The sequence below is a fragment of the Homo sapiens genome, chromosome 4, assembly GCF_000001405.40.
Source record: "Homo sapiens chromosome 4, GRCh38.p14 Primary Assembly".
NCBI lineage: Eukaryota > Metazoa > Chordata > Mammalia > Primates > Hominidae > Homo > Homo sapiens.
The window spans coordinates 76,428,496-76,875,902 of NC_000004.12; the positions used below are offsets into that span (position 1 = coordinate 76,428,496).

General features: G+C 41.1%; 2 protein-coding genes, 3 long non-coding RNA genes, 2 other non-coding genes and 2 pseudogenes across 16 annotated transcripts, besides 24 other annotated features; 5 read left to right on the forward strand and 4 right to left on the reverse strand.

The window, feature by feature from the left end:
- Positions 6,734 to 354,758, forward strand: SHROOM3 (shroom family member 3). Its single transcript, NM_020859.4, has 11 exons — positions 6,734 to 7,725; positions 127,114 to 127,268; positions 281,661 to 281,792; positions 302,309 to 302,440; positions 310,266 to 313,431; positions 320,522 to 320,595; positions 325,816 to 326,697; positions 327,954 to 328,442; positions 331,050 to 331,200; positions 342,131 to 342,403; positions 350,314 to 354,758. Exons 1-11 carry the CDS (start codon positions 7,558 to 7,560, stop codon positions 350,680 to 350,682), a joined length of 5,991 nt encoding a protein of 1,996 aa, NP_065910.3. The 5' UTR covers positions 6,734 to 7,557; the 3' UTR covers positions 350,683 to 354,758.
- Positions 30,349 to 31,548: an enhancer, noted in NCBI's record as "MED14-independent group 3 enhancer chr4:77379997-77381196 (GRCh37/hg19 assembly coordinates)". NCBI's record gives its function as "activates an origin of replication core promoter dependent on BRD2, BRD4, P300/CBP and CDK7 cofactors, and independent of MED14, by STARR-seq in HCT116 cells {active_cell/tissue: HCT116}" and the evidence as "EXISTENCE:reporter gene assay evidence [ECO:0000049][PMID:35650434]".
- Positions 30,541 to 31,236: an enhancer, noted in NCBI's record as "OCT4-NANOG-H3K27ac hESC enhancer chr4:77380189-77380884 (GRCh37/hg19 assembly coordinates)". NCBI's record gives its function as "activates a minimal SCP1, AML or CMV promoter by ChIP-STARR-seq in naive H9 embryonic stem cells {active_cell/tissue: H9 hESC(naive)}" and the evidence as "EXISTENCE:reporter gene assay evidence [ECO:0000049][PMID:30033119]".
- Positions 49,096 to 49,826: an enhancer, noted in NCBI's record as "H3K27ac hESC enhancer chr4:77398744-77399474 (GRCh37/hg19 assembly coordinates)". NCBI's record gives its function as "activates a minimal SCP1, AML or CMV promoter by ChIP-STARR-seq in primed H9 embryonic stem cells {active_cell/tissue: H9 hESC(primed)}" and the evidence as "EXISTENCE:reporter gene assay evidence [ECO:0000049][PMID:30033119]".
- Positions 103,728 to 103,832, reverse strand: RNU6-145P (RNA, U6 small nuclear 145, pseudogene; annotated as a pseudogene).
- Positions 130,215 to 130,846: an enhancer, noted in NCBI's record as "OCT4-NANOG hESC enhancer chr4:77479863-77480494 (GRCh37/hg19 assembly coordinates)". NCBI's record gives its function as "activates a minimal SCP1, AML or CMV promoter by ChIP-STARR-seq in naive H9 embryonic stem cells {active_cell/tissue: H9 hESC(naive)}" and the evidence as "EXISTENCE:reporter gene assay evidence [ECO:0000049][PMID:30033119]".
- MIR4450 (microRNA 4450) lies at positions 145,073 to 145,137 on the forward strand. Its single transcript, NR_039654.1, has one exon. It is a non-coding gene; the product is annotated as a microRNA 4450 (primary transcript).
- MIR548AH (microRNA 548ah) lies at positions 147,056 to 147,131 on the forward strand. The gene has a single exon (NR_039655.1). It is a non-coding gene; the product is annotated as a microRNA 548ah (primary transcript).
- Positions 157,812 to 157,881: an enhancer, noted in NCBI's record as "active region_21629". NCBI's record gives its function as "activates an Ori minimal core promoter by ATAC-STARR-seq in GM12878 lymphoblastoid cells {active_cell/tissue: GM12878}" and the evidence as "EXISTENCE:reporter gene assay evidence [ECO:0000049][PMID:35858748]".
- On the reverse strand, positions 186,601 to 219,182 carry LOC105377290 (uncharacterized). 8 transcript variants are annotated; one of them, XR_001741404.2, is made up of 4 exons: positions 216,326 to 218,380; positions 213,137 to 213,232; positions 207,156 to 207,694; positions 186,601 to 187,008 (listed from the first exon to the last, which is right to left on the reverse strand). It is a non-coding gene; the product is annotated as an uncharacterized LOC105377290 (long non-coding RNA). The 8 variants fall into 8 exon arrangements; XR_001741402.3 differs by lacking the exon at positions 186,601 to 187,008 and adding an exon at positions 195,653 to 195,867; XR_007058146.1 differs by lacking the exon at positions 186,601 to 187,008 and adding an exon at positions 219,140 to 219,182 and having other exon boundaries at positions 206,720 to 207,694; positions 216,326 to 218,210.
- Positions 236,261 to 237,460: an enhancer, noted in NCBI's record as "CDK7 strongly-dependent group 2 enhancer chr4:77585909-77587108 (GRCh37/hg19 assembly coordinates)". NCBI's record gives its function as "activates an origin of replication core promoter dependent on BRD2, BRD4, P300/CBP, MED14 and CDK7 cofactors, with strong dependence on CDK7, by STARR-seq in HCT116 cells {active_cell/tissue: HCT116}" and the evidence as "EXISTENCE:reporter gene assay evidence [ECO:0000049][PMID:35650434]".
- On the forward strand, positions 239,553 to 240,600 carry SUMO2P11 (SUMO2 pseudogene 11; annotated as a pseudogene).
- Positions 260,566 to 261,088: an enhancer, noted in NCBI's record as "OCT4-H3K27ac hESC enhancer chr4:77610214-77610736 (GRCh37/hg19 assembly coordinates)". NCBI's record gives its function as "activates a minimal SCP1, AML or CMV promoter by ChIP-STARR-seq in primed H9 embryonic stem cells {active_cell/tissue: H9 hESC(primed)}" and the evidence as "EXISTENCE:reporter gene assay evidence [ECO:0000049][PMID:30033119]".
- Positions 260,566 to 261,181: a biological region, named in NCBI's record as "OCT4-H3K27ac hESC enhancer GRCh37_chr4:77610214-77610736".
- Positions 261,002 to 261,181: a silencer, noted in NCBI's record as "silent region_15488". NCBI's record gives its function as "represses an Ori minimal core promoter by ATAC-STARR-seq in GM12878 lymphoblastoid cells {active_cell/tissue: GM12878}" and the evidence as "EXISTENCE:reporter gene assay evidence [ECO:0000049][PMID:35858748]".
- Positions 268,934 to 269,652: an enhancer, noted in NCBI's record as "H3K4me1 hESC enhancer chr4:77618582-77619300 (GRCh37/hg19 assembly coordinates)". NCBI's record gives its function as "activates a minimal SCP1, AML or CMV promoter by ChIP-STARR-seq in naive H9 embryonic stem cells {active_cell/tissue: H9 hESC(naive)}" and the evidence as "EXISTENCE:reporter gene assay evidence [ECO:0000049][PMID:30033119]".
- Positions 269,088 to 269,187: an enhancer, noted in NCBI's record as "active region_21630". NCBI's record gives its function as "activates an Ori minimal core promoter by ATAC-STARR-seq in GM12878 lymphoblastoid cells {active_cell/tissue: GM12878}" and the evidence as "EXISTENCE:reporter gene assay evidence [ECO:0000049][PMID:35858748]".
- Positions 281,411 to 373,968, reverse strand: SHROOM3-AS1 (SHROOM3 antisense RNA 1). Of its 3 annotated transcripts, NR_187404.1 has the most exons (4): positions 373,562 to 373,968; positions 329,554 to 330,097; positions 314,313 to 314,405; positions 281,411 to 281,899 (listed from the first exon to the last, which is right to left on the reverse strand). It is a non-coding gene; the product is annotated as an SHROOM3 antisense RNA 1 (long non-coding RNA). The 3 variants fall into 3 exon arrangements; NR_187405.1 differs by lacking the exon at positions 329,554 to 330,097; NR_187406.1 differs by lacking the exons at positions 281,411 to 281,899; positions 314,313 to 314,405; positions 373,562 to 373,968 and adding exons at positions 327,028 to 328,593; positions 373,399 to 373,494.
- Positions 325,421 to 325,715: a silencer, noted in NCBI's record as "tiled region #6551; HepG2 Repressive non-DNase unmatched - State 24:Quies". NCBI's record gives its function as "represses a minimal TATA promoter and a strong SV40 promoter by Sharpr-MPRA in HepG2 cells {active_cell/tissue: HepG2}" and the evidence as "EXISTENCE:reporter gene assay evidence [ECO:0000049][PMID:27701403]".
- Positions 330,569 to 330,638: a silencer, noted in NCBI's record as "silent region_15489". NCBI's record gives its function as "represses an Ori minimal core promoter by ATAC-STARR-seq in GM12878 lymphoblastoid cells {active_cell/tissue: GM12878}" and the evidence as "EXISTENCE:reporter gene assay evidence [ECO:0000049][PMID:35858748]".
- Positions 353,008 to 354,207: an enhancer, noted in NCBI's record as "P300/CBP strongly-dependent group 1 enhancer chr4:77702656-77703855 (GRCh37/hg19 assembly coordinates)". NCBI's record gives its function as "activates an origin of replication core promoter dependent on BRD2, BRD4, P300/CBP, MED14 and CDK7 cofactors, with strong dependence on P300/CBP, by STARR-seq in HCT116 cells {active_cell/tissue: HCT116}" and the evidence as "EXISTENCE:reporter gene assay evidence [ECO:0000049][PMID:35650434]".
- Positions 353,247 to 354,206: an enhancer, noted in NCBI's record as "H3K27ac hESC enhancer chr4:77702895-77703854 (GRCh37/hg19 assembly coordinates)". NCBI's record gives its function as "activates a minimal SCP1, AML or CMV promoter by ChIP-STARR-seq in naive H9 embryonic stem cells {active_cell/tissue: H9 hESC(naive)}" and the evidence as "EXISTENCE:reporter gene assay evidence [ECO:0000049][PMID:30033119]".
- Positions 353,338 to 353,707: an enhancer, noted in NCBI's record as "active region_21631". NCBI's record gives its function as "activates an Ori minimal core promoter by ATAC-STARR-seq in GM12878 lymphoblastoid cells {active_cell/tissue: GM12878}" and the evidence as "EXISTENCE:reporter gene assay evidence [ECO:0000049][PMID:35858748]".
- Positions 353,441 to 353,735: an enhancer, noted in NCBI's record as "tiled region #8749; HepG2 Activating non-DNase unmatched - State 8:EnhW". NCBI's record gives its function as "activates a minimal TATA promoter and a strong SV40 promoter by Sharpr-MPRA in HepG2 cells {active_cell/tissue: HepG2}" and the evidence as "EXISTENCE:reporter gene assay evidence [ECO:0000049][PMID:27701403]".
- Positions 355,803 to 355,872: a silencer, noted in NCBI's record as "silent region_15490". NCBI's record gives its function as "represses an Ori minimal core promoter by ATAC-STARR-seq in GM12878 lymphoblastoid cells {active_cell/tissue: GM12878}" and the evidence as "EXISTENCE:reporter gene assay evidence [ECO:0000049][PMID:35858748]".
- Positions 355,883 to 355,932: a silencer, noted in NCBI's record as "silent region_15491". NCBI's record gives its function as "represses an Ori minimal core promoter by ATAC-STARR-seq in GM12878 lymphoblastoid cells {active_cell/tissue: GM12878}" and the evidence as "EXISTENCE:reporter gene assay evidence [ECO:0000049][PMID:35858748]".
- Positions 355,983 to 356,052: a silencer, noted in NCBI's record as "silent region_15492". NCBI's record gives its function as "represses an Ori minimal core promoter by ATAC-STARR-seq in GM12878 lymphoblastoid cells {active_cell/tissue: GM12878}" and the evidence as "EXISTENCE:reporter gene assay evidence [ECO:0000049][PMID:35858748]".
- Positions 358,101 to 358,602: an enhancer, noted in NCBI's record as "H3K4me1 hESC enhancer chr4:77707749-77708250 (GRCh37/hg19 assembly coordinates)". NCBI's record gives its function as "activates a minimal SCP1, AML or CMV promoter by ChIP-STARR-seq in naive H9 embryonic stem cells {active_cell/tissue: H9 hESC(naive)}" and the evidence as "EXISTENCE:reporter gene assay evidence [ECO:0000049][PMID:30033119]".
- Positions 358,603 to 359,102: an enhancer, noted in NCBI's record as "H3K4me1 hESC enhancer chr4:77708251-77708750 (GRCh37/hg19 assembly coordinates)". NCBI's record gives its function as "activates a minimal SCP1, AML or CMV promoter by ChIP-STARR-seq in naive H9 embryonic stem cells {active_cell/tissue: H9 hESC(naive)}" and the evidence as "EXISTENCE:reporter gene assay evidence [ECO:0000049][PMID:30033119]".
- Positions 372,753 to 373,543: an enhancer, noted in NCBI's record as "H3K27ac-H3K4me1 hESC enhancer chr4:77722401-77723191 (GRCh37/hg19 assembly coordinates)". NCBI's record gives its function as "activates a minimal SCP1, AML or CMV promoter by ChIP-STARR-seq in naive H9 embryonic stem cells {active_cell/tissue: H9 hESC(naive)}" and the evidence as "EXISTENCE:reporter gene assay evidence [ECO:0000049][PMID:30033119]".
- A 9,464-nt stretch (positions 373,969 to 383,432) lies between the features above and the next one.
- Positions 383,433 to 403,684, reverse strand: LOC124900719 (uncharacterized). The gene is made up of 2 exons (XR_007058150.1): positions 403,616 to 403,684; positions 383,433 to 383,734 (listed from the first exon to the last, which is right to left on the reverse strand). It is a non-coding gene; the product is annotated as an uncharacterized LOC124900719 (long non-coding RNA).
- A 9,478-nt stretch (positions 403,685 to 413,162) lies between these two features.
- On the forward strand, positions 413,163 to 422,172 carry LOC124900866 (putative uncharacterized protein encoded by LINC00596). Its single transcript, XM_047416557.1, has 3 exons — positions 413,163 to 413,306; positions 419,727 to 419,771; positions 422,107 to 422,172. The coding sequence occupies exons 1-3, from the start codon at positions 413,163 to 413,165 to the stop codon at positions 422,170 to 422,172; spliced, it is 255 nt and encodes an 84-aa protein (XP_047272513.1).
- Positions 426,502 to 426,551: a silencer, noted in NCBI's record as "silent region_15493". NCBI's record gives its function as "represses an Ori minimal core promoter by ATAC-STARR-seq in GM12878 lymphoblastoid cells {active_cell/tissue: GM12878}" and the evidence as "EXISTENCE:reporter gene assay evidence [ECO:0000049][PMID:35858748]".

Consider the following 447,407-nt stretch of genomic DNA (forward strand, 5'->3'; position numbering starts at 1 on the left):
TGGAAGTCAGATAGCTAATAAAGGGAGATTGCCTGTTCTCCTCTAGGCCTTGTTTCTGCCTTTGAGATCATTGTCATTAGCATCTTTGAAGCCAACTAATCCTTTATCATAACCATCTTTTGTTTAAGATCTCAGTACCATTGTTTTTGCTGAGATATATTCTTTCTTTCTTTTTTTTGACAGAGTTTCACTCTTGTCACCCAGGCTGGAGTGCAATGGCACCATTTTGGCTCACTGCAACCTCCGCCTCCCAGGTTCAAGTGATTCTCCTGCCTCAGCCTCCTGAAGTAGCTGGGATTACAGGCGCCCGCCACCGTATTCTTATTAAGATCTTTTACTTCTATTTAGGAAGAAATAGTGTAAGTTTGCGGATATAATTCTAGCAGTTTTTAAATAATAATCTACTACAGTGACTTCTATAACAGTTGTGACTTCTGTCAGGGATCTAATATCAAGTATGTGCCATCAGATATTATTATTATTTGGATCTTTATGCATCTGGCAGTTTTCTGACTTTTCACTACAACCATGCTTACCATGATTAAGTGATGAATAATGATCTAATTAATCATAGTGTCATGTTTTACATTTCTTTACCTTTTATAAGCACTTTTTAAACTTACTGTGGTAAAATATACATAGGATAAAATTTATCTTTTTAACTATTTTCAATCGTACAATTCCATGGCATTCACATAGGCATATTGTTATGTAACCATTACCACCATCCATCTCCAGAACTTTTTCATTTTTCCAGACTGAAGCTCTGTACCCATTAAACAGTAACTCCTTATTCCCTCGTCTCTCATCCCCTGAAAGCACCATACTACTTTCGCTTTCTGTCAGTTTGACTACTCTAGGTATCTCATATAAATGGAATCATACAATATTTGTCCTTTTGTGTCTGGCTTATTTAACATAGTGTCTTCAGGGTTCATCTATGTTGCAGCATATATCAGAATTTCATTCATTTTTTTAAATAAAAAAGGATTTAGATCACAGATTTCATTCATTTTTAAGTCTGGAAAGTATTTCATTGCATGTATATTCTACATTTGGGCTACCTATTCATTTGTCCATGAAGTCCTTCAGTTGTTTAAAAACTAATTTTATTGAGCTATAATTTCCATTCAATAAACTGTATACATTTAAAGTGTACCATGTGATGAGTTTCGGCATACATATATGCACCTGTGAAACTACTGCTTCAAGCAAGACATGGAGCATTTAGATCATTCCCAAATAATTTGAGTTGATTGTGTTTTGATAGTTCTGCCACCAACTTATGATATTTGGTGAAGCAAATGCTGTAAATTGCATATTCAGCATCTATCCCCACTTCCTCCTTTCTCAAGAACCCCAGTGTTGAACACAACATTCTACAGAGCCCTGTGCTTCAGGGGAAGTTCTAGTAGGTAGATCTTGATTAGTTTAAATCTAATCTTTGTGCTTTCATTCCTCTTCCAAGTGACTGTTTTCAGAGGAAGCATTTGATCTACTTCATGGCATTGAGAAATGAGGGAAGATCAGCTGGGAAAGTTTTCCTCAATCTTTCTTTTCTTTTCTTTTCTTTTTTCTTTGAGACAGAGTCTCACTCTGTCACCCAGGCTTGAGTGCAGTGGCGCCATCTCCCTCACTGCAACCTCTGCCTCCCAGGTTCAAGCGATTCTTCTGCTTCAGCCTCTCGAGTAGCTGGGACTACAGGCATGCACCACCCCACCCGGCTAATATTTTTTGTATTTTTAGTAGAGACAGGTTTTCACCATGTTGGCCAGGCTGGTCTCAAACTCCTGACTTCAGGAGTCACCCACTTCAGCCTCCCAAAGTGCTGAGATTACAAGTGTGAACCACCGTGCCCGGTGTTTTTTCGTTTTGTTTTGTTTTAAATCAGCTGACATCATGCTTTGATCCCCAATCTTAAGGAGACACATGAAGACATGATTCTTTTTGCCTGTGAAAGGCTGCCTAGAGAGATTGCACAAACTTTAAAATAAGATTGATTTTTGTCTATTTAGGATTGTTCTGAGGCCTTCTAAGAAAGACTAAATAAACTTCCAACTTATAATTTAACAATTTATTAGGCCGGGCGCGGTGGCTCACGCCTGTAATCCTAGCACTTTGGGAGGCCGAGGCGGGTGGATTGCCTGAGCTGAGGAGGTCAAGACCAGCCTGGTCTGGTCTCAATCAAAAAGCTTGAGAATTGCCAGACTGGGTGAAACCCCGTCTCTACTAAAATACAAAAAAAAAGTAGTCAGGTGTGGCAGTGTGTGCCTGTAATCCCAGCTACTCGAGAGGCTGTGACAGGAGAATCACTTGAACCCGGGAGGCAGAGGTTGCAGTGAGCCGAGCCGAGATCGCCATTGCACTCCAGCCTGGGTGACAAAGTGAGACTCTGTCTCAAAAAAAAAAAAAACCCTATTTATTGTCTACAGTTAATTTACTTTACCGATTAGTGAGCCAGAATAGCCAGTAGATGTCGCTCTGATTTCATTTTCAGAGATAACCTACTGACTTTTCAATCTCTTAAATATTCCATCTAGAAGCATTTTTAAAAATCCAATAAGTTGACAATCACATTAAAAGTTTTAGCAAAAAATAAAGAGAAAAACATTAGGGCATACTAAGAAAAATTAAAATCAAGAAATGGGAATTTTCAAAAGATCAACTTAATTTTTCCTTCAGTGCTGTTAACAAATACAATGATGTGTGATTGCTAAAAAGTCAAAACAGTGATTAGGAAGATGACATTTAACAGACTGTTTGGTGTAGGGATGCTAAACAAGTGGTAGAGTCAATATGACTGATATATTTTTCTGTTCTGGGGCCATATTCACAATGACAGCAATATGAGCTCAATAACTCACAGTGGGAATTTTTCGTATAGAGACAGAAAATAAAGTTGTAAGCTACATTGGATCTATTTGTCATGAAGGGAAGAATCTGATCAAGAAAGCAGGAGTAATTCTAAGTTAGAGGCAGAAGGAAGGAGAGAAGTAATAGACAGAAAAACACAATGTGAAGCTTCATTTTTGGTACTGTGCTAAGCTTCTCTAAACTTTCTCCCAAACCAGGAAAAACCACGAAGGGGTTTCCTTGTGTATTACTCTGAACTCTTTCAGTTGCAAGAAGCAGAAACTCAACCCCCGCTGGTTTAAGGAAAAAATAAACAGGTACCTATGGGGTCATAAAACTGGTAATTGTAGGAGTGGGGTGGCTTTAGGCCTGGCTGCATCTGCTTATGGTGGCCTAAAGCCACCCCACTCCTACAATTACCAGTTTTATGATCCCATAGGAACTTGGAAAGTTAAGGGTCTTCAGGGTCAAAACTGCTTTTGTAATAATACTAAGACATTGTGTACCTTTTCCACTTGCTCTCTCAAAAATGTATAGGGGAATCTTCCAGTGGCTATATGCCATGTGATATTGAACAAATTGAATACAGAAGCAGATGGTAGAATCCAACCATCTTCTACTAACCTGGCCATTAAAGAGAGTTGCAAATATGTGAAACAGTGCCACTCTTCTTGGTAATATTTTTTGTTTGAGACAATGTAATTATTTTTCATAAAAATATTAATATGTTACTTTAACATATAAAGATTTATTATTTTTAAATGAATTAATACATAAGTATTTTAAAATGTTCTTTTCTATTTTCTAATATAGTAAATATTGATCAATACAAAACACATAAAATTTATCTGGAGTCTTCAATAATTTTTAAGCATGTAAGGGTTCCTGAAACCAAAAAGCTTGAGAATTGCCAGCTTCAGTAAGGTACAATTGGGCACAAGGCTCAATGGTATCACCAGAACTGTCTCCCCCTTATCATAGACTGCTTTTCTCAGAGCTGGTTTCCTTCTCAGGCGTGTGATATCAAAGATGACTTCCAGCTGGGGCGTGGCAGCTCACACTTGTAATCTCAGCACATTGGGAGGCTGAGGCGGAAGGATCACTTGAGCCCAGGAGTTTGAGATCAGCCTGGGCAACAGAGTGAGACCCTGTCTGTACAAAACAATTTTTAAAACTGGCCAGGCATGGTGACATGCACCTGTAGTCTCAGCTACTTGCGAGGCTGAGGTGGGAGCACTGCTTGAGCCTGGGAGATTGAGGCTACAGTAGGCCGCCATCACACCCTGCATTCCAGCCTGGGCGACAAAGCTAGACTCTGTCTCAATTAAAAAAAAAATAAAAAATAAAAAAAGACTTCCAGCAACTCAAAAATTTTATCTACCAACCTAGCAAACCATAGGAGAAAATGCCATTTTTTGACAGCACTAGTAAAATTTCTAGTTATAACATTGGTCACACTTAAGTCTCATGCCCATCCACATATCAATCATTTGAGCCAGGGGTTGGTTGATTCCTGGGTCATTACGTCCACCCTGGAGCCGGGGACAGGGGCAGCCCACCAGCACCACAGGATCGAGGAAGAAGTGGTTCCCTAGAAAGATGATGAATGGGGCATAAAAGAAGTCCTCTATTAGAAAGCCTGAGTCCTATGCTGTTCTCAGTTAGAATCCCAACCTTTCTTTCCACTGTCAGCACCTTGAGACAATAGAGTTGCCTTTCTCTTCTTGGGGAGGAGTCTGATTGCATTCTGTAATTAAGAGTTTGCATCCAAATCACATATCCTAACAGAAGTTCTTCTTACGAATTAGCAGTGCTATGCCAAAAGAAAGTTGTCTTTTCACCGTAAACTATGCAGAACACCTGACTTAAGCTAGGATTTCATTCCTAAACGTCTGAAGATTTAAATTTCATGCCTGCCTGTGTTGCTTGCAGGATTACTCTGGTCAGATCATTTAACCTTCTGGTGGCCTCTGTGTCCTTACCTCTAAAATCAAGGGTGTGGGAGGATTGTCTCTTGCAGCTTTAACATTCTTTGAATCTGATCAACAGAAGATGGAGGAAAAAAGTTCTTCCAAACCTGGTCTATCAACTGCTATAGTGAAGGTCCACAAAATGAAGTTTTACATTTTTTTTTCAGATTACATATCAATTTTGGTTCTATGTTTGTTTCTTCAATATTTTTGGTGATAATCTAAAATGGAGATTTCATCAGTCTGCAAGCACTGGGTTCATATTATCTTTTCCTTATTTCCTTTGCCTTTAGCTTCATTACTTTTTTTGTTTATTATTTTTTAAATTGACAACTAAAAATTATATATACTTATGGTGTACCACATGATGTTTTGATATAAGTATGCATTGTAAAATGGCTAAATCAAGGAATTAACCTATTACCTCACATACTAATTTTTTTTGTGGTGAGAGCACTTAAAATCTAATCTTAGCAATTTCCAAATATACAATACATTGTTATAACTATGGTCATCATGCTGTACAATAGATCTCTTGAGCTTATGCCTCCTAACTGAAATTTTGTATAGCTATGTTACTTTTAATATTAAATGTGGATTCTGTAAAATCCCAGTTTTTACAAAATGTATTAGGAGTAACATAATAAGAGCCTCATAAATTAATTTTTTCAGAAAGAAAGCTGTTCATTTACCTAGGACTTTTATTTAAAATACATATGTTCTTTGAAATGAAAGAAAAGCTAATGTTTCTCCATTTATTCTAACTTACAAATTAAGCTGTAAAAGAAAACCACAATAGAAATTGCGTAAATTACCCTTAAGAATCAGCCAATTTTTACCACATACTTTCATTTGGTACACCTTAGGTTTCCTTATGTTTCCATTCACATACTACCATTACATAAGGTTTTACTTTTTTTTTTTTTTTTTTGTCTTTGAGCCCTTCAAGTGAAGTTACCATTGAAAATCAAACAATACCTGTCCAGTGTTGTAAATTAAATATCGTGTAGTTTGATATCATATACCTGCCTTTCCATATCAGCCTTTCATTAATTATAAGTACAAACACCAAAATAATTGTTATCAAGCCCCACAGTAGTTTTTAACTTCAGTTTTCAACTTAATTCTCATTATCCCATACTTTTAAACAGAAAAAAGTTTTAGTACATATATTACCTGGAAGTAATTCTAATCTGTTCCAATAACTAAATAGCTGAGGCTTCTGGGTTAGATATGGTTATCTTCTACTGTTCAAATTTTTAATACAAAGCATGAATGTTAAATTTGTATATAACATTATTACAAAATGACACTGGTAACATGAAATCAGAACAACATTCTTTCCCGAGTACCTAGTACTTACCCACAAGGCATTGTAGATTTCTTTTCATTTAAAGAGTGGATAACAATCTTGGAGTAGATAACAATGAAAACCTAGAAAAAAAAACCCACCTCCTGTTTTTATTGAGTCAAACAAGCAGAACTTTGATTGGAAAGTCCCATTTCATATATTACACTGGTAGTATTTTCTTCTAACGAAAAAAAAAAAGCCCTTGTGCCACCACCTTGACATGTACTTAAACGTTTACCCAAATCACTTAGGCATTGCTTCTCAAACTTGGCTGCATAGCAGAATTGCCTGGAGGGTTTTTAAAAACACAAATGCCTATGTCTCACTCCCTGAAATTCTCCTTTAATTGGTACGAGGCGGGGCTATTCTAGGAACTATTTTCTATCCCTTGGCAATTAGCCATCTGTATAGTATTTTTAACTTCCTACGTGTTATTAACTGTAAGACTGTTTGAATTGTCAGGTCTTTGTGGTGAGCTGAATTCTGCATGGCAGTGCTTACTGTGCAGAAAGGTTGCAATGCCTCACTTTGCCTTAATCCATGTTCCTCTAACTTCCTTACTCTTTCTCTCAAGAGGAGGCAAGTGGCTGTGGCGGCCGCAGCAGTGGCTGATCATCACTGAAAATACCAAAGAAAAGAACTGAGCTGCCTCCTTCATATTTTTTCCATTGAGGATTAATTTACCGTGCTTTTTCATTTTCTCTACATCCTGCAAAAGTTTTTTTCTCTCCTAAGAAACAAACTATGAACTGATTGTTGAAAAAAAGAAGTAAAAAGTTTTAGCACAGCTTCTCTGTCTCTTCGGGACAAGTTAGAAAATTCTGAAGTGAGCCGAAGCATAGTAAGTGCTTTCTTTCTTTTTAAGCTACTTCTGGGGAGGGAGGAGGCTATTGTAATGGTAAATTTCACTCCGAGAGGAAGAAAGGGTTGATAATCAATCAAAAATGAGGTATTCCTTTGAGTATTTGTGATTTTCTTACTATATTGTAAGATGCTTTTAATTTTCTCTGTAAAATAGGCAGAAATGGTTTTAGTGTGTGTATGTGTGAAATAAAAGCTCAGAAAAGCAATCTTCAGAGCGCCACTGAAGGAAGTTTTGACGAACGGAGTAGAGATGTATACCACTTGGGGGCTTCAGTGAGAACCCAGAATTCCTGGAGGAGGATTTACATTCAGAAATGTTGAAGTGAAAATTCCTTCTGGTTCAGCATCTTGGAGTTCAGCTTGGAAGAACATTTTACGTATGGAAGAATTTGCTTCTCCAAACCTCTCTTTTGGCCATTGTGTGTCCTGAAGGATGGGACAACTTGTGCTGTAGAAGCACTGCTTGCCTGAGTTTGCTTCAGGCATTTTAAATTTAACTTGAGGGATCATGTGTTTGGCATGATGAGGACCACTGAAGACTTCCACAAGCCTAGTGCCACATTAAACTCTAACACGGCCACCAAGGGAAGGTACATTTATCTGGAGGCATTCCTGGAGGGAGGAGCTCCCTGGGGTTTTACTCTAAAGGGTGGCCTGGAGCACGGAGAACCATTAATCATCTCTAAGGTATGTTTCTTTTTCCAATATTGCCTTTATTCAAATTGTTTTTTTCAACTTGTCAGATTTGTCAAAAATGCAAAATAATGAGAACTGCCTTAATATAACTTAATTTGCTGTTTCATGCCTTTCTGATTATCTAGAAATATTTTGGATAGCCTGGGATTTGAAAGAAAAATGTGTCTAGCTCATTTATTCTATGAAATCCGAAGAAAAATATGCCTGTTTGATGGATAATCTTCTCTTTTTGTGAATGAAATCGCATACAATCAGTTACCACATGAGCTTTTCAGTTATAAATCAGATTAAAGATTAATAACATGGTTAAGATGGTGGCATGGTATATATTTGTGCATTCAAAAATATCTGCTTTTTCTCTCTTCAACTGAAAATAGCATCTAAAAATATTTTAAGTTTGCTTATAATTCTGGATAATAGATTGCATAAATACCATGTGTTGCTTTTTTTCCCCACACTCAGAAAGGAGAATTAAATCAGCTTTCAGCATAACTCAAGATCAAAACATTTCTGCCTCTCCTATTTATCTGTATATTTGAATCCCTTTTTAAACCTTAGTCATCCTGCAGCATACCTCAATTCTTCATTTATCTTTTGGTGTGGGTAGTCATACCAATGAAATATTTATGTACTGGGGTTAATATTTCTATTTTTCTCTTAAACTACAGATTAACATTACTTGTTATAATATTGCTTTTAAATTTTTAGAGTATTTAATAGTCTGATACAATAGATTATAATGGCTTTTCACACATGTGCATTCATCAAGAAACATTTGTAATTAAGGGAGAAAAAATTTTTAATTTGAGGGTGGGAAGAAGGTAATATGGATTGCATTTGAGCTCTGTTATTGGTTCAGGTTACTTTTCATATCCCCAGAAATAATTCCAAAAGGTTATTTTTCAAATTACTGAAGTAATTCTTACTGTGGATGAGCCAGGGAGAACTGGGTTTCACAGTGATAAGCCACGAGTGCACGGGACACCATTATAAGTTGTATGACTTTTCCTTAACTTTCTTAAGTAAAACAAAAGGATGTGCATATGTGTGTGTCAGTTAGGAAGGCTTCCCCCTGTGAAAAAAATTCAAAACCGAGTTTATAGTGGCTCTCAGTAAATTGGGGTTTGTTTTTCTCATATTACAAGAAGTTTGGAGGTAGATTTTCCAGGCAAGGGGAGCAGCAGCTCAATAATGTGATCAAGGACCCCACTTATCTCTCCACTCTGCCATTCTTATGATGTTGGCTTTGTCTTCATGGTTGCATGATGGATCCCACAACTCCAGCATTGATTGCATCTTCATTCCAGACAGGTTTTTGGCTTTTTGTTTCTCATTAGACCTTTGCTTTCATCTCATTAACCAGAACTGTACCCTGTGCCTGTCTTTAGGCCAATCACTGGTAAGAAATGCCAGTGATTAATACAGACTGATTAGGATTTCTTTCACAGGTTTCTACAATAAGGACCTACTCTTCCTGAAGTCAAGGAATCATTGCCCACTGTTTGAATGATTTGAGGTTCTTTTTGCAGGAAGAAAGAGGGCATGGTTGCTGAATAACAGATAATTCTGCAATGAACATAAATATTGTCTCGGCATTTAAAAAGTCTAGTTGTACACAATTTGCCTGTCCCTTAATGATAAAATATTCTGTATCTATACACTACAGTATCTGACAGTTTGCTGACAGAAAGGTCTAATCCTCCCACTAATGAGCCAGCTTCTCTAAGCCTCCATTTTACCTGCAGAATGGGGCTATCCTACTATCTACTTTAATGGGTTGTGTTTAAATGCAACCATGCATTTAGGTTAGTGTCTAGTACACAGAAGGAGCAAAGATTATGATTATTGCTTTTCATTATTCTAGCAGACATGTGTAGTAGGAGACAGGTCTGGCTGCTGTAAAAAGATCCAAAATAACAATAATATAGGAATTTATTTCTCTGACATAACAGTCTGAGCATAAGCCAAACCAAAAGATGGCTCTATGATGTCAGGGACCCAAGTTCCTTCTATTTTCTTACTTCCATCCTGGAGTGATATCTCATCTTCATGGTCCAAGTGACTTGCCACCACATCTGCTTTCCAGTCAGTAAGAAGCAGGGAAGAGGGAAAAGAGAAGGCAATCTCCTTTCTTTCAAGGATCCAATCTGGTCCAATGTGCTCTGTCCAATATGGTGGCCCACAGTCACATGTGACTATTTCTATTTCAATTAAAGGTAACTAAAATGAAGTAAAAAATTTTAAACTCTGTTTAAATGTTCCTCATTTGCACTTGTTGCATTCCAAGAGTCGTACTGTTCCGAAGCTCTTGAACATCTTCCCCCATGTTGTCTGTCTGGCAAACTCTTTAAAGCTCCATTTCTTCTTCTCTCTGAGGTTTTCCTGATGTCACCCAAGTTGAGTTCCGTGGTCTCCCTTCTACACTTCCATATTATGCATGTATTACATTGAATCATAAAATTTTATTTCGTTGATTGCCTTCTCAGAAGTCTGTGAGCCTTTTTAGGGCAGGGACTATTTTTTTTTTTTCATCTCTATCACATCTAAATCAGAGCCTAGGTACACAAATGTTTGTTGAGTATATGAAAGGGCATGGCTGTGTCTTACTCATTTTGCATTTTCAGGATCTAGCACAGTGCCTGGCACAGAGTAGGCACTCAATAACTTTTACTGAATTAATAAGCAAAAGACCAAACAGAACCAATGAGGATGCCAGGCAGACCTCCATGTGGGGCATGTATTAGTTTCCTATTGCTGCTGTAACAAATTACTACAAACTTATGGCTTAAAAACAACACAACTTACAGTTCTGTAGGTGACACACCTCACACAGATCTCACTGAGCTAAAGTCAGTGTGTCAGCAGGGCTGTGTTCCTTGCTGGAGGCTCTAGGGGAAGATGTGTTTTCTTGCCCTGTCTAGCTTCTAGAGGCTGCCCACATTCCCTGGCTCATGGTCCCCTTCCTCCATCTTCAAAGTCTGCAACAGCAGGTTGAGTCCTTCTCACCCTGCAGCTGACCTCTGACTGCCTCTCTCTTTCACTTTTAAGGCCTCTTGTGAGTACCTTGGACCTACCAGGATAATCCTGGATAATCTCTCTATTTTAAAATCAGCTGGTTAATAGCCTTAATTGTATTTGCAACCTTAATTCACCCTTACTAAATAACCTGACATATTCACAGGTTTCAGGGATTAGAATGCAGACATCTTAGGGGAGACAGGGCATTATTTTGCCTACCACCAGGCATTTGAGCATTGGTAGAAGTCTATGTAATTAAGGCAGTACCAGGGATGAGACTAAAGTGAAATGTGGTGGCTGATCATGCGTATACTAGATCTTCTCTCTAAGACAATGAAAGAAAATGCACATTAGCTCATACACTGCTAACCAGATGTCTACTATTCTCCCAAGTTAGGGTGACCCTCCATTGTAGGGGAAGGGAAGGGATAGTACACATTGAGTCACACATATGAAAGGCACAAACACATTATACAAGGCAGCTATAAACTGCCAGGTTATGGATGGCAATATAATAAATGAAGTATCATTTTTCTTTAGATATAAATGAGGCAGGAGAATGAATGGCCGTAAAGGATCTACAAAGGGTAACAATAGAATAAATCATTTTTGAATTGCTTTCTTTGGGATTTAATATCCTTGGAAAGGAAAGGTGGGGTTGTGGAAAGCGCCTCTGTAATCTGTGAACTTCAAAAAGAAAGGGTAACTTTTAAAAAATTGTCATTGTAAGTGGATGCTCAGGTAATTCAATAGTCCAGGAAGTTGGTGGCATGATTTTATTATGATTCACTTACTCTGTATTGTGGCTCAGAAAAGCAGTTCCACCTGCAGAAGAGATGCACCTGCTCCCAGGGCTCATAAGCCAAGTAACAACAATAAACAACAACAGCAGCAACTGCCGGTACTTATTTAGTGTTTGTGATGTTCCAGGCTCTATTCCAAGAGATCTACGTGTTCACCCATTTAATTTCCACAACTTCACAGAGAGGGTAACACTCTTATCCCAATGTTATATGTGGGACACGCACCCAGAATTAATTTGAGTAACTTGCTGAAGCTCTCATAGCTACTAAGTGATGCAGTCAGGATTTGAACTCATGCATTCTGGTTCCAGAGTCCATGCGCCTCACACCCTATGCCATTCAGTCTCCATTGCCTACTGAACATTTGGCTCTCTCTAGATTCTAGAGCTATTATCTGAGTGAAGTATGGGATTGATATTTCATTATATAAGTTTTTAAATCTATTCGGGGGAATTTTAAAAAATACATAGTCCAATAAGATTCCATAAAATAGGTCTGACTACTGCTCAGTCAACTGCTTTAAGTAGTTCAAGACCCATAAAATAAGGGGACACCTGCTGTTCTTGGCAAATATATTCATGGTGTCTCCACCTGTAGAGGCATTTCTTTGTGCTTTTCAAACATGGACTTCAGAATTTAAAGGTAGGCCACTGCCCTGGTCTCTTTTGTCTCTTACATCATCAACACTCAGCAATGTGCTGGTCAAAGCACTCCTCCATCAGTGCTTATATTTCTGATTTCTACTCCCCTGGAAGGTATCTGTGCTCTAGCTGGACTATCTCTATGCCATCTCATTATAAATCTTGCTGGTTCCATCTTCCACACTGTCACCTCTCCTTCTCCAAAACTGCTTCCTCCACCTGTAATATCACCACCTTTTTTCTATCAATCCAAATCTTAGCCTCCTTGTCCACCAAGACTTGACTCACTGACTCTATTTCATCAACAGCTTTCCATTCTTTATCTATGGAGGCGAGGGGGAGGTGCTTAAGGCTCATTTTACCAGTTCTTCAGCCACAGTCCTGAGTTCAATTTGTTTTTTTTTTTTTTTTTTTTTGAGACAGAGTCTCACTCTGTCGCCCAGGCTGGAGTGCAGTGCAGTGGCGCGATCTCGGCTCACTGCAAGCTCCGCCTCCTGGGTTCACGCCATTCTCCTGCCTCAGACTCCCAAGTAGCTGGGACTACAGGCGCCTGCCACACGCCTGGCTAATTTTTTGTATTTTTAGTAGAGACAGGGTTTCGCCGTGTTAGCCAGGATGGACTCGATCTCCTGACCTCGTGATCCACCCACCTCGGCCTCCCAAAGTGTTGGGATTACAGGCGTGAGCCACCGCGCCCAGCCCCTGAGTTCAATTTGAAATGGATTTTTAGGCAGTTCCCCAAGACCTGGATCTGGTTGAGGACCCAAAGTCATCTTTTTCGTCTCCTTCCAACTACCACATTAGATCAGCTCGTCATTCTGACCTTTTAAAATAGCCAATCCTTTCTGACTTTTTCCCTTTCTTGCTTTTTCCTTTAACATCCTTTGCCCTTCCTACTAGGGTAGCCTCATCTCTCTGCTGCTCTTCAGCTAGTTTGTTTCTTCCCTTATTGTTCAATCTATCTTTGTCCTGCCTTTGCATTCATTCTTCTTTCCTCTTATCTCCCCAGTGGCTTTATTTTTTATTTTAATTATTATTTTTTGTTTTTGAGATAGAGTTTCGCTCTTGTTGCCCAGGCTGGAGTGCAATGGCACGATCTCGGCTCACTGCAACCTCTGCCTCCTGGGTTCAAGCGATTCTCCTGCCTCAGCCTCCCAAGTAGCTGGGATTACAGGCATGCGCCACCACACCCAGTTAATTTTGTATTTTTAGTAGAGACGGGGTTTCTCTATGTTGGTGAGGCTGGTCTCAAGCTCCCAACCTCGAGTGATGTACCTACCTCGGCCTCCCAAAATTCCGAGATTACAGGCGTGAGCCACCCCACTCGGCTTCCCAGTGGCTTTTTATTATACAGGTATATAAAGGTCCTATAAAGGTAGTTGTTTGCATTTGGCGTCCTGCCAATAAATTGTACTCGTTAAGGCCAGATGGGTTTTACTCATGCTGTATATATTTCTTCTCTTAGCAAAATCTTTCTCATTTACACATAGCAAATGCTTAATAAATGTTAAATGACTTACAGGATTGTACAGCTATAGGAAAATTAGCAATCATGTAATAACTTTCTTCGTACACAGAGAGAAAACTGAGATGCAAAAAAAGTTGCCAAGATGGTTTCAGTCTTAGCAAATTGAGAGTATGTGTGTATCTGTGTGTATGTAAAGCCCCAGCTAGTAAGGAAGTAATTGCTTTCTCTGATTGTGCCCTTTATAGTTTTTTTTTTTTTTTTTTTTTTGGAGACAGAGTCTTGCTCTGTCGCCCAGGCTGGAGTGCAGTGGTGCGATCTCGGGTCACTGTAAGCTCCACCTCCCGGGTTCACGCCATTCTCCTGCCTCAGCCTCCTGAGTAGCAGGGACTATAGGCGTCCGCCACCACGCACGGCTAATTTTTTGTATTTTTAGTAGAGATAGGGTTTCACCGTGTTAGCCAGGATGGTCTCGATCTCCTTACCTTATGATCCGCCCACCTCGGCCTCCCAAAGTGCTGGGATTACAGGCGTGAGTCACCGTGCCCGGCCCCACCCTTTATACTTTTCTATGAATCCTAGCTCCCCTGTTAGACTGTTACCTTCCAGAAGCTAAAGACCCTTCATTGATTCCTTTTCTCTCTCTCTCTCCCCTTCCCTTCTTTCCTTCCTCCTTTTCTTTTTATTATTCGTGGTGCTTAAACTATACGTAACAATTATGAAAATGAAAATGTGAATGAATAAAGAGGAAGATAAGTATTAGAGAGGATATTCTTAAAAATCTTTGTTAGAAGCTACCTAGGCCAGTGTGCACACAGGTTACTAGAAAAACCTGTTTAAAAACTAAGGCAAGCAGGTTAAGTTGGGCTCAGTCTGACCATGTCTTTCATATGCACATATGTAATGTTTGGTAAATGTCTGTTGAATTGAATTAGATTGAGAAAAAAGGGAAACTCATGTTTTTCTTTAACTTTTAAACCTTTAAAAATTAACTATTATTTTAGTTAAAGTCTTACGCATTTTTTAGTACAAATTAATTTTGATATTTCCTATCAATGTTGTTGGAAATAACTTTTATTCAAGTAGCATGCTGACATGCTGTACCAAATGGGTCTTAGCATCAGTAAGAACTCTGCTTTCTTTCACAGCTAATAGATTCCCAAGGCTTTGCCTTCTATGCAGGGGACACAATTTATTTTAAGAAATATTCATCTCATTTTAGTGAGCCCACAGTGTGATTGGAGAGGCATAATGAGAGACTTTCTATCAATTTTTGAAAAAACAAAACCTCAAAGGACATGCTGGATCTTAACTAATCCATAGACAGACTCTTCCACATCTCTCCCTTTGATGTAGTTCCAAACAGTGAACATCTTATCCAAAGGGCTGCAGTGCAGAGTCCTTGTTCTCCCACTTGGTTCATCCCAGGAGTCCATCCATCTCTTGTGCTCTGACATCCCAGGCACTTCTCAATGAAACAAAATGAGGCAAAGATTCTCTACTAAATCTAAGCACTGTTTCTCCCCCTCTTCTAATGACTTTCTCCACAAAGGCTACATGGGTACGCTGTGGATCTTGGTTTGTAGAATGGAAGTGATTCTTTTCTGCCTTCAGAGGAAGCTTTCCTGATTTGGCAGACCGATGTACAGAACACTCTGTCCTGGGCATCTGAACCTGAATTTGCACTTATGTCAACTACATTTTTTCATTCCTCAATATCTATTTGTTTTCTTCTCCATTTTCAGCAGTATTTTTTTCTTGGAGATTTATGAGATTATTTATTTATTTTGAGACAAGACTTCATTCTGTCACCTAGGCTAGAGTGCAGTGGCATGATCACAGCTCATTGCAGCCTTGACCTCCCTGGGGTGAGCTTCTTACCTCAGCCTCCCAAGTAGCTGGGATTAAAGGTGGACACCACCACACCCGGCTAATTTTTGTAGAGGTGGGGTTTTGCTATGTTTCCCAGGCTGGTCTCAAACTCCTCAGCTCAAGTGATCTGCCCACCTCAACCTCCCTAAGTGCTGAGATTGCAGGAGTGATCCACCACGCCTGGCCTAAACCTTTATTTTTGAATGCTCTTTGGTGCATGTATATTAATTTATATTTGTAATTTCTATGTTATATATATGTATATATGTATATATATATTTTCATTTTAAGTGAGGTTTTCCAGCATAGAAAAAAGCTTACATCCCAGACAATATAGGGCTCTGAGTGGGAATAAACAAGTTTTATTTCTACCCTAGCTTTTACTGGCTATGTGACCATGGCAAGTAACAGCCTTCTTGAACCTCAGTTTCCAGTTTCCTCATCTCTCTTTCTTTCTTTTTTTTTTTTTTTTTTTTTTTTTTTGAGACGGAGTCTTGCTCTGTCGCCCAGGCTGGAGTGCAGTGACACGATGATCTTGGCTCACTGCAACCTCCACCTCCCGGGTTCAAGCGATTCTCCTGCCTTAGCCTCCCAAGTAGCTGGGACTACAGGCATGGGCCCCATGCCTGGCTAATTTTTGTATTTTTAGTAGAGATGGGGTTTCACCATATTGGTCAGGCTGGTCTTGAACTCCTGACTTCGTGATCCGCCTGCTTCGGCCTCCCAAAGTACTGGGATTACAGGCATGAGCCACCACGCCTGGCCAGTTTTCTCATCTTTCAAAGGCACCAGGCATGGTGGCTCACACCTGTAATCCTAGCACTTTGGGAGGATGAGTCAGGTGGATCATTTGAGTCCAGGAGTTCAAAACCAGCTTGGGCAACATGGCAAAACCCTGTCTCTACAAAAAATACAAAAATTTGCCAGGCATGGTGGTGCATGCCTGTGGTCCCAGCTACTCAGGAGGCTGAGGTGGGAGGATCGCTTGAGCCCAGGAGGTGGAGATTACAGTGAGCCAAGATTGTGCTACTGCACTGTAGCCAGGTGACAGAGCCAGACATTGTCTCAAAAAAAAAAAAAAAAGGAACATTCTTACCTAATGAAGTTGTTATAAGTATCCAACATAGTATAAGCTATGCAATAGTGCTTTGTAGGTATCCAGCATAGGTAGGCAACTCATATGCCAAAGATGATACTTGGCTGATTTTCTGTATCATGGCCAGCAGTTGCTACCTCACACTGAAACACTGAACAGATTATTCCCTGCCATCATAGAGCTTATATTCCAACAGAAGGGGACTGGCAATAAACATGTTTGTATATGCTAATTTCAGGGTGTGGTAAGTATTATTAAGAAAAAAAATACCCAATACGATATGTTCCAGAGTGATAGTGTCTGTGAGGTAGAGGTATGCCACATGGTGATTAGAGAAGGGTTTTCTGAGGAGATGACATTTGAGCCAAGACCTAATAAGAAATAAGAAGCCAGACATGCAAAGAGGTTTATAAGTTGGGCTGAGGTAGGAGAGTCTTAGAAAGTTCTAGAAACAAAAAGAAAGTCAGTGTTATTGGAGTACAGTAAGCGAGAGAGTAGTATGAGAAATGGAAAGGTAGGCTGAGGTCAGATCACATAAGGCCTTGCAGGCTGTGGAAAGGACCTTGGACTGGATCTAAATGCAGGGTGTGAGGGTAGATCGCACCAAGAGTCTTTCTCTATTCATGGTGAAATGGACAGACCCATGGCAGGTACTTAAACCCTGGGAGGTTTTTAGTACTGGCTCTTAAAGCCACCTTCTTCCTCCCTCTCATGTACATTTCTAAGGTACTTCCTGGGTCTACAACAGGACAGGGCTTTCCAAAAGACAACTGTTAACCAAAAGACAACTGTCAACATCATAGTAACTTAGGGAATGATGCACAAAGAAACAGTAAATACTCTCTTTGCTGTTGGGAGAGTTTTCCCCCTCCACCCCATAACTCTTGATCTCTTGGGTTATTTTTCACTCTCAATTGACAAGACTTCCTGGGTTGCTTTTATCACCGTACTGTCAGTAACTTGACTGAGGTCCTGCTCTGTAACAGGCATGCTAGCTCATGTAAGCATTGCAAAACTCTGGGAAGTCCTATAGGTGGAGAGACTGGACTCTTGCTGAAGGTCATAAAACTACTAAGGTACACATCTAAGACCTTTTTAACTTTCAGCCTGAAAAATTTCTTTCAAAGTAAAAACTGCGTTGTCACTTTGTGATGCCAAAGAACCCTTCCATCTATGTTACCCCATATCTTGATAAACTGGTAAAAAAAAAAAAAAAAAGTGGAATGCATGAACTGTGTGCAACAGTCAGTCAACTTGGTGGCATCCTTAAGGTGCCCTGCTCGGTGAAATGGCGGCGGTGGGGGATGCACATCTACTTCTATTAACACTGGGAGTTCAACTGGGCTCTCTGCATCTTCCCAGGTGCTGCTTCCTGCTGCTTTTTACTTCTGCTAGACTCTGACCACTCTGGTTGTTTGGGTGGGGTATATCCCATCACATGGATAGGCCATGAAAAAACCTCAACCCCCAAGGCCTGGTACTCAAGGAGAAATACTAGACGAACATTAGATGGTTTAAAGCTAACAGGGACTGAAACCAGTTAAAAGAGGGAATCAGACATAAGTTGCAAACTGATAGAACAATGATCTGCTGGGGCACATGAGGTTCATGCCTCCCGACATGCTGATGAGCCCCGGTTATGAGCTGGGCACCACAACTGATGGTCTTTTATGAAGGAGTGCTCTTTACACCAAACTTTATCTCATTTTGGTTGTCCCTTTCTAGCCCTTGCTTAGTTCAAAATGTAGTACATCTGCTGTGCTCATCCAGCTTCATCTACTGCTGAGTTGGCTGTGTCCACGCTCAATCTGTCTGCTCTGGTTTCATGATGGTCACTAGCATTCACTTTCCCTGCAAGGCCTACTCGCCGGCTTTCCTAATAGTACACTCTCTTGGCACGATCCTGGGAACTTCACGTACAGTTGTTACCCTCAAAGCCATTGCTACCTGCTAGGGTCTTGGTTCAATTGGCCTCATCTCTCACTCATTCTTGGTTCCTGGAAACCTGGTACAGACAGATCCTAGTATTCTAAAGATCTCAAAATTTAAAAATCATTGTGACATGAATTTGAAGTCAAAACCCAGGCAATTTAAGTGGAAATAAGCATTCTTCAGGTTAGTCAAAGTGCTTAGCACTTTGTATATTAAAGTGTATCCTGAGCCACACATTTGCTAGAAGGTAAGAAGAAAAATTGGACTCTAGAATCAATTGCCTTTCTCTTTTCCTTTGAAAAGTTAAAATTTTTAATGAAAGAAGTTGTGTGGGTACAATGTAAGCTTTTATCATCTTGCATGTGTCCTCTGAGAGGTTCACATTTTTGAGGCCTTGTCTCATGGAAACTGGGAAATGAGCTTCTGGAATTCAGACCCAGGATCTGGCTGCATTCCAGAAATAAATATACATGTTGGGCGTTGAGATAGACAATTAAAAGAATAGGAGAGTGTGCAAACTTTTGAGAATGAGAAGGCAGAAAATAGACTCTTTTCTCTCATGCTTTGCTTTTGCTTTTGTTTATTTTTTATATTTTTACTTTTGAGTATCAGCTAGTGAGTAGCAGGGCAAAAACAAGGCAGCCATTGATCTAAGTGTAAGGCAGCAGGAGGAAGGTTAAGAGAATGAGTGTTATTCTTTAGGACTACATTCATAGTTGCATGGTGTTGCTCTTGGCTCAAAGTCTACAATTAAATCAGTTGTTGGCACTCCCTTGAAAGCATTACTATCACAGTTTCCCCTACATATGTAAGTCAATAAATTTGACCTTTAAGAAGGACAGTTGGTGTAGACCCCCTCCACTGGGCCAACACATATTGCAAATTTCTGAACTCAGGCCCTGCAAAGTACTACTGCCACCTTGCTTCTTTAACAGAGAAGGCAAAATAAACAGAGGAGGATTCCATGGTATAAAAAAGAAAAAAATACATTATTTATATTTAAATAAATAAAATTATTTATAGAGCATTATTTATATGTGTCAGTCTGCTGTGGGTCAGGTACTATGTTAGATTCTTTTATTTATTATTTTGTGGAATGAGATTTGTTTTTATATATGAGGAAAGAGGTTTTTCATAAAAGATGGAGCCAAGATTTAAAGCTAACTCATTTCATTCATTAGTTATCATATTTAGTCAACACATCATTTATTGAGTGCCTAAAATCTGACAGCACTGGGAAACAACAGAAGATGAGGTCACTGCACCCTAAAGGAGCATGTTCTCGTTTTTTCTTCTTATACCACTGCAACTGACCCGTCCACATTTCCTCACCTTCATTTCTGTGTGCATTGGCTGGACTTCCAGCTGTCAGCATCTGCAATTCTTTGCTTGGAAGCCCTTTGCCACAGTAATGACACCAAGAGCAACCCTCCATGACCAACTGGAGTTGGTACGTAAGCAGCTTAGTTCTTTCATCTCTCAGATGGGATGACTCTAAGGTGTATGTTTTCCACTAGCACCTAGAATTTCTTCAGAATCCAACTCCAGTTGCCCACAGTTGTAGCTGGCTTGATCAAACATCTATGTCAGCTGCCTTCCCTTTTCTACCTCATGTTCCCACTTCCTTGTCAGCTTTCTTTACCCCCAGGTAAACTACTTGCATTTGAAGTCTTGTCTCAGGGTCTGTTTCTGAGGAAATCCAAACTAAGATGACCACCATTTAGAGAATGCTTACTAAGGGATAGCCAGACCCTAAAGACTAATGTAGATCTATCTGTTTCCAAAATCTGTGATCTTTGGAGCATTGCACTGTACTATGGAATTCAAGCGGAAGGAATCCCATAGAATCTTACACTTAATCTTTTCTTGGGTACTAAGGAAAGTGGAAATCCATCCCTAGACAGGATATTTTGTAGTTCTCTCTTTCGGTCTTCACCCTCTCATGGGATGGGTGTGTTTTCTCTTTTCTCCACAGAATTGACTGAAAAGTCTCATTCTGCTTTTATCATCACTTCATTTCTCTGAATGAATCAAGCATCTCTGAATGAAATCAAGATTTTCTCCCTCCCGTCTGAGAGTAGGATCCACTCTCTTGTTCTATAGGTTCTCTTTTGTTCTATAGGTTAAGGGTTAAGGAAAATGTGACCCCCTTGAACAGAATAGATAGAGAAAATTATTCATTTGGGGATCTCTGAGGAGAGAAATTCTTTTCTAGAATTTTATTTATATTGCTTCTTTTCTTACTCAACTTATACTACAACATAGACTAAAAAGAAAAGTGGATACATAACTGTTTTTTTAAGTCCAGAATATTTGACAATATAATGTGGTAATGGTGTGAAGTTTTACACCTAAGCAGGCAATAGAATATGACACAGTTTCCGACCTACCCTGCCCTTGAAATAACAGAATAACTTTTTAACACTAACATGCGTTTCCTTGAATAACTTGTACCTCTGCCAAATTCCACACAAGAAGCTTCTTTTCTTCAGGGGCTGCTTCCCCACAATGTGAATATTCTTTGACTCACTATGTTGTCCATTTCCAATTTCCTTGTTTTTTGCTTGAGTTCACTGAAGACTGACAAACAGTAGCTTCACGTGACAGCCATTAGTCTGCTTTAAACCTCAGCTTGATCTTGAATGGATAGAATAATGAATAGATTTTGTGTCATATAATTCATGTTGTCAGTTATATGAAATTGGCAGTTAAAGAGAAACTAAATATGCTTCCAGTCCTCTCTTTTCTAAATTCATATTTGAATATAATAATGTGAAAGGCATTGTTCCTTCTTTTAGTTAAAGCATTTTTGTAGCAGTCTGAACTGTGAATAATAGAGAAACATATGCTCTATTAAAAAATAGAAGGTGAGGAAGATAAGTGTTTTACTCTTTGTATTAAGAATTAACAAGTGGTTTTAAAAATTGAGCTTGTATGTGTGTGTGAGCACAGGGAGGGGTATTTCATCATAATGAGGGAGGCCTTGGCAACTTAGTGTTCGTTTTAACTCCATTGATTGCCGAACACATTCATGCCTGCTCTAGCTCCAGGGAGGCTGTGGAACAGGAAATAAGAGATTCAAAAAGCAGCACAGAAGAAAATCATCTCCTCTCCTTCCATCTCCCAAGCAGAGAAAAATATGCTTTCTTTTTTGTCAAAATTGCTTGGTTTGTCCTATTATGCTGTCATTTCAGAGAGATTAAAAGTATACTTTTTCATACATTGCAAGTGGGAATGTAAAATGGTGCAGCCACTTTGGAGAAACAGATGGCCATTTCTTAAAATATTAAACATAGAGTTACCATATCACCCAACAGTTCTACTCTGAAGTATATACCCAGCAGAAATAAAAACATATATCTGTACAGAGACTCATACTCAAATGTTCATAGCCTCATTGTTCACAATTTTTCATAAATAGAAAAAATCCAAATGCCCATCAACTGAATAAACAAAATGTGGTATAGCCATATAATGGAATACTATTTGGCAATAAGAAGGAACTGAGTTACAACATGTATGAACTTTGAAAATATTATGCTCAGTGAAAGACACCAGACACAAAGGAACATATTTAACTCCACATATATGAGATACCCAGAAAAGGCAATTCTAAAGGGACAGAAAGTAGATGAAAGATTGCCTAAGGCTATGGATAGGAATAGAGAGTGACTATAAATGGGTACAAGGTTTCTTTTTGAAATAATGGAAATGTTCTGAAACTAGGTGTTCTGAAAGTAGATAGTTGCCAACTCTGTAAATATAGTAAAAATCAATGAATCATAAAGAAAAACACTACTTCTATTCTGGTAACAAAAATTAGAAGAACAAAAAAAGACAGAAATTATAGTAAACCACAAAGTAAATTATTACCCACCATGTTAACCATTTAGTATTGATTTTTTTTTTTTTGAGATGGAGTTTAGATCTTTTGCACAGGCTGGAGTGAAGTGGCACAATCTTGGCTCACAGCAACCTCTGCCCCTGGGTTCACGCCATTCTCCTGCCTCAGCCTCCTGAGTAGCTGGGATTACAGGCACCTGCCACCATGCCTGGCTAATTTTTGTATTTTTAGTAAAGATGGGGCTTCGCCATGTTGGCCAGACTGGTCTTGAACTCCTGACCTCAGATGATCCACCTGCCTCAGCCTCCCAAAGTGCTGGGATTACAGATGTGAGCCACTGCACTCAGCCAGTATTGATTTAATTAACTGAAATTTAATATAGTAGAGGAAAATAACCAAAATGAAGCTCTAAAGCATGTCACAGAGTCCTAATTATTCAAAGAATCATAAAGATGTGATTTACACCATTCAATAAACTGCAAAAAATTTGTGCAGAATCAAAGAAAGCAGGCACAACAACGTATATTCTTAATTATTTCATTTATATAAATTTTTAAAACCAGTCATTGGTGAAAGAAATCAGACCAATCATTGCCTCTGTGGTTGGAGACTGACTAGGGCACAAGGGATGATGTGCGCTAGTGCCCTTTTGATGCATGAAAGTTGTAAATTTCTGGGATGATGGAAATGTTCTATATCTTAATAGTGATATGTGCTATGTGGATATATGCATTTGTCAAAAACTCATTGAACTGTTTCCTTAAGATCTGCACATTTTACTGCACGTAAGTCATGCCTTAAATAAAATCTGATACCTTAAATAAAGTGAGAGACAGGAAGAAATTGGCTATTGGAAGCACAAAACAAAATTGAAAGTTTAGAAATGGACCCATTAGATATATAATAATTTAGTATAGGATGAAAGAAGAATTTTTAAAGGTTTTTTTAGAAACAGAGTCTCACTATGTTGCCCAGGCTAGAGTACAGAGGTTATTCCCAGGCACAATAATGGTACACTGCAGCCTCGAACTCTTGGGCTCAAGCCATCCTCCTGCCTCAGCCTCCGAGTAGCTGGGACTATAGGCGTGCGCCACCATGTCTAGCAGAAATTTTAAATCAGTGAGGGCAAAAAGGGATTTTTAAATAACAATACTGGGATCAGGAAAGATAAAAGCTGGAGTCATTTCATTCCTAACACCAAAATTAGGTCAGATGAATAAAAGATTCAGATAGAAAAAGTGAAATAAGTTTACTTCAGATATTTATGTATTGTTTGGAGACTTTTATAGCAAATACATTTTAAACTTTTTGTGGTAAAATATACATAACATAAAATTAACCATTTTAGCCATTTTTAAGTATACAGTTCAGTGGCATCAAGTACATTCACATTGTGTGCACTTACTTATCACCACCATCCACCTCCAGAACATTTTCATCTTCCCAAACTGAAACTCTGTATCCATTAAAAACCAATTCTCCATTCCTTCCAGTCCCTAGCCCTTAGCCCCTGGCAACCGCCATTCTACTTTCTGTCTTCATAAACTTGATTAGTCTAGGTGCTTCATATAAGTGGAATCATACAATATTTGTTCTTTTGAGACTGGCCTATTTTACTTAGCACAGTGTTTTCAAGATTCATTCACATTGTAGCGTGTGTCAGAACTTCATTTATTTTAAGGGTGAATAATATTCCATTGTATCTGTATACCATATGTTGTTTATTCATTTATCCATTGATGGATATGTAGGTTGTTTCTGCCTTTTAGCTATTGTGAATAGTGAGCTATGTACATTTGAGTTTAAGTCTTTGTATAGATATGTTTTTGTTTTTGAGACAGAGTTTCACTCTTGTCATCCAGGCTGGAGTGCAATGGCACGATCTCAGCTCACTGCAACCTCCGCCTCCCAGGTTCAAGCAATTCTCCTGCCTCAGCCTCCCAAGTAACTGGGATTACAGGTGCCTGCCACCATGCCGAGCTAATTTTTGTATTTTTAGTAGAGACAAGTTTTCACCATGTTGGCCAGGCTGGTCTCAAACTCTTGACCTCAGGTGACCCACCTGCCTCGGCCTCCCAGAGTGCTAGGATTACAGGCGTGAGCCACCGTGCCCAGCCTAGATATATGTTTTTAATAAGAACTTGTGTGTACAGATATTTTGGTGAGTTCCTTCTTTCAATTCCATGGGGTCTATACCTAGAAGTGGCATTGAAGAATCATATGGTAATTCTAAGTTTAATTTTATAAAGACCTACCTTACTGTTTTCCACAGTAGCTGCACCATTTTACTTTCCCACCAGCAATGTGCAAGGGTTCTAATTTATACACATCCTTGCAAACGCTTGATATTTTCTATCTTAATTTTTCTCTAATTAATTTTCTTCTTTTTTTTTTAAGAGACAGGGTCTTGCTCCATTGTCCAGGCTAGAGTGGTGTCACATGACCATGGTTCATTGTAGTCTTGACCTCCTGGGCTCAAGTGATCCTCCTGCCTCAGCCTCCAGAGTATCTGGGACTACAGATGCATGCCACAACACCTGGCTATTTTTTTTCATTTTTTGTAGTGATGGGGTCTCACTATGTTGCCCAGGCTGGTCTCGAACTCCTGGCTTTAAGTAATCCTCCCAAAGTGCTGGGATGAGCCACTGTGCCCAATAAATAATAGCATTCTTAATAGGTATGATGTGGTATCTCATTTTGTGATTTTGACTTGCATTTCCCTAATATTTAGTGTTGCTGAGTATCTTTTCTTGTGCTTATTGGCCATCAATACATCTTCTTTGGTGAAATGTCTGTTCCAGCCCTTTGTTCATTTTTTAAATTGGAATATTTGCTTTTGGTTGTTGTATTGTAGTTTTTTATGTATCCTTGATATTAACCCCCTATCAGATGTGTGATTTGCAAATATTCTCTCCCATTCTGTGGACTGCCTTTTTACTCTGCGGATAGTGTCTTTTGATGCATGAAAGTTTTAAATTTGGATAAAGCACACTACTTTTTCTTTTGTTGTCTGTGCTTTTGATGTTAGATTCGAGAAATCATTGCCAAGTCCAATGTCATGAAACTTTCCTCTATTTTTTTCTAAGAGTTTTCTAGTTTTAGCTTTGACATTTAGGACTTTGATCTAGTTTTAATTTTTGTGTTCATGTGTTTTCTTTATGAGATGGAGTTTTGCTCTTGTTGCTCAGGCTGGAGTGCAGTGGCACCGTCTCAGCTCACTGCAACCTCCGCCTCCTGGGTTCAAGCAATTCTCCTGCCTCAGCCTCCTGAGTGGCTGGGATTATAGGCGTCAACCACCACACCTGACTAATTTTTGTATTTTTAGTAGAGACAGGGTTTCACCATATTGGCCACGCTGGTCTCGGACTTCTGACCTCAGATGATCCACCCGCCTTGGCCTCACAAAGTGCTGGGATTACAGGTGTGAGCCACTGCACCCAGCCTAATTTTCTTATATGGTATAAGGTAAGGGTCCAACTTTATTATTTGGTATGTGGATATCCAGTTTTTTCAACACATATTTCCTACTGAATGATCTTGGCACTCTTGTAGAAAATTATTTAGCCATTTATAGCCAGAGTTGATTTCTGGACTCTCTCTATTCTATTGTATTGGTCTAAATGTCTGTCTGTATGCCGTTATAACACTGTTTTGATTACTGTAGCTTTGTACTAAGTAAATTTTGAAACAAGGAAGTGTGAAACCTACACATTTGTCTTCTTAAAGTGTTTTTTTCTTAGTACTTGGGGTCCTTTAAGATTCCACATGAATTTTAAGATAGGTTTTTTTATTTCTGCAGTAAATGTCATTGGGATTTTGATGGAGATTACATTGAATCTGTAGATTGTTTTGGTTACTATTGATATCTTAACAATATTTTCTTCTAATCCATAAATGCAGAGTGCCTTTCAGTTTGTGTCTGCTTTCTTTCAGCAATGATTTACAGTTTTCATGCATGCTTTTTGCCTCCTTGGTTAAGTTTATTACTAAGCATTTTATTCTTTTTGATGCTATTGTATATGGAATTTTTTTTATTTCTTTTTTGAATTGTTCATTGTTAGTGTATAGAAATGCTAATTTTTGTGTGTTGATTTCGCATCTTGCAACATCACTGAATTTGTTTATTAATTCTAACAGCTTTTTTTGGTGGAATCTTTGGAGGTTTCTACATATAAAATAATGTCAATGGAGATAATTTTACTTCTTCCTTTCCAGTTTGGATGACTTTTATTTCTTTTTGTTGCCAATTGCTCTGACTAGAACTTTCAGTTCTATGTTGAATACAAGTGGTAAAAGTGGATATCCTTGTCTTATTCCTGATTTCAGAGGAAAAGCTTTTAGTTTTTAGCCATTGAGTCTGATAATAGGTGTGGAATTTTTTATATATGATCTCTATTATGTCACACTTTAAAAAAATCTATGAAAGTATCAAAAGATGGATAAATATTTACGTATTTATACATAAATATAAATAAACATTTATATCATTTGGGGGAAAAGAATCTTAATAACCAAAGCCAAAAATTATAAGGGAAAGAAAAAGATGATAGATTTAATTCTGTACAAAATTGAAAATATTTACCTAGCAAAAACTTCATTAATTAAAATGATATAATAAATAGGGATAAGATCCTTAATACTGTATAAAAAGAACTCTTATATATACATAAGGAAAAATCCACACACAAAAGCTACATTGGCAAAGGACATGAGCATGAAATTCACAAAAAAGAATAACCAAGGGTCAAAGAATATATAGAAAAAGAGTTTATCTTCTCTAGTGATTACAAAGAAAAATGAAATTAGATTTTTTTTAACCTGTAAGACTGAAAAAGATGAGGAAGAGTGATAATATTCACTCAATGTAGTAATTTCATATCCTTTCAGTAGGAATAAAAATTGGTTGAGTCTTTTTTGGAAGGCACCAAGTATTAACTCTTGAAAACGTGCATCCCCAGCAACTGTAGTTGTCCCTCAGTATCAGTGAGGAATTGGTTCCATTTGGTACCCTACAGGTACCAAAACCCATGGATGCTTAAGTCTCTTATATAAAATGGTATAGTATTTGCATATAATCTACACATATCCTTTTGTACACTTTACTTTTTATTTTTTAATTTTTTTTGAGACAGAGTCTCACTCTGTCAGCAGGCTGGAGTACAGTGGTGCAATCTCGGCTCACTGCAACCTCTGACTCCCTGGTTCAAGCGATTCTCCTGCCTCAGCCTCCTGAGTAGATGGAATTACAGGCATGTGTCACCACTCCTGGCTAATTTTTGTATTTTTAGTAGAGAACAGGTTTCACCATGTTGGCCAGGATGGTCTTGATCTCCTGACCTCATGATCCACCTGCCTCGGCCTCCCAAAGTGTTAGGATTACAGGCATAAGCCACTGTGCCCAGCCCTTTTGTATACTTTACATCATCTCTAGATTACTCATGATACTAATACAATGCACGCACATCACTTCATTTGCATGGATTCAACATAGTACTTGTACACATAGTACACACAGCAAATTCAAGTTTTGCTTTTCAGAGATTTGTGGAATTTTTTTCTGAATATTTTTGATTTGAGGTTGGTTGAATCCATGGATGCAGGACTGATGCACATGACGAACATACTGTGTATACCTCTGGGTTTATGCTAAGGAAATAATTGCTCAATAGATATGTACAAGTATGTTTAGCTATATATCTAAAAGAGCAAAAACTTCGAAAAATCTATCAACTATGTCTATCAACTATGGGGCCACTGAAAATAATGATGCAGATTATCGATTTATAGATATACATGTCATATGGTTTGTTTCATGCGCGTCCGTGTAAAGAGACCACCAAATAGGCTTTGGGTGAGCAATAAAGCTTTTAATCACCTGGGTGCAGGCGGGCTGAGTCCGAAAAGAGAGTCAGCAAAGGGTGGTGGATTATCATTAGTTCTTATAGGTTTTGGGATAGGCGGTGAAGTTAAGAGCAGTGTTTTGCAGGCAGGGGTGGATCTCACAAAGTACATTCTCAAGGGTGGGGAGAATTACAAAGAACCTTCTTAAGGGTGGCGGAGATTACAAAGTACATTGATCAGTTAGGGTGGGGCAGAAACAAATCACAATGGTGGAATGTCATCAGTTAAGGCTATTTTTACTTCTTTTGTGGATCTTCAGGTACTTCAGGCCATCTGGGTGTATACGTGCAAATCACAGGGGATGCGATGGCTTGGCTTGGGCTCAGAGGCCTGACAGTTTGGATCTGTGTCCCCACCAAGTTTCATGTCAAATTGTATTCTCCACTGTTGGAAGTGGAGGGAGGTGGTTAGATCACAGGAATGGATTTCTCATGAATGGTTTAGCACCATTACCTTGGTGCTGTTCTCATGATAGCGAGTGAGTGAGCTCTCGTGAGATCTGGTTGTTTAAAAGTGTGCAGCACCTCCTCCCTCACTCTCTCCTTCTCCTGCTCCTTCCATGTAAGATGCCTCATTCCCCCTTTGCTTTCCACCATGATTAGAAGCTTCCTGAGGCCTCTGCAGAAGTAAAAGCTGCTATGCTTCCTGTACAGCCTGCAGAACCGTGAGTCAACTAAACCTCTTTTCTTTATAATTTTTTTTTTTTTTTGAGATGGAGTCTCGCTCTGTCTCCAGGCTGGAGAGCAGTGGCACTATCTCGACTCACTGAAACCTCTGCCTCCTGGGTTCAAGCGATTCTCCTGCCTCAGCCTCCCGAGTAGCTGGGATTACAGGCACGCACCACCACGCCCAGCTAATTTTTGTAGTTTTAGTAGAGACGGGGTTTCACCATGTTGGCCAGGATGGCCTCGATCTCCTGACCTCAGGATCTGCCCGCCTTGGCCTCCCAAAGTGCTAGGATAACAGGCGTGAGCCACCGAGCCTGGCTTTTCTTTTCTTTTTTTTTTTTTTTGAGAGGGAGTCTCACTCTGTCGCCCATGCTGGAGTGCAGTGGCCTGATCTCGGCTCACTGCAAGCTCCGCCTCCCAGGTTCACGCCATTCTCCTGCCTCGGCCTCCCAAAGTGCTGGGATTACAGGTGCCCACCACCGTGTCTGGCCATTTTTTGAATTTTTAGTAGAGACAGGGTTTCATGTGTTAGCCAGGATGGTCTCAATCTCCTGACCTCATGATCCGCCTGCCTGGGCCTCCCCAGGTGCTGGGATTACAGGCATGAGTCACCACGCCTGGCTGCACCCGGCTTTTCTTTATAAGTTACTCAGTCTCTGACATTTCTTCATAGCAGTGCAAGAACGGACTAATACAACATGGAAAGATATTATATATTCATATTCATATATTTTTGAGTAAGAGAAGTAGGTTGCCAAGTAACATGCCTAGTACAATCCCAGTTTTATTTACTTACATGTTTAAATATTTATTTTTGACAAAATTTGGGAGAATATGTATATAAAAGTATTAAAACTGATTGTGTCTTTGTAGTGGGATTTTAAGTGATTCATATTTTCCTCTTTTGTATCTTTTTCTGAAGTCTCTACAATGAACATGTAATCTTGTTAGAGTAATGGTTTTGTTAAATGATAATATTACTTTTTCAGTAGCGTTGAGTACATTGTTGTGCAACCATCACCACTATCTGGTTCCGGAACTTTTTCATCTTCCCATACTGAAACTCTGCACTCATTAAACAGTAATTCCCCTTTGCCCCTCCTCTAGTGATAATAGCTTTAAATCAAGAAAATTCTACATTTAATAATTTTATTTTTTCCCCCTTCCCAACTACACATATACTTTTAAGAAAAGAACAGTTTTATTGAGATATAAATCAAATGCCATACAATTATCCTGTCACACACATACTTTGGAAGTTCTGTGACCCTCTTTGTAGTTTGTTTGTTTGTTTGATGGAAGCATTTTTACCAGGCAGAAAGTACAACGTTGGAAGTGAATGTTCTTGAATTTATTGGAGACAAATTATAGAGGAATAATGATATGTGAATTTTACCTACCATAAACCTGCATCCTGTATTTGGACAGGAGCTCTGTGTACCTTCAAAAACTGTTCAAAACTGGTTTTAGGTCCAGCTCCCTGTGAAAGTTGAGTTAAGCTAAAGAGCAGGAATCTATTAACAGGTCAACAGCAGCAGGGGGGCGGGGATTGGAAAGGGCCTGGAGCAGCTGCGGTTCATTTGGGAGTTTAAAATTGGCTTTTCTTTTATTCTCTTATTCCTGCTACCTCCATAGAATCCAGGAAGAATAGGGATGTTTTTTCCTACATTTGATTATAACAGGCCCAAATCTCTTTGAACATAACCAGTAAAGGAAAGAAGCATCCGTGGCCATCAAACTGGGTAAAATGGTAACATAATCTCTGATGTGTAGTTTGAATCCTATTAATTATAATTGTGTAGAATTGTACAGTGAGAATGCTTTGGGAGTTTTTAACGCTAGGTTTTTCAAAGACTACATTCCTCATTAGACCTTCCCCATTAAGGCATGCTTGAGTGATGCTACACAGCCGAATAGTTGGGATTTTTTCCCCCTCTTGTCATAGTCTGAAGACAAAGGATTCTTCCGCTTGCCAAAGTTCCAGGGAGCCTAGGTTGAGCCGCTGTGACAGCACTTCGGCAGGGAGCTTTTTATTCAGTCTTCGATTTGCCGTCAGGCCTCATTCACGAAACAGGATCAAGTTGGAGCAGTACACGGAGAAAAAAAAATCAACAGAGGAAAATCTCGCACAGCCAGATATGGCGCCATGGGTCACTTTTTCCTTTCACTAATGCTGAGTCATGATGCAGTCTAGGCTAAGGCACAGAAAACTGTACATTTCTGGTCCTAACTGCATTGTTGTCCCTCAGGATTCTCGGTGCCTTTGCTAAAGTAATGTTACAACAGTCCAGAAAATGCTAGCATTAGTATTGCAGCTTACTTGACTTCTCTGAGAAGCAGCGAGAGTGGCACAAAAGAGCTGGGAGCCCTGCAGTTGATACCAAAATAACCTGCCAATGGCCTTACAACCTTGCTACTTCTCAGTTTTTCCTAGCCTCAGTTTCCTCGTCTACAAAGTATGGATAATGTGCTGCTGCTTCTTATTTACAAGGTTCTTGTGAGGATCAAACAGAGGTAATGCATATGAAAATGTTTGTTACATTACCCAGGAATGATTCTTATTATCATCAGAATTTTTATATTTGAATTTAGAAGTTGTATGTATGTGATCGCTTCTGGATTATGTGTGTGTGAACTTCACACATTATCAAAAGAGATTACTTTTTTAATATTGTTTGCCCAAGGGAAAGTGTTGAGGGCTACATAAGTTTAAAAATGACTTTAACTTAGGCATTAGATATAAAATGGTCTCCCCATTTGCCTTCAATTCAGTAAAAACAGCATATTTGTGATTGGCTACATCAACAGGCATCCTTCCCTCTTATGTATAATCTGGTATAGCATAGTGATTAAAAGCACAAGCTGTAGAGCCAGATGCACAAACACAACATTTTTGTGTTGACAAAAGACAAAGACACTACCACCGTTGCGACCTTTATGTATCTTACTATCTAAGGTTTTTAAATCCATATTACATCTTTACACCATCGGTTGTTTATTAGTTTATTAGAGCTGGCAAAACAAAATGCCGCAGACTGGGTAGCTTAAACAACAGAATATTTTTTTCACAGTTCTGGAGGCTAGAAGTCCAGGATCAAGGTGTGAGCAGGTTTGGTTTCTCCTGAGGACTTTGTCCTAAGTTTGCAGAGGCTGCCTTCTTACTGTATCCTAGCAGGTCTTTCCTCTGTGCCCCCACATCTCTGGTGTCTCTCTGTATATCCAAATTTCCTCTTAGAAGAGGCCACTAGTGGTAGCTCACACCTGTAATCCCAGCACCTTGGGAGGCTGAGGCTGGTGGATAGTTTTAAGTCCAGGAGTCAAGACCAGCCTGGGTAACACAGTGAAAGCCCGTATCTACAAAAAAAAAAAAAAAAATTAGCCAGGCATGGTAGTATGCCCCTGTAGTCCCAGTTACTTGAGAGCTGAGGTAGGAGAATCACCTGATTCTGGGAAGTCAAGGCAGTAGTGAGCCATAATCACACCACCACTGCACTCCAGCCTGGGTGTTGGAGTGAGACCCTGTTTCGAAAAAATACAAATAAAAAAAATTTAAAAAAAAAAAGAAGAAAAAGCAATTAGATTGTATTAGGGCACATCATAATGGCTTTATTTTAACTTAATCACCTCTTTAAAAGCCCTATCTCTAAAAAGTCACATCTGAGACACTGGGATTTAGGGCTTCAACATAGGAATTTTGGGAGAACATAGTTCAACCCCTAACATAATGCTCTCTACTCCACAGATAATGCAAAATTAGCCAAGGGACCAGGATTGACTCTAGTATCATACAAAAGAGTCAAAGGCAATTGTGAGTCTAGTAGTAAAATTTATTTGAATATCTCATGTGGTACTCACATCAATCATATAAAAGACATCTGACTTTTATGGAGAAACTCAGACTTTCATGGAAAATCATAGATATTTGGCAATAATTTTTGGCTTAGTCCATAAAGAGTTTGGAAATTAGAATTTGGGGTTGTGTCAGAATACGGAAACAGAATTCACACTAGTTGTTTCAGCAGAGGAAATTTAATACAGAGAATAAGTATAAAGATATTTACTACTACCTGCTTACCAGATGCAATTTTGCATGATATTCTAAATGAAGCAGACACATGATAGTTTGTGGCATGTCAAGATGATCAAGAATATGACAGTGCAGGAGTTGACATAGTTCTGAGACAGCAGTGTGAAGGTATGCTGTTGTCCTCATTAGGTGAAAGCAAAAGGCTTATGGTAATTCTTGAGAATTTTTTGAAGGGGAAAAAAATGTTAAGATCAATAGCTAAGTACTACATGCGAGATACTTGTATTGCTTTGCTCAAGTTATCACATCTGGAACAGCAGTTGCAATTGGCATTACTTGATTAAGTTTACAAAAATCCATATTCACTGTCCAAGATGAATAAATCTGCACAGGCCAAATTAAATGGGAATGTTAGGAATCACACCTGTATCTTTTAAGTCTTTGGTGGTGGCATTAATCTTGACAGTTCTTCCAAGGGTGTGATAATTGCTTTTAGTTTACCATTAGGATAGGACAAAAGGAGTTCCAAGGGCTTCCACTTGGCCCTCCTACAGTATTAGCTCTTTCTCTACATCCCAGTGTGGAAATTAGATCATTTTTAAAGCATGTTGGCTGGGCACAGTGGCTCACACCTGTAATCTCAGCACCTTGGGAGGCGAAGATGGGCAGATCACTTGAGGTCAGAAGTTCAAGACCAGCCTGGCCAACATGGTGAAACCCTGTCTCTACTAAACATACAAAAATGCACACCTGTAGTCCCAGCTACTTGGGAGGCTGAGGTAGGAGAATCGCTTGAACCCAGGAGGCAGAGGTTGGAGTGAGCTGAGATCATGCTGCTGCACTCTAGCCTGGGTGACAGAGTGAGACTCAGTCTCAAAAAAAAAAGCATGTCTACATATAGTCTACATATATGATACATTAAAACTATAGAAATAACTATAGGGTAGATCCTATAAGATAGACGAGCCCAAACTTCATTTACCACTTGATATGGTTTGGATTTGTGTCCCCACCCAAATCTCATGTTGAAGTGTAATCCCCAATATTGGGGGAGGGACTGGTTATGGGTGACTGGATTATGGGGGTGGATTTTCCCCTTGCTGTTCTCATGATAGTGAGTGAGTGCTCATGAGATCTGGTTGTTTGAAAGTGTAGCACTTCCTTCTTTGTTCTCTCTCTCCCTCTCCCTCTCCCTCTCTCTCTCCCTCTCCCTCTCCCTCTCCCTCTCCCTTTCCCTCTCCATCTCCATCTCCCTCTCCCTCTCCCTCTCTCCCTCTCCTGCTCTGCCATGGTAAGACATGCTTGCTTCCCTTTTGCCTTCCACCATGATTTTAAATTTCCTGAGGCCGCCCAGCCATGCTTCCCATGTAGCCTGTGGAACTGTGGATCAATTTAACCTCTTCTTTTCATAAACTACCCAGACTCAGGTAGTTCTTTATAGCAGTGCGAGAATGGACTAATATGGAAAATTGGTAGAGAAGGGGGGCATTGCTATAAAGATGCCTGAAAGTGTGGCATCGTCTTTGGAACTTGGTAATGGGCATAGGATGGAACAGTTTTTAGGGCTCAAAAGATAGTAAGATGAGAGAAAGTTTGGAACTTCCTAGAGACTTAGTGAATGGTTTTGACCAAAATGCTGATAGTGATATGTGATATGGACAATGAAGTCCAGGCTGAGGAGGTCTCAGATGGAAATGAGCAACTTATTGGGAACTGAAGTAAAGGTCACTCTTGTGATGCTTTAGCAAAGAGGCTGGTGGCATTGTGCCCCTGCTCTAGAGATCTGTGGAACTCTTAACTTGAGAGAAATGATTTAGGGTATCTGGTGAAGAAATTTCTAAGCAGCAAAGCATTCAGGAAGTGGCCTGGCTGCTTCTAACAGCTTAGGCTCATATGTGTTCACAGAGATGGTCTGAAATTAGAACTTATATTTAAAATGGAAACAGAGCATAAAAGATTGGAAAATTTGCAACCTGATCATGTGGTAGAAAAGAAAAACCCATTTTCTGGGAAGGAATTCAAGCCAGCTATGGAAATTTGCATAAGTAAGGAGGAGCCCAATGTTAATAGCCAAGACAATGGGGAAAATGTCTCCAAGACATTTGAGAGACCTTTGTATCAGCCCTTCTTATCACAGGCCTAGAGTCCTAGAAGGAGAAAATGGTTTCATGGGCCAGGTCCAAAGCCCCACTGCTCTTTGAAGCCTTGGGACCTGGCACCTTGCACTGTGGCTGCTCCAGCTCCAGCCAAGGCTAAATGGGGTCAGGGTACAGCTCAGGCCATTATTTCAGAGACTGCAAGTCCCAAACCTTGGCAGTTTCTACATGGTGTTTGGCCTGTGGGTGCACAGAGGGCAAGTGTTAATGCTTGAAAGCTTCTACCTAGAGTTCAGAGTGTGTATGGAAATTCCTGGATGTCCAGGTAGACGTCTGCTGCAGGGGCGGAGCCCTTATGGAGAATCTCTACTAGGGCAGTGCAGAAGGGAAATGCGGCATCAGAGTCCCCACACAGAGTCCTCACTTGTGCACTGCCCAGCAGAGCTGTGAGAAGAAAGTCACTGTCCTCCATACCTCAGAATGGTAGATCCACTAACAGCCTGCACTGTGCACCCGGAAATGCCACAGTCACTCAACACCAGCCTGTGAAAGCAGCTGTGGGGGCCATAACCTGCAGAGCCACAGGGGTGGAGCCACCTAAGGCCTTGAGAGTTCACCTCTTGCATCAGCATGACTTGGATGTGATACATGGAGTCAAAGGAGATTATTTTGGGGCTTTAAGATTTAATGACTGCCCTGCTGGGTTTCGCACTTGCATGGGACCTGTAGCTTCTTTGTTTTGGCCAATTTCTCCAATTTGGAAAGGGAGCATTTACCCAATGCCTGTACCCCATTGTATCTTGGAAGTAACTAATTTTTTTTTTTTAATTTTATAGGCTCATAGGCAGAAGGGACTTCCTAGTCTCAGATGAGACTTTGGACTTGGACTTTTGAGTTAATGCTGGAATGAGTTAAAACTCGGGGGGACTGTTGGGAAGGCATAATTATGTTTTAGTGTGAGAAGGACATGAGATTTTGGAGGGGGCAGGGTGGAATGATATTGTTTGGATTTGTGTCCCCACCCAAATCTCATGTCCTATTGTAATCCCCAATGTTGGGGGATGAACCTGATGGGAGGTGATTGGATCATGGGGGTGGATTTCTCCCTTGCTATTCTCATGATAGTGAGTGAATTCTCATGAGATCTGGTTGTTTGAAAGTGTGTAGCACTTCCCTCTTTACCTTCTCTCTCTCTCCTGCACCACCATGGTAAGATGTGCTTGCTTCCCCTTCACCTTTTGCCATGATTGTAAGTTTCCTAAGGCCTTCCAGCTGTGCTTCCTGTAGAGCCTGCAGGACTGTAAGTCAATTAAACCTCTTCATAAATTACCCAATCTCAGGTAGTTCTTTATAGCAGTGTGAAAATGGACTAATACATCACCTGAACACCATAAATGTTCTCTTTGGCTACTGATCCCCAGTGGTGTTTTGAGTGCCTGAACTAGCATTCATTCACAACCATTATATAGAATTCTTCAAGGATATATAGAATCTTTAATTTCTCTCAATAAAAAGGTCAAACTTCACTTGAATCATATTAGCAAGTTTAATCCACATTATTTGTTTATCTGGAGAGCTAGCATATGTCTACATATGTATGTATGCATACCTATTTATTCCAAAACTGATTTAAAGTGTGCACTTATCTAAGAAGTTGTAGTAGCCAAGGTGGTACACTGCTCAGATGTTACTTCAGGAGAAACTGCTTCAAGGAACATAATTGTCAGACAGTTTCCAGCTGTTACACCTTTGGATCTGCTGCAGTGTTTATGCCAAGGCCATGCTCACCCCAGGCTGCTACTAGCCAATAGCTGAACATATTGGGGTATGAAAGCCATGCCATTCTGCCTGATGCCTCTTACAGTAGGCAATCTTTGCTCCAGGACTTCCCATCAGCCTGGCCAAGACTTTCTCAGAATCACACTGCAGGCCGAAGCTCCTTTTCCTCAGTCCTCCTGCCTTCCCTCCTGGCTTTCTCTCTCCCCTTTCACAGGTGTCAGATCCACATTGTGTTCAAAGAGCTCTCTTCTCCTATTTCTGATACCTCACTTGTTTATCCTCTGTAGGTGTTTCTCCTAATACATCTCTTGCACATCTGGTTCCACCTTGGCATCTGTATCTTTGAGGACCTAAACAGACACAGAAATCAAGTAACAATGCAAAAAGCCTGACGCTCACTGACTATTAGATTGTTGACAAATATAAGATTGCTGGGCCTTGGGAAAGCATAATTTCACTTGTTCCTAATAACTGAAAATGCTTTTTGAAAAACTAAATATGCCATGCATAAAGGGCCTAAGATTTAGGTTTTCCTGTAGAAAAACATCTGTGCCCTAGTGGGAAAGTATCACTTTTAAATATAAAATTTTAAAATGAATCCAGGGAAGACATTAAATTCCCAGGATTGAGGACAATAACCAAGAACCTGAACAGCATTTACGTGTTTGTTGGTCTCTGCTTTCTTTATCTTGCCCTCTTTGCTTCCTGCTTTATGTTATAAAGTGTTAATGTGTCAAAAATGAAAAATGTAGGGTTGGTGTGATGTTCTCAACAGGCTTCTTGAAAAATATTTTTTTCATCTTTCAAGAATCAGCTAAAATTGAATTTGGCATTGTTTGCCCTTTGTTGCCTAGGCATTGGGGTCAGACTCTTGTCTGACCTAAGTGAAGCCATGATGGACAGTTCTGTAGAGGGCATTATCACAGCCTAATCAGATAAACTGAAAGCAAAATTGTTTTTCTCTCTCCCACAGAATCTGCTCCTCCATTTTCTTCCTCTTTTATATTCTTTTCTAACTTGCCCTGTGAATTTTCAAGACATAGTAAGATTTTATTGTTATTACTGAGATAGATTGGTTGCAGAAACTGTTGTATGAACCAAATGTCTTCTGCCTTGTAGATAGACTTCCTCAGGAACTAAGAGCAGTGTCTGTACGCCTCAGGTAACAAGTCACTGCCAACTCTGTAATACGTTTTAACCTGATGCAGAAGTAGGGGCCCTGCTGTTTTCTGGATTCTTTAGCCTTTTGTTCAATGTAATAATGCATTTAATCATGGGAGAATTTAAAACATTTACCTTGTAATAGTAGCAATAAGTCTAAGTCCCAAATCAATAGAAACCTGGCAAAAAATACTCAGACTAAACAAAATTACCAAGAACAACGACAAAAACCAAATCCTAAGAGCCATAAAGGAATCCCTTTTTTGTACATGTTTAATTTTACATTTTAGCAAAAATAAAAAATAAGGAAGCAATAAGTTTAGGTTTGGGCTGAAGATGCAATGAAAATATAGGCTTATGAGAAAGTAAAATACTAATAAAATAGTATTTTGCTTCTCTGCTGGGGGAGTAAGTGAAGGAAACTAATATTTCTTGCATTTATGCTATGTGCCAACCCTTGTGCTGGATGCTTTTTATATATATTATCTTGGCCCTCCCCAGAACCCAGAAAAGTTTTTTTTTTTTTTCTAGACAGGGTCTCACTCTGTCACCCAGGCCGGAGTGTGGTGACTCAATCACGACTCACTGCAGCCTCAACCCTCTGGGCTCAAGTGATCCTCCCACCTCAGCCTCCCGAGTAGCTGGGATTTCAGGTACATGTTATCAGACCCAGCTAATTTTTTTAAAAATTTTTGGTAGAGATGGGGTTTCACCATGTTGCCCAGGCTGCTCTTGAACTCCTGGGCTCAAGCCATCTGCCTGCCTCTGCTTCCTAAAGTGCTGAGATTACAGGCACGAGCCACCATAGCCAGCTCCCATGTCATCATTTTGTCAGTGAGTAAACTGAGGCTTAGATAAGTGAAATAAGCTGCCTGAAATCGCATGCGTTTGTGGTCCCTCTGGGATTCAAACCCAGTCCTGTCTGACTTTAAGTTGTGGATAAAGAATGATTTTGGAACTGTGAAGGCTAAGCAAATACTGGTGAGAGGGACTAACTCACACATGAGACAGCTAAATAATGAAGTACATACAGTCTAGAGCAAGCAAAGACCCAGGCTAGTGGTAATCACTCCCTATGTATTTTGCCAGTCCTAACCAGAGTCTGAGAGCCCCTTACAAGTGAAGTCACTGCAACTGCAATTGGTGATCTTTCAGGAACTAAGTGAGGAAAAGGAGGAAGCATGGAAAGACTTGAGATGAAGATAAGTAGTCCCAACTTTCACAAACCCGGGTATAACTTCAATAATTTCTGTTGCCTTTGAGACATGTTGAGCCCTCAGTTGCCTGGGCTTGAGGGAAGTTAGTACCAGAACTCAGAGAAAGGACTTGGTTATAAGGCTGATTCCAAGGAGTGCATAAAACTTTCTAATATCTGATACTGGAAATGGGAATGAAGAGTTCAGTCTTGATTTAAACTAGCTCCATTATTCTAGGAGGTGGGACATAAGGAAATATAGACAGCAGATGACATTTGAATTAACATAAGGGGCATAGAATGGCAAGCAGCCTGTTGGGAGCCAGACCAGTTAAGAGTTAAAAGACAAGATTCAGCCCACTGGGAAAGTGTGCTGTTAACTACAAGTCAGAGTAATAGGACTTCATCAGAAGGGCTGGAACTAATTTTTGCCTATCCTCTTGACCAAGATTTGACAAGAGTGACGGAAGAGGAAACATTCTACATATAGGGGACATTCCTACATATTGCTAGTAGAAATGTAAATTAATACAGTACCTACAGAGAGAGTATCTTGGCAGTATCTGTTGGAATTACAAATTCACATTTTCTTTAACCCAACAAGACCACTTTTAGGTTTTGAACTTGTAGAAATACTCAATGTACACAGTCATGTATATACAAAGACATTTCTGCAGGATTCTTGAAAAGGGCAAACAAATTATAGAATTCCTTGTCTCTTGACTAGGATTTTTGTATAGGTTTTATAATTCCCTCTTAGGGCTTTCAGTAGTTACCACTTAGCTATTATTTTTATAATAAATGAGTTTATTTTTAAATTATTATGTTAATTCATAATTATTATGATAATTAAAGCCAAAATTGTATTATATATAAATATATATACATATATCTAAATATTTACACATTAGTTTAAGCAAGATTATGTTGTTAAAGCTATTTTCAGTTTAATGTGATACAGTGTTTTGTTTGTTAATAGTGATTCAGTTAAGGCAGATAGCCATATCAAAAGCATTTGATGGCCTGGCGCGGTAGCTCACACCTGTAATTCCAGCACTTTGGGAGGCCAAGGCAGGTGGATCACCAGAGGTCAGGAGTTTGATACCAGCCTGGCCAACACGGTGAAACCCCATCTCTACTAAAAATACAAAAAAAAATTAGCCAGGCGTGGTGGCAGGCGACTGTAGTCCCAGCTACTCGGGAGGCTGAAACAGGAGAATGGCATGAACCTGGGAGGTGCAGCTTGCAGTGAGCTGAGATGGTGCCACTGCACTCCAGCCTGGGTGACAGAGCGAGATTCCATCTCCAAAAAAAAAAAAAAAAAATTAGCCGGACATGGTGGTGTACACTTGTAATTCCAGCTACTCGGGAGGCCGAGGCAGGAGAATTACTTGAACCTGGGAGGCGGAATTGCAGTGAACCAAGATCACACCACTGCACTCCAGCCTAGGCCACAGAGTGAGACTCCATCTCAAAAAAAAAAGAGCATTTAATAAGCATTTCAATTTTTAAAATTAAGGAAATTTTGGTTTTGACTATAGGTCCTAGTCAAGTCTTTCCAGAACTGATATGGCCAACCTCTGTTGAGCAATGTGGATGTTAGAAGATGGGGAGCCAGTGAGGGACTGCAGGTTAAGGGATGTGTAGTAAGCTGTTAGGAGCAAGGCCACCTAAGTCCCCCCACTTAAATTCCCAGTCGTTTCATTTCCTGTTTTTTCTTTTTGTCCCCAATTGTCTTTTTTTTTTTGAGACAGAGTCTCACTGTGTTGTGCAGGCTGGAGTACAGTGGCGCAATCTCAGCTCACTGCAACCTCTGCCTCCCAGGTTCAAGCAATTCTCCTGCCTCAGCCTCCTGAGTAGCTGGGACGTCAGGTGCATGCTGCCACACCCAGCTAATTTTTTGTATTTTAGTAGAGACCGGGTTTCACCGGGTTGCCCAGGCTGGTCACAAACTCCTGAGCTCAGGCAGTCGACCTGCCTTGGCCTCCCAAAGTGCTGGGATTACAGGCGTGAGCCACCAGGCCCAGCTCCCAGTGTCTTAATGTAGTACTCTAGGTGGATGAGAGGATTGGGGTCAGGAAAAAAGTCTGGTAAGTCAAAGAATAGAGCTGGGTTTGATTTGAAAAGACAAGATAATGGACAGTTTTTAAGAGATAGAGCTTTATAGGAAGGAAGATTGAGATTTAAGACGAAATATGTCAAGAATGGGTCAGTTAAGTTCTACCTGGTATATCAGATCTCCTTCTTTAAAGCTTCACTCTTCATTGACATACACAGACAGATTTAAACAATTTAAACAAAAATTATAGCTAACTCTTAAGTACTTAATATATGCCCAAGCTTAATGCTTTATATGCATTAACTCACTGATTTCTTACACCTCTATGAAGTAGGTCCTATTATAATCCCCATTTAACATAAAGTTGAGGAAAGAGGCCTATACACTAAGTGATTTGACCCCAGACCCATAGCTATTCACTATACTGTGTCTCTCTGTCTACCTCATAGGGTTTCTGTGAGAATCAAGTGAGTTTTGTGTGTGAAAGTACTTTGAAAACCACAAAGCATTTGATACTTGAAAACCAGTTCTCAAGAGATAGAAAATGTTATTCACTCTACTCTGTGGAACAATTCTTTAAAAACAGGACTTGGAAAGCAAGCTACTGTCAAAACTAAAATAAAATTAACCTCAAATTAGAGGAGCACTTTTAGATGACAAAATAAGTACTAAGAAAATACAACAATAAAAAGAAAAAATGACATACAATCAAGATACAAGACTAATTGTAATTTTTAAAATGGCCTTTTTTGATGGGGTGAGAGTTTTTCACAGAGCTGAAAGCTGTGATTGCATTGCCACATTTTACAAAACAGTCTCTGGAACAGGATTGACCTGGCTATCAAAGGATAATTACATGGCCTAATAGATTGTCCCTACCTTCAACTGCTAATGAAGCCCTTGGAAAATGTATCCCCCACTTAACGAATGAGGCTGAAAATGCCAAGAAGCCTTTTGCCAAGGATGTGTTCTCTAGGCTCAGGCTGAATTCATTATTTTGTTAGAGTATTACCACCAAGCCAACCATGGGCAATTTAGCATGCCACATTTCAAGCAGAATTTAATTCATCTCTGTGTGCCATAAATGAGACAAATACCCTGTGATCAGGTGACAGCTGTCAGTAATGCCATAAACAGAAAGTATTAATGTAAGTGGTGAATTCCTCTTAATCATACCCCCATTAAAAGCTGGTACAAAAATTAGGGGGTGTGTGTGTGTGAGAGAGAGAGATTGTGAGGAAAGGCATGCATAAAATAGTCTGATTACTTTACGATACTCAACTCCACTTTTGTTATAAAACCTCACTTATTTTCATACCAAAAAACAACAGGTAAATTTCTTGATGAAAGAAAGTACCTCTGAGTTACCCTTTGTCTGAAAATGTATGTCTTTTTATGGAATTGCCTAGCTCTGAAGATAGCTATTGCTTATAAAGACTAGTTTGTTCTTCCTTTCTTTCTTTTTTTTTTTTTTTGAGATGGAGTCTCACTCTGTCGCCCAGGCTGGAGTGCAGTGGCGTGATCTTGGCTCACTACAACCTTTGCCTCCCGACTTCAAGTGATTCTCCTGCCTCAGCCTCCTGAGTAGCTGGGACTACAGGTGCACACCACCACGCCTGGCTAATTTTTTGATTTTTAGTAGAGATGGGTTTTCACCATGTTAGCCAGGATGGTCTCGATCTCCTGACCTTGTGATCCACCCACCTTGGCCTCCCAAAGTGCTGGGATTACAGGCATGAGCCACCGCGCCCAGCCAGTTTGTTCTTTCTTTAAGACCACATGCTTTCCTTAATGTAGCAAATCTAAAAGCAGGGACATTTGGAATGTTACTCAAAGTGGGAGGGAGTCCTACCACCCAGGGAGCCTGACATCCCAGTCAGAAAGTGACATATGAATGTATTAAGAATGGGCCCAACATCTAACAATAAAAAAAATGGGTTACCTTAAACACCATTTTTTGAACACTTACTGCTCCCAGGCTCTGAACATCTGAAGAAACATCTGAGAGACACCAAGGATGCAGTGAGAATCTTTTTTCTCATTAGATGTAAGAGCAGCTCTCAGTTCTTTTGGGCATCAGAGTTACCTAGGAAGAGTTGGGGGTTGTATTTTGCAGTCTCTGGAGTCAGACTACCTGGTTTTACATCCTGTCTCTGCTGTTTGTTAGTTGTATGATCAAGGGTGTTACTTACCCTCAGTAAGTCTAGTGCTTCTGTTTGTAAAAATGAAAGGGGGAATAGATAAAAATAGATCTATCTTATTAAGTAAAGATGGACTGATATAATGCCTGGTGCAGTTTCAGGCATATGGTGAGCATGCAATAAATAAATACTAGCTCATTTATTATTAGTAGTAGAATTATGTTTCTTCTCCTACCCAGAGTGAGACATTAATTGATCAAAATGTGTCATACACCTCATGTGGATTGGGGCAAAACAAAAACCAAAAGAGAAACACAGTTTTGTGCAATAATTTAAATCTCTTAAATAAAAAATGTAGAGAAGTTGCTGTTAGTAAAATGTACTGACTTTTCATTCTTTATTAATTCAATGATATTTGTTATCAAATATTATAATAAATGCTGTTTGAGCCCAAGTATAAATCTGATTTGTGACTTGCCTTCAAGAACCACAGTCTTGTCATGGAGAGGAGAGGATGTTATGATTGGGAAGCAGTGGTGGGGCACTAGAAGGGGTGGGTCTTCTGGAGATCTGACAAAATTCCATTTCTTGACCTGGGTGGCAGTTCTATAATAATAAAGTTATGCATCTATATTATATGTACTTTTTGGTGTATATGTTATAGTCACAGTAAAAATGTCTTTAATTGTGGTATGTGAGTGATTTGTATCTCAGTTTAAAAAAATTATATGGGATATTCCTGAATAAACCTTGGGGAATGTTTCTTTCTTTCTTTTTTTTTTTTGTGATAAGAGTCTCCCTCTGTCGCCCACGCTGGAGTGCAGTGGCGTGATCTCAGCTCACTGCAACCTCCGTGTCCTGGGTTCAAGCGATTATTCTGCCTCAGCCTCCCAAGTAGCTGGGACTACAGACATGTGCCGCCATGTCCAGCTAATTTTTGTATTTTTAGTAGAGACGGAGTTTCACCATATTGGCCAGACTGGTCTCAAACTCCTGACCTTGTGATCCGCCCACCGCGGCTTCCCAAAGTGTTGGGATTACAGGTGTGAGCCACCACGGCCGGCCAGGAATGTTTCTTAGACAAAGCATCAAAAGCACAAGCAACCAGCATATGTTAATTAGCTTGATTTAGCCATTCTGCAATGTATACATATTGAAAGCAACAAGTTGTACAATATATACGATTTTTATTTATCAGTAAGAAAAAAAGCACAAGCAATCAAAGTTAAAATAGACAAATTGGACTTTATTAAAATTAAAGACTTGTGCTTCAAAGGATACTATTGAGAAAGTAAAAATATAACCTATAGAATGCAAGAAAATATTTGTAAATTTTCTATCTGATAAGAGTCTGGTATCTAGACTATATGAAGAATTATTATGACTCAACAATGACAAGGCTGGGTGTGGTGGCTCATGCCTTTAATCCCAGTGCTTTGGGAGACTGAGATGGAAAGATTGCTTGAGGCCAGGAGTTTGAGACCAGCCTGGGCAACATAGTGAGACCCCATCTCTATGAAAAATTTTAAAAATTAGCTGGACATGGTGGCATGTACCTGTAGTCCTAACTACTCTGGAAGCTGAGGTGAGAGGATTGCTTAAGCCCAGCAGTTTAAAGTTGCAGTGAGCTATGATTATGCCACTGCACTCCAGCCTGGGCAACAGAGCAAGACTCTGTCTCAAAAAAAGAAAAAAAAGAAGACAACCCCATTTTAAAATGGGCAAGAGGTTTGAACAGATATTTTTCCAAAAAAGATATATAAATGGTCAATAAGCACATGAAAAGATGCTCAATATCATTAATCACCAGGGAAATGCAAATCAAAAATACAATGAAGTATCACTTTATACCCTCTAGGATGGCTGTACTCAAAAGGACAGACAATAAAAAGTGTTGGCCAGGATGTGAAGAAATTAAAACTCTCACACATTGCTGGTGTGAATGTAAAATGGTATAGTTGCTTTGGAAAACGACTGGCTATTTCCTCAAAAAGTTAAACATAGAATTACCATGTGTCCTAGCAATTCCATTTCTATCCAGGAAAAATTAAAACATAAGTCCACACAAAAAACTTGTACATGAATGTTTATAGCAATAACAAAAAAGTAGAAAAAAAATTTTCATCAACTGATGGAAAAATAAAATATGGTGTACTCATTGATGAAATATTATTCAGTCATATAAAAGAATGAAGTACTGATTCATGCTACAGCACAGAGGAACATTAAAACGTTATGCTATGTGAAAGAAGCCATAAAGGCCACACATTGTATAATTCCATTTATAAGAAATGTTCAGAATAAGCAAATCCATAAACACAGAGAGAGTATTAGTGGTTGTCAGGGACTATGGGGGAGGATGGATGGGAGAGTGACTACTAGAGGGTACAGGACTTAATTTTAGTGTAATAAAAAATGTTATGAAATTAGATAGTGGTAAGATTGTAAGACTGAATATGTTAAAAACCACTGACTTGTGTACTCTAAAAAGCTGAATATTCTGGTAAGTGAATTATTATCTCAATAAAATAAATAAAATACAAAGTATGGGATAGTTCCATGCTTTGTAATGGTTATATTTGACTAAATTATAGATTGTACAAAGAGAGTAATGGGAAATAAATTTTAAAATATAAATTGAAATCAAATTATAAAAGGCTTTATTAGTGAGAAGCTGTCAGTAGAGAACCATTAAAGATTTCTGAGGCCAGGCATGGTGGCTCACACCTGTAATCCCAGCACTTTGGGAGGCTGAGGCAGGTGGATCAACTGAGGTTGGGAGTTTAAGACCAGTCTGGTCAACATGGTAAAACCCATCTCTACTAAAAATACAAAAAACAACAACAACAAAAAGCCAGACGTGGTGATACATGCCTGTAATCCCAGCTACTTGAGAGGCTGAGGCAGGAGAATTGCTTGAACCTGGGAGGTGGAGGTTGCAGTGAGCTGAGATCGCGCCACTGCACTCCTGCCTGGGTGACAGAGTGAGACTCTGGCTCAAAAAAAAAAAAATTTTTTTTTTGAGAAAGTGAGGAATGTGATTAGAGCGTGGTTCAAGAAATTTAGTCTAGCATCATTTTGATTCATCTCTGCGTCTTTCCTAGCCTTTGTACTAGAGAGGACAGTGATTATGTACTTTGTAGCTTAGTTTTGTCTTAGGGAATACATATGATTTTAGAAATTTTTCAAAGGACTGGATCATATTAGCCTGGTAAATTGAATTATATGTCGTTTTGTAATAATACAATGTATATGAATATATACAAGCATTACCTCATTTCATAGGAAAGAGGTGATAGATAAAATGAGAAAAAGCGAGATTTTGGTTGTGTTTACTAATACATATTTCTGATTTGGAGAACTGGGAAGGGAAAACATAACTGTATTAGTCTAAGTCTCAATGGGTTGCTATATTAGAATAATTCACTAAGGGTTGTCAAGGACTGTGAAGGATCTGAGAATTGACCTTACCAGCAAGCTAACAAATTAACCTGCCATAGTTTCATGAATGCTGGCAGAAGACACAAGACTTTTGGGTCAGAGATAAAGGACTTTTGCATTTTATCATAGTTGATTTCAACTTTAGTTAGTGGAAGAGTTAACTAGTTACACAATTTTTAGAAATGTAATCAAATTAGTACTTGAAAGCTCCAATATATTTATTGTAAAATAAAATATTCAATGCAGAAGTTGCATAAAACCTGTTTCTCACATTGCTTTTTGAATACATGCTTAAGGGACATTTAAGAGTCTATGGCAAATGTTGGCTCTTTGGATTGAAAACCACAAGCTAAAAAAGAATATTAAGGAAATCCAAAGCAAATCACTTGATTTATACCAAGCACTCAATTTTCTCAACACAGTTCTTCAGAAGACAGTTTCAGTAAATTGTGTTAACCACAGATTCATTGTTTACAATAGCTTTCATTAATGTAACATTCCACAGTAGGGAAAAAAATTTTACAATGAGTGAGAAAACACTCTGTAATTAATTCTCCTAGTGTTTTCTACAATATTCCAAGAGATCTGTGTGGATCACAAAACAATACTGTTTTTTAAAAAAATTCTGTTCTAGAAATCACATGAAACAATCCTACCTGTAACTGCAATTGTATTTTATTTTATTTAAATCTGATGAACTGCATGGGCATACAACACAATGTGAGGGCAATTGTGCCAGCAGAATATGTCTATGATCAGGCAGTATGCTGAGAACCAGCAGGTGGGGGAAAATGAGACTTGGGGGACTACAGGGAATGAATCTGGAGGCAGCAGCAATTTTTTAGAATAATTTGAAAACCCTTTGTTTTGAAGGATTTGGTTACCTAATTAGGTTAGAGAAGCTTGTGTGCTTTGTACACAAGGAGAGATGATCTCTATGCTTTTCCTAGACTCTCAAAGCCATTTGTGTTAATTATATGACCTCCACTAAGCACTCAAGGTCTGGCCTATGATATGTTTTCTGTACTCTTCCAAATGCTCATACATTCATTATTAAGAAACTTGGCTTCAGAGCATCAGATTACTGCATTTCTTGTAAACCAGCTTAGTGGCAACAAAATCCAATTCATCTCTAGACATTGGGTTTTCTTAGATGAGCTCTTCTATTTTTCTGTCCCTTGGTTAAAGAAGAGCTGCAAATAGGTCTGCAGAGCTACTTGGTTATCAGTTTTACTTACTATCAAAAGATCTGACTGTATAACCTTTGTTCTTAGATATTTGCTGTGTGTAATTTATTTTATTTTTTGGTTACTAAAACATTTTCCTTTTTCTTAAGCAGAAATAGCACATGACTAAGAATTAGAATATGCAGTCTCTCCTTTCATCTCTTAATCCCTCACATATAACCTGATGCATTAAGATAATGCTTTTGGGAATGTGCTATGGGTTTCAACAACATGTGTGACTGCTAATGAGCTGGGATAGGCTTGGCTATGATTTCTCTAAGGCTGGAGTTCCTACGAGTGTGGAGAAATACATATTAAAGGATTAAAGATATAAGAGAATGTTCATGAACTATATCTTAACTAGTTCTTGTTTTTAATTTATTTATTTTTTGAGACAGAGTCTCACTCTGTTGCCCAGGCTGGAGTGCAGCGGCCTCATCTCGGCTCACTGCAAGCTCTGCCTCCTGGGTTCACGCCATTCTCCTGCCTCAGCCTCCCAAGTAGCTGGGACTACAGGTGCCCACCACCACGCCCGGCTAATTTTTAATATTTTTAGTAGAGATGGGGTTTCACCGTGTTAGCCAGGATGGTCTCGATCTTCTGACCTCGTGATCCACCCCCCACTCGGCCTCCCAAAGTGCTAGGATTATGGGCGTGAGCCACCACACCCGGCCTATCTTAACTAGTTCTTATGGCTGAAATAAGACAGAGAGACTGGGAACATTTCCTAACCAAAATAGGATTTGGTTAAACTTTGTATGCGGTAAGAGGAAAGGACAGACCCTCTTAGAAAACTCAGACCATTGCCCCTTGCCTCAAGACTGCACATAACATAATCCTCTTTCTGTTTTTGCCTGAATTGCCCAGATGCTCAAAGCCATTCATAATGTTCACAGTGACTATATTAATTTTTAAATTTTGGAATTATTCTCATGATTTTTTATCATATATACATATATATTGTTTGTATAGGTGGTATATGTGTGTGCATATATATAGAAAATATATACATTTACCTATAATTGCTTTTGGAAACAAGTGAGATATCAAGAACATGTTAAAGAACAGATGATGTGATTTTGTGGCTGGCAAGATGGCCGAATAGGAACAGCTCTGGTCTGCAGCTCCCAGTGAGATCAACGCAGAAGGCAGGTCATTTCTGCATTTCCAGCTGAGGTACCCAGCTCATCTCATTGGGACTGGTTAGACAGTGGGTGCAGCCCATGGAGGGTGAGCAGAAGCAGGGTGGGGCATCGCCTCACCTGGGAAGTGCAAGGGGTTGGGGAACTCCCTCCCCTAGCCAAGGGAAGTCATGAGGGACTGTGCTGTGAGGAATGGTGCATTCTGGCCCAGACATTATGCTTTTCCCATGGTCTTTGCAACCCACAGACCAGGAGACTCTCTTGGGTGCCTACACCACCAGGGCCCTGGGTTTCAAGCACAAAACTGGGCGGTTGTTTGGGCAGACACCGAGCTAGCTACAGGAGTTTATTTTTCATACCCCAGTGGTGCCTAGAATGCCAGCAAGACAGAATTGTTCACTCCCCTGGAAAGGGGGCTGAAGCCAGGGAGCCAAGTAGTCTAGTTCAGCAGATCCCACCCCCATGGAGCCCAGCAAGCTAAGATCCACTGGCTTGAAATTCTCGCTGCTAGCATAGCAGTCTGAGCTCCACCTGGGACACTCAAGTTTGGTGGGGGGAGGGGCATCCGCCATTACCAAGGCTTGAGTAGGCAGTTTTCCCCTCACAGTGTAAACAAAGCCACTGGGAAGTTCAAACTGGGCAGAGCCCACTGCAGCTTCACAAAACCACTGTAGCCAGACTGCCTCTCTAGATTCTGCCTCTCTAGGCAGGACATTTCTGAAAGAAAGGCAGAAGCCCCAGGCAGGGGTTGATAAATAAAACTCCCATCTCCCTGGGACAGAGCACCTGGGGGAAGGGGCAGCTATGGGTGCAGCTTCAGCAAGCTTAAACATTCCTGCTTGCCAGCTCTGAAGAGAGCAGCAGATCTCCCAGCACGGTGCTCGAGCTATGCTAAGGGACAGACTGCCTCCTCAAGTGGGTTCATGACCCCCTTGCCTCCTGACTGGGAGACACCTCCCAGTAGGGGATGACAGACACCTCATATAGGAGAGCTCCGGCTGGCATCTGACAGGTGCCCCTCTGGGATGAAGCTTCCAGAGGAAGGAACAGGCAGCAATATTTGCTGTTCTGCAGACTCTGCTGGTGATACCCAGGCAAACAGGGTCTTGAGTGGACCTTCAGCAAACTCTAGCAGACCTGCAGCAGAGGGGCCGGACTGTTAGAAGGAAAACTAATAAACAGAAAGGAGTAACATCAACATCAACAAAAAGGATGTCCACTCAGAAACCCCATCTGAAGGTCACCAACATCAAAGACCAAAGGTAGATAAATCCACGAAGATGAGAAAAAAACAGCTCGAAAAGGCTGAAAATTCCAAAAACCAGAACGCCTCTTCTTCTCCAAAGGATCACAACTCCTCGCCAACAAGGGAACAAAACTGGATGGAGAATGAGTTTGACAAATTGACAGAAGTAGGGTACAGAAGGTATGTAATAAACTCCTCTGAGCTAAAGGAGCATGTCCTAACCCAATGCAAGGAGGCTAAGAACCTTGAAAAAAGGTTAGAGGAATTGCTAACTAGAACACCCAGTTTAGAGAAGAACATAAATGACCTGATGGAGCTGAAAAACACAGCACAAGAATGTTGTGAAGCATATACACAAGTATCAATAGCTGAATCCATCAAGCAGAAGAAAGGATATCAGAGACTGAAGATCAGCTTAATGAAATAAAGCATGAAGACAAGATTAGAGAAAAAAGAATGAAAAGGAATGAACAAAACCTCCAAAAAATAGGGGACTATGTGGAAAGACCAAACCTACATTTGATTGGTGTACCTGAAAGTGACGAGGAGATGGAATCAAGTTGGAAAACACTCTTCAGGATATTATCCAGGAGAACTTCCCCAACCTAGCAAGACAGGCCAACATTCAAATTCAGGAAATACAGAGAATACCATAAAGATACTCCTCAAGAAGAACAACCCCAAGACACATAATCATCAGATTCACCAAGGTTGAAATGAAGGAAAATACGTTAAGGGCAGCCAGAAAGAAAGGTCGGGTTACCCACAAAGGAGAGCCCATCAGGCTAACAGTGGATCTCTCTGCAGAGACCCTACAAGCCAGAAGAGAGTGGGAGCCAATATTCAACATTCTTAAAAGAATTTTCAACCCAGAATTTCATATCCAGCCAAACTAAGCTTCACAAGCTAAGGAGAAATAAAATCCTTTACAGACGAGCAACTGCTGAGAGATTTTGTCACCACCAGGCCTACCTTACAAGAGCTTCTGAAGGAAGCACTAAATATGGAAAGGAAAACCCAGTACCAGCCACTGCAAAAACATACCAAATTGTAAAGGCCGTTGACACTATGAAGAAACTGCATCAACTAACAGGCAAAATAACCAGATAGCATCATACTGACAGGATCAAATTCACACATAACAATATTAACCTTAAATGTAAATGGGCTAAATGCCCCTTAATAGACCGATTAAAAGACACAGACTGGCAAATTGGATAAAGAGTCAAGACCCATCGGTGTGCTGTATTCAGGAGACCCATCTCATGTGCAAAGACACACATAAGCTCAAAATAAAGAGATGGAGGAAGATTTACCAAGCAAATGGAAAGCAAAAAAGGAAAAGCAGGGGTTGCAATCCTAGTCTCTGATAAAACAGACTTCAAACCAACAAAGATCAAAAAAGACAAAGGCATTACATAATGGTAAAGGGATCAATGCAACAAGAAGAGCTAACTATCCTAAATACATATGCACCCAATACAGGAGCACCCAGATTCATAAAGCAAGTTCTTAGAGACCTACGAAGAGACTTAGACTCACACACAATAATAGTGGGAGACTTTAACACCCCACTGTCAATATTAGATCAGTGAGACAGAAAATTAACAAGGATATTCAGGACTTGAACTCAGCTCTGGAGCAAGCTGACCTAATAGACATCTACAGAACTCTCCATCCCAAATCAACAGAATATACATTCTTCTCGCACCACATCACACTTACTCTAAAATTACCTACATAATTGGAAGTAAAACACTCCTCAGCAAATGCAAAAGAACGGAAATCATAACAAACAATCTCTCAGACCATAGTGCAATCAAACTAGAACTCAGGATTAAGAAACTCACTCAAAACCGAACAGCTACATGGAAACTGAACAACCTGCTCCTGAATGACTACTGGGTAAATACGAAATTAAGGTAGAAATAATGAAGTTCTTTGAAACCAATGAGAACAAAGATACAATGTACCAGAATCTCTGGGACACAGCTAAAGCCGTGTTTAGAGGGAAATTTATAGCACTAAATGCCCACAAAAGAAAGCAGGAAAGATTTAAGATAGACACCCTAACATCACAATTAAAGGAACTAGAGAAGCAAGAGCAAACAAATTCAAAAGCTAGCAGAAGACAAGAAATAACTAAGATCATAGCAGAACTGAAGGAGATAGAGATACGAAAAACCCTTCAAAAAATCAATTAATCCAGAAGCTGGTTTTTTGAAAACATTAACAAAATAGACTGCTAGCCAGACTAATAAAGAAGAAAAGAGGGAAGCATCAAATAGATACAATAAAAAATGATAAAGGGGATATCACCAGTGATCCCACAGAAATGCAAACTACCATCAGAAAATACTATAAACACCTCTACACAAATAAACTAGAAAATCTAAAAGAAATGGATAAATTCCTGGACACATACACCCTCCCAAGACTAAACCAGGAAGAAGTTGAATCCCTTAATAGACCAGTAACAAGTTCTGAAATTGAGGCAATAATTAATAGCCTGCCAACCAGGTAGGCTATTAAAAAAAAAAAAGCCCAGGACCAGATTCACAGCCGAATTCTACCAGAGGTACAAAGAGGAGCTGTACCATTCCTTCTGAAACTATTCCAAACAATAGAAAAAGAGGGACTCCCCCCTAACTCATGTTTAACTCATTTTACTCCTCCCAGCATCATCCTGATACCAAAGTCTGGCAGAGACACAACAAAAAATGAAAATTTCAGGCCAATATCCCTGATGGACATTGATGCAAAATCCTTAATAAAATACTGACAAACCCCAAATCCAGTGGCACATCAAAAAGCTTATCCACCACAATCAAGTCAGCTTCATCCCTGGGATGCAAGGCTGGTTCAACATGCACAAATCAATAAACGTAGTCCATCACGGAAACAGAACCAATGACAAAAACCACATGATTATTTCAATAGATACAGAAAATGCCTTCAATAAAATTCAACACCCCTTCATGCTAAAAACTCTCAATAAACTAGGTATTGATGGAACATAGCTCAAAATATTAAAAGATATTTATGACAGACCCACAGCCAATATCATACTGAATGGGCAAAAGCTGGAAGCATTCCCTTTGAAAACTGGCATAAGACAAGGATACCCACTCTCACCACTCCTATTCAACATAGTATTGGAAGCTCTGGCCAGGGCAATCAGGCAAGAGAAAGAAATAAAGGGTATTCAAATAAGAAGAGAGGAAGTCAAATTGTCTCCGTTTGCAGATGACATGATTGTATATTTAGAAAACCCCATCATCTCAGCCCAAAATTTCCTTAAGCTGATAAGCAACTTCAGCAAAGTCCCAAGATACAAAATCAATGCGGAAAAATCACAAGCATTCCTATATACCAATAATAGACAAACAGAGAGCCAAATCATGAGCCAAATCCCATTCACAATTGCTACAAATAGAATAAAATACCTAGGAATCCAACTTACAAGGGATGTGAAGGACCTCTTCAAGGAGAACTACAAACCACTGCTCAAGGAAATAAGAGAGGACAAATGGAAAAACATTCCATGTTCATGGATAGGAAGAATGAATATCGTGAAAATGGCCATACTGCCCAAAGTAATTTATAGATCCAATGCTATCCCCATCAATCTACCATTGACTTTATTCACAGAACTAGAAAAAATTACTTTAAATTTCATATGGAACCGAAAAAGAGCCCACATAGCCAAGACAATCCTAAGCAAAAAGAACAAAGCTGGAGGCATCACGCTACCTAACTTCAAACTATACTATAAGGCTACAGTAACCAAAACAGCATGGTACTGGTACCAAAACAGATACATAGACCAATGGAACAGAACAGAGGCCTCAGAAGTAATGCCACACATCCACAACCATCTGATCTTTGACAAACCTGACAAAAACAAGAAATGGGGAAAGGATTCCCTATTTAATAAATGGTGTTGGGAAAACTGGCTAGCCATATGCAGAAAACTGAAACTGGACCCCTTCCTTACACCTTATACAAAAATTAACTCAAGATGGATTAAAGACTTAAATGTAAAACCTGAAAGTATAAAAATCCTAAAAGAAAACCTAGGCAATACCATTCAGGACATAGGCATGGGCAAGGACTTCATGAATAAAACACCAAAAGCAATGGCAACAAAAGCCAAAATTGACAAATGGGATTTAATTAAACTAAAGAGCTTCTGCACAGCAAAAGAAATTATCATCAGAGTGAACAGGCAACCTACAGAATGAGAGAAAATTTTTGCAATCTATTTATCTGACAAAGGGTTAATATCCAGAATATACAAAGAACTTAAACAAATTTATAAGAAAAAAACAACCCCATCAAAAAGTGAGCGAAGCATATGAACAGACATTTCTCAAAAGAAGACATTTATGTGGCCAACAAACATATGAAAAAAAGCTCATCATCACTGGTCATTAGAGAAATGCAAATCAAAACCACAATGAGATACCGTGTCATGCCAGTTAGAATGGTGATCATTAGAAAGGCAGGAAACAACAGGTGCTGGAGAGGATGTGGAGAAATAGGAACATTTTTACACTGTTGGTGGGAGTGTAAATTAGTTCAACCATTTTAGAAGACAGTGTGGTGATTCCTCAAGATCTAGAACCAGAAATACCATTTGACCTAGCAATCCTATTACTGGGTATATACCCAAAGGATTATAAATCATTCTATAAAGACACACGCACACGTATGTTTATTACAGCACTATTCACAATAGCAAAGACTTGGAACTGACTCAAATACCCATCAATGACAGACTGGATAAAAAAATATGGCACGTATATACCATGGAATAATATACAGCCATAAAAAAGGATGAGTTAATGTCCTTTGCAGGGGCATGGATGAAGCTAGAAACCATCATTCTCAGCAAACTAACACAGTAACAGAAAACCAAACACTGCATGTTCTCATTCATAAGTGGGAGTTGAACAGTGAGAACATGTGGACACAGGGAGGGGAATATTACTTACTGGGGCCTGTGGTGGGGTGGGGGGCTAGGGGAGGGATAGCATTAGGAGAAATACCTAATGTAGATTGACGGGTTGATGGGTGCAGCAAACCATCATGGAACATGTACATCTATATAACAAACCTGCATGTTCTGCACATGTATTCCAGAACTTAAAGTATAATAATAATAAAAAGAACAGATGATGTATCCAGAATGATTTTTTTTTCTGTCTATAACCTTTAGTTAGCAATTTCTATCAAGGCAATGCTAAACTCATTATGAACAGGAAATAGATGATACAAAACAAAGCAAATTAAAAAATAGGTCTGGGCCAGGTGTAGTGGTTCATGCCTGTCATCCCCGCACTTTGAGAGGCTGAGGGGGGAGGATTGCTTGAGGCCAGGAGTTTGAGATCAGCCTGGGCAACATAGTGAGACCTCATCTCTTAAGAAAAAAAAAAATTTGCCAGGCATGGTGTCTCACACCTGTAGTCCCAGCTACTTGGGAGGCTGAGCTGGGAGGATCATTTGAGCCCAGGAGTTGGAGACTATAGTGAGCTATGGTTTCACCACTGCACTCTAGCCTGGGCTACAGCCTGAGACCCTTACTCTAAAACAAACAAACAAACAAACAAACAAACAAACAAACAAAAAGTCTTAGGAGAGCTGATTACAGTTTAGCGGAAGCAGCCTTTTGACTTTCCCTTCTTTTAATACCAGGGATTTTACTTAGATTGCAAAACTGTGGATGTTTTGTGGCAACTTGGAGTCTCAACATCTATTAGCAAAAAAGTAAGAGGATTGTAATTACAGTCTAAGCTTCGGAGCTGGTTGGGCCTGACATTTGAGAAAATGGATAAGGCCAGCCCTTTGTCTCCCTCTGCCCCCACCCGCTTCCCTCTCTGGGACCCAAGCTCTCTTGCTGCCCAGCCAAACCTGTCGTCTTGAGAAGGCACTGAAGCTGCTGACCCTTTCTGCTCTGCCCACCAAAATATAACCACCCACAGTCTCTGTTCAGAGATGGAATCCAGTGAGATACCTATAATACATTCACAGTAGATGTCAGATAATAGAAGAACTCACTCTTCTCATATCACATGGGAAACACACTGTTGTCGCCTTTCCATCCTGTTTCAACAATTCAGATTATCTCAAGATTCAGAAGCTGCGATGTTAAATTAGGGGTCAACTGTCCCTTGCCCCCCTCCCTTGTGACCTCACTTTCCTGTCTCTCATTGATACTTGCTGTCTGCAAATAACCTGGACTCTGGGTACTTTTTTCATGTGAAAGGAAGGATTTTGAGCTCTTTTTGGCTAAAGTTGATAAGAAGGATTGGAAAGTAGCTTAGTTCCTAATTGAGGTTCTCTCCCTGTCTCTAAATATAAATAGAAAAACTCATGGAACATTTGTGAGAGAAGAGTTATATGTTTAGTTGCTTAGAACATTTTATTTTAGAAATAAATATTTAGGGATACAGCCATTCATGGTGTTTTCATGAACTTATCCCTTATGAATGCATATGATATGTTCATTCACCTCTTTGTAGAAGCTTTGATCGTTTTGCACAAAACAGGAAGTAGTAGTAGTGGCAGTATGGATTTGGGAGGGTGAAGTTAGCTTTGGCCAGGTGATCTCTGCATATCAGACTATTAAAGGCAGCGCCTTTACAGAATGTTGGCTGGGCTGTGACTCATGCTTTGCTTTGCACTCCCTAAAGAGGCTTTATGTATCGCCTCTTTGTCCTTTCCCAAGTCATTTGAAAATAAATAGAAGAGAGAATAATGTGATCAGGGGCTCTAATTGTATTTATTGCTTATGTAGGGTTGTAGTAGATACAGGGATGTTTCCTTATTCTTTATGTCTTGCACATCTGAAATGTGTCATAATAAATGATATTTTAAAAAACTAAACAGAACAACTAGTTTTGGGAATTTGTCCTACATAGTCATATGACTCATCTGCATAGATCCTAATATGATCATAGCTTGGCCATTTCCATTTTTTCTGTTTTTCTCCTTCTTAAACACAAGTGGAATTTTTATTTTATTTATTTATTTATTTTTTGCGTTTTTCAATCTTGGATAGGACTAGTTGCTTCCCACCTTTTCTGAGGTACAGAAAAAAATAAGTGCGTGCTGCCATTTGCTTAAAGATCAGCAGTTTCCATCTCTGCAGGTCAGAAAGGAAGTGAATACAATGTATTGGATCAATAAGCACAGATATTTGCAATACTAACTATACCAATTTCAAAAACACAGTAAGTTGTATATTTAATTGAAAGTTCAGAAAGGACAAACAGTAGATGACAGCTAATACAGTTTGAAAAGAATGTTTAAAATGTGCAGACAAAAGATTATTTGCCTATAAACAAGATTGATAATTTATAATCATGTGATGGATTGAATCTCTTTCATAAATATTTGAATAAGATGGGATCAAGGCAGTAAAGTTGATCATGAAGCTTTACCTTGTCAATCCTCATGAGTGTTGACAATACCTGTTGGGAATAAACCCTGTAGCCTGGCTGACCAACTGATATCTATATCCCAATCCACTGGCACATCAATAATTTTTGTAAAGTAAAAAGAAAAAGAGGGAGAGGGAACTGTTTGTTTGATGGTGGATGGAGAAAGTGTCCCAGGAAAGAAAGCTACATGCTGGTGTCTTAGTGGCAGCCAGGACCACCCTGTGTGGACATGTAGTTTGTACTCTGCATGACTCCTGGGGGCATCATTCACATAGATTCCTAAAGGAATGACGCTCTCTATGGTTGTACAATCTCAGCCCTAGTGGTAATCATTTATTTGGCAATCTGGAAATGTTTCCAGAAGTATCCCTTGTGAAGGACAAAGGTCTACTGTGTATCTTGCATATTTCATTATTAACCCTGTGACTTGTGCTGAGTAACTACTTAATATCTATTCAGTGCTAAAATAAGAGAAAGGCAACTTTAAAAAAAAAACCTTTTTGAGACATAATTCACATATTATAAAGTTCACCTGCCTATAGTATACAATGATTTTTAGTATATTCATGGAGTAGTGCAACTATCACCACGATCAATTTTGAAACATGTCATCACCACCCCACCCCCAGAAAAATAAACCTCATGCCCATTAACAGTCATTCTCTGTTCCTCTCTTGCCCCAGCTCCTGGCAACCACTTATCTACTTTCTGTCCCTACAGATTTGCTGATTCTGGACATTTCATATAAATAGAACCATATACTGTGTGGCTTTTGGTGGCAAGTTTCTTGCACTTAACGTAGTGTTTTCAAGGTTTATCCATGTTGAAGTAGCATATATCAGTACTTTATTTCTTTTTTATTGCCAAGTTATATTCCACTGTATGGCTATACCACATTTTATTTATCCATTCTTTAGTTGGTGGACATCTGAGTTGCTTCTACTTTTTTGGCTATTATGAATAGTGCTGTTGTGAATATTCATGTACATTTTGTTTGTGTGGACATAAGCTTTTAATTCTCTTAGGCATATATCTAGGAGTGAAATTGCTGGAGAGAAAGGCAATTTTAATTTAGAAATCTCTACATTATTTGCTTTTATATTTAAAGTCATCTTATTAATGGTATATATCTGGCTTGGCTGGTAATTCTGGGTCCTGTATCAAACCTCCGCCTTACAATCCCCATCCATGTTGTGAGCCGGTAGGTGAACCACAGAAAATTGAAATGTACTACTGGGTTAGTCTCTTTGAACAGGGTCATACTTACATTGAATTCACTCTGATTTATTATTTTGCTACTGCACTTGGAACACAGACAGTATTCACTAAGAATTGGAACTATAGACTAGAAACAGAGGTTCCCTGTTTTCATTAGTCAACTCTCAAAGGATGGAAGCAGCCAATTTCAGACTATTCTAGGGCTCTTGCTCTCTTAGTTGCTTGCCATCCTTCTTTCTTTTGGCCTTTTTGCATTTCATTAGTGTCACTTACAGAGCTAAGAGAACACAGATAATTCATCCAAAGTATTTTTATAGTCTTTAGGTGAAAAGAACTTTTAATATGTGTGTCATCTTGGTTTCTATGTCCCTTGTAAATTATGTTGTTTACCCTGAAACTATGAAGAAGCTGCAGTTGACTTCCTTCAACCTAATCTTAGCTTCTAGTATTGTGCTATTGGAGTTATTATTGAGGATGATAAAAAGAGTGTATAGTATTGAAGGCAAATTGTTTAAGTGTGTAAATTATAATTTGTTTTTTTTAAAGGGGGTTCACTAACAGACTAAGGACCATCAGAAAGATTTTTTTAAATAGACCATATTTTTAGCAACGTTACACATAGTTGTAGTGGTTATGACTTTGCAAAATAAACATCGTCTTAGAATTGAGGTCCTAGAATTAATGGACTTAAGTCTGATTTTTAATGGGCCAAAGCTATTTAAACTGTACATGCATTAACAATTTTCTTAGTGGCATGTATACTTGAGTAGGAGGTTATAAAGAGTAGACAATGAGAATGATGCTGTTTGACTTTTAAAGGGAACATTGTTTCATTGGAGAGGAATAAAATATGGACTTCTCTTTAAGCAAGGCAGTTTGCATTTCTGTTGGCCAGATTTCTTGAGAATGTGATAAAGCATTAGCCCCACCATTTCCAGCATCCTCCATTTAATTCTTCTTAGACTCTTTTCCACAGAATGAAATTGATTGATTCATGGCTGAGGGTTTGAAAAGAGAGCCTTGGGGAAAATTTTAAGAAGTGTTCCAGGAGGCCATAAAGACTGTTGACAGGTGGCCAAGCCCAGGAAAAAAGTATTAGTAATAACAACAGCTCACCCTACATAGCTCTTAATCATATGTCAGGCAGTGCACTAAACACGTTACATGTACTAACTCATGTGATTCTCACAACAATCCTATGAGGTCAAAACTTGTTTTTATCCCCAATTTAGATGAAGGAATTAGGGCACAAATAGGTTAAGGCAATTGTTCAAGGTCACACAGCCACAATGTGAGCCCAGGTGGTCTAGTTCCAGAGTCAGTACTAACCACTAAGTGTGCAGATTACTAGAAACTTGGAGACACTCCAACTCCTGAATATGGTGCCTAGCCAGGGCTCTGGAGGAAGCAGGCAGGGCAGGGCCCAGGTCCCTGCCAGCACTTTGCCAAAATGAACTGGTGAACTGAGGCACTGTCATGACCTTTGCTGCTTGAATAATTTCAGACGGCAAAAGAAGCCCAGTCATGTGAAATTCCTTTGTGGCTAGAAGATGTCAACAGGCACAGATCTAGCTCATCTTTCAAGATATGCAATTTTTTTTCTTAACAGAATGAATGCTCCTGTATATAATATTGTCCTTTATGGTGGCTGGTTCATAGAAACTGACAAAGAAGTCAAATTAAGAGCAGTTAAAAGTTAAAGATGTAAAAGTTAAGTCACAAGACCCAAGTAGAGTGAGAAGAAGGTAATTTGTGTGTCTGTTTAATCCCTGGCATGACCTTTAATCTCTGCTACTTAAAAATTACAGATGCAATCTTAACTATGGCATAATGAAACAAAGACCACCACTTCTTTTTTCTTTCTGCTTTTTGAAGTTGCGCAGATGTCAGAGGAAGATAAATAAATACTGTTAACAGCTTCTGGAAGCATAATGTGCTTTGAAAGAGTGAGTCAAAGCTCGAGCCAGGGTTTATGGCCTCAGCAAGTCGAGGTTTTCCTGATGACAAAATGAGGCCTTGGGGTTTTGGAGGAAGCTTTCTTGAAGAATGAGCACAGCCAAGAATGGTGCTACACTTGGGACTCTCCTTTGTCAATAGAAAAAGACAAAGGACCCGTTTATAAAATGGATATCAAGTAGCAGATTAGAGGGACATAGTTGTGTCACCGGTATGATGGTCGTAACTGCAAGTTGTCCAGGTTCTTGGTGTTTTGAACAAAGAATTGGACAAAACGCCCAGCAAAGCAAAGAAAGAATGAGGCAACAAAAGAACAAAAGCAGGGATTTATTGAAAACGAAAGTACCCTCCACAGTGTGGGGGCGGGCTGAGCAGCAGCTCAAGGGCCTGGATATAGAATCTTCTTGGGTCCAAATACTCCCTAGAAGTTTCCCATTGGCCACTTCATGCTCACTTCATGTAAATGAAGTGGTAGCATGCAATCAGTCTGATTGGTTACAGAAAGCCAACCAGAGGCTGAAGTGAAGTTACAAAGGTCACACTCCTGTGCAAACATCTGGTTGGTTGCAAAAAGCAACCAATCAGAGGCTAGAGTGAAGTTACAAAGTTATACTTCTATGAAAAGGAAGACTTAGCCGGCAATCAGTCTGACTGGTTGTGGACAGCAACCATTCAGAGGCTGGAGTGGAGTTACAAAATTACAAATGAAGACTTGACCGGCAATCAGTCTGATTTGTTGTGGACAGCCAGTTTCCCATCTGACATGCAGAAAAGGCAGGGGGTTTGCAAAGGGAGTAGCTTCTGGTCTTTTTGTATTTTTTTTTCTTTTTTTTAGTAGAGACGGGAGTTTTCACCATGTTAGCCAGGATGGTCTCAATCTCCTGACCTCGTGATCTGCCTGTCTCGGCCTGTCAAAGTGCTGGGATTACAGGTGTGAGCCACCGCACCCGGCTGCTTCTGGTCCTTTTATTACTTAGGCATGAAAAGTTAGGGTTTTCCTTTCAATTTAGTCCTAGGAAGTTGGCGTGAAACAGCCTTAGGTTCCCTGCCTCCAGACCCTATTCTCCTGCCTCAGTTGAATTGTATTTCAGCAATTGAAATCAGCTAATCGAGGACAGACACCTCATATATGTTACCCACCTACTCTCCCTAATATGTAGAATGCCTATATATAAAAATAATAGCAAGAAACAATAATTACAACTTATTGACACCATGTGTGCCCTGTACTAGCATCACCTCCATTTTATGTGGGAAAGAACTGTGTTGGAGGGTGAAGTCACTAGCCCATATTACACAAGTCTTTTAACTACAGAGTCAGCTTTCTTAACCACTGGAGCCCATTGGGGTTGGAATAAGGCTTTGGAATATCTTCTGGGGTTAACGGGGGAATTCTTGAAAGTTTTCTCAATAGGAAAGTCACGAAAAAGTGGTATCGCTGCTGGAAGGCAGGATGGTTTGGCAACTTTTGAACTGTGGTCTGACTGTGAAGTGATAAGAGTCTGAATTAATATGCTCAATTAGAGTCAAAAGGAGAGGCAAGATGGAAGACTCCCTGAGAAGGAATGGGTGATCCTTGAGACATGGGCACTGACCAGATGTGGGAATTAGGGAAAGGAGGGAGTCAAAGATGAATCCAAGATCTCCAGAGTAGTGTTAGAATGCTTGTGCCATGAATAGAAATGGGGAAATAGGAGATTAAGCCAATTTGGAAAGACTTCTTGGCCTGTGTTGGTGGCAGGGCACTGCCCCACAAAGCATACTGGTTAGTGGGAAATGTGGCAGCTCTTTCTTCATTGTCAGAGCCTTTGTTTTACTACACAGAAGCTTAAAACGCTGGATGCTTGCTTTCCTAGACTCCCTTGCATGTGACTGAGATCCAGTCATGAGGCACAGGTGGATACTTATTGGAAAGATTTTTCTCTCTGATAATAAAAAGTCTAGCAAGAAAAACCTCTTCCTGCTTTGGGTTTCAAATGCAAGGATACCATGATGTCATGCGAGGAGCTGCTGCAGCCATTTTGCAGTCTTGAGGGACAGACCAAGAAAATTAGGGGAAGCTGACTCAGAGCCCTGACACTGGGGAGCCCCTGAAACAACACCAGGACCGTCTGCCTCTCTTATGTGAAAAAAGCACCCCCCAACCCTGGTCAAGCCATTTTTAGATGAGTTATTTTGTGATTTGCAGCCAGAGCATCCAAATTGATGCAGACTTTGTGCAGGTCACAGATCACCTTGATCTGAGCTTTGCTGTGTTTTCTATTTTGGATATTAATTTTGGAAAAACACCATGTGGGAAATGATCATCACAATTGCCCACTGAAGCCTCCAAAATAGTAAGAGTTCCAGAAAGAGAGAGAGAGAATGCACTTTGGATACCATTTCTAGAAAATGAGGGCTTTTTAACAAAAGTCTGTAAAGGCCGAACAGCCTGGCCCAGATCTTAGGCCCGCTTTGCTGCTAGGTGAGAGCCTCTGTTAGGTTTCAATAGTGCAATGTGCTTCTCAAATGACAACGGGGCCCATTAGTAAATTAAACATTCCCATAGCCCCTAGATACAAACTGGGCGAAAGAAGTATTTTCCGTTTTCAGAACTGCTGCTCTTTTCATTTGCTTCTTCCCACCTTCCTTGACATTTGCTGGTGTCTGCTGCCAGGAAGGCATGTTTAGCTCAGTGATGGATGTGCACTAATGAGAATTAGCCTGCTTTGTGGAGCTTTTGAATCAGAGCAAGTATGCTGTTCTGAAGGGCTGAATGACTGGTTGATTGAAAAGTAATTGATTGCAGAATTTCAAAATGAGATTCAAAAGGTACATTACAAACTAGATTTCACAAAAGCCAACTTTCTTTGTCATGTTCTTCTTTTCGGTCATTTTATCCTTTTTAAGTTTACAAAATTATTTTAGAATTTAGTACCAACTTCACCATCTGATTCCTGAAGCTTGGGGTATTATATACATATAAAGTTTATGATAAATTCTCATGATAAGGAAAAAAAACCCTATGCTACATAGATTCTAGTCCTGACTCCGCATTAATAACTGCCACTCAGGGAAAATTGTTTAACTTTTCTGAGCTCCCATTGTTGTTGATAAAAATGTTTGAATAAATCATGCATGAGATCCTATACACGTGAACTTAGACTTTCTATGGTAAGACACAGATTCTCATATTCTACATGGTATTGGGCTGGGGGTCTTCCCTATGCTCCTCTCTGAGAAAACACTCCTGCAGACAGAGAGCAGGCAAAGAAGCCTCTTGCTAGAGGAGTAATCTCAACAAAATTTGGTTTTGATCGTGGGATTCTGGGTGGAGATGCTAGATAAAAGATGATGCAGTTGGGCACGGTGGCTCACGTCTATAATCCTAGCACTTTGGGAGGCCAAGGTGGGTGAATCACCTGAGGTCAGGAGTTCGACACCAACCTGACCAGCATGGTGAAACCCCATCTCTACTAAAAATACAAAAATTAGCTGGCCATGGTGGTGGGTGTCTGTAATCTCAGCTACTCGGGAGGCTGAGGCAGGAGAATTGCTTGAACTCGAGAGGCGGCGGTTGCAGTGAGCCAAGATCGTGCCACTGCACTCCAGCCTGGGCAGCAACAGGAGTGAAACTCCATCTCAAAAAAAAAAAAAAAAAAAAAAAATGCCTAGTTACATTTGAATTTCAGATAAACAAGGATTTTATTTTTAGTATAAGTATGTCCCAAACATTGCATGTGGTATATTTATACTAAAACATTATTCATTGTCTAGTTGAAATTTGAATTTAGCTGGGAGTCCTGTATTTGTATTGGCTAACTCTGGCAACCCTGATTCTGAGAGGAATAATTGATGGTAATGGCCTGAGCCTAAATTGCTCAAAATAAGCAAAGAGGAGCTGCAGAGGATTCTTAGGTCTTGATAGATATGGTGTCCTGGGAGGGGCTGAGTAGGTTCGGCTAAAGGTGAGGGGAGTGAAGGGACTAAGATACATATTAGGAGCCTGGCTAGGACGAGAACCCTCCCTCCTTTCTTCCTCACGCATTCTTAAGTATCTCCTCTACCCACTTTGCTTTTATAAACCTTAATTAGCTTTAACGTAAAGTGAAAATATTGGCCGGGTGTGGTGGCTCATGCCTGTAATCCCAACATTTTGGGAGGCCAAGGTGGGCGGATCACAAGGTCAGGAGTTCGAGACCAGCCTGGCCAACATGGTGAAAGCCTGTCTCTACTAAAAATACAAAAATTAGCCGGGCATGGTGGTGGCCACCTGTAATCCCAGCTACTCAGGAGACTGAGGCAGGAGAATCGTTTGAAACCGGAAGGCAGAGGTTGCAGTGAGCTGAGATTATGCCACTGCACTCCAGCTTGGGCAACAAGAGTGAAACTCCATCTCAAAATAAATAAATAAAGTGAAAAGATTAACTTTCTATGATAGGCTGTCGTTTTGGCATCCTTTTTACGGTCCTTGTTCCTAATTTTGAAATGAGTGGGTGGACCTTATTTTTCTCATTCTCCCTGCTCACGGCCCCCTCCCTAATTCAATTAATATCTGCTGGTGTGTGCCCCAGATTGATTTTTTTTTTTTTTGCCCTCTGTGGACTAGTTATTTCTCAACAGAAAAATGATTGCCAAATTTCTGAAATTCTTTTCTAAACTTCTGAACCTTTTCAGGTGTTATTTATGCTCATCATTCAGTTGTTTGTACATTCTTCACTCACATAGCAAATCTTTAGGAAGTAAAAGAATTGCACTAGGGTTTTACCCTGGTATGTAGCTGTGTGGAGCACTTCAGAGGCAGAATTAACATTGTGCGCTACTAGTTTTATTCCTGTTTGTCAAACAAGATCACTTAACACCTCTGCATTGGGTAACCATGCTTTCCCATGAAGCGAGAGGACTGCTGAGCTTGAGCAATGGCGGGGACCTCTCCCAGATGGTAAGTGTTTTAGGGCACAAGGTCATTATATTAAAAGTAGCAAGAGAATGAACGGGAATCAGGCGGAACATACTGATACTGACACATGTGTGGCACAAGAAATTGCTAAGGTAGGTGCCTGATCGTAAGGGGGTGTCCCCTCCAAATATTGGCACTTGAAAGCAGCCACAAAACCTGGTATTTTAGTTATTTATCCTGAGGGTGAGTAGTGGGAGGGACCTTTCGTGGTACCCTCTGTGTGGTGCTTGCTGTGGTCCTTGTGTTGTAGCCTTTGATGTCCAATGTGCAAGATACAGAATTTGGCAAATAGAGGTCGTTTGTCAAGGTTGGTTCTAAAGGGGCTGCCTAAGTTTGTCATCTATGCAACATAATTCAAAGGCCTGTTCTGTTAAAAAACAAACAAACAAACAAACTCTTAACTACCTCAGAACCACGAGTGAATGCAGAACATTTATTCAGAACAGCTTTCTTCTATTTAGGCACCAAGGCTACTAAAAAGAAAATGATGGCCCCACCATCTGGGAGCTTACAAAATTAAGCAGATGGTTAAAATGCAGTGTAACAAGAGGTGTGGTGATAGATCACACTGGGTTAGGAGCCTGCTGGAGGCACGCAGTACACTGAGGACTTCCGCAAAGAGAGAAGCCTGTAGACGCAGGAGATTGTAAGCGTGGACACTGTAAAAGCTGCTATTGGTGCCATGCCCAGGTCCCCTTAACTGGATTGGTATCCCCAGCTGTAAGCTGTTGTATTGGCTGCTGAGGCTCACAGCTGCACTCTCTTGTGGAAAATTGTGTTCTGCTGAAAGGAGCAAAAAAAATGAGGTTACATACCTTCCCCCCAGGGATGGCCTAGAACCAATGACTGATCAATAAGAAAGTACAAAAATCTGGCCTTCTTGCATCAAAGCAGACAACTCTGTGTGCCCTTCCTGCTCCAGAGATCTGATGCAATCAGGCTGAGAACAGACTTCAGCTGGAACCACATTTTCACTTCTGTGCCTTTCTGCTTCCTTCATTGCCCTATAGGATTCTCCCAAGAACATCCCTCAGTACATCGCTTGTAATGAATCCCTGTCTCTGACTCTGCTCCTAGGAAACCCCTGATAGCAGAGAAGCAGAAGTTGAGCTATTCTGGTGTTCAGGGCTCATTTTTCCTGATGTGGGGAGAGGGAATAGACGAAGTGGTTGGGAACATTGGTGAAGGTCTGATGTGAGGCATGTGAGCAATGTGGAGAATGGGAGCAGTGTCTGATATCAACTTAGGTGAGAGACTACCATATGTGTATGGCACCAGTCTGTATTGTGGTATCATTTTCTTCAGCACTCAGCAGCCTGGGGTATAAAAACACAGACATAGATGACACAAGGTTGTAGTTCTGGCAGGCGGATGCCATAGGAAGTCAAGGAACCAGGCACGACAAGAAAGGACTTGAAGATAGGAAGGAATGACTAGTTTGAGAGAAAATGGAGGTGTCAGTGGACCAAAGCTGTTCATACAATGGAAGAATATGTGTGATGACCAAAATACAGGTAACAAGTGTCAAGATTAGGAGGCTAGGCTAGTGTGTTGAGAGTTTGGAACAGGAGAACTTAAGATTTGAAGGTTTAAGCATTTCTGCCTAATGACATGTCTAGGATATGCCACAGCACAGGTGTGTGAGTGAATTGGAGGGTGTGCTTCTGGGGTGAGGAGGGCAGGGCACTGCAGTGTTAGGGAGCTGGATGGGCCATCCTCTTGGACACTGCCAGCACTGAGCCACAGTAGTGGTCCAAGGAATTCACACTGCACATGCAGCTGTTACCTGCCCCAAGTCCCAGAGATGCCATCACTTCCTGTGTCAGGCCTTCGTGGAGCAGGTGTCCCTAATGAAGGCAGTGGGCAAAGACAAATGACTTGGAGGTATGGAATTTCCCAAGGAGACCCTTTTGTGGTGGTATAGAAACCAAACCACTTGTTAACAGGTTAAATATTTCCCATCTTTCTGTTTTCATGCTGACATAGGTGTTCTTGGACTCATTGACCCTCCTGGTAAATCTCCCAGTCAGGAGAGTTCCACCCTTATTGGATCTCATTCCATCATCCTCCTATGTATTTCGACTTGCTGTCCTTGTCTCCTAATCATCTCAATGACCCAGGCATTGAAGAATGAAGAGTGCCATGATATTGTAAGAGAAGCAGTTTGATGTAGTAGACAGGGTCATGCTTTTCCTTCTGCCTGGATTGTTCCCTATTCCCTTCCTCATTCAGTCAATTCTTACTCATCCTTTCCATTTGGCTTAAATGTCTCTCTTCTCCCCAGAGTATTTCAGAGTCCACTTCTGTATTATATACTCTCAAAGCACCTTATTCCCCTTTGTGACTCTTATCACAATTATAATTAAACAAACAAAAAGATTATTTCATTGCTTAAGGTCTATCTGACTTGATAGCATGTAACCTCTATAAGGATAAGGCTGTCTGTGTTATCCCTAGCTGCTAGCATGGTGCCTTACATAAAGAATGTGCTTAATAAATATTTGTAGAACAAATAAGAGACGTATATGGAACTGAGAGTCCATTTCTGTTTTAAGGCATGTTCCTATTTAGCTGTGTGATCTTGGACAAGTCACTTCAGCTCTCTGAGCAAAATAACTTCTTACTCACTTTAACATTGTATGATTTCTGATTTCACAGTCTATCAGCCAAACACCTTAACAACTCTTAATCCCAACAGTATGTCTGGGCTAACTAAAAGCATTCATCTGGAACTTCTTAAAGTAGCTTGTTCCTAGAGAAACTATTTTTCCTTGTGTTTCAGTAATCTCTTTCTAAGTAAAAAATAATTCCCACATTTAGTGGCTTAAAACAATAATTTGCTCTCTCAAATAAACAAGAAAAAAGTAATAATAAAGATCAGAGTGGAAATCAATAAAATAGAAAAATAAAAACAGAGGAACATAACATAGAGACTGTGCAATGTTTGGGGAAAGAATATCCAAGGCAGAGGTACTGCTAATCCACAGGTCCTACAGCAAGGCATGCCTGACATGTTTTTTAAAATCAGAAAAGAGGGCTGGGTGCAGTGGCTCATGCCTGTAATCCCAGCACTTTGGGAGGCTGAGGTGGGCAGATCACCTGAGGTCAGGAATTCGAGACCAGCCTGGCCAACATGGTGAAACCCTGTCTCTACTAAAAATACAAAAATTATCTGGGCGTGGTGGCAGGCACCTGTAATCCCAGCTACTTGGGAAGCTGAGGCAGGAGAATCACTTGAACCTGGGAGATGGAGGTTGCAGTGAGCCGAGATTGCGCCACTGCACTCTAGCGTGGGCAACAGAGCAAGACTCCGTCTCAAAAATAAATACATAAATAAAATAATAAAAAGATAAAATAAAATAAAAATCAGGAAAGAGGTCGTGCATGGCTGGAGCAGAGCACCCAAAGTGTATCGAGCCCCTGGTCAATGTGAGGACTTCGGCTTTTCCTTTGAGTATGATGGGAAACCCCTGGATGGTTTTAGCAGGGAAGCAATGCAATTTGAAGTCATCAGCTCTCTCCTTCTGTGTCAATTATAGTTTGTTCTCTTGCCTCTAGTCATACAAAGTTGTATTTCCCTGGATTGTGAGACAGAAAAATCTAATTCTATATGATCAGAGATAGGCTGTTGCTTTGGGCAGGTTTTTATTTCATGTTTATAGATTAAGAGTTTGCACTTTCAGTTCCCAGGGAGTTCACACAGATGGGGTGACTGCTTTGTCTTAATTGCAATTGTCATGATGTATGCGTACTTTCCTAGAACTGGACTGAGGCTCAGATGGATAGATAGTTCAAGGAAGATAGATTAACAGAGAGAGGGAGGGAGAAAGAAAGAGAGAGAGAATAGATTAAATGGATGGATGGATGGTTAGATTAACAGACGGACAAAATAAATGGATGATGATAGGAGGAGGAGAGAGCTCGTCCTCTTTGAGGCAGTGTATAAGGAGGACTGGTTGACTTTTTCTTTCTTTGTGAATCACAAACAGAGTTTAGAAGTGGTATGTTTTCATTAACGCTACCTTAATTAATATCCCCTTAATCATCAAGTATATTCCATTTTGACAAAATAGAAACTGAATTCCTTCTTATCTCCCAAAGGCAATGGAAAGGCTAGAGAGAGCTGGCACTGTGCTATTACAAGCAGATGAGAGGCATATTTGCTGAATAACGAGAGTAGCTAACAGTACTGAACTTTGCCCTTTTGGTGTGGGACTCTTTCTTTCCTGAATGTTCAATAATGTCTGGCTCTTTTCCTTTGTGTTCTGGTTTTATGCAAACACAAATTACACTCTTGTTGACTTCACTGTAACCCATGAAATTAAAGAAGGGGAAATTGGAGTCCTATAGAAGGCAGTTTCACCAGTCCTGCCTCTTGGATTTGTGCGATGGAAACTGAGAACAGCTGTATTTTTCTAACCAATTTTATGAGAAAAGAAGTGTCCCCAGCAGTAATCAGCACAGGCACATGATAGGAACAGACAGAGATGCTGCTTTAAAATCATATATTCTAGAGCTGAAAGCCATCTAAGAGAGCATCCAATTCTCCCTCATTGTATAAATGAAGAAAGTAACTAAAACTCGGAGGTACCTGTTCACACTTCTTGAGTATATACTAATTATGGGAAGCAACGTGGCATCACAGAAATACCACAGGCCTTGTGGAAGTCTGTGTGGGAATCATAGCTCTGCCACTTCCTAGCTGCTGTGGCTATTGGGCAAATTATATTATCTCTTTGAGCCTTCTCTCATCTGTCCCTGCTTCATGGGCTGGTTATAAGAATCACATGATATAAAATATAAAGCCCTGGCACAAAGTAGATAGTTAATAAATAGTAGTTATGATTAGCTCGCTTTTGTTGCTAGTGACAATACAGAGTAAAAACCATCTCAGCAAATACTTAGAATAGGATTTTAAAATGTCAACCAATGGCAAACTTGTTTGAAGTAAATTTCAATATACTGAAATTCCAATATAATTCAGGGAAACAAACATTTTTATATAAAATATTGTGCTATACACTAGAGTTAGTTCAAAAATAAGAACAAGATCTGGGTTCTGCTTTTAAGGAAATGAGAGTAGACATGCACGCTAGGCTGCCTTTCAGTGAGGGCCGTGGGACGGGCCACTGGGGAGGAGGGGACATGGGTCTCTGGGTGCACAGAAGAGGTTCTTCCTGGACAAGGAGCTCAGGGAAGTCTTCACAGAGAAAGTAACATTCGAGAGGTTTTTAGAAGGGTCTAGAAAAACAGATTGAGGGACATTCTTATTGAAGGGGGCCCCATAATTACAAATACAAAGTATATTTAGATTTAACCAACTCCTCTGTTTAAATGAGCATAGAATATGTGAAGGGCAAAGCTTAAAATAAAAATGATAGCTACCACTTACGGAATTCACTCATGTATTCACTCTTTTGCTCGTTGTGCAACTCTGTGAGGTAGATTATTATCTCCATTTTGCCAAAGAGGAGACAGGCATGGGCAGGTTAAATGTGTTGCCTAAAGGCCTCACAGCTGGTAAGCAGTACCAAACTTGAATTCAGGTCATCTGACTTCAGAGTCCATGCTCCAGTTCGGACATTAGACAGTGAGCTTGACTTTTTCTGCTAGCCGCTCCAGATCTATACCCTCCTCTTCTCCCTGCTGCTCGGGGACCCAGGATGCTGAGCTGTGTGGGCTCTGTCAGCATGCTCCCTTGGCCCTGGTTTCCCGTCATAATAATGGAGGGAAATGGGAGATGGGGCCTCAGGTTTGCCAGGGCTGTATCCCTTTGTTAGAGGACACAGCTCCTGTTGGCCAGCCGCTCTTGCAGCTACAGGTCTCCCTGTGTTGAAAAACTCTTCTGTCTCCTTGTCCCAGGACAGCTAATGCTAGCCTCAGAACACTTCACCATCTCATGTTGGTTCCTTTAACCCTGTCCCTGTCTCAGTGAAGATCGGAATTTGGGGGTTATAGGATAATCTGTTCAGCTTTAGTGGATACTACCAAATAGTTTCCCAAAGTGGTTATACCATTTTTTTTCCTACTAGCAGTGTAGGAAAGTTTCAGTTGCTTCCCCCTTTTGCCAACTCTTGGTATTTTCTGTCCTTTTCATTTTAGCCATTCTAGTGGGTACACAGTAGTATCTCATTTGTGATTTCAGTTTTCATTTCTCTGAGAACTATGGAAGTTGGATACCTTTTCGTGCGTTCATTGGCCATTTGAATATCTTTGGTAAAGTATCTAAATCTTTTACCCTTTTTCTTTTCTCTTTCTTCTCCCTCTCTCTCTTTTTTTGTTTTTGAGACAAGTGTCTCTCTATTGCCCAGGCTGGAATGCAGTGGAGTGATCCCAGCTCACTGTAACTTCAAACTCCTTGGCTCAAGAGATCCTCCCACCTCAGCCTCCATAGTAGTTGGGACTACAAGCGCACACCACCACACTTGGCTAATTTTTAAAATTATTTTGTAGAGATGGGGGGTGGTGAATCTTGCTATTTGCTCAGGCTAATCTTGAGCTCCTGGCCCTCAAGAAATCATCCTGCCTCAGCCTCCCAAAGTGCTGAGATTACAGGTGTGAGCCACTGTGCATGGCCTTTTTGCCCATTTTTAAATTAGATTGTCTTTTCTTTTGGATTATGAAGTTATTTATAGATTATGAGTAAAGTCCTCTGGCAGAGATATGTATTACAAATATCTTCACTCTGAGGCTTGCCTTTTCGTTCTCTTAAGCATATATCTTTTGATGAAGAGATGTTTTTAATTTTAATATACTCTATATATTTTGTTTCTTTGTGTTACTATTTGTAAAAATAATAAGAAATACACATATTGCTCTCGGCCCACAGTCCCTGATACAGAGCTCTTAAAACCCTTGTAATTTCCTAAGCAATAAGGATGCTAGGAGAACCTTTTGTTCTAATATTCGACCTTTTACTCTGGTTCCTGACTTTTAAAGTCCTTAGGAATTTTAGAGCTTTTAAAGTCCTTAGGAATTTCCTGGGCGGCAGGAGCATCATTTAATAAGGTAGCTCTTGGTGGACTCCTGGATGGGAGCTGGTCACCATAAAGACTAAGCCATAATTATAAGCTGGGGTCTTTCAGCCCTAATCCACCAACTTGCCACAATTCTCCAGAGAAGGGAAAGGGGCTAGAAATAAAGTTAATCACTGATCATGTCTACGTGATAAAGCCTCCATAAAAATTCCTAAACTATGGGATTCAGGGAGCTTCTGGGTTGACAAACACATCTGCATGCCAGCAGGGTGGTATACCCCAACTTCATGGGCATAGGAGTGCCTGCACATGGGACCCTTTCAGACCTCGCCCTATGTATCTTTTCATCTGGCCAGTCATCTGTATCCTTTATTATATCCAGTAAACATAAGTAACGTATTTCCCTGATGCTATGGTTTGAATGTTTATCCCCTCCAAGCTCATATTAAAGCTTAATCCCCAATGTGGCAGTATTGAGAAGTGGGGTCTTTAAGAGGTCTCGAGGGCTCTACCCTCATGAATGAATTAATCCATTGATGGATTAATGGGTTATTACGGTACTGGAACTGGTGGCTTTATAACAAGAGGAAGAGAGACTCAGCTCTCTGGCATGTGATGCCCTGTGCCGTCTCGGGACTCTCCAGAGTCCCCGCCATCAAGAAAGCCCTCACCGGATGCAGCCCCTACACCGTGGGCTCCTTAGCTTCCATAACTGTAAGAAATAATTTCCTTTTCTTTATAAATTAGGCAGTTTCAGATATTCTGTTATAAGCAACAGAAAATGCACTAAGACACCTGAGTTCTGTGAGACACTCTAGCAAATTAATCAAACCAAAGTGGAGGTCATGGGAATCCGATGGATAGCTGGTCATTCAGAAGCAGAGGCCACATTCTGTGCTTGTGACTGGCATCTGAAGGGGGGTGGGGGCAGTCTTGTGGGACTGAACCCTCAACTTGTGGGACCTGACACTATCTCCAGGCAGATAGTGACAGAATTCAATTGAATTAGAGGATACTTAGCTCGTGTCCACTGTAGAATCTGCCAGAGAATTGCTTGGTGTGTGGGGAAAACCCCCCACCCTCTGGCATCAGAAGTGTTGAACGATTTTGTGAGAGTAGAGAGATTCGAAGAACCATTGGTTTTACCTATATCCTTACATGGCTTTGTATGGTTTTTAAAAAGGCATGTTTGCTGCTACAATATCATAAGAATGTTTTCCTGTGCTTTATTCTAAAAGCTTTCTGGTTTTATCTTTCATATTTGGATCTGCAATTCATTTGGAATTGATTTTTGTGTGTGATGTGAGATTAGAGTCCTGATACGTTTTTTCTCTCGTATGGCTATCCAGTGAACCTAGAACCTTTTATTTAAAATATTCTCTTTTCCATCAGTTCACTGCAATGTCATACTTTTCATGAATCAGGTGACTGTATACATATGGTTGTTTTCTTGTATGCTATGTTCTATCCCACTGGTCTATCTTCTTGTCTATCCTTGTGCCAATATTATACAATCTTGATTATTATGGCTTTATAATGACTCTTGATAACTGGAAGTGGAAGTCTTCCAGCTTTGTTCTTGAAGATTGCCTCAGCTATTCTTGGTCCTTTGCATTTTCATATGTATTTTAGAAATAGTTTGTCAACTTCCACACACACACACACACACACACACACACATGCCTAGAGTTTGGTGAAGATTGTGATGAATCTATAAATTCATAGAAAATTAACATCTAAACATTTCAATTCATGAACGTTATGTTTAGGTCTTCTTTAATTTTCCCAGTAATATTTTGTGGTTATCAGTGTAAAGTTCTTATACATATTTCATTAGATTTATTCCTATGTGTTCGATTTGCTATAGTAAATAGTATTCTTTTTAAAATGTTGTCTTTTGTTTGTTGCTATTATATATATATATTTTTTGAGACAGGGTCTTACTTTGTCACCCAGGCTGGAGTACAGTGGCATGATCTCAGCTCACTGTAACCTCTGCCTCCCAGGTTCAAACAATTCTCATGCCTCAGCCTCCCAGGTAGCTGGGATTACAGACGTGGACCACCACGCCCAGCTAATTTTTGTGTCTTTAGTGGAGACAGGGTTTCACCATGTTGGCCAGGCTGGTCTCAAACTCCCGACTTGAGGTGATCCACCTACCTCGGTCTCCCAAAGTGCTGGGATTACAGGTGTGAGCCACGGTGATTGGCCATATAATTGATTTTTGTATATTCACCCTTTGTCTAGTGATCTTGTAAACTCAGCAAAGTATATCTGTGGAAGGCATTTGGTAGATATCCTTTATTAGTTTAAGAAAATTATCTTCTATTCTGTTTTTCTACACTTTTGTTTAAAACCATGAATGTGTGCTGACTTTTATTAAAGACTTTTCCATCTCTTAAGATGTCCAACCCTGTTTTGACTCAGCTCTAGGACCCAATTCTATAGCCCTTTCCCTGGTCTTGGCTTTATCCCCACAATCACAAAAACTCCATGAACAAAAAGGAACAAACAAGGACCTGAACCGAAGAAGTGCCAGTAAACATGGAAAGGAAGAGACAACTGTAAGAGATTTTGATGTTCTGCAATATAAATGTTTTGTACAGTCCCAGATGTGTTGAGAGAGAAGCCGACTTCTCAAAAAAATTTTTTTTTTTTGAAACGGAGTTTTACACTTGTTGCCCAGGCTGGAGTGTAATGGCACGATCTCGGCTCACTGCAACCTGCACCTCCCAGGTACAAGCAATTCTCCTGTCTCAGCCTCCCAAGTAGCTTGGATTACAGGCATGCGCCACCACGCCTGGCTAAGTTTTTTGTATTTAGTGGAGACAGTGTTTTACCACATTAGTCAGGCTGGTCGTGAACACCTGACCTCAGGTGATCCACCTGCCTCGGCCTCCCAAAGTGCTGGAATTACAGGCGTGCGCCAAAATGCCCGGCCGACTTATCAGTTTTTTAAACTCCTGCCTCCTTTTGATAAACATAAAAAATCCACATGAAACTTTTGTTTAATGTACGTATTATGGAAACAATAAGCTATTTTCCAAATATAAATTTTAATATGATTAAGCTTTTTGAACTTTTAAATATAGATTGCCCTTATTAGAGATTAATAATATAGTATGTGTAAAAGCAAATTACACATTCTATAATCCCCTGCCCCTAAAGTCCGATACATCCTCCCTGAAAGGGTACTTTTCTCCTTCACTTTCTCCTAATTGAAACTCACTGAAATAGCATCTACATAGAACATCACTGCATGGTGGAGCGGCAGATAAGCTGGTTAAGCAATCTATCATTACTATCATCTGGATGTCCCAGGATGGTTGGGGTAAGTAGAAATGTATGAAGACTCTAACTGGCAATGGGATTTTATCATTGAAAAGTGCAGAGCTGGCCAATTCAGACCCAAGTTGCAGGTGTACCTGGGAGAATACACACTTGTAGGTTTTCAAATTTACTAATATTTAAGCAGTTTGATTCTCTACAATTACTTCAACATTTGACTATTGGGCTTGAATTTAATGAATCCTGGTGCCCTCTTGTGGACATGAGAGAATGTACAAAGAGTATAGCTTTGAGTTCTTTTCATTTTAAGGATTACTTTGTGTACCCATGTCCCATTAACCTAAGATAACTCAATAGGTAGAAGATCTCAAGTCACACAGCCAGGCATAATGTTGCCAATTATAAGCCCTGTGAACTTAAGATTCCTTATCTGATAAATGGCAGTAACAATAGTACCCACCTTACTAAGGTTCTTGAGAAGATTAAGGATTTAAGGAAATTCCCTTCCATTCCTACTTTCCTAAGATTTTGTTTGAAACCATGAATAGGTATTGAATTTTATCATATGTTTTTTCTGCATTTTTAAAGATGTACACTTCTGTTTTGACTCAGCTCTGGGACCCAACACTACAACCCTTCTCCAGGCATGGCTGTACCCTTACTTTATACATCCATACATACAATTGGCCCTCTGTATCTGTGGGTTCTGCATCTATGGATTCAACCAACCACAAATTGAAAATATTTGGGAAAAAAATAATAAATAATAATACAACAATAAAAATAATACAAATTTTAAAATAATATAGTATAACAACTATTTACAAGCATTTACCTTGTATTAGGTATTGTGACTTTTTTTTTTTTTTTTTTGAAACAGGGTCTAGCTCTGTTGCCCAGGCTGGAGTGCAGTGGCATGATCATAGCTCACTGCAACCTTGAACTCTTGGGCTCAAATAATCCTCCCACCTCAGCCTTCCAAAGAGACTACAGGCTCATGCTACTATGCCTGGCTAATTTATTATTATTATTAGTTTTTGTAGAGATAGGGTCTCACTATGTCTCCAACTCCTGGCCTCAAGTGATCCTTCTGCCTCCTCCTCCCAAAGTGCTTGGGATTACAGGTGTGAGCCACCATGCTCAGCCTAGAGATGATTTAAAGTATATGGAAGGATGTCATCAATGATAGACTGGATAAAAAAATGTGGCACATATACACCATAGAATACTACGTAGCCATAAAAAAGGATGAGTTCATGTCCTTTGCAGGGACATGGATGAAGCTGGAAACCATCATTCTCAGCAAACTAACACAAGAACAGAAAACCAAACACTGCATGTTCTCACTCATAAGTGGGAGTTGAACAACGAGAACACATGGACACGGGTTGGGGGGAGGGCATCACACACCAGGGCCTGTCAGGTAGTGGGGGGCTGGGGGAGGGATAGCATTAGGAGAAATACCTAATATAGATGATGGGTTGATGGGTGCAGCAAACCACCATAGCACGTGCATACCTATGTAACAAACCTGCACGTTCTGCACATGTAGCCCAGGACTTAAAGTATGATAAAAAACAAAAAGTATAAAAATAAAGTATATGGAAGGATGTGTGTGTGTCATATGCAAATACTATACCATTTTATATAAGGGACTTGAGCATCCATGGATTTTGGTGTCTGTGGATGAGGGGGCCTGGAACCAATCCCTCACAGATACTGCAGGATGTATCTTAGCCTGGCACATAGTGGGCTCTCAATAATGTTATCTGTGTTTAGTATCAATCATCTTAATCAATTATCAATCCCTTAAAGGAAAGGGAAGGGTATGAAGGATATAGTATCCCAAAACAGAGTGGCTACAGATACTAGTAACCTCTCCTCCCCAGTCCCATCCTACCTCATTCCTGATTCCCTGCAGCAACTACTCAACTCTCAACTATTTCTTTTTATATTTATCATCATATTTTTAATAACATGTTTTATGGATCTTCTTCATTTTTTTTGTCCATATGTAGTATTATCTATTGACTTTCTATTATGGAAGATGAACGTTTAACTCTCTTACAGTACTCCCTCCATACTTCCTTTCCCCCATTTATGATCCCATGTATGTAAAAATAATGTACTCTATTTTATATATTTGGTCCTCTCCATAATAACCAAAAATATGGACCAAGGCATAAAAGGTGAATACTAAAAAACGGAACCTTGTTTCACATTATTAATGTCAAATAAGCCTGAACTCTTCTTAAATGAAGCAAAGAAAAAATTTATAATGAAAAAGATTATAATTTGCAATGATAATGGAGTTATCACATAACTTTATGCAACAAGGAAGAAGAAATAAAAGGAGAAGGTTTTAATCACCTTTGTTGGTCCATGTCTGATCAAGCAGAGGAAAACTAAAAAGGACATAAAATATCTAAACAATTTAATAAATAAATCCAAATGTGATTCCAGATAGACTCATATGACCAAATAACACATGCAAATATTGACCTTATATCAGGTTATAGAGAAAACTGTTTTCCAAAGCAGCTGCACCATTTTACACTCTAATCAGCAGGGCCAATTTCTCTACATCTTCACCAATACTTGTTATTATGTCTTTTTGATCATAGCTGCCTTAGTGGGTATGAAGTGGTATCTTATTGTGATTTTGACTTGCACTTATTTAATAGTTAAAGATATTGAGCATCTTTTCATGCACTTTTGGTCATTTGTATCTCTCTTTTTTTTTTTTTTTGAGATGGAGTCTCGCTCTGTTGCCCAGGCTCGAGTGCAGTGGCGTGATCTCGGCTCACTGCAAGCTCCACCTCCCAGGTTCATGCCATTCTCCTGCCTCAGCCCCTCCCGAGTAGCTGGGACTACAGGCGCCCGCCACCATGCCTGGCCTGGCTAATTTTTTTGTATTTTTAGTAGAGTCAGGGTTTCACCATGTTAGCCAGGATGGTCTCGATCTCCTGACCTCGTGATCTGCCAGCCTCGGCCTCCCAAAGTGCTGAGATTACAGGAGTGAGCCACCATGCCTGGCCGGTCGTTTGTATATCTTCTTATCGGAAATGTCTATATAAATCCTTTGCTCATTTTAAAAATTGAATTGTCTTTTTATTGTTGAATTATTATTGAATTCTAAGACTTGTATTGTAGATGCAAGCCCCTATCAGATACATGTTTTACAACAATTTTCTCCCATTATCAGGGTTGTTTTTGTATTCTCTTTATGTTGTCATTTGAAACACAGTTTTAAATTTTGATGATGTCCAATTTATTTTTTTCTTTTATTACTTGTGCTTTTGTAATCGTATTCGAGAAACCATTGTCTGATTCCAGGTCATGAAGATTTATGCCAGTGTTTTCTTCTGTAAGTTTATAGCTTTAGCTCTTACATTCAGGTTTTTTTTGATATTTTAACTTTTTGTCTATGGTATGAGCTAAGGGTCCAGCTTTTTCTTTGATCTGTGGATATCCAGCTGGCCTAACATCATTTGTTGAAAACATTATTCTTTTCCCCATTTAATTTTCTTGGTTCCCTTGTTGAAAATCAGTTGACCATAAGTATGAGGGTTTATTTCTGAACTCACAATTCTATTATATTCTATTTATGTCTGTTCTTCTGCCAGTACCATGCTGTCTTGATTACTGTGGCTTTGTAGTAAGTTTTGAATTTGAAAGTATGTCTTCCAACTTCTTTCTTCTTTTTCAAGATTGTTTGGATATTCTGGGTCCCTTGAGTTTCCATATGAATTTTAAAATCGCTTTTCAGTTGCTGCAAAGAAGCCAAGTGAGATTTTAATAGGGATTACATTTAATCTGTAGATCAAATTGGGGAATATTGCCATCTTAACAATATAAAGCCTTCCAATCAATGAACGTGGGATGTCCTTCATTTATTTAGGTCTTTTAAATTTTCTTTCAACAATGTTTCATGGTTTTCAGTGTATATGTGTCATGGTACATTTTTGCTGCCATAACAAAATACCTTAGACCAAGTAATTTGTAAACAGCATAAATTTGTTGCTCATAGTTATGGAGTCTGGGAAGTCCAGGATCAGAGCACCAGCAGATTCAGTATCTGGTGAGGGCTTGCCTTCTGCTTCCAAAATGGCACCTTGTTGCTTGACTTTACATGGTGGAAGGCGGAAGGACAAAGGAATAGAGCCCTTCCTTCAACCTGTTTCATGACAGCACTAATCCCATTCATGAGGTTGGAGTGTTCATGACTTAATCACTTCCCAAAAGACACACCTCTTAATACTATCATACTGACTATTAGATCCTAACATGAATTTTGGAGGGACACATACATTCAAACCATAGCAATATGTTTTGCATTTCTTTTGTTCAATTTATTTCTAAGTATGTTCTTCTTTTTGAAGCTATTATAAATGGAATTTTTTTAAAATTTCATTTTCAGATTGTTCATTGCCAGTGTATACATATCCCCCCCTCCGAATCCAGCATCCACAATATTTTTAATAATGACAGGATCCGGTTAGTTTTTGTAGTACAGCTGGCCTCTTGGCCTCTGGTGTAGGGTTTGGAGTAGCTGTGCAGGTACCTGGGGCCTTACTGAAATGCTTGTATATTTCTTGGTCCTTGTGAGGATGAAAGAGCAGGACAATGCATAGACTTTGGGGGCGTCCAGGTCAGGACCTTGCCCTCCAATTATGATCCCCACAACCATTCATTTTGTGTTCTTGGCCAGGAAACTTCATTTTCTTGATCATCTGGCCTGTTGCTGCCACTCATGAATATCCTCTACAGCACAACTTGGTTGAAGGTGGAGTTGGTTCCTCTGGCCAGAAACATGTACCGCTTGACCAACAGCTTTAGATCAATTTCCTGGCTCTTGAGTTTCTGGCACTGGGTTCCTTGTGGCAGGTGTGGACTCCCATGATGGTGCCTCCTACTCAGCCATGTCCAAAAAAGTGAGCACTCTCAGACTCTTTAAATACTTTATTTGGAATTTTTGGACATTTACCCAATTTTTACCTAATTTTTTCCATATAGAATTACACATATTCAGAAGTGAGCTAAGAGTCTTTTTCTTATTGGATCATTTAGGTTACCTTAGGTCTGAAATTCTCAGATATGTATTGCTCTCATCTACTAGATCCTTGAAATTTGCCAAAATTTAAATTATTTTTGGCAAAATTGAGCAAATATGAACACTTCCAATGTCAGTGAGGAAGTGTTAAAGTGAGTACTTCCATATACTATTGGTGGGACTGTGAAATGGTGCGGGCACTCTGAAAATAAGTTTGCCAATACCAAAATCCTCAGTTAAGATTGTAATTTTAGACCCCGTACTTTTCCTTCTATAAATCTATCATTAAAATACTGAGATCCAGACCAAGATTTATATATAAGACCTCCTCAGTATTATTTTATAGTACAAACGTGTTGAAATCAATTTCAATGTGCCATAAAAATATTTATCTATGCATTAAAAAAGGCTGAAAGGAAATATATCAAATTGTAATAATGTTATCTCTGAAGAATGGGATGAGGTAAAGTCAGTATAATCAGTAATAAAAAATGGGGGCAAGAGCACAGATTGTACTAGTTACAGACTTGAGTTTGAGTTCTCTCTCTGCCAGATGTAGCTGAATGACTTTGGGCAAGTTACTTAACCTCTCTAAGCCTCAATTTCCTTAAATATAAGATGGTGGTAATAATAGTTGTTGCCTTATAGGGTTACTGAAAGAATTGAGTGAGATATACACAAAGTGCTTAGCACAGCAGTTGATCCACAGTGAGTGCTAAGTGTTAGCTCTCGTTGTCATTGGTCACCTGGCCTTGTCATATACAACTGCACAATCCCCTGGAAATGTTTCCACTGAATGAGACACCTATGGATTTGGACAGACTGGCTTTTTCTGCCATGTACTTCAATGGCCTTAGTTGTTGAGGACTCGATATGTGCATGTGATGTGAGTGTAATTGACCAGAGAGGTAGTGTGGCACAGGGGAAAGAACAAGGAGACTTTGGTCCCAATCTAGGTCTTGGTTCCCTCATCAGTGAAGTGAAGGGAGCTGGACTAGAGAATTTCTAAGATCTCTTCTGGCTCTAAAATGTTCATTTCTCACCAGGCACGGTGGCTCACACCTGTAATCCCAGCACTTTGGGAGGCCGAGGCAGGTGGATCACCTGAGGTCAGGAGTTCAAGACCAGCCTGGCCAACATGGTGAAACCCCGCCTGTACTAAAAATACAAAAAATTAGCCAAGTGTGGTGGTTGGCGCCTGTAATCTCAGCTACTCGGGAGGCTGAGGCAGGAGAATCGCTTGAACCTGGGAGGTGGAGGTTGCAGTGAGCCAAGATCACGCCACTGCACTCCAGCCTGGGCAACAAGAGGGAAACTCCATCTCAAAAATAATAATAATAATAATAATAATGCCACAGCAATTGTGAATTTAGACTTTTGTCTCCTAAACACAAGGTGGCAGCAAAAGACTAGGCTCTTGGCTGCCATTTGCCAAAACCAGTAGGATAAGATGGTATTATTTAATTTACACTATGTTATAAAGTAAAAGATCTAGGTGGCTTAAGATCACTACCTGCTCTTAGTGGTTTCTATGAGGCCCAGGTTTAATGTCCCTAGAATTATGCTTTTATCGCTATAATCGGAATTCCCCTACTCTCAATATATCCACTGAAGTCACCACTCAACAACACCTCTGCCTACAATTTCTCCAAGGCTTTTTCTATCACTTCTACTGCTTCTTGGAAAAATACCCTTCAAGTTTTCACCTGTGATGAGCAGGGGTCTTGCTGGCAGAATGGCAGCTATGTGCTTTACAAGATAAAAACAACTTCTGTCTTCCAGGATCGGGGAGGATTTGCAGTATGGGGGCTTGGTAGTGCTCTCTCAGGGAAAAAATTTCAAATAAAACACCCATGTGTTGCCAGTCTATTCAAATATGTTCCAATTATAAACAATAGTAGGAAATCTCGATGATCTGTGGGTTGGGTTTCTGTGTTCCTTGGTTGGAGCTGATCACTCCTGGCCAGGTGGGGCTGGAAAAGGATGGTGAGAAAGTGGGAGACAGACCATGAAGTGAGATGGGAAACCCCATTGCAGAAACGGAGTGAGGGGCCTGTCCTCAGAATCTAAAGAAGGTTGTTCTGAAGATCCCTAGGGAAGAGGCCAGGGGCCTAGTTGAGACACAGGTGAGGTGACCCTCAGGAGAATATTTTCAACCTGAGGTCCGAGGGAGTGGGCCTGAGGCCTAAATAGAAAGATCCTCTTTCTTCAGGGACCTTGGGGATTTCCAGGCAGAAGTTGACCTAAGAGAGGCAGTGGGAGTAGAATGGAAGGGCTAAAAAGATAGGGCCAAAGGTCAAGTTAAAGGATTGACATGTAGACTAGAAGGAAATTGACACAAGTACCAGGAAGAAGTTGTTTAATGGTTCTGATAGATGCCACATGACTTAAGCAACTGGAAACTGACCTTGCAACCCCTACAATGGCATTGGGCTCATACCCTGAGATTCCAAAGCAGAGGGGATCTCCAGAGGAGAGGAAGGAGGGCAGGTTATAAACAGAGCCTTTTTTTTTCAGAGAGGATCCTCTTCCTTCTTTTATTTCCTTCCTGCTAAGTGGTAAGAGCAGAAAATCATTAAGGAAAGCAGCAGAAGAAACTGGCAGATCTGGAATGTGGGCCATTTTCTCACCACAATGTGGGCTTCTTCACTTCCGCAGGATTCTACCTGCTTTAGGGGTCACACCCTCTGCAGGGTGCTTGGGGATCGAGGGACAAGGAGGGAAAATGTTTTAACCTTTAAACTGGTGGCCTTTTTGGTGGTTACTATCTAAATTACCTCCAAAATGATTGGGGGTGGGAAGGGGAAAGAAAACCTAACCTGGACCTAAGGGACTTGTGGTAGGGATCGGATACTGCAATGAGCGTGGAATCATACATTTCTCTTTCAACTTGATGAGGTGCTCCCACGGAGGGACAGTTAGCAGAAAATTTGGTAAAGGCCTTATCACAGACCAGAGATATGACCAACTGGGGTGAGCTTTAAGGAGGAACTAGGGTAGAAAATGGTTAATGTTTTGCTGAAATACAGGGAAGAAACAAGGTGGATTGGATCATAACCAACTTCTTTCACAATGTCATAAAAGTACCCAAACTGTGGAGTGCACCCACATCTACATGAGCAAGTCTTGTGAATTGCTTTGATGCTTGCACCGTGCCATCTCAGGCCTGCCATGGTGCTAAGTCACCCTCCACAGATGCAGGGCTTCCAGCTTCCACCTGAGAGCAGGAGCAGTAGGTTAACTTTGTGTCAAAGACTCATCCTTCCTTTCCTTTGACTTCAAAGGTCCCTTGGTGGAACTTTCTACTGTCGGGTCTTTCATGATTCCCTATCAGAGGTTTTACATGTATGCTTTCGACTCTGAAAGGGAGACAATGCCAGCTAAACACAAGGAAAGCTGTTCAGGCTGAGTGTGGGAGAAGGGGAAGCTGGTTGCTGATTCTAATTCTGATGTTTGAGGGGAAAATAATATGTTTTTTTTTTTGAGACAGAGTCTTGCTCTGTTACCCATGCCAGCATGATATTGGCTCACTGCAACCTCTGCCTCCCAGGTTTAAGTGATTCTCATGCCTCAGCCTCCCGCGTAGCTGGGACTACAGGCACCTGCCACCACGCCCAGCTAATTTTTGTATTTTTAGTAGAGATGGGGTTTTACCATGTTGGTCAGGCTGGTCTTGAACTCCTGACCTCAGGTGACCCACCCGTCTCGGCCTTCCAAAGCACTGGGATTACAGGCATGAGCCACCGTGCCTGGCTGGAAAATAATACTTCTATCTCACTGATCACATTTACCGGTAGTATGCTTTAAGCAGGAAACAAGAACTGGGTAATTGCGGCAGAAAAGCCTTTAAAAGAAAATGACTTCATTGGCATTAGCAAACACCTACAGAGATAATATCTCTGACCTTAGCTGGCAGGCACTGAGAAAATTCTGAGGAATAGAGGGGGAGTCTGGAAGACTTGGGACTTTGATTTTTCTTATCCGGGTCAGACATTGATCTTTAAAAAATGACATACGTTTTATAGTCATTAACTTATCACTTAAAATGTTCTGCTGCTACAGTTCCTGGAGTAGGGGTAGAACCCTTCAGTTTATTGAGGACCAAAGACCTACATTAAAAGTAAATCAAAGCCTAAAGGGAAGCAAAAAGCAACTTAATTGACTTCAAAAATTTTTAAGCCGTTCACTGGTTTAAGTAAAAAATATGAAGCATAGTAACAATTTTCAGCCACTCTGGAAAACAGTTTGGAAGTTTCTCAAAAAGTTAAACATGGACTTACCATATGGCCAGGAATTGCACTGCTAGGTAAATACTCAAGAAAAATGAAAACATACATCCAAACAAATGTTCATAGTAGCATTATTCATGATAGCCAAAAAGTGGAGAAACCCACATTTTTGTTAACTGATGGTGAATACATTAAATGTGGTATATCAATATAATGGAATATTATTTAGCCATAAAAAAGAATGATGTACTGATACATGCTGCAATGTGGAGAAACCTTAAAAAACTGAAAGAAGGCAGACACCAAAGGCCACATATTGCATGATTCCACTCATATGAAATGCCCAGAACAGGCAAATCCATAGAAAAATAAAGTACTTCAGTGGCTGCCAGGGGCTGGTTTGGTATAGGGGAGAATGGAGTAGGACTGCGAGTGGATATGAGGTCTCTTTTGGGACGATGAAAATGTTCTGAAATTAGATAGTGGTCCTAGTTCCACAACTCTGTAAATACACTATAAGCCAATGAACTGTTCAATGAAAAAGGGTGAATTTTATAGTATGTGGATTTAATTTTATGATATGCGAATTACATCTCAATAATATATGAAGCGTGAAACTTTATTCAATAAATATATTAAACATTTAAAATATAATTCAATTAAAATTAAAAATGAAGTATAGGGAAGGAGAACAAGACAACGAGGAAAGATGGAAGAGAAAATACTTGGCTCAAGAAAGAAAATGAGCTGGGTGCAGTGGCTGACATCTGTAATCCCAGCACATTGTAAGGCCAAGGAGTTCAAGACCAGCCTGGGAAACATAGTGAGACCCATTTGTTAAAAAAGTTCAGATGTGGTGGCTCACACCTGTAATTCCAACACTTTGGGAGGCCAAGGTGGGTGGATCGCTTGAGGTCAGGAGTTCGAGACCAGTCTGGCCAATGTGGTGAAACCCCGTCTCTACTACAAATACAAAAATTAGCTGGGCATGGTGCTGGAAGCCTGTAATCCCAGCTACTTGGGAGGCTGAGGCAGGAGAATTGCTTGAACCCAAGAGGTAGAAGTTGCAGTGAGCTGAGATCACGCCTCTGCACTCCAGCCTGGGTGACAGAGCAAAACTCTGTCTAAAAAAAAAAAAAAAAAAAAAAATTAGCTGGATGTTGTGGCATGTGCCTGTAGTCCTAACTACTCAGGAGCCTGAGGCAGAAGGATCAGTTGAGTCCAGGAGGTTGAGGCTACAGTGAGCCAAGATGGTGCCACTGCATTCCAGCCTGGATGACATAATGAGAACTTGTCTGAAAAAAAAAAGGAAGGAAGGAAGAAAATGAAAACCAAACAAGAGAAGAGAGGCTGATTCCATGATTTTCAACACAATAGAAATTTCCATTGTTCTCTGAGATTCCCTTGGGCTCTGGTCTTCAGAATGTTATTGTTATTATTATTATTTCCTTTAGAACTTCTAATGAGCACATTGACCATTGCTTCCAGGTTTTCGAATTGTCCTTTGCCCTTAAACTCCTCAGTGGCTTGGGTTTTATTCCAATAGAGCAGAGGATATGAAATATTTCTTGGTTAATGTTTCTGGGTTTGCAGTATCAGTCAGTGACCAGAGTTGGATTTTACGTCTAAAAACCATATAAACTCAAGCCGAGACTTGTCTGGGTGTAGACTTCCCATTGCCAAATTTAATTTTATTATTTAAAGTCATGTTGAGAAGTCATGTAGGTGGTCTTTCTTCTAAGCTAGGACAGACTTATCAGTCTCACTTGCCTGGTACTACTTTATGAGGTAAATAATTAATTTGAGATATTAGGCATAAGCTGGTCTTGATCTGTTCTCAAACTCCAGGTGGGTAGAAAGCTCAACTGTTGACACAGGGCCTGGCATGGGAAATGATTACATGGGAAGCCATGTCTGATAACCAGAAATGATACTTCATAATAACACAAAGATAATGAGAGAGATTGGGAGTCAGGTTAGTGTGTGAAACTAGCAGTAGACCGAGAGGGAAAGTGGGTTGTGATCCTTCTTTGAAGTCACCACAGAGTCTTTCTGCTCCTTCACCCACTATGGTTAGTGAATGACCAAGGATACTGACTTTACCTCCTACTATTACTCAAATGTATATCTCTTCTCCGTCATTTCTCCTGTTCAGTTCCTCTTTCTCTCTAGCCTGGTCAATTGCAATATCTTTGTAACATGTTTTCTAGACTGTAATATTGCTCCTATTATCCATCCTTCCAACTAGGAAAGTAATATTCCTGAAGTCCAAATCATGCCATGTCCCTACCTTATTAGTTCTCTGTGTTGAGATCAGATGAAGCTATAGGCAGAGATGCTCTTATGACATGAAGGACTGGGGTTCCCTTGTAAGACCATCAGAATTTGCCCTATCTAAGCCCCTACTCAGGAGCCTAGAGGAATCCCTGAACTGAATGGTCTGAGTCAGCTGATACTCTCAGATAACAGCACTTTGCTCATAATATATGAAAACAGGAGCATGATTTAGAAAAAAAAAAGGAACCAAAATCACCAGCTAATAGATATTATGCAATAAGCACATTACAGAAACACAAAGTCCTGGTGTACATCACCAGGGCAGTCCCTGAGGACAGTCTAGCCAATAACTACACTTAAGTTGGGTCTCCAGATCTGATTTTCTAAGTTTCTGATCCTGGATCCTTTCATAAATTATAGCTGCTACCTCCAATCCCACCCCAAGTCTCATGAACAGGAAATCTGTGAAAAAGTTTTACAGGGAGGTTTGAGAACTCCCTCTGAGCTAGCCAATCCAGAGTCTTGCTTTCAGCCAAGCTTCCATCATACCCAGATTTTAATGATGAGTTATTTATGTTCTCACTTAAGGAAATCCTTTCCTACCCTTTGGAACTTCTATTTATCTTGTTATTAAAACTGTCTTCAAATAGATTTCCTGCTGCAATACAACACACTTGGTGACTTTCTCAGTCTTACAATGGGATTAGATATTTAGTGCTGAAAGGATCATTGCAAGGAGAGCAATCAGGTTTCTTCTCAGTGACAACTGCTTGGTCTTCTTTGCTGTAAAAGAACTTTGCTTTGAGCTTTGATACATGGAAAATGTCTGCCAGAGGCCCTGGTGAGAAAGAGTCCGTGTGTCTGCCCATCTTGGGTCATACCCTTGTCATCCAGGAACTAACAAGTCACCCCAGTTTACATGCAGTTGGCATTGGATGGGTGTAGGCAAATCACCTGGACTATCAAAGATACAGTGTCTAAAAAAGGCTCACTTCCTCCCTATCCCAGGTGGTAACACTGCATCGCAAGTACAGGGCATCCCAAATACAGAACATCCCTAACCCTGCATGCCCAGGGCACTGTTCTCAGCTCTGCTGGTCTGACCAGGTAGTTTCACAGAATTCTTGCTTGGTTAACTTGTAGTTTTTTGACATGATGTGCTAGATAGGTAAGATTTAGGATTCTTATCCATGTAAATGAAACTTAAAAAGAATTTCTCCTGATTGAGTTGCTTAGGGTTTTTGTTTGTTTGTTTGGTATATATATATATATATATAAAGGGGATGTTAGGGCTGTAGTCAGTGGCTGATTATTTGAAAATTTCTTCAACAATATGGGTTCTGTTCTGCTAATTCTCAGACCAATGAGGGCCTGTGTATGCTAGCAGAGAGAGGAAAAGACTAGGGTTTTCAGATTAGGACTCTGGGCCAGAATTTGTTACCATGTGACCTTGGACCACTCATTTAACCAAAGCTTCCCAGCCATTCCCCGTGGAAAGGAAGTGGATTGAATGACCTCCCGGTAGCCTCACCGGGATATTGCGGCTGCAGCAGAGCAAGGGCTGCATATAGAAGAGGAACATGAAGACTTTTTCCTTACAAAGTAAATGATATGAATTGACTGTGGTAAAGTTTCTAAATCAGATTTTTTTTAGTCCAGAGGGACAGCTTTTAAAATGAGAGATTTATTTAAGTTATAAGGAAATATCTGTCAACCCTCAGAAATTGCAAGATGATTATTTTGGTTGTGTGTGTGTATGTGTGTGTGTATTCCTAGTGGAGGGTGAGAGCTTGACTCTTAAGAATCATATAAAATATCAAATTATCTCAACTTCTGATAAATAGGGGGAAAGACAGACATTTTGGGGAGGTTCAAACCTCTATAATTCTTTAGGCATTTAACCCCCCAAGAGCAGGGACTACATTTATTCATTCGTAGTGTCCTCCACTCCATATCAGCATCTGGCACCTAATATGCACTCCATAAATCTTTGTTGTGGTTGAATGAGATCATTTTCCCCATGTCTTTGAAAGACAGAGGCAAAAACAGAGTGTTCTCATTAATGGACAGGGTTTTATTTCATTTTCTTTCCCCTCCCCCCTCCTTCCTTTTTGCCTGTCTGCCTGCCTGCCTTCCTTCCTTCCTTCTTTCCTTCCTTCCTACCTTCCTTCCTTCCTACCTTCTTCCTTCCTTCCTTCCTTCTTGCCTGCTTGCCTGCCTGCCTGCCTGCCTGTGTTAAATAATCTGAATGATTTCAAAGAATCAAAAATGGCTGTTCACATTTGGTAGGGTTCTACGGAGCTTATCTAACATATTTCTAAATGAGTACTGTAACACATCTGGGGCCAGGCACCCAAGCCTGTTCCTGTGTACTCTCTCATTTGCCTAGAAAACATAAATACTGATACAGGTCAGGGAAGCAAACTCTTGAGGGCTGTATTAAAATTCTTTTTATTGCAAGCGATGTAAACTCAATGAAGCAAAAAGAAGATATTTATTGAACCAGTACAAAAAGCGCAAGGGCATAGAGATTACATACCCTAGAGATCACTGGAAGTGGAACAAGAATGGAGCTAGGAGTCTCCTTCTCCTAACACTGCCTCTCTCTGCTTGTTTTCTTCATTCACACCACAGTCTGGGTACACAGCTGGTGAAGCCTCAAGATGCGGCATAGCCTTGCCCTTGGAAGAGAACTGAGAGCTACTCTCTGGTTGTAAGTGAAGAAATCCCAGCAAAGGCTTCTGGTTGGTTAGGCTTAGGCCACATGCCCACCTGGGTGGCCAGTGAAACACTATGGTTGGGAAAACCTTAGAATCACTGACTGTAGACGGGAGGGCTATTCCCTTAAAGGAGGGATGCCTTTCCTAGAAAGGAGGGTGCTGGATAAACAAAGTGCATCTCTAGGGGTCAGGGAGTAGTCATAGAAACTATGGACCAAAAGATAGCATTTGCTGACCAAGAGGCCCCAGTTTACTCCTAAATGTTCAGAGGGTGCATTTAACTTCAGTGACTTCAATCAATTCTGTAAATTTTGGTAAACAGAAAAAAGCAGAAGAAATAGACAAAATAGAAAAATAACAATATAAATTATGCAATCAATTCAGCCTGATAGTCTACTCACTGAGTATATGTCCTAAAGCAAGAATCAGGAAGATAATGAATCGCAGTTGGTCTCATTTCCCCCCAGAACAAACATCTTTTCCTTTATCTAGTACTGAACCAGAAAAGTAGAGGGCCGTTCCAGTGCTGGAGGGAAACTGTGCTGGGCTTATGAAGAGGCAGGTGCCAAAATAGTGCCTTCCTAGAAGATTTTTCAGGACAGTCTTGACTATATGTGATTTTCACTGTATACACTGATGAATTTTAGAATTTAAACATCCATAAAACACGGTGCCTTTTAGGCTTTTTGTATGTGCATCTGGGTGTATTATTCAGAATGAAATCTCTTTACTGAATCTTTCCTATTTATGAGAATTGGGTGGAAATGATCAGGACAACTAATGAGTGGATTTGTGAGGTGTGAGGTGTGACAATATTGTAACGGAAGATTTTGTGTTGAGCTTCTTGTGTTTTAATCATTTCTTGAAATTCTGCTTGATGCTTTAATGGATGTATTTGATTATAGACACACAAGACTAGCTTCTTTTAGGTCATCTAATTCCATTGTCCAGCTAATCCTTACAACCCAAAATATTATCCAGAGTGGAACTGAATACTCCAGTAATCAGGGACACCTCCCATTCAAAGCAAGCCTTTGATCTTCAGATAACTCTGACCATTAAAATGATGTCCCCTGTACATTAAGCCCAAATTTGAATTCCTATAATTTATACTCTTTGATATTATATCTCTTTCCAGGGTCAAAGAGAAATCATCTAATCCCTCTGCCTCTTGGCAGCATTTCAAGACTTTGAAGAGACCAGTCATGTCGCAACAAGTCTCTCTGTTATCTTCCCTTGCTTTATTTTCACCAACTGTTGATGATGATGATGATAACAACACTAGTAATAACAATTAACAATAATTGGGTGCATGTTATGTGCCAGGTGTTCTAAGCTATATATATATATACTCATACAAATCTCATAAAAATCCTAGAAGGTATTATCCCCATTTTACAGATAAGGAAACTGAGGCCCAGAAAGGTTGCATAATGTGGCTCAGAGAGGCGCAGAGAGATTAGATAATGTGCTCAAAGTTATACAGCTAGTGAGTAACAAAGCCTAACTTTGAGCTCAGGCAATTGGGCTCCTGAGCCTTCCTTTGCTAGGTGACACTACTCTGAGTGTGATCCAGGTTGTCCCCATTTCTCTTAGAATAATGTCCAGAAGTGGATACAATCCTACAGGATCTGCCTGCCATGAACTATTAATGCCACTCAAGTTTTCATTAGCCACATGCTACACCTCCTTCTAAACATTGACGCAAAGAGGAGCTCATCCACTTCCTTAACAAATGTGGTTATACCTATGCTATTTTCAGTGTGTGGAGTTAATTCACATCAAGCCAATCAGATCAATCACCACAGCTTTTTCCCCAATATTTGGGCAGCTAAAGCTAGGGACCGCTATCATAGCGGAGAATTCTCACTGTGTATGAGAATCATAGTCTTCTGTTGTGGTAACGAGGGAATACTATTTCCATCTTTGGCTGTGGAATAGCTTTCCGTGGCTGCTGCTAAGCTCAGGAGAGTTAGCAAATCATATGCCTTCATTACTATTTGGTTCTGTAACAGGAGTCTTTTTTTTTAAATCATTCATGACCTAATCTCTAATATTCCCTTTAAGGGTTTGATTAAAGTTGAGTACCTTTGAAAAAACACTGACGTGATTAAATATGGTGGACAGAAATCTATTTACAGTCAATAAGCTAATAAGGCCTGGGGTTTCAAGAGATGTGAAGCCTGTGTGTATGTATATGTGTGTGTGTGCGCACATATGTGTGTGTGTGCACACATGTGTGTTGAAAGATAAATAGACAATTTTCAGAATTATTTTATGATGTTGCTATTACAAACATATTAGCTAACTCTGGAAACTGGTCTAAATTGCTGGGACCTAAATAAAACATCTTAGAAGACAATTATGGCATTCAAGTCAGTAAGACATAATTTGCTTTGTTTTCAATTGTTCTATACAGTCATCCTGATAACAATATTCCAAAGCTGTTAAGCTCACATTGCATTCTATGCAAGCCAATACCACTCTACTTGCACAATAGTTTCACATTTTCACACAGAAAAATAACATTGTAGAAGTGGCGACGGCAAAGTCATTGTGCCCCAGTGATGCCCATGATTAATAAAAGGTGACGTAGGTGATTAATCAGAAGTTGTACATGTTGCCAAATTTACAGACTTGTGGGTTTCAGTATAGATCACTGTACTTTATAAACCTCTCATTCATTCATTCAATAAACTTTTAAATGTTCACAGGCCCATTAAGTACTGGGAATACAAAAAAACATAATCCTCTACTTTCACCATGTAATCAACTTAATATTACCAATAATGGGGATTGGTAAGCAAGTCAGTGTCATAATGTGCCTCCTGATATGATGCACTGGCAAGGACATGATATCATCTTGTGGTTCCTGCCAAACATGCTTAACCTCAATCTAATCGTGAGGAAACAATCAGACAAATCCAAATTTGGGGGCAACATATTAAACAATTAAACTCTTTTAAAATGTCAATGTCTTGAAAGGAAAAATAAGAAAAAAAGGCAGGGAACTGTTGGAGGGTAGAAACATGATAATTAAATACAGTGAATGATCCCTGATTGGATCTTTTTTTTTTTTTAAATGTCATTATTAGGACAACGGAGAAGTTTGAATATCTAGTCTATATTATATATGAATAAGTACTTTATTATATGCTATATATTATATACTTATGATATTAAGTATATATTATATACTAATAAATATTATATACTAAAAAGTACCAGTGTAGCTTTTTTTAGTGTGATAATGATATAATTATATGAGAATATCTTTATTCTTAGGAGATACATAATAAGGCATTAAGAGGTAAAATGTCATGCCTAAAGCTTACTTTTAAATGGTTCTGTTGGCCGGAACAGTGCCTAGGGCACTGTTCTCAGCTCTGCTGGTCTAAGCTCTGACCAGGTTGCTTCTCAGAATTCTTGTTTGGGGCAGTGGCTCACACCTGTAGTCCCAGCACTTTGGGAGCCTGAGGCAGGCCATTCACCTGAGGTCAGGAGTTCAAGACCAGCCTGGCCAGCATGGTGAAATCCCATCTCTACTAAAAATACAAAAAATTAGCCAGGTGTTGTGCCTGTAATCCCAGCTACTCAGGAGGCTGAGACAGGAGAATCGCTTGAACCTGGGAGGCAGAGGTTGCAGTGAGCTAATATCGTGCCATTGCACTCCAGCTGGGGCAACAAAGTGAGACTCTGTCTCAAATAAAAATAAAAATAAAAGTAAATGCTTTAGTAAAAAAGAGATTATATATGGCTATAGTAATAGCTATATTAACATATCTTTTATATTTCACATTATACATACATTTTCTATTAATGTCTATATGAGCATCTATATTGTGTGTCTATTATATCTCACTACATATGGCTATACTATTAGTTTCCTAGGGCTACCAGAACACATTCTCACAAACCAGGTAGCTAAAAACAAAAGAAGTTATTCTCTCACAGTTCTGGAGGCTTGAAGTCTGAAATCAGGGTGGTGGCAGGGCCATGCTCCCTGCAAAGCCTGTAGGAGAGGAACTTCCCCAGTGTCCTCCAGCTTCTGGTAGTTGCCAGCACTCCTTGTCATTCCTCGGCTTGTAGTTGCATCACTTCAAGCTTTGCCTCCATCTTCATGGGACATTCTCTCTGTGTGTCTCTGTCTAAACTTCTTTCTTTTTATAAGGACCCCACTTACTGGATTAAGGCCCATCCGAGTTCTATGTGACCTCATCTTAACTTGATTGTATCTGCAAAGACCCAATTTCCAAGTAAGGCTGTATTCCCAGGTACTGAGTAGACCTGAATTTGGGGGACACTGTTCAACCCAGTAAGGTATATAAAGATATTACAGAGGGAGAGGGAGGGTGTATAGGATGGGAGCATGTACAATGTAGCAAAATATTAATAGATGATGGATTTTGGTGAAAGGTAGGTGACTGTTCATTTTGCCCTTCTTTCAATGATTCTAAAGTTTGAAATATTTCCAAATAAAATTAAAATTTGGGGAAAATATACTATATCAAAAGAAGACATTGCCTTTGTTCTTCAGGCTATGTCGAAGTTATGGAGGACACTGGAGCAAATGCCTCATGATGATAGCACTGCAGGGCCCTGCAGGAACAGGGAAGACAGCAGACAGTGCCAACTGTGCTTGGGAACATTAGGAAGCGTTTCCATGAGCAGTGACAGCCGGTTGAACAGAGTTTTGAAGGATAGTGTCAGAGTCAGCAGCAGGGATGCAGGTGCATCTGGGGAGCTGCCAGTTGGCCAGAATAGTTGGAACAAGGGGCGTGTGTGTGTGACAATGGTGGTGCCGAGGCTGGAGAGAGGCAGGAAGCCTGTCATCCAGGACGCTGCACCATGAAGACTGGGGGAGCTGTGGCAGAACTTTAAGCAAGGTGTAACCTGAGCAAAGTTTTGTGTGAGGGCTGGGGCTATGAAGAAGCCTGAAGACAAACTAATTGGAAGACTGGTGGGACAAGCGGACAAGCCAGAGGAGAAACAAGGCAAAGAAGAGTAGAAAGAGAGTGCAATAGTTAGCAGGAGGTAGAGGGTCCGGGCAAATGTTTGTTTTTATAAGAAGAGAGAAACGTAAGCATCTGTATATGCCGAGGAAGAAGAGTCAGCAGATGGGGCAGATTGCAGATCCAGGAGAGCAGAGATGATGAAGGAAGCAAGTCCTGGGACATGGGACCCAGAACACAATGGGAAAGAGCCCTATTTCTACTGGGATGTTGAGGCAGGGGACTGGAGAGAGGGGAGGCGTAGGCCTCAGATCTTCTCAGGACCTCATGAAGAACAAGGGAGAGGGGAACAGTGACCAGGCAGGGGCAGAACCGTGGAAGACTGACTGGGGTGGACAGGAGAAAGGAAGAGAGTGAGCCCAAAGGAGGCGAAAACAGGGTTACTGGTGAGGGAATTGGGAAGCAAAATGATGAGTCTTGGTTCGAATGTTATCGACTCAGGGATCAGTATCCTGCCTTAATTAACAAAACAGGGTTTCTCCCTGCTGCATCCTCCAGGCACACCTGGATGGGGCATGTTAGGTTTCACCATCAACCCTTACAAGGGCTGCTTCAATAGATTTGTGCCCAGGATTCCCAGAAAACAGGTTTCCATGAATGCCACTGATACAGAGAGTTGGGTTAGTGGGTACCCCTTCACCCTGCCCCCAAGAGCTTTTTATGTTAGTTTATGAAAGGGAAGGACGTCCGTCATGCCATTCCATTTAACTGTTAACTATCCAGGGGTTACGGTAACACACAAGGCTGATGAGATGTGTAGGCTCAAAAACAGAGCAGGCCAAAGGTAGGCATGCCAGGACCTAGGGCTGAAATGATTTCCTCTATCATGTGGACATAAGTTTCCATTTTTCTGGAATAAATGCCCAGAAGAGTGCAATTGCTAGATCATATGTTTTGAAAGAAACTACCAAACTATCTTCCAGAGTGTCTATAACATTTTACATTCCCACCAGCAATGTATGAGAGATCAAGTTTCTCCATATCTTGCTAGCATTTGGTATTTGTATTAGTCTGTTCTTATGCTGCTCTAAAGAACTGCCCAAGACTGGGTAATTTATAAAGGAAAGAGGTTTAATTGACTCACAGTTCCAAATTGCTGGGGAGGCCTCAGGAAACTTACAGTCATGGTGGAAGGCAAAGGAGAAGCAGGCACCTTCTTCACAGGGTGACAGGACAGAGTGAGTGCAAGCAAGGGAAATGCCAGACACTTATAAAACCATCAGATCTCGTGAGACTCACTCACTGTCATGAGAACATCATGGGGGAAACCACCCCCATGATCTAATTATCTCCACCTGGTCCCACCCTTGACACATGGGGATTATGGGGATTACAATTCAAAATGAGATTTTGGGTGGGGACACAGCCAAACCATATCAGTATTATTACTATTTCTTTTAATCTTAGTGATTCTAACAGGTATGTAATGACATCTCAATGTGGTGTTAACATGCATTGCCCTAATGGCTAGTGATGCTGAACATCATTTCATGCACTTATTTACCATGATGTAACCTCTGCAGTTGGATGTCTCCTCATGTTTTTGCCCATTTTCAAATTAGATTGTTTTTTTCTTAATGCAAAGATTTTTAAAGCCTTTTAGTAACATTCTTAGAGGCTTTTAAAAATCATTCTTCCAAGTACAGAATATATTTTAATTCAGCTCTCAGTAGCAGGGTGTTAACTCTAAACCCATCATTGCCTCAGCATGGATGCAGGATCCAATCCTCTGTTATTCAGCACGGGCATTTTCCCCACATGTCACATTCAAAAAACACTGCTACATCCTCATCTCTTTCCCAGCCATTACCTGAACTTTACCCCTGAGCTAGAATCTCCAGAGAAGCTTGAACTTTAGCTTCTAGAGTTGCTCCTGACCTCATACTTTGCTATTGCACCACTAAGCTGAAACCAAGAGTTGAAACCAAGCTTTGGGAATTATACCTCTTTTTCTGGATCCACATGCCCTGTGATATAAAAATAAATGTCGGCCAGGTGCGGTGGCTCATGCCTGTAATCCCAGCGTTTTGGGAGGCCAAGGCAGGTGGATCACCTGAGGTCAAGATTCAAGACCAGCCTGGCCAAGATGGTGAAACCCCATCTCTACTAAAAATACAAAAATTAGCTGGGCGTGGTGGCAGGTGCCTGTAATCCCAGCTACTCGGGAGGCTGAGGCAGGAGAATTGCTTGAACCTGGCAGGCAGAGGTTGCCATGAGCTGAGATCGTGCACTGCACTCCAGCCTGGGCAACAGAATGAGACTCCATCTCAAAAGAAAAAAATAAAAAATAAATGTCAGTGTGTTCCTTTGTACTTGTTCCCCTGTGCGCCAGCCAGTTTGTAATTTGTCTCCTAACCCAAAAGGCAAAGAGTAAATGGGAAAGAGTAGGAACTTGAAAATGTGACTCCCTAAAGACAGTGGGTCCCCTTTGAACATCATTAATTTGCAGGCATAGGAAGGAAATAAAAGAATGTGGAAGAGAACGTCTACAGGAGGAAGTCTTGGGTACACTGTACACCACATGGGACATAGCCTTCCCTAACGTACTGAGAGTCTCTGGCAGGTTATTTTTAACTGCCACATTGTCAAGTAAATGTTTGCACTTTGATAAGTGTCCTGTCCACTGGCTTGTTCTAAACTCTGGTCTGGGAGCTTACCAGAAGAGCCTAGGAGTGGTATGCAAGAGAGAGAGCCTGGATGAGTGAAATATAATAATTGTTTAGCTGCCAGCCCTGATGTCTATGACAGATCAAACAATCCACTTGCATTGTGTTTCACTGCTTGCATCACCTGGTCATGAGTTTTCAGTGGAATTTGTGGAATGGATTGTTCTCACGGAGTCACCCAATATCCCTGAACAATGGTAGCATACATTCTTAGTTTTATATAAGAGCTAATAAGGAATGTTCCAGCCACCCGATCGGAGGCAGAGAGCTGTTGCTGATGCTTGCCTACTTTCTTTCTTTCTTTCACACTCTCCCTTTCTCCTTCTCCTGTCTGAAGGAAGAAAGAAGGGGGCAGGCAGGGAAGGAAAAAAGATCCATTATGTAGAGGTCACTAGAAGAGTGACACCACAGGTTGGAGGGAAGATAAATATGAAATATGGAAAATAAGGGGTACTCTGTGGTTTTTCCCTTCATAAAATTTGCTTTTATTTATTTATTGGTTCTTCCTCAGTGAATAACCTTCTAGAAAAAGGCATCAGGCTGGGCGCGGTGGCTCATGCCTGTAATCCCAGCACTTTGAGAGGCCAAGGCGGCCGGATTGCCTGAGGTCAGGAGTTTGAGACCAGCCTGGCCAACATGGTGAAACCCCGTCTCTACTAAAAATACAAAAATTAGTTTGGCATAGTGGCGCATGCCTGTAATCCCAGCTACTCGGGAGGCTGAGGTGGGAGAATTGCTTGAACCCGGGAGGTAGAGGTTGCAGTAAGCCGAGATCGTGCCACTGCACTCCAGCCTGTAACGTTTCAGGAGTGCTTTTTGTTGCATGTAACAGAAAACTAACTCCAACTGGGTAAAACAAAAAAAGAGATTGATTAATTAAGCACTGCAAAATTTAGAAGTAGTGGTTTCGGTGTTGGTTTGATTTAGTAACTTGTCATTTTTTCTTTACCTTTTATGGTGTCCATTTCAAAGGAAGGCTGGCTCCATGCTTCAGGGTTTGTTTCCAAAAACAGGCAAGTCCTTTTCACAACTCGTGGAGACTTGTTCTTAATACTGGATGGATCGCCCATGACCAGCCCTGCTGGCCAGAGAAATGTCACGTGCAGATTGGCTGGGGCTTGGCTTTCCTGAACCAATCCCCACAGCTGGTGGTGGAAGGGCCCTGTTGATTTAGACGCCAAGGTTCTTCACAAGGGAGGGTGAATGGATATTGGGGCAACAACTGCAATGCCTACTACTACATCTTCTTAAAAAGTTATTCTAATTTCTGCACTGATGATTAAAATCCTTTAAGAGAGCATCAAGCCTCTCATTCTGAAACTTGAGATAAAATGGAAATAGTAACAGTGAATTAATTTACACTGAAACATGTTGCAGGAATAAATTTTTACAATCACATTTGTCAAGTGAGCCAAGAAGTAATTTTATTTCTCTATAATTGAATTAGATTAACTTATTATCCCCAATTTCTACTTGGTAATAGAAAACTATATCTTTCTAATTCAAGATAAATCCAATTACTTCTTGTTTAGAACTCAGTCAACTTAGTCTTTCTTTCTTTCCTTCTTCTTCTTCTTCTTCTTTTTTTTTTTTTTTTGAGACAGGGTCTTCCTATGTCCTATGTTGCCCAGGATGTACTTGAACTCTTGGGCTCAAGCAAATCATCCTGCCTCAGCTTCCTAAGTAGCTTGGGACTATAGGCTTGCTCATGCTCAGCAAAAGCCAGTCTTTCTTCAGTAAATTCTTAGTCAATATAGGACTTCTCTCCTTTATCTTTCTTTCTTTCTTTTTTTTTTTTTTGAGGCAGAGTTTTACTCTTGTTGCCCAGGCTGGAGTGCAATGGCACAATCCTGGCTCACTGCAACCTCTACCTTCTACCTCCCGGGTTCAAGCGATTCTCCTGCCTCAGTCTCCCCAGTAGCTGGGATTATAGGCATGTGCCACCACGCCTAGCTAATTTTTGTATTTATTAGTAGAGATGGGGTTTCACCATGTTGGCCAGGTTCATCTTGAACTCCTGACCTCAGGTGATCCACCCACCTTGGCCTCCCAAAGTGCTGGGATTACAGGTGTGGGCCACTGTGCCCGGTCTTCCTCTCCCTATTCTTCCAATCTTCACTTGAAGAATGATCTTGGTTCCTGTGGTTCCTACATATGATCTTGACATTAATGGGTGGGCAACTGTGACGTCTTCCTTGTGAGGAGGCCTCCTCTGAGATGGCTTTGGCTTTAGGTATCTATCCTCACTGCCATCTGCCGCTGATGTTCACAGTCTAAACTTGCCCCGGTCTATGCAACCATAAGGACATTCCCAGTCCATTGGATTTCTCTCAGCCAAACTATTGTTGGAGCTCATGGGGAAGGATGTCGGGGAAACCATGGGAAAAATTCAGATGCCCTTCTGTGCTACTAGGATGTTTCTGGAAACATGGAGGTGGAGATGGTGGGTCTCTCTTAGATAGTTTCTCTGGCTGGACCTGCCCTGTGGCCATTGCTACTCTACTGTAGTCACTTATGTTGGCTTAGGGCTCTCCATGAGAATATCTTTTTGTAGGATTCTTTTTTTTTTTCTGAGACAGAGTCTCGCTCTGTTGCCCAGGCTGGAGTGCAGTGGTGCCATCTCGGCTCACTGCAAGCTCCACCTCCCGAGTTCACACCGTTCTCTTGCCTCAGCCTCCCGAATAGCTGGGACTACAGGCTCCCGCCACCACACCCAGCTAATTTTTTGTGTATATATATATTTTAGTAGACACGGGGTTTCACCATGTTAGCCAGGATGGTCTCGATCTCCTGACCTCGTGATCCACCTGCCTCGGCCTCCCAAAGTGCTGGGGTTACAGGCATGAGCCACCGAGCCCAGCCTGTAGGATTTTTGATGGAGAGTGGAGGCATAGGCCCTCCTGCTCCAAGATCCCCAAACCCATCTGAGGTTTCTATTACCCCTACGTACAGGACTGGACTTTCCAAGAGCTACCCCGACTTATTCTCTTGCTCTATTTCCCACTTCTCCTGCTTTGCTTCCAGTCCAGCGAAGATTTTTTAAAAATCGTCACTGTCTAGTCTGGGGAGGGGAGCTTATATAATTTTGCATTCTTTTGAATCTCTTAGTTATGGCATAAATCCTGCTATTTAGTAGTTTTGTTCTAGGGCTGGACTCCAGTCATGTGATTTGGAGTGATTTTCTCAGCTTTAGCAATACAGAAATTGAATAGCATGGTATGTTCAAGCTTTGCTTCTTATTAATTTTGTTTGTAGAAATACACTGGGCACAATTTGTGCTGGGGGTCCTGATCTAGTTCTCTTGAAGTGTTCAGTAATATGCGGAGATCTACTATTCACTTTTCTTCAGAGATTCTCATTTTTAACATTGAAAAGAAATGGTCTTGTCTGAAAAGCTTTTGCTTGCCACGCATATGGAAACGCATTTAGGAATAAATGACTACTGTTTCTGCTGTTTCGGCAATGGGTTATTGTGATAACACAGAGATTAACAACATGTTGGATAAACATTGGTAAAGCCCAGCTGTATACTTTTAGGGCATGGTTTTGGAACTTCATGTTCATTTCTCTTTATCTGTGGGGTATCTGCTTCATGAAGTGGTACCTACAAGTTTAGAGCTTGTAGAACAAAGCCTTGATCAGCTGCTGTGATGGCCATGTCACAGCCACAGCTTCATTTTTCATCCTCCAGGGTCTTGTTAATCTCCTTCAGTGCTTAACCGAGAGTAATTCCATTGAAATGGGTTGGAGTTCCCTTAGAATTAAAACTCTTATGTGTATTGGTCTGCTATCTTTAGTCTATTTCATTGCCTTTCCTCTTTTCTGAGCAGATATTGGATCTAAGGTTCTAGGTGAAGAAGCAATGAACACTCATAAGATGAAAAGTATAACTTGGAGGAAGAAACCCCAGGGAAAGGTTTTGTCTCCAGGTAAATGGACAGATCACATGAGATCTTTAATTCCCGTGCCTGTACAAGCTTCCATAAATGGAACATGTAGCAGAGAGGACCAGATTGACAAGAAGCACTCAGAAGAGAAGCCTGTGCCTCCATCCTGTGGCTGGCTGGGGACCATCACACACGGGAGGCTGTGTGCTGAGGAATGGGTGTTTGGAGGAATATCCTCCTAACCAGCTTTTCAGTGGACTCAGATGTATAAAAAGAAAAAGTTGCCAAGGACTGTACTTGCTTTCCCAGATTGTCCTAGGGTACATTGCATTAGCCTAAAATGGCAACCCTCTATCTTCCTAGTGTAATAATAATAGCAGTGCTGTTTGCTTGGCTCTGTGATTTCTACCCTTAAAACCCTTGCACTCAGTGTACATATAGCAGAAACTTCTTACAGTATAACCAGTAAGATTATAGGATTTCTATTAATACATTAGTCAAATGGTAACCCTAAAAGCACTGAACATTGAAAATACAATCCAATAGGATAACCCAGTAACGTGAGCATTTGTCCTGTGTCCCAACACCAGCATCACAAAGCGACTCAGCCATAGTCACTCTCCAAATAAAAAAATATATAAATTCATCCTGTGGAGCTGTGCGTGAGAATTTTACAACATTACACAAATTGATGGTGCCCCTCAGTATAAAGAGCACAGTCTTTGTAGACACAGCCTTGGGTTTAGCCTCACACTGGTGACTTTCTTAACCCTGGCAAGGTAATTAACCCTATCCAAACCAGAGCTTTCCATCTAGTGCACCACGAAGGGTTTACAGATGTGCTGAGAGACTGGTCCTCTCAGTTCTTGAGGAGGTACTTGCTGTGATGTGAAAAAGACTAGAAACATCATCATCATCTCAGTTTCTTCATCTGTCAGTCATAATTGTATTTTTCTCATGGGGTTGCTATAAGGAATAAATATTGATCTCTGCAAGGTGTTCAGCACAGCACTTAGTAAGTGATTACCAAATGACAGTATGTCTAGTCTATACAGTCCTCAGCCAACCAGTCACTTTGGCCAGCATTTGGAAAATGTCTGAAAGATAATTAATTCCAAACTATTGCACAAAGAGAATCCTGAAAGTCGTGAGCAAGGCCATCAAACAAGTAATTCCACTCCAGAAAAGTCAGGCCATCCTAGATTTAATATAATGATGGCCATTGGAACAAATTCTAGCTTTGCCTGCCAAGTTGCTCTTTTTTTTTTTTTTTTATACTTTAAGTTCCAGGGTACATGTGCACAACGTGCAGGTTTGTTACATATGTATACATGTGCCATGTTGGTGTGCTGCACCCATTAACTCGTCATTTACATTAGGTATATCTCCTAATGCTATCCCTCCCCCCTCCCCCCATCCCATGACAGGCCCTGGTGTCTGATGTTCCCCTTCCTGTGACCAAGTGTTCTCATTGTTCAATTCCCACCTATGAGTGAGAACATGCTGTGTTTTGTTTTTTGTCCCTGCAATAGTTTGCTGAGAATGATGGTTTCCAGCTTCATCCATGTCCCTAAAAATATGGAACGCTTCACGAATTTGCGTGTCATCCTTGCGTGGGGGCCATGTTATCTTCTCTGTAACATTCCAATTTTAGTATATGTGCTGCTGAAGCGAGCACCAAGTTGCTCTTTAAGGCATCCTTCTTTCACAGTAAGTAGCTAGAAAAGTATGAATGCTTCGGTTCCCTATTCCACTGAAAATAAAATGATTTCCTCAAATTTGAGAGCTGTTACAATTTGTTTCCAATATACAGTGGTACCCCTGATCCACAGGGGAGACATTCCAAGACCCCCATTGGGTGCCAGAAACCATGGACAGTACCGAATCCAATTGTCATCAGTTGGAACACATTTCTGTTTGTGCCTTTCACCCAAAACTTAATGCCTTTTCCATCTTAACTCAACACTTATCACACACTGTGGCCATAACTTTTGCAGTTGGAGGTGTGATAGCAAAACTAGCATAAATTTGTTTTTCCATCTTCCCAATTTCATGGATAGATTTATTCTTACTGTAGATTTTAGCAACCTCAGCGTACATTTTTTTTTCTAAAGTCAAGAACTTCCACTTTTTTACTTCACCATACTTTATGTACGGTTTCTCTCTGGTGTATCTGAGAGCATCACCAATGCTCTGGTGATTGCCAGCATCACTACTCCTACACTTTAGAACCATTATTAAGTAAAATAAGGGGTACTTGAACACAAGCACTGTGATACTGCAACAGTCAATCCGATAACTGTGACAGCTGCTGACTAATGGACAGGTGGCGTCTATAGTGTGGATACACTGGACAAAGGGAGGATTCACTTCCCTGGGCCCAGTGGAGTTGCACAGTGCAAGATTTCATAATTCTACTCAGAACAGTGCAGAATTTAAAACTGATGCATTGTTTATTTCTGGAATTTTCCATTGAATATTTTTGGACCATGGTTGACTGAGGATGATTAAAACTACAGAATGCAAAACCATTAATAAGGGGGAATCAGGGCCCAGATTATTATTTGTCCTCATATAGCTGGGTCTTGATGAGCTATCATTTTATTTTGTTTTACCTCTGGGTGCCCTGGGCACAGTTCCCTATTCTGTGCCTACTCTGGGGACACATATATTAGGATCAGAGGTGGCAAGACTATCTGTAAAAGGAAATTGAAAAGACATTTAAAAACCTAAAGGAAGATTAGTGATTTCCCAGAGAAACTCAATGGCAGATGTCACTGGAATCAAGAACCATTGCTCTCATGCCTGGAAAACCTGTTTCCAAAATGTTCCCTTTTGCTGCCAAGGGATCAGCTGCTCCAGTAGCTCAGCATCTTGGCAATTGTGGGAAGAGGACAGAGGTGAAGAATCTCTGGGCTTATTAGACATGACCTTAGAGAACACTGATGTGGGAAAGCAGAGAATGAACTTACAATGAGTGCAGGATGTTTGAAAGCAATACACTATGAAAATGTTTCATATTTTAAAAACTAAGTAATAAGCATGTAAAACACTACCTTCTCTCCTAAACCAAATCAGCTGTTTGGATGTAAAAAATAATAACCAAATAGTAAATGCACTTAATTTTTTAAAAGGAGTTTGCTGGGAAGCTATTAATGAAATAGAAATTGAGGAAGTCTTACTCAAGCTGCGTTTTGTTTTTGGAACTGCAGAACACACTCCCGTGTCTCGAGTAGTGTCTGAGAACACAGAAATGGGAATCTGAATACTGGGTTTCCAATAACTGCTTTGCAAATATTTAGCTCTATGACCCTGGGTAGGACAAAGACAATCTTGATGCATCATTCCACACCTGTAAAATTATTATTTATAAGGTTCAAGAGTCTATGGCATGAAATTCAGAGACTCGGGGGTCCAATAAAGAGATTATGTATGAAAAGACCTGGCCCAGTGCCTGGTATGCAGTAGGCATGCCATGAGGTAGCCTTCTGGTGTGTGTGTAAAGCACAAACCCCCAAGATTTCAGGGCTGAGTGGAGCCTTATGGGTTATTCCATATTTTCTATTTGTCTTTGTATGTTTCCATTCTGACCCATTGTGCATCGATTTTAAAGATTAAACTCTCATAAAACAACCTCATGTTCTGCATTTCTAAGCTATTGGGGGCAGATGGGACCTTCATTGAAACCCCCAAGTCCAAACATATGTGTTTACCATGGTCACAGCCTACTATGTGGCGGATAAATTGTCTGTTTAGTTGTCTATGTCCCTTGACCAAGAATTTCTTGACATACAGGGACTCCCACTTTTTGAGCTCCGTAGCACATCTGATGCAAAGCAGTTGCTCGATATATATTTATTGTTGTCATTGACCATTAAACATACAAAAAAAGTAGTCTGATTGAATTGAATTTAGACGTACGTGAAGAAATAATAAGTTACCAGAAGAGTGGTGTCCTGGTTGAAATGGGACACATAAGGGCAAGCACTTGCCATTGTCACCCAGCCCTTCAGGGTAAGCAGCATCCTTAGCCCACAGTTTCTCATCATGATCACAAGAGAAATGCAATCTCTGATGGGTACTCTACCCATTGTCCTGGGCCTACCTATCCACAGATCTATTCCTGCACCTTTCCCAGAAGGCTAACCCCTGCAGGCTATACTCAGTCTCCCTAGTCAACTGACTTCAAAAAGGAGAAATTGGCACTTAACATGACACAAGCTCTGCTGTCCTCTTTTTGACTTCCTCTTAAGGACCATGGAAAAGATTTACTCCCCAGATCCATTTTTGCATGATAATTAAAGGGCCCTTGTAGCAAATGGACTAAGAGCTTCCCAGGTCCAGCTCAATACCCCTTCCTTCCAAAAGATCATCCTATTCCTGCCTGGCCTCAGTGGTTACTCTCTGGTCTGAACACACATAGCACTTCCAGTTTCTAATTCATGTTTAATACTTGAAATCTACTACCTTGCATTGCTATTTATCTTTTTTGTAGGCCTTTCCTTTTCAACTAGACTATAAGAGAGTAGACTCCATTAACTACATGTTTTGTATCCGCTAGGCCTAGCACACAGTAGGTACTGAAAATACCAGTTTTTTATAATGGTACTGATGAAGAAAAGTACCATTCCCACTGGATGTTGTTAGCCATTGGGAGGGCTGTGCCTAATGGACTTTGAAGTTCACCTGAGCCTGAATTCTGATTCTTCCCCCATATTTGATATTTAACTTGGGGCAAATTATTTCCATTCCTCTTTGAAAATGGGAGCAATTCTCTCTTAGGATTATTTGGATAAAATTTATTAACTTTAGACTGATTAGCACCAGGGAAACAATCCCAACTGGAAGTTATGGTGATCTTGATGACAATAATAATACTTAAGGGGCTGCTGCATAATATCCTGACCAACATTTCATCCCAAATTTCCACTGTAGGAAGTAGAAACCAGATGTGCCCAAACATTTTAAAACAGCTATTTTATTGAAGTAATTTCATGTTTATGGAAAACCAGCCTGCAATAGAAATCAGCCCCTCACTTATGGTTCACGGTCACTTGATGAATGGCCCATCATCATAAAATAAGCAGGGAGTTTGGCTGGGAGCCATGCCACAACCATTTTATTGGAATGACTTTGTTGTCACTGCATCCCCACACTCATCTCTCTCCTACAGCACAGTTTTGAGTGATTGAAGTTAGTTTGGGCAAGAATTCCAGACAGGGAAAAGCAAATAAGTGTGTCAGGAGGTCAAAAGAGAAGAATAAGCCACAGGCGGAGGAAGAAATGCGGAGCTGATAATTGAAAGATAATGGATGTAGGGGTGGGTTACAGCAACACAGTGGGAGGGGGATCCAGACCCAGCGCTTTCTCAGGCATCTGAGCGAGACCCAGGGTTACAACTCATCTTACAAGATCTATGAAGCATGGATTTCAAAATATTTGGGCCACCCAGTATGGAATTTGGGCAAATGGCACTATTGAATAAAGCCATTGACAAATTACTTTCCTTTCATTTCCTTCACTGGCAGGATCTTCTGTTTATGCCTCCTGAGATGCAAAACTGGAAGGAGTAAATTTGCTGACAAGTATCCATGTGCAGGGACAGTTGATGGAATTTTTATCATGCAAAAATAGTCTTGGATGATGGGTTGAGAGATTGCCAGGAATCTCTGGAATCTAACCCTCAGCTGAGCATATAGAGGTTTCATTTTAAGGTGGTATCAAGGTGAAGAACTTATAAAACTAAGCTGTATTGATTTTTTTTCTTTGCAAATGTTTGAATTTTGTAATAGGCATTCATTCCCAGCGAAATCTTAACTAAATAGGAGGCTGGAAATCTGTGACGTAGTGGACCAAGGTTAGGTTTTAAAGGTAGGACTTTTTAATCAGACAGCTGACTCTAGAGGTTTATACAAGATCATAACTTTAATCCCTCCATGCCCCTGTTGTCTTATCTGTAAAATAAATATAATAATCATCATCCCAAAGGTTATAAGAATTAAAGCAAATTATAAAGGAAGTAGCCCCTGGCCTTAGGAGACCCTCAAAGTTTAAATGTCCTTTTTCTTTTCACTTCTCTCTCTTATTTTAACTCCTTCCTATCCAGCTCCAGCAATTTTCTCTGATTTTCTGTGTATCTGATGGAAACAGCCTTTGCTGAACTTATAAATAATGCAGGCAAGGCTGGGCGTGATGGCTCACACCTGTAATCCCAGCACTTTGGGAGGCTGAGGTGGGCAGATCACCTGAGGTCAGGAGTTTGAGACCAGCCTGGCAAACATGGTGAAACCCCATCTGTACTAAAAATACAAAAATTACCCAGGTGTGGTGGCAGGAGCCTGTAATCCCAGCTACTCGGGAGGCTGAGGCAGGAGAATCACTTGAACCCGAGAGCCAGAAGTTGCAGTGAGCCGAGATCGCACCACTGTACTCCAGCCTGGGTGACAGAGCGAGACTCCATCTCAAAAATAATAATAATAATGCAAGCAACATGAAAGAGAAAAGGAAGTGAGCCATGTAGCTACTGAGAGGGAGGTATTTCAAAGAAAGAGCTCATCAAGTGCAAAGACCACACAGTAGATGTGTACATGGACATTTCAGAAAATCTCAAGGAAGCCAGGGTGGCTGAAGTAGACCAATCCCAAGGAAGTATGGTAGGAGAAGAGGTCTAGGAGATCCAGAGGGGCAGAGTGTATGATTGCCTAGGGCCTTGAAGGCCAGTAAAAGTACTTGAGCTTTTACTCTAAGTGGGTTGGGGAGCTGCTAGATGGTTCTAAACTGAGGAGTGATGTGTTTTGAAATGATTCTCCTGACTGCTATGTTGAGAATATGTTATAGGGCAAGGATGTGGAATGAGGAGGAGAGGGACACATAGGCAGAACAGGGACACCAGTTAGGATCCCACTAAATAACCCAGGCAGGAGGTCAGAGTAGGTCAGTAGCAGTGTAGGTCATGAGAAGTCATTAGAAAAGGTAGAGCAATTTAGGCTTTGCTGATGGGTTCAATATATAATGTGAGAGAGATCCCTTTAAGATTTTTGGTGTTTATGAAGGTGCTTTTTAGTGTAGGTAGTTGTTAAATTGGTGCCCTCACAGGGGGCATTGGGGGATGATGGGTGGAGCCTTCTATTCTGCCGCCTTGCTCCACCCCAAGTCAGTAGTGTTTTTTTAGGGCATGATAAATTGAATATTCTAAAGGTGATTATGGTGATGGTTCTACAACTCTGTGAATATACTAAAAACCATTTAATTGTACATTTTATCTTATTTTATTTTTGAGACGGAGTCTCCCTCTGTTGCCCAGGCTGGAGTGCAGTGGCATGATCTCTGCTCACTGCAACCTCTGCCTCCTAGATTCAAGCAATTTTCCTGCCTCAGCCTCCTGAGTAGTTGGGATTACAGGCATGCACCACCACTCCCAGCTAATTTTCATATTTTTAGTAGAGCCAGGGTTTCACCAGGCTGGTCTCGAACTCTTGACCTCAGGTGATCTGCCCGCCTGAGCCTCCCAAAGTGCTGGGATTACAGGCGTGAGCCACTGCAACCAGCCTGAATTGTACATTTTAAAAGGGGAAACTTTATGGTATGTAAATTACATCTCAATAAAGCTGTTGGAAAAAAAGAAAAGGAGGAGGTGGTCAGAGACTGAGATGCTTAAAATTGAGATTAGGGAAGATTTCCACATTGGCAATAACAAGAGCTAGAGTCTGACCATGGAAGTTGAGTAGCCAAGATGGCTTGGAGGAGGAGTCAAGGAAGACAGAGGCCCAAGTACTGGAAGGACATCTGTGAGGATATGGGTGTCACTAAGAATGGTGGCAAAAGTCATGTTGGTGAGAGGTCTGACAGTGAGCTGGGGGGAAAATCTTCACCAAGTCAGGAGTGACCTGAGAGTTTGCAGATGACTACAACAAGGAAGCATGGCAGGTAGGAATCTGATAGCAGGATGTTCCAACTGGGTGTGGGTAGAAAAAATGTTCTGAAATTTGAATATTGGTGAAGGACTTAAAAAAAACTTCAAGTATTAAGGGCCTACTCTACTTTTCCTTTATTAATTAATTCATTCATGCAACATGTATTTGTTCTTTTGGGGACACCATTATCTACTCATTTGGCCATATCTGCAGATGCTCCCAAACATGGTGGAGCTGGCTTTTGATGGCCAGAATCCCAGATTCTGTTATAATAATCTCCTTTCAATGAGTTCCCCAAGGACCTATTACCCACTAGTATAGTGGAGGGCTGTTCTGATCAGTATGCAGCCTTTCCTTGATCACTGTCATCATATTGGCCATCATTGTTTAGTTACACTAATATAGTATATGGCTTTATGTTTCTTAGGCTGTAGGGAGCTGCCTGTTTTAGAATTAGATGGAAGAAGTTGTGATAAGCTTTGCCTTTGGACAGATCTGGGTTTAAATCTTAGCTCTGCTATTTATAACTTCATAACTTCGGGAAACTTAATATTGCTGAGTCTTAGTTTCTTATCTACAAAATATTTACCTCATAAATATTGGTGAGAATTAAATAACATGTGTGTGTCAAACTCCAAACAGATAGTAGGCACAACCAGAGATGTTAGTTCTCTTTCCTTTCCCTTGTTTTCCTTCCTTCACCTTTATGTTAATGTTGCTTCTGCTATTTTATTTCTAGCTTCTATCATGTCCAGGGTCTGGGTTCTGATCAGAAGCCTTCCTCTAGGGATGGTTGAAATTATCAAGCCAACTTCCAGATTGGCATAGAGTCACTCTGATTGTTTACTTTAGTGTGCCATGTTATGCTTCTCAAGGTGTTTTATAAAATGTTTCTAATCTTACTCTTTAATACTGTGAGGTATATAAGTGAGGCATTAGTATTCCTAATTTATGGAAGAGAATATAAGATACTGAAAGTAGCTAACATTTATTGGGCATTTATTAAATATCATTTTTCTAAATGTTTTACATCCATTAACTAACTTAATCCTCGCAGCAATTCTATGAAATAGGTATTATTAACTTTATCTCACAGGAAGGGAAACAGGCACAGAGAGGTCAAATAATGTGTTGAAGGTCACATAACTTCTAAGCATGGGGGCCAGATTTGAACCCAGGCAGTCTGGTTACAAAACTTAACCAATATATGGCCTCTAATGTAAGACAAGTAAACAAATTGTGTGGGGGTTGCAAGTGAAGAAATCCTTTTACCAGTTACTGCTCAGGTATCTTTCTGGCCTCTGAGATGGAGTTTCGCTCTTTCACCCAGGCTGGAGTGCAGTGGTTCAATCTCAGCTCACTGCAACTTCCATCTTCCGGGTTCAAGCCATTCTTCTGCCTCAGCCTTCCAAGTAGCTGGTATTACAGGGGTGCGGCACCATGCCCGGCTAATTTTCGTATTTTTAGCTGAGACAGGGTTTCGCCATGTTGGCCTGGCTGGTCTTGAACTCCTGACCTGAGGTGATCCACCCACTTCAGACTCCCAAAATGCTGGGATTACAGGCGTGAGCCACAGCACCCGGCCTGGCCTCTGGAATCTGATGGAGATGGAAAATGTTGGTAGCTCACTGTGGTCACTAATAGAACACTATTGTTATCTTCAGCAGGAGGGAGGCATTCCATACCTCCTGCATGAGTTTTATTACCCTGTTTCCTTCTAGCTCAGCCACCCTTGAGAATTCTTTTGCTGAGACAAACAAGACAATCCCTCTGAGATAGTAGCAATAATTGCCACCCTTGTCCTATTTTAGTTCTGCTTGTTGCAAGCCAAGTTCTAATATTAAAGCCAGTACTAAAAAATCATAAACTTTCTCAATATCATAAGTCTAAACACGTAGGGGAAGCTTTGGAAAACTTTAGGAAACAAATAATTCATGAGGTCAAAATCAATCTCATAATGAACAAGTAGATTTTTTTCTTTGGAAGCGGAAGAATATCTGGCCTAAGATCGAACCATTGGACACTCATGAAACTTATCTTAGAACAGTGAAACTATCTAGTCAGTCACATTGTGGATTATTTACTAAGTGCTAGAAATCTCATAGTTAAAGCATTTCATCAGGAGTAGATGATCAAATATTTAAAATATCAAGAGATTTGTTATTTTTCTTCTTGCTGGCACTGATTTAGTTTCTAACCACTAGAATTTCTCCCAGACCAGGAGTAGGGAAAAAAAGAGAAGAGAAAACTAAAGCCTAACTATTTTAGTATGTTAATAACTTTGATATGAATCTGATGAAGAAAGAGTTGAAAATTATTAGCTAAAATGAGATAGGGCATGTGTGTGCCTATATGTATATTTAACTATTGCCCTGTGAGCCCTATTCTATTTGAATTGGCAATAAAAAGTGGACTTACCTTATATACTTGTAAAATGCATGAAATACATATACAATTTGTTGACTTATTTATTTTCTAAAGACTCAGTCTCTCCACTGATGTAGTTACTGAAAAGAAGTTCTCTTTTCCTTATTTGTAAAACGTTTTACATATACATCCCCTATATGTACGTTATAATAGATGTTCTACACAGATATGCATATTGCATATACATATTATGTTTCCATGAATAAATACAGCAGAATTTCAGTCTAAGGAATGAAAAGATTATGACTTAAACATAAACCAACTGGAGCAATTCAAAGGGTCTTTCTTAAGAACATGGAATAAACGTGCTAAGATGGCTGAAATTATTTAAAGAATTAGGTAAAATATACATAAATTCCTTTAAATTTAAAGAAAATTTTTAAAATTAAATAAAATATAAATGAATGCCTCAGTCTTTGATCTGAATGCAGCAGAAAAAGGGGATTGAGGCATGGCTGGGGGCCAGCTAGCCTTGGCCTCTTGCTCTCTGAATGGCCCTGGTCCATCCCCTCTTTGAAGCTGAGTAGAGTTCACTGGGCTGAGGCATACAATAACGGCAGGGGCTTGGGGAATTCATAAGAGGGAAAAAAGTCGCACTGCACTTTCTGAGAAGGCCGGGATTCACATATGTGGGCGCACACACACACACACACACACACACCAGGAAATGGAGAGTATTGCCCTTGTCACAGAATAGGCATTCTTATGGCCCCTCCACACATTTCAAGAGACTTTGAGAAACTAGTTTGGGGCTGGAACTGTCTCCCATGCCCTTTCTAAGATCTGAGAGCCCAGTGCCCAATTTAGGAGAGTTCAAACACCAGGAACACAAAAGACTCAATTTGGAGTGCAGCGGCCTCTTGTCTGTCAATCCTGTTTGCTGAACCTGCTCCTCCTTCAGGGTACTAAAACGGGATGGAGCAGAGGAAGGACTGGGATCAAGGATAGGAGTCCTCTATGATGGTGCTCATTCTCCCTCCATAAGGAGCAGATGTTACTTCTCTTGAGGATGTGTTATTTCATTTCCTACCTCCCCCTACAAACAATTGTGATGAGGAGGAGGAGGAGGAGGATGGTGATAAAGGCCAACAGCATTTATTGATCCCTGACTGTTGGGTATTATGCTAAGCTTTACATTCATCACCACAGTCTACTTTCATTCCCTCAATAATCCCCAGCAGTAGGTGCCAATATCCTCACCATAGTCTACTTTCATTCTCTCAATATTCCCCAGCAGTAGGTGCCATTATCCTCACCTTCCCTGTTTCTCTGGAAAATAAACTGAGGCTTAGAGGAAAGAATTAACTTGCTTAAGGTCACACAGCTAGTAAGTGGTTATGGTAGGTAGAATAATCTCCAGAGATGTCCACCTCCTAGTCCATGTGACTATGTTGTGTTACGTGCCATGGGAAATAAAGGTTGCAGATGGAATTAAGGTTGTTAATCAGCTGACCTCTAGATTGGGGAGATTCTCCTAGATTATCTTATTGGGCCAAATATAATCACAAAGATCCTCATAAATGAAAGAAGCAGGAGAGTCAGTGTCAAAATGGCACAGAGTGAGAGAGACTTGATGGCCATTGCTGGCTTTGAAGATGAAAGAAGCCGTAAGTTAGGTCTGTGGAAGGCTCTGGAAGCTAGAAAAGGAAAGGAAACCAATTCTACCCTGGAATCTCCAGAAAAGAACACAGCTAGCTGACACCTTGGTTTTAGGCTAGTGAGTCCCATTTTGGACTTCTGACCTCCAGAACTGTAAAATACTAAATTTGTGTTGCTTTAAGCCGGTAGGTTTGCAGTGATTTGTTACAGCAACCAGAGGAAACTAATACAGTGGTAAAGCTGAAGCCTGAAGTCTGGCCCTAGACCTTCTGGTACAGAGCTGTGCCTTGCTCCTTATAGTGCAGGCCTTGGTAGAAAGGAATAGACCACTCTGCTGAACAGCTCCACCAGACAGGCCCAAAGGCCTAAGAGACACAAAACAGATCATGAACACTCCAGGAATGGCAGACATTCTGTCCCCATCCAGCCAGGGAATGGTGGGGTGGGGTGAGCAAGTTCTCTTCAAAACGCTGAATCCCTGGGACCATGGCATTTCCCCACTGATCACATTCATTCTGTCTGGTCCTTCAAGGAGGTAACAGACTAGTGGGGGGCACAGTCAAGGTAAACAGATAAGTACCTTTCCATGGGATAGTGCTATGATAGAGTTTATGGAAAAGCATAGAAGAGGCATGCTACCAGTTTCAGGGGCTTCAGGAGGGCTCCCTAGGGAAGGTGATCACTGAACTGAGTCTTGAAAGGTGAGTTAGGGGGTTGTGAGGCTGAGGGTGGTAGAGGAGGAAGCTGCACCTGGAAAGTCCTGGAGGTATATGAGAGTGTGGAAAGTCCTGGAGGTATACGAGCGTGTGGCTTACCCAAAAGCTGCACATGGATTTGACAGGACTAATTGAGTTTTTATTTGTTTGTTTCATCCTATCACTGGTAAGACAATATTTGTATCAGTCAGAAGATACCAGGTTAGGCTACAGTAACAAACAACCCCAAATCTCGTGGCTTAAACCACAGGTTTATTTCATGCTCATTCTACATGTCCATGATGTGTCTGCAGGGCAGCAGCTCGTTTTAGTTTCCCAGTGACCCTAGCTTACAGAGTGGTCATCATCTCAAACATTATCAGTCACCATGCCAGAGGGAAAGGAAACTCTGAAGGATCTCTGCCTGGAGATGACACGTGTTTTTTCTGCTCAAAATATGCTGACAAGAAATGTTTCATGGCTCTACCCAACTGCAAGTGGCCCAGCCTAGAACTCAATGAAAAAAAGCATTTCCTCTGAAGCCAAGGTGGAGAGCCAGGAATACTTGTTGAACAGAATTAATGACCAGCACTGTGTTTGTTAGCCATTTTGTGTGTGACACTGTTCAACCAAACACCAAGCAATTTAGAAAGACTGGTATTTACCTTCTTAGACTTCTTATTAGCCACTAGTGCCCTAAGTCTTCTCTAATCGTGGATTTCAATACCATTATCCTCACTGTTCCACAACAACTTCCTGTTTTTATATTATGCACCCATGACTTTTCTAAGAAAGCATGTTTCTAGTTTGCTTTTGCCATCAAGAATCTTAGAGCCAAATTTGCACTATAGTACGTTCCAGGTAGCCCTTATTATCTGCAAACAGTTGGTACCAGAAAAAGTCTGTCTAAGGGAATCCATTGTAAAACAGGGAGCAAAATATGATGTTAGATTATGCAGAGTTGAAAAACAAAACAAATGAGTATGAAAATAAATTTACTTAATTTTACTTTTAAAACACTTATATCACATTGCAACCACGTGCTAATTCTCAGCATGAAAAATTAACCATGTTGACTTTTTGGGTCCCACTTTCCTCAAAAAATTTTAAGATAGCTCAATGGCTTTTTTTTTTTTTTTTTTTTTTTTTTTGATGCAGAGTCTCACTCTGTGGCCCAGGCTGGGGTATAGTGGCACAATCTCGGCTCACTGCAGCCTCTAGCTCCCAGGTTCAAGTGATCCTCCTGCCTCAGCCTCCTGGCTTTTTTTTGTTTTGTTTTGTTTTTGTATTTTTAGTAAAGATAGGGTTTCGCCATGTTGGCCAGTCTGGTGTTGAACTTCTGGCCTAAAGTGATCTGCCCACCTCAGCCTCCCAAAGTGCTGGGATTACAGGCGTGAGCCACTGCACCTGGCTGGTTTATTCTTTATATATTGCCTCTTTTGAGAGATATTCTAGTTAACTATGCAATGGATTTGCATTCTATTTGCTAGTTGTATTGGTTGTTTGCAATCCCACAGCATAGACGTTGATGGAACAGCAGGAAATTGGAGCTGGTGCTAAACTGCAGAATCTGTTAGAGCGGGGCCTTCTTTTACAGCTGGTCTCTTCACTAGTGAATATTTCTGAATTAGGAAGACTTTGCCTCCCTATGAAACCCTGTAACTGTGGAGACCTGGATAATAAATACCTAGATAGAGAATGAGAATCCCCATGTGTGGAATGCATTTCTTGGAATTAATCTTGTCCTTGGCTTTTATTTTATCACTTTTTTCCTTTTTGTTCAGATTCCCTCTACTATTTTCTTTTTTTCTTTTTTTTTTCTTTTTTTGTATTTTTAAGGAGTTGCCTCAGATCTTTTCTAACAGGAGGCAGGGTATAAACCAACAATGGACATAAATATTGACTACCCAACTTTTTAATTATCCCCAAACTTGTTTTTTCAGAATCGGCCACCTTGGGGTAGATGGGGTCTGTGAACTTTTCTTAAGGCACTGAGCGGAGTTGAGTGGCTGAAGATGCTTCAGTGAAGCTTGATGTTTATCCTACCCTTGTGGTCAGCTCCTTCCTCCCAGGGAGCTGTAAATCAAGAACTGTGGGTGTTTCTTGATTTTCCGGTGCTGCAGCTCATTTGGATGGTCCATAGGGTGTCACTGGGTAACTTCCTGCTCTGGGACCTCTCTCTGAAATAGAAACTTCCCTCCAAAGGAGAGACTGTCTCCTATTTCATTTATAAATCAAGTTAACTCTGGTTCTTTGACTTTAAGAAAATAACCTATCTCCTCCTCTCAGCAAATTTCTTCCTCTTGGTCTCATGCATGCAGTTGCTAACACATGTATTCTTGTGGTGGAAACAGTAGAAAAGTATTAAACCTTTAAAATAAAACCACAAAACCCTGCAATTCATGAAACAAACCTCTATGGAGTCTTTGCTCTTTGTAAGGGACTTTCCGTGTGTTTGTTCATGCAATCCTTACACCAACCCTATGTGGTTAGTCTTATTGTTCCCATATTAGGTGTAGGAGATGGATGCTCGAAGAAGGTGCAAATTTCGCCCAAGATCACCTAGTATTGGAAGTGGGATTTATACCTATGTTGGTCTGACTGCAGAGCTGCCCATCTTTATACACCTCACCACTGTCTCACCTCTTTTCTTATGCTTCCCAGCCAGGTTATAAAACTTGGAAAAGAATAGCATACCTCCTATCTAGAAAATAACAAAAGAAAGTCATTCTGTAATTTCTAAATAATACTAAGTGTTACATATGTATTTTAATTTAAATAAAACTATGGAATTTTCCCTGATGGTCATCTTAAGTGTGAGAAACACACATTTTCACTTGTCAGGGTGGTCTTATAGTAATGCAGAGCAAACAACATTATCTATATTTTATAGATGAGAGACCCATCCAGGGTCCTGCAGATAAAAGGGCCAGAGTTGGGATTAGAGCACAGGATTCCTGACTCCTAACCCAGTTTACTTTCTTCTACTACAATATACCCCATTTACGACCCCAAATAGGAATGTTCAACAGTATAAATGTAATGATTTAGGATGAGATGAGAGGTAGATGGGAAGAACAGGAGGAATCACCTCTGTACCCTGTGGCACTCATTGCAACCCATGGAAATGTTTCTGTTTTAAAGTCCAGCATTTAGTTCTGGTGCCAAAACAATGCTGAGTAATTTCGTAGAACCTGAGAACCAGAGAAGGATCCTGGGAGGAACTTTTTGTTTATTTGACTTTATTTCATTGGCCTCACTTTATGTTCTTTTCAAAACCAAGAATGCCCACTGGGTTGTGAGTAATGACAATTTCCAGACAATAGAAAATAATGCCCAAACGGCTTTGTTTGAGAGATTCTTGACGTCTTTTGTTATCCACCTACCTTTTTATCTCTACATTTTGCTCATTGCTTCCATACAATTATCGCACTTATAGAGAGCATATTTTTCCTCAAACCGCCAACTTCACAAAACAGCAAATGATTTGTAGGTTATGTTGCATTAACTGTGAGTGACTGAAGTGCCCCTCAATCACATACCCCTGCCTTTATCTTCATCTAGGAATGAAAGTAGCCAGGAAAGGCAAAGAAATCATTCAAGAATTTAAACATAAAAAGTTGGCTAAATTCTGCTGTGGTAGACTTCTACCGGATGAGTTTAATGTTAATTAAAACTCCAAGTGGAGTTGTTTGTAAATGAATCATTCCCTGTTCAGTTTGATGTAGCAAGGTCAGCTTCCTGCTCCACCGGCAGTGCGTGCCAGCTCTTTTTCTCATGTGTAAGCTGTGAATGCTGTTAAGCCTGTAAACCACTATAATAGGTTCAGAGATTTTAGGATCCCTGAAAGAGAAGGATCAGAACACAGCAGTGTTGAGTGTCAGGTTTCTTGGGCACTTGAAGGATTAGGCAGGACAAGTGAAGTGTTACTTTAGGGACAAATGTCTGGGCGATTCTCAGGCAGCAGGCTGGAGAATGTGGGCTCTGAGGTTAGTCTTGAATTCTAATCCCAGCTCTATTGTTTTACTGACTGTGCAACATGGAGCAAGTCATTGCCTTCTTCTGAGCCTTGGTATTCTCATTTCTATAAAAATACAATTATAATAACCTTATTGTGTTGTTGTGACAATTTGATGCGATAAAGTTACTGGAACACACGAAGCCCTCAACATCTGGTTGCAATCATGATGATAATTAATGTATCTATGCAATAAATAGTGGGCACTGCTATGTGCTCCATGCTGTTCTGGGCGTCGGGGATACAGCAGTAAACAAGACAGACACAAATCCCTGCCTTCGTGGGGCTGACATTCCAGTAGAGGACAGACAATAAGCAAGATACGTAAGTAAAAAATAGAGTTCATGGCCAGGCGCGGCGGCTCATGCCTGTAATCCTTGCACTTTGGGAGGCTGAGGTGGGTGGATCACTTGAGGTCAGAAGTTCGAGATCAGCCTGGCCAACATGGTGAAACCTTGTCTCTACTAAAGATACAAAAATTAACTGGATGTGGTAGCGTGCGCCTATAGTCCCAGCTACTCGAGACACTGAGGCAGGAGAATCACTTGAACCCAGGAAGCAGAGGTTGCAGTGAGCCGAGATTGCATCACTGCACTCCAGCCTGGGTGACAGTGCAAGGCCCTGTCTCAAAACACACACACACACACACACACACACACGTCATGAATTAAGTGTTAATGAGAAAATAACAATGCGGAGGAAGATAAGTAGTATTAGGGGAGGCTGAAATTTTAAAGCGGTAGCTAGGAAAGGCCCCCTCTGGAAGACGAATTTGTGTAAGACCTGGAGGAGGTAAGGGAAAAAGTCAAATGGTTCCCTGGGGGAAAAGCATTCCAGGCTGAGGGAACAGCAAGTCTAAGGCCCCTGAAGGAAGACAGTGCCTGCCATGCTCCCTGTGCCGCTGGAAGGCCAGGGGCTGGTATTGAGTGATCCAGTGGAGAACACTAAGAAGTGAAGCAGCAGGGAGGTCAAATCCAGCACGGCAGGGCCTTTGGTACAGAGGGAGGACTGCGGTTTCTCTTCTAAGTGTGATGAGGAGGGTCACAGGGAGGGCACAAACCCTGGAGAAGCACAACACAGGACCAATCCCCATAACAGCAGCTCCACCCTTTCTCACTTAGACTGGGCTAGAGTGGTTAAGCATGAGGAAAAGAGATGGGCCTGGCTTTCTGTGCCTCAAAGCACCACGTCAAGCTGTGACATAGGCATCCACCACTCTTCCTTTGTGCCTACACCTGTATTTTTGAATGTACTCTCATCACAGTGTATATCACCGTGCTGTTCTTCAAAGTCAGTTTCCCCAGTATTTGTTCAATAAATGTTTACCGATCACTCATTACGTGCAGGCACTATGTTAGGTGCTAAATAGTACAGTGACATAAAAGGCTGTAAACAATTAAAAAATCAACGCCTCTTATGTCAGAAAAGTAACACTGTGTCATCAAAGCAAAGTCGACTTCTCCTATAGGTGTGGGTATATTTAGGATTTGAGAAGGGAAAAAGCGTGCTTAGCTTCCGGGCTCCAATGTGCGGATATACACCCTCTCCTTAGCTTGTTAGCTTAGGGATTTCCCACCCAGTTGCACACGGTGTGTTATCTGAAGTCATTTAACCTGTTGACAGTCGCATTCTTGGAATAAGTAAGTTCCATGCAGGTGAACTTGGACAAACAATGCCAGTAACCTTTTTAGCTGCTGAAGTAATTGGTCCAAAAGTTTAAAATAATAAGCTTCATTTTCCACTGAATCTTGTTGACAGAGAGTATCAGCAGGGCTTGGAGTTAGAAGAGTCTAAATCCCTGATGAATAGTTCAAAAAAATTACTGTTAAACTTTTTGTAAACAAGGTTTTTTTAGTCATAATAATGTTTTTAAGATAAATTGTGTGGATAATTGGTACAAACTTACGATGTATGCATTTAGTTAGCCTCAGTACAATCAAATGTGTTGTTACCAGTGCATCAACAAATGCACCTCAATATCTTAATTTATCATTCATGATAATAAATGGAGACAACACCATAGATTAAGGTAATTCACAGCCTTGTTCTAGCCAATGGCTTCAACTTTCTTTCCTTTTTTTTTTTGAGATGGCGTCTCGCTCTGTTGCCCGGGCTGGAGTGCAGTGGAGCGATCTTGGCTCACTGCAACCTGTGCCTCCTGGGTTCAAATGATTCTTCTACCTCAGCCTCCTGAGTAGCTAGGATTACAGGTGCGTGCCACCATGCCCGCCTAATTTTTGTAATTTTAGTAGAGACGGGGTTTCACCATGTTGGTCAGGCTGGTCTCGAACTCCTGACCTTGTGATCTGCCTGCCTTGGCCTCCCAAAGTGCTGGGATTATAGGTGTGAGCCACTGCGCCCGGCAGTGGCTTCAACTTTCTTGGCAACCAAGTTTATTGTAGGAGTGGCCAACAAATATCACATCCACAGACACTGATGCTACCAAATAGAAAGGTCAGGAAAGGGCCAGCAGCAACAAAGAGGGAGGAGGGGAATGTGAGGGTCCTAAGGAATCCACAGGCTGATGGAGCATCCCTTAATCCAGTTAACTGAAATGAGTTAGACTAAGAGTCTACACTTGGCCCCCAGCTGGCTCAATTCAAGTCCTCCCTTGGACCTACTGGGACTCCACCTTTAGGAGTGGATCCTCTGGAGGAATCCTGGCACCAAGCAAACTTCCCAGGGCTCCTTTGACTTGCTGGAAATTGGCTGACCTCTGAGGGAGTGTTGTTTAAATGGATCAATTTAAGCACAGAAAGAATCCAGCCTAATTTTTTGTGTGTGCGTTTTAATTTTTTTTTATCAGTATAGGCTCTCTGACATGTCCCAGTGAATGTGCATGTTTTTTAAGTACAATGATATGAAATATATTAAAAGTATACTAGAATATAAACTCTGGGAAAGGAGAGAACACCGTGTTTCCTTTGTTGATATTTTCCCAGCCCTAGAATTATGCCTGCCAATGATAGATGCTTAAAAAATACTTGTGAGATGAATGAAAGAATGAATGTGTTCACCAAGTTTCTGACCTCAAAGAGTTTAGGACCTAGAAGAGCAGATAGGGCATGGTCAGAAATACCTATGACAAAGGTAGTGACTGAGGCTTGTCTTAAGACAGAAACCATTAAGAGGAGAGGATGAAATAGATTCTGCCTGGGTTGATAAGGAGACATTTCATAATGGAAGAGTATTTGGAGGAAAAAAGGAGGAAAAGGAAACTAGAAATGTGGGATGGGCCTTCTACAAAAGATCACTGTTGAAGAAAGCTTCTAAAAATCTTCTTTGGTAATAATTAAAACCCCAAGACAGCACAAATCCCTGAGAGACAGTATGGAGAGATGTGAGAATCAAAACATGAAGTAGGGGCCCATGAAATGTTTGACAAATAAGTGCCATTTCAAAAACGTCATCCCATGGCCAGGTGCAGTGGCTTTCATCTGTAATCCCAGAACTTTGGGAGGCTGAAGCGGGAGGCTTGCTTGAGTTCAGGAGTTCAAGACCAGCCTAGGCAACATAGTGAGACCTGTCTCCACAAAAAATAAAAAAATTTCCCCAGGCATGGTGGCACATGCCTGTGATCCCAGCTACTGAGGAGGCTGAGGTGGGAGGATTGCTTGGGTCCAGGAGTTTGAGGCTACAGTGAGTTGAGATCACACCACTGCACTCCAGCTTGAGCAGCAGAGAGAGAACCCTCACTTGGGGGCTAGGATGAATTTTTTTTCGAGACAGGGTCTCCCTCTGTTGCCCAGACTGGAATGAAATGGTGCAATCTTGGCTCACTGCAACCTCAACCTCCTGGGCCCAAGCGATCCTCCCACCTCAGCCTCCTGCATAGCTGAGACCACAGGCATGTGCCACCACATCCGGCTAATTCTAAAAGTGCAGTGCAAAACGAAGAGATTGTGAGGAACTCTGTAAATACAAAAGGTTAAAGAAATAGTTTATAAGAACAGTGAACAACAATGAAACTCTTTATGACAGTCTTCCCCATAATGTTTGCTTTCACATCAAATCAGTCATGAGGACATGATATAAACTATACAAATGAGCTTTCTTGACTTCCTTTTTTAATATAAGAAATTGATTGTTTCCTAGGTCTCATTTCGTTGAAATTGTTGGCAAATAATACTGAAGGGATGCAATTTCACAAACTGCAACATGAGCAAGACCGTATCTACAGTGTTCATCACTGTACTCGCAGCTTTTAGCACCATAGCTGACCACAGTAGTGGCTGTTCATAAATATTTATTGAATGAACGAACCAATATTTTCTGAGTAGGTCCTGTGTGCAAAGCTCTGGAGAGGCATGCTGGGGGAGGAAAGGATGGAGTCATGATTTCTCATGAAGTCTCTTCAATAACTTCACAGTCCAAGGTGGGGAGGGGTGGGACTGTGAGTGGGGAACAGACATAGACATAAATAGCTTTGCTGAAATTCAGGGTGTGTAACCACAGCAGCAAGTTCAAGCAGTATAAAAATAATAAACTATTAGATGTCACTTTACATTTATATATTATTTTGTCCACTTGATTATCTGAAAATGGGAAAAAGAAGAATTATTATTATTATTTTTTTTTGAGACAGAGTCTCGCTCTGTCACCCAGGCTGGAGTGCAGTGGTGCGATCTCGGCTCACTGCAAGCTCTGCCTCCTGGGTTCACGCCATTCTCCTGCCTCAGCCTCCCGAGTAGCTGGGACTACAGGCGCCCGCCATCACGCCCGGCTAATTTTTTGTATCTTTAGTAGAGACGGGGTTTCACCGTGTTAGCCAGGATGGACTCGATCTCCTGACCTTGTGATCCGCCCGCCTCGGCCCCCCTAAATTGCTGGGATTACAGGCATGAGCCACTGCGCCTGGCCTAAATTTTTAATTGTTATTTATAAAATAAAAGCTATTTTATATATATTAAAATAGTATATATTGGCCAGGCACAGTGGCTCATGCCTGTAATCTCACCACTTTGGGAGGCCAAAGTGGGAGGATCACTTGAGCCCAGGAGTTCAAGACCAGCCCAGGCAACACAGCAAAAGCCCATCTCTACAAAAAATACAAAAATTAGCCAGACCTGTTGGCACACGCCTATAGTCCTAGCTACTCAAAAGGCTGAGATGGGAGAATTGCTTGAACCCAGGAGGCTGAGGTTGCAGTGAGCCAAGACTGTGCCACTGCACTCCAGCCTGTGCACCAGAGCAAGAGTCTGTCTCCCAAAATATCTATATATGTATATAGATATATCAATTATATAATATATGTATATAGACATACCAAGCAATTATATATGTATATACATATATCTATATACATATACATTCCTCATTATGTTTGCTATATACATATACATATATATAGATATCTATATATGTATGTAGCTATGTCTGCATATAATTTGTATATGTAATATATGTATATATATAATTGCTTGGTCTATTTTATGTATCTTGAGACCTATTGAAGGTTTTTGAACATGTGGGCAATTCTGGAGAGTAATTACTAAAAAAAGAGAAAATATGGGTGAGGTTTTGTTTACTCAGGTTTTGTTTTTGTTTTCCCCTTTACTTCCCTTTCATTGTTATTGACGTCTATAAGTATCCATTGGCATGTGACCCAGATCGAGCCTTATTTTCCTGTTTCCAAAGCATATGATTAATTTCTAACGTACTACATTACTTACTTGTTTATTATGTTTATTGTTTGCTTCCCCTCCTCTGCCCATTAACTTAAGCATCAGAAGATCAAAAGGTTTTTGTCTATTTTGTCCACTTTTATAGCCCAAGCACTTGGAAAAATTTCTGATGTAAAGCAGGTGTTGAATAACTTTGTTGACTGAATAATAGTGCAGGACATTTTTGTTTTGTTTTGTTTTGTTTTGAGACAGAGTCTCGCTCTGTCGCCTAGGCTGGACTGGAGTGGAGAGCAGTGATGCAATCTCGGCCCACTGCACCTCCACCTCCTGGTTTCTTTTCTTTTCTCTTTTATTTATTTATTTTTTTTGAGACGGGGTCTCGCTCTATCACCCAGGCTGAAGTGCAGTGGCATGATCTCTGCTCACTGCAACCTCCACCTCCCAGGTTCAAATGATTTCCCTGCCTCAGCTTCCCGAGTAGCTGGGATTACAGGCATGCACCACCACACTCAGCTAATTTTTGTGTTTTTAGTAGAGACGGGGTTTCACCATGTTGGCCAGGCTGGTCTCGAACTCCTGACCTCAGGTGATCCACCCACCCCGGCCTCCCAAAGTGCTAGGATTACAGGCATGAGACACCGCACGAGGCCCACCTCGTGGTTTCAAGCGATTCTCCCACTTCAGCCTCCCAACTAGCTGGGATTACAGGTGTGTGCCACCACACCCGTCTAATTTTTGTATTTTTAGTAGAGACAGGGTTTCACCACATTGCGCAGGGTGGTCTTGGACTCCTGAGCTCAGGCAATCCAAATCCACCTGCCTCAGCCTCCCAAAGTGCTGGGATTACAGGCGTGAGCCACTGTGCCCAGCCAGCGTATTTATTTTTTAAGAGCAATATTAGGTTCATAAAAAAAAGACGAATGGAAGGTGCAGATATTTCCCATGTATCTGCTGCCCACACATACACATAGCCTCCCCCACTATCAAAATCCTGCACCAGAGTGATACATTTATTACAACTGATGAACCTACATGGACATCTCCTGTCACCCATAGTTTATAGTAGGTTCACTCTTGGTGCTGTACATTCTATGGGTTTTGACAAATGTACAAGGCATGTGTCCACCACTACAATATCATATCGAATGGTTTCACTGCCCTAAAATATTCTGTGCCACCATATTCATCCTACCCTTCCCTTTAACCTCAGCCACTGCTGATCTTTTTACTGCCTCCCTAGTTTTGCCTTTCCTACAATGTCATACACTTGAAATTGTGTGGTATGTAGCCTTTTCAGACTGGCTTCTTTCACTTAGAAATATGCATTTTAAGTTTCCTTCATGTTGTTTCATGGTTTGATAGCTCATTTCTTTTCAGTGCTGAATAATATTCCATTGTCTGAATGTACTACTTTATGTATCCAATGAATTATAATTTTAGAACAAAAAGTAAGGTAAGAGGAACACAACTTTTTTTTGTTGTTTTTTGTTTGTGTTTTTTTTTTTTTTTTTTGAGACGGAGTCTCACTCTGTCACCCAGGCTGGAGTGCAGTGGCGTGATCTCAGCTCACTGCAAGCGTCGGCTCTTGGGTTCATGCCATTTTCCTGCCTCAGCCTCCTGAGTAGCTGGGACTACAGGTGCCTGCCACCATGCCTGGCTAATTTTTTTGTATTTTTAGTAGAGATGGGGTTTCACCGTGTTAGCCAGGATGGTCTCGATCTTCTGACCCTGTGATCTGCCAGCCTTAGCTTCCCAAAGTGCTGGGATTACAGGCATGAGCCACCGTACCCGGCCAGAGGAACTCAACTTCTAATGTAACCCGTCCCCAACCCCCAGGCCACGGACCATTACAGTGGTCTGTTAGCAACCAGGCCGCACAGTAGGAGTGGATGAGTAAGTGAAGCTTCATTTGTATTTACAGCTGCTCCCCATTGCTCACATAACCACCCGAGCTCTGCCTCCTGTAAGATCAGTGGCAGCATTAGATTCTCACAGGAGCCCGAACCCTATTGTGAACTACACATGCGAGGGATCTAGGTAGCACACTCCTTATGAGAATCTAATGCCTGAAGATCTGTCACTATCTCTCATCGCCCCCAGTGGGACCATCTAGTTGCGGGAAACAAGCTCAGGGCTCCGCTGATTCTATGTTATGCTGAGTTGTATAATTATTTCATTATATGTTATAATGAAAAAATAATAAAGTGCACAATAAATGCAACGCACTTGAACCACGCCAAAACCATCCGCCCACACCCCATCCGTGGAAAAATTGTCTTCCACAAAACTGGTCCCTGGTGCCAAAAAGTTTGGGGACTGCTCTTCTAAAGGGATAAAACAGTTGCCCTGAGTGGACTTTTTGAAGATGTAAAGCAAGGGCTGGGGAGATGTCCTGAGCACCGTGGGATAATGGCCTTTGGATGGAAACTGAGTTCTGTCGTTCATTCAGCTGATGTTTAAGGGCGCCCTCCCTGGGCAGGCAGGGTGCTGGTTCTTGAGGGTGTGGACACCCAGAGCCAGTCCCTGCGCTCTCACAGTTTTCCCTCTGGCTGCAAGCGCTGGGGTGTGGCCCTAGCTGGTCCGTTGGGCTCTGCAGGAGTCTAAGCTGGGCTCGGGATAGCCGGACAGACCCCAGGCCAGGGGAAAGCTCACTCGTGGCTGTCGCATCTCTCCCTCCAAGCAGGTCGAAGAAGGGGGCAAAGCAGACACCCTGAGCTCCAAACTGCAGGCTGGGGATGAGGTTGTGCACATCAATGAGGTGACTCTGAGCAGCTCCAGAAAGGAGGCAGTTTCCCTGGTGAAAGGATCCTACAAGACCCTCAGGCTGGTAGTGCGCAGGTAGGTGGCAGACCCCCACCCTGTCCCTCCTACCACCTCACCCCACCTCTCTCCCTACCCTACCCCACCTCTGGGAAAAGAGCTCGGGGTTGGTAGCTTGGCTTTAAACCTCCATGTATGGATCCTGCCTTTTTTTCTTTTTTCTTTCCTATCTTGTGGGATGTGGGGAGGAAGTGGGGTGAAGACATTTCAGACACTGCTGTCTTTCAGAACACTCATTTCCCAGCAGGTACTGGTTTGTCAGGGATAGACCTCACTGGACTACCTAAATTTTGGGACCTGATGAAAAGTGACACTCATCCCAGATGCGGTCAGAGCTCTAATAAGCTTTTTGTCTGGTGGGACTAGAGAAAGAAATTGGCTTGGAGCTTTCAGTGGCATTTTGGGAACCACACCTGCATCACAGGGTTCTTCAAAACAGGCAAATTCTCTCATTGGTTGTTTTGTTTTCTGGTCTCAATAGTGGTGATTCCTCTGTTGGGAAAGTGTTGGGTTGTGTTTGATTTTAATGCCTTAGCATCAGAAGCTTTGTACTCCCGGGAACCAACCCTTCGTGGAGGAAATTATTTATGGAAAGGGGATGGGAATTGAATTATTTTTTTGATCTCTATTAGTAAGCACTGCTTGAGACATTTTACACATCTTAGCTCATTTAATCTGCACATGAACCCCATGAGATAGCTAATCACTATCCCCATTTTACAGGCAAGAGATTAAATAGGTTACTGGAGGTAGCCAAGCTGATAAGTTGAAAAGCCAGAATAGAATCCAGATTGCCTGATTCTATTTCATGCCACTTGAGCATCATTATCTTGACCTGCTAAGCGCTAGGCCCAAATATTTTGCATATTTGAATATTTCTTCCTTAGATTTCAGCTGCCTCACATAGCAGCTAATGTTACAGTATTTAAGAATGTTCTAGTTGGCTGAGACTTCAGGAGTCATCAATGAAGCCCCACCATTTTCAGGCTGTAGAAAGTAAGCTGGTCTTCCATCATGCCACAGATGGCCTCTTAAAGACCTGCATTAATTCATTTCTCAAATGTTTCCTAAGTGAGCCCATGCTCAGGGGAACAGCAGCTCCTCCCAGCCACAAAAAACACAGCGATGACTGTGGTCCCACTGTGTCTCCAGGCTCTAGTGACTCTCCCTAGTGTGCTGGGCTGTGTCTGGTCTGTCTACAGGGCCATCAACCAGCAATTGCTTCTCTGGTGGTCAGTGATGCAGAGTGGCTCAAAGCATAGGCACCGGATTCAGACAGACCCGGGTTCAAATTCCAGGGCTGTCACCTGTTAGCTGTGTGAGCTTGGCCAAATTACTTAACCTCACTGAAAATTCAATATCCTCATCTTTAAATGAGGATTTAAATATATGTATTTATGCCAAAATATGGCAACAATCTAAGTATCCATGGAGGGACAAACCAAAGAAAATGTGGTGTATATATGTATATGTTTATGTATACACACACACACACACACACACACACACACACACACGAGGAATATTATCCAGCCATAAAAAAAGAAGGAAATCTTGCCATTTGCAGCAATGTAGATGAACCTGGAGGACATTTTGTTAAGTGAAAGAAGCCAGTCACAGAACCGTAAAAACTGTATCTTCTCACTTATACATGGTGTATAAAAAAGTCAAACTCACAGAAACAGAGAGTAGAATGGTGTTTGCCAGGGACTGGGGCACAGGGGAAATGGGGAGATGTTGGTCAAGGGGTACAAACTTTTAGTTATAAGATGAATAAGTTCTGGGGACCTAAGGTAAAACATGGTGACTACAGTTAGTAATACTGTATTGTTTACTTAAAATTTGCTATGAGAATAGATCTTAAGTGTCCTCACTATACACACACACAGGTAACTGTGTGTTGATTAATTTGATTTTTGATTGTGGTAATCATGACACAGTGTGTACATATATCAAATCATCACATTGTACACTTTGAATATATGCAATTTTTGGCAATTATACTTGGGCAATCCAACATACTTTACAAAGTGATTGGAAAGATTAGATGAAACACTCTGAGGTAACAAGAGATGCTGCTGCTATTATTTCTATTATTATTGGCCAACTCTAGGCATAGGCTCATTCCTTGCAGATCCAGATTTCAGTAAAGTAAGCAGTCATCTCAAACATGGGGCTGATGTTTCAAACAGATGGGTAGACAAGCTCAGAACCATGGGGCCATTCCTTGTGTCCAGAGAGTGCTGAAGGTTTTGAACTCACCTTGGCATTGGAACCCAGGAGCCCAGTTTGGAAACACTGGGCATTGATCTGTTGGGTACTAATGGCAGAATCCACACTCCTGATGTGTTTCAACATGACTGTGGTGATAGATTGGCCTCTGGAAAGGGCTGCTCTGTTTCCTGCTATGAAGAATAATCATGGTGGCTTCTGGTAGGCCTTCTAATAGATGGTGATATAAGATTTGAATTACTTCTTCTAGTAGAACCTTTGGAAACAGACAGATATGGGGTTGAAATCTGGTCTGGTTATTTGCAAATTGTGTGACTTTGGGCTCTCTAAGCCCCAGTTTCCTCATTTGTGAAATGGAAATAATCATTCTTACCTTGAAAGGGCATTAGTGAAGTAAGTGTAAGTACACAGTGGATATGCAATATTTGATTATTATTATTCTGGATTAGGCTAGAGAGATGTGACACATGCTAATATGGAGAAGTATTGCCATAATACCATATATGCTGGTTCCCTGGTTATCTGGAGGCCCCCCCTTTCATTCTCTTAGTGAGTTTACAACCATTTAAGGGCTAGTACCCAGCTTACAGGTCCAGAATTGGTCATGACTGTCTCAGACCTTGTGGAATTTAGGAGTGTTAATTCACAGTATCCAAATCACAAGAAACTGAAGGATATAAACCAGAATGCTACTACACTGACTCATTTTGGAAAAGACAACTATAAGTGAAAAGTATGCCATATGGACCAAAAACCAGTATATAGTACTTTATCCCTACAAGAAAACTAAATGGGAAGTCTAATTATGGTCAGGAGTTTGCATAGTGATTTCCAACTCCAAGTGAAGAGAATAGTTCTGTAGGCACCAGTATTTGCTAGGATCCACTCTGATGGCCAGATGGTCCATCTTCCTAATAGGGGCTTGGCTGCCAGGCGGCCAGAGATTCACATCCAGAAGCAAGGGCCCTTTCCCCTCTGGGCCCCAGGGAATCATGCTGCCAACGTTCTCCTCTCCATTTTCATTCTCGTCAACACCAAATCCTCTTCCTGATTGACACATTCTTTCTTTACGTATGCTAATGCAATCGATAAGGTTACTGAGCAGTTCTTGCACTTTCTGCTTCTGGTGTGGGAAACATTTTGTCCCTAAGATGCCTTTTGAATATGTCTTATCTCATCTATTATGTGTTGATTTTTATAGTTGAACTTTCAAAGGAAAAGGAGGCTGCCTTTACATCTGACACATGCTTATAGATGGGGATTATCAACACGCCTCCAGAGACATGGATGGACATTCCTCCCCTACCTTGCAGAGATCCGGGTAGAAGCCTCTTTGCGCTGGATTAATCTGGCTTTGTATTTCGTAGTGCCGTCACTTTCCTGAGAAGTCTTACCTTTATACCTTGGCACACGTCATCGTCCTGAGATTCTGTTTCCTTTGATTTATTGATGCCAGAGTGACTAAGGACATTTCATTTATTAACTTTCTTTTTTTCTATGTGATCTCTATACTTTAAAAAAGACTGGGGTGTCTTCCTGGAAACATAATAGGAAGGAATGTCTGTTTCATGAATAAATCATTTGTGTAGTCAAAATGTATATTTTGGCAGCCATGTACCTGCCTCTTTTTCTCTTAAAGTTATTTTGGCTGGGCGAGGGCGGCACCTCATGTCAGGCTTTCACATCCATCATAAAAATGCCAAGAACACAGAGCAGGGTAATAGTGTTTATATAAGTTTTGGGATTGTCTTACCCAGTGACCAAAAACAATAAAAAGTAGAAACACCTTCTTAAAAGGCTACAGTGACAAGAAAAATGCAAAGCCTCAAGTAAGTTGTGGGTCAAAGACTTTCAAAGATCTGCTGACCCATAAAGAAGGCAGAGTTTAGCCCTCTCTGGGAGGAGGGCGTGAAGGAGGCGCTGTGGACGCTGCAACAACAGAGCATGTGTCTGCTGCTTGATACACGAAGAGTGAAGGTTAACAGCTAGTAGTGGATAAATGGAGAAGAAATGATAAAATAATAAGTGGGTCAGAGAAAAAACATTCCCAAAGGAAAATAAACAGCTCCCAGTTGCAGAAAACCCTTGTGGAATGCAAGGACAGTGCAAAGGATGTTAATTAGGAAAGCAGACATGGACACGAATGAGAATCATACTCCAAATCCTCCCTGAAATCAACAGAGACTTTATCTGGTAGATACGTGTAAAATAGTTGTCCAGGGATCGGGTAACCTTTAAAATGGAAACTGACAAAGGAAAGGGTCTTCAGGTTTAATTTATCATCCCTGAGGGTAATGGAAGTTGCGTTTAGTATAAGGAATGCTCACTGCTATTTGTAGATAATCTAAAACTTGAATTTAAAAAATAGGAAGCTATATTTGACCTCCAGAACAGATTGCTGGGGTTAATTGCTGTGTATTCATATAAATACATATTTTTACCCTGAGTTCAGACTCAGACTCCTATCCTGAATTGGATTATCAGAATGGCCTTAGAATCAATGAATCCTTAATCCCAATTCTGATCTTTTCTCCATTTTCCTTGGCAAATCTAACCTTCCAACCTTCTGCATTAAGGTGCTATTTATTTTGTTTATTTACTTATTAATCCTTCATTAATCAAAAGAAAGCTGGAGGTGCTATTTTTGCCAAATACTATCCTACTCCTAAATTTGTTGTAAGTGAATTTTTTGTGTTTTTACTTGTAGTTGGCAAAGAAAAACTTGAGTATATTTCATTTCAAATATTTCGTACTTTTTTATAATGCTATGCAAGCCAGGCAAAAGTCAGAGAGGATACCTGAGATAGCGGTGTCCAGCACTACCAGATTTGAGACTGCCTGGGTTTGAAGTCTGATGGCATAGGCACTAGCTTTGTGACCTTGGGCAAGTAATTTAATCTGTCTGATTTTTGCCTCACAAAATTGTTGTGAGGATTAAATAAGAATCATGTGGGTATGGTATTTAGTACAGTTATTAAATCATGAATCTACTGAAAACAAGTTGCATATTTGTTAAGTAAATTATCTCTTTGACAAGTTCCACCTTAATCTCTAGAACACAGCATATGAAGTCCTAGTTAATGGGAAGACTTTGGTGGGGAAATTATCTTTCTGGGCATCAAAGAGAGCAGAGGGTAGGGAAAATTGAGCCCCTTTTCAAAATGGAATCTTCCTCCCAAAGCTTTCCATCACCTCTGCAAGTTTGATGTAACCTTTCCCCTTCCCATCAATTTATTCTATGAGTTGATGTGTTGGAAGGAAACAATTCTTTTTTATTTGGCTGAATATACGTGTTTAGTAGTACTAGTAGTAGTAGTATCAGTGGTAGATCACATTTTGCTGGGAAAAGAGAGATTGAGGAGAAAGCAGCATTGAAAAAGTAAAAAACAATAAACATCTGCCTAAAATATGTATATGCCAGGCTATATGACTTGCCCATGTAGAGGTGGCTAGCGTGAGAATCTAGGCTAGAGTGAGAATCTAGGTCTTAAGACTTTCAGCCCTTGAGTCTCTGCCTGGAGGTAGAAATGAGGGAAATGCATCCAAAAATAGGTAAGGACTTGTCCAAGGCCACATACTAGTGGCCAAAATAAGAGTCTAGTTCTTCGAGGATGTAAGTCTTAGGGACTTTTGGCCCCTCAAGCAGTGAAATCATGAACTAGTGCTTTCTATTCCACTGCCTCCTCCTTTTAGAAATATCTGTGATGCTAAAAAAAAAAAAAAAAAAAAAGAGAGAGAGACAAAAGACAAGGCCGGGCATGGTGGCTCACGTCTGTAATCCCAGCACTTTGGAAGGCAAAGGCAGGCAGGTCACCTGAGGTCAGGAGTTCGAGACCAGCCTGGCTAACATGGTGAAACCCCGTTTCTATTAAAAATACAAAAAATTGTCCAGGAGAGGTGGCGTGCCCCTGTAATCCCAGCTACTCGGGAGGCTGAAGCAGAAGAATCGCTTGAACCTGGGAGGCGGAGGTTACGGTGAGCCAAGATCCCGCCATTGCACTCCAGCTTGGGCAACAAGAGCGAAACTCTGTCTCAAAAAACAAAACAAAAAAAACCCTCAAAACAATAAAAAAACAAAGAAGCTTATGTTTGATTCATCTAAGAAAACATTTTGAATGAAGAGGTGATTCCCCATTGACCTTGAACTTCCTTTGGGAAGGAAATGCACCGGACTACTTTGGATGCCCAGCAGACTTGAGTCTCTGCAGCAGCCTCTGGAAATGAAACTCTGGGCTGCATTAGTGGCTGCTTCCTCCCTCCTAACAAAAATGGTGATGAAATTAAGTTCACCAAGACCCTTGGGCCCACACTCCCCCGAATTCACCGTCCCATGTTTCTGAGGGTTAACAGAATAGTTTCTTTTTATAAACTAGTGAGATGACATTATTAGAATGGAATGGGATGGTTGGCTGACACACTTGCTACCTCAGTGTCAGATTTCTGTGACCTTATATTTCTAGATTGAATTGCAAGACTGTAACTCACCCAGGATTTGCAAGTCAATGATCTTAAAAGAAATACTTTGTAATGAACTTTTTTAAGTCCTCTGAAAGGATACAAAATTAACTCTATTAGCTATTAATAAAAAGGGTTGTGCAAATCAGTGCCTTTTCCAGCTCATGGTTACAGTTTATAAAAGAAAATAATTTCTTGGAATATTTTCACTACCACCTCCTCACTTCCTTCACACTGTTTTGCCACCTCTCCACCCCCTCACCTGCCTGACTCTATTTCCTGAAAAAGCATCTACATTCTTAAAGCAGTTTGAGATTAACCACCTGATGTCTCTTTCTGACTCTTTTAAAGCAGTTTAAAGAAGCAATTTATTAAAAGCTTTAAAAGCAAATGGAACAGAACTCCCTATTTTTAAGGCAATAAAGTTGACAGGAAGGGTTGAAACTTTTCTAGAACATAAAAAGCATATTTTTTTCTTATAAATTGACAATCTGCAAGCCAGATTGTGTAGCACGAAGGTGCCAATTCTCAGATATGAAATTGCAAACAGCATGAGGAAGACATTATATCATCTGGATTCCAGTCTCAGTTCTGCTGTGGTCTGGCCATCATACCACGGTGCTACTCAATCTCTCTAAGACTAAATTTCTTCTTAAAATGGAGGAGAACAGTTCCATACTGAGTTGCTATAAGGATGAAATAAGATAGTATATATAAAATGTTTCATCATAGTAAAATATTAATCTTTATTTCATAAGGAGCTTCTATTGTACAGTCTCATGAAAAGTTACCTGACCACATTCTCTGATGATTGCTCTATTTAATGGCACTGATTTGACTCATTTTTGTAAATGAGAACACATAGGTTTTAAAGCTTCTGATTATAACCTTTCTGCTAAGAGGAAATGTGGCTTTAAAGGACAGTACCAACTAGGCCCAAGTTCAGAATGGGATTTTGTAAAAAAGGCCATATTCTCTGGCGAACGTAAGTTGAAAGAGTTCTAACTTTGAACCATGTTGAAGCTCATTGGTGGAAGGTTGAGCTCCAGGAGAGGAAGCTCGGATTGCAGGAAGGGGCTCTCTACGCAAGTGTATTTGCACCATCTGGTGTTTTTTTGTTCCAAGGACTGGTCAGGTTATATAGGCACATGTGACCCAGGCTGAGCAATTTGAAAACATAATGTTCTTTAGACAGCACAATATGCTGCCTCTGGGAAAGTTATGACATCAAAAGATAACTATCAAGTGGGCAGGCAGTGGGAGGTGAGGACAAACAGAAAAGGTGCAGTGACCTTTTTATAGGCAATTGCAAAACTGGTCTTGAAGCTCAAGGAACTCACCTCTGTGCATAAAAGTGTGGCTTCCTCTACCTCTCCTGGACACAGAAGACAAATGAGAAATATTTCTGTGCCATGGTAAGTTCCAAGAACTGACTTTCAAGACACAAAAAAAGGCCCGATGCTGTGCTCTGTGGTTAACTCCTGTATGAAGGGGCAGGAAGGCAGTGTGTCCCCACCACGTGCCACAGGAGGAAAGCACAGGAGCTGAAGTGGCAGCCAGCATGGCAGGCAGTACCACTCTATGGTTCTGTGTTAGGAGCGTCTCGTGTCTGAAATGTTACCTCTCACCTCCACATGTCTCCTGAAGAGCTGTGACCACCCTCCCATGCCCCGCTCTGCTCTCCCTTCATTACTTCACTCATCCTGGTCATCTGCTCTTTGAAGTTCTTAATTTGGGCAAAGGGCTGGCAGATGCCTGGGACATGAGTACAAATCCCAAACTGCACTTCCGTTTGCACCCAGGATGAGACTTCCCTAGAGGGGAGATCAGTATAACTGAGAACTGTGGTAACTTACCCTTCTAAACATTTTTTCCACTTGAGCAAGTGGTTGAGAGGAGAGGAAGGAGGCAGCTGCAGTGGCCTCTGACCCCCAGAAACTTTTCCAAGAGGCCTGGCATCATGGAAATTTGCTCAGTATGCTTTGAGGAGGTATTTCAATCCTGCTGGGACCATTCTCAGAGCAGTTTTCGGCTTCTTTGGACTTCTAGGCTTGAATGTCACTGTATAGAAGTATAGTATTTTATTTCCTAACCAGTTGTTCCTTCCCATGGAAAATTCATGTAACACATTATTAGGTTTCCTGAGAGGTATGCAATAAGACTCCCTTACTGTAATGAGGAAGGGGACATCTTTTTCCCCCGTAGCACATAATGATAACTGCTATTTTTATTCAATGGGTTACATATGCTTACTGGCTATGCACTAAACACTAGCTTCATACAAAGGAATGTTCTATTGTTCCTAGTGAAGGAGGTTTGATGATAAAAGACCACATTTCATTCTTGGGCTAGCACAGCTTTACTTCAGACAAATGTATTCCAGACAGGAGCCAACCTTCTATACCATTAAAGAATTAATGAATGCACCATTAAAGAATGGCACTCAAGGCTGGGTGCGGTGGCTCATGCCTGTAATCCCAGCACTTTGGGAGGCTGAGGCTGGCAGATTATGAGGTCAGGAGTTCGAGACCAGCCTGGCCAACATAGTGAAACCCCATCTCTACTAAAGATACAAAAAATTAGCCGGGTGTGGTGGTGGGTGCCTGTAATCCCAGCTATTAGGGAGGCTGAGGCAGGAGAATCGCTTGAACCCAGGAGGCGGAGGTTGCAGTGAGCTGAGATTGCACCATTGCACTCCAGCCTGGGTGACAGGGCGAGACTCCATTTCAAAAAAAAAAAAAAAAAAAAAAGAATGGCACTCAAATATCTGTCTGAGCCTTTAGGATATGAGGTCTGAGTTCTGAGATCAAATAAAAGTTATGGTGGAATCTTTCCCCCCAGTTTTAAATTTGGATGCATCAGCTAGGACAGGTAAGTTTGGATGAGTCCCATTTAGAAGATGAACCAAATATTTGGAACTCTGAATACTTGAATCAAAATGGCTTAAAGCTACTCCTTCTTAAATTGGGCTACACATTGGAATTACCAAGGGAGTTTTAAAACAGCAATAACAACAACAAACTAATTCCTGGCTCCTACCTCCAGAAATTCTAATTTATTTTATTTTACTTGTTTTTTGAGACAAGATCTTACTCTGTTGCCCAGGCTGGAGTGCAGTGGCATGAACACAGCCTTGACCTTCTGGGATCAAGTGATCCTCCTACTTCAGCCTCCGGAGTAGCTGGGACTACAGGTGCACACCACCACACCCAGATAATTTTTTTATTTTTTGTAGACAGAGTCTCGCTTTGTTGCCCAGACTGGTCTCAAATGATTCCCACCTTGGACCTCCCAGAGTATTGGGATTACAGGCGTGAACCTCCAAGTCCAGCCTCAGAGAGTCTAATTTAATAGATGTGGGGGTGTAGCCCTGTATTGGAAACTTTAAAAGCGCCTCAAGAAAAAGGCTGGGTGCAGTAATCCCTATAATCCCAGCACTTTGGAAGGCCGAGGCAGGAGGATCCCTTGAGTCCAGGTCTGCCTCCAGACCAGCCTGGGCAACATTGCAAGACCCTGTCTCTACAAAAACTAGCCGGGCATGGTGGTGCGTGCCTGTAGTCCCAGCTACTCAAGAGGCTGAGGCAGAAGGACTGCTTGAGCCAGGAGATTGAAGCTGCAGTGAGCCATGATCGGGCCACTGCACTCTAGCCTGGGCGACAGAGCAAAACCCTGTCTCAAAAAAAAAAAAAAAAAAAAAATCAAGAAAAAACAATGGATGGTTCATCTGTACTGAAAATGTACAGCCTTTTTTTCTTGTCATTCTTCCCTAAACAATACAACAGTGATTCACGTAGCATTTACATTATATTAGGTAGGATAAGTAATCCAGAGATGATTTAAAGTATACAGGAGGAAGTGTATAGGTTATATGCAAATATGACATCATTTTATACAAGGGACTTAAGAATCCATGGATTTTGATACCTATGAGGGGGTCCTGGAACCAATCCCCCATGAATGCAGAGCTACAACTGTATTCATTTATTTCATCAGCCCCCATGTTTCAAAAACCACACTTTGTATACCCTTAGCATAAATCCCCCATTTCTTGAGAATGAGGGGTAGAGAAATGGTTTCCATAAAGGATTGTTAAATACCACCCCCTCCACATATCCTTAATGGAAAATCAGATCTTCGAAGGTCCTGGCAAGCTTTGTCCTGTTCTGTTTTTCTGTTTTATTTAATTTAACTGCTCTAAGATCACAAGTGTCCCATGAAGGTCCTGGAGAAGAATCTTAAAGTATAGGTTTGTGGGTTACTGAGAGCAGTAGTAGGCTCTTAGACTTCATTAGGCAAAGAGAAACACCTGGTTCCATCTGACTTGAGATGAACTGTGGGTTCTTTTTCCTTTGATCATTGTTTATTAAGATGGCTACCTCAAATATGTATTTTTTACCACCTGTCTCCTCATGGTTCTGTTGCTTTGGGCATCTTCGCATGTGGCAGCTCTGAAGAGCCTCATTAGTCGTTGGCAAAATTATGTCTCTAAGACTAGCGTCTTTGTGCTTTTGCCAGTAGCTAAAATGTCTGTTTAATTGTATTACCTAGTCTAGAGGCCCGTGCCGCTGTCTGTAGACCAGCTGCCAGATTGCTTAGTACAGTTTGTCAGTGCATTTGAAAAACGCAATTTTTCTACTCCCCTCTTATTCTGCTGTCAAACTCTAGTCTGATGCTGCGTTTGCTTAGTGGGTGGGATGTGTAAAATTATACATGTGGGGACAGTTGCTTGGTTAGTGTGTTTATTGTTTACGTAGGAAGGTTGCTATGTTGTTTTCATGAAGACTGTGATTCTAAGGAGCATTTTTAAAAGATTCTTTGGGTGCCAGGCGCGGTTGCTCATGCTTGTAATTCCAGCACTTTGGGAGACCGAGGTGGGTGGATCATTTGAGGTCAGGAGTTCGAGACCAGCCTGGCCAACATGGTGAAACCCCGTCTCAGCCGGGTGCGGTGGCTCATGCCTGTAATCCCAGCACTTCGGGAGTCCAAGGCGGGTGAATCATGAGGTCAGGAGATCAAGACCATCCTGGCTAACACGATAAAACCCTGTCTCTATTAAAAATACAAAAAATTAGCCGGGCGTCGTGGTGAGCGCCTGTAGTCCCAGCTACTTAGGAGGCTGAGGCAGGAGAATGGCGTGAACCCGGAAGGCAGAGGTTGCAGTGAGCTGAGATCGTGCCACTGCACTCCAGCCTGGGCAACAGAGCGAGACTCCATCTCAAAAAAATTAATAAATAACTAAAAAGATTCTTTGGAATGTTTCTTTAAAGGTGTCTCTTAGGGATGAGCCACTATTATTTTTTGATTGTAAATAAGTAGGGGCCCACAAGCCCTGGACACCTAAAACAATCTTTCATGGAATTTTCTCAGGACACATTTTGTATGTCCTTCACCCTCATAACTTAAAGAAGCGAACAATTGAAGAGACCCATTGTTTTTTACTGGTGGTTACATGGTACTGAACGTTTTTTTTTTTTAACTAAATTAAAAATCTCCTCAATTATCCCCTCTGACTTGCTCCCTCACTTCCTTCAGGTATTTGCTCAAATGTCAGCATCCCCTGCAGAGTCCATTTTACATCGCAGTCCCCTTTCTCCTGTATCCTCACACCCTTCTAATCTTTATTTTTTACCTGTCTCTCTGTCACACATACTAGAATATAAGTTCTTCGATGGCAGGGATTTTGTTCGGTGTGGTATCCGCAGTGCTTGGAATGGTTCCTGGCACACAAATGTGCTCACTGAATATTGGTGAGCCAGCTCCAAGCCAGGCTGCCTGACATTGCCTCTCAGCTTTACAACATTTACTACTGAGGGCCCTTGGACAAGTTAATTGCCCTGTGCCATGGTTTCATGACTTGTAAAGTGGGGATAGTAACAGTTTCCCCTTCACGGGTATAATAAATTGCTGTCTAAATCTTGGCTGTTTTTAATTACATCATCAAATAGCGTTAGTTATTTTTCCTGCATTAAGAGCTGCTGGACAGGCAGTCTGCACTTATCTTCACTATCCTTCTATTCCCTATGGAATATGGTCAATAGTTTCATCACTTAACTGACCACACTTTTCTCCTGTATCCCCCACCAAAGAAGGATCATATTCGAAGTTTGTTTTCCCCTCTGTGAAATGAGATCGACCTAATTTCCTCCTGCCTTAATGCCCCTGTGTATCTTCTTAGTAAGGTAGCCTGTCCCCAGCCCTTGTTCGGGAGTGAGGTCCCCAGGAGCCTGGCTTCAGGGGTGCTTCTTGTAGCAGGACCCACCCTTCTCTCTGTCCTCAGCTTCCTCAAGTCTCACTGGAATAGGTACTCTTTGCAGTCACCTTGTTATTTGGAGGTTTGGATTTGTTTCTACTACTCCCACCTCCTACCCCTCAGGGAGCAGTGCTGTGCAGCGGTTAGGAGCACTGGCTTTAAATCTGATAGAATTTGGTTTACAACCCTGCCCGTTCTGTGAGATCTTGGCCAGTGACTTCACCTCTCACTTTTTTATCTGGGAAGTAAAGACAACCATCCACACTTCATATGGAGGTTGTAGCCATAAAGACAACCTGTGTATAGAAAAAAAACTCAGCCTTGGGTTTGGCACACTGTTATCAATCATCTCATTCATAAGTTCAACCATAGTTATTGAGCAGGTGCTGGCACCAGTTCTCAGCATATATGTGCTGAATGGAGGCATTTCTATTTTTCACTAAGTAGTTTTCCATACTGTTAGCTGTTTTATGAGTAAAAGAACAGATCCAACCGAGGAGGGTTTGGGGCTTACGTTTCTCACCAGTGAAAGTTAAACTAAAATTAGACCGAAATCCAATTTGTCAGGGGGGGAAATAAAGCAATGGGAAAAGGTGACTTGCTAATAACGATGGATATAAAACTTTAGTACGGGGTGGATGGGTGAGAGGTCACTGGCAAGGCTCCTCTCCTGACCTCCAGAGGGGTCATTTTGGAGAAACTGCTGCCTGCTTTATGAAGGTCAAAGCACCCAGAAATGAAAGGACTTAGCCTCAGGTCACAGGTCTAGTAAACCACAGAATGAGGAAGAGAAGTCAGGTTTTCTAGCACCAGCCAAGCCTGCTCTCTCAGGGCATACATAAAAATAGAAAACTCCAAAAGCCAGAGCTCCTTTTTGCCTTAATCTTATATTTTCTTTCTTACTGGTGGTAGGAAATGGATAATTTGGGATGTTCATGTTTTGTTAGATGATTCTCCCTTCTCTCTCTCACACATCTTTCCAGTTTTCCTAGTTTTCCAGTTTTCTTCCTATGACAGTTTTTTTTTTTTCCCCTCAAAGTGTGGTCTTTAGACAACTTGCATCAAAACGGCTGTGGTGTCTATTTAACTCGCAAATCCTTTGTACCTCTTCCTACATAAGACTGTCTTGAGGGAAGCCTGCCTTTTAACAGATGCCAACACCCACTGAAACTTGCAGCCTCTAGCCCTAAGGGAGTGGACATGCTCTTCTCTGGCTGGGTGAGGTCAACCCCATGAATCTTTCCTGCCTCATTGGCCCATGTAAGAGACAAAAGGATGAGATCAGTGTCCATTTGAGCAACTCCGTGGTTATTCTTCAAAGTCTCTAGCATCGTGCCTTTCCTTGGCCTTGATATATAGGTAAAGTTCAAAATTCAAATTTTCTACTTCAAATAAAGTTTGGGGATGGTTTTTATTTCTGTGAACTCCTTCAGAAACATTTTAGAACACAACCCAAATGCTCAGAAATGTTAAAACACACACACACACACACACACACACACGCACACCAGTACTTCTCAGCCTGCCACCTTTCCAAGGGCAGAGCAACCTGCAGCAGTTTCTAAAAATAGACCTTTCTGCTACAGGTCACTAAGCAGGAATGGCCTCCATGTCACTCTGTTTACAGTTTCACATCTGACACCTTCATAACAACTGTGCTGACTTGATGAGGCATGAGGACCAACATCAGTCTGTGGGAACTCCTGAGAAAATGCAACCTGGGGCTGTGGCTGGTGTGCAATCGGTGGCATCCCCACAAAATCCAGCCGTGTTTGGATTCAAGGCCCTTTCAACCTTTGTTTGCCATTCCTCGTCACCTTTCCATCACTGTCTCAAAGTCAGGGGCAGAGGTCAAAAACTCCGAGTCACTCCATGAGGTAGCAATGAATATAAACATGAGCTCATGTTCAGGAATTTAAGACTCACCGTGTTTTCTTTCGTTTTGTTTAATCTGTCTTGCATTTCTCCTCTTTGCAAACTTGTGGGTTTACAATGCATCATCTAGCTGCAAATTTAATTTTAGGCTCTTTCAAGAAAATGCTCAGAAAAGGCGAACTTATCTTTGCTATATTCAGGACAGCCCTGCAACAGTGAGGGCTGTGTAATAATTCATGCACATTCCCGTCCCAGTCCCTAAGTGTGCAGACTACGTGGGTGGTATTAGAATTAAAATTTCTTGGGATTAACATTCTAAAATTAAGAAATGGGGTCAAAGAATGGGGGCACTTGACACTAAATGTACATGAGGTGATTGGACTGGATTACTGAGCATTCACAGTCATAGGATTCCTAGTAAGTTCTGAAGAAGTGGACCAATTGTTATCAGTTTAGGATCCTACTTACAGGAATCATTTTTGATTTGCAAACTTAGCCTGCTATCTTTAAATAAATAATTTTAGTAAGCTCTCAAAATGTTAGCTTTGGGTGGGTGTCTAAGCATTTTCATTCTTTGATTTATTTCTCACAACACCAGTAATAGGGATTATTACTACTCTATTTTACAGACGAGGAGATAGACTTGCAAGAGGGCAGTCTTATCAAGGGGATACATGTGTTAAGTGTGAATTTAAACTCCAGTCTATCTGATACAAAAGCCCAAGCTTTTACATCAGTAAAAACTAGTTCAGTTGAGCTGGTTTTCAGTGATTGCTGAAATCCCTGAACCAATATGGGTTCTTCAGCCTCTGGGAGAAGAGGAGTTGGGCTTGGCCAATGCTTTTATTTGCTTTGCTTTAAAGAAAGCACACACTGGGCCCTTTTGTTTTCCCAGCAGTGTTGATTCACGTTCACTAAATAAATTAGCCTTCCCGTGTTGTCTCACTCATTTGACATTAGCAAGTTTACATGCCAATAAAAATAGAAATGGGAGAAACAATACTGCAAGAAGAGAGAAGTGGCAGAGGCGTTAGAGTGCACCAAGACATGAACACAAGCTCATCATTTTCTACACTCCTTTCAAAACAAAACAAAGCAAAACCCCACAGCTTGATTCCAATCACAGTTTGTTCTGTGATTTTATGTGGTTGAAATGCCTGATTAATACTGAAATGTTGTAACATTCATTATTTTGTAAGAGAATAGTTGAGACTTCCAATAAGATTTTATCATTTCTCTTCCAAATAGTGGAAGCCTGATAAATGATGTTAGGATTCTGTACTAGTCTTACTAGTACTTATTCATAGATCTAGAAGTCTCTGTGTCCATTGTGAGATGGGCTGTACGTGGGTCAAATACAGCTTCTGAAGAAGTTGAGATTTGTCTTTGTGCTCTGCTATTAACAGCATCCTAATGAAGCACTCAAGCTACTCCCATCTTCTCTCTGCTTCCTCCATACTGCGCCCCCCAGCCCAATCTCCCTAAAATCTTTCCTTCCTGAGAATTGTTCCTCCATATCTGCCTCTTTCCTGGATCCTCATCCAAACTTGCCTTTGCATTTCTTACTCCCTCAGAGCCTTGCTAGGAGATGATTTGCTAATCTTTGACATGGCTAAGAATAGTAAATGTCCTTTGAGAACAATACAATCTTGCACTAACATACAACGGGAATAATAAAGTTACTATTCATATTTTAAAGGGCAATTTTGCAGGTTGTCAACATCTTACCCTAAAGGAGTGAGTTCCCAATGGTGTAATCTCAGTGACAAACTGTATACCGTGATAGGTGACAGGACCTTCAGGTCATGGGCAGAAAGTGATCTTAATAAAGGCTGACCTTGGCCACTGCAGCCTGCATGTTCTGGGGCATCCTGAGGTCTCCCTGTGTGACTGACACTTCCCCTGAGGACTATTCCCAGTGCAGTCAGTAGGAAACCTTAGTGGTCAATGATGGTGGGCCAGGGAGGTGAGGGACAGAGGATGTGTCAGATATCCTAATAGTATATACAGTTTAAAGACTCATTTCATAATTTTGGGAGTTGTTTTCTAGGGATATTGTGATCGTTCAAATGTAAATATCTGCATCTTGAATATACTGGAAAAAAGTGATTGGCATGTTTTAGGGGCAGCTCTAGCAGTATAACAGTGTACGGGTTTGCCCCTTTATGGTTTGTGGGTAGGAAGAGATTTATTCTGAACTAGTTTTCTCTGCTACCCAACTGCTTATGAAATATGAACACAGGCTGGGTTCAGTGGCTCAAGCCTGTAATCCCAGCGCTTTGGGAGGCCAAAGCAGGTGGATCACTTGAGGTCAGGAGTTCGAGACCAGCCTGGTCAACACGGTTAAACCCTGTCTCTACTAAAAATACAAAAGATTAGCCAGGTGTGGTAGCACACGCCTGTAGTCCCAGCTGCTTGGGAGGCTGAGGCAGGAGAATTGCTTGAACCCAAGAGGAGAGGTTGCAGTGAGCTGAGATTGCACCACTGCACTCCAGCCTGGGTGACAGAGCTAGACACTGTCTCAAAAAAAAAATAAAAAAGAAAAAAGAAAGAAAGAAATATGAACACAAGCTTGAAACTCAATAAAATTGAGATTTAGATCTGTCACTTGCCCTCAACAGGCACAACAAGGTAAGGTGGCCAGATTTAACAATTAAAAATACAGATGTCCTATTAAATTTGAATTTCTGATAATCATTGAATTTATTTTAGTCAAAGTAGGTACCCAATTTTATCTACCAAACCTAGTCACATGACAATTTAGATGTATAGAAAAAAATGTAGGTTCCTTGTCTTCCTTACAAACCCACTTCTGCTGGTTGGCAATAATAATAATAATAATAATAATAATAATAATAATAATAATAATAATTTTTATTCCTGGCCAAGTTAAAAGCTCACCTGGTCCAATCAATTTGAATAGTCCCTTAAGGGGCTCAGTCTGAAATAAAATCCTCCCTTGCTCAGATGTCATCTTTTTTCTCCACTGCCCAGCTGTCTTGCTAAACAGTGTCTGGGGATTTGGAGAAGTGGTGAGCGCAGGTCTTTGGCACCATCTCCCCTGGTCCCTTGGCTCTGTCCATAGCCTTCCCAGCCACTGCTGGCCTCCAACGCTGAATCCTGCAGCTGGTAAATCCATGGTCAGCCATGGCCTGGGCAATGCCCCTGGGATTGCTGGCAACCCCACACTTACAGATTCAGTCTCTGCTCAGCTCCCCTTAGCTTCAGACAACTTAGCATCTGCCAAACTCTCATCCCAGCAACTCCTGACCCAGGGCCCATCCTAGGATCATCTCACCCCACCATAGTTGCCTCCTTGCAAGTCTGCTGGTTGCCGTCTGATGTCTGAGATTCTTCCTTCTGTCTGGACCTCTAGAGACCTCGAAATTGAGCCAGGCCAGACCTACTCCAGTGACCTTCTCCTAGGGTCTCAAATGGTGCAGTGGAGCCAGGGTTCCCTGAGCCCTTTGACATTCTCCTCACTTAGCTCACACACTTTCCCTCTCCTCCCTGAGGCTAGAAGAGAAATCAGAACTTGGTCCTCACAGCTTGACTTGCCACCATCTTTTCCCTCATTTCCACAAGTTGCTGGGATCTTGAGGGCTGGGTTTTCTCACTATTTCTCACTCTTCTCTGTGCTTCCCTACTTCTATAACTTCAAGCTTCTTGTCTTAGTTGGGAGGGGTATCTTCTTTGCACGATGGGAAAATTTTGGCAATTAGAATCCTCTAGGCCTCACCCTGGATAGGTTACAATGGTTGTCAAAAGTGTGATCATGCCCAGGAACTTCTGGAAAATACAAATTCCCAGGCCCTGCTCTAAGCCTAATGAATTGGGAACTCTGGAGTTTGAGCCTAGCAATCTGATTTACCAAGTCTTCCCCATGATTCTGATGCACCCTAAAGAACCATGGCATTAAATATTTCAGCAAATTCTCTCTCTCCCTCTCTACCAACGCCTTTCTTACCATTTTTCATGCCTAAACTCTTATTAGACAGACCGGATACTCCCTCTTAATCTAATTGATTGATTAGCTACATAAACTCAAATCATTTTGTGATTAAAAAAAGAAATGTATAGCCTTAAAAGCAAAGGAAATTCTGATATATGCTACAACATGGATGAACCCTAAGGACATTATGCTAAGTGAAATAAGCCAGTCACAAAAAGACAAATACTGTAAATGATTCCACTTGTATAAGGTACCCAGGGTAGTCAAATTCATACACAAAAAATGTAGAATGGCAGTTGCCACAGGTTGGGGGAGGGGAGATTAGGGAGTTTTGTTGAGTAGGTACAGAGTTTCAGTTCTGCGAGATGAAAAGAGTTCTGGACATTGGATCTACAAAAATGGGAATATACTTAATGCCACTGAAGTGCACCCTTAAAAAACGGGTATACCAGCAAACCAAATTCAATAGTACACCAACAAGATCATTCATCACAACCAAGCGGGATTTATCTCTGGGATGCAAGGATGGCTCAACATATATAAATCAATCAATACTATATATCTTCTCAATAGAATGAAGAACAAAACCAGATGATCATTTCAAGTGAAGCTGAAAAAGCATTTGATCCTTTCATGATAAACATCCCTTCATGATAAAAGTCCTTCAAAAAACTGGGTATAGGAGAAACATACTTCAACATAATAAAAGCCATAGATGACAGACCCACAACTAGTATCACACTGAATGGGAAAAAAATTGAAAGCCTTTCCTCTAAGATCTGAAGCACAACAAGGCTACCCACTTTCACTACTGGTATTCAACATAGTACTGGAAGTCCTAGCTAGAGCAATTAGACAAGAGAAAGAAAAGGCATCCAAACTGAAAAGGAAGAAAGCAAATTATTTTTATTTGCAGATAAGATGATCTTATATTTGGAAAAACCTAAAGACTCCACCAAAAAAACTAGCAGAATTGATAAACAAATTCAGTCAAGTCACAGGATACAAAATCAACATACCAAAATCAGCAGCATTTCTATTAGGTTGGTGCAAAAGTGATTGCAGTGTTTGCCAATAAAAGTAATGACAAAAACTGCAGTTACTTTTGCACCAGCCCAATATATGCCAACAGTGAACAATCTGAACAAGAAATTTAAAAAGTAATCCCATTTACAATAGCCACAAATAAAATTAAATACCCAGGAATTAACCAAATAAGTGAAAGATCTCTATAATAAAAACTATTAATATAATACACTGATGAAAGGAGTTGAAGAAGATACAAAAAATGGAAAGATATTCCATGTTCACAAATTGCAAGAATCAATATTGTTAAACTTCTCAAAAGAAGACATATAAATGGCAAACAGATATATGAAAATGTGCTCAACATCATTGATTATTAGAGAAACGCAAATCTAAACTACAATGAGATATTATATCATCCCACCCCCGTTAAAATGGCTTATATCCAAAAGACAGGCAGTAACAAATCCTAGTGAGGATGTGGAGAAAAGGGAACCCTCGTACAGTGTTGGTAGGAATGCAAATTAGTACAACCACTACGGAGAACAGTTCAAGGTTTCTCAAAAACCTAAAAAGAAAGCTACCATACGATCCAGCAATCCCACTATGGGGTATATACCCCAAAGAAAGGAAATCAGTACCTCTAAGAGGTATCTGGACTCCTGTGTTTGTTGCAACATTCTTTACAATAGCTAAGATTTGGAAGCAACTTAAGTGTCCATCAACAGATGAATGGATAAAGAAAATGTGGTACTTACACACAATGGAATATTATTCAGCCATTTAAAAAAATGAGATCCTGCCATTTGCAACAACATAGATCAAACTGGAGATCACTATGTTAAGTGAATTGAGCCAGGCACAGAAAGACAAACTTTGCATATTCTCACTTGTTTGTGGGATCTAAAAATCAAAACAATGGAACTCATGGACACAGAGAGTAGAAGGATGGTTACAGAGGCTGGGAAGGGTAGTAGGAGGCTGGTGGGGAGGTAGGGATGGTTAATGCATACAAAAAGGTAGGATGACTAATACCTACTCTTTGATAGCACAACAAGGTGACTATAATCCATAATAATGTAATTGTACATTTAAAAATAACTAAAATCGTGTAGTTGGGTAGTTTGTAACACAAAAGATAATGGCTTGAGGAGATGGATACCCCATTCTTCATGATGTGATTATTATGTGTTGCATGCCTGTATCAAAACATCTCACGTACCCCATAAATGTATACACCTACTTTATAACCACAAAAATTAAAAATTAAAATGTTAAAATAAAAAATGGGTAAGATGGTAAATTTTGTTATAAATATTTTTAATTTTTAAATTAAATTTTTAAAAATAAAAATAAAGGACTTTGGTGATTAAAGCAAAAATAAAAACTGGGTTAAAAACAGTTTAAGCAATAGGTATTGATTTGGTGAATGGTGACATGGCCAACTCAGCTGATTATTCATTGAACGTAATCCTGGAGGTTAGGGTTCAGAACTGAATACTGGAACAAATGCTCCTGGTAAACATGAGTATTTCACCAAACCTTAATTGAATTTCTGATCTACCTAAAGTATAAGAAGGAGCTGGTCAAATAGATCTGACTCTAGCGTTCCAAAAGGGTAATCGGTGTCAGTGTGTCTGTTGAGATAAAAGATAATCTATACTTGAAATTTTCGCATATCACAGGCTAAAAAGCCCTCTGTGTAAATTAATTCCTAGTGGTCTATATCTTTCTACATTAAAAATATGGGCAAATCAAATTTCCCCATCCACCAAAGGGACGAGGTGCTGGGGAAGGTCTGATTGTTTACTCTTTACTGTGTATTGTTGTCAGCAGTACATTGGTTAACTAGGAATTATTCTAAGTCCCTTCATTGCCCTGTTCTTCCAATCATTTGGCATCAGGTGAATGGTTCCAGCCTCCCTAGAGGCAGCAATAAAGGACAGGGACTGGTATTGGAAGATGGTGGGGCTGTAGACCAATACCTCTGCCTCCTGTATTATTTGTCTACCCAATAAAATAATATTCTTTAATATAACAATTCACGTTTATCAATCTTGTTAAAGGATGAATTAAAGAATCTTTAGAAAAATGCTCCAGTCTAGGTAAAATCTGAACTTATTATGCGTAACACAGGTTCAAGACAAGTCCCCTATAACTCCTTCACAATCCAGTTGCTAACATTTAGCCCCTCTTATAAGAAATTCTGCAGCCACCACTGTTCTAACTCCATTTCCATGCTGCATACATTTTCTGAGAGGGAGAAGAATCTTTAAACATCAAATTCTGCCATCTGTCTCAAAACTATATTCATATAAGACAATGTTTCCATAAGCCCCAGGAAATTGGTTTAGGTAAATAAAGGTAGATAATATCTATGTTAATAAAAGATAGTGATATATTTTCTCTCTCTTCTTCTTACTGTGTTCATTGTTTTTTTTTAAGTACCTAGGTAATGTCATCTTTTAATAACCCACACCTCCACCAATCCTTATAATGTAAATCATTCAGAATTTAGATTCTAAATTAAATAAGGTTTATTATGCTCCTGGTTAAGAAAAGAAGGTTATCATAGTTTTGTGGAAGAGCTAAGAAAACACACCCCTAATTTTATGGGGAGGCTATGGAGTGCAATGGAAAAGTACTTGAACTTTGGAGTAGCCCTGACTTTGAATCTGGACTTTTCACTTATTGGCTGTGTGAATCTAGCTGCATAACCTATTACAAACTCAGTTTCCTTTAGCTATACGGTTGGAGGAAACTTTATCTAAATTTGTATCTCAGGGGGTTTTTGTGGTACTTAAATGAGATCCTCTATGCAGAAGCAGGGTGACAAGCAAGTACTTGGCATATGGTAACCGCACAGGAGATGGTAGTTATCAGAAAGAAGAGGTGTGTGAAAGCAGTAATCACCAGAGCTCTTGGCTAACTTTGTGAACTGCATGGGGTTGTTGAGTTTACCATCATTCTTTTTGGTTGTACCTTACTTATTTGAACACAGTTTTATTTCTTTCAGACTTGATGCAACTATATCTGTTATCAGTTTCTCATGGCTAAGATGTGAACGAGACAACAATAGGCAAAGCTCATTTATGATGTAGACCCAAGGTGGGCTGGAAAGTCTGGAATAAGCTGGAAAGGTCTTGATGGAACCTTTTGTGGGTGTTAGAAATGTTCTATATCATTTTTACCCTTTACATAGATTAGTACACTTTATCCATTCTGTGTATGTTACACTTTAATAAACATTTTTAAATGATTTGATAAGGATCACAAGACCCACCCATACCAAATCCACTATTAAAGCAAGTTGATTTTATTTTTAATAAGCCTCACTGAATTTAATAAAGTTTTTTGTGCGAATTTAAAAATGACATCTGGCTGGGCATGGCGGCTCATGCCTGTAATCCCAGCAATCTGGGAGTTTGAGACCAGCCCTGGCAACATAATGAGACCCTGACTTTACAAAAAATTTTAAAAAATTTAAAAAAAAAATTAGCTGGGTGTGGTGGTGCTTGCCTATGGTCCCAGCTACTCAGGAAGTTGAGGTGGGAGGATCGCTTGAGCCCGGGAGGTCAAGGATGCATGAGTCGAGGTTGTGCCACTGCTCTCCAGCCTGGGCGACAGAGTGTCTCAAAAAATAAATAAACAGGCTGGGCGTGGTGGCTCACGCCTGTAATCCCAGCACTTTGGGAGGCCAAGGCGGGCAGATCACGAGGTCAAGAAATCGAGACCATCCTGGCTAACACGGTGAAACCCTGTCTCTACTAAAAATGCAAAACATTAGCTGGGCGTGGTGGCAGGCGCCTGTAGTCCCAGCTACTCGGGAGGCTGAGGCAGGAGAATGGTGTGAACCCGGGAGACTGAGCTTGCAGTGAGCCGAGATCGTGCCACTGCACTCCAGCCTGGGCAACAGAGTGAGACTCTGTCTCAAAAATAATAATAAACAAACAAACAAACAAACTTACACAAGTACTTGGTCTACAGATGTTTGTTTAATCCACATTAAAAATCTGGAAGTTTTGCATAATCTGGATTTCTGGCTTGTGGAGAAGTCAGACGATCTGGCAGCAGTGGGCTGGAGCTGCATGCTTCCACGTCTAATGAAGCATTCCCTCTCCAGTTTGCCTTGGGGCCCCACTGTTTCCTGTGATCCTACACCTGTTGCTTTGCTCATTTACTCCACCTGCCTGGTCTAGTCAGCATTTGAGTTTGCCAGCCTTGTAACACAAACACTGGTTGGCCAGTTATCTTCTTCATCTCCAGCCAACTGACAAAGTTATCTTTTCCACTGAAGAACTGGTTGATGATTTTTAATCCTAAATCGGGGAAGAGAATCGTTGTGTCTTACTCTTTGATCTCTCCAGTCCACGGCAAGCATTCATGAAATGCTTGTTGAGTGAATGAAAAACCCCGCATCATGTGCTGACTGCTTGTTTGTACGTATCTCCTGTCACATTTCTTTTCATGGCACATGGGTTTGTTAGTCCCACTGTGATTCAAACCGTCCTTTTCTACCATAGCACAAGATGCCGGGTTAGGAAAGCGAAAGGAAAAATGTTCTCTTCACTGTCAGTTTAAATCATGATTTGAAGCAGGTTTTATTATACCAAATTATCATCAGGCTAATTGCTTGACAACCTCTCTTGTTACTGCTGGCTGGCGCCATTCAACTGATCCCCTCTGCTGATATCTGGCTGGGAGAGGCGTGGCATATCCTCACTAAGGAGAATTCTGCTACCTGGAAAAATACCCAAAGCTGCTAAGCATCATACATGCCATCTATGTCCCATTCCGAAGTTGCCGTAAATCCAATATGTGCAGTAGTGTTTAAGAGCATATGACTTGAAATCAGGTTACCTGGCTTCAAATCCTATTACTACCACTTGTTTTGTGACCTTGGGCAAGTTCTTTTTTTTTTTTTTTTTTTTTTTGAGATGGAGTTTCGCTCTTGTTGTCCAGGCTGGAGTGTAACGGCGTGATCTTGGCTCACTGCAGCTTCTGCCTCAGCCTCCCGAGTAGCTGGGAATACAGGCATGCGCCACCACACCTGGCTAATTTTGTATTTTTAGTAGAGACGGGGTTTCTCCATGTTGGTCAGGCTGGTCTCGAACACCTGACCTCAGGTGATCTGCCGGCCTCGGCCTCCCAAAGTGCTGGGATTACAGGCGTGAGCCACTGTACCCCGCCAACTTTGGGCAAGTTTTTAATCTCTCTGTGCTTGAGATTCTCCAGCTGGGAAATGGTGATAATAACAGTACCTCCCTAGTGGAGTGGTTGAGAGAGTTAAAACAAAATATGTATTTAATATCCTGCCTGATGCCTAGTAAACACTCTACTAAGTACATATGTAAGTATATAAACGTAACTGATATGTGCTTCTACCTTTCCACCTTATTCTTTTTTTTTATTATACTTTAAGTTTTAGGGTACATGTGCACAACGTGCCTTATTTATTCTTTATATTAGCTGTGGAATTGTCCCAGAGATTGAAATGGATCATTAATAATGCTAGTTTGTGTTCCACAATGATTTTTCTCCAAGAGGCTTTTTTTTTCATTCCTAAGAATAAATTGTGAACCCAAATGTAACTCTTTTACCTGCTATTCTTAGCACTAAATGGTAACTTGGTTTTCCCTGTCTGGGATGTTGGGACTTTGAAGGGATGATTGAGTTCAATGCCTTTAATTGCTACCTTCTGGCCAGTAACATTCTTGTGAAGAAATACCTTGGTTTCCCCAAAGAATTAAAGAATGTGGAAAGAGAGAAAAAAGAACAGGGGGATATGATTACTTTAGGCCAGTAGAAAAGAAGCAAAATTAAATTGAAAAAATGTGTTGATTCTCATCTGTAATTCCAGTCATTTTCATTTGTGTGCCTTTCGATTGCTGTATCATAAGTGGTTTATGTCCTACAGTTATTATACTGGACAGGCATTGTATAATAATACTTTGGACTTAACTGACATCTTTTATGATACTAAGAAGCCTGGAGCCATTATCTCATCAAAATTGTTAAAGTTACGGTGTCATCAGCCTGGGATAAAAAATGATTGCCTGAGTGTAAAATGAGCATTGGGCTCAGCTGCTGTGTGTCTGCTTCCCTTACAGCATTTTCAAGGATCTGACTCTTTCAGACATACTTGGAGTTCAACAAATACAATTTCCCAGGAAATTAAATGAAAATGGGCTATAAGGGAGAAACTAAGCTTACTGAGTTTCTATCTAGGCTCACTGCCCAGTTTTCTTTCAACCTGAAACCTATATGTGGGAATTTGCAGAGTTGGGCTAAACTAATCGTGAACCCCACGAAGTTCATTTACTGTCTAACACATCATCATCATCTTGGACCTGGTCTCTACCCTCACCATTGAGATTTATTCTACAATCACTCTTCCTTCTAAAGATGCAGTGTGACTTCCAAAAGTGAGATGTACAGGACACCTGTTCTACCTGAATCTTTTGCATATTTTGTAAAGTTTATTTATTAAGCACCTAATAAATGCCAGCCATTGCTCTAGGTGTTTGGAACTCAGCCATGATAAAAATCAAAAACCTCTGTCTCATGGAGCTGACATTCTTGTGAGCAGAAGCAATAAATAACAAACACAATACATATGTGAATGAAACAGTGTGTTAGAAGTTGGTGAGTGCTCTTAGAAAACCAGACCAAGAGTTCAAGAGGCTGTTTCTAGCTCCCCCATTCATAAATTTCCTAAGTTCCTCCTGGGAGTTTAAATGGCTATGCCCTACAGGCATTTAAACCTACCTTACACAGAAAATCAATCTACCTTACAACACCTAGAGAATAGTTTAACTGTTATGGACAGACCCAGAAATTAAAAAAAAAAAATGAGCAAAGAAACCACAGTCTTCATTATTTTGTGCAGCTTTCCCACCATAGACCTTCATCTCTAATCCCAAACAAGCACCTCACAAGGCCATGTGCAAATCATTAAGGAAAAAGACCAGCGGAAATCTGGTGTTCAGAAATCAAGGCTATTCATCTTGGTCTGCAGTTCATCAACAGAGTAACATAAAACTCTCCTGCCCTGGGCTTATAAAATGGCAATTAGGAGAAAACAGGATGTGCTTGAGTAGATGAGCTACTAGCTTTGAGAGAAAAAAATGAAAGCACCATATTCAAACACTCATCTAGTTTATTCCTTTTTATCCTCTCTTCACCACAAATATTAGGACTAGGAAGACACTGAGTGATGTTCTAGACCAGAGGCCTCCTCCAAGGATGAGGAACAGAGCCTTAGACAATAAGTAACGTGTTCAAGGTCACGTGCTAATCAGTGGCAGAGCCAGAAGGGAAAGCAATGTCCCCTCCCTTCTGGTCCAGTGTGCAGCGGGGTCCACAGCACTGCTTCCAGATTAGATCATCATTACTTCTTCCAACAAGAATGGCCTAACCCTCTGCAAGTGATTGCCAAAGAATCTGGACAGGTAGAAAGTGAGAAGTCAAGATGTTTGTGAGAGCATTCCACATGAGGAACAGATGCGTTTGTTTTTGATCACAGCTGAGTCTGAATGCTCTCTAGAACTCAGATGTAGAGAAAGGAGGAAATACAAGATGGGGCTGTGGGCAGGTCTTACCTGGGCTGGGGGAGCAGCGTGGTGTGGATGGTCTTCCTTCTAAATGAGGGGAGCTGGTGCACATTCCAGTGTAAAGAACATCCTATGCACCAGAGTTGTCTGCACTGACTTAGGACGGCATCATCTCCAGACTTGAGGACCCCTGAGCTCACCATTCTTCTGTCCATGAGTGGCCACCCAACCACCCAAGGGTGAAAGGTCGTGCTCTATGCTCTCACCTCAGGTCATGATGAAGGTAGGAAGAGCGACCATCCAGCCCATACCACCACAACTGGGTAACATTAGAGCTCTTCCTGTAGACCAAGCACTATGCTAAGTGCTTTTTCATAGCATCACCTTCAGTCCTCACATCAGATAGGTACCCATTTCAGAGGAGAGAAAACTGACGCTTGGAAAAGCTGAATAATTTGCCTGCAATCACAAAGCTGGTGAATGCAAAGCCTTTATCTCAGAGGGTGGTGGTTCAGAACATGGGCTCTGTGGTCAGATTGCTTAGGTGTGCATTCCAGATCTGCTGCTTGCTGGCTGTAAAATGTTCAACAAGTTACTTCTCGAAGCCTCAGTTTCCACATCTGTAAAGTTGGAGTAATAATTATAATATTTACCTTATAGAATTGTGGTGATGATTAGAGAATGTAACATGGTAACTACCGACACATAGTAACTACTAACTATGGGTCAACTGTAGGTTGGAACCACATGAAATTTCTATTGTAGTGGACCAAAAATTATCAAATATTGGCAATTTCATATGGTTCAATCTAGTATTACTAAAAGGCATCCATTCTTTGTAAATATCAATGCTTTCCTTATTCATCTCATAATTTGTGAAAGGACAGGTTATTTAATTGCTTTTAACTTTTCCTTGTTTTAGTTTCCCTAAAGAGTGACATAGAGGCTGGGTACGGCGGCTCACGCCTATAATCCCAGCACTTTGGGAGGCTGAGGCGGGCAGATCACCTGAGGTCAGGAGTTCAAAACCAGTCTGGCCAACACGGTGAAACCCCATCTCTACTAAAAAAAAATAAAAAATTAGCCAGGCGTGGTGGCACATGCCTGTAATCCCAGCTACTTGGGAGGCTGAGGCAGGAGAATCTCTTGTATCCGGGAGGCAGAGGTTGCAGTGAGCTGAGATTGCACCACTGCACTCCAGCCTGGCGACAGAGCAAGACTGCATCTCAAAGAAAAAAAAAAAAAAGAGTCACATAGATTTCTTTTACTGTAACAACATAACATCCATGAGGACTGTGTATGCAATATACACAGTTCCCTGAGCCAACACAACCTGTTGAGGATGTTGTCACAGAGAATCTGGAGCAGAGTGGATCTGAAGTGAGCTTAAATTGGACAGAGCTGGACTATGAGGAAGTGACTGGTGACACAAATGAGTCCACTCCTGGCTCCTTTAAACTACTGTGAATGTTCTGGTCTTTTCAGGAATGGCGTTCCCATACTAGCCGGCTGATTGTGATAAACAAACGTCAAACATGACCATTCGTCATTCCGCATAGTGGAGATGAGCTCTGGTCTGCAGCAGGAGGTTGTTAAATTTGACATATTCAAAATGAATTGCACGGCCTGGCTGCTCTTGAACTCTGGCTTGCTGGGAGTAGCCTATGATGGAAGGAAATTCCACTCTGTGGTGGTGTTTTGGGGAGGTTGCATGGTGGGGAGAGGAAAACATAAAGCTGGGATAAGAACAGTGCTTTCCTAAGAAAAAAGGAGGCTACTTTTGAACGAATGCATCTATGATGCCAGATCTAGTGGGAGGCTTCTCTTCTTTTGAAAGATGATTCTGTGCCCCACCCCATTCCTATCCCACATTTGCCTCAATTTCATTTCCTTAGATTTCACATTATAGAGATATAAATAACTCTGGAATTCAAGTGGAACATTCTAGAGAGACAGACATTCTAGTTAAAACAGGAACAATCTTTCAATAAAATTAGTATCACCTTTGAAATGCAATGATACTTTGAGGATGCTTCAGACTTTGTTGGTGTTTGGAATGATTACTACTGCTGGTAGAAAATAATGCCACTGTGAATTCAGAATTCTGTGTGTGTGGGGAGGGGGGCATGCTCCCTTTCTCTCTTCTTTCTGTGCCTAAAAATAACCTGCAAATCTTGTTCAAATTCTTTTGCAAGGAAATTTATAAATTGTCTGTGTATTCTATAATTATTTTCCCATCATGATGGCTCTAAGGAAAATACATTTACATACCCATAAACTCAGACACTCTTGGAGTCCCATTTTCTTTCTGTGTGTGCTGTTCCTTTTCTCTTTCTCTCTCTCTTTGTGTCTATGGTTACTGTTAAGCTGACCCCTACAGTCTGGGGCAAATACCAAACTTGAATCAAGCACTACTTATCCATACAGCTGCGAAGGATTGCGGTTTCAGGGCCTCAGATGATAGATTTAAGTAAAGTCTGTAACTGGATGGAGTTTAGGAAACCTGTTATGATTTCATCTACAAAGGCGGGCTGCATCGCACCCCACTGTGCTGAATTTTAAGATGCGATGTGGTGTTGTTGTTTTGTCTTTTTTTATGAGCAGCATCTTTATTATAAATGATCTATTTTTATGTCTGTGGTGATTTTTATAATACTGAATTTCATTGTTGAGAACAATGACTGTAGAAAGATCTTTCTTTATTGTTCCTGTCTCTTCTCCCAGTGTCTGGAAGAAACTGTTGCTTGCAAAAAACATAGCTAATTAAAAATTGAACTTAATTAGCTACAAAGAAGCCCGACTCGCCAGGGCTGGGAGGAAGGGCAGATAAAGCTGCCGACGCTGTGTTCTTCTTTACCTTCGCTTTAATGGTCTTCACAGCACGTCGTGTTTATGAGTCAGAGGACCCTAGAGCGACACTTGTTGGGGACGGGCAGGACACCACAGCACGACAGGCAGCTCCTGCAAGTGGCGGCGGGAATGCACGCCGGAGTCGGCGTGCCAGCGCGGTGGAAACCGGTTCTCAGGTTCTGGCCGAGTGGACTTCCCCTTACATCAGCGGGCCAGCTCCTGTCAGGCAGGCGGCCGGCGATTGGCCGGGAGGAGGCAGTCATTCAAACTGCCTTTTGTGTTTGGCTAATCAGGGCAGCCCAGGTTCCCAGCGGAGGTGCGTCTGTGGTGTCAGACACCTGTGTCTCAGCTCTGTCTTCCTCGGGCTGGCTCCTGCGGATCCTTCCTGGGCCAGAACCGTGCCTCTAGGCCACCTCCCCCAAGCCACCAAGCCCCCGCGGTGGGCCAGCCTTGGCCCAGTGTCACGCAGGACAGAAATGACCAACAGATAACTGAGGACAATGGACCTGCCTGGGCATAGACTTCCTTAAGGTAAGTCCATTTTAAACCAACGATTTCTCGATGACATTATTTCTCCGTCGATGTTGGCAGAAATGCCAGCATTGGGAAGGTAAACTAAAGAGAGGTAGGGAAGTTGTTCAAGTTAGGCCTTTGTGATGAAATCACCAAGGTTTTGGGCTGTCAGATATGCTGACAAAATAATATAAAAGAATAAAGAAACATGTACATGGGGAGGAGAGAGCTTGACAAATGACTCTAGTCCTCTCAGGCAACGGGCACTTTTTCCTATTTGATGAGAAGCTCAAATGATAACAGAGTAAAGTAACTTTTAGTTAAGGCCAACAAATATATATGCTAACTTGTATAATAAGACCAAGTCAGCCTGAACATCTTGGCTCCCTCCAATCATGCAACCTCAGGATTTACAGCCTAATTTTAATTATAACTTATTTTTAAAGCTATCTTTAACTTTCTTATTTGGGATATGAAGGCAGCTTTTCTTTTTTAGGTTTGTTCGACATGGGTGAATCAATGAATTGCACTTCAACAGCAAAATTGGATTGTATTGATTGGTTGGCTCACTCTTCTCATCCTTTATGTTTCAGAGAAGGTCGGATTATAAATGCAAGCACCTACATTTAAGCAACAGTTGAGATGCTTAAGAACGTGCTTCTGTGTGATTCTGATTAATCCTTAACTATGCTCTGATTTCATTTTACTTGTAAATCAATTGACACATACTTCAGGGACCATCCTGTCTTTTCTCTGGGGTTGCTGTCACCGTATTTGTAACTTGAGGATTTAATAATTGAAGATTGATAAAAAAGACTGGTGGTTTGGGACTAGTGTTTTCACCCTGTCTGTTTTGTTGTGATAGGAAGGAAGGTAATTTTCCCTTGGATTTAAATTTTTTTCATTGAAAACATTCTGAAAATGGGTAAAGTTCTCTTTATAAATCTAAAGAGGTTCTGAGACTACTTTTCCCACCTCATTAATTTCAAGGATGTAAACACCTTCATGAAAGGAAGGTGTTTACCCATTCTCAATGATTCTGTTCAAGTGATAAACAGCAATAGGGCAAACAGGTCATTCAAAATCTGTGCTAATCATCCTCAAGTGTGTTTTTTCTTCCAATGATTACAGCCAGTTGGAGTTTTCCATTTTTTTCAGCAGTTAGCTAAAGTGTCTTTATAAAAACATTTTCCTATAATAAAATAACACATTAGTGACATTTAATATAAACATAAAAATTACTGCTTTGATGAATAAAAGCACCAGAAATGGCATTACCCATCAGATGAAATATGATCATCACACAAGTCTACAGCAATCACTTAAAAATATAGTGTATATGCAAGTGATTTTAAAATATGGATCCATAGGTAGGTAGACACAAAGTGAATTTATAAATGTTGAAGTTGTTAAAGAGAAATGAACATTGGAAAGCTAAATAGATATTGAACATTTTTATATTTCAAAAATCTACCTTCGGTTATGAATTACAACCTAGAGAATATATAAATCAAAGGTAATTTCCTGAGTTAAGTGTAAATCATTTTTTGTATGGAGAGGGATAAATACCCTCATCTTATTCCCTAATCTTAGCCCTAATCATTGTCTTCCATAAAAACCCCAGTATCCTAAAAAGGTACAGAAAGGAAGAGGAGAGAGCTGGTTGAAAAACTTCTTAACAATACTTAAAAGTAAACAAAGTCACAAACCCCACGTTTCATATTAAGAGTGTAGAAAGCCCTTGTTCAGGTCTGCAGAGTACCAGGGCACTCCAAATATGTAATTTAACACATTCATTAATAACTATGATAAATAGATATTTTATTCCAAGAACAATATCATTAGAGAGTTAGATTGGAGGGCAAGGGGATTAAGTATCTTAAGTTTATTGTTTCCCGAGTGACCATTTTTAAAAGCCTCCTTCCAGGAACTGTGGAATGCCTGCCAGGCTCCCTGACTGCTGTCTGGTGAGGGTCCCTACTGGTGCTGTGGACAGCACAATACACAATGGGGCACAAGAAAGCCACGCAGCCTCCCCCTCCTAGACACATGCTGTGCACCCCCTTGGCTCTGCTTGGAAGGTTCAGCTCTGCAAATGGAAGGTTGCAAACATCAGACACCTTCTTTCTGTTTCTGTCTCTCTCCCCTTCTTCTCCCCACAGTGTCCAGCCTTGGCCCCTGACTTTTCCTGGGGTTGGGGAGGCCTGTAGGTTCAGAAGCTGAGCAGCTGGGTGAAGACCTCCCTTAGCTCAATGTGCTCTGGCCATAGGGAGCAGACAAGCAAGCTGAGTTTGGGTAGCCCTAGACACATGGAAAAAGAAACAGCTTCCTCACCTCCACCCCTCCATAGATGACTTCATTAAAATGTCGCTGGTTAATAGGGAAAAGGTAGCACTCCTTGTTAGGCCAAACCCCTAAAAGGCATGTTTTTTAGAAAACAAAAAATAAACAAAAAAAAAATCCCCAGCAGTCTTAATGATCACATTTTGGTGACGGGTGGGAAGGTATACTTTCATACAAATGGATGATTTTGGAAGGCATGAACCTAAGCTGTCTCACACAATTTTGCTTCTTAGTTGGACTGACTGGTTTAAAAAATGAAGCCCAAATGATAGCCGCAGAGCGGTATGGGTGGCATATCATCTGATCCCATTGAGATAAAAGCTCTCAACAAACTTGTGTGAACCAAAACTGATAGAATGAGTGATGTTCCACAAGTGATCAAGAGACTCCTAGCTGGGTGCGGTGGCTGACGCCTGTAATCCCAGCACTTTGGGAGGCCAAGGTGGGCAGATCACCTGAGGTCGGGAGTTTGAGACCAGCCTGACCAACATGGAGAAACCCTGTCTCTACTAAAAATACAAAATTAGCCAGGCTTGGTGGCGCATGCCTGTAATCCCAGCTAATCGGGAGGCTGAGGCAGGAGAATCGCTTGAACCCAGAAGGCGGAGGTTGCAGTGAGCTGAGATTGTGCTATTGCACTCCAGCCTGGGTGATAAGAGTGAAACTCTGTCTCATAAAAAAAAAAAAAAGAAAAAAGACTCCTGGCATCAGTCACTGAAGGAGGACTTTGCTTCTGCACTGGAAGCCTGGCTTTAAAGCAAAAACTCTGGTGTTGGAATGTAAATGAGCCCCACCCTGGGAAGCTATGGCTGCTCAGAAACACTTGGTTTTTTCCAAGTACCAAAGCTCCCTAGTAAGCAGTAGAGCTACCAGTAGACTCTGCCCACTAAAACATGTGTTCCACATTGCCCATCAGCCCTCCAGGGGCGGGGGTCCCAGCAATCAGCCTCTGAAGGGAATCTCCAAGTTCTTCCCTTATCTTTACTCTCACAGCAGTGGAGGCACAGTCTCAGTGACCTGATACTTATGCATTTATTTCTCAGTTGTTTATTAATCGTGGATCATTAGTTCTTCCATCTGAGGTAGGTCATATATCATTATCCTAGTGTGGAAGAGAGAGAGAAAAAGAATGAAATGGAAGAATTTGTCCAACACTACCAAGAAGTTAGTGAGAAATTAGAACCTCAAATACCATGCGGTTCTCCTTCCCTTTTTGTCTTTCTGTCAAAACGGAAATCAGGGATCCTTAAACCTTTCCCTGAGCAGTTCTCTCTGGGCACTAAAATGCTTCAGGCCAAAAATATGCTGGTTCTCTTAACTGGATCACTCTGTGACTGAAAGAGAGAGCATTAAAACAATGAAATGAATTGGGTGTGTGCTCACCTGAACAACTCAAAACCCCAGCGGGTTGCTGGTAAAGTTTTCCTGAAGCCTAAATTGAGGACAGCACCCTCTCTCCTCTGGCTTTTTCCTAGAAAGACCTGATCATTTAGTTTATAACAAATTTCAACCCTGGCCCCTTGACCAGGGAGGCCAGTTGCGGGTGAGCCGTCTGAAGGTGGCTGGCCTGCATTGCCTCCGAAGGTATTTCAGGAATGTTAATGGTATGCCTGAGTGGAGGCCGCAGAGCTCCGAGCTCAGGCCTGAGAACTGTTCTTGTGGCCATCTGTTGTGGCCCAGGAAGTCTCATAGCAACAGCTTCTCAAGAATGGTGCTTTTTTTTTTTTTTTTAATTAAAATTAACTCACACAAAACCAAAAAACTGCTCCACTGCTCAAGAAGAATCAGGACAGCATTCAGATTTTTTCTACACAGTGATGAGTTTTTAAGGAAGAAAAGCCCCCGCATCCTACATTCCTGTTCTTTAAATGAGCAATTTGTACTTGGTGTTGAGGTCTTAATTTTTTTTTTTTCTCCCCCGGGGTAGAAGTCTTTCTTTGGAAAAGAATGGAGGTGAAAACAAGTTTCCAAGGCTGTGGAGAAAATAGTCAGCAAAAATATGGTTAGGAAAAAAGTGGTCAGTTTTTTTGAGATTTTCTTGGTATTTGTTGTTCTTAGCGATCCTGTCGGCAGCTGCATTTTTCCCCCTCTGTAATAATGTGAGCTTTATATGCCTGGCTATTTAGTTAGTGAAATGAACTTCAGACAAAGACACTAATTTTACCATGATGATGTATGCCCTCCGGTATGAATATCGAATCTGTGCAACAGCTGACCTCAGAAAAATAGGTAGGGAAAGTAATAATTATAGTTTCATATTTTTTCATTGATGAGACATTAAGTTAGTCATTTACAAAAACTGAGGTTTTTCCTCAGGATAGAAGATACTGTAAAATGATAAATACATGAAGCCTGGGCAGGCATGCCAGACAGAGACAAAAGAATTCTATTCTGTTCCGCATTGTACCCCTTACCAGGCTATTTCAGGAAGGCACACGGCCTGTCAGAGCACAGTGCCTCATCTGCAAATCTGATTCCTGCATTGTTAAGGAGGTTAAATATAATCACCTAAAAGGAACTTGGGAAAAGATCCTTGAATCTGAATGGCGTCTATAAAGAAGTATTATACACTGTCATTCTTGCTGTGGCACAACCCTGGGAAAACATTTTCATGAGAACTTTTAGATCTCCTTCACTTTTTAGTTTGGCACACTTCCCTCAAGTTTTGTGACATGAAATTTCCCAGAAGAGTCGCAAAATATTCCAAGTGATTTCTGACTATTATTACATAATTCCTGAATATGCAACACACTTGGAATACTTCTTTATATTCTTGATTGGTAGTGTGTATTGCTACTTATATATTATTCAGATGTAATACATTGCCCTTAGTAATGGCGCCAACCTCTATTTACGTGTTATTTAGATCTATTACATTGCCCTTAGTAATGGCGCCAACCTACCCGGAAAGGGATATGTACTTCAAGTTTTGTTTCTGAAACACAGGTTCCTAATGACGTTTTTCTTTCTATAAAGTCCTGACTCATACCCTCTTTGTGCATATTGCCTCCCATATAAAATATAACCACCACATATTTAGGAAGTGCCTACCATGTATCAGCTGGGTTTCTAGGTACCGAGTTTGGAGCTGTGAATAAAAGTAGACAAAAATTCTGGCACACAGTCTAGTCAAGTGACACAGGTAACAAGTCAGATAACACAAAAATAAGTCAATTGTATTATAGGCTAGAAAATGATAACTGCTATGGAAAATACATAAAGCAGAGAAGTACATCATATAATGGCAGAGAGCGTATTGCAATTTTTTAGGGGGTGGTGGAAGGACCTGCTAAGAAGATGATATTTAAAAGAAAACTTGAAAGAGGGGAAAAAATGAGCCTTGAAGGTTACCTAGGGAGCATTGCTGACAGAGAGAAGAGCATATGCAAAGGCCCTGGGGCAAACGTGTTTGGGAAAGAGCTGGGAGGCCAGTGTGGGTGGAGCAGAATGTGGCGGGGCAGAGAGACAGTGGGTCACTGGGAGGCAGTTAGCTTTTACTCTGAAAAAATCCTAGGAGAACTTGCTTCACAGAGCAGTTGTGAGCATTAAATGAAATAATTTGTGTAAAGCCTTCTATAGAGTGCCTAGCACACAGAAAATCTTCGGTACTTGTTAGCTGTCATCCATTTGCTTATTATTACCACTACATAGTCTAGGATTTAAGGATGGAATGATGTGAGCACACAGCACAGAGCTTTGTTCTGATCAAAGTTAATTGTTTCTTATGAGAATTAAACTCCCAACCTTGGCCTCTTAAACATTAAATTCTATCAGCTAAGAAGGTTCCAAGTCTATATCGTCACACGTACAGAGAAAAAAAGCTTGCTTTTAAGAAATTGGCCCTGACTAAGCTAAATCGTTGTTTCCATTTTGAAAGTACCAAGTCCATGCTCTCTAGGGACAGGTGTATTTTGAGACATTTGCTTCCAATTTCAGCTACAAAAGTCTTATTGAATTCCACTGAATTCGCATGATCTCACAACGTACTCATGTTTGAGTTCTGATATCAATTCCCTTTTCTAGGCAGCAGGATTCGAGGTAGGGAGGAGCATATTGCAGATATAATGAAAATAAGGAGTCAATGTGCTTTTCTTCTCCCCACAGTCCAGAAGCAAGATTACCTTTTGAGGCACTTCAGTGACCCTTTCTTAAAATGATCTTCCTGGACACCCCTTTGAATGTCTAGATTATGCTGATCTCCTTTGAACCTGAGGGACTTGGGTCATAACTTATGTCGAGTGATGACTAGCTCAGGAAATTAGAACAAGACAGGGAATCCTTTTCTCCAAGCATATGAAGACCATCATTTAGAGTCAGGGATATTCTTGCTCTAGAACCACCATAAGTGATTTGGGAGCAACAAAAGGAATTATTGATGATAACTAGAGATGCTGAATGAATGAAAAGATCTGTCTAAAAATGTGCACCTTCATCACTGGAAATGCTTCAGGAGAGGCTGATTAATCAATCAATAGTCAGAGGGGTTTGAGTTTATCCACACGACATACTAAAAGAAGCCCTTTGGGGTTAAGAAATAACCCCTAGAGGATTTGGCATCCTACCAGAGATCATGTAATTAATGACCCAGAAAGGTACCATGTTTTTACCTCTTCAACCCAAAGACAGTAAAGAACACAGATGATATAATTTAATATAAATCTGAAAGAATGATAAAACCACCCACGATGACTGGCCCTGTTATTTATTTAGTTGGTCAAGTTCTAATATTTTGGCTTCACAAGTTCCACTATTTTTGATGACATGTGTTGTATATTTTTAGTTGTAAATCAGTAATCTTTATGGCATTCCTCTAATTAGTAAGCAAAGTAAACTCTTTTTAAAAATTTGGGTGAGAACTTGACTTCTAAGATCCCTTCCAAATTTGTGCTTCTGCTTCATCCTTCCAAGATCTGCTTATTAAAAACCAAATTCTTCAGGAAAAGTCACCTTAGTTTAGGAATTCTGAGAGCCAGAAGCAACTGATTGTAGAAGCCCTATTTCACTTAGGGGCAGTGGCTAGTGGAGTCATTTTCTTGCAGTGTCACCATGGTCCTGGTGCCCGGAACCCCAGTTCCCAACACCGATGATGCTGTGTTCCTGTTTGCAGTTTCCAATATTGTCACATCGCTACTGCTGGCTGCCAGGTTGCTCGGTTATGATCAGTGGGCAGAGTGGACTGGAGCTGTTTTTTCTTTTGGAAAAACATTTCTGCAGTACTTATTACATTCTCAGTGATTTGCAAAAATGCTCTCTCTCTTAACCCAATGACAGAGCTACAGTTTTTGTTCCCATTTAACAGGTTAAACAATTGAGATACAGGGAACTAATCCAAAGTCTCACAGTGACAGGGACTTGAACCCAGGTCATCTGTCAACAGAGTCTGTGCTCTTAGCTGCTACATTGGATTTCTCATCCACAAAATGTCTAATCCTATGTGCTCTTTTTATTTGTTGTAGCTCTCCTGTTGATTCAGAGGGAAAACTGATATGGCATATTATTACACTTTATTGCCCTCTGTGAGGGCAGAGAACATAACCTATTGATACCAGTGCCTAGTGTAGCGCCTGGTGCATGCAGATACTCAAATATTTGTTGACTGAGTGAGGGAGTGAGGGTGTGACATGAATAAACAATAGTAAGGCCATAGAAATGCCATCCTAGTCTCAAGAGTCACAGAGATGTATGTAATCGCAGGATGTCACTTACATAAAAACTTTAACTTTGAAAAGTTAAAAAACATAAAATTAGAGGTGAGGACATCATGGGACAATTACAGTGTTTGAACCAGTGTCAACAATTTCATCCCTTGTTAGGCACTCATTCATAGTTTAATTAATAAATCACATTGCATTGGAAGTGTAGCTCCAAAGGACCCTGATGTCAGACTAACACCTGCTATGTGACAATTGGGGAGGGAACAGGGAACCATTGGAACGCCATGAATTCCACTAAATCAGTGCAAATCTGGATTTGGTGCATTTAACAAATGGACATTGAGACTCACAGATTTGTTATGGAGTAGAGAAAGGAAGCCTGAATCTTGACAATGCCAGTATCTAAGGGAACATTTGGGTGTATTGAACATAAACCCACTAAGACCAACTCAAATAAAAAGAGATGAAGATATCAAGATATGAAGGAAGCTTGTGAAATCCAACTATAGGAAGCCAGGAACACCTCAACATTAACTTAGTGGTGAAAAGCTCTTAGAGTCAGAAGGCCTGCATGTGAGTTCCAACCTTGGCATTGCTGAATTTGTGACCTTGGATAAGTTACCTCATATTTCTGAACCTCATTTACTTGTCTAAAAAGAAGGAATAATCAAAGTTTCTACCTTGTTGTGTTGTTGTGTAGTTTCAGTGAGATAATACATATAAAGCACTTGGAACACTGCCTGACACGTAATAGGAACTCAGTAACCATTAACTCTTATTATTATTTAGAAAGTAGGCAGCTATTCACTTTCTTTTTGGATTACATAGTTGTTCATTTCAGCTGACTTTGAACGTCAGTTCCATTGCTCTGTCTGCAGACTGGCTTTCTGACAGACATGGTGCCAGGGTTAATTTAATGGCATGGTGATGTCATCAAAGCTCCAGGTTTGTCTGTGTTTTCATTCTGCCACCCTTAGCATGATGATTTTCTTCCTTACATTTGTTCCTCATGGTTGCAAGGTGTTTGCTGCAGCTCCAGGCATCACGTCCTCACAGAGTCTTGTCCAAACAAGGGAAGGAGTTCTAGTTTTGTGTATTTCATCAAGAATGAGAAATACTTTTTCAAAAATCCTCCTGCAAACTCTCTTTTTTTAGGAGTCAGATCTCATTAGTTAGGCTTATGTCCTATATCCTTGCCTACACTAGTAACTGGCAGGGAGTCAGATTACCAAGAATAGTATAGACCAGGCATGGTTAATCCCTTAGGGTGATGAAGGAGCTGCCTTTCTGAGCACATCATTATCTGATCCTGCAATGGAATCAAAATTATACTTGTGGAGTAAAACAGGGGACAGTAACCATTGAGTAAACAATTATGAGGGCCTGTTTTAGATAAGCAAGTTTCTAAGCCAGGCAAATCAGAGTGTTTCTTTGTAATTTTATCTTTTTGTACATGGAGTCTAAGAGGAGGCAGAACTCTTGCAGTTGTTAATCTGGGATAAGGTAAACCTGAAGTTCTCTGCTCCATGGTTGTTTTCTGTGTACTTTACCCCTGCATGCACACACACTGAATCCTATTGCAAAGATAAAAGTGAGGTCTTTTTTTTCACCTTGCTCTCTCTGTCTATATACTGTCATGCACCCCATAATAATTTGGGTCAATGATGGACCCCATGCATGACAGTGGTTCCATAAACTGATAATGGAGCATACACAGAAGTGATATATAGTACTTGATATTATCCCTGCAGATCAAGTAGGGGAAATGTTTGATATTCAGTAATGTGCTGGGACATTTTCATATGAAAAAATAGAGAGCCAGGTGTGGTGGCTTGTGCCTATGATCCCAGCTACTTGGGAGTTAGAGGCAAGAGGATGGCTGGAGCCTGGGAGGTAGAGGCTACAGTGAGCTGTGATCACACCACCGTACTCCAGCCTGGGCAACAGAGCAAGACCCTGTCTCTAAAAAGAAAAGCAAAAGATGTTGTGTATAACATCTGGGTTTGTGTAAATACTGTCTGTGATGTTTGTATGATGAAATTGCCTAATCAGGCATTTCTGGTCACATATCCCCATCATTCAGCAATGCATGACTGTGTCTAGATGTATAGGTAGGTAGATAGGTACAGAGAAACACACACACACACACACACACACACACACACACACACACACACTCTCCAACAGATGCTGCCTCTCCCAAGGAAGAACCTGACAATAATTTCCAGTCCCTGAGGCCATCTCCATCCCTGGCCTTCTCAAGAAATTCCCATTTTTGCTTGATTTTCTCTGTGGGTTCAATGTTACTGTGTCATTTGCAACAACAATAACAAAATCCCATCAGAAGCATTCTCCTAAGCTTCTGGGATTCTGTCCCCTACATCTACTAGTGTGTGGCCCTGGCTCACCCCGGAGCCATCACTGGGCTCTACCCCATGTGCCCCACAGCTCTAGAGCCTTATCACCTGACACTCTCAGCCTTGCCCCAGCACCAGGTCGCACCAGCCGCAATGTGAACAGCTCTGCCTATAGCTGAGGAAGAGCTGGTCTAGCCTCACCCCTTCAACTGGGGCTTGATCAGGACCTGTTCTCCTAGAATAGACGGCAACGGAGAGACAGTAACCTCTGTCTCTGATAAAAGGGTGTAATATCTGCCAAGTCTTTCCTAAAGAGACTCAGCAAAAGAGACCACCCTACTGACAAGTACATGTTTCATAAATAAAATGACTTTATTTCAGATATACAAGTGCCTTTGACAGGGAGTTTAAATCTGGTGGCTGTATTCCTTTTGGCCTGACTTAAATAGGAGAAGAGAATTGTGGTTTCCTATCAGTGGGAAATTAGTAAAGGATTCGAGGAGTGAGTGACTAGGAGAGTAGAGTGAAGTCATAGACAAAATCAATGTGGCTATCGGGGCAGGCCAATTGGACTCATGAGAAAAATCCCTTGGAAGGTGGAAATATGAGACATTGAGACTGTCATTCAGGAAGTATGGATAGATCTTTTTTTAATGTTTATTTTTACTATTTTGTTATGAAAGTGGCATAAACATTTATGAGAGTAGAGGGTCCCACAAATTCCCACGCACCCACCCTCCAGCTGGATGGCTCTTGTTAAGTAGAACAAGACAGGGAGGAGGAGAAGATGAAAGAAAGGAGCAGGAGCCAGTGAAGGACAAAACGTTCAGTGACAGATCTATTAGTGAACTTGTCAAGAGAGGACAGGAAGCTGAAATCCAAGATGTTTATTCTTCTTAATCATAGGTTAATGAAATAATTGCTAAATGAGATCTGGCTTCTAGCGATCTGAGTAGGGATTATGTAACTTGAGGAAGCAGATCCCGTGTTGTAATCTCCAAATTGCTGAGTGTGGGAGAACCAAAAGGCTCCCATCTAACACGGTGACAAGGCTAAGACAGCAAGAGTCAGTGTTTATTTGTTTGGCATTTAGCAATTATTTTTCTACAATCTCCCAGGCACTGTGCTAGGCTTTGTGAGCATGCAAATCTGAAGGACCAGGTTCTTGCTTTCAGAGAATGCAGCATCTACTGGTGAAAGTAGATGAGAAAAATCTATGACTTTTTTTTTTTTTTTTTGAGATGGAGTCTTGCTCTGTTGCCCAGGCTGGGGTGCAGTGGCACGATCTCTGCTCACTGCAAGCTCCGCCTCCTGGGTTCATGGGCATTCTCCTGCCTTAGCCTACCGAGTAGCTGGGACTACAGGCGCCTGCCACCACGCCTGGCTAATTTTTTGTATTTTTAGTAGAGACGGGGTTTCACCGTGTTAGCCAGGATGGTCTCGATCTCCTGACCTCGTGATCAGCCCACCTCGGCCTCCGAAAGTCCTGGGATTACAGGCGTGAGCCACCACACCTGGCCAAAAAATCTATGATTATAACAGTCATGCTATGATGAAGCTTTTCTGGCAGCATAGAAAAGATGAAAGCTTCTTGTAGGAGGATGATTGTCTTGATCTTTGGAAAGATGAACAGGCATTTGGTAGATGGATTTAGTGAGTGAAGACATTCTAGCTAGACAAAGTAGCTTACACAAAGACAGAGAGGTACTCAAAGAGAACCTTAAGTCAGGGCTGCAGGGCTGATGGCACACTTGTGACCTGCTAAAAGTCAAGGTGGAGATGGGGTAGAGGTGGCCAGGAAGTGGGGAGCAGGGGCTAAAATTCAGCCCGTGCTTCGCCCCCTGGTGCAGCTGTATCCACCTGGAGGAGGTGTCTTTTTCTGGTTTGACAAGGGGCCACGTGGGCAGGGGGTAGCCCTGTCTGAGTGTATTTAGTATTCTTTGACTAAAGAGTGTATGTGAGGATGCTCATGAGTTTGAACAGAACCCAGAAAGGTGATGGGACATTAATAAATAATTAAAAGGCAGAGTAGTGACAAAATCGGACTTGTGCTTACGAAAGACCATTCTGGCTGCATTTTGGGAGGTGGTTTTCAAGATGTTAAGTCTGAAGGAAAAGAAACTAGTGAGAAAAGGCTGCTCCAGGTGAAAAATAATGGGGGCCTGAATGACAGCTGTGGGAGGGGAAGGAAAGGAAGTGGTGCATTGAATATCCAGAAGGTACAGCAGGTAGACTTGGTGACGGGCTGGCTGCTTGGGTGCAGGGGTGCAAGGCGAGGAGGATGACTCCTAGGGTTTTAGCTTTAGCAGCTCAGTGGGAGATTATCACATCCCCGTAAAGATCAATAAACCCAAGAACTTTGCCATAGTGTGTGCTGAGGTGTTACCTGTTGAATAATAACAATAAAAGCGTTCTTTATATAATCACGGTGGTTAAAGAGTAAGAGGAGGGCTTCAGTAGTAGCTTTTGAGACAGACGAAAAACACCTTGATCCTTAGTTGTGTCCCTTCAGAGAATGAGCAATTGATATGAAAGGAAACTGTAGGATCTTTTGCGTTGTGATCCCATTCAAGCACAGCAAAATCCCCTGTAGTGGATAATCTGCCCATTCAAGATAGGTCAGAGAGTAATGCCCAGCTGCAGAAAGCTAGTTCATCTCCTTTATTCTTTCTTTCAAGATGAAAATAATATAAATCTAGGGTATCTTAAACCCTTTCTCATTGTTTTTGGAGAAAGCAGTTTTTTGTTTTGTTTCTGATGGTGGACATGGCAGCAGCATTCTTTCTGTCTCCCTGTGCTCATCATGACGGTGTCCTAGCACAGGCTTTGAAGTTGAATGGTCCTGGGTTTGAATTCCTAGTTCATCACCATCTGTCACTTTGGGCAGAATACTTATCTCTGTGAACCTCATCTGTAAAATGTAGGGAAATACAGTTTCCTCATGGAGCTGTTACGAGGGTTAAGGAAAGTGGAGTGCTTGGCATAGGACCTGCAGGCCACATGCTGGTCACAAGTGGTGGCTGTGGAAATGGACTTTGTTGGTGCTACTGTACTTGTTATTAATGCCAGTGTTCAGATATCAAGAAAAGATATGGCACCTGGAATCCCAGCACTTTGGGAGGCCAAGGTGGGAGGATTGCTTGAGCCCAGGACAACATAGCGGACCCTATTTCTAAAAAAACATTTTTTTTTTAAATTAGCCAGGTGTGGTGGCACAAGCCTGTTAGTCCCAGCTACTCAGGAGGCTGAGGTGGGAAGATGGCTTGAGCCCAGGAGGTCAAGGCTGCAGTGAGCCATGATTGTGCCACTGTACTCCAGCCTGGGTGACAGAGTGAGACCCTGTCTCCAAACAAACAAACAAACAAAAACCCAAAAAATAAACAACCAACTTGCTTTTGCAGCCTTTGATTATTCCTTGGGCCTGCATCTATTAGATGCTGATTGTATATCACGTTGCCTTCTTTATGGGTTAACCTGAGGAGAAAGAGTTCCATGCCACGTGAGTCAAAGAGTAGGTTATATACATGGCTTGCTCCTTCCTGATGTGTCTTGAGATACTGTGCTGATTATGCTTGGGACAGAGAAGCATACCATTAGACTATTGAAATCACTGGAAAGAAAGCAGAAAACTGTGGTACTTTCAGCTTTCACATGATCAAGGTGTTTTCCTAGGATACAATAGGCCACTGAAGCTACACTTGATATTACATTAATAATTCAATAAAGCACATTAATTAACTACCAGTCCATGGCTTCAGCAGCTAATAGCACCTAAAGAAAATGTACTTCAACTTTCTTATCAAGAAATGGTCTTGATAAGAGACCGGGTGACTGTAACTTTGGTCATTGCTCTGGAATGTTCCTGATGGTGCTGCCAGTTTTCATTGCCCATAGGTGCAATATGGAAATTTTTATAAATGCTCTCATTTGATGCTTTTACAGATTAACAACATTTTTATATTGTATTGTAACTGAAAACAAACGAGTATTTTTCTTATCTCACCTGTAGAAAAGGGAGTGGTGAGAATTCAGGAGTTAATATTGTAAAAATACCTGAGATAAGAAATACATGTTTAAGTATTACTGGTTTTGATTGCCACTGAATCCTCATGAAGCAACCACAAAAATCAAACAGAATCAGGGACTAGGAAAAGTGGAAAGTCTGTATTTTTATACTACTCTAAAATCTATTAGGTTGGTGCAAAAGTAATTACAGTTTTCGCAATTACTTTAACGGCAAAAGCCACAATTACTTCTGCACCATCCCATGCCTTTGAGAAGGAAGATAAGTTTTCAGAGTGTTTAAAATTAGCCACCCATAGTTTGCTGTAAAACAGAAATAAAATTTGGTGACAGTTAAAAATTTACATCAGTGGTTCTCAGCTAGAGGCGATTTCCCTCCAGGGGACATTTAACAATATCTGGAGACATTTTTAGTAGTCACAACTGTGTGTGGTGTGGGGAGGGGGTCGTGCTACTGGCATCTAGTGGGTAGAGGTCAGAGATGCTGCCAAAATCCTGCAATGCACAGGAAAGGCCCCCCAGTAGAGAATTACCTGGCCCCAATTGTCAGTAATGCCAAGGCTGAGAAACACTGAGTTAAATAACAGCTGTTGGGAGCTTCTACCACTGGACTGTCTCTTTCAGCAAGAAATTAGCCATCCTGTTAATTGAAATTATTTTCCTCAGGTTATGTAAGGAAAATATACTCCTTTGCTTTCTTTTTTATTTATTTATCGTCCAGGCTGCAGTGCAGTGGCGTGATCTCAGCTCACTGCAACCTCCGCCTCCCAGGTTCAAGCGATTCTCCTGCGTCAGCCTCCTGAGTAGCCGGGACTACAGGTGCGCCACCAAGCCCAGCTAATTTTTTGTATTTTTAGTAGAGACAGGATTTCACTATGTTGGTGGCCAGGCTGGTCTCGAACTCCTGACCTCAGGTGATCCATCCACCTTGGCCTCCCAAAGTGCTGGGATTACAGGTGTGAGCCACGGCGCCCAGCCTTACTCCTCTACTTTCTTATAGGTTTAGTCTGGACTATCTTCTTTATATATAGCTCTCAAATTGTCAGACAATTCAGTCCCCAAAGTCCTCAGGCCAGATGCTTGAAAGATTGTGACTGCAAAAAAACAACAACCAGGTTGATTCAAGGGTTCACTTCTCAGCTGATTGGTTCAGCACTCTGTGGACACACAGCTGTTTTGTGGTGATAAAGAGAGCAGAAGAACGAAGTTGGTTGAGGAAATGCCTTCACATTTCAACACTCCCCTTCAAGGAAAGGGAAAGCTGGCTTTTCAAATACTTGCCAAGTGTGAAGCCATCCAGGAGCAATTACAGAACGTTCCTTTCAATCTTTCTCCTCTGTTTTCCTTGACTTATTTTATGAACTATTTATTGAATACTTACCATCCCAATCCCTATGATAAGTACTGCTCCTAATACAAAGAAAACTCAAATGATTTTAAGAATAACTAAAAAAAAATTACAAAGTCCTGTAGGTCATCACCTACAGGAAAAAGAAATGTTGGACAAAGGATTTCTCTCCTAGATTTTATGTATTTATATCTTACAACATATAAAGTTAAGTCCACATTTTTCTATGCATTTGTCTATTGAAAACTGTTAAAATACAGAAATTTATAATAAATGATACAGCCATATGTTAATTTTCTTGATTTTTTTTTTCGTTAGAATTCTTTTGCTTTATCTTGAAAGATTACCCAGTTCTGGGGCTTACTAGTGGCAATATATTGATATATAGTAGGCAAAATTAAATTTAATTACAATAAATAAACTTCATTATATGAAATAGGTTGGTGTTAAATTGGATCTCTCTTGGTCCAGCCCTAGGAAAACAAATTACTTTTCATTATGATAAATGTGAATGTATCTCCAGATACTTCAGTGGAACTCACTGTATAAATACGACAGAAGAGTTAGGAAGGTGGACCCTGGAGCCAGACTGCCTGGATTAAAATCCTGGCTCTGCCACTGACACTCTGTGACCGTGCAACCTTAGACAGATCACTTTCCTCCTGGTGCCTCGGTTTCCTTATCTTCAAAATGAGGATAACAGTCATAGTATTTTTCTTAGAAGGTGATTATAAGAATTGAATGAGTTATGCATGTAACTAGCACATAGTAAATGCTCAAGATACATTATTTTTATTGTCATCATTATTGTTGCATTGTATTTTATTTTTCTGTATTTGTACTAAAGATGGACTGATCGATAGACCCATTGCAGCTTTCCCAAGTGTAATGTGGTATAAAGGCACTTAATTCTGATTCCACATGTTCCTGGAGATAGTTATCTTTTAAAAACACATACTTGGCTGGGCGTGGTGGCTCACACCTGTAATCCCAGCACTTTGGAAGGCCGAGGAGAACGGATCATGAAGTCAGGAGATCGAAACCATCCTGGCTAACACGGTGAAGCCCTGTCTCTCCTAAAAGTACAAAAAATTAGCTGGGTGTGGTCGCACGCACCTGTAGTCCCAGCTACTTGGGAGGCTGAGGCAGGAGAATCACTTGAACCCGGGAGGTGGAGGTTGCAGTGAGCCAAGATTGGGCCACTGCACTCCAGCCTGGGCAAGAGAATGAGACTCTGTCTCAAAACAAAAACAAACAAACAAACAAAAACCCACAAACAAAAAAAAACCGTACTTTGCAACTAACAGGACATCTATTGATTGATTTATGATCAAAGCCTCTGACTTTCTATGTAGTATGACCATATAAAGTAATGGAATAAGACCACCATCTTGTATTCTTTCTTTTCTTCTTCTTTTTTTTAATATTTTAAGTTCTAGGGCACATGTGCCCACATGCAGGTTTGTTACATAGGTATACATGTGCCATGTTGGTTTGCTGCACCCATCAACTCGTTATTTACATTAGGTATTTCTCCTAACACTATCCCTCCCTCAGCCCCCAACCCTGCAAAAGGTCCTGGTGTGTGATGTTCCCCTCCCTGTGTCCATGTGTTCTCATTGTTCAACTCCCCTTATGAGTGAGAACAAGCATCTTGTATTCTTTTTTTTTTTTTTTTTTTTTTGAGATGGAGTCTTGCACTGTCTCCCAGGCTGGAGTGCAGTGGCGCGATCTCAGCTCACTGCAACCTCTGCCCCCCTGGTTCAAGTGATTCTCCTGCCTCAGCCTCCCGAGTAGTTGGGATTACAAGCACCTGCCACCCCATCTCTTAGTAGAGATGGGGTTTCACTATGTTGGCCAGGCTGGTCTCAAACTCCTGACCTCATGATCCGCCCACCTCGGCCTCCCAAAGTGCTGGGATTACAGGCGTGAGCCACTGTGCCCGACTGCATCTTGTATTCTTAAGCCTGTAGAGCATCTCAGTCTTCAGGCAGCCAAGGACATTTATTAGAATTGGAGCCTCTGGCTGCCTTGGAAGAGGATGTTTTCAACACTTTTAGCCTGTTGTAATACTTGGGGGCTACTGGTTGATTGTGCTTTAAAGGATGTTGATATCAAATATGGTCTGGCTATATTTATGCCAAGTTGCTGACATGTTGTATAATATTTATTGTTCCTAATGCATGATAGGATCAAAATGCTGTACACAAACAGGTAAAGATGGTTTTGCAGCTTTGGGTTTTCAATTTATTTTCTAGAACATGTCTCACTTGCTTTCCTACATAAAGACACATGATTGCTTTTGAGCTTAACTAAATTTAGTGTGGTATCTAAGTTGTCTGTGTGTTATTCTGGTGAACAAAGGCACTTGATCAAAATGATCTCTTCAAAGTTGGAATGCCTTCATTAAAATGTTCAAATGGTAACCGTCCACCTGAAGGATGCCATGAAAATATTAGAAATCATTGTTTTTTAAGCATTGATGTTGATAATTGTTAGACAATGTCTGAAACTTTTGAAATCACAACCATCTAAGGCAGTATAGGAAACAGAAATAGCAGGGATGTTGAAACACTAAAATAGTAAGTTTTGTAAGACAAAAGTGACCTTGCGTTCAAAATAAGATTTCTAGGAATTTATTCTGTTGATTTTAGATTGAATTTGTAGTAAGTAAACAATTAGCTGACTATATAAGGCTAAGGAGTTACTTATCTATGAAACCAAAAATGTGAACTAGTTTATCTGTAGGGTCCATTTTGTCTCTAAAATGCCAAAAATCAATCTAATATATTTCCCTGGATTGAATTCCTCAAGGGTCAAGGTGCATGCACCTTTGATATAGTGCTGAATGAAGCATTACTAATAAACATTAAACTGATTTGGATTTAAATACCTCTTACACAGCTCAAATGCAGGCTTGAAAAGTAATGTCCCCATGGCGGTAAAAGCATCAGTATGAGTGTACGTGTGGAAAGATTTGTTGTAGGAAGATCAGTCAGCCCTATTTCATGATGACTTCAATGTTGTCGGTGCAGCAGTGGAGTCATGGCCATGACAGCATCATCAGAGTGAACTTTAATTAAAAACAAGTGGAGAAATCAACAGCTAGGATTTGCCCGGGAAATACCTAAATGACATACAGCCCGGAAGAGGATTTCGAGGCACCATTTTATTGCATTCTAGTGGGAGAGAACAGTTCTCATTATAAAAATTCTAAGAAAAGTTGGAAAAATAATGAGCACCATAAATTAGATTTGAACTAGGCATGCCTTTTAGCCTCAACACATCCCATTTTGTATCCCCTTAAACTGTCAGAGAACAGGCAGGTATGACTCATTCCTCTAACTTGGGTAAGCAGAAATTAAAATAATCCTATTTAAGAAATAAATAGCAAAAAGGAAACTATAAATAAATGGTCAAATAGAATTGCTTAGTTGTTGAGAGAACTATGTAACTCAGCTAAGTGACAACAAAGGGAAAAAACCTAATTAAGTTGCTGAAGAGGGGGAAAATATTTTTTCAGTGGCATAAATCCCAGAGCAAAAACAAAAACAGAAAAAATGAAAAGATGTATGCTTTTAAATAGATGGAAAAAATCCTTGTTTTCTAAAATGTGACCTTAAAGACCCTTGGTAGAAATTCTAATAGCTACCATTCAATTTCTTTCTATAACACCTTTGATACAGAATCACTCTTTATCATTTCATAGTTCCAAAAATGTATTAAAGGCACAATTTTCTCTCTCTCTCTCTCTCTCTATATATATATATACACATATATATATACATATATATACACATATACACACACACACATATATATATATATATATTTTTTTTTTTTTTTTTTTTTTTCTGAGACGGAGTCTCACTCTGTTGCCAGGCTGGAGTGCAGTGGTGCAATCTCGGCTCACTGCAACCTCCACCTCCCGGATTCCAGCGATTCTCCTGCCTCAGCCTCCTAAGTAGCTGGTATTACAGGCGCCTGCCACCACGCCTAGCTAATTTTTGTATTTTTAGTAGAGACAGGGTTTCACCAAGTTGGCCAGGATGGTCTCAATCTCTTGACCTTGTGATCTGCCTGCCTCGGCCTCCCAAAGTGCTGGGATTACAGGTGTGAGCCACCAAATACTATATATTTTAAACAAACAAATACTTTTAAGTGTTATGCTTACTACCGACTGCTGCTTACCAGTGTGGTGCATGTTAGCTACTCTGAATGTTGGTTTTTTATCTGTAAAATGATAGTAAAGGCTGGGTGCAGTGGCTCACACCTGTAATCCCAGCACTTTGGGAGGCGGGTGGATCATTTGAGGTCAGGAGTTGGAGACCAGCCTGACCAATATAGTGAAACCCCATCTCTACTAAAATACAAAAATTAGCCAGGCCTGGTGGCAGGTGCCTGTAATCTCAGCTACTTGAGAGGCTGAGGCAGGACAATCACTTGAACCCTGGAGGCAGAGGTTGTAGTGAGCTGAGATCACACCACTCCACTCCAGCCTGGGCAACAGAGCAGGACTCCCTCTCAAAAAATAAATACATACATACATACATACGTACATAAATAAATAAAATGGGAGTAAAAACCTTTACCTCTAGAGTTCCTGGGAGTATAAATTACATGCATTATACATTAAATTACATACATAGTATTGTACTGGGTAGCTGGCAGGAGTCCAAAAAATGCTGTAGCAGCTTGTAGAAAGTGGTCTTGGTATGCTAAACTCTACTCTGACTCTGACAATTTCCATATTTTTTACCAAATCAGCTTACTGTGCCTCAATTTCAAAATCTTCAAAAATGGCAGTGTGTTCAAAAACTGTGTGTGTGTGTGTGTCATATTTATATGTATGTGTGTGTGTGTGAAACATTTGAGATTTGCAGTGTGCTCAGGAATATAAAGCATCTTGGGAAAAAAGATGCCATTCAAATACAAACAAATACTCATCATTTCCTCCAGTTTTATTGACTAAAAGCATCAGTTGCAACATCTCAAAATCTGATCTATTTCTGTTTTATGGAACTAAAGCTTGATTTAGTACATATTTTGTGGTCCTTCTGGGTCTAGGAGATGAACAGACTGAACTGGAAATAAACAAAGCCAAGAATCTTAAGCTAGAGGGTAGAGACCTATTCACTCCCACACTCTGAGGAATTTATGACCAGTAAGTTGCTCTCTAATGAGTACAGAACAAGAGCATTGCATCTTCTCTTAATTAGTTTGACAGATATTCATTTAAATTTGAAAAGATTCCCAGACGTGGGATAGCAAAGGAAAGTCTTGAATTCCTTTTGCATCTTAATTCTGTTTTTGTTATGGTGGCTCTGGGGAATGTCAATATCTGAAGACAAATAAAAACTCATGTCTTCATCCAGGGACCTCCGCATTTTCTATTTATTACTGGCCACAAACCACCAGGTTTCAGTTTGCAGCTGTAAAGTCTAACACAAAAGCAACAGGTTCTGCAATAATGCTGTTGGGCCTGGTTTCTATGAGGGGTGCATTTTTTTTTTCTTGTGGTTAATAAAGGACAGGGTTTCAAGGCAGGCTTTAAATAGCCATCTTTACATCAAAATAAGTCACCACGTGGGCATCATGAAACCATGAATTGTTTTTACCCATAGGGCATAGTTACCACTAGCCCCTGGTAATCCATGGAAATGAGTAACTGGGAGACCTTATATACTCCCAAGCCATTTTAATCAGTAGTAACATTAACCTTTATGAAGGTTGTTAAAATATAGCAAGAGTGCTGATGACTTACTTCACTTTATCATGCTTTAACCTCTAGCTGTGCAGGCTGTTCACTCCAAAACAGTGCCCAGTTAGGTAGCACCAGGGGCCTGCAACCCACCCCTACTTCACTGGCCTGGCCAGGCATCTGTGAGGCTGACTACATAGGCTGAGGGATGCCTTCTCCTCCTGCAAACAAAGAAAAGCCTCATATGGGCTGGTTGTGGACTTGACTGAATAGAGCTGCTATTGAGGAAATGTCCAAGCATACACAACCTTGGGAAGAAGGCACAACACTTGCCTAATCTACCAAAGCACAGTTTTTAGCTCTCGAGGGAGCGCATTCGTTCATCAGTGAGCCTGGTCCAGCTTCACTTTGGCAAGTGCCCCCCACCCTGTCTCTCTCCCCTCACTACCATTTTCCCCATTACCTTAGAGCAGATTCCTTTTACTAATCAACTCATCTTAATGAAGCCAGAATGCAACATTCAAGGAAAGTTCTGATTTAAAGAAAAAGAGGCAGAGCTTGCAAAGCATCACCTGTTGTTCTCTCAGTCCATTGGCCTGGTCATTAGATTATACTCTCCGGAAAGCTGATTTGATTGATTGGACAGAGATGGCATAGCATAGCATAGCATAGCATAGCATAGCATAGCATAGCATAGCATAGCATAGCATAGCATAGCATAGCATAGCATAGCATTGGACAGAGATGGTATAGCATAGCATAGCATAGCATAGCATAGCATAGCATAGCACAGCATAGCACAGCACAGCACAGCACAGCACAGCACAGCACAGCACAGCACAGCACAGCACAGCATAGCATAGCATAGCACAGTGTCAGGTTAGAAGGCCTGGGGAAAACCCCTGCTTTACCACTTAGTGGAATAACCTTGAGCAAGTTACTTCATCTCTTTGAGAATCCATTTCTCCCTCAGTAAAACAAGAATGATAATATGAGACTTGGGTGAGTTAATACATGTAAAGTGCTGAACACTTGCTATGGAAAGCAGTGGTTCTCAAATCTTGGGCCCTGGACCAGCAGCATTACCTGGGAACTTGTTAGAAATGCAAATCTCAGGTCCCAAATAAAACTTAGGGGTATAGGAGAAAATACTTGCAAATAATATGTCTGACAAGGTGTTAATATCCAGAATATTTTACTAAGTGAATTAGGATATACAATTAACAAGAACACTTCTCTAACCATTCAACATTTAGGAAAGCTTGTATATGTTTATAATTTCCTGATAACTGAATGGAGAAGTGCAGTTATTTCATTTCTGGAGTATACATTGAACCTTGCAAATTCAAGTAATCTTTTTCCAGGCCTCTAGTACATCATAGTCCATATAGACAATCTGTTTTGGTATGTTTGTTTGTTTGTTTGTTTTGGAGACAGGATCTTGCTCTGTCAGCCAGGCTGGAACACAGATCACAGCTCATTGTAACCTCAAACTCCTGGGCTCAAGCAATCCTCTTGCTTCAGCCTCCTGGGTAGCTAAGACTACAGATTTATGCCACCATGCCCAGCTAATTTTTGTTTTTGTTTTGGAGAGATAGGGTCTTACTATGTTGCCTAGGCTGGCCTCATGAGATTCTCCTGCCTCAGCCTCCCAAACTGTTGGGATTACAGGCGTGAGCCATTGCAACTGGCCCTCAGAATCTGTATCTGACCATGTTTCTCTTCAGGATCAGAAGTCTTTAAAAAAGAAATGTGAAAAAACAAATTACGTTGTAAACTCTTAGTTTCCTTTCAAATGACCCCAGTCTATCAGAATAGACTAGATGTTAAGAGCAGTGTTAGCAGGCAATTAAGTCTTTTGTGCCCATCCACCACTTCCTAACATTTACCTAAATAGAGAGTCTAGAATATCATGTTTACACCATTATGTATTCTGTCTGGAAGTAACAATATAAAAGATAACATTAATTTACTTTTTTTCAGTAGATGCTACTGAACTGTGAACATCTTATTAGGCTCGAGTTTAGATTTTCAAACTTGTCTCAGGAAGCTGTTGCTACCTGGTACCCATTTTGTTTTATTTTTATTTATCTTTTGGAGGACAAGGAGAGAATGACTTTGAAAAATCTCCTGGGCAAGAAAGGGGAAGACTTTTCTGCAAGGAAAATGGATTGTACTTTGTTTTCCTTCATAAAGGGTAATGAGGATATAATCTCAAAGCTACGCTTGACCATCATCTGTCAAACCAAAGCAAATAAGCCAGTGCCTGTCTTTCCTTATTGTAAAACTAAAAGAGAAGATAACCACCATGTGGCAGTTGTCTAGCCAAAAAAAATCACCCTCATTTCAGAAAATGTTTACTTTTTCACTCTCATTGAGTGATATGCCATCGAGGTATGAGTTAGATGTTGGCATTTTGTGGAAAGGTTTTCTTTGTTTAGCAAAATCACAGCTGTTCATTTCTGGTAATTTTGAATTTCCTAAAAAGTGGCCATAGCTTCAGAATTTGATTTTTAGTAACCTTTAGCAGACTGAGAGTTTTTCTGGTTTGAAGATTATATTGAAACACCAAAAAAAAGTAGAGTGGTTTGTGTTTTACTTTATGTATTAATGTGAAATTTGGAGATGAAGCCTCTTGTTGCTGAAATAACTGCATCCCCTCGTCTTCCGCTGTCCACTTTTATATATTTCCTAAATATCCACAAATCTTGATACACTCTTGTAGTGATTTGATTCTTGTTTTGTTCATATGTGTGTTTTTTCCACTAATGTACACCTTTGGGAATCCACTCCCAGCCTTTCCATGATTTCTTCTGTAATTTGGGTTTTATTTTTAAAGCTGTTGGCATCCGTGTAGAGGGATCCTGCCGTTACCCCTCTCCAGATCTTAAGGTTATCTCCCTATTCTGTTGATTGAGAGATCCAAAGTCAAAGGTGAGTCAGGGATTTCGTGTGCAGGTTCTCACTGATGAACATGTTTTCTCCAGACCCAGCTGGGGGGTTAAGATTCAGGCAATTGGTGACGAGAGGGGCTGCTTTCCTCCAAGTTCAGTAGCCCTCCCTCAAATGAGAAACTATTTCACAACAATCTCAACCCATTTGTCCTCCACTGTGGATAGGGATGGGGGAGGGGCTTGCTTGAAGAGTTCTAAGGTGATTTTTTTCCCATTAAAAAAATTGCAGTAAAGTATACATAACATTAAATTGACCATTTTAACCATTTTAAGTGTATAATTTGGTGGCATTAAGCACCTTCACATTGTTGTGCAACCATCACCACTACCAATCTTTAAGTGAGTTGAAGATGATTTTTTTAAAGTTACTTCTTGCCTCAGCTCCCAAATTCCAGTTGACTTTGTGCGCCCTCTCTCTGTGTCTCTCTCTCTCTCTCTCTTAAAGTCTGCGTTCTCATTCTGATTATTTAACTTGGAGAGTGTGAAGGATTTTTTTTTTTTAACACTGCATGATGAATTGGTCTCAGTGGAATTCAAACGATCTCGTTGTTTTGGTTATTTCTTATCGGGAATGCTGGATTTTTTTCTAAGAGCCATGGCAGGGGTGAAGGGGCACAAGGGAGCCACCTCCTTTTGAGTCAATTTAGCAAAAGTGAGAAAACGGTGGGGTGATAGGAAGTCATTCCTGGATGCTAAAGGGGCATCCTGGCTCCCTGAAGAAACTGAGACTCCCAGTTTTTACGTAGTGAACTTTCTGGCTGTAATTTAGGGCAAACTCCTTACTGTTTTTATATTTGCCCTCCATTGATAAGAACTTCTTAAGGTCACAGTGTCCTTGGGTAATGAAGCTAGGCAGAGGAAAGTTCTTTAATATTTACCTAGTGTGCACGCCATACCAGGAACTCTACAAGGAAACACACGGAACATGCCCAGCCTCTGGATCAGCCTGACTTGGGGAGACTGCCCGTCAGGCACACCCTGTGCTGGCTCCAGCTTCTGGAGTTTCTGGCGAATCATACCTGAAAGGATTATCATCTTCACCCAGTGTCCGGATCATCAGCCATGGAAGTTTGTTTGTTCAACACAGGCTGAATCAGTTCCATGTTGAATAACACACATTTTCCTTCTTGAAATATTCTTAGAACAATGTTTTCATTTTCTCCAAGGAAAAACTTGCTCAGACACAGTTCTTTCTGATCCAAACCCCCTGCTTGCCTCTGCCTCCTCTCATTGTTGTAAAACCCAAGTGTTTCTATTCCTCTACTCTAAACCCGCTCAGAGGGAATTCTGCCTTTTGATTTGGAGGTATATTTTTCCATCCACATATGGCAGTATCCAGTAATAATATTATACATCTAAAGGAAGGAGCAAAATTTTAATCTGTGTGCAGCTGCATGTATCCTGCTTCTCTCCTATGGCAGGATTTTCTAGTTAAACCTCTGGCTAGTTGGAAGATGATATTAGTTATAGAACTAGTTTGTTTAGCCAAAAAAGATATAAGTGGAAGCAGTACTCATGATATAGAAATACTTAAAACTTTGGAGAGACAATCTGAAGACCTAACTGGTGTGTTAGTCAGTAAGTTTTAACTCCCTTTAAATTGAGAATGAATCCCAGGGCCCAACATTATGAGATGCTAAGTAGCTTCTAAAGGGATTACTGTCAGACTTAAAAGTGTTTTCTTTTGGCCAGAGCTTTAGTGGTCTTCATATAAAATATCAGCTGCTATTATTATTAAACTTTCTATACTGAAAAATAATGTAGTATAATAATGATATTATTTCAGGCAAGATTTAGTTACATGTTACAAATACTTTAAAAAGTAGGCTGGGCATGGTGGCTCATACCTGTAATCCCAGCACTTTGGAACACTGAAGTAGGAGGATCCATTCAGCCCGGTAGTTTGAGAACAGCTTGGGCAACATAGCAAGACTCCATCTCAATCAATCAATCAATCAAGAAGCCGGATGTGGTGGCATGCTCCTGTAGTCCCAGCTACTTGGGAGGCAGAGGCAGAAGGATCACTTGAAGCCAGGAGTTTGAGTTTGCAGTGAGCTATATGATTGCACCACTGCACTCTAACCTGGGGGACAGAACAAGACCCTGTCTCTAAAGAAAAAATAAAAGTAGACACTATTGAATAGCCAACTAAGTTAGAGTTGAATCCATGTAATATCAGTCTATCCCAGCATCTTATGAGGTGGGTAAACACCAAGTCAGTCAACTTCTATGTTATAAAAACAAAACAAAACAGAGGCAGAAGGGAGAATTCCCAGCATAACGAGTTGGTGGGGGCATTGTAGGATAGGCAGGTGGTTCAGCGTTCCTCCTCAAATATCCCTAACTCCCACCTCACCACTAGGTCCAGTGCAGGGAACTCTTCTACAGTATTTCTGCTTACCCAGCCTCTCCTTGCATGGTTTCCCACTACTGGACAAGTCAGTTCATTTCTTATCTTCATGGCTCTAATTGTTAGAAAGTTGAAATTGTGAGTCCTCAACACTCCACCTTCAATAATTGCTGTCCATACTCATAGCCAAGACAAGCTGTTATTTTATGCTGTCAAGTTTTAGAACACATGCAGAGCTCACATAAAGCATTTACCATGGATTGTTAGTGTTTTAGCAGAGTTGAAAGGAGTCAAGTACCAACAGTACATGAGAAATATCTTATCCGTCTCATTAACACCTCCTTTGCTTTGATAAAAAGTCCTCAAGTGGTCTTGGGAACATACTACAGATGTGCAGTTCGGCATGGAAATTGGAAAACTCAGATAGGGCTTCGATGGAAGTCACCCATTCAAACCTGTCTTCAACTTCCATTCGACTCCTCTTGTTATAATGTTGATAGCAAGGAAGAGAGGGCCATACCTAGGTTCAAGTAGTGGGCATATCTGAGAAGAGGGCTGGGGGATAGCTGGTCACTCAGCTACAGCTTTTTATTGGCCATGCTGCATGCTCAACTTCACTCCTGAGGAAATGGGATCAAGAACAACACAATATCACTTTTGCTCAGCAAGCCACTATATCATATAATCACAGAGCTAGAAGGTCAACCCCCGTATTTTACAGATTGTAAAACAGATTTAATAGCCTTTGACAGAAGGTTTGTAAACCTAAATGGCTACAGGACCAAGAAAGAAACACAAATGAATGAAATGTTCCAGGCGGAAAATCTAAATGGCCCCTTTTTCGTTTTTTGTTTTGTTTGTTTGTTTGTTTGTTTGTTTGTTTGTTTGAGACAGAGTCTCTCTCTGTTGCCCAGGCTGGAGTGCAGTGCAGTGGCGAGATCTCGGCTCACTGCAAGCTCCGCCTCCCGGGTTCACACCTTCTCCCGCTTCAGCCTCCCGAGTAGCTGGGACTACAGGCGCCTGCCACCATGCCCGGCTAATTTTTTGTATTTTTAGTAGAGACAGGGTTTCACCATGTTAGCCAGGATGCTTTCGATCTGCTTATCTAGTGATCTGCCTGCCTTGGCCTCCCAAAGTGCTGGGATTACAGGCATGAGCCACTGCGCCCGGTCCTAAATGGCCCTTTTTTCAAGAACACAATGAGGAGTGGTGAGGACTGGGGCAAATGGAGGACTCGTGCCCCATCTAAAGGAGTCAGCTGCTTCTCAACTCTAATAGGTTATTTTTATTTTTATTTATTTTTTATTTTACTTTAAATTTTGGGATACATGTGCAGAATGTGCAGGTTTGTTACATAGGTATATATGTGCCATGGTGGTCTGCTGCACCCATCAACCTGTCATCTAGGTTTTAAGCCCTGCATGCATTAGGTATTTGTCCTAATGCTCTCCCTCCCTTTGCTCCCCACCCACTAACAGGCCCTGATGTGTGGTGTTCCTCAATAGGTTCTTATGATGAAGGAATGCAGACCCAGTGTTGCCAGAAATCTGGATTTTTAAGTGAACCATCACAAATGACTCAATTTGAAATTTTAAAGCATTATGTGGAATAACATGGTATAGGCCAACCAAAACAAGCCTGGGAGTCAAATGCCATTTGCAGATGCTGGCCTGGGGTCAGAGAGGCTCATGGAAGGGTTGTGTCCTGAATAAGGCATTTGAGATGGGACTATGAATGAGTCCAGATGGTTTTCTACAATAGGCCTTTGCCAATCCCTTCCCTCTTCTCCAGAAAAAAATTGAGCTATGATTTGTGCCATTCTGGGAAAAATGACTGTTGCCCTCTGAGATCAAGGAGCTTATCAGGGTGCAGAGGAGGAAGCTAGCTGAGAATGGGAGTGTGGAGCATGGATACAAAAGCAGCAAGGACAGAGCATGAACACAGGAGGCACAAAGTTCTAGCACATTTGAAGACACGCCTAAACTCTTGCCATTAGAACCTTCAACATTTTTCCCCTTTTCCCAAAATCGTCCCTTTGCTTACTACATATTGTCAGTACCGCCTTCAACCAAAAGCATAGTTAATGGATTTGATATCAACGCTCTCAAGTCTTAATACACCGTGTTACCTGTGACTTCGACTGACATATCCTTTCCAGGGGATCAGATGGGAAGGGTGCCTGACAGGAACACTGGAGAATTTCAGTCCTGATTTGAAATGAATGATTTAAGCCAACTGATGCCGAAACGTGGTGTGTTCAGAGGACCCGCTGGAGGAATGCAGCGTTGTGCCTCTCCCCATTTATCATGGTGTTTACAAATCCTGTTAGAAGTTGAAAGTAAATTATCATCCTGCTCTTAATGACTGTTTTTTAGCTAAGAATTTTAGAGGTGATTGAGAGTGAACCCATCACTGTAGTCATGTGAAGGAGTGGAGGGAAAGGAGTGGGGGAGGCACCCAGGGCATGCATAATACTTGATCTAGGAGAGGTGCTCATGGCCAGGTCTGGAAAGTCGGAAGCACCTCTCCTTCAGATCATTCCTGTCCCAGTTGGATGGCTTATAAAATGTGGGGTGTTTCACATTCACATTCACTGGGATTTGAGTTTTGATCAGGAGACAGGATCAAAGAATCCTCAGTTTCAGATATGTGTACAAATATGAGTGGTGCATCAAGTGAGGAAGACAACGCCTTCGCTTCAAGGAACTCCACGCTAATCTCCTAGGCTTCTCAGTCATCATATCTGAGAATATTTATCTTAGAGGAGAGAAGACTCAGAGGGGTTGTGTCTGCCTTCTGATACTTGAAAAGACCAGTATGGGAAAGCAGGATTAGACTCCAGAGGGCAGAATTAGGACCAGTGGGTTAAAGTTAAGGGAAGCAGAAGTCAGTTTGACATTAGGTTTGACATTAGATTCTTTGAAAATAAAAAAGGCCTGGGGTTGGACAACACTTTGGTAGCAGATGTTCTAAAAAAAACATTGCAGCATCATACGGGGGTTAGGTAAGACGAAGTTCCTGTTCTCATTTAACCTTGAGATTCTGTAATTCGAATCTGGTTTGGAATCTTGAATGGACCAACCCTCATGCATTTCCTGCCTCCTGGATCATAAATAATGTTTTTAAAACAATCATCTGGAAACAAATTACATAAACAATAATCTGATTTGTACACACATGTTCATAGCAGCATTATTCACAATAGCCAAAAGGTGGAAGCAACCAAGTGTTCATTGATAGATGAATGGATAAACAAAATATAGTGTATCCATTCATATGCATACACACACACACACAATGAAATATCATTCAGCCTTAAAAAAATGAAATTCTGACTCATGCTATCCCATGGATGAAACTTGAGGATGTTATACTAAGTGAAATAAGCCAGTCACAAAAAGACAAATACTATCTGATTCCGATTATCTGAGGTACCTAGAGTAGTCAAACTCATTGAGAGAAAAAGTAGAATGGTGGCTGTCGGGGACTGGGTAAGTGGGGAAAGGGAGAGCTATTGCTTAATGGTGACTTTCAGTTTTGCAAGATGAGAAGCATCCTGTGGATGGATAGTGGTGATGGGATGCAGCAATATGTTTGCACTTAACACTATGAACTGTTCCCCAAAAAATGGCTCAGATAGTAAATTGCATGTGTATTCTACCACAATTTAAAAATACCTAAAGAAATAACAATAATTGGTCTACCAATTGGACTTCCCTCCTGCAGAAGTTAACATGGAACAGATAGTGAAGTTAAACACATAATAAAAGAGATACAAAATGTGAGCAAATCTCAGAAGTCAAAATTAAATGAATGTGTATTTAAAAATCAACCTACTTTGCATTTGAAAGGTGAAGTAGCACTGTATTTTAACTGGATGAGTATTACCCGCACAGGCTAATGGTGCGGGTGAAGAGCCTGGTGAAGAGCACAGGCTCCAGGGCCAGAATCCTGGGTTCAAGTCCTGGCTCTGTCTTAGACTAGACCTTGGGAAAATTACTTAATCTTTCTGTGCCTCAGTTTCATTATCTGCAGAAATAGAGTTATTTGTGAGACAAGTAAGAGAATGTATAAAACATTTAGAACTGAGCATGGCAGATCATAGATTAATAATGCTAGCTGCTGTTGTTGTTATAAGGCAGAATGAAAGGCTGTGTTTGGAGTTGACCTGATGTATTAACTTTTACTCATTTTTTCCCCTAAAGAATTTATTTAATTCACATAATAACCATGTTGGTGTTTGAATGATATATAATGCTTTAACTGAATATTTTTCTGTCCCAGTGGGTGACATTATGAAAATAATGAGACTGATGATACATTAATACAAAGAAGTTTTTGTAATCTAAGGAAATTTACTTTTGACCACAGTCAGATATTTTTCAGGCTTCAACTTTGTAGACTTATGCTAAGATGTATGACTACTTCATTGCATTACAGAAATGTAATTTAATCATCTAAGGGTTTTTGGTTTGTTATTAAAGTTTTAATTCTCTAAGGTATAGTGTGAGGCTAATAGTGTTTTCTGAGTTCCAGGAATTGACCTATATTTATTGTATTTTTTAACCAATAATTAACACATAGAATATTAATTAAAATATGAAAACTAAATTTAAGGTACCTGGATAGTCCTGTAAAATCTAAAACTTTTTTAACACTAAAATATTAACTGTTAGAATGAGAATTTGAAACTTGTAAACACATAAGGTGTTTGTTTACTGTATATTAGGTTTGAAAATTATGTATACATCTATCTCCACATTGGTATGATTTGAGCTGAGCTTAGAAACAAGATGCTGGCAAGCATGAAAAGTTGAACATCATGAATATAAGTGTGGCTGGGCGCAGTGGCTCACGCCTGTAATCCCAACACTTTGGGAGTCCAAGGCAGGAGGATTGCTTGAGGCCAGGAGTTTCAAACCAGCTTGGGCAACACAGGGAGACTCCATATCTAAAAATGAAAATTAAAATAATTAGCTGGGCGTGGTGGCATGTGCCTATAGGCCTAGCTACTTGGGGAGGCTGAGGTGGAAGGATCACTTGAGTCCAGGTGTTCAAGGCTGCAGTGAGCTATGATCATGCCATTAAACTCCAGCCTGGATGACAGAGGGAGACTGTCTCTAAAAAAAAGTAATTAATGTTGTTAAAACCACAACTCTTACATAAGCAGTTACTATATTAAAGATGTATGCAATGACTATTCATTCCTCAAATATTTTTTGATTCCTTGTTATGTGATGGGCTACCCTGCTTACCAATAATACAGATTGAGGACTTAATTTTTTAAATCTTTAAACTTTTTATTTGAAAATAATTTCAAACTTAATAGGAAAGTTACAAGAGTAAGAACAGTACACAAAGCACTCATTTACCTTTTATCCAGTTTCACCTATTGCCCCCATTTGCTTTATCACATAGCCTATGTACTATAATATTTTTTGAACCACTGAAGATAAGTTAGAGTATGGCCCTTTTATGCCTCAATATTTCAATGCATATTTCCTAAGAACATGGATATTCTCTTTTATAGCTACAGTATAATTGTCAACTCTAGTAATTTTAACATTGATGTAATACTTTATTTTCTGAATTTCTGTTTTGTTAGTTGACTCAATAATGTCCTTTATAGCTTATTTTTTCCTTCCAGTACAGGATCCATTCCCAGGCCTGGTATTGTATTTAGTTCTCATGTCTTTTTAGTTGATTTTTTCTTGAGACGAAGTCTCACTCTGTTGCCCAGGCTGCAACCTCTGCCTCCCAGGTTCAAGTGATTCTACTGCCTCAGCCTCCTGAGTAGCTGGGATAATAGGCACCTGCCACCATGCCCGGCTAATTTTTGTATTTTTAGTAGAGACGGGGTTTCACAGTGTTGGTTAGGCTGGTCTCAAACTCCTGACCTTAAATGATCCACCTGCCTTAGCCTCTCAAAGTGCTGGGATTACAGGCATGAGCCACTGTGCCCAGGCTTCTTTTTCATTTCTTTTAATCTGGAACATGTGCCATCCTTTCTTTAATGAATTGTGATTTTTGAAGAATATAATCCTCCTTGTTTTCAATAAAGGACAAAGAACACTTAATTTGACTTTCTGACCCATATTGTGTTTGAATGAAAAATGATTTACTCTGCTGGATTCTCTGTGGAGCCCCGTGATCACAGTGCTGAGTCCCTGTGTCATGGTACTTCAGCTTGGAATATGAGGTTTCTAAATGGACCAATCCAGTCTTGGGAGAGCAGCCTGCTCTTAAAGAGGGTTATTGACCAAATGTCTTCACATTGTAGTGAAATTTATAAACATACAAGCATTTGCCTAAAAATTTCTGAAATACTGAGTAATCCCATGGTCTTTTATTCAATTATTTTCATAGAAGTGTGAAAGCAAGCAGTAAAAGAGCTGAGGGGTGTATCCAGAAGTTCAGTGGAAACATGGGGATACAGACTTACTATCTAATGAGAGGCGAGCTACTGTTTTTATTGTAAGAGACAGAGCTGTAATGGTTTAGAGGAAAAGTGGTGAAGATTTGAATTAGGGGATTGTAGTAGAATGAAGTAGAGGGGACGGTCACACAAACCCAGAGGGCTTTAAGAAACAATAGGATTGGCCAGGCGTGGTGGCTCATGCCTCTAATCCTAACATTCTGGGAGGCCGAGGCGGGTGGATCACCTGAGGTCAGGAGTTCGAGACCAGCCTGGCCAACATGGCAAAACCCTGTCTCTACTAAAAATACAAAAATTACCCAGGAGTGGTGGCACATGCCTGTAATCCGACCTACTCGGGAGGCTGAGGCAGGAGAATTACTTGAACCTGGTGGAGGGGAGAGGCAGGAGTTGCAGTGAGCCAAGATGATGCCACAGCACTCCAGCCTGGGCAACAGAACAGGAATCTATCTCAAAAAAAAAAAAAAAAAAAAAAAGAAGAAAAGAAAAAGAAACAATAGGATTTGATCACTAATTTTTTGTGAGGGATGTTTGAAGCTCATCGACTTGTGGAATTGTGAGGTTGTTAGTAGAAATGGGCAATTTGGGAAGACAGTCTGGGACTTTTTTGTTTGTTCTGGGAAAAGGTGATGATTTTGGTCTTGGAGAGGTCTTGGGCTCTGCTGATGAAGGTGTCCAACAGGCAGTTGGAAATGTAGAATAAAGCCAAGGAGAGCATCCAAAGACATATTAGAGATACGGGAATTATCTACATAGAGGGTGACCATTAAAGATGAGAATGAATGGGATCCCCAAGGGCGAGAGCAGAAGTGCCCAGGAGAGGAGGGCTGGTACCTTGGTACTTACAGGAAGAAGTAAACCTAGCACAAGTGACAGGTGGAGGACTAATAAGAACACATTGTTTCAGAGGCCAAGGGAAGAAAGTTTTAGACGGAGGGAATGGTTGGCAATGCCAACAGCAAGGGAGTGTGTGGACACTGAGAAGAGGCAGGCAGATTTGGCAATTGAGGTGGAGCCGTTTGGACAAACTTGAAAGCCCGACTACAGGGGATTAATAAATGTGAGTGGAGAACGGTGAGGCAGAGGCGGAAAGGGCAGGGGGCTGTGTGGCAATGTTCAGCTCTAGAGGCAGTGAAAAGATGGGAACTTAGGGTCACCAGGCTGAGGAACCCGATGACCATCTTCCTGTGTAACGTTCAGTCTTTCATTGTAGTGAGGAGGCATTTCTCCACTCTTTAATGACTCTTTTAAATCATTCAACAGTCACTTCTACCCAGAAGCAGATGAAAGGATGAAGGGGCACTTTTCCCTGGGTCAGCAGAACAGCACCTTATCAGCACCATTATGTGATCTGAAGGGACTAGGATTAAAACCCTTAAGCATCCTGCCCTCCAGGGAAATGTGGAAACCTGAAGCAGCCCCTTATAACAGAAAGACTCTAGAAAAGTAAAGCTGGTTTCAGTGGGATTTCTGTGGTTTTCTCCATTGATTTTTCATTTCCACCTCCAAGAGCCTTTTATTGCCAAGTATTAAAAAAAAAAACAAAAAACTTCCTGTCAGTCAAGGGCAGAGTCTCAGCACTGCAGAGAGCCTCACACTGGGCTAACACCTGTCCCAGGAAGTTACCGAATGACAAGCTAAGGTGATCATCAGACTGTTCCAGAAACCCTATCAGGAGCTGCAGAGTCACCTGGTACATTAGCCCAGCAGGCCCAACATGTCCCTTCAGAGAGGCTGGACTAACGCTGATTAAGAGAAAACACAAACAGTACAAAGAAGGATTGCTAATAGGAATTATTTTACACACCTTTCTAGTTCACAAACCACCACCTTTGCACCAAAGCAAACTTGGGCTATTGAGCCTTGGAGGTTATTTATTTGTATGTGCAGGGCAGTGGTTTGGGTGAAGCTTGATTTTCTCACCATCATTCTTTCTTTTTCCTTCCACCTTAGGGAACAAACAGACCCTCTGTCACATTTTTATAAAGAGTAGTTGTCCTGGTGTTTTCAAAGTTGGGTTGTGCCTCAGAAACAAAACAGAAATTACAAAGAAGTGTGTGAAATGAATCAGTGTGTTAACATCTGAACTAATATGGAGTAAGTGTTTATGCTGCTTGTTTCAGAACTGCATATTCAGCATGAGATACAGGTCCCAGTTGCCTAAATAACATAGTTCCAGCGTTTTCTTTAGGTCTGAGACAGTTTGAATGTTCTTTTTTTTTTTTTTTTTGAGACAGAGTCTCACTCTGTTACCCAGGCTGGAGTGCAATGACACGATCTCCGGCTCACTGCAACCTCCACATCCCGGGTTCAAGCAATTCTCCTGCCTCAGCTTCCCAAGTATCTGGGATTACAGGCACCTGCTACCACGCCTGGCTAATTTTTATATTTTTAGTAGAGTCGGGGTTTCACCATGCTGGGCAGGCTGGTCTTGAACTCCTTACCTCAGGCGATCCACCCACCTCGGCCTCCCAAAGTGCTGGGATTGCGCACGGCTGAATGTTCTTCCATTCTTTATATCCCATTTAGTTTTGGGAAATTGGACGACTAGACCTAGTCGTGCTAGGGGCACTCCTATGCTTGATGTCAGAATTACTCATTTTCCCCTAGGCACTTTTTCTTTGTGAATTTATCTTTAAAGGACAGCCTCATCAGCATGGACTCATCTGGTACAATACTAGTTTGTAGAACCATAGCACTTGTATTCACTCTTACCTTCTTTTCCTGGAACCAAATCTTTTACTTGAATGTCAATAAAATGGCCCTTCTCAGCAACGGAACATTCTTGACTCCTGAGGCAGGGAAGGAAGCCAGGCACTTGTACATTTGTTTTCAAACGAACTGGTTCTTATGTTGTAAATATTTAACCATTCACCATAGTATTCCTACCAAAGTTTCCATTTGATTTTCAGTTAATTCCATTTCTCACAAGCAGATAAAGGCTCTTTCACTTTCCAGAACCCTCTTTTAAGCAAATATAGATTATATTTTTGGCTCAAGAAGGAACAAAAAATGGAATTTGGAAGGCATATTTTTTCCTTGGTTGAAGAAAGGAGGCCACGGGGAAGTAATTCCACCAAGAAAGTATAATGGGTGTTATGGTAAATCTTCATGATGGCCATGAATATTTTTATTGTTCCCTACCCTGTCTTTGCTTAAATTGCTAGAGTTGTGGCTAAAAGCAAAGCTGGGTTTTTTCTTCTCAGGTTTATAGCTTTGAGAGTCGGGAGGGAGGGACATTAAGTGTAAAAGCTACTGAAGAGGGCCAGGTGATCTTATCTCTTTAATGAAAATGACTGCAGACAGCTTCCTTCCAACTTTTGAGTTATCTGGGTTCCTGAGTGTCCATTTCTCACTGGTGTTTGCTCTTAGGATGAAACTTTAGGAATGCATTAGGCAAAAGATTATGATTTACAGCATACCACTGTTTACTGTTTTAGTAATATATTTGTTTTAGGGAAAAGACCTCCTTATAACACATTTCATGCTTTTGATTTAAGTTGTGACTCCTCTTTCAAGTTTGGGATATTTTGCTTCCAGGAGATGCATTTTGGTCTTTTCCTTTTCTTTTCTCTTCCTTTCTTCCTTCTTCCCTATAACAGGTATCTCCTGCTGCACCAAGTCTGTGGGCAACAATGCAAAAAGTCAACCAAAATCCAAAAGTCTAAGCTGATCCCTTAGTATACCAGTTTTAAGAATGTCTGGTGTCACTTGGACTACAAATGACTTTTAAAGTCAAAGACCATAAGCATGAGTCAAATTGGAAACATTACCTTGTAGAGCCAGTCTGTCTGCCTGGTCACTTAACAGTTTATAAAACTTGACTCCTAGCTAGAAAGTTAATTGCCAGAGGTTCCAAGGAAAGCACTGGACTACCACTCGGAATCCTCCATTTACTACATAGGCCAAATGATCTGGCTCTTTTCAAGGAGTTAGCATGAACATTCTACATTTTTCTTATCCAATATGCACAAATATTTCTTTGAAGAAAGATGACATTTTAAAGGTTCTTATTCAATTAAAACTTCCTAAAGCACTTTTTTTCCCCATTAACTGACAAACATGATACAGAACTATTTTCTTTCAAGATTATTATGCCTCTAAATCTTTTTCTGTCTCTTTCCTATTTAGCTTTGGATTTGCACAAAACACCCAAGCATTTTTCAGCAGTGTGAGCTGAGAGTGTGGAATTGAATGAACACGCCTGGGATTTGAAATGAGAGATCTGGGCGGGGGAAGGGGAGAAAGATATTCCTTGCATACTCATACGCCATAACTGAGGATTCTACATTTTCTTTCTAAAGCATACAGTGGAGATGGTTTATTTCTGAGAGAAATTCTATTTTAGTTTTGTTTTGCTTTTAACCACTATCATGTTTGTATTTGTCATTCTTGTACATGGATTTTAAATTTAGGTTATTTTAATTTTTCTAACCAAATATTTTTCAAATATCCGCTTATGTTGGAGAGAAAAGGACATTCCAAAAGAGTTACCTATAGTGTTTTTAACACATAATTAAAATGATCATAAAACCTTCACATGTGCTTTTTATTTCTCATTAAATGCCAGAGGGAAAGGCAATTGCAGGCGTGTAGTATTCCGACATTTCAGCGTGCTGCACTCCTGTCCTTCCGTCGTCTGGGGCCACATCTGTGATCACTGTCTTGTGCTTGCCAATAGAGGTTTTCTTCTGGATGCTGTGTCTGCTCTTGGTCTTGTGGCTTTAACACCGAAGAGCTGTTGTCTACAAAAGACAGTACATTAGAGCTCCAGAGTTCACTCAGCTGCCTGCTTTGCTCCCGTGGTGACTTCATTCTTGGGAAGTTTTTAGGTTTCCTGGGAGATGAAGCATGAGCAACATTTGCTCCAGCCTGAGTAATTTCAGAAGGCCTTGAGTCCTGTTTTGTTATTCGGGTTTCCAAGGGTGGGTGAGGGGCATGAGAATTCCCAGCAGTTACCACTACACGTGAATACTGGTATCTGGCGACTCTCTGTTACGTTTTTAAAAAGAGTGGTTATCGTGGTGTTTTTAAAGTGGGACTGTGCCTCAGAAGCCAAACAGAAATTATAAAGAGGTGTCTGAAATGAATCAATGTGTTAACATCTGTACTAATATGAGTGTATATGTTGCATATTCCAGAGCTGCCTCAAATTCTTTTAGGATTTAATAATATTGAACATTGGAAAGATTGAATTAAAGCCAGGTAAGACTTGCTATGTTTACAAAATTGTTTGATGTGGTCTACAATGGATTTTAGTATTTTTCTGAGTTAAAAAGAATAATAGCATATGCTTCATAATTTTTGCCTTTATGACCTATTGTTTCTTCATTAACCTCAGTACAATGATATTATATTATTATTGGAATTGAAAAGGTTCCTGTGTAAGCCTTGCTTGGTAATTCAAGTACCCTTGAATTGTATAAGGAGAGCGCAGATATTTTAATGCCAGACTCCTAGTTTATGCAGTACTTTTGGGCTGTAGTTCCCATGTTAAATGAGATGATCAGCCAAATCTTTGCTTTGCCAGGAACCAAAATCATTTCCAAACTACAATAGCAGTATGGTTACAGTTTCAGCTTCATCAGCCCCAAAGTAAATTCTAATAGGTGCTATTGAACATAGTTTAAAATATCCTGGTGAGAAACTATAGGCCTTAAATATTCTGTTTTCAAATTTTTTACCTAACCCCAAATAGCTAGCTTCTTAGTTTTATACAGCTATGCCAAAATAAAATACAACAGAACATTCTTCTTTTGGGGATATGAAACAAATCTTTTCATTTTCAACAGTGATAACCAATCTTCTGTCTCCCTCCCTCTCCCTCAACCCCTCACTTCCCTCCCTCTCCTTCTCCCTCTTTAGTCCCTCCTCCCACCCAGCCTCTCCCTCTGTCTGTCTTTTCTTGCATTACCTAAAGCCCTCATTGCTCACATCTCATCAAGATAAAGTCAAGATTTACACACAATATAGGAAGTGTTTCTCTCCAGCCTCATACCTGACCACAGCATCCTTCCTTTCCTACTTCACACTCCAATCGCCGAGAACCATGTCCAGTTCCTGAGCATACCATACTTTCTGCCTCTTCCTATGTGTTACTTCTCTAACTAGAAGGCTTATCCTCCCCTCTCTAAAGGCTGGCAAATATTCTCATGACATCATGTCTTTGTCTACCCCTATAACTAACCATATTGTATTTAAACTTCTCTCTTCCTTTTTAGACTCTAAGCAACTTGTGAGCAAGGACTGTTTCCATCTCGCTCACTATTATACTTAGAGCCTAGCACAGTGCCTGGCATACAGTAGCTATACAGCACATATTTGTTGAAGGCTCAATTGAGTCTAGTTGTCACTCAGTTTGCTTTAAACATAGAGAACTCTCCTTAACTTTTCGTTTATTGTTGGAGGGAAGAGAGCAGAGGGCAGAATGTGCTCTGTGGTGTTTTATAACTCTGCAGGAGGCAGCTCTTTATAGCATTATATAGATTTAAAATTGAAGCACAAAATGGTTGTGAAGAGGAAGCACGTACGTAGGGCTGCTTCATCAGGCGAACCCTAATTCATGTAAAATTCAACGCTGGGAAATCAAAAGAAAGGAAAATCACTCTCTCCAAGTGGTAGAAATGATAGTGGGATTTTTTTTATCTCTAGGTGGAGATAGTTTTAAAATTTGCCTCCAGTCTGCTACATTAATTCTATTTGCCTGAATATTAATTGTGGGTATTTAAATAAGACAAGTTGAGTTTCACAAATGCTGCTTGCTGCTACATTTCCACCAAAAAGGCAGCTTAAAACTGTTCTTTCTTAAACTATTCCTTCTTAAATACATACCCATTGTCTATCTCAAACACTGCTTACCATTCATCCCCAAGTTGTACAAATAAGAAAAATTTCAGATAACCATGATTGCAGTTATGAAATTGCTGGGATTATGAAGCATAATCTTAGTTTAACATGCATGGGTAGAATTACCTGAAGTAGCTGCCATTTATTCAGAGTCAATGCCAGGCATTTTATTTGCATCATCTCTGATCATCTCAACAACACTGATAGGTGGGTGGTATTGTCCCTCTTTACAGAGGAAGGAATTGAGGCTCAGAGAGGTGAAACACCTTGGCCAAGATCACCTAGTAAGTGGCAAATCTAGGATATGAAACTTGGTCTCTTGGTCCAAAAGCTTCCTTTCTTTATAGCATATTTCTCTTCCTCAATTAAAGCACTATTGTTTTCTCAGGCATTGGATGTTTGTACAGGTCATTTTAGAATACTTTTCTTTGTGTATACCATGATGACATCATGGCTAATGGGCTACCAACAACAGCCTTCTTGAATTCACGCCCACAGACAGCATTGACAGAACTTTAGGATTTTAATCCAAACTGTTGGGAGTCTTCCTATGTCCAAATGATTAGGAATTGCCAAACAGATGAGTCTACAATTGTGTTTCCCAGATTCTACAGCCATATTACAGTATATAGATCGTGTGTGGCTATGTCAAATTATTTGCTTCTGTTAGGATCACAGCACTTTGGGGGATGCGAGTAGGGGCTTTTTCTCTGAATATTATTCTCAGATTTTCTCCCAACTTCCAGACTCAGGAGGTTAACACGTGAACTTCTGGAGAGCAGCCTGCAGGGGGAGATCCTAGGGTTCACGTAAAGCTTACAAAATAGCCTAAAACTTGTGTCCCAAGTCAGACCCTTCAGAACTGTGGTTTTATTTCTGGAATAACATACAACCCAACAGCCATGTCTTTAGAGACTTGTGGCTGAATTAGTTCTGATATTTTAAGAAAATTAAGTTTCAGGTCTTGTAGATATGCCAGTAAGATGTCCACTAGGTAGAGATTCTACCCAATATTGTGTTCTCTATTGTTTATATTCTGTACATGATGGTGGTGACAAGGATTTAGGGAGAATGCCTATTTTAAGCTCTCTGGAAGTCAACTGCCAAGAAAGTCAGCAACCTGTCTTCCTAAAATTATCCACAAAGCCTATGATTATCATAGGTTTAAAGGCATACATATTCCTCTGTTTTGCAAAAGTCTTTTTTTTTTTTTTTAGAAATGGGGTCTTGCTATGTTGCCCAGAATGGAAGGTAGTGGCTATTCATAGGCATGATCATCATGCACTGCAGCCTTGAACTCCTGGTCTCAAATGATCCTCCTGCCTCAGCCTCCCCAGTAGCTGGGACTACGGGTGTGTGCCACCATGTCCAGCCCAAAAGTCTTACTACTAACTTTTATTCACGAAGGTAATTCAAAAGATAGGGCATTGATTCCAACTTATAGAAGCTATAAATATTAGCCCCAAGTTAGTTCCTATAATTCAACATTGGCAACCTCCCCTTCGATGAGAATGTCCTTTCAGGTGCTTCTTCTTCCTTTCTCTATCCTGGATTACCATGTAGGCCTTTTGAAAATAGACACCTACTTTATGACAGTTTGGACAGACTAACAGGTCTGTATGAAAAGGCATTGAAAATATAGGCATGATTTCCCCAAAAGAAACCTAGAAATGGCTTTAAAAAGTTTTAGAAAGTGAGATATAAAAAAATTATAGAGTTAACATTGATGTTAGGAAAGTAGTCCAGGAAGGGATCTTAGATCTTACGTTAGAATGATATTTGGCTACTTCTTTCACTATTAGCAAATTAATTTATATAGATCACTAGATTTTTCCCTGTTTCTGAAATCCTTGGTTCACTGGGGAAATAGCCTTAAATTCAAAGAGAGCAAGGTGTATCATTATTTGTCTCTGTGGTTCAGTGAGCAGGTTGGATCTCTCATGTGTTTCTTGATATGAGGATGGGATCAACCAAGAGGAAATGTGAACAATGCTTAGTGAACCTTAAACAAATTAATGCTTTTCCAGGAAGTGAATGCAGTGGGGCACAGACGTTGGGATTACTCCTAACCTGCAGTGATACTTGTCCTTTACTTCACTCAACAAATACTTATTGTGTCTTTGTGCCAGGGATAAAACATGCCAAAATCCCTGCCTTAGTTGAGATTATATACAGGGTTAGGTATAGATAGTAAATGTTAAACATAACTATTTTATAAAAAGTAATTTACATGAATCTATAACTACTTTATAAAGAATATTTGAAGGGCATTTAAAAATTATAAGTATCAAAGTAAAGAAATAATATTCAAAGATTAGTGCATGGGAAAAAATGGAGAAGAGGATCAGGAGTTCTAGGGTAGGAAAAAGGGTGACAGGTTGAATTTTTTTTTTTTGATACAGGGTCCCGCTTTGTCACCCAGCCTGGAATGCAGTGGTGCGATCTTGACTCACCGCAGCTTGGATCTCCTGGGCTCAAGCGATTCTCCCGTCTCAGCCTCCCGAATAGCTGGGACTACAGGTGTGTGCCACCATTACCCAGCTAAGTTTTTTCTGTATTTTTTATAGAGATGGGGTTTTGCCATGTTGCCCAGGCTGGTCTCTAACTCCTGAGCTCAAGGGATCTGCCCACCTTGGCCTCCAAAATTGCTGGGATTACAGATGTGAACCACCACGCCCAGCTGGTTGTAATTTTAAATAAGGAAGTGAGGGTAAGCCTCAATGCCAAAGCAACATTTGAAGGAGATGAAGATGGTAGCTATGGTGACACCTAGTAAAGGGAATTGTCTGTGCAAAGACTCTAAGGCCAAGACCATGCCTGGTCTGTTTGAAAAAGAGCAAGAAGGCCACTGTGGCTGGGGCAGAGTGAGTGAGGGAGGATAGTACCAGATCAGGTCAAAGAGGTAACGGGTATGTGGGGAGGAGTGGATCATATGGGGACTTGCAGCCCGTTGTAAGGACTTGCTTTTATTCTGGTGAAATGATGAAAGGTTGCAGGGTTTTGAGCAGAGAATCAACATACTTTGGCTTATATTTTAGAATAATCACTCTGGCTATGAAGACTGGAGGTGAGCAGATAAGGGCAAGGCAAGGATTCCAGTGAGGAGGCTGTGGCACGGATCCAGGACAGAGATGCTGGTGACTTGGACCTGGATCATAGCGAGGGAGATGGGAGATGTGGTTGGATTCTGTATTTATTTTGAAGGTCGAAACAACAGTATCTACTGGAATGCTCAATGTGGGGTGAGAGAAAGAGAGAAGTCAAGCTTTTAGTGTTGAGTACCAGGTGGCTGGAACTGCCATCAACTGAGATGGAAAAGATAAGAAGTGAAACAGGCAAGAAAGGTTTTAAACATTGTAAATTGTGTATAGCTACTAAAATTGGGTGCAGATGTTAATGAGGCAGATTGGTGTATGAATCTGGTATTTAGGAGTGGAAACTGGGCTGGATATGTGAATTTTGGAGTCTTCAGCCTATATATGAACCATGAAATTTCCATGGGAAGTTGCTAATTCCTGAAAGTCCCGTCTCAAGAAGTTGCAGCCAATGACACAGGACTCAGTCTAGTCCTCTGGCCAAGTTGATCTTGACTTTTATTGTCTTTTAACTACAGTAGCACTGCACCAATCATAACCAGCTACACTTGTTAGTTTCATTGTTTTGTATTTACTGGTTCACCATATTTTCATACCACGTACAGCTTGAACTAGGGGTCATCTACTAAAATCCTCTCATTTTACAGATAAAGAGGCTAGGCTCAGAGGAGTTAAATGACTTGCCCAAAATTACACGAAATGGTTACAGCGGGACCAGGAGTGCCTACCTTTCAGCTCTTTCCTCTTCCTTACACCAGCTAGAGCACTTGCAGCTTCATTAGATGGAGCAGGAAAGGTGATAACAGAGAGGTAAAGTCAGAGGTCATTTCTGCCACCAATTGTTTCCTTCAAAGCAAAACTCCAGGTAGTAGAGCTCTCTTATGCATTAACTTTGGTGGCACTTGCATCCTGTACAGTAAAAAGCCACAGGCGAAGTCTAGCAGACCTGCCCTTTGAAGGGAGAGTCGGAGAGAGCCTTCTGAGTTGCTCAGGCCAGGTTTTGGATAAATCAGGGGGTGACCATTGGATTATAGGAAGCTGGGACATGGGGAAATCATTTTTTTTCCATTCAATCAGTCACAAAAAAGTGATTCTTTTCCTGTTAGACTAGGAAACTTAAGGAAGAAGGATAAGAAAGAGAATGTAGGCGACTCTGCCACGAGCTTTTGATGATTCTTAATGATAAATTGGAGAAGCCTGGAAAGAGCTAAAGGAATATAGAATTGAACATACTTTTTATTTGACTGTGGATTACAGTCAGAGATATATTCCACTTGAATTTACCCCAAGTGCCAGCACTTTCTTAGCTATTGTGAATTATGTGGATGGGCTACTGAGTTCCAATGGGTCATTATGTATAATTTGTAAACTGCTGTTCCACTTAGAGAGAATTAACTCATTGAACAAATATTCATGGGTTGCAGGCATGGGAATTGTAGGATGAATAAGATAGATGAGGTATTTGTTTTCATAGAATTTACAGTCTTATAGGGGTATGCAGACAACAAACAAATAAGCAAAGAAGGTAAGTTCAGACAGTAATAAGTGCTATGAAGAAAATGGAACGGGGTCTTGGGATAGAGAGAGATTGAGTGAGGTGCTTTAATAGGAGGGTCAGAGAAAGACAGGTGACTTTTTTTTAATCTTTTTTTTTTTTTTTTTTTTTGAGATGGAGTCTTGCTCTGTTGCACCCAGGCTGGAGTGTAGTGGTGCAATCTTGGCTCACTGAAACCTCTACCTCTGGGTTCAAGTAATTATCCTGCCTCAGTCTCCTAAGTAGCTGAGATTACAGGTGCCTGCCACCACGCCCAGCTAATTTTTTGTATTTTTTTTTAGTAGAGATGGGGTTTCACCATATTGGCCAGGCTGGTCTTGAACTCCCAACCTCAGGTGATCCACCCGCCTCAGCCTCCCAAAGTGCTGGGATTACAGACATGAGCCACCACACCTGGCCGCAAGGTGACTTTTGAACTGAAACCTAAACCATAGGAAAGAACCAGCCACATGGAGATGTGGGCTATTCCAGGCAGAGAGAAAAATCCCAAGAGCAAGGGCCTTGATGTGGGAACAATCTTAGCAGTATGACAGAAGCACAGCGAGCAGGGTTGGGACCACATCACGTAGGGCCTCATAGGCCATAGTAAGAATTGTATTCTAAGTATAGCACGAGGCTACTGGAGCATTTTAAGCAAAGGAAAAATTATTATCAACTTTATTTCTTGAAATCACACTGAGATTCCTTTTTTTGAGGAAATAGAGTCAATGAGGGAAAAAGTCGAAGCAGAGAGGGAGACCAGTTATGAAATTATTACACCAATCTAAGGAGATGGTGGTAGCTTAGGGTGGTAGCAGTGAAGATAGCTGAAGTGATGAAATTTGGGACTGATCGGATCAACTGACTTGCAGATGATTGAATAAAAGGATTAAGGGAAGAAACAATGGAGGAGACACTGGGTTTTATCTGAATAATTGGGATGGTAATGGGATCATGAGTCAAGATGGGGAAAACTGGAGAATAGCAAGTTTGTAGAGTAGAGGTTGAGGGGTTGGGAACAGCAGAATTCAGAGTTCTATTTTAGATTTATTATGTTGGATAGACCAATCTGACATCCGGGCAGGTAATTGTACAAAAGAGTTTGGAATCTGAGGGAGAGAGAGAGCCAGAGAGAGAAAGTTGAGAATTACCAACTTTGTATAAATAATATTTAAGTTCAAAGGACTGGAATCCCTCATCCTAGGAAAGAATGTAGATAGAGATATGAAGACCAAGCCCTGGGACATATCAACCTCATGAGGAGATGGACCCAGCAAAGGCTACTTAAAAGAAACAGTGAGTTGGGGACAAGGAGAGAAACTCAGTAGGGTGTGGAGGTGTGGAAGTCAAGAAAAGAAAGTGTTTAAGGAGGCAATAGTGAGCTGTGATGAATGCTGCTGAGGGGTCCATGACATAAACACAAATCATTGACTTGGCAAGAGGTGGCTTTGACAGAGCAATTACTGGGGATGGAGGGGAAGAAGGCTGAACTGCAGTGGGTTGAAGGGAGAATGGGAAATGACAAAATGAAGACAAGTACAGACAATTTATGTTTGGAGTTTCTATCACCATTTTAGCTAGTGATACGGTAATGAGGCAGGACTACAAGCAGTATTGGTAGAAAAACTCCCAATTATTAGGCTTTAAAAAGGCGAATTAAAACTAATACATATTCCTAGGAAATTTGATCTGCTGTGTCTACTTGGGGGGATTAAGTTTTCATGGAGACACCTTGATGAGTATCCATGTTGCCTTTACCAATCTTGAATACTAATTTCTTGGATCTGTTTCCTGCAGCTCTACCCCTCAAATAGAACAAAAAGCAATAATAAGAAAAACCCAGTATTTATAGAGCACATAGTGTGCAGTTTAAAGGTGTTTTTGCTCATTTTATCCTCACAATTCCTCAGGAGGTAGGAGCTGTTATAATCCCTTTTTGATAAGGTCACACGACTATTCTAAACTCCAGGTGATCAATTGACAATTGAAATCTTGCAGCCGAGCGCGGTGGCTCATGCCTGTAATCCCAGCACTTTGGAAGGCTGAGGCGGGGGAATCTCTTGAGGCCAGGAGTTTGAGACCATCCTGGCTAACTTGGTGAGTCTCTATGTGGTGGCACACATCCGTAGTCCCAGCTACTCAGGAGGCTGAGGCATGAGAATCGCTTGAATCTGGGAAGTGGAGGTTGCAGTGGAGGGACACTGCACTCCAGCCTGGGGGACAGAGTAAGACTCAGTCTCAAAAAAAAAAAAAAAAAAAAAGAAAAAGAAAAAGGAAAAGAAATCTTGTTAACTGGCCGGGCGTGGTGGCTCACGCCTGTAATCCCAGCCAAGGCAGGCGGATCACGAGGTCGGGAGATCGAGACCATTCTGACTAACACGGTGAAAGCCCGTCTCTATTAAAAATACAAAAAATTAGCCGGGTGTGGTGGCGGGCGCCTGTAAGTCCCAGCTATGCGGGAGGCTGAGGCAGCAGAATGGCGTGAACCCGGGAGGCGGAGCTTGCAGTGAGCCGAGATTGCGCCACCGCACTCCAGCCTGGGTGGCAGAGCGAGACTCCGTCTCAAAAAAAAAAAAAAAAAAAAAAGAAAAGAAATTCTGCAACACACCTTGTACTTGAGTTGGGTGGTGCCTTTGTTTCAGCAAAAAATCTTCATTTTCTCTCTCCTTCTCACCCAAATACCCAATAGTATGTTTAAATAATAGCATTGGGATTGGAACCCAGGCAGTCTGGGAGCTCCAGGCCCCTAGTCTCAACCAATATGCTATCCTTTAATACCAGGCAAATGGAAGGGAGACTCCGGAAAGGAAAAGCAGATGACATTTTATCAAATCAGTATTGGTATAGAATGACATAGATGTTATAATGCATTGAGCTAGAATGGAAAATTTTATCCTGGAGAACCCTTCTTAATGGTGTTTTTAAATCTGTGTGCCAGTAGAGCCCATACTAATGGAGTGCTAGTCCTCAATATTCTCCCCTAACACCCATTCTCACTCTGCTAATAAACTGTCCCTCAAAATCAAAATGAAAGTGTCACGTATGTACACTTTCCTTTTGGAAAGCATTTTGGTATTTTTCTACCTGACAGCTAGGAAAACAGATAATTGATTGATTTGTTGCCTTTATTGTTTTTAAGTGCCTCTTACTTCGTGCATAGAATTTGGGGCATTTCCTGAGGAGTAATAAGCCCTCAGGAGGAGACCTTATCCTCCAAGGTATAGAAAGTCCTAGCAGACGTTGGTGGCCAGGAAGTGCCCTAGACTGGAATTATTTTTGTTGTTCTAATCTGAAAATGACAACATAGAACACAGCCAACAGCATGCAGCATTTTATTATGGTGATGCAGCTTTAATTGGTATGTAGAGGGCATGCCTGTGAAATTAGTCCTTAGTGTATTGGCCAATCAGATCACTTTCAACGTTTCCCAATGTTTAGTTTCATCTTATAATTAAGTAATAATGATCATTTCCTGGCAGCTAATGACTAGCTAGAGGAGTTAGAAGCCTCATTAGGTTTATAATTTATCAAACTCTAAGCTTTTCATCAGTAGTGTTGCAAAAAGAGAAAGCATCTTCAAATTCCAAAATGATTCAAAACAATCTCTAACCGTATTTCATATATGTATTCACTTGTTCTTTGAAGGGTGACTTTATTTTTAAACTTTTAAAAATAACTGTATTTTATTATATAAGCAGGAAAAAATGTTTGTGTGACTTAGAGGAAGAAGGAAAGAGATGTATTGAACTCTGTTAGCACATACACACACTCTAAAAGCAGAATTGATAGACCGTGTTTCCTTTAAGAATCTTTTTGTGACAATTCCACACCCTTTCCTGAAGCTGGCTTGACTATCCATTAATTCCAGCAATAGCATCATTGTATTTACTCCACAGATATTTATTGAGCACCTACTGTGTGTTGGGCATTATGCTGACGATACTGCAGGGGCCAGAAGAGAACGGGGGGAGATGGGAACAAAACCTCCTGTCTTTATTAAGCTGATATTATCATCTTAAAGTTTCTGTCTTCAAAATTACCCTGGAAGACTGCAATTAGATATGTTCAAAGAGGCCAAGCTAAAGGTAGAGGAAGACCCTCACTGAACCATGTGGACACCTTGCCTCTGACTGTCTCCTCATCCATACGGCCATTACATAGTAGCTCCAGCTTCTGCTAACTCAAGGGTCACTCACTGATCAACCATATTTGGGGGATTACAATCCTCCTTTTGGTGAGAGAAAGTGTAAATCTCTTCTCCTAGTTTGAGACCTGCCCTCCTCTTCGTTTTGGGACCTGACATGAGCTGGTCATAAAAGAAAAAACCAGAACCAAAAAACAGTGTCTTCTAATTCCAACTCGTTTCCCCTTGAGTTCCTAATGGTTGGGGTATTTATTAAATAAGTACAGCCTGATGGAGGGACAGCCAGACCTACCATTCAGGTTGTAGAATTCTAGAAATGTGGAACTCAGGGACTCTTCCAAAGAAATTCTGTCCTGCCTAAATCAGGTCTGAAAGGCCTCTGGAGAAATGGAACAACAGCCTATGTGTACTCACTCTCTTGGTCTTTCATTGGAGTCACTCCTGGGAATCCCTCAAAGATATTTTCTGTCCACACACTCATGAGTTCCTTGAAGCAGAGTAATCTTAGGTGCTCAGAGAAACTCCGTAGTTCCTTCACCATAGGAGCCACTTGAGATGTGAGGTCCTCTGGATCATCAGGGTTGGCAAAAGCACGCAGCAGAACTCCAGGGAAACTGCTGGCATTTGGTTTGTGCTGTCAGATCAATCCTAGGATTTCAACATCAGAAATACCCATTATTGTCCTCTCTGAAATCTGTGGGCATTAGCCCTGGTGCCTCATGTAAAAGTTAGCCTTCTGGTTTCCAAACCAATTCTCTTCGTGGTAGACTCTTCATGACCAAGAATTGGGACTTCCCAGCTCTCATGTTACCAAGTCCAGTTCTCCAAGATGGTTCCTGGGAATGCTTCTTCACGTCTGAGTACCTTGTCCTGAGCATGTTTCATAAATGGGTAAAATGTGTGATTGATGTCTCTTTTATTTTATTGAAAGCTTGTTTTCTTCTGTAGCAGTTCTGAAATTTCAAGATGTTCTTCATTACTTTGTTTTAATTGCCATGTGACAAATATTTCAAGAAACACCCAGCTATTTTAAAATTTTTGACAGACTTCATGATGGAAAGACATACACACAGCCCTACTTGTTTAATAAATACTCCAACCATTAGGAACTCTAAGGGAAAGAAGTTGGTAATTATTTAATGAACCTTCTGTGTAGTCACTTTCACATAAAGTATAGCTAAGGACTCAGAAGCAGCCTTTTACTTCAGCCCTGAAATTACTACTATTAGTAATTTAAAATCACTTTTCCTAATGTGCCTAGCAGTCTCATTTACCTATACCACAGGTCCTCAAATAACATTGTTTTGTTCAACACTGTTTCACTATAAATTGATGAGGAAAAAAAATTGATTTCCAGCTGGGGTCACTATCTGTGTAGAATTTGCACTTTCTTCCCATGTCTGTGTGGGTTTTCCCCAGGGACTCTGTTTTCCCCCACATCCCAGGGATATGCATGTTAGATGAGTTGGCGTGTCTACAGAGTCCCAGTCTGAATGAGCATGGGTTTGTGTGTGAGTGCGCCCTGTAATGGGATGACATCCTGGCTAGGGTTGGTAACCACCTTTCACCCTGAGCTGCTGAGACAGGCCATGGCCAACCAAAGCACTGAACTGGAAGAAGTAGGTAAATAAATATCTTACTTGTTTTTATTAATCTTTCTTAAATGCATACATAGTTCACATTTATTTCAATGATTAATATTAGAAGTTCTTTGGTCGTTATTTAGAAGTTTGGTGATGTTTTTGTGGCCAGAAATACATCATAGGAATTTAACTCTTGTTTCTATCAATTAGCCTATGGTAGAATTGGTTTAACTAGAAATCATTTTGCTTAAAGTTGTAGTTTTTAAGAACCTACCAATGACATTAACTGAGGACTTACTGTAATTGTCCAAGAATTATAGCCTTTGAATTCATTCCTGGATGAGAGAAAAGATATTTCTATGATATATACTCCTATTTAAGAAATCAGGGGTTTTCCAAAGAAAGAAAATATCAGTGCTTCTCTGTATGAGCCCACTGTATCAAGAAAAGATGGACCCACAGAGGTTGAACCAAAACTCTTGCAGATGCAATAGGCACAGGCTCTCTGTTTCCCGTTGTTTTTCTAGGTCTAATGAAAATGTGAAGACTGAGGGCTTGGCCTCACCCTGGTAATATGATCAAGAACGGAACTGTGGTAGTAAAAATGAGAATGTTAGAAGAATCATTATATTCAGGGAAAAGAAAGGCCTCAAAAGGGAAGATTACTCTGAATAATTCATGCTCCTTTTCTCTTTTTTCCTGTGTGAAATTCAGTGTTTCCTTTATAATTTTTTGAGAAGAAGGCTATGCTCAGGATCTTTAGAAGCTGGTGGTAACTTCACAATCACTGGCTCCATCAGGCAACGAGAGACTTGCTGAAGGAGAAACAAACTGTGAAGGTAAAGAATTCTACCCAGAATGGCAACTCTGTGTGCTTTAAGAATGAATCCAAGTTTTGGAAGTTGTGGGAATGTGTTCAGTCGAAACTTTTCAATTGCTTGCACTGGGGAAACCACCCTCATCACTAGGCCTGGGGATTATGAACCAAAACCAAGGACTCCAGTCTCTGAGTCAGGGCGAGTGCCTTGGGAGGGAGGATGAAGGGAACTGGGCTCAGTGCCTCTCCTAAAATACCTTTCCCCTCCTAGAGGTCAGGTCTGGCAGGGTTTAATGACTCAATTCGTGTGCTGAGTGGCATCTTGGTAGCTCCGGGGAAGTAGTCAACACCACCCAACACAAACTGGGATTGGAGGTTAGGTGGGGTGACTATGAGCTGGACACCTAAGAGGTTATCTTCTTGGAGAGGTCAAAGAAAGCTTTTGCCAAACCTGTTAGATGAGTCAACAGATAGAGACTTCCATCTCTGCTTTCGTTCATCCTAATTTTTTAATAGCACCAAATGTGTAGAAAATCCAGAAATGAATTATCTGATGTTGTATATTTATAACAGATGTTAGATGGTTGGTTGATTAGTGTTAGCTATTTCCAATGCATGGGTTGCCTCTGACATAAGTATTGAATTAAATCAAAAATATGTTTATATATACCTACTATGTACCCAAAAAAATTAAAACTAAAAGTAAAAATATAAAATATTTTGAGTAAGCAGCATAGCAAGACCCTGTTTCAACAAAAAAAAAATCAGCCAGATGTGGTGGTGCACATCTGTAGTTCTAGCTACTCAGGAGGCGAGGCAGGAGGATCGCTTGCGCCTAGGAGTTCAAGGCTGTAGTAAGCTATGATCACACTGCTGCATTATGCCTGAGTGAAAGAGTGAGACCTCATGTCTTTACAAAAAGTTTTCTTTTTTAGTCAAAATATTCTTTCAAAAGGATCTAGTTAAAGGTTAATTTTCTGGCATACAAAGCTAGCAGACCAAATGGGTTCAAAACTTTAAATAGCATAATTCATCCAGGAAGACCATTCCTTTTTATTTTTTCCTGTGCCTTTATCTGCAAAGCTCTAAAATGGCCTTCAGGAATAAGGCAAGGTAGCTAATATTTTTCAAGCAAATTCAAGAGCAAGATAGAAATGAAATGATCCCATCTTATCTTTTCCTTCCTCCGATACCTCTGCAGTCTGACCCTAGGGAATGAGTGCTATGCGGATCAGATCAAGAGAGGTGATTTGTTTACTACTTCTGAAGACCCTAAAACTTTTGCTAACCCTAAAAGTGACCTAACCTCTTGGGAAGGGAGGGGCATTCAGTCTCGAATGACACAGACCAACCAAGAACTCCTACGGACCAGTAAGCCCTTAACCGTGTAGATACCGAAGTGAGCTTTGGGGAGAGAGAGAATCGCTATCCCCCAGACATGGTAAGGCAGTCCCCTTGAGGCAGTCACAAGTCAACTGCTCAATCTTTGGCTAGTGTCCCTCAGTAGACTAGCTCTAGTTATAAGGGGATGTTCTAAATAACCCCAATGGAACAATCCACAGCCACTTACTGAGTACCTAATAAACCCATGTATCACTCCCTGCTACCTACTGTTGAGGTAGATAGCCTCTGAAGAGCCTCTGGATTCACAAAAGCCACCCTGAAATGAATATTTCTCCAAAAAGTGCTTGGGGTTTCTTCCACATCCCCACATCCCAGCTCCCTTCCCTTTCATGCCCACAGCAAGGTCTATTGCTGCAAATTGGTGGTGAGGCAAGTTGGCTGGGAGGTGCACCTACACGGGGGAGTTCTATTGTTTTTATAACCAGTGCCAGCTCTGAGTGCGTGGTGAGTAAGAGCCTCTTCCTCTTCCCTCTGGGCTGCCCTCCTCTCCCATGCCAATCTCATTGCTGGCCTGTTGTGGATATGGTGGTAAGCAAGGGCGGCTGCCTGGCTCTGATGCTTCCCAGACTTGGGACCCAAAACTCAAGAAGACAACGAAACATGTAAGTGAGGGCTTCATGGGCCTGTGTTTCCTATTAGCCAGTATTCCTGGGTAAAGTTTTCTGGGGAGAAGGGGCAAATGTGAAGACACCACTACAGCGTTACTCTTCCTTCCCCCGTTAAGTAAATGGGAAGTTCTTACTTGGCACACAAGAATAAAATGAATGTTGACTGCCTCTTCCAGTCACCTTTGGGCTGATTTTAGGTTAGACGACGTTTTCCCTAAAGGAATCTTATTTCTGCAAACTTCTTTTTTAAAACTCAAAATAATGTCTGCTTGTTCACTTTTATGTTAGAAAGTTATAATACGAGAGTAATTATGGTTACTCTTGTAACCATAATTTTGCTTATACATTGGTTTTGCTATTTTCCTTTCTGAATGGTGTTTATTTTAGATTTTAGCTCCTCTCTTGTGTTATGTTGCTAACATTTTTGTCAGCTGCCAGATTATTACAAGCAGATAAAGGGGGAGTTTTCTTCTAAAGAGACCCCCATAGTTCACGCTCAAAGAATTTGTTTTGTATACCCTGTGAGGGGGTGAGGGAAATAATTCATTGGTGTCTTTGTGTGTGTGTCTACGTGTGTCGTTAGCTGTAATCTGCAAAGATTTCTGCATCTTTAAGCATAAAGATCGCTTTCTCATTTTGTAACATGATTTCTTTTCAAACTTGTCATGTAATTGAATCCAGCTTTGAGTGACACTTTAAAATATGCTCTCCCGCGTCAGAAGTGCTTCTTTAAGCCAGGTGCTCTTCACGCTCACCTGCTGGCGTGTTTGATTAGCAGCCAGCCACAGCCAGGTGCCAAATCCATTCTAAATATGGGAGCCTGTGCTTGAGAAGACTAGTCATACTAATTATTCAGACCTCCTCCTTGGAAGTAATGTGGCAAAATCACAGAAGCAGAAAAGCCAGAAACAGTATGAGACTTGCTATTGAGGGACCATAAAATCAGAATTTTGCCTCATAATATTGTTTTGTTCTTGGGTACATCCTTTCCAGCTATGAGCTCACCAGCCCTTGCTCTGTCTCTGAGCTGGTTGGCATCATTGCCGTTCTACAGATGGAGAATGGGAGATACAGCTGTGCAAGCCAAAATGCCCAAAAGCCGGATGATCTCACTGAAACTGGGAGCCAGCACCCCAGGTGTCTCTCTAGCTCCTTGCTGCTGGTGAATCTGCAGCTTAAAAAAGGAGAGCTGCAGGCTAAGTTGGAACCACCTAGAGTTGCCTGCAAGCAATCTGTATTTGAATTGCCTGTCAGAGGCCAGGTGAAACCAAGCAGTGGGTCAAACCAAAGGGGCTGCATGCATACATAAATGGGAAGAAGGTTAAAAGTGAGGAAATGGGGGATCGAAGTCCAGGAATGTAGGGAATATGCTGGAATATCCTTTTTATGCAGGCCATCCCTCTTTTAACTGTGGGCTGAAATATACTGGATAGTATCTGTTGTACCGAAAGTACAATGTCACACTGGTAGGAAATATTTAAAGTAAAGCCAATGTATTAATTTAAATCATTAATGCAGGAAATATTTATTGAGGCTTTCCCATGAGCCAAGTCCCATAATATTCAGCTTTGTAACTTGAGTGCCTATCATTCAGTGGATGGACAGGAAGGATGCCTTGATGAATGGATAAACACATATTGTTCATGAGATTTTAGTTTAAGGACTCTCCATCTTCTCCCTGCTCATCCTCCCTTGGGACAGCCCATTCAATCCCACAGAGACACCTGTTTCACCCCTCCCAGAACCACCCACCCACAGGAAGGAGAATTTCCTTAATGAAGGCAAGTAAACACAGGCCTGTATGCCCATAGGAAGGAAGCCTTTGTGTACTTTTACCCAGATTGAATCAGGGAAAACCATGTCAGGAAGAAGGGCACACCCTAGCCGATGCACGGAAGTAACATTTGCATGTCACAGGCTTCAACCCAGCAATCCAACACACAGGTGCGTAATCTCTGGGCCAGGCAACCAGAGCAAATTTACCTTCATGGTCTTCGGAGCTCCACCTTCCTTCATTCATCATCTCTTGAGCTTGCTTCTGAAGGTCCTAGCTTCATCTTGGACATAAGCAGCCAGGATCTAGGAAAGGCTCACCAAACACCATTATTTATTGAATGCCCTCAATGCATTGGCCTCAAACCAAATGCAGAATTAGATTACTGTCCCCGACCAGTTGGTTCACATTTTAAACAAATAAATAGGCAGGTAGAGGTGAACTAAATAGAAAGGAAGATGGAAATATACTCCAGGGAGAGGCAGGTGCTGGGGAGGGGAAACCGGTCAGAGCCTGTCATTTTTAGAGCTTAAGTAGGACAGGATCTCAAAATATTTCAGATCCAGCTCCATGTTTTTGATCAGCCAGGAAGGCAAATTTGGTTGAGAGCAGGAAAGATGAGACACACACTTCATGCCCTCAATGTTGGCTCATTCTTTCCTGATTGTTTCTATCTTTGGGCCCCTATTGTGTCTTATATGTGCTTCTGATATAGGATATGGCCAATGTACTTTGTTACAAAGTAACAAAGCAATTATTTGTTTACTCCCTATCTCTTCTAATGGATCATGAGCTCAGTGAGGGCAAGGACTCTTTGTCTTCCTCATTTCTAAATGTCTAAAGCCTGATCAATAAATGCTTATTGAATATACATATGACACCCTCAACCCCCAAAGCCATGTAACAGGGTAAGGATGACTGCGATTGGGTCTCAAATTAGAACAAGGGCCAGGATTTGAGGTGTTCAAGGAATTCAAAATAGACGTGATTGGATTTGAATGGTTGACAGCTTTCTTGAATATGCAGTATGACGCCACTGGGATTTTGAGATGATGGGATTAAGCAGGTTGGGAGGAGGCCAGTCACTGGAGGCAAAGGCTCAGGATTAGGAATGCTCTTGTGGTTCTTGGGGAATAGTGAATGGACCATAGTGGCAGGATGAGGCCAATGTGTGAAGGGACAAACAAAGTTGTTTGAAATTTAAACTTTTGGCAATGGGAAACCACTGAAGCCATTTAAGCCGAACTGTAAAGAGATAAAAGGAAAATTCAAAAGAACTGAATCTAGGTAATAGGTTAGAGCATGAGGTGCCAGGAACAAGGGCTCTATGAAGGAATGGAAGCCAATACCCATGAGTGTGTGACAAAATGCTGATCTGGGTGGGGGAGGAGGGTAGTGGGAATAAATGTTAGGATTCTGGAGTATTTGTGGGGGAGGGGAGATTTGAGATTAATGTATCATTTGTATCCAGAGTTTTCTCTCTAAATGAGGTTAAAAGAATGGGCCAGGAGCAATGGCTCATGCCTGTAATCCCAGCACTTTGGGAGGCCGAGGCGGGCAGATCACCTGAGGTAGGGAGTTCAAGACCAGCCTGACCAACATGAAGAAACCCCCATCTCTATTAGAAATACAAAAGTAGCCGGCCGTAGTGGTGCATGCCTTTAATCCCAGCTACTCGGGATTACAGTAGCTGAGGCAGGAGAATTGCTTGAACCTGGGAGATGGAGCTTGTGGTGAGCCGAAATTGCACCATTGTACTCCATCGTGCCATTTTTTGAGATGCTGTCTCAAAAAAAAAAAAAAAAAAAGAATGATGGCTAAACTCTTTATTAGGTGTTTGTTAAATGCCAGTCACTGTTCTAGGCATTTTACAAACAGTAGCTCAATTCATCCTCAGAACACCCCTTTGTAGTATTATTATTGGCCCCACTTGACAGATAAACTGAGGCACAGAGCAATTAAAGCACTTGCCCAAGGTCATACAGTTATAAGACAGAGAGACAGGATTCAGACCAGGATGTAAGTCTGCCAAGGCCCAAATATTAACCACAAATGCCTGCTTCAGCAGGTTCATGGGAAGATTTAAGGTATGATGAAAGGGGTTCTAAACAGTGATGTTTGTTATCATTTTGAAAGGAGACCAGAGAAGCATTTCCTGCATCCATTTTCCTATCATCGTTAATTGCCTACTCACACACAGTTTAAGGTTATCAGTATATAGTAAAATTTAAAATCTGTAATAGGATAATGTTTCTTATTTTGCCTTTTAAACACTGATTTTTCTCATTTAAAAATTAGTATTTGTTATAAAAATTCAAATCTTACAGAAATAACAGATATACAGTGAATATCCCATGAAATCTTAATTATCCTCCTACCCCCAAATCATTATTTACTGTTGGGTAGAAATTCCTCCAGCTCTTTTCTTTTTTTTAATCTGAGACGGAGTTTTGCTCTTGTTGCCCAGGCTGGAGCGTAATGGCACGTTCTCAGCTCACTGCAACCTCGATTTCCTGGGTTCAAGCCATTCTCCTGCCTCGGCCTCCAAAGTAGCTGGTATTACAGGCATGTGCCACCACGCCTGGCTAATTTTGTATTTTTAGTAGAGACAGGGTTTCACCATGTTGGTCAGGCTGGTCTCAAACTCCTGACCTCAGGTGATCTGCCCTCCTCGGCCTCCCAAAGTGCTGGGATTATAGGCATGAGCCACCACACCCAGCCCACCTCTTTTCTTTTATATATATAGGCTGCTGTATTACCATCATTTATGTCAATAGTAATCCTTTTTTCCAAAAGGTGATCATACTGTTTTGTAACATGCTTTTTCTTTTTCTTTTTTTTTTTTTTGGCAGAGTTTTTGCTCTTGTTGCCCAGGCTGGAGTGCAATGGCATCATCTCAGCTTACCACAACCTCTCTCCCGGATTCAAGCAATTCTCCTGCCTCAGCCTCCCGAGTAGCTGGGATAACAGGCATGCGCCACCATGTCTGGCTAATTTTTTGTATTTTTAGTAGAGATAGGGTTTCTCTATGTTGGTCAGGCTGTTCTCGAACTCCTGACCTCAGGTGATCCGCCCACCTCGGCCTACCGTAACAAGCTTTTTAATTTAATAAATAGGACAGCTTTCCATGTCAGGACATACGGGGTTTTTTTTTTTTAACTTTTATTTTTAATTGAAACATAATAATTACATATATTTAAGGGATACAATGTGATGATTTGATACATGTATACATTGTGTAATAATCAAATCAGGGTAATTAGCAAGGATATACACTTTTATATTATTTCCTTTAAAAGTTATATAGGATTCACTTTCACTTTCAGCATCATTTCATCTGGATTCACGTTCTTTTGCAATTACCAGAGCAACATATCTGATGTGACCTAGATTCTTACCTCAATGCCATTTTTGTTCCTTTTGTGTCTTGGACAGGACTTAAGGAGAAGCAAGTTCAAATGGGGTTCAGTTTTCTGTTTCTGTGAAAACAAGAAAAGCTAGTACTTATGTAGTACTTATGTAGCACTTATGAGCCAGCAACTATTCCTAGCTCCATTGTACAGATAAGGAGACTGAGGCCTAGAGAGATTAAGTAATTTACTTGCTCAAGGTCATACAGTTAGAAAGTCAGAACTTGAACCCTGGCTCTTTGACTCCAAAGCCTGTATATTTACACCACACTGTCTCTTTATCTCTTTTACAAGTCTTTTACCTAAACTAATTAATATGAAGTGGCTTCCATAGCATTATGCAGTCAACCATGGTGTAAAAGTCAATAAAGATAAGCCCTACCACTTATCTCTGTGGCTCAACTAGCAGCAGAAAGCAGGGAGTTGTCTGAAGGAGCAGCTTCATTTCGGCTGTTTCTCTCTCCAGCCTCTCCCCACCGGTCACTGTTAGCCTCGAGTTTGACCCTCAACATCCCCAGAGGATGCCTCCTAGGACTCGAACCTCATTTAGTGTCTCTACTGCTGATGGACGCCATGAGTGGAGCTGTCGACCACCTTGGGTGAAGTGGTGGTCTCCACGTCCCACCTGGGCAGCACGATGGCCACAGAAAGGTTGTATCTACCCCACCCAGCACAACACATGCAGAAATTTCAAAAGAGCCTATTTAAGTAGATGAGCATAGATAGATAATTCTGGGAGAACATCCTTAAAAGGAGTTTGGTTTTTTGTTTGCTTTGTGTGGGTTTTTGTCTAAATAAACTAGACTGCTTTAATATACTGCCTCTTTTAATGAAATAAAGTAATTGTTTCCTTAGCTGTGTGCTAGGAAAGCCAATACAAAGACATATAAGAAAAACCCCACAGACCTAGATTCTTAAAACCATTCATATTTGATCCCATTCTCAAGATATCTCATTATATACATGCAAATAGTCCAAAATCTGGAAAAATCCCAAATCCAAAACACTTCTTCTTCCAAGAATTTCAGATAAGGGTTACTTAGCCTGCCTCATACTCCCCAAAATAGGCATCTTCATAGAACTTCAGGGTGAGAAGGGGACCGAAGATTTAAGAAGTTCCATTTCTTCTCTGATACATTTTCCAACAGTCCCCCAAAGTGGGCAACTAGCTTCCATCTGAACACAGTCAAGGAAAGTGAACTCACTAAGTAGGAAAGCAGACTATTTCATTTTCAGAACCCGTTGAGGGAGGGGGAAGGGATAGCATTAGGAGATATACCTAATGTAAACGATGAGTTAACGGGTGCAGCACACCAACATGGCACATGTATACATATGTAACAAACCTGCATGTTGTGCACATGTACCCTAGAACTTAAAGTATAATAAATAAATATATATATATATATATATATAAAATTAAAAAAAAGAACCTGTTGAATTGCAACAGTGTTCTTCTTTATGGTAACTCCATATCTGCTGTCCCAAAACTTCAATTCTTTCATCCTTCTTAGACCAAACAGAAAACATCGAATAGTTTTTATACTTTACCACCTTCCAATCTTTAAGAATAGTCACCATTTCCTTGCCAAATTGTTTCTTTTCCAGGTTAAGGTCTTTAATTCAATCTTCACCTATTATTCCCATGTCATGATCTAGCATTTTGGACTGTTAAGGTCCCTCTTCTTTGATATGCCCTAAATTGTCCATGTTGCTCTCAGACTGTGACATTTATCACATAACACGGTACTTCAGGGAAGACTAGATAAGGACAGCCACTTACCTTGCTCTTGATGGTCTACTTCTATTAGATGTGCTAAGCTTAAGATTTCATCCAATTCTTTAAAAGCAGGGGAAATTAAGGAACTTTATTCTGGAAAGTTTGTAAAGAAATCAACCAGTCATGGAATGGCAATTATGAAAAGCACAAAAAATAACACATGTTGGTAAGTATGCAGAGAAAAGGCAACTCTTATACACTGTTGGTGGGAGCGTAAATTAGTCCAGCCACTGTGGAAAATAGTATGGCAATTTCTCGAAAAACTGAAAATAGAACTACCCTTTGAGCCAGCAATCCCACTACTGGGTATCTATCCAAAGGAAAAGAAATCAGTATATCAAAGGGATACCTGCACTCACATTTTGAGCGCTATTCACAATAGCAAGATATGGAATCCTAAGTGTTCATCAGCGGGCAAAAGGATAAAGAAAATGTATATACACATAGTGGAATACTATTTGGCCATAAAAAAGAATGAAATCATGTCATTTGCAGCAACATGGGTGGAACTAGAGGTTCTTAACGTTAAGTGAAATAAGCCAGGTAGAGAAAGACAAATATCATCGTATGTTTTCACTCATATGTGGGGGCTAAAAAAGTTGATCCCAGGGAGGTAGAGAGTCGAGTGTTAGATATTAAAGGCTGGGAAGGGTAAGTGGGTGAGTGGTGGTGATGAAGAGATGTTGGTTAATGGGTACAAACTTACAGTTAAAGGAATACGCTCTAATGTTCGACAGCAGAGTGGGGTGACTATAGTTCAAAACAATGTATTGTGTATTTCACAGTAGCTAGAAAAGAGACTTGAAAAACTCCCAACACGTAGAAATGATGAATACTCCAGGTGATAGATACCGTAAATACTCCAACTTAATCATTACACATTCTATGCATGTAACAAAATATCACATGTATCCCATAACTATGTACATATATTATGTATTAATAAAAATAAATAGAAATCAACTGGTCAATTTATTTTTCTTCAAACAATAATACAGGAAGCCAGGCAGAGTGGATCATACCTGTAATCCCAGCACTTTGAGAGGCCAAGGCAGGCAGATCGCTTGAGCCCAGGAATTCAAGACCAGCCTGGGCAACATGGTGAAACCCCATCTCTACAGAAAAATACAAAAATTAGCTGGATGTGGTGATGTGCACCTGTAGTCCTAGCTACTTGGAAGGCTGAGGTGGGAGGATTGCTTGAGCCCTGGAGGTTGAGTCTGTGGTGAGCAGTGATCATGTACAAGCTGCACCCCAGCCTGGGAGACACAGCTAGACTCTGTCTCAAATAATAATAATAATACAGAAAAAAACTATGGACCTAGATATTTTATTTTATGTATCGTAGTATCTTTCTTACATATCAGTTTTTATAATAATATTTATCCATGATACCATCTGTAAGACAGGAATTGTGTAAAAATAACAATGCTGGCTATGCACAGTGACTCATACCTGTGGTCCCAGCACTTTGGGAGGCTAAGACAGGAGGCTCACTTGAGACCAGGAGTTCAAGACCACCCTGAGCAACATAGTGAGACCCTGTCTCTGCAAAAAATTAAAAAATTACCCAGGCATGGTGGTGCGTACCTGTGGTCCCAGCCACTAAGGAGGCTGGGATGGGAGGATTGCTTGAGTCCAGGAAGCTGAGGCTGCAATGAACTATGAGTGCACCACTGCACTCTAGCCTTGGTGACAGAGTGATATCTTATCTTTAAAAAAAGAAAGAAAGAAAAACAAAAAACCAATGCTTAACTTTTCATAAGTGTCTGAGTAACAATCCCTGTGGTACCAAATATTGTGGCCTGTTGAAAGTAAGAGATGAACTATTGTAGAGTATTTCTTTATGCCAGTGATTCTTTGAAATGGATGGCTAGGCTGTTAAAGACCTGCATTTTTTTTTTTAGCAGCCTCCTCCTCGGCCCACCCTTTACTGCCATCTTGATGGAGTCATGTTTATATGAATTTGTTCAGATCGCTTTGAAAGAGCTCACTACTTCCCTCCTCCACTGAGGATTTAGGTACCCACTCCAGATCCAGATTCGGTTTTGTATCACTAGAAAAAATGTAATAGAGTAGATCTATCTGAAAAGGCTTTCTTTGATTAGAAACTGTGACCATGTAGATGTAAGATTTGATTATAACTTTAGACTTAACTGGAGAAGTTATTGCTAGAATATACAAGGCAACATGTGGTGGTGGATATATGAAGGTGGAAAAATACATTAGATGTCCTTATATCATTTTCTAAAAAGCATATGATGGGGGGAGCTGTATAGGAGAGTATCACAGAAAATTATCACATATAGGAAACTATCGTCAAAATTAACAGTGTCCCTCAGCCATTGATTAAATAAAAAAAGGAGGACAAAATTTTTTAAGACAAATGAACTTTAAATAAAGGCCACTAATTATAGCAGAGAATGTGTTGGATAAGAGTAGGTATATGTAATTATATAGTAATTATGCTGAAAATGTAATCACATGCCACCGGCTAGCTAGTTAACCATTTTGCTGGGGGATGAATCCACCCCCAGCAACCATCTCCTTCTGATCTCAGAGACCCACATTGACTTTGTTAGAATGTGTGATATGGTTTCTTCTTAGAAGGGTGACCTTTTCCTGGCCAATTAAAAGGTGCTGCTTTGAGGATATTGGAACCCATACTCAAAGGGATAAAAGGAAATTGAAACTTCTATTAAAAGGAGCTAATGATGCCTGGAGCAGTGGGGATTAAAAAAGAACAAAGTCAGTCTTAAAAAGATCCCCCAAATCAAAGAGCTGCTTCTCTCATCAAATACCAGAAGAAAGCAAAATGATTTTTAATGAAAAGTGGGGCAATGGATTCAGCCTTTTCCCTGGATCCTAGGGCTTCAATCAAAACCAGTGAGTAGTTTTAAGCAAAATTCTTTGAACATTTGGGATAATTATGCTACATAAATTTGACATGGTGTTGTAAAAGGTAAACTAGCTTTTCTTCCAAATTAGAGAAATAATAAAGACAAATATCAGAAGGATAACTCTAAAAAATCATACAGATAAGAGTGCTTTATAACTGATTCCCCATCTGATACAAAATAATTCCTGGGTTAAAATCTAGCATTTTGATGATAAAAGTATAGGAAATCACTGTCAAAATTGTCCTGTGGTGGACAATTGTTAGGTGATTGCTGTGATTGTAATTAGCACAACCTTGGTAGGTTGTACATTCCTTAATACACTTTCTTATCACCATCTGCATTAGTCTACTTGGGCAGCCATAACAAAATACCACAGACCATGTGGCTTAAGCAACAGAAATGTATTTTTGACAGCTCTGGTGGCTGTAAAGTCCAAGATCAAGGTGCTTGCAGAATTCAATTTCTGGTGAGGGCATTCTTCCTGGCTCGCAGGTGGCTTCCTTCTCCTTATGTCCTTACATAGCTTTTCCTAGGTGGATGTGCTTGGAGAGAGTTTAAAAATGAGCTCTCCAATGTCTCTACTTATAATGATATTAATCCTATCTGATCAGGGCCCTACCTTTAAGACCTTATCTCCAAATACGGCCACAGTGAAAGTTAGGGCTTCAACATGAGAATTTGGGGAGTACATAAACATTTAGTCCAGCAACTCAAAACTACAATGAGATATCTCACCCAAGTTAAAATGGCTCATATTCAAAAGACAGGCAATGACAAATGCTGGTGAGAGTGTAGAGAAAAGGGAACCCTCATACACTGTTAATGGGAATGTAAATTAGCACAACCACTATGGAGAACAGTTTGGAGCTTTCTCAACAAACTAAAAAGAGATCTACTATACAATCTAGCAATCCCACTGCAGGGTATATACCTCAAAGAGAGGAAATCAGTGTATCAAAGAGGTATCTGCACTTCTGTGTTTGTTGCAACATTCTTTTTTTTAAGTATATTTATTTATTTATTTATTTATTTATTTATTTATTTATTTATTTGATGGAGTCTTGCTCTGTCACCCAGGCTGGAGTGCAGCGGTACGATCTCAGCTCACTGCAACCTCTGCTGCCCGGGTTCAAGCGATTCTCCTGCCTCAGCCTCCCAAGTAGCTGGGATTACAGGCGTATGCCACCACGCCCAGCTAATTTTTGTGTTTTTAGTAGAGATGGGGTTTCAGCAACTTGGCCAGGCTGATCTTGAACTCCTGACCTCGTGATCCACCCATCTCAGTCTCCCAAAGTGCTGGGATTATAGGCATGAGCCACTGCGCTGGCCTCAATATTCTTTACAATAGCTAAGATTTGGAAGCAACTTAAATGTCCATCAACAGATGAATGGATAAAGAAAATGTGGTACTTATACACAATGGAGTACTATTTAGCCATGAAAAAGAATAGAACCAGTCATTTGCAACAACATGGATGGAACTGGAGATCACTATGTTAAGAAATAAGCCAGGCACAGAAAGACAAACATTGCATGTTCTCACTTATTTGTGGGATTTAAAAATCGAAACAATTGAGCTCATAAACATAGAGAGTAGAAGGATGTTACCATAGGCTGGGAAGGGTAGTGGTGGGCTGGGTGGGGAGGTAAGGATGGTTAATGGGTAAAAACAAAATGGAAAGAATAAATAAGACCTACTATTTGAAAGCACAACAGGGTGACTATAGTCAATAATAACTTAATCGTGTATTTTAAAATCACCTAAAGAGTGTAATTGGATTATTTGTAATTCAAAGGAAAGATGCTTGAGGGGGATGGATACCCCATTCTCCATGATGTAGTTATTTCACATTGCATGTCTGTATTAACACATCTCATGTAACCCATAAATATATATATATATATATATATATATATATATATATATATATATACCTACTATGTACCCACAAAAAATGAAAGTAAAAGTATGATTTTTAAAAAACCACTTAGTCCATACCACCATCCAACAATAAGCAAGAAGCCAGGGAATCTCTGGGCTTGTCAAGTAGCTGGGTTTCCTGCCACACTTGGATATCAATGGCTAATGTCTTTACCACTTAAAGAATAGTTGGGAGAGTGGCTGGCAAGCAGTCAGGAAACCTAAAAGCCAGCTAGTGCTGCATTTTCTATTTGTTTAAATTATAAATGAATTAATTGTCCAAGCCAAAGAGCATAACCAGTAGAAGCCTCCTCCTTACAAATTTGCTTGAACTCCCAAAAGATATGTTTAATGGCAATGTAACCAATCGGGAAATTCTTTGTCATAAACCATCAGTTTTGAATATGAGTCATCTATACAGCAAATCGGGGTATTGGCAAAGGAAGCTTCACAATGTCCAGCTTTACTGCCCCTGCACTTCAGCCTGCCATGGTTTTAATGGTGGCTAAAATCATTATTTTACAATTGAAAATCTTTTCTAGAAAGCTGGTCATTCCTATTTATACTTGGACTCAAAGCTACCTAAGGGGCCCAGGATGCCTCATCTCAGCTTGGAAATTCTAGAATTAATTATGTGTTCTAGGATGAATTAAGTGTTCAATTCAATTCCAAAAAAGGACACAACCATTTCTGTGCTCATATGTATTAGGCTGAGGCAAACTTACCTGGTGTTGGCAGTTGGTTTTGGCAGTTTAATAATTTGAGCTAGATAAAGAAAAAGGAGGTTGTTGAGACAAGAAAGATGGCTCTTCTCAAAAGTAAAAGACATCTGGACTGATAAGAAGGCAACTGAGAGAGAAGCTAAAGATAACCAAGAGAAACTGATCATAAATTTGCCTCAAGGTTCAGACAGGGGGTCATGCAGTTGAATTATAGGCAGGGGTCATGGTGGCGGCTTTAGAACTTGTGTCCTGATTCTGATGTCTCTAGGCAGCCTCTGTCATGCACCCATCTCCAAACATTGGGAGGTTGAATATGCATGTATGAAAAGAATTGCCCAGTATAAACATGTATTATAGGTTACACATAGCTGATGGGACTATGAAGTCCCTGAGAAGTAGCTCAGCCTGTGTCCCATATCACAGGCTCCTGCCTTAACTGTGCTATGTCGAATGGCCAATAAAACTCATGCAACAGCATAAAAGTTTTAATTTTTACATTTCCTTATGATCCCAGGGAGACCAGGCCTTCCTGGAGAGGGTATTCCAGGTTATGAGTTCATGCAAAGTAAGAGATGTAAGAGATACACTTGAGTCTCCCTCTCTCTCTCTCTCTCTGTGATGTATGTGTGTGGTGTGTATAAGTGTGTGTGTGTATATATATACATATACACACACATATATAAAACATATAATATATAACTCAAAAAATATTAGCTGGTGAGCTAATATATGTTTACCCTCACGATCCAGGCATTCTACTTGGTTGTTGAGGGATGTAGACCTGGAGCAGATATATCATGGTGTGGTGAGACAAGAGATGGGAGGAGAGGGCCATGCATCATATTCCATTGATCCTCAGTAGGACTTTTGCTATATTTACAGTCTAACTTCAAAGCTAGAACTGATCTCCCTTAAGTCTGAGGCTATGAAATGAGCTCATATTATGAAGAATTGCTCAGTAAACTTAAAGAAGTATACCATACAATTATATGGTTTATATCAAGTATGATGATCATTTCTGCCACTTGTACCACTAAGCGGTCAGGGTTAGGAATCCTATATTGAATTCTTCCATGTGCCAGACCTTGTTCTAGATCAGGATTTTTCAGCCTTGGTGCTGTTACTGTTTGGGGTTGGATAGTTCTTTGTTGTTGGGTCTGCCCTGGCCATTGAAGGATGCTTAGTAGCATCCCTGGCCTTTACCCAATAAATGGTAGAAGCATAGCACCTTCCCCCAATTGTGACAACCCAGGTGTCTCCAGACATTGCAGGATGTCCTCTGGGAGCAAAATTGCCCCTGGTTGAGAACCAGCATTCTAGATACATGACATATGGTATGACATGTGGTATATGCAAAAAGCATGAACTGCAGAGTCACATTCTTGTCTTCATTTCTTCATTCATTTTATTTAACTAATTAATTTTTTTGAGACAGAGTCTCACTTTGTCACTCAGGCTGGAGTACAGTGGCACCATCTCAGCTCACTGCAACCTCCGCCTCCTGGGCTCGAAGGATCCTCCCACCTCAGCCTTCTGAGTAGCTGGGACTACAGGGCCATGCCACCACACCTGGCTAATTTTTGTATTTTCAGTAGGGACGAGGTTTTTCCATGTTGCACAGGCTGGTCTCAGACTCCCAGACTCAAGTGATCTGCCCACCTCAGCTTCCCAAAGTGCTGGGCCTATGGCTTAGCTGAGCCACCATGCTCAGCTCGTTCATTTTATTTATTGAGCCTTTGCAACATGCCATGAACTGTGCTAGGTTATGGGGATACAAAGATGAGTAAGGCATGGTTTTTGCCTTAAATAGAAGACTCTAGTAATGGAGAAAAACTCATATATAGATAAATTACCAATCAATGTGGTAAATGTAACAAAATAGACATGATAACAGGCTTGGGTAGAGAGTTCCTAACCCAGCTGGGCAGTAGAAGCTGGAGGCGTCAAGAAAAGCTTTCTCGAGTTGTCTGGCCTGAACTGAGTCTTAGATAAGTGGGTAGAGGAGGTGAGGACACTGAAGCAGAGGCATAATTCAGTGTTGCAGTTAACGTCGAAGTGTAAGATAAGACACAGGTGAAAAAGCCTGGTGTGTGTTGAGTGTTGGGAAGGGAACGTTAAAAGTCTGCCGAGGTAGACAGGTGACCTTGTCTGGCATTCTGAGAGTTTGTACTTTATTCTAAGAGGTGGGGAGCCATTGAGAGCCTTCAAGTAAGGAAGTGACATGTTTTTGTTTAAACCAGTTGTTTTGGCAACCTCTACTGGCTGGACTCAAGGGATCCTCCCACCTCAGCCTCCCAAGTAGCTGGGACTACAGGTGTGTGCCAACATGCCCAGCTAATTTTTGTATTTTTTTTGTAGAGATGGGGTTTCACCATGTTGCCCAGGCTGCCATGCAGAAAATGGATTAAAGGAGCACAAGAGTGAAAGCAGGGAGACAATTTAGATTTGCCAAGAGGTGATGAGGGCTTGACCTAGGGCAATGGGAAATAGGGGACAGGATTTGGGAAATATTTTGGAGATAAAACAGTATGATTTAGTGACTCTTTTGATACAGGAGATGAGGAGGAGGGGGAGGGTTCAAGGATGATTGCCTCTCACAGTTGGGGTGCCACCATCATTGCCTATCCTATAGGAAATATATAGTGATGGTAATTATTGTATTATGCTATTATATTAACTTATTATCCTCAGTTTGCAAATGATAAAATTAAGGCTCAAAGGAGAAAGTTGCTTAGCCCAAAGTCACACAGCTATTGAGTAGAGAAGCCAGGATTTGAGATCTATTTGACTATCTGACTTCCAGCCTATCATACTATGTGGCTCTGGCTAAGTATGGATTAAAGTGGTGAAAATGAATCATTCAGAAAGTAGTCAGCTTGGTTACTGCTGGCCTTTATGCTTGGCCAGTGCTCAGTATTTGTTGAAGAAAGGAATGATTTTAATGAAAATTATACTAATATATTTACATATCATTTTCATGTATTTCAAATTAGAATGCATGAGGGGAAAAATAAATAGCTTATCCAATATTATATGCAAATATCCCCCACCTGAGCTGCAGCTTTAGTCTCTTCTCAGGTTCCTGCAGCTACAAGTGAAGTCCTGAGGTCCCCTAGTCCATTGTTCTGCCTCTTTGTTTAATCACTCACCATGTTCTCTTTAGACACAGTGCTAAGGACACAGGTATAGCAAATACTTGTTAAATGATTCAGTCATTTATACATTTTTAGCATCACCATTACATTCTGGGCCAATAAGAGGACCTTCAGTCCTATTGTCATTTCTATCCAAAAATATTAAATGTGACCACGACCAAGAAAGACTGTTGGGCAGGAAAAAAGGGAAAAATGTCACTGGGCTAAAAGTGGAAAGTTATGGATATTGTTAAGATAAACACAAAGAAATTCCTGTGTTCTTTTCTCTAGGGTTGCTCACTTAACCTTTCCGTCTCCAAGTCCAGACTTCAAAGCTCCAAGAAAAAACAAGATACAACACTGTAGGATTAGCTGCCCAATTTACTTATATTTTAAGAAAGTGTCCAAAAAGGCCAGTTAAGCCTGTCTGACAGCAGTGACAGGTCTCATCGTCAGAAATTTCAAGAATGATTATAGCCTGTGACCTGTGATGGCTCCAAAGGCCATAGGAATTGCCAGGGGATGTCACTGGCATTTATCTCTCAGGATCACCTTCCTTCTCTCTGCTGGGGGAGTCAGTTCTGGACCTGGATGGAAAAGGATTCCCAGTACCCAGTTACATAGCTGCTTACATCTGTTATCTGTGCATGTGAGGTTTTATACTAGACCGGAAAATAGAGAGACAGTCACAGTTTTGTATTCATGAAATTAGAGACTCGTGGAGACCATTCTGCTGTGGCCTGTTCTTACCCTGCTGTATCAGAGATTCCTTGGTCTGGAGTCAGGGACTCAGGCATGGTGAGGGCGCCAGGAGAGCTGGCAGGGAGTTCCTCATTTCTTATTCCTGCTGCTCCTGCTTCATTTCCAACTATAAGGAAACTCATGGAAGTATTTTTAGTGTATTTGTGGTACCAGAGCCCCTCACCATTCCCAAGACAAGGCTTGACTTTCCATCCCATAGTATAAGCAGAGTCTTGTACTACGGTTCCTCTTAGGAATTACTGCTGGGCAGTAGGTTATTAATAGTAACAGTTCACACCCAGTCCAATTTAAAAGAAACAGATTGTTCCTTTAAAAAATCTTCTCTGAATTTAAATTACAGGTATTTATAATATTTCTCCACTTCTTACCTAGACACTGGATATTCCTCCAGGTTAAATGCCCTTGGACTATATTTTTCTTTGCCTGCTGGATTTTATTCACTCTTTATATCTCAGTGTCATAGGCCCTTTCTAACCCTCACTGAGTTGCATGGCACCTGGAAAAAGCCCTTCTTACTCGACTGTAATATAATTGTCCATGAAAGACCTCAACATTTCTTTGGGAGCAGAGATGGTTTGCATTTATTGTAGTATCTCCAATAAGGCACATGCAGTGGGATGTCAAAGAAGGCTTGAACTGAATAGGAGCACATCCTAACTTGCAGGCCAGTAGACGTGGATCTGTACCAATGTCTGTCTCTTACCAGCTGCATAATGGAAACATTACTTACTCTTGCTGAACCCACATGAAAAATGGAAATAATCATCTTACCTTCAAGAGTTGTGAAAAATCAAACAAGTTCCTGGCAGAAAGTAGGTGCTGAATAAATACACATATTCACCAGGCACAGTTGCTCATGCCTGTAATCCCAGCACTTTGGGAGGCTGAGGTGGGTGGATCACCTGAGGTCAGGAGTTCGAGACCAGCCTGGCCGACATAGTGAAACCACCATCTCTACTACTAAAAATACAAAAAATTAGATGGGCGTGGTGGCAGGTGCCTGTAATCCCAGCTACTCAGAGGGCTGAGGCAGGAGAATTGCTTGAACCCAAGAGATGAAGGTTGCAGTGAGCCGAGATCATGCCATTGAACTCCAGCCTGGGCAACAAGAGCGAAACTCTCTCTCTCTCTCTCTCTCGCTCTCTCTCTCTCTATATATATATATACACATATTCATTTGATCATTATACTAGGTTGAGGATTTAAGTTCTTTCCAAAACATTTATGTAAGGCCGTTGATAGATGGTGAGAAGTCTTAATCTAAGTATCAACGTATTTTCTAAAATAATTTTGAACATTGTGAGAGGCAGAGTGAAAGAAACACAGTATTTGAAGTCAAAAGACTTGGTTTGATTCATTTTGTGACTTTTCCTCCTGGTAAATGACATATACACTCATTTATAGCCATTCATGATGTTCAAAGCTATTTGCCTTAACTTGTCCCTGAATATGCCTGCTCATTACTAGCGCTAACATTTTTAAATGGAATATCTGTTACTCATTTATAATTGCTTTCTTTTGGTTCAAAGTGTGCTCTGCTCTCCTAATGTTCCCAAATAGTGAGGGTGCTGCTGTTTGGGGGTGGGGGGGTCCCCTTGGAGTTTAGATTCTGTTTCTGTGGTGCAACAGTGACATCCATTGACCTGTTATGCTAATTATAGAAGAAACCTGCTTCTCTGCTCTGTGACTGTTGGATTTTCTGATATAAAGATACAAAGAGAACAAACTGTCTCCGGGCCCAAGTAAGACAAGCTAGTGGTCAACACCTGGTCCCCTGCAGACTGGGCTGGTTTCAGGACCCTTCCCAAGGATACATATTCTAAGATCAGTGCCAGCTGGGTGTTCCCTTCTGGTCAAGTGGAGACAGTCCTAGAACTGGTCCTCTCCATGGAGTTCAGCACGTTCATTGGGCTGTTGGGAAACCATTGGTTTGGGCTCCAGCATAAGCCAGGGCAAATCACTTTGCCTCTGGACTTTTCCACATTGATAAAATGAAGTCGATAGCAATACCTGCTTTGTAGTTACCAAAGTGCTCTTCCATGCATTTTATAATAACTTCCCACAATCCCACAACAATTGTGAAAATTAGGAAAGCACAGATCAGATCTGCTTAGCATCCACCGACTGTGAGGATGTGAAGCTGAACACCAAATTACAGGGTTTCAAACCTCAAGCCTTGGTGACTTATGTTTGCTACCTTAGTTGGAATTAATGAAATCATTACAGAAATTCCTGCTTCATTTCTGGAAGAGCCCTCAGGGGAGGTTCTAAAAATGGAAAATCAAAGGAAAGGCTATGTGGCTGGATGTGAGAGATTGAGCAATGAGTCAGTATCTTTAAGTAGAAAAAGATTTACATTGCTGGTTTCCATCTCCATAAAGAACATAACAGGAAATAGCAAGACTAAAAATATTTATTTTTGCCTAGTATGTGTCAGATACTCTGTTAAGCATTAAGAATGGAGGATAAACTAGACAAACTGTTTCATACCATCCAGAACCTCACTGTCAAGTGAGCAATACAGAGCAGGAACAGTGAACTATATATAATAGTGTGGTAAATGTTACATCAAGCATTCCTGCAGGATGCTACCCTTCCAAACCCCCTCCCATGTGTGTATGTGTGTGTGTGTTTGTGTGTGTGTGCACATGCCCGCATGTGTGCTTGGTAGGATCCAACTAGTAACTAACATAGGTACCTTTGGATGGATAAACAGATGAATAGTGTCAATTCAACTGGAAGCCAAAACATCAAACATTTTTCAATATCAAAACCAAGCAGATTGCAAAACTGACACATCAGATACATACCACACACAAAAACAAAACCCAAGGATTCAATTGCACTTTGTGTCATTTCATAGTAAATCTTTTTTTGGAAACAATTAGGGAATGTGTAACTAATTTGTGGTGGACTTAGCGAAACCCACCACTGACTCACTGGTAAAGCCTTTTCAAAACACTGTTATGATTAAACAAACCAAAAAAAAAAAGGCTCATCTAAAAATGGACCTCATTCAGATCCCATTCTTCCTTCTCGGTTGGTCCTCTAGCATGAAAAGCTTGGTTCTGGTGTCCCCTCTGATTAAATTGTCTCATTGGAACCCTCATTGTGAATACTCAAGGCCCATCCTTCAGCCACCTCTCCTCTCCCTCAAAGCACTTCCCGATGTGAACTGACTCTTCCTCACTAGAGAGCCTCAAGTGGATGGATCACTCCCTACTTACAGGTGGAACTTTCTGAGGACAGAAGCCAACAGCAGACCCCAGGCACCTTGCCAAGAGGCCAGGCCCCATGACTGAGTTCTTTACTCCCCCACCATCTAGCCATCTGGGCTCCTTTGGAAAAAGTACAGCCCATAGTTTAAAACATTACTTTTCATATTGGTCATTTGGGTTTAGAGCCATATGTTAGACAAACTGAGATTTTAGCCTACAGTTGTTGGCTCTCTTTGCAATTCTTATGTATATGTAACAAGCACCAAAGTATATATCAGAAATCCAGTGAAGTTGCTGTGGGCTTTCAGAAGCATTTATTTATTTATTTATGAGCTAGAGTCTCACTCTGTTGCCCAGGCTGAAGTGCTGTGGCATGACCTTGGCTCACTGCAACCTCCGCCTCCCAGGTTCAAGCGATTCTCCTGCCTCAGTCTCCAAAGTAGCTGGGACTACAGGTGTGCGCCACCACACCCAGCTAATTTTTGTATTTTTAGTAGAGATGGGGTTTTGCCATGTTGGCCAAGCTGGTCTTGAACTCCTGACATCAGGTGATCCACCCTTCTTGGCCTCCCAAAGTGCTGGGATTACAGGCGTGAGCCACCGCACCCAGCCTGAGAAAACTTTTTTACAAAACAAGAAAAGATGGGTTCATTTTGACTGAAGCAACCCATCTAAAACATGCATATGCTGAATAAACCAAGAATGAAGCTGCGCAGGGGTATTCCCAGAGGCTGTGCTCAGATGCTGGGTATCACACGGAGGCCACCAGACTCGAGAGTGTGAAGCTCACTGCCCCTCCCCACCTCACACGCACCTCTCTCACCCACGTCAGGGCACTGCCACCCGCCTCTGTGCACCCCAGCCCCCTCCAGAGCTCTTCTTGCTTGGGAAGCTCCAGCACCATCAGCATCTTCACCATTCATCTTTTAGCAATTTGCACTTGGGCATAGAATAAACCCACAAGGAGCCCTTTGCAGGACTATCTGATTAAGTGCATAGAGTGATTTGAGGTCCTCTCTAGAGGTCTCACTGCCCAAAAATCTTTCACCCAGCTGCTTAGGGTCCCATATCCCTCTATGAGGGGCTCATTCATTTGAGTTAACTCTTACCCTGTCTGTTTTTAAATAGCTACCCCTAGGAGAGAGTCATCAACACCTCAGCGATAACTAGTCTATCACATATTGGTTGCATTATTTTTTATATTTATTTTAATTAATTTTTTTTAAGATGGAGTCTTGCTCTGTTGCCTGGGCTAGAGTGCAGTGGAGCAATCTCGGCTCACTGCAACCTCCGCCTCCCAGATTCAAATGATTCGTCTGCCTCAGCCTCCTGAGTAGCTGGGATTACAGGCACCTGCCACTACACCCAGCTAATTTTTGTATTTTTAGTAGAGACGGGGTTTCACCATGTTGGTCAGGCTGGTCTCAAACTCCTGACCTCAGGTAATCCACCTGCCTCAGCCTCCCAAAGTGCTGGGATTATAGACATGAGCCACTGTGCCTGGCCTGATGAATCATTTTTTTTCATTTGTGGGTGGTTATTTTGTTTTTTGAGACACAGTCTCACTCTGTCACCCAGGCTGAAGTGCAGGAGCACAATCATAGCTCACTGCAGCCCTGAACTGGTCTCAAGTAATCCTCCCACCCTAGCTTCCTGAGTAAATGGGACTACCGGCATGTACCACCATGCCGGCTTAATTTTTTATGTTTTGTAAAGACAGTGTCTCACTGTTACCCAAGCTTGTCTTGAACTCCTGGCCTCAAGTGATCCTCCTGCCTCAGCCTCCCAAAGTGCTAGGATTACAGGTGTGAGCCACTGTACCTGGCTTAATTTGTTTTTAAAGATATTTTTATTGAGAGATAATTTATATAAAATGTGTGACTCTTGAGTATTCCAGTTCCATGAATCCTGACAAATGTATTCACTTGTGTAATCCACATCCCTATCAAACTATAATCCATTTTCTTTTTTTTTTTTCTGAGACGGAGTCTCGCTCTGTCGCCCAGGCTGGAGTGCAATGGCGCGATCTCGGCTCACACAAGCTCCACCTCCTGGGTTCACGCCATTCTCCTGCCTCAGCCTACCAAGTAGCTGGGAATACAAGCGCCCGCCACCACGCCTGGCTAATTTTTTTGTATTTTTAGTAGAGACGGGGTTTCACCACGTTAGCCAGGATGGTCTCGATCTCCTGACCTCATGATCCGCCCACCTCGGCCTCCCAAAGCGCTGGGTGGGATTACAGGCGTGAGACACTGCGCCTGGCAAATATAGTCCATTTTTATCACCAGATAAAGTTTCTTTGTGCCCCTTTCCAGTCCGCTCTGCACCTCCAGGCACCTACTGTTCTGATTTATTTCACCATAGATTAGTTTTTTCTATCCTAGAAATTCGTTAAATGAAATAACACAGTATATAATCTTTTTTGTTGATATTTGTCACTCAATGTAAGGTTTCTGAACTTTATCTGTGTTGTTGCTTGTATTAATAGTTCATTGTTTATCCATTCTCCTACTGATGGACATTTGGATTGTGTCTAGTTTGGGGCTATTATGAATAAAGCTGCTACAGATATTACTGTACAAGTATTTTTGTAGACATGTGTTTTCATTTTTCTTGGGTAAATACCTAAGAGTAAAATGCTACCTCATAAGGTGGATGTGTGTTCGATTTTCCATACCCTTTTCCAAAGTGTGGTACCATTTTGTTCCATAACCTTCCCAACATGTGGTACTGGCAGTTGTGTTAGTTTTCTATTGCTGCATAAGAAACTATTACAAATGAAGTGTCTTGAAGCAGCACTTATTTATTAGCTCACAATACTCTAGGTCACGGCTGTGCATGGCATCATTGGGTTCTCTACCTAAGACCTCACAAAGCTGAAATCAAGGTGTAGACTGAGCTGGGCTCTTATCTGGAGGCTCTAGGGGATTCTACTTCGAAGTTCCTTCTTGTTGTTGGTTGAATTCAGCTCCTTCTTGTTGTTGTTTGAATTCAGTTTCTTGTGGTTGTAGGATGAAGTCCCCATTTCCTTAATGGCTCTCACCCAGAGCTGCTCTCTCTGCTCCCAGAGGCAGCCTGCATTTCTTCTCACATGGAACCCCACACACCCATCTTCAAGCCTGCAAGACGCATTGAATCCCCCTCGTGCTTTGAATCTCTCTGCCTTCCTCTTCTACTGCCAGGCAGAGAATAAAAACTCTGCTTTTTAAAAGACTCACCTGCCTGGGCCAAACCTACCTGGATAATCTCCTGTATCTTAAGATTCATTGACTTGGGACTTCAATTGCATCTGCAATTTCCCTTCACAATCGATGTTTGAATAACTAGGGGACAGGAATCTTGGGACATCTTCAGAATTCTGCCTACCATAGCAGTCCATGATGAAGTCCTAAAATCAGGATCACTTTTCATTATCCAGTTGCTTAAGAATCCACGTATACTTTCCTTCTAAAGAAGCATGCCTACTGTAGGTTCAATAATTGCAATCCTGTGGTTCGAGCTACTTGAGAGGCTGAGGCAGGAAGATTGCTTGAGCCTAGGAGTTCGAGGCTGCAGTAGGCTGTGATTGCGACAGTGTGCTCCAGCCTGGGCAACAAAGCAAGACCCTATCTGAGGGAGAGGGAGAGAGAGAGGTAGAGGGAGAGGGAGAGGAAGGGAGAGGGAGAGGGAGGGAGAGAGGGAGAGAGGGAGAGAGAGAGATTCACAGAGTTGGTTACTGAGAGCCATGTCTCTAGATTCCTAGCCTAGAACATTGTCTACTACACTCTAATCACTTCTTGCTTCTAGACAGAGTCTGATCCTATAAGGGGACTTTGCGGTTTGGTAATTTAAATCACCATAAAAGTCTCTGGAAATCTAGAAAACATTTATTGAAAATCATGCATAGATAGTTCCAAATCAAAATTTTTAAACTGGCTAAATCTATTCCAAGAAAAGTTATACTTTGTCAGCTTGAAACCAACTGGGTAGGGAAGGAGCCATTGGGTCTGGCATGTTCATGCCTAGGTGTTAAGATCTTAGGATTTCTCGGTTGTGTGTTTGAAATCTCACTCAACCCGGGGACCCTGCATATCTCCCTAATAGAGAATAAGTAATCATAGGCCTGGCATTCAAGATACTCTCATAAGCCTTTTATTTTTCAAGATAGATTCCAGAGAAGTTGGTTGTGAAGCTACACAACTTGCTAAGTCAAGGCTAGAATCCAGGTCTCCCTGTTGCTATACACCAGAGGTAATAACCAGCAGCAAAGAAGCCCAATCTCTCGTGAAGCTGTGCTTTGTTTGGCCCATAGATTGTTGTTGTTCTTGTTGATTTAGAGATGGAGCCTCACTATGTTGCTCAGGCTGAACTCCTGGGCTAAAGTGATCCTCCTCCCTCAGCCTCCTGGGTAGCTGGGATTATAGGTGCACACTGCTGCGCACAGCTTTGGTTTTTAATTGGATTAATTTCCAATATTTAAAACTTGGAAAACTTTACATAAACATCCAGATGTCCAGGATTTTTCTGAAAAGTTGGGAACTCAGGTAACAGTGGACCCACTTTCTGCAGTGTAACAGTTGGGTTAGAGTGGTCCTTTAAACAGGACATGAGGCCTTCAGTGGCCATAGTTCCAACTGGTTCACTTTCCCCATTTACCCTCTTGGTCTCTGTAGGAACTTGAGTCATGACACCTGCCTCACCCCAAGCTGCAGTTCTGAGATACCTTGTCTGACTATTCAAACAATTTCTTATCTGGCCTATATATACCAAGTATGTTTGGCTCTCATTTCCTGGCAGTTGAAAATAATAAACCAGATTTTCAAAGTGGGTGAACTACTTGCTGGCTGTAAGTCTGGCGTCATTGAAAGAATACTTTCTCTGTAGGCCCATAGTCATTTACCACATGGGATCCTCCTGGCTGTCAGCATTCATGTAATTTCAAAAAGTATCCCTTTCCTTATGTGCTAGCTTACTCCTCAGAAAGTTCTGACTTTCAGTGAATAAAACATCTGATATTTGTGAAGTCAAAGAGTTTGCCTAGAAAAGCCACTTTCTCATCTAAAGAGCTTACTGAACCTAACTTCTTTGGAGAACATCTGTGTAGCCATATGAAATTAATGCAGGCAGTTGTTAATTGATCATTCTTCTTGAGTTTATGCAGCCAGAATCTTTCATTGATTAATAGTTGTGATTCTCAATCTTAGCTGCACATGACAATGATCTTGACAGCTTTTAAAAATAATGATGCCTGTGCTACAATTAAAATAGTCGTGATGATGATGATGCCTGCCATTCATCCCCAGAAATTCTGATTCAGTTGGTTTGAGGTTGGTCCTGGGCCTCTGGGTCTTTATGCTTTTGTTACTGTTGTATCGTTTTATTGTGGCAAACAGACACACACATACTCACATACATTAAATTTGTCATCTTAACCAGTTTTAAGTGTATAGGTCAATAATGTTAAGTGTATAGTTCAATAAGTTTAAGTATATCAAAGTTATTGTGCAATGGAGCTTGATAACTTTTTTATCCTGCAAAACTGAAACTCTATACACACTAAAAACTCCATTTCCCTCTTCCACAGCCTCTGGTTGCGCCTTGGTTTTAAAGGCTTCCAGGTGGTCGAGCACGGTGGCTTTTGCCTGTAATCCTAGCACTTTGGTAGGCCGAGGTGGGCAGATCACTTGAGCCCAGGAGTTTGAGACCAGCCTGGGCAACACAGTGAGACCACGTCTCAAAAATATATATATTAACAAAATAAAGGCTTCCAGGTGATTCAGATGTGCCTCCAACCTTGACTTGGAGGGAAGGATTCCCACCTCAAAGGGGTTCTAAGGATTTTACAGTTCTTACCAGGGTTTCCACAGCTGCCAATACCATCTACAAATAGGTAGGATGGGTTTTTTGTGTACACAGTAGTACTAGGACTTCTGATGAACTTGAGTACAGTTAGCCTCTGCTTCAGGCCTCCAACTGTGGAACCACCTCCACTTGGCTGCAGCTTTACCTATGAAGTACTCATTCATGCCATGTGGCCTGGCTGGGATCCATGGGGTTTTTTTAATCTCCTATCTCTCTGCCATTTATAGCTTGTGTTTGATTTCTTGACCCACCCTTAATACCAGTTGAGGGTGGGGCACCTGGGAAGGTGTACCAGGAAGCTGTGGCATTCCAAGAGTTCTTTGGACTTGGACTGTCAGAAGAACCAGTCATCTGGAAGAGAGCCCAGATCCATATGGACTTCCTGCACCAGCAGTGGTGAAATTCAAGGCTTTGCCTGGAGTCCTGGACTGTTCTATGGATTTGGCTGCTTTTTGTCACATCTACAATAATTAAAATGGTGTTTTGTGATGTTTGTGGCTGTTTAAGCTTACCTATTTTATTAACTTGATTCCTGGCACTTTCATCTGTCTCTCATGATCCCAATAGAATAGAAACATTGCCCTGTTCTGGTATTTTCCATGAGCTACCTGTTGTGTTCATCTGTGGAAAACAGTTGTTTTGAGAAACAGATTCAAGTTGATGGAGCTAGGACCTGGCTTGCATCCTTTTTTTGTAGCATAAAATTCAAAACCTCTCTCTCCTGTTTACTGGTATATGTCTAATCTTTCTCTCTGCCATCAGGCGTGACATCCTGACCCCACGCCATACCTTCATTCCCTGATAAGCGCTGCCCTGGTAAGTTCCACTGCATCAGTGCTGACCTACCTGACCTGGCATACTACAGAAATCTTTAAGTGCATTAGGACGTTCCAGCTGAACACTTTTATCACAAAAGCAAACAAGACTGGGTCACCCTTAGGACCCCTATGGATTACTGGGAAAAAAAGAAAATTTTATGAGGAAAATCTGGGGTTAAAGTGTTGTTGACTTACGGTGGTACCTCTAAAATCCTTTAAAAAAGAGTAATTTTCTGCATTGTCGGTCTAGGGTTTAAGAAAAGTCCAGTGATACCCCAGTGTCAAAGCTGCAGAAAGTTCTGGCCTCACTCATTGCAGCTGGAGCTTTGCAGTTTTAATCTTGGACTTGTTCATGTGATTACTTCTATTCAGATACATCAGTGGATTACAGCCTGCCTGGTGTAATCACGGCTCACTGCAGCCTCTACCTCCAGGTCTCAAATGATCCTCCCACCTCAGTCCCCTGAGTAGGTGGGACTGCAGGCATACACCATTATGCCCAACCAATTTTTAAATTATTTTTTGTAGAAACAAAGTCTCACTCTGTTGCCTTAGCTAATCTAATCTTGAACTGGTGGGCTCAAATGATCCTCCCTCCTCAGCCTCTCAAAGTGCTGGGATTACAGGCATAAGCGATCATGCCCGGCCTGTTATGTAGTCTTTATAACATTTTTTTAAAAAGAGGAAATGCTAAGCAAATAGATGTTATTAAAATTGTAGTGCAAACCAAAACGAGAATGTGGGAAGATGTTATAAGATGTATGATAAAGATCTTTCAATTCTTATATCTTAATTTCTTAAAAGGAAATACAGAGCAAGCAGGGACTCAGAGCTATCTGCATACCCATGTTCATAGCAGCATCATTGATGATAGACAAAGGGTAGAGGCAACCCAAGTGTCCATGGAGGGAAGAATAAATAAACAAACTGTGGTATAAACATTTAATGGCCTATCATTCTGCCTTAAAAAGGAATGAAATCCTGTTACAGAATATGACATAGGTGAACTTTGGGAATGTTATGCTAAGTGAAAGAAGCCAGTCACAGAAGGAAAAATACAGTGTAATTCCACTTATACAAGTTACCTAGAATAGTCAAATTCATAGAAACAGAAAGTAGAATGGTGGTTGGCAGGGGCTGGGGAATGGGAGGATTGGACAATTATTGTTCAGTGTGTACAAAGTTTCAGTTTTACAACTTCGTAAAACTGAAGAGTAAAAGAGTTCTGAGTACAAGAGTAAAAGAGTTCTGAGTACAAGAGTAAAAGAGTTCTGTAGATGAATGCTGGTGATGGTTGCACAACAGCATGAATATACTTAATGCCCCTGGACTGTACACTTACATGTGGTTAAGATGGTTCACTTTACATTATGTAGGCTGTTTTTTCTTTTGTTTTGTTTCGTTTTTTTTAGACAGGTTCTCGCTCTGTCACCCATGCTGGATGCAGTGATGTGATCACGGCTTACTGCAGCCTCAATCTCCAGGGCTCAGGCGATCCTCCCACCTCAGCCCTGAGTAGCTGGGACTACAGGCATGTGCCATCATACCCAGATAATTTTTAAATTATTTTTTGTAGAAACAAGGTCTCACTCTGTTGCTGGTCTTCAACTCATGGGCTCAAGCAATCCTTCCTCCTCAGCCTCCCAAAGTACTGGGATTACAGGCATGAGCCATCATGCCCAGCCTGTTATGTATTCTTTACAACAATTTGTTTAAAGGGGAAATGCTAAGCAAATAGAAGATGTTATTAAAATTGTTGCTTGGGCGCGGTGGCTCACGCCTGTAATCCCAGCACTTTGGGAGGCTGAGGCGGGCGGATCATGAGGTCAGGAGATCGAGACCTTCCTGGCCAACACGCTGAAACCCCGCCTCTACTAAAATACAAAAAAATTAGCTGGGCGTGGTGGCGCCCGCCTGTAGTCCTAGCTACTCGGGAGGCTGAAGCAGGGGAATCACTTGAACCCGGGAGGCGGAGGTTGCAGTGAGCCAAGGTGCGCCACTGCACTCCAGCCTGGGCGACAGAAGGAGACTCCCTCTCAAAAAAAAAAAAAAAAAAAAAAAAAAGTTGTTCTGCAGGTGCACGCAGGGTGCGGGGAGGGAGCACATAATGTCACGCCCCCTCTCCCTTGTCCACCGCTGCAGCCTCCTCCTGCAGCTCCTGGTGCTGCTTGTGTGCTCCTTCGGTGAGGACCTGGTACCTCTTCTGTGAAGCGGCAGCTGAGGAGACTCCGGCGCTCCCCATGGCCGGCGAAAAGCCCAAGGAAGGAGTCAAGACTGAGAACAACGATCATATTAGTTTGAAGGTGGCGGGGCAGGATAGTTCTGTGGTGCAGTTTGATTAAAAGGCATATGTCGGGCGCGGTGGCTCACACCTGTAATTCTAGCACTTTGGGAGGCTGAGGCAGGCAGATCACCTGAGGTCAGGAGTTCGAGACCAGACTGGCCAAAATGGTGAAACCCCGTCTCTACTAAAAATACAACAACAACAACAAAAATTAGCCGGACGTAGTGGCACATGCCTGTAATCCTAGCTACTCAGGAGGCTGAGGTGGGAGAATTGCTTGAACCAAGGAGGCAGAGGTTGCAGTGGGCTGAGATTGTGCCATTGCACTCCAGCTGGGGCGACAACAGCAAAACTCCGCCTCAAAACAAACAAACAAACAAACAAACAAATGAAAAAAACTAAGAGGCATACATCACTTAGTAAACTAATGAAAGCGTATTGTGAATGATAGGGATTGTCAATGAGGCAGATCAGATTCCGATTTGACAGGCAACAAATCAATGAAACAGACACACCTGCACAGTTTGAAATAGAGGATGAAGATACAATTGATGTGTTCCAACAGCAGAGGGGAGGTGTCTACTGAGAAGGGAAGCTGCTTCGTTACTCCAGGACTGTTTTCTTTTCAGACCAACATGACATTCTCAGTTAGAAAACTGCAATTTGGTTCTACCACATTCTGACTACTACAGTATAGTTTTCTCTATTATTTAATTTCCCCCTTCCCCATTCCTTTATTGCACATAAAGTAACTGGCATATGTGCACAAGCATATTGCATTTTTTAACTAAACAGCCAATGGTATGTTTTGATTGACATCACATGGAGACGGGATAGGGAAAAATACTGATTGTGTGAAAATGCCCCCTTTCTCCTTTAGTGGCATGCTCACTCAGCTCTTATCTTTCTATTCTAGTAAGTTATTTTGCTTTTACTGTTTTAACAAAACAACAACATAAAAATCCTTGTATACCTTGTTCAATTGGAGAATTTTAATGTTTTTCATTTATCCTTGTTAAACCAAGGACGGTTTTATAACTCTTTTGTATGTAGCTGTTACGTGTAGGGGAATCTGTCTTTAAGTAGGGATAAATTACTCTAAAACAAACAAAAAAAGTAATCCTATGGCTGGACTCAGTGGCTCACACCTGTAATCCTAGCAGTTTGGGAGGCCGAGGCAGGCAGATCACTTGAGGTCAGGAGTTCAAAACCAGCCTGGCCAACATGGTAAAACCCTGTCTCTACTAAAAATTCAAAAAGAATTAGCTGGGTGTGCCTGTAATCTCAGCTACTCGGGAGGCTGAGGTGGGAGAATCACTTGAACCCGGGAGGTAGAGGTTGCAGTGAGCCGAGATCGGGCCACTGCACTGCTACAGAGCAAAACTCTGTCTCAAAAAAAAAAAAAGAATCCTAGATACTTTTCTCTTCACATATCTTGTTTAAATAAACTTTTTGCTTAAAATTTAAAAAAAAAATAATAATTGTTGTGCAAACCAAAACGAGTATGTGGGATGTTACATGAATTTCTCTTTGGTCAGATTTATATAGAGGTGAGACTAAGTCACAGAGAATTGCTTTTATTATGCCTGAGGAATGCATCTTAAACATGGGACATGCTGCTCAAAAACGGGCCTAACTTTGTTAGATGTTTTAAGGAAACTAAGGTTCCACATCCATGTGCCTACCTGCCAACTGGGCACACCCACACCATATCTCATAGGCACTTGCCCCAGACTGAGGTAATCTTTCTCATCAAAACTGCTCTCTTTCTAGTCTTCCCCATTTCTGTGAATTAGGTATCATCACTCATCAGTTGCCAAGCTTGAAATCTGGGCATCTTCCTTGCCCCCTTCATTTTTCTCACAACCTCCCACATCTAATAAAAATTAACAAGGCCTCTGTCTGTCCACTGCAAGACTTTTACACAAATGTTCAAAGCAGAATTATTCATCATAGACCAAATGTGGGAATAATCCAAGTGTTCATCAACTTGTAAATAGAAAAATGAAATGTTGTATTTCTACACAATAGAATACTATTCTACAATAAACAGGAATTAACTATTGAAACATGCTACAACACAGACGGACCTCAAAAACATTATGCTAAGTAAAGGAAGCCAGACACAAAAGATTACATATTGTGATTCAAGTTATTTGAAATATCTAGAAAAGGAAAATCTATAGAGACAAAAAGGAGATCAGTGATGCCTGGGTTAGGGGGTGGGAGCAGGGATTGGGCATGAGGGAATTTTGGGGGTGATGAAAATGTCCTAAACCTGGATTATAGTGATGGTTGCAAAACTCTATCCATTTACTAAAAATCATTGAATTGTATACTTTTTTTTAAAAAAGGCATTTTATTTGAAAAATAACTTAGATATTTTATATTGAATCAAACAGATTTATTATAGAAAGAAAAGCAAAGGGCATAACTGTATAAATCAAGAAAGAGATTTTGGCTAGGTGCAGTGGCACATGCCTGTAATCCTAGCACTTTGGGAGGCCAAGGCGGGTGGATCACTTGAGCTCAGGAACTTAGACCACCCTGGGCAATATGGCAAAACCCTCTCTCTACTAAACATACAAAAATTAGCCGGGCATGGTGGTGCATGCCTGTGGTCTCAGATACTTGGGAGATTGAAGTGGGAGGATCACTTGAGCCTGGGAGGTCACAGTGAGCTGAGATCATGCCACTGCACCCCAGGCTGGGTGCAGAGTAAGACCCTGTTTCAAAAATAAATAAATAAATAAAAATAAAAGAGTTCAAGAAGATTAACAAGACCTATCCACTCCATTTTCTAATTTGTCTCCCTATCCTCACCTCCCTTTTAATCCCCTCTGCTATTACCCTAGTTTAGCCTATTTATTTGTTTGTTCAACAAACATTTGACCACCTACTATGTGCCAGCCACTTTCCTAGATGCTTGAGGTATAGTAAACAAACCAAGCAGACCCCTGGCCTCATGGAGCTTACATATTGGCAATAGAGGGGCCAGCATCACCTCCAGGTGTACTCCCACGACTGTGCCCTAACTGTTCTCCCTACCTCTGGCCTTGCCCCACTCCATCAGTGTCCACTACAACCATAGTGATCCTTCAAGAATGCAGATCTGATCCTGTCCCTCTGCTTAAAAACTTCCAATGGCTTCCAGTTGCCTTTTGGATAAACTTCAAACTCCTAACCAGGACTTGACTGTAGCTGTGTATCTGGAGCCGGCCAGGCCTTTGTGCCCAGGCTGTGTGTGCCAGCTGTAGCCACTTCCTCCTTTGTGCTCTCCTCCATCCATACTGGCATCTTCCCTTTCCTGGGTCTGCCAGCCCTCTTCATTCTCTTTGCTAACCTAACTCCCATTTAATCTCTATATCTCTGTTTAGAATCCTTTTGCAATCCCTCAGTTCCAGTTTAGGGGGCCTTCCTATAGTTCCCCAGTCTGCCAGACAGATTTCATCACACAGTTCCCATGGAAAAGAGATGCACAATAAAACATGTTAATAAAACACGTTAGGTGAATGAACACCCAGAAAGAAACATCTAGAGAGAGACAGGTTGAGCCAATACAGGTTAAGTATCTCTTATCCTACATGCTTGGAACCAGAAGTGTTTTGGATTTCAGATTTTTAAAAATTTTTTTTGGATTTTGATATTTTTGCATTATATATTTACCAGCTGAGCATCCCTTATCCAAAAATCCAAAATCCACAGTGCTCCAGTGAAGATTTCCTTTGGGCATCACGTCAGTGCTCAAAAAGTTTCAGATTTTGGGGCAGTTTGGATTTCAGATTTTTGTATTAGGGATACTCAACATATATTGACTTTTGTTACTTATGTGATACCATAGCCCCCACATTTAAGGGAAAGAGTGTTTTTCAGAGTTAGGAAACAGGAGCTTTATATACAATTTCCATGAAGGACACAGTGAGAAAGAAAGTCAAGATGATTTATCCCTCTAAAAAAAATGAACATAGCAAGATTTTCCGTTCTAATTCTATAAATGAGATTAACAATGAAGTGATATGCATACAAAGTGCTAAGGTTATTTGGTTAAAAGAAACTAAGGTAATATTTTCGGAGAGAAAAGAAAACCAGAGAATAATTCTATCCCTATTGTTGGCATTGAGGATATTGCTTCAGCAGGCATATATCTTAAATGTTTTAATTAAATTCTTTTTACTGGAACTTACTCTGTTACTTCAAATTAGGGACCAAAAAAAAAAAAAAAAAAAGAATACCGTTTCTCTCTGCTCACCAGCTTCTTTTGATAGGAACAGTAAGCTTAAACTATGTGGCAAGTTGACTTGAAACTTAGTTACTCCCCAAAGAAAAGCTACTGATATGTCACCATTTTGTAAAGGATACATGCATTTTTTTTGTTTTTTAGACCAAGTCTCGCTCTGTCACCCAGGCTAGAGTGCAGTGGCGTGATCTCAGCTCACTGCTAGCTCCGCCTCCTGGGTTCACACCATTCTCCTGCCTCAACCTCCTGAGTAGTTGGGACTACAGGCTCCCGCCACCACGCCTGGCTAATTTTTTGTATTTTTAGTAAAGACAGGGTTTCACCATGTTAGCCAGGATGGTCTCATCTCCTGACCTCGTGATCCGCCTGCCTCGGCCTCCCAAAGTGCTGGGATTACAGGGTATGGTGGCTCATGCCCGGCCGGATACATGCATTTTAATTTGGTGAAAAAATATTACTTGCATTAAGGGGATTCTGCCTCATTGCCCTTAAAAAAGTTCTCTTCCCTACAAATTTCCAAACTAAAGGGAGCATACATCAAAACAACATTTGCTGTTTGTCGCTTTGATCAAGAAACACCCATTTCAAAAATAAACTCAAAACTAGGCCAGATTTTTTGAAAAGTCCCTTCCCTAATTAAATCAGTCAATATAAACAGCTTAGCCTCCCCACTGGATAAGAAAGAAAAAGTGGGATGGGGTGAGGGTGGGTAGGTAGCCCAGGTAATAAGTAATTGAGTTGGGTTCCTTAAGCTTCTCATTTTGCCTGTCGCCATGACTGTCTTCAACGGTTAGCTCTATGAATCTCTATCAGACTTGAGTTGGAATCACACTGTGTGATTAGGGACTTAATATAGTCTTATTTGGGTCTTCAAAAGCTTCTTTTGCCATTATATATTATACCAAGGTAATTTTAAAAATAATCTTATTGGCCAATGGTTTAGAAAGAAAGATTTTTTTTTTCTGAAGAAGATCCACAGTTCTCCTCTCTGTTTCTGTAAAGTCTTATATTTTTCTGTTTTTTGTCCTTTTTGTCTACATAAAGAGAAAGGATGTTTAAGAGTAACTGCTAGGCAGCTTGCTGAGAGAAAAAAGCCAAGGGTGGAGGAGTGGGGTGGGGTTTAAATAGCAGCCAAATTGAGCAATAGTGTATTTTCCTCTTCAGAATGAATTAGGCTATTTTCTTCTTTTTCATACTTGTTCTTTACTGTGTTTTTGTTAAAAAAAATTTTAATTGTGATGAAAAATACATAACATAAAATTTACCACCTTCACCACTTATAAGCGTGCAATTCAGTAGTATTAAGTATATTCACATTGTGGTACAACAGATCTCCTGAACTTTTTCATCTTGCAAAACTGAAACTCTATATCCATTAAACAACCCCCGTGTCCCCACTTTACTGTTGTGTTTTAAAAATATTTATTTATTTGTTTATTTTGAGACAGGGTTTCACTTTGTTGCCTAAGCTAGACTGCAGTGGCGCAATCGTAGCTCACTGTAACATTGAACTCCTGGGGTCAAGTGATCCTCCTGCCTCAGACTCCCAAGTAGCTAGGATTACAGGTATGTGCCACCACACCCAACTACTTTTTTTTTCTTTTGTAGAGACAGGGGTCTTGCTATGTTGACCAGGCTGGTCTGAAACTCCTGGCCTCAAGCGATCCTCCCACCTCTACTTCCCAAAGTGCTAGGATTACAGGCATGAGCCACCATGCCCAGCCTTACTGTTGTTTGTAAATTAGAATTAAAAAGATGGACTTTTCTGATTCTGTATAATGTTTTCATCAATTCATATGTCGAAAAGTCAAAATTTTAAAGTATTTTTAATATAAGAGATACCTGTTTTCTATGAACAGTGATCCTATATTTCTATAGGTTATTTATCTTTTCTTCTCTCCTACACATTTTCAGGTAGGTGAGACAGGAACTCATTCACATCCTTGAATCTTTAGCCACCTCTCTGACTCCTCATAACGTGAGGATTGAGGCTGAGTTGTCCTCTAATAGCAGGAAGCAGAATAATCCTTTTTTCCTAGATCATATGTCAAATTTATTTTCTTCTCTCTCTTTCTCTTTCTTTCTTTCTTTCCTTCCTTCCTTCCTTTTTTTTTTTTTTTTTTTTTTGTTTTGACACAGGGTCTTGCTCCATTGCCCAGGCTGCCACAATCTCAGCTCACTGCAAACGCTGCGTCCCCAGGCTCAAGTGATCCTCCCACCTCAGCCTCCCAAGTAGCTGGGACTACAGGCACACATCACCATGCCCAGCTAATTTTTGCATTTTTTGTAGAGCCAGGGTTTCTCCATGTTGCCCAGGCTGGTCTTGAACTTCTGGGCTCAAGTGATCCGCCTGCCTCGGCCTCCCAAAGTGCTGGGATTACAGGCGTGAGCCACCACACCCGGCCATGTCAAGTTTCTAGAAGCCATTTCTTACCTTCTCCCCACTCATCCTCCCCATTCCCCCCACTCTTCAGCAACTGTGGCATACTAGTCTCTGGTCTTAGGGTTCATACCGGCTGCCAGGGGTCCTTCTTGGGTTGGCTCCAGTTTTCTGAAATCTGGCAGTTAGTTAATAAGAAAACGAGGGATATAAATAATGGGCTTAGACAGTTTCCTCTGGGTATGCTTTTAGGTTCTGTCAGATTTATTCATTCCTACACATGAGGAAGAGACCAATGTTCCCTTCAGACATGAATATGAACATAGACCAGAGATAAACAAGGTGGGGTGTGTGTAGGGAGTAGGAGGGAAGCTCAAAGTCCAGATGCGTATTAGCACCGGTGAAAACACACCCATTTATGAAGAACAGGGATCTCATGCTGGATAAGGGGACAAAAAGCAGAATTCTTAACCTGGCAACTACCATACTGACAGAAGCAGGGTTCTCACTCATTAATTCATGATATTGAAGTACCACTGGTATTTCTAAAAACAGTTTTCAAAGCATTATTTGTTTTGTGATCTCAGTAGTTTGAAAACTCCAAAGGAATGTTTATTGGAGATCTATTATCTACCATGCCTTGTACTAGACACTGTAGGTACCCAGAAGAGTAAGAAAGATGTAGTCCCTTCCCTCAAGAATCTTACTGTCTAGTTGTCAAAATCCTGGAGTATATTATAAGTAGAGGCCAGGCGCGATGGCTGATGCCCATAATCCCAGCACTCTGGAAGGCCAAGATGGGAGGATCACTTGAGGCCAGGAATTCAAGACCAGCCTAGGCAACATAGAGGCCCCATTTTTATAAAAAATTTAAAGATTATCTGGTCATGATGATGTGTGCCTGTAGTCTCACTTACTCAGGAGTCTGAGGCAGAAGAATCCCTTAAGCCCAAGGATCCCTCTGAGGCTGCAGTGAGCTGCGATCATGCCACTGTAATCCAGCCTGGGTGACAGAGTGAGACCCTGTCATCAATCAATCATTAGATACGTAGTTAGAGGATAGATAGATAGGTAGGTAAGTAGATAGATGATAGCAGAGAAGGCTGAGAGCTGATACAGGCTGAGGAACAAAGTCAGGGGACCCTAAAGTTATTCAAGGGATTAAACAGGATAAGGAAAATAAAGCACTCAGCAGACTTCCTGAGACACTGGTCAATAAATGGAAGTTGTTGTCAGTAGCAAGAATAATATTCAGATAAATTAGCTCCAGGAGTAGATCTCGTTGGGAATACAGGGCATACGCATATGCTTCTCAGCAGTTTTATGACAAGTACCAAAAATTTGGTTCATAAATTCAGGGAAAAAATGGCTGGAGCAACTGGGAAAAGATCTTGGAAGAATGGGACTTACAAAAACAAAGGGGGACAAGGAGGATAGCCTAGCCTTATAAAAATGAGATGGTGGGCATGTGTCTAGTGTTTTAGGAACATGAATTCAACCATACCTGTGTGTGCTATTCACCATGTGGCATCAGAGATGAATGAGGCAGAATCCCTGCTCCTAAAACACTTTTCATCTAGGAGGAAGATTTTTGTTTTAATGGTATCAATAGATTTATTAAAGTTAAAACGTGATAAAGGCTATAGTAGATGATTGAATGATGCAGTTTTGAACACTTAGAAGAGAGAGAAGTTGCTTTTGGATGAGGATCAGAGGCATTTCATTGAGAAAGGAATATATTTTGCAGGTCCTGGGAGGTTGGCTAGAATTTCCATAGCAGAGATTGGCGTTAAGGAAAGGATCGAAACCCAGACAAAGGAAAATGGAGGAGGGAAACCAGGGCATGCTTGTAAAATGGTAATTATTCGACTCATTAAAGGTCGTTAGAAAAACTCTGACCCTTGGAGAGCGAGACCATCCTGGCTAACACAGTGAAACCCTGTCTCTACTAAAAATACAAAAAATTAGCCGGACATGATGGCCGGCGCCTGTAGTCCCAGCTACTCGGGAGGCTGAGGCAGGAGAATGGCGTGAACCCGGGAGGCGGAGCTTGCAGTGAGCAGAGATGGCGCCACTGCACTCCAGCCTGGGCGACAGAGCGAGACTCCGTCTCACAAAAAAAAAAAAAAAAAAAAAAAGGAAAAGGAAAAAGAAAATTTCTGACCGTTATAGCTTAGCCAGTTAGGATGAAATCAGGCAAAGTTATGTGAAAAGGTACAATTTTTAAAGAAAATTTGAATAAATTCCCATTTACTGAGGAAAAATCATTCTAGAGACATCTGGGGCTTTGTCCATCCCCCATTAGACTTACGAGGTAAAAAGGGTTTAGAAGTAGCTTGGTTTTTCTTAGTGCCCTGAATAGGAATAAAGTATTTGCCTGTACAGAATGAATGTGTCCACTTTCCTTTACCTTCTAGGAGATAGCAAACTTTGTCCTCTTATTAAAATAGTTTAACCTACAGCACATCTTGGTTATCCAGGGTGGTGTGAGAGAAAAGCACGGGCTTTGGGGTTGGGCAGACTTCTCTGAGTCTTCATTCTCTCCCTTCTTTACTGTTGGACCTTGGGAAGTTACTTAAAAGTTGAGCTTCGTTTTCTCTTCTATAAAACAGGACTGATAATAGCTACCTTAAGGTATTATTGTAAAAATTAGAAAGAAAGTATATAAATAACCAGGCGAGGTGAATGACCAGGCAGCACAAAATACATGGTGGCTGCTTCTCTTACCAATAGACAATGGCGCAACTCTTTGTGGGCAAGTGTGTCTGTCTGTATTGCCATGATTTTTGGTTTACCATCAAGAAATGGCAGCCAAGAGCCTGCTAGAATCTGCTCAGGACTCTGTTATCTTCTTGCCTTTGGCCAATACAAGCACATGTTGGACACCGCCCAAATGTGCCCACTATAAGAATTTTAAAAGTATATTTTTCCCCCATCTTATCTTTTCGTTTCTAGGCAAGAGCGCTAAAGTATGTGGCATAATACTCACATCCGGCTTGGAGTAGAACAGTTTCCTGAACACCTACGGGGAGAAAGTTGTGCTTAAAAGCAAATAAACTGGAAAGTCAAGAAAAATTTTCCTCTTGCGTGAATCTGCTTGTGAAAGTCTAAAATAAAATGTGTGATTTGAGGCAAATGAAAGAGATCCTAGAAAATTAAGTACTCTGAAGAGTTATCGTGGTGGTTACTGGCTAGAATCCCTCTTAGAAGCACATTGTCTGTAGGTTTTTAGAGAATAAGAGAGGTGAATTAGCTTTTTTAAGTCAACAATTAAAGTGAGACTGCCAACAAAAGTAAACAGGAGCTACATTTAATTTCTGTTTTTCCTTTGAGAGCCAAGGAGGCCAGCACTTCAAGTCCAATGAAACTGCTAACTAGCTAATGGAAAATTTTTCTTTTCAAACATAAATATTAAGGTTTACAAGTAAAGATAAGGGTTTTTTTGTTGACATAGAGCACCAAATAAGACTTAGCCCCTTTTAGAAAATTTGTGGACATTCAATATCATATTGTCTGGACCTCAGTAGGAGTAAATCATCAAAGGAAGTCATTTGCATTTCAGGAACCCCAATTAGTTTTACCCTAGCAACTTTTCTTGCTTTTATCTCTTGAAGTTTATTTTTCATGGCACTTTGGGTTTTCTTAAAGCAGTGTATGGCAATGTTGATGACCTTTAAATATTTATATGTAGTCAAGACTTTATATACCAAAGTCTTAAGAAGACAACTGAGTCAGTCGGATGGGTGTTTTGATGCTATGAATAAAATTGAAAGGCCCAAAATTCTGATATGACGCAAAGACATGAAGTGCCAAATCAATAAGCAATTTTATTTTTTATTTATTTTTTTGAGACGAAGTCTTGCTTTTGTTCCTCAGGCTGGAGTGCAATGGCGCGATCCTGGCTCACTGCAACCTCCGCCTCCCAGGTTCAAGCAATTCTCCTGCCTCAGCCTCCCGAGTAGCTGGGATTACAGGTGCCTGCCACCATGCCCGGCTAATTTTTTGTATTTTAAGTAGAGACAGGGTTTCACCATGTTGGCCAGGCTGGTCTCAAACTCCTGACCTCAGGTCATCTGCCTGCCTCGGCCTCCCAAAGTGCTGGGATTACAGGCATGAGCCACCCCACCCAGCCGAGCAATTTTTTTTAAAAGTAATTTTAGTTTTGTTGTTGATGTTTTTTATTGTTATGAAGAAATCGTTGGTGTATTTGATGATTCTCTTGGTCAGCGAAGCTGCTCTTAACAATAAATAAGTGATAAGTTTGTAGCAATGGAAAAACATGATTCTACCAGTCATTAAAACAGATTTCTACAAGTCATTTGTTCAACTTGCATGCCAGTTTATGACAGTGTCACCTTTCTCTATTTCTAGTTCTCCTGTCTCCTTACTTATCACATAAGATTAGAGTCAGATACCTCAACCTAGTCTTAAAATCCCCCACCCACTGCCCTCCAGGCACGCTAGTGTCTTCCATCCCAGGTCTACTCTTGGCCTAGTCTTTCATCCTTTTCATCTCATTATCTCCTACACTGTTTCCCTGGCTCTTTTTCCCCACCCAGTCATCAGGCAGCTTCTCAGACAGGGAAGCAGTATTTGTTAAAATACAAGTTGTAAGCCAAGGATAGGAACTGTACCAAATTCCATGCTTAAATCTTCTATGCTTCCCCTTCCTCATAGCTCCCCCAAGCCTTTACTTATCTTCATCTATGTCGTTAAAACATGAATATTTTTCTAGAAGAAAAAAAAAAGCTTCCATTAGAACATATGGGATTATGCCCCAGAAAAGATTCAGTCCTCAAGTCTTGTGCTTTTTGGACATCATCAATTAAAATACTCACTTGTCTCAACAGAAAATAATATTCTCACTTCTGCTCAGGCAAAGGTTAGGTTCTGAATGCCATCCAGCTCAGCCTGTCCATCCTGCACATAACCACCTCCCCACACTCCCCAGGCACATTCTCCTCGGTGACAAGGACCTACCGGTATTTGAATGCACTCCAGTTGAACCCATGCTGTTAAGGACCTGTCACTTGTGGAGTTTTACCTTTCAGGATTCTGGGCCATCATTACTCATTGTCACCTAGATCACATGTCTTTTTCAAAGAGTCAAATGCCCTTCACATACCAAGCACACTTCACTTTCTTCCAGAAGGTTGTCGCCACTAACAGGAGGTGGCAGCTGTTAGTAATTCACATCAACCCTGTTGAGAGCTTCAAGGTTGAAAAGGAAAAACACTTTCTCCAGCGCAAACAACCAGAATCAGTTTTAAGCTGGTGAGGTTTTGTTGTTTGGATTGCAGCTTGACCTATACCTTTTTTTTTTTTTTTTGAGACGGAGTCTCGCTCTGTTGCCCAGACTGGAGTACAGTGGCGCAATCTCTTCTCACTGCAAGCTCCGCCTCCTGGGTTCACGCCATTCTCCTGCCTCAGCCTACCGAGTAGCTGGGACTACAGGCGCCCACCACCACGCCCGGCTAATTTTTTGTATTTTAGTAGACACGGGGTTTCACTGTGTTAGCCAGGTTGGTCTTGATCTCCTGACCTCACGATCTGCCCGCCTCGGCCTCCCAAAGTACTGGGATTACAGGCGTAAGCCACTGTACCTGGCCCGACCTATACCTTTTACAAGTGAATTTACAAAGTGGATTTTCTTCTCTGAAATTTTGCTCGGGGACCAAAATTTAAATAAATACCATAAGTGAAAGACATTACCCTATTTCTCCCACATAATCGTCACTCACCCCCATACATGTTAAGTGCTGCCTGATTAATAAGAGCTAAAATTCAATAAGCACTTCCTTTATAGCAGGGACTATCCTAAGTGCTTCATATAAAGTATTACATCTAGAACTTCAGCAACTCTGTGATTCAGATTCAATGTTTAGCTACCATTTTGTAGGTGAGAAACTGCTTCATGGGGTAAGTGGTCATCACAAGATCACATCATAAGCGCTGCAGCCAGGACTCAAATTTACCTATTCTGCTTCAGAGACTACACTTTTAACCATTAATTCCATGATGCAATACTGTCTCAACTGAAATGGGATTCCACCTTGGTGGCAAAGTCATTATGATCAAAATCAATGAGCCCGGCACCTCCCATTCAATATCCTCCCCATGCTGTCAGCATGACTTCTTGAACAGTGCAGATCTGATCATGACACTGGTATAAAAGTTGTAGTGATTTCTCTTTGCCTACAAAATAAAGTACAGATCTTGAAGATGGCCTAAAGGGCCATTATCTTCCACCATCTGCCTCTCCATCTATATCAACTGCCACCTGCCCATGCCCTAGTGATGTCACTTGCAGTTCCACAACTGGCCTGTGCTGTTTGATGCTTTGAGATCTTCAAACTTTCTGCCCTGAACTATTCCTCCCCTCCTCTTAGTTAGCAAGTTCATGCACATCCTTCAGAACCTCTCCCAAGCATGTCCTGTGCATCCTTCCCTGACATAAATATCCTCTCCTCTGTTTGCTACCAACACATAGAACTATTTATCAAAATTATCATAGCCACTATTTTCAGCTCTCATGTGCCAGGCATAGTATTGAACACTTAGCATGTTTGCTGGGTACAAATATTGAACCACAGACATAATTAAGGGAGAAATGTTACTGTTTCTTTAAAAAAAAAAAACTGACCATAATTTCTATTTTGAGACCTCATTCAGCTGGGAGACAGAAACTTAGTATCAGCCAATTCAGGATCCCCTCTAGCTCCTGGGGTTGCAGCTAAGTTGTAAGAAGCTTAGGCAGAGTCTAGGGTGTGTGTGTGTGTGTGTGTGTGTGTGTGTGTGTGTGTGTATGTGTCTGGATGAGATTGAACCTTTGGTATCCTTGTCACCATTCCCCATGCTAGTGTCTGGTTGGTGTCTGGTGTCGGGATGTTGGTATCTGCAGCCTTTTCAGATGGATTAGGAATCTGTGCCCTCTTGGATTACCAGAAACAATTTGCCTCTCCTGAACCACTTTGGACTGGAAAGATTGGTGGAAGGTATAACACTCTCTCCAGCCCAGGTGTACCACACAGACATTTCTTTCATTCCCACTCCATGCTGGGCTCGCAGGGACTCTGGGACTGAGTCAGTTCTCCGGAGTCTTGCCTGGGACCAGGGCCCACATCCTTTGTGCCCTCAACTCTCTGCTTCTCTGGAGCTTTCATCTTGCCCTACATAACACTCCTAACTCCCCTCCACTTTCCCTCTGGCTCTCCTTGCCTTTCTTTGTTAGTCCTAGAAAGCTGTAATGTCTGCTGGGAAGAAAAACTGGCTCTAATTGAGTATTCTTGCACATCTTAAGTCGGGCACATGCATTCCTTTGTTCTATGAGTTCTGTTGTGTTCCCTTGTTTTTCTTTGGTCAGTGAATGACACTGACTGGGAAGAAAGATGAAGGTTACTGGAAAAGTCAATGTTATGAGTAAGCAGTTAATATCTCACTGTTACCTTGGCCCCAAACACACACACTCAATGATTATCCCATATTAATTTTTATAAAAACCTTCTGTGGAAGATGTAATTACCATTTTCACAGAGGAAAAACTGAGGCTTAGTGAGATCAACTGACGTCACCCCCAGCAGGCAAGATCTTGAATTCAGTCCGCACTTTTGACCACCACACTCCACCATCCTTAGCACATGGGACTGAAATAATTTCTTTAGATACCTGGGTTTTCCACTACACTGTGAGTTCCTTGAAGTTAGGGTTGGACCTCATCCATCTTGATATCCCTATCCCTGGCATATAACAGGTTCTCAGTAGGTGGCAGTTGAATTGAAATGGGTCAAGGAGAGAGAAAGGAAAGGTAAGAAGGAAAAAAAAAAAGGAGAATGAGAAAATTCCCTTATCTTAAGCTATTTTGAAACTTCCTGAATGATACTCTGCCAGCTAAAATATAAGTGGAATGAAAAGTTTGATGATTATCTAAGTCACGTCTAGCACTGAGCTCTCCTTATATTATGCTGTCAAATTATTCTAGCCATAGAAATTAATTCCTTGTCTCCAGGAAAGAAAAGGGTATAATGTGGTTGGTGACATAGCAATGACAAGTGAGGAAAATGTGCATATGTGAGCAGTGACCAGTGTGGACAGTTTTTACCAGTCAATGCAGTAATAGCTGATTTTTATTTACTTTTCTAGACAGTACCATCCAAGATGCTGGTGGCATATAAATCTGATAACTTGAGGAATTTCACAGCTTTCCATTAAAATTTTATCTGAAAGCCCTTGTTTTACCACATTACATAAAAGCCTCTGATAACAAGTATCATATTTATTTGCCCATGAATGTAGGTGAAGGGTAGAAGTTTTAGGCTGTGACATGCCCAAGTTACAGTCAACGTAGTTTTGCTGAATAGTTTTTTTTTCATAATCATCTATTATGTGTTTTATTTTTTAAAAAAATTTTATTTGATGTTGTAACAGATAACTAGAACACAACATAAATGAAACCATAAAGTTAATCATTTCTCTGCCCCACCTTTCCCAGGTAACTTATATTAACAGCCTGGGGTGTGTTCTTCCTTGGTCATGTAATGTTTGTGTTCTCGCACAAATTCTCATTCATAGAAGTTTGCTTTTTCTCCTTATAGTGTTTCTCCTGACCTCCTTCCTTGCCTTTACCCTCCAGCGAATTTCCCTCATTCTTTCCCCCTTTCTCTTCCCCATTCCTCCTCCATCTCTTTTCTCTCTCTCTTTCTTCCCCTTCTCTATTTTTCATTTTCTACCTTTTTTTCTTTCTTTCTCCGTTAGCCTTGGAGGACCCAGGCTCTTGGAAAATTGCATTTATCTTCAAGGTGTGACAGTTCAGTTGAGTTTTGACTCTGAACATTTTTCTTGGGTTGTCTTATGCCTCAGCATAAGAAAGGAATAGAAAAGGGTAGGCAGAAAGTCAAATATTCAGTTAATCAAGATTAACTTATTTGATGGAACTACTTTAGAACCCAGGATGCTTTTTAAAGTTATTAAAATGTTTATTATACAAATGTAATTCAAAGAGTAAATCATGGTTCTTGTTTTTAAAAAATCCTCAAAGTCTATAGAAGTGTTTAAAACAAATGATAAATTTTTATTTATCTGCCAGAATTCTTCTTCCTGCAATGCCACTCTCCAAGAAGAGTTTAGCTTTCCTTCATGAAGTTTTTCTGGATATTTATAAAACATGTAACAAATATTGTATGTACTGGTGGATGTAGACAGCAAATGGGAAGCTTTTTCACTAGATAATGTGGACATCTCTCCATGTCAGCACATATAGGACCCCCTTCTTTCACTTTAAATGCTGCATAATATCCTTTGCAATTAATTTAACTATTTTCTACATGAACATTTAGGTTGCTTCCAATTTACAGGATGCATTTCTAATCTTTCAACCAAGACTTCCCAAAAAGAATGCTGTCAATTCTTGTCTCCTTAATGACTTGGAGCTGCTGACCTGAGTGACTGTTATTTAACCAGTGACCCCCATAGCCTTGACAGGGTCCTTTGTGTTCCGTGTCTCCATAAGGACAAGAACTTGCTGGCTACCTTCACCCTCTGAGGCTATCCCTGTAGGTCTCATTCTGCTAATATTGTTGCTCTGTTCTTTCCTAACCTTTTTGCCTCTGTTTAAACCTATACAGGTTTGATACAGGCTCCATGCGCATTGTAGTTGACTGCTGTGCTAACATACTTTGGTAGCATAGATAGTGAATAACTCTCATCTACCTAGTCCTCCTCTCTCTTTTCTTTGGGTTCTCACCTGTGCAAGATAGCTTTCGGGATAATAGCCAGGATGCATTAATGCCTTTACTTGGGACCCTGGGGCTATAAAGAACAACAGAAAACCTGGAGGTGCTTTGGTCACTGTGAAACAGCTGCCACACAAAGAGACCTTATCCAGAGAAAGGGTGAGGCCAGTATCAACTCAGAGGATCTGGGGGCTCACTGGCCTATTTACGGGAAAAGACTGTGATAGAGATGTTAAAAGGTATTTGAAAAGACAAAGTAACTCTGAGACGCTGAAAGAAATTATAGAGTTTTCCTCCTTCATGTTCACTACATGAAATAGATCATTTCTAAGGGGTTGGCATGGCCTTAAATGCATTTCCCTAAAGTTTCCATTTTAACATCTTCTTCTAGGACACCTAGGATGGTTGTTCACTTGTTTTTCATTTTGTTGTGAGTGGTTCCAAAAAATCAAAATATTTATTAAAGTGAATATTATGCTAGAAGCTATATATTGTTCACAGTAAACCCCAACACCCATTTGAGAAAGCAGCACATCATTCGTTCCTCCTAATATTTTCTCTCCTAAGCAAACAATCTATGTTTCAAGTGTGTTCTTTCTTTGTAGTGTGTTGTTTATATTGGTCATTAAACAGTTCCTAAAACTGACTTTCAACTTATATATAAGTTGTTTCTCTAAGGTGTCAACATTGAAAAGAACAGTATAGAGCAGGGGTGTCCAATCTTTTGGCTTCCCTGGGACACACTGGAAGAAGAAGAATTGTCTTGGGCCACACATAAAATACACTAACACTAACGATAGCTGATGAGCTAAAAAACAAAAAAAAATCACAAAAAAAAAATCCCATAATGTTTTAAGAAAGTTCATGAATTTGTGCTGGACCACATTCAAAGCTATCCTGGGCCACATGCGGCCTGTAAGCTGAGGGTTGGACAAGCTTGGTATAGATGAACCAGGGAATTTATTGTATGACTGTGACAAGAAAGAGTTAATAATTATTTAGCAAAGATTCCTACATTTCAAATAATTGTTTTTCACATCAAAGCTTTAGTTGTAATAATAGAAGGAATGTCAAACTGAATTGGTAAGAAATAATGGTAGACTATTTCTAAGTAAAATTTAGTAATATTTTAAAGTATAGGCTGGGCACGGTGGCTCACGCCTGTAATCCCAGCATTTTGGGAGGCTGACACGGGCAGATCACTTGAGGTCAGGAGTTCAAGACCAGCCTGGCCAACATGGTGAAACCCATCTCTACTAAAAGTACAAAAATTAGCCAGGCATTGTGGTATGCACCTGTAATCCCAGCTACTCGGGAGGCAGGAGAATCGCTTGAACAAGGGAGGCAGAGGTTGCAGTGAGCTGAGATTGCACCACTGCACTCCAGCCTGGGTGACAGAGCGAGACTCCATCTCAAAATAAAATAAAAGAAAGTATAGAAGTAAGTAATGATAGCCATTTTTTTTTTAGAGGCAGCGTCTTGCTCTGTTGCTCACACTGGAGTGCAGTGACACAACCCTAGCTCACTGCAGCTTCAAACTCCTAGGTACAAATGATCCTCCTGCCTCAGCCTCCCTATTATTAGTAGCTAGGACCACAGGTGCATGCCACCACGCCTGGCTAATTTTTTTATTTTTATTTTTTGTAGAGATGGCGTCCCCCTATGTTGCCCAGACTGGTCTTGAGCAATCCTCCCACCTCAGCCTCCCAAAGTGCTGGGATTATAGGCATGAGCCCAGCCTCGTAGACTATTTCTAAGTGAAATTTAGTTGAATATTTTAAAGTATAACATATGTTACAAAACCAAATTGCCATAATATATATAAAAAAAGCTAAACTTGTGAATAAATTGAGAACCCAAATAATGTATGATTTCTAGATATAGTCTTTTTAAATATACAATTAATTAAATGTATTAGACTTACATTGAAAATGTATTAGACTTTAAATTAAGATGAAATAATTCAAAGAATAAGTGCTGAATCTAGAATTTTGAGATGTATGACAATAATCTGAAATTTCTAGAGCTTTTTGTCTGAAAAAAGATACTCATTCTCACAGGTCCCTCCCAACTAATCAACTGTAGTAAAAAAACAAACTTCTCAATATCTATATGAATCAGACCCTCTGAATATACTAGATCCTCAATAAGCATACTCTAATTTGATGTGATTTTAAATATTTCTTACAGGTTATTATATTTATCTTTCACTGACAGTTGGATTTGTAGGTTGAAATGTTTAAGAGAGAAGGGAGGAAACTGACTTGGCATAAATGCACACAGTGCTGTTCTGGCTGCCAGTGTTGTGGGTTCTGTCACTGACTCCCTGGTTTTGACTCAGGACCACCTGCGGGACCTTGCACACCTCAGTCTGGTGTACCTCTGTGCAGGTGGGTGCTGTGCTGCTCTAGGACCATGTTGGGGACTTATTCCAGTCTCTCTGGTCTTTCCTTCCCACAACACACTCCAGCACCAGAGGTGGCTTTGGCGAAGGAAAGGGAGCAAAAAATGATAACCTATTTAAAAACGTCTTTTGAAAAGTGTAAATTTTAATGGCATGTGAATCATCTGTCCATTAAAATATTTAAAATAAAAACTTTTAAACAAAAGAAAAAATGTACAAATTACAAGTTCCAGACTGGCCATGCACACCCTTTCTAAGACAGGCTGTGCACCTTTTTCCTATGTGTAACTTTCTCACAAAATATTTTCGCATTTTTAAAGCTTTATTTCTTCATTAATATATTTGATTTTAATAAAAAGTAAAATGCTTTCGATTCTAATGTGATGCATTATTTCTGAAAGCAGTCTTAAGACAGGAACTAAAGGGCAGTGTGATTTTACAGAGAACATCTTTAATAGTGGCTGGGAGTTTACACATACACACACTTGATATGTGTAACTATTTCAGGTCATTCTTTCGTCTTGTGGAGGAAGGGACAGACAAGGAGAACGGAGGTACCAGTTGAGCAAACTAACCCCCAGCTCATGCAGAGAGACATTAGCATAATTTTGTATTGTTGCTGAAATTTCTTCATGTCTTACTTTTGATCCCATGAGACAAGTTGTTTGCTTCCATCTAAAAATATCGGATGATGCCTCTACATTGCAGATACAAGTTAAAAGTGTTTTTCCAGAATCTATGTTACAAAGGAAGCCCAGGGACCTCTGGTCATAGTGATGAATTTCACTGGTGTAACATCCATGCTGTGTGGGAGGTGAGATTTGGACCCAAACTGTGTTTTTAATCACCAATTTACAGTGATGTTTCACACAGAAGTAGAGGGATCTGTTCCACCCTTATGAGATTTCACCTGACCCAGAGCACTTAGAAAACAAGATAAAGCAGCAGCAGGAGAGGAGGCCTTATCTGTTCTGCCCACAGAGCTCCTGGCTGTGTTCTCCAGCTAATACTTCTTACTCCCCCCCACGCGCAATGGCAGCGGCAATGTGCGTTATAAACTGCAAGGGCTGACCACTTCTTCAAAGCTTAAGTTCTGGACATCACCTCCCTCTCCCCCAAACAAGATTGCCACAGGACACGAGGACACAGAACAAACCATATTAACCTCTCTGCTTCCAATGCCTAGCAACAATGTTTGTGGTTACCCCATGACTGTGTGACAGCTGTGTATGTGTTGATACCTGCTTGTGATACCATAGGTAAAACAAAATACAATTTTAAGGAGGATAATACTTTATGGCAGGGAGGAGCCTGTCCATGAAGGTTTCAGTAAAGAGGTTTATTCAGTGGTTGCCATGGCTGCTAATGCTCCTGCATTCTGTCAGGATATAAGAGCACAGACAAGTAAAGGTAAATGTGGTATCAGCTGTTTGGTAAGGGAGGTTTCTATTTCCTACCTAGTGAGGTCTTCTCTGTGTCTATATGCATATTTATTACCTTAAATATAGAACCTGGACATTTAACAACAGGGATTCTGCTTGAATGAGAATAAAGCCAATTTCAAACCTTACTGTTACTTTCATCTCTGGAGGTGACACGTGAGAGCAATTAAGAGAGGACTCTGAGGGGAAAAAATTCCTACCTCCGTTGAAAGAGGCTGGAAGAACCTTTGAAGAAAGATGAAACTTAAACTAGCACCATCCCTTCCTTTAGAATATTAACTGGACGCCTATATCATAAATGCAAAACAAATGCAAATGGATATATTTTCTAAAATTCCAAAGTTTGCAAAGCTGAATCCAAAATCTCTCGAAATTACAGTCATGACGACCGAAAGAATCACGTCTCTTGTCTAATCAGAGACGATGCTTATGGAAACAAAAACAGGCCCGGAAGGAAGGCTTCAGCGGCATTCACCACCACCTGCATCTCTGCTGTGACTTACACTGAGAAGAGGGCATGCTGAGAAAAAGGATGGTTATTTTCCTTGTAATGCGAGCTTTTTTTTTTTTTTTTTAGCTGTGAACTTTTTACCTTGCTTCATTCATGCTTCATTTGATCAATTACTAACTGTATAGCCTCTGAAAAGCGAGCGCGGGCTTCTTAAAGTTGATATTTTGCTTTTGGATTCCTCTGCATTTTACAACGGGGGGAGGTTAATTAAGGCACCTTTCTGATTGAATGGGCAGAGGGACTGAGGGTGTGTGCTTCGGTCCGGTCCCCTTAATACCGTAAGGACCCAAGGACCGCGGAGGGGCGAGTGGAGCGCGACGCTTCCACCCCAGAATCCGTTTTCAAACCTTAGGGAGCCTTCTTTGCCATTGAAATGCAAATCCGGTCCTGAGCTCCCGGGCCAATCCGGGAGGCTTCCTGTGGGATTACCTGGTGGCGAGCGAGCGCCGAGCCAGCGCCGAGCCAGCGCGGCCCCTCGGGTGCGGCGGGCGCGGGGTGGACTGAGCGGGCCCGGGCGGGACGAGAGGTGGGCGAGCGCCCCGCACCCTCGGCGCGCCGCGCGGGATCAGCGTCCTCCAGCCGCGCTGCCCCGGCCCACCGTGCAGCTGTAGCCGCGGCGCGGTGGCGCGGTGGCGCAGGGCGCTGCTGGGCCGCCCATTGTTGAGCGCGTTGGGCCCCGCCGGCGATGCCGCGCGCCGCCTCCTCGGAGCGGCGGCGAAGTTTGAACTTGGCGTCGGCCTGGAGCCCCGAGCAGCCCGGGGGCGGCGGCCGCGAGGCGAGCGGCGATGGTGAGTGAGGAGGGCGGCTGGGCACGGAGAGGGAGGCGGGGGCCGGCCGGCTGCTTTCTGGAGCGCGTCTATTTCGGGCTCTGCGGCGACTCTGGAAAGCCCTGTCTGGAGGATGGCTCCCAGGGGCTTTCACGGCCAGCACCCCGGCTGATGGGGGCAGGTGGCGTGCTCCGAGGGTCTCCTGACACTCCTAGGCCTTGGCTTTTTATCAGAGAGGCAGTAGCTGCCACTCCAAGAGGAAAATAATTGTTGATTATTGACAGCATGAAAACTTTTCGGAAGAAATGATCTGTGAAATATTTTAATTTTGATAAATTGCTTCCCACCAGGGCCCCTGCTGAGTTGAGAACTCCTTGCCTTTCTTAATTTTACTGGATTTGTTTCTGTAGGAAAGGCTCCTGAAGTGCGTTGAGGGGCACGCCTACCCCCAACCCCCACTTGCTCCAGATCTTAAGACAGTTACTTAAATAGTGTGTTCCTTGTGCTGCAGCAACACTTAAATCATGAAAATGAAATTCTACCTGACGCTCGCTTTACTCCGAATTGCCAGAGGAATAAAACTTTTGCTGGTGGGGGAGGGGAGTGGTTACAAAATTTCAACACCTGGAGCACTCTCTGGGGGTGGGATGTATTTCTCTTCCTCTAGGATGTATTTTGGCATTACCTTTTTCCCCTCTCCCTTTAAATAGTAGTGTTGTTGTGGCGCACTGTGTGCACGGGAGCTTCTGCACTGGGAGCAAATGGGTGCCCTGCATGCGGGTCATCTCCATGGAGAGATTGCTGTGATATCGGGGGGTGCAACAGGAAGTCCTAGCACAGAGGCTGCCAGAGAGAGTTCTGTGCATTTTCTGTTTTTAATTAGTTGTTTTAAAGCCTAGTTAAATGTCCGTTTCCAGTTAAAAGCACCCTGGTCGGATATATGGCTAGATCTTTCCCCCAAAAAATTTCACCAGAAGTTGGTTTACATTTTAAATTTATTTTGATGGTTACCTTTTTTTTTCTGATTATAAAAATATTACACAATCGTTGCAGAAAAGGTGTAATATACAGAGAAAGAAATAAACTCTTATAACAACATCTATGTTTTGTTTGCTAAGACCTAGTTTTTCACAGAATCCTAGTCATTTGAAAACTTTTCAGCTATGGACTTTTTTTTTTCTCCATTGCTAACAATCCTGGTTTAGGAACTAAAGCTAGGAATTGACAAGGAAATAAACTTACTTAAAAAAATGTTATAACCAACAATAACTTATTCACATTGCCCATGAGTTGGAACAGAATTTATTGTGGCAATTTCTCTTGAATCAACTTCCCACATCTGCTCCCAGCAAATGGTTTCTGTTTGTACAGCCTATTTTGTAAATACATCTCTCTACCATTAAGGCGAGGTGCCCAAACACATACCCCTTTCCAGTGCTTGTGGCTTGGCTCATATGGTTAATATGTTTATTGGCTTCTGCATCAGAACTTCCTCACCATACATTTGATAAAACCCTGGAGAAGGTTACCAAGGGATGTTGTAGAGAATTCACTTCCCTGGAGATTTTAAGAATAGGATAAACATCCATCTGCCTAGGATGGCTTCAGTGCAGTACTGTCTGGATAAAGGAAGACTAGGTCACTACTCTGAACCTCAAAATTGAGGAATTCTAAAATTTGTTTAGAATTCCTCAATTTTGACCTGGGACCAGGTCCTCTGTGACCTGGGACCAAAGCAAATTAAGGTTGCCAAAAGTACCTGAGCCCAGTAGGAGGTGGAGCCCTGTTTTGATTTATGTGAAACAAAGTTCTTCTTTTGGTAACAGATACGTTAAATTATTCTTAGGAGTTACCAATCCTTTTCTATTATGGATAGAAAATCAACAATGATTTAACTGCTTTCTGGGAAGGTATAGGTGAATTACAGTATAAATTCTGTGATTTTAAAGTAAATGAACTGATTCATGGGAATTAAAAGTTTTGCCTGAAAGGTGGGCAGGGTGTGTGTGAAGAGTGTGCCTGAGTTTTCTCCACTTTTAACCTAGTGTTATTTTTAGAATCCTGTCTTATGTGTTAAATCTGGTTACATTTTTAAAACATCAACATTCTACTGTCTCTTCAATGTTTATTCTTGCTTTCCCTTTTCATGCAGAACCCATACAGACCTTTGACCAAAATCAATTATTCTTGTAAGTTCTGTTCGAGGATGTTTCCCTGGAGTCCAGCAGTGCTGAGGTTTTGCTGGTGACTTCCAGAAGGTCAGGATTTCATGGGTTGCCGCTTCTTCTGACTTTCTGTTTGACAGAAGTATCCTGTAATTCTAACCACTGTGTGACCTCAATTGCCTTGACACCTTCCTCCCCTTCTGTAGTATCACTTGAACAGGAGCTGTTTCCTCCTGCAGGATCACTGAGAGGGGTTCACTTTCTAGGGAAGGTCATGTCAGAAAGAAGATTGGGAGGTAGAGCCTGGTGGCTGGGCAGTCTTCACCTTGCCTGAATGAGCAATGCCTCCATTTCACAGCCTTCAGCTTGTGGGATTTCTTCATGCATGTCAGAAACTAGTTTTCTTATGCTGTTGTAACACCCAAAGAAGGAATAGGGGCATGAACAATGGTCATTCATTTATTCAGCAATCATTTACTGTGTGGGAGGCATCCCAGGAACTGGCGATGGGTTCCCTGCCCTCAGGAACTCGTCTTATAAGAGGCAAAATAAAACATGTTAATAAGCTAGTGCCATTCTGAAGGTGTAGAGTACAGGGGTTAAGAAATTAAGTTTGTTGTAAAGTTAAACATACACCAACCTATGACCCAACATTTCCACGCCTAGGTATTTACCCAAGATAGGTGAAAACAAATGTCCACCAATGACTTGTACAGAATGTTCATAGCAACCTTATTTATAATGACCAATACCTGGAAACAACCCTACATCCATCAACAGGAAAATGGGTAAAGAAACAGTGGCACATCCATACAATGAATACGACTCAGCGATCAATGGGAATGAACTCTTGATACAAAAACCTGGATGAGTCTCAAGAGCACGTTAACTGAAAGCAGCCAGATACAAAATAATAATAAGCAATTCTATTCATGAAGTGCTAGAATAGGCAAAACTAATCTATGACAGAAGTCAGTGGTTGCCAGTGGGTAGGGACTGACTAGAAAGAGATAAGAAGGGATTTTCTGGAATGATGGAAATGTTTTATGTTTTGTTTTTCGTGATGGTTTCATAGGTATACACAATTATCCACACCCATCGAACTGAACACCTAAGACCTGTGCATTTTATTGTATGCAAAGCATTACCTGAATTAGAAGAAAAACTTAGGTTCTAGAGTTACACAAGAGTATACATCCCACATCTGCCTCTAGGCATATATTACCCTGGACAAGATATTAAATAAATACCTCTGAGCTGCAAGACATTGGACAATAATAGAACATCTTCATAGGGTTGTTGCAAAGATTGAGTTAATGACTGAAGGTACTTAGCTTAGTAAGAACTCAGTAAATGTCAACTACTATTTCCAGGCACTGTGATAAATATAATATGTGATTTTGGAGTTGATGAAAAAGTATTTACACTTTTGTGAAAGCCATATCATTTAAGATTATCAAGGATCTTATATTAACTGGTATCCTTATCATTATTACTATGCATACCTTCATTTTGATAAGTTTGTTTTTTTTTTTTTTTTTTTTTTTAAAGCAACAAGACAGAGTCTTGCTGTGTTGCCCAGGCTGGAGTGCAGTGGCACAATCTTGGCTCACTGCAGCCTCCACCTCCCGGGTTCAAGCGATTCTCCTGCCTCAGCCTCCCAAGTAGCTGGGACTACAGGCACATGCCACTATACCCAGCTAATTATTTTTGTATTTTTAGTAGAGACTGGGTTTCACCATGTTGGCCAGGATGGTCTCAATCTCTTGACCTCGTGATCTGCCTGCCCCAGCCTCCCAAAGTGCTGGGATTACAGGTGTGAGCCACTGCACCTGGCCCTTGATGAGTCATTTTTTAAGGTTGTGGGGATTTAAAATGTGAAGTTCTTGTGTACGTGATCAAAATACTACTGGGGTTTGGTTTTGCCAGCAGAAGTAAACTCCAAAGAGAGGAACTACGCACTAGGCAAACTCCTTTTTTTTTTTTTTTTTTTCCTGAGGACTGATCTGAGGACTGATTTAATGATGATTGTCGAAGCTGAGCTCCCAGATGAGGCTCACAACATCTTCTGGGAATCCAAATGAAAGGTTAACATACTATATTCTCTTCCCAAAGATGTAGGTAGAAAAAAAAAACAAAACTCGATCTCTCTATCAAAATTAACGTCATGCTTTTCAGTAAAATGCTTTGGACAGAGTGGTAAATTTATAATAGTTTATTTAATCTATTAAGCTTCAGTGATTTAATTTAAGTTCAACAAAGCATTTGGGAAAGATGTTATATATTTTGCCAACTCCAAGTGAGGCATTTTGTTGTTGGGTTGGTTTAATTCATTCAGTAAACATTTGTCAAACATTTACTGAGAACGCATTAGCCTCTGGGAATTCAATGATGAATAATAAGACATTGTACCCTCAAGGGTTCATAGACACTCCAGCCACAAGTGTGAATGTGTACACATTTCTTTTGGAATTTTTCTCAGAGCAGAGAGGTCTGTCTCAGGCTAGTCTTTTTGTTTGTTTTTTTTTGTGTTTTGTTGTTTGTTTTAAAAGCTCCTGCTTACAGTGGAGGTTTAAAATCCTAGTTCTTTTAATTGATGTTATTTTCTTAAACATTGGCATTTCTCATTAAGGCTTCACTTGTTATTCCTTACTAAAAATAGCAAAAACAAAATGGTCTTATATAAAGGCAATTGAGTACAGTGGAAAGGTCAGAGACTGTGCAAGTAGAATGACCTACGTTTGAATCTGAGCTCTGCTACACTAGTAATTTGGAGAGTCCTTTAAGCAGCTGTTTCCTCATCTGCAAGATGGTGATAATGATACCTTAAGAGAGGTATTAATATTTATTAGGTTAAGGCTGTTATAAGGATTAAGTGACAGAATACATGTAAATATAACTAGGCTGGCACCTGATAGGTGTTAATTCCTAACATTTATTGAGTACTTACTAGGAGTCAAGCACTGTCTAATACGTTTTGTGCTGGCTGATTTTATCTTCCTCACACTCCTATGAGGCAGGCACTGTTACTATCCCCTTTTAAAGGTGAGGAAACCAAAATCATAGGTTAAATAACTTGCTGAGGGCATGGAGGTGCCAGGGTTAGTACCCAATACCATCCTGTCAATTAATGGATGAGGTCTGTAATAGATGTCAACTATCTTTCCCTTTTAGATATGATTGTTTTATACCAATAAGTGGAACTAACTAGTGCCCTGCTTATGGCTGCATGCAGATTAATACTGGTGGTGGGGGATGGTTGACTCCTTGAATATGTTCTTAAATGGTTAATGGGTCTACCACCTTTGGGGGTTTGTGGGATGCTTGTAGGAAAGGCTCTAATGAACATGTCTTTTCTTTTCCCAGCCCCTCACAAGTCCACCTGTGAGGTGGTCCTCTCTGACATTGTCCGTTGCTCCTTACCCCCAATGACTCCAATTAGGAAGTCAGTCGACTTATTTGTGAACAAAAAATTGGAGAATCATGGCTGCCTATTAGAATTTGACCTATGCTTTGTGAGGTCTATGTAGGGATGGACATAGATGCAATATTTTCTTGGTCTCCAAAAAAATAGCAAGGTAAGAAATGTGCCCCAGAGCACTGTTACAGTAAGAAGAAAAGTCTACCATTGATCCTGGATATTTCATATTTCCTATTTCCATTGGCATTTTCTCAACTCCCAGATTCTGGAGAACCTTGAGCTAAAACTTAAATAAAAATAAGTTCCAAATGGTACGTTGAAAACGCTGCTGATTTAATGAAGACGAAGTCACCTTGACCAATTCATTAAAATAATGTATAGATGCCCAGGGGAAAATGTAATTAAATAAATATGGATCCTAGTATCTGTTCCTATATGAGCCTTTTCACTTAGTTTCTCCCCCAAAGTCCTGAGTGTCGTGGAAGATACTCTGGATTATTGGTCCTGACATCAAAGCCTCTCCATTGCAGTGTGGAGTTAACTAGGCAGCCAGAATCTCAGGACCATTTCCTCAGCCACTCAAGTGGTGCCACGTTGGTCTATTTCCAGACCCATCGAAGAAGCCCCTCAGCATGCAGAGACCTTTGGAGACACTGGACTGAAACCAGATGGTGCAGAAAGAAGCCCCTAAGCAAAGTGTTGCTTGCAGCCCTGTATTTGAAAGAGTGCCACTGTGTACCAATTATGTCCATCCAAATGAGCCGTATTATTTTGGGGCAAAATGACTGGGAAATGAAATTATTAGGACTCTGCTCTCTGATGGGGAAAAAATAAATCTGGAAGAAGAACCTACAAGGATCTTAGCTGTCTGCTTGTCTCTGACACTCTCGAGGCCTTGTGCCAGGCTGCTTTGCTGTGCAAAAGCTCCACTTCAGTCTTTTAGTCTGACTCACAATAGACGCACATGGTTGAAGTTAGGAGAATTGCAGGACTGTCACTTGAAGTCCCTCTCAGCCTCTTCACCATCGCCCCCAGCCTCTTTCCCTCTAACATTAAGCCCTTTGTGTCGGTTCCCATGGTTACCTCCTCACTACTGGCAGCTGGAATGTGATAGTGAGAGGAGGCTGCCTCCCCTACTGAGCCAGGTCTGGCTGGGGCGGAGGCCATTGATCCGCAGCTGGATTTGTGAAATGGGGTCACAGTCCAGTACCTTCTCTTTGTCGTGGGTTCTATACCTTTCCCAGGCTTGACATATCAGGGTTGCAGTGGGAGGGGACATGGTGGGTGATGGACTGCTCACAGGACATGTCCTGTCATAGGCTGGCCTGGCCTGGCGTCCCTGACCTGCCAAACTCCTCCCTGAGGTCACCCTTCCATGTGTGAATGCCCATTGAGGGGGAAGGGGCTGCTCTGCTTGGTCAAATAAAAATGATGACTCACTTCTCTACCTGCTTTCTGCTCAGATTCTGTTCCCAATACCATCTGTTCTTAAGTTAGTCAACATTAACAAGGGTGGGCTCCAGTCTGGAAAGAATTTGCATCAAAGGCATGTTTTCACATCCAGCTTGGAAGACCAGGCAGGCTCTGGGAACTGGGGGATAGCATAGGGATTCAAGGTTCAAGATGAAAACAAAACTAGCCGAGAGGTTTTTGTTGTTGTTTTTATAAGAGACAGGGTCTTGTTCTGTTGCCCAAGTGGGGTGCAGTGGTGCAATCATATCTCACTGCAACCTCGAACTCCTGGGCTCAAACAATCCTCCCATCTCAGCTTCCTGAGTAACTAGGACCACAGGCACATGCCACCGCACCCAGCTAATTAATTTTTTTTTTTTTTTTTTTGGTAAGAGATGAGGTCTCACTGTGTTGCCCAGGCTGGTCTCAAATTCCTGGCCTCAAGTGATCCTCCCACCTTGACCTCCCAAAACACTGGGATTAAGGTGTCAGCCACTGTACTCTGCCCCGAGAGTTTGTCTTGAAGCTATTTCCTGACATACTATTTGGAGGCTTCTTAAATTCCTTCTCATTTAGAGTCTGGTGGGCCCCAGAGTTGAGGCAGGACTTGGAATTACAGGTGGAAATTAAGCAGCCCTGGTGGTGAGGGTGAGGGGAGGTAGTTTCTAGTAGAAAGCACCAAAAATCAACACTCCTGAGGAATTCAATACTGGAAGAATTGTTATGCTCTTCTTGGAACAAGGCAAATCTGTTTTCAGAGATCTTTCAGCCCTGTAGGTATCTAACTAAGCACTTAAGTGATGCGATTGTGGGAGAAGGCAGTTAAGGGCACACTCTGGAGCCTTATAATAGGTTGGGTCCAAGCTTTACCACTTCCTTTGTGATCTTGAGCAGGTTATTTAAGTTACGTTTGCTTCAGTTTCTTTTTCTGTGAAATGAGGACAGCATTTCAGAGGGTTGCTGTAAAGATTAAATTTGTTATGTAAAAATACTTTGCATGTTGTACAGCCAGCACAGGTGCCAATTGTAATGTTTTTAAATGTTTTGAGAATGTCATGCTAAACTGAGGACATAGATTTTATCAGTTCTACTTTGTGGTATGTATGTCAGTGGGTCCAGAATTCCCCTGGAGAGCACAGGAAAGTGCTGGGGTGAGCAGGAACATACAGGATGAGGAAAAAAAGAATTCAAGCATTTATGACACTACCCTATAGTAACTAAGAGAAAGGAAAAATGAAGGGGATAAGTAGAAAATCAGCCCATGGAACTATAGTCACAAACACTTAGAAAAGGTCTACTGTAAGCTGTAAACCATTACTTTTCCACAAATGGGCTGCAGTTTGGTACCTTGATGTCCATGTAAATTGTGCTCCCAAAGAATATAAAGTAACCACTGGGAAAAGCTGAGTCCCCCTTTGGGTGATAGCAAAGGTTGGAAACATTTAGGTTTGATATTTGGAGGCATTTAAATAGCATGGAATGTCTATTATATACCCTAAAAAGCAGAACGAATCTTGGATATTATGGACACAAATGCATTTGGCATGAGCTTAAAAAAAGTGCATGTGAGCTTCTTTCTAAGACCCAATAATCCTCTTGGGCAAAGTAAGGATTAGGCCTCCCTCACAAACAAGGCAGGGAGTTCATTTTTGCTAAGATTCCTCAGCTGATGCCAAATTTAGCAAGGGACCCATTTTTTCCCAATGAATGACAATCTCCATTTACATTTTTAATGTCCACTCCTTTAGGCAGGTCTAGGGCTGGAGCAACTTATTTGCATATAGATAGGAGACAGGACCCTGGCTCCTACAGACTACATTGGGACCCTCAGAGACCTTCCTGAGCCAGAGTCCCTTTACCTCACTCGCTTACAAAAGGGGAGGGGTCTCCTACCCCAGAGCCTGAAGTAGGAAGGACTCAGGGGCTGAAAAAAGCTGGGGCCAAACTCATTCTGTTTTAAAGACAGCCTTGAAGATGCATTCACCAACAGCCATCCCTGCCTAGTGCCTGCGACTCCTGCCAGTGAGAGGTGGCCTCTAGGCAGCTCCTCTAGGTTAATTCTGTCATCCTTGACCTTGAGGAGCCCTTTCTTTCACACCACTCACTGGGTCCTCTATATCTATTCCCAAGGAGCTCAGGTAATGCCCTATATTTTCTGTTCTTATCTGCAAAAAAACCCCTCCACTTTGGATTTAAATATTTATATTCCTCCCCAAATGTTTTGGGCAATTTGTAGTTGCCCTTTTTAAGGAATTAACCCATCAAGACACCACCATCCTGTCACCCTCCCCATGGTGACTTTCCACATCCATCTCCCTTATGCAGGCCATGTTGATTGAACAATGATAGCACCTGTCTTGCAGTGGTTATTAAGCCACAGGGTAGATAATACTTTGTCCCCTTTTTACAGATGAGGTCCTGAGGTTCAGAGAGAATAGTGGCCAGGAACTGGCAGAGATCAGATTAGAACCCAGGTTGATCCAGCTACAAATCCTTTGTGTGCCTCCCCAACAAGACTGGAGGTCAGAAGCTGTCTTTTATTCTACACCAATTCCAACTCGGAGCCTGCATGTAGAACATGCTCATCCCTTGTTGATGTAGGTACGCAGATCATGTTTTCTCACTTGGGATTTGCCATGTAGGCCCTCCCCCTGCTTTTTACCTTTGGTTCATCAACTGTCAAAGGTAAAGGGACCCCCAGGCTCATCTGTACTAACCTCCTCATTTTACACATGAGAAAATAGTAGCCCAGAACATGAAAATGACTTGCTCATAGCAATTACAGAGACGGCCTTGTGCAGGTGTCCTGGCTGCAGGTCCAGTAATGTTTCCTGCTATAATAGGGTATGTATATATGGCCTTTTAGAGGGTCTACTTAACCATCCGTGCTCCCTTCCCTGATGTTTTGTGGGAACAGGGAAGAAGGATTACCAAATCGACTTTCCTGCTTTACTTCCACCGTGCTTGTTGCATGTTCTCTTTCTTGCTCCTTTCCACAAGTAGCTCCTTTCCAAAGTGCTTTTCTGGAGATGATTAATGGTACTACACCATGCAGCATAGTCTAGGAGAGGCATGTCAGAGGTATTTGGACTGGGATGTGTTCTATGTGACCCCAGCTTTACCCTTTGATGAGACTCCCCTGATGCAGGATGTTAGCCCTTTGTGGCTTCAGCTGAGGGTCTGAGCGTTGGCTGAGTTATATTCACATTGATGTAGTCCAAGCAGAATATCAGCAACAGAGCTGTACTCTGGGAAGACAGTAATTCCCATTCGAATGAGACAGGATAGATAACTGCAGGGAACCCATCAGGAAGCTGGCCTCGTGTCCACTCGGCATATTTTTATTAACCAAATACTTATTGGGCATCATCCAAGGAAGAGAACCATATGGGGCCAAGGAAGAAAGGAGAATCTCAAATAAGATTAAGACTATGACATCATAGTTAAGAGCATAGACTTTGTCATCAGCCAGATCTGGAGTCAAATTCTTTTTTCACCAGCATTTGGACAAACTTCCTGCACTTCTTTGAGTCTGTTTCCTCATGAATAAAGTAGGGACTAATAGCAGAAAGTCACCTGCCTTCAAGGTTGGCTGTAAGGATGGTAAGAAGCTGTGCAGAAACAGTTTGGCCCCCAGCCTGGCTCAGAGCACTCCATAAGGTAATGGCAACTTTGAGGACTGATGCTTGGATACCTGCCCTCCCTGGGGCATGCGACTGGGGGAAGCAAGTGTCTACACCGACTGTGTAAAAGTGAATGACAAGGAGAGGGAGGCATGCTGAGTGTGGGCTGCTCTCATGGTCTCTTTTCCCAGGACTTATGGCGTGTATGTATATATTTATTCAGTTAATTTTGGCTTTCTTCCCATTAATTTATAATTCCACAAAGGGAAGGATCGTGTCTGTTTTGCCACGAGTCCAGTGCCTAATCCAATGTGTGGCCTGTGGTTAGCCCTTAGCAATAGTTGATTGAATGAATGGATGATTGGGCTAGGTATAGATGTGACTAGGCTCTGGGTTTCAGCATGAAATATCTTTTTTTTTTCTTTCTTTCTTTCTTTTATTTATTTATTTATTTTTGAGACAGAGTCTCACTCTGTCACCCAGGCTGGAGTGCAGTGGCATGATCTCAGCTCATTGCAACCTTCCTCCACCTCCTGGGTTCAAGTGGTTCTCATGCCTCAGCCTCCTGAGTAGCTGGGATTACAGGTGTGAGCCACCACAACCAGCTAGTTTTTGTATTTTTAATAGAGATAGTGTTTCACCATGTTGACCAGGTTGGTCTCAAACTCCTGACCTCAAGTGATCTGCCTGCTTTGGCCTCCCAAAGTGCTGGGATTAGAGGCGTGAGCCACTGCACCTGGCCTTGAAATATCTATCTTAATATATCCTGCATCATTTCAGCAGTGTGACCGGCGCTAGAAAGTTCTTGTAGGGGCAGGAATGCTGTCTGGGTGTCAGGGGTAGGGACTTCATCATTTCTCTAGATCTAGGGACAGTTGGACTTGAGAGAGGGGTCTCATCTGAATTTCAGTCAGTCTACTTTCTTCTTCTGAAGCTTCCCCTTTAAAGAGGCTTTTGGTATTAAATGTTTGCTACTGTATCAATGGACTTTTAGGATCACAGAATCCAAAGGCAGTATGGAACAAGAGAGCTTAAAAATTAGAGTATGAGACCCTGCTGTGCCAGTCGTGTGGCTTAGAAGTCCTGACCTTGAGCGAATAACTGTCCCTCTATGAGGCTGTCTCTGCATCTGTTAAATGGGGATAAATAATACTTGCTTTACTTGCCTTTTAGGATTATTGAGGGCCAAATGAAATAATGTTTGGGAAGTGCTTTATAAGCTATAATCTGGTATTAAAGTAATGAATAATGGTTCGCTGTAGAGATTTGTATTGTTCTCTGGGAACACTAGTCTGTTACTGTAGGCTAATGATAGAGGATAGGGAAAGAAAGGCCTAGACTGAATTTTTTCAGGAGGTATTTGTCTCTCTCTACTGATACTAGTTTCACAGAAACCCTGCTTCTTCCTCCACTGGCTATTTTCAGCAGTTATTGGAGCTCTCAAAGTAATCCCCTTCACCAACTAGTGTGGAGTCTTTCTGCTGCCCACATATGCTCTCAGGATAGGCACTTCCATTTCCTAGAGAAGATGTTCCTTTAAAAATGTAGAAAATTTAGACCCTTAGACTCATTCTATTAAGAAAAAATAAGGCTAATTTTACTATTATCTGATAATTAAAATAATAAACATTAATTGTAAACAATTTGCAAGACATAGAAAAGAGAGAAGAAAAATAGTACCCATAATCCTGTCACCCAGTAGTAACATTTTGGAATACTTGCTGGTGTTTTGTTTTTATGCATATGTTTTATCTCATATGAATAACAAAAGAGTGATGTGGAAAAATTAAAGGCATACATGGTTTGATATGTGGTTGATACCTACCAAAGTATACAAAGCCCAGTAATCCTAAAAGGAATCTAATGGGGTAGGTAGTGGAGAGGGTGAGGCCTTTAGCCATAGCTCTTTCTACTTTTTAATTTAATTTTTCTTTTCTTCTTTACAATAAGGATGATTATTGCCTCAAATGATAAGAAGATTAACTGAATTACTGTTTTTAAAGCACAAATAATCTGGTACATACCATGTGCCCAGTAAATGTAAGTTTCAGTTCTACGGGTAAAAATTTAATAATTATTGCCAGGCACTGTTCTGATTGCTTTATACATATTAATTCATTCAAGCCTCACATCTACCCTTTGATGAAGGTGCTATTAGTATTCTTATTTTATAGGGGAAAAAACAGGCATAAGAGGTTAAGTGACCTGCTCAAACACCTTCCTAGGTGACAGAGCCAGAACAGGACCCCAGGCAGCTGGCTCCGGAATCCACATCGTCCATATACATTACACAGCCTGCTGCTTGTTGGAGTTGTCTTAAGATCTAGGCTCTGAGTGCTTGTAGCTAGGGGCACACCGCTTCCATGAAGATATCATCTGTTCACTATAAAGCCCTTGTGAGAGCCCTTGGTTTTCTTATGCACTTGTCCTGGGCTACTAGCTGTGTCAAAGGGCTCAGTGGGTAGAGGGACTGATGTCAGCAGTAAACTGAAGCAGATTAATATTTATTAGGCAGGTTAAAAGATTTGGCAGGTCATTTGGCTTTTTCTCCTATCCACCCTTTCCTCATCTTTCTGCAAGGTTGACATAGAGGTCATTGGCTAAGATCTGGAGATAATTAAGCTTACGGTTTCAGAAAGAGTCAGAAATATGCTGAATGTTACTGGGGTATATTGTACACCTGGATTTGTTTGGCAAGTTTCAGGGGGAAATCAAGTGAAAAAAAGCAGCAGCCAGAGCAGGAGGTGCAAATGGACAGAGGTTTGAGACATACAAAGTGCATCTCTGCAGAGCTGAAGGGTTATGTGTGGCCCTCCTGTAATAAAACAAGCTGTAGACCAGGGTAGGTAAGCAGAAAGACAGGAGGAGGCTTTAAGTACAAATGAATGGCATGCCTATGACTAAAACACTAGATAGGATACAGGCCTGAGGGCATGCAGAGGGAGCTTCCTAGATGGTAAATAATGACTTAAAAAGGAAAAAAGATGAGTAATGAGAGGACAGGACCCAGAAGGTTAAGACTTAAATGTGTAAGTTACAAAAGGTCAGTAACAGGAACAAGGGGGCCTTTTAAAGAAAGGGTAATTCATTGAGATGTCTGTGAAACGGCTGATCAATGGTCAGTTATCAGAAAATGAAGAGCACCTATGTTTGGCTAAGAACAGAAATCTGTGCCTGAGGGCATCACTTCTTAAAATCTTCTTCAGACACTGAAAAAGCTTCTAATCTAAGGCCTTTTCAGCCTCCTGGAGACTCAAGAGAAAAAGTGCTGAGAAACCTACAACTATGGCATTAGAGACCTGCAAACCCAGGAGAAGGGGGATGACAGGATAGAGATGCAATAGTAAGGCTAACTTCATGGATGAAGGACACAGAGTAGAAGGAAAACTTGAAAACCAAGAACGTGGCTTTAAATAAGACAAATTGCCACATGAATGAGTGTACACACCCAACATAAATCAAAAGGAATTTCTCCAAAGGATTCTGAGGACAAACTTAGCCCTGTATAAATGCATCCTGTCTACTTAATCACAAAAAGCATTCTGATTGCCTCCAAACATAAGGCAACAAAATTGCACTGAGCCATACCAGCTGTTTGTCGAAGGGGCTCTGCCACAGTCTCCCAACTCCCAACTTTTCTTGTCTGTCCCAAGAAAGCCTGCCGCTAATGAGATGGATCAAAAGTTAGGGCTAGATTCTATTTTCAAGAAGAAATCAACTCAGAGCCTGATCTAGAAAGTAACTAGAAGAAAAGAAGATCCCACATTTCCCAAAATAGATATTATGAACAGTTTAATGCCCTTATGGATTTAAGGACATAGAACTTTGTTTTGGATGCATTACAATTATTTCCTTTACAGGTTCCTATGATTCATTCAGCAAATATGCATTGTGTGCCTACCAGGAGACACTCACTGTGCTAGGCCTTGGGTGTGTAGAAGTTTCAAAAAACAAGGCTGAAGAAAAGCCAGAGGTGGACCCTGACCTGGCTGAGCTTATGTCTTAACAACGAAGCAGACAATGCACAAGTGAACAATTTCATGTGGTTATAAGTGCAGTAAAGGGAAAGATCAGGTGCCAGGAAAGAGTATTTGCATTAGATAAGGCAGTCTCCGAGGAGGTGATGTTCCAGCTGGGAGCAGAAACTAAGGAGTGGTCAGCCAAGAAATGAATTGGGAAGAATATTCCAGGCTTAGAGAACAGCATGTGCAAAAAGCAAAGAGCTTGGCAAGTTTGGGGAACCTAAGGAAGGCCAGTGAGGTCAGAATGCAGTAAGGGGAAAGGTTGAAGGAGGGGCAGGAGCCACGTCACCAGAGACCTTGCAGGCCAAGTAGGGGAACCTGGATTTTATCCAAAATGCATAGGGAAGCTACAGGATTTCATCAGGGAATGACATCATCCATTTACATTTTTTGAAAGGCTGCTGGGTAGACACTGGATTGGAGGGGACAGAAGTGGAAGGGGGAGGCCAGTGAGGAAGCATTCCCTCCTGGATGAAACATAACAAAAAAGGAGGAAATGGCTGATTCTAACAGACAAAACCAAGCACTTCCCTAAGGTTGTAACAGACCATGCCAAGGAGACACGATTCCTCCATCTCACCCTCCCCTTTAAGGATAAAATAGAAAAATGCAAACTCAATAGAAACCAGGAAGCAAAGGGACCTGGAGAGACCATGCCTAATGGCTCAGTTCCGTGTCTTTTACTCCAGTTTCCCCAGCCTTCCCTAATTTGTACAGTGTTCAAGAGAGCCCTAAGGAACTGAAAGATCTGGAACCCTTTCTTTTGTATTGGCTGAAACTCAGTTCAGAAAGCAGTTAATGGGTACTATTAAAATACCAAATAGGTTGGGCATGGTAACTCATGCCTGTAATCCCAACACTTTGGGAGGCCAAGGTGGGTGGATCACTTGAGCCCAGGAGTTTAAGACCAGCTCAGGCAATGTAGTGAGACTCCGTCTCTACAAACAACAACAACAACAACAACAACAACAAAACATTAAAAATCAGCCTGACATGGTGGTGCATGCCTGTGATCCCAGATACTTGGGAGGCTGAGGTGGGAGGATCACTTGAGCCTGGGAGGTCGAGGCTGCAGTGAGCCAAGATTGTGCCACTGCACTCCAGCCTGGGTGACAGAGCAAGACCCTGTCTCAAAAACGAAACAAAACAAAAAGCAAATAAGAAAGCAGTCAGTATATATTCTGGAGTTATGAATATTGGGTGGCAGGCAGAGCAAATATGAATGTCCTCATCATGGGAAGTAGAAGAAATATGTGGGTGGCTGGCCTGGCTTTCTTGTTTAACTATCTGGAAGAAGAAAGATCATACTACAGTATATTTTTTTAGCCTCTGCTAAACTTTCTCAGGTCAGCTTTGATTCCTAGCTCTTCACTCATAGTGGTAATATTGAGATATAGATACTGGAGAACAGCAAGAAACATAAACATAAAACAGCTCCAAGAAATGTCTTGTTAGTTTTGCCAACAAGTTAACTTGTGAGTTAAAAGGATATAGGAGGGAAGAAAGGCTGCAGATCTGTTGAACATTTAGCAGTACAGTCGACCCTTGAACAACACAGGGGGATTGGGGATGCTAACCCCCTAGAGTCAAAAATCCATTTACAACTCTTGACTACCCTAAAACCTAACTACCAATAGCCTACTGTTGACTGGAAGCCTTACAGTTGATTAACATATTTTGTATGTCATATGCATTACGTACTGTATTCTTTCAACAAAGTATGCTAGAGAAAAGAATGGTTTTTGTTTTGTTTTGTTTTGTTTTTTGTTTGTTTTTGAGACGGAGTCTCCGTCTGTTGCCAGGCTGGAGTGCAGAGCTCAGCTCACTGCAACCTCTACCTCCCGGGTTCAAGTGATTCTCCTACCTTAGCCTCCCGAGTGGCTGGGATTACAGGCATGTACCACCACGCCCAGCTAATTTTTGTATTTTTAGTAGAGATGGGGTTTCACCATGTTGACCAGGCTGGTCTCGATCGCTTGACCTCATGATCCACCCACCTCGGCCTCCGAAAGTGCTGGGATTACAGGCGTGAGCCACTGTGCCTGGCCGAAAAGAATGTTATTATGCTAAGAAAATCATAAGGAAGAGAAAATACGTTTACTATTCATTAATCAAAAGTGGATCATCACAAAGGTCTTCATTCTCATTGTCTTCATGTTGACTAGGCTGAGGAGGAGTAAGAGGATGGGTTGGTCTTGCTGTCTTGGGTGGCAGAGATGGACGAAGAGGTGGAAGGGAAGACAGGAGAGGTGGATACAGTTGTTTGAAAAAAATCTGCGTATAAGAGGACCCACGTAGTTCAAGCTTCTGTTGTTCAAGGGTCATCTGTACTTTATTCATTCAACAAATATTTATTGAGCAACTCTCTGTTCCAGGCACTAAGCTGAGCTGGTTTATCTTTGTTGACCTGTGGAAGAGAGGGACCAGCAAGCAGGCAACTAGCAGCCAGTGTGAATTGCACTTTGAGGTGTACATCTATAGCCAGTGTGCTGCACTGCTAGCACACAAGGGGCCACCTCACCCCGACTTCCACAGTTCCTCTGGGTAGCCAGCAGAGGAAATGATGTCGAAATTGAAACCTGAAGGATGAGTGTGGATAAGCCCGGAGAGGATCCTTTAGGGATCTAGAAGTAGCCCAATAGGCCTGGAGAGTGTATAGTTTATCCCAGTATGTTTCACTTGAACTGGATTCATTGATTTCCAGGCTTCTACAATGTATCGTTGGTTATCTTTAAGTGAGACATTGTACCTTTTAGTATCTTTTAAGTAAAAATGGGCTTATTTGGTAATATGTTTAGTTAATGGCTCTACCATCACCATTCCCTACCAAATCTGGGTTAGTAATTGTAACGCCTACAAAATCTGTGGCATAAATTGAACATTTTTGAAACCTGCCAAACTGAAAGGAAGGAGAGTGAGTGGTTGACAGTCCGAAGGGAATATGATTCCATGTGTGGTTTGAGCAAATTTACATAACTTCTCTGTATCTCAGGTTGTCAGTCTGTAAAATGGGACTTAAACCCTCATTCATTCTCTCCTTCATAAAAAAGTTGTGGGAATAATATCTGGCACATGGGAAAGCACACTTTTTTTTTTAAGAAAGACTTGGCAAATTTGCCTGAGTCGTGTATAACCATTGGCGCACCAGTGGGGCACCATTCCCCGATAAGATCAAAGCACATTGCAGACTTTGTCTATGGCAGTCTGTTTTGAGGCTAAGTAGCAACTTGAGGTGGGTAAGAAAATGTGCATTCTAGAGACAGCATGAGTTCAATGTACAGGTAAGGTATTCAATGTACAGGTAAGGCAGAAGGAAGGAAGGGCAAAGAAACAATTCCAGGGCCCTGGTTTCTGGGATGACAGGCTTCCCAACACTCATGCCAGGACTATTTTCCACCTCGGTTCACTATGGGTTTTTTTTCTTTTTTTTTAATATAATGAATTTTTAAAATGTGTGTTTGTTGCCCAGATTATTCCAGAAAGAGTTGAAGGGAGGAAAGGTGTGCTTGGTGTGCTGGTGATTCTAGCACTCTCTCCAGCCTGATTTCTAGTTTGTGTGGTGCATCCAGACAGCTCACCCAGGTGCCCAGGCTCTTTCTGGTATCCAGAGCCAACCCATCCAGGGCAGGAGGGTGAAGATTAGGAGGGGCAAAGGTTAGCCTGGAGGTTGCAATTAACAAGAATCAAAATGGGTTTCAGGATTCTCACACCCAGTTGCTAATTTCAGCTGGTCCTGTAGAGGTGACACGTAGTAGGACAACATGGTTTTGGGGGCAGTGCTGGGGTGCTGGTCTCTGCTTTTCTAGGGTAGAAAGGAATCATACATTGAAAATGCTTAAATCGATGGAATGATTTTATGTTCCTCATGCTTCCATCTCTTTCTGGTCTGCCTGCTCTTCCTGCCAGCCCTTCACTGTGACAGTCACCACTCCTAGACCTCTGTCTCTAGGCATCTCCCAGGAAGGAGAAGTGGAAAGGAAAGAGAAAAGAGCTCAGTCTCTGGTGCCCAAGACATTGTGCAAAAAAAAAAAAAAGATGGAGTCGAAAACTTTGGTTTACACAAAAAATTAGGAAGTTATTAAATACTACAAAGGTTTTATGAAAGCTCAGGCCTGGTCTTGATTGTTTTCCCCCAACAAACAAAGTTAGGGTCTAAAGGGGTCCTGAAAAGGAAAAGTCCCTCCCCTGGTTATACCAATGGGTGGTCTTGGAGTGTGCTGTTTACACTCATATAATCTTTACAGTCAGGTATTGGATGGCGAGGTATCTTTCAATCTACTTTCTAGTCACCGATTGTTCCTATGCGTGCATTATATAGATGACAGAACTGAGGTACAGAGAAGACAAAGTCACAGAGCTGCTCAGTGGGTAGAGCCAGGACTCAGACTCCAGAGTCATGCTCCTAAAACCATGGTACACTGCCTCATGGTTTCACTTTACCGTGGATGAGGAGCCTGAGACTCAGAATTTACTTGACCAATTTATTCAGTTCATTATTGACATAACCTCAACCAATTTTCAAACTTCAAGTCTAGCACTATATTGAATATATCCAAAGCCGAGAATCCTAAATTCGGTGAGAAAAGTAATGTACAGAAGGAGGTGGTGGTGCTTAGATATAACTAAGGTAAACATGAAAACTTGAGCTTAGAAATGGAAACTCCCTGTTGGCCTCCTGGCCATCTTCCCCATGCTGTAGAATAAAAAGAGATCCTTTCATTTGCCTTAGGATTTAGGAAAGAAAGCTCTTTCACTTCCGTTCTGTGTTCCAGGAAATAGAAGGCCAGATGGACGGGGCTTATTCTTAACAGCTGTTCAGTAATCCCTTCCCCTCTCAGCCATGGCCTGTGCAGAGGAGGCACGGCCTCATTTGTACCTTCTCCAGATTCTGTTTATGGGCCCACCAGTCAGATCTCAGAGGCTTAGAAAAATCCTTGAAGACAGAAATTGAAAATAAACCACTGGTTCCCCACAAACAGAGATGATGACAAAACTTCAAAGCCTGATGCAGGGGACAGTCTGATGAGACATCAAGAGCACAGTCAGGATGCTTAGAAATTCATGACCTGTCACTGTCCTAAGGAGAAGAAATGTTCCTGTTCCCATGGCGGAACACATTGGCCATGTAGGGCTTAAAATTTTTCTCTGACTCCCTGGGAGTATGGAGGAAGAGAGTTATGGGAATGGTGTTAGGGACTGGGGGTGGGAGGGTGGATTTAAATGGACACACAAAAGGCTTGCCTCCCAGTGCAGTGGAATCTAAACAATCTGAAATAGCTCAAGCTCAAGAGTTGGCATGTGCTTCTGAGCTGCCACCCACTGAACAGAGCAAGGCCTGTTACACTTGGAGATCCCGCTCCTTAAAGAGAACTTGAGAAGTGAGGTGGCAGAGGCTTGGTTTCAAACCACCTCGTTTGACAGTTTGCTTCAGTGAATCCAGTTTTTCCCTTATTACCAAAACCAAATTACAGGGGAGTTTGTCTTTATAACAGTTAATATAACTTTCTTCCTTTTTGCTTAGAAAATCTGGGTTTTCTGAGATTGGGAAATAATGCTTTATTGCTTCAGAGGAACATGGATAAAAAAGGAAGACACGACACTCAGTAGTGGATTCGCCTTCGTAGGGCAGAGAACTTTGTTAGGTGCAGGCTTAGAACCCTGCACTTAGCTGTGCTGCTTTGCTCTGGCTCCGGGGTTCGTTTTCATGTGCTTTTTCGGTTTTTAAGATTCATTTGTGCTCCTGTCCATGAACACCATCATGCTCAGCTTCTTCTTTTCCTATTGTTGACAGAGATGTGTGCACAGACCCAGGCCATGCAGATACTGGTGCCTCTAACTTCGTCAGCCCAGAACACCTCACCTCTGGCCCCCAGCACAGGAAAGCAGCGTGGTCAGGAGGGGTTAAACTTCGGCTGAAGCACAGGTAAGACGCACGGAAGTTGGTGCTGGCAGTTCGGAAAAAGAACCCAGTCCAAAAAGCCACTCAGCTGCTGGGAGAGGAGTCGGGGGCAAGGATGGTCAGGATACAGGCTGTTGAGAGAGAGGTAAGAGGCAGAACAAGGAGGCGAGATAGAAGCTCAGAGTTTAGAAGGATACTGATCTTATTAATGGTAGTTTACGCACAAGGTTCTAAAGAACTGTAAAGTTCCTGGGAGGTCATTCCAGGGTCCCACAAATAGTTTGATTCAAATATCATTTCAAAAATACATTTATAATTATTTGTAAAACTACAATTTAAAACATCAAAAGTGATACACTTATGTTTTATACCTTGGAAATGATCAGTGTGCCAAATTGTACAGCAAGACTAATTCATCTTTGAACTAATCTTCATTTAAAATTTCTCGGAGGAATGTCCCAAGATTCCAACGTAAGCCTAACAAAGATTTGTAGCTACTTACCCATGTGGGTCAGATTTTGAGAGTGAATGAACCTGAGTGCTTCCCATGTGCTAGGTGTCCTGGCTTTGCACGGGCTATCTCATTAAATTCTCACACCAGCCCTGTGAGGTTTGCTCTTGTAGAATAGCATTCAGCTAGGAGGCAGTGGATTCAAATTCAGCCTCTACACCAATGCCTCAGCATCAGCACAACAGTGCCTACTTCATAGGACAACTGTAGGATTCAACGAGATACGGTATTCAAAGCACTCAGCACACAGCCCACTCAGAACAAAAAATAAATGTTAGGTGGTGGTATAATGCTGTGTGAATATAATTATCCTCATCATTCTCATCATTATCACAAAAGTCTGTATGATATCATGAATGGTAGTATGATACGGGGAGTAAGATGGGGTTTGTGCAGTGTCAGACTACCTAAAATTCAAGCCTAGATTCTGCCACTTACCATAGACCCTCAGACTTGTTATAGAAGCTCTCTCTACTTCCAACTGTAAAATAAGTTTAATAACTGATCCGCCTCCTAGGGATGCTGAAAGGACTGAAAGAGCCGATACATGTCAAGCACTAGGGCTGTGCCTACTATGTCATGAGTGCAACAAATGTTATCATAGTAACCAATTATCTTGATTTCAGTTTGGGAAGTTCTTTCATATAGACATGTCGACTTGCATTATAAATAAGTAGGCTGGGCTCAGTGGCTCATGCCTGTAAGCCCAGAGATTCAAGACCAGCCTGGGCAAAATGGCAAAACCCTGTCTCTACAAAAAATATAAAAATTAGCTGGGCATACTGGCACACACCTGTGGTCCCAAGTACTCTGGAGGCTGAGGTGGGAGGATTGCTTGAACCTGGGAGGTCGAGGCTACAGTGAGCCATGATTGAGTCACTGCGCTCTAGCCTGGGAGACAGAGCTTCAAACAAACAATATAATTTGGATTTATGCAAATCCATATTGGTATCTTTAGACTATCCATGTTCAATAATACACAAATATACATAAAAGAAATAATGTTATATAATAAAACAACACTTGTATTGGGGTGTTTAAGGTTCTTTGTTAGATTTCATTTGAAAAAAAAAAAAAGATTTAAAAGAAGTTTAAACATACCAAAGGTCTAGGGAGGCCAACTGGCTGGTGTCTGAGAGTCAGGCCAAGAACAGGGTGAGATTCGCCAAGACCTCTGACTCAAGAGATCCAGCCAGCAAGGTTGCTCCCAGAGACATCCTAAGAAGCAGAAGCTCCGAGGTTATCACTCTTTCCTTTAGCCTGCTAGGATCTTTAAAATATAGAGAATCAAAATTTTCTCTTTAACAAGGAGGTGTCCACAGGGCCCGATAGGCTAATCTAATGTCAGTGCCAAAGCTCAAGGCCAGAAAGTAGTAGTTAGGGAGTTTCTGCTCCAGCCTGGAAAGAAAATGATCAAGACCTGAACTAAATCAATGGTGATGGGACAAGAGATGAGACAGATTTGAGATAAATTTAGGGAGGCAGAATAAATAGCAGATGAGGGTAGGATAAAGGAGAGAAAAACTAAAGAGTGACTGCTGAGTTGCTGGTATGAGGCACTTGGGGATATCTGCAGGGCCATTAGGACAGGGAAGGCAGGAATCACAGAAACTGACTGGGGGTTAAGAATATCAGCAGTAGAATCACATAGACCTGGGTTTGAGCTAGAAACAATTAAAATATTTTATAAAACAATCCCTGAAAGTTGAGTGGAACAAACAAATGTATATCTACTTACTATCTTAAACATAAATAAATCATATTTATAACAAGCTGGGATTGTCCTCATCAGTGTGGTCAAAGCTGGCCGATGGCGCTATGTCTGTATGGAGAACATAAGCGACAAGCAATTTCCTTTGTAAAAAGTCATGAGCTAGATGGTGCAGACATCACTCCTGCTCTTGGCTGGAATTTTTACTCTTCATACACTAAGAATTTTACATGTATGTGTCATATCTCTACAAATACAGTCACGTATTGCTTAATGACAGGGATACATTCTGAGCAATGTGTCATTAAGCGATTTTATTGTTGCTGAACATACTAGAGTGCACTTACACAAACCTAGATGGTGTGACCTACACACCTGGGCCATTTGGTGTAGCCTAGACTATGGTGTAGCTCTTAGACTATGAACCTGGACAGCATGTTGCTGTACTGAATTCTGTAGGCAATTGTCACACAATGGTAAGGATTTGCTTGTCTAAACAGACAAAAATACAATGTAAAAGATAAAAAGGATACACCTACATAGGGCACTCACCATGAAGGGAGCCTGCAGGAATGGCAGTTGCTCTGGGAGAGTCAGCGAGTGAGTGGTGAGTGAACGTGAAGGCCGGTACTGTGCACTGCTTTACTGTACACTGAGGCTACGCCAAATTTATTTAAAATTTTTTCTTCTATAATTAACGTTAGCTTACTGTAACTTTATAAACTTTTAAACTTTTAAAAATATTTGACTCTTTTGTATTAACACTTAGTTTAGAACACAGACACATTGTATAGCTATACAAATATTTTCTTTTTTATATCCTTATCCTAAAAGCTTTTTTTCATTGAATTTTTTTTTCTTTTAAACATTTTTGTTAAAAACTGAGACACAAACACACACTCTAGCCTAGGCCAAACAGAGCAGGATCATCAATACCACTGGCTTCTACCTTTATGTCTTGTCCCTCTGGAAGGTCTGCAGGGGCAGTGCATGGAGCTGAGCTCTCCTGGATAACACTGCCTTATTCAGGAACACCTCCTGTAGAACCTGCCTGAGGCTATTTCACAGTTAGCTTCTTTTTTTAATAAGTGGGAATACAGAATAAAATAATGATTAAAAGTATAATATAGTAAATACATAAGCCAGTAACACACATTTATTATAAAGTATTATGTACTGTACATGATTGTATGTACTGTACTTTTAGAGGACTGGCAAGTGCAGTAGGTTTATGCCAGCATCAAAACCACGTGAGTGATGGCTACAGCTTCACCAGGCGATAGGAATTTTTCAGCTCCATTATAATCTTATGGAACCACCGTCATAATGTGCACTCCATTGTTGGCTGAAATGTCATTATGTGGCACATGACTGTAAATTGTAAGCCCTATGTTAGTGTACCTCCTAATTTTCCTGTCCCCCAAGAAGTCTCTCTGCAACCCAACTGTTACTGATATGGGACTAACCTAGGAAATCAGAGTCATTCTCATCTAGTTACGCTCAGATCCTACATCCTGTTTGTTTTGCTTTTTACTTTTTTGTTTTGAAATCATTGTAGACTCACAGAAAAGTTGTAAAAATAGTACAGAGATTTCCTGTATACCTGTCACCCAGCTTTCTCTAATGTTAACACCCTTTATAACCGTAGTACAAATATCAAAACTAAGAAATCAGCACTGGTGTAATACTATTAGCTAACAGACTTAACTTTATATAAACTATAAACTTTACTCAGATCTCACCATTCTTTCCCATTAATGTCCTGTTTCTGTTCTAGGATCCCACATTGTGTTCCCTTAGCCTCCTCTGATCTGTGATATTTCCTCAGTCTTTCCTTGGCTTTTGTGACCTTGACACTTTTGAAGAGCTCTGGGCAGATATTTTGTAGAATGCTTACTATTTGGGTGTGTCTGATGTGTTCTCATGGTTACATTGAGGTGATGGCTTTTGACAATACCACAGAAGTGATGTTGTTTTCTTCTGTCTCATATAAGGGTTACATGATGTCAATATGTCTCATTACTGGTGATGATTAACCTTGATTACTTGGTTATGGTGAAGTCCGCCAGGTTTTTCTATTTTAAAGTTACTATTTGTCCCTTTGTAATTAATAAATAACCTTGGAAAGATAATTTTCAGGCTATGGAAATATCCTGTTTCTCCTCAAACTTTCTTCACTGATCTTGGCATCTATCAGTGTTGCCTGTGACAACTATTACTATAATGTTCTAAATTTGATTCTTTATTTCTTTCATTTTTTCTACATTTATTAATTAGAATTTTTAAAAAAGCCTATTTCTCTCCTCTACTTATTTATTCATTATTCATTCATGTCAGTAAGGACTCTTCCATATTTATTTTATCCTGTGGGTTATAATTCAGTACTACTGTTATTTATTTTGTTGTTCAAATGGATCTAGTTTTGGCCATCGAGAGCTCTTTTGAGCTGGCTCTGGTCTAAGTCCTGTTTGGAAATGTGGAAAAGGATGAGGTAGTGATGCCTTGTCCTTACACAAAAGACTGCAGACCATGATGTGCTATCATCTTCTTAGGAGTCTTATAAATGTTGAAGTGGGAGGTTGATGGTGGGTATGGAGCAGTTCTAATTTGTGACATGTCACAGAGGCCTATACTGATTTTGGAATTGGAAAGTGCTGTGGTCACCTCATGAGCTAGTTCCAAGTCCATGAGTAACAGGTATATATATATTCATAGCTCCTTCATTGTGGAGAAAATAGCCAGGAAGGATCTTCTCACTTATCTATAAGAAAAAAGAAAAGCCAGAAGCTCATTTCCCAGGTATATATAGGAGCCAGTGAAACAACCAAGTTAAACAGAGAGAGACACTTTTAGTGGTCCAGGGCTTAATATTCTCACAGATCCAATCCCACCCTTCCTTTCCCGCTTAGATCCCTGCATTCTCTCTTATCTATCAACAGGAATTCTTATGATCTAACTTATCTTGGCAGAAACTTCTCTCTAAAATCTATCAAGCCTTGGGCTAGGGTAATGAGTCGGTAAAGGAGACAAAATGTTCTAGCTTGAAACTGAAGATTTTCCAAGCCGATGCTTTTCTCCATAAGCTTCTCATTCCTTCCTCACCTTCTCCCACAAGTCATTATAAAAATAGTCTGATGTAATTATTAAGCATTTACCCTTATATGGGGATCTCGGATCACCATGCTTCATAAAGTAAATCAAGATGAATGGATAATAGAAGCTCAGAATCTGACTCCTCTAATTCATTCTCAATTGAACAGCAAGGTTAGTTCTGCGGTGCTGTCCCTTGGCAGTGAGTTCTGTCCCTGTGCTGCTGACTTAGTGTTTTCATGACAGTACATCTTAGGAAGATGCGGTGAGATGTTGTTATAGAACCACTGCTTCAGTCGACTCCCTAACTATGGGAGGCTTAAAGCAACTAGCACTTTTGTAGACAGTGGCATTTTTGCATATGGAGGAGGGCATGTGTTTAGCAGAGAAGATCATTTAAGGAGACTTCCTGATTTCAGTTTGATGCATTCTATCATCAGATGATTTTCCTTGCTTCCCTCCTCCTCTTGCCCACAAAAATAGAATTCCAGCATTTCTAAGCTATAGGCTATTGTTCAAGATGCCAGCTCTTCTCAGGGAGTCATTAAGGGTCACCTTCTCTTCTTCCCTCTTACAGAGCAGGAATTGAATTTTAATTGGCCAATTTACAGAGGGGACTGGCATTGAGAGTCCCTCCCACTTGCGCTGAGCTGGGCAAGTTCAAGGCGATTCAGGCCGTCCAACTGGAGGCACATGTAGTACTTGTGAGGCTTTTACCATGCTGTGGGGAGCAGAAAGAGCAGTAGCAGGGCAGAATGGCTTTTTATTCCACGACTGAATATGACATCCAATTGGCCAGAGGGTTGCTATCTGGGATGTTTCTATTTGCCACAAGGTAAGTTCAGTATTGTGTTAGAATGCGATTCAGAATCTTTCATTGCAGGATCCTCCAATGACAAGCCTTTAACAGCTGTCTTTTTGATATTGTGCTATATCTGTTTATAAAGAAAAATAACCAACTGCCTGTTAGGTTTAAACCTGTTTCTCTAAATTGTTATGAATATTCTCATTATTTGAATATCTCACATGATTTGGTGTAGTATTAATATTTCTGTTCGGGAATTCTCATTCTCCTATGTATAAATACAGTCGCCCTATTTTTTATGATGTGTGTATCTTGACTGGCTTTTTATCCCATTCAAATTAACAAGTGCTTTGTGCTGTGTACCTCACGGTTTTCCTTCCTCATTTCCCTGGGGAATTTCAGAGTAACCATTGCTGTTTCTTATGGGAATGGTTATATACCTATGTACTAGTAGCCAAGTTCTCTATTCTCATTGCCAATATTTGTATAAAGAAAGGGAAGTTTTTATTTTATTTGACTTTCACTTATTCCTTCTCTGATGCACTTCCTTTTTTTACACAGATCTAAGTTTCTGATCTATATCATTTTCCTTTTCTCTAAAGAACTTTTAATATTTCTTGCAAGGCAAGTCTATTGGCAACAAATTCCCTCAATTTTTGTTTACCTGAGAAAGACTTTACTTCTTTCAACACTTTTGAAGAATAATTTCACAGGATCCAGAATCTATGTTGGTGTTTTTTGTTTGTTTGTTTTTCCTTTCAACACTTTCAATCTTTTACTCCACTCTCTTCTTTCTTGCATGGTTTCTGAGGAGAAGTCAGATGTAATTCTCATCTTTGCTCCCCTATAGGTGAGGTGTTTTTCCCATCTGGCTTCTTTCAGGCTGTTTGGCTTTATCTTTGGTTTTCTGTAGTTTGAAACTGACATACCTAGGTGTAGTTTTTCTGGTATTTATCTTGCTTCATGTTCTTGGAGCTTCCTGGATCTGTGGTTTGGTGTCTGACATTAATCTGGGGAGATTCTCAGTCATTATTGTTTCAAGAATTTCTTTTCTTCCTTTCCCTCTTTCTTTTCATTCTGGTATTTCCATTACGTCTATGTTACACCTTTTGTAGTTGTCTCTCAGTTCTTGGATATTCTGTTCTGGAATTTTCTGTCTTTTTTTCTCCTTGCCTTTCAGTTTTGAAGGTTTTTTATTCAGATATCCTCAGGCACAAAGATTCTTTCCTTGGCCCTGTCCAGCATGCATGTGTGGGGCAGGGGTATGGGCAAGGAAATCTCTGTACCTTCCACTCAGCTTTGATGTGAACCTAAAACTGCTCTAAAAAAATTTTTTTAAGTCTATTTTTTAAAAAAAGAAGACAAAAGGAACCCATGTGTATATTCTAAATTTCAAAGAAAAGGTATAGTCTTCTTATTCAACTTTGAGATTATAGTCATATATGAAAAGAAGTATTGATTGAGATTGCCAATTGTACATTATTTAACTCCATCACAATTGAAGATTTAAATACTTCATTATATTTTCTCTTATAATTCAAATTCAACTTTTATCCATATATAATCTTGATTTGAAATTTTCCTCCAGAATTATGCTAAATGTCAGCGCTTGCTTCTATAGATGCCTTTACTTAAAATAGGACATGGAAAAAAACAGGTGGATGCAACAGTCGTGGTAATGTTCTAGCTCTCTAGCTGATTTGAGTATTTATTTTATTATTATAGGCATTCATTTTATTATTACACCATGTAAAAGATAAAAAAGACAACATGAACTGCTTATATTATCAAATTTGCTCATCTATATATAGAGAGATTACAGGGCTGGTTTTCCCAGTTTTATTTGGCATTCTTTCATCTGAAAGTGAGTAAGAGAGAACGTTCTTTTGATTTTTATTCTCCCAAAGTGTCAGCTTCTGTTTGAGCAGTGGTAGTTAAACTCTTCTCTATTGTAAAATTTCTTGTGGAAATATTGGTAGGTAGGAATTGAGCTGGAGCAAGTGTTAAAGTCTTTTACATTTTCAGCTGCTCTGCCTTAAAACCTTCACTATTCTTTTTATTTCAGTTCCAGTAACATTTGGAAACTTTATTTTAATGAAGTTTCTTTGCCAGTCTGAGTTGAAAATATAGATTCTTTTGAGCATTATTTAACATTTTTCACTAAAATTAATGCCTTCTGTCTTTTCCTTTGTTTTCTTATTGCCTCTAATTTCTTACTTATGGCCTTTTCCTTTAAATGAAGAGGAAGACAGTGAAATAGAGAAGTGAAAAATATAACACAAGGCATCAGACTTACTCCAAAAGAGAATTCAGTTTGTTTGGTGTTAGAGGTTTGGGAGGGATTTGCTTTTGTTTAATGGAGTGGTGTTTAGAATAAATAACCATCAAAAGGTAAGGCTTCTGCCTCACACACACAAATGCAAAAAACACAACCCTTTCTTCATTTGTTTTGAGGAGTGCAATTTAATTTATTCTTGGCCTTGTATAAAAATTAGCTTAATTTTGAAATATGTTGGTTGGTATTTGGACTCCTTTAAACTCTCAAAGGCAATCTTTTATGGGTTTCTCATTAAGGAGGAAGGTTTCCTGCTTAGGGGTAGCCTTCTCCGGGCACTCAGCCTCACCATCTGCTGGATAGAGGGGAGAAGCTCTACACCTTTTACTACACCCTGCTGAGCTGCTCCTCATTTGTCTGCCAGCAGAAGTCCTCTGGGAAAGCTCCCAGACATCTTCTCCCTAAAAAGCTATAGTAATTCAGGGGCACACACAACATTTCTAGCCCTCTGCAGCTATCTGAGCCTCTCTGAGATCCATGACAGTCTTGGGGGTGTTTGCATGTGCCTGTCTGTGGAAAATAACACACCACCATGGAAGTGATTTCTCCTAAGTTTTAGCAACATATGCTATGGCACAGAAAAACAGTATGGAAGAAAATTCTAAAATCATATCTGATATCTGGAGAAATTGGTAGAAACCATCCTTCTTTCCTCCAACAAATAAAATGCCCAGTTCCAAATGAGAGTTGAGAAACAGAAATTATTTATTGGTAATTAGAAGTTGTGCTATTCTATTTATGCTGTGCTGTTCTTTTGTAATTGAGTTTGTAAATTAATAAAAGGCAAAGATGAATGCTATTACACATCATAGATATTACAATGTTTGCATCAAATTCTGCTTGATTTTTATGCAGATGTTGACATGTAGGAAGGACAGTTGAATATTCTGATTCTCTGTGTGTGTCATTGCTGACAAAGGGGATATAAAGAGGGGAATATTGGGGAAAAAAACATTTCAATTTGTTACCCCCCGGCAATTGAATGAAAAACACCCCTGTTGCTAGTCCCTCTCTTTTATAGTAGTGTTTTCATGCAGTAATCAATAAAATTTAATCTTCAAAAACTGTTTCAGAATGGAGGATGGGGAGGAGATAACTAGTAGTGAAGGGGATATTGGGACAGGCATGGTAGAATGGGGTAAAGTAGGATACGAGAAAAGGGGCTGTATCTTTTATGCCAGTTTTGGTGTTACAGCGTTATGACTGCACATTAGCAGACTTCACACTTACTGATGCTTCAGCTGTCAAAACCAAAAGTCCCCAGGACATATTATCAGGATGTGACATTTAAAAACAACTTTTCTTTCCAGAAGGGACTGTGTGTTGCTATGAGATGGTATTACCTAATGCATACCTTTCTACCTACTGAACCACTTTTTAAAGACACAGATATTAATGAGGGAATTATGAAAAGCCTTGGAAAAGTGTTTTTTAGGTTTTTTTTTTTTTTTTTTTTTTTTTTTTTGTGAATCCAAAAGGTCTGAGGGATAGTCTTGAGGAGCCTGGAAGTAGTTATAGAAACAAGGAGTTGGCCGGGTGCAGTGGTTCAGGCCTGTAATCCCTTTGCTAATGGAGTGTTGAAGGACAATGGCCACCTTTTTTCGTGTTTTGAAAGATTCTTGTTTGTTTCAAATCTTTTAAAAATGCTTCAGACCTTTTCTGTCTCCTGTGAACATATTATAAACATCTAAACACCATCTGAATGAAACAATGTTATGAGTGCAGCTCAGTGTTTTTTGACTTGGTCCCAGTTTTCCATTGCTATATGTTTTTATCATTAGTATTTGGGGCCTATCATTTTCCTATAAACAGTAAATGCCTAAAAAGGGATGTTGTTCAAATATGCATCATCTATTATTCTATACTAAAGAAGATATAATCTCTCCCTGAATTCTTTCTTTTTTTTTTTTTTTTTGAGGCAGAGTCTCGTTCTGTTGCCCAGGCTGGAGTGCAGTGGTGCAATCTCAGCTCATTGCAACCTCGCCTCCCGGAGTCAAGCGATTCTCCTGCCTCAGCCTTCTGAGTAGCTAGGATTACAGGCACGCACCACCACACCCCGCTAATTTTTGTATTTTTACTAGAGACGGGGTTTCACCATGTTGGTCAGGCTGGTCTTGAACTCCTGACCTCGTGGTCCGCCCACCTCGGCCTCCCAAAGTGCTGAGATTACAGGCCTGAGTCACCACGCCCGGCCTCCCCCCGAATTATTTCTACAGTGACATTTAATTGTTCATATTGAGTTTATTTCCTTTTTAAAATGTGAAAGGGGGCAATTTAGCAGTAATTATCAAAATTGGAAGTGCATTTACCCTTTGAGCCAGCAACTCCACTTTTAAGAATTTCTCCAGCACTTTGGGAGGCCGAGGCGGGCGGATCAAGAGGTCAGGAGATCGAGACCATCCCGGCTAAAACGGTGAAACCCCGTCTCTACTAAAAATACAAAAAATTAGCCGGGCGTAGTGGCGGGCGCCTGTAGTCCCAGCTACTTGGGAGGCTGAGGCAGGAGAATGGCGTGAACCCGGGAGGCGGAGCTTGCAGTGAGCCGAGATCCCGCCACTGCACTCCAGCCTGGGTGACAGAGCGAGACTCCGTCTCAAAAAAAAAAAAAGAATTTCTGCAGACATTTCAACATACATAGAAAACACTATGTGGACATGGTTATTCATTGCAGCATTATTTGTAATAGCAAAAGACTAGACATGAAAAAGTGTCTACAAAAGGGGTCTGGTTAAACAAATATATGCATACGGTGGAGTACTAGGTAGCTGAAAGGAAATAAAGGTATGAGGAAGCTCTGTAAATACTGGTATAGAATGATCTTCAATATGTTTGAGGGCTTTTATTTGAGAAGGGGGTCTCAGTTTTGCCCAGGCTGATCATAAACTCCTGAGCTCAAGCAATTCTACCACCTCAGACTTTCAAGTAGCTGGGACTACAGGCGTGAGCCACCATGCCCAGCTGAATATGTATTGTTGAGTAAAAAAGCAAGGGATAGAACAGGCCATGAAGTTTCTTTTGGGAAAGGAGTGAAATGAGATTATATGTTCATGTTTGCCTGTATTTGCATAACAGAACACTGGAAAAGATACTTAAGAAATTAACTACAGTGGTTAGCTTGTAGGGGCAAGAGAAATGGGTGTGGTGGAGGAGGAATACCAGAAGTAAATATGGGGAAAATATGAAGACTTTATAAACTTTATAAATTTTGATGATGCATACATGGTTATTTATATTAATCCAGATACATTTATATATGTTTAAAATGTTTCATAAGCAAGGCATAGGGGTACGTGCTATAGTCCTAGCTACTTAGGAGGCTGTGATGGGAGGATTGTTTGAGCCCAGGAGTTCAAGGCTGCAGTACGCTATGATCATGCCACTGCACTCCAGCTTGGGTGACAGAGTGAGACCCTGCCTCAAAAAACGATTTCATAATTTTAAAAATACATGAGGAAAAATGGGGAAAAACAGCAGTGGCATGTAAAAAGAATCTTTAAAAACAATGCTTTACTATTCACAATAGCAAAGACATGGAATCATCCTAAAGGGCCATCAATGACAGATTGGATAAAGAAAATGTGCTACCTATACACCATGGAATACTATGCAGCCGTAAAAAAGAATGAGATAATGTCTTTTGCAGGAACATGGATGGAGCTGGAGGCCATTATCCTTAGCAAACTAACGCAGGAACAGAAGACCAAATTCTGCATGTTCTCATAAGTGGGAGCTAAATGATGAGAACACATGGACATATGGAAGGGAACAACACACACTGGGGCCTACTTGAGGGTGAAGGGTAGGAGGAGAGAGAAGATCAGAAAACATAACTATTGGGTACTAGGCTTAGTGCCTGGGTGATGGAATAATCTATATAACACCCCCAGTCCATGACACAAGCTTACCTATATAACAAACCTGCATGTGTACCCCTAAAATTAAAGTTAAAAAAAAAACCAGTGCTTTATCCCCAGCTAAGCACAGTGTTCAATAAGAATATGATGAAGATCTACAATTCAAATATTTGAAATTTTAATTTAATAGACCTAATTTGCAGAATATATTGATGTATTTTGTTTCTTTTTTGGGGGATATGGGGGTGTTTGATTAGAACTTTCTTATGATGGACTTTGTCTCATAGTATTGCGCACTAAACAATAATGGATGGAGAGGTTGATGGGTTAGTAAGGGGTTTAAGAAATATGGTAACTTTTATTTTGTGGTGCTGGTAGTCTGAGTATATTTTGTATTCTTATACACTTGACTCGGGTCCAGTTGATAACTGGCAGAGTTTTATAACACTGCACCGAGAAGAGCCCATGCAACATGTGTCATAACAGTTCGTTAAAGAATAGCATCAACAAAAAAATTAGTTCTTAGAATTTTTTATTTTCCAACTAATAGTTGTCACTTTCTCCATTTATCCAAAGCATACCAATCTTTCAAGGTCATCTGAAGTCCCACTGTACTACTAAGCCTTCTGGCTGACTTCAGACCCCATTCATGTGAGCTTTTTGTATCCAAAATGCCTCTACAGCCTCGGTGGCCCAATATGATCTGAATTTTATACCATCTGCTCTTCACTCACAAGGCTCTGGCTATACTCTCTTGTATTCTTTAAAAACCCAAACTCATTCCTCCTCTCAAGGATTTTGCATTCATTTTTCCTTTGGAGCTATATATTCTTCTCCTAGCTCTTTGCATGGTTAATTATTTCTTATCATTTAGGTCTTGGTTTGAATGTCACTTGCTCATAGAGGCTGTCTCTGACTTAAATGGGGACTTTCCATCACACTCTCACATTACCCAGTTTTATTTCCTTCAGAACCCTTATAACTATATGAGAATATCTTGTTTGATTTGCTTACTTGCTTACTCCCTGTCTCCCTCCTCTGCCTCTCCCACCTCATTGCACAGTGCTCCTTACTTGCAAATTAAAAGCACAGGCTCTGGAGAGAGATGCCTGGGTTTAGTAGCTGTGCTGCTCACTACATTTGTGACAGTGAACACATTGTTTATTCTGTATTTACCTCACTTTCCTCATTAATAGTCCTGTATCATAAAGGTAATATAAAGGCTAAGTGAGAAAATACTCGTCAAGTGCCTAGAATGGTGGTTGGCACTCAGTAGGCACTCAAATATTTTTTGAGTGAATGAATGATGCTCTGACTTTGTTTAATAGTTTTTCTTGCATCTGAGCCTCCCCAGCAAGATTATAAACTCTTAGGCCTTCCAAGACCTTGCAGAGCTCCAACTATAATTTAACAAGGTTGAAGGCACATAGGTGATTAGTGAATACTGCTTAAAATACTGAACTTACTGTAGATTTCTCAGAAACTTGTTTTGCATTCCTGAATCTCTCTGTGTTAGGGCAAAATCATCTAAGAAGGACATCATGTCACTTGCGAATTCCAGTTTCATCAGCCTACCCATCCCACGCAGTTAAGCTTCCTTGTTTGTGGTTAGGAATGCAACAAAAGGGCTTTGTTTGAATTACACCCACACACAAAACTTAGTTTGCTAAATTTTAAAATTAAACCATCTTCTGACTTACTGATATGCTCATGATGTGATGTACTTTAGGAAAATATTTCTTTAAGTTCTTAAAGATCAAAGTGATCCCAAAATGTAAAATTAGTATGCCATGCTCTTTAGGAATGCTTATTAAATGTTTCGCATCATTGAGAAAGTCAGCTGTTTAACTGAAAAAATAGCTGTTTAATTTTTTTTTTTTAACTCTCAAGCTACAGTGAATTGTATTTTCAAAATGAAAGACTATTTTAAAAATACTTTGCTTTTCAATAGGTAATACATGCGTATAGTATAAAATTTGAAAAGTTACAAAATGAAATACAGTGAAAATAAGTTTTCCTTCCCAGAGGCAGTCATTGTATCTAGTTTCTTAAGTGTCCTTCCAAAACTACTCTTTACGTTAATATACACACATGTGATTTTCCCCACATACTGTAGCAGACTGTACATGTAATTCTGCATCTTTCCAGTGTAACAATATATTTGGAGATATTTCCATATCAGTATGTATAGAGATACTTCATCCTTTTTAACAGCCATTATATGGATATACCACACTGAGTTAACTAGTCTGCTGCTAATGGGCATTTAGGTTGTCTTCCAATCTTTTGATGGGTATGTTATTTTAAAAATCATTTGCTAGATGTTGTCAAACTGGCCTTCATTCAGGTTGTACTGATATACACTGGTGGGCTATTTTTGGTCATCCTTTTCAATTCTTCGCTTATTTCATCACTTACCTCCTATCTGTACGGTATGGAAGAATCTTATAAAACAAAGATTTATCTCCGAAGCCCTCTCCCAACATATCTTCTGCATCTAAAAGAAAAGTTGTTTTTTGTTTTTTTTTCCTCGTGTTTTTGTTTTTTTCAGGGCCTTTTGATTTGCTTCCCCCTCCCCACCCCCACCGCCAAAATCATCCTGTCATCTTGTTCTTAATCTATTAGAACTGTGATGAAACCTGATACTCTGCCCAGGGCAAATAAATAGTTACCTCTCCAACCTCCTCCAAAGTAAAAGCTCCAAAGTTGAGTTTGCTGTCTTTGTATTGCAGGTATTGGACCTACTTTCTAAAGCACTTATTTTATCTGTACTGTAGGAATTATTTCATTTGCTCTTTCCTGCAGAATGTAAGCTCCTTAAAGGCAGAGACAATATCTTAGTCATTATTTCTTTAAAATATCTCTTTAAAATTTGTTTAATTTTTTATTTTCTTAAATGGACATTTAATTGTACATATTTATGGGGTACATAATGATGTTTCAGTACAAATAATGTATAGTGATGAGATAAGGATAATTAAATATTTTTAAATATCAGTTTCAACTCTTCTAGTCCTCATGTACCACATCCCTGGAGCCCGATCCCGTGTGTCACCTCCCTCACTTCTCCCTCTTCCAGGTTAGGTTCATCATGAAAACAGAGGACATTGGGTACGAGGTCCCCTCAACTTTTCGTGCTACCTACTTGCTTTCACATTTGCCAGCATCCACCTTTCTTCTATCTCAACAGCACTGGCTTTCCTCCTCCATAAGCTCATACCCTTCACCTGAGTGTTTGAATCCCATCCCTTCCTGAGTCTTTAAGGAGTCCTCCTCCTGTGTCCTGTGTCTTCAGATGGGCCTCTGCACGCTCTCTGCCTTATAGACACTTGCTTGAACTTCTCATTTAAAACAAAAACATTAGGAACAAAACCTTTTCACTCCCTGGATCCCTTCAGTCTTCTAGCTACCACCCTCTTCTCCCCTTTAGAAACAGGTTTTTGAAGGAATCATCTGCCCATACTGCCTGTCTTATCCCTTGTTCACCTTTAGCCCCATCCTAAAGCATGCCATTGCAAGGACTTGCTAGTTGCCAAATCCAGTGGCCATGCATCTACCCTCATCACACTAACCTCTTTACAGCATTGCAGTGGTTGACAGTTTCCTCCTCCTCCTCACTCTCCCCACTAGAAATCTGTGAGACTCCCATACTTAACTTGTTTTCCTCCTCCTTCTGTGGAAGCTCCTCTTGGGCTTTTTCCCAGGCTCCCTCTCCCCTAAATTTTGATCATTCTCAGAGACTCATCCTTAAATCATTTCCTTTGTCTCCCTGTTCATTCTCCTCAAGTCACTTATCTTCTCTCAAAGGCCCTGTGTTTTGTGACTTGTAAATTTCTATATGCAGCCCAGCCCTCAGTCCTCTAGTCCTTCTCCACTGAAAGTCCCACAGGCACTCATTCGCATGCCCCAGAATGAGCCATCAGCATCCTGCTTATTTCCTCTTCTCTCTCTCCACTCCCATCCCCTCCATCTAAAAAAAAAAAAAAAAAAAAAATTTAAGAGACTGTCTCTCTGGAAGCTGCAATGCAGTGGCACACAGTCATTGCTCGCTACAGCTTCAAACTCCTGGGTTCAAGTGATTCTCCTGCTTCAGCCTCTGAGTAGTGGGGACTACAGGTGGATGCCACCACACCCAGCTAATTAAAAAAAAAATTGAGCCCCCTGCCTCAGCCTCCCAAGTAACTCAGCTTATAGGCACAAGCAAACTAGAGGGCCTATCTGGAACCCCTGAAGTTATCAGTAAACGTTGTCTCACACCTCATCTCCTTGACAGGAAGACATCTTTTTTCCTGTGGAGCCTGTGGAATTTATCACTTTCTATTTCTCTTGGGTGGGAAAATCTTCTCGGCATCTAGCTAGGCATGGACAGATACTGTTGGGTGATGATGCCACTGAAGAGCCGTCCTTAGTGTCACGTGGTGCTGGTCTGAGGTCACGGTCCATTGGTGTCCATTGGCTTCTCAAGGCCAATACCCAGTCCCGGGGCTAATTTCTACTACTGAGAGTGATTCTGCCAACTCCCTTCACTAAGTAGTGGGAATGAGCAGTAGGAAGATGACAGTTTGTTCTTTCTCTTCTTTCTCCTAATGTATTTTGGGCCCACTGGGGTCTAAAATGATACATACATGAAACACCTCTAGGTATCTCATGCAAAAGAGACTTTATTTTTTCTTTGAGGCTGGGCTTTTGCTATGTGATTAAGCAGTGGCATTTGTTGAGTACCTGAAGTCATATATAACTGGGTTTAAACCCTTACTCCCAGACTTACTAGCTGTGTGATTTGGGCCAGCCCCTGAAGGGTTTAGAGCACTAGGAAGGATTTCTAATCATTGGATGGAACAAGGTGATAAACCAGGAATCTAAGTCAGTGAGGCAGCCTACCTTCAAGGAACCGGTTGAAGATGCAGCAGCCTAATTTCTGGGGACTTTGGTGTCCAAAATTAGAGAAGGACTAGCAGCAAGAATACTGAACTGCTAAGATGCTGAGCCATGAACCCTCAGGCTCCCTGCCTACCTGCACTGAGAAAAAGGTTGATTCGGCCGGGCACGGTGGCTCACGCCTGTAATTCCAGCACCTTGGGAGGCCAAAGTGGGCAGATCACAAGGTCAGGAGTTCAAGACCAGCCTGGCCAATATGGTGAAAGCCTGTCTCTACTAAAAATACAAAAAATTAGCCAGGCATGGTGGCACAGCCTGTAATCCCAGCTACTTGGGAGGCTGAGGCAGGAGAACTGCTTGAACCCAGGAGGTGGAAGTTGCAGTGAGCCAAGATTGTGCCATTGCACTCCAGCCTGGGCGATAGAGCAAGACTCCATCTCAAAAAAAAAGGTTGATTCAACTTTAGAAGGCCAAGGTGGGCGGATCACTTGAGGCCAGGAGTTTGAGACCAGCCTGGCTGACATGGTGAAACCCCGTCTCTACCAAAAAAAAAAGAAATGCAAGAAAAATAATAATTAGCCAGTCATGGTGGCGTGTGCCTGTAGTCCCAGCCTCCTACTCAGGATGCTGAGGTACAAGAATCACTTGAACCTGGGAGGCAGAGGTTGCAGTGAGCCAAGATTGCGCCACTGCACTCCAACCTGGGCAGCAGTGCTGAACTTCAAGGTTTAGTGGTTACATGGGACCTGTTATTGAAGATTAGAGAGGTATGGTGATATGGTTTGGCTGTGTCCCCAACAAAATCTCATCTTTAATTCCCACGTGTTGTGGGAGGGACCCGGTGGGAGGTAATTGAATGATGGAGGCAAGTCTTTCCCATGCTGTTCTCATGATAGTGAATAAGTCTCATGAGATCTAGGTTTTAAAAAGAGGAGTTCCCCTGCAAATGCTCTCTCTCTCTTTGCCTGCTTCCATCCATGTAAGATGTGACTTGCTGCTCCTTGCCTTCTGCCATGATTGTGAGGCCTCTCCCTAAGCCATGTGGAAGTGTGAGTCCATTAGACCTCTTTCTTTTGTAAATTGCCCAGTCTCAGGTATGTCTTTATCAGCAGCGTGAGAATGAACTAATACATGTGGGGACAAGGAGGCAAACAAATTGTCATATGTTGGTTCTGCTGTTGATGTCTTGATTTTGCATCTACTTCATCTCCTTAGCCCAAGCTGTGCACCTGCTCCCTTTTGTTCCTTTATAGTTTCCAGGTGGGTGAGGTCTGTTTCTTTTTGGCCTATGTTTACCCCCGTGATTTCAGGTCACAGCCACTGCTCTGATGGCTCCCTTCCTCACCACCATGGCCAGGGTCCGAAAGGCTGTGACCATGGTAAGTCTCAGGCCAGGCTCTGTCATAATTATTGACTCAATACCTCACTGGGGAGCTCGGGGCAATACCTCACTGGGGAGCTCGGGGCTGGGCGCCTCATCAGCACCAGCAGTTCCTGCCCATTCTTGTCTCCCTCATCATTTACCATCCTTCTTTTTAAAGATCTCTGAAGGCTTGTCTCCCTACCCTGTCTACTATTCATCAACTTATTAGTAATGAATGATGGTAATAAGACTTAACATTTATTGAGCTCTTACTATGGGCCAGGTGTGTTTTCTCATTTTTAATCTCACAAAACTCCGTCAATAGGTTCTACTATAATCTGCCCTTCATTGATAAGGAAACTCAGGGTGATTACGAAATTTACCTGAGATCTAAAAGCTAAAACCAGTGGTATTCAGTTTAAATCTGGATTAGAACCCAGGTTTTTCTTATCTCAGAGCTGGTACCCTTAGCTACATTCCAGCCTCTCTCCCTCTCTTGAGAGGGAGTTGAATTTTTCTCACTTTTCCTGACCTATTTGGCAACTCAAGCATTAGTCCACCTGACTACAGACTCCTTCAATTCAGTAAATCTTTGTTGACTGACTGTTTGAAAAAAAAAAATTTGTGTATTTGTTTCCCTTGCTTCACACAAGAACATTTTCCTATCACCCTAATCTCTAAGGAGTTGAAGTATATGTTTGTGTTTTGTTTTGTTTTTAAGTCATCATCTATTTTGGGAAGCTCTTCAGTGTCTGCTATATTTTTAAAGTTATTTTAGATTAAGATGCAGTTAATCCAGCCTCTGATTAATCTTCTGACTTTCTAGATGAGCAAAGGCTTAGCTAAGAAGGGGAAGTAACTCACATAAGGTCAGACAGCAAGTTAATAACGAAGTCAGGGCAAGAGCCCAGGTCTCCTGACACCTGGTCTAGTATTTTTCTGATGTCCTAATACATTAAATTTTATTAGCTTCAGGGGAATTATTTTTCATTTATATTACAAAAACTAATTTATTTTTTCACAGAAAAGAGATAGGTGCATTTTTAGCTACAAGGCCAAGTACAATGAGTTGGAATAATTTACAGCTATTATTTTCACCATATCCAGATGGATTCCTGGATCCCATAAAAGTGTTTCTAAACTGCAGAAAAATCCCCCTACAGTCTTACAGTTCAAGAATTTTCAGCATGAAATGCCTGGTAGATTACCTGACTTTTTTTGCCAAAAATAAGGCACAGCAGCTCTCTCCTGACTCTGACTTTCTATAGTCCTTACTGAATTATAGTCCTTACTGAATTCATTCTTCAGTGTTGCAGTCTGAAGGACACCCACATTTTCTCTTTGTCTTTGTCAATTCTTTGTGTTGTAAGGGCAGGATGTTTAAAAGTTGAAGTCATTGACTTGCAAAATGAGAAATTTCAGAGGGCATTTTGTTCTCTAGACCATGTAGCTTAGAGCAGTGTTCACACTGAGGTTGCTGCTAATGTTTCTGCAGTTCTTACCAATAGTATCATTTACCCAGCAACAGGATATGATAGAGGACTTCGAAAACCCCAGAAAATGTTTTGCCATATATCCAAAGCCCTTTGGGAAATGGAAAGGAATTGCGGGCTCCCATTTTTATATATGGATAGATAGAGACCAAGAAAGACCAAGGCAACTCCATGTGCTTTACATTAATAAAGTACAAAATGTTAACATGTAGGAAGTCTAGGCGAAGTTTATGTGAGAATTCTTTACACTAATTTTGCAACATTTTAATGCAAGTCTGAAATTATGTCAAAATAAGTAAAAATTTTTACAAGTTAAGCAGAGAATAACAATGATTAGTCAGAGAAATAAGTAGCAAAATCTTCTTCTCAGTATTGACTTGGTTGCTTTTCAATCTCTGAGGACACAGCAGTCTTCGCTTCCAAATCCACAAGTCACATCAGTGAGGAGACTCAGCTGAGACTTTGGCTAATGTTGGGGGGTCCCTCCTGTGTCTCCCCAGGCGCAGTGAGCCTGCAGGCCGACCTCACTCGTGGCACACAACTAAATCTGGGGAGAAGCAACCCGATGCCAGCATGATGCAGATATCTCAGGGTATGATCGGCCCTCCTTGGCACCAAAGCTACCATTCCAGGTAAGTGGCTATAGCTGAGACTGAAGGGTTTCTTTCTTTCTAATGTCATGTTCCCAGAAAAGAATGTTTTCTTCTCTGTTTTGAGAATGTTTTTTCTTATACTCACACTAAATATTAAATCTCTATCCACTGCTTTTCTCATCCTCTTATAGTGCTTGACGTGTATATGAGTTACCTTTATATGCTTGGCTAGATCAACTTGAAGATCAGAATTATTTGAAGCACTGGCTGGCCATTTGAGATATTTATGGGGTCCATCAATTCTCAGACATTTCTCCACTGATAGCACTATATTAGAAAAATTGAGATTTTTCTTCCTTCAGTGCTTAAGTGTGCTTTCTGCCTTAGTCAAAACCGTATCCATTTTTATTCCTGTGTTTGAACTCCCCATTTGGTTTTGCTCTTTCAATTAAGGTAATTTGTCCATCTTAGCTCCAACGGCACAACTAATGTACTGAGGACCACTCAGTGTATACATTATCTCATGTAGTGACTCATAGACTTCTTTAAAACAGATACAGTAGTATTAACCCCATTTTGCAGAATAGGAAATTGAAGCTTGCGGCTGGGTGCAGTGGCTTATGCCTGTAATCCCAGCACTTTGGGAGGCCAAGGAGGGCGGATCACCTGAGGTCAGGAGTTCAAGACCAGCCTGGCCAACACGGTGAAACCCTGTCTCTACTAAAAATACAAAAATTAGCCAGGTGTGGTGGCATGAACCTGTAATCCCAGCTACTCGGGAGGCTGAGGCAGAAGAATCGCTTGAACCCGGGAGGTGGAGGTTGCAGTGAGCTCAGATCACGCCACTGCACTCCAACCTGGGTGACAGAGTAAGACTTCATCTCAAAAAAAAAACAAACAAACAAACAAACAGAAATTTAAGCTTGGAAAGATTAGTTTGTCCAAGCTCAAACAACTGATCAGTACCCAAGTCAAGACAAATCCAAGCCAGGTTTCAAAGCTGCTGCATGTAATCAGTAGGTTATACTTCCTCTGCTTTTCTAGCTACTGTTTGTTGTATGGGTCAAGGTTTGGTCAGGAAGAAGGAGAGCCCTCACAAGTGGTTTAGGAGAGGGGTTATAGAACGAGGGAGCACAGCCTGACCACCATCACACATTAGAGAGAGAACTAAGCCAGGACTCCCCTCCACTTCAGACTTGGAACCCCTACAAACTGGAATCTATCTTCTGATCCCAGGGAGTTAGACTCCGTAGCTTATCACTTTTGGGAAATGCTTAGATAGCGCTAATGTAGCGAGGTCAGGAAAATAAGGGTCACTTAGTCCTTACATACAAAGGAGACGCAAGTGTTGGTATGTGTGTGCATGTGTGTTGGGGGGAGGAGGGGAGGCTGGAAGCTTCTGGAAGGATTACTTAATGAACAGATGGTAGCTATGCATTTGGCAAGGCCAGAACTCAGTCACAGCCCTTAATACTCATGTCTGGTCAAGTCAAGGGCCAAATCCTAGACCTCTCACTGATGAACAGTAGCTCATGGAATTGAACAGGACAAACCTCTCTCAGCATATCAGGGTAGGATTCAGGCCACAGGAAGAGATAATGTCCTGGTTCCTTCCTGGTTACAGATGCTCCTCTCCCTTGCCCATGTCCTTCCCAATCACCCTGAAAGAAATTATTCTCACCGTCTGAGCCATCTGTTCTCAGAGAGCAGGTTTCCTAGCAGTGTCTCCTGACCCTTGACAAAGCCAGACTACTTTTGCTTTACAGGCATGGAGGTGTTGAGGGCCTTTAGAAGGTAAGGTGTGTGGAGCCTAACAATGAAGGAAGAATAGCATAGTGGTAAGGGACTGGGCCTTTAAGTCAGACCTAGGTTTAAATCTCCCCTTACCCCTACGGTGTAAGCTTGAGCAAATCATTTAACCTTTGATCTTGGCTTCCTTTTCTGTAAAATAACTAGTACCTACATCATTGGATTGTTGTGAGGATTATATAAAATAGCATATGTGCAATTCTTAGTACATAGTAAGCACTCAATGAATGATGACTGATTATAATAATTAAGCTGAAGACTTCAGGACACCATGAAACCTGGTACTGAACTTGAGGGTGAATGGCCAGCACACACTTATAAATGCAGGTGGGTATGTATTAACAGAGTGCCCTTCAACAGTGGGGTCCTTTGAGCATCCTTACTCCTAACCTTCTTATGAAGCCCTAAATCCAAAGCCACACTGTGACTTAAAAAATGTGCTGGCCCTTCAGCAGAGATAAGCACTGCAATCAGTACTTAGAATGACTGCTTACAGTAACTATGGTGAGCTCCAGTAGGCCTCAGGGGAATGGGGCCGTCAGCACCAGAAGTACAGTATTTTCAAGGCTTTGCTTCTGCACCTCCTCCTTCCTCCTCTGCATCCCAGCCTCCAGAGGGGCTTAGGCAGGTGGATCTGCCCTTGTGCTGTATCTACCACTCTGTCTCTCTGATTGAAGCTTCAAAATTGTTCCTCCTGACATAAGGACCATCAGCACAAAAGCACTGCATGGGGACAAAAGGAGAAAGGAAAGTTCAAATAACTCAAAATGTTACAGGCGTGTGCATTCTCTCCTGCTGCAGCACAAACCACCCTGTGGTGCAGCACAAACAAACCATGCCTGAGGCTTGCAGCTTTGGCAGAGGGCTTGACCCCCATGCTGAGTTCCACCTGTGGGATCTGATCTTGGCAGCGGCAGGTGGAGAGGTGCCCCAGGTGTGTTTCTGAGGAGCACAGTGGCATCTAGTGGTCCAGTGTGCCACATCAGTTGGCTGGTATCTCTCTGACAGCCTTAGTTTAAGTTCCAGAAACCAATCTCAGTCCTGAATTTATGGATCTGTTTCTTGTTAAGAAGCAGGCGTAAGAGGGGGTGAGAGGATGAGGGAGAGACAGGAGTGAGGTGAGAGAGAGAGAGAAAGAGAAGTATGGAGAGACTGAAGATGTGTAATTTAACTGTGAGCTAGGTTGGATTTGGAATTTCACTGAAATTGTATTTCAGCTGCTTTCTGTCAGACCCTTGACACTCTGTTTTTGCTGCCCTATGGAAATCTCACCCAGTGGTTCTAAAGTACTAAAGTACTTTAGAAGAGACTGAAAAGTTATGTAGTCTAGCCCCCTGACAAGAGGCTGAAATAGCAGTATCAAATCAGTGATTCATTCATTCAACAAATCTGTATGAGCATCCACTATGTCTCAGATGCTTTGTAGGTATTGGGAGTACAGTGGTGAACAAGGCATAAAAAGCCCCCTGCACCACAATTATTTGTTTCCCAAAATGTGTTCCGTGGAATAACAATCCACTAGATACTTCTTAGAAAAAAAAGTTTCTGAGATCAAGTAAGTTTAGAAAACATCTCTTAGTTAAATTATATATTTCTCTTTTAGAACAACACATGAAAAATGGTTTGGGAGAACAATAGTTTATAAAAGACTCAGAAATCTTGCAGTAAATAAAATTGTTTAGCTTATTTAGCTCAATATTTTCCAAACATATTTAATCATCTAAGGAATTAGTGTTCTGTGAGCACACTTTAGGAAATGTTTTCATACACTTATTTTGTGCTCTATGTTTTAAATATTTTAAAAATACTTTTTTTTTTTTTTTTGAGATGGGTCTCACTGTGTTGCCCAGGCTGGGGTGCAGTGATGCGATCAAGGCTAACTCCAACATTGACATTCTGGGCTCAAGCGATCCTCCCGCCTCAGCCTCCCAAAGTGCTGGGATTACAGGCGTGAGCCACCGTACCTGGTAGATACCTGTGTTTAAAAGTATTTTAAACACACAAAATAGAATGATATTATAAAAATACATACATCTACCACAGAATTAAAAAGCATTTTATGTTCACTTCAGTTCTTTAAATATTATAGATACAGTCAAAGTCTCTTTCACATAACCAAAGGGATATGATATAATGTCAAGTAGTGGTAAGTGCTGTGAAGAAAATAAAGCAGGGTAACAGGCATAAAGGAGAGAAGAGATGCTCTTTAGTTAGTTCCAGGAGGTCCTCTCTGAATGAAGTAAGAGGGAGTAAGCCAGGTGAAGAGCACTCCGGGTGGTGGGAGCAGTGAGTACAAAGACTCTGAGACCCTGAGATGGGAATAAATTTCCTGGGTTTGAGTTTCAACAGGGAAACTATTATGCTGGAGTGCAGGGAGCAAGAAGAAGAGCAATAGAAAATGAGGCTGGAGAAGTAGCCAGACCATGGTAAGAACTTTGATCCACTCAAGATGCACCCCTCTTGAGAGTAAGGCTGGCTTTATGTGAGTTGGAATTGTTGCAGGATTGAAAACCTTCATTCCAAGTTTTCTTACCCATCATTAAAAGTGCCATTTTGGTGGCATCAATGGCAAAGGTAATAAAAATGAGTATTTCCAGACAGCAGTGGAAGAACTTGTCCTAGTGAGTGATATCAGTGCCTGTATTCCCCAGGCAGCTTGGGAATGGTAATTCTGAAGGGACAGAACCCTCTCCGGGCAGGAGGGAAAATACCTAACAGAGGCCTTCCATGACCTTTCTACCTTAGGTTTGCTACAGGAAGGAACCCACTATACCCTTGCACTGGTCTGATTAGAGATATGTGTAACAGGGATTTCATATTTATAGATACCATCTATATTTTAAGATATGTTAGGCTGGGCACGGTGGCTCACGCCTGTAATCCCAGCACTTTGGGAGGCCAAGGAGGGTGGATCATTTGAGGTCAGGAGTTTGAGACGTGCCTGGCCAACATGGTGAAACCCCGTCTCTACTAAAAATACAAAAATTAGCTGGGCATGGTGGTACCTGCCTGTAATCCCAGCTACTCGGGAGGCTGAGGCAGGAGAATTGCTTGAACCCGGGAGGCGGTGGTTGCAGTGAGCCGAGATTGCGCCACTGCACTCCGTCCTGGGCGACAGACCGAGACTCTATCTTAAAAAAAAAAAAAAAAAAAAAAAAAAAAAATATATATATATATATATATATATATATATATATATTTTAGTGATGGTATCTTCCCCACTCGATAGTGTTTCAGTTAACCATCAGTTTATTTACTTTGATTTGTTGTGTGTGTTCCTATGTTAGATTTGAATTATCCTTTCAATGAAAGACTGCTAAAATTCTCAGCAGTTGGGAGGAGGATTACCTAATGTCTCCTACCTTCATAGAAATGGTGAATGAAACGGCCCTTATGGGGTTCCATTTCCCCTGGAAGTATTAGCTCTAAAAAGGAAGCAGACTGGGTCATACAGGATTATCCACAAGGCTGTCTAGCGCTTCTTTAGTAGGACCTCTTTATTTAGAGGGGAATGAAGAAATTCAGGGTAGGGGGTAAAATCTTTGACATATGCTATGCCATTGAGTGCCGGGTCTGATTTCCCTGATCTGGCTGGCTTGGGAGCTATTTCCTTCCTTTCTCCCTTGAATTTATACCTATCTGTCCCGAAGTAGGATGCGCCATTCAGTCAACTGACTTTCTCTGATAGAGAAAAATTACATTCTTGAGGAGAGCTGCTGAAAGTGTAGTCTCCTTTTCCTTAAATTCCAGCACAAGTTTTGACTCCGAATATGGTTTTTCTAGTCTCAACATATTATCTGGAGATATTCCAGCCATAAAGCATTATCACATACTTGACCAATAAGACACTACATTTATTTACATGTAATCTAGAAATAGAAGAATACATCATGAATTTTAATAGTGTTGAAACGCCTATCCATTTAAAAATAGAAAATCTTGGGCAAGAACTTCTAGTGATTTACCCTTCTTTAGAGAACAGTGAGTCACAAACATTTAAACCACTTATTCCTTCATATATGCCCTCCCCGTGTGTGTATATATATAGAGACAGAGACAGACATTTTTTAGAGCAGTTTTAGTTTCATAGTGAAATTGAACAAAGTCCAGAGATTTCCCATATAGTCCCTGTCCCCATACATGCACAGCCTCCTCCATTTTCAGCAACCCCCACCAGAGTAGTACATTTGTTACAACTGATAAACCTACATTGACACATCATAATCACCCAAAGTCCATAGTTTATATTAGGGTTCACTGTTGCTGTTGTGCATTTTGTAGGTTTGGACAAATGTATAATGACATGTATCCATCATTATAGTATCGTACAGAATACTTTCACTGTCCTAAAAATCCTCTGTGCTCGCCCATTCCTCCTTGCATCGCCCCTAAGACCTGGCAACCACTGATCTTTTTATTGTGTCCATTGTTCTGCCTTTTCCAGAATGTCAGTCATGTAGTTGGAATCATATGGTTTGTAGCCTTTTCAGACTGGCTTTTTTCATCTAGTGAAATGCATTTTAGTTTCTTTCATATTTTTTTCATGGCTTGACAGCTCTTTTTTTTTTTTTTAAGTAATGAATAACATTCCATTGTGTAGATATACCACAGTTTATTCACCTACTGCAGAACAGCCTTGTTGCTTCCATGTTTTGGCAATTATGAATAAAACTGCTGTAAACATCCGTGTGTGGGTTTTTGTGTGGACGTGAGTTTTCAGTTCCAGTGGATAAATGCCAGGGAATGTGATCACTGGATCTTATGGTAAGAGTATGTTTAATTTTGTAAGAAACTGCCAAACTTCTTTTAAAAGTGGCTGTGCCATTTTGCATTACCACCTGCAATGAATGAGAGTTTCTCTTGCTCCCCATCCTCACCAGCATTTGGTATTGTCAATGTTCTGGATTTTGGCCGTTCTAATAGGTGTGTAGTGGTATCTTGGTTTTGTTTGGTTGTTTTTTGTTTTTGCCTATGACAGAGCCCTCAGGACGTCCTGAGAACATGTTCCCTAGTATCTTGTTGTTTTAATTTGTAATTTCCTAGTGACTTATGATGACAGCCTTTTCATTTGCTTTTTCACCATCTGTATATCTTCTTAGGATTGGCCAGTTTTTAAATCAGGTTGTTTTCTTATTGTTGAGTTTTAAGTGATTTTTTAAAAACACATATATTTTGAGTTTCTAAGTAATTTTATTTTGAGACAGCTTTCTGGAGTTTACAGTGATTGATAGTCTTTTTCCTCTTCTCCAGACGGGCTCTGAAAACCATCTGGAGGAGCTTGTAAATGAGAAAATCTTGCCCTCCTAAATGTATGAGGAGGCTTTGCTTTGGCTTTTGGAAGTCATCCACAGGTGTTGGAATCCCAGCACCGAAGAGCCCCTGTGATTAAGCCTTCTCATAAAGCTTCCCTCTCCTTCCCTCTTTCCCCTTAGTTCTGCCTCTCATGAGCTTTTTCTGACTCTAATTTCTCTCATTCAGCTTTGTGTTTAGCTTTCCCACCACAAACAAATTGTTTCTAGTGCAGTTAAGATTCCAGGAAGATTGCCAGGGTGTATCCTTCAATTCCATAAAAAGGAAAGATATTAACTAAAAACATATACATGTGCACACAAAGTCTCCTTCACCCGTGCCTATTCTCTTATTAACTTTTTCCCCTCTTCCCACAAACAGCCCCAGTAGACACACAGTTTCAGTCTCAATCACTCTTCTACCTCTCTCATTTCTTGGCACATGCAAAATGTCATTTCCAGCATGCAGCAAATCACATCAAAGTGCTGCCTGTGCCCAAAGGCCACGTGGCTTCCTCTGAGCTCCTCATTCCTCTCCTTGCTAGCCTGGGTGATTAATTAGAGGCAGATAGGTTAGAGTGTTGGGCAGTTACTCCTAGCGATGACACAGAAGGAGGCTGAGCAAGGCCCAAATATGGCCCTTTTTACCCACCCTTCCAAACACCAAACCTCTTGCACAAGAGAACATTTATAAGCTGGGTCCTCTGCCTGTAAGCCTACTAAATGATAACAGCTCAGTGGTACTGACTGCTTTGTCTTTCTTCCAGCTCCTCTACTAGTGACCTCTCCAACTATGACCATGCTTATCTAAGGCGGAGCCCTGACCAGTGCAGCTCCCAGGGGAGCATGGAGAGCCTGGAGCCCAGTGGGGCATACCCACCCTGTCATCTTTCCCCTGCCAAGTCCACCGGCAGCATTGACCAGCTCAGCCACTTCCATAACAAGAGAGACTCGGCTTACAGCTCTTTCTCCACCAGTTCTAGCATCCTAGAGTATCCACACCCTGGCATCTCTGGCCGGGAGCGTTCAGGCTCCATGGACAATACTTCTGCTCGAGGTGGCCTCCTCGAAGGGATGAGGCAGGCAGATATTCGCTATGTCAAGACAGTCTATGACACCCGGAGGGGAGTCTCAGCAGAGTATGAGGTGAACTCTTCAGCCCTGCTGCTTCAAGGTAGGGAGGCCCGAGCCTCAGCAAATGGTCAGGGCTATGATAAATGGTCTAATATTCCTCGGGGCAAGGGAGTGCCACCCCCATCCTGGAGCCAGCAGTGCCCCAGTTCCTTGGAGACTGCCACGGACAACCTTCCTCCTAAGGTGGGTGCACCCCTGCCTCCAGCTCGGAGTGACAGTTACGCAGCATTTCGGCACCGTGAGCGGCCCAGCTCCTGGTCTAGCCTTGATCAGAAACGGCTCTGCCGGCCTCAGGCAAACTCTTTAGGCTCCCTGAAGTCTCCATTCATAGAGGAGCAGCTGCATACTGTGCTGGAGAAGAGTCCAGAGAACAGCCCCCCAGTGAAGCCCAAGCATAACTATACCCAGAAGGCCCAACCTGGCCAACCTCTGCTGCCGACCAGCATCTACCCGGTACCTTCCCTGGAGCCACACTTTGCCCAGGTGCCTCAGCCTTCTGTGAGTAGCAACGGTATGCTCTACCCTGCACTGGCCAAGGAGAGTGGATACATAGCCCCTCAGGGAGCATGCAACAAGATGGCTACCATTGATGAGAATGGGAACCAGAATGGATCTGGCAGGCCTGGGTTTGCCTTCTGCCAGCCCTTAGAACATGACTTGCTGTCCCCAGTGGAGAAGAAACCAGAAGCTACAGCCAAGTATGTCCCCTCCAAAGTCCATTTCTGTTCAGTGCCTGAAAATGAGGAGGATGCCTCCCTGAAGAGACATCTCACACCTCCCCAAGGCAACAGCCCACATTCCAATGAGAGAAAGAGCACCCACAGTAACAAACCATCTTCTCATCCCCACAGCCTCAAATGCCCTCAGGCTCAGGCCTGGCAAGCGGGTGAAGACAAGAGATCTTCCAGGCTCTCAGAGCCCTGGGAGGGCGATTTCCAGGAAGACCACAATGCCAACCTCTGGAGGAGGCTGGAGAGAGAAGGCCTAGGCCAGAGCCTGTCAGGCAACTTTGGCAAGACCAAGTCAGCCTTCTCATCTCTCCAGAACATTCCTGAGAGTCTGAGAAGACACAGCAGCCTGGAGCTAGGCCGGGGAACCCAGGAGGGTTACCCCGGGGGCAGGCCCACCTGTGCAGTCAACACCAAGGCAGAAGACCCTGGGAGGAAAGCCGCTCCTGACCTCGGGAGCCATCTGGACCGGCAGGTTTCCTACCCGCGGCCCGAGGGGAGGACCGGTGCCTCGGCTTCTTTCAACAGCACAGACCCAAGTCCCGAAGAGCCGCCTGCCCCCTCGCACCCGCACACATCCAGTCTGGGCCGGAGGGGGCCCGGCCCAGGCAGCGCCTCGGCTCTTCAGGGCTTTCAGTACGGGAAGCCCCACTGCTCGGTGCTGGAGAAGGTCTCCAAATTCGAGCAGCGAGAGCAAGGGAGCCAGAGACCGAGTGTGGGCGGCTCTGGTTTTGGCCATAACTATAGGCCCCACAGGACCGTCTCAACTTCCAGTACTTCTGGGAATGACTTCGAGGAGACAAAAGCACACATTCGTTTCTCTGAGTCAGCTGAACCCCTAGGCAACGGGGAGCAGCACTTCAAAAACGGGGAGCTGAAGTTGGAAGAGGCTTCCCGGCAGCCCTGCGGTCAGCAGCTGAGCGGAGGAGCGTCGGACAGCGGCCGTGGCCCCCAGAGGCCGGACGCTCGGCTCCTCCGTAGCCAGAGCACCTTCCAGCTCTCCAGCGAGCCAGAGAGGGAGCCCGAGTGGCGGGACAGGCCCGGCTCGCCCGAATCGCCCCTGCTGGATGCCCCCTTCAGCCGCGCCTACCGGAACAGCATCAAGGACGCACAGTCCCGTGTCTTGGGGGCCACCTCCTTTCGACGTCGAGACCTGGAGCTGGGGGCGCCCGTGGCGTCGAGGTCCTGGCGGCCACGGCCTTCCTCGGCCCACGTGGGGCTGCGGAGCCCCGAGGCGTCGGCCTCCGCCTCCCCGCACACGCCCCGGGAGCGGCACAGCGTGACCCCTGCTGAGGGCGACCTGGCCAGGCCCGTGCCCCCTGCCGCCCGGAGAGGTGCTCGCCGGCGCCTGACTCCCGAGCAGAAGAAGCGCTCCTACTCGGAGCCCGAGAAGATGAACGAGGTGGGGATCGTGGAGGAGGCCGAACCGGCACCCCTGGGCCCGCAGAGAAATGGGATGCGTTTCCCGGAGAGCAGCGTGGCCGACCGGCGCCGTCTCTTCGAGCGCGATGGCAAGGCCTGCTCCACGCTCAGCCTGTCGGGGCCCGAGCTGAAGCAGTTCCAGCAGAGCGCCCTGGCGGACTACATCCAGCGCAAGACCGGCAAGCGGCCTACCTCCGCCGCCGGCTGCAGCCTCCAGGAGCCCGGGCCACTGCGTGAGCGCGCCCAGAGTGCCTACCTCCAGCCCGGCCCCGCGGCGCTCGAAGGCTCCGGCCTCGCCTCGGCCTCCAGCTTGAGCTCACTGCGGGAGCCCAGCCTGCAGCCCCGCAGGGAGGCCACGCTCCTGCCGGCCACAGTTGCAGAAACCCAGCAGGCTCCCCGAGATCGCAGCAGCTCCTTCGCCGGTGGCCGCCGCCTCGGGGAACGGCGACGCGGGGACCTGCTTAGCGGAGCAAACGGTGGAACAAGGGGCACCCAGAGAGGGGATGAGACCCCCAGGGAGCCATCCTCCTGGGGGGCCAGGGCCGGGAAGTCCATGTCGGCCGAGGACCTGCTGGAACGCTCGGACGTCCTTGCGGGCCCTGTCCATGTGAGGTCCAGGTCATCTCCCGCCACCGCAGACAAGCGCCAGGTACGTGCAACCAGCAAGTCCTGGCCTCGAACTGTCCCTTCCTCCCTAGAAGCTTTAGTGGGGCTCCCCAACCCCCCACACTCTCACCCGCTCTCCCAGTTCAGTTTTCCTTGTGATTACAGAAAAGTAGCATTTGTTTTCATGAGTTGAGTTTCTCAAGTGTCCCTTACCTGGTTTCCTTATAAAGATATAGGTATCTAGATTACGTATGTTGTTATACAGATTCTCTATCTATCTGTCTACCTCCATTTTAGGAAGTCACCACCTCTCAATGGAAAAATGCAAGGTTAAGAAAAATTAGGGATTATCTTTTTTGTTTTTTGCTTTTTTTTTTTTAATGGATTAGAGTCTGGGTCTGAGTATTTTAAAAGTTTTAGCTTTGCACCCTTTCTGTTTCTATTGGACTTTGCATCTACAAAATAGCTAGAATGATTGACATTGATAGTCATTGGTTATTGAATTCCTGGCCCTCAGCTAAGTGTGTGGCAGGTCCTGAGCTAAGTGTAATCTACATTTATTATTTCATTTAACCCTCATGATAATCCTGTGCAGCAGAGTATATTATACATGTCAGACCCCTGTCTCTCGGACTCCCACCTCAGCTCTTTCTGTGCATTATCCTGGTGAGGAGAGAAAATAAGAAACTCAAAATCTCACATAAAAGGATTTTCTAATAAAGGCACCAAATGCTGCAAGGATTATAAAGTACTTTCCCCTGAAAATTTTAAGCAGTGCTGGGAATAGAAGCTGAGCATTCTGACTCCTAGGAGCCTGTTAATTTCCCTAATTCTTAGCCTATCCTCAGGCTTCACTTCCACTGTAGACCAGGGGCCTGCCTCATGCTTCCCTTCCCACCAAAGACAATAATAGGAATCACATACCTGTTAGCACAGGGGAGGAAGAACTCCGCTCCACTCTCCCCTCTCAGATTCTGCTGTTTTCCCTTTCAGAGAAGTCAGCCATTCAGCAAGCATCTGTAGAGCATGTGTTGTATGAAAAATGCTGTGTTACAGCATCAAAGGATACACAAAAGGAAAAAATAAGGCTCATGCCTTTCTGGAGTTCACAGTTAAGCAAGGAATACGACCTTATATGTATAAATCTAATATGACTAGTGAATGCTTTGGGAATAGTGATCAATAATATGCTATGGAAAGGAAAGTGATTAATTCTGAGGTGATCTGAAAGTGCTTCTCCTGAAGGGAAATGGGATTTTGGGCCAGGATGTAAAAGATGGGCATGATGACAAGAGATTAGGGGAGAGGGGATGCATTGATGGGAAGAAACCAGTTCAGACAAAGAAAGATTCAGCAGTTCTGGCTGAGAAGTTTGCTGCACTCTATCACACGCATACAGCAACAAATGCTACTTGCTCTTACCAGTCAGATGCTTATAGGGCAGGATTTTACAAGTTTTTGACAAGGATTTAGCTCTTTTTCAAAATTCTCATTAGGGAGGCCTTTCTGCCTCCAAAAACAAAGTCATCATGGAAATCAGTTCCTCTGTATGTGACGATTGATCCATCTCTGGCCTGAAATAATGACTGCAGGAGGCTACCATTTTGAACTACTTGTAGCCTGAGACCTTCTCATATATTTGGCAGGTCTGGCCTCTTCCTCAGCCAGCTTGAAATCCTCTCTGAAACATGCAACCTTCTATTTTCTTCTCCTTTAATTCCTCTTCATTGCAGAACAATAGATACTAGTGATGGAGCTTAAGTGCACATCAGACTCTTGCCTGTTTCCTTCTGAGAGAAAATACCGTCCCCTCCCAGATGTTTTCTGTTTAGAATTGTACAGAAATATTTTCTCCCAGTATAAATCCCCGACAAATATAGAGGCAACTTCCCATAAGCCTTCAGTAGCCTTTTCCTTCCTTCAGAATGAACAGAGCTAATTCCCACTCCCTATCCTACCACTAACACACATTTAAAATCCATATATGTAACACACAATTTCATTTAGCTTGATGGATTTTAGCAACTTAACTGCATAGCAGTCTAGACACCTTCCTTTCTCTCCCCGTGTTTCAAAGAAAATAAAAATGCTTAGGTGAAAACCAAATCATTATTGTTTATTCCCCATTAGATATTGTTATTTTGTCTTAGAGGTTGGTTGGATGGCTATGAATGTTATTTTATCTTTCCCCCCAAATATTTCTTAAGCCTGGTTGATTAAGAAATAAAGCTAAAACATAGGCGTTGGGAGAAGTGAAGAGATTCCTCCAAATCCCAATTAAATACTTTGTATTATTTGGAAAACTTTTTAGAAAGACAAGTGAATACAAAACAGTACTTGGGCACCCTTTTCATAAAGGGAATGCCATATTTAGATGTTATTTAATTTGGGGAATATGCAGGCAGAGAGGGAAATATTTCCAAATGAAATACTTCTTTTGTACTGCTTTGCTCCAACAAATACTGAAATTTCTGAACAATGCATAGTCTCTTATATTGTCACTGTGCCAGGACTGCATTCTTGAGCTTCCTCCCTCTCCTGGTCTCCTGCACAGCAGCCAGACCTTAGCTGACTGGAGAAGCATCTCATGGCAAGGCGGTCTGCTCCTTGCATCCTCTTCATCATCTGCCTTATTTGTAGTTATGATGAGTAAAAAATAAAACAAAGTTACTCTCACCACATAACTATTGTGGTTATTATATACATATTTTTCCTATTGAATAAATTTCAAGAACATTATCAGTAAGCTTTTGGGAAGGTTTGTTAATCAATCATTTTTCTCATCCTTGCTTTAGAGAATTCTGACAAGTTAAGTGAACTTGTAGAGACTGTCTGCCTGAGTTAAAACCACAATGTGGAGTGTGTTTCTGCTGCTGGCTTAGTTGATGCTATCTCCAACAAATGTTGCTTGCTCTTACCAGTCAGATGCTGACAGGGCAGGATTTTACAAGTTTTTGACAAGGATTTAGCTCTTTTTCAAAATTCTCATTAGTGAGGCCTTTCTGCCTCCAAAAACAAAGTCATCATGGAAATCAGTTCCTCTGTATGTGACAATCGATCCATCTCTGGCCTGAAATAATGACTGCAGGAGGCTACCATTTTGAACTACTTGTAGCCTGAGACCTTCTCATGTATTTGGCAGGTCTGGCCTCTCCTCAGCCAGCTTGAAATCCTCTCTGAAACATGCAACCTTCTATTTTCCTCTCCTTTAATTCCTCTTCATTGCAGAACAAATAGATATTAGTGATGGAGCTTAAGTGCACATCAGACTCTTGCCTGTTTCCACTTTCTTTCTGTGAGACCTTGGAAAAGTTAACCTGTTAAAAGTGGGTAGGACCTGCAAAGCTATAGAAAGATAGCCAACATTTCTGCCTTAGAGACAGAAATGTATATCTGTTCATTGCATAGATTTAAAATATAGTAGAGACTATAAAGAGAAACCCTTGGAGAAATAAGATTACTGGTGGGGATATTTCCCCCGGATGCTGAGTTAGAGACTTCTCTGGTTCTCACAGTATTTTCAGGGAACTTCATGTCTGATGTGTAACATAATCACTATGAGATGGTGTGACAAACATTACTGAATTGCTGAGGAAATTGCTCAATGCATGGAACCACAGTATTGGATATAGGCTTGATTCTGTGGAATGCAACTCATAAGTCTTTTTTAGCACCTTTCTACAAGCACACATTTAAGCTTATACAAAATAGAATTGACTTTCCACAAAATGTGAAGATACAAATAGCTAACAATAATCAAATTTTTGCTGTGTGCCAGTCATTGTACTGTGTTTTATAAGTATAAAATTAGTCTTGGCTGGGTGCAGTGGTGCACACCTGTAATCCCAGCACCTTGGGAGGCCGAGGTGGCTAGATTGCTTGAGGCCAGGAGTTCGAGATCAGCCTGGCCAACATGGCAAAAACCCATCTCTACTAAAAATACAAAAATTAGCTAGGCATGGTGGTGTGCATCTGTAGTCCCAGCTACTTGGGAGACTGAGGCACGAGAATCGCTTGAACTCACGAGGCAGAGGTTGCAGTGAGCTGAGATAGCGCCACTTCCCTCCAGCCTGGGCAACAGAGCAAGACTCTGTCTCAAAAAATAAAATAAAATAAAATTATTCCTCACATCTGTGCAATGAGGTAAATACTATTATTATCTCTAAGTTACAGAAGAAGGAACCAAGTCACCAAGAGGGTACAAAATTTGCCCAAGGTAGTAGAGTGAGGTTTTCACCCCATACTGTCTGACTGCAGAGTCTTTAAGTCACTATACCATGCCATCTCCTGAATAAAAAGAGGCTGGGAATGGGGAAACAGAGGCAAGAGTTAAATGTTCTATATCTGAAAATATCATCCAATGAATTTATTTCATTTTAACATTTATTACTATTTCAGTCATGCATCATATAATGGTCAAGGATGGACCACATATGTGACAGTGGTCCCATAAGATTATAATACCATACTTTTACTGTATCTTCTCCATGTTTAGATACAAAAATACATACCATTGTATTGCAACTGCCTACAGTATTCAGCACAGTAATATGCTGTAACAGGTTTGTAGCCTAGGAGCAATAGGCCTATACCATATAGCCTAGGGATGTAGTAGTCTATGTCATCTAGTTTCTGTAAGCACACTCTATAATGTTTGCACAAGGACAAAATTGCCTAATGATGCATTTCTCAGAACATATCCCTGTTGTTAAGTGACACATGACTGTATTTTTCACATCAGATTTTTCATAAGGATTTCTAGTTATTTTTAGTAGTTACTTGAAATATTCTAAAGTAGGTGAATATTGTCTTCACATTTCATCAGTGACAGAGATATTGAGATAACTAACTTGGAACCCAAAACAGGAGGACTGAGATTCAGTAGACTTTAGATTTACATTATTATTATTATTATTATTATTATTATTATTATTATTATTATTATTATTTTGAGACGGAGTCTCGCTCAGTCACCCAGGCTGGAGTGCACTGGCGCAATGTCGGCTCACTGCAAGCTTTGCCTCCCGGGTTCACGCCATTCTCCTGCCTCAGCCTCCTGAGTAGCTCGGACTACAGGCGCCCGCCACCAGGCCCCGGTAATTTTTTTTGTACTTTTGGTAGAGACGGGGTTTCACCACGTTAGCCAGGATGATCTCGATCTCCTGACCTCATGATCTGCCTGTCTCTGCCTCCCAAAGTGCTGGGATCACAGGCGTGAGCCACCGCGCCCGACCAATTTACATTATTAAGTATGCTAAGAACTGGTGTATTTTTAAGTCAATTTTGAGATAATTAACAAAAATAAATCAGACACTTAACAAGTTGGTATAATTCTATGCCTAGTATTTTTCCCATAGCCACTGTTTTTTTTTCCCTGTAATTGCCATAATAAGCACTTTGTACTTCTTACCAATTTATAGAAAATTAAGTCTTGACAGTGAATATATGCTCAAAGCAAGAAATGCAATAGGAATTTATCTTCCTTGGGCTTGTATCAGATTGGGAAGATATTTTCCTTTGTCAAGTGGTATTTTGATTGATAGAAGATTCAGAGAATTCTCTCAATAGTTTATTACTGGGTCTAATTCCTTTATTTTATCCACATCCACATAAATAGTTTAAGCTCGATATTCTAGGGGCCAAATCATGTGAATACAGAAGTTATATTCATTGTCAAAACGAAATGCAAAGGATGTAATAGGATATGAATACATATTTATACTTTACTGGGTTAGGCGCTCACATGGGACCTAGGCTTTTCCAATTAATTATTGGCAAAGTAGCACATTCTTGTCAACATAGGGAAAAATGGTGGGAAAAGACTTTTAAAGGACCATAAATTTCATGGAGAGCAGGAATTCTCATTCCCTACAGTGATATTTGAGTGAATCAGAACACATGGAATTCATTTTTCTCAAGCCATTCAAGTCTGATTACATCCAGCCCAGCTGCCATTCAACCTATAAAGATTCCATGGCAAGACCTTGGGCTTTGAAGAGATCATGGCTTGAATCATAGTTTCTCCACTTACTTAACTGTGGGCAAGATATGTCACCTTGCTGAGCTGCAATTACATACCCTGCTTCCAATTGTTATAAAGATTAAGTTACAAAAAAAAAGTCAAGTGCCTAATATTCCAGGCATATAATTTGTTGGTGCAAGGTACTTAGCAGAGTGTCTGGCACACAGTAAATACCCAGTACCGGTAGCTGCAATTATTAATAATGTTCAGGGGTTTGTTTCTTCTGCCTGCTCCCACCTTTGACCCTTTCTATTGCTTATTAGTTTCTCAACCACTAAACAAAAACAATGAGGAACGGGGTGAAGAGCAGTTAACCCATTGGGCAGGGTTAAATGGCAAAATAAATTACTGAAATTAAGTTAGAGATTATATATGGATTTAATTTTTCTGGTTTTTGCCTGTCTCCTGTCATAAATAATTGGGAGTTTAATATATTATCATCAATGGCAACATCATCATCTTCATCATGGACCTGATCACAGGGACCAAACTGTATACTATCAAAAACTGACAACCCTTTCAGGACTCCAGTATATACCCTCATTAAAACAAAAACAACTACCCCTGAAAAGGCCCCAGAGTTATTGATCTCACATGTGAGTGAACTTTTTCCTAGAATTTATTGCACCCGATTACAATCCAAATTCATATCTTCACTAATTGTAACTAGGAACATTTGAGATTTTTGCAAAATGTAATAGACTGTCCTTTCCCGTCATCTCTCATATTTCCCTATTGCCATTTGAAAAGTTTGGCCCATTGAATTCATTGTCTTCGTTATCCTATTTCAAGTTTAGCAGTTGTTTTGAACTCCAGAGATAATCGTTAGGAGACTTCTCTTAGTTAGGAAACATCCTTGTTAGAGGAGGCACCTGGTGAGACAGACTGAAGTTCAAATTCTGACTCTGCTTTTTTTTTTTTTTTTTTTTTTTAAATCTTCGGCTTATCTCCTGCATCGATGCCATGGGATTATGTAAGAGTGCCACCACGTGGCCTGACAATAGTAGGTTGCCAGTAAATAGGTGTTCCTTCTCCTTTTTACCTCCACCCTCTTGGTAAATTTAAACACCCGTTTATTGGCAGTAATGCTGTGCCTTTCTTGTGTTTCAAGGATGTGCTTTTGGGGCAAGACAGTGGCTTTGGTCTTGTGAAGGATCCATGTTATTTGGCTGGTCCTGGATCTAGGTATGTACATGTACTTATGATGCTCTCTGCATATGAATGCTGCTGGTGTTAAACTACTCTTGTTCCTTTCTACAAGAAATTGAAATGTGATGTCATATAGTGTCACATGCTTTTTTGATTTGTCTAGGCCATGGATAACTTTTTTTTTTAGTTTTATTATTATACTTTAAGTTTTAGGGTACATGTGCACAACGTGCAGGTTTGTTACATATGTATACATGTGCCATGTTGGTGTGCTGCACCCATTAACTCGTCATTTAGCATGGAGAACTTTTTATTTTCCATTTAGAAATGATTTTCTTTAAGAATGACACTTGTTCAAAATAGGTTTTGAACATGTGCTACTGAGGACAAGGTTGATTTGGCTAACCAGTTTGACAACAGAATAATTAATGGAGGTGCTATTCTTGAGCGTGCCCCATGGCTTTCACAAATGGGGCCTCCTGTGTGGCTGATCTCATCCAGCTCTGTGTGCAGAGCATCACATCTGGTGACCACAGTGCTAGGGAAGAACGGGCATTTCATGAACAGCTTCACAGAGGAAGGCAAACTGTAAGCATCGGAGGTGAAAAATAAAGCTCAAAATCATAACTTTATACATGTGGGGATGGAAAACAGAGGAAAGTCGTTTTTTTAAAATGCCATCAAAATCATATATCCTGGGTAGAAAAGTAAAATGAGCACTTTTTTAGAATTTAAAATTTTGAACTGTTCACATGGGACTTAATAAGTAGAAATTTTCAGAAAGGGTATTCTCTGAACCATGTACTCTGTATGTAGTTTTAATGCAGCATTACAGAGTTATCTACTATAATCTATTATTACTAATGATAATACACCTACACCCTACCTACTCCTTTCTACGTTTTTAAGCCATTTCCTTAATTTTTCTTACATTTCATTCAATCATTGTTTCTACATTCACCTTCTTAATAACACAACCTAATTCTGTCAAGTAGAAGCAGCCAACATGGTCAGGAAGTAGGTATTAATTACCTGCTTTCTAGCCAAGATCAGCCTTCTACATTTATATGCTCTTGCTCCTATAGCTGTGTTGACAAGGAAGAAAGTATTCAAGGTGAGGTTGAGGACTTTGGTGAGTTTGGGTGCATTAATTAAATGCTAGAGACAAGGGAAAACTAACAATAAACTAGAGTACTGCTAAAGAAAATTGGTCTGAAATCAAAGACGGGACGAAACAACAAACAATCAAATAACCCTATTTAAAAATGGGCAAAGGTAAAAAAAAGAACAAGATCATGTCCTTTGCAGCAACATGGATGGAGCTGAAGGCCATTATCCTAAGCAAATGAACACAGAAACAAAAAAACAAATACTGCACGTTCTCACTTACAAGTGGAAGCTAAGCATTAAGTACACATGGACACAAAGAAGGGAACAATAGACACTGGTGCCTATTTGAGGGTGGAGGGTGGGAGGAAGGTGAGGATTGAAAAAACTACCTATCAGGTACTATGCTTACCTGGGTGACAAAATTATCTTTACATCAAACCCCAGCGTCATGCAATTTACCCATGTAACAAACCTGTACATGTACTCCTTGAACCTAAAATAAAACTTGGAAAGGAAAAAAATAATTGAAGGTGACAGGTGAGGGGGGCTGTTGGTTGGCTCAGTGGCAATATCGACAATCTGAGAAACACAGGTGGCAATTTTGTGGGGAGGGGGAAATCTTCCTCAACAAAATTAGTTCTGTGTTTAAAAAAAAAAAAAAACTTTCTGAGCTGTAAAAATGCCAAAAGAATAAATATGACAAGCATCGCATACCACTGAATAACTGAAATGCTTGTCCTGTTCTTCAGCAATTGACATTAGCATAGGTGCAGCTGCATGCCTAGTGCTTGCTGAAAAGGATATTGATAATTTCAGGACATGTAATTCTCAGCTGTCCTGGGGAAAAGCATAGGCATGGAAAGTGCAGCCGACAGGAAAACATGGGAGGGACTTGATCACAGATCCTGTGCTATGAATTTTGAGTACTAAAAATTCTGCTTGCAGTATATTTTTCTGACCATCACAACCAAGAAGACACAAAAAAGTATAACACTCTTTTTTTTCTAAAGGCTTGCATGGTCTTTTATCATAGTCACTCTGTTAATCATAGTACGAAGACAAGAGTCACATCAACTGGACAATATTGAAATGTCAAAATAATTTGGAAGGTGGAATTTGGAGGAATGTGCCCTCTGTTCTCCATGAATGCCTATTAGGATCAGTCAGTTTTCCTCCATGCTGACATAATTCTCCCTGAATACATGAAATTCAGACTTTACATTAGTGCTTTTTAAAAAACATAAAATGTTCTAATTTATAGAAAAGTAGAGATTTTGCACTGTTCAAGTTTTATGAGAGTTTGATGCCTTCATGGGTCACAAAGAGACAATAGTTGTCATTATTATATACTTCTTTCCTGTTTTCAAACATTCTCCACTCTTTTTATCTCCATTTTAAAGAAAAACACTAGAGGATACCAATCCAACTAAATTCAGACATTCACTTGTTAATTTCAAACATAAAAATTTACTTGTCTATATAAAAATGGGCAAAAGACTTAGACATTTATCCAAAGATGGCAGACACATGGCCAACAAGCATTGAAAAGATGCTCAACACCACTAATCATCAGAGAACTCAAAACCACAATGAGATGTTTACCTCACACACATTAGAATGGCTGCAATTAAAAAAACGAAAAACAACCAGTGTTGGTGAGGATATGGGGAAATTAGAAACCTTGCACACTGTTAGTGGGAATGTAAAATGGTGCAGCCGTATGAAAAACAGCATGGAGATCTCAGAACATTAAAAATAGAACTACCATATGATCTGGCAATGCCACTTCAGAGTATGTGTCCAAAAAAATTGAAAGCAGGGTCTCCAAGACCCATGTTCACACCCATGTTCATAGCAGCTGTATTTACTATTCACAATAGCCAAGAGGTGGAAACAACCCAAATGTCTACTCATGACAGATGATTGGATAAACAAAATGTGGTATAGCCATACAATGGAATATTACTCAGCCTTAAAAAGGAAATTCTGCCACATGCTTCAACATGACATTACGTGAAGTGAAATATAAGCCAGTCACAAAAAGACATACTGTATAATTTCACTTGTATGAAGTACTTAAAGTAGTCAAATTCACACAAAACACAAAATAGTGATTTCCAGGGGTTAGTAGGAGGGGGAAATGGGGAGTTATTATTTAGTGGGTACATAGTTTTAGGTTTGCAAGTTGTGAAAGTTCTGGAGATCTGTTTCACAACAGTGTGAACATATTAACACTACTGAACTTAAAAATGGTTAAGATGAAATTTTATGTTGTTTTTTCTAACCACAATTTTTTAAAAATGCTTTTTCTTTTTTTTTTTAAAGCAAAACAAAACAAAGGTGAGACTAATTGCTCTCAAAATCCATTCTTGAATAGTAGGATTCCTGGATACATATCAGCAGACTCTGGGTGACCCTCTCACACTCTATTATAAAAGGGACTTGAACAAAGTCTTTTTTTATCCCAAACTTCATTCCTAAAAACACAAAATAATCACCACGGAGAAGCATTCTCAACCAAGCTAAGCATTTACCACTGATATTATCTTCAAAAAGAAAATGCCACTTTAGTATAGTTTGTGTAAACTAAGGTCACACAAACTAAAAACATCATATAAAAGTCTATTGGGCTGGATCTTTAAAGGATAAGTGCTATATTATTGTATGTTTTAGTGATGTCTTCCCCTTTAGAAAAGCCTCAAGATATAATAAATAAAATAAAGGCATCTGAATTAGTCGTTAAAACATCAGATTTCAACTGACTCCACATCCTGTTAAAGGATGCTGGGTTTAAAAACAGTTTGTATGCTACAGTCTGGAGAGCAGCTGGGCAAAGGAGACGTCACTGTTCAACAGACATTTGCTGAGGGGGTACTTGGTGGCAGGTACTGGGGATGCCAGGATGGATGAGACAGAAGTGAAGAGCATCCCCAGCGGGAAGCCACCAGGAAGTGCAGAGTGGCTACACTTCTCTATGGAGAGGTTCCTGGTAAAGAAACCATGTCTGAATGAAAGGGACTGGTCATGGGAAGGGAGGGGTTGCATCAGAGAGAGAGGTGGGCCCTTTATTCCATCATCTGCATCTATGTATAATAAAGGAAAAATAAAGGCATGAGAAGAGCTAATTTGGTTCTTTGCCATCTTCTTCCACCACATGCTGCATTCTGTTTGCCTGGCACTTGGATGATCTTGTGGCAAGCCCTGTGTTATTGCTCTGATGTGGGACTGAGTCACCACTCCCTCAGAGGAGTCAGATCTGTGAGATGAAATGTGCCATCTGCACTCCAGATCCACTCACATAGCCAGTCAGGGAACTGCAGACAGGGAATGTACAAATCACGGTGGGTTTGCTGGAGAGCTTTTTATCCTCACATTAACTCTTGCATAGCAGGTAGTGCCACAGACTCTTTTTTCTGTTTTGTTTTGTGGATTTTTCTCCTTTAGAACACAATAACAAAAGTTTTGCGAATTGTTGGGTTTTTCCTCGGAGTCTAGCGTACAGTTGTTTAAATCACCATGTACTATATTTGCTTATTATTGCCAGCCTCTTTCTCCAGAGGTAACTGCTTATTAGCTCCTTAGGTGAGACTCTCCCCCTCCTTTTTATTTTTCATCAGATGAAATGAAAACACTAGGAGAGTAAGCAAAAGTTGTAAATAAAACCTTCAAATTCAGCAGCCCATGCAAATGCTTTCAAAACAGACCTCCCCCGTGGGGATCGCACTGGGAGAGAAGAAGGCAGCATTATTTTTCCCCAGAGCTGGGAGCTATTTCCTGAAGTAGTCCTAAAAGGGGCTGAAGAAATGTACTGTTTGTTTTTATAGCCTGAAGCCTGTCCTCAAAAGCTGCCTTATGTTGCATGGTGTGTACAGGATGTGGGGGCGGTGAGAGGGTTAATAAAAGAAAATGCCTTGTGAACCCAGTCATTCCATGTGACATTTTCCTGTAGGAATTTATGCCTGCCTAGTACTGGTTTAACTTGGGTCTTCCTGTGAGCAGCCAGGGAAGACAGTGTGCAGTTTCTGGGGGAAGGAAAAGAGGTCCTCCTTCCTCTTAAATGCTTTTCTCATCTATGTAAGGAGCATTGGGCTGCATGTTTGCCCCTTTCTTCAGAGCTGTAACCCTCCTGTCTGTGTGCCGTTCCAGGTCACTCAGTTGTTCAGAAAGAGGCCAAGAAGAGATGCTGCCGCTCTTCCACCATCTCACCCCTCGTTGGGGTGGTTCAGGCTGCAAAGCCATTGGTGATTCCTCCGTTCCTAGTGAATGTCCTGGAACCCTGGACCATCAGAGGCAAGCCAGTAGGACACCCTGCCCCAGGCCACCACTGGCAGGAACGCAAGGGCTGGTCACAGACACCAGGGCTGCACCCCTGACCCCAATTGGCACCCCTCTGCCTTCAGCCATTCCCTCTGGCTACTGCTCACAGGACGGTCAGACAGGGCGACAGCCTCTCCCGCCCTACACCCCTGCCATGATGCACAGAAGCAATGGTCACACCCTGACCCAGCCTCCCGGTCCAAGAGGCTGTGAGGGCGATGGCCCAGAGCATGGGGTAGAAGAGGGAACGAGGAAGAGGGTCTCGCTGCCTCAGTGGCCACCTCCTTCTCGAGCAAAGTGGGCCCACGCAGCCAGAGAGGACAGCCTTCCTGAGGAATCCTCAGCCCCTGATTTTGCAAACCTGAAGCACTATCAAAAACAGCAGAGTCTTCCAAGTTTATGCAGCACTTCTGACCCAGACACACCTCTTGGGGCCCCGAGCACTCCAGGGAGGATCTCCCTCCGAATATCTGAGTCTGTCCTGCGGGACTCCCCGCCACCTCATGAGGATTATGAAGACGAAGTGTTTGTGAGGGATCCGCACCCCAAGGCCACGTCCAGCCCCACATTTGAACCTCTTCCCCCACCCCCACCTCCTCCACCGAGTCAGGAAACCCCGGTGTATAGCATGGATGACTTCCCTCCACCTCCTCCCCACACTGTATGTGAGGCGCAGCTGGACAGTGAGGATCCCGAGGGGCCACGCCCCAGGTGAGTGAGCAGACTGGGCAGCTTTCCCCCACTAACAGGAGAGTGTCATGCCCCAGGTGGCCCAGGTCCTTCTGCTGGCCACAGAAGAACCCTGGCATGGAGATGTTTCTATACAGCTCAGCTCAGGACACTGTTGATCTGTTTGCCTCAGGAGGTAGTTGGACCAGTGTCATTGGGTACTGAGGAGTCAGGGTGGCAGAAATGAAAGCTGGGACCCAAGGGGCACATTTCACTTCTGGGGACAGGATAGGCTTAGGCGGTCCAAGTAAATCCCTCCTCCCTGGATGAGTTCTGAATCAGTTAGGAAATAAGACAAAAGAGGAGGGCATATAGAAGACAAAAACATCACTTTTATTACTGACAGAGCTAACATTAAAGAATATGGCTTCAGATTGTAAGTGGGTCTCTTGATACTGAACCCCCAAGTTAAACAGCTTTACCTACCTCATCAAAGGTCATGTTAGACACACAAATACACATAGATATTAATATATACAGCCTTGAGGCAGCCTCAGTCTCAAAAGAGAAGAGAGACTGGGATGTGAATGCTCAGCTTCTCTTTCCAAAATCACTCCATGTCCATAGGGAGGAATAAAGAGTAGGGCTCAAGGTCAGTAATGTTTAGGGAAAACCTCTTGGAAGCTAGGAGAATGAGAAAGAAGCATTCCCCAACACATAGTCCCTAGAACAAGTAATCTCTCAAAACACCAAAAAAACACATTGCCTGACAGCACCTTTTGAGTGGCTTTCTTTAAACACCACAAGAGTGACTTACTACCACTACCCCTGTTAACCTAGACCTTTCAGAAATCTCTGGAATCTAACAGCAACATTCACCAGAACTGAATTCCTAGTCCATCTTCCTCAGGAGATGACAACCTCCTGACCAGCTGCTGGGCTCAGGAGCCCCTTTAGAGTGCTGTTGTTTTCTAAAGAAGGGGTTGATCTCAAATGTGACTATCTCACCCTACTCCTATGTATATATCTATGTATGTTTGTGTGTCTAGCATGACCTGTGACTAGGTAGGTAAATGTTTTTAGTTTCGGGGTTCAGTATCAGGAGACCCACTTATAATCAGAAGCCATATTCTTTAACATTAGCTCTGTCAGTAACATGTGGAAGATGTGGAAAGCTACAGCCCTGATGTGGAAAGCTTCTCCCTCAGTCTTTCTCCACCCTCTTATCATCACCCTTCTCTTATCACTCTCTCTTTCTCTCTCTCTCTTTTTTTTTTTTTTTTAAATATCCCTGGCAGCTTCAACAAACTTTCTAAAGTGACAATTGCAAGGGAAAGGCACATGCCTGGTGCAGCCCATGTGGTAGGTAGTCAGACACTGGCTTCCAGACTCCAAACTTCTATCAAGGGTTCAGAGGCTGAGTCCACACCACCCTCCTTCATGAGCGTTCACGCCCAACTTGCTGGGTCTCTTGGTGGGCAGCCAGCACCCATCCAGACTCAAAGCCTCAGCCATGATCCAGTCAGTGGAACTCAGGGTTTAGAAAAGAAAGTCAGTCCTGATCCTCAGAAGAGTTCAGAAGACATCAGAACAGAGGCTTTGGCCAAGGAAATTGTCCACCAAGACAAATCTCTAGCAGACATTTTGGATCCAGACTCCAGGCTGAAGACAACAATGGACCTGATGGAAGGTTTGTTTCCCCGAGATGTGAACTTGCTGAAGGAAAACAGTGTAAAGAGGAAGGCCATACAGAGAACTGTCAGCTCTTCAGGATGTGAAGGCAAGAGGTAAGTCCCTGGTGATGTCCTCAGAGAGACTTACAATCACACTCCTTCCATGGGGATGATGATAAGTCTAGGACTAGTTGCCTGATGTTCTCCTACTGCCACAGCTCCTGAACCAAGAGTGACATTTTATCTCAGTCTTGGAGGAATGGCTCTGGCAGTGAGGATGTGGGACAGATATGCAACAACAAAGAAAGTAATAGTAATAATTATAATAATTGCCATTAGTACCCATTGTTAACGTTGTGTGTCAAACATTGTATTAATTTATTTATATCAACATTATTTAATTTTCACAAGAACTTTCTGAGGTGGCTACCAATTTTACCTCCATTTACAAATGAGGAAACTGAAGTACAGAGGAATTAAGACCATGCTCACCAAGGTCATTGAACATGTGAGTGATGGCACCTGGATTTGATCACAGCCCCATGACTGTGCCTGTCTCCAGCAATTACACAGTGCCCCCAGCTCAGCAAAGGTGTACTTGCCGGTTCTGTATCAGAGCTGCTCTGGCAGAGAGGCCCTCAGAGCTCGGTGCTGGGAAAGGAGCAAGTGGAAGTGGTGAGCGTGGCCAACGTCTTGCCAAGACTGAGAGGGGAAGGGCTTTGTAAGGAGGAGAGCCTAGAGAAATAGATTCGTGTACTACACTGACCCTTACCTCTGAGGCATTAAGGTGGGTGTTGGCGCAAATCCTGAAAATCAGGAAAGGTCTGAGTAGGAGCGCACTGTCTGGTTTGGCCCAGTCCGTGAGCCTCTGCTTCTGAAGCTCCTTGAGCCAGCCATGTAACACGTGTCCCAGTGTGCAGTCTGTGCTTTTCATTTCTCCTGGGTTACTGCAGTATTTTCTTGCATGTTTTATTTCCTTAAAAGACTACTATGAGAAAGACTGAGTAGCTTTCATTTTCTCTTAAATTTTCAGTGAAATCTTTGTGGATTGACAGTCTGGGACTCAGCAGTTAGTGGCTTCCAGACTAAATAAAAACAGAACATTTTATCCAAATTTGGGATTGCATTTTAAAAATTTCCAACTGATCCTAACTAAATTACTAACAGGAACACCACGTTTCATTTTATGGGGGAGAGAGAAAGGAAAGAGCTATGTGATACTTACAAGCTATTTGTCACATTGTCAGAGGCTCTTCTGATTCAAGGCCTTAACTGTCACCTTGTCCATTTCACTGCTTTTATTTTCAGATTTGGGAAACAGACTAATTGAGGTGAAGTGATTTATCCAGGGTCATGTCTTTAGCAAACACATACTGAGCACCTACAATGTGCAAGGCAATCCACTGGGTACTATGGGGACCCCAAAGATAAGATTTTTGTAGGTGTGCCAGTCAGTTCACCATGGGTGGTTGCAGTATGGTCATTCTGTTCTCTGACCACTGGCTGAAGGACCAAAGTAACATCCTTAGCAAAGTATTTCCTAGCATTACCACTGGAAATATATGTTTGCTCCGTCAGTTTAGAAGCAGAATGGTCATGGAGCTTTTGCAGCACTGAGACCTTCCTGGGGATTTAAAAAAAAAAAAAAAAAGGCATGCGCCATCTCCTGGTGGAAATAAGCATTGTCCTGTTGGGCATGAGATGGCCAGTAGCCATTGTGAGGGTTGGTCAGATGCCAGAGAATCCCATTTGTAATGCGGTGGACATATCTGAAAACAAAAACAAACAAAAATGTATCAGAAAATCTTTTCCCTGTCTTTCAATTAACTGGATTAAATGTGGTCATTGTTGCTTACTGGGACAGTTATCAAGCAGGAAACTAGTAAAGATGATTTTTTGTGTGTGTGGTTCCTAATTTCATAGTAAAATGATGGGCTAGATGTTAAATAATATCACAAGATTAAATAAAGTTCCTCTCCAAGAGAATCGTACTTCCATAGAGTCATTTATTCAGTGGGTAGGATATGAATTATAGGCTGAAAGGCAACTCAAATGTGGTAAAACAGAGAACTACTAGATAGCAGGTTTCTCAATTCTGAGTTTTTTCTTCAGCCTTAAAACATCCCTATTATATTATCAATGAGTAGATTTTATATCTTGTATTAGTTCACTGCGGACCAGCAAACTGCAGATTTCCCAGGATTATATGGGATAGCAGGCACACTTGAGAAGGAAAAATTTTGTGTGTTCAAGCAACAGTGCATAGTAGGCACTAGAAAGATTACATGTAACCAAAGGAGTATAGGAAATAATTGACCTAAAACCTGAGGTTTGTGCAGCACCTTGAAAATACTTTCACATTGATTGAGTCATGGTTCCACACTGCCTTTCTCTGAAATAAGGAGTCAGTGTCGTTCTTATATGAATCACAAAAGCAGAGAGGTTAAATGTCTTCTCCAGAGTCAGCTGGCGAGGCCATAGCCTTGACTCCCACTGTCATCCCTAATGCTGCTTTTGGTGGTTTTCCATCCCAAGTTTGCCTGGCTTCAACAGCCCTGTACATAGTAATCACTCATTAGTTAACAGTTACTAGTTTATCCTAATTTCTGGGAAAGAAATTAAATAGAATTGTTACGCACTTCTGAATGGACTGACATCTGCAGTGAAACAAAGCCTCTGGCGTGATCTGTGTGGCTATACTTTGTGCTCTTTTTGGCCCAGGAATGAAGACAAGGAAGCAGTGAGCATGTTGGTTAACTGCCCTGCCTACTACAGTGTGTCTGCTCCCAAGGCTGAGCTACTGAACAAAATCAAAGAGATGCCAGCAGAAGTGAATGAGGAAGAGGAACAGGCAGATGTCAATGAAAAGAAGGTAAATAAAGAATGGGATGCCCTTGTTCAGCTTTCCTCAGAAAAATTGACAAGGTCCATGTAATCAGCGTGGTGACTGGGCCTCTTGAGGCAGGTGGGGAAAGGACCTGTCACATCACCAGATTGCACCAAAATCATTAGACTTTGGATTTACATGGCACTTTAACTAATTTCCTCTTAGCTTTTCTGTGAGTAGGCAGGGCAGGTAAGCTACTGTACTTTTCGTTTTTACAAATAACAGAAGTGAAGCTTAGAGGGATTATTAGAAGTCTCATAGCCAGGACTTGAACCCAAGTCCCTAGCCTCCTAATCCAGCACCAGGACCCCGACACTGTTCTCAGCTGCTGGTTGGCCAGTGCCAACGGTGTGTGTAATTTTCTTGTTTCATAGTCAAAAGGAAAATTTTAAAATCTAGAAACTTTTTTTAGGGAAGGAGGCCAATTGTTAAATGACACTTCTGAGAAAAAGTAATATTAACCTTTATATCTTCCCCAGCCCTTTTTGAGGGACTTCAGCGAATAGCTTGAAAGTGCAGTGCTGGAATCTAGTTGTTAGCATTTGATACTCCTACAGAGATTTCAAATGTTAAGACACTTAAAAAATGACCGTGATGCTGCTGCTGTCTTCCCACATGCCATGGAGATCTAAACTGGGCTGTGTCTGCAGGGGAGAAAGTTCTCGCCTTCCACTTTCTCTATAGCACCAGAGGGGCTGCCTTCTGCTGTGCTTGCAGCTCTCTATGCAGCTCAGGCATGTGTGCTGCAAAGGAAAGCTTGCTTGCTTCTTGCTGAGCCTGGAAGGTAAGTGGTTTTCAGTGATCCTGATTCCAGGAGAAACTTTCTAGGGTGATTTTATTTCATTTGATCTACAATGTGTCCCAAGCTGTCTTGTCTGTTGGAATGAAACCACAGGATATAGACCCTAGGAGCAGAGGGTAACTGGACAGGAGGGATCTTTGCAGCACCTCTGGGTCATGGCTAACATGCTGATGCAACCATTGTAGTAGCAAGCTCCCTGCTAGCCCAAAGTTTTCCTATTTACATACTTGTCATTGTATACCCCTGATATATATACCTACCCCAGCACTGCTGAGCACTTCATTTAACGGGTCCCCTGATTGCAAATAAGACCACTTGGCTTTTGGTCTGTCTATATTTATCCCAAAGAGAGAGCTATGTATACACCCTTACATGTATCACGTTGCCATGGCATCTTTAACTGAACGTTTTACACAATTTTTTTGTTATTTTGTTTTCTGCCTTTGGGCATACCTGCTTTACAGTTGCAGTGTGGCAAATACTCATTGCTTTTCCTCCCTATCTTAATTTTTAAGTGTTTTTTTTTCTAAGTTTTATTTTAGAATCGGGGCATAGGCAGGTTTGTTACAAAGGTATATTGCATGATCCTGAGGCTTGCTGTATGATTGTATGCATCAACCAGGTAGCGAGCATAGTACCCAATAGGTAGTTTTTTAACCTTTGTCCCCTTTCCTTCCAACCCTCTTTTATTCCCCAGTGTCTGCTGGTCCCATATTTATGTCCATGTGTACCCAATTAACTGTTTTCCCATCACTTTCAATTATCACCCTCTCACTCGAAGCATTATGTGGCAAAAAGTATTTTTAGACTGAGAATATGAAGAAATAGAGAATTCATCCATCCTCACGGGAAACAACATTAGGTAGTATGTATTTCATTCCAAGTGTGGGCTATGTATTTGATTTTCTTTTCAACACAATGCTGTACTATCTTACTTGCACAAAACTCCTCTGACACTTGTACTACCACATTTTATGCTAATCAGAATTAGAGAATTTAAGGGCTGGGGTCACACAGTTAATAGATGCTAAAGTCAGATTTAACCTTATGTCTTTCTGACCCCAAAGCCTGCTAAAAATTGCTCCCAGGTCAGCTGCCTTTAAACCTTGCTGCCCTGGGAACTGAGCTAAACTGGAGGTTCTCTGGGTATAACTAACCAGAGCTAGAGTTTGAGATTAAAACCAGTTAAAACCCATTTTAAACCAAAAATATGAGAACAGCAGTGTCCGTGACTTGAGGACTGAGGAGTTTCGAGTCATTTGGAGTGCCTTTTGGGGGAGTCACGGGCTTAGGAAGACAAAACCCCACTCAGGGTGGAAGAGATCTTAGGGAGAGGAAATGTCACAGCCACATAACCAGGGCCTGGCACCTAGCACGTGCTCAATAAACATTTGTTTCATGAAGTTATAAAGTGCAAAACTCCCAAGTTGGAGTTTACCGTTTAACTGAAGAAAAATATCCAGAAGCCCACTGTGGAAAGGTTATAGGATTCGAGTCTATGGCCTTGCTATCCTCAACACATTTGATCTCAGAAGCTGACCAGGGTCAGGCCTGGTTAGTACTTGGATGGGAGATCATGGTATTAGAATTCAGAAGAAAAAAAAATCTGGAAGTTAAGCAACTAGTTTGTCCTTTCTTGACCCTTTTTTCTTAATAAAATGGAAGTGGTAATGATCTCTCACATAATAGTTGTGGGGTCAAATTAACTGACATATATGAATGTGCTTTTTGAGCTGCAGGGTGTAAGAGCATATAATATCTTAACAGAGAAGTGTTTAAGGCAATGTCATGTAAGTATGCAAATGTTGATGGCATCTGGTATCTTTCATGTTAAGATGTTCAGTGAGAAGGTGCCTTATTGCCAACAAGGCTAGGCACTTTCCTAAATCAGACTCTTACGAGGAAAAACAGCTCACATTTGTTTTCTCTCTTCACTGTGGAAAATGTTGCCCACAGCACCAGGGGGATGATACCCACTTGCCCTGTGGGCTTATCTGGCTCTTCAGGGATAAAGAAAGATGAGAAAAGGCCATTTAGTTAATGAGGCCTCCACATCCAGTTAGAATTTCCTTCGGTTCCTTCTTCCCTCAATCCTTTCTTCTAAGGCTGTAAGTGGCCTGAGGGTTTGCATCACTTTGTGAGTGTAAAATGTTAGGCTCATAAATGCTTAGTGAGAACACACCTTCTCTGTTTCAGACACTGTGCTCTGCCTTGGGCATACAAACATGAATAAGACACTGTGTCTGCTTTCCTGGAACTTTAGACTGGCAAGAGAGGTGGATTATTTTAGCACTACATTATTGGTCTTCTGATAGACACATGGACTCTACTGGGGGAGCCCAAAGGAGCAGTTCCTGACTCAAGAGAGTAGAGTCAGATTTTACCTCCTCCAGGAAGATAAAACCTGAGATCAGCATTGAAGAATGTATCGGTAGGAGTCAGGAGCATTCGAGACAAAAGGAAAAGCATAAGGAGAAACCAAAAGATAAGAAAAAGCATGGAATGTGTATGATAAAGAAGGGTGCTTCAAGTAGTTTGATATTTTGGAATGTAACAAAGGCTCATGATTAAATAAAAAATCACCAAGCTTAAGCCAGGCACAGTGGCTCACACCTGTAATCCCAGCACTTTGGGAGGCCAAGGCAGGAGGATTGCTGGAGCCCAGGAGTTCGAGACCAGCCTGAGCAATATAGTGAAACCCTATCTCTACCAAAAATATAAAAAATTAGCCAGGTGTGTTGGCGCACAACTGTAATCCCAGCTACTCGGAAGGCTGAGGCAGGAAAATTGCTTGAACCCAGGAGGCAGAGGTTGCAGTGAGCTGAGATCGTGCCACTGCACTCCAGACTGGGCGACAGAGCGAGACTCCATCTCAAAAAAAAAAAAATTAAAAAACTAAAAAATTAGCTGAGCATGGTGGCACACACCTGTGGTCTGAGCTACTTGGGAGGCTGAGGTGGGAGGATCGCTTGAGCCCGACAGGCAGAGGCTGCAGTGAACCAAGATCGTGCCACTCCAATCCAGCCTGAGTGACAGAGTGAGACCCTGTCTCAAAAAAGAAAAAAAAATTACCAAATTTAGAAAATAACAAAGGAAGGCCACAAACAGTGGGAGATGAGGCTGGAAGGGTTCACAAGAGCCAGTAGGTCATAAGGTCATGTAGGGCTTTGTGTGAAATGCTGAAGTTCGGATTTTATCATATGACAATGGAGAACCCTTTGAGATTTTAGTTTGTTGTAATGAACTACAAGTTTATAAATGTGTAATTGAATTTTCATTGGTATCACTTACATTTACATATCTGATTTGGAAACACAAAGTTTTAAATAAGTGATGTTGTTGAAAACATCTTTAATATATTCAGCAAAATGCAGTTTTCTTCCTGAAATACAACAAGCTTTTCTAATGATGGTTTAGAAAAATGATACTTGGTCAATATCCATTCTCCAATATTGTTTTGAGGTAGAATGTAGCCTTTGACCAACTTTTGCAAAGTAATAATTTGTTATTTAATATTTAAAGTTATTAATAACCTAAGATATATATCTAGGCTAGGAACTAGAGTCTTGGTTTACTAATAACTATTTTATAAATTAAAAATAACACTTTAGTTTCACTTTGATATTTCTATTTATATATCCTAGATGATGAATAATATTCCAAGTAAATGTAAGTATCAGTTAAAATATGAAACTTCCATTGTCTGAACTTTTGATATACGTAAAACTAAAGACAGTGTAAATAATCAGAGCTGTCAATTTTTTGGCTAAAGCCTGCCTTATTATTAAGCAAAATTCTACTTAAACCAATCACATAATTCCCTATTCTGAAGTCCAACAGGCTTTGGCTTCAGAAACTTAGAGGAATATTTCAAAAGGCAAAAGGAATCTATTGTTCCTCTGAGTCAGCTTTTCTCAGGAGATCACTGGTTCTCAGCTGCCCATTCCCGCTGCTCTTCCTTCATTCCTGAAGTTCCAGCTCTCCCTCTGGTCTTACTTCCTTTCAGTATTTATTTCAGAATAGGTCTGCTGATAACACATTCTTTTAGTTTTCTCCATCTAGGAATGTCTTTATTCCACTGTCACCCTTGAAGGGCATTTTCACTGGATATGGGATTCTGGGTTGAGTTGACTCTTTTCTTTCAGTACTTAACAAATGTTCACTTTCCTCTTGCTTCCATGGTTTCTAATGAGAAATGCACAGTCCTTTAAATATTGGCTCCTCCTGTATGCAATGTGTTGTTTTCCTCTGGCCACTCTCTTTCGTCTTTAGCATTTTGATTATGATTTGGATGGACTTAGTTTTCTTTGAGTTGATCGTATTTGGGGTTTGCTGAGCCTCTTGATTCTGTAAATTTATGTCTTTCACCAAATTCTGGAAGTTTTCAGCCATTCTGTCTTCAAATATTCTTAATGCATTAATCTTCTCCCTCCAGGACTTTAGTGACTAGTGATACAGTATTTCAATGACAGTTCATATTGTCCCACAAGCTCCATTCATTTTTTTTTAAATCTGTTTTCTTTCAGTCCTTCAGATTGGATAATTTCTGTTGGTCTGTTTTCAAGTTCACTGACTTTCCTATCTCCATTCTGCCAGTGATTTTTTTTTTTTTTAATTTCAAATATTATAGTTTTCAGTTCTAAAATTTACATTTAAAAAATAGTTTCTATTTCTTTGCTGAGAAGGTCTCTTTTTAAAGTTGTTTTAAAGACTCTTGTAGATTCTGGGCACAGTGGCTCATGCCTGTAACCCAGCACTTAGGGAGGCCAAGGCAGGCGGATCTCTTGAGTCTAAGAGTTCAAGACCAGCCTGGCCAACATGGTGAAACCCCATCTCTACAAAAAAAAAAAAAAAAATTAGCCAAGTGTGGTAATGCGTGCCTGTAATCCCAGCTACCTGGGACGCTGAGGTGGGAGGATCACCTGAGCCGGGGGGTTGAGGCTGTAGTGAGCTGTGATTATGCCAGCAATGCCTATATGCTAGAAATGGCTTTATCTCGTCCTAGTTTTTACAAGCTAAGCTGAATTCCACTCTATTCCTAAATCCCAACCACTTGGCTAGTAGTCCTGAATTACTCTTAAGACGGAGACACACAGAGGCCAACTGTGTGTGTAGAGTGACGTTACTGGCGATGTGGTCTTGTCAGGGGAAGGAGTATTCCCCCTACAGACATCTATCTAATATGAGCGGTGTGTCATCTTCAAATTGTTGTCTAATCTTACGACTGCACAAAAAATATAATTAGAATGTGTATAATACTTTCATATTTTCCAAAGTGATTGCACCAGCCTTCAACTCTTCAAATTTCTGGCCTCCATTTCAACATTCATGACTTGAGAAGTCGAATTTCTAGAAAATGCTTTTGAAAAACTCAACAGTGGAAAGAAACAAGGCTTTTCTTTTCATCCTCATGGTTTTCGTTATTTCTGTTATGACTTCTTTTGAAACTAATATCATATGTTGTGGTTTCCGCCAGCCTCATTTGAGCCTCATAGTATTCTTATGAGCTATTTTAATAAAGTGATGAAAGTCTGAAGCCAGATGATCTGCGTTTAAGCCTGGCTCTGTCACGTACCAGCTGCATGGCCTTGAACAAGTTAACCTCTATCCTCCTCACTTTCCTCATCGGTAAACGGGGATAATAATAATACCTCTCTCACCGGGTTGTTGCAAGTAGTAATTGAATAGTAAAACACTTAAATGGTGTCTGGCACAGAGAAAGAGCTGAATAATTAATTAGACATTATTATTAGTTTTCGGCAGGTGTTATTTTCTTCTCGCTGTGGATAACTGAGAAACAGAAGGTCAAGTGACTTGCCTGATGCCGAATGTTATGTCAGAGCCTCCTGCCTCCTTGTCCAGTGTTCATCCTGCTGTAGGCAGGAAGTGGGGAAGGGTCCAGAGGACATTTCTGCAGAGGATGAGGTGGGAGGCAGGGTCTATGAAGCTATGTTTGGGGGAAGAACTCGTATAAATAGCATCTCACACAGGGTGAGCTAACAGTTTATGCCAGATGAGAAGTGGATAAATGATTTCACAAATTAAGTAGCTCCTGAGAGACTAGTGTGTTATTTAAAACAAAACACACCTCTTCTCCCTCCCCCGGTGAGTTATTCTGGTAGACATTGGTAGGTTTTTTGGAAGAGATCTGCCTGGCAAAGAAATGGCTATTTAGTACAGCCAGCTTTCTCTTGCTGCTGTCAGTTTCTCAAATCCCTCTTAACTGCATTTTAAAATTCAAATTATCATATTTTAAGGGGCTCGTTAGGGCTTTTAAAAAATTCAAATGCCACCTAACTGAGGAACATTCAGCCAGGAGTGACTGACGTGACCACTCAGTAATTCTGGCCTTAGCATCTGTGGCTGAGCCATGAGATATCACATTAGAGCCCAGCAAATATTAATAACTTTCCAAAATCAGGTTCTTTCCACAGAAGCCTCCCTGCATCACTTCTATACATTTTCATCTCATTCCGTTCTTTCTTGCACCGTGAAGCCTGGGGTACACACATGCTCCTGTGACAGATTTATTTATGGTTCTGCCCAGCACTGATGTCTCTGAAAACCAAAACAGGGTCTGGGAAGGAAAGATGGGGTTGACTGGATGGTTGTGTTTGAAGCCCGATTGCAGTTTGGCTGGGTCAAGTTATTTTGACCCTTCCAGTCCACTGAACCATGCTCACCTCAGGGCCACCCCTGCAGTGTTGCTGATCTGCTTAGGTGCCGGAGAGAGCTGTTGACCTGAGTTCAGCAGAAAATTTGAAAGGATGAGTTCTCTCCTCTCATCACTCACCACCACATGTGAGAGCAAACTACTTATCCTTGGTTTCTGCCCATTTGCAAATTGATAAGCATCACACATGTCCTTTAAAATACCAGCCTCTGGCTGGGCGCGGTGGCTCACACCTGTAATCCCAGCACTTTGGGAGGCCAAGGCAGGTGAATAACTGAGGTCAGGAGTTCGAGACCAGCCTGACCAACATGGTGAAACCCCATCTCTACTAAAAATACAAAATTAGCTGGGCGTGGTGGCGGGTGCCAGTAATCCCAGCTACTCGGGAGGCTGAGGCAGGAGAATCACTTGAACCCAGGAGGCAAGAGTTTGCAGTGAGCCGAGATCACGCCATTGCACTCCAGCCTGGGCAACAAGAGTGAAACTCCATCTCAAAAAAACAAAACAACAAAAAAAGCAGCCTCTAAGAGCCACAGGAGGATTTTTAAATACAATGAGGCCACATGAAATAATAGTTTAATAAGGGTTTTAGTTCCTTCCAGAAATGACAACACACCATACTAGTTTCAAAAAAAGTCATTAATAGAAATAATGAAAAACAGGCTGAAAAAAACCACCTTGTTTCTTTCCACTATTTGGTTTTTAAAAAGCATTTTCTAGACATTCTAGAAATTCTGCTTCTCAGGACATGAGGTTGAAATGGACGCCTGAAATTTGAATGAGCTGAAGGCCTTTTCCTGAGGGTGCAGTGATAATGTTTTGCCCCAGTAACTATCTCTTTCAATTTGGTATAACCCAGTTGTCTTTAAGTGTCTTCCAGTAACATCTAGAGCAAAAAGCCTAGGAAATGTACCCTTCGAGTTAAAAATTCCTGGGCTGACTTCACATAGATGACATTCTCTCTCATTATCTGTCTGAAAAACAGGAATGATGACATTTGACTTGTCTTAACCCAGTCCAGCAGGAATGCTGGGAGACACAACAGCATGCAGTGTTTATTTTTCCTGCTGCTTTGCATTCCAGTGTCCTTGCCATTTTCTCCATATGCGCTGATATCACAGTGAAAGATCATCACACCCTGCCAGGCATTTTGCTGGAGGTATATAACATGTTCTCTTGCAGGTAAATTTCATAGCTTCCAGCCAGAATTGCTTTTTTGGAAAATGAAATTTTTCCAGGTGAAGATAAGAAAACTTAAATAATTAATATTAAGCAATTTTAACAGCTTGAGGAAAACCAAAGATTATAACCTGTGATGAGATGGTGCAGCAGATGTGATTTTTGAGACAGAGTCTCATTCTGTTACCCAGGCTGGAGTACAGTGGTGTGATCTAGGCTCACTGCAAACTCCACCTCTCAGGTTCAAGCGATTCTCCTGCCTCAGCCTCCTAGTAGCTGGGGATTACAGACGCCCACCATCACGCCTGGCTAATTTTTGTATTTTTTTCAGTAGAGATGGGCTTTCACCATTTTGACCAGGTTTGTCTCAAACTCCTGACCACAGGTGATCCGCCCACCTCAGCCTCCCAAAGTGCTGGGATTACAGGCATGAGCCACTGCGCCCAGCCTGGATGTGAATTTTTTAGCCACCTGCAGCCTCTAGGATTAGGCAGATTGAGAAAACAACAAGATGTCACCATTAAAGCCAGAACTTAGACATTTCAAGGACATTATGAACCTCACTCACTTGTGAAGTACCTCTGATGGTCCGACTCCAAGATAGGCAGATTGTGGAGAAATAAATATTTCCCTAGTCATTGTGATTACATTCCTAATGGACCTTCTCTGGTGCTGATACTGAAATAGTACAAAAAGTTGTCAGTACCTTTCAATTCTGTTGGTCAAAAATATGTTTTTCCTTTTTTTGTGTGTGTGTTTTTTTTTTCCTTTAAAATGAACATATACTTCCAACATAGAAGTTGTAACCTTTATATTTAACCAAGTTTCCAGTTGAAGCCAGTTTGGGGTGTGCATGTGTGTGCATGTGTCTATATGCGTGTGTGTGTATATACACACACACCAATTATATATATAGTATGCATGTGTGTATGTACATACAGAGAATTTTTGAGCTGGGGCCTTTTTAGCAGTAAAAAAAAAAAAGTAAGTTTTAACTAAAAAAGATTGTCTTCTTTCCATCTAGCTATTTTAGGCTAAGAGAAAAATGAAAGACTAATTACAAAAACCGTGGAGTTTAATTTCTGTTGTGCAAAAGAAGCAGTAGACAATATAAATGAATTCAAACTAGAAGCCACTAAGACATTTACTTCCTTCCTTCAGTTAAATATATTGGGTATTTGCTTCACTGTTTTATAAGTATGGAAATATGTGATTAAGGTGTCAAATTGCACAGCTCTGGTAACTGGAGACAGGGGAGGTAGAACAAGGGGCTGACTTTCTGATAAAGGTCTTGCTGTCAATTTCTAATGATTGTACAAGGGTGGCCCCTAAAGTGAGGCTGACTTGAGTTCACTTCACCTCACAATGTCTTAGTTTCCTCCCTTATTATAGGTAGATAAAACAGTATCTACTATAAGATTGCTGGGAAGACTAAGTAACATAATCAGTGTAGAGTTTCTCCATATGTATGGCACATATCAACTGCTCTACAAATGGTAGCTACAATTAATATTCAACTCAGCTCTAAGACCTTGGGCCAATCCCTTAATTCCTCTGACTCTTGGCCTATTTGTAAAATAAGAATACTGTTTACTCTACCTGCCTACTTACCCATAGTATTGTCATGAGGATCAAATGAGAACATGTCTTAAAAGGACTTTTAAAAATGAGTAATTGGCCAGGCACAGTGGCTTATGCCTATAATCCCAGCACTTTGAGAAGCTGAGGCTGGTGGATCACTTGAGGTTAGGAGTTCGAGACCAGTCTGGCCAACATGATGAAACCCCATCTCTACTAAAAATACAAAAATTAGCCAGGCGTGGTGGTGGGCACCTGTAATCCCAGCTACTCAGGAGGCTGAGGCAGGAGAATCGCTTGAACCCAGGAGGCAGAGGATTGCAGTGAGCCGAGATTGAACCATTGTACTCCAGCCTGGGTGACAAGAGCCAAACTCTGTCTCAAAAAAAAAAAAAAAAAAAAAAAAAAACAGAAGACAAAGCTGTACATAGCATGACACAATGGAAAACATTACAAGGTTGTGTGTAATCAAGTGTTGGTGTGTGAGGTTTAGAGAAAGGCAATGGTAGACCCTTAGGGAAAGAAGGCTATTATGGCATAATATTGGGGGACACTCCATATAGAGAAGGGGGAGGATATTCAGCTGAGCCTTGAAGATGACAGAAGGTGGCTGGGGGAGGTGACTTCTGCTTCCACTGGCACCTCCTGTTGGCTGATCTTTGCGGTCTTATCTGTCATTTCAGGCTGAGCTCATTGGAAGTCTCACCCACAAGCTGGAGACCCTCCAGGAGGCGAAGGGGAGCCTGCTCACGGACATCAAGCTCAACAACGCCCTGGGAGAAGAGGTGGAGGCTCTGATCAGCGAGCTCTGCAAGCCCAATGAGTTTGACAAGTATAGGATGTTCATAGGGGATTTGGACAAGGTGGTCAACCTGCTGCTCTCCCTCTCGGGGCGTCTAGCCCGTGTTGAGAATGTCCTTAGCGGCCTTGGTGAAGATGCCAGTAATGAAGAAAGGGTAGGTGGCCTAGTGATGCAGTTCAACAAGTTCTCCCTCAAAGCCCACATACATAGAGAGGCGCCATTAGACGCCATCCTTTCTCTCAGGAAGATTTGTGGCAATCTCTTTGGGGCAGGGAGAGAATACATGTATAGGTAACCAAGAAACAGAGAAGGCATTTTCTGTGTTGAGATATAATGCTGGCCAGGCGTGGTGGCTCATACCTGTAATTCCAGCATTTTGGGAGCCCAAGGCAGGCGGATCACCTGAGGTCAGGAGTTCAAGACCAGCCTGGCCAACATGGTGAACCAACATGGTGAAACCCTGTCTCTACTAAAAATACAAAAATTAGCCAGGCACCATGGTGCGTGCTTGTAATCCCGGCTACTCAGGAGGCTGAGGCAGGAGAATCGCTTGAACCCGGGAGGCAGAGGTTGCAGTGAGCCGAGATCACGCCACTGCACTCCAGACTGGGCGACCACATCAAAAAAAAAAAAAGATGTACTGCTGTACTGCTGACACTTAAGGCTCATGGAATTCTTGGGAAAGTAAGAACCACAGGCACCAGAGTTTCTTTCCTCCCAACTGTCTTCCTTCCTTTCTTTCCCAAAAAGATAAAAACATCATGAATACATTAAAACAGGGAGGGGGCAGGAACATAGGCTTAAGGCTCCAGGGCATCTCACATGAGGGGCCACAGGCACTCAGTGAGGACGCACCAGGGTGTCTCCACTGCACCCCCTCCTCGAAGGGAGGGTACAGGGGGACAGGTAACAGTGCTGACCCCACTGGAGACAATTCACCAAGAGCTTCCACCTGTCAGGCACTGTGAGCTTATGCGCAGTCTCATGGAATCCTCACAACAGCCCAGTGAGGGAGCTAGGATAGGAGGAGTCCTACTGCAGACTCCAAGTTGTATCACCGCATTGAACAGAATTCCAGAGCTATAGAGCATTCTTCATCCACTCCTCTGTACGGCAAATAGTTACTGGGGGTCTAGCGTGTGTCACTTAGTGGTCTAGGCACATGGGATACATTTGTGAGCAAAGCAGACAGATCCTACCCTCCTGATACTGAACAACAAACAGTAGACACAATTATTTTATATATATGTGCACACAGTATGTGTGTGTATGTGTATATACATGCTAGAAGATGGAAACTACTCCAGCCGTGAAGAGGGGCTCCTTTTCTTGCCTATGCTACCATCTTTTTTCTTTTTCTTTTTTTTTTTTTTTTTTGAGACAGAGTCTCACTCCGTCACCCAGGCTTGAGTGCAGTGGCGCAATCTAAGCTCACTGCAACCTCTGGCTCCCGTATTCATGCCATTCTCATGCCTCGGCCTCCCAAGTAGCTGAGATTACAGGTGCGCACCACCATGCCCAGCTAATTTTTGTATTTTTAGTAGAGACGGGGTTTTACCATATTGGCCAGGCTGGTCTCGAACTCCTGACCTCAGGTGATCCACCTGCCTTGGCCTCGCAAAGTGCTGGGGTTACAGGCGTGAGCCACCATGCCCAGCCTACCATACCATCTTTCTTTTTCATTGCTCTCATGAATTCTCCAATAATTTCTCCTAATACATTGCATTAAAAGGAAAGAGGTCCTTTTTCAAATAGATTTTAAAAGGATTAGAAAAAGTCTGGATCCTAAACATTTAGGAAAGTGACTCAGCATTTAGGAACTCTGCAGCGCCACTCTCAGCATCTTCCTCGTGTAAATGTGCTGAGTCAGCTTCCTTATCTAGAAATAGTCTGATACTACCTAACTCAGAAGTGTGTCCTGTCCTCCTTTCTTCCACTCGACAAACAGCTAACAGTAGCCTGTCAAATATGAGGTGCTGTGTCTGCTGGGGACAAATGCTGACTAAAACACAGGCCCTGCTCTCCAGGAACTCACAACTTATGGAGGAAAGCAGTATGGAGGAGCAATTGTGTGCTGGTGCTGAGCATAATGAGAAACTCAGCCACCAAACACTTCTCAGGTGGGGGAGCGTAAGGCAGGAAGGACTTCACGCAGTGACACATGAATACAGTTTAGAAGAACCTCTTAATTCTAAGAGGACTGAGAGGGGAAGGGCCTCACCATTTAGAAGAAATACCATAGACAAAGTCAAGAAAGAGATGCCATGTTTAAGAATTGATTTGCATGTGGTTTGGTATGTCTAGAACATACAGTGATTGCTTGGTTTTGTTTTTAAAAATAGTGAGCTAAGGCTGGGTGCAGTGGCTCACACCTGTAATCCCAGCACTTTGGGAGGCCAAGGGGGGCAGATCATGAGGTCAGGAGTTCAAGACCAGCCTGGCCAACATGGCAAAACCTCCTCTCTGCTAAAAATACAAAAATTAACCAGGTGTGTGGCGGGTGCCTGTAATCCCAGCTACTCAGGAGGCTGAGGCAGGAGAATTGCTTGAACCCGGGAAGCGGAGGTTGCAGTGAGCCGAGATCACACCACTGCACTCCAGCCCGGGTGACAGAGCAAGACTGTCTCAGAAAAAAAAAAAAAAAAAAGAGCTATGGGAATATTAGAAACTGACAGAAAGTACATGGCCCCATCAAAAGAGATAAAGAAGAAAGTTCAAAGAAGGTGTGGGAAGGATTAAGGGGGAAACCAGGAAGGGGTAATGAGGGCTCGCCCCTTGTCCCTCACCCAGAGCTATAGCATCAGCAGCAAAGCCATTATGGGCCTCTTTCTGAAGGGACAAGGAGAAGGGAGCCCTGATCAGAACCATAGCTGCAGCTGCCCTATAGCACTGAGGCCCTGGTAAAAGAATGCAACTGCCACCAACTCGAAGCCTGGCACAGAGGCAGCCAGGGATACATGCCACAGTTTCTTTTCGCACTCTCCAGTCTCTTTTCCATCACTCCCCTTGGTCAAACCCAGACAGCAAGGGAGCCCAGTGGATGCAACCCCTAGAGTTCAGCTTCCTTCAGCACAGGGCAGAGAAGAGTGGACCTGGAGAGGCAGACACAATATCCAGCACAGAAAATCATCACAAAGACCTTACCACAGTCATACACTAGACTTTAGACTTCAGCCTATAGGTAGGGAAGAGTCATGAACTAACTTTGTGACTTACTCAGCCTGGGGAGGGGCAAGATTGATGTTAAAATAACAGTTGGGAGGCTCATTTTAATAGTCTAAACAAGGAGGGTTTATGCTGTTGATGTAGGCAATTGTCCTGGGGGTAGAGAAGAGGGGATAAATTAGAGAATGAATTTGTATTAGCAAGGGGCATGTTAGATGAGGGGAAGGGTAGAGCAGAAAATAATTCCAAGTTTCCTATTGGGCCACCTGGATGAATGCTCTAGATATCTGAGACAAGAAAGACTGGAGCAGTTTCTAGTTAGGGCAAGATAAATTGTTTTAGAACCGAATTAAATTCAACACTTACATGCATGCCTGCACTCTTAAATACAAGTAAGTTTGCTCACCCAAAAAATACTATAGCAGTATTGTTTTTTTATCATGATTGGTCTTTGTTAAGAAACTAAAACTATAAGTAGAAATGAGAAAAGGAAGAAAAATAGTTACCAAATGGGGAGTAGTGAAGACCAGGATTGGGGAGGAGTATCTATAAGGCTTTAACTGAATCTCTAAAAAAAATTTTTTTAATCTGCAGCCAATATGAAAAAAGTGTTCATATTAAGATTTGGCACCATTAATGATAGGTACACAGAGTGATTCTTTATACATTACTGATGTCTAAAATATTTTATATATTTTTTAAGGTAGGTGATGAAAAAATTCTCAATTTTTTAACTTACATCTCAATGATACTTTGAAAGGCATCCTCATTCAAATTCAGTCCCTCAGGGTTTTTTGGGGTTTTTTTTTTGTTTTTTTTTTTTTTAAGGTATGTTTTTCTGCTTAGGGAAAGGAAACTTATGCCAATAAGCCTGTAATTCTTCACTTTTCCCCCAGGCATTATTATGTAAGATGTGACAGGCTAGTTTAGGGGGATTTAGGGCAAAGACACATGAGTCTTTGATAACCCTACATAAGCTATTTTGTATTGAGGTATACTTAAGTGATCTTATTTCTTGATTGATTTTCATTTTAATTTTCCACAATCACTTTTTTTTTATTTCAATAGGTTTTTGGGGAACAGGTGGTGTTTTGTTACATTGATAAATTCTTAGTGGCGATTTCTGTGATTTTGGTGCCTCCATCACCCGAGCACTGTACACTGTACCCGATGTGTAGTCTTTTATCCCTCACCCACCTCCCACCCTTCCCGCTGAGTCCCCGAAGTCCTTTGTATCCTTCTTATGCCTTTGCATCCTCAATAGCTTAGCATCCACTTAAAACTGAGAACATAAAACGTTTGGTTTTCCATTCCTGAGTCACTTCACTTAGAATAATGGTCTCCAACTCCATCCAGGTTGCTGTAAATGCCATTATTTTGTTCTTTTTTATGGCTGAGTAGTAGTCCATGGGGTGTGTGTGTGTGTGTGTGTGTAAACCACAATGTGATACCACCTTACTCCTGCAAGAATGGCAATAAAAAAAAATACATGTTGGCATGGATGTGGTGAAAAGGGAACACTTTTACACTGCTGGTGGGAATGTAAACTAGTACAACCACTATGGAAAACAGTATGGAGATTCCTTAAAGAACTAAAAGTACATCTATCATTTGATCCAGCAGTCCCACTACTGGGTATCTATCCAGAGGAAAGAAGTAATTATATGGAAAAGACACTTGCACACTCATATTTATAGCAGTACAATTTGCAACTGCAAAAAAGGGAACCAGCCCAAATGCCCATCAATTAACAAGTGAATAAAGAAAATGTGTGTGTGTGTATATATACATAACATATTTGTATATGTGTATATACACATATATACACATACTATATATATACACACACCATATATATGTGTACATACACATATATACACATATATATACACACATACTATATATATACACACACACACACACATACATATATACACACATACCACATTTTCTTTATCCACTTGTTAATTGATGGGCATTTGGGCTGGTTCCCTTTTTTGCAGTTGCAAATTGTGCTGCTATAAACATGGGTGTGCAAGTTTCTTTTCCATATAATTACTTCTTTTCTCTGGATAGATACCCAGTAGTGGGATTGCAGGATCAAATGATAGATGTACTTTTCATTCTTTAAGGAATCTCCATACTGTTTTCCATAGTGGTTGTGCTAGTTTACATCCCCACCAGCAATGTAAAAGTGTTCCCTTTTCACCATATCCATGCCAACATATATTAGTTTTTGATTATGGCCATTCTTGCAGGAGTAAGGTGGTATTGCATTGTGGTTTTGATTTGCATTTCCCTGATAGAACTGTTCAGCAGTTTTTCACGTTTGTTGACCATTTGTCCATCTTCTTTTGAGAATTGTCTATTAATGTCCTTTGCCCACTTTTTGATGGGATTTTTTCTTGCTGATTTATTTGTAGATTCTGGATATTAGTTCTTTGTTGGATACATAGTTTGCAAAGATTTTCTCCCACTCTGTGGGTTGTCTGTTTACTCTGCTGTTTTTATTTTGCTGTGCAAAAGCTCTTTAGTTTAATTAAGTCCTATCTATTTATCTTTGTTTTTGTTGCATTCCCTTTTGGATTCTTTGTCATGAACTCTTTGCCGAAGCCAATGCCTAGAAGATTGTCTTCTTTCCATCTAGCTATTTTAGGCTAAGAGAAAAATGAAAGACTAATTACAAAAACCGTGGAGTTTAATTTCTGTTGTGCAAAAGAAGCAGTAGACGCTTAATATAAATGAATTCAAACTAGAAGCCACTAAGACATGTACTTCCTTCCTTCAGTTAAATATATCTTCTAGAATTTTTATGGCTTTAGGTCTTAGATTTAAGTCCTTGATCCATCTTGAATAGATTTTTGTGTAAGGTGAGAGATGAGGATCTACTTTCATTCTTCTACATGTGGCTTACCAATTATTCCAGCACCATTTGTTGAATAGGGTGACCTTTCTTCACTTTGTTTTTGTTTGCTTTCTCGAAGATCAGTTGGCTGTAAGTATTTGGCTTTATTTCTGGGTTCTCTATTCTGTTCCATTGCTCTATATGCCTGTTTTTACACTAATACCATGCTGTTTTGGTGACTGTGGCCTTGTAGTATAGTTTGAAGTTGGGTAACGTGATGCCTCCAGATTTGTTCTTTTTGCTTAGTCTTGCTTTGGCTATGCGGGCTCTTTTTTGGTTCCATATGAATTTTAGGATTGTTTTTTCTAGTTCTGTGAAGAATGATGGCGGTATTTTGATGGGAATTGCATTGAATTTGTAGACTGCTTTTGACAGTATGGTCATTTTCACAATATTGACTCTACCCATCCATGAGCACAGGATATGTTTCCATTTGTGTGTGTCATCTATGATTTCTTTCAGCAGTGTTTTATAGTTTTCCTTGCAGAGGTCTTTAACCTCCTTGATTAGGTATATTCCTAAGTATTTTATTTTTTTGCAGCTATTGTGAAAGTGGTTGAGTTCTTGATTTTATTCTCAGCTTGGTCGCTGTTGGTGTATAGCAGTGCTACTTATTTGTGTACATTGATTTTGTATCCTGAGACTTTACTGAATTCATTTATTAGATCTAGGAGCTTTTTGGATAGTCTTCAGGGTTTTCTAGGTATAGGATCATATCGTTGGCAAACAGCAACAGTTTGGCTTCCTCTTTACCAATTTGGATGCCCTTTCTTTCTTTCTCTTGTCTGACTGCTCTGGCTAGACCTTTTAGTACAATGTTGAATAGCAGTGGTGAAAGTGAGCACCCTTGTCTTGTTCCAGTTCTCAGGGGGAATGCTTTCAACTTTTCCTTGTTCAGTATAATGTTGGCTGTGGGTTTGTCTCCTCAGTTACTTTGCCTAAAATGTCTGAATGGTTAAATATAATTTTTTTAATTTAAAAATGATCATGTTGGAGAGAAAACCACATTAAAGATAACATATGCTACAATATCATAGAAAAGCATAAGAAACTCTTAGAATATGACATTGCCGTCATTGTTGAACAGAATTTCTCTCATTTTGGATCAGAGGCCTGCAAAAGAGAACTGAAAAAATGGAAACTGGCTTCTTTAGAGATGGGAAATATGATCTCATTGCTATTATGGATTAGGGAGAGGTTCTCAAACTTTAGCCGCAAAAGAATCATCTGGAAGGCTTGTTAAAACAGGTTGCTGGGCCTCACCTCCAGAGTTTTTTATTCAAGAGGTGGAAGAGGGCCTGAACCCTTGCATTTCTAACAATTTCCCAGGTGATGCCACTGCTGCTGGTCCAGCAACCACACCTTGAGAACCACCGTATTCATGTATATACTCAAGGTACCTTGATGATTTTTTTTTTTTTTTTTGAGACAAGAGTCTCACTCTGTCATCCAGGCTGGAGTGCAGTGGCACATCTCGGCTCACTGCAACCTCTGCCTCCTGGGTTCAAGCAATTCTCATGCCTCAGCCTCCCAAGTAGCTGGTATTACAGGCATGCATCACCATGCCTAGGTGATTTTTGTATTTTTAGTAGAGACGGGGTTTCACCATGTTGGCCAGGCTGGGTTTGAACTCCTGGCCTCAAGTGATCCATCCATCCCGGCCTCCCAAAGTGCTGGAATTATAGGCGTGAGCCACCAAGCCCAGCTGATGATTGGTTTTTAAAGTCAAGAATCTGAAAGCAATTTTATCTCCAGCCAATTTAATGTAACAGCTCTCAAACTGAAGCTATCCTATGATGTTACAATTTAGAGAATGCTGTAATATGTAATATAAGGATAATCTGATTTTCAAAAAGTTAGCCTCCTTACTTAGGAGTGACAATAGGAATAGAGCTTAGATATTTCCCAGTCCTGTCAGAGGTGTCCTTGCAGGGAGTCTGGCTCTTTTCTCCCTTTCCCTGGCCTTCATTGATCTGTCCAATTTTCCCTGGCAGAGCTCTCTTTACGAGAAAAGGAAGATCCTGGCTGGTCAGCATGAGGATGCCCGGGAGCTGAAGGAGAACCTGGATCGCAGGGAGCGAGTAGTGCTGGGCATCTTGGCCAATTACCTTTCAGAGGAGCAGCTCCAGGACTACCAGCACTTCGTGAAAATGAAGTCCACGCTCCTCATTGAGCAACGGAAGCTGGATGACAAGATCAAGCTGGGCCAGGAGCAGGTCAAGTGTCTGCTGGAGAGCCTGCCCTCAGATTTCATTCCCAAGGCTGGGGCCCTGGCTCTGCCCCCAAACCTCACGAGTGAGCCCATTCCTGCTGGGGGCTGTACTTTCAGTGGTATTTTCCCAACATTAACCTCTCCACTTTAACCTCTTCTAAAATACCCAACCAAAAGATCACTGTTTCTCTCAACACTATTTAATCTGAAAAATGTTTCAGTACAAACCACTGTTTGAACTATCTGGGTTATTGGTGTTTGTTCCTGATGAAAGGAAAAAAATTCTCTCCAGGAGGAAGCCTTTTTCCTTCTTGCCCTTCCTGATTGATCTTCTGAGAGCTCGAATGCTGCTGGACACGTACCCCTTTCTATTATTACTTTGTAGTAGAAAGAAAGTTAATGAAACTGAGAACTGATTGGAGGGTGTTTGATCATTTAGTTTTTAACAGGCTGAGGCAACATGGATCAGTGTGTGTCCCCCTCAGGAATGTATCCACAGTGGCCTTCCTTGCTGGTGGGCAGTGTATCCTGATGGCAGGGTACAAGTACCATTAATGAAGGGTCTGCAACATAAAGCCTTAAAAAGACACACACTAAGAAAACTGTAAAACCTTGAACATTGTTATTTATATTTTTTAAAATGGAAAAGATCACTATGTTTGTTGTGCTAACCACTTATTTGATTCTGTTTTGTGGTGGACATAGATGATTACGTTTGAGCTTTGTATTTTGTGAAAACCTTAATGAAATGAATTCCAAAGATAGTCACGTTGAGCGTGAAGACTTTTTTTCTTACATTCCTGTCTTATTTTTACCAACACGAGCAGGCATTCTGCGCTTCCACTGGACTGAGTATGGGGGAGTCCTGCTCCCCTCCTGTCTCACACCTTCCCCAGGAGGAAGGCCTCATGCACTGCGGTTATTGCATCATTTCCTAGTGCTTCATGTCATTATCACTGGTGGGGAAACAAAGCTAAATTTTATTAACAAAGACAACTCTCAGACCTATATAATAGGAGGAGGACGTCCAGAATCCAACAAAATTCAAACGGAGCCCATGCTGTTCTCCTGAACAAGATTTGGGCTAAATACGGCCTGTTTATTGAGGCTGTTTTAATGATGCTTTAAAAAAAAAAAATGTTTTCTAAAATGTCAAACCTGTTGACCACACTTTGATTAAAAACTGCCTCCTTAACCTCTGAAGACTGATTTTGCTTTATCATGTTTCAATAATAACATTTCAGAGGTTACTCTGTAGCCCCAGTTGTAAGCTTATAAAAACAAACTGGAAGGCTGAGGAGGTTATGGGCTGGCAGCCAGGCTATGTTTACAGCTGCTGGAGATGGCAGTAGCCTTATACTTTGAGCAGGTAGTACATCCCAGGCTGTGCTAGAGGTAGATTTGTTTTTTCACGTTTGATCTGTGGCTGGTGGCCACCTTTGTTGATTTGGGCTTACGAGTTTCATAGTAGCCAGTCTTAGAAAATTGGGGGAGTAAAATTTTGAAGTAAAAAAAAAAAAAAAATGACAAGGGAACCAAATGCTCCTTCTCCCCTTAGTACATTTTCATTACTTAATGAAGTTTTATCTCCTATGTAAGAATATCAAAATTGTAGTTTGGGTCTCCAGTAGAGATGTCTTTTGATTAACTTATAAACAACTGGCCACCCAGAAGTTTCCTTTGCATAGTCAACCAAAGCTATGGCTTTGTTCTTTGGAGCTTATATACTGCATGACTCCATTGATACAAATAAGACAGCACCTTGGTTTCCCAGGGATGTTTTCATTCAGAGGTCCTGTCTCCCAGGAAAGCAGTAGAACCAGTGACAGCATTCAACAGCCACACTGCATGGTCATCAGTCTTAGGCCAACATGGGAGCCTGAAATTAACTCCATCAGTAACTACCTGTGTGTCTTGCTGATACTGAATGAGCCCTCACAAGCCAAGCCAGGTGGAAGACAGCCAGCAAACGTCTACAGTTATTCTTAGTGAAATTCCTCAGAGGAATCCAGGGGGCTCCCAGTTCCCAACACTCTTCGAGATGACCATTTTTCGGGATTTGACTGGGGAACATTTTACATATTCAGTCTTTCTCAAAAATTTTTATTTATTTTCTTGAGAAAGGGTCTTACTATGTTGCCCAGGCTGGAGTGCAGAGTGGTGCGATAACAGCTCATTGCAGTCTGAACCTCTGAGGCTCAAGCCATCCTCCCATCTCAGCCTCCCAAGTAGCTGGGACCACAGGTGTGCACCACTATGCTTGGCTAATTTTTTGATTTTTTATAGAGACGGGGGTCTCGCTATGTTGCCCAGGCTGGTTTCAAACTCCTGGGCTCAAGGGATCCTTCCGCTTTGGTCCCAGAAGTGCTGGGATTACAGGCATGAGCCACTTCACCCAGCCACTTTTCTAATTTATAGACATAAAAGTAATTGACTCCCACAGCACAGTAACAGGCAATGCTGCTTGGCATGCCACAAACATCTGAAAGCTTGTGACACTCCTAGGATTGTGTCCATTCTTTCATTATGTGGAAACTTTGTTCTGTTATGTGAAATGGGTAAGGCACCAAGTGAGACTTTGAAATCTAATTTTTAGGTGGATGTGATATTTATTGTAATAGGACTTGACCTCTGTACTTTAAAGAAATCACTAACCAAATTTTCAAAGTTTCCTTTTAAATGCGTTTAGCTAGAAATCTATGTATTTATCCCTTTCCTATTTTGCATTCTTCTCCCACTATTTTTAAAAACTCATTTACAGTAGAAACCATTCTTCTTTCTCCCAACAGTATCCTTTGCCAAGACCATGAGAACAGTAAGGAGCATGTTGTTGGTCAGGGTTTCAGAATACGCGTGATGTCACTGAGAATGTTTGCTCACAGTCAATAATTGTCTTTGTGGATGTGATAATTTTGGAGATACACTTCTGGTCAGAACTCAGGTGAGATAATCTTGCAATACTCCAAATGCAGATACTCCAGCCACCCGCAAGGTTCCAGGAAAGGACAATGTCCTGCGAGAAAATCAGGAGGCCTCCACTTCCTGGGCCACTTGAGAAGTTCCTGGGCATGTCACTACATGTTGGTTGACTCAGCCATTTCTCATGCTGTTTTGTTTCTTGCGGTGGCCACTTAACCCCAAAGAATGAAGGGAGGATCCACAGTGAAAGTGCCTGAGTTTCTCTATGAGACCAGATGCTGTCGAAACCAAACATCTTTTCCTTTGCTCTATGGGAACATTTTAGGGTTTGTTTTGCACAGCTGGTTTCCAGACTAGAAGATTAACAAGTTTGGGTCCACCCCTAAGAATCAGTGGCTGTCTTTTAAGGTGAGGAGTGTGGGCTTAACTGAGGTCCTTTGAGGGAGCTATAAAGGAGAAACAACCTGGGACATCCCAGTTTTCCTATTCCTCCACTGTTAATATCTCATCTAAAATAATTCATGAGTTTAAATGGTAAATATATGCTTTAAGCTCTACCTTTAAACTTGTATGTTATTCAGGCATCTCTTATTAAGATACTGGGTCTCTGGATACCCAAGGAAATGTTGGCTTTTTATTCTTATGTGGTTCCAAATTTACTTCTCTTCAGTTTAATTGTCCATGGTAGTGCTGGCTTCATTGTTAGGTTGGAGTTATTATTTTCCTTTTAGAACAACATGAATTTTATTCACCTTACTATTAGAAAAAGGAATAACTACAGCCAGAAATAACTTCATTTCCTACAAGGTATAAAAAGTGGTCAAGTGAATGTGAAGGGGCTTTTCTACACAGGAATATATTATCGGGAACAAAGTATTTCCTGCTGCCTTAACTCTTTGGGATGCATAGGATAAAATGATAAAGACCATTTTAATATCAGAAAGGGTTGTCTTATTAATTTTTAAATAAAACTTCACATTTCTTAATGGGGAGCTCATTCAGAAACTAAATAATGGTTTCTCAAAGTGTGGTCAGGATACGATCTGCATCAGAATCCTTGGAATGCTTGTTAAAAATACCAATTGCTATGACAAAACCAAGTCTGCTGGAAACTGCATTTCAGCAGGTTTCCCATGTTATTCTGATGTATTTTAACATTTGAGAGCCACTACCAATCATCTGTACAGTTCCTACTGTTATGATCACAATAAGACTAACATGAATTTAATAATCTGAATAATTTTTAAAATTTAAATAAACAGAAATTGAAGTTAAATTTAAAAATAAAAATAACCTCAGAAGTTGAAAGTCCTGTCATATTTATTCTATTAGCTATATAAGTTTATACTGTCTCCACTACTTTTATATAATCCCCAAGGTTGTGATACAGATTTTGTTCCCTGTTTACTCTTTTTTAGATCTGTTTTAAACAAGTTATGCACTTATTCAGATTTAATTGCACTAATTATTTTTCCTCAAAAGGAATCAGTTTTATCACACATTGCCAGTAATTTTAAGTTCTGCCCTGACTGAAATTAATCAACTGGCCTTTTCAGTGGGAACTTTACTGATTTAGTGGGAATCAGATTCCTGTTGCTTCATCACAAATGTTATCCTACATATGAGTTAGAACCTCTCCTTGGTGTGGATTTGACAATTTAGCTAATGAAACAAGACTGTGTTCATTTTCTTTGAGAAATGAAAGCAGCTGTCACCCAATTTTGAAACTCTAAAATCAAAATTAGGCAAGAAGAAAGTTGTGAATGAAAAAACTGGCTCATTGATTCCTACTTCATTCTATAAATTATTCTCTAGGTGGAAAGGCAGCTGTATTTCTTGCTTAAACACTGGTATTGCTATTGCTTTACAGTAGGTTGAACAGGGGAAATATTTATATAAAGAGTTATTAAATTCTGATAAACGAGTGACTATAGGACATAAGGAAATTCTCTCTGGTACCCTAGAGCTAAGGAAGAGTACTCAAGGAAAGACAAACTGGGAAAGAGTCCCAAGCCTGAGGTTCAGACCTCCTTGGAGAACTGAACTCGACCCACATAGCAGGGAAGTTAGCTGGTTTGCCCAGGCTGGAACTGGTCTGCAGTCCCTGAGCGCATAGGAAGCAACCCTCCAGAGTGCAGGCTGGGTCAGTCCACCAGCAACCAACAGCCTGGCTGTGCACAGAGTGGGGGCCTGCAGCAGGCGTGGCTGCCCAGTGGGAACCCTCCAGGTCACAGGTGATCCTCACAGGATCTTCAGAGAGTGAGGAGCCAGTGTTGGCAGAAGGCCTTCCGGGCACTGATGCAGCAGGAATCTTTCAGGGCTCAAGTTTGTAATCCACAGGCCCAGGAGAAGGTTATGGCCAGAATGAGGCTTCAAGGTCCCAAGGCACCACCAATTGTAGGCAGTGGTTGGAAGAGAACTCCATCAGATGTCCTCACACCCATACCACTGACCCATAAGGCAGCAGCCACAAAGGGCCCCAACAGCACCCCCTATGGAGAGAGCTTAACATCGTGCTGACTGTAAAAGATGCTTAAAAGGACCCTGCCCATTACACAGACACTTGATTGAAGGGTTATTCCAGAGCTGAGCCAATAAATTGATAGCCGTCACAGACACATTGTTCTACATATATACCCTGGCATTATCTTCTGATACCACATGTAATTTTATAGTTGCTGATTCTGTAAGAACCATTTCTCAGATAATAAAACAGTGCCTATAAAATGGCCAACATATCTCTTGAAGGAGGTGTCAAAAGGAAAGCAGTTTCTCATTTATGTTTTCTTTAAACATGCTCCATACACCTATATTACTCAAAGTATCTAAATCAATAGATTTAGATTCAGGCCGATTTAAGAGCATGTCTAAGGTTTGTTTCTGTTGAGGTCTCTCTCTGCCTAGCTCTGCCTCTGTATACCTCTGTATGTGTCTACGTCTCTCTTGGTGTGTCTCCACATATGTTTTTCTCTATCTCAACATCTGCAACTGTCATACTTTCCTGTTCATTTATTCCCAAAATGATTCATATTTATACATTAAGTTCAGTGGTGCAATCATAGCTCACCACAGCCTCGAACTCCCAGGCTCAGGCGATCCTCCTGCTTCAGCCTCCCAAGTAGCTGGGACCACAGGCATGAGCCACCACACCTGGCTAATTTTTTAAAATATTTTTGGCAGAGATGGGGTCTCCCTATGTTGCCCAGGCTGGTCTCAAACTCCTGGGCTGAAGCAATCCTCCTGCCTCAGCCTCCCAAAGTGCTGGGATTACAGGCATGAGCCACCATGCCCAGGTGTTTTGTTTGTTTGTTTTAATTTGAAAGAAAAATTAAGAATCTCACCTCATTTTAAATTTTAATAAATATAAAGAAGATGTTGCAATATTGTTTAAATATATGTAAGAGTGAATGAGAACTATTCCTCATCTCTAATTAGAACAGAATATAGGAATTGGCTTTATTTTGTAGTAATAAAAATTGATTTGATAAAAAGGAACAATTCAAAGGCAGCTCATGGATACGGAAATGAGAATTTTAAAAGCCCATCTTCCCTCAAAGATTAAAAGAAAAAAAAGAAATAGAATACCTAACCTTGTATGCAATGGTTTAGAGCAGATTTATTAAAAGGCAGGGAGGTAGTCGGATGTCTCCTTCCAGTGAAAGTAGATAGGCAGAAAAGGAACTTAAGCTTAGGATAAAAAGAACAAACAACATCTTCCAAGTTGCCTCAAAAGGTCAACCTCAGTTTGATAATGTATCACTCAATGTGTTTTTTGTTTTTTTGTTTTGGTTTTGTTTTGGTTTTTTGAGACAGAGTGAGCCCGTAATCCCAGCCCTTTGGGAGGCTGAGGTGGGTGCATTATTTGAGGTCAGGAGATCGAGACCAGCCTGGCCAACATGCTGAAACCCCGTCTCTACTGAAAAAAAAAAAAAATTAGCCAGGTGTGGTGGTGCATGCCTGTGGTCCTAGCTACTCTGGAGGCCAAGGCAGGAGAACTGCTTGAACCCAGCAGGCGGAGGGTGCAGTAAGATGAGATCGCACCACTGCACTCCAGCCTGGGCAACAGAGTGAGACTCTGTCTCAAACAAACAAACAAACAAACAAACAAAACAAATTGTAAGTCCTTCTTGCAAATGTTGGTTAAAAGCTAACTAAGGAGTAATGTGCTTAGGAAGAAGAAACTAAGAAAATCAATTTACGGTGTGGTTAAGTAATGTGCCTCTACAGGTAGATGAGAGAGACGCATGTGTAGGAAGGGAGGTACAGCAGGAAAACTGTGTGTTCATCATGACTCTGGATGATTAAATATGTGCATTCACACAGGTAATTGAGAAGATATATGGTATGTCTGCTAACAAAAGTAGAACTACAGCTCTTCAGATCATATTGATCAGAAATCAGTAGAAAGTACCAAATAAAGACTTCTATCTACAGGAGATTCGTGGCATTGAGCAAGATGGCCAACTGGAAGCCCCTGGTGCTCGTCTCTCTCACAATGACAACCAGAACAATGAATAAACAACTACATTTTAACAAAAATAAGTGAGGGACGGTGCATCAGAGAAGTAACAGAAACCCCAGTGAGCAGAGAAATTCAGGATGGCCAAAGAGAATGGAAGGAAATCCTGGGCCTCTATTGCCCTGTCCCCAAACTGGGACTAGCTGGGAACCAGGAAGAACTTCTTCTTATGGTGAGGAGGTAAGAGGATTCCATAAATCCCCATCAGCACCTTGGATATCTACAAACCTCACCACTGGAGTCCCCTGCAGTCCTCACAGTTACTCAACCCAGCTGGGGGAGCTGCCTGGAGTCCACATAGCGTGCTCCTCCCAGAGAAGGAGCCAACACCATGCTGTGCCCCACGGCCCATGTGGCTGCTGCGCTATACCATCTTGGAACTAAAACTACAGCTGGAGTGTGTCTTGCTCCAGGGGTGCATAGCCACGGCTCCCTTTCATCCCTGAGGCTAAGCTGCCACTAAACCACCCCATCCCAGTGGCCTGACATCCCCAAGCTGAGCTGCAAGTAGCTGTTACAGCCTTCCCCAGGGCCAAGCAGAGGTGGAGTCACTCCACCTACCCCTACCCCTGCCCTTTCAGGCCGGAGCTGAAGTGGCACCCTGCCTCCCAGCAACAGTACCTAAGCCGTTCAGAGCAGCCACTCTTCCCCTATGCCTAAGTTGAAGCAGCACTCTGCATCCCAAGAAATGATGCCTTGGCTGCCACGCAGAGCAGCCATGCACCCTAGGACTTACGCTGATGCAGGGCCCTGCAACTGAGGGAAATGGTCCCTGAGCCACCCAGAACAGTCATGCCTCCCAGTCCTGAAGCAGCACAGCCCCTGGGGAATCGGTGCCTTGGCCAAGCTGAGCAGCTGTGATTCCAGGGCTGAGCTGATGTAGTACCCCATATCCCAGGGAAATAGAGCAGTGGTTGAGGTGAGACACCCTGCCCTACAGGCCAAACAACTCCAGTACCCTGTGCTTCCTTGGGGCTGGACTAGCTCCCTCAAGTACAAACTGCTGAGATGCCCCTCTTCTTGGGAAGTGAAGATATCACTTGCTGTTCCCTGCTCCCCCAAGGCCCAAATGAGAGATGTGCTCCACCATTCTGGGACACTTGCTGCCACCGCACCTGGCCTCTCACTCTGGGACACTGCCGGGTCCCACCATCCCATGGTCTAGAGGAGGGGTATCCAATCATTTGGTTTCCCTGGGCCACAGTGGAAGAAAAATAGTCTTGGGCCACACGTAAAATGCACTAACACTAACGAAAGGTGACAATAGCTGACAAGCTTAAAAAAAAAACTCAATGTTTTAAGAAAGTTTATGAATTTGTGTTGGGCCACATACAAAGTCATCTGAACCACATGTGGCCACACACCATAAGTTAGATAAGCTTAGTTTAGAGTCACTACTACACGGTCACCTTATGGGACCTGAGTTGCCACTGAGCCCTATTGGCTCAAGTTCCCAGATTGCAGGGATCTCCTGCTCCCCAGGCCCAAACCTCCAGAGCACCTTGTTCTTCCTGAGTCTGGCCAGTGGTGTGCCTGCATCCAGTGGAAGAACCATCACCACAACCCTGCCTGAGCTACAAGGGATGACTCAGAGTTACCGATTCTGGCAGTGTGGGCAACCTACATCCAACCCTGCCACAGAGAGCAAATCTACACCCCAAGACCCAAGTGCCACAATGGGTTTGTAAGACTCTGAGCCCTACAGCTGCTCTGAGCACCTGCACCTCAAACCCAGTGCTGATGCAGCTGCTTGTAGACCATGTCATACCTGACACCAAGAGGAATCCCTTTAACTCCCCTCATCTACTTGAATACAATAATAGAAGAAGACTTCAACACCCCACTGTCAGCACTGGACAAATTATCAAGACAGAAAATTAACAAAGAAACATTGGATTTAAACTGCCCTTTAGGTCAAATGAACCTAACAGACATTTACAAAACATTTCATCCAACAGCTGCACAATACATATTCTTTTTATCAGCACATGGGATACTCTCCAGGATAAACCCCATGTCAGGCCACAAAACAAGTCTTGAAAATTTTTAAATAATTAAAATTATGTCAAGTATCTTTTCTGACCACAATAGAATAAAAATAGAAATCAATAAGAAGAACTTTACAAATATGGAAATTAAACAACATGTTCCTGAATGACCAATGGGTCAATGAAGAAGTCAAGAAGGAAATTAGCCAGGCACGGTGGCTCATGTTTATAATCCCATCCGTTGGGAAGGCTGAGGCAGGAGGATTGCTTGAGCCCAGGAGTTTGAGACAAGCCTCAGTAACATAGCAAGAGTCTATATCTACAAAATACTTTTTTAAAAAATTAGCCAGGCATAGTGGCAGTCTCCTATAGTCCTTGCTACTCAGGAGGCTGGGACAGGAGGATTGCTTGAGCTGAGGTGTTCAAGGCTGCAATGAGCTATGACTACACCACTGCATTCCAGCCTGGGGAACAGAGCAAGATCCTGTCTCTAAAAAAATGAAATAAAAAAGGAAAAACTTTTAAAATTTTTTGAAACAAATGAAAATAGAAACAACATACTAAAACCTATGGAATACAACAAAAGCAGTATTAAGAAGAACATTTATGGCAATAAACACCTACATCAAAAAAATTTAAAGGTTTCAAATAAACAGTGTAACAATGTGTCTCAAGAAACTAGAAAAGCAAGAATAAACCAAACCCAAAATTAGAAGGAAAGAAATACTAAAGATCAGAGCAGAAAGAAACAAAATTCGGACTAAAAACAAATACAATTAAAAAAAAATCAGTGAAATGAAAAGTTGGTTTTTTGAAAAGATGAACAAAAATTGACAAACCACTAGCTAGACTAACCAAGAAAAAAGAGAAAAACCCCAAATAAAATCAGAAGCAAAAAAGGAGACAGTACAACTGACACTACAGAAATACAAAGGATCACTACAAACTATTACTAACAACTATGTGCCAACAAGTTAGAAAACCTGGCAAAAATGGATAAATTCCTGGACCATACAACCTACCAAGATTGAACCAAGAATAAATAGGAAGTCTAAATACACCAACAAGTAACAAGATTGAATCTGTAATAAAAAGTCTACCATCAAGGGGCCGGGCGTGGTGGCTCACGCCTGTAATCCCAGCACTTTGGGAGGCTGAGATGGGCAGATCACAAGGTCAGGAGATCGAGACCATCCTGGCTAACCTGGTGAAACCCCGTCTCTACTAAAAATACAAAAAAATTAGCCAGGCCTGTAGTGGCGGGTGCCTGTAGTCCCAGCTACCCAGGAGGCTGAGGCAGGAGAATGGCGTGAACCTGGGTGGGGCAGAGTTTTGCAGTGAGCCGAGATCATGCCACTGCACTCCAGCCTGGGCAACAGAGCGAGACTCCGTCTCAAAAAAAAAAAAAAAAAAAAAAAGTCTACCATCAAGGAAAAGCCCAGGAACCAATGGCTTTTCTGTGGAATTCTACCAAACATTTAAAGAAGGACTAATACCAATTCTTCTCAAACTCTTCCAGATAATTGAAGAGGAAGAAATTCTTCCAAACTCGTTCTGTGAGCCCAGTATTGATATCAAAACCAGACAAGGATGGACAGACACACACACACACACACACACACACACACACACACACCCCCCTATAGGCCAATATTCCTGATGAACATAGATACAAAAATGCTCAACAAAATAATAGCAAACTGAATCTGGCAGCACATTAAAAACATCATTCACCATACATAATCAAGCCAGATTTATCCCAGGGATACAAGTATAGTTTAACATATGCAAATCAATAAACACGATACATCACATTAATATAATAGAGGGCAAAAACCATATGATCATCTCAATAGACACGGAAAAAGCATTTGATAAAATTCAACATACCTTCATGATAAACACCTCCAACAAGGTAAGTATAGAAAGAATATACCTCAACACAATAAAGACCATATATAACAAACTCACAATCAACATCATACCAAATGAGGAAAAGTTGAAATCCTTTCCTCCAAACTCTGCAACAACACAACAGTGTCCACTTTCCTCACTTTTATTCAACATAGTACAGGAATTCCTAGCCAGAGCAATTAGGCAACAGAAAGAAATAAAGGGCATCCAAACTGGAAAAGAGGAAGTCAAATTTTCTGTTTGCAGATAATGTGACGTTATATATAGAAAACCCTAAAAAGCTGTACTAGAAAACTCTTAGAACTGATAAATTCAGTAAAGTTGCAGTGTACAAAATCAATATACAAAAATCAATAGCATTTCTATACACCAGCAACAAAGTAGCAGAAAAAGAAGTCAAAGTAATCCCATTTACAATAGCTACCAAAAAATAATAATAAAAGGCCTAGGCATAAAATGAACCAAGCAGGTGAAAGATTTCTAGAAGAAAATCTATAAAACACCAATGAAAGAAATGTAAGAGGATGAAAAAAAAAAAAAAAGAAAGAAAAGATATTCCATGTTCATGGCTTGGAAGAATTAATATTGTGAAAATGACCATACTACCAAAAGCTATCTATAGATTCAATACAATCCCTGCCAAAATACTAATGACATTCTTCACAAAAATAGAAAAAAAAATCCTAAAATTCACACAGAACCATTTAAAAATGGGCTAATGAGCTCAATAAACACCTCAAAAGAAGACATACAAATGGCCAGCTGGGATATGAAAAAATGCTCAACATCACTAAATTTTCAACATCAGAGAAACAAAAATCAAAACCACAATGAGGTATCATGTCAGTCCAATTAGAACAGCTATTATCAAAAAAACAAAAAATAAATTCTGGCAAGGATGTGAAGAAGGGGGAACTCTTATACAATCTTGGTGGGAATGTAAATTAGTACGGACATTATGGAAAGCTGTACAGAGGTTCTTCAAAAAACTAAAGACAGAACTATCACATAATCCAGCAATCTCACTACTGGGTATATATACAAAAGAAAGGAAATTAGTATGTCAAAGAGGTATCTGCACCCCCATCTTTATTCCAGCACTATTCACAATACCCTAAGATAGACTCAACCTAAGTGTCAGTCAATAGATGAATGGATAAAGAAAATGTGTTATATATACCCAATGGAACACTATTTAGCCACAAAAAAGAACAAATCTCTGTCATTCATGACAACATGGTTGAGCTAGGAGGACATTATCTTAAGTGAAATAAGCCAGACACAAAGACAAACACAGTATGCTCTCACTCATAGTGGAGGCTAAAAAAGTTGACCTCATACTGAACATATCTAAGGCAAAATAGAGATGATGAAAGGGTCAGTGAACTTTAAATAGATCAATAGGAATTCAGTTTGAATAACAGAAAAAATGAAGGATTTTAATAAATTACAAAGAACCAGGAGTCTGTAATTGTAATCTCTAGACTATGAATTTTAAAATGCAAAAAGTTATAACTAAAAGGCCAGTTAATAAGTTAAAATAAAATTTTGGCCAGGCACAGTGGCTCATGCCTGTAATCCCAGCCCTTTGGGAGGCTGAGGTGGGCAGATCACTTGAGGTCAGGAGTTGGAGACCACCCTAGCCAACATGATGAAACTCCATCTCTACTGAAAAAAAAAATACAAAAATTAGCTGCTCATGGTTGCATGCCTGTAATCCAAGCTACTCTGGTGGCTGAGGCAGGAGAATCACTTGAACCTGGGAGGCAGAGTTTGCAGTAAGCTGAGATTGCACCACTGCACTCCAGCCTGGGTGACAGAGGAAGACTCCATCTCAAAAAAAAAAAAAAGAAAGAAATTTTAAAAAATACTGACTTCAAAAGAGAGCAGGAAAGGAAGAACAGAGAAACAAAGAAGAAAGGAGACAAACAGAAAACATTAATACTTTAACCCTAAACTCAACATTATCAGTAACTGTACTACATTTTAGTGAGCTAAACATTCCAATTTAAAGGTAGTAATTGTCCAAATAAATTATAAAGCCAAGACCCAACTTTATTTTCAAGATACACTTAAATATTTAGAAAGTAATATATTAAAGGTAATTAGATGAAAAATGATATGCAATCAGTACCATGCAATCAGTAACCATAAAACTGAAGTGGCTATATTAATATCAGATAAAATACATACAAGACTAAAAGTTTTACCACAGATAAAGAGGGCAATTTCATAGTGATAAAAGTGTCAATTCATCAAAAAATATAATACATATCTATTTGAAAAGCTTCAAAATACATAACACAATTGACAAAATTAAAGAGAGAATATAAATCTATGATCTTAATATCTCTCCCTAATCAATTAATAGGATAAATACCTAATGCATGTGGGGCTTACTACCTAGATGACAGGTTGATAGGTTCAGCAAACCACCATGGCACATGTTTACCTATGTAACAAACCTGCACGTTCTGCACACGTATCTTGGAACTTAAAGCAAGATTTTTAAAAAATAGTAAAAACTAGGCCAAAAATTCTCGGTAAGCACACAGATGATTGGAACAAGGTCAATTATCTTGACCTAACTGATATTTTAGAACATTAAACCTAATAAGTGAAGAATACACATTTTTCAATTACACATGATATACGCACCAAGATAGACCATATACATGCCCATAAAACAAGTCTCAATAAAATGAAAAGCATTAAAACCACAGATTATATTCCCTGACAATGAAATTAGAAGTAACAATAAGATATGTAGGAAAATCCCAAATATTTGGAAATTAAAATGCTTTCATACTGTACCCAAACCAAAGAGGAGATAAGAAAAATTAGAAAATACTTTAAACTGAGTAATAATGAAATACATCAAAAATTGTGGAATACATTGAAGGAAGTGAATAGAGGGAAATTAATAGTGTGTATATGTATACATCATGATTCTATTTGCCAATACAATCTATGGTAGAAAATGCTTATAACAGAAAAGAAGAATAGACTAAAATCAATAGCTAAGGTTCTACTTTAAAAGCTCCAGCTGGGCACAATGGCTCACGCCTGTAATCCTAGCACTTCGGGAGGCCAAGGCAAAAGGATTGCTTGAGCGCAGGAATTTGGGACTAGCCTGGATAACACAGCAAGATCTCATCTCTACAAAAAATTTTTTTAAATAAAAAAAATCAGCTGGGCATGGTGGTGTGCACCTGTAGTCCTAGCTACCAGCGAGGCTGAGCAAGTCTGACTGTGTTTCTTTCTTTTTTTTTTTTTTTTAATAAAGGTAGAGCAAACCAAAACTAAGGAGGAAGAAGAAAATAATAAAGGCAAGAACAAAACTCAACAAAGGACAAAAACAACTGAGGAAATTAACAAAAGCAAAAGTCAACAGAACTGATAATTCCCCAATTTAATCCAGGAAAAAAAATGAGAATATAAATTACCTACATCAGGAAGGATCTAACAAGAGAATATTATGAACTTTACGCAAAAAAATTTCAACAATGTAGAGGAAATGGATACTTCCTCAAAAAATACAATTAACCCAAACATCTATGGCTAATGTTATACTTAATAGTGAAATATTGAAAGTTCCCCCTAAAATTGGGATCAAGGCAAGGATATCCACTGCAACTACCTCTATTTTACGTTATAGTGGAGGTCCTAGCCTTTGCCATGAGGCAAAAAGAATAAAAGACAAAAACTTGCAAAGGAAGAAGTAAAATTATCTCTATTTGCATATGATGTAATTGTTTACAAAAAAGTCTAAAGCAATCTAAAACAACTGTTAGAACTAATAAGTGAATTTAACAGGGTTTCAAGATATAAGGTAAATATACAAAAACAATTGTATTCCTGTATACTAGCAGCAAACAACTGAAAACTAACCAGAACTTTAATTTATAATTGTATTATAAAATAAAATATTCAGGGCTGGGCACAGTGGCTCATGCCTATAATCCCAGCACTTTGGGACCCTGAAGCAGGCAGATCAACTGAGATCAGGAGTTCGAGATTAGCCTGGCCAACATGGTGAAACTGCATCTCTACTAAAAATACAAAAATTAGCTGGGCATGGTGGTGGGCACCTGTTATTCCAGCTACTCAGGAGGCTAAGGCAGAAGAATTGCTTGAACCCAGGAGACAGAGGTTGCAATGAGCCAAGATTGCACCACTGCACTCCCACCTGGGTGACAGAGCAAGACTCCATCTCAAAAACAAAATAAAATATTCAGGAACAAATATAGTCAAAGACATGCAAGACTACTCTACTGATAACTATAAAACATTACTGAGAGAAATTAAGGCATTTAAAATAAATGGAAACATGCCAATTCTACCCAAACTGATCATAGATTCAATGTAATCCAGTGATAATAATCCCAGCCTTTTTTAATTGACAAGCTTGTTATAAAATTTATATGGATTTTCAAAGACTCTAGGATAGCTAAGGCATTTTGAAAAATAACAACAAATTTGGAGTATGTATATTACCTGACTGCAAGACTTACCATAAAGATTAATCAAGAAAGTGTGGTACTGGCTTAAGGATCAAGATACAGATTTATGGAACAGAATACAGCCCAGAAATAGGATGGCACTTACAGGGCCATTTGATTTTTCAAAAGAGGCACCAAAACAAATAGGGAAGAAGGTCCTTTCAACAAATAAAACTGTAATAATCTGATGTTCATACTGGAAAAAAATAAACTGGGTCCCTCTTCACACCACACACAAAAGTCAACTGTAAATGAATCTGTCTCACCCATCACCAGATTCACAGCTGAGGAACCTATAACAAAAGACAGGCTAACAAGAGAAAAGCATACAAATATATTTAAGTTGTATGTGACACAAGAGCCTTCAGAAATGAAGACCCAAAGAAACAGGAAAAACTATGTTTCTATGCTAAGTTTGATGAAGTGGATAGTTGAGAAGCAAAACTGGACAAAAGGGATAGGATTTAATGGTAATAAACTGTGGAGAATTTAGCAAGGCCTGTTTGTTCAGATTCTTCTGGACATCTCTGGGTCTTCAAAGTTCACATAAGGGTCATATGGCCTACTTCAAGGGAAGGTCAACTCTTTTATGGCCTGGGTCAGGGAAGAAGGGCAGGAGAAGTTCAAAGAATGACCTTCTTGCTTCTGTTCTTTCCTCAAATATCAAGTTGTTAGGGTAGTGTGTCTTGAACCCCATCAAATCATAGATCTAAACATAAAAGCTATAATCATAAAGCTTTTAGAGGCAAACATATGAGAATATCTCTGTGACTTAGGGAAAGGCAAAGTTTTGTGACACTGGTCACAGAAAGCCAGAAACATATATAAATTTCATCAGAATTTAAAACTTCTACTCATCAAAAAGCTATTATTGAGACAATTAATAGGCAAGTCATCACATGAATAGGCAATTAACAGGCTAGTGCTCACCATGATTAATCATCAGGGAAATGCAAATTTAAAACATAATGGGTTATGACTACATAGCCACCACAATGGCCAAAATTAAAAGACTGACAATTCCAAATGTTGGTAAGCATAGAGCAACAAGAACTCTAACACCGTGTTGATGGGAGTGTAAGAGTTAGAAACATTTTGGGGAAAATATCTGGCAGTTCCTTACAGATCTTAACCTATATTCCTACCCTTATAACCCAGCAATCCAATCCCAGGTATTTACTCATGAGAAATGAAAACATACATCCACTACAAGACATGTATAAGAACATTCATGGCAGCTTTACTCATTATATCCCCAAATTGGAAACAGCTCAGGTATATCCACCAATAGAACAGACAACTTGGTATATTCACACAATAAAATACCACTCAGTAATAAAAAGACATGAACTACTGATAAAAGCAACAACATGAATGAATCTCAAAAATATTATGCTGAGTGAAAAAAGCCTTTCACAAAAGAGTATACATATACTGTATGATTCCATTAAGCAAATGAAATCTATGGTAGAAACATTAAAACTCTGGGGCAAGTGGGGCAGGGATTGAGTGAGAAGGAGCAAAAGGGAACTTTCTGGGGTGATGGTAATGTTCTAGAACTTCATTGAGGCTCAAGTTACATGGGTGTACGTGTGCGTTAAAATTCAGTGAATGTACACTTAAAATTTGTGTATTTTCCTGCATGTAAATTTTGCATCAAATGAAAGCAAATTGTAAATATATATTTATCTCTGATTGATACCCATGTTGAAGCATTTGAGAGAAATAAGGTATTTGAAACGCCTCAAAAATTAGGTTGAGAGAGAAGCAGATGAGTGGATAGATTAAGAAAGCAAGCATAATAAACTGTTAAGGTAAAATTAGGTGGTGAGTATACAGGGGCTCATTACAAAATTCTTTTAAGTATGATGTATATTTCAAAAATTTACAATAAAATATATATTATAATAGATATAGATATTATTATAATATTTATAATAAAATTATTATTTGGGGAAATTCAGTGCATATACACTTAAGACTTGTGCATTTTATTGAATTTAAATTTCATAACAAAAGAAGAACTAAACAAATATTGAACTCTGGGTAATGACAGGTAACGCAGAAGAATTTAAAAGTGACTGCAATTTTTTTTGAAATATGTCAACATTTAAAAGGATAGTTAGATCAGTGCTCAAACAAGAACCATAAAATGTTTTTTTTGTGTTTTTTTTTTATTTGCTTTTTTTGACCCAGGCTGGAGTGCAGTGGCGCCATCTTGGCTCACTGCAAGCTCCGCCTCCGGGTTCACGCCATTCTCCTGCCTCAGCCTCCTGAGTAGCTGGGACTGCAGGCGCCCACCGTCACGCCCGGCTAATTTTTTGTATTTTTAGTAGAGACGGGGTTTCACCATGTAAGCCAGGATGGTCTTGATCTCCTGACCTCGTGATCCGCCCGCCTCGGCCCCCCAAAGTGCTGGGATTACAGGCGTGAGTCACTGCGCCTGGCCATAAAATGTTAATGGTAGAATCTAGATGGTGGGTATATCTGTTTTTATTGTAAAATTCTTGTATTTTTGTTGTTTGAACATTTTCAAAATAAATTGTTGAGGAAAAAAAACTCAGTGAGGGTGTAGGGCCTCTATTACTAAATGAAGGAAGAAAAAATCGGTACTGGGACTAATTAACAGCCTGCCCCAGTGAATAATGTTTACCTACTGAGCGGTCCATTCTCACCCATTCCCTCCTATCCCACCTCTGTGAGTTCAATTCTATCCTCAAAGAGTCATTCCTTTAACTTAAGCTTTGACCCTTGTTGAAATTCAAATACAGTAGTTTGATAATTCCTTATTGCCTCCCTTGGATTATTTTCCTCCAGTCCCCTAGAACTCGGTCTTATTCTTTTCTCTCCCTAAGTGACCAGCAGTCACAATTAACATGCATCTGGCTCCCAAGCATTCACTTCCCTTGCTACAGTTGCACATGTCCACATGATTCATAGATAGTTCCTTGGAACTATATCACTGCCACCTCAAAGCCAGTATTCCCTTTTTTTTTTCCTTTGGAAACAGGGTCTGGATCTGTTGCCCAGGCTGGAGTGCAGTGCTGTAATTATAGCTCACTGCAGCCTCAAACTCCTGGGCTTAAGCGATGCTCCTGCTCCAGCCTCCTGAGCAGCCAGGACAACAGGTGTGTGCCACTACATCCAGCTAATTATTTTATTTTTTGTAGAGATGGGCTCTTGCTATGATGCCCAGGCTGGCCTCCAACTCCTGGCCTCAAGTGACCCTCCCATCTTGGCCTCCCAAAGTGCTGGGATTACAGGCATGACCCACAGTTCCTGGTCAAGGCCAATATTTTCAAAACCAAAACTCTCTTCCCTCCTAAACCCTCTATATCTGTTATTAGTACCACCGTTATTCCTAGGATACAGATTTACCTCATTCATTCATTCAATAGTTATTGGGTTTTACTTTGAAATCCCTCTGCTAGAAGTAGATGGACAAAGTGGACATAATCCCTGCTCTTTCAAGGCTTACAGTTTATTACAGTCTAGTTGCTCCTTCCCTCCTTTATCCTTTCCATGTTTAATGAATAAACAGTAATCATGTTATTGCCTGAGAGAAAGGAGAGGGCTCCAGGAGTCAGCAATTAATTATCACCCAGGTTACACTGGGCTATCCACCCATCACTCCTATGTGCATGGCCCTTCAGGCCCAGTGGTTTGGTTACTTCTGCATCCTGCTTAGGGCATTCTAATAGTTTCTGAAGCTGCCTATGTTTCATTCTGCTGTATATCCCAGTCTGCCTGGGACGGTGCTAGTTCATGCTTATTGTTGCAGTGTAATTAACAGTGCCCCCTTTCTCTGTCAAATGTATCCTGGTTTGGCCAATAAATTTTGTGACCACCCACTCCTGAACCACACACAAACATTTCTAATCTGAGCACTTACTACTTATTCATGCAAGCCAGCAGGCCAGTGGAGCCCCTCTGTTTCCAGAAACTGGTAGATTTTAGGGTGTTAGGGAGCACTAGCTCTTCTCCTCTGTTCTTCTAAGAGGGATCATCTGTCCTAGGGAATTTCCTTTGCCTAAGAGTTTGGACTTTTAAACATAAAAGCCATAAAGGGTTGCAGCCTCCTCCTAGTTTCCCCATTCAGCCAGATCCCTTGCCCTAGATAGGGGGAGGAAAAGAATTTAGAGAAAAGGCCTGACTTACGATCTCAAAATATCCAAGATTTAGAACCCAGTTATTCATATACATGCTCTCTTCTAATCACTAAAAGGTCTTAAAAGACATAAGTTTCCTATTTCCTTTCTAAAAACCTACACTCTTCTCTCCTCTTTCCCACTGTAAAAACGAAGCAAGAAAAAAAAAAAATTCGCAAACTGGACAGCCCTCAGAATTACAGATTTGGAGCAACTCGAGCAATGCAACGTGGGCAGAGCAAATTTATGGACAGAAAAAGGAAGGTGACATATAGAAAACGGAAGTGAGGTACAGAAACAGCCAGACTGGTTACAGCTCAGCCTTTGCCTTATTTGGACACAATTTGAACAGTTGGCCGCCTGTGAGTGGACCCTATTCTTCTGCCTCAGGATTGGCTAAGACTCAGCTCTTATTACATACTCCTAAATCAGGTTCATAGTTTGTCTACCTACCAAGGTAGCTTACGGTTTATCCATAAGGACTCAACTATGTGAGTACAGAGACTTTCTCAGGCCAGATTTTAGTTTGATTTAACAAGGGTAAGCTCATTAAATGCTTGTTGAAGTTACAAATATTAGCTATTTGCACCTACTGTGCTTGAGTTACAGTTCTTTTCCTAAGTACCGTACAGGTCTAGACAAAAAGAAAGCAGCTAGGTATCTAAGAGATTAAAAAGACCTAGATGAGAGAATGTACAATTCCACAGGGCAGCAAAAATAAACTTTACTTGGTTTACATTTGCCCAACTGCATATGGCCCCATCTCTTAGCTTTCACACTGTATATAATTCTGTACAGGGATAGAACCAAGTTTTCCCCTTTTTGTTCACTCATTGCCTCTCATTGCATCATGAACAAATGCATTGCATCATGAACAATGCCTCTCATTGTTCACTCATTTGTTCACTCATTGCATCATGAACAATAGTGCCTGAGATGCTTACTTCAGAATTGAGACAGGCAATTGGGCCAAAACCTGTTGAACCTCAGTGAATATAAAACATGAGTGGCAGAAAAGAGCAAAGGAAGGGAGGAAGGAAGGAGGGAAGGAGGGAAGGAAGAAAGACAAAAGAAAGAGCATCCAAATAGAAAGAAGTCATATTATCCTTATTTGCTGGTGATAAAATCTTATATTTGGAAAAACCTAAAGACTCCACCAAAAAACTATTAGAGCTGATAAATTCAGTCAAGTTGAAGGATACAAAATCTACACAAATCAGTAGCATTTCCATATGTCAACACTGAACTATCTGAAAAAGAAATCAAGAAAGTAATCTCACAATAGGTACACATAAAATAGGAATTAATCAAAAAATGAAACATCTCTATGATGAAAACTATAAAACACTGATGCAAGAAATTGAAGAGGACACAAAAACATTGAAAGACATTCCATGTTCATGGACTAGATCAATATTGTTAAAATGTCCATACTACCCAAAGCACTCTAGAGAGTCACTGCAATCTCTATAAAAATACCATTGACATTCTTCATAGAAATAGAAAAAAAAAATTCTAAAATGTATATGCAACCACAAAAGATCCAAAAGAGCCAAAGCTATTCTGAACAAAAAGAATGAAACTGGAGGAACATTACCTGACTTCAAATTGTGCTACACAGTTATTATAACCAAAACAGCACAGTATTGGCATGAAAACAGACCCATAGACCAATGGAGCAGAATGGAGAACCCAGAAATAAATTCATACATCTACAGTGAATTCATTTTCAACAAAGGTGCCAAGAACATACATTGGGGAAAGGACAATCTCTTCAATAAATGGTGCTGGGGAAACTGGATATCCATATGTAGAAGAATGAAACTAGACCCCATGTCACTATATACAAAAATCAAATCAAAATGGATTAAATAGTTAAATCTAAGACCTCGAACTATGAAACTACTACAAGAAAACAATGGGAAAACGCTCCAGGACATTGGACTGGGCAAAGGTTTCTTGAGTAATATCCCTCAAGCACAGGCAACCAAAACATGAGCGGGACTTTTAGGGTGCACTACTCTCAACACCTGAGAAGCAAAACTATGAAAATAAAAGCAAAAATTCCCCCGACCCAACCCCTCCTGGTCTCCTAGTCATTCTTCAAGTTCTGAGTCAATTTATGCCTATGATTTTAAAACACAGGTTTTGTAGCCAGACGGACTACATTCAGACCCAGATTCACTATTATCCTTTGCCTTAGTTTGATAATCTGTAAAATGGGGCTAATCTCTCTCGAGGCTATGCTGAGGATCAGATGACTGCCAAATATAAAGTATTTATATGGTGCACCGTATAAATACTTTGCACCAACCTTATATATCTTAAGCACCTCGTCAATGGGTGCTGTCATCATATTTGCCAAGAGTTATCCCAGGTGGGAGTGATAGAGCAGTGAACAAAACAGACACAGCCGCTGGCCTCCTCCAGGTGCACACAGCCTTCCAAAAATAATATTAATTAAATAAAGCATTGTAACAACACTGACTTAAACTCCTCTGGTCGGGACTGCCCTGTGACTATGTCTGGAATATGTCTAAATTAGCACCCACAACTGTTTTATAAGTCTTCAAAGCCTGTCTCCTCCCAGGCCTTGAACCCCTGGGCACAGAGACCAGCGGCTGATCCCTACCTTTGGGCGCTCGCCCCTGCACTGTGCCTGGCCCTCAGCAGGCCCTACCGACTGTCCTTGCTGACAACAGGAGGAGGGCTGTTGGCGGCACTGACAAATCAAGCGGGTGTCGGACCTCAGCGCCTAGAGGGAGTGCTCTGTCTCCCTCCTTTCCGCCCGGTCTCAGTCTCCCGCCCGGATTCCCTCCCACCGGCAGTAGCCAACAGCCTGTCCCAGCCTTGACCCCATCCATTCTCTCAGCTTACTCTCAGGGTCCGAAACGTGAAAAGGCCAGCAGCTTAGCAAGGTCTCCGACCTCTGTTCCACTCGCCCTCGCCCTCCTTGCTGCTGCGCCTAAAAGCAATCCCAGGCCCACCGCGCCCGCCCACGCTGGCTTCCCCCAGACACCCCCGGCTGCGATTCCCCTACCAGACTTGGCAGTTCCCCAGGGTGTTCGCATTAGCGCCAAGGGGAAACATTCGTTGTTAATTACGTTGCTTCTTAATGATGAGCGTCTGCCGGGCGGCTCCTCTCAGAAGAAAGGCAAAGTGTTCGGAATCGCAACATTTCTGGCCCTGAGCTCTGGAAGGATCGAGCTCCGCTACGGGCCCAGGGCTGAGAAAACGCGCGACCCCGGGGGTCCGTCCACCTCTTCAGGGAACCCACACATTCCACAGATCTCTGTGAAACAGAAAAAGTGTTCCTTCTGAAGACCAAGGGCGTCCCTACAAGATAGATTCTGTCCTCTTCCCTTTGGCTTCTTGGTGAGGGCGACCCTCTCTGCTGAGAGCGCTTCCCTCCAGCTCGCCACGGAGGACGCTGTGTAGCAAAGAAAGGTCCCTCTTCACTTGTGTGAGTTTGCTAACAGTGCACGCAAGGCTTCTCGGGTGAAAGAGGCCTGAGCCACTTCTTTTGAAGCCCTAAATGTATTTTTTAAATGAAGACATGCCAAACAGCTACAAAAAGTTGTAATTGTGCTGTATTTTAAAGCTCCGCCTTGATTACCAGTGTTGTTTACACGCATGCAACTGTAATGACTGCCTGCATAAGCTCATCTGGAGATAAGGCCTAAAGGCCGTATGTGAGGCCCCTGATGGACATGAGGCCAGGATCAAATAGCTCTTCTCCTCTCCCCTCTGAGACGAGCTCTGTGACTGCAAATACACAGGGAGGGGAGGGGAAGTGGCCTGAGAGAGGCGGCGGGAGGAGAATTAACCCTACAACAGAGACAGTGAGGTTTAAAAAAAATAAGTGGACTTGAGAACTGGGTTCATATTGGGTGCCGGTGAGGATACTTCACCTCCTTCTTGCCTCATTACCCATCTGTAAGCTAAGGAATGTTGAAAGAGGCTTTGTTCTCCAAAAAAGATAAAAACAGTTCTAAGGAGAAAAGAGGCCATGGGCCGGGAAGCAAGAATGCATTGCTAAGAGCACCCTGAAGATGTTTCTTTCCTCCTTCTTGCCTCCCTCCTCCTCCCTGAGATGGAATCAAAATGCTTTAACAGGCAGTTGACGAAGAACACGATTCATCCCAACCAAGTGGAGAGTTTTTCTTGTGTTTGATATTTATTAAAATCTTGGAATTCCACACTTCATCCATTTTTCCCATGGCTTCCCTTCATGCATAAACAGCAAAAAGGATGCTGCTTGTTACATAAACTTGTCAGGCTGCAAAAGCCCAACATTCTGTTTTCTCCCTAAGTGGGGTGCGGGAGGAAGCGTGTGTTTATTATGTATTACAAAGAGCTTTGCACTACCTAAAATCAAAGTAATTAGGTAGTGCGAGTCAAAAATAGTTTTGAAATGTTATAAATAAAGTGACAAAACACTTCTTTAGATTTCTGAGAAATGCATTCCTGACAATATTGCTCCTGCTCTCTCTGCATTTGCTATTAGAAAAGAAAGGCCTTCTTTCTCAGTCTATCTTTGCACCATCACCTGGACACCCTCCGAGATGAGTCACAGGCAGAGGAAATTATCGTGATTGCATATTGTTTAGTCTCTAAACTTCAGCTGCTTCCTGGGCAACCCAGTTGCCTGCAATTTAACCTGCCTGGATGGATGAGCTCATTAATGAGCCGCCCCACAGGCTTTCTCGATTGGCTCTTCTCCAGACCCTAGTTCTCTTTCTTCACCCAGTGGTCACTGGTTCACCAGCCTTCCTTGTGTGATGAAGTAAGTCCTCATCCCACTCTCACTGCGCTCCTCCCTCCTTCTGGAGGAGACCTTAGAAAGGGTGGCAGGAGCAGTCATTTCAAGCATCCAGTGGAGCCTGCACTTTTCACAAAGGCCACCCTTTCTCCAGGATGCTACCAACTTCTCAATGCCCTCCTCCCGGGTTCCTTGGGAGGGAGGGGAATCAAGTCAGCAATTCTTCTTTCTTCCTCCTTTCTTCGCCAAGAGGCTGCTTCCCCATCGTGGGTCAGCGCCAGCCTAGTAGGGAACCCTGAATTCCTCTCATTGTTTTCCCCCTTACAGAGAAGCAGAGTGGCCCCAGACGGTGGGAAGCCCTCCTAGGAGTCTCATTGAGGACTCTCACAGCTACCAGTTGGGGATTGGGGGTGAGGGGTGGGGACAGATGGAAAGCCTTGGGTTTTAATGTTTATATAAGAAACAGCAATTCAGGCTCTCCCTCGCCCATGTGTCCTGTGGTGAGTGTGTCTCTAGGGAAAATCCTGGTATTTGCTTTCCGGTTTAAAAAAATTTAATTATCAAGATCCTGACTTTTTGTGCCTTGGCTTCCTGCTTTCTAAGAAAGCCAAAAGCACTTGGATTAAATAAAATTAAGTCCAGACTTCCTTTTGTGGACCCCAAGAGAACACTGCTCCTCTCCTCTCGGCCAGGTCTCTTCGCAGTGTGCTCCACCCTATCTTTATCTCTTATTTTTTCCTTTTTGCTTCCCTTCCTGCCTTTCCAACCACCTTATTTAATTGGCTTCTGGGTCTTTTTTTTTTCTTTTTCCATTTTTGCCACTCTTGAACCCAATTTTATCCTTGACGCTATTTCAATCAGCTTCAGCCAGGAGCTAGTAGTGAAGAAAATCTTGGCCAAAATTGAGAAGTGCTGCTTGTTTTTAACCTAACCTCTATCAGAGTCTTCTAGCGGTCAAGAGCACCTCAAGCCACTTCTTTTTACAGAGGATCCCGGAACCGCTTTTTAAAAAAAATTTTGATAAATGCCAAAAAGTCACACAAACTGTAGAATATCTTAGGTGTTTACACTAAAAAATTGTCCCTTAACACACACTCACAAAACAATGTAACTAAAGATGTCATGTAAGTCTAAATATGAAGCTCCTTGTGAATTTGGGACCCCAGTCAAAACCTCTGATGTCCATTTCCCCCTGAAGAACCTTGTGGCCCACATATTGCTCTTCTTGTCTTGGCTCAACTAGCTACTGGGGAATTTGAGCAGCAGGGCAGTACTGATTCCTCTGTTGCCAGTCCTCTCCCCTGCCTGGGCAGTCTGAGACCCCCTCTCCCCCAGTAGGGCACTCAGTTGAAAACGGTGGCTTTCTACCTTCAGGTGTCCACCGATGACCAGATGGTGATTGTTAATAACGTTATTCTTTTAAAACCATGACTGGTTTTCCAACCCCACACACGAGGGTGTTTTTAAATTAATTGATTTTTAACTCTGTTTTTAAATGAATAAAAGTGTTTTAGAATTAGCATCATTTGAAAGAACAGCAGATCCAATTGTTGGAACTGAGTGATAGGTACTCAGGAATCACTGTGCTGGACTCTCTACTTTCATGTATGTTAGACATTTCCATAACAAAAATAAAATATAAGTAAGATGCTCTTGGATCTAAATTTACTCTAAATACTAGCATTAAGAATAAAATGTTCTGGACTGGGTGCTGTGGCTCACTCCTGTAATCCCAGCACTTTGGGAGGCCGAGGTGGGTGGATCAATTGAGGTCAACAGTTTGAGACTAACCTGGCCAACATGGAGAAACCCTATCTCTACTGAAAAAAAAAAAAATCCCAAAGAATTAGCCAGGTGTGGTGGTGCACACCTGTAATCCCAACTACTGAGGAGGCTGACGCAGGAGAATCGCTTGAACCCAGGAGGTGGAGGTTGCAGTGAGTAGAGATTGTGCCACTGCACTGCAGCCTGGACAACAGTGAGACTGCATCTCAAAATAAAATGTTCTGAATTAATTTCTCTTTGTAAGTTGAGAGAAAAACCTTTACCACTATTTCCTAAATAAAACTTTTGTCTGGCTTTCTGGGGGTATGTTTGTGTGTGTGTTTGAGGTTTGTTTAGCACAATCTGAGATATAGGATCCAGATGATGATGATTTTGAGACAGTGTCTCGCTCTGCTGCCCAAGGTGGAATGCAGCGGCATAATCACGGCTCATTGCAGCCTCAGCCTCCTGGGTAGCTGAGACCACAGTTTTGTGCCACCATGCCTGGCTAATTTTTTTTTTTTTTTTTTTGAGACAGGGTCTCCATATGTTGGCCAGGCTGGTCTCAAACTCCAGGACTCAAGCAATCCTCCTGCCTCAGCTTCCCCAAGTGCTACAGGCATGAGACACCATGCTGGGCTAGCGAGACCCATTTTATTATTAAACTATGTTTTTTTAATGTTAAAAATATTATAATTGTTTTAAAGAAGTTGACTTCATTGAAAAACATTTATTAAGACTTACTAAATGTGAAGCTGTAACAAATAAGATGTAAGAAAAATAATTATAGACTTACTGGTACATTTGGAGTAGCACTGTTAAGTAGCAAGAAAAGCTCAGGAGAGCAGACTCCAATCAGAGGAAGAGGCAATAGGAACGGTTTTTCAGAGAAGCTGGCCTTTAAGCTACGCCTTGAAGGATAAGAGAAATTTCACCAGACTAGACAAGTAGGAGGAGGTGGAGTTATTCCAAGGAGGAATGGTGAGAGTTCAGGCCCCAAGATAAGTGTCTAGCATATTTGAAGTTTGCTAAGCACAGCTGTGTGTACGTGCAGGATGTGCATTTGCCTGGGAGAATGCTGGGGGCAGTGGAAAGACCAAGATGAAGGCAAAGTTCTGAATGTGTCTCCCCAAATTCCTATGTTGAAACAATCCCCAATGTGAGACTATTAACAGGCAGCCTTTTGGGAAGTCAGGCTCAGTTCTCATGAATGGGATGAGTGCCTTTATAAAAGAAGCTGAAGGCAGCTCATTTACCCCTTCCACCATGTGAGGATGTAGCAACCAGGCACTATCTATAAGGCAGAGAACAAACCCTTACCAGTCACCAAATCTGCTTCCACCTTGATCTTGGACTTTCCAGCCCTCAGAACTGTGAGCTATAAATTTCTGTTTATCAGTTACCCAGTCTACAGTGTTTTTGTTATAGCAGCACAAACAGACTAATACACTGTATTAATCTGTTTTCACACTGCTATAATGAAATACCTGAGACTGGGTAATTTATAAAGGAAAGAGGTTTGATTGACTCACAGTTAATGAGTCAGGCCTCCGCATAGCTGGGGAGGCCTCAGGAAACTTACAAACATGGCAGAAGGCAAAGGAGAAGCAAGTACCTTTTTCACAAGGCAGCAGGAAGGAGAGAAGAGCAGGGGAAACCAGCACTTATAAAACCCTCAGATCTCATCAGAACTCACTATCAGGAGAACAGCATGGGGGAAACTGCCTCCATGATCTCATCACTTCCCACTAGGTCCCTCCCTTGACACGTGGGGATTACAATTCAAGATGAGATTTGGGTGGGGACATAGAGCCAAACCATATCAGATACCATGCTAAGAAGTTGAAGCTTTACCTTTTAGGCCAGTAAGTCTGGGGTGGGGCCCAGGAATCTGCATTTATCAAGTTCTTTAGGTGATTTTTATGCAGGTGGTCTGGAGATCTCGCTGTAATAAATACTGTTTAGAGGGGCTCTGTTATAGATAAATGAAATTTATAGAAAGTGACAGAAGACACATTTTTATAAAATGGTAGGCATGGTATTAAGTGTGAAGCACCAAAAAGACATAAAACTTGAACCCAGTCCTCAACACATAATTAAAGTAGGCTGATAAGATTTACTACAGCCACTAGGTATGGTTGTGCAGGCTGTGCACTGCACCACAATGCCATCTGAGAAGGTACTGTTCACATTTTAGGCATCATAGATTTGTGTATTTGTTACAGTTTTTGGCAGATAAGTCCAATGTCTTATTCTAATAAAAAGAGGATACTACAGCAATTTTTCAACAGATGGAAATAAAGTGTCTTGAGGAAGGTAGTGGTATATTGTTATATTAATGGCTCCAGTGAATCACATTTCCTGGTATCGACACCCTTCTTTGGTCCTCTGCTATATTAACTCTGAGCCATTGGGAAATCAGCAAATGTGACACGGCAGACTTTGCAGAATTCCCAATGATCAAAGCCAAGTTCTCCGTGATTTTTCTGGACTTTCCCTTATCATCAAAGGATGGCTGCTGCTGATCCAAACAGCTATAGGCATCACATCTGCATTCAAAGTAGGTAGAAAAGGAGCAGTGTAGGCAATGCCAACCAGAGTGTCTTTTCTCTCTTCTCTTCTCTTTTTTCTTTTGACAGAGTTTTACTCTGTTACCCAGGCTGAAGTGCAACGAAGCAATCATAGCTCATTGCAATTTCAAACTCCTGGGCTCAAGTGATCCTCCTGTCTCAGCTTCCCAAGTAGCCAGAAGTATGAGGTGTGTACCACGCACCTGGCTAATTTTTTTTGTATTTATAAAGACGGGGGACTCACTATGTTGCACAAGCTGGTCTCAAACTCCTGGCCTTAAGTGATCCTCCTCCTTCTGCCTCCCAAAGCACTGGGATTACCGGTGTGAGCTACCATGCCCAGCCCCAGAGCTGCTTTTATTAGAAAAGCAAATTTTTTTCCAGCAACATTCCAGCAGACTTTCATTTATATCTCATTGATCTTCATCATTTGGCCATTGTTAGCTGCAAGGGAGTCTGGAAAATGGAATATTAACTTTTCCAAGCCTCTGTAGTAAAACATGACAAGGAAATGGGAGTTTAGGAAAGGATATTGGGTTGACTAAACAGCAGTGCCTGCTGTGGAACTTTTAATCATGCATCCCATACATAGCCACGCTCCTATTAATACCACTGTGTTAGGCCATTCTTGCATTGCTAGAAAGGAATACCTGAGGCTGGGTAATTTATAAAGAAAAGAGGTGTAATTGGCTCAATTTCTGCAGGCTGTACGAGCATGGCACCAGCATCTGCTCAGCTTCGGGGGAGGCCTCAGGGAGCATTTACTCATGGGAGAAGGTGAAGCAGGAATGGGTGTGTCACATGGTGAGAGTGGGAGTGTGATGGGGGGAGGTGCCACACTTTTACATAACCAGATCTCCTGAGAACTCACTATTGCAAGGACAAGCCATGCAGGATCTACCTTCATGACCCAAACACCTCCCATCAGGCCCCACATCTAACACTGGGGATTGCATTTCAACATGAGATTTGGGGGGACAAATATCCAAACTATGTCAATCACAAATGTATACAACATGGAGACTGGAAGCTGCTAGCCAATTTCCAAGCTTTATCTTACAATTCAAAGGGAAGAAATTATCTCCAAGCCATTGATTTATTCAACAAATATTTACTGAGGATAATTCTACAAGTTAGACATTGAGCTAGGCTTTGAAATACCATCCCTGAGATTCAGGAATGGACCTACTGTTCTGCAGGACGAAGAATTCAGCCTCCCTGTAGGCCTGGAGAGAAGGGATAAATATTGCCAACAGCCTCTCATTTCACTGTAACTTCCGTTTTCACATCTGTTTCATTTATCTTTTCTTTTTTTTTTTTTTTCTTTTTTTGAGTCAGTCTTGCTCTGTCATCCAGGCTGGAGTGCAGTGGTATGATCTCGACTCACTGCAACTTCCGCCTCCTGGGTTCAAGCTATTCTCATGCCTCAGCCTCCTGAGTAGCTGGGATTATAGGTGTGCGCCACCATGCCCGGCTATTTTTCGTATTTTTAGTAGAGACAGGGTTTCGCCATGTTGGCCAGGGTGGGTCTCGAACTCCTGACCTCAAGTGATCCACCCACCTCCGCTTCCCAAAGTGCTGGGATTACAGGTGTGAGCCAGGGTGCCTGGCCTTCATCTATTTCCTCTTTTAACTTCCATTTCCATTCCCATTTTCCTTGTATCAGTTAGCTTTTGATGCAATAACTAACCATCCTGAAACTTTGTAGCTTAAAACAACAGTCACGTATTGTTACTCACAAGTCTGCAGGTCAAGTGGCTGGTTCTTCTGATCTGGGCCAGGCCTGGCTGATCCCAGCTGGGTTTGCTCATGTGTTTGCAATTCATCAGTGGGTCAGCTGAGGGCACTTAGCCTAGGATGGCCTCACTCACATGTCTGGTGGTTGGTGCTGGCTGTCAGCTAGGGCAGTGGGGTAACAGGGCCACGTGTCACTCGTTCTCCAGCAGGCTTGCTGAGGCTTATAAATAAGGTGGTTGTTACGGGATTCTCAAGAGTAGGAAGAGTAGGCAAGCCCTAATGTGCTAGGACTTTTCAAGTTTCTGCTTGTGTCATATTTGCTACCTGTTCCATTGATCAAAGTAAGTCACAAGCTCGGCCCAGATTCCAGAGATCGAGAAATAAAGTCCATCTCATGATAGGTGGAGCTGCAATCACACTGCAAGGGCAAGAGAGCAGGGAAGGGAAGAATTTGTGCTCATTTTGTTAACTCCCACACTTCTTTTCTTCCACTACATAGGACACCAAAAATTCGTTAAGCTGGTTAATGATCTTTGAGGCCAGGTGCAATTCACTTCTATCAAACATTGGTTATAGTGCCTCTGCACTATTAGGGGAAAAAAATAATAAAAGGCCTGGCGTGGTGGCTCACGCCTTTAATCCCAGCACTTTGGGAGGCTAAGGTGGACAGATTGCTTGAGCTCAGGAGTTCAAGACCAGCCTGGGCAACATGGCAAAACCCCGACTCTACAAAAAATACAAAAATTATCCAGCTGTGGTGGCATGTACCTATAGTCCCAGCTACTTGGGAGGCTGAGGTGGGAGGATTGCTTGAGCTCAGGAGGTGAAGGTTGCAGTGAGCTGAGATCATGCTACTGAACTCCACAACAGAATGAGACCTTGTCTCAAAACAAAAAACAAAAAACAAAGCCTGAATTATCCACCACCAACTCCTAAGCCACTGGCTGTCAACATTTATGAACTAAGACCCATTAGCAAGAAATTTATTTTACAGTATCCAGAATATACATGTACACATTTTTTTTTTAGAAAAATAAGTTATGGGCCAGTTGCAGTGGCTTACGTCTGTAATCCCTGTAATCCCAGCACTTTGGGAGGCTGAGGCGGGCAGGTCCCTTGAGGTCAGGAGTTTGAGACCAGCCTGACATGGTGAAACCCCATCTCTACTAAAAATACAAAAATTAGCTGGGCATGGTGGTGCATGCTTGTAATGCCAGCTACTTGAGAGGCTGAGGCAGGAGAATGGCTTGAACCTGGGAGAGAGAGGTTGCAGTGATCCAAGATGGTGCCACCGCACTCCAGCCTGGTGACAGAGCGGTACTCCATCTCGAAAAAAAAAGAAAAGTAAGTTGTGACCCACTAAATTAATTCACCACCCACTAATGGGTTATGATCTGTAGTTTGAAAAGCATTTTCGTAAGCTAAGGCCAGGAACACCACTTTTCTAGGAAAAGAGAACAGCAGGTTCCCTTTGAGGGGTTCAATAAAGAGCCTGAGTTTGGAGCTTGCAGGATCAAAAGAAGACCAGCATGTGGGGAGTCTACTGAATGGGAGATGAGGCGGGAAATATAGACAAGGGTCTGCCAGGAAGGTCTGCAGGTTGTGGCGGGGCATTCGGGACTCACTCTTCAAAAAAAATAAAAATAAAAAATAAAGGGTCTTGCTATGTTGCCCAGGCTGGTCTTAAACTCCTAGGCTCAAGGGAGGGATTCTCCTCCTTCAGCATCCTGAGTAGCTCGGATCAGGAGCATGCTGCTCTGCCTGGCTTCCATTATTCTAATGGAAGTTCCCAGTGGTTTTACGCAGAGAAGTGACATGATATAATCTATTTTCCAAAATAGTTTCTCCTGACCTCATGCACAGCCCTAAAATGATTGCAGAATGACTTAATTTTCTCTAAATTTAAAACAAGCCCGGAATGGTTTTAAGACCCTCCGTAGAGAATTCTTTCACTCTCCCCCACATTCATTCAATGAAACTCATTTCCTGGTTCCCTTCCCTCCACGAGGGCGCCTACCCTCTGCTGAGCAATCTGGAGACCAGAATCCTGCAGAAATAAGAGTGCTGAAGTTTTAAAATTCCTCTTTCTATCAAGTCCAGTACTTTTATTATCCTTCTGTCACTAAGAATCCACATATCTGCTGGCCACACTGCCCTCCTGGCTGGAGTCATGCATACCCATGGACTTTTTTTTTTTCTGATTTGCAACATTGACACTTGGAAGGACATCTGTAAGTTTTGGCAGCTGGCTCCTCACAGCTTGGAAGCAGGTCTCCTCTCCCAGTGGGGGTCTCCATCTCTGCTGGGACATCTGCAGTGCCTGCTGTTGGGAGCTGCCACACATGGTCTGAGTCGGGGGTCACACAGACTGAAAAGGAAGCTGAGAGAGGGATTGCTTAGCAGGAGACAAGCAGATTTCCCAGGGCCTGGGCCTCCTTGGCTGGTCCCCAGGAGACGAGTTCCAGCTGCTTTTCTTTTTTGCTTCTTCTTCCTCCCCCCACCCCCCTTTCCGGTTTGGGCCCCTTTTCCCTCCCGCCTTCGGCCGACCCGCAGTCCAGACAATATTTCGGGTGGAAAACATCACTGTCAAAAAAGAAGAATCCAGAGGATGAGAAGCTGAAAAGCTGAGGGGGAGCTCCCCTCTTCTGGAAGCCTGTTCCATGGATCTGTCACCTCTTGTCTGGGAAAGATGATGGGGTGCAGCAAACACACTCAGATGTGTGTTCCTGCAACCTGTTAGCCCCTCACTTCCCTGTGCCCCCTCTCCACTTCCCCTTCCCACGCTAATGACTTGCCCCAAGTCTGTGGTGAGCATCCCAACAGATTTATTTTCTTTGCAGTTTCCAAAATAGATGCTTTCAAAGCTTAGAGTTAAAGATACTGGTAGGAAAAGGGATATTGAAGGGAGAGGAGGAAGAGGAAAGAAAGAAGTGGCATTGGAAAGTAGAGCAGGCCAGGCACAGTGGCTCATAGCTGCAATCCCTGCACTTTGAGAGGCCAAGGTGGGTGGATCACTTGAGACCAGGAGTTTGCAACCAGCCTGGGCAACATCATGAGGCCCTGTCTCTACAAAAAAAAATGTTTTTTTAATTAGTTGGGCATAGTGGCAGGCCTGTAGACCCAGCTACTCATGAGGCTGCTGTGGGAGGATCACTTGAACCCACGAGGTTGAGGCTCCAGTGAGCCGTGAGCCATGATTGTGCCACTGCACTTCAGCCTAGGTGACAGAGCTAGACCCTGTCCCAAAAAAACAAAACAAAAAACAACAACAACAAAGACAAGAAAAGTGGAGAAGCTAGTAAGTCAATAAATTGTAATGGTTAAAGACAGGAGCTCCAGATTCACTCAAACCTGGTTTATAATCCTATAACTGCGGCTTATTGACTTGTGAATTAAGGTTGTCTGTTTTAACTTCTCTGAGGCTCTGTTTGCTCATCTGTAAAATGGGCATAATTGTATCTGCTTATCTAAGTTAAAAACTAAGTGAGACTCTTCTTTTCTCTTTTCTTTCTTTTCTTTTTGTTTTTCTTTTTCGAGAAAGAGTCTCCCTCTGTTGCCCAGGCTGGAGTGCAGTAGTGTGATCTCGGCTCAGTGCAACCTCCGCTTCTGGGTTCAAGCTATTCTCCTGCATCAGCCTCCTGAGTAGCTGGGACTACAGGCATGCACCACTACACTTGGCTAATTTTTGTATTTTTAGTAGACAGGGGGTTTCACCATGTTGGCCAGGCTGGACTCGAACTCCTGGCCTCAAGTGATCCACCCCTGTTGGCCTCCCAAAGTGCATTAAACGACACTCTTAATGCAATTATTATCTACTCGAGTAAGTGCTTGATAAACGGTAGCTCTTTATAATGAATATTATTCATGTAAAGGGAACATTGGAATAGCTGTCGGATACTTTCAAAGAAACAAAACCAGGAAACTAGCTATTGAGGAGCTTTGGAAACACAAGCTTTCAGCTGGATGCTGTATGTCTTTTTTTTTTTTTTTTTTTTAACAGACTGAGTCTTACTATGTTGCCCAGGCTCGTCTCAAACTCCTCCTGGCCTAAAATAATCCTCCAAAGTGATGGGATTACAGCATGAGCCAGCCTATTTATGTCTCTTAGGTAATTTTTTTAAATGTTTATGGGTACATAGGTATATATATTTATGGGATACATGAGATATTTTGATCTAGGCATACACTGTATAACAATCACATCAGGGTAAATGGGGTAACCATCACCCCAAGCATATATCATTGCTTTGTGTTACAAACATTCCAATTATACTCTTATAGTTATTTTTAAGTATGCAATAAATTATGGTTTACGGTAATTACCCCATTTTGCTATCAAATACTAGATTTTATTCATGCTTTCAAACTGCATTTGTGTACCCATTAACCATCCCCTCTTCCCCGCTTACATCTGACCACTCATCCCAGCCTCTGGTAACTAACCTTCTACTCTCTATTGCCTTGAGTTCAGTTGTTTTAATTTTTAGCTCCCACAAACAAGTAAGAACATACGAAGTTTGTCTTTCCTGTGCCTGGTTTATTTTACTTAATATAATGACCATCCATGTTGCTACAAATGATAGGACCTTGTTTTTTAATGGCTAAATAGTACTCTAATGTGTATATGTACCACATTTCTTTATCCATTTGTCCATTGATGGACACTTAGGTTGCTTCCACATCTTGACCACTGTGAGTGGTGCTGGCGGTAAGCATGGGAGTGCAGATGTCCCTTTGATATCCTGATTTCCTTTATTTTGGATATATACCTAGCAGTGGAATTGCTGGATCATAGTGTAGTTCTATTTTAGTTTTTTAAGGAACCTTTGACTTGTTCTCCACAGCAATTATACTAATTTACATTGCCACCAACAGTGCATGAGGGTTCCTTTTTCTCCACATCCTCGCCAGCATCTGTTATTGCCCGTCTTTTGGATATAAGCCATTCTAACTAGGGTGAGATGATATCTCATTGTAGTTTTGATTTCCATTTCTTTGATGACTGATGATGTTGAGCAACTTTTCATATACCTGTTTGTCATTTGTATGTCTTCTTTTGAGAAATATCTATTCACATCTTTTGTCCATTTTAAAAATTAGATTATTAGTTTTTTTTCCTATAGAGCTGTTTGAGTTTCATATATAGTCTGGTTAATAAGTCCTTGTCAGAGGGATAGTTTGCAAATATTTTCTCCTATTGTGTGGATTGTCTCTTCACTTTGTTTATTATTTCCTTTGCTGTGCAGAAGCTTTTTAACTCGATATATTCCCATTTGTCCATTTTTGCCTTGGTGGCCTGTGCTTTTTATTACTCAAGATATCTTCGCTCAGACCAATTTCCTGGAGAGTTTCCCCAATGTTTTCTTTTAGTAGTTTCATAGATTCAGGTATTAGATTTAAGTCTTTAATCCATTTTTATTTGATTTTTGTATATGGTGAGAGATAGGGGTCTAGTTTCATTCTTCTGCATATGAATATCCACTTTCCCCAGCACCATTTATTGAAGAGACTATTTTCTCCCCAGTGTATGTTCTTGGCACCATTGTCAAAATTGAGTTCACCATAGATGTATGGATTTATTTCTAGGTTATCTGTTCCGTTCCACTGGTATATGTGTCTGTTTTTACGCCAATACCATGCTGTTTTGGTTACAATAGCTCTGTAGTATAATTTGAAGTCAGGTAATGAAATTCTTCCACTTTCATTCTTTTTGCTCAGGATGGTTTGGCTCTTTTGGGTATTCTGTGGTTTCATAGAAATTTTAAGATTATTTTTTCTATTTCTGTGAAGAATGACATTGGTATTTTGATAAGGATTGCATTGAATCTGTAAATTGCTTTGGGTGGTATGAACATTTTAACAATATTGATTCTTCCAATCCATGAACATAGAATATCTTTCAATTTTTCTGTGTCTTCTTCAATTTCTTTCATTAATCTTTTGTAGTTTTCATTGTAGAGATCTTTCACTTTTTTGGTTAAGTTTATTCCTAGGTATTTTGTTTGTAGCTATTATAAATGAGATTACCTTCTTGATTTCTTTTTTAAATTATTTGCTGTTGGCATATAGAAATACCACTGACTTTTGTATTTTGTATCCTGCAACTAGACTGAATTTTTTTATCAGTTCTAATAGTTTTTTAGTAGAGTCTTTAGGGTTTTCCAAGTATAATATCATCTTTAAACAAGGATAATTTAATGTCTTCCTTTCCAATTTGGAGGTCCTTTATTTCTTTCCCTTGTGTGATTGCGCTAGCTAGGATTTCCAGTACTATGTTGAATAACAGTGGTGAAAGTGGGCATCCTTCCATCAATGATAGACTGGATAAAGAAAATGTATTATATATACACCATGGAATATTATGCGACCATAAAAAGGAATGAGATCATGTCCTTGGTAGAGATATGGATGAAGCTGGAAGCCATCATTCTCAGCAAACTAACACAGGAACAGAAAAGCAAACACCACATGCTTTCATTCATAAGTGGAGTTGAACAATGAGAACACATGGACACTAGGAGGGGAATAACACACACTGGGCCAGTCCAGGGGGTGCGGTGCAGGGAAGGAGAGCACCAGGACAAATAGCTAATGCATGCGGGGCTGAAAACCTAGATGGTGGGTTGATAGGTGCAGCAAACCACCGTGGCACACATATACCTATACAACCTGCACATTCTGCATGTGTATCCCGGAACTTAAAGTAAAACAAAAATTTTTAAAAAATTAAATAAATAAAGTGGGCATCCTTGTCTTGTTCCAGATTTTAGAGGAAAGGCTTTCAGTTTTTTCCTACTCAGTGTGATACTAGTTGTGGGTCTGTCATATATGGCTTTTGTTGTGTTGAGGTATGTTCCTATTATATCTAGTTTCTTTAGGTTTTTTTTTTTTATCATGAAGGGATATTGAATTTTATTAAATGCTTTTTCAGCATCAATTGAAACAATCATATGGTTTTTATTCTTCATTCTGTTGATATGAGGTATCACATTGATTGATTTGCCTATGTTGTACCATCTTTGCATCCCTGGGATAAATCCCCCTTGGTCATAATGAAGATCTTTTTAATGTTTTGTTGAATTTAGTTTGCTAGTATTTTGTTGAGGATTTTTACATCAATGTTCATCAGGGATATTGGCCTATAGTTTTCTTTTTTTGATTGTCCTTGTCTAGTTTTGGTATCAGGATACTACTGGCCTCACAGAATGAGTTTGGAAGTACTCCTCTTCTATTTTTTGGAATAGTTTGAGTAGAGTTGATATAAGTTCTTTAAATGTTTGGTAAAATTCAGCAGTGAAGCCATTGGGTCCTGGTCTTTGCTAGGAGACTTTTTAATACAACTTCAATCTTGTTACTTGTTATGGGTCTGTTCAGGTTTTGGGTTTCTTCATTGTTCAGTCTTGGTAGGTTATATATGTCTAGGAATTTATTCATTTATTCTGTGTTTTCCAGTTTGTTGGCATAGAGTTGCTCATAGTAGCCTCTAATGATCTTTTGAATTTCTGCAGTACTGGTTGTAATGTCTCCTTTTAATATCTCTGATTTCATTTATTTGGATCATCTCTCCATTTTTGTTTTGTTTTGTTTTTGAGACAAGGTCTCACTCTGTCTCCCAGGATGTAATGCAGTGACATGATCACAGTTCACTGCAGACTCCATCTCTCAGGCTCAAGTTATCCTCACATCTTGACCTCCCGAGTAGCTAGGACTACAGACACATGCCACCACAGTCAGCTAGTTTTTTCTACCTTTTGTAGAGACAGGGTCTCACAATGTTTCCCAGACTGTTCTCTATTTTTTTCTTGTTAGTCTGGCTAAAGGTTTGTCAATTTTGTTTATCTTTTCAAAAAAACAACTATTTGTTTCATTAATCTTTTGTATTGTTTTATTTGTTTCAATTTCATTTATTTCTGCTCTGATCTTTATTCTTTCATTTCTTCTACCAACTTTGGGTTTAGTTTGGTCTTGCTTTTTCAATTCATTAAAAAGTATCATTATGTTATTTATTTGAAGTTTTTCCTCTTTTTTAATTTAAGCACTTATAGTTATAAACTTCTTAGTACTACTTTCCCATATCCCAAAGGTTTTGGTATGTTGTATTTCCATTTTCATTTGTTTCAAGAAGTTTTTCAATTTCCTTCTTACTCTCTTCATTGACCTACTGGTCATTCAGGAACATATTGTTTAATTTCCATGTGTTTGTACAGTTTCCAAAATTCCTCTTGTTATTGATTTTTAGTTTTATTCCATTGTGGTCAGAGAAGATGCTTAATATTATTTCAGTTTTTTAAAAATGTTTTAAAACTTGTTTTGTGGGCTAACATATGGTCTATCCTTGAGAATGATCCCTGTGCTGAGGAGAAGAATGTATATGCCACAGCTGTTGAATGAAATATTATGTAAACATCAATTAGGTCCATTTGATCTGTAGTGCAGATTAAGTCCAATGTTTCTTGGTTCATTTTCTGTCTGGATAATCTGTCCAATGCTGAAAGTGGGGGTGGTGAAGTCTTCAGCTATAATTATATCGAGGCCTCTCTCTTGTTTTAGCTCTAATAATATTTGCTTTATATATCTGGGCACTCCAGTATTGGTGCATATGCATTTACAATTGTTATATCATCTTGCTGAATTGACCACTTTATCATTACATAATGACCTTCTTTGTCTCTTTTATAGTTTTTGTCTTGAAATCAATTTTGTTTTATATGTGTTTAGCTACCCTTGCTCCTTTTTAGTTTCCATTGGCATGAAATATCTTTTTCCACCCCTTTATTTTCAGTCTACATGTGACTTTATAGGTGAAGTGTGTTTCTTATAGGCAGGAGATGGCTGGGTCTTGGTTTGCTTTTTTTTTTTTTTTTTTTTTTTTACCAATTCAGTCACTCAATGCCTTTTGATTAGAGAGTTTGGTCCATTTATATTCAATATTATTATTGATAAGTAAGGATCTACTACTGCCATTTAAAAATTTGTTTTCTGGTTGTTCTGGTTGTTTTGTGGTCTTCTCTTCCTTCCTTCCTGTCTTCCTTTTTCTAAAGGTGATTTTCTTTGGTGGTATGTTTTAATTTTTTGCTTTTTATTTTTTGTGTATCTATTGTGGGTTTTTTGATGTCAGGTTACCATGAGTCTTGCAAATAACATCTTATAACCCATTATTTTAAACTGATGACAACTTAACACTGATTGCAAAAACTGACAGACAAGCAAAGAGAAAACCAATAAAAACTCTACACTTTAACTTCATCCTCCAACTTTTAAACTTTTTGTTTCTATTTATATCTTACTATACTTTCTATGTCTTGAAAAGTTGCTGTAGTTATTATTTTTTATAGGTTCATCTTAAAGTCTTTCTATTTGAGATATGAGTACTTTACCACAGTTACAGTGTTATTATATTCTAATTTTCTATATTCTTACTATTACCAGTGAGTTTTGTACCTTCAGATGATTTCATATTGCTCACTAATGTCCTTTTCTTTTAGATTGAAGATCTCCATTTAGCATTTCTTGTAGGACAAGTCTGGTATTGATGAAATCTTTTGGCTTCTGTTTGTCTGGAAAATTCTATTTCTCCTCCACATTTGAAGGATCTTTTCACTGGATATACTATTCTAGGGTGAAAGTCTTTTTCCTTCAGTGTTTTAAATATGTCATACCACCCTCTCCTAGCCTGCAAGGTTTCCAGTGAAGAGTCTGCTGCCAAATGTATCAGAGCTTCTTTTGTGTTATGTGTTTCTTTTCTCTTGATGCTTTTAGGATCTTTACTTTATTCTTGACCTTTGGGAGTTTAGTTATTAAATGTCTAGTTGTAGTCTTATTTTGGTTAATATGTTTGGTGTTCTATAACCTTCTTATACTTATTTGTATATTGATATCTTTCTCTCTGTTTGAGATGTCCTCTGTTATTGTCCCTTTAAATAAACTTTCTGCCCCAGTCTCTGTCTCGACCTCCTCTTTAAGGCTAATAACTCTTAGATTTGCCCTTTTGAGGCTGTTTTGTAGATCTTATAGATGTGCTTCATTTTTTAAATTCTTTTTATTTTGTCTTCTCTGACTATATTTTCAAATAGCCTATCTTTAAGCTAATCTTTTCTTCTACTTGATCAATTCTACTGTTGAGAGACTGATACATTCTTTAGTATGTCAATTGAATTTTTCAGCTCCATTGTTTCTACTTAATTTTTTAAAATTATGTCGACCTCTTTGTAAATTTATCTGATAGGATTTTGAATTCCTTCTTTGTGTTATCTTGAATTTCACTGAGCTTCCTCAAAAAAGCTATTTTGAATTTTTTGTCTGAAAATTCACATATTTCTGTTTCTCCCAGATTGGCCACTGGTGCCTGATTTAGTTCATTTGGGGAGGTCATGTTTTCCTGGATAATCTTGATGCTTGTGGATGTTTGCTGATGTTTGGGCATTGAAGAGTTAGGTATTTATTACAGTCTTCACAGTCTGGGTTTGTTTGTATCCATCCTTCTTGAGAAGGCTTTTCAAGTATTCAAAGGGTCCAGGAATGGTGGTTCATGCCTGTAATCCTAGCATTTTGGAAGGTCAAGAAGGGAAGATGGCTTGAGTTCAGGAGTTTGACACCAGGCTGGGCAACATGGCGAAACTGTCTCTGCAAAAAAATTGTTTTTAAATTAGCCAGGCACAGTGGCACGTTGTCTGTGTTCCTAGCTACTTGGAAGGCTGGAGTGGGAAGATCACTTGAGCCTAGGGTTCGGGCTGCAGTGAGCTAATGTTCATGCCACTGCCCTCCAGCCTAGGCAACAGGGCGAGACCCTGTCTCAAAAAAAATAAAATAAAACATTTTTTAAAAAGTATTCAAAGGGAATACTTGGGTGTTGTGATCTACATCTTTGGTCACTGTAGCAGTATCTGCATTAGAGGGCAACCCAAGCCCAGTAACACTGTGACTCTTGCAGACTCGTAGAGGCACCGCCTTGGTGGTCTTTGGTAAGATGAAAGAGAATTCTCTGGATTACCAGGCAGCGACTGTTATTCTCTTCCTTTACTTTCCTCCAAACAGAGTCTTTTTCTCCATGCTCAGCTGCCTGGAGCTGGAGGAGGGGTGATACTAGCCACCACCCCTGGGCCTGCGCTGGGTCAGACTTGAAGCCAGCACAGCACTGGGTCTCACCAACACCTGCAGTGACTACTTCCTGGCTACTGACAAGGTTCACTCAAGGCCCAAGGGCTCTTCAGTCACAGGTGGGCCCAGAAATGCCATCTGGAAGCCAGAGCCTAGAGTCAGGAACTTAAGTATGTCGTTTAAAATCAGCTATGATAGCTTCCCAGGGGCTCTGATATTAGGTGTGAAGTAGAAAAGGTGAGTAGATAAGTTTATCCCCATTTCACAGATGAAGAAATTAAGGGCCATTATCATAAGATAATGAATGTGCACGAGAGTGTTTCTGGTTGTTTGTTGCCACACAAGCTGATAAACAAAGGAGCAGTACCCAAACCCAAGGCATCTCAACTCTTCAGTGTTCTCCCCACTGAGGAAAGAGGAAGGAAAACTTGCCTAACGTGTGAAGAGAGATCTCCCAAATTTAGGCAGATGGGAGAAAGCCTTAGGGATGAGCTTGATGGTTTATCTGGGTATATCCTCAAGCCTCAGAGGGCTGTGAGAAGAGGGGAACAGACTGGAAAGGGTAAGGCCAATTCAGTGTCTCCAAAAGTAGTGTCTGAAGATTGTAGCTGTAGGGTTAGTAGATTTAAAATGAGAGGTAAATATAATCTAAAAACAAAGCAAATAAAATGATGGAAATATCTCCCCAATGGCAGTCCTTTTGAAGGTGAGTCATGTTTAGAAACAGAGACCATTTCTAATAACATAAAATTAGGGGGTTGTGTTTTATAATCCCCCAAAGCTAAAGAATTTTATTCCTTCCTTTCAAGCACTGGAAATAATGGCTTGGATTCCAACCAGGAAGACCACATAACTAGTTCTGGATCCCAATCAGTGATTTTTCCAGTAAGAACAAGAGAATCAAACTGAGTGTGGGTTACTTGCTGAAAATAAACATAAATCAGAAATGAGACTTAGGAAGATGCCAGAATTATGCAAGCTGCACATCTGGTCCTACATTCTCTTTGGAAGGTTTCTGAGCAACACTTTTTTTTTTCTTTAAATCTCAATCTGTTCTTGTAGTGGATCCTTCCGAGTTTTGAAGAAAATTAAAACTGATATTTTCTTTAGGGTAGCTGCCTGCTTGCTTGGATATATTGCAATCACCTTATACTCAACATGTCCAAAGATAAAAAATAGAAGTCATCGTGTCCCCTGACAGATATGTTTATCCTCCTCTATTCCATGTCTCAGAAGTAGCACTCCCTGCCAACCCATCACCTAAACCAGAAGCCTGGGTGTCCTCCTTGGGTGCTCTTTTTCTCATGCTAATTTTCCCATAGGTCACTAAGTTCCATCAAGTCTGCATCCAAAACCTTTTTCAAATTCCTCCACTTCTCTCCATCTCTTCTTGCCCTCATCTAGTTCGGGACTCCATCTTCGCTCACCTGGATTGCTATGTATTAGCCATGAAGGCCTCAACTCCCAGCTACTAGATTGCCTAGACTTGGCCCCAGCCCAGGCCTCCACAACCGACATTTCTACAGCACTCCATGGTAATAAGCTACTCTACCAGACTTCTCCCATTCCGTTGCACAGTCTAGCGCGAGGGCCAAGAGAAAGGAATGCTGTGAGCCCAGCCAAGGAAAAGGACTTGAGGAGTTAAGCAAAGGTCATACCAGTGACCCAAGAGATGAGCAGGCAGGTCACCCTGGTTATGCACCTCGACTCTGCAGCCTTTTAGCACGTACTTCACTGCATTGTAATTGTTTTTTTATATTGTGATAAAATAAACATAAATAAAATTTATCATTTTAATTATTTTTAAGTGTATAGTTCAGTGGCATTAAGTACATTCACAGTGTTGTGCCACCATCATCACCATCCGTCTCTGGAACCTTTTCATCTCCTTAAACTGAAACTCCCTAGCATTAAATAATAACTCCCCATTCTTCTCGCTCCTCAGCCACAGGCTACCACCATTCTATTTTCTGTCTGTATGAACTTGACCACTCTCTATGTACCTCACATAAGTGGAATTATAAAGTATTTGTCCTTTTGAGTCTGGGTTATTTCACTTAGCATAAGTCTTTAAGGTTCATCTATGTGGTAGTATATGTCCGCATTTCCTTCTTCTTCTTCCTTTTTTTGGAGACAGAATCTCCTTCTCTCGCCCAGGCTGGAGTGCAGTGGTGCCATCACAGCTCACTGTAGCCTCAAACTCCTGGGCACAAGTGATCCTCCCACTTCAACCTCCCAAGTAGCTGGGACTATAGATGCACAACCATCACACCTAGCTAATTTGTTGTTGGTGGTGGTGGTGGTAGAGACAGGGGTCTCACTATGTTGCAAAGGCTGGTCTCAAACTCCTGGACTCAAGTGATCCTCTCACCTCAGCCTCCCAAAGTACTGGGATTATAGGCATGAGCCACTGCACTTGGCCGTTTGTGTGGAATAACCAACCTCTCTTCATTCTCCCCTCCCACCCACACACCCTTCCCAGCCGCTGGTAAGGATCATTCTCCTCTCTAGCTCCAAAGACTGTCTTAACACGAATACTTGTTGAATAACTGATCATTAACCCCAGTAAAAAGAATTCTGTAAGAGAATGAAAATTAAGAAGATAAAAGATGGGGAGGATAGGAGGGATTTTGGGCCCTCAAAAGGTTTATTTATATCCTGCTAAATGTACAAAGCTTTGATGCAGATCTTAAACAGATGAGAGGGCAGACAGAGGGCTCCACAGGGAAGATTTATCACTCATGGTTGAACTCACAGCCTCTGGAGCCAGACTACCAGGATTCATGTCTTAGTTCTCTTTATCCCTTCCTGAGTGTGAGACCTCCAGCATGTTATTTAACCTCTCTCTGTAAAGTGGTACATAGCTCATAGCATTATTGTGAGGTTTAAATGAGTCAACACAGGCAAAACACTTAGAATAGCGCCTGACACATAGTATGCACTCAGTAAATGCAACTCTATTAATAAAATTAGAATTGGATAAAGATTAGATTTAGAGTATGAATTAAATTAGAAATATCTCAAGAAAGTGTATTAGGATGCTGGGCTGTCCACACTCTCACACAGCCCTTTTGGTTGGGAAAGTAAGTTGACATTTTTTAAGCACCAACTTTGTGTCAGACTTGAGGATCATTATTACAGATTATTCACATTTCAGAGGTATGGAAAATGTGGACAGAAATGTTTAATTACTTGCCCAAGATTATACATTTACCAAGGGTTAAGCCTAGTCTCAAATTTAGTTTCAAAGGAAAATGGGTAATGGGTAAAGTAGAGGGACATAATATCCCAGTTGCATCCAAAGGAGACCCTAATGTGGGGGCTTGGAGACTTTCAAGATGAGGGGGCAAAGCCTTGTGAACCATTCCTAAGGAAGGAAAGGAGAGCTGCTCATCCTGGGACATTTTCCACGGGCTTGTTCTACAAAAGAACTTTCCCGAGGACATGGATGTCCTAGGTCCATGTGTATTGTAACCTCAGGGGCAGGAATTGGGACTGTATACCCTCATGGCAGAGGCTGACAGTTGCTATCCCTATATTCATTCTTCCCTTTTTTCCTCAGTAATGAAACTGGTTTTTATCAGGGCACATGACTACCTAGAATAAAGACCACCTTTCCCACATTCTCCTTTGGAGCCTGGTGTCTCCATAATTATATTCTGGTCAATGAGGTATTAAAGTGCTGTGTGGCAACTTCTGAGAAATCTTCTTAAAAGCAAATGATGTGAGATTTTGGCCTCCTCCTTTGTCACTTATTTGTCCCCTCCAGATGTGTGGCTAGGGCTCCAGCTGCCATCTTGGAAACTGGAGGACCACAACATAGGGATGTTGGAGCAGAGAGCTGAGAGGAGCCAGTGCTGTGGAGCTATTCCTGCCCTCAGCCATCTGCATCAGGGGTTCTTTTAAGTGGGAGAGAAATGAGCTTTATCTTGCTTAAGCCACTATTAATTTAGATTTAGGCCAGGCGCGGTGGCTCACACCGATAATCCCAGCACTTTGGGAGGCTGAGGCAGGTGGATCACCTGAGGTCAGAAGTGCAAGACCAGCCTGGCCAACATGGTGAAACCCCGTCTCTACTTAAAATACAAAAATTAGCCGGGCGTGGTGGCAGGCGCCTGTAATCCCAGCTACTTGGGAGGCTGAGGCAGGAGAATCATTTGAACATAGGAGGCAGAGGTTGCAGTGAGCCAAGATCAAGCCATCGCACTCCAGCCTGGGTGACAAGAGCAAAACTCCGTCTCAAAAAAAAAAAAAAATTATCTTGTCTTTTCTGTTAACTGAATTAACACTCATGCCCCTGGTTAATACAATCCCACTTCTGATGTATGCACACTTGGGCCTGCCTGTGCTGTGACCCAGGTTGAAGAGACCAGTGTCCTGAAGCAGAGCACCATCCCTTGCTCTACCACCCAGAGGGAGAGAAGAGTCCAGCCTCAGTTCCCAGTAGGGCTTCTTAGCTCTGCATATCTTTCAGCATCTTCTATTAGACAAAGACTGGTAGCCATGGTATCAACAACTTTATTTGTCTGTCTACTTAGAAAGTAAACTATGTAAACCTAATCATTGTAGCTCTGTTGGTTAAACAGTGATATGAATATGATATTATTCATAAAACTGAAAAAATGTTAATACATGAGTACAATTTTTTAGCTTTAATCTATACCTGATTTTCCCCTTGAAAAATAAATATAATTTGTTTCAGTGGTTAATTGTTATAAACAACCCTGTAACCATTTGTTTGTTCATTTATTCATTCAAAATATAGTGATTCAGCCTGGGAGCAATGGCTCACACCTATAATCCCAGCACTTTGGGAGGCCAAGGCAGGAGGATTGCTTGAGCCCAGGAGTTCAAGACCAGCCTGGGCAATATAGTGAGACCTCATATCTATAAAAAAATTTAAAAATTAGCCATGTGTGGTGGCACATGCCTATAGTCCCAGCTACTCAGGAGGCTGAGATGGGAGGATCACTTGAGCTCGACAGGCAGGGGTTGCAGTATGCTAGGATCACACCACTGCACTCCAGCCTGGGCGACATAGCAAGACCCTGTCTCAAAGAAAGCAAAGTAACAAAACCCCAAAAAGCAGTGATTTATTCTTCCATTCAACAAGACATTAGTATTTTCAAGTAAAACATTTTTAAAAAAAACACAAACACAGGCATGTTAAATGTTATCTAGCATCATGGGCAGAGTTCTACTTAACACTTGTTTAAAAAAGTTCTAGTTGTTAAGTAGAACCCTGCCCATCATGCTAGATAACCAGGGAATAAAAATGCAGAAACCTCAGCCCCTGGCAGTTCAGGAAATATACAGCTTTGCTGAGAACAGAAAAATAATATCCAGGGAAGGAACTACAGCTTATAATCAAGTCTGGACTGGGATTTTTCTTGTTAAAGGCTATTCAAACACTGGGCATATTATATATATATATATATACGTATATATATACGTATATATATATATGAAGACTCCATTAAAATAAATGAAGTAGCTGCCCATGAGGAGGAAAAAAGGAGAGCTGGTGGGTTGAACTTGAGGAACAGACCTCTTCAAACTCACCTCTAACGTGCTTATCTCACTTACTGAAAATTCTCAGCCATTTTAATGTTTCATCCCTCAAATGTCTCTGCTCCAGGAATCTTGCTTTCCCCTCTTCTGGCTGAAACATAAGCCGCTTAGGGCTAAGATCTTACTGCATAAAATTAGGTGTGCGCAGGAGAGGGCTGACTAAATAATTTCTAAAATGATCTGAAATTCACAAATAACTATCATTTATTTCAGCACAAACGATTATGCCAGATAGTTGGCACTCATTGTCTCACTTAATTCTTATAACAACTGTGAGAGATACACACTCTTATTATGTCCATTTTTCAGATCAAGAAACAAGACATGGAGAGTTCAATGTCAAGCCAAATTTCCAAAGAATTGGCAGAATCCAGGACTGTCAGAGTGTAAACCTGTGTTCTTAGCACCTATGTGTTTAGCTCATGTGCTATCCTCTCAAAACCTTCTTCCACCTATCTCTCTCTCACACAGCATTGTTAGCCCCTTTGTCACACTTACCCATTCTCCTTGTTCTATAACATTTATAGAAATGTCTTTCCAAAATATGAATTCCTTAGAAGAGGAACTATATTTTGACCGTCTTTATAACACTCTCTGCTTAGAACACAGGACCCGGCATACAGTAGGTGCTCATATGTTTAGGTAATTAACTATACCAGTCACCAAAAACTTATCATTTTAATTAAAAGTGTATAGGCAGGTTCAAGCGATTCTCCTGCCTCAGCCTCTCAAGTAGCTGGGATTACAGACACACACCGCCACACCTGGCTAATTTTTGTATTTTTAGTAGAGACGGGGTTTCACCATGTTAGCCAGGCTGGTCTCGAACTCCTGACCTCAAGTGATCCATCCACTTTGGCCTCCCAAAGTGCTCGGATTACAGTCATGAGCCACTGCACCCGGACTGTACTAGGTCTTTTAAAGGACACAAAGATAGTTAAGGCATAGTTCTGTTCCTCTGGAGCCTGAAGTTTAGGAGACAAGACTGACACATAAGCAAATTACTTGGCCACAAAGCTGACTGTGATAAGGGGTAATACCCCGGGGACATAAATGTAGCATTTCATTGAATTAGATCCCATCCACTGGAAGATACATAATTATTCTAAGCATTACTAAGAAATAAAAGTTGATGCTAATTAAACTATGCTCACTATTGATTAGAAGATGCATCTTTATTGCAGAGATGTTAAAATGTTTTAAAAAGATGCCTCTTGAATGAAGTACTACTAATACATGCTACAATATTGATAAATCTTGAAAACATTATGCTAAATGAAAGAAGCCAGACAAAAATGGTCACATATAGTCTGATTCTGTTTGTATGAAGTATCCCGAATAGGCAAATCTATAGAGACAGAAAGTAGATGAGTGGTTGTTAGGGCTAGGGAAGATGGAGGAACTAGTGGGTGACAGCTAAAGGGCACGAGATTTCTTTTTAGGGTGATGAAAATATTCTAGAATTGATTGTGGGAATTGTTGCACAACTCTGTGACTTCTACCATTACATTGTGCACATTAAATAGGTGAATTTTATAATATGTGAATAGTAGCTCAATACAGTAGTTCTCCCTTATCCATCCATGGTTTCACTTTCCAAGTTTTCAGTTACCCCATGGTCAACTGTGGTCTGAGTGAGCACAGCACAATAACATATTTTGAGAGAGAGACCACATTCACATAGTTTTTTTTTTTTTTTTTTTTTTTTTTAATTCCTTTTTTTTTTTTTATTATACTTTAAGTTTTAGGGTACATGTGCACATTGTGCAGGTTAGTTACATATGTATACATGTGCCATGCTGGTGCGCTGCACCCACTAACTCGTCATCTAGCATTAGGTATATCTCCCAATGCTACCCCTCCCCCCTCCCCCCACCCCACCACAGTCCCCAGAGTGTGATATTCCCCTTCCTGTGACCATGTGATCTCATTGTTCAATTCCCACCTATGAGTGAGAATATGCGGTGTTTGGTTTTTTGTTCTTGCGATAGTTTACTGAGAATGATGGTTTCCAATTTCATCCATGTCCCTACAAAGGACATGAACTCATCCTTTTTTATGGCTGCATAGTATTCCATGGTGTATATGTGCCACATTTTCTTAATCCAGTCTATCATTGTTGGACATTTGGGTTGGTTCCAAGTCTTTGCTATTGTGAATAATGCCGCAATAAACATACGTGTGCATGTGTCTTTATAGCAGCATGATTTATAGTCATTTGGGTATATACCCAGTAATGGGATGGCTGGGTCAAATGGTATTTCTAGTTCTAGATCCCTGAGGAATCGCCACAATGACTTCCACAATGGTTGAACTAGTTTACAGTCCCACCAACAGTGTAAAAGTGTTCCTATTTCTCCACATCCTCTCCAGCACCTGTTGTTTCCTGACTTTTTAATGATTGCCATTCTAACTGGTGTGAGATGGTATCTCATAGTGGTTTTGATTTGCATTTCTCTGATGGCCAGTGATGATGAGCATTTTTTCATGTATTTTTTGGCTGCATAAATGTCTTCTTTTGAGAAGTGTCTGTTCATGTCCTTCGCCCACTTTTTGATGGGGTTGTTTGTTTTTTTCTTGTAAATTTGTTTGAGTTCATTGTAGATTCTGGATATTAGCCCTTTGTCAGATGAGTAGGTTGCGAAAATTTTCTCCCATGTTGTAGGTTGCCTGTTCACTCTGATGGTAGTTTCTTTTGCTGTGCAGAAGCTCTTTAGTTTAATTAGATCCCATTTGTCAATTTTGGCTTTTGTTGCCATTGCTTTTGGTGTTTTGGTCATGAAGTCCTTGCCCACGCCTATGTCCTGAATGGTAATGCCTAGGTTTTCTTCTAGGGTTTTTATGGTTTTAGGTCTAACGTTTAAATCTTTAATCCATCTTGAATTGATTTTTGTATAAGGTGTAAGGAAGGGATCCAGTTTCAGCTTTCTACATATGGCTAGCCAGTTTTCCCAGCACCATTTATTAAATAGGGAATCCTTTCCCCATTGCTTGTTTTTCTCAGGTTTGTCAAAGATCAGATAGTTGTAGGTATGCGGCGTTATTTCTGAGGGCTCTGTTCTGTTCCATTGATGTATATCTCTGTTTTGGTACCAGTACCATGCTGTTTTGGTTACTGTAGCCTTGTAGTATAGTTTGAAGTCAGGTAGGGTGATGCCTCCAGCTTTGTTCTTTTGGCTTAGGACTGTCTTGGCAATGTGGGCTCTTTTTTGGTTCCATATGAACTTTAAAGTAGTGTTTTCCAATTCTGTGAAGAAAGTCATTGGTAGCTTGATGGGGATGGCATTGAATCTGTAAATTACCTTGGGCAGTATGGCCATTTTCACGATATTGATTCTTCCTACCCATGAGCATGGAATGTCAACTGTGGTCTGAGTGAGCACAGCACAATAACATATTTTGAGAGAGACCACATTCACATAGTTTTTTTTTTTTTTTTTTTTTTTTGAGACAGAGTCTCTCTCTGTTGCCCAGCCTGGAGTGCAGTGGCGCGATCTCAGCTCACTGCAACCTCTGCCTCCCGGGTTCGAGCGATTCTCCTGCCTCAGCCTCCTGAGTAGCTAGGACTACAGGTACATGCCACCATGCCTGGCTAATTTTTTGTATTTTTAGTAGAGATGAGGTTTCACCATGTTGGCCAGGATGGTCTCGATCTCTTGACCTCGTGATCTGCCCACCTCGGCCTCCCAAAGTGTTGGGATTACAGGCGTGAGCCACCGTGCCCAGCATTCACATAACTATTATTATAGTATATTGTTATAATTATTCTATTGTTATTAATCTCTTACTGTGCCTAGTTTATAAGTGAAACTTTATCATAGGTATGTACATAGGTATGCATAGGATAAAAACATAATGCATATGAGGTTTAGTGCCATCTGTGGTTTCAGGCATCCACTGGGGGTCTTGGAACACATCCCCTGCAGATAAAAGGGGACTACAGTATAGCTGTAATAAGAGAACTCTGCCACTTAGAGTCAAGAAAATATGAGAATACACCTTCTAGATAGCCATAAAAATAAATCAAAATAAAAAATATATAAGAATAGCGTAATGGGAGTGCGGGGGCTGGGAGAGAGACTAAGTCAGGTAGGTAGGGATCTAGAAAGCTTTTTGGAGTGGGCACAGACACACAATATGTGCCATACAGACATAGGAAAGTGGATAGGAAAAGGGGATCTGGCAGAGGTAGCAGCTTAAGCAAAGCCCGGAGGCAAGAGAGCTGGATGATGTCTAAGCAGAAGCTGAAGGAAAGGAGCTGTGGTGGAAGGGGAGGCTGGAGAGGCAGGCTCGCACACACCGAGGAGCGCACCCATGCCAGGCTACAGGCTGCAGCTTTTCAACAGGTCAAGAAAAGCCCTGACATTTCCCCAAGTGCCAGTCTTTAAAACTTTGGCAACTCCATATACAAAGGAAATGTATTATGAAGGCTTCTTCTAGTCACAGGGCACTGTTACTGACCCAGCAGGCAGTAAAATCCCCTTTGGAACTTGAAGCCAGATGACAAAAAGGTTAGAAAGGCAAAGGGCATTGTCACCGGAAGCACGGTGTTTAAACAGACGCTGGGAAAAACTAGGGTTTCTGACAGTGAGCCAAGAAATTCCAAAGGTCACGTCAGCAGAGCCAGGAAGTGGAAAGAAAGAAGTCATCGCCATGCTAGGAGCCACACAGGAGGAATCAGAGTCACACTTTCTACTCCAAAGGGATTGAAAACTGAGAGTAAAATGAAATGGGGATGGGGAAGGATGCAGAGTGAGGGAAGGAAAACAACTGCCACGCCAGCCTGAGGGAGGCCAGCCTCATTCCAGAAGGAGTTCTTGGGCTCAAAATGCTGTGGTTTGGGAGCTGAAGCCTGAATTTGCCTGCCCTGCACTAAGCAGCATGAGCCTGGTGCCAACGGGAACGGCAAGGTACATAGGAGGTAGGGACGGGGATTGGAAAGGCAGGCTCCCTGGACAACTCTCCTAAGTCCTTCAGGGAGGGAGTTGAGCCGGGGACCTTGGGCTCGCCTACTGGGCAGGGGACAAGGGCAGCCCCCTGGGTGCTCTTCTCCTGTTCTTAGGAAGAGGATTCCAGGCAGCTCTGCTAATTCATCCCAGCTCCAAAGCAGGCAGTGGATGTGTGGAGCAGTGGAAGGGCTGGAGACTGTATGGCAGCTGAGACCAACCCCTATAATCAATAGAAGAAAATGACCAGGCTCTCATCTGGGTCTCTGTTCTTTACTTATCTCTTCAGTTTCCAGTAGAGCTTTGGAAGTTTTAAGTGAGACGATCTCTCAACTTAAATGATATAAACATCGTAGTCCACTGTTATCCTTTCCAAAAATGCTGACACAGTTCCCAAGATGTACAGAGTACTGTGAACTGTGAAAGTTTGCTTCAGAGGACGTGTCCTTTCATGTAGAAGAATACTGTGCAGGCTACTCAATACAGAGCACAGTGGCAGGCCCCAAAATAAATAAAGAAATAAAGTGAGCTATTGGCGATGTGTGCTAAATTGAATTGACGTGTTTATTTGCCTGGAGTGTAAGCCCACCCACTCCCACAAAGGGCTGGAGGCCCCTGAATTGCAGTTTGTGCCTGTTAATACTCACAGCCTTTGGAGATTCAGTACTGAGGGACGTCATGCAGTCTGGCTTTTTCCAAACAAAACCTGAAACCTTCTCCTCTGGGTCTACCCATAAAGAGCAGTTACAGGAAGAACTGCTTGGCCAGTCCTGTGGATCTGATAAGACTCTTGTTTTCTTCCTTAGGGTTGAAGGAGGCCTGTACCCTGCCTCTTCCTGGATCCACGCTCAGCTCTCCTTTTCTCAGCCCAAAGGCTGTGGCACCTGGGCACTGGGTCCAGTAGGGCAGGATGGGGCAGAGGAGACTTAGTCTGGAAGGGCTATGGGCTTTTTTTAAAGTAGTGTGACTGAAAGTGGGCATTTCCTGTCAAAATGGAACGTAGAGCTGAATGTGGGCTTGGGGAATGCCTGGGAATTCATTTGGGCTCAGCCCTAGAAGAAAAGCATAAGGACTTCCTTGCTCAGAGTTGCTGATTCTGTAAGGTCTGGGATCAGTGCAGGAAACTGCATATTGAAAAGCATCCTGGATCACACTTCTGATTAAGAATGTTGAAACAGGGCCAGGTGTAGTAGCTGACGCCTATAATCCCAGCACTTTAGGGGGCCGAGGTAGACGGATCACTTGAGGTCAGGAGTTCGAGACCAGCCTGGCCAACATGGTGAAACTCCATCTCTACAAAAATACAAAAAAATTAGCTGGGTATAGTTGCATGTGCCTGTAGTCCCAGCTACTTGGGAGGCTGAGGCACGAGAATCTCTTCAACCCAGGAGGCAGAGGTTGCAGTGAACCGAGATCATGCCACTGCACTGCAGCCTAGGTGATAGAGTGAAACTCTGTCTCAAAAACAAAAACAAAAACAAAAAACAAACAAACAAAAAGAAGTGTTGAAACAGAAGCTGTGTATGAGACACCATCACAGCTCCTAAAACTCACCTACCTTTATTGTCTGCAGAAGGCCCTCCTCCTGAGTAAGCTGCCTAAATCTACCACTACCTGCTATTCAACCTTAATCACATCACTTTTATGGCACCCTCCAGACACAGTCTGAAGCAATTCCAGAAGACATCAAAAGACTTGCCCACTATCCTCTTTCCAATTGCAGTGGGTTTGCTCATGCAGTTCCCTCCCCTTGTAATGTCAACTTCTCTGTCTGTACCTATCAAAACCCTACCTGTCCTTTAAGCCTCAAGTGCCACCTCTTCTATGAAGTCTTCCTTTACCTTTTTAAACAACAGGTTCCTCTTTCCTCTGAACTTAGGTAAGTCCCATTTTCCCCCTATACTGTTTGTGATACTTACTTTGTTTTGTTCATTTATTGTGGTCATTTGTGCACATATTTATTCTCACTGCTAGACTGAGTTCCTGGATGGTACAGGCCATAACTTACATCATCCATACTACCTGGTTTTGACATACATGGCACAACAGAAATGTACTCTCCCTGCCCCAATATCCCTACTCAGAACTTGGAGATAAGAAAAATAAGGTTGCCTCCCAAGGAGATTTCTACTGGTTTTGCCTACCTGGATTCTGCCCACCTTCTTCTGGTAATAGCACCATTATTTTACATTAACTCTCAATCCATGTATAAAACCAGATATCAGACCTGGCCATGTAACCAAGATCTAGACAATCCATGTATTTCAACTCCCTGGACTCCATTCTTAGTTTAGGGATGGGCACATAACCCAAGCCAGGCCAATGAGATTTAGCGTTAGAAGTTTTTATTGAAATATCAAGAAAAAGAGACTTTCAACTGGTCTTGAAACTGGGAGGATGTGTGCCTGGAACTGTAGGGCAGGAGCCACCTACTTGTCAGGAGCGAACTTGAAAATGAAGCCAATGTGGAATAGAATAGATTGAAAGGATTAGGTCAATGGCATTGTCTGAACCCTGAGATCCAGCTGTGACAGAAACTTTACATATTCTGAGTTGGGTTTTCTGTTTCTTGTGGTTAAAAGAACACTGTCATCGAACACTAATAACCCCCTCCCCAAAATTTTAACCCCCTCCCCAAATTTTAATTTTAACCCCAAAATTTTAATCAGTATAATCTACACACTCAAAGGGAACGTGATAAACCATCTTCCTATCAATGCATAACAGAAGAATTTGACTCTACTCCAAACTTCTATAAAGGAAAAGCGGATATTTCTAGAGTGTTAGGACTAGAATATCATAGTAATTTAATAAATAGAAGTGTAATGAATTATATAGTGGCCTGAATAATGGTCTTTTGTGTGAACAGCCTCCTGCAGCATGAAACTCAAAGTCAGAAACTGGCAATGACCATTTAAGCTCAGATAAGGAGAGAAAGTGTCCTCGCTTATAGACTCAAATACCTCTGGCAGGTCTATGTCTGTTACAGATCAGCCAATCACAGCTTTTTCTTATTCATATTTCAGTGTTCAACAAGCAGCTTTAAGACGATAACTTCCCCTTAAATTGGTGTCCAGGGAGAAAATATGCTTATCCCATCAATATCAAAGCTGCACAAAAGTTTGAGTTATCATTATAAACAAACACTTGACTTTCTGGATTCATACCGCGAGGCTCCATGAGCTCGGCTAATTTGAGCTTTTCCCTTGTGGTGTGAGGACAAAATCAGATGTCTGGCCCAGGAAACTGATGGTCAGATCCTAGATGATATTGAGTTCATGCTGTGAGTCCTCTGCACACACAGGTAATAGTGTCTATAATTTATTTTAAAGTATTTTAGCATTTGCAATGTGATATTACCTGTGTGTTTCTTAAGTTAAGCAAAAACCCTAGAACTAATCAAGAATGTCCAATGAAAGGGTAAGCAGCTTGTGTTATATCAGAAAGTGTCCTCCTCTGGAGCTGGTCTTTGAATTATCGTACCTCAACAGCAGTTTCAAATAAATATACTCAATATCAGAGATGGGGTTTTATTGGCAAACTAGTTGTGTTTTAATGAGCACCACTGATATCAGAAATGGGCTTCCACTGGTGAAATTAACAGTATTCAAGGTACATAGAGTGGCTAGAAAAATACCATAAAAGTACTCCTTGTCCTTACATAAATAGGGTATAAAAATCCAGTGAGGCCTGAGCCTGAATCTTTAGCTTGCTCACTAATTAGTTCCATGACAAGCCATTGGTTTATGAGGGTTTCTGATTGTCTGATGCCAACTTGACATTGAAGATGAAGGGCCTACACAGAAGGGACCTTAGCAAATATTGGTAAATAAATTTGATTGTTGGTACATAAATGAATAAATAATTTGAATGAAATTGAAAATTTGTAGAGGGATCATCATAGTGTTACTGAAGATCTTGCTGTCCACTTCCTTCAAAATTTTTCCTTACTGATCTATTTCCCATCACTATGAACCAGTTAGTATTACTCTTTGGGTTAGGCCAAATTAAATTTCCTAAGATATAAATTCTTCAAAGGCAGAAAATACATTTTTAAAAATTTTAATTTAATTAATTTATTTATTTTTAGAGAGAGGATCTCCCTCTGTTGCTTAGGTTGGAGTGCAGTGGTGCGATTATAGTTCACTGCAGCCTCAAACTCTCAAACTCCTGGGGTCAACAGTCCTCCTGTCTTGGCCTCCCAAAGTTTTGGGATTACAGGCATGAGCCACCACATCTGGCCCCATACTTCTTTTTTTTAATTTTAATTTTTTTTTTCTTTTGAGACAGAGTCTTGCTCTGTTGCCTGGGCTAGAGTACAGTGCAATCTTGGCTCACTGCAACCTCCACCTCCCGAGTTCAAGTGATTCTCCTGCCTCAGCCTTCCAAGTAGCTGGGATTACAGTTGCACACCACTACACCTGGCTAATTTTTGAATTTTTAGTAGAGACGGGGTTTCACCATGTTGTTCAGGCTGGTCTTGAACTCCTGGCCTCAGGTGATCCACCCTCTTTGGCCTCCCAACTTGCTAGGATTGCAGGCATAAGCCTAGGATTTCAGGCCCAGCCTGGCCCCATATTTCTATATACTATAAAAAAACTACCAATGCACCAAACAGGATGTGTTTCATGAGCGTGGACTGATGATTAGATGAGCCTAATAATGATGATAATAATAGCTAGCCATGTTAGGCATCTGCTGAATGTCATGCACCACCCAGATGCTTTGCAAATAGCTTGGTCATTGAATCTACACAACAACCCATTATTATTATTTTCAAGTAATTACAAGCAATTACATTACTTACCCAATGTCACATGGCTCATAAATTCCAGGGCAGGGATTTGAACTCAGCTCCGTGTAACCCCAAGCCCAGGCTCTGGCCAATGTGGTTGTGGAATCTCTGATTACAGAATGTTCACCAGAACAGCAGGTCCAGATTCTAAAATTAATCGTTATGCTCTCTCTTAAGGAGTTACTCAAGCCTTTCCCAAATTTTACAAGGGATTTGAAATGCATGCCTACTTCTCTCCCCTTTTTGGAGAGTTCCAGGTTTCTCAAGAAAAGCAGGATTCATAGACTCTGCTGGGACACCTGTCAGTGGGACCTTTACATGAGCCCTGGGGATCCCAAGGCACAGAGAAAAGGACTACTGACCTCTTAGAGAAGACCCAGTCTTGCCTCAGACACTGATGGCTATTTGGTTTTGAAAACCTTTTTTCCCTGGATTCCTGGGAACTGATTTGGAAAATAATACCATGCTTTCTGAAGGGCATCACATAGGAAACAGATGCTCAAAGTCAGCTTGGGTTCATGTTCTTTTGTGGTAGATAATTTCTTGGCTCACCTCTTTGCCTGAGGCATTGCTACCCAGTTGATGCTTGGTGGGGACTGAGTCCCAATGAAACAACTGAGGACAAGAGACCTTCTGAGCGGGGAACTTGGAGGAGACAACATCTGGCTTCCCAGGCAGCAGGCAGAAGCCCTTGGGAGAAGCCAGCCTTGGTCAGTGGGTGGTGTCATTGGCTGCCAGTCTTGGCTGGCTGAGAGCCCAATCCTTGTACCAAGGCTTTCAGCATGATGGATGGTGGCAGGCTGGTGGGGCCACTGCACAGTGGTGACCAGAGGGAGTGCGTGGCATGGCTCTGACTCAGGGGGCCCATGGGAGGAAGGAAACTGGATGGCCAAGAAACTTCTGGTGTTTCAGAACCTAGGATGAGAAACTCTGTTCCTCGTCAATTGGAAACCATAGAAGATAAACTGCATTTCCCCCAATCTGCTAACTGACCCAGGAGTGCCCTTTTTCCAAGAGTTACTTTTGGCTGCCCTTTGACCACTGAACACATAAGTCTTTCAGCATACCATGAGGTCAACCTTTTAACTCTCTTTCAGGATCGTGTGGGGAAGTGAATAATGTCAGGGGCTAGGAGGTTGTGGCAAAGGGGAGTATGTTTCATCAGGGCTTTTCTCTTTTTGAAGTTGATTGATTTTCTATGTTGAATTTAAACAAACCACCAATAGACTTTTGAACTATATGTATGAACTTTCTAGCTATATCCATTAATAGCCTATCTTATTGACCAAGAAAAGTTCTAGCATTGCCCCAAGATCTTCAACTCTCTGGTCTCACTCCGTCACCCAGACTGGAGTGCAGTGGTGCAATCATAGCTCACTGCATCCTCGAACTCCTTGGCCTCAAGTGGTCCTCTGGCCTCAGCCTCCCAAGTAGCATCAACTTTCTTTCATTTGAGCCATGAGAACCAATTGTAAGTCTCAACCCAGAAAAATCATATAAGATTTAAGAAACGATAAAAGCTAACCCTTACATAGTGTCAGGCATGGATCTTAACAAAATAATTTAATCTTCACAAAAACCCTATTATCCTGATATTACAGAAGAAGAAACTGAGGCACAGAAAAGTTAAGGAATTTGGTCAATCTCACACAGCTAGTGGGTGAAGGAGCACATATTCCAACCCTAGCAGCCTGACTCCAGAGCCCAGGATCTGAGACATTCTGCTCCATTTCTTGCTATATCTTAGTTACCTGTGTCTTTAAAGAATTTCCTGATTTCACCTAAATTGTCAAATGTATTGTCATAAATGTTCATAGTCTGTAGTGCTAGCACTTCTTTCATTTCTAATGCTGGTAATGCGTGTTCGCTCCCCCCACCTTTTTTGTTCAGCTCAGCTAAAGATTTATCAATTATATTGAACCTTCAAAAAAAAAAACCCAACTTTTGTTTTAACTGGGCTTTCTATTTTTGCCCATTTTTATTTCATTGATTTCTGTTCTTTATTATTTCCTGCCTTCTACTTGCTTTGAGCTTCTTTTAATCTTTTAGCTTCTTGAGGTGGAATGCTTAGATGTTGATTTTGGAACTAACTTTTTTTATAATGTAGACATTTAAAGCTATAAATTTCCCTCTAAACACTGTTTAATTGAATCCTGCAAATTCTGACATTTTATATTTCATTGTCATTCAAGTGGAAATATTTCCTTGTCATTCAAGTGGAAATATTTCCTTTTTTCTTTCTTTCTTTTTTTTTTCTTTTTTTTTTTGAGATGGAGTTTCGCTCTTGTTGCCCAGGCTGGAGTGCAATGGCGCAATCTTGGCTCAACACAACCTCCGCCTCCTGGGTATAAGCGATTCTCCTGCCTAAGCCTCCCGAGTAGCTGGGATTACAGGCATGTGCCACCATGCCTGGCTAATTTTGTATTTTTAGTAGAGACAGGGTTTCTCCATGCTGGTCAGGCTGGTCTTGAACTCCTGACCTCAGGTGATCCACCCGCCTCGGCCTCCCAAAGTGCTGGGATTACAGGCGTGAGCCACCATGCCCAGCCTCAAGTGGAAATATTTTCTAACTTCTCTTCTAATTTCTATTTTTTTTTTTTAGAGATAGAGTCCCGCTCTGTCACCCAGGCTGGAGGGCAGTGGTGCCTTCTCAGCTCACTACAACCTCCGCCTCCTGGGTTCAAGCAATTCTCTTGCCTCAGTCTCCTGAGTACTGGGATTACAGGCGCACACCACCACATCCAGCTAATTTTTTTTTTTTCCTGTATTTTTAGTAGAGACGGAGTTTTGCCGTGTTGGCCAGGCTGGTCTCAAATTCCTGACCTCAGGTGATCTGCCTGCCTCAGCCTCCCAAAGTGCTGGAATTACAGGTGTGAGCCACTGCGCCCAGCCTAGAAGTGCCTTGTTTAATTTCCAAATATTTCAGAGATTTTATAGATACATTTTTCTCATTTAATTGTATTACATTATCATCAGAAGATATACTTCTTTTAAATTTATTTAGACTTACTTCATAACCTACCCTATGGTCTCCCTTGATGAATATTCCGTATGTACTTGGAAAGAATATGTATTCTGCCACTGTTAGGTGTAGTGCTTATCTATGCCAACTGGGTTATGTTGGTAGATAGTGTTTTTTTTTCAAATCTATATCCTTACTGGTTATCTATTTATTTTATAAATTATTAAAATCTCTAACTATAATTGTGGCTTTGTCTATTTCAGTTCTGTCAGTTTTTCATGTATTTTGAATATGTTATTAAATGCATACACATTTAGAATAGCTACACACACACACATATATCATTATGAAGTGACCCTTTTTTCATTATGAAATGTCCCTCTATTGTTGATGATAGTTATGTCCTAAAGTTCACTTTCATATAGCTATATAGCTTTTTTTTTTCTTTTGAGATGGAGTTTCACTTTGTCACCCAGGCTGGAGTGCAGTGGCACGATCTCGGCTCACTGCAACCTCCACCTCCCAGGTTCGAGTGATTCTCATGCCTCAGGCTCCCGAGCAGCTAGGACTACAGGCACCTGCCACCATGCCCAGCTAATTTTTGTATTTTTAGTAGAGATGAGGTTTCACCATATTGGCCAGGCTGGTCTCTAACTCTTGACCTCAAGTGATCCACCCACCTCGGCCTCCCAAAGTACTGGGATTACAGGCATGAGCCACTACACCCGGCCAGCTTTCTCTTGATTAATATTTGCATGGTGTATTTTGATTCATTTATTTTAAAACTCCGTCTTTACATTAGTTTCTTCTTCTCTTCTCTTCTTCTTTCTTTCTCTTCTCTTCTCTCTCTCTCTCTCTGTCTCTCTTTCTCTCTTTCCAGTGGTACAATCACAGCTCACTGCAGCCTCAACCTCCTGTGCTCAAGCAATCTTCCCACCTCAGCCTCCACCGTAGCTAGGACTACAGGCACATGCCACCATGCCTGGCTAGTTTTTTGGATTTTTTTTTTTTTTTTTTTTTTGTAGAGATAGGGTCTCACTCTGTTGCCCAGGCTGGTCTTGAACTCTTGGGCTCAAGTGTTCCCTTCCTCCTCGGCTTCCCAAAGTGCTAAGATTACTCAGCCTCTGTTTTTGTATTTAGAGTGTGTTTCTTTTAGAAGACATGTATGTGTCTTGTTTTTTTTTCCTATCTGATAATCTCTGCTTTTAATTGATGCATTTAGTCCATTTATATTTAATGCAATTGTTGAATTTATAGCAACCATTTTGCTTTTTGTCTCAGCTCTTCTTTGTTCACTTTTTTCTGTTTCCTATTTTCTTTTTTTTTTTTTCTTTTTTCGAGACAGAGTCTCACTCTGTCACCAGGCTGGACTGCAGTAGCACGATTTCAGCTCACCGCAACCTCCACCTCCTGGGTTCAAGCGATTCTCCTGCCTCAGCCTCCCAAGTAGCTGGGACTACAGGTGCACACCACCAGGCCCAGCTAATTTTTGCTTTTTTAGTAGAGACAGGGTGTCACCATGTTGGCCAGGATGGTCTCGATCTCTTGACCTCGTGATCCGCCTGCCTCAGCCCCCCAAAGTGCTGGGATTACAGGCGTGAGCCACCATGCCTGGCCTCTTTTGGATTTTTTTTATTTAATGTCCCTCATTGGTTTATAACTTATTTATTTTATTTTATTTTATTTTTTATTATTTATTTATTTATTTTGGCAATACATACGGTCTTGCTCTGTCATCCAGGCTGGAGTGCAGTGGCACCATCTAGGCTCACTGCAACCTCCGCCTCCCAGGCTAAAGAAGTGATCCTCCCACCTCAGCCTTCTGAGTAGTTGGGACTACAGGCATTCACCACCATGCCTGGCTAGTTTTTGTATTTTTTCTAGAAATAGAGTTTTGCGATGTTGCCCATACTGTTCTGAAACTCCTGGACTCAAGCAAATCTGCCACCTCAACCCCCGAAACTGTTGTGATTACAGGCATGAGCCATTGCACCCGGCCAGTTTATACATCTTTAGTCTATTTTTATGGTGATTGCTCTAGGGTTTACAATATGCATCCTTATCTTATCACAGTCTACCTTCAAATAAAATTGTACTGCTGCATATATCATATTAGACCTTTATAACAATCTGATTTCCCTACTCTGCCTTTGTCATACCTTTTACTTATACATATGTTATTGAACCCAGCTCCATTGGTATTATTTTTTAATACTTGTATCCTCACTATATGTTAATTCCTTAACATATTCACAATATAATTCTCTTAAAGTTCTTGGCTGCTAATTTCATTGTTTATATCATTTCTGGGCCCATTTCTATTCATTGGTTTTCTTCTGGTTAAGGATCACATTTTCATGTTTTCTTTCATGTCTAGTAATGTTTTTATTGGATTTTCACATTGTGAATGTTATGTTTTTCCTTTTCTTTTTTTGAGATGGAGTCTCACTCTGTCGCCCAGGCTAAAGTGCAGTGGCACGATCTTGGCTCACTGCTACTTCCGCCTCCAGGGTTCAAGCAATTCTCCTGCCTCAGCCTCCTAAGTAGCTGGGATTATAGGCATGCACCACCATGCCCAGTTAATTTTTGCATTTTTAGTAGAGACAGGGTTTCACCATGTTGACCAGGCTGGTCTTGAACTCTTGATCTTAAGTGGTCCACCCGCCTCGGCCTCCCAAAGTGCTGGGATTACAGACATGAGCCACCATGCTCGGCCTTTTATGTTTAAAAACTGTAACATTTTATTCTTTTTTTGTTGTTGTTGAGATGGAGTCTCACTCTGTTGCCCAGGCTGGAGGGCAGTGGCATGATCTCAGCTCACTGCAACCTCCGTCTTCCAGGTTCAATCAATTATCCTGCCTCAGCCTCCTGAGTAGCTGGGGTTACAGGCATGCACCACCACACCCAGCTAATTTTATTTATTTATTTATTTATTTATAGTAGAGGCGGGGTTTCACCACTTTGGCCAGGCTGGTCTCGAACTCCTGATCTCAAATGATCCATCTGCCTTGACCTCCCAAAGCACTGGGATTACAGGTGTGAGCCACCATGCCCGGCCTTGTTGTACTTGATTCTTGCAGGCAGTCAACTTGGTTGGGAATCAGCTTAGTCTTTTTTTTTTTTTTTTTTTTTTTTTGTGTGTGAGACAGTATCTAGCTCTCTCACCCAGGCTAGAGTACAGTGTTGTGGTCATAGCCTCAGTCTCCTGGGCTCAAGCAGTCTCCCAAGTAGCTGCAACCATAGGCATATGCCACCACACCTGGCTAATTTTTTAAATTTTTTGTAGAGATGAGAGTCTCACCATGTTGCTCAGGGTGGTCTTGAACCCCTGGGCTCAAGTGATCATCCTGCCCCAGCCTCCCAAAATGTTGGGATTATAGACATGACCAACCATGCCCAGCCTAGCTTAGTCTTTTTGAGGCTTATTTTTAAGCTTTGTTTGGGAGGGCCTAAAGTACCCTCTATTTTATGACCACTCTGGCCTTACCCCTAGGGGGTGGCCTTTTCTGGGCCCTACTGAGTGTCTCTCAACTTTCTGTAAGTTCCAATTATTATTCAGTTTGCAGTTCCCTGGTAGTTTTTCTTTCCCTGATAATTGTTTTATGTGCCCAACGTACGGAGTCTCACCTTACGCATATGCAGTCTGGTATTTGGCTAGAGACTCAAAATGACACCTATGAATACTTATGCAATCCCTTCTCTGGATCCTTTTATTTTTTTTTTTTTAAGATGGAGTCTCGCTCTGTCACCCAGACTGGAGTGCAGTGGCACTATCTCGGCTCACTCCCGAGTAGCTGGGATTACAGGCAGCTGACACCATGCCTGGCTAATGTTTTTATGTGTTTGTTTGTTTGGTTTTGAGACAGAGTCTCGCTCTGTTGCCCAGGCTGGAGTGCAGTGGCCTGATCTCGGCTCACTGCAACCTCCGCCTCCCGGGTTCAAGTGATTCTCCTGCCTCAGCCTCCCGAGTAGCTGGGTGGCACGCACCACCACACCTGGCTAATTTGTTTTGTTTTGTTTTGTTTTTGTATTTTTAGTAGAGACGGGGTTTTGCCATATGGGCCAGACTGGTCTCAAACTCCTGACCTCAGGTGATCTGCCCTCCTCGGCCTCCCAAACTGCTAGGATTACAGGCATGAGCCACCACACCTGGCCTGCATACTCTTTCTCTCTGATAACTTGCCTTATAAATTATTGTTGTCTTGACCTCCCCAAAGTCTGATCTGTGTCTCCTCATTTCAGCGAGGCTATCATACTCTGTTAGTAATCCCTTTTCTTGTACTGTAGTCCAGAAAGCCAGGGAAGCTGGAGGGCTCACTGAATTTGTTTTCCTTCTCTCAGTAATCAAAATTCTGCATGCCTGTTGTCCGATGTCTGAAGATAGTTGTTTCATATATTTTGTCTAGTTTTCTAATTTGTTTTTATTGCTGGAAGGCTAATGAACTACCAGTCATGCTATCATGATCACAGCAGAGTCAGACTGAAGTTTTATTAAATTTTTTTGAGCCTTTATCTCTATTAGATACAATGTTAAAAGCTTTATTTGCATTGTTTTATCTAAACTTCATATAAACCCCACAAATTTGCAGTACTTTTTTTCTTATTATAGACACATAAACTGAGAGTTATGAAGGTTAAGAAACTTGCCCCAAGTCACAGAGCTGGTAAGTCATGAGCCAGGAGCCAGACCTATCTGATTCTTCCCCTTCGTTAAAAAGATTACCTTCCCATTTAATATTCAACGATTATTTTTGCTGATTATAAAAGTAATGCATGATTATTAAATAAATCTTTGAAAATATAAAGATTTATAAAAAGAAAATCTAAAATTCCCATAGTTGCACTACCCAGGGATAGACCTGCTAACATATCTTTCTATTCAAGTTATATATACATATATATGTCTCATATATACACATATGTGAAGGCTAATACTGAGCGTCAACTTGATTGGAATGAAGGGTGCAAAATATTGATCTTGGGTGTGTCCATGAGGGTACTGCTAAAGGAGATTAACATTTGTGTCAGTGGGCTGGGAAAGGCAGACCCACCCTTAACCTGGATGGGCACCATCTAATCAGCTGTCAGTGAGGCCAGAATATAAAGTAGGCAGAAAAATGTGAAAAGGCTAAACTGGCTTAGCCTCTCAGCCTACATCTTTCTCCCGTGCTGGATGCTTCCTACCCTTGAACATCAGACTCCAAGTTCTTCAGCTTTGGAAAGGCTCAGACTGGCTTCCTTGCTCCTCAACTTGCAGACAGCCTGTTGTGGGACCTTGTGATCGTGTTAGTTAATACTACTTAATAAACTTCCATATATATATATCTATAGATATCGATATCGATATCTATATCTATATCTATACCAAGTCACAGAGCTGGTAAGTCATGAGCCAGGATCCAGACCTATCTGATTCTTCCCCTTCGTTAAAAAGATTACCTTCCCATTTAATATTCAACGATTATTTTTGCTGATTATAAAAGTAATGCATGATTATATCTATATATAATATATATAGATATATATAGATATCTATAGATATATATAGCTATATATATCTATAGATATATATATAGATATATATAGCTATATATATCTATAGATATATATAGATATATAGATATATAGATATCCCATTAGTTCTGTCCCTCTAGAGAACCCTAATAAACCATATAAGCAACATAAAGATATTATTACATATGTGCGAATATATATGTATGAGTGTATATATGTGTGTGTCAGAGTTTTTTATCTGTATTACAAAGTTAGGATCCTATGGAATTCTATCATACATTTATCCATACTGTTTTATAACCTGCATTTACCACTTAATAAAGCCTTATAAACATTTGCCTTATAAAATTTTCCGTTAGATATAAACATTCTTTGAGAACAAGAGTTTTTTAGTTTTTATGGCGGAAAATTTCAACCATACTACAAGGAAAGAGAATATCATAATGAACCTTCATGCATTCATTACTTAAAAATTATTAACATTTTCTAATCTTTGAATATAATTTTTAATGGTTGTCTCATATTTTCATGCATAGATGTAGCACTGATAATTTAACCAATTCTGCATTGATGAACATTTGCATTGTCTTTTGTTATTGTGAATAACCCTGTAAAAAGCTCTTTCTGAATAAGTCCTTGTGCAAATACAAAATTATATCCTCAGGATAAATTCCTGGAAACAGAATTACCTGATTAAAGAGGATGAACATTTTAAGGCTTTTGATACATGTTGCCAAAACGCTCACTAGCAAGTTTGTATCAATTTGCTTTATCTCCTCCCATAACAGTGTAGGAGAGTGCCATTTTACCACACTCCCAAACAACTGAGGATTATTCTTCAAACATGTGTTTGCCTATTGGACAGTCTGAATGATACACTGGCATTCTTCCTCCACCACCAGCCACCTTCATGCCTCAAATTAGCTACAGAGAGACTGGCTCTCATAGCAATAAGGTTTACTGGGGGCTGAAAGTCAAAATGAGACTAGAGAACACATTCTTTGTTCTACACACATCCCCTATCAAAATACACACTACCACCTATCCCAAACATGTGGGCCTGGGATCTGGCATCTCTCTCTCCTTAGAAAAGCCAGAATCCTTTATTGTGGCAACAATAGGGAGCAGCTGATCAGCCACAGGTCCTGGCAAAGGTGGCACCAGCCACCTCTCTGGGACTAGACCAAAGCACTGAGTTCTGGCTAATGCTATGCCAGGAAGGCATGTGCCTTTCCGTTTTCTCGGCCTGCATGCAGACTTGCAAATACTGTCTCCAGAAGTTGGCTCCAAAACAGCTAACAAACGTGTAACTGGGCAGAAAGAAGTTCAGGGCACAGGATGGCTTATGAGAGAACAATTCTGAGAGAACTGAGATGCCTCTCAAGTCATTTCACTCCCTCCTCTACTCCCCAAGCCTTGACAATCAAGAGGAAGATCTGTAAGGATGCCAAGAATAGTCCTAGCCTTGAAAACTGGGGTCTGGATAATAAAGCGATAGGGAAGACTGCAGGAACCTTGTCTAAAGCATGGGGCTGGAGCATCTGAATTTCAATACATGAGCTTACATTACTCACTAGAAAGTAAGCTTCATAAGCACAGAATTTTTTTCTTTTTTGTGTATGGATTTATCCCACAGGTAAAAAAAAAAAATGCCTGACACATTGCAGGCATTCTATAAATATTTGGATTAATTAACCTTCTGAATTTATTCATTGAATGGAAAGGACGAATTAGGAAAACCATATACTCAACACTTACGTATTAGATACTTAATATATGTACAGTAGTCCCCCTTATCCACCAGGCTTACGTTCCAACCTCCCCCCCGTGGATATCCAAAACCATGGATAGTTCTGAACCCTATATATACTATGTTTATTCCTATACATACATATGTATAATCAAGTTTAAGTTATAAATTAGGCATAGTAAGAGATTAACAACAATAACTAATAATAGAAGAGAACAATTATAATAATATGTCAACATCACTACTCTTATGCTTTGGAGCCATTATTAAATAAAATAATGGTAACTTGAGCACAAGCACTGCAATACCTTGGCAGTCAATCTGATAACCGAGATGGCTAGTGACTAACAGGTGGGTAGCATCTATATCCTCGATACGCTGGACAAAGGGCTGATGCACATCCCTGACAGGATGGAGATGGAGCTGGACAGCAAAGCTTTCATCACACTACTCAGAACAGTGAGCAATTTAAAACATAGGGATTGTTTATTTCTCTTCCTTTCCATTTAATATTTGCAGACCACTGTTGATCACAGGTAACTGAAAGCACAAAAAAGGAAAACGGTGGTTAGGAGGGCACTACTGTGTATCACTGGACTAGGAGCTAAGCATAGGCTCAAGGAATGATTAAAAAAAAAAACTTTCCTTCTGGAGAAGATGATATGTGCACAATAAAAACTTAAGTCTTTATTAGGTTTTGGAGCATTGGTGTAGACAGCAGGAACTCTGTCTCAGCTGATGAGGGAAGGTATTGGAAAGGAGGTGAATTTGGGTCCAGGTCTTGAATGGTGTTGATGGTGTTCCCTAGGGCTGCAATAACAAATTACTACAAACTGAGTGGCTTAAGACAACAGGAATTTATTTCTCTCACAGTTCTGGAGCCACAAGTGTCAAGGAGAGCCACACTCCCTCCAAAGTCTCTAGAGGAGAATCCTTTCTTCCCTCTTCTAGATTTTGGTGGCTGCTGGCATTCCTTGGCTTGTGGCAGCATAACTCCAATCTCTGTCTCTGTCTTCCAACGACCTTCTTCCCTATGTCTCTCTGTGTCAGGACACTCTCATTGGGCTTAGGGCCCACCCTAATCCAGTGTGATCCCATTTTGAGCCTTATCTTAAATTACATCTGCAAAGACCCTGTTTCCAAACAAGGTCATATCTTGAAGTTCCAGGACATGAGACTATGACACAAATTTTTGGATGACACTTTTCAACCCACCACAAAATGGATAGAAGAGCAGTGACAAAAACAAAAACTCAAGGGACCATGACTCCCAAAAACCAACATGTAGCCAAAGCCTCAAAGCTTTCTGAAGTCATTCCAGAACAACACAAAAGAAAAGAGACAACTGCAAATGTAGGGTTCCCAATAGACACATAACCTTCTGGATTGAATTTCCAAAAACTGAGAACAATTTAAAACACACATGGAATGTATAAAAGGAGAAATTTTGTTTCAAAATTATATTTGAGTTTGAAATGGGCAAATAATTAAAAGCATGAAGTCTAGAGTCAGATGGTCCTAGATTTGATTCCCAGTTTCTTAAGTTACTTGCTCTATAATTTGGGCATATTACTCCTTTCTCCACACCTCATTTTCCTCATCAATAAAATATAGATAACAATACAGCCTGGCTCCTAGAGTCGGTATAAAGATTAAAAGTGATAGTGCACTTAGAATGCTTAGTCTAGAGCCTGGCATACAGAAACTGCTCAAGAAATGTTATCTCATTATTTTTAGATGCTGATAGAAGTGGACAATGAATTCAATGAGGGGACGGAGAAGGTTAGGAAACTGGACATTAACAGGATATTGTAACGGAATGTTTACATTCAAGAAGAAAAAATAATTTATGTTTTCCAAGGACTGGGGTATATTCCTATTTAACTGTAATATCTAGTGTGGCAGTTCTTAAAGTATGGTTTGGGGACACCAGGGAATCTCCAAAACCCTTTGAGGTAGTCGATGAGGGCTTTCCCACTCTCATTCTCTCTTGAGGGTGCTGTGGAGTTTTCTAGGTGCCACATGACATGTGATGTTGCAGCTGAACAAAAACAGAAGCAGATATGAGAATCCAGCTGTCTTTAATAGGCCAGACATTAAAGATATTTGCAAAAATGTAAGACATTGACTGTCCTATTGCTAACTTTTTTAAAAAAATTTATATTAACATATATATTGACTGTTACTTTTAAATGAATGAATAAATTAAAGATGTATCTATTTTAGTTTCTAATACAGTGGATATCAATAAATATAACCCACATAACAAAAGCACTTTGAAATTTTCAATATTTTTTAATAGGAAAAAAGATCCTAAAACTAAAAAGTAGGAGAATCTCTGGTCTAGAGAAGCACATGACATGCCTGGCAACACCTCTGCAAAATACCAGGTAGTCACTGGATATAAGTGGGCTCAACATTCAAATTCAGAGATTATCACCTCATCAAAATATTTTTAGAAATGTTATGAGGAAAGCAATGTGAAATCAATGCTTCTATAATATATCCATTTCCTTTGTGCTATGGTTTGAATGTTTATGTTCCCTCAAAGTTCATATAGTTGAAATCCTAACCCCCGTGGTGATGGTATTAGGAGGTGGAACTTTTGGAGATATGTTTAGGTCATGAGGGCTCCACCTTCCTGAATGGGACTAATGCCCTTACACAATAGGCCCAAAAGAGCTTGTTCACTCCTTCCATGTGAAGACCAAGCTAGAAGGCATCGTCTATGAACCAGAAAGCAGGTCCTCTGGCCCGAATCTCCTGGTGCAATGTGTCAGGCATTTTTTCTTACTTGTGGGATAAATCCATGCACAAAAAAAGACAAAAATTCTGTTCTTGTGAAGCTTACTTTCTAGTGAGTAATGTAAGCTTATGTATTGAAATTCAGATGCTCTAGCCCCATGCTTTAGACAAGATTCCTGCAGTCTTCCCTGTCCCTTTATTGTCCAGATCCAGTTTGATTGTAGACTTCCCAGCCCCGAGAGCTATGAGAAATAAGTTTCTGTTGCTTATAAGCCACCTAGTTTATGGTATTTTATTATAGCAGCTAAAACAGTCTAAGACACTTTAATTCTCAGCAATTGTTCGACAGGCAGAGCTTCATGGATTGTAAAGATCAAAGATCCACTCAAGATAGCTCAAGTAAAGGTGAACACAAAGACAACCGCTAAAAACCCAGAATGTAACATGTATTTGTAGTATAAGTTTTCATCTTATACTCCCCTTATTTCACATCCTGTCGTCTTGTTTTATTCATATTAGAATTGCCAATTTTTCTTGCAATAAATTGAAAACCACTCAAGCCTTTACTTAGGAATTAGGTTACATCTTTGCTTTTTGTTGTTATAATTCCAGAACTGCCATTTTTTTCCCAGGAGAAAAATGGTATGGATGGTCATATTCTATACCATGTAACCCTATCCTAACTGGCTACAGCAGATTGAACTGAAACAGGATACTTAATCTAAGGGTAGACAGTCCATGATTGATCTATGGCATATTTTCTGTGAGTCTAACGGTGGCTTCCTATTGTTAAATATACCGATAGGCAGTCCTCCAGAGCAGCAAGCTCAGACTTCTCTGATGATTAAAAATAAAACATACAAGGGGCTGATCAAAGAACGGATACGCAGGCTTCTGTCTTGGAATTTATTCAGGTATTTGAAGAGGCCTGTGAATCTGTTTGTTTAACAAGGCCCCAGATGTGTCTTATCATCAGGGAAGTTTGGTAAACAGGTGGCTTTTTTATAAAGGCATTGGGAAATCCCAGGTATGGAAAAGAGCAGTGGTTCTTGAACTTTATGAACATACCAGTTACTTGGATCTACCACAGAGAGATTATGACTAAGTAGACCTGGCCTGAAGCCCAGGAATCACCGTTTTATTCCCCAGACAATTAATATGTACACTCAACTTTGAGAATGGCCAAGATGAGATGGTTTTTTTTAAATTTTTTCTGGAGATGGGAACTCCATTGTTGCCCAGGCTGGAGTGCAATGGCGCGATCTCGGCTCACTGCAACCTCTGCCTCCCAGGTTTAAGAGAGTCTCCTGCCTCAGCCTCCCAAGTAACTGGGATTACAGGTGTCTGCCACCACACCCAGCTAATTTTTTGTATTTTTAGTGGAGATGGTGTTTCGCCATGTTGGCCAGGCTGGTCTAGAACCCCTGGCCTCAGATGATCTGCCTGCCTTGGCCTCCCAAAATGTTGGGATTACAGATGTGAGCCAGCACACCTGGCCAAGATGGTTTTATTAGATGATTTTTCTCTTTTCTTTTGTTTTTTTCTATCATCAAAGTGTTTTGATTCTGAGATTCCCTACCATCAAAGAACAGATTTTTTTTTGAAAAAATAAATGAAAGGTAAGTAGTGGGCTCAGAACAATTTTGGAGCAGGCTCTGCTACCTCTGCTATGGGGGGAGGCAGAGCACAATGCAGGCCTTCAGCAAGCTTAAGGGCAACTCTGGGATATTTAGGAACTGTGGCTGGGGTAAAAGTGAGACAGGAGGGGCGCAGACAGGGAAGCTTCCCTTTCTTTCCCTCAGCTCCTCATGATGGCAGCCCATCATCAACTTTTTTTTGTTTTTGTTTTTGTTTTTTTGAGATGGAGTCTTGCTCTTGTCACCCAGGCTGGAGTGCAGTGCTACAATCTGGGCTCACTGCAACCTCCACCTCCTGGGTTCAAGTGATTCTCCTGCCTCAGCCTCCCAAGTAGCTGGGTCTACAGGCACCCGCCACCACATCCAGCTAATTTTTGTACTTTACTTAATAGAGATGGGGTTTCGCCATGTTGGCCAGGCTGGTCTTGAATTCCCAGCCTCAGGTGATCCGCCCGCCTCGGCCTCCCAAAGTGCTGGGATTATAGGCGTGAACCACTGTGCCCAGCCTCAACTTCTAATCCTCATCAACTTTCAGGGTGGGTCAAAACTCCACCAAGTGCTACTAGCCCAAATCTCACGCTGAGTGCATAACTGAACCAGTGAAAGCCACAGCCCTCTCAACCACATGACATTGTAAATGCCTTTGTAAACTGCAGCTTGGACTGAAACTTGGTGAAGACAACAAATTATGCCCCAGAGGTTCCAGTCTCTGAAATTTCCTCATTAATGTCACATCAGCCTGAAATCAAGATGCTATTTCTCAGTGGGAGCTTATCTTTACTATCAGATCACACTGCTTATTTTCCAAGAAGGTCCAATTACACTTTGCTTATTCTCCTTCCTAGAAAGAACTGAATTGATTTGCACTAGCCTGATTTAGTGCCATAGGCGTTTGATTCTCCATTAAGAAAAGTGTTCTTTGGTCACCTCTCAGAATTCACAATGAACCTGTACTTCTTGCATCTTATCGTCAGGGAAGTTTGGTAAACAGGTGGCTTTTTTATAAAAGCACTGGGAAATCCCAGGTATGGAAAAGAGCAGCAATTCTCAAACTTTGTGACCATACCAGTTACCTGGATCCACAACAGAGAGATTATGGCTCAGTAGATTCTGTTATTCCCAGTCACTGCTTTTTGAGTCTAGACCCACAGGCTGCATAAGACAACCTTTATTTTTCTTAATAACAATCTATTGCCATCTATCAAATTACATATTGGCCAATTTATTTTGTTTTCTATCTCCCTCTAGTAGAACGTAGGCTCCATATGAGGGTAAAGTTTTGTCTATTTTATTCCCTGGGTCTAAAAAGTTGTCTGGTAGTTAGCAGACCGTTAATAAATATTTGTCAATGGGATGAATAAATGGGTTTTGTTTTCTCTCTGACCAGTTGAGGGAGAAGAGGGAAGTATGGCTTGTAGCTGGCTGAGTCAAGGGACAGGGGAGAGTGGTTGGTTCTAAGGTTCAGGGTCAGGCAAGGGATATAATTTAAGGAAATGAGATACTGTGGGCAGAGAAAACCTTAACCAAAGTTTAATGTAGAGTAGCTTCAAGGCTCTAACACAAAGCACTAGAGCAAAGTGACCAATGGACGAAAACTAAGGTTGGGTACTCAGAGCCTAGAGATCAGACACAGAGGGTCAGAGGCTAAGCAGAGGGAAAAGTGTGTGGCAGGTGAGTGCAGGAACCCCCAGCCCCAGCAGAGTTACACTTGAACCACCAAATTCTGCTTCCTGCTGGTTTTCCCTTATAAAAATAGGACATTAAAAAGCTGCTACTCACTGGGCATGGTGGCTCACACCTGTAATCTCAGCAGTTTGAGAGGCCGAGGCAGCCAGATCATTTGAGGCCAGGTGTTTAAGACCAGCCTGGCCAACATGGAAAGCCCTGTCTCTACTAAAAAAAATACAAAAATTAGCTGGACGTGGTGGCCACACCCATAGTCCCAGCTACTCGGGAGGCTGAAGCAGGAGAATCACTTGGGCCCCAGAGGCAGAGGTTGCAGTGACCTGAGATGATGCCACTGCACTCCAGCCTGGGCAACAGAGTGACACTCCATCTCAAAAAATAATAAATAAAAATAAGTAAATAAAAGCTGCTACTATTTCTAGATTTACATTGAAGAGCAGCAAGCTCTTGCTGACATTAGACAACTTAGCATGAAAAGTTCTAAGTGGTAAGAAAATAAAATACAAAATATAGTAAGCTAGTAACAACATACCATTTTTCCTCTTTATTATGCCATAGAACCTGACAAATTTGTAGCCATTCTGAGGCCTCGTTTGAGTCTCAGAGTATTTTTTAAAATATATGCTTCATTTATTTTGAAATAATTCCAAATTTATAGAAAATTTACAAAAGAGAATTTCTGTATACCAAATTCTCCAAATGTTAACAGCTCCCGTGTTTACCTTACCATTCTCCCTCTCCCTATATACTTTGTTTGTTTGTTTCTTGAGCCAGTGTCTCGCTCTGTCACTGGGCTGGAGTGCAGTGGTGTGGTTACAGCTCACAGCAGCCTCAACATTCCAGGCTCAAGCAATCATCCCACCTCAGCCTCCCAAGTAAGTGTGACTATGGGCACATGCCAACACAACCAGCTAATTTCTTTTTTTATCTTTTTAAAATTTTTTGTAGAGATGGGGTCTCACTAGTACTTCCCTATATACTTTGTTCTAAACCATTTGAGAGTAAGTTATCTATAGTATCACATTACCTGTAAACATTTCTTTTTTGGAAGATTCAATATCATAAAAATGTCAAAATCTCAAATTGATAAATAAATTTCATGCAGTTACAATAAAATTCCAATTTTTTTCCAGGAGCCTGACAAGTTTTATCTAAAATGTTTTGTAGCCTTTATTAAAGAGAAATACAATGTTGAAGAAAAAAAGATAGGACTTGACCTGCAAAGTATCAAAAATTATCGTAAACGTATAGTAATTAGGACAGAGTGGTATTGACAAAGGTATGGACAAACCAATCAATGGGAACTCAGAAATAAACCCAAACGTATACAGACTTGATTTTATTTCAGTACAGCCATGTTAGTTTCAGGTGAAAAGGATAGATGTTTTTCAGTGTGTGGTACTGGGACAATTATTAGGTTGGTGCAAAAGTAATTGTGGTTTTTGCCATTGCTTTTAATTATTTTTAATGGCAAAAACTGCAATTACTTTTGCACCAACCTAATAGTTAACTTTGGGGAAAACATGGTATTAGACTCATAACAGTCTTTAGCCAGACTGTTTAAAGACCTGTACGAGAAAAGTAAAAGCATATGACTCTTAGAATCTTATATAGAAGAGTAACTTTATTAACCCCTAAACATTCCTATGCGTATTTCCTAAACACAAGGACATTCTCTTACATAACCACAATTTAATTATCAAAATCAAGAAATTAACATTGATTCACTACTATATCTTAATATAAAGACCTTATTCAATGTTGCCAATGGCCCCACTAATGTCCTGAGAGCATCCTGCAAGAACAGAATTCTACTGTAACCCCCACTGTGTTCAGTCACTGGCTGTAAGCAACCCTGAGTGAAGGCCGTGGTGGATCACAACAGCTGGAACTCAGGTCATTTCTGCTCCCCACAGCAACAGATCTGGGTGACAAGTTTCTATAGCTGCTAATATAGTTTGGATATTGGCTCCACCCAAATCTCATGTTGAAATATAATCCCCAATGTAGTAGGTGGGGCCTAGTGGGAGGTGATTGGATCATGGGGGTGGATTTCTCATGAATGTCTTAGGACCATTCCCTTGGTGCTGTCCTCGAGATAGTGAGTGACTTCTCGTAAGATCTGGCTGTTTAAACATGTGACACCTCGCTGGTTATCTCTCTTGCTCCTGCTCCCACCGTGTTAGACATCTGCTCCTCCTTTGCCTTCTGCCATGATTGGAAGCTTCCTGAGGCCTCTGCAGAAGCAGTTGCTGGCGTTATGTTTTCTGTACAGCCTGCAGAACCATGAGCCAATTAAACGTCTTTTCTTTCTACATTAACCAGTCTCAGGTATTTCTTTAAAGCAGTGCAAGAATGGCCTAATATAGCTGCTACGGTAGGCCTTCTTGTTACCAAACTAGAAAGGTCAAGAGAATCCTAGAAGTCCATCCTGAGCTGAGTTGTTCTGCTGTGCCCACCTCGGCAACTGCCGGCCTCTGACCTCTTGGTAGGCCAGAATTAGAAACCTCTCTATGTCTGAGCCAGTGTAAGTCAGGTTTTCTGTTATTTGTGGTCAAAAGCGTTTCTAACTGACATAAGCCCCTAAAAATAGAAATGCCAGATTTTTTTTTTTTTTTTTTTTTTTAAGAGACGGAGTCTCGCTCTTTCGCCAAGGCTGGAGTGCAGTGGCATGATCTCGGCTGACTGCAAGCTCCACCTCCCAGGTTCACGTCATTCTCCTGCCTCAGCCTCCCCAGTAGCTGGGACTACATGTGCCCGCCACCACACCCGGCTAATTTTTTTTTTTTGTATTTTTAGTAAAGACGGGGTTTCACCGTGTTAGCCAGGATGGTCTTCATCTCCTGACCTTGTGATCCACCCACCTCGGCCTCCCAAAGTCCTGGGATTACAGGCGTGAGCCACCGCGCCCTGCCAGAAATGCCAGATTTTTATAGCTACGCATGTACACACACACAAACACACATACACATACTCAAACTGCTCTCAAGAAAAAATTTAACAAATGAATTACATAATATATGAGTACAGCTGTTTCCTCTCATGACATGCAATATATTTTTATCACTTCAGCTTATTTTGATGATTTTAATAGGCATAACACCTTTCTTTAACAACTAATCACACAGAATCACAGAATTTTAGAGTTGGAAGGAACTTGAGTGATTATCTCATCTAAACTCTCTTACAGTACATATAATGTTAAGAACTGTGTTTACAAATAAGTGAAGTAGTCATGAAAGAAAAAAGTGATGTAACAGCAGGTGCAAAAGCAGTTGAACCCAGGTAAGAGGGTTGTCCAATTACCTCAAGCCAAATAATCAACGTGTGTATTCATGAATGTGCCCACTAAACATTTTCTACAATGTTCTTTATGGTCAGAATCAGCAAACTCTCTTTTTCACAGGGAATACAATAGCAAAACTTTAAAGAAATTTACATTGACGAAGCTGTACCACGTTGTCATGTCAGTATAATGTGGGGGGAGAAGCAAATTATTTGATTTCAGCTTCAATCAGTTTTATTGTAGGCTCCGCCACTTGCTAAGAGTGTAACCCTGGGCAAATGATCTGTCCTTTCTTTGTCTTTGTTCCTTCATCTATAAAACAGGAATGATATCACAGTTACTATCTTACACTAGCTATTATTATTGTTGCAGTACAGTCTACTGAGAAATATGCACTCATTATGTCATAGAAATAGATGTGACTTATTAAAGTATTCTGGCATTTATTGGCCTTGGAATGTCCACTGCAAGGGTTAATAAACTTCGGGCTGTCATGTTCCTCTGAGTCTGACTGGGCCCCAGCCTGCATGCCTTTCCACTGTTGGCAGGAGTCTAGACCTCAGATCTTTGTACTTTGGGGACCTTTGAACCTGAACTTGCAATAAAAGGAGGGCAATTTATTCAAGAGGCTTTATCCAGTTGCCATAGAAACTGATCCTTTTTCCAGCTTTCTTTCCATACCCTCCAGTGCAGAGTCACTAGTCAGTAGGTTTTTAAAAGACACTAGTGGATGCCCTCAGAAGCATCTAAAACACCTAAACTGCAGCCTGAGGTCCTTTTGTAATCTATACAGATCCTTTCTCTGGAACCTGTAAAATGTTGCAACTCTATGTTAACAAACGGAACTATGTCTGTGTCTTAAATGGGGAAATGTTTGTAACCCAAATGTCTATGCCCAGCTGAGTCTACTTGGTTCAGGCATGAAGGCAACAGAAACACATTCCAACTATGTAAGGGCCCAGAAAATCTACAACTTTGTAGTATCCCTGAAAAACTTACTCTAAGACATACTTGGCAAACTGAGAAATAAAATAAACAATAATACATTGAAAGGAAGCAAGTAATTTGATCTTGGAAACAGCTTAGTAGTATAGATTTCTGGGAACATTTCCTAATCCGCTTTGTAAGGGTGCTTCAATCTTGTCTGAAATCTACAATAAACTAATAGGATTTTTTCTTAAAGATAAGTAAGTTCCTGGCTTATTTTCACTAAGCTGAGACTAATAACGCTTCAATTCTAAACAAAATATTATTTGTATCTTATGGCTTTGGGTCAGATTACCCATCTTTCCACACTGTCTCTAAAAATAATACAAATGACGAAGAACAAGTTGTACCAAAAGCACTCTGTTATTCCCACTCTCTGGTCTTTTGCGAGACAAAATGACATAACTGAAATAGCAAGTCAGTCTGGCTGGGGAATCAATACTGAGTCTGTAAATTATCAGCTGCATAGCCTTAAACAAATCACTTACCTGCTCTTTGCCTCAAATTCTTGATTTATCCTTCATTCTACAGCAAAGGGAGACAAAGGGGCTTTCCCAGTTTTCTACAGTTTGGACTCTAGGGTAAGAGGATTTTCAGTAATCAATACTATCTAAAGTGATAAACTGCTTGTATATCCAAAAACAATGAGATGGATTCACATAACTGGATTCCCATCAGATAGAATGCAGAGGGACTTACAGCCTTTCTAATAGTGGGCACAGCAGTTGCAATCCTATTTGTATTTTTTTTTGTAGTTTCTTCAGTGGAAGTGTGTGTGTGTGTGTGTGTGTGTGTGTGTGTGTGTGTGTAATTTGATCTTTACAATTCTCTGAGGAATGATTATCTCTGTTTTTTTCCTAATAAAGAAACAGGGCCAGGCGCAGTGGCTCATGCCTATAATCCCAGCACTTGGGGTGGGCTGAGGCAGGTGGATTGCTTGAGGTCAGGAGTTCAAGACCAGCCTGGCCAACATGGCAAAACTCCGTGTCTAGTAAAAATGCAAAAATTAGCTGGGCATGGTGGTGTGCGCCTGTAGTCCCAACTACTCATGAGGCTGAGGCAGGAGAATCACTTGAACCAATGAGGCCGAAGTTGTAGTAAGCCGAGATCGCACCACTGTACTGCAGCCTGGGTGACAGAGTGGGACTCCATCTCAAAAAAAAAAAAAAAAAAAAAAAAAAGAAAAAAACAAAAAGAAACAGATGCTCAGAGAAACAAAGTGACTTGCTCAAAAATGAATGTAAGACAGAGGTGGATGGAAAGGGTAACAGGTGATAATGGAAACCATAAAGACCTCTGAATACAACTCCTCCATAAAAGTAGTGGGAACACTGCCAAAAATAGTCAAATACAACTTTTTTAGAACTCTGGAAATCAACCAAAGAGAAGTATTTATTTACAACAACAACAACAACAAAAAAGGTGATCTCAGTAAGCACAGTGAACTTTGTGGAATTTTAATTTGTCCTATTCCTATTCCTCCTTAGCTCAGCAGAGGCTGGAGAACAAACAGACCCCCAGTCATGGTGAAAACCAGCAGCCTAGCAGCCACTGGAGGGGGCAAAATGGGCTGGGAACTCCCAAAAACATTCTTCTCAGAGAGCTGTCATTTTTTGACAAATCTGGCAGTTCCCTGGAAAATTCTGTTCTAAAGCCTTGTCTTTATTTGACCTGACTCAGAACAGCCTTTTCCCGAGGGCCATTTGTCAAAAGCAATCAATAGCAATTGTTTAACATTACAACTGCTTGAAGCAGCCATAACAGTTGAGACAAACAAGAAGTGGACCAAAAAACACTTAAAAGGAAAAGCTTGGGAATGAAATATTCATAGGGGGCTTTGCAAAGCTTCCACATATTTCTAGAAATCTAGAAGGATGCAAATGATAAGGCTCTGCAAGAGCCCAGGGAAGACTTAAATAAATGGAAAGACATCGTGTGTTTATGGATTGGAAGGTTTAATATGGACAAGATGGCAATACTCTCCCAAATGGATCAACAGATTCAATGCAATCCCTATCAAAATCCCACTTGCCTGTTTGCAGAAATTGACAAATTTACATGGAAATGCAAAGCACCCAGAATAGCCAAAGCATTCTTGAAAAAGAAGAGCAAAATTGAACTCACATTTCTCAATTTCAAAAGTTACTACACAGGTAGAGTAATCAATTCAGTGTGGTTCTAGCATACAAGAGATAACATTGGTTGGGCACGGTGGCTCACGCCTGTAATCCCAGCACTTTGGGAGGCAGAGGTGGGTGGATCATTGAATCATTTGAGGTCAGGAGTTCAATACCAGCCTGGCCAACATGGTGAAACCCTGCCTCTACTAAAGATACAAAAATTAGCTAGGTGTAGTGGTGGGTGCCTGTAGTTCCAGCTACTCAGGAGGCTGAGAGAGGAGAATTGCTTGAACCCGGGAAGCGGAGGTTGCAGTGAGCTGAGATCCCGCCACTGCACTCCAGCCTGGGTGACAGAGTGAGACTCTGTCTCAAAAAAAAAGAAAAAAGAGAAAAGAAAAAAGAACAACAAAAAAACCAGGAGAGATATATAGATCAATGGAATTGAATTATTGTTCCAGAAATAAATTGTTACACTTAATGGTCAGTTGATTTTGACAAGGATGTTGACACAATTCAATGGGGAAAAATCATCTTTTTAACAAAAGGTAGTGGGACAACTGAATATCTATATAAAAAGAATGAAGTTAGAACCTGAAGGAGTGAAGAACATGTCATCTCAAAATATCCTAGATAGGTGTATTGATTATTTCAAGTTGAAAACATTGGAGAAATTGCAGTTTCAGAAAGGGCTAGCTAGACTGTCTCTTCCTCCATGCAGTAAGCCATTTCCTCTGGGAAGGGTACCTTCACCTTATCAGGGTAAGAAAGTAGCCCTTCCATCACAGACTTGGAACTGGACCTGCAATGTGCCTGAATAAACATATTTACTGAAGTAACCCTTATCTTCTGCTAGTATTATGCCCCCACCCCATATATCTCCTAGTGACTCCCCAGGAAAATTTACTGTCTCGAGCTAAATTATATTTGTACTGTCATTTCTTCTCAAATTTATCATTCTTTGTCTAAAAAGTATAAAATCAGCTTGCTTTGGCCACTTCTTCAGACTTCACTCTCTTGTGAAGATACCCGTGTACACGTAAAACTAATAAAAATTTGTATACTTTTCTCTTGTTAATCTGCCTGGTGTCAATTTTGTTTCTAGACCCAGCTGAAGAACTGCTAAGAACCAAAAGGGGTTGGAGAAGATCTCTGGCTCCCCTACAAACCCTTCCTCACACTATATGCAAAAATTAACACAAAAACAATCCAAGATTGAAATGTGAGATCTAAAACTACGAAACTCTTAGAAGAAAACATAGAAGTAGCCCTTCATGAGCAGTGAATACTTAAATACATCAAAAACATACTGACCAAAAAAAAAGGAAATTAAACATCGAAATTTAAAACTTTTGTGCTTCAAAATACATTATTAAGAAAGTGGAGGCCGGGCATGGTGGCTCACACCTGTAATACCAGCACTTTGGGAGGCCGAAGCGGGTGGATCACAAGGTCAGGAGATTGAGACTATCCTGGCTAATCCGGTGAAAACCCGTCTGTACTAAAAATACAAAAAATTAGCCGGGCGTGCTGGCAGGTGCCTGTATTCACAGCTACTTGGGAGGCTGAGGCAGGAGAATGGCATGAACCCGGGAGGCAGAGCTTGCAGTGAGCTGAGATTGCCACTGCACTCCAGCCTGGGAGACGGAGCGAGACTCCGTCTCAAAAAAAAAAAAAAAAAAAAAAAGAAAAGAAAAGAAAAGAAAGTGGAAAGACGTCCCAAGAATGGGAGAAAATATTTGCAAATAATATATCTGATAAGAGACTAATATCCAAAATATATAAAGAACTCATACAATCCAATGATAAAAAGACCAATAACAGTATTTTAAAGCAGGCAATGTATTTGAATAGATATTTTTCAAATATATACAAATGGCCAATAAGGACATGAAAAGATGCTCAACATTATTAATCATCAGGGAAATGCAAATTAAAACCACAATGAAATACCACTTTATACCCACTAAGATAGCTATCATCAAAAAGATGAACAATAGCAACTGTTGGTAAACAGGATATGCAGAAACTGAAACCCTTATGTACTGCCGATGGAAACATAGAGGGTTCAGTCACTTTGGAAAACAGTTTGGAGTCCTAAAAATGTTAAAAATAGAGTTACCATGTGACTTAACAATTCTACTCTTAGGAATATACCCAAAAGAATTAAAAACATGTTCACACAAAAACTTGTACACAAATGTTCATAATGATGTTATTCATAATAGCCAAAAAAGTTGGAAAAAACCCAACTGTCCACCAACTGATGAGTAGATAAACAATATGTGATATGTCCATACAGTAGAAAATTATTCAACCATAAAAAGGAACTAAGTAGGCCAGGCACAGTGTCTTACACCTGTAATCCCAGCACTTTGGGAGGCCAGGCAGGTAGATGGCTGAGCTCAGGGTTTTGAGACCAGCCTGGGTAACATAGCAAAACCTGTCTCTACAAAAAATACAAAAATTATCTGGCATGGTGGAGCATGCCTGTAGTGCCAGCAACCTGGGAAGGTGAGGTGGGAGGATTGCTTGAGTCTGGGAGGTCAAGCCTGCAGTGAGCCATGATCGTGCCACTGCACTCCAGCCTGGGCAACAGGGTAAGACCATGTCTTGGAAAAAAAAAAGAAAAGAAAAAGAAGAAATGAAGTACTGATACGTGCTCCAATACGAATGCACCTTGAAAACATTATACTAGGTAAAAGAAGTCAGATGCAAAAGACCAGAAATCATTTCATTTATATGAAATTTTTAGAACAGGGAAAATCATGATAGAGATTGAAAGTACATTAGTGATTGCCTAGTGTAGAGGGGCTTTGGGGTGAAATAGGAGTGAATAATAACAGATATGGGATTCTTTTTGGAATGATTAAAGTGTTCTGAAATTGAATTATGATGATGGTTGCACAACTTTGTGATTGCCCTAAAACCACTCACACATATACTTTAAAAGGATAAATTGTGTGATATGTGAATTATATCTCAAAACATTTTTAAAGATAGAGGTGAAGCCAAGAAGCAGGTATTCCGGCTGTGAGATCAGGGGACTCTCCACCATACTACACCAAAGGAAACGCTTTAGCCATCACAAACTACTGTTTATTGGAGATACACAAAGAAAGGGGACAGGCATAAATAGTTTGCAAGGCTGTTAATAGCTCTCAGATAGTCCTCCTATATTGTCATAATCCTCACTGGAATCTGCACATAATAAGCTCTTAATAAATATCTGCTGCGTAAATACCCTAGGTCTTTGGTTCTATAAGAGAAACGTCTTACTGGCAAAATAAGTTTAACAAACTCTTTTTTGGGTCATTGTCATCCCTTCCTCCCTAGGGATGCTTGGGAGTAGGAATCAGAGCAGGTTGGTGGGTCTTATTGGATTGGAAATCTTCCCATATATGTTTCTTGTCTGGTTTATTTATGTATTTATTTATTTTTGAGACAGGGTCTTGCTCTGTCATCCAGGCTGGGGTGCAGTGGCACAATCATAGCTCACTGCAACCTCAAACTTCTGGGCTCAAGGCACCCTTCTGCCTCACCTCCCAAGTAGCTGGGACTACAGGTGCACACCACTGCACCCAGTTAATTTTTATTTTTTATTTTTTGTAGAGATGGCATCTTGCAATGTTCCCAGGCTGGTCTCGAACTCCTGGGCTCAAGTGATCCTCCTGCCTTGGCCACCCAAAAGTGTTGAGATTATAGGAGTGAGCCACCACACCCGGCCTTATCTGGCTTATTATAAGTACATCTCTGAGGAAAGTTCTTCCCTTTTCTTCAGGCATGCCACATAAACTGATTTTCTAGAGTTTCAGAAGAGAAATTCTTAACCTATACTGTTTATATGAGGAGTTACTCTGCCAATTATCAAAACATACTTCTTTCTTTCTTAATGTAAATTTTGGCAAATATACTTATCAAATACAGCACATTTGTTAAAATGAAACTCCTAAGAAAAAATAAAAATAAGGAGAACAATAACTCATGATCAAAGTTTGTTCCGTAATTAAATATCTATCTAGCTTTATGGAAATTCTATGATTCTTTGCATTCTGCTGGGAAGAAAAGGGGTGGCTTTGTTTTTTATTTCAAATGTCAATACATGAAAATATTCAACTCAACATATATGTTGAATGCTTTCTATGTTGAAAGCACTGTGCTAAGCCTGGTACGACATACATAAACATGATAAGGACATGGTAGATAAGATGCTGACATCAAGGAATTTATGGTCTACCCAGCGAGAGCTTCCCTTACCATCTTATTAAAAAATTTAAACCTCGACACTGCCCTGACACTTTCTACCTTTGTCCACACTTTTTTTCCTTAGAAAAATCTAACATACTGTATATTCTACCTATTTATCTTTGTTTATTGCCTTTCTTCTCCAATAGAATATAAGCCGCATGGAGACAGGCATATTTGTATATCTTGTTCACCACTATGTTCTAGTGTCTAGAATGGTGGTTGGCATATATTTTTGTTGAAGGAGAGATGCATAAACAAGCATCTCATTGGTGAACTGGAAAGAATGAGCTGGATAGTTCAGTCATGGATAGTGAATAGAGAGATGTCTTGGCAATCAGAAGATGGGTCAATTTCAGGTGGGGGTAATCTTGGACAAGGCATTTTTCTTGATCTATAAAGTGAAACAGTTACATTATCAGGATACTCAATTTTTTGCATCTTATAAATCACCCACTACTCCCGTAAAGAATCTGAGCTCCTCTGTAATAGAAACAAAAAGTCCATTATATTCCAGGAACAACACTGACATGTGTTTCTATATTCCATTACATTTTCCATTTACAAAAAGTTTCAAACACGTAAAAATTGTAATACCATATGGAAGTAAATTTTATTTGCTAGAATTTATAAAGTAATAAATAATAATGCCGTAAAGAGTTAAAATTATAGTGATGCTATTGAGAATAATTTATTATAATATCAACTATAAAAACATACTAGCACTAAATTTTAAATTGTAGTAAATGACAGCAGGAAAGACATTATGTATGTCTCCTGAACACTATATATATGTTCTTGCAATTACTTTAAAATATGTTATACTATACTTATATAAGATAGTACCATTGGAGAAGACTGAAGGAGACTGAGTGTGCCTCAAGTGAACATTTTATGCAAGGTGTTGTTGAAAGGCGTGGTTGAGTACCTAAAAAAAATGGAGAACTGGGAACCGCATTACTTGTTATAGAACAAGTTGTATAAACTATATTCAAAAAAATGAATTTTTCTTTTTAAAAATATGTTGCAAATTTGATCTAAGACTGACTTTTATTAAAACCAGTTATCCACGTATGGTGATTGAGTTGGGAAGAAAGCAAGTAGGTAACTGTTTCCCTACTTAACCTTCTTGAGCAGTTACTGTTATCTTCCAAAAAGAACCTAAGTTCTGTGCATGACCAGGTCAGTCAGCAATTGTCCTGAACCGATCGACAATCCCTGAATAAAATAACCTCCCTGTCACTGTCCCCTTCCTTTGTAATCAGAAGATCACTGGAAAACACACATCCTCAAGGTAGGTCAAGACTGACAGAATCAAAAAGTAAATTAATTAATTAATTAATTTTTAAAAGACTGACTGAATCTTCTCCATTGGCTTCCCTTTGCTCTCAGGATAAAATCAAACTCCCTAATGTAGTTTTTATGGACCTTTGAGAACTGGCCCTGTTACCTTTTCAGTTCATAACTGACCACTCCCCTTTCATTTTTTGTTTCAGGCTTTCCTGTAATTCAGAGCTTCTTTCAGTTTCTCAAAAGGGCTGAGCTCTTTCTAGCCTTCAGGTTTTTTCTTTTTTTGCAATTAAAAAAATTAGATACAATTCACCATTTCAACCATTTTAAATGTATAACTTATAATGTTGTGCAACCACCATCCCTATCTAATTCCAGAACATTTCTATCACCTTAAAAAGAAACCCTATACCAGCAGGGCACAGCAGCTTGCAGCTATAATCGCGGCTCTTTGGAAGGCTGACGTGGGGGGATGACTTGACTTCAGGAGTTTGAGACCAGCCTGGGCAACATAGGTACACCCTATCTCTACAAAAAAGAAAAAAATAGCCAAGTGTAGTGGTGTGTGTTTGTAGTCCCAGCTACTCGTGAGGCTGAGGAGGGAGGATCACTTGAGCCCAGGAGGTCGAGGCTACAGTGAGCTGTGACTGTGCCACTGCACTCCAGCCTGGGTAACAGAGCTAGACTCTGTCTCAGAACAAACAAAAACCAGACAAACAAAAAAGAAAGAAAGAAAAAAGAAAAATAAAGAAACCCTATACCCATTGGCAGTCACTCCCAATTCCTCCCTTTACCTATTCCCCTAGGCAACCACTAATCTACTCCATCTCTCTGGATTTACTTGTTCTGGACATTTCATATAAATGGAATCATACAGCATGTGGCCTTTTGTGTCTAACTTTGACTTAGCATAAGGTTTTCAAGGTTCATCCATGTTGTGGTATGTATCAGCACTGCATTCCTTTTTATGGCTGAATAATTTTCCACTGTATGGATATACTACATTTTGTTTATCTACTCATCAGTTGGTGGACATTTGGGTTACTTCCACTTTTTTGGATATCATTAATAATGCTGACATGAACATCCGTGCACACATTTTTGCATGAACACGTTTTCAATTATTTGGCTATATATCTAACGGTAGAGTTGCTGGGTCCTATGGTAACTCTCTATTTAGCTTTTGGAGAAGCTGCCCAACTGTTTCCCCTCTAGGATGTTTTTATCGGCCCCTAAACTATTTTGAATGTGCCATTCCTTAGTCTGGAGCATTCATCCCCTGAGATCCCAGTTTAGACATCACTTCCTCTAAAAAGCCTTCCCTGACCACTTACCTCTAAATTAGATATGCTTAAAATCTGAGGTAGAGAATACCATCCCAGCATTTACCATATTATCTTGTCTTCCTTGGTTTTCTCTCCCTAGTCTGTGAGCTCTGTTGAGAGGTAATGTGGGTATCATTCTCTAGCACAGATCCTGATATCTGGGAGGCATGCAGTGAGGAATGTTAGATTGAAGAATCACCGCATTATTCTACTCAAAGCAACAAAAGTCTTTGCTGCATGATTCTTCCACTAATGAAAGTCTACATAAATGAATTGAGTTATTGAAGAATAACATTGGAGAATACATACACGTGTATACATAAGTATATTACTAATATTCATGACTAAGTATTTTATTGACTGATTTTTTAAGTGTTTAATAATAAAATTTAGGGACCATCTATTACGCCAAGATTGAAATTATATTCATATGTACAAATGTTTCAAGAAACAATTGCTGGGAGGATCCAAGATGGCCAATCAGAAGCAGCTGCTTTCTGCGGCACTCACAGAGAGGAACGAAAGCAGTGAGTGAATTCAACACCTTCAAATGAAATATCCATACTCTTGCATTGGGACTGACTAGGCAAACAACTCGACCTGCAGAGAACGAAGAAAAGCAGGAGAGTGGGCGATGGCCCACCTGGAAGCAGGACAGAGCCAAAGGAACCCCACCCCTAGCCAAAGGAAGCAGTAAGTGATTATGCGACCCTGCCCGGGAAACCACACTTCTCCCACAGATCTTTGCAACCTGTAGGTCAGGAGATCCCCTCATGAGCCCATGCTGTGTATTGGTCTTGGGTTCAATACACAGAGCTCAGAGTCTCTGGAGCCTCCGCAGAGCAGCCACTTAGGCATACACACAGACACGGGAGTTTTACATACTCTGGCCCCAGGATCGCTGGCAAGGTGGGAAATCCATCCGTACATATCCCTAGGAAGGGGGCTGATCCAGGAAGCCAAGCAGCATCATTCTGCAGGCCTCACTTCCATGACATCTCACAAGTTAAGACTCACTGGCTTGGAATTCTAGCCAGCCAATAGCAACAGGCTGAAATCTGCCTGAGACAGATTCGGGTTCCCGGAGGAAGGGGCAGCCGCCATCTCTGTGGTTCGGTAGACTCAGCCATTCCAGCCTTCCAGTTTTGGAGACCACAGACAATCCAGATGAGGAAGGGTCCCCGCCAGTGCAGCACACCTGCTCTACCAAAAAGCATCCAGACTACGTTTTTAAGTGGGTCCCTGAACCCGTTCCTCCTGACTGGGCGAGACTTCCCAACAGGGGTCTCCAGCCACCTCCTACAGGTGTATTCAGGCTGGCAACAGGTCAGTAACCCCCAGGATGGAGCTTCCTGAGGAAAAAGCTGGCTGTCATTTTTGATGTTTTCCAGCCTTCACTGGTGATACCTCCAGGTATGGGAAAACCCAAAGCAACTAGTGTCTGGAGTGGACCCCCAGCAAACCACAGCAGCCCTTTGGTAGAGTGGTCTATTAAAAGAAAAACAGAAGACAACAACAACAACAGCAACAAAAATACCCCATAAAAATCCCACTCAGGTCAGCAACCTCAAAGACCATAGGTAGAAAAGCCCACAAAGATGAGAAAGAATCAACATAAGCCCGGGAGTTAGAAGCTGCAATGAGCTATGGTCGTGCCACTGCACTAAAGCCTGGGTGACAGAGCGAGACTGTCTCTAAAAATTATAAAATAAAAGAAGAGGTTTTGGAGAGATCATAGCAGACAGAAGGCAGGACTAGATTGCAGCTCTGGACAGAGCAGTGGGCAGCAGCTTGCATTGTGAATTTTAGCTCCAGATCAACTGCAAGAACAAACCAGCAATACTGAGAGAAACCACAGACCCTCTGACAGAAGTGGACTGCTCCTGCAGAACCCAGGAGACCACCCCCGCACCCCCCGCCAAAACAAAACAAAACAAAAAAACTGTGAGTGCCCTAATTGCGGAAGCGGGAAAGGGAGACCCTCCTCTCCCGAACACACACCTCCACTGGAGAAGGTGAAGGTCTGTTTGCAGAAGTTTCCGACTTTACCTGGAGCTAAGTCAATTTGGAGACCCGAGTGAAATACAGGGGTAGAGGAAGCAGCAGAAAGGCCCTGGGAGCTCGCAGGTTACGGGAGAGAAGCATAGAGTAAAACTACACGGGGAGAAGCAAATCTATAGCTGAACTTTGTAACAATTTGAACGGGGTGAGAAGCCTCCTAGCCTGAACTCGGGGTAGGATGCAAATCTGGTGCGCAGACTCCACAGGCAGGGGAGGAACTAAGCCCTTTTCTTTCGCAGCTGGGAGGTGGATAGCCTGGGGCACGTTTTCAAGCCCATATTGCTCTCCACCTGGAAACGGTCTGGGGGCTCTTGAGGGGTAGGGGGACGCGGTGGGAGTGAGACCAGCCCTTCGGGTTGCATGGGAGGTGGGTGAGGCCTGTGACTGCCGGCTTTCCCCCACTTCCCTGACAACCTGCATGACTCAGCAGAGGCAGCCATAATCCTCCCAGGTACACAACTCCAGTGAGTTGACAATCTCACCCCCATCCCCCACAGCAGCCACAGCAAGACCCACCCAAGGAGAGTCTGAGCTCAGAACATGCCTAGCCCCGCCCCCACCTGATGGTCCTTCCCTATCCACCCTGGTAGGGGAAGACAAAGGGCATATAATCTTAGGAGTTCTAGGGCCCCGCCCACTACCAGTTCCTCACTATAGTACCACAGCTGATGCTCTCTGGAAAGTGCCACCTCCTGGCAGGAGGCCAACCAGCACGAAAAGAGAGCATTAAACCACCAAAGTTAAGAACCCTCACTGAGTCCATTGCCTCCACCACCTCCACTGGAACAGGCACTGGTATCTATGGCTGTGAGACCCATAGACAGTTCACATCACAGGACTCTGTGCAGACAACCCCCAGTACCAGCCTGGAGCCGCGTAGACTCGCTGGGTGGCTAGACCTAGAAGAGAGACAACAGTCACTGCAGTTTGGCTCACAGGAAGTCACATCCATAGGAAAAGGGAGACAGTACTGCATCAAGGAAACACCCCATGGGACAAAAGAATCTGAACAACAACCTTCAGCCCTAGACCTTCCCTCTGACAGAGCCTACCCAAATGAGAAGGAACCAGGAAACCAACCCTGGTAATATGACAAAACAAGGCTCTTCAGCGCCCTCCCCCGACGCCCACAAATCACACTAGTTCACCAGCAATGAATCCAAACCAAGAAGAAATCCCTGATTTACCTGAAAAATAATTCAGGAGGTTACCAGCCTGGCCAACATGGCGAAACCCTGTCTCTACTAAAAATACAAAAATTAGCCCAATGTAGTGGTGCACACCTGTAATCTCAGCTACTCAGGAGGCTGATGCAGGAGAATTGCTTGAACCTGGGAGGCAGAGGTTGCCATGAGCTAAGATCGCCCCACTGCTCTCCAGCCTGGGTGACAGAGCGAGACTCCTTCTCAAAAAAAAAAAAAAAGAAAGAAAGAAAAAGAAAAGAAAACAAACAAAAAAACCCAGCACTCTGGGAGGCCGAGGCGGGTGGATCACAAGGTCAGGAGATCAAGACCATCCTGGCTAACACAGTGAAACCCCATCTTTACTGAAAAATACAAAAAATTAGCTGGGCATAGTGGCAGGCGGCTGTACTACTCGGGAGGCTGAGACACAAGAATGGTGTGAACCTGAGAGGCAGAGCTTGCAGTGAGCTGAGATCATGCCACTGCACTCCAGCCTGGGTGACAAAGCGAGACTCCGTCTCAAAGAAAAAAAAAGGAATTCAGGAGGTTAGTTATTAAGCTAATCAGGGAGGAACCAAAGAAAGGCAAAGCTCAGTGCAAGGAAATCCAAAACATGATACAAGAAGTGAGGGGAGAAATAGTCAAGGATTATCAAGAAATATTCAATAGCTTAAAGAAAAATCAACAAAAAAAATTCAGGAAACTTTGGACACACTTTTAGGAATGCAAAATACTCTGGAAAGTCTCAGCAATATAATTGAATAAGTAGAAGAAACAAATTCAGAGCTTGAAGACACGGTCTTTGAATTAACCCAATCCAACAAAGACAAAGAAAAAAGAATAAGAAAATATGAACAAAGCCTCCAAGAAGTCTGTTCTCGTGCCATTAATAAAGACATACCCAAGACTGGGTAATTATAAAGGAAAGAGGTTTAATTGACTCACAGTTCCACATGGCTGGGGAAGGCCTCACAATCGTGATGGAAGGTGAAGGGGAAGCAAGACATGCTTTCATGGCAGCAGGCTAGAAAGCTTGTGCAGGGGAACTCCCATTTATAAAACCACCAGATCTCGTGAGAGTTATTCACTACTGCAAGAAGAGTATGGGGGAAACCACCCCCATGATTCAATTATCTCCACCTGGATCCGCCCTTGACACGTGGGGAATATTAGAATTAAAGGTGAGATTTGGGTGGGGACACAGCCAAACCATATCAAATTAAACTAAAAAGCTTCTGCACAGCAAAAGAAGCTATTATCAGAGTGAACGGACAACCTATAGAATGAGAGAAAATGTTTGCAATCTATCCATCCAACAGAGGCCTAATATTCAGAATCTACAAAGAACTTCAACAAATTTACAAGAAAAAAACAAACAACCTCATTAAAAAGCAGGCAAAGGACATGAACAGACACCTCTCAAAAGAAGTCATACATTTGGCCAACAAAATATGAAAACAAGTTCAACATCATTGATCATTAGACAAATTGCAAGTCAAAACCACAATGAGATACCATCTCACACAAGTGAGAATGCCTATTATTAAAAAATCAAAAAACAACAGATGCTGGTGAGGTTGTGGAGAAAAAGTAATGCTTTTACACTGTTGGTGTGAGGGTAAATTAGTTCGGCCATTGTAGAAGACAGTGTGGTGATTCCTCAAAGACCTAGAGGCAGAAATACCATTTGACCCAGCAATCCTATTACTGGGTATATACCCAAAGAATACAAATCATTCTATTATAAAGATATATGAATACATATGTTCAATGCAGCACTATTCACAATAGCAAAGACATGGAATCATCCTCAATTCCCATCAACAATAGACCAGATAAAGAAAATGTGGTACATATACACCATGGAATACCATGTAACCATAAAAAAGGAATGAGATCATGTCCTTTGTGGGGACATGGATGGAGCTGGAAGCCATGATCCTTAGCAAACTAATGCAGGAACAAAAAACCAAACACCACATGTTTTCACATAAGTGGAAGCTGAATGATGAGAACACATGGACACATGGGGGGAAATAACACACATTGGGGTGTGGCAGAGGGGTCATGTTGCAGGAGGGAGAGCATCAGGAATAATAGCTAATGGATGCTGAGCTTAATACCTAGGTGACAGGATGATCTGTGCAGCAAATCATCATGGCACACATTTACCTATGTAACAAACCTGCACATCCTGCACATGTACCTTTGAACTTAAAAGTGGAAGAATAAAAAAAAGAAACAACTGCTATTCTTTGACCAAGTAATTCCACTTCTGAAAATCATAAGGAAATAACCATAAATGCAGAAAATGTTTTAATGCATGAAGATACTGACAGAATATTTACAAATAATAAAAAATTAGAAAGAATCTTCATCAACAGAAAATAGAGGAATGGCTAGCTAAACTCTACAGACATAAAAGATAATGTTTAAGAGTAAGTTAGAATAATGCAATAGAGGCTGGGTGCAGTGGCTCACGCCTGTAATCCTAGCACTTTTGGAGGCCCAGGCGTGTGGATCACAAGGTCAGGAGTTCGAGACCAGCCTGACCAACATGGTGAAACCCCATCTCTACTAAAAATACAAAAATTAGCCAGGCATGGTGGCACACGCCTGTAATCCCAGCTACTCAGGAGGCTGAGGCAGGAGAATCGCTTGAACCTGGGAGGCAGAGGTTGCAGTGAGCCAAGATCACGCCACTGCACTCCAGCCTGGGTGATAGAGTGAGATTCCATCTCAAAAAAAAAAAAAGAATAATGCAATAGAGACCGTAATATACTGTGACTGTGCAATGATTTAAAAAGGAGGGGGTAACCCTGAATCTATGGGGGAAATTCCATGGTAAGAAATACAGTCATGCATTGTTTAATGACCAGAATGTGTTTGGAGAAATTCACCATTAGGCTATTTCCTCATTGTGCAAACATAATAGAGTGTACTTACACAAAACTAGATGATATAGCCTACCACACACCTAGGCTATATGGTATAGCCTACTGCTCCTAAGCTACAACCTGTATGGCATGTGAACTGCACTGTATACTGTAGACATTGTAACACAATGATAACTATTTATATATCTAAACAAGAAAAATGTACAGTAAAAATACGGTATGAAAACCCTGTAGGATCACCATTGTATATGTGGTCCATCATTGACTGAAATGTTACGTGGCACCTAACTGTATGTCAAAATGCTAACCATGTTATGGTATGTAGCAGGACAACACGTAATTTCCCCCCTTTTTCTATTTTCTAAATTTTAAATGTGATTTTATTACCTTTATAATTTTAAAAGGTATAATAAACATCAAAGCAAATAACATAAAAACTTTTTGAAAGCCTACATGACTAAAACGGATGTCTCTGATGAGGTTTTTGCTTAGGACTTTCATTTTGAGAGTATAACAACAAAGATTTATAATGCTTTATGAGATGCTGGAGGGCAACTGCCAATTCAGAAAATGCTTTAGTCCAAATCAATGGAAAAATTAACTGTTTCTAAGACTCAAGACAGTTTGGCACTCTTATCTAAAACTTTCCATTTCTCTATTATACTATGCCTGGAGAATGTAGAGCAGAAGTCCATCCTCAAACTTCAGTGAGCAGAATAATTACCAGAGCCTTGGATTAAATGAGATTCCTCAGTCCTGGCCCCAGAAAATCAGATTCACTAAATCTGGGCTGGAATTCAAGCATCTGCCATTTTTCTCTAACAAGTAAAGCAATGATACAGATGAGCCACAGACCACATGTGAGAAAACATGCTTTCCATAATCTTCCAAGGTCTTAACCTGTCTCTAATTCAGAAGTGGCCATTGTAATGAGCTCTGCTATGGAAGATAAATTCTGCAAAATGCATCAATTTACATACAGAACAGCTACCTGAAGTTGGAAGTTCACATTAGTTTGATTGCCCTTAGGGAAAAATAGAAATTGAAAAAAAAATAGAAAGAAAGAGACAGGAAATGCCTATGCTTTAAATTCTAATGAATGTTTGTGTCTGGCACCTTGAGACAATAATACAAAAAATGAGCAGTCGAGGCAGGGTGCAATGCTTCACACCTGTAATCTCAGCACTTTGGGAGGCTGAGGTGGGTGGATCACTTGAGGTCAGGAGTTCAAGACCAGCCTGGTCAACATGAAACCCCATCTCTACAAAAATACAAAAAAAAAAAAAAAATTAGCCGGGCATGGTGACGTGAGCCTGTGGTCCCAGCTACTCAGGAGGCTGAGGCATGAATCACTTGAACCCAGGAGGCAGAGGCTGCAGTGAGCCAAGATCATGCCACCGCACTCCAGCCTGGGCGACAGAGAGAGACTCTGTCTCAAAAAAAAAAAAAAAGAAAAAAGAAACAAAAACAAAACAAACAAACAAAACCAAGCAGTTGCACTTACCATTTCTAAACTGACTACTTTGATAGGTCTGTCAATATAAAACACAAGCTACAGAACTATTCTAAACTTTCTTTCCTAATCCCAAGAACCTTTGCTATTCAGTCACTGTTTGGATATGGATGTTGGATAAGCAATGATACCACCATCTCATCAGCACATCAACATAATTTTAACATCTTAAAATTTGGAGAGTCTTGCTATCTGGCAGGGATTTCTCTCCCAAAGATGCCCCAGAGGTGAGAAAATAGGATACCCACACGTTCCATATGTTCACAATCCTAGGATTTGCCAAATAAATATCTAAATGCTTGTGGAATCTCTGCTGGAAAGCAAAGGAAATCTATGTTGGAAGCTTTCACCTAATTCTAAAGAGAATTTTATTCCATTTGTAGCAAGTCCTGAGTTCTACCTCTCCATCAGACATTTAACTAAGGCACAAAAATTCCTCAAGAATCCAAGTCACTCATAAAGAAATGCTTGTACAAAAATAAGTAAATAAAATAAAACAAATTGCTTCAGTAAACCTGTCTTTAACTGCTGTGTTGCTGCCGCTATTGTTACACTGTATAATTTAACTCCTTCTTTTTGTGTGTGTGAGTTTTTTTTGTTTTTTTGCAACTGGCTAAGGGTTTGGTGCCAAGGTAAGTATCCCCCTTTTCCCTGGCCTAGAGGCACCTCTACAAACTTGGTGGGGAAAGGGAGAATCGAGGAAAGGAGGCCATGGGCAACAGACTATAGGGAAGGGGGAGCCTTTGGAATACCACCAGCAGAGGAGACAGGGGTCAAGATTCCCTTTTAAAACTGCAGTGGCTGCCAGAATATATGTCTTAGATGGCACTTATACCTTTATTTACCGCGCTGGGAAACACCCCCTGCCCATGGCTATCTTCAATCAGCTCTGAAACTTTCCCTGTTGCCAGGATCCAGCTTCTGCCTAGTAACAGGCCATTTGAGGTTCCCATTGGCTGGGACTAACCCTATTTAATATTAAAGAGAATATCTCCTTATTACGTTGAATAATTAACTATACCAGCCTGGGCAACATAGAGAGATCCTGTCTCTATAAAATAAAAAATAAAAATAGCTGGGTGTGGTGGTGTACACCTGTGGTCCCAGCTACTCCGGAGTCTGAGGTAGGAGGATGGCTCCAGCCTGTGAGTTCAAGGCTGCAGTGAACCATGATCGTGCTACTGCACTCCAGCTTGGGCAACAGAGGGAGACCCTGTCTCAAAAAAAAAAAAGAAATTAACTATTAGAAGCCATTTAGATTAGATGTGGTTCAAGGAAGGGATAGTTACATTTAAAAATTTTTTTGTTTGAAATAATTTCAAACAGAAAAGTTGGAAGAACTGTGCAAAGAACCCCTGTTTACTCTTTGCTGCTATTCTTCAAGTGTTAACATTTTACTACTTTTGCTCTGTATTCCTCCTCCTATTTCTTTTTTTATTAATAGGCTTTAAGAACAGCTGTAGATTTACAGAAAAATTGAGCAGCTAGTACATAAGGTTCAAATACACCCCCCAGTTTCCTCTATTAGTAACATCTTACATGAGTATAGTACATTTGTTACATCTGATGAACCATTATTGATACACTGTTATTAACTAAAGTCCATAGCTTGTTCAGATGTCCATAGTTTTTACTTAATGTCCTTTTTCTCTTTCCCCATCCCATCCAAGATACCACACTTATCATGTCTCTTTGAGTTCCTTTTAGCTATGACAGTTTCTCAGACTTTCCTTGCTTTTGATGACCTTGGCAGGCTTTTAAAACTATTTTTATTTTTATATATTTCTTAGAGATGGAGTTTTACTATGTCACCCAGGCTGGAGTACAGTGGATTTTCACAGGCATGATCATAGTTCATTGCATCCTTGAACTCCCGGGCTCACACAATGCTCCTACCTCAGCTTCCCAAGTAGGCGGGACAACAGGTGCAAGCTACCACACCTGGCTATTGACGGTTTTTAGGAGTACTGGTCAGGTATGTAGTAGAATGCCCCTGTATTGGAATTTGATGTTTTTCTCATTATTAGACTGGATCACAGCAGTAAAGTACCATTCTCATCATTATCATATCAAGGGTACATACTATCAAGATGACTTTTCACTCCTATGGAAAAAAATTAATAAATAAATAAAAGATGACTTTTCACTGCTGATATGGACCTTCATCATTTGGCTGAGGTAGCGTCTGTCAAGTTTCTCTACTGTAAAGTTACTCTTTACCTCCTTTTCCATACTGTACTCTTTGAATGGAAGTTACTGCGTACAGCCCACACTTAAGGAGCAAAGAAGTATGCTCCACCTTAAGGGTGGAGCATCTACATAATTAATTTGAATTATTCTGCAGAAAAGATTGGTCTCTTCTCTTCATTTATTAGTTTATTTAATTAGTTATTTATAGTGACATGGGCTCCTGGATATTTATTTTATGCTTTGAGTTATAATCCA

Excerpts from the sequence above, each read along its gene's own strand:
- SHROOM3 (NM_020859.4), top strand. The coding sequence starts at position 7,558 with ATGATGAGGACCACTGAAGACTTCCACAAGCCTAGTGCCACATTAAAC. Across the intron at positions 7,726-127,113 it reads AACCATTAATCATCTCTAAG|GTCGAAGAAGGGGGCAAAGC; the intron begins GTATGTTTCTTT and ends CCCTCCAAGCAG. Across the intron at positions 331,201-342,130 it reads CAGATGTCAATGAAAAGAAG|GCTGAGCTCATTGGAAGTCT; the intron begins GTAAATAAAGAA and ends CTGTCATTTCAG.
- LOC124900866 (XM_047416557.1), top strand. The coding sequence starts at position 413,163 with ATGGAGTCTCACTCTGTCGCCCAGGCTAAAGTGCAGTGGCACGATCTT. Across the intron at positions 413,307-419,726 it reads ATGCACCACCATGCCCAGTT|ATGCTGATAGAAGTGGACAA; the intron begins AATTTTTGCATT and ends CATTATTTTTAG. Across the intron at positions 419,772-422,106 it reads TCAATGAGGGGACGGAGAAG|ATTTTTAGTGGAGATGGTGT; the intron begins GTTAGGAAACTG and ends CTAATTTTTTGT.